Below are 572,356 nucleotides of genomic sequence, written 5' to 3' on the forward strand. Positions count from 1 at the left end.
CAATGGTTGCAGTCTACAAACTTTTAGAAATTAAACTGCTGCCTTCCCTCATTTTTTACAGGTGTGTTTGCATCCTCTTGGCTGGTTTGTGGACTACATAAATAATGAACAGATTAGTCTAATTCAAATGGTGACTGCAGTGCGGGTTTGATTCCATCAGTCACAAAAGCATAAAACTTTTCAGCACATGTTTTTTGGCAAGCTCTTTTATTTCCAAAGTATTGTCACGATCTATTGCATTTTCTGGTGCACGATGAAGTCCAGTGACCAACTGGAATCTAATGGGGGTCTACGTGAAGCTTGTATGTCTGTCTTGTCATTGTTCTACACAGTGACCTGTTCATTCCATTGTACTGAATGACCAAATAACTCACAAAAACAACTGTTATAGGAATAGCTTTATTCTCTTTAAACAATCTCATTATATTACAATTTATCCACCAATATGCAAAATTAGAAGTATTAAACTATTTCCATAAAATATTTGGGAATGAAGCGTGTGTGTGCACATGTGTATATACATATACATTTTTAAATAGTGTTATTTAAACAATGACTAAGTTATTAAATCACCGTATGAAATGTTGATAATGGATGGGCTTATTTCACAGTCAGAAAAGGACAATGCAGATCCCAGGCTTCTGTATTTTCAGTACACGAGAGACACGGCTTTTAGAAATACCTTTTAACAAAACAGAACTCACGAGAAAAACATTGCAGTTACTACATTCTTATTTACTGTGCATTTGGTCATATCAAGTATGCATAGAATTATTAACTATAAAGCATATGTATCTGCTCCAAATGATGATCAGATTTTATTCCAGTTCTTGTCTCCAATTCCAGCCATGTTCAGGACTCCCCAGGCAAAATTCATGTCCATAAATACATAGAAAAGGGGAGAAAAGTGACATGCATAGTTGAAAACCAAGTAAGCTTTTGGTTTTTAAAATAAAACTGCCATAGCCGCATTTGGTTTATAAAGTAATCTATCTGTTCCCAGACACACAGTGATTTCTTGTCTACTACAAACTGTAAAACGTTTGAAAAGTAAGACATGCAGAAAGCTCATTTGTCTTGATATGTTTTACATCATATTTGTAAGTGTATTGTGATGGCATCATTAACTATTAATGTGATTGGCACCTGTGGGTCCATACTTTTCGATCAACTTGGAAAAAAAACCCCCAAACTCCTCACTTCTTTGCTCAGCACAAACATTTGAAAGGTCGTGTTTCTAAATATCCCTGGTTTAATTCGTTCAAAGATGATAAGCATAAATGAATTAGGGCTTAAGTGAGCATGTACTATGCAGTGGTGGCAGATCAGCAGTAAGCGACACCCAACAAGGCTGTACTTAGCACCTGCACATCTATGTTACACTGAGCTTATAGATTTCTGGTAGATTTTTAAGGAGACAAAGCGCTGTTTCTTAAATTTTTGAACTGCATATTACTGGCTTCCAGCTAATGACCAGCCAATGCGCAATGTCATACATACACTGAAAGTCCTTCTGAAAATTTGATGGTGGATGAAATAAAGTTTCTGTATACAGACAGTTTTAAAAATAAATTCATGTTGTAGTTCATGTTTTGTTCTCCAAACCGCACAAAGGCACTAGTTTACATTAAGGACTAATGTCCTGCAAAACTTCAGTCAAATAAAGGAAGCTATTTTAAGGTCAAAGTGGTGCTAAAACCCAGCTGTCACTAGTAACTTAAAACAGCCACACTGGGTTTTTCAGATTTAGTGGGGGAAAATGTTTTGCCTCAGGATGTACATGTTGGGGGGAGTGCGTGTGTGGGGGGAAAGGCTCAGCCTTGAGCAAGTTTTTACAGCTGAGTTATAAACCTCGTTTATAACAGAACCTGGCAGACCCTAAAATATGATATAGTAGGTATTGATACACATTTTGTGTGTGTGGCAGAAATGTCTGTATGCACACAATTTTTCCTTATTCTCCAATTTTTAGTTATTGAAAAGAAAAAGGTTTTGATTGAGCTATAGTCCAAGGCTGTTCCTTTTCACTTTATTCATTTGCTGGAATACTTTCCTTCCAGCACTCATATTTTGGCTAGGGAGCAGGAATGTTGTCAAGATTAGAAACGCTATTGGGCTTAACTTTATTATCATCTCCTACCTCCTCAAAAATTACATGCATCTCTACTGGATGTTGGTTACTGCAGAGAAAGCATTACTTACTTTCAAAATGGCAAGGTATTACTGTACTCACCACAAACAATTATTAATTGAATCCTTTCCTCAAGGCTTTATTTTTCACCATGGTGAATTTGCTAATGAATACTTGGGCAAAATTTGGATCAACTACATATTGATATGTTTTCATTATAGTCGGAAGGTGCTCGGTAGCCATGGTTTGCAATGCTGGCACTGTCGGCACTGTTGGCACTGTCCCGGCGCTCGGAGCGAGGTGATAAGATGTCTTTGTGATGTACTCCACAAGGCGGTTGTATTGTTGTTCTGATAGTCTCTCTCTAGCTCCATCTGCCTGAAATCAGATAAGATAAAATAGTTAATGAGTAATTGACAGTAACTGAACTTAGTAGTAAGGACAGGAACTTCCACATTACTTTCTGTAGTTAAAAATCTTCCTCCCTGGGATCTTTCTTACAGTAGTTTAGTGGATATTTTAATCAAGCAACAGTGTTCTCCCATAGTTTAGTGCTTGGTGGATTAGTCCTCTGCTTCGCTGGTTTGGACACTTCTGAGAAGCTCTAACTCTGCCATACAAAATTTAAGCAGCATCCTTTGAGAATTTCAGGGATGGACACCTTGGTCAAGAGTAGATCTTTGCAACAGATCAACTTTTTGTAGGTAGGAAAAGCATCTGAACCCCTTTTAGAATAATGCCAATAGCTCCTGGCAGTGCTTATCAAATAGCAATTCTAATTAGCAGAAACATTTCCTCACAAAGTACAATTAAAGGCGCCTATTTTTTAGAATCATGGTTTGGGTTGGAAGGAACCTTAAAGATCATCCAGTTCCAACCCCCCTGCCATGGGCAGGGACACCCTCCACTAGACCAGGCTGCCCAAAGCCCCACCCAACCTGGCCTTGAACACTTCCAGGGAGGGTCCAGCCACAACCTCTCTGGACAACCTGTGCCAGTGCTTCACCACCCTCACAGGGAAGAAACTTTTACTTGATTTAAAACAAAGACTAGAAGCTACCTTCCAGGTGAATGTTCTATGACGGGATATATCCAGCTGCTTCTGGTAACCAAAAAAAGCTATTCTGGGTCAGAGGACCCACACAATTACATTTTTGTTTTTAAACAAAAGGTTTTTACTAAGGATGGTTTGAGCGTGTTGTTTCTGGAGAAGAAATTAAGGTGTCTATGCAAACTGTCTTTTTGCAGGCTGAAATATGTAGAGGTTCAAGGCTCTTGCAAGAGGGATGAAAGTAACCTACCTCTAGTGGATATAATAAAAAATATAATATATATATATAAAAAAATACAATACAGTAAAACAAATACAGTCCACAGAAAGGTGGCATCTACCACATAGTTCCAACCAGACAAAGTATTATGTGAAAAGCCATGGGCAAGCAAACTTGGCTTTGGAAGATCAAACTGTTGTGCCCTTTTTTTTTGAAGAAGAAATTGAAGATGACTGTGACTAGCTTGAGAAGGGAAAGCATGAAAGCAGGCATCAAGCTAGTTGCATGGTTTCAAAAAAAAAATGTATTACGGAAATATCACCATGGATGCTACAGTGGTATCACTAGCAAAGTCATTCAGAATAGAAGTTATTTCCAAAATATGACAATGAACAAAAAAGCTATCCTAGGGCTAGGTTTTGATGCTGCCTTATTTACACATGGAGAACTGCTGACTAGCTTCTTTTTTGTAGGGTTTAAAATGTCTGTCTTTGTTGGATGTCACACTAAGGATTCCAAGACTGCTCTCTTCTGACTTTCAGGGAGTTTTCACATGCCTCACTAGATGTGATGATATTTGCAAACAGTGCCATTGGATTCAATTTAACATCCACAATCAATATCATGTCACATCTCTGGACTGCAAGGCTCATTTTAAACAAATCATTGCTTATTTGAAGAAAGAATTAATATGATTGATTGACAGATAGTAACAGATGTCACATCCAAATCAAAACAGTCCCCTCTGGTTTTTTTAGTATGCCTTTGGAGATGGATTTGCTGCTCAGCAAGTAGAAACACTCCTGCTTTCAATCATCACCACAAAAATGCTAAAGGAAGCAGGCTCATGAACAAGCTCAGGAGCTCAAGGTTGGAGCCTATGCCTAGAAACAGCAGAAATGATGAAATGGGCAGAGGAGAGTGTGGTTTCCATGAATGACCTTAAAGGAAGGGAAAAATCAGAAGGCAGGCTGCTGCAGCAGACTCAAGGCTAACAGTGGGGAATGGTGTCTGAACCATGTGTTCGGTTTGGTGGCACAGGAAAAAAAAAATCTCAGCAGTCAGTCTGTTTTACCAGTTGAAAGGGGAGAGATATGCTCAAGTACCACCTCTGTAAACAAGATTTTAATTTATGGGTTAAACCTTGCATGTAGGTGGCTCCACATTTTTCCTGATTTCTACTTCTAGGGAGGTAAGCCCAGGGGAAGCTGGGTTGTAGTTCTGTTTCCACACTGACCAAAAGATCCAAGTTATCAAAGGAGGTGGGAAGGATGCCGGCATCCCACTCACTTACTTACTCTTGCAAACCCATTCTTCATTCAGCCCCAGGCTATATCCCACAGATACAGCAAAATTATTCAGGAGGAAATATTAACTACACTTGCATGGTCTTCCAAAGAAACTGGGAACCCTACTTGCTTCCATATGACTTCATCTGCAACCATCTGCTTCTCCAGCCAGTTTCAGTTTAGCTTTGTCAAGATAACGACAGAAACTTGGAACTGCTGTTATTTTACTTTTTTTTCCTAAATGGGACCTAACATTGTCACTAAGTGCCTTAGCTACTTTGAACAACTATGATGTTAATAGCCAGACCATTCAATGAATCAAAACTTAGTCAGAGGTTGTTTTATGCACCTGCTAGAGGAATCTTAAAGATATCCTGGCCTTTCATGCTAGAAGGCCATACTTTTGGTTTAAGGACTCTAGAATTTTTCTAAAATTCCTCCCTTTACAGCTTACAAAGAATAAGCCTTCAGAAATTCTAATCTACAGTAGCTACAGCACCTTTGTTGCGCATCCCAGATGTGTATGTAGCACTGATGGGCTGCTTTGTGCACACTGACTCAGGAGATCGGGTTCTTTAGGGATTTTTTTTCACTGCTCTCAAAAATCCAGAGATGTTTTCAGCTCCAGAGGTGATAACATGTAGCAGTATCATGAAAACCCTGTTGCAGATGATCACAAAGAAATTCTGGAATATCTGAAGTTCTAGGGCCCTTCAATTTTTTGCTGTCTTCTTGGTGTTACGAGCTATACCAAGAGCAGCTGGAAGAGGAGGCCTTTTGAGTTTGATGTCTGTCTGGAAGCAAGCAGTGCCTCAATTACTTTGGAAGATAATCCAAGTACAATTAATGCTTCCCTTTCAATAACAATGTTGTCAGTGCCAGAGTTTTCAAGAATCCATCCAGGCTATCCCTAGCCAGATGGATTAAGTTCTATATTGTGGGGGCGAACAAGCCATCAGGCAAACCTATTGCTGAAGGAGTCAATATGCTTTATAACATCTCTGGTGATTACAGCTGTAGAATAACTCATTTTTTTGTTTCCTAATAGCTCCAAGAAGCTGAGGAAAGGGAAGGGGAGAAACTGAAACGAAACTTCTGGCAATTATTTTTGTGAGCAATAAGATAAAAAAAGTGGCTTTTTATGATGTTGAAATGAAATATTTCGATTTGTTACATTATTTCTAGGATCTTTGAATAAATTAATCAGAAAAACAGGCATAATTTACATTTGATAACATTACCTCTATTTTGCTAAACTCACCATAGTATTTTGGTTGATCTGGCATTTTCCATCTAAGAATTCTGGCCATCTTTATTAATGTCATCATGTACAGACGTGTCTGCACTTCAGCTGAGGACATCTTCAGTGCAACAAGATAGCCCACCATTGTTAACATTTAGGAGTTGTGTCTATGTAGGTGTAGGTCTACAGCTCTTGCTTGTGTGAGCTCTTGCTCACCTGCAAGTCACAGCTTGCTGCTCCTCAGGTTCCTTTTCCTAATCACATGCAAAGAGTTTTTAGAAGCTCTTGTGCGGGAGCTGAAGCACCAGCGCTGCCCACAACAAACACCCCAAGCACCACAGAACTGAAATGATCAGTTGCAGAAAGGAAATTACTAAGTATGAAATTTTCCAGTCCACTAAGGCAAAAACTATAATAAACATTAGTTACAAAAGAGTGTTACTTAACTCTAGGTAATTACTAAAACTTTATGAAGCGTTTGGAATCTTTTATTTTGTAGCTGCCTTAGCATGAAAAAATTTTAAGCTTCCTTACTGTTGTCTGCCTTACTTTCAACAGCTCCTCCTTATAGCACATTTCTTTAAATTTTCACACAAATTTCAGCATCTACATTCTGAAGGAATATTTTGGCAGGTCTGTTTTGTACAGCATCACTTAGCTTTTGCTATCTATCTTGCTATCACTGCCTTTGGTCCACCTGGGGCACAGCCACTCTTCACCACTTCTATCATGCCGTAGATTTTCACTGCATTCTCAAGAGCCTGCATCAGCAGAAGACATTGTGTACTGAGGCTGGGTGGCTCATGGCTTGGCTCCTGGCACTGCTACACCATTGGAGTAGGACTCCCATATTTCTATCCAGAACTTCAGAATAAAACACGCATTTGGTCCAGTACTTCTGAAGCAGGTCACATTTACTGCGTGTACTAGCACGTGTATGTGGGAACGTTAGACTCTGCACATGCCATGTAGGATTGCGCTGTGAATGTACAGGAGCCACTTGCCCAAAAGTCCTACACATTCCCAGCTGCAGCAGCTGTGGAGACTAGAATTAGGGTCCCTGTCCCTCACCTTCCCTTCTCCCAGACAGGCAGGCCCTCTGCCTCATCACCCTCTTGCAGCAACCTTTAGGCAAGCAGCTCTTCTCCTCAGAGCAGCAGCCTACTACTCACCCCTTGGACAACCAGATACAAAGAGCCATCACACTACAGCCTAAAAAAAAAAGAAAAAAAAGAACAAGGCTTGTGCTAAAATTAGGTTAGGATGGGTTGAGTGCATGGAATGCCTTAGCGAGAACAAATTATCTTCCCCTTCCCTCCAGGACAGTAGCTCTGGACTGAGCAGGATAGTCTGGATTCAGTCAGATGTGTGCCTCCAGCAACCACACAGCATTCAGGGATAAAAAAAGCTGAGCTTTGCCCACTTGCATCAAAATTTAAGTAATGCCTCATGTAGCTTTGTGGTGAGAGAAGGCAACTTCAGTCAACAGCACTCTGTGAGACTGAGGTTAGTGGAAAGACAATAAATGTAAATAGAGAATTCAGCACTAAAAAAAGATTTTACAAAAAAAATCCGAACTCTGTCATGACACAGACGAAATTCTTGCTGTGCAGGAATTGATAGCAAAATTCTTCAGTGACTTCAACAAGTTAGGATTTTACTGAACATGCTGAAACCTCCCCTACTTTTCGGCACACCTCACACTTCATGGGCTTTTACGTATGTTCTTTTTTGTAGTTTGAAACAGAGAAATTTCTGGTGTAGCAGTCTATGAACTACCTGACACACTGTTATAAAAACAACAATGGGGACATGCGTGTTTGTTTTTGAAAGATCACTCATATGATTCCACTTGAGAATTTCATACAATAAACATTGTTTCCCGAAAGTGTAAAAATATAACATTCTTCTACCATTAAAATAAGATAATTCATCCAAAACCTCAGTATTCAAATGGCTTAGAGATCTTTCAATATGAAGATGAAGGATTTATGCTCTTACTGGCAAACACTCAGTGCACCCAGTCTCAGCAAAACAACTGATCCATTTTAAAGTCAACATTTGCAGGAGAAGGAAGATCTAAGGAAGTAAATACAGCTAGCAGCCAAGTAAGACCACTGCGTTGGAAGTGGCAAGATAAGAGACATACTGAAAGGAGCACGCATCAGCACCACCGAACTGTTAAAACAGAATTCACAGAAGAATAAAACAAACTGCTCTTGCTGTGACTTTGTAGGCACAGGAAGCAACGCTGACTTGCGAAACGATAAACACCTCACGCACATGAAGTTAGTCATGAGAACCTCTTCAGAAAAGAGGTGGTGCTTACCAAGAACACAGACTTCCTCTACTTTCTCCCGCAGAGGATTGCTGTCACAGATATGCAATGTCATGATCATTAAGAGGACAGAAGGGAGGAGACGCATCCCTTTCATCCAAAGGACAAAACAGTCGACTATGAGGTGCATGAAAACAGCAGACCCCCGGTTTGGCACTTAGACCTCTGGCCTCCTGACCCAAAGGTGGGTACGCCCATTGCCAAAGGTATCATCACCAGTGTAACGTTGTACCTTTGAATGAAAATCGTACTCGAGTCTTTACCTCCAAATCAGAAGGCACTCTCTGTTGTTTTAGCTGCACCTTCAGCAGGTCTTTTTGCTGATCATCTTCCAGACAATCGATTTCAGTCACGGGGAATGCCTGCTGCTGCGTGTCTTCGCTGATGCTGACCACAAAGAGCACCTCCGAGGTGAGCAGCAAGCAGCCTTCATGCTGCTGCCCTGACCCACTTACAATCATGACGTCTAAGGCCATATGGACCTCCGGCCTTCCCAGAGATTGCAGCATTTTCCTGAATTATCAAGGAAAAAAAAGAAAAAAAAAAAGAAGAAATAAAAAAAAAGTAGCAGTCAGTATTATGCACTTGGATCCTCCAGGACTTCTTTTGATCACTAATGTTTTTACTTAAGCCTGTGGCTACACTAAAAAAATATAATTCCAAATCTCCATTACTGAAAGATGTAAGACTTAAGATTTAGAGAATAAATGAAACTGTTATTTATCAAAACTCCTTAATCATTCACTGCAAAACTGGCCTAATAACCATGTTAGGTCACACTATTTCCCATCTTAATAGAAAAATTACTCTGAGAAGTGGCTTACAAATTCAGTGCAGAAAATAAAGCTATCTTCACTAACAGCTGTTTCTGGAGATGTGCAGTATTTTTCTTGGGCTCGGTGCAATGATAAATAAGAACTCACTGAATGCCATTAAATAAAGATCAGCTCTGGAGTTCCAAAGCTGGAAGCAGATCAGCAGCCCATCATTTGCAGATTGGGTTTCTATGCACTACCTTCGTGTTTAATGTTCCTAAACAAACTGCCATAACTCAGCCTTTCCTAGGGAAGCAGCCTGTTAACTTGACCACAGGCCAGAACCTATTAATAAACAATGTGGATGTAAAAATGAGCAAGTGTCTAAATAATTTTACCAGACATATTTGACGTGGCTATTTGGAGCCTGCTCAGCATGTTGATCATTTGGATGAGAGCGCTGCTTGGGAAGCTGAGAAAGTCCAGCTCCATGCAAAATACCTGTGGTAAGAGAATTTAAGTTTTTTAGTAGTTGTTTTCTACAAAACAGTTACATGTTGCAGTGATGTCATCTGTATAGAGCAGTTTATAAAATAGTGCAGATCCAAGATGATGTCACATCTTTGGAAGCTGTAGTCAAGATAATTCATTAAATATTACAATGCAAGAGTTGTGCACTTAACCCCAGTGATCCTGCATTAGCAAGAAACAAAAAAACCCCACTGTGTGTTCTAAAAATCAGCCATACACTTGCAATCAAGAGAAACATAATGCTCCTGAGAGCCATCATTCCAGAGTAGGATTGGACGTATCACTTAGGATTTATGTAGAAAAAATCAAGACCGTTGTTAACTTCCTCGCTTAATATTAAAATACTTCCATATACGTGTCACGATCGGTACAAATTAGAAGGCGAGTTTGCCTAGATACTGTATTTAAATGTTTGGTTACTTAATCCAGCTGTTAAACACCGATCCATATACATTTATCAGATCTCCCGGGGCATCTGGTTTATTGTGAATTCTTCCTAGTGCCAGGACAGAATGGAGACTACAAGAAGCAGTTAAACAGGTTTCTAAAGGGACTATCCAAAGCTGAAGATGATACAGTATGTACGCTTTCAGATGGCTTGTAAACTTTTAAAGATGAGGTATGGTCACCAGAAAGAATGAGTAGGTTGCAAAAAAATTCACAAATTAAGTAGTTTTAAAAATTTTTACAAGACAGACAGGAAGTAGGTTAAGCAGCAAGCAGCAGTGTTACACAGCTTAGTGCAAAGTTACTCTTTAAATAAACAAAGAAATTTTCTTTTGTCTAATTAAGCATTCTATTGAAGCAAAAGGCATTTTTGCATAACAGTGTCAATAACTTAGATTCCTTTTTACACAATGGATAATAATTTAAACAAAACATCAACGCTGAAAAAAACCCCTTTAATTTTTAGCACACATGTTGATGGTAATACTTAAAAGCAGCATCCCAGTTGTAACAGTTGGCTTACCGAGGTTCTCAGCATTATGTGAGTGAAAATGTTATTTACAGATGGAGAAAGAGAGAACATGTGTTTATTTCTGTGTGGTCCCCCACCCCTCGGTCCCCCCCAAGAGGCATGGTCCCACTTCCAATCCAGTTGTGGGTAAGAGTTACTTGAACTCTTGTGTGTTTTCCTCTCACGCGCTGTCAGCTATTATTGATACAGTTTTTATGTTTTTTCCTGGCTAACTCTTTTTGTCACATGCTCATGGAAAACATGATGTCTTGTATACCATATCTGCAATGAAAAGTGTCCCTCTACTATTACAAGTTTCTTGATAAAGAGTGCAGTGGAATTAAATCTAGAAAGAATACTGCCATGGGCAGCAAAACCAACACACCGCCAGCTGACAACAGACTAAAGTTTCCGATTTTACCGATACGGGTTTTACACGTATGGGATGCATAATTCAGGAGAACAGGTATTATTTACACTCATACAAAGAAGAGAAAGTTAATTTGAAAGAATTGTGATAATTGTTTCGTTATTTCTTTGAATAGATTGCTTCAAGGAATGAGCTCTGAATGTAATGGGAAGTATGGAAACAATATCCTAAATTTAAGCCCTAGGAGAACTAGTCATATTCTATAATCAACACATCACAAACATAAATATGGGTAGCGATTAAGGCTTAAATCTTCAAGGTTTTTCTGGTGTAATTAGTGAAGCAAAAATATTGACACATTGTCCTTGAATCAACACATCTCCCTGCTTTTCTCCCCTGACTGCGCCCTGCCCCCCCCCCCCCCCCCTTGAATATCCAGACCAACAGCTTTGATTTCATAGAATCATAGATTGGTTTAGGATGGAAAAGATGTTTAAGATCTTCAAGTCCAACCGTTAACCCAACACTGCCAAGTCCACCACTAAAACATGTCCCTAAGCACCACATCTACACAGCTTTTAAATACCTCCAGGGATCATGACTCCACCACTTCCCTGGGCAGCCTGTTCCAGTGCTTGACAATGCTTTTGGTGAAGACATTTTTCCTAATATCCAATCTAAACCTTCCCTGGCACAACTTGAGGCCATTTCCTCTCATCCTATTGCTTGTTACTTGGGAGAAGAGACCAACCCCCACCTGGCTACAACCTCCTTTCAGGTAGTTGTAGAGAGCAATCAGGTCTCCCCTCAGCCTCCTTTTCTCCAGGCTAAACAACCCCAGCTCCCTCAGCTGCTCCTCATAAGACTTGTGCTCTAGACCCTTCACCAGCTTCGTTGCCCTTCTCTGGGCACATTCCAGCACCTCAATGTCTTTCTTGTAGTGAGGGGCCCAAAACTGAACACAGCACTCAAGCTGCGGCCTCACCAGTGGCGAGTCCAGGGGGACAATCACTTCCCTAGTCCTGCTGGCCACACAATTCCTCATACAAGCCAGGATGCTGTTGGCCGCCTTGACCACCTGGGCACACTGCTGGCTCATGTTCAGCCAGCTGTCAACGAACACCTCCAGGTCCTTTTCCACCAGGCAGCTTTCCAGCCACTCTTCCCAAGCCTGTAGCGTTGCATGGGGCTGTTGTGACCCAAGTGCAGGACCCAGCACTGAGCCTTGTTGAACCTCATACAGTTGGCCTTGGCCCATCAATCCAGTCTGTCCAGATCCCTCTGTAGACCCTTCCTGCCCTTGAGCAGGTCAACACTCCCGCCCAGCTTGGTGTCACCTGCAAACTTACTGAGGGTGCACTCAATCCCCTCATCCAGATCACTGATAAAGATATTAAAGAGAGCTGGCCCCATAACGAGCCCTGGGGAACACCACTTGTGACCAGCCACCAACTGAATTTAACTCCATTCACCACAACTCTTTGGGTCCGGCCATCCAGCCAGTTTTTTTACCCAGTGAAGAAGACTACACCCATCCAAGCCATGAGCAGCCAGTTTCTCCAGGAGAATGCTGTGGGAAACAGTGTCCAGGCTTTACTATAGTCCAGGTAGGCAACATCTACAGCCTTTCCCTCATCCACTAAGCGGGTCACCTTTTCACAGAAGGAGATCAGGTTAGTCAAGCAGGACCTGCCTTTCATAAACCCATGCTGACTGGACCTGATCACCTGGTTATCCTGTACATGCCACGTGATGGCACTCAAGATGATCTGCTCCATAACCTTCCCCAGCACCGAGGTCAGACTGACAGGCCTATAGTTCCCCAGATCCTCCTTCCAGCCCTGCTTGTGGATGGGCGTCACATTGGCTAACCTCCAGTCAACTGGGACCTCCTTGGTTAGCCAGCACTGCTGATAAATGATGGAAAGTGGCTTGGTGAGCACTTCTGCCAGCTCCTTCAATACCCTTGGGTGGATCCCATCCAGCCCCATAGACTTGTGTGTATCTAATCTAAATGGTGTACTAACCATTTCCCCTTGGCTTATGGGCACTCCCTTCTGCTTCCCATCCCTGTCTTCCAGCTCAGGGGACTGGGTACCCAGAGAACAACTGGTCTTACTGCTAAAGACTGAGGCAAAGAGGGCATGAAGTACCTCAGCCTTTTCCTCATCCTTTGTCACTGTGTTTCCCCTCGCATCCAATAAAGGATGGAGATTCTCCTTAGCCCTCCTTTCGTTTCTATCTAAAGAAACATTTTTTATTGTCTTTAACTGCAGTAGCCAGATTAAGTTCTACTTGGGCTTTGGCCCTTCTAATTTTCTCCCTAAATGACATCTTTGTAGTCCTCCTGAGTTGTCTGCCCCTTCTTCAAAGGCCATAAACTCTCTTTTCTTTCCTGAGTTCCAGCCAAAGCTGTCTGTTCAGCCAGGCCAGTCTTATTCCCCGCCAACCTGTCTTTCAGCACACGGGGACGGCCTGCTCCTGTGCCTTTAAGATTTCCTTCCTGAAGAACATCCAACTTCCCTGGATTCCTTTGCCCTTCAGGACTGCCTCCCAAGGGACGCTGCCAACCAGGCTCCTAAACAGTCCAAAGTCTGCTCTGTGGAAATCCAAGGTAGCAGTTCTGCTGAGCCTCCTTCCTTACTTCTCCGAGAATTGAAAACTCTATCATTTCGTCATCGTTGTGCCCAAGACGGCTTCCAATCATCACATCCCCCACAAGTCCTTCTCTGTTTGCCAACAACAGGTCCAGCGAGGTGCCCTCCCTAGCTGGCTCCCTCACCAGCTGTGTCAGGAAGTTATCTTCCACACACGCCAGGAACCTCCTGGACTGGTTCCTCTCTGCTGTATTGTATTTCCAGCAGACGTCTGGTAAGTTGAAATCCCCCATGAGAACAAAGGCTAGCGATCGTAAGACTTCTCCCAGCTGCTTATAGAATATTTTGCCTGCCTCTTCATCCTGGTTAGGTGGTCTATGGAAGAATCCCACCATGATTATCTGCCTTGTTGGCCTTCCCCCTGATTCCTACCCATAAACACTCAACCCTAACATCACCATTATTAATCTCTAAACAATCAAAACACTCGTTAACACACAGGACCACCCCACTGCCTTTCCTTCCTTTCCTAGCCCTCCTGAAGAGTTCGCAGCCATCCATTGCAGCAGCCCAGTTGTGCAAGTCTTCATGTTTCCATAATGGCAATTATATCATAGTTCTTCCGCTGCACAATGGCTTCCAGCTCCTCCTGTTTGTTGCCCATGCTGTGTGCATTGGTGTAGATGCACTTCAGTTGGGCTATTGATCCTGACACCTTTTTTGGGAGAGAAGCCCTAATTTCCATGTGATCATTCTCAGGCACTTCTGTGGTTTCTAACCCATCAATAACCCTTGCGTCTTTGCTGCTGCATAGATCTCTGTCCCCTAGCCCCATCAAGACAGCGGATCCAAGGACCTTGCTAGCACACCACCTCTCAAACATTGGCATGCTGCCCCCAGGCTTATCTCTAGCAAGCCTGCTTTTATCCCTTTCCCCCTTCAAATCTAGTTTAAAGCTTTTTCAATGAGCCCTGCTAACCCCTGTGCAAAGATCCTTTTCCCTCTTTGAGACAGGTGTACCCTGTCTGTCGCCAGCAGGCCTGGTGTTTATTGATACTGGAAACAAAGAAATTAGTGTATTCTGATATTTTATTTTTATCTTTTACAGTTTTTGGTTGTCCAGAAGTATTCATATGAATCTGAAGGGATTCACCACCACTGTCGCTAAGTGCTCAGTCTAGCTGGAAAACCATCCTCTGGTCATTAAAAGGTTACCCGTGCATCCAAAAATGGGACTGTCTTCTCACAGCTCTCCAGTTTAAAGGGGATGGTCTCACTACATAACTCACTTCGTTCTCCCAGGAACATAACTCTCTCTTTGTATAGAGCACAACTCTTTCCTTGCTGTAACAAAGCAATCTCAAAATAACACTCTAATTAGATATAGTGTTGCTCTAATACTTTTATGTCAAAAACTCTTTTGTAAGCACATATGTTTCTGTAACTAATTCTACTGTATTCCAAGAATTACTTCATGCTTTCTGCATTCTGTGTTTCTGTGGCTGTACAACACTGATCGGTAACAGAACAGAGAAGCACAACACGAGGGTTTTTAAGAAAACGAGCACAACATTTATCACTATTCAGCGCTGGCATTTATAAATCTTTCTCTAAGTCACACAGCTACTGAGCTGGATATGTAAGACATAGCAGGTTGTATCTGAAGAGCATTTTAAAATTTAAATGGAGATGTCGGAAATAGAGAAACTCACCGTAACCGGTCTGGGAGACGAGCTCAGCTGCCCCTCCGATGGGCTTTGTGAAAACACCCATGATTCCTTTCCCCACACCCGAGATGACCCCTCTGGCTTTATGCCCGGCTGAAGCTTGGGCCTCAGACACTCGCTGAAAATTCTGCATCGGCTGATCCACAATCCCAGCGATTGCACCTGAAAAAACAAGAGTTCTCAGTAATTAGTGAAGTTGAATATCCCAGAATAAGAGGAAATCTTACTACTGGACCTGAATGTTGCTTGGATTAGAGACTGTATCCCACCCTTCTTATACAGCTATTTAGCATGCGACTGATTAGCTAAACAATACCTTAGCTTCATTTTAAGTTAAATCTCAACTCATTTTTTTTTAAAAAATGTATTTTACTTTTCTAAACATTCACATCACTTAACTTGATGGTATGCTTTCATCTTTCAACTATTTTCACTAAATGCTTTTGCTGAGTTAGTGTAATTTAGCTCATTCTTTGTAGTAATTCTGAAAATGTTGGGCTCAATAAAATCCATCCGTTTTTAGAAGACTTGAGCTGTTATGGAAATGAGATTTTTCACGTAAGCCTGAGACTCACTTCATGAGAATAAAAACTGCCTGTATTCAATAGATCATTTTTATATCCTCTTCCACTGCCAGAAATGTTCATAAGCTAATGCAACTTTTGATATATTACTAAGATTAGCAGAATTAGACTTTGAGACTTTTTGTTACTTTTTTGTGAAAACGATCATATTTTACTTTAATGTTCATGGGTCAAACTTTTACAAGTGACACAGTGACCTTCCCAGCTTTTAGTATCAACAGAGAACTCCAACTTAAATCTTTCTAAATGTAAACAGGTATGTGAGGTGGTACATTTCTTTGATCTTGAGTTTACTCTAGCCACTTAACCACAGACATGTCTCTAGTTATTGTAATTTTGATAGATAAGCTATTTGGAAATCGCTAAGAGTGCAAGGATTGGACAAAGTGACATCAATTAGAAAATGGTTTGCTTGATCTGAGGTTCTTTGCTCAGCAAAAAGCAAGTTTGCAGGCTCCTTGGCTAGCTCAGTTTGCACCTTCAGCTGCAAATATCAAGATAAAACAATGATTTAAGGAGTAGGACCGAGTGTCACCTTGGTAACCAGGCATTTTTACTGCAACCCAGACATCTTTGAAGATTCTGCTTTGTATGCGGAAGCAAATCCAGGCGTAATTCCACAGATTCGGACAATCACAGCCAAGGTATTTGGTCCCATGTGTTTACCAGCGTGACATGCACTAGTCAGATAGCTGCTAACTGGTTTTCAGATGGTTTTAGTTACCGTTACTGGATGGATAAACAGAGAAGTTGCTGACTTCGAACAAGAACTAATATTGTACTTGTACACTGGTATTCTGTCCAAACAAGAGACGAGGATGGGACGCAGCATACATTTCCCCAGATCCTTGTCCCTGGGATACAGTCCATTGGCAATTCAAGAAACTTGCATCCTCCATAAATGCCTCCGTCTCCTCTTAGAGAGATTGCTTCCAGCTTCTAAATGTGTACCCTTTACTGATAAATGTATAGTATTTCCCCAGTAAATGCTGGTCTATTTTTAATGTGATACCCAGTTTTTATTGACCACAGTCACTGAAGCTGAGCATGCAGCTGAGTGTTCAGTCTGTGTACCACAAAGACCATGAAGCTTCCTTCATGCCATGCCATGGAAATGATACAATTTTCAATTCAATTCTGTTTCATAGTACTTACCAGCTGCTCCTGCTGCTTGACTAAAATAATACCCCAACACCGCATTACACAATTGGGATTGTTCATCCAGTCTTTTCTTTTGTACAATGCTGATGCATTTGAAGGCATAAAACAATACTTGGTGTTCTGCTAAGTTACAGTATTACATTACCCTGTGACCTCCTTCACCCTATCTATTAAGGTCATCCACAGCAACTGCACTTTCAGAACAGAAGTTATTGCCTTATTAAATGTAATCCACCTAAGTGCTCGCACTAGTAAATTATTTACTGCAATACACTCGAGCAATGTTATAAGGTAATAATAAATAAGAGCCTACTCCAAAGGACCTGTGGTATGCTCCAGGCACTTCTCAGCTAGAATTAGGCCCAGAGGACAAGGAAACAGAATGGAAACTGCTGTGACTGAGTTATATAAGATTATTTATATAGTACCCCAAATAATATATAGCTTAATTAGCCAGTTGTTTAGTACTTCCACACTTTCTGTTATTCTGTCATTTTATGCATGTTCTGAAGTTGTCTGTGAAGTCATTGCCTTTCCATACCTCAAATCCTTTTGCAAGTCCTGTCTTTATACCTGCAAAAACTATAACCAACGATCTTCTCTTGCCTCTCTGCTCACCCTTTGTAATCTCTTATCTTGAATTGCAATTCACTGATAGAACTCATTCACGTGCTCTGGTCATGCCCACAAATCACATAATAAACTATAACCTTACTCCTTTCATTAAAGAGTGGCCGGTCCTACTGCCCTTGCATGGGGAAGCTGAATCTGTGCAGCTCCTTTCCTGTGTGCATCATGTGTGGGCAAAGGAAAAAACCCCAGTAGGTCAAAGGCTGAGCAACTTCAAAACCCAACAGCAGTGAGATAACGGTGACACACACGTGAGGTACACTGCATCTCCTAGCACCAGAAACCGCATGAAGCAGATGTCCCCTAGTATCCATGTCGCTTCTTTCTTTCTAACATAAAGTTGGTAGGAGCACCATGCTGGATGGACTTACCACAGAAGGTCTCTTGCCCCAGGTTTCAGTAGGGTATCAGAAAAGCAAAGCATGAGGAACATGTAGTGGTTCCTCCTTTCCCACTCTCATTCTCACAGCCTAGAGACAGCTATGGTGTCCTACTGCTGCCCTTGTCCCTTCTCCGTAATGTCTCTTGCCCATTTTTCTTTTGTAAATGAAACCATTCTCCATTTTTCTTTCCTTCCTTACCCTAGGCATTCAATTTTATATGCATGTCCACATATGTACACACAGATTATGTATGTATAAAGAAAACCTCAATAAAATTAAACACCAAAGCAACAAAACAAAAACATATTCTTCCATTACTGGACCAAAGAGGTTCCAGCAACACCGTAACATCTGCTAAACATCAGCTGGGGTGCATTCTGGTTAATACATGTTGCTCAGTAACCATAAAAAAGATACTTTGATAACTACAAAATTCAGATAGTTCAGAGTATATCACTATATTACTTCAAGAAGAATTTGATTACAGGCAGCAACTGGTTCGTGCGCAGACTGACAATGTTTGGTGAAGGCAGCACGGCCTACAGAACTTAGCAAAGCTCGGATTGCTTGTGACAAACTCTTTCGGACCAAGAAATAATTGGAAAAAAAACCCCCACCAGGAGAAACTGGCCATGCTTTGCCATGAGGCTGGAAGCCAGCCGAGCTGAAACCATTTTGCTTCCTTTTCTTTTCTCTGTCGTATTCAGGGTTGCTGCAAATGTTTCATACTGAAAATATGGCTGAAGTGTAGTCTCATCACAGCAATCATCACATAAAAATACAGCTAAAAGCACCTGTTGGCATGCGTTAGTATGTTTGCAGAATAAGTGTCTGCAATAGCACACACCTTCAGGATTAGCACTCGCTCTTAGTATCTTGCTTGTAGATAGGCACACGTAGAGTGGCCCCGATTCAGTGATTGTTCCACAGCAAGAACAACAACCACCACCCTTATAAACAAAAATTTGAGCTTCTGAAATCCAGGCTTTACCTTCTCTAGCAGCACTGTTACACTGTCGGTCAGTATTGCTATCAACTTGTTTTCCACAAAAGCAGGAAGGAGTAACAGAAATAGCGAGCATTTCTTTGCCATTGTGAAAAATGGCTTTTCTAATAGTTGTCAGCTTTTTGGTTATTCAGAAATGCTCAACTTCCCAAAGGGACCTACTTCAATACAATATTTTTCACTAGGACCAGTAGTTGGAAATAAAACCTATAGTTGCAGTATTCTCTTTTACACGGTCATAAATTATTATTTTAAGCTTGACCCTGTCATACAAAATGCAAAAGAAAGTTCCTTGGTGGGGAGTGCTGATCATCTAAATATTTTTGTCTAATCATATAAAAGAAAAAAACCACACCTATCATAAGCTTTTGCTTCTTTTCATGCACAAATGTTACTAAAATGACCCTGAAGTCTCCCCCAAACTAGAAAAGAAGACTACAGCCTGCCAAAGATAACAATCAAATCAAACAACACCCTGACAGTGCTTGAGTCATTTAAAACGAGACAGGACAAAGCACTTAAGAATGTACCACAGGGAACAACTTGCACTGAGAAGGAGACAAGAGTACGTGATTTTGGCCCTGACTCAGCAAAGCACTTAAGCGTGTGCTTAAGTGCTTTGCTGAATCAGGGCCACCATGAGCCAGATTTTCAGAAAAATCAGAACTGCAGCTCTTTCTATGTAGATACCACAATGTATCGGTGAACTGAGGGCTCTTGCATGCCTGTGCCTGGGCACAAAATCTACATTTGCAATTCTTTAAGCTGCTTGCATGAGTCAGATGGCTTTTACAAACATGCTAGTACTCTGACTGTCCTAGAAATCTTTTTCACACTTCTCAATTTTACAATAAGAAAGCCACAGAAATTATGGCTTCAAAGAGTCTCGCTCTCTGCATTCCTGTACTCATCTGATCTCTTCATCCTTGTGAAGTAAAATAACATAGCAGCTCCGCTTCGTTTCATTATGTATGAAGAACCTGGAAGTGTTTTTAGAGTAAGCATGTTCATGTTTACTCTGAAGTGCTCGTGAAAGAAAGCAGAACGGTGGTACCTTCCTTCAACTATGACTGGTTTTTTTTGGGGAAGCCACAATATTCTTTAAACTAAATCATCAGGACAGAAACGGCTTTCTAATGCGCTTGTAAAAATTGAAATGTAAGTCTATTCATAATTTAGGTCTTGGCACAATTTACATGAATGCTGCTGTGTATACAGAGAAAACATGCTTTTAAAAAATCAGGTTTAAATAAAAAAATTATGCGTGATACAAATTCACTGCAACATTTCTGATTCTTCCCTTAGTGAGAGGTCCCATACTTGTCAAGTCCAGCTACACAGTAACCGTAGCTATTTATCGAGGTGCTTTGTTGCCTCCACTGCTGAAAACGGTGGCATTTAGCAGGGAGGAAACTCTAAATAATAACAGTGGGAGTAAGAACAAGATCCTAGCTTTCAGAGGAGCTCTGTTTAAATGCTAATATGAAGTTCTCAGTTTCTAACATGAAGTCTGATTTCTTAGGAAATCAGGGGCACTGAAATTGCAACTTTTTTTTTTTTTTTTTTTTTTTTGGTTTTGGTTTTAAATCAGGCATGCTCCGCAAGTAACCGAAGCCTTGTGCGCAGGGAGGTACAGCCACGGCGTATTTGTGCACGCATGTTACGAGTTCCCAGCTTTCCTGAACAGCAGAAACTTTGCCTTGCTACAGCCAAAGCTACAAAGTTTTGCTCTTTAGTTCAGGCTGTACAGCTGATGCTTTTAACTCTGAAGGGCTCTGGTGTGTTGGTACGGGGAGAGCCACATCATCCCACTGTCTTACTAATAACTGAGCCAAGATCACCAAACCATTTCACCAACGCACATACACCAGGCTGACACGGTGCTTCTAAACGTATAATCTTTCATCCAGCTACTCAACCTGACTGCCCTTAGCCCAATAAAACAAGAAGGAAAAATAAAACCTTCTCCAAACTGACTTTGATTTGCAACACCAGTAACAGCTTACTATTGGGATAGTAGCTACTAATATATTAAATTTCTCCTTTATGCACATTTCTCCCAGGACACTCGCTTGCTGGTTTACAGGCATTATCAAATGACAGTGCTTCACATCATCTAATGTTATTGCTTAAAATAATTTCCAGTAACTTAACCCAAACTTGTAACATTTTTACCACTTCCTCTTTGGGGCTTTCAGGGTTGCGGTTGCAAATTTAGGAGTTGTGTACACTACTGAAGGTTAGGAAAGAGGACAAATCCTTTCAAGCTTCAGCTCTTCTAACCTTTTGCACTGGACTGCTTTTGGTCACTTTGATCTCTAAGGGATTCATACTCTCTAATACGTACTGAGGAACTCTGCCAAACAATACAGTTCTGCATTCCTCTGCTGTGGGACAAGTAGAAGTAACCTAGAAAATCCAGTCCCTTACTGCAAAACTTCTTGCAGAGATTTTTTTTCCAGTGCGGGTTAGTTTTCAAATTTTTGGGTACTATTTTGAAATGACCAGAGTAATCTTCACTTCTAACCAAGCCACTTGGCTGCTTGATGAATACAAGTACACTGAACCAGGATGATCTGGGTCTCTTTGTTAAAGCAGAATTCCTCATCAAAGCTTACTTAACATCTGCACTAAGTTCAAGTGGTTTTCAAACAAAACCACCAATCGCCGATACAGTGCAGCAAAACCAAGCAGGTTCGGAAGGCATTCCGATAACTGATAGGAAAGTAAACATCAGCGTGGTGACGTCTTTGTGCTGACTTAGTTACAAGTCACCCTGCCCAATGCAGAATTATTCTTTTCTCCTCAGATATACATCATGTACCAAAGAACATATTATGTTACAATGAAAGGGCAAACTCGTTCTATATCTGCAATTATTTTATCAGCCAAAAACATATTCAAAAGTCAGTAAACCTTGATGAAAAGAAACAGTATCTCATATAGATATTGTGAGGTTATTTCACAAGAAAACACCAAAACAAACAGATTTTGCAATTATAACTCACATGTAGAAAGGCTGGTGAGCAGATCAGAAAACACTATTATTACTCAACTTGATATTTAATAGTACATTACCTAGAAGGCTAATGCCTAAACGAGAGAGCCCCTGTCTCAGTCCTTCTCCCAGGCTCTCTGGAAGCTGTCTTCTCCATTCTTCTTGTCTGTTGTAATGCTCCTCATCAAGTGACAGCCTATCCATATTCCGAGCCAGACTTGTTGCCAGATTGGTAATTGACGTCAGTGTACCTAAATACATGGAGATACACATTTGGGTCTGGATCAAAATGCTTTAATTTAAAACACGGAGACGATCTATGCCTCACTGAAATACTGAGCTGACGAGCAGAACAGCAAGTGAATTGAAAAGTCGCCCATGTGTAACATGCTTTACTGTTTGTTAAGCATCACCACACTGCTTCCACGGTCCACGTCACGCCTTTTACATTAGCCTGAACAAGGTTTGCCTGGCCGGTAGGAAAAGCAACTCATCCAAACATCCTTCCCCAGTTCCCAAACTCCTGTAAGGCTAACATAAATGGGGCGGGTGTGTGTGTGTGTGTGTGTGTGTGATGGAAAGGTAAACAAATATTTACAGAAGGACCCCAGCAAGACGCGTCCTGAGAGAGCTTGGAGCAGCAGCGGGCGGCTGGGGCAGCCACGCCGCGGTCTCTCCCGGGCGGCGGAAGCCACGCGATGGCACTGTTTATACAGACTTCGCAAAACAAACGCTGCTCCTGTTCTCAGGCCAGCCCAGCCCTGCTGTCAAAACCTATCCACGTATTTAAACAGTTATGACAACTGTATCTACTCTTTTTTTTTTTTTTAAGAAAAAAAGAGATAATAAATATGATGAGGCGACACAGTGTAGAATTTCTGATGGTTAGCAGAAGTACAGAACACCTTTAATATTTCTGCAGTTATCACACGAAATACTGGCTGAGCCAACCTCCATTTCCCACTGGGAGGTTTAAAATTCTGAAGTTTCTGAAGCATTCTTATGCACTGTAGTTAAGCGGTGATCTGTTTAATACATAAGATGTTATATATGAGCTTTGTTACCCTCCCAGCATTTCACTGCAGCCTAGCAAGCCAAACAAAGCTGCAAGCAATATTGTTTAAAACTTTAACACATCCTTTAACAACGCACGACAACAAAGCAGTAGTTGGAGCAACAAAGTGAAAGTTCTACCTTTGGAAATGTGTTTTACAAATGATGTTGTTCCTCTGGAAACTCCACTGACAAATGCTCCTGGGCCTCTGGTCAGCCCTTCGTAGGGGAGCCTAAAGAAATCAGCTATGCCGTTCCCTATGCTTCTCACCAGACTAGCTGGACTTCCGAGAATTTCCAATGATCCGACAACCCAGCCTGTGTGGAGAAACAAGACACATGTTACGGCTGCAAAAACTGCAGAAGCAGCAGTTGTGAAAAGGTTATTCCTTAATTCTCTTTTCACACTAGAATTCGTTGCATTATGAACTTCCTTTGAGCAAAACACGGGAAATAACTCATCCACTATGAATTCAGAAATGGCAATCTTTCATACTTCGTAAATCAAAGAAATCCTTTTGGCAAACTCACAAATAGCTTTAGAATGACTTCCTTCCAGGAGCTTCCCGTATTTCTGCTAAAAGTGTGCTAGAGAGGCGCATGCTAGAGCCTCACAGCTACGCAGGAACGGGACTGCAAGTTCAGATCCCTGGGTTGGTTTTAGACGCTATAAGGCAGCGTTGTGACTTCACATCCTTATGTGATAGAATCGTGACAGGGAGTTTACACTGATACAATGTACTGCTTTACCGGAGTGTGGAGGTCAATTGCTTGATGGAGTGTTAGGAAAGGGGATGCAGATTTTTGACAAGTGCTTAAGAAGTTATTTTAAATCCACCCCAGCCCTTCTAAGCTGATCATTTTCTTTCAGAGTGCAGTGAAAGCCAGACAAATGTCTTTTGCTCAGTACAGTTGTGTAAACAGCAATGACATCTACATGCTGATTAGGTTACTCATAGGGGAGTATTCCTTATGCATATCCCAGGAGAGGTATCTGTGGATCTGGTTTCCTATATAAACGCAGGGTTGCCAGCAGCTTGCTGGATGGCCGAGCGCGCAGCAATGTGTTGCTGGAAAGCTGTTTGCAGGTCTTGTCTTTCTCAGCCTGGTTGGCAGCAGATTTATTAGGGAAATAGTGCTGCATAACTTTTTTTTTTCAGCAGCCCAGAGAGAGCGATTCAGAAATGGCAATAAACCTTAAATGGGAGCTGCCTGGTCTTTGAGCCCCGGTACCCTGAATTTCAACTGGCACTGTCAGAGCGACACAAGGCGCAATAGGGCCAGGACACTGAAAGGTGGACAGACTGGACTCCTGCTCTCCCGCTGAGGGCCCTTGATCTGCGCTGCCCTCCTCACTCCCATCTCATCGCTGCAAACTCCTGCTATCCAGATGCTTTTCTTGTTTTCTAGTAACCCCTCCCAGTCACTCCTGTGGAAGGCTGAATCATGAAACTGAACAGAAGAGAAAATGTTACTCATATGAAATGAATTAATCTCATACTATCATTATAAGCTCCCGGAAAATCTATTATTCTTGTTGAATCTGTCCCACATTTCAGCCCTGGCAGGTTGAGAACTCCAGTTCATGTAGTATAAAGAGCGGGACCTGCAGTGGACATAAGGGAGAGGGTGGGATGGACTATGAAAACAAAAAACAAGTACTACTGGCAACACAATGAGCAGAGTGGCCACGAGCGCTGTGGTCCCATGGTGCCTGCCCCGGGGAGGAGTGTCCCCCTGGCAGCCCTTCGCTGCCGGGGACCAGGGGAAGCCAGCACTCCAAGCTGGGCCTGCGACTCCCTCACTGCAGTATTTTTAACAAATTATCCTTGCCACTGTGTGAAGTGATGAAAAGTTGGAGGGGCGGGGAGGCGTGTACAGATGGAAGAGATGCTCTTTCTGCTTTTTCTGATCAATAATGTTGCAATAATCCTTTACAAACAGCCTTTTTTGTTTTGTTTCCAAATGTCCTTGGCATTCCTTGTCTGGAGGCAGTGATAGGACAGCATGAGGTAATGGAAAAAGGCTGCACAATACCGCAGATTAACGCCTTGCTGCCCTGCGGGCACTGCCAGGCTGGGACATGGGAGACTCCACTCACCTGCTTGGCCAGCCAGTGTGTTCAGGAATGAAAACTGGAATAAAACCAGGAATGAAACCACTTAAACACAAAGCTGAGGGGTTGCTGGGTATCCTGGGGATGTGCTGTTGCAGTCTGGCCCTGGCCTGTGGCCAGTCAGTTTTGGGAAGTTCTGGAAGGAGCGTGCTCACCCTTGGAGAGCACAAGGGAGGAATGTGCAACCTGCAGCAAGGGTGACTCTCCTTGGCCAATGCTCAGAGCAAAACTAATGGCTCCTCACCGCCGCCATGGACCACCCAACCCAAGGAAGAATGTGTGAGAGTAAGTCTGGAATAGGAAAATGATGAATCAGGAGAAATCCCTCAATTCACAAGCTCTGTGCTGCATTTTACTTTGCAGAAATAGAGTATCATGTCAAGTTACCATTTCCCAAAGTATGCTTAGTAATTATATTCACTAAAATGAAATAATTATGACTATATTAGCAGAGAGCCACTGCATTTTCTTTATAGGCAACTATAGGGTTAGATCTGGCTGACACCAGTAATATTTTTAAATAGAATTTTATTAACTTTTAAATAGAAGCCAACTTAATTAGAAAAGGATGGGAGATTTCCATTGCAAGTTTTGCTAATTTGAGACAAGCAATGCTTATCAGCATATCTGAGCAGAGCTCTCCAGCCCCATTCACTGCTTACAAGACATGGATTCTGGTTGCTCCTTTGCAACATACGGGGCAGCCTGATACGCTCCCTTTAGTAGGCTTTGAGGCAAATCCTGCCCCCTCCCACAGGGCAGCAATGGTCTTGCACAGAGTGAAGGGCAAAATGAGACTATATCCTGCTTCGAGCATAAGGCACAGCCGTATGGCAATGCTGTTTGTGCAGATGCGACAAGGGCTTATGCATGGGGCAGTGGTGAGCAGAAAGCGGGTCAAACAACCCCTCGTTTTGCAGATTAATGTGTTAAAATGCAGGAGAGTGAGGTCCTCTTCCATAAGAGAGCGATGCAAGAAGTGTAGCTCACCTGATGGTGAGGAAAGGGGTCAGAATTTGCAGACTATATAAAGCTTTTGGCTTGATTTTTTTCCCTCCTTTTTAACTTTGTTGACACAGTCAGCCTTTTGACAAGTGTCACAAACTCTTGAAAATAAAGCGTCTTCTTTGCCCAAGCACACATTAACAAATACATTTCACCATTTTAATCATGGTAACCCCTTTCAAAAATACATTTTAGTTTTAGTGCTTTGAGTTGGATTTAAGTGTAACTAAATATATGCTTATGTATTTTCCTGAAGAGAAGTTCCACTGAAGCAAACCTTATTTCTTAATATTGAAACCTGCTTGATTTCAGGTACATCATGAAAGAGCCCAGAGCAAGGGGTGGCCTGTGCGCTGCTGCACACTGCAAGGGTAGCACAGGAGGAAAGACCAAGACCGGGCTCAGGAATCCTTAACTAGCATATGTGCCTCACCTGGGATGTTGTGGATGAAAAGCCAGTATAACCCCAATTTCCTGCTGTAGACTATCACCACTTGTATCGCCACTTCTAGCCAGTTGTGGGAGAAACATTCACACTGTGGACCATATTTGGTCACAGTTTCACTCTTAATTAGCAAGAAACTCGATCTCCCCTTTTGTACTACGGGATTTGACTGTAAAACAAAGCCAAAGAAGCAGTAAAAAGAAAAACCTGCAAATTTTGCAAGCAAAATAATGCAAGGAAATAATGAATTGGTGCACAATGTTCTGGTGCACAACTGTGTACACAGTTGCCATAATCAGCTATGCAAGTCAGGTACGCACACAGTGAAAGAGCAGATCAGCATCTCTATTTATAAATACCTGAAATGCATGTGTATAATTTTGGAAACTGTGCACAAAAAACAGGTCGCAGTTATGCTTGCAGCACAAATGGAAGCATCAGGATTTCAGAAAATCTGACCATTAGTATTGCAGGAAAATAAATCTCGTGTTTCAGTGTGGAGTACGTGACTTGTGTGTGATCACGGAGGAGCTTCTTCCTGTCTCAGGTACAAATTCTGCTCCACACTAAGACACAGGAGGGACTAAATTTCTTTATTTCTAAATTAACATTTATGGGAAACAGAATGTACCTGCTAACCTAATAGACTAATTGCTCACTATTGATCCTATATGGAAAAAAGTTAGTAACAGTAAACTTCATAGTTCTTGGATCAAAGGACAACAAACATCTGTGTGCCAGTTTAGCATGAAGGCTGTATGAAGAAAGACAGATTCCTAATCATAAACTGCAGCCAAAAGGAGTTTTAACAACAAAACAACATTCAGGGCTATAATTTACTTCTGAATGCAGAGCAACTTGCTGAATAATTTGATTAAATGTAGTTTTGGGGAGTTTATGTGAGGAATGTGGGTTGATTCCGACTAGTGCTATAATATAAAATGACAAAACCTAAGCCAGCTAGAATACATTTTTATGCTGTGTTCAGGGTTTTGTAAAGCCTTCAGGCAGCTGGCTAATGTTTAGCACAACTTTACAAATCTTCACTGGTGTCTGCTCAGCCATTTTATTTCCCTTCGGTCGTATGGCAGGACATGAAAGGTGTCTGAAAATATCATTATCAAACGGTGTTTGAGGAAAACAACAATTGTATGGCTAACATCTAGGTTAGTCAGCTTGAGGGACAATCACAGAATCCTGGTACCTAATAAAAATGTTACATGTTATGGAAAAGTACTGACCTGCTCTGAAAAGTGCTCCAGCAGCATAATGCATGGCCAAGGCATGGACAAGTTGCCTGGCAGTGGTGAAGATGGGTCCTCGCTCAAACACAGAGAAGGAGAGAGGGGTGTGATCTGAGGCTATATACAATTTCAACGAAGCATGAATACTGACAAGGAGATTAACAGGTTGTATTGTTAATTTTCTTAACTTCACTGGCTTGACTAAAGCTCTTGCATGCTCTCTCACTTGTTCAGGCAGTATCAGGATAGTATCTGAAGTATTCATGGATTGACAAGAGGTTTTGTTTTCTGGGAGATACGTATCAAATAAAGTCTTAATGTAGTAAACAAAAGTGTCTTCCACATACAGCCTAGCAGGTTTGAGCTCAAAGCTGAAGTCATTCACGTGAAACATGAAATTCTCTTCCTCGGAAAAAGCAATGCAGAGTTTTATAAAGCAGTTTTCCTTATAGCTTTCCAAATCTTTGTTACAAACAATGAGGTTGTTGACTCTGGACCACTGCACAGTCTCATTTTTCTCTCCTTGGCACAGCAGGACTGCAAAATGGAAATTGGATTTGCTGTACAACTGATTGTCCAGTTGCAAGTCTTCACAATACACTTGGAGACTATGAAATTGTGGGAGGCCTTCCATGACGTGCTGCTGGAACTCCTGTGACAGGGGTCTCAGGTAGCTGGTGGCTGGGGCCATGTGGAGGAAAACGTTGTCTGCTGTGAGACGCAGAAGTTCAGATGACACTTTGTGGTTTGTAATATCATCAAATGCAGCAAGACTTAACTGACTGATGAACATTTTCACTGACAAGGTCTGCTCTTGACTTCTAGACAGGAGGGAAAAGAAGCTTCGTTACTTCACGTATTTTGAGTTCACCTGGCATCTTGCTTTCTCAGAAAGCTATCAGCAGAGACATTCTCTTTAATACATAGGAAACTCATTGTGCAAGTCTTGTTAATGTTAATAGGATCTGGCAGCCTTAATCACCACAGTGGGTGACCCAGGAGGTCTTCTAAGAAATGGGATATTACACAACTATGCCAGGTTTCTCTCTCTTATCAATCAACAGGACAGTTTGGACAGGAACGTCTCTGTATACACAGTAATTCCCTACTGCATTTGCAACAGAGCCAGATATTAAAGCAGACAACAATACAATTTTCTGATAATTCACATATAGCCTCAGCTGTTACAACATTTTCTGGGAGCCACTACTGAAGATTACTATTATGGATAACTCATTTCATGTCACACGCAGCGAGTGCCCTCCAACAAAGCCACCACAGCATTTTTATATCGATGGCATTGAGGGCTTCCCCCCCTCCAGTGTTAACTGCCCATTGCAAAGTTTAACTAGCAAGTGGGCTATTATGTACCGCTGATGACCAGTTTCTTGGGGATTAATACTTAATTACAGCACAAATAAAAACAGTACAACAAATTCCACTCTAATTGTAACGGCATTGCTGGAGGCCAGGCATTCTGCATCTTAGAAATAGGTAGTGTTGTAATTGCACTTGAATGGAATTGAGGATCAGGATGTGGTGTGTAGGGAAGTCTTCTGAAGAAGAGTGTTATAATCAAGTACAGTTAATTACTGACTGTAAGACTATTTCTGCAGCCCTTGCACATCAAGCTTCCTACAAATTTTAGTGGGAGCTTGTACGTTACGGATGGCAGGACCTAGCTAAATACATTTTAAACTGATGAACACACTCAAAATGAAATATGATGGAAAAAGTCTTTTTTTAATGAACTACTAAGGACTTCTTTTTGTATTAGACATCTAGTGTTTACCCCAAAGTGACATGACTTTTGACGTTAGATTGTCCTTTTTTAACTGTGATATACAAAGCATAACGTATGGTCTAAACATATGCCACGGAGCATGCAGCAGTATTAAACAAAATAAACAGTTAAGCCAAAGTTCGTAAGTCAGCTAACACTTAGAAAGCTGCCTGACCTCTCAGCACTGTTTGGCAATGCTTTTTATCATCTTTTATGTGCTTTATGTACCTGTTGAGGTTGATCTCGACGGGTCCTGCTCTTCCTTCTGGGGCCAAAGTTATGACTATTGTTCCACATTGATGGGCAACGTCCACGTAAACATAGCCAAAGCCAGTTAAGAACACAATCTAGTGGAGAGAGTTAGAAACATATGGAGTGCTACTGAAATTACTATTTTTAAGGTCATAATTTGAATTAATCCTATTAATGCCTTCTGGTTGAGATCTTTTACTCAAATCATGATACTGTGCAGGAAAAACAGAACAGATTTCAATATTTCAGCAAATAACAGCTCTGATATGTTAAGTATTTCAATTGTATAGCAAGATGAAATTTGCACCTCATCCTTTAGCTGTATAACTGAACACATTTTCATAAGAAACGTCCTCTTCAGGAATAAGCAAGATGTGCTGGGGTGGGAGAAGGTTATACGAGAAAAGAATAAATAGGAAATTTTAATTTGTGATTTTGGACTAAGGAGAAAGGCTTATTCCTGGAGCTCTGCAAAGTCCCACGTTCTCCTCCGGAAAAAAATCCCCTTAATTAACATTCTGTTGCTATGCCCTAGCTCAGAGCTGGTTAGATGAATGGCTGATAGCATGATGCAAAACACATGAAGACTAAAAAATAAATCACATTTTGGATTAATGAAGACTTGCTTAACAACTCAACACTGAACACATTTTTAAGCCATCTAAAGTGGTTTGGCAAGAACACCTTCACAAGCAAGGTGCTCCCACAAAGAAATGTCAAACCTCTATTGGAAAGCATAAAATGCATAAAAAGGCAGGAAAATAGGAACTTTACAACAGGTTTGTGTCTTGCCTATAGATGTGCAAACTTTCATTCCGAACAAGTTGCCCTCAGGAATAAATATTCTACTTAAAGAAATGATGTATTGTTTTTGGAGCTTAATTCTACAATATTTCTGGGCAAGTTTTTTGTATTTCCAGAATATAAAAGATCAAGGTCTTTTTAGGTTTGGAAAACTCACAGCTGTTCTTGTTAGATCAGGCTGGCTTCTATTTTCTTGTAGGGCTACTATCAACACAATTGTTTACTAGATTGTAATGACAGAAGCTATAATTTAAAGGAAGGCAAACTCAAGGAATAACACAAAGATAATGGGCTAGCACAGGTAAAATAAACAGTTGTTTCTCTTGAAGAATTTTTACTGCTGTTAAGAAGTTACCAGAAGGAAAAGCACTTGAAGTTTAGTGGGATCAGCACTTAAACTGATTCTCATTACACTATTTATAATAACTTTGTACAGATAATTAAATTTGGTTCATCAAATTATGTCTTATTCTTCTGAGAATTACATACAAGAGAATTTCTGATTTCAGTGTATCAGTTTTAATCCTTTGCTTATCTGAAAGAGATTTGCAATCCTCCATGATGGAATTGGAGAAAAAAAGACATTTATTGAATTTTCAATACACCTTCATTATTCTAAAAAACCCCTCATCGATCATAAAGACTGGTCATTTTAATTCCAATTTCAGATGATTCTGATGATAAATACCATAACTTTAGTAAATTAATAAAAATATCTAATAGAATAAGAAGTACCTAGCTGTGACCAGGTAGAAAGAGTACAAATTACTTAAGATCCTCTAAATCCCAGTTATTTCACAATCTGAACCGAGTCGTAGGTGAAGCTATTAGCATGTTCCTTATTTACTTATATTTATAGTTTTCTAAGAGAAAGACTGACTGAGAAATTCTGGGGAAATTCTCTATGTGTAAACCCTAAAACTTCAATAACAGAAGGCTACACTTTTTATTTGGAGAGTTCTTCAAGTAGACAATGATCCCCAAATGTTGTCTTAGCATCTAATTCCTTCTAGGAGCCAGATACTTATAAAGAACCCTGGTCTGGCATAACATTAATGACTGAAATTTGAAACCTTGCACTGCTTGACTGGCTTGCTGAATGAAACTGAACTACTTGCTATATAACATAACACTCAATAATCAAGAGCATTTTGTGATTGGTCCCCAGGGAAAACATCTGAAACTAGTATTTCTTTCAAAGAGCCAAGCAGTTTATGTTGATTCCATGTAAACTAATGACTTCAAAGATGGAAAAAACTCCCATCAAAAAGAATTACTCCAGTCAAGGAAGTTTTCATTTACCTCAAAACAGGAGAAAAATAACAGAAGGAAAGAAAAGGGGGTTTTGTTTTGTTTTAGAAAGACATGTGTAGCTTCTGTGAAAACACGGGTAGAATGACAGTGATGATTCCTGCAAGATGTAAAGATAAAAATCCTGTGATAATTAAGTTACCAAATAGAAGGATTTTCCCGGATCCTGCAGAATTCTTTGCTTACAGGGGCCAGAAATTTTCAGGACTGATTTTTCAAGGGAATGCCTTGGCCTTGCAAGGTTGATCAAAAAGATGTGAAAAAATTCAGCACTAGAAAGCCTGTAGTTTTATCTAGCTACTTTTAAAAACAGCCAGTGAAGAAGGTAATCTGTAGTCTTAAACTTCCACTGAGAGGGGCTTGGGAAGGAGAGCTTCCAAGCCTTAAATAAACCCACTTAAAACCAACAGAAAGGATATGCTTATTGCAGAGGAACAATATACTGTGCAGGTCAGGAAGGCAACCATTTATGCTGTGAACTAGGAAATAGTTTAAAACAATTTACTTGTGTTCCTTGATTGTTGATGTCCACAAAATCACTCCATTCATTTACTAATTCATCGGATGACATCACTTTCAGAAGAATGCTGGGCAACAAATCTCTTGTTTTGCAATCTGGGTAGCTGGAGACTTGATGGTAAAGTTCATGATGAACTGAACATTCAGCCGGAATCTTTCTACAATAAACTTCAAACTTTGGTGTATCTGAAATTTTATAAAATATGTAAGATTAGCGCTTTCTAAAACCCCTATTAAATCAAAACTCACCTATGCTTATACAAACTAGGAAGTTTCTGCCTGAAATGTTACCAATAAATAAAAATATTACTTTTCTATTGGTTGGAATTTTATGTGTTCATGTTTTTTTCCTTTTCTTTTTAATGTCATTAAGCTTTACATGAATAATGTTCCACTGATCATTACATTAACATACTATAACTGGAATTTTGGCAGCATGTTTTGTGTTACATTTGCAAATCTGAGGAGATTTAAATGTTTCATAGCATTGAACTGATGTCAGTAAAACTCCACTGCCTACTAGCTTCCTACAGCCACGTCACCTTGACAGCTGGAACCAGGGAGACCCAAAAGCCTGGAGCCATGCAAGTTCATACTCCTGACCTCACGATTAGCTCCACTAGCTTCCAGGCTTCGGTATCTTCCAGAGGCTCTCACTTTGAGATAGACCTTTATGAGGGCATCAGGTTCTTGTTGTAATCAAAATACATAGTGAACTCAACTTTGTATTTGAGATACAGTAAAATAATTTATACTACAACAGTGCACTGTTTCTAATTACTGCATACTACCTACCTTTGAAGTTCTCTTTTACAAGCAATGGAACGGAGCACCTATTGTGGATAATTATACGAGGACTAGGATCTTCTGCAAGTGTTAGGTATGTCACGCCAAGATGCTCTTGATAAGTCAGTGCTATAGCTCTAAAAGAGAAGCAGATATATTTGATTATGCATGTTTTAAATGAAATCTTTACTCCGGACAATTAAAAACATTCAAAACTAGCATTCTTTATGATCAAGTTCCAATTTCACAGGTATTTATATACATTTAGGCAAGTACATACCTCCACTGAGAATTATATTTAAACAGAAGAACACGCGGAAATAGCACGAAAAACAACATTAGAGAAGAAATCACTTCATAGAGACTACTTATGAGTTAAACTGAGCATGTGTGTTTGCAAGATGAGAGCCCTAGCCAGCAGAGATTTATATTAAATTAAAAACATGAAATTGTAGGCCCAAATTTTCAACACAAATCTTTAAAATTTTCCAGAAGCTTTTCACACGCGTACTTCTCTGATACACATGAAAGATATTTTTAACAAACACATAAATTTGTAACTGACTGCTCCCCTGGAATGATCCACCATGCTATCGCTCTTTCACACATTAATGTTATGGATCATCACTACATAAATTTCCAAAATGAAAAGAAATTAATTTAGTTCTACTCATTAGCTACATAAAATGTCTTCACACATAAACACAAATGCTTTTTTTTCCTTGTGCAGATTTATTGGCTATTTCTTAAAAACTTCACCTCATGGTGATTTTAAAAATCCAAACAGTCTGAAAATTTGATTAGGAACATGAGATCCTTTATGCCTGTTTCAGAATTATAAGGAATCCTTTCCTTGTTCTTTCCATTTTAAATTTTTTTTTAATCTGTGTGAGAATCTGTAGTATCCACAATGATACCTCTTAGACTCTGAAGAGGAACTTTATGAGGGTTTGAATGATATCAAGCACTTCAGGCAAGAGAAAGGTCATATGGCTGGTAATATATACTGATGCAGCTCCTCTAATTTCAGCCGATTGTTTCTTGTTTATACCATCATAAGCATGAATAGATTCAGATATCAGGTCTGAGAATTAAAGTTGGGTATCTGACAAGTCATTGGACTGCTATTTTTAACTAGCTGGATGCATTTGTTTGTAAGTGGAATGCACATTTGGATATTTCAAGCTTTAAAACTTGGAAATCTTTCCTTGTTGTAGTCTCAAAATATTTTCGTCTCTTTTTTGCTTTTCCTGTTTATCCTCTTATTATTATTACTAAAATATATTTTTACCTTTTATAAACAAAACCTAAATTTTTGTATTGTATTATTTCACACTGTCCTTGAACTCTTAAATTGTTACCCACAAATTAAAAAACCCCATAATTTCTAATATAAACTTTTCATGCTCCTATTTTGTACGCAAGTAAAAAAATAGCAGTCCATACATTATAAAATTGTACAACTTGTACATGGTCATAACATTAAACCATTTACAATAAAAGCATCAAAACCATCAAAAGATTACAATTTTTAAATTAAAGGAAGGCTTGCCTTTACATATGGGGGGCATGTGTTACTCTGACTTTTGCATTAATCTCTCATGGTTTGTTACTAGCTGAGGCTTTACAGTAAGAAGCAAAGTTGATAATTCATGACTGTTCAGCATACAGTACCTGGTACAAAATCCACTGTCACTACAAACCCCTGTGGGCACCGCCACGCTCTGTCTAGGAAACTCCTGTTTAATGACAGCTGGTAAGCTCCACAGCTCACACCTGCCAGTGCAGCCGCCTGGACTGAAAGTCAGCAGCAGGCGTTTTTCTGTAAGAGGCGCCCCTGAAGTTAAGGGACTGGTGTCCGACATCAGGTCCCAGCAGGGCACAGCGCTCAGCGTCTCGCTGGGGGGTGCCCCAGCTGGACTGACGCTGAACACCGTGCTGTCTGAGGAGTGGAAGGCCTGGAAGGAAAAAAAGATGGTGGTAGCATGACACGTTGGTTAATTCATATTGGTCTTGCACAGACCGGTCTCAAGTAGCCAAATGACCACAACTAACTGAAGGTTGCGCTAAGTCCATTCCATTAAAAGCTATTTGGCCAAATTCTGTCTTCAGGTATATTTATGCAGTTAACTGGGCACAGTTATCTAAAGTCCAAAGTCTACTCTCAGCTGCACAACACTATCTGGTCTTATTCAACGTATTCATCAATGACCTGAATAAGGGGACAGAGTCTACCCTCAGCAGCTTTGCTGATGATACTAAACTGGGAGGAGTGGTCAGCACACCAGAAGGCTGTGCTGCCATTCAGCGAGATCTCAACAGACTAGGGAGTCTGGCAGAGAGGAACAAAATGAAATTCAACAAGGGCAAGTGTAGGGTCCTGCACCTAGGGAGGAATAACCCCAGGCACCACTACAGGTTAGGGGCTGACCTGCTGGGAAGCAGTGCTGCAGAGAAGGACCTGGGACTTCTGGTGGACAACAAGCTCTCCATGAGCCAGCAGTGTGCCCTCGTGGCCAAGAAGGCCAATGGTATCCTGGGGTGTATTAAGAAGAGTGCGGCCACCAGGTCGAGAGAGGTTATCTTCCCCCTCTACTCTGCCCTGGTCAGGCCACATCTGGAGTTCTGTGTCCAGTTCTGGGCTCTGCAGTTCAAGAAAGACAGGGAACTACTGGAGAGAGTCCAGCGGAGGGCTACAAAGATGATGGGGGGACTGCAGCATCTCTCGTATGAGGAAAGGCTGAGAGAGCTGGGTCTGTTTAGCCTGGAGAAGAGAAGGGGGATCTGATCAACGCTTATAAATATCTAAAGGGCAGGTGTCAAAAGGATGGGGCCAGACTCTTTCCAGTGGTGCCCAGTGACAGGACAAGGGACAACAGGCACAAACTGGAACACAGGAAGTTCCATCTCCATATGAGGAAAAACTTCTTCACTTTGAGGGTGACAGAGCACTGGAATAGGTTGCCCAGAGAGGCTGTGGAGTCTCCTTCTCCAGAGATATTCAAAACCCACCTGGACGTAATCCGGTGCAACCTGCTAGATGATCTCCAGAGGTCCCTTCTAACCCCTACCATTCTGTGATTCTACGATTATGTGATAACTCTACCAAAAGCAACAGTCACATCACTGTAACATAAGTGTGAGAAGAAAATCCATTCATAGAGATAAAACTAAGAGTGGATTTTAGCCTCAACATTCTTCCAATTCCCTATCCCATAAGACTGGCACAAAATGCACAACGCACAAATGTAGATACTGATGTGAAGAAAACTAATGCAGAAGGAAACCAATACAGAAATAGGGAACTTTAAAATTTTGTTTATCTGCCAACTCCTCTAGCAAGTTTGACCCTGAGAATTCTTTCCACATATTTTACTATAAATGTAATCTTCAATAAATATGTATAAATGGTTGATTAAAATATATTGACCATGCATACATTTTGGTTCCTGTAAGCTAGTCCTTAAATATACTGTGCAATTATTAGAAAACTGATATTCACGATTTGATGCAGTTCGCTGAAATACATAAACTTTGGGCACGTCTCTAGTTCTGCAGCTTTGTTCAGATAACTGGAATCTTCCCAAAAGGATAACAAAAAGTTTTCAGCCTGCCAGGCCAATATACCTCTTTTACACGCGAAGTCAGTAAAAATTCTGAGAACAATTTCAACAGCTACTACGGATTACGCTGCCTATTTTACAGAAATGGCCATTAGTGCCTGAACAGATGGAGAACAGGCAGAACTAATTCTGCAATGTGTAAGAATCTCCTGCTTTGCACAGATTTCTGATGACAGTTAATTACTGGAGTTGAATTTACCCAGGATTCTGTATTTTTAATTAAAATGATATAAAATACTTTAGCATTATTATATCTAAAGCTTTCTGTTCAAGCTCTGCTATATGCAGTTGAGACCATACAAATCTAAACACCCATGTACCGCAGATGACAAACAAAACCAGTATCCACCGTGCTTTACCTCTTCTCCTGAGTAGGGTTTGGAAATAGAAAGCTGTGGCATATAATAGATTTGATATGATGTATCATTGATTATTGTTGTCTTATCTTCTATTTGTAGAATTTGTATACCTTGTCGAACCATTGAAGAAATGCAGAATTGACACAACTGTAAGATAATAAAAGCAATGATGAGGTCACACACAAAACCACAAAAGGTATTGAAGTACAGTGACAGAACTGCCATTTTCTTTTTAACTGCGGAAATACTGTCTATATTCATGCACTTTGTAACTGGAGCCACATGACATGCTTTTGAAGTTGCACCTGTCAATTTTTTTTAATTTTTTTTCCAAAATCTGTCAATTGTTTTCCAAACGAGATTGAGAATTCCTTAATTCTTTTTCCAGGAGATATTGTATTATCTTGAATACTTGGGCAGAATGTTTTTGGCGATCTAATTCTTTAAATTATACTTCATACGTTGTTTATACTCTCATTATGTTTTATATGTATTAATATAATTAGGGAGGAGCTTTCACACTGCATACATTTGATAGTTTTCACCTGCTATATGACTTTGTTTTTAAATGAAAAAGTTATAAATCACAGTTCTTCTAACCTTTTGATGACCCGGAAAAGCGCCAAGTTTTATTTCAGCTTCAACAAAACCTTCTTCATCCAACGTTACTACTTCCCCATTATCGGCATCCTTCCATTTTGGGGAGGTCACATTATGAACCAGTTTAATTGCCACTGATTTGTGCACAGTATTAGTGTTTGCCCAGTATATTCCAACCTGAAAAGCTTCCTGCAAGTGAAAAATGACCAATTATCACTTCTTGACAATTTGATACACTTCTACTAGAGTTAAACACAGTTTCCAGTATGAAGTCAATCTCATTTCCTCCCTTTTTCCCTCTTTCTATGTGGTACAAGGATAGATGAAACCACAGTTCTGGATATGGGACTGATCTTCATGGTGGAATCAAGACTACAGTCTATACTGAGACATGTTAATAGGCAGACCTTTTGTTTATTAACAGATGTACATGGGAGGGGGAAAGACATCAAAATAAACATGAAGTATCAGATGGCACAATTGGAATTGACAAGCTGCTGTGTCAAATTATTTTAGTTGTTTCAAAAATAAAGAATATTGGGGTTGTAATAAAAAAGCATATGCATGGGCAAGCTAAAGATCCATTACCCAAAACTCTGAATTCATCCTAAAGAATCTTCCTCATTTGTAATTCACCCTATCTGATTATCAAACCTTTCTTGGTAGCGCATAAGCTATGAAACAACTTGACCTAAACCACTGTCAAACCAAACATGCCTTCCAAACTGTCAGCTTTGCTACTGTGGTCAACACACTTCTCAAGTTAGAGGTCAGCTGTCTGTATTTGGCCTTTATAGCAATTTACTTGGGCTGCTACATTATGTCCACCTTGCAGATTCATTGGCTGAACTGGGAGGAAGGAGAAAAGGCTGCTGAATCAGATGGCGTGCAGGTCTTCTTCCTACAGTGTCTTACAGACAATTTGTAACTGCATCCTCACACATTGCTATCATCTATGTCATGCTACCCACTTGGTGACTCAGTCTGCGTGGAAAATTTCTATTGTTATTTCTACTCCTCATCATATCACTACAGACACAGTGACTGGAAAGTGGAAATCATTTGGATTAATAACCATTCGTCAGAATCAGAATGCTTAGCAGAACTGCGCCTGTGAATGGCAACGTTACCTTGAAGTTGGGAGGTATAATGACTTTCCCAGTAGGTACTTGAAGAACAATCTTCTCTCCTTCAAACAGCCAGAGGTCCCACTTGGACTGATTGATAAGCAAAGCCCAGGGCAGGAGTTCTATCAGCAGAGTTGTAACACACGGTTTCCACACTGACAGCTTTACCCGCATTGGGCTATCCCACTGGGAGAGTTGTTCATTGCTGTTCAAAAACAAATAAACAAAAAGATAAAGTCAAAGGAAAAATGAATTAAAGATTACAAATGTAATTTTCAGAAATTTGCAGGGCTTTTCTGGTTTTGAAAGAGAAAAACAATCTCCTCTTACCTTATCATTCTGGAACACGCTAAGATGCTGTCAGACAGATCTAGCTACGTGTAGGCTATAAAGATGTATTTTTAACCACATAAGCTCAACCTAAATTTGGTCAATTAAAGCAACACCTTGACAGAACTACCACTATCCTTCAGAACTAAGTCACACTACTCTGACTTTTGCAGTCATAAAATCACATTTCCTTTTTTTTTCAGCAACTCCTCCTACAGGAACTCGCTGTTTCTGTACTGAAACAAACAGCTACTGAATAAACAACAGCCTCTAGAGCTGCAGTAAAGAAGGTGCCTTCACAGAAAAATAGTTTCATTTTTTTAATCCTTGCTAATGCAATCTTCTCAGTGTAATCAAGGGCAGTCCCTAGGCTGACCTCAATTTTTTCCCACCTGCAACAGATTCTGCAGCTTACATACAGGAATCATGTAATTACTGAAAACATATTCGATGTTGATCACATATATATAGTCTTCTTGAACGTGATTTCAGTTTATTTGAAAAGGCAATGCGACAACCATGAAGAAGGTTTAGCAAAGAATTACCTGTCTGAATCCTTCCTACTATATGGCCATACAGGCTGGGGAGGATTAGCGGTGCCATAGAACTCGGACAGTATTTGGTTGACATTGCCACCTGGATGGGATTTAGTCGCTATCTGTTTAATCAGCGTGGTTGAGATAGGGACTGCGCACTCTGATGGATCATCTTCCTCCCTGTCATTGAAAACAGATTCAGTCACTGACACAACAAGATCAAGCATTAGTAGCACTAACATTTTCTTCAATGAAGCCTTCCAAGCTTACTCTGCAGTAGGAACACTCTCAGGGTAATCGTGGATGAATCAAGTTATGTCTAACAAGTTCCTGAGCATTAACTGACATGCATGAATTTGTCATGACACTGTAATGACCTTTGTGTCTGAGACCCTAGAAACTCTTCAGTATTCTCAAAAAACATTTCAAGATAATTTAGGAGTTTACTTTTCAAAATACAAAAACAATGTCAATGTGCTTAGGAGAGTTATACCAAATTTAATATTTCCTATAATATCATTTCAGGCCACGTATGCTTGTTCTGTTGTACCTCCTCTACCTATGCCATACTGTTGGAAAAAATGCACCAGAAGGTAAAGTGTAGATTACTCCTTCTTTCCCGTACAAATGAACCATTTTCAAGGAAACGACTATTTTACCTGGCTTGAAATGTCAAGTGATGCGTAAGATCAGGTTCTATATTTTGCAGTGCTTTCTCCTGTCCTTTCCCTGGAATCACTTGTGTTTCCTTCAGTCCCAGACTTCTTTTCTCTAAATGTATGATAATTGGGTCTGGAAGATGGCTCCTTACAATGAAAAGAGGGCTGAAAACAATCTACAAAAAGAAAAGAATATACCAATGCAAGGCTAATTTTATTCCAGTATTACAACTGTTGAAACAAGCTATTAATAAATCTTTAAAGTGGGTCATTCTGCCCTTAATTTATTATATGACGTCAGGCATAAACATTCAGATTTCAGAGATATTAAATGTACTTACTAATCGTTGCTGCACATGAGAATTGGGCTCTAAAGTCAAAATTGTACACCACACATATGTAATTGAACTCTTTGAAGATGGTACCTGTATGCAGAGAGATCAGCAGCATTACACTAAAATTATTTCAGGATGATCAACATTTCACCATATCAAATAGAAGTCTACATGCAAAGTCCTCAGTTCTCTCAGACATTTTTAATGTTATATTCCATATATCTATTTCTAATCATACCTGAATGACAGTGCTGTGTTCTGTATGTTTAGAACTTAGACATACGTCTCGGGACCAGTCTTCATCTCCTGTAGCTTTCACACTCAGCTCAGTGAGCTCATTGTTTTCTAGAACATATGAAGGCAACTTCTGCTTGGCTGCAAGGCAGTTGATGTGTTCTTTAACAATGGCCTGTCCATCCTGACTAATGTAATGCTGAACCACTTTCAGTTCAATGCTTTCGGAAAGGTAACTACAGACTGTCTGTCTTCCACAGATTAGGATCTAAAACACACAAAAATATGCAGCTCATATATAAACAATTGTGGAAAAAAAAGTCAAAATTGAATTACAGAGTGAAAACCTGTACAAGAATAATCTCCTTATTATAGGTTTTCCCAAGCACTCCTGAAGGCAGTGAATGGTAAAACATTATTTTTATTGGCCAAATGTATGTGCAATTTCATAGAAACCTAGGCATTAAAATGCTTAAAATATAGCTAAGGCAGTATCCGGGCTTGAAAGAAACATGTAACATATCCACTTTTGTTCCCACTGAACTCAGCAGTGCTGCCCATGGCTGACATAGCTCTGGGCTGGATTTTGAGAGTACTGTGATGGTGTTCGAATGCTCAGCCCTTTCTGAGCAGACACCGTGAGGTTCCCATCACAATCCAGTGATCCAGATCTTTTGATATCTTTGCTGTTTTAAAGCTTATCATTACATGAAACGGCCATACCATATTTCTGTATTTAAGTGCACTCACCTAGAAAACGACCGAATTAGAGTCAGAGTTGTTGCTGTCCATCACACATGAATTGTTCATTATAGAACATGTATCTGACTTTATTCTAAGGAACAGCATTCCATGTGTATCCCTGCTAAAACCATCTTCATTTGCTTTTCGTTAATGAGGGCGCACATCATAGCTACAACCTACCAAGCAAAATCTCAGCAGGGCTTTCAGCGATGCCAAGCACTGTTCTTGTCTGATCAGCTGTATTTCTGTTGTGCAACATAAGGTGCCCTGCCATATCCATGAGCTGAACATGCTATGTCCACCACACGCTCTGGCTTCTGCCAATGCAGGCAGAATGACTGCAGTGTTATTACAGATCTCTTTACAAAGACAGTACGTGAAAAGTTACTACAAAGCAGCCCATTTTCAAATGTTAATTTGGTCATTACTTCTTTCTCTTTTAACAATACAAAGGTCTGAATTACAACCCAGAATAAGATATGAGCAGTTTCTTAAAAAAAAAATAATTCTGCTTCTCAAGAGCTTAAAAAATGCAAGGAATTGTGTAACTTAGCATTGTCAGAACTTACAAACCATGCAAAGGGATGCTTACTGCAACATGTAAAATATGTGGTGGTAACTGAGCTTTTAAATGCTAAGATCCATACCAAAGTGAAGAGTTGTAAAAACTCTCAAAAATGCCCCCAGAAGACTGTTTTTTGCAGATCCCAGTAGAAGAGAATAAATAATCAAGTGGCTAATTTGTGAATAGATAACAGTTTAAATTACTGATGTTATTTTTTCTGAACTGGCTCAAATACTTACTTGTTTTTGCACTCCACTGAGCTGCTGAACCTTGATAATAAGTGATGCTGTCCGGCCCTTGTACTGAATGGTACGAATAAAGGTCCCTGTATTGTCCACACTGAATGGTTCAGACCACCGCCAGTTTCCCCAGCCTTCAATACAGATGTGTAACAGCTGGAAAGAAAGCAATTACTACTTCAATACATAACTGGGAAAAAAAAAGCGCCTTGCAGTAGGATAGGAATTCCCATGACAGATAAATATTCTTGGTTTTAAAACTCAGCAATGCAAAGCACACCAGTTCTCTGAATGATCCACTCATTCTGTGATTTCAGATACAAACAGAAGAATCCACAATACCGTAAGATGGCTCTGCATCATGCATTTCTACAAATTACCTGCTTTAACAGTGTATTTAGGATGGTAAAAATCCAGCACACAACTGTTCAGAAAAAAGGGTATGTAGACTAGAGAGCATAAAACAGGAAATAAGAGATTTTCTTTACTGCCCTTAAAATTGTTCTAGAAATCCACCCTCTTTATTACCAGCAAGGTGATATGGAACACAGGTCCAGGCCAGATTTTTGGCCTTCAGAATAAGACAGAAAATTACAAATACCCTTCCCTTCAAAATAAAGAAGGATGCAAATCTATTTGTATGTATACTTGTACAGCTCATGTATATATGTGTGTTAAATGTAGAACTTACCATATTGCTGAGACATGGGAAACATTTTATTTCTTACACAAATGTGGTGGCAAGTTCAAACTTGACTGCATGAGAAGAAATTTAACTGCATAATTATACTCCCTGTGTGATTTATTCCGGAAAAGGAGTGGCTTTTTTTCCAGTTTAACTTAAATCACTTCCAGAGCAATATAGTCTTTCATCATTTGAAGAGCCTTTCATCCATTTACCCACCATACGGACTTACCTCTATCCCATGGAGATTCTTTAAGCCAGAGTAGTGAAAATTGGTACTGTTCCATGTAGGTCAATGAAGTTACATAAATTTACGCCAGCTGAAGATCTGGCTATTTAGCTCTGTATAGAACTTTTGTGGCTGTGCAAACTTAAGGATGTGAGTTATATACAAGGGATCAAAGCAATAAGCATTCTGGGTAAAATTTATTCTTTGCAGAGGGCCAGCACAGAGCTTAAGCATCACTTAAGTCCTTTAAAACAGTTATATAAAGGCCTTGTGGGAATTCTCTCTTGAGGGTTGAATTTCACTCTGATTTTGGACATCTGTCATTAATTAATTTAAGTAATTGAGAACAGGATCAGGCCCAAAGTTTGATTATTTACACTAGCAAAAATTGAAACTTGTAAATATTATGTTCTCCCATGATTTGTTTCCAGAAAGAGAGAGCACTGGCCAGGGGGCTGGCCAGTTGGACTTAGCGAAGGGCTGGATGTTGGGTTTTTTCATTGTTTTAAGAAACAACCGCAGCAACAACTTTCAAAGATATTACAACTCAGTAGCCTGTTTGCAATTTGTGGTATCCTCAGCACAAGTTACACACAGAACAATAACATCCATTCAGTGGGTGGCTTTTGAATTTGCAAGAGTGATGACTGTTGCATTCAGATTCAAATTAGCTTTACGCTGGAAGCACAACGGCCAATATGTGCCAGTGCGCACGTGGGCATGCATCTGGATGTGCACACGCGTGGGCACAGCTTTATAGTTAAGAATGAGGGAAGCTTTGCACTAGGACACTCGAACTCATAAACAAACACGTTGCTTTGATTCTTAAGTATTAGTCACAGAAAAGGAAAAACAAAACAAAAAGATCCAATGCAGTGGCTGGAATCAGTTCAGTTTCTTACAGAGGCAGCTGGGAATAAATCTCATCACATACGAAAACTAAGAGAAACAAGAAAACTGTTTACTTTGGAGAGACTGGTAGCTGGAAATGACAGCCAAATAATGAGAAAAGGTAGCAAGCGGTCAGTCTCAGCTAGAAGGCACCCAAAATAAGGCGAGCTCCAAAGATAGATGTCATATGAATGCCATAATTGATGATTAGTAATTGTATGTAGCTCCAACACTAGGATGTCTCCCACCCTCTATAAACAGCTTTGCTCATGAGTTGACTGTTCCCAAGGAACACGCTGTCAGCTTTCCCTGAGCAGTCATTAGCTCCCAAATGCTGCCTTACTAATTTTCTCTGAGGCGCAACGATTAGTCTGCATTTAACTTCACGGTTCAGAAAGAAAAATAAAGAAGAGCTATTATCATACATTAGCCATTTCTTATTTTATAAACATACTATTTGTATACTGGCAAATGCTATATAAAAATGGGAACAGTCTTCGTAAGTTATTTTAAAGATATTGAATATATTTGTATTAATGACATAACAATGTAAGAATTGGGTACTGCGTAAGTTCACTTTTGAGCCAAGAAACTGCATTCCATGAAAACGCAAAGGGATCTCTGGGTGAATCAGTTATTTAAATGTGAGATTTCTGGAAAACGTGGCTAGAAGTAATTACCAAATGACACTAAGTGATACAGAGATATATAGCAGGAAATAAAAATTGAAGTAATTTTAGAAAATTAAGTAATCAGGTGTTAGCATTATTTTAGCAGAAGATGTCATAATACATGTTGTTAGATACTCAACAAGGCAGAGCTCTAACATTACAAAACTGACCTAATACTACAGATTCACAGTAATTGCCATGTAACTGCCTTTCATTTATCAAGCTTTAAGTAAATTCTAAGTGTTTATTTGACACTGCTTAAAAAAGTTCAACCAGTATAGCTAAGTATGGTACCTATATTAGGAGAAAAGAGAAGTCATTGCAAAAAGGTGCAAAAAATATCCAATGGACTTCAAAAGCATTCTAGCAAATATAATCCAGCGATAAGTGGCAATTTATAGCTTAGAGAGAATTTAAAACTATCTATTATATATGTGAAGATAGGTGCTCATTTGTGTAACCATTTGATTTCTGCATTTTCTGTTAGGGAAACATATTAACAGATAACACAGAGTTTTTTGTTTTGACTAGACTTTGTTGGGGCTTGGATTTGTAATTCTGAGCCGTAATGGATTTGTGTTTTGAGAGGGAAAGAAATTGCCTTCAGATGAAGCTGTTCCTATTGCAGCAAAAGTTGTATTCTTTTACACGTCTCTTCACACAATGTTTCTACGCACTCTTCAAAATTTACTTAGGTTTTCAGCTAGATGTGCGAGTGAAGGATACGATCTGAGTAAATAAAGCGAAGTGTCATATGACAAGGCATGAAGACTAAAATGGGGGATTAAAAATGAGCCGAAGAATGGAGCCTGTCCAGAAAAGGCAGCATTTTCCAGCTGTGTAAGTAATTTAAAGCTTGTGCCTTCAAAATGCTTAGTGGTACAAATTTTATTTCTACATTGCTGGTAGATCCACCAAAGTTAACTTGGTTTCACTGTAGTTAGATTATATTTGTCTTCTAAGTGAAACTAGAAAATGCTTTTTTTGAAGAATAAGGGTTATTGCTCTCAACTCTGAGAGACTGGGAGGAATCCAGTGAGGACCTGGTTAATGGTGTGGAAGCAGTCGGTTATTTTAAAAGATACGAGATAGTAAAATAAAAGCTGTGATGATACAGCAGCATGGAGGAAATGGAGACCAGGAGATGGGAGGTGAATTCTAAGACTTGAAGCTAAAGCAATTTTTAATTGAAAAATCAAAGGAGAAGGATGATTGGTATTTTTTGGTCGTGTTTTCAGGTTACAACCTGGTGGCCCTCGACCAGGATTAGGACTTACAACAATAAAACCAATTAGTATTTGGGAAAACAGGGAATGAAACGTTCATTCTGCACACTGTCAGCTGCAGCAGCCACCCAACCCGTTTGAGTTTCAGTTTGGCTTCATTTTCTCATGGGATCTGGGAGATCTGGCCAGTTCTGCACCATTGTCCCTTGTAAGACATATGGCCAGTAAGGAGCATGTGAGAAAGGAATTTCAATCACCCTCATGCTAGCTAGTAGAAAAAAGTCACACTCGGCAGAAAAACTCCGATCCTCGGGGGCTCCTGAAGGTGTTGCGAGCCTCAACACAACCTGCCAAGTGGGCCTGAACCTCGCAGATACAAACTAGCTCTACACACTGTGGAAAAGAAGAGTCTTTTGGTTAAGAAACAGTAACCAAAATATGAGGGTTCATGTGATTTATGGATAATATCAAACCTCATCTACCCCAGGTATTATCTAGAAAGTCAGTTACACATAACTGTTGATTTTGAATGCAGGACACCAAAGGAAAGCAACAATATGTTTCTCACTACTTAAACAGTGTAAAATAACATACAGCTTTTTTTTTTTTTTTCTTCCTGATGTTGTTCTGTAAATGACCTGGGGAGGATTATGTAAAGTACAAAAGGTTATACAGAGAATCTGTAACATCCCTAAACAATAAACCAGGAAAATATCCCAATAATAACTGATAAGTAAGTCACAGTTCCTAAGTTTGAATCCACAGAGTACTGCACATCATCTTACACTTTATATAACCCAGTACCTGAAAGAATGGCAACTTGGAAATAAATAACAATGACGTATGATCCTGCTGGAGATGCAACACAAATTAAAATTTGGCTTCAGTCTTTTTTTGTAGGAGAATGAGGAGGAGGTTCTTAAAGCTATTTCCAAATCTACAACTGCCATTAAAAATTACGTTTATAAAATCCTAGCAGAAGTTGTGCTTTGCAGGCACACTATGTAAAATAAGAGAAAAAAAAACTTTAAATGGGTTCCAGTGAAAGTATTATTAAGATACTAACCACTACTAATATCTATTCAAGAATTCATAAGTGTATGTTCAGAAGAACAGAAAAGCAAATGATATTTTCCCTCGAATTCTATATAAGTAGCGATAAAGTGGCACATAGCTGTTTCAGGCATATTTACCTACTTTGATAAGAAATAAATCTAGTTTGTTTATAACCAGTAACTTGGTCACATTCTCACTGAAGTCATTACCCAAATCAACCTAGGAACTGATTTTTACCCATTACACCTGCTGCTTCAAGCTAAGGAGAGTGAAAAGTGAAAATGGGCTGTTGTTATAATCCTGGGAGAAGAATCTGGAGAAAGGTTTGGGAGCTGCTACTTTAAACACAGACTTCCCCTATGCAACATTATGTTTTCCATAGAAAGCAAAATAATGAATTTAGATCCATTATTCTTTGCTTCGTCAGAGGACTCTGTGAAGTTTCAGCGTGGGGAAAATAACTTGTAATAACTAGCATGTTATAGAATGTTTTCGCTGTTTATTCACAAGCAAACAACCTCTGCTGAATACATTCAGGGGATTCTCACATGAATAGCTGGTTTTTGCATTTGCAGCGATCCCTAGTGGGACCCTCTGGCTGCCTACTGTCTTGCAAGACAGAATTCCTGAACTCTGAGTAAATTGCTAGGAAGATCTGATCTCTTCTAACTTCAGAGTTTCACCCTATGTATCAAATGCTCCAGTTCTTCTCCTAAAAAACACAGCTGTCTTGGAGACAAACATGACTTTTGACATAACTGGGGCCCATCCCACAAAGCAACTCGAAGATCAAGATAAGGAGCGCAGGCTGGATCCAATAATAACGTAGGAGCCAGTGTTGTCTGTGGAGCACAGGAGTGATGTAGCTTCTCTTCCCTTTTAATGATATCTAACAGACCTCTAACTTTCATTAAAATCTGCAAAAGGAACTCATGAGGTCTGGCAACTTTTGCTAGAATTGCTTAAAGCCTTAAATATCACCAGTTTTGAACTTACCCCAACTCTGAAAAGGACTATATAGTTGGGGGTGTCTTATCCCTAAGGAAGGTCAAAACCTCATGAAATCTGAGGAAAACATGGGGGATGGAGTGGAGTAGAAGAGAGAGCATTGGACCTCAGACTTATTACTGAAATATTAGCCAAACCAGCGAGACTTACAGGAATCAGAGTGAAAGTTAAAAGGGAAAGGTTAGGTTCCCTGAAATGTAGAAGATCCGGGCTGGGAAAAAACAAAGGAAGGAAGGAGCTTTAAGTTAAGCCAAACAGTTAGAGGGACGCCATCAATAGCTGATAAATCCAAATCCTTGGTGTGCTATAGCAGTTTTCGTAACATGAAAAAGTTGAACAATTTTTAATTATAGTCTATAGTAGCTTCATTAATATTAAAATGAATTCTAAATGTAAATAAAGCATTATATAACTATCTGCTACGAGAAAAATAACTTATTTTAGGTATATATTTGTGTTAAATAATTCAAATGGACAATTACTGCATCTCTCACTATGCTTAATTAGCAAAAGAAAAATGGAGAATTTTATTGATGTGAATGTGAAAGAAATACAATCCTTTTAAAACTATTTATTTTCATTTAACTGAACTGCCTTGCCATACTAAAAAAACATTTTGCAGAGGTTAAATAAAGTATTTCATGGCAACCGCTGCTTCTTAGTGCCTGTGTAACAAGAAACATGAGCCAGCCGAAGTTGTGCAAGTTGGTTTTCTTTCCCAGTAAGAGAATGTGGTATCTAAGACCTTGTCCTAACTCATTTTATCCCCAAGAGTAAGTCAAGTAAGTCAAGTATGAACTAATGCCTGGAGGGAAGTCCCTGACTCCAGAAGTATGGATTATTTCACATTTATCTTACAATCTGCTCTCAGAGTTCTTAAAATTCACTAACGTGGCAAGTTGGGAATTATCATGAGAAATGAAATAATTTCATAACTATGAAGTCATCTAGCATTCCATGAATATGACACTTTGAGGGTTTGTCCATGCTTGGGCATTATTCTGACCTTTGGATAATAAGCTGTTAGATAGTTTTGCATGGAAACAATTAGAAAGGTGCCATAGCATAATAGGGACAACCTGATGTCTTAATTGAGTTGTCGTTTTCATTTCAAGGATTTGTATAAATCATTGAAAAAATTTACATGACAACATTTGTAATAATATTTAAACAAACTTACTTTGTATGATCTAAAATGACAAAGGATTGTGCTGTTTAGACTGTTTAGATGAACTGCCTTTCTGAAGCATGCTAAACTTAGTGATTTGTATTTAACATTAACCAAATGAACAAGGCTTATAGATGAATGCCAAGTTTCTCCGACCTTTGTAAAGAAAATTTGCTTCTGTTTCAACAGTGTGAGGAAAGCCTGTGCTTCCATATGTTTTCAGTGAAATTACCTCAGTGCTATTTTTTAGTCTCTAAATTTCCAGCAAAAGATGGCTGTTGAAAAATGTTAAAAGAGCAGAAATATTCTTGAAATTATTCCAAGGGCTGGGACAAGGGAGGTACAGCCCCCCCATCCCTATTAGAAGGGCCTGCTGGCCAGCAACGTGGTTGAGTCAGGAGGAGCGAGCTATTTGCTTCCCCATCTCCTGGGATGTGGGAATCCAACATGACTGTTTATCAGCCCAGTTCTTCAGTGAATCTGAATCTGATCAGAGCTAAACACAATGGGGAAACCCTTTGACATCACCAACTTTCAGCTGAAGAATGAATATCTGAAAAATGAATCTGATGTTCCTACTGTCACCTCACCCACTCCCTAATGTGTGATTTGGTTTTCAGCTGGACTTTTCCACCTTTCATCCTGCACTTTTTCATTTAATAAGAAAGTTACATAATGGCCATGAAAACTGAATGTTTTGCACAGCTCAAGTCTGTGACTGAAAGGACAAGCTAAAGATCAATGTTTAAATCTTTTAAGTTCTCCAAGTGTTGCATGGCTAATGCCATATATTGTGCTGGTGGTCTTCAGCAGCTCGGCTGCAAATGACAGAAAGTATCACTAACAATTTTAACTCTTATCATTTTGCTTGAGATAATCCTTGTTTTCAAAACACTTTCCTGTTTGCACCATTATCGGAAGTACACTATTATTAGAAATACACCGTAATGAGAACTACGCCATTAGCAGAATGATGGTCAAAAAGAGGATTCTGTCAACTAAGTAATTTTATATAAGTAATCAGTAAATGGATAAGAAAAATTGTTAAGAGGAAAGTCTTTCTTGGTTCTGGTTTTTTTTTTTATAATTGCTTTAAGCATTTCCTTCTCCTTCCATGTATTTATGAAAAGGTTTAAAGATTTTTTGAGTAGTTGCTACAAAAGCAAATGGTAATTGGTTATGAAATATGGGTCACATGTAGTTAGCTTTCTGCAAGTCTAGTTGTTCTTTCTCCCTCACACAACCGGAGGGAGTTATGTCAATTGTAACCCAAATGTGAGTACTGTCACCTGATGAGTAGGGACCCTGTCTCAAAACCTGACACAGAGCATAGTCACACATCTGGGTTGCTCGCTTGTGGGCTGGGGCATCAAAGGCATTTTGCTTGTATGAGAAAACTACACCCTTTTTGAAAATGCGACAAGGGACGTACAGTACTCCAGTGTCTCTACGTCTCCAAAGGTCCCCCTCTGTGCACTATTACACCAGCGCACACAGTTTATAACAACTCCTCTGTTGCTGGGGTGAGACGGTCCTTTATTAGCCTGCCTTCCTCTTAACTTACGCCTTGACTTCAGAGTCAACTGCAACTGTTTACTCTGGCTGAATTTGCTCTGCACAGATTACCGCATTCATGTAAAATTCAGTAGTTTTGCATATCCACCAACTGACATGTGAACAAAAAACACAGTAAATTTGCCATCCCAGTGAAACTTGAAATTTGTCAGCAGTGAAACTGGGCACAGCTCCTGTTTAGAATTACCATCCAAACTTTACCTTCTTTCTGACATGCTAAGGCTGCTATTTTCCAAGGCTCTCAAGGAGTTAGGAACCCCCATCCACTACACTTCTCCTAGGACCTAGGATCTAGCAGCACAGGACTGCTGCTCAGCAAGTGGGGTGGCACAGGTCTCTAGTCTCCCACTCAGCAGGAGCTGGGGATATATATTAAAAAGACAGAAGAAATGGCTTTGCTGTCTCATAAACACTTTTTTTTTTTTTTTAGATTTAAATTCTTGCCCTATCTTGACTAAAGATGAAAAGGTCGTTTTTCACCACCACTCAAGAAAACCAACAACATGGTTTCATTGAAATATTTAATTTCATTGTCAGTGTTTATCCTTAAAAAAAACACCCAAGAAACAGAAACTGCATTATTTAAACTATATAAGTGGGGTGTTTCTGACCATTTCAAATCTTTTTTAATGCAAGCACATGCTGAGTTGAGAGATTTGTCCAGTTTGACCCTGTTCTGCAAACAATTTCAGTGAACAGATGCTTCTGGTAAAAACAATTCATTAAAAAAATTCCCCAAACCTCTAATGTACATCACAGAAAACAGACACTGATCACTTAGTTATAAAAACCTGGCAAGCGATCTTCTTTTGCTTTTTTTCAGAAGCTTCAGTTTCCACAACCGCTCAGTTTTACAGAAAGCGGTCGTGCACATCCAGTTCTACCCTCGAGTAACTTCTAAACACTTCTGGCTTTCCTCAGTCTTTGTTTACCTTTTCTCTGTGATGCAGCCCCAGTGTGCAGCTCCTGAAAGCACTGGAGCATTAGAGATAGTCAAAACCATAGAGAAATTTGAAGTATCAATGCATAAAGCCACCAGTCAGCTTTAGCAATTGCTGCATTTGAAGGGCTGTTTCTGACATACCTGCGGGGACTTGTGAGAGCGCCAGCTGTACTGGTGACTGCGGAGACTAGCCAGCAAAATATTTTCATCAGTATCCACCTGGCCAAACCGCAGTGTCTCTTGTGTGTCATTACAGATCACAAAATGGCTGAAGACCAATTCCTCTGCCTCAGGGCATTGGTTCTGAAAGGAAAGGGATATGAAAGCCAGTAAGCATCAGATTAATTGCAAAACATTTGGCAGCTGTCTGCCCAGTGGTGACTGTTACAACACAGAAATGCTTCAAGATCTCTGGCCATTAGCTTTGGTCTCATAGTACTCTACTCTCTGCAAAAACTAGTGGTTGGGTTGACAAAATGCATCCTAAGACCTAACATATTTTACTTTATGTTTCTGCAATGCAAATCTTAAAGGTTTAAAACTACAATAAAACCTAGATTTCCTAACTTACGTAAAAGACTTAAATGAAATTACATTCATTTGGAAATGACACATCACATAGGGCAGGCGGGACACTACAGGCTGAGCAGAGGCATGAAGAGGTTTCTCCATGCTTGACAACTGATCTCTCAGGCCAACAGGCTGCACTTCCTCTTCCCCAGCCGCTGCTTCTACTTTGAAACGTTGCTGTGGGCCAGCAGCAGAAGACCCTCTCTCTCCTGATACCACAACACTTAAAAAAAATAACTAAAGAAAAAGCAGGAGACATGGGCAGAGTATTTTCACAGCTCCATGAGACTCATTTGAAAATGCATCATGCAATCTGACAGTCTAATAGAAAAAATCTAAAACTATCATGGGTTTTTAAAGTATTTTAGATTTCACAATACTTTTTTTTTTTTTGCCTGCTGCATCCTTCCATCCCTCTCTTTCTGCTTTTCACCTGGCTGCTTGTCACTCTGTTGACACAATGAGACTATACAACAGTCATAAAAACTACCAGAGCTACAGGTCTTCCGCCCCTGAAGGCACAAACTATAATCCCCTATATGGGAGAGGTCAAAGTGTGACCGACAATTTGATGTGGAGATTCTCTCTCACATATTTCTGTTCTAGTCACTACTGGGCTGGCACCTTCCACTTACAAGCAACTATCTAGCAACCATAATAACTACTCCAAGAAAGCAACATTTAGATAGTCTTCATGCAATTAATGGGTATAACACAAAGAATTCATCTTCCTGCACTTTTCGTTACCTCTTTTTGACCCGTCTTTCCTAGCACACACTTTTGACAATGCTTTATTGCTGGTTGGTTCCCTTTTCCCCACAATATAGCCCAGCTGCTCTGTTCTCATCCTTTCTTCTCATGACGTTTTCTCTAACTTATGGGACCTCCATGGTCTTTGAGAGCTGATTCTGTTTCCCCTCCTTGCTCTCAGTGGACCTTTTAAACGGACATAATGAAGCCAGCACCTCCTCTGTCTATGATCATACAGGTCTCTAGTTCTTTGATAACAATGTGCCTGGAAACCTGCAGAAATTCAGAGATCAAACAAGAGAGAGAAAAATATTTCCTCATAGATCCCTATGGATCCTTAAGTTATCCATGAAAAACAGTTTGGTACGCTGCTTGTAGCACATTGCTGGGTGATACACGTGGAACAGATTTTCTGAAAAGTGAAGTGTGCGAGGTATGTCTGATTTAGCATCCTTGAATGCGTGTTCACTACCATCATTAACTTCACAAGAACCTAATGTGCAGGTTGTGATTCCTTTTGTGACCGAATGTCAGAGTGGTTCGTTGGGAGTGTTTGTGCAAAAAATTATTCACCCTAGGAGTATTTAAGCATGAGAATATTTAGATTAAAGCTTCTCTCCAAATCTCATGAATTCTTCTGCATAAGATCAGGTACCTTCTGTGAAACAAGAGTCAGGCGAGCATAACCAAAATCTCACTTTTTCAAAGCAGTAAAACTCATTACAGAGCAATATGTCTGTATTGCATTCAGTAGCAGATCTGGGTAGGCTAAAGGCTGACATTTACAGTGCCACTTCAGAGTGCATAGTTTATTTTGGCATTTTCTAGTGGTGGATCTATGACTTTTTACTGTCAAGCTGCCATACCCACATACCCATAAGTCTACCACAAATACATATATTTTCCTGTTACAGCTTTGCAAAATGTTCATTTTAAAAGAGAGAATTTACTATCCACAGAGCTCAGCATGTTGTTATATTCAAACCTAGATATATGCCCAGGGGAATTTAAGAAATTTTTTTTTAACTCCAATACATTTTCTTGCTGATAACACACAGACTGGAAGGACACCAGAAGACGATGAACTTCCCTATTTTTACCTGATTAAGTTATTTTCAAGTAAATTAACAGAAACTCTAAGTTCTTGCACTTTCCGGAGGGAAAAGAGAATCTAGCAAGCTTTTGGCATGCATAGAACTCCTAAATTGTACTGGGGGAATGTTATCCCATCAGGGATTACTAATAGACCTGCACACATTTTGGTACTGATGACTGACTGCCATTAATGATTTGTCTTAATGCTAGATTTGCTACTAGAATCCACTGCTTTTAACAGCAACGCTTCTCAAAGTTAAGCAAAAGAGGTATTTTAAACTCAATTTTATAGCAGGTCCAAAATTTTAACCAAGGAAACACCAAGATTTGAATAATAAGGTGTTGCTCCATTCTGCCACACTTAAGAGCGAGTTACTAGTGCCTCAATTCTTGATAATAACAGCTGACTAAAGGATCATCCAGGAAGCTTGGGGATGTTTTAGCTCAGTATGGCAACTACGCACTGCACAGGCAGAGTTCTAGGCAACTCTTATTCTCCTTACAGTAAACAAAGGAGATTTTTCCCGGACAGAGTACCACCTATGCTTCTTGGTCCCTGGAGAGCTGCAGCAGCTCCCTGCACCCATCACAGGGAACTGGATCCCAAATTCATTCCTTGAGTCTGACAGTAGAAGCTTCCAGGGTAAGCAGAAAGGGACAAAAAAAAAAAAAAAAAAAATCAGCAAAAGGATGGAGTGAGGAAATCTTGATTGATAAAAGAGAGGGTAGAGAAACCAGACATCATAAAAACAAATAGAACTGGGCCATTTGTGTGGCAAAGATGCTGAAGGGCTGAATGATGACTCCAGGAGCTGAAAACACCTAAGTGTGGATTAGGAAAAAAATTCCCTCTCTGAATTAAAACAGCAAATCAAAAGAATCCGCAAACGATCAACAGCCTGAATCAGATACAGATTAGGGTCAGTTCCTGGGGGACAATTTCCTGCCCCTCTTTAGATCATTTTTCAGCTGTTCTTTTCTCTCAGAGAAGCCTGGAAAGTGTTTCTCCTTTATTGGGCTTTCAGATATTTTGTGAATTCTATTCAGAGAGGGGAAAAACATCCAACATAATACTAGTCACCAGGCTTTCCCTGTCTCAGGACTTTCTGCTCACGTCTTGGCTCACAGCTATTTCAAAGCATTTCTGGATCTGGAAAAAACCCCCATAAAAGTCTAGGGGTCTTTATATGCACAAAGTTATTTTCTGTGTGCTTCACAAGCTACCGAAGACCTGTGCAAGCCTTCTCTTTCTCACACACGCATACACACATGCATACATACACACACTCTCTCTTGTACCTAGTAAAGTTTTTGGACAGAAAGTCTTTAGCAATTTCTTATCTCCCTCAAAGTTCCTCTAAGAGAAAAGAACATTTTCCTTCTGACTGTTTAAACTTTATTCTCATGGCAGTATCCTGACATTATCAGCTAGAAAGTTAAATCGAAGCTACATGCAAACTTTCTGTACTCTTTTCCTTTGTTATTTCTGCTTGTGGTAGAAAGATGGGGAAACTCCTGTGATCACAGATGTCATTTTGACTGATCCCAGCTCATTAAGAAAACTTACGCAACTGCCAACAGAAAGGTTAAGCACCATGCGGACCTCGAGGAAAAGAAGTTCTAATGGTTTAAAACAGGTTTAAACCAGAGCTTTTATAACTTCTGAGGAGTTTAGGAAAACATTTGCGGTGTGAGACCACAAAGGAGTATTTTTTTTCCCAGGAATACTCACTGGTACCATACCTGGGGAGATGTTTTCTCAGCTGACCCTGTGTCTCTAGGTATCACAAAGCACTAATGCTGTAAAACAACTTGTGAAAGCTTAAATGCCCAAATAAAGGGGAAAACCCCAACATCCTTCCCTGTGTATATTCACAGGAGACATGCATTTTCTCTCACTTGATACTCTGTATGCTATCATTAAATAATAAAAGTAAATTAATAACAATCTTGAAGTTCCCTGAGCAGTTATTTGATTATTAAAACCATTACTTTAGCTTTGCATTTAGATGTGCATTAGCCTGTTCCTGCTTGTATTTAAACAGGGATTTCAGATTAGACAGTGAAATATGTCAAAAAGGGAAACTGTTTTTAAAAAGTGCTAATCCTCTCAGATTTTCAGCATGTGACTATAAAGCAAGTTGTATGCCTAGTGTTTTTTAGGTTTAATCTACTTTCAAAATGTTCATCATTACTTAAACAAACAACAACAAAAAAAATCAGTCCATATCTAGAAAACAAAGCTACTGACAGAGGCTTCTGTTAATCCTGAACTCTTGACCTAAAGGTGCAGGGCCAAATTGTTTCATGCTTCATCCGTCTGTCCACTGACTGCAACATCACTTGGTTCAGATATTAATCCAGTAAAAAATATGTGGAGAATTCAAATAACTTTTCCTGCTTATTAAATTCATGCTTCTAGTTGGCAGCATTTATATTGTATTTTGTGTGAACAGCAAACATCAAACTGCTTATCATTAGGAAATTCATTCCCTCCCTGTGCAGTGCGTGCCACCCCCCCAATCTGGAGGTAAAGCCACATACAAAACATCTTGGTAACAATTAATTTAATAAGCCATTTTGAACCCACTTGTGTGTTAACTGTTCCCTAATTTCAAAGCGATGCAAGTTTTTAATCTTGAATACTCAGGGCTAGATACCCACCACATCAGAACATGGTGGCAAGTACCCTTGACATGAGAGGAAACGAGAAAATTACAGCAACAATTACAGAAGTATATCCTCCTGTGGCTCATGTTAACATTGCCAAATCCATGTATAAATCAGTACCAACTATTCATAAAATGTACCTGTCAGCAATATACTGTGCGACATATGGCTCTACTTAATCAAATATACAATTCCATTTTTTCAACTCAGAATATTCCTTCAAGGCACAGAGTAGTCAGTCAGTCATTCACACTGTGATGTGGTTTAAAACATTTAAATATTTATGCACCATATTTTATTTATATGTATAGCTATGTCTGAGAGATCTTCTTTTTTTCCATCCTAAGAGGAAACTGACCTTTCTGAAGGCCATTTTGCAGTAGTTGCCACACATGTCTTAGATGAGGGACTAGTACTAAGTCAGAAATATTTTGGGTTTAAACAGCCTACCAAGGACTCTCTTATACTTTCTATGTTTGTTTTTTATTAAAAGCATTGTTCAAAATATGACAAAAAACAGAAATTGGAGCTACAAAGATTTTTGTTCACATTGATATTTGAGCCAACTGTAAAGATTTAAATCACACTAGATCTTGTTTTATGAATGTCCTTTTGCAACAAGAAAACCATGGAATGCCCTTAAAAAAGAATTTTTTGATATAAAACAGATGTTTTATCCTTTTTTGGGGGCTTTGTTATTGTAGTGCCATGATAGGTAATTAATTCCCAGGCTCCACATAGGTCTTCAGGCAGACGAAGAGAATGATTTGATTTCAAGGCTATAGTGGAGTAAGGGAATTACAGGCCTTCGAGGGGTCATTGCAGAAGCAAGGTTCCTTACGCTGGAACTGGCTTCAGCCATTACTACTTCTTGCACAGAATGAAATGTGAAACTAGTGTTGAACTTCAATAAGGACAGAAATAGTAGCTGGAAACAATATGCTCTACCGCTCAGACTGAGCTGTGCTTACATAGCATGCACCACTCACCTTTTCATAAATTAATGGAATATTATGCATTTCAAGACCAAGATTCCGATTGTTCTGATATAAATCCATGTAGTTTCACTGAAACTCAAGCAGTTCTAGCTACATTTACCTTTACATAGAACATTCATTGTCTCCTAATTTTCACTGCTATCACGGAATCAATGTTTATTAGTAAAAAACACTTCTAGTGTAAATTAAAGCTTTTACATCTTGGAATATTTTTAATGAATGCAGTTGGCATTCTAATTTGCTATTAAATAAATCACAATAGCTACATTTTTTCTCACTATTGTATTTGCATACCTGCTGCCAAGCTTGAATTGCTGTATTTAGAGAATGAAGCGCATATTGGCCAAAGTTGATGAAAATGGGGTCCACCATTATCGTGCAGTCCAACAGCCTTTCCACTGTGCCGCAGGAAATAGCAATCTGCCCCCAGATTTTGAAAGGTTTCACAACACTCTGCATAGTCACATTTCGACACTCCAGAAGTTTACAGTACGCTTGAGTTGAAAACTGGATCTCCTGGAACATCGACTCATCGCTCCACCGACGAAGATACACATGAGGCTCATCGAAGGAAATTATCATGTATTCTAGTTCAGATGGCATGTTCTTATCAGATAAAAATGGCTGAAGAAACTTTGGTGGTGCTGAAAAGTAAAAGAACAAACAAGACTAGAACATCACCATTGCCACATTCTGTATGTTTTTGTAAATTGTGTTTTAACTGCTGTACATATGATGAAAACAAGTAAAATTCATAAAAGAGTTGACATTTCTGAAATTAATCCTGTTCATACTATTTATTATATGTAAAATAGAACTGTAATTAATTGCAGCTGCAAACAGAAAGTAGCTGCAAACCAAAATCTTTTCATGGTAAATAGATTAGCCAGCCAAACTGCTTTACCTACACACTGCACAATACTTCTGATTGCCACCTATTTGGAGCAGAGACCATATTTCTGTGAGAATTTTTGCTGTAGTAGATGTATATGATATTCCACATATAGGACATTACGAATACAATAAAAATTATCAATATAATATTTGCTGACATGTGACTGTGCGGTCTAACAGGTTCCATAACGAAAATTGTCTTTGCTGCAATTACAGAGAGTTCAAGACCACAAACCCACTGAGATGTGACATATTACCCCATAATACTAGAAATTAAACAAAAGAATATCCCAAGACTAAAGCATGAGAAATATATCATAAAAGAGATTTTATCGTGTTCACTGAAGCCTCAGTCCTGCAAAGTGCTGAGCACTGTGGCAAGAGACACTGCAAGGAAAGTACACCACTTGTGTAACATTAAGCATGCGAGTATTTCCATTGATGTTATTGTTTATGTTGCTGGAACTACTCACATGCTTAAAATTAGCATATGCTCAAGTGCTCTACAGATTTGGAAGCAAAACACTCATCACTTTCCAGGATCAAGCCCTATTATTCTACAAAAGTGTAATGGATACAGTAAGTTTTGGGCTCCCTTTGCATACAACATAGCACAATGGAGCCCCAAATCTCAAGGACTTTAGGTGCTATAACAAGAACAACAGCAGCATCAGCATAAACTCAGTCACTGTTGAAAAATGAAACAGCTGGGTTTGATTTTAATCTGATTTTTGCTTTTTTCCAGTACATGTAATTTTAAAGATCAAGCATCTGGAATTGGAGTGTAATAGTGAGGAAGATTATGTACTGATAGAGGTAGCTGATAGACAAGAAATAATTTGCTAGACGTTGAGTGTCAGTCTTGGTATGATTTGATAATGAAAATACTATAACACTTGCAGAAACACAAAAACTACTCACGAAGCTAGCTGTCCCTGTCAAAATTATCTAAGATATTTGCTCATCTTCCACGGAAAGCATTCCTGGCATTTGAAAATCAGACAATAATCTAAAGATCTCTTGGAATGTATTTGCCATTAATGCAATGACAGAGAGCACTGAACAAAACCAGATGTAGCTCCAAAAGTGATCGTAATTGAAATAACAGTTAATCTGCAGTTCTCAGAGCTCTTCCAAGGAATTCTTACTAAGGGTGTTGCAAAATCTTCAAATATTTTAATAGCGCTGTTAATATGCTGGAAAACTTAAAAGATCAAATTCATTCACTAAGATGGCTCAAAACTGAAGTGGCACCTGCTGTCACTAATCAGACCACGAAAATGGGACAGTTTCTACAGTTACCCATTCCAGAGGAAGGGGGCTGATCAGCCAGTCCCACTGCCTACCGTATGTAAGTCATCAGTTTTACCCTGAAGTCTGTACCACTGATGGCTGTTGGTGATAACTTATTTCAAGAATGCCCGTTTGAATGAGGAAATGGGGACTACAGAAAGCAAACCAGCCATTAAGCAGCACGTATGAACTATATGCTTTTATTATTCTACGTAAAGGTGTACATACCTGTGCCCAGCTGATCAAGATGATGGCAGAGGTGGACTTCCAAATAAGTAAATTGGGTCAACACACTTAGTGATGGCACAAACCAAGGAGTAAAACAGGAATCAACTCTGGTACAGGCTGCTAATGCTGTGGGGGTTACAAGCTGATCACACGCGCTTTGTGAGCCAGATTCACTTTCTGAGCTGTGGAAGGTAGATAACAAAGCAGAAGTTAGCACCTCCAGCATTTTATCGCTTTACAGTAGAACTTCATCATGTGCCATGTTGGTTTTCTGACACAGCCAACGTCACTGTTTTCTTTTAAGCGCTAATGTTAATGTACTTTTTCCCAAGCAGAATGTAGCAGACAGGACTGCAATCCAACAATGCTTTTATCACACCACACTTTCAATTTACAAACTGAAACACTTTAATCACAGAAGTGAAGCATATTTACAGAAAATAAAACCAAAATATATCAGGTATCTTTAATTGTTGAAATAGGTAAACAGAGTACATTAACATTATTATAGCTACAAGAATAAGCTGAAAAGTAATCTGGTCAAGAGAATGATTTTTTTCATTTTATTTTAAGGAAACCAACTCAGGACCATCGAACTACTACGCATAAACCCCGTCCCTGTAAGCTTTCTTTCCTTTGCCCTTCTCATTCTGCAGTCATCATTTAGAAAGAATCTCCGTGTGTTATAAGCTCAGCCTGGAGCCTTTTACTAGCACGTATTACAACATATTAACTAAACATTTAAAATGCCACCCCACTGATTTCTCTTTTTTTTCCTAGCCATGCTCCTGATGCCATGAATTTCCAAGCATTGTCTTTCAGTCTCTTGAGAGAAACTAACACTACATCACAATTCTATAGGTTGCTAAGATATCACTGAAGTACAAATAAACTTTCTAATTTAAGCCAAATCTATCCTTAATGTTCCTTATTCTTACTCCCTTTGCAGTTTGGCACTAAAAAGTTTTAGTTTAAAAGCATAGAATTGATTTAAGAAAACTAAGTCCATGTCCTCAGTCCAATACTGTTTTTATTTTGAAAATAGCAAAGGATTAACTAAGGTCAGCCTACTATTTTTATCAGAAAGTAACTAGCTTTTTTAAAGTACCGTGAATAGATTTCCACTGACATTTTAAAGATATTTGAAATTCAAACACAAGTTTAAATTTGATTATTGGCTTTCAAAGCAACATATCTTATGTTTTTAGGACCAAATTTTTCATCATTCTGTCTGTGTTACTGCAAAATTATGCACAAATATAGTAGGTATTCAAAATGTTCAGCTACAAATGCCTATAATTCCATGGATAGGTAAATTTATCAGTATTATTTTGTGTTATGGTAACTAGCTAGTATGGTAATTACACTTTGATATTCTGAATTAAGACTTAATTTGCACAAACAGGTATAACAATAACTGCAGTAAAAAGGAACGGCATTTATTTCTGAAATTTGAGGTTCGTTCTGAAATTATAGATTTCTTTTCCTCAGAAACCTATTACTTGAGTCACTAGATATGTTTTTTGGAGATGGATATTTTCATAAAATAAAAATAAACAACCCCCTCCAAATTCTTACTTAGTCAAATTTTATATGCCTGCTTTTTATTTATTGAGCATTTTAGGGCAATGGGACCTTTGTCATTTCTCACTCATAACCACAATGATTACAGGGCAACATGACATGCTTGATGCAGGAGGAAATGTGGCAGGAGCTTCACATCAGGGAAAGCATTTAAAGCATTTAGCCCTACTTTGCTCCAATTTTTCTGCCCCACAATCAGCAGACCAAGCGGAGGTAATCACAGAATCATATAATCGTTTTGGTTGGAAAAGACCTTTAAGATCATCAAGTCCAACCATTAACCTAGCACTGCCCAAGTTCAACCACTAATCTATGTCCCCAAGCACCACATCTACACATCTTTTAAATACCTCCAGGGATGGTGACTCAACCACTTCCCTGGGCAGCCTGTTCCAATGACTGACAACCTTTTTGGTGAAGAAATTTTTTCTAATATCCAATCTATATTCTGGAACTTAAAATGTTGGGAACAAAAAGATTCAAAACTACTTTTTGTTTCCTCATGGAGAGTCACCTTAGAAACCAAAAAGGTTTCTAAGAAACTGAAACGATTCCCTAACAAACTTCAGAGTCCAACCACATGCTTAAAAAACTAACCAGAGAGAAACAGCAAATAAGTGTGGGACAAGGTTGCTCCCTGTGACACAACTGGCCTTGCATCCCTTCCTGTGCTAGGGAGGGACAAGTGCTGGCAGTGGAGGACTGAGAGGAGCAGGACAATGTGAGCTAAACCATGTTTTAGAAGGGAAAGCCGCTCTACAGAGAGGAGATCACCTTCTAGAAATCCTCTGAAAAGAAATGCAATAAGGATTCTTTCATCACTGTTTGCCTATCTGCCCAGGCTTTGTTCAAGTGTTATTGTTTAATCTGTGAAGGAGTCCATTTGATTTTTACTCAACCAGAAGCCACATCCAGAATTACAGTCCCCATGTTGTTATGAAAATAAAAATACAGTAACAGTAAAATCCAGTTGCAGTACAAAATATTCTAAAAGCAGCATCCAAATTACTAAAGTATTACCTTAAAAAAGAACTGTAATAAGAGACCATAATATCATGAACAGTTTTTAAAGAGGGACTGTAGGCCTTACAATCACTACCATGACCCTCTGATTTTAAATTAAATCAAATCCCATTTAAGCTTTTTGCATAGGTAGATTTCCGTAACATGTTTAGCACGGCTACTTTCTCCTTTCACCTTGCATAAAGCACAGAAATCAAAGACACAGTCCTTCATCACATGCTATGCGCAAACAGAAAATAAAGCAGTGTTAGCTGAAAACTTCCTGTTAAGTCTTGGTGAACAGCAGTAGGAGCGTTAATATCAGAGGTAGATCTGATTGTGAAATCAAAATTTTTGCATCAAATGAATACAATATCAAAAAAGTCCCACATTCTCTTGGCTGCTTTGGAGCTACAAAATGCAGTGTGGACTGTCCATAACTTTTCAGCTGGGAGAACAGGAATAACCACCTTCTAATCCTTTGTGTTTGGTACAACATGCCACGGGATGGGTGTAGCAAAACTAGAGGAAATTCTAAATAAAACTGACCTGACTTTAATATAAAAAATTTATTATTATTATTATTTAATCCTGTGGAATATCAGAATTTTTAAAATGTAAAAAAACCCATTCAAAGTCATTATATATTATAGAGTATGATAGTTTCACATCATGCAAAGCAGTTCAAGTTAAATATATGGCAACTGGGATCAATGACTTAACAGTGACCTGCATTATTCTTGTTATTTTAAGAGTGGAATATTTAAACCGAAACTGCCATTTATGATGAAATCGCAACATGGGAAAATATCCACTGGGAAGAAGAAAGAGACTACTTAACTCATTTAATTTATGACTCAAATGCTGGTCTGAACCCAAATTGTTAGAGGTCAAAATCCAGTACATCATCTACTTTGAATAAAAGCTATAACAATTAGCAAGAAACATGACCATGATTCCTCACTTTAATTTTTAAAAAGTAGCAATTTAAGGCTTATTTAAAAGTTTTTGTACTTGTTTCATGGTTTGTATTTTAAGGCATTTTCAATTACTCTTTCACGTTAGTATGTCAGTAATTATAAAAATACTGTTTACATTACGTAGGAGATGCACAAACATGTAAAACATCTTGTAACATAATCCATTTAAACAAAGAACGATAAACCCCTCCCAAGAAAATCAGTGAGGGGCTTTAGTGTCTCACCAACCAACCAGAGCTTTAAATAAAAGTAATTTTGATTATAATTTGCTAGACCTGCAACACGACTAAATATGAGCCAGCAGTATGCCCAGGTGGCCAAGAAGGCCAACAGCATCCTGGCTTGTATCAGAAACAGTGTGGCCAGCAGGACTAGGGAAGTGAATGTCTCCCTGTACTCGGCGCTGGTGAGGCCCCACCTCGAGTACTGTGTTCAGTTTTGGGCCCCTCACTCCAAGAAAGACATTGAAGTGCTGGAGTGTGTCCAAAGAAAGGCAATGAAGCTGGTGAAGTGTCTAGAGCACAAGTCTTATGAGGAGCAGCTGAGGGAGCTGGGATTGTTTAGCCTGGAGAAAAGGAGGCTGAGGGGAGACCTGATTGCTCTCTACAACTACCTGAAAGGAGGTTGTAGCCAGGTGGGGGTTGGTCTCTTCTCCCAAGTAACAAGCGATAGGATGAGAGGAAATGGCCTCAAGTTGTGCCAGGGAAGGTTTAGATTGGATATTAGGAAAAATGTCTTCACCAAAAGCATTGTCAAGCACTGGAACAGGCTGCCCAGGGAAGCAGTTGAGTCACCATCCCTGGAGGTATTTAAAAGCTGTGTAGATGTGGTGCTTAGGGACATGTTTTAGTGGTGGACTTGGCAGTGTTAGGTTAACGGTTGGACTCAATGATCTTAGAGGTCTTTTCCAACCTAAATTATTCCATGATTCTACTCTACGAAAATGCAACCTACAAAAATAATTTATTCTATGATAATTTCCTTTTAATCCCCTATTTTAAGGTCTTCCATAAACAGTCATTTAAGCCATATATGATTCCTTCCACAGACACTGTACTAAATTCCCAAGGGGATGCTAAATTATCTCACTTAGAACTTCAGGTTTGTTCATTCATTGAATAAACATTCATAAATGTTCATTCAAACCTTATTCATTCATTGAATGAATGGTCTACAAAATTCTTAAAAATAAACAACATATACATATATACTATGTCCTTAACCAGATAGCTCCTTGATTTTTATACTTCTAATTACTTCCTGATCAATCTCAGAAAGAGCTTGCATACACAGGATTTGGATCATAACATCTTTGCATATTCCCATATTCATTATTGGTTGATATACTTCAGCCTGCCAGTTATTGCTCAGCATATCAGCTGGATCCACATCTTATCAAAAACCTTGTTGTTTTCCTGTCACATGAGCCACATAAGTTTCATACTTCATAACTGATGTTAGGAATCAATAATAAAGTACTTAAACCACAAGGGATCAGCTCTCTGGTATTATTAATTAGCATATCATAGAGGTTACCACAAAAAACCCCCTGCAGAATTTGAAGGAAAAAAATATTATCACTGAGCAGCAGCTGCATGCATATGGCAGCTGTTAGAGTCTGACCCAAAATACAAGATCAAACTATGAAAATAAACTTCAATAAGACTAAGCATTTTTATACTTTACAATTAATAGTGAATTAAATTTGCTAATCAATCATACAGTCACAGCATGTAATTAATGTCAAATCATCGTGACTCTCCAGGAAAACCGAGATTCAACTTTTATAGAGTCTTCACTTCTCACTCTCAGTCGCAGATCCTGCAGCCTTCAAGTTCCCTGGTCTAACACTCAGCACTGGCTTCAAGCATAGTTCCTTGTAGCTCTTCTCACAAGTCTATAAGATTTCATGTTAAACGCTTGCTTTAGGAATAAGCCTAACATTGAAATTTACTATGACATGGGGCAGTCTCTCTCTCAAAACCCAAAAAGCTTGGGATTTTTTGGTCAAGTAGAATCCAGAATAGATTTTAGGATGCTTGGTGACAAGAATATACCCATACTGATAGCAATGTTTGTTTGGCGAAGATAGAGCCACAATTTCAGCAGTTACTGCCAACATGGACTTCTTATGCTATTAGGGGTCTCGAAATGTTGGCCTTCTCTGCAGGCCCACAGTATCTGTCACCATCTCCTAAACAAGGCTTCCCTTTAGCAGAACGTGATCCTTTGGAGCTTAACCATCACCTTAAATTTGTTCTGTAGCTGTAACTATATGTATTTCAGTGCTTGTGAACTGTCTCAAAATCTCCAGGTCAGTGACATGTGACTGGCATGATTTGCTCTGTCTCCAAGAAAGAGACAGTATGGCTCAAACACCATAGGTCAAAGCCTCATCTCTGAGGAACAGCTGCTCTTTTTCTGACCCATTAAGTTTCTCTGAGAAGGATTACTCCAGGTTGGTCAGGACTACTTTCACATCAGTCCTTCCTGCAGTCATTGTTCAGAAAGCTTGTTTGAAGTTAGTATAAAGAGAGCTCAGTTTGAATTTCTATCTGAAACTGTGGCTGAGGCAGAGAATATTATCTTTTCTCTTCTCTGACTGAAATCGGAGGTTTTCCTCCTGTACTCCTCAGGTTTCTGGCTTCTGGATGGAGTTCAGCCTGACCTACATGAACCTTTAACTTTCCAGTCTACTGTTAGTTCATGTAGGTGTAAACTACACCTCTTAAAACTATTATAAATTCCTCAGGCCACTGAAAGTATCAGGAGTAGTGACTCTGCAGTCTCCATGCACATGCCAAAGGAACTGGCAGTTTGTAATACCTTCCCTTGACTTCCCTCCTTCTCCTCTGCTTACTGACCTTCAAATGCTTCAGTAGTGTGGCACATGGTTTTTGCTGCCTTCTTTCCTTTCCTGCTCTCCCTTTTCAGTGAACTGCTAATGCTTCAGTTTAATTCCTGTTCTTTCAGTTGTAGTTTCTGCTTTAGCTTTTTGTATACACACATAATCTGGAGGACATAGTGCTTGTAATAAGCAATTGTCTTCTGTGGACTCTTCTGGTACCTCAAGGCCATTAGGATATTTCTACCCTATTATAACTTGACACCCTGATACCACTGAGGATGGTCACTACCGTGGAGCAGGTCTGCAGCCTCCGAGCTGAAAATTCACAAGTTTAGACCTTCTAAGCAAGTGAATTCATGTTGTGCTGTAAAATGTTTCTGATGTTAATCACAGTCCAAACTGGTTTTGTATTTCTTTTTTTAATTATTTGTATTACATTTTAACCCTAGCCTCTTTCTGAACGGTTACAACTCATTAGCTTATCAGAGCTCCCTGAATGAAACATTGCATATAATGATGAACCCTGTTTGAGCAGAAAACAATAAACATGACTACAGTGCCAAATGCCTTGATGAAAAAAATATACTAAATTTCACTACTTCATTTTCAGTTCCCACCGAGTTCACATTTCTGTGGTGTTAAGCTGACCAGGAAGGCAATTTTGCCAAGGTCCCACATTCAAAGGAATTAACCTTGTCTAAAACACTTAACTTCTCAATGATGAAAATGCATTCTTTCACAATTAACATCAAGAAATCATTTCCAACCTGATACTATTAATGGAAACCAGATGTTTAATTTTCTTCATTGATTTTGTTAGCCATGTTCATATTTCCTGATTTCTCTGAATTCTGTAGCTTCACATAACATATATGTAGATGCTACATACTCATTCAAGCGTGTGTTCATACACAGGCAGCAACAATCAGTAAATACCATGATCCAACAGGGTCATTCTGGGTTTTCTGCTCTAACTATAAAATGTTAAGTAGGTCTTTGAAAGCAATTCCACTGCTGTTTGTGGAGAGAACTTGTAGTCATTTCTTCTTACTCTACGTATTAACCAAAACTGAATGAATGCAAATAGAGTGAATATCTGTCATTGTATATTGTTTCCAGCTGCAAACATAATGAAAAATGGATCCCCAGTGTTTGAAGACATCAATTAAATTTTTTTACTGTTAGCACAGTAAGCAAGCTGTATGAATAATATCGTAATGCTCTTGAAGTACTAAAGTTTTGTTTAATCTATTTAAAATAGACATTTGGCTTATTTTAGTCATTGATGTGCACTAAGGACAGAATAAAGGTGGTGTATGGGGGGGTGCATGGAAGAAGAATGTTTACTACTATGTTATACGATGGATTGCACCTCAGCCTTCATTTGTTAACGAATTTTACTAATTTTACTGCCTTGTGCAGCTAAGAGGTTACAGGATATGGCCTGTTTGTCTTCACTTTTCAGTAATCCTTGTGTTCGGAAAAATGATGAATGCGATGCTGCCAGGCTGCTTACAAATCTGAGAGAGCGCTCTTTTTGTGCACAATCCATGCCCTTGCGTGAAGGTGAACTACAGTCTGAAGCTCATTTAAGACCAGCTACTCTTATCGCATATGAAAACAGTATCTTATTTCCTAAGTCTCTTGAAAAAGATCTCTCAAGAGTGTAGCATTAAATTTCTGCTTTTCTGTCCTCCTTTAAAATTACCTTTGGTCATCAGCCACATTCTGATTGCTGTTCAGGACAATCCTCCACAGATCGGAGGCTATGAGCTCTTTCTGATCATTCACAAGGTTGATACTGGGCAGTTGTAGTTCACAGACTTTGCTTTCTGATAGACTGAATTCCCGGAATGCAACAAATGATTTCTGAAGCTCATCCCAGTACTCCAAGCTGCAAGGAATCTGTGATAAAAGGGACAAGGCATAATTACTTTATGCTTGATTGCAAATATAATGGGATTTACTGTACACGCTAAAAGTGCAAAACTAACTAAACTAAAAAAAAAAAAGCTGTCATATAGAAAATCAGAATTGTAACCATTACTCAGATTCTGTGCTGTCCTGACTTAAATTAAAATGTTTTTAGAACTTCAGACTTTCTCTTACTAGGTACAGAAATAGCTACTTGTTTCACAGTACCCAAGAATAACAAAGACAACTCAACTAACCATTATTTGTATTTTGCAGCCAAAAAAAATCCATCAGATGTCATCACATCATAGTATCAAGGACATTCTAATCATAATTACTTTTTTTTTGCATGAACTAGCTCTTTTACATAACAAAATATACATTTATTAATTACCCACGTATTGTCATATTAAAGTGATCAAAGGTGCAGAGTAAAAATTATGACGGGCAACACAATATCTTGTGGTCGGCCAACAGATGAATAAAAATCCTGGGACAAACCATGAAGTACTTGAAATCACATAATCTTTGCTTTCATGGAATACACTATTTAGGCAACTGTGTGACTTTGAAAAAACAAACCCAATAAATACATAGTAGCTTCCAGTTTAATCACATCCCTAATTTTAAGTCTGTAAATAACCCACTTGGATTATTCCTGGATGCATCACTGAACTGGAGAGAATGCTATTAGAGACATTTCTAAAGAAAATTGAAAACAAATTTTAATAAAAGCAAAGACTTTAAAGGAGTGTATCTTGCCCCCCCCCCCTTTTTTGGTAATAGCATGAAAGTGAATGAGAATATGAATTTAAAACCAATGTAAACTCAGTAAAATATAAAGATTTTAGAATTCAGATACAGAAATCCAGTTATGGCACTTGTACATGCTCAAGAAATACTAAAAGTCAAGTTGACATAAAGCAAATAATAGTAAAAGAACGCATATGTATGCACTATTACCTTTTTTATCCCTCTGTGTCTGTGTGTAGACATACATGGATAAATAACCAGGAAAAACGTAAGAATGTGATAGAGATGCAAGTACATCTAAGCACAGCTAGAAAAAGCTCTGTAAGTATTCTTCCTTGTTACTCCCTAAGGACTATAATGCACATGGAGGTGACAGCAGGCTGATTAATTAACAGGCATGAAGGTTAAGAAGGAAAATTCAGGGAGCTCAGTGGTTCAAGCTGGGGAGGGCAAAGGAACATAAATAATCACCAAAGAATTCTGGAAGATTTAACATGTGGAACCACAGAACTTGAAACATGGATTTTTACTACATCTGTCAAGATGCAATGATACCTGAAGATTGAAAAAAGCAACGACAGTCACTAAATTTTTTTTAGGTCAGGATGAAGGAAAAAAAAAAAAGAAAAAAAAATGTCTGATGACTGCCAGCAAGACTCTGATGCCAGTAATGTATATAACATAGAGTAGCATAGCAATATAAATCAGGAGTGCTGATTTAATTTCAAAGACTACAGTCTGAGAAAAAGGGATTGATTTAACATCAAAAAGCACATGTCATATATGTAAAAATAGCAACACAGTTGTTTATAAGCTGCATATTCAGTGGGAAATGGTGAAGATATGCAAATGTCAGCTGGAAAATTATGAGACAATATGATGATGCCATGTTGAGATACATTGGGCGAGATATTTCCAAAAGCAAGGGACAAATATTAATTGACTTGTATAAGACACTAGTGGGCCTCATCGAGAATATGGCACCCATTTCCAACTCTTCATGTTAAGACTGTATTAAGTCACACTGGGATCAGTGCAGAGCTGAGGACTAAACGAAGGAAAACAAAAGGAACATGACTGCTCTACCCAGACACCTCAGGAGAGAAACAGCTGATAAAGGAAAGGGTCTATGGGTCAAAACAGTTACTCTCTGAGTAAAGTGTAAGACTAGAAACCCTAACAGAAAAAGATAGGGAGGTTTGAGGACAGCCTTGGTGCTCATAGCAGCTGCTTTTAAAAGCATGATTTGTTAATAAGATGTAGACAGTAACAAGCATTACCCTGATGGGAGGAGGCTGGGCTTGATGACCCAGAAAACATCTGTCTTGGTTCTGTGTTGCTAACTCTACAATGGTGCTGTGCACAACAGCAGCAATATGAAATGTTACATTATTGTGTTTGTAGCTGTATTTCAAAGTCACACTATATTTATTCTTTCTGCTCTTAGTGTCACCATAGAGTTTTAGATTTCTTCAAAACTTCTCGTGTTGAATTATTTTAACCTTTAATACCAGTGGACAAACACTCAAAATTGCAATACCACAGTAATGTTCCTACCCTTCAATTATGGATGTACCCAAGGAATTCCCCTACGTTAACTCTGAACACATAAGCAGTTAATTCCATCATCCACTATCTTGCGTACTACACTGTGGAGTCATTGACACTCACACACTTTTCTAAACCTCCATAGTCTCCATTGGTGATAAACCATTTGATTTTATTTCAACTATTGCAATCCTTGGCATATTTCCTATAGCATAAAGTCTTGGGATTATATCATTACAAAAGGTTCTGACAAAAGGTTGCACCCTTTCATGGTTGCACAGATATTCCCACATACAGCAGTATTTATTTCTGCATATCTTTAAATCTCAGTCCTTGGTCTGGTCTTGTACTTCCTATTGCCTATCAACACCTAAGTTCTCTTTTCTTGTCAATGTTGTTGAGTAACAAAGTCTTGTAAAGCTATCCTATTATTTGGGATATTTATTTCTTTTAGATTACATCTCACAACAAAGCTTTTTTTTAATATGCAAGTCTTCCTAATGAGAATCTCACAAAATTGGATCAGAATAGCAAGTAGTGGGCATTTTAAAAGAGGTGATGAATTCTATTCCCACTAAGATTAATGAGCTGGAAGAACAAGTTAAAGAGCACAATAAAGGAATTTCATAAGTGGCACTACAATACAAAAAATCTAAACCTATCAGTAAGGCTAGAGGAAAGTAATATAGAGAGACTGAAAATAAAGACTGAAAATAAAGAATATTTCTACCCACTCAGTAGGTGGTAGAAATATTGAAAATTATCTGGAGGAAAAGATGGTAAACTAAAATGATCAAAACAATTATTATGTCATAAAAAAGTAATAAATTCTCCACAGGCTCTGGTATAAACTAACACAGTGTATTTGCCTTTTAAGAACTTGATGGTAACCTCCTTACACGAATCATGAAGAATTTGGAAAGGCGCAGGAATGACTGCTGGACTCAGCGGTATGAGTAGCCTGAAAGAACATATCACAATCAAAGCAGGCTGGTAAGCATGTTGAAAAGATTATTCCTCTTTATTTTTGCTCATGAATTTTTTCCTAACTGTGTTGTAATATGTCAAGAAATCTACCAGAGCAAGAGACAGTATGTTTCAAGGCGTCATCTGCATATTAGAAGTAAAAAGTCACAGAGACACTTTATGTGATTGCCTATACAAAATCCAGCTCATGCTTCGGGACTGTCCAAACTGTAAGCTTTCTAGTTTGAAGCTTGCAAAAGACTTAGTTGACTTAGAATCTTTGATTCCTACATATCTAGCTTTATTTGTTCTAGGGGGTTTATTACTAATGCCTGATCTGGATAAGTTTAAGGAGAGATGGTAGCTCTGGGCAATATTAGCTGCCAAAAATAATAGTTGTGAAAGCCTGGAAATGGGTTATAATGCCAGAACTGAGTCACAGGCAGAGGGAATAAGTGAATTAGCTGCAACAAAAAATTTCCCATATGTAGAATTAAATATGCTACTTTTACCTTAAAGTATTTGCATAAAACCTAAGCTATAATTCAGATAATTGTTACCTCTTAGAAAATGTGACCGCCTCTGCTGCCCCTACAAAACTAAACACTAACAAAGCGTATCTAACAATAAACTTCTTTGCTAACAACAAGCATGCTTTTTCAACAGACATTTCTCCATAGCTTTTTGTCTTCTTTCCTAGCTCGCAAAGAAAGTTTCAACTGCAATAATTTTATTCCCCTGTAAAATGCAGACAAAACCATTACTGTACAGCGCCTGTCACTTCCGTCTGCACAGAACTATCATTAATTGTGGGCTCAGATTTAACCAACAATCTCCAAGTTCCATTTTGCAAGAAAACCACGTACTATGGCACAAACACTTACTTAGAAGGATGATTATGGCACTAGAAAGCAAAACAGCAGTCAAATGCTTTTTTTTTAGCAGCACTAACAACAGAGATCAGAAGCAGAATTTAAAAGCTCTATGAAAACAGCCTAAATTCTAAGTACTTATAAGAAAAACTGTTAATAAGATCAATACATTTAAAATAGAGCAGAGAATTTGAAGTTTCCTCCTTTTTCTCTTTACTGCTGTGGACTATAGACATAGGAGATCTGAAAATTGTGTGGCACTGTTCTGATGAAGAATGAAAACAGTGTATTAGCAAATTCTGACAGAAGGAAAGCAGTTGCCCCCAAGCGACAGTTCCAGTCCAGCTCCCTGCGAGTACAGGACACAAGGAAACAACTCAGCTGAAATAGTTGCCTTGGAGCAGAATCTTTTGAATTAGGAGAATGGGGATTCCTGTTCTCTGTGAATCTCATTTTGCTCTATTTTAAGAAAAAAATCTTTGTATCTATTACACTAACATAGACATCACGAGAATTACCTCTGTGAACATACATTAACTCTCTACAAATAGAACCTGTCTCGATTTGAGCAGAGCTCAAACCTCAGTCATATACATTTCACAAAAAAACCCCCACACCTCAAACAAAAAGAAACTCAAAAACCTTCTTAAGAACCTGCATCCTTCAAGTAATTTCCTGCACGCTTGTTAACCTATCAGCAAGACAGTATTAATAACCAACATGAAGTATTCCCACTAATGCACTACAATGTGATAGATCATAGTTTTTCTTATTCACCATATACTGTGTCACACATTATCTGTTCCAGAATCATTTAATTCCTATTTGGAAACTAGGGGTCAAGAATGCTACAGAATCTGTTAACACTATGTTACATATTAATATTTTCATCCATGTGTTGTACACCCTATTGACCACATGGATACTCCTTATTCCCATTTAAAGTTATGTGTAATAATAAGACACAACGAGAGAGAAATGACTGTTGATCCACATGTGCTTTTTAAAGACTTTCATGATCGCAACATGCTTCTAGATTTTCCTGTGACCTGATGTTATCCTCCTAGCTTTAGACAATTTTGCTAATTAGGACTTGAAAAGCCATGGCTGCACACCACTTACCACTAGGGATGTTTCTCTAGCTGAGCAGAGGGCCAACGCCAGTGCACTTCCACAAGCTGTCACGTTACCATAAATGATCATACTTATTATTCACTATACATATTGTCATAATGCAAACAGGTCTCAGACACAGACATCATTGCCGTTCAGGACAGAAATAATTAAAATATCTTAATTTCTTAGCTAATCCTATCTTTTTCACAGACATCTTTTTTGTCTCTAGGAAAAACCTACAGCCATCTGCCTACAGCTTTGAGGTTGCTGAACGAAGGGTATATAAAAGTATTATTGTTTTATTATTTAAATAGGGAACTACATGATTTTTAAACTCAATATAAAAAATGGACCTTTAACAATACACTAACTATAGTTATACACTATAACTATGCAGATCTCTTAGGCTGCAAAATCCATCTTGTCCAGCTGAGAAAGAAAGAAAGATATTAACAGCTGGGTTACAGAATGTGCTTAATATTGCTTTCAGCAATGTTTCCTTTTGATTCATGTTTTTGCTAGAAAATAGGCTTCTACAGAATAAATGTTCATTCCTTGAGTCTCAGATGGTGGGCGCTTCCTCTTGGAAATGAAGTTATTCTTGTTCCAGAAACAACTACCGTACAAGAAAACGCACACAGAAGACAGGAAGCGTGTGTGTGTTTTATCTTCTCCGAGCAGGGCCACCTAAGTGAACGAGAGGCAGAATACAATACAAACTAGCACTTTGTGTCAGACGCCAACCCATGCTGAGATTATAACTCCAGCTTCCTGAGCATGAATAAAGTGATTGCTCTGTAATAAAGCTATTCTGTTATTAGGATATTTTACTGTTTTAGGGCCAACTGTCTTAAAAATACAATTCTTCCATTAGGTGAACAGAAGTCGCAGTAGCAGGAAATAAAAGGTTTTATCCAGATTTTTATTAGGGAAAAATTCTTGGCAATAACTACCAAGAACATTACTTGCAAATTTGATTTTAAGTATTATTTATATAAAAATAGCAAAAAAAAATTTGCAAAAAATATATTATGTAGAAAATATGCTTAAAAGCAAATTAATATTAAATAGAATAAAACCTCTGTAATATGCCTGTTCACACAACACACACAATCCGATCTGACCAGTGGAACAACATTTTGGAGAACTGTAGGACACTTCAACATCCACATTCCTGTCTATCTTATGTGATTGACATTGTGAAATCGTGCTACAAACCAAACTGCCCGTTGGATAGCATTTTTTTACCCTTCCTCAGGGCCAAGATTGTATCATATCCGTGTGGAAAAACAGCCTCCCCTGGCACAGCTACAGACCACCAATTTTCCCTTTTCATGAAGATCCAAATAAGAAAAAAAAGATGTGGTGGTTTACAATGAGGTAAAATTTTAGCCTGCTATTAGTAGTATCAGGATTAGCAGCAGTACTACGACTAAAAACATTCTAGCTGTACAAAGTATTTGCTGTCCCCCCAGCTCAATCTTCTTCGTATTTTTATTATGGTTTGCTGTACTTTGATGCCATTTTGATGTGCCATGTACCCACAGATTTTGGGCAGTAACTGTTATTCCACTACAGTGTGCTCTCAATTTGCAACACTCAGGAATAATCAGAAACCACAACTGGAGAAGTTTTTTTCAAAATTATCCCATATATTTTTTTCACAGAATTTATTTTACTTCTCTTTGAATTTTGTTTAACGAATTTTGCCTTAAACCTAGAACATTTAAATTATACTCACTTTAAAATCGAATATGCAATACATGCTTAATTGAATTTTTTCCCCTGTCCATACTGAGGTCTTTGGTTGAATAATGAAAATAACAACTGTTTTGCCTTCCAAGTAATAACATATACCTCGGCTCTTTCAAACTCCATTTAACAAATTTATTTATGGTCTTATTAGCATATTTATTTCATTTCATTTAAATTTACATCAGTACTGCAGTTTATAAAATAAGTATTAAATAGAGTTATAATAAAGAGATATGAAAGAAAACTCCTGTCTTCTGAGAGAAATTGTTCTTTAAAAATACATAACTGCCTTTTAGCTGACTTTGGAAAAAAGCTTCTATACATCTTCAACTAATAGAAGCTATAAAAAAACGTTTGTAATATTGGAACCAGTTGAGAAACCACAAGTATTCAAATGCAGGAAATCATGATTTTATAACATTTTAATGTGATCTACTCTTGGGAAACAAAGTTAACCAAGCCCTATTTCTGTACAGGAAATATTCCACTGTACAGTTGTAATACATTGTGGTGAGGGGTACAGCTGCAAATTTTTCACCTGTAATGCCCCACTGGTATTGTGGCTTACTGAATTGCATCAAGATTGCCTTCCTGTCCGGAAAGCCCTCTAAGTACAAACAAGACTCTAAGCCCAGGTTTTATTTTCCCTTGGTATCAGAATATGGTAATTTAAGAGCCCTGAGAAATGCTTTTTAACCTTTTAGAAGAAATATGTAGCATTCTTTTATGAGGAACTATGTTCTTTGCCTTTTTAAAACAACATGTGACCAACTTATCTTATCAATTTATCAGGCTAGCAGGTTCAGAGCAAATGCAGGTGTGTATAGCAATGTAATCCGTCACAGATACTGGCTTTTTTCATTATGGAAAAATGACTTTAAACACACTAACAGCTTTTGCTAAGGAAGCACGGAATAGCACTATTCTACAACTGAGAAGATTTCTGCAGGACTTTTTAAACAGGAAAATGTATTTACTCCTAAGTGTCAAACCCATCTTTTTCTGCTGTCATTCATCTTGAGATTGAGTGTACATGAAGATCACTCACTTTTCTAATAGCAAAAGCAACAGTATTTAATTTAATTTGTTAGGGTCTTAATTTCTTGTTGCAAGTATCGAGAAGCAAAAGTATATAGATAGGAGATCTTACATTAGGGACTTACCTACATCTTGCAATACTCCTCATTCTCTTTCTGATACAGGAACAATCTTCCACATTTTATTTAAGGTTTTTCATTTTCTAAGCTTCAGTATTTATTAATAATATAAGCACTATGCTGTTGAAATGTAGTCACCTCTGGGATTGAGGGTAGTAGGCTATTAATACATAAAGTACCGCATAATTTTCAGTATATGGGCTATTTTGACCACATATTCTCACCACAATAAAGCCTGACTCCTACAAGAATTGCCACCAGGTCAGCGTACAGCAGGAAGGACTGCAGTTTGCAAAGTTTTATAAATCAGAGCTACAAAATCTGAAAAGTACAGAACACGAGGAGAGTGTAAATCTGTCATTAAGATAATCTGATGGTTTCGTCAGTCCTCTGGCACCCGGCAGAATTTTCACTGGCTCAGTAACCCCAAAGGGTAAATTTCAGTGTGATGCACAGGCAAATTATGCACAACTTCCATTAACATTCCCAACGAGTTACGCTTAACTCCCTGCAGACTGCACAGAAACTGTAGGCCAAACGATACAGTCTCATCTCAATGCAGTGAACACTAAGATCACACAGTAAAATAATTAAGATTATACACACAAAACACAGTAACAAAATAGTAAAGTCTGAGATAATCCTACTCTTAGGCAAGGAAGTTCACAAATAATGTTTAAAGCTGGAATTCCTGAAGAGAATGGGCTTTGTTTCAACATCTGCTTAAGACTCACTGTGTAACACTGCAACTCCTTTAGCCCCTACTTCCTTCCTTGCAAGAAAATGAAGAGAATACTTATCATTAATAGTCAAAATCTTAACTTTGGAACACATGTGGAAAACTCTGCCCAGCATCAGAAAACTCGCTCACATCCAGATCATCTGCAGTGTAAGTGGCTCAGGGTACAAGCAAGCCTTCAGCCCTCTTCAACAGACCAGTTGTTCACACGATGATGACCTGCATCCACTTTTTTACACGTGCATGGATGTAAACACCGCTTCTGCTGACGGGAAAGCAGTTTCCCACATTAGAATAAAAGGTATTCGTTACAGTTCTAGTTTATGATCAGATATGCTAAAAAATTATAGTGTATCAAGCTTGTTGCAACTCTTCACTTAGTAGAGAGATCATAAAAACACCATGTACAGTCTATGCAGAGTAGTAGTATGACTCCTACAGTCATTTTGAATAACATCAAAAGGTAGAATTAGAGAGACATGTAAGTTTTAAAAAGCAGAATCCCAAAGCACCAAATTTGCCTGCTGAGTAATTTGCAACGGTTATACAAATTATTTCACCATCCGTCTAAAAAGTCTGATTATCTGAAGACAGTACTGAACTGCATGGCAGTAGATACAAAAATTTGCAAACTGACCGGTCTATTGATAAGCATGGTTGAACTTTACAGCTTACTATCTAATAACACTATGAACTTAAATCACTAATCTGTCACACACAAATCATCTGGATTTCCAAAATAGTTGTTGCTTTGGGAATGTAAGAAATAAATCAAACATGAATAAAATTTGTGGTTTCCCAAAAAGCTCTTTTCCCAGACTCTCAAATGCCCAGCTGAACACTGTAGCCCCAACAGGGAATGAAAAGTAAAAAGGAAGCAAAGCCAGCCAAAAATGAGGTATTCTCTGTTAAAAGGAAAAATGAATGTCTTTGACATTGATCATAATTCTTTTCCTGTTGACTGCCATGTCAAATCTTTCCTGGAATAATGACTTACAGTAGGTCTAATGTCAGTCATTCTTAAGCTCATGCTTCCTTAAGCCACTGTTTAAACAACCACAAGGTGTTAGAAAATGACTGTTTATTGGCTGACAGTGTTGAAAAAATCAGATTCCAGACTACAGAGTTTGCAAATGCTTTCTTTAAATAGCGTAAGCATGTAAGGCAATGCAACAGACAATTTTTTGAATCCTCACCTTTTGAAGTTGGAAATATTTTATGTTCTCCTAAAAGACATTTCACCATCTCAGCAAATGCTCTGAGTAAATTCTACCAGAGAGGTTTTATTCACCCAGTCTTTCTTTATTAAATCTCAGTTATGTCCTTGCAACCTCAGAACCATACTCACTGCCCTAATTTTCTCCAGTAGACCTTGAGATCTGGTTAATTTAATCACCACTTTTCTAAACCAGGAATAAATGCTCTGTTTATTAGGAGACTATATAAAGAAGAAAGGCCAAAAAAGGAGACCTCAGCACGCATTCATCTTTTCATCAGCTGTTATAATGCTGACTATACTTGCATGCAATAGGAATCCTGGCAGGTACACAAGGGAAACATCCTTGAATAAAAAAACCTGTCAGGGTTATAGCTTAGTAGATATTTTATTTTAACTTCATATGGAGAAATGAACAAATGCCATAGATAAACTTCCTTCTGTCTTGTAAGCTTTAACAGCTTGTATCTCTCACTGGATGACAATCCAGGTGAAAGAATTTTAAGTCTGTGTTGGTGATGCAGATTAAATAAATCGGAGAGCTCAGAATTTGGAACATTACACATTATATGATCACTTTGATTAGACATATTTGGTTTTCTCCACCTTTTAAATCCATGGCCACTTGTGTAAATGATCTTGTGACAATGCACAGCTTTTTGTTTGGTATAAGGGGCAGTGCTGGCAATGTCCCTTATTGGAAAGATAGCTCTACAATGGAATGGCAAACACTGAGCATCTCTGTAAGAAGTTCACTAGCTAAAACAGGCCTCCAGCTGTACAGGAAATCATTTGTATGTCCCGTTCACCTGCTTGCACAGAAAAGCAGAATACTTCCTTGATTGCATACAAATTGCTCTCCTATCTTGGTGAGCCCCTCCCAATCTTTGTTCTCTCCCCTGCCAACCCAAACCTGTCAACCCCGTTCTTGGTAAAGATAAATGATATAAAAATATGGCCCAGATGAAATCAAAAGAGTAAAACAACGTAGGCTAATCAGAGGTAAAGATAAACATAAATGTGAGATTCTCAAGACTACAGGAAGACACAGGAAGACTTTAGGAAACTAGAAACACAGTGTAAGCACAGTTTTAAGCCCCACAGCAGAGATACCCAGCAGCACTTTCTTTGAGCTTAAATGCCTAAATGTAGCTAACTCCTACTGCATCTGTACAACTTAAAAGTCACTACTGAATCACTAACAGATTTTTTTCCCCTGAAACTCCCTCCTTCAAACTGTAAAAATACCACAGAAATGAAGAACACTTATCCTTTCTCAACTGCTGCAACCTGACAGATCCAAGGAACTGTACAAGCATGGCTGAATTTAGCAATACATGATAGCTTTGAAATACGGTCCCTTGTTACGGTATGGAATATATTTTTTTTCAATTATTCTTTATGTTCTGGAACACTGGCATTATCTGCATAATCATAAACTATTGTCTGGAATTAGAAATTGCTCTTATTCCTTTCTTCCTAATGCCATGCTTCCAAAGCAACCGGAACACTCAGGATGGAGGAAATAGCCACAAATTCTCTTTCAGCTGTCCTTGTAACCAGGTCATAATTTGGGAGATGAGGAGAGAGACTATGAAGCCCTTCGTCTCCAGTTTAGACTGTCCAGCACTCTTGCTCCCCAGTTGCTCACGTATCTTCTACAACTCTGATATGCCTGCAGGAGACACTTCTATATATATATTATAAAACATATTCTGCTTGAAGGCTATTACCATGCTTCAAAGTCCTCAGTGGAAGACTGGACAGATTCACAAGAACGAGAATCATCACCAACAGATTCCAACTTTATCTGCTACGAAACAAGAATGTCACAGAGCAAATAAAAGACCTGTTGCCCTGTAATGACAAGCTGGTTGCCTCCTAGAACACAGTTTACTGTTAAACTGGGAAACTGAGGCATATCTTAAGTCTTTACACATGAATACTTGTTGAGACAAATCTGTAAACTTCTGCAAAATTTTTACTATAGAAATTATCTGCACCAGAGATTGTCCTAATGTAATATTAACTATTTTGGAGCAAGAACAGTAGGGTTTGTCTTTCTGGTTTTGTGTACATATTTTAAGTAATAAATAATACACAATATAATAATAATAATAATTATGTACTATAATAATAGTACATAATAAAATAGGCTTTTAAAGTTGCTCGTCCACATATCTTCAACCACAAGACTTTCTCTTATCAGCAATCTACTTGAATGATTTAAAAGTTTCACCTGTTGTAACTCAAAAAGTCTCAGAGAGCATCCTTTTTGATGCACCAATATCAATCTTTGATATTTTAAAGTAATGGCATTGGTACTTCATCTTGCTTGTTATCTTTTGAATTCATCTTGTGAAATTTTTCCAAGTTTGGATTTTCCTCTGTTCCTGAGGTGTGAATATGATTCTCACATCAACACCGTTCTACCCTTTGCCCTTGCTGATTTGGGCAGTAATGGATTACCCTGGCTTACATGACATTAGATGGTGTCAGCACTGAGATTAACTTCACTTGTATGAAATGTGTGTTGTCTTAAGTGAAGTATCACTGGAATATGCTTTTTCTTCTCCATGTATTTTAAAAATAATCTTAGCAGTAGCCAAGATCAAAAGGGTATGCCTTTACCAACATTTGAGTTGCTGCCTGAAGGTCTTTTCTGTAGATTCCCATTATATAAGGGTACATTAGTGGTGGCTTAGAGCAATATTTATCAGATTACTTGGACTAGACACAGCCTATTTACTTTTTGTTCTTACGAGAACATGAATCTGCTGCTCTTGTATGTATATTCCTTCATCCCACTTGACCTTTACTAAGATATTTAGCTGTACCTAGAGCTTTCTAAACAAGGACCAAAAAAATCTCAAAACTTGGAAAACAGATAACCATTAGTAGAAATGAAACAGAAGCTGATACAACAGTCAAGAGTTAATAGCTTTGATCAGGGAACTAGGAAGATGTTCAGTATAAAAGACCAAGGAATATTCTACATCCATAGCACATATCTTTCTTGATACAGAACCCCATATCAACTTTTTTCCCAGTTAGCTATACAAGGTCGCACCCAAAACACTTGTAAGCACAGTGACAAATTGATTTTTGCTTCAATTCATTAATTTTATGTTCCAAAAATAATACCCATGTATGTACTTTCTTCATTAGTAAGAACTTGCAAATACTACTATATAAACTTTAAAACAGTCTTGAGAAGGTATATTCAGAAAAGATCTTGGCAGTGTTGTAGACACAAGGGGAGTAAAATAAGAAAAGGTCGCCAGGTCAAAAAGGGCTAGAAGTGATTCCAGACAGTGGCTTTAGTACCTGAGGGTAAGAAACACCTTATGTCACTGAACAGGAACTCCTTAAAATATTAAGAAGAGGTACCAGGGAAGCCTAAGGTGTTTCATCAAATATAGTTATCCAAAAGAATGACAAATCACATAGACCCAAAGAACACCTGTAGCATGTGACAATGAGGGATTAAAAATTAAATAGAAAGGGGCTGCAATGCCCAATAAACATAAAGAACAACAAGTTCAGATACTCTCAATCTCCCAAAAGAAATACAATCCTGACACCATTTCTTCCAAGTGCATCTAGGATTCTCTCTCACTTTCTTCAAACAAATAGATCAAACTTCTATTTCAAATTGCTAAAGAAAATACAACATGCTACGCCACGGCAGAAACATCAGTTCTTCCTTTTCCCTCCACGAACAAAAGCAATAATGTTGGGATTGTAAAAAAGTAAAGTATTAGAAATTTGAGCAGTGAAACTGCTTACCTTTGCAACAACACAAGTAAAAGCACAAGAAAATAAGCTCTTGGGACAATCCAGAAAAAGCAGCAAGGTAAGGTTTTACAGAAACAATATAGTTCATAGCAACTTTTATAATCTGAAGCTGTTCGCTTATCCTTTGGCTGCAGCAGATGACACGCAACTTCAATATCTAGAAAAAAAATCTCTTTATGGTGAATCTTTTGCAAGTTCCAGGAATTTAAAGAATAGCTATAAAACCAAAGAGACTTCTAAAACCTACCCATGATTAAAACGATATGCCAAAAGAAATTTGACAAAGATAGAAAGCTAGATGAAATGTCACAGCAAATTACTTGGAAAGAAAGAACATGCAACTGGCAAACTTTTAATTCAAGACAAACTATGGAAGTGCACCTTTGCCCAGATTTATGTGAAATGAAGGATTAAGGGAGAGTGGTAACACAGCTGGTGACATTATGGGTCCTCCTAGCACTTGAACATATACACAATCCTGGGAAAGTTTTAAAAATACATTTTTAATATACTTTGATAACATTATTGTATTTAAATTTATATCCTTTTTCAAAAAAGTTGAAGTCTTTGGCTTGCAGATGTTCCTCTAATGTTTCATGTCAAGAAGTGAATAAAAGTGTTGTTTTGTCTTTGTTATATTTTGTGAATTTTCCATATGCACTAAATACACAGTATATTAAGAAACAGACATATATCCATACGGGGAACAAAGTGGAGCTCATGAAAGGCTTCCTGATTAATTTACATCAGAACCTAAAGTCTGAGATGAGTATTTGGTAAATGCAGTTTACCTAAAGAATTTGAAATTTGATTCTATTACTTATTCCACCCACATATCTATGTTAGACTAATAAAAAAATGCATATTGTCCATGTTTAAAATAGCTGTTTGTCTACATTGTGCAGAGCTGCTCTGTGTAGGTGCATGGCCATTTCTGGAAAATGTGATAAATCACCACCTAGTGCAGGCAACAGTTACTGCCATAATTAATAGCCCACTACCACAGTGTGGATCTCCTTGTAGACATTTCTGCACTCCATGTGCCCAAGAGCAGAGTTTTTGAATAGATGTCCTCTAATTTGGCTGATAACTTTCATCTCTTCCCTTTTAATTGAAATCCCAAAGTAGTAATATAAGACTTACTAAGAAATAATTAATCATAAAATTGACAGACCTTAAGAAGAGAGTGCACCACAGTAAAAAGCATCATGGAGGGAAGCTATACAAGGATGCTTGACCACAAACTTAAAATGAGACGGATGGAAACACTTCTCTGCGGTCAATGTATAAGATTAAATGCAAATCTGAAGAATTACATGAAGACCAGTGGAAGTTGACAGAACCTGAACACAGGTAGCTGAGTGCTTCCCGGTTTGTATCATAGTGCCCGAGGCGATTGCAGGAGAAATGAAAGAGGATTGCAAGCACCTTCTTTCCTCCAGACTGTAGCATGGAAGCACAAAGCTGCAGAACGTGTGTGCTACTAGAAGTCCAGCTGCGTATGCCCACTTTGAAGAAGAACTGATATTCGCCTTGTACAGGGTCATATTATTACATAACCACAGACATTATGTTCATGATGTCTGTTACCTATAATGGGAGCTTAATGTAATTATACCAAAAACTTGGTGTGCTGTGCTCTGAAAATACCATCCTGAAAGAAGGCAAATTGCTGGCTTTCATGGCAACCTAATAGGGTCATCAAGACAGCATACAATAACACAATTTTGATCTTTGATTCAAACCTCATGCCAAGTGGAACTGATTTTTTTTCCATTTCATTTTAATTTTCATATAACTGAAAGGAGCTGACATTTGGTTGTCTAGAGGGCAAAGAAATTGGCAGGACACTTACATGATCTCACTAACAGTATGTGCATGGTTATAACGTTATACCATTTATCTGAGGAAGATTATCCTACTTATCCATAACTCAAAGCATATTGGTATGTAATTCAATTTTAAAAGCAATTTTTAAAGTTATAGCAATAATGAAATATTATTCAACATTTCTGAACAAATAGGAAGAACTGGGAGATATTTATTTCCCTTGACTCACAACACTATTCTGATTAACAAGCAGATTCAAATTAAAAATAATGACACATCCAATTTGTAATACAAAAAAGAAACTGATAATAACAAAATTAAAACTGAGCAAAAATCAACATAGGTATGCAAGGAGTAAGTGGATTTACAAAGATGAATTACACTAGATAGGAGAGAATATAATTATCTGATTGGGTATTTGAGAGAGCAAAAATTCTCAGAGTTAAGGATCAGTGTAACCATGAGGTATGGTCTACTTTGGGGGCACAACCGCAGCACTCAGCCCTCCTTTGAAGGGCAGTTCCATGATGTCACACAGTCAAACTGGCCTGCCCACTTCATCCTCTCAAAGCAAAATGAGAGAAAATACATCCTTTCTCACTACCCTGTGGACCTTACTAAAAGCAGCACAGCCACCTGCCATCACAGGCACAGGAGAGGATGGCCACATTGGAGATTTTAGTTCAATGATTCTGCTGCATCTTGGCAATTTCAGACCAGGTCTTTCCTCACATGTTTCAGTTTCAAATCAAATGAAGTCTTTACGTAAGGACTGATGGATGAAATCATAGGAAGACAGAATAAAAACTCTGCATGCTTGCAAACCAGAACTGATAAATTCGGCTACAGCTTATTATGTCATGGAAAAATGTTACAGGTAAGTGGTTAAAATGTTTGCAAAAGTATTTTTAAAACTAAAGATGTGCTCAAGCTGTGGAATTTACCTCCTATTGATTTTATAGAGCTCTTGACATTTGTTTTGTGCTGATTTTTAATAAACCTAAGTTTGAAAACATTCACTTTACAACAATAACTTTTTCTTTTGTTAATGAAAGTAGAAAATTCTCATTACCCACCTGAAGAACATCTCCAAGGTCAGCAGTGCTAATATCTGGGTCTTCAGTGGTATTGAAAGGAACAGGGTTAATTCTTACAAGAGTGAGCACTCTGGGTTCTGGATATCTCCACAACATCATTCCTGGACTATCCTCAGTTTCATTGTAAAACACAACTTCATAGGCACTGGGCAGTTTTTGTGCTTCTGTCAAATGAAAGAAAGCTATAATCTGTTATATAATTTCTAGAAAGAAACATGCTGGTTTATGAGACTGAAGTAGTTAAAAAAAAACCCCTCAGGATCAAAAGGAGAGAAAATAAAAAAGCAATTTCCCTGACTTTAATGGAAAGAAATCAAAAAAGTATTTTTTTCATTCTAGCAGATGTCTTTTCAATTGCTTTTCCAAAAAAAGTAACATATTCATTGTAAGAGGCAAGTAATCTTTAATAGGTTACTACTGTATTTACTTTATAATTAAAAAGAAGAAAGCAATAATATTCTTCCTACCTGCATCTTGTATATACTGGAACAGGCCTGTTCTCAGATCATCTGAGGTATGCTCAGTTTTTGAGGCCTGATTCCTTTCTGTAGAAAAACAAGTGGAGTGTGTCCGTTCAGATGTCAAGGTCTCTACACTGCCCTTTCTAGCGAGGTACTGCTGCAGAAGCTCCTGGAGAAGAACTAAACAATTCAAATGCTCTTGACCCCAGAAAACCTTAAAAGAAAAAAAAAAGAAAAAGAAAAAAAAAGAGAAAAGACAAAGCAATTACATACAGATATTTTGTCATTTTTGAAGGGAAAAAACCTCCCCAAAACAATACGAACTTTATGCAGATTTCAGCCTGCTCTACTTATACCTTAATTGCTTGCAAGTATCCTCAATGTGAAAATAAAGAACAGGAACAACAAGAAATCTCTACAAAACCATTTGGGAAATTTGTCCTTTTCATCATTTGAAGGAAAGCATTAATTCTTACCACTTACAATTGATACTGATGCTGCTTAGAAGAGCATAGAACTTAAAAGTGATACACAAGAACGTATAGCTGAGTGCAGTACATGTTAGTACTAGTCATAGGTTTTGCAGTTTAAGATATGACAAAAAAACCCTTAAAGATGCAAAGTTTAAACTGTTCAAAGAGCATGTTGCTCCAAAAGTGGAATTCTGGAATGCATTAAAACCTAAGTGACACAGTGAAGAAGATGACTAAAAAGACATATGAAACAACATCTCAAGTACAAATATTGAGTATATACAGCATATGAATTGGATGTGCTGTAAGTTCTCAGAGTGAGGTTTAAAAGTTTAAATTTCTTTTGAAGTTTTGAACAGAAGTTTTGAAAAATATCGAAGAAAAACTGGCATTCAAAGTCCAGAAGATTCATGCCCTTTATAGCAAAATAAAAGGCAAGCAGACGTTCCTCTCTCCCAGCTTTGATAAGCAGCACTGCTTTTCTCAATTCAAACTCCTGTTTGAGAGAACCATGTTAATGGGGACAAGTCCTTTAGTCTTCATGTGCAGAAGTGGGCACAGAAACAACAAGGAAGACAAGGAAGCAACTAGCAATCAATAAAGAAATAAGATTTAGAACCACTGTGGGACGAAATCAAAATCACAAGACAGTAACTTAAAAGTCCATGGTAAGGGTAAGAGTAAACAAGTCAGGTGTGCACATAAAGATCAGTGTAATTGTTTTCACCAGGGAATATCAATTTTCACACATTAAAAAAATCAGAAGATGCCCGGTCCCCTCCAGAATGAAATGGGTGAACTGGTTACCCAGGATATGGGGAAGGCTGAGGTACTCAACGACTTCTTTGCCTCAGTCTTCACTGGCAAATGCTTGAGCCACACTGCCCAGGTCACAGAAGGCAGGGACTGGGAGAATGCAGAACTGCCCACTGTAGGACAAGATCAGGTTCAAGAATATCTAAGGAACCTGAAGGTGCACAAGTTCATGGGACCTGATGAGATGCATCCACGGGTCTTGAGGGAACTGGCCAGGCCACTCTCCATCATATTTGAGAAGTCCCGGCAGTCTGGAGAAGTTCTCTCCGACTGGAAAAGGGGAAACATAACCCCCATTCTTAAGAAGGGTAAAAAGGAAGACCCAGGGAACTACAGGCCAGTCAGTCTCACCTCCGTGTCTGGCAAGATCATGGAGCAGACCCTCCTGGAGACTATGCTCAGGCACATGGAAAGTAAGGAGGTGATTGGTGACAGCCAACATGGCTTCACTAAGGACAAATCGTGCCTGACAAAGTTGGTGGCCTTCTAAGATGGGGTTACAGCATCCGTGGATAAGGGAAGGGCAACTGACATAATCTACCTGGACTTGTGCAAGGCATTTGACACTGTCCTGCATGACATCCTTGTCTCTAAATTGGAGAGACACAGATTCGATGGATGGACCACTCGGTGGATAAGGAATTGGCTGGATGGTTGCATTCAAAGAGTTGCGGTCAATGGCTCGATGTCCAAGTGGAGAATGGTGACGAGTGGCGTTCCTCGGGGGTCAATATTGGGACCAGCGCTGTTTAACATCTTTGTCGGTGACATGGACAGTGGGATCGAGTGCACCCTCCGCAAGTTTGCTGATGACACCAAGCTGTGTGGTGTGGTCAACATGCTGGAGGGAAGGGATGCCATCCAGAGGGATCTTGACAGGCTGGACAGGTGGGCCTGTGTGAACTGCATGAAATTCAGCAAGGCCAAGTGCAAGGTCCTGCATGTGGGTCGGTGCAATCCCAAGCACAACTATAGGCTGGGCGAGGAATGGATTGAAAGCAGCCCTGAAGAGGAGGACTTGGGGGTGTTGGTGGATGAGAAGCTCAACAGGAGCTGGCAGTGTGCGCTTGCAGCCCAGAAAGCCAACCATGTCCTGGGCTGCATCAAAAGAGGTGTGACCAGCAGGTTGAGGGAGGTGATTCTGCCCCTCTACTCCGCTCTTGTGAGACCCCACCTGGAGTACTGCGTCCAGCTCTGGGGGCCCCAGTACAGGAGAGACATCGAGCTGTTGGAGCGAGTCCAGAGGAGGGCCACGAAGCTGACTGGAGGGCTGAAGCACCTCTCCTATAAGGACAGGCTGAGAGAGTTGGGCTTGTTCAGCCTGGAGAAGAGAAGGCTCCGGGGAGATCTAATTGCAGCCTTCCAGTACCTGAAGGGGCCTACAGGAAAGCTGGAGAGGGGGCTGTTTATCGGGGAGTGTAGTGACAGGACAAGGGGGGAATGGGTTTAAGCTGAAGGAGGGTCAATTGAGATTAGATGTTAGAAAGAAATTCTTTAATGTTAGAGTGGTGAGGTACTGGCACAGGTTGCCCAGAGAAGCCTTGGATGCCCCCTCCCTGGAAGTGTTCAAGGCCAGGTTGGATGAGGCTTTGGGCAACATGGTCTAGTGGAGGGTGTCCCTGCCCGCAGCAGGGGGGTTGGAACCAGATGATCTCTAAGGTCCCTTCCAACCCAAACCATTCTATGATTCTATGATTCTATGATAAAGGAAGTCTAGTGCAGGTGTCACTGTAGGAATCTTTTCCTTCCCCTCATCTATATTCCTAAGCCCAAGGAATAAACCAAGGCTCTCTTGAAACATAGCTACAGCCAGTCCTGAGGTAAATAGTCCCAGGCTACTCAGGTCACCTCCCTAATTCAGTGTGTCTACTACAGTTTCTAGAGCCCCTCTGGGCTCAGGGTCCCACACTTGGTCTAGCACCACCTCAAAGGAGCTCTGTGTCACCTAAGCCGATCTCAGAGGCCTCAGTCCCCCATTGATGGAGGAGGGAGGAATGCTTTTTTCCTCCTACTTTTATTCATTTTATTTTTAGGCAGCTGGAACTCCAGTGCACTGAACTCCTACTACAATATTCACAGATGAGGCACCAATTTCACATAAGCTCTCTAGGCTCTGCTGCAATACAAATTAACAGTGGTAGAAGATGAGGTCATGTTTAGAGCTGGTAAAATAATTAGCCGTAAATAAATTAATATGAAACAGAATTGTTACTGCTTTTGTCAGCATTCTCAAATCTATTCTGCTAGACAAAATAGATAATTGTTTTCTGCAAAAGTTAATTATGCCAGTGTATACTCTAATAAGAAATGGCTTTCTCCGATTTATAAGTATTTACTGGTCCTTGTCAAAACCCTCAAATTTTGGGAAAAAAAAATAAACCTTTTATCATTAACAACATGTAGAGGTAGTCAGCCAAAACAAATAAAAAAAAGCAGAGAAACAAACTGGCTTTATTTATTCATTAACATATATTTAAAAAAAAAATTTATATTATTCAATTAGACCTATTCCCAGTGCTGTGGTTTTAAGAATTTCTAATGCTGATTCTGGGAAAAGACCTAATGACACGACTAAATGTCAAAATTTCCTTTTTGTGTTTTATATGCTTGATTTATATATTTATTTTAAAACATTTGGTGTGTATAGATACTACAATAAAAATAATTAAAACAAGAAATATCTTAAAGCCCACTTGTTTAAGCCTCACAGAATCTATTTTTCATTTCAAGAACTCCCATGCTTCTTGGACTGGTTTCAAGTTGTGGGCACTTCCAAAAAGGAGAGGATAGCATGGAAAACTGAGTATTAATTGCTACAAACAACAGTTTATAATTACACCCCTGAGAAATTGATGTAAGTTTAAAAAGAAAGGATAGGTATTTCTTAAAGCTACCCCTAGGCATTACAGACACATGGCTTACGGACATACAAACACACACATCAGAACAGGGTCCTAGATATTAAGTGTTAGTAATTTGATCCAGTAGTTTTAAGGGAACACACACATACAGCTACAATACATGGCTTAAGCAGCGTTTAAAAAAACCCCCACAAAACACTGTACACAATTTTTTAATCAACAGTTTTACATGGAAGAATAGACACTTATTTTAAAAGGTAAAATAAAAATCTCTCAAACCAAACACGCAAAAAAACCCCAACTCAATGAACTGTTGTAGGCTGCAAAGCTTTACAGGCTTTCATGGAATTTATTTATGAAATCTCAATCATCCAAAGTCAGCCCAGCTCAAGAGCAGAACCATAAGCCTCTTATACAGACCTGCAGCAGCCCGCCTCTCAAATCGATGTATATTTTTGGGATAGATTGCTCGGGGCCAGGATCACCACTATGCTTACACCACTTGGCTTCCACATTAACAGAGAAACAAAAAGGGCCCATCAGAGATCTGGCTCTTTCTTTGAGACTTGTTTTAAGTAGGAAATCTTTTATGTCAAGGGCAAAAGATGATCCATGGATTCCTAAAAAGAGAGAGACAATTAATCCTGCTGGTAGTTATTCTCCCAACATTTATGTCCTTATTTCCTGAATTCACTTTATTATGAACCTGGGAATCTCCGTCCAGAAGCAATTACTCACACACGTAGTCCCACTGAATTTCATGGAAGTACTTGTGTGGACAATCGCTCTCCCCTCCAAGCAAGAGCATCACAGTTGGGCCACAAGAGTTGCTCTTTTTATTTTTTAGCTTGCTCTTCTGACACCACTGAGCACACTTTACACAGTGTTGCAGTTATGGAGCAGGTATGTGTCTCATGCACATTCTTTACAAAGAACTATTTGCCAAAACATTATGACTTTTTACATGTGTGAGTATTTTAAGGTTTATGAGAAGAGACATTTTTCATTAAACTATGAATTTTTTTTTCAAAAGAGTTTATTAAGAACAAGAACAGCTGCTTCACTTGATTATATTTTAAACTGATAGGAAATAACTATTTCGAATGATTCTCTCTGCTTTTGTTCAGGTTAGTTATTATAAAATATTGCCTTGCTAGACTTTGGAGTGCTTAGCAGAAGAATAAGAGTAATGTTTGAATTCAAATAATTCAAAACAATTACTGTAACTCAAAATATATAACATGTGTTTACCTAAAAAAGTTTAATCTAAACTTTTCACATCATAACCATTTGTACTTTACACAGCTTTACAAAACATAAAAATGATAATGGCAGGTTAGATTTATGACAAAACTTATGTACTCTCATTAAAGACACAAACATTTTTAGGAAAGAAACACTATCTAGAAATGTCCCTTCTCTTGTGAATTTAACTCACTGTAAATCTCTCTTTCATAAAACAAACCATACTTAATATCTCTGTATTTCATAGAATCATAGAATGGTTTGGGTTGGAAAGGACCTCAAAGATCATCTAGTTCCAACCCCCCTGCCATGGGCAGGGACACCCTCTACCAGACCACGTTGCCCAAAGCCCCGTCCAACCTGACCTTGAACACTTCCAGGGAGGGGGCATCCGCAGCTTCTCTGGGCAACCTGTGCCAGTGCCTCACCACCCTCACAGGGAAGCATTTCTTCCTAATATCTAATCTAAATCTACCCTCTTTTAATTTAAACCCGTTACTCCTTGTCCTATCACTACTCTCCCTGAAAAACTTTTGTATATTTACATGAGAAATACTACACCTGAGCTTGGGTTAATTTTTTTCTCTTCTGGTGCTTGTACTTGGACTCAACACTCTGAATACTGAATGTCACCATACTTTATGATACCCATGGCTGATTCTTCTAATGAAACTGGATACTTACAAAAGGCAAAAAATTAAAAAAACATTTAAGGCTTACATACAGATGTTTCAAGGTACGGTTCCATTTTATATTTTCACTCCTTTGCTGGTAGAAAAATCCCACAAAAATACAACTCACTGTTTTGAATAAATGCAGTAAAACTTCTTCTGTGAATCTCCTTTAGAATCCAGAAAGAAGTCTGACTGCATCCTGGGAGTTATGATTTCATAATACTGAGAAATATTTTATACAACAGAAGGAAATATATTGGATTTTTTAAAATTTTTTTTTTTTTTTAATCCAGCATCCACTAGGAAGGTGGTCCAACAGTCCCCATAGCAATAATGGCATTGAATTGTATTAAACCCAAATAGGAACCACAAAGAGGAAGAATCTCTCCCTTGAGCTGTTTGGAGTTTAGTAAGAGCAACCAAGGGCTCAAACGAACCTTTGTCCCATGCCAATCAACAGGACTGTTGTTACTGCTTCGGAAAGGGGCTTTAGCTCTGGGTTATGTAGGCTGGCTTCTGAATCCCTGGATCTGGTCTCATGTGTAACAGGTTTACACAACAAAAACTGTTCTGTGGTTTTTTTGACACCGAACTTCAGTGATAATCAAGAAAACTAACATCAACACACCCTGACTCCTCTCGTTTTGGTACTGGTTCAGACTTGATTCTGTAAACTGTGGAATGAAGCAGCTTCACATAGAGTCTTAAACCAAGAAAAACGTATTTTTATAGGAAGAGCTCACCCTGCTATGCCCAGTCTAGTTATTTTAAGAGGCACTACAATATTTGGACATTCAATTTTTTTTATATTCTATATGGAACTTTGATTTTAAAGAGGAGAAATTCTCAGTAACTATTTCACAATGAGCCAAATTGCAGAAATAACAAAAGGGAAAAAGGAATGCCAGAATACAAGTGGTTTTATTTATGTTTTCTTTCACTGGGATTACACTTGGAAGGATTATGCTTTGCAGACTTTTTCTGTTGTCATCTCAGCTCCACAAAGTACAAAGAAAACACGATAGCCAACGGCTTAGAAACAGAACTGAGCATTCAGCACATAATACTGCTGGTTCAAAATCAGAGGTGCCTTTCTCAAACACTATGTAAACAACGACAAATGAAGACAAAATTAAGAATAAGGAAGTGCTTGTAAATTCTAAATAAATGAAAAATTACAAGACACATCTATGGATTGTGTCCTACAAATACCAGGAAAAGATCAGGGACTCAATGAGATATTCTTCTTTTTCTTGCTGCAACCCAGACTGTTCTTGTATAGGCAAGAATCACACCCTTGTCCTTCCTAGCAGTTATATCTACATGCCCTTCTGGGGATGAAGTGACTCTTAGTATAAAACCCACTGTGCTCTTAATAAAAAAAAAAAATAATGCAGAGAGCATTCAGACAAACTTGCACAAAGTGATGTCTTCAGAAAGCTTAAAGAAAACAAATGAAGAACGTCAGTATGCACAAACCCTAAAAGACGATGGTAAATAGAGAGATCTCTGGGCCTGAGGGAAGTTTCAATGGGTACCATTACTATGGAAATCCTAAAAGGATGACATGAGAAAAGAAATAATCTCACATGCTAAGGGAAGGCAGTGAAGGAACACCAGTATGCACTATAAGGGAGCTTATTTTAAGATTGCTAAATGCCATACTAACATTCAAAGTACATGCTCAGTTAAGCAAAGTTGCTTTCCTATGACTAAAGCAATCATCTCAGAAAGGTAAAGATGCTAAATAATTCCTCTCTGTTTTTTTCCCGCCCACACACTATTTTCGGTCAGTTCTTTCATGCATCTCTCTCAAACTTCTATTGCAGAGTTCTAACTTCAGTTTAAACAGATTAAATCAAAGTCTCCATTTGAAGTGAACTTGAGATGGCACCACACAGAAGTAATATATCTTCATAAACGATTGTTGTGCTATGTAGAAGTTAACTAGTTCTGTTTGGATTATTGCTCATGAACACCAACACACTTTTCAGTACATGCAATAACTTACTTCTAGGAACAAATAGTTTCATGACTTTTAAAATACTCCTCCAAGAGACTAATAAATATGAAGCACTTGCTTTGGACAGTGTTTAAACCATGCTGCCAGCCCTCCATTGTCAGACTCCACCCAGACCCACAATAGCACTGCAATATGCTGCCACGCTAACTGAGCAAAGTACAACTCACACCAGGCTTCTGCATGCCATTGGAAGGATTACCTTTGTGATGACAGATGCTCAAGAGGAATATCCAGGTATTTTTATACGGTTGGAAAGAATGTAGGAGGGTTTGAAAAAAAAGCCAGCACTTGCTTGGTAATGTCAAGAAATTAACTTGCTCAGAAAATAAAGATGGAGATCATTACAACAGAATAGTGAAGAAAATTTACTAAAAGACAACATTTGCTTTGATATTCTAACATCTTTCTTTTTTTTACTCAGTAGAGACTTGATTTATGCTAATGTTTACAAAGACATCTCATAGAATCGGAGTACTCTGATATAGTTATAAAAATAGATATATTAGGGTTTATATATAACTTTAATATAGTTATATGAGTGTTTACCAATAATAGGAGGCTCCATGTTTGTTAAACTGCCCTCTGTGCATAAATCCATTTGTGTGTATAGAAACCCCCCCCCATTTTAATAAATGCAACAAATGCATTAAAACAACCCTTGCCTTACACTAACAATCACTTAGTGTTTAGGCAAAACAGGTGTTAAGAAAGAGTTCTGTTATCTTTCCCGGTTCACAGACAAAGGGAGACACAGTGTTTTGACATTAACTATGGACTTTCTGTTTTCAAAACATTTTAAAATACTGATATTTGAATCAACTCCAAATGAAACAAGTAGAAATGTAGCAGGATTTTTTCCTTCTATTATGCTCTGTGCATTTGCTCTTCCTTAGATAGCTGCAAATCCTGTTTGGTTCACTGCACTGCACCTAATACAATATAGAGCATGACTTTAATCGGCAAAATGCTATATGGGAAAAGAGCTTTAAGAAAATGGAAACACATATATTATGATAAATAGAGCAAATGGCACTGGACTATAGTCGAGCTATCTTTTGAAAAGCCTCTTGGAAGCTAGTAGCTTTGTTACAAACCGTAGCACTAGGAAGAAAATTGCTTTTCTGAGTTTGGGGCAGCTCAGAAGCAACACTGTGTCCCAGAGCACAGAGCCTGCCACACTGGTTGGGACTGGACAAGATGCACGTGAGTGATGTGGTCTGCCGCACCAGCTGCCGCAGCTGGCAGACGGCATTCCCACCCAAAGGATCGCAGTGCACTCTGAAGGAAGAAGTCCAGGCTCTGCCATGGACCCTCCGTGCCTGGGCAGCAGAGATACAACCTGGCTGCTGAAGGTTAATTAGCGAGTGGTTTTCCTTACTACCTTCTGCTTTACTGCCACACATTACTAAGGTGATAATCTGTGGTATTTGCTCCTGAGCATTTACTCGTCATACTTGCAACTTCAGTAGCTAGTTTAAAGTTGCCAAAGACACTAAGACAGCTTTGAATATATAAATATGTAATTATATCCAATATATTGATACAATTATCTACATGATCTTTTTCCTCTTAAGAAAACTTCAGATACATCACATAATAAGTAATTATACTACAGTTACACTGCTCTGTTGAAAGGTATCCTCTACGAAGCAGCTTCTGAGAAGAAAGGGCAACAAAGCTATGAAAATAATTACAGGGGAAATACTGCAGTTAATTTAAGAGTCAGCCAATTTATTCAAGTCTGGAAACAGCAGTAGCAAACAAATGGAGAGATGTAGTAAGGGACAATTTTCCAGGAGAGATTTAGTTAGCAATCCACTAACTGCACTGGATTTCTCATTAGTGTCGAGCTGAATCTTATGACAGCTCATTCTCCCCACGAGAACAATATTTACACATTACCAATTAACTATTCTTTAGTGAAAGAGAGTTTTTCAGCATTACATGGGGACACATGTGGGCTCTGTAAAAACATGAGATGTGTAACACACGGTAAACAGAAAGTAATGATCTTAAACAGGCCAAACCCTTGAATTCGTCACTAATAAATGTCCCCATGCATTCAGCAGTCCTGGCTGCTGGGAGCCTGTTTTCTTCAAATACTTCAAACACTAAAATCCAGGAACATTTATTATTTTAATCCATTACAGGCAGTGCTTGATTTAACTTTATTGGTTGTGGTGGTGGTAGTAGTTATAGTGGGGGTAAAGCTATGTTCTTTTACACATCATTTCAAAAGGGCTTAATTATATTTTATAGCTCAGGCCAGGAATCCTGCTTGTTTTGTGTCTAACAAGGTTCAAATGGAGTTCAGGTCAGTGATGAATCAGAAGAGAAGTCAAAGATGGTTATCTATTTGAAATGAGCTCATCTCCCTTAAAGAATAACTGGGCAGGTACATCATGTTCATTACTCTACTGCATACTAAATAGACGAAAAATCTCAATTCACTTGATTTGGTAATTTTGGATGTTGTGATGCCTGATCAGAGAGGACATATTAAAGTTAAGACTAAGGGGATTTTCATTTTTGGTCAAGGCTGTCTTTGGTATACAATAATTTAGAATATATTTGTAAAGCTCTATATTGCCCTATCTTATTCTAATTAATTGGAGAAAAATGCATAATGGAAAACAACAAAAATAGTGTTCATTTTGTATCCGGGAGTCCAGCTTTCAAAACTGACCAAGTGCTACACTGACGTGTCATACTTGGTTCTTGTATCATAAACATTTTATTTTTAGATATCAGCAGTTTTCAGAAAAGTGACTAAACATTCTTACTCCAGGTTTACATATGGACATGGAAAGGTTCTTCAATTTAAAGAAAAAAATCTATTTATTTTCACATCTTAATTTTAAGTGGTTGGTTGAAAACTTTGGTTTATTTTCAGGAGATAGCTGGTACCTATAACTATCACTCATTTATGAAGCTGTAGATACCTAGCATTACTAAAAATTCAGGCATTGAATGGTTGCATGGTAAATGAAGCATTACAAAATAGTGGATGCCACTCAAAATGTAACCCTACATAATTGCCACAAAGTTGAATTAGAATTATGGCGTTGGTGTCTTGCTCGTCTGCTTGATTCACTGGATTTCAACTGCTTTAATAAACTAAATAGCCCATGAACTAGAGGGTCAGTTTTCTTTATAAATAAACCATCCCGAAAATAATGCCTGACAGCACCTGAGCTGTTTGAGCCTCTGTAACCCAGTGAATTATGCTTGTGAAAGTCCAAGGCTTGACCAGTACCCCCAGGCCACACAAACCAAACAGGTTTCCCTGCACTCTTGGGATGTGGTTCCCCAGGATTAAGGCCAGTCCAGGTCCAGGCTCCTACATTCCAATCTTCTCCTGCCTTCAATCCTTCCTCCCCATCCCTCCTTAATATACTTCTCTGAATTCTCTTTTGTGTCAGCATGGACATTAAAGTGTACCTGCCCTGAAAGCCAGCTGAAGAAGACTATCTTGCTGGAAACTTTTCTTTTCTGTTGGGTTAGTTTTCAGACAGATCAGTGCCCTGACTCAACTCAACGAGCAGCTGCCCGAATAACCGAGTTAGCACAAGGCAGAGGGTGGAAACGTGTGGGCACAGTAACCTAAACTTCGTATGGAATTGCACCTTTTGTTTGGGCAGTAAGCTGGTGATCTCATGCCATAAAAAGTATTCTTAAGGAATGGACAATAATGCGTAATCTCTGTGTTATCTCCATCATACTGCAAAATGAGATTGAACTGGAGAAATTGCACAGAAAGCATAAAATGTACACAGAAAACATTCAGCTTTCACTATTATCTGTATCTTATCTGTATTTCCTCATGAATGTAAATATTCTATAGAACTGACTGCCATGAAACTGCCACATATAGCACCGGGATCCACACAACAAAAGAAATTCCAGTCTCAAAAAAGTACGCAATTACTTTCCCAATAAAAGCTGAAGAGATTACAAAAATAATCACATTTGTTCTGAACTGAATTTCATTTGGAATCCATTTTTTAAAGTCGACTTTTACTTAAACTGTAAATGCAGTTCTACAAATTAGTGCATACTGCCTTGAATCAACAACCTACAACTAACTTTTTTCTTTATCCTCCGCCCCCCCCCCCCCCGCCAAGTTAACATGCTAGTTCATCAGTAGCAATTCTGAACCCTGTTACAAAGTACCAGTAGGGAATCTGACCAGGATTAATAGTGGTACTCAATCCTGGGATTAGGTGGTGTCTTGTTTCATGGATTTTAGGCCATCTGTTCCTCCCTCCTACATTATACTCCGGCAGAACTATAAACGCACCTCCACCTCAGGGACTATAGAAAGGAATTAGAATTCTTCTGCTTTTCATTATCACAAGATTCAGTAACTCATTTCATTGTCAGGATAATCCCCTTTTACTCTTTCTTTTGCGCTTGCAGGGTATTGCCAAAATCACAAATAAAATCCCAGATGTTAGAGACCTGATGAGGTCTCCACCTTTTCTTGAGTGTTGGGTTTAAGCTACTTGGGACACGGTGTCAAATCTGACAGGACCCTGATGCCCACACCCAATATTCATTAAGGTTTGTTAGTGATTCGTATAGCTGTCTACAAGCTGCACTTCCACCTCAATCCTCAGCGGCCATTTAAATATTTAGTTTGTCCTCTGGCTTTTACTGACAAAGAATTAATTTCCTATTGTTCAAGTGTTGGAAGGAGTTTATATTTCTTTCTAAAAGTAACAAAGGTCTTCTGGGTGTTGTAAATGGCTTGTTACTGCTGCATATTATTTTAGGTAGTCATATCTAATTTAATGTTTTATTTCCCCATGGGCTAACTTGCATATCTGCAGCATCCAAAGGCTATGACAACGCCTTAGCAGAGTTTTCTCAAGAGAGTCAGTTAACTCTAAAATGAAGTTTGGTCTTTGCTCTACACCAATTAATAGCTGCATTTAATTTTTAATATTTCTGTAAAGTATCTTAAGTATGTAATTTCTTTCACGTTTAGTAAAAATACTTGAGATTATCATACGCTCAACTAGTGTTTATTTTTTCCCCTTATTTATATGCTGAAGTAATCATCTCTGCATACGAGACAAAGGGCTGGGGAATTCTGTCTATGATCTTTGGAATATTTTATGTCCGTAACTCTCTTGGTTCAGACACTGAACAGCAAGACTTCCCTCCTGTGTCCAGCCAGAGCAAAATAAGGCTCCGCTGAGAGGCTACAGGCTTCTTGCTGTTTTTCACTCTGGGGAGAGTACAGTCCTCAACTTCTGTCATTTCTCTGCTCTTTTGGCAGGTAGGTAGTGCTAATTTCAACACCAAACCTAAATTAACTGAAAGCCATCTGTTCAGAATTGCATTCTATTTCCTAGTATTTATTGCTAAAAAATATTTCAACTTTAATGGCATGTGACTGTTCTGGAGTGAGCTACATACCTCAAGTGTGATACCAAGCAATGTCAAATCTGACCGGGTACATGGCACTTGAGAGCTCTAGCCACGTTGTAGAAGAGGACAATAATCACTGAACCAGGTCTAACAATAGTTGTAACAGTACAAATAAGCTGCCAAAAATGAGCTAAATGTTTGCTATTTGCTTGTATGAAATGGGTACACGTTTTAACTTGTAACTCTAAGCCACAAAATATAAAATTACTACAGATAATTATTTTATTTAACATCAGTATGACTTAAACTCCTGTCCTTAAGGGTATCAGAAAAACTTTACTGGTAGCCTCTTCTAAAGTAAAATGAATAATATCTTGTTTTGGGAAAGGGATTTTGTTTTGGTTTGTTTTTTTGCCAATACACTGCATCACATTCTACAATAGTATTACTTTGCTAAAACCAAAATACTCAGGATTTCACCGTAAGTACAGAGGAGAACATAAGTATTCTAGCAGAAACAGTAACCATGTTGTTATAAGTAACTGTTGTATTAAAACATGTCCAAAAAATGAAGTCCCTTGACACACTAAAGGTTTAGGGTTGTATAACAGTGCAGCAGGATATGTAGAAATGGAGGTGTTTTAATTTGGTTCAACTGCAGCGTGAGTGTTCAACACTTACAATTTATTTTGTTAGAAGTGAAATAATTTAACTAATTAGCCTGTTTTTCAGGAGCTACATTTTTTTACTTTCATAAGAAATTAAGAAGAAAAATTAAAACAGAGGGCCTTTAGCTTCCATGATTAAACCAGGAAAACCTAGATGGAAAACTGATAATTAAAAAAAAAAGTTGCATGGCAAGCTTCTTTCTTAATTTCAGCTAAAAAAATCAAAGCATTACACAAGGTCACGCACTTTTGTTTTCTCCCTATAAGGGAGGAAAAATGCCGATAATACGTTCTTGCAAGGTTTTTTTGCTAAATAATTCCTAGCAAATAGGATTCCTTACAAACCAACTTCATCTCCTACATTAAAACTCATCTGGCAAAGGGGACGTTTACACTGTTTATAAAACACTGCCACATAAAATGTGTAAAAACCCCATATTTCACTAAAAATAGCTTGCGTAAGTAAGGGATTAGAGTAGTTTCTACTGCTATAATTGTTCCTTTGTAGTTTTTTTCCATGATGTTTTTGAACAGTGTTTTTAACTATGTTTATTAAAGTCAGCACATCAAAAAGGATCAAAGAGAAAGCTAGTGAGAACCAAAGAAACCCCAAGCGTATTGTGTTGTCTCACTGGGGAGTTATGCAGATTCAAGTAAACAAGTGCAAATTGTTGAGGTTTTAATGAAAATTTTCTACAATTATTGTATCTGAAGTCATTCTATATAATAACATCTGTACAGCAGATGGCCATACTGTACAAAAGGCAAGCAATGCTCCTTTTTCTTCCTCTGTTTTAACAGTACATCTGAGATGACTACTTTTGTCATTGTGCTTAGTTTGGTTCAGCAAATAATTCGTAAAATGCAGCTGCTGCAGATGGTCACAATAGTTATTTGACTGTAAAATCAAAGACACAGTGAAGTATTTGTGTATTAGTTTCATTCTATAAAAAAAAAAATTCTGACATTAACCCTGTTCAGCTCAAAAGGTATATCTATAAAACCTTTTGTAAAAAGAAAAGTAGTGAAGAACTGACATATTTAAATACTCCTTGCTCCCAAGGACACAGCTACTACACTTTTTTTAAATTGAGTTAGCTTGCATAATTTCTTTGCAATAATAAAACAAATCTAGTTAGTAACTGTGGTATTCTTCTAAAGTATTTTTAGCACAAGATTATAATACCATTTCTCTCCCACTGAGTAACGCATCTTCTTTCCTGAAGTTATAACTTCCACTTTGGTTTTTATCAGCACTTCGATTTCAAATTAATAATTTTAAATAAAAATCCAAACAATTTATTAAAAGAATTTTTGACAGTTTCAATCAGTTTTGTGGAAGTGTGTCTTTTGCATTTCTTGAAACTTAAAACAATTTATTACACTGTCATAATAGCATGCAAAACCTCATGCACATGTATTTTTCTTTTTATAAAGCAAAGATAAGGCAATTTTAACTAGGAAAAAACTGAAAAGAGTCTGTTGATATCTATTTATTGTCTGTTTATGAAAGTTATTCATATAGACTAACTAATTTCCATTTTCATTTGATTCAGCATCAGTATTGCTTTACTTAACAACACTTGCCAGACTACAAATATACTGAAGATTCATGTATAGCTTGTGACATGAAAAACAAAGATTGGCTTCCTCAGGCTGCCAGAAGAATTAAGAAACAGAACTTCGTAGCAGAATGCTTCCGAGGCTTAACATGCAAGGTACGTCCTCCTTCTGGGAGGATGAAAAACTCCAGGGCAAGTGATATACACTGCTGAGTTTGCCAAATTGCTTTATAGTACAGTGACGGAACAGGCTCGGCTTTGATATATTGAAGCTTGCTGTGGACACTGTAATGTACCACGGGACGCATAATGTAGAAATGCTAGAGGGGGAGTGACGGAAGGAAAGAGGATTATTACACAGAAAGAAAACTAGAACTATTTAAAGAACATTAGAAAGGCATTTTACTCGGTTGCAGTGCTTTTTATGCTAGGGCTGCGATCCGATTGGAAAAGCGTGGGAACGCAGGCACTGTTTCTGCCTGTACTGCTGTTTATTTATGGATAAATAAAGAGTTTCAGGCTCCAGCACTTTCACAGGCTTTCATGTCCTATGAACCTTAAATTTTTCATTTTTAACTTTTAAAACAATAAAGAAGCACTGAAATTTGCTGGCCTGAGGAGAAATATTTCTGATGAAAAAGAAATAAATCACCACCTTGCTTGGCCTACAACTTGTTTCTCTCAGCTACAGACCATTTTACCTCGCAAGCTACTCTGCCAACTACCTACATCTGGCTCATCTCCACATCGTGTAAATGTACCATCTTATTAATTTTATTACAAGACTAATAAAACAATTTACAAAGACATTCAAAATGTCTTCATTTTAAATGAGTCTCTGGTATCTTGTTAATTGTACCCAAGGTGTAAAGTTTCCTTGCAGTGCTGCAGTAATGAGGCTGGAGCGCCCATTTTCCCTGGGTGACTCTCAGCTGTGCAGAGGAAGCATGTAAAAATTTGAAACTTCATAAGCCTGGATAAGAATAATGGTATGACCCAATATTTACATAGTAGCATATGCCAGGGCTCTGAACAATTATTTTTGTGTTTGGTTTTTTTTTTAAAACAGAAATATAGGGTCCTATCAAGAAAAAGTAGTTCTAGAGTGAAAACTGTCAAACTTTTGCCCTTTGAAGTATGTGCTGACTTACCAAAATACCAGAATAGGGGTTCTTGTAACCAGTATTCCAGCCAGAATTACATCAATAAATTAGTAATTACAAGCTAGGGGATATTAACTACAAAATTAAGCACTCTTGGGTGCTGCCCCACTGAAAGGAAAACTCAGGTAATGGAGTCTATCAGGGATTTGCTATTTTCTGTTGTGGATTTATTACGTTACCTAGAGGAGTTCCCCTCTATGCCCCACGCTTTAAAATGGTTATTAGACCACCTCTTGAACAAATCAGTAGCACTTCCAACTTTCAAAAACTCTTACCTGCAGTTTTATGTCCACTTTTAATATTCAGGCTCCCACTGAGGTTTGATAAAGAGACTAACAAACAAGGTTTACTGGGATGTGGGATGGTTTCCATCGAAACAACCATTTGAACAGTGTGAATGGAAATTTTCTGGAAGCAGGAAAGGGCTCGCCACAAATTTTCTTGTATTGAAGCAGCGTTGGTGTGCACGGCAGGTAGCAAATCCTTTGTACCAGGATGTTTGGTTGTTGAAGTGACATCCTCATCTGGAATGATGCCAGCTGACGGAGCAGCCTCCTTCCTGGGCTGATCATCGTTTGTGGTTATGATTTTCTTCAAAAACTGGTTTATTTGATCAAGTCTGACAAAACTGAGACTTGCTTTCAAAGGTTTTGATATGTCCAAATTTATGTCAGCTGTAGGAGGGAATTGGAGAAAGAAATATGAGAAGCTATAGTGCAATTAATCAAGCAATATAAAAATATTAGGCATTTAGTGGAGATAATGTTATTTCTGCCATGATTCATTAAAAGGACTGAAACAAAGGTAAAACATAATGAAACAATATTTTTAGAAATAAATCTGAATTAAAACATCATGAGAAGTACTATAAGCAATTTTCACTATATACATTTTTAAAGGAAGAAACACGTCCCAACATCGATCTTATTTCCTTGTTTCTCCCCAGGGATCACCACGGCTATCTGAAAGACATACACTTTATGCAAGTGTGTAGGAGGGTAAATACATTAGTCCTTTTGTGTCGAAATGAAAATATACTTCATATTCACTTGAGTTTTACATCCAGTAGAACAATTTGACTAAACTCCAAAGCCAGCAGCAAACATTTTCAACACATTTAAATGACTGAATAACATGTATATTCTGTTGTTTCCTACACAGCTAATATGCCGTATTCCTCAATGCACTTTCAAGATGAGATGTGAAATAAAAGCAAATATAAAAACTGAGGTATGTTTAGATTTCTTTTTCTCCCAGGGAGATTGGAATGAATAACCTATATATTTTTAAAATGTTCTTTGTCTCTTTTGCAAAGAATTTTAGTACTTCCCAGACTGCTAAAAGTTTCACAGCATTTTTAGAAATCACAACTAATATGAACAACATTGACAACAACAATATCTTAGTAGCTGAGATGTTGCAATTACCAAGACTATTTCACAGATGGGAAGCAGGATTTTATGATGGTTGAAACTTATTTCTATGCTGCTATCTGCCTTTTTATCAGTACGTTACACTTCATTACAGAAATGCAGCTTTAACTTAGTTTTTCAAATTTTTCATTTAAAATTCAACTTTCACTGAATAATGAATAAGACAGCTACCCTGGGCAAGGGAAAAGTTTGCTTTTCACTTTGCTGTTTGATTCCCTCCACCCCACCCCCAAGAACCAAAAATGATTAAAATTCTGTACATGTATCTAAACTAGATTAAATGTTCAGAGAAAACAGCACTACTTCTTTTCAAGTTTCATTATAACTATACATAGGAAACACTTTGCTGAACGTTTTACACAGATTAATGAATATTTCACCAAAATTAGGACCTAGTTTCAAGCTGTCCAGGATCACGTTCTACTCTTAATGCTGATGCAAACTGATGAGCTTGATTCTCCCGCTCTTTAGGTAAATTACAAATTTTTACAACAAAGGTAAAGGGCTGCAAGAGCAGAACTTCAGAGCTGCTCTTAAGCACAGGCTTCTCCTGACTTCAGAGAGTCCCAGGCACATGACAAAGCACTTTTCTGACCTCCCAAAACATCTGGGGGTTCTAAATTTCAGTTAGGTGCTTTGGTATCTGAATAGATAAATCTCTGAATTATAAACTAGCACTTTTTCTACAAAGATAAGAGAAACATATTCATAGCCATGTAAGATTTGTATAGCTGAATTAAAAATCCCAAAACAATTTTAGAAAAAAGTCCGTAGTACTCCACAAGCCACAGCTAACTAAAATTTAAGACTGAAAAACCTTTAATTGTAACTTACAGTTTTAATTAATGGTTTTCTGAAAATGCTTTCTCTTGTGTTAAAGCTTCCATGCTGCACTAGAAACCGTGGCAAAACACTAGCTAACATGTGGGCCTAGTAGAAAGGCAAGTATCAAAGCTAGGAAGCTGGCCATTAGAAGAGAGCAAGATTTTTAGGCATACAAAACGACACATGATCAACTGGGAATATTTTTCAAAATACTTATGTACCGCTATTTTTTAATTAAAACCAAGGGAAGAAAAAATGTCACAAGACTTTTGAAAATCCCTCCACCCTTCTTGGCGCTAAAGAATACCCCAAGCCTCGCCTGCCTTTTTGCACAGATCATTGGTCCTCTCCTCCCTTTGAATGGAGAAAGGAGACTTATGAAGAAAGTAGAGACCCATGTGACATTACAATACTAATCTACTTATGATATTCAAATGGCAAGGAGTGTTATTCTAATGAAATGTTAAAAACAACAAAAAAAACCCAACCCAACAAAACAAATGAGCAGCATTTTTAAAGTGACCCAAGTTTGAAATCCAACTCACACGAGGATTTGGGTGTCTGAACCATTTAGGCACTTTCAAAACAAGTCACTTATCGCCTTAAATTTCCCTATTAGTGATGTAGTAATACAGGAGTAAAATAGATTAGATGGTTTTGGCTACCCAGTGAATCAGCCCTGACAGAAGTTGGTGGCAGCCAGAAGCATAATTGCAGAAAATGTAACTCTGGAACCTTCACTGCCAATGTTTTAACTATCTCATAATGACATAGGTTATTTTTACAACTGGGGAAAGATTATGTAAGGAGATTTTTTGCCATTTTAAGTAAAATGTTCAAAAAATAAAAATCCAGTTGAGCAATCAACATGGTTTTAGTCTTTGTTCTGTTTTACACTTTATACTTAGCAATGTAAAAGAAACTTTAACATTCCTTCTAAGAAAAACATATTTGATGGACAGAAACGGTGAAAACCGATGAAATATGAAGAGTTATTTATAGCAGTTGATGAAGATAGATGTTCAGCAGCTTCTCCAGTCATGTAAAATGGGCTAAAAAAAGATGTTACAAAGTAAAGGGTCATCTGGATGCAGCTGGATTAAAATTTCCAGGGTGCAAAATCCAACGGTAACAGTCTTTTTAGATGATTTTAAACACCTTGGGAAGCAGACAACACTGCAGATTCTGTACTGGTAGGAAAACACAGGTTCCTCTAATTCAAATAACTCTGAATTGTCCAAAATTACATCAGAATCAGGACAGGGCAAAAGGTAGCTCAAAGCCACCTTTAACTCCTCAATTACATCAGTCTCTCCTTTGCCTACTAGTGACTGGGTACCACGATTATACCCCTTGTTTTCTTTAGATTTAAGACATAATAGCAATAACTTATTTTGCCAGTCGTTATCTATTTCCAGCAAATAAATAGCAAAGACATTACTGCGCTTGTAAATAGATTGCGTTCGAGTTATTTCTGGTTATGTTTAAATCAGACTGAACTAGATGATATCAAAGCAATATTTTTTTTATTACAGTGTAGCATTTGAGTGTAGAATTTGAATTGTTTTTTCTCTCTCTCAATTTCTTCACTACATCTCTTTAGATTACCCAGTAAATCCATGTCTGTCAATTATTAGTTTCTAATTACCCTTCACAACTTTCTGAACAGCTACTAGGAAACAGAATGATGAAATAACTATTGAGTTAAAAGGAGATTAGATATATATAAATAAATTACACTTATTATACGCTCCCACCACACCAGGAGATGACTTAACAGCGAAAGGAAAGGAATCACATTGCAATAATGAAATCAGAGAGGGAATTCAGGTCCCAGAGGCGATTCTACGGAGTTTATGTTAATGTACACCTTGTGGGGGACCAAAAATCAACTGGAATAGTTTCCTGAAAACTGTTTCCAGCTATTTTCTCATTTAAAAAGTTCCAACTTCACTTGACCCATTAGTCATCATATTACTTACATTTATTATGTATTTTGAAATCTATTACAAAAAACCCAATGGATTCAATATGGCCTGTTTGAACAAAATCATAACATCTATAAAAGAAAACCTATAAGCAGCACTCAGAAATTTCTGTCTGAAACAATTTCTTTGTCATTTTATTACTCAGAGCTTCAGATAAAAAATTTCAGAATTATGAGTATTTTACCCTTGTTCTCCATAACATTCAGGTTTGTACTGTGAAGATACAATTTTATTCTGTGAACTTGGGATAATGATATTATTCAAAAGGACGTTTTATTTGGTGTGCTAAGGATGAATAAGCAACACAAAAATAACAGAACTCCTAGCAAGTTGCTTTAGGTCAATCCCAGCTCTCACTGAAGTCAGTGGGCTTATTCTAATATGTGCCATAACTTAATGTACACCAGGTTACTATTTCTATGACTAATAAACTACCATAGTATACTCTTAATCTGAAAAACCAGAAAGTAAATTCCATGAAAATTATTTATAAGCTTTATTTATAAGACTGGGATCTTTTCACAGACTATGAGAAATGTTGAACTGTGAGAGAGAAAAATAAGGCATTTTCCAAGAATTTGGTCACTTCTCATACCCCTCATTCCACAGTGGCTCTTTTACTTCTCATAGCTAATATAGAAAAGGCCAGGTCTTTCTCCCTCAGGTTGGACAGGGGTCTTGCTCTCCCCTACTCCAAGGTGGCTGTAAAATATTAAACTTCTTAATAAATACTGCTATAGAAGAAACTACTATTTGCCCTAAACTCCTAGGAGGATTGAATTTCCTAGTCCTAAACAGGAGAGGAGCAGACAACAGGCATAAAACATTTTACCACCAGCAATATTCTTTCTCTGGGAGCCACCCATCCTGATGTAGGGAGTTTAAGCAGAGGAAATCTGAGGAAGGTAAAGGTAATCTTGAGCCCTGATTCTGATTTGGAGTCAGGGTGGCCGTTCAGTAACAGGGAAATGGCTGAATTGCAAAAATTAAATTTATAAAAATAGGAAAGAGAAAGAGATGTAAAGAAAAGACTAGCTGTACTGTTCTCAATTGTCCCCGGTCAGGCATCAAAAGAGAGACAAATTAAAAGAAATTGAAAAGCAAGAAGAATCCAAATGAATTGTTTTTATCCTCTAATTCATCATTCCCAATTTGGATCAAGGGAAAAGAAGGCAGAAACTTGAGACAAGGCTTCAGAGGCCATCTGCAGTCCATCTTGTATTCTGCTTCTGTAAGACAGATGCCAATTAGTCTAGAAGAGGCTGGTAGTCACTGCTCGGTATTTCTACCTACTGCAGTCTGTGTGCTGCAGCCCCACAGAAGCAGCTCTGTAAGGCCAACACGGCAAACTACAGCCTTCAGGGAGCTGAATCAACTCGAGCCATGCGGGGTGTTCCCCAGCAGTAATAACTCCTACTTCCTTCACCTAGTATGTCATTGACATTACGCGAAGGTGACACTCATTAACAGCTCTAGCTAGCCAGTGCCTGGGTTTGAGATCTTGAGACAAAGCTCAGAGTGATGTAATTCTATCAATTTTTTAAAACCGTCACAACTGAACCAAAATAAATTGTTGTACATCAAGAAGGCTGAAGACATCATTAATAAAGGATGGAGGGTTACTGCTGTTCATAGGGTGTTGACTGAAATTAAGCAACTGTGCAACTACCAAATACACTACAGAAGTGTGTCAAGGGTTGTGTGGTGAGGCCAAAAACTATAATGGGGGCATTGGGAGGCACTACCATGAAAGCAAAACCCCAGCTAAGGGAAACATTATCTCTCTCAACAGAGAGTCAGGGAAGTTGAAGCACAATACGGTGAGATGAAATAAATTGTGCCAGGTCATGGAGCACGTTTGTGGAAAAGAAAAAAACCCCATAAATACTAACTCTTTATTATTTGCTTAGCTGCTGAATAATATATCTATATTAAGACATACATGAAAAAAAAAAAAAAAGAAAGCAAAGAGGATTTCAGAAAATTGAGCAAATGTTTGAAGTAAGTTTTAAAAGAATGTCATTACACTGAAAAAGATACCAAGGAAATATTTTCCAACTTATCCACGTGGCTTCGGTGTGCAGTTTTCATTTTCAGTACTCAGGCATTTAAGAAACTAAATTTAAAATAAGTGTTGTAGATGCTGCTTTTAGAAAGGTACTTTGATAATTTTATGCATTATTACACTGATATTAAAGACAATAGATGTGTCAAAACCAAAGCAATACCTACAGGCCGGTACACCTGTTTGGAATATTTCTCTTTGCCCTTTTAATCAAATAAATATCATTTCATGGCTACAGTGTCAGTACTTTAAAAACTTGTTTGTAAAAGAGCAAAGGGAAGAAAACCCTACTAGAAAGCTCCAAAGTTTTGCAAATGACCCAGAGTTAATTAGAAAAGTCTGCACCCTGGCTAGTTCCCCTTCTCACGTGTCAGCTCTCATTAAATCAAAAAATTCTCATTTCAAAGTTAACAAACACCATGGTTAACAAAACTGTTAAACTGGGATCAAGTGGGCACATTCCTAGGTTTATATATGATGTCATGCTAAGCAGCCCACAGTTGAACTTGCAAGTAGTATGAATGATTTTTCAATATATTAAGTATCTGATCTAATGCTAATTTTCTCTCTATAGGCTAACTGTGCTGGGAACAGGTGGCCCTGCTTTCAATTACGGAGGGCTAACATGCCAGTGTGAGGCCTGGATTAGTTCACCTTCTCACAGGGAATTTGCCTCGGTTGGGAATGGATTTATTATGGCTTCACACATGGAACGGAGCTCATGTCAGCTGAGGGCAGTGATACATCATATGATTCAAATTAACCTGCTGTGGACTGTTCCGCAGGGCTGATATTGTGTATTAAAATGACGACATTTTTAAAACAGCTTGAAAGAAACCAGGATTGCTGAAGTGCAATGGTTCCAATTTGTTCCAACTAATCTATCACCTGCTGGAGATATTATTCTAGTGGGTTTCTGGTAGCTGCTATTTTCCAGGTTTCTCCAAACCACTGACCTTGCTAATGGATACAACTGTTGCCTTTGCAAACAGGGGGGAAAAAGCCAGAGAGAGTGCCAGGGTGCAGTGTTGTTTGTTGCTTTTGACACACAACCCTAGATGGAGCGCTGTGCCCCTCGCGGTGTCCACGCCGTGCCAGGGAGGGACTGGCAGGAAAGAGCAATCCCCCAGGTCCCCTGGTTCTCACTTCATCTTTCAGTGGGGCACGGTATTTCTTAGTTTGTCTGGATAGTTTCTTCTGTAGAAATTATTTTGAAAGGCAAAGTATCATGGATCGCAGTTAATTCACACCTAGCCTAACGCCTTCCCAAGAAATTGCTGGGGGAAGAGGACTTTCTCATAAACCATCTATATTTTGCGTGTATAAGTATTTTAAGGCCAATTGTATAAAGCTGTACTTCATAAACATGTTTCGTATCATTTGCAGAAAGAATACATCAAAGACAGCTTTTATAGCTAAGAAAGCATAGTCAATGTAAAAAAATAAAAAATCCAAAGAGAGGACAAAAGAGGGTAAAGATAATAAATTTTCAAAAACTATTAAAACAAGATGGTCATATTTGTTCCTCACCTAATGAATAATATCTAATGCTGAAGCAATAAACAGTTCACTTATATGTATTGGACAAGAATTAGATGTACAATCCAGTAACAGACTGAATATTAAAGAGAGAGGGTCATGTAAACTGATGTAGATGGAATTTAAAAAATTTTAAATAATTAGTTACTGTAGAAAGAGAAAGAATAGTCCTTTAATACATTGTGGGGTTAAAGTTGAGGTCTGTTCCCACAGGCCTGATGATGAATGCTTATTTCTCCTAGGATCCTATTACCTTAAATCTGGAAGAAATATCATTTTTCTTTAGTTGCCAAAAATGTACAAAATAATCAACTCATGTGGCAAGAAGTGCATTAATGTATCCTGTTATTCTCATTTAATTAGTGGTTTCCAAGTTTAGCTACTTGCTGTAGTTTTTTGATCTCCAAGCTAATATGGACTGACAACCTGGTTTCCTGTGTGGTGAAACCATAAGATTTTTCTGTGGAACGCTATCTACTTATCTACATCAGCTGACAAACTATTTACAAGGAGTACTGGGTTTATCTCACACAGCAAACACTGGGAACCACTTGCAGATTTTTTCTTTTAACTGCTTGCATAGTAGTTTGCATCATAAAACACAGGCATGCTTGATTGCTATATTTGAAATTCAACCTCAGCACACCAACAGTGTATTTGTAAGAAAAATGACATGACAATTAAACCACTGAACTTTGAACACTTAAAATCTATACAGAAAACTGTATCGTTATCACAACTGCTACGTCCAGATTTTTGTCTGTATATGCATGGCTTTTAAAAATGTGCTTTCTGAACAGCAGATCAACTGCACCCAACAGGTAGCATCTACTAGTGCATCCAATGCATTTTAATAATTTACTTACTGCAGTTATAGAACATATATATATATCTCAATGAATCTGAAAACACACAGTATGTCCTTAGAAAATATACCGGTTAGTAGCAGCATTATTTGCCAAGTGGTCACCAAAAACAGAGTAGGACTTCGAGGCCTACAACATAAGTGTGCATTTATTTTTTTTTCCAATTTATTAACTGTGATGTCTCCCATCACAAATATCGTTTCTTTGGTGACCTTACAAGAGCTCTCAGGAGTTTTGCTGAGGTTCTTGTCCTCAATGAACAACTGCCAGCCTAGTGAGGATCTGGTGATGTAGACACTTTCTCCAGGCCTGCTGACGGCCAAGCTACCTCACTCTGGAAGAAGTTGTGGTTAGAGGACTTCACCCCAGGAGAGTTAGTAACTTATTTTCCAGTAGCCTGCTGAGGAGCTGTCAGGCTTTCGTAACTCTTTGCATGTGCTGTTCTGACACAATCACATGCGGAAAGCACCTTCCATTACTCATTCAGTGAAACCTCCAGCCCCCAAGGAAGGCTTCTTGGTGAAGGTTAGTTTATTTGAAGAGGATCTCATAGTGGCAACAGCTGAGGTCAGAAAAATCTGCAAAGGAATGCAGAGCTGTTTTGTTATATTACATCGGCAAAATACTTCATTAAAATTCAGAGTAATTACTGTTGAATCATGTGTAATGATAGTTCCAATTAGCAGCAAAAGATGATAAAAAACCCGCCTTTTGGCTAAGAATTGATGCTGAAGGAAATCTCTGAAGTTTTATATGCTTTGAGAGAATAAATAGACTGAAGTTTATGATGCATTAATTTATGGTTTTTCAGTTCCCTATTTAGCCAGATGCCATGGAGGAGAGAGATATAATACCGATTTGGGATCTGACTGAATCGTTGAGAACGGGGTAGACGCTTAGACTACTTGTGAATATGTACTTTGGAAGCTGGTCCCAACTTCCATGTTTGCTAGTTTAGTTAGAAGTCTGTCCTACTGACAGGAGAGTATCAGGGAAAAACAGTCAGGTGTGTAATGTAATAAATTTAATAAAAAGGCTGCGTGAAGAAAATACAGTGAGAACCTTGAGAAAAGGGGAATGCACAGACAAGGGTCTGGGAATATGAGAATCTGCCAGATGTGGGGAGAGAGGACACAAAAAAACTGCAAAAAAAAAAAAGGATAAAATAAAACCAATCTGGCAGCAGCGACCAAAAGATCGTAGCCTTGAGAGAGAATACATTTTCCTTTTGGCTTTCAAATGGTATTAAAAAATCCTGACTCTTGATATTCCTCTCCTTTCATCAGCTATCTATAAAGGCCACTAATAGGAGATATCTCTACCCTTCTTGTGCTGGTCATGATTAGAATGAAAATCTACTATTACTATCAACTAAGCCTTTAGTTCAAATGGTTGTAGAACATGCAGTAGGTCTGAAGGTTCAAAGTCCTATTAATAAAGCCAAATAGGGATCAATATAACTCTGCGTTGTCAGGTGGTTTTAAAATCTTCTCTTAAAATAATGCTTTCAAGGCAGCAAAGAAAACAAAAAAAAGGGGCAATGATGAGTTCATGTACTTTGTTCTTTCATTGAGATTTCTGCCTGCCTGTATGCAAAAAAATTAATTTTCAAGTTACTTAACCACAGTATTTATAGTCAGCAGGTAAATATGTATGTCTTATTCTCTGGTTGTTCTATTTGATGTCCTGGGGTCTGATATGCAGAAGTGATTACTGCTTCACCCAAAGACAATATGAACTGTGTTTCCAACATCAAAATATCTATATTTTTAAGTACCTTGAAAAACTAAATTGCGTGTTTTAAATTGACAGCCTTAATATAATGTGAAAACCTTTAACTTCCCTGTGCCTCAGCTGCTTTCTGTGAAATGGCAAGGGCATACTATTCCATCACCCATGGGAGGGTTGCATAGGTAAATTAGTATTTCTGTAGTGTTCAGATCCTAAAGCAGTAAGCAACACAGAGGAAATAAGTAATTCTGCTGTAGAGCCAGGTTAAGATATTGTGCTGTAAGACTGTACGAACAGGTAAATGAATGAATAGGAAAACCCAGTACTGAAGAGTTGCTCACTAAATGACTGGTAACAGCTCATTCTGTGTGGTGAGTGAAGTAAGGATATTCAGGGAAAAAAACAACAACAAGTTACAAAATTAAACAAATTATAACAAATATGCATAAGAGAAATGAATTATGGTGGCACAGGTAAATGTAAATGTACTTTCTAACTTTTAATATAACCTCAATTATATCCTACATAGTAACGTAGTTATAAATACGTAATTCACAAAATAGAGAATGGATGCCATCAATTTGCAGGAGTTTCTCTAGGAGCGAAACTTCAAGTCACATTATTTTAAGTAAATGCTAATAAACCTTCATACTATACTACTTATATTCTGTGTTATTTAAAGAAACACAGTATCACTATTTTTAAAAAATTTACAGCATCAACACTTTAGATGATAAGAATTTGCAATACCAGGTATCCAGATTCCAAAGAACCCAAGAGAAGGTGGCTTATAAAAATCTTCAGAAACGTTTTAAAAGTCAGCTTTCGTAAACATAACTAATAAAATTTCAGTTGTTCTAGGACTAGAAGCGGATAGGTTTCATTCCATTGGGAATTTGCTAACCTCAGCCTTCTTGAGGAGTACATTTTCTAAATTTACCTTGGGAAGAAAGTAAATAATTAGACCTTAAACCTACGACTGGTCCAGATGTGACCATTCCTCAACTTTGATTTCAATTCAGGGTAACTGCTGGAGGAAAATTTCAGATTCATTAGCGAGAAATACAACATTTTTCTGATTATCTAATGTGTGTGATTATGTGTGCACATCTACAAATGGGTTAGATTGGAAAAGAGAGATTAAAGTGCAATGCTTACCTGGTCCATTAAGGAAATCTTTAATTTGCACAGTGATAAGAGGAGGCGGAATTCCACTTTTAGCATCTACCTCTCCTGCTACTGTCTGCAACCAAACCTTGCAATAATCCAGAGCTTCTGGTAGAGTCTTCCCAGGATCTACAGGTGATAATGAACATAGTCATTAATGATATATCAGGAATATGATACATAACAAAATGCTGCATACAAAACTAATTAAATAAAATTAAAGAGTTTAAAATGTAACACAGTAAATAATATTCCTAATACTACTGTTACACATAGCATTTGTGCCTACAGGCAGATGCATGTGTATAACAATGCATGCATACACAGGCAAGAGGGCAAAGCTATAATTACACAAAATGTAGAAAACCCACAAAAATATCAAGCAAAATATAAGTAAAAGACATCAGTTACCGCCAGATGACTTTAATTAAAGCTAAAATTCTGTGCTCTTTATGATGACACTTAGGCAGTCCTTACAAGAGAATCTGTGCTCAAAACCTGTTACTTCTAGACGGTATTTTCATTGCCAGGTAGAGAAAACAATAACGGAAAGATAAATGATAAAGGTTAAAAGACCAGAATGCTACCAGATCTGAGAAATAGAGCATAATGGCAATGTGGTTATATCATTCTCTCTGGAGTTTCACTCAACAGCTAATCACAAATGGCAATACCAGTACTGTAAAAAGGCTTTTTAATCTTTAGCAACTCATGACCTTGATTATAATAGTCCTCAATTCTGGCACTACGGTCTTAAATTCAAATAATCAGTTATTCTTTATTATCAAGACTGTTATGTTAATTATTGAATGTCTGCCTCATCCTTAATGATTAAAGGAGATTTTCTTGATGCTATTCTCTGCCATTTTCAGTCAATTAAAAACTGCTATAATTGCTTTATTTGAGTTTTCCTGAAAGGATTTCTTTCAAAAACAGTATTTACATACCCACTATTATAGTCAACATATGGTATCGCGGTATCACAGTCATATGTGGACTGGGTATATAAAGTCAGCTTTGGAATTTGTATTTCTTGACCTTATCATGTGATTCATATAAAACTTGGCACATATGAACCCTTATGTGATTTCAAAGAACTTACTGAAACCAATTGATCATGACTTTAGATCTATATGGAAAAGATCAAAAGTTAGCACATTCTTCAGTTTTTATTTGATCAATTTTCAGGCAATGACTTTACAGCAGTATTTGTACTGCATGGCATATACATTACAGCCTTTCTGTCCCTTTATACCCGCTATACATTTATAAAGTCAGCTCTCAACAGTTATTTAAGAGCTGTCACTGCATACAACAGACTTGTGTATTTTCCATGTGAATTTCTACATTTTTATGGTTCTTAGCCCTTTCCTTTAATTATATTAACCAGAATGGTGTGGCACACTGCCTTTTCTATAGTAACTGCTTTAGGGAATATCTTGTTTCCTGTGTCTGCAGTTTGCCTAGTATACTGAAAATAGAAATAATATAAAATCTTTACCACCAAAGTACACATCTTTTCCAAAATATAGTTTTGTAGTTCTTCTGAACAAGGATGTTATCTCTGCCATGGATCTATACCATAATATCTTGTTTCATGCTAGTAGCTCATCATAAATAACATGTTAATGTTTTTCAGAATATGTAGTGTAAAGCATTGTAAAAATTACTGAACATTGTGCAATGAACATCATTGAATGAATTAAACTGATCTCTAAGTTATTCTTCCTCCAGATGTATTAATATAAAACACTTAGGTGTACCAATACGGGGCAAAATTTTGCAATATACCATGATTTTGTCTCATTTCTGAAAGATATCATGACATACTGTATATAGCAATATAGATCATCCACGGGCTTTTCAGAAAATCCAGTAAATTTAGTCAAACATTTAATTTGAAGAATACATTTACAGGTATTCCTATTATCCAAAGATGTGTTTATGTTATAAAATACCTTATAATTATTTCAAAGTTGTAGCTGTTTAAAGATGAAAATATCTCTGATGAAAAGAACTTACATAGCAGAAAATGTTTGCATGACATAATACATTAGCTATACAAACATTGCCCTCAGGGCACTGGGAATTGCAGCACGTACGCACAGAATCAAAAAAACAAAGGAAACATGGGGCTCTCAGGAGATTATTTTGCTCTGTCATCTCTTCAAGGAGCGCAGCACCGTCACCTCTTCATTACCTGGGGCGCTGCAGGGCTGGGGTACATGAATAATGAGAAGGACTCCAGAATTTACAGATTATGAACATAACACAAAGAAACCTCAATGGACAAAATTAGCCTGAGTCCAACAAAATATATTACTTTTAACCCAGCACTGGCCTTACTGATTTCAAGCACAGTTTTTTGTGTGGGGTGGGGTTTTTTTGTTGCTGTTTTTGTTTTTTTTTAGTTCAAGTGAAACTGTTATTCTGAAACTGAGCTAATTCTGGAAGCAGGATAGTTGCATTGACACAATTTTGCCTCAGAGGTAATAATCCCAAATGGCCATGCAAAGAACTAGTTTGAGTGCTTCCAAGGCCGTAGCATATGGTTAATTTGGAACCTGGGTAACTGTACATCCAAATATGCCAGGTATGGGTCAATAAACAAATTTTTACATGATGAGAAGAAAGCTAAAATCCAGAGGTGTAGAAACTGACGGTGCTGGTGTATATGTGAAAAACTTGAAGGGAGTTCCAAATTGGAGCTATAAAATGTATCTAGGTAGACAAATTAATTTACATCAAAGGTCAAAAGACCTGTGTATCTTGATTAAAATACCTTCTAACATAGGAAACAGCATACACATTTTCATGAGATTAAGGATCAGGAAAGGAATAAAACAATATCAATCAATCAATCCCTATGCTAAGGGCATAGGAATTGCCAGAGAAGAAATTGAATGAAAAAGAGAAAATTTAGGCTGAGAAGTGAGGAATTCCTGATGGGGAGAGCTGTTACAAAAAGGACTCTTCTCCCTCAAGGAAATGATGGAAACGTTCAGAATGCTTAAAAATACACTTGACAGAACACTATAAAATATACAATAGGGAACAATTATGCATCAGCAGGGAACTGGTCTGAATAATGTATTATAATGGGTCATTTCCATTTCCATTTTCTATGATTCTCCCAAAAATCAACACTTAAATTTGCAGTTATTTGTATAAAGAAAATGCTGGAGAAAACCCAAGGGATGCATATATAAGTAAAAGGAGAGGCTAGAATTACTCCACAGCAAGCCAAGAGAGAGAGAAGAAAGGCTTCAGAAGTGAAGAGCGGTGAACACGGCCAGAAATTCTATCCTCTACACCATGTGAAAAATTTGTCTGTGGCAGCAAAAGAAAGAGACAACTATCACAGATTGACAACCAAGATTGTAATTTAAAATCTGTAAGACTAAGAAGCTGAGACCTTCAATACATCCACATTCCCCCCGCTTTTTACAGAAAAAAAGTGATCTCTGGCTATTTTTGAATACACACAAACATCCAAAGCCACTTTTAGTCCAGACCTCAGCTCCAAACTTCACAGTTTATGAAGTATCCTCATAAATTTGATTCGAATTTGCAAGCTTTTGATTCCACCTGCTATCCCCTCATTCTTATGTTAACAGCAGACCAGACTTCTGAAGAGAAAGAGGAGGAAGGGGAAAGGAAAGGAGGGAGGCAGGAGAAATTTCACATCTTGAAGATTTTCATTCTCCGAAATGTGGTTTTGTTCCAGTTTGTAGCCGAGAGCCAGGGCAGCTCAGGGGGTGTAGCCCATGGGAGGCTTTAATGGGGGGGTTTGGCAATCCACAGTATGCCAGCAGCCGCCAGGCAGGGGACAGGGCTACCGAGCGTGCGCGCAGGACGGCAACTTGGCCCGTTCTGCTGGAACTGCACCCAGACCAAATGAGGTCTGCAACATGCTTTTATTTCAATGGATGAATCATATTTTGGTCTGCAGTCAATTTTAAAAGCCAGTACGATGCTGCAAACATCTCTGCATTTCAAACTCTGAAGTGGAACGTTTGGTCTTGTTTTAAAAATGGTTTCCATCGGAATTTAAAGAACAAGTGGAAAAACATTTCTGCTAGCGTACTCACAAGTGCTGTGTCAGGAAGTTCAAAAACGAGGACTTACTTACAGTAACCTGAGGAACGTACATTCCCAGGCCAGCTTGTCTTTACAGGTGGGGCTGCCCCCCCCCCCCCCCCCCCATCGATGGATGCAGATGTACGGGACAATAAATATACTCGGAGGGGAACAGGTGACGTTCCAGCAGAACTCCCTGAATGCTATGCTAGGAAAGAGCCTTAAATCCTCTCTCTGCCTCGAAGGAAGCCCAGGCTGACAGGGAGGCAGTGAATCAGACTTCCTGCCACAGCCAGCCTGCCCTGCTCTCCATGCAGCCTGGGCTTTCCATTAGATCAGAGGTTACATGTGGTCTTAGCTACTGCATCTGCTCTTCATGGACCCCCTGCCATCAAAGGCGTGGGTGTAAAAAAAAATAAAATAAAATAAAAATCAAGAATGATTCTGGATGGCCTCACAATGCCTGGTTTTTTTTTTTGCAAATGCTTCGTTGGCGGAAGTTGAAGAAATTCCATGCATAACAGGTATTTACTGAGAAATTTCTCTCCCTTAAAACAACGGAGCACCACAACGTCCTCTTTGAAAGTAAACAAACAAACAAATAGAAAAAAGATTTTTCAAGAATGCCCAGAGCACAATGCTCAGGAAATGAGGCAATTTTGTATCTGGATTACATTACCTGAAACAAAGCAAATAAAGATTTAAAAAAATATTTATAAAAGTGGCTTATGAGATTACATTAAAAACAATTGAACCCACTTTTATTTAAGTGGAAATGGCCACTGCTCTGTTTGCAAAAACTAACGGTTAGCAGATGCCTTTTTGTTAAATGTAGGATGAGCATTGAATGAAAAAAAGGTTGGTTTATAGTATCGTTCAGGCTATTTATACAGAATCTTACAAGTAAACTCAGGGAGCAACTCTTCTTTTTAATGGTGCTTATTAAGCAGTTAATATTTATTGCATTAATTTATTTACTTTGATTTGAAGTTCTCATACCTGGCAGTAGCATCACTGCAATGAAGCTGTGCAATTACAAAAATAATTTAAACCACAAATGAAGCAGTTTAAGACAACCATAATAAAACTGAGCTAACATTTTAATAACCTAATAAGTCTCCTCCTACAAACTGACTTGCCAGTGGACTTGGGTGGAGAGGACGACTGCGGAAATTGAAAGCACAACCATTGAGTCTTTAGCTCCAAGGCAGGCAAATGTTCCCAAATACAGACACTGGCCTGACAGAAGTGTGCTGCTACTAACTGCTAATTAACAGACTGACAATACTTAACTTTTAAATAGTCTATTTCCTCCTATTTTATTCTGAAATTCTCATTTCTTTCATGTTTCAGAAAGTAAGCAAGAAATATTACAGCTAGTGACAGAAAAGCCAAATTCTTTGGATTAAGTTTGGTGTTTCAGCTGCTGTGCAATACTCTCTCTCCCCAAAAGAAGAGTGATAGCTTAATGTGCAAGATCCTGAATTTTAAGCTCTATCAGCTTGAAATCTTTCAAGAATAAGAACAAAACCCTTGTTCCAAATAAAATATAGGTGGCTTTGTAACTATTAAAACCTTCATTTCTACACATGTTCAAAGCAGTAAACCATCATAAGGCAGTAAGTTTAATTTTGTCATCAGCCCAGGATTAACTATTATTCTCTTTAAAATTCATGCTGGTGCAGTTTTACAGGATAATTTCCCTATTTTATTCAAAGCTTCATAAAGCAGATTCTCATCAAACTACCTCTTAGAAGCAGTTCTAAATTCCAGAGTAGTCTTTGTTGATTCACAGCTGAACAATGTATTTCTTAGAAATACAGTAATGGGAGATGAGGGATGGAAAACATAACTAGGTCCAAACGATTACCAGCTTTTCTTTATCCTAAAGGGTTTTTTGGAACTAATGTCCATCAAAAAATAAGACCTTCCTAATTTCACAATACCATTTTGTATTTGCTTCTGCCTTGCAAGGTTTAAGAATTGTTTCAGAACTGTAGATGTTTTTTCTTTTAGAAAAGCCGTAAGAAATAACACAGTATTTTGTAAGTCCTGAATCTAGTGCCCTTGAACTAACAGCAGTCAAGTCTTCAGAATCACATAACAACATTGATTCAAAACAATTTTTCCAAATGCTTTAAAACATTCCTAGGATATTCTTATGCAGCGTATATGGTGTATACATATACGCAGAATGATGATGATTTGATATTGCAGAGTTTCTATTAGCATGTGTTGGATCTAATCTACATATTTCATATATAGCTTAACTATGTAAGCTTAACTATATTAGTGTAAGTAATGAGAAACCACCCTGTAGGAGGACCAAAAAAACTTCCCAACAAACATCACATATTTTTCCTTTTGCCCAGACAGGTCTCAACTGCTGCACTGTTGCCTGTCTCCATCATGCGATGTAATGCACACAATGTTTCCATCAGGCCTGCTTGCCTAGTCCCATTTGAAATGTTTTTTTTAAGAGGCAATATGCGCCATCAGTTATTATAATCTAGTTAAAATATATCTTTTATGTTTAGCTTTTGTCCTTTTCCCCATACTACCTTAGATAATGGAGAGACAGTTGCATGCATACATATAGACACAAGAAGAGCAGTCTTCTAGAGAGTCTAACTGGAAATATTATTTAGCAACATTCACTGTAAATTAAACCTCATTAGGCCCTCTCCCCATCCTCCAGTCCTTGATATACAGAGGAATGCAGGAACATAGTGCATACCTATTGTACAGAGGGAGAGAAGCTAACTTACTTCTTTCAAATAAACTTTATATTGATCTTCATTTGGATGATACATCCCTTTCAGATAAAACTGTCAGCAAATAGTCACAACATCAAGAAAAATTGGCATGATTGATGAAACCAACTGCAGCGGGGAAGCAAATGCCATGCAAAGCTCCCGATGCTGTATTATATGATACGTAATATATAGAGTTGTGTATATGAACACACACACACACATATAAAAAACATATAGTTCATGGCTATTTCCCCTTCAAATATACATGCTAGAAATGACAAATAGAATTTTCCCAAACTAACATGTTACTACAGTGGTATGACAACATTAATGCTGAACGATATAATCACAAGCACAGCAGGTCTTCCTAAACAAGAGGCAATAAAAACTTTATACTACCTATTTTGCTGTGTGAATTAGTGTGTGACTTGAAGTGTGGATTAGTTTTATTAACTTATTAATACATTTAGGATGGTGTTTTTAGGCACTAGAACTTTGGCACCCACCTCTCGAACTCTTTTGAAAAAAGCCCTAATGCTTTGATGGCAAGCACAGGATTCTGTCTGATACTCGAGTAAGGTACTTACTACTGCCCACAAAGGCAGCAGGATGAGACCAGAACTTCTGCCTTCATGTAACGTCTGCCTTCTGCCTCCACACTCTTTTACCTTTGCCTGACATGGAGACAAAAAGCCAAAAAGGGTAAGACCTTTATACGGCTAGTCTTTGGTTCTCCAAGAAGACCTCTTTGCGTCTCACTGAACAACTGCTGGTGACCGAGGAGCTCTCACGCTGTATGTTCCTACTATCTTTATTATTTAAACTTCTTGCCATGCTTCTGTGTTCTCTGATCCACTTTCAATTTGTAGGAAGACTTTATTACAGCTAGTATTATCTAGGATTGCTCCTGTACATATGAAGGTGGTAAGACTTCAGAAGTTACCTGTCGGAGCAGAATGGAGAGAACTTTGCCCAGTTTATTGTAATGTGGCGGCAGCTTGTACAAGGACATGCTTGAATGCCTCAGATATGAGAAGCGAAGAAGTCCTACCGCATCTTTTCAAAACACTAAGTTAATGAAGTTGTGATCTTTAACTTACAACTACTCCAACTTTTCTTCAAGCTTTGCTTTGTTAATTCATTTGTTAATTCTTTTCATATTAATTGCTATGACCACCTTTTATATAGCATTCAGCAAATATACATGGGAATCTGGAGTAAACTGAATTCATGACACAGCTGTGTTTCTTTCAAGACAGGACAGCAACAGCAGAGAAAGATGAAAATGGAAGAATGATAAAAGAAAACATGTCAGAGAATGAATCTTCTCTCTATTTTAAGTATCTTCTTTCCAGCTGTCTAATTTTCTTCACTGTTTAAGCCCTCTTAAAAGTTCCACTGTAATTCAGATTTCTGAAAAAAGTTAAGATCTATTAAAAATAGAATTTTTAGTTTTTTGTATAAGCACATTATTTTAATGACAACTTTCACAAGATTTCATTCAGCAAAGATTCGGTATAGCTGCACAAAAACCATATACTACTTTCACAACTAGTATGCTGTATGAACTTTGGCAACAAACTCTCAGCTCTCATTCAGTGAACAATTTAAAACCCCACGCTTCTCTGGCTGCGCATTCAGCACATCACTGCATCCTCATTTATACATTTTTTGGGTAGTACTCTGGAATGATGTATCTCATTAAATTCTTACACCCAGTATTGGCTGTCAGACCAATGAATTGCAATCGTTTGATTTCTCTCTTCAGCAGTACAGATAAGAGTGAAAAAGAAAATTTCAGAATATTTTCTTCTGAATAGTTACCCTGATATTTTATTATAAGCTTTGCACATGAAAAAAAACATTCATTAACAGAAGGAAATTCTTGCAAAACCCTATTACTCTGCTGAATGAAAACTTAAAATACATGACATCATTAGATGTAATTTGGAAGATCACTATAATTTTCTTACAGTTTATGATCAAAACACCAGGTGCTTCTACAATGTTTACCTTTACATTTTATCAGTAGGCTAATATAGGAAAATATTGTGATATTCAGTCATAAAAAATGCTTTTTATGAAATCAGCCTGGCTTGCAACTCTTACTTCCTTAGAAAACACTGAGAAGTTACAGTAATGCAACAATCCCTATCACAATCTGGTAATGAGAAAGTACTATCAAAGAACAGGAAGAACTGGTTGCTAAAAGGTTAGGTCTTAATTAATTTCAAACATTTTATGCACTAGCTTAAATTCAGCTGTGGGGTATAATCCTAAAAATATGTATATTTACCATTTGATTTTTAAAGATGTCCTAGAAGTCTCTCAGCTGTTTTCCACCGCTCCAGTAACTTTGAGAAGTGCAATTACTTTGGCAGTTATAACCAGGAGTGAAGTTAAACGCTCTTACCTGTACACTTGTAGTCTGAGGCTACTCCTTTAAGACCAGCGTCGAACACGGATATTTCTACCTTTTGCTTTCTGTGGTGGCAGCTCAGGAGCACAGAGGGCTGTGATACAACGAGGTAGAGAAACGGCTGTAGCTCTATGTCCCCAGTTCCCCTGCGACCAGGCTGCCGAACAATAGTTATCCCCAGGGCTTGTCGAGCAGACGACCTTGTGGAAGCATGCAGACTTTCCAGGGACAAAAGACCCGTTTTTCTCCCAGCAGACAGGGGAACATTGCTCTTCAAAAGATCATCTGCTGTGACAGCGGAAATGCATGGCTGACTGGGCTTCTTGGCATCATGGCTGCCACGTGAGCCCGCTTCTGGAAGGTTCAAGGAGCTTTTGCTTATTTTCTCACCATCTTTCTGATCTTGTACTGATTTTGATTTAGGTAAGGCAGTGCATGAGTAAGTCATCAAGGAGATTCGACTTGCTGTAACAAAAATGTCAAAAGGAATGAAATTGAGATTCTTCACGATGGAAGACTGGCGGGAAGGACGGGCAATGCGGTGCTGGCTGGTACCACTGTGCTGCTCAATCTGAACGATTCTGATCTTAACACTGTCGCTGCCAATTCCACTGTCCTGTGCCCCGCTATAACGGGAAGAAGTCTCAGCTGTTCCTCCATCAGACACATCCATTTTTTTCTGCTCTTGTTTGGAAATCTGCAAAGGAAAATATTATATTAACTTATGATATCCATATCCCAACTATTTCCATTTCAGTGGCAGCAAACAATCCCTATATAAACATGATGTCAAAAGAGAGAATTATAAAAAAAATCTGCCAAGTTAACTTTAACACAGTAATCACTCATGAAAACACAGCAGGTGTCTGTTCCAATGAAATGATGACTCACAACACATGAAGTGCCAAAAGACCATGTGAAGGGAAAAAAAAAGGAGTAATGATTTCTAGGCTTAAATGACTTTTTTTTTTCAAATTTAAACTCTTTCTTTAAACTCTAAAGAATCTACAAGAAATTTATGGCTTAATATAAAACCATATCTCTGTGAAATAATACAATGTGAGTAAAAAGCCTAGTCAGAATTGTTTTCCAGTTTTGAGCACTGACGCTCAAAAAGTCCTCTTTGGCACTAAAATATTTTACCGTGATTAGATGAAATAAAATGTAATATTAATCTACTGCAAAATCACAAAAGACTAAAGGGAAATTGTAAGCTGAAATGTGTAAATACTATGCTGTAGAAAAAATATTTTTCTTAAAAGGCATGGAAACGACAGTTGCCTTATATAAAACACCAAAGTCGAAGGAAATGTCAGCACTATCTAAAGACTGCCTCTGTGATGGGGTACGAGTTCATAGCTCACCAAGGCTTACCAGGGTTACAGATGGTCTTGACTGTGACATTCACAGGGTTTCACACGAGAAATCATTGTATATAGAAATATTTCAAAAAGAAAACATACTCCACTGATAAACAGTAAAAAGAACTTTCCTTCTATCACAGGAAAAGCAAGAGTGAAACAAAAAGTTGCAAGGCTGTGTCCAGGAACCACATAGTACCAGGTCAAGAGACAGAGATATCCAAGACAAGGAGGTGCTACAGGAAGAAAACACTTCCAATACTGCTTGTGAAACAAGCAGAAATCCTACAAAGAGCTTGAGAACACGACGGGGAGCATATGCTAAAATACTTGGAAAAAAACTCCTGCAGAAATTCAACAACAACAACAATAACAATGATGATGTATGGCTAACTCCTCTAATTCATATGGAGTTTAGTGTCATGTATTCACCCTGTACAGCTTCCACAGCATAACTAACTCTTCCATCTGCACTGCCCAGAAGTGATTCTGCTTTGCTCTGTACAAGAATGAACATAAGAAATGCCCAACTCAACCAGATTCGTGACCCACTCAGCCCAGTACGCTGTTTCTGACAGCACTAGGAGGAGACTCTGTCGAGAGAGACTGTGGACCCTGGCCACTCCCTGCCATCTTCCTCTCCTACTCCCCACGTATCCATAGGTGTTTTATTTGGGATGCCAGCGGTACATGCCTGGTTTTAGTAACCATTTCCGGAATTCTTGTCCATGAATTTGTGGACTTCCTTTTTGAACATGCTGACAGCGTCTGGCCTCCACAACATTCTGGGGCTGCAAGTTCCAATTTCTTTTTTCTTTGGTTTAAACCAATCTCCTACTAGGGTCATTGCATTTCCCTGATCTTTTGTAGTGCACAGTTTGAACATTCAGGTTCACATTCAGCTTTATCACTGCTTTGTAAACCTTGATCATAACCCTCCTCAGCCTTCTCCTATCCAGGCAGGGAAATCCCAGCCTTTTTAGTGTCTCCTTACAAAGCAGCTGCTCCAGGACCTTTAAGCATTTTAGCTTCCCTTCTCTACTTCTGTAACTCCTCTGCGCTCTTCTTGAGTACTCCACACAGTATTCAAGAAGTGGGATCACTGTGGTTTTATATAGCAGTAAAACGATGCCTTCTGTCTTGTTCTCAAACTCCATCCTGATGATGTCCAATATTTTGTTGGGGTTTTTTTGGCTGCAACTGCATGTTGACTCACTGATTTAATTTCTTCGTTCCAGGACCTACTTCAATAGTTTCTTTTTATCTTCTCCACCATAGTGAATCTTTGAAAAGAGAGATATAAACTAGGGCACACCGTACCTTAACTTCCTCTAGAAAAATATAATTATGAATTACAAGTACTTACAAAGTTTATCAGCAACTTAACTATAGGAATGAAGGGCAGTGAATTACTGAATTTCCTCAAACTTTGGTCTTTATGCAGCAATATTAATAGATTCTACCTACACTGCAGAAATTGGGTTATGGGGGAGTTACAGTAAAGCACGTATTTAAAGGTTCCTTTATATAGTGCTTTATGGAACAAAGGAAGCAACCCCCTCTCCTTTTCTTTAAAGGAATGAACATGCTAGAAAAAAAGTATTACAGAGGAAATCCTGAAACAGAACCATTAACTAGCTGAGATTTTCTTTGAAAAGGTTTTTGCCAGCTCTGGTTACAATCTTTTCAGATTCACTCATGTACATATTTTTCAAATAACCAATAAAATTCCTTGCGGCTGATTTCTATGGCAGACTCATATCACTGACTTGTAAATGTGATACCACTTTTAATGCAGCCTCTGTAAAAACAACTAGAGATTTTAATGAATTACTGCACTGTGAGCCAAGAAATCCTGATTCTTCCTGATATCCTAGCAAAGTTAGGCTATTTAGACCTCAGCCTCTCTGTCTGGTAAACTATAAAATACTTCACCCATACTGTGCACTGATCGCACTTGCAAAATTGGTATAGATGGTTTTATCACTCATGTATTGAGGGCAAGTAGGAAGACAGAAGGGATAGAGCTGTGACACAAACTTGCCATATCATTTCATGGAAATGCTGCCTGAAATGAAGTAGAGGGCATATGCTGCTAAACCCAGCAATTTTTAATTGCTCCATAGCCATCAGCTCAGTCTGATGAAAAATCTTTTTAGAAAGCATGGTTCTGCAGTGAATGACACTCTTACGAGTACTACACGGTATTCTCCTGTTCTCCCCTATGCAGGAGAAATTTCTACAGTTACCTGACATTCAGGTTATGCTTGACTTGGCTAGAGGGATTGAAAATACAAGTCATCCACTGAATGATAATCTCCCAGGGAGAAAAGCATTGCATGTGTATGACTGAGTGGAGGAAGAAAGCATAGCACTTCTGGTTGCTGAATGGATCTTCTCTTCTCACACCTAAGTAGATTTGACTCGAAGCCTAGTTCTTTTCTTCTGCCTCTTTTTACAGTTAAGTATTTATTAAATGTGCTGGTCTACGTAAAGCACTTCAAGGAAGGTAAGAAAGTATCTCTGCCTCCATCCCCATTCAGACTAGAGTGTCTCTGTGAAGACTACTGCAAGGGTGCTAATTGGTCCCAACTGCTGAGTTTCCTGTTATGCGGACATTCAACTACAGAAACTTTACTGACACCCCAAATCAACTCATGCAGGTCACCGAACAGCAGTCAGATGGTAACTTCTGCTCTGTACTAAGCAGCATGGAATATGAACCAGTGCCCAAGAGGTGAAAGACACCATATCCTATTACGGTTTTCCATGCCACCCGGTTCCACAATGAAACTTTGACTTACGTATGCTCTTACCACATATATTATAAAGGTTGGAACAAGTGAGTAATGATTTGCAAGACAGCTTTATATAACACAACTGGGTACAAAATAAAGGTGCAGAAGGACCATTGGAATGTCTTGCATCAATTTCAGCTCAGTAAGCATTGAGCCTTCCAACCAAGTTTCACAGTTAACCTGAAAATACGCCTAGTAATAAACTTGGGAATCATTTAGGTATTCCTCTAACGGGATAAGGATATGAGAGGGAATGACTCTCAGTGTAACAACTCTAAAAAGATTCTGTGCTTTATTATGGAATAAATGGGCCAATACTTTAAAGATGTCAAGAACAGCAATATCAGCTTGCTGTTAGCAAATGTAATGGTACCTTTTATCATTGGGCTGTATTATATCAATTCTCTTACTCTTTACATAACCCATTTAAAATGAACAATAAAAGTTTTCTTTAATTAGCTACTGGTGTGCATTAACATGATCATGATTAAACCATAAAAACCAACTGTACATTACTCTGGTCCTCTATCCCATGTGTTTTAAATTATTTTAGTTGAAAATGTACTTTGAGTCCCTTTTAAAAGTTCGACCTTCTGCTTTCAGAGAATTAAATGCATATTACTGTAGTGGAGAAGATAATGTTTCAGACCTCCAGGCATATATTAAACATACTGGCAGCACATTAGACAAAATGCTTTACTTATTAGATACTTCCTATTCTAAACAGTGTCATCAAAGGCTAAAAACAAAATCCATATAAAAGCTGCACAATGCTTCCACACAGAACCTGTGCCAAAATCCCTGTACTTTCCAACTAATGAGGAAAGGATGTGTACTCTTAACATATGAATGTAAGATTTTCCAAGCATTCACTTTAGGAAACAGGCCTATTGATTCCACATGGCTTATGTTAAATGAAACTGTATTGGTAAAATAACCTTTAAGATATTTGGCATGATAACTATAATTAAACAGTATTCAAAGGAATAAAACAAAAGGGAATTTGGTTCCACAATGGCTAATTAAAATAAAATGAAAAAACACAGCATGTCATCTATCAAGATAAATTGTTATTGTTTAAGAACTATTTAAATACTGTTAAAATATACTTTTAGATAAAATCTGAAAGGACTGGAAAAATATTTGTGGCTTAAAAATGGATAGTTTGGCGAAGAAAAAAGTATAGGACGCTGAAATTTTATGCTGAGATAATAGCTTTAAAGCTTTGAGCATAACCAGATGGTACTTAAATCAGAGGAATTCTACAGTTTCACTGTCAGAATGCATTGCAATATGGAAAGGTTTTCAATAGCTAGAAAAAACATGTCAAGATGATAGTTTACTTCTTAGATCACTTCAGTGCCTTTTCTCGTCCTTTCACAGTTATATATCCTATCAATACTAGACACCATAGAAAAGGTGCTGAAAGCTACACTAGTAGCTAGGGAACTGTGGCTAATTCTTCCTTTTCATGTGCTGAGATAGGTAACTTCACTAGCTTAACCCCTTGAGTTCAACAGGGCATATGACGCATATATCTATCGAGTGAAAGGGCATGGAAATAGCATGTCCTGTAGAACACACAGAGAGAAGCAGATCATAAAATCAAGGGTAAATAAATATATTTGCTTTTCAAAACTGGCAAGCAGTCCCATCTGAGGTCACTGCAATCTTAACCAGGTAACTCTTATTTATTTTCCATTCCTGAGACATGGTAGAGACATGCCTTCAAAGTTTTCACTCCATAAAGAGAACCAATAAAACCATCAAGGTAAACACACAACCTAATACTTTAGACCAAGAATTAACACATTTTCCCAATCAGAGAGAGGTGTTTTACAACAACTGGCAGCAATTTTTCATTATATTTTCACTTAATCTCTCAAGAGTTTTCAACAATAACAAATGTAAGCATGTGCAAATTTCACTATAAACATTTCTATCAGTTTTATTTTCTTTTACTAATGCTTTACAGGATAATTCTTTAATAGAATAACTGTAAGCAACATAACCTTTGGAAGTGCAACTGCTCCAGATCAAAAGCATCTACATCTGCATAATTTTTCCAGCTTCTCATATTAATTGTGGTAATATAGTGACACTATTGAAGTAAAATTTCCAGCCTTCTGCATAGCTGTTCCTTAACTCTGATCAAAACCCTTCAGCCAATCATGAAATCATTCTTCACATTACATAAATTACAGAAAGAGCCACAAGTGTGAAACCACGGAATCAAAGTGCCAATCACATCTGCTCCATCACTGTGGCATGTGATCTAGTTGTAGTTCTTTTGCTAAAAAGTAGTAATATTTTCATGGAAATAAAAATCTTGTCTACCGCACAAACAGCTACAGAAAAGGAATATGTTCCAGGTTTTTTTCTGTTGTGCTTAAACTGGAATTATGAAGAAAACACTGCATAGTTTCTTTCTGGCTTTGTTCTAAGTACTTCATCTACTCCAACAAGAGTCTCCAATGGTTTAGAAATTTATTTGATATATCATTGTTATGTAAAGAACCTTTTTTTTGGTTAACCAAAGTTTGCTGCATTCTTCTACTGAACACTTCAACTAAACCAATTTTATTTTGTTTTGCATATAAGATACATGAGTGACTTTAATTCTGACCATTATAAAAATTATTTTGTAAATCGACATATTAATCTCACATGGAAAATATAACAAAAGACACACATAGAAGCATACTGGACTGCTAAATTATGTCTTCCAGTGTAATAAAAGTTTCTCTTTGAAGTTTTAAATCCTACAATTTAATCTAGACAGACTTGCTTCTACCTGTATCAATCCAACTGCAGAAAGAGTTCTGTATAACATGAATCCAAAGCTATCCTCCAATAAAGGCACTATTAAGTCATGCCAAAATGAGGCAACAAAAGTATCAGAAATGTTTGAAATAGTTTATTTCATATGAAAGTCAAATGTATTTTTTTCCACTGAGGAATTTTCTTTTTAACCAGAATTTGCTGCAAAATAAATGATGCTAATTTGAGGTGTAATGGTGTATATGAGCTCCCAGACCTACAGAAATACTCCTGACAGGAATTCAATTGTAGTTTTCACAATACTGCATGAATTATGTGAAAGATGTGATGGCAAGGAGCAATACAAACTCAGCTTCTTTATGCAATGTTTTTCCAGCTCTTCAAAAGTAGAGTAAGAGGCTACATTCTGTAAAACACTGATCCAAATATTCATAAATCAAAGCTGTGCTAAACGTTCCAGTTGTAACACGGGTATATGCAAATGCTAAATCCTTTCTAATACCAACAGAATTATTTTTTTAATCTTAATACAAACAGTATGTTTATTTTGCTACCCTATGAAAGCCCAGTGAGAAACTTTTGTGTTCAATTATTTATTTTTTTTAAAAGAAATGCTTTAAATTTAAAAAGACCAGGCTGAAATCTGGCAGAGTACTTCATCCAACAGCAATTTTTCATTAATAGTTTTACTAAAAGTATTAGCTTTTTTGTTTTATTTTTCAAATTTAATTTCAGAATTTTAAGTTCATATCTTTGCTTTTATATGAAAAAACTAGGATTAAAATGAATACACATATTTACTTTAGAGGAGGTGAGGGTTTGTTCATTTTTGCACTTTTTTTTTTTGTGTGAAATACAAGAAACAGCATTTTTCCATGGGAGTCTGCTTGCATATTCCACTTGGATACTTTAAAAAGAAGTAGTTGAAATTTCAGCTTGATTTTGCAGGACATTCTTTAAGGACATTCTTTAACATTTCGCTGTTAAGATTTCAGTGGAAGACTACAGTTTTACCAGTCTCCGTTTTGGGTCACGTTTTCATGCAGAAAGATATAGTGAACTAAATGTTGGTTTAGTGTTGATCTGATTTTATAGAAAGCAACTTTGTCTCATCAAGCTGAATCTTTCAGGAGGCTGAATTAACTCTCATTTACTGGTGTGCCTAAGTACGTTGAGAAAGTAAAAAACACAACAAAAATCACATTCAAGGACTTGGAATTTTAAGTCATTAAGGCTGTGATTTCACAACAGAAAGCTTGCCCTCAAACACTAGAGACAGACCAATTACCGAATTCGGTGCCCGGTATGGCTGTATAAACAAGTTTGCCATTGGAATCGGCACGTCACAGCCTGCAGTGGGATTCTTTTAAGTGGTGTTGCCACTAACCAGTCCCGGGAAACCACAGAGCTACTGGGTGGCACTTATCACAATACTGGGCAGCACCTATCACAATACTGGGCTTAGGTGCAAAAAATCCCTGGGTCCTATACGTTGATGCTTCTTGACCAGGCATTCAGTCATGGTTCAAAAACTTTCTCATGTGATGAGTGTTTAAAGTAAGAATTCACTGAACAATTCTTAGATGCAAGAGTTTAAATAATTTAATAATATTAAATATGGAAATATCAGATGATACCTTATGATATCCAGAGATGAGAAATTTAACAAAGCTGTTTACTCCGGTTGGAGTAAATCAGAATATTCTCCCATTGACTAATATTCAGTGTTCTGTAAAATAAAGGAAAAGATGCAGAAGCAAATGCCAAATACCCTGGCAGGATTCAACAGAGCCTCAGAATGTGAATTTAGGCATAATTTTCTAGGATAAGATGAATGAATGTATGAACAATGAAAAGAGTCATTATTGTAACACAGTAAAGTAACTTGGTACTTGACTTTCATAATACAGAATCTACCTGCAGCCTCTTAACTGAGTAAGTGTACAGTTAAATGAACTATTCCCAAAATCAAATGCTACAATCTTTTCCTTAATATACAAAATATCCCCATTTTTAGTAAGTTGTTTGTCACAGCCTTGGTGTGCAATTCCATACAAGACTGAATTTGTTTCTCCTCATCCTTGTATGACTGTATAAAACAGTTCAGGGTCCTGAAGCATCGGAACAATAATTCTAGAAACAAAACAAACAAAAATAACCCTGAGAAAAACATACTTGTTTGTTTGGCCTGTTCTGTTTCCTGCACTGGCTCTTTGTACTACTGCAAAGCAGAGAAGGAAAAGGACAGACTATGGCAGCCCAGTTTGGATTAGCTTAATGAGCCTCAAAATTGCATTATAAATTGTGGCCTCTGAACTCGTTTAAAAATAATTAAAATAAAGAAAAGAATTGTGGTATTGGAGCAGGAACAAAAGGTCAGAAACAGGACCTCTGTAAGCCCGCTTCAGGAGTAGGTGACACATGGAGCTGCATCTTCAGGCTTTTCTGACTGATCAAGCCTGGCAGTCTTCCAGCTGCCTTCGCCTCTCAGTGCTAGGAGGCTGCTTCAAAGCACCCAGCACTCAAACTACGCTGAGATCTGACTTTATACTTTACTGGAAAATCAACGGAGAATTCTTATGAAACACATCCTGCAGCAGTCTGACACTTTCAAAGCTTCTAACTACAGCGCTAACATTTCAGTGGAGCCACCTAACTGTGGGCTGATAATGACACTGAAGACAATTAGAGGGCCAAGATACAAAGGCAAGTTTTCTTCTTAATGAAAAACATTTTTGGCCTTTACATGCTTCTATATAGCATTATTACAGCATATTATATTAAAGATGCAATGAGATTGCAAATATTACTGAATATTATTTACATATACTGTTTTTTCTTAAAAATAATGCTTTTCCCATTTTGGGCCAGGAAGTTCCTGTTGCTTCACTAACAATTGCTGCTTTTTTCCTACCTGTTGAATATTATTAAGATACTTTCTTAACTGTTAATCTAAGTGAATTTTTTAAATTATGCAACTGCTGCAGTGGTCACGTAGAAAACACGCACCGTTGTAAATGGCAACGCACACAGCATAAGAACAATATGTCTGTGATCCATACTTTCAAAACATTTGTGAGGTGCTGCCTTAAAGCTAGGAATAGCTTTCCAAATAGCTTCTAATTCAGCTATAAGGGCTGTGCAAGGTATTCCTTTCTGCATACCATTTTAAAAACATCGATTCTCATTCCTAGTACTGAAAAAAATAACCTTTGAAAAGCAAGCTCAGGATGGTCCCTCCTCTGGAACCTCCAGACAGCCCAAACAAAAGATGGACAGAACTGCCTTATCTATTTAACACGTGGTAGAACGTGACATTTACAAATGTCATTTGAAATGTTCATCCTTTACAGTACTGCTATAAAAGATTTTATCAAAAACAATCCTTGAGGAGGTATCTCGGCATTTGCTGTTTGTCTCTACAGCCTTTTTAAGTTACTAAACCTGCAGTCCATGCAGTGGTATGACACAGCTATAAACTACTTGTAATCATATCTTTAATCCACAGCAAAATAAAAGTTAGGGAGAAGCATAAAAGTAATGAATGGAACAAAAAACCCTGTCCACATAAGGGACCAATGTTCTGTTTGAATTATTACATAAATACTAACAAGCTTTTTTAAACAACTGTTTAGAGTGATGATCATTATTATGTATGCATACATATATATACAAATACATAGTACAAAAATCTATCTTTTTTTAAAATCAGCTTTCAATTTTATAGCACCTACTGGAAGATTCCCAGTCTGTCAGAATGCAGTGCATAAGAATCTGTGAAACTTGCTACTGAATTCAGGTTCAGCTTGCTGAGAAATACATGAAGCCTTGTTCAAACAGCCAGGATGCGCCACTTAGCCAAGCTAACTTTCTGACTTTTTATTATACGAGGATGATCAGAGGGCTGGAGCACCTCTCCCATGAAGACAGGCTGAGAGACTTGGGCTTGGTCAGCCTGGAGAAGAGAAGGCTCTGGGGAGACCTTACAGCAGCCTTCCAGTACCTGAAGGGGCCTACAGGAAAGCTGGAGAGGGGCTGTTTACAAGGGCACGGAGTGACAGGACAAGGGGTAATGGGTTTAAGCTGAAGGAGGGTCAGTTTAGATTAGATGTTAGCAAGAAATTCTTCCCTGTGAGGGTGGTGAGACACTGGCACAGGTTGCCCAGAGAGGTTGTGGATGTCCCCTCCCTGGAAGTGTTCAAGGCCAGGTTGGATGGGGCTTTGGGCAATGTGGTCTAGTGAAGGGTGTCCCTGCCCATGGCAGGGGGGTTGGAACTGGATGATCTTTAAGGTCCCTTCCAACTCATTCTATGATTCTATGATTTTGGTAGCTGGGCCACAAATTCATTTGCTAGGATGGGCTTCATCATGGACAAATCTGGACAAAGACCCAATGAGGCAGCCAACCCAGAGCAGTCTACCAAGACATTCCTTTGTACAAACACCAAGGACCCAACAGACACAATGGGTAAAACCCCTAGATGTTCAATGCGTAATAAACATTTATTTGGGGAAAATGCCTTACTGCCAGATAGAATTAATTTTATGAAAACCAGGGAGATTTTCAAGAGCATGTAGATCAATTAGGTGCCCATCTCCCACTGAAAAAAATAAGAGCTTGGAAGATAATGTATTTGTGATTCTGAATCTCCCCTACGGCCTTCTGTCCCAGTTTTGGAAGGCAAAGAATCAGCAAAAGCGGCTGATCTGTATCAAAAAAATTTTGGAGTTCCAACTGCATATTCTAGTGGGAAAGCAAAAAAGACATACAAATTACTGCCAGAACACAGGTGAACTCATGCAAACAGAGACCTATTTAGCTGTGTGAACTAAAAATGCCTGACTTCCTAAAATACTGTCTTAACTCACTCTTGTTCAGACAAATATGAGTTTCATGAAAACTGTAGGCAGGATCTGTACTCAGTAAAGCTAACAGATTTTCACTTTTATGGATTCTCTATTTTAGCCAACTTTCCAATAATCTGAAATAGCTGTCACTGTTCATTTCTGAGAATACTCTACTAAGTCACTATTACTCCTGTGCTTTGATTGAGAAAGTTAAAATGAGTGGAAAGCTTTATTTAGGAGGAGTCAAGAATGAAGCTTTTAGTCTTGATTCATGCGATGAGTCACAGGTAATTTGGAGGGAAGGTACAGTCTTAGTGAAATGAAAAGAGTCAGAAATATTAACTACAAACATGCACTGAGGAAAAAAATTGCTAATGTGCAAGGTTATTAAGCATGCCCATTAACTAGCATAGCAGAAACACCAAAGTTGCATAGTATGTACAAACAACTGAGAACTTTACAATGTCTTCTCTCTGGATAGGTACCGGTGGCCAATTATCTGCAGAAATAAGTTCAGACTAATTGGAAATGGCTGCAAACCTGAATTTGATTCAGTAAATGTTATTAGTCTCATGTGTATGACTCATATCAGTGTCTTATCACAATCATAATCTATGATTTCACCATTTGATACAGTAACCAGTAAATCAGATTAAAGCTAGTGTAAAAATGTAAAAATGGAAATATTGTCTTTAATTTCCTCCATACTCATCAGAAACACTCTGCAACGAAAGTGTGGCAACTACCACTACTATCTAAATGGGAATACAAACAGTACCAGATTTTATCATACTTATCAAAGCCACAGAACCTATGCATGTACTTTGTGAGCCTTGTCACCAAAGGGTGACAACTGTACTAAAATGTAGTTCACTGTAATTTTACTATATTGGCTTTCATGGTAGATGGCAGAATACATTGAACATATTGGAAATACACGAAATACAGCTAGGCTTTTCATTGTCCTTCCAGTCTGAGCACTGTGTGTGGAGGAAGAAGCACTATTACATTCTCTGGCCCATTCCACAGAAGTCCAGTGCAACACTCAAATGTTCATGTCAAGTACAAAATTATTATCACTGAGACAAGTGAACTTCCCTGCAAGCATGGCATAGAACAAAAATGAATTATTGGGATTCAGAGAGCCTCAGAAGCCCACATAATCCCAGAAATTAATGCAGTTGATCAGAGTGAGGATATAAATATCAGAGAATTATTATCTGCTTTTGGAAACCTCAACTGAGGCATAAAGTTCAAGCTATAGTCTTCCATTCAAAATACCTCATTTAAATTCATCCATCTCAAAATTTTCATGGTGTGATAGTGGATGCAGCTTGTGCAGCACTGCAGGGGGATGAATGAAACGTTCCAAAGCAATTTAAAATATGTTAAAAAAGCTGCTTAGATTTGAAGTGTAAAACTAAATTGTGCATTTCTACAAATTCCAGGTTAACACACAACTCAAAGCATTTGTCATGAGAGGTTTTCACTGTGTGAAACCTCTGTGCCTGCATGCACATCCACATACATGCATATGTCCTGAGAAATCCTCATGTGTTTTGCCCTGCTATCTGTAAAACGGACCCTTTCTCTTAAGGCTTCCTATTTTAGTGTGAATTTACTTTGGTCCCTCACCTCTTTTTTGCTTTTTTCAAAAGAAAGATTTATGCTTTGAAGAGTCTTAGTAAAATCACAGCCATTTTCCCAATACAAGAATTGCATCTAGGTTTCTACTGGAAAGAAAATGTTTGCTCATAGCAAGTATCAAAAAGTACTGCATGGCCCTTCAAAATATATCTCCCTGCTGTTTCTGGCAACAAAATCAAATGATGAGACAAAGCTTCCTAACAATGGAAACATGGTATGGCGATGACTCAAGATACTGGCACGGACTTTATTTTGATAGTGTACTTGAACTAACCAAAGATCACTTTATTTTCAGTAAAACATCCGACAAGTGGCTATGTGGGAATCCAAGTACTGGTAAAACTACCAGGAAAATGATGCAAGTATTATTCAGCTATTCCGGCTAAGGGTTTTTATTGGCATTCTCAAGAAGTTACAATTTTGGCACTCTCTCTGACACTATCAAGCTACAAGCTACATGTTTAAACCTGTATGACTAGAATAGCTCAATGGTAAAAATTATTAGAAGACACTTAATGTGATTCGTATTTCGAAAGATTTAGCTATTCCACAAATTTTAAGTACTGCATTAAAAGCAAGACTCCACAGAAACTAAAATAATGTCCAGACCACCAGACAAACCAAAATAATATACAGTCTATTTGTCCAAAATAATACAAATAGTCTATTTGTCTTCATCTGAACTACTTACATGTCAACATGTCAAAGAAATGAAGACAACTTGGCTCAGTGGAAATTGCAAAGGAAGAATCTAATGCAAAAAACACATCTACTTTTTACAAAGACGGGGAAACACTTTTTTGCCTTCCCAAGATAGGGAGGAGTCCTCATAAGTTTTTCTCAACTGAAATGAAAAGACATTTCAGATTCACCAGTCACAAACTCTCTTCATACAGCAAGACTTTTACTTACAGATTTTCAAGATTAGTTTCTGTTTGGTCTGTGTACTGTATGAGGTACAATTTCAGCATTGCTAGAATAGTGTCCCACCTAGAATATGAAATAAGATTCTACTGTATTGCACGCTATTAGGCTTTAGCAAACCAAGATCAGTTTTTACTTATTGCACAAGATATCGAACTATAGGCAACTGCAAGGAACAAAGCTAAGAGGGCAGTAATTTTTCTAGCTCAAGGGAAAGAAAGCGTTTGTTAGACATCAAGATATTTCGGGGTTAATTTTATTAGAATCTTTCCTGTCATGAAAGAACTCTCATGCAATTTAAAGGATTAAATCTAGTAAGGCTACTTACTACCTAGGTGGGTAAGATTAATCTGTAGAACAACCTATATTAAGAAAATGAAGTTATACATGGTGCAAATTTTGTCCATCAATTCTATGCGCATGTATGTCTCAAAAGTGTTAACTTTTTACACAAGTCTTCATGTTATTAAATATTTGGAAAAAAACCACACAGACATCAAATTAACTCATACAGCTTCCTTTCACGTTTCAAGACTTCAGGTCTTTAATGTAAACAGAAATAGGAAACGTATGTCACCTTACAATTAAACATTCACCATCTTACAAAGGTGCTGAACAACATAGGATTTCAGATTTAGATCAGATTGATTCATATGCCATTCTTTTACTAAGGTCTATTGAATAAAGGATTCTTATTATAAATTTGATTTTTTTTTTTTTTTTTAGTTTAAAACATTATAAAAATTATTAAACTATAATATGGCTATAGCTAATCCTGCTCAGCATACAACTGGTTGTTAATGGCCCAAGGATACTATTGCGGTTCAAAGTCATGCAAATCCATTTGAGAGGAAACAGTAAACACTACTTAACTCCATCCAATAAAATAACCTGAACCCCTTAAACATCTTTGTATCCATTTGATTTTATATACACAGAAGGCTATTCTCTTTTATGTTTAAATTCACTAGCGATAAGAAGAAAATTTATTCATACAAGTATTCTTGTCATTATTCAACCAGTATGAAGAACTCTTGAATTTCTGCTAGAACAGGCAAATGAGTTTTTGAGAAAATACCCATATTTGTTTCCTACCAAAATCTCTGGCATGAATTACAGTATGTATCATTCTATTAGACAGTCTCAGATGGTGCAGCATTACCTGAATCTGAAAACAGACTACAGCTGGCCAGAAAAACTGCAAAAGTAGAAAGGCAGCTACTATTAATGGCAGTATACTCTGAAAAATTACGCCTCAGTGCTTAAGAGACAAAGTAGTACTAAAGGGTCATTCTGGCCTTAATAAAATCAGTATGAAATTAAGCAGCATATTTATCCCTAGTTGACCACCCAGTCCATAAAAGCCACACAAGTGGCCAAACAGTGTCTACTGCCACCTATCAACGGCTTTCCTTTAGTGGTAACACCTGCTTCCATTTCTCACCATCCATTTCCTGATTTTCACAAAACAGATAAAAAAATTAATTAACATTGACACCTCTCAATGTTGCTTTTTAATTTGGTTGAGAATACAATATTACATATTATTTGAGGAAGACTGACATACAGAGTGATCATATTAGCTTTATTTACCTTTAAAAATAGGTTAAAATGCATGAAAAAGACAATTTCTCATGAGGGAATGCCAGAAAAAAGTGAGGATCCTTCCTGCAAAAAAAACCCAGGGAAGTTCAAAATCAAAATTGCTCACTTCCCACTGACTACAACTTCAATTAACTCTTTATTGGCTTCGACTATTCTTTCTCCTTTTATTCCTCAGCTTTCCCTTTAAGAAACCCCATATTATTTCACTTTAAAATGAAGAGAATTACAGAATCCATGTGTTTATAATTACTGTCAAGAATCAAGTTTTCCGCACGACCAAGCAGGTGATGTTCCATACAGGGAAGAAACTGTAAGCGGTGCTGTCTAAAGGTAATGTTGCCACAGCATCAAACTCCACTGTATACAAGCATTAGATGACTCAAAGGAGAAGATTAGTCAAGATCAAAGAACGCAGAACCCTCAGTCATACATCGTGTGACCTAACACTCAAACTTTCGTCTCCTCATCAGACAATTAAGCAAATCATCACTATGACACATTCAGTGTCTACAGTGTGAGAAAGTCCAAGCACGTGTTCTCTCACACTTCTTCTGTTTAGGGTGAGTTTGAGCCACCATGTTGTCTTTACTGATTTCAGCAACCAACTATATTTGTTATTTATGGCATAACTATAATAATTCTTACACAGTTTCTGTTTTTCTAATCCTTTTTTTCAAAATGAACCACTATGGTTTCTTGCACGCATTCCGTAATTTAAAGAACAGTTTGAATTTTGGACCTATTTCATAAGAATATTTTTACTATCTCTGTAATGACTATTTCAGATATTTTTCTTAATACATTAAATGATCTGAAATGGCAAAGTTTTAAATTAACTTTGCATATCACTTAGTTATTAAAAGCATTTTATTAAGAAAGTACAATAATATTTAAGTTACTGATAATAAAAACAATATCCACAAGTTATATTTAAAATATATCTAGGCAGAGTATGTAATAAAGAGATTAGACAGAACATTTATGTCATTAAACTATTCCACTAGGGCTAGTATGAGGCAAAGGAAATGTAATTCATAGAGCAGAGACAAGAAGGTCTGGTTCAGACAGAAGTATCGTAGGCTAAGGAAAATAAAAATAAATGGACTGAACCCTAACTTTAATTTAAGTGGTCACAGAAAACGGCAAGAAAAATGTCAGACAGATTGGTCCTGTCCCAAACACAGTGTTTAAAGGCCTATGGCATACAACTTCTCACTTCTTTCCACATAGTTTGTGTGCTTGTGGACATTAAAAACTAGCAGGAAAGAATAGTTCTTTCCTAGCAAAAAGGAAATACACTTTCAATCTATAATTTCAAGTTTGATTTTACTATACTAAGAATTCTTTACCTTGTAAGTTTCATATCTATTTCATATATTTATTGATCTTTCTGAACTACGTAAGTCAGAATGCTTATTAAACAGACACTTCATTGTAAAATAAAAATATTCTTAGCTTTGTAGCTCAAAGAGAGACCATGAACACTATTTTTTCACTTTAATTTTATATTTGCAGAATCTGAGCATGAAGATCGCTTCAATACAGCCATTTTGGCTGAAAGAATCAGTTTGGAAAATTAATTTTTTTCTAGGAATTTTAGGACAGAAGCTAAAGCTCAAATATATTTATAGCAAACCAGATTTGGCTTTGTTTCCTAGTTCTTCATTTTCCTTTTTCACATTCTAAGGACATTACTCCTTATCAAAACTTCCTGAGCTTTTAGGGTATGGAAGTGATTCTCTTCTACAAATTCATGTGGTGTGTACAAGGCACAGCCTGGATTTAAAGCACACAGAAGTGGTCTCACTATACCGGAATGGAAGCATAAAACATCTCCTTAATGCCGGTGACACAAATTAAAGCTACTTTGCAGATCTAGTTGTGGTGTGTGCTTAGGAACTACAACTTTCTGCAATCCTTCTCATCTGAGAAAACATTTCTCTGGCAGTACTCTGTTATTTCCAAAGCCATAAAATAAACACAGGGAGAATAACCAAGCGTCATTTTAAGCCAACCCTTGTCAAGCTGCTTAAGAACCTCTGTCAAACTACTTCAAATCTAAACAATCCAAATTTTGTTACTTTATCTTGTTTCTTAAGGCTGTTATCTTAAACTTTACACTTTGCAACCTAATTAGAAGTTTTATAATACCTCATGCTTTTAAACGTACAGCCATGAAAACAGAAAAAAAAAAAAAAAAAGGAAGCTACGGTTACTGATTATTCACACAAAAATGCAGCCCACATGTCCCAGGTAAATAGATCGTTGCTAACAATTTTATTAATAAATTAAACATATTATCCAGCTGCAATAATTTTGTGATTCTCCAGTTACTGTAGTGCTAACCCACATGAAAGCATCTCATAGCCTAGGATATCAAAGATATGGTACTACATGCTGCGTGATCTCTATTCCCTGAAATGAAAATTTGAAGCTCTAAAAACATGGTGCAAAACTGAGCAGATATTCAAGATCTGATCAGTAATTGTGCAAACTACAAGAAAGACAAAATTAGCTGAGAAATATTTTATTGGTTCACATTTCAATACTTATTGTTTCTGGGATAGTACTATTACCGTACAATACGTTTGCTCTGCTTCTAGTCATTGCAACATTTCAAATGCATAATGAAAAAAAGTCTTTAAACCCTCAGGAAGCTATCTTCACACAACATTACCTTTTTTATGTGCCAACACACTTTTGGATATCAAGACATACCTAAATTCGTCTGATCCATATAAAAATCTAGAAACCAAGACTGTCTTGGCTCTCTAACTCTGATTACCTTAGACTTCAGGAATCAAAAGACAAAAGATAAACAGCTTCTTCAAAAGAAACTTGTAAATGAGGATGCCAACTTCTCAAAGTTTCAACAAACTAAAAATACTTCCAATTACACAAGCTTTCCATAAGGATACTAACCAGTCAGCACAACATCTGTGCAACATGTGCATCTGCCACTTCACACTTTGGCTGTCTGGCTTCTTAAGTAGTATTATCTGGAACTTGTTTTACCAGTTTTCTTATTGTTATTATTTTTAAACAAAACACAAATGGAAAGCAAAGTTATGCTTGTTTTCAACAAAAATATGGTACTATTTGATATTTTTTCATTCTCCACAGAAGTAATGCATTGATAACCTTGACTAAAGTTTAATTGAATTGCTCTTCACTCGAGAGCATGCTCTGTTAAAGTACCGTAGGCAAGACTGTTATAAACTCCGTTAGCTATCATTCCTTCAAATTTTATGTGTGATACAGTTGTAATAGCACTTTTGTACATACCTCCTGCTGATCATATTCTTTATCTTACAGTGAATTTATAGCAGCAACAGAAGGTTGATGAGATTGCCATAAACAGAAACAAACTACAAGAGAACAAACATAAGAATGGTCCTACTGGGTCAGACCAAAGGTCCTTCTAAACTCCTGTTCTCTGACAGCAGCCAGAAGTGGATGCTTAGGGAAAAAGTATAAATAAAGCAAGCACAGAGAAATACTCCTTCAGAAGACTATTCCAGACTTCCCGAGCCAGCATATTACAGGGTATTATAACTTATCAGAAATGCTTTCTTAAGCCTAATCTGCAGTGATAAAGAATGACTTATTCATCTTCTGCAGATATTACTGCCATGTCTCTAATGTGACAAATCAGTACAGTCTGATTCGACCAGGCTAGAAAGGAATCGGCTGCTATAGATGAGTTTTCTATGCCTTCTCCCTTTTGGAGACCTCTCAGTTAACAATTAATTAGCTGTAATTAGTGTGTTGCCTATTACTGAAGCATTTGCTGATTTTGTTTGGGTATCTGAGCAGACAGGAGCTTTCCCCCAGCCCTTCCCATTATTGGGGTGATTACAAGTAACATTCTGCTCACTATGAAATATCCAATCTTTACATTAGTTAGATTCCAAGAAGTAATTTTTGTGGTAAAAGAACAAAATGCCAAAGTTGAAACAACTTTTGCTTCTCCTCCTCCCCCCAGTATTAATATAATTTATTCAGGGAGCTGGTGGGATGTCTTTGCAATTTATCAGAACACGGGGGTTAGCCTTATGGAACGTGCCACACCTGCTGGTGGGGTTTACTCGAAGTGACCGGCCAAGAGCCAGGTCTAGAAGCAAAATATCATCTGGCAGGCTGACGAATACTGCTGAAGCCAGTGCTTGGGTAGCCTAGGTGGGGTGCTCAAAAGTGAAAGACCTAGAAGCAGGTATTACGAAAGCAGAAGACATTAGCGAGCAGGATGTGCCTTGAATTTCTGAAACAAAACACAGATCTGCTCACTCCAGGTTTCCCCCTTTTTGCTCAACACTGTCCCCAGGTGAATGACAGCTTGTGTCCACTGGCTATTGGCTCTGACTACAAATTATGCTTGAAATATATATCGGTTGCGAATAAAAATTCCAACCAGACACTTCAGTCCCAGGTCATTCTTTGTGTGATCATTTTAGCAGTACATCTGAGTCCATCCTTCACCAGCTCAATTGTTAAATACAGTTCCTCCTCAACTTTAACAAGAAGATTTTTTTCATGTGTTTTCATGTGTTTTGGGGGAAGAAATAATTTTTTAAGCATCAAATTTGCGCAGGATCTACGAACAGCTAGCAACACATAGATTCAATAACAGCAAGTACATTGAAGAATTTTGGAAGCTTTGCTCACTGTTGAGGCAGAAATATCAGAATGCCAGAAAGTGGCAGGGGAGGTCTGAGAGGGATCCAAAACAGGGACAATTTTTTTGTTTTTACTTCTACTGTGAGCAAATATTTCCATATTTGCAACAACTGATTGTTGAGTGCTGCATTCATCACTGCAGTTACAAACTTGTGAATAAGAAAAGAATGATGGATGGAAAAGATGAAGAATTTGGCTATGATTCTTTCAAGAAATAGCTTATGCTATTTTTTATTAGAATATTAGCTACCTATCGGAATTTCAGATTGTATGGGATAGGTATGGACTGGTAGCCTACTGAAGCATGCATTTGGGCTAACAGAAAATAAACAAGACTATGTAACCTGACAAATAGGGATGGAGGGGATAGGGAGAAATACATCAGGAGGAGAGAGAAAATGGGTCAAGGCTTCAGATGACATCCTCTGGAAAATATTTCAGATGTTTAACTTGCCTTGAATTTCAAAAGCAAGCATCTTGTGTTCACTAGTGGAACTGAGTTCTCTCCTGGAGCCATAATCCTCACAAAGATTTTGTGAAGAAAATGTAAGCATTTGAAAGTACCTTTTAAGTTCTTCATGGAAGATACAAAATAACTGCACTTTGTATCAATAATTCTCTCCAATATGGACAGTTATTAGACAGGAATATTCTTTAGGGTAAATTTAAGCAAAATTATTATTTGCTTAGAAATTAATATTTTTCAAAAAGTCTAGCCTTACGCTGAAGCTTATGGAGGAGTACTCTGTACAAAAACCAGTTCGTAATGACCTCAATGGCCATATTTGACTGAGGACTATAAGATTGACTGATTTACAGGATGGTATGTTATCCATGCATGCCTGCATGGACAGCAGCAGACCAAGAGGAGTGTTGGTTTGTATTTAATTTCTTTTTCAAAGAGGAGTTCTTGTGTTTTCCACTCCTAAATGCTAGTGTGACAAATAGATGTTCTCTTGCCAAAAATCCCCAGGTGGTAAGTGACAGGACACCAGGAAATGGATTTGCCAGACTGAGAAACAAACTCCTTGAGAACTCACCTGTTCTATCACTGATCAGCAAACTAGTTATCATTTATATTGGAAAGACTTTTACCAGAATATTAAAAATACTTTTAAGAATGAGGAAATATGGTCCTTTTATTAACATTACACCTGTAATCTTAGGTGCATCACTGAAAAAAATCAGGACATTAACTGCACTTCACTCTGATATTTGTATTTCTTTTCTTAGCACTTCTGTTTCTGTTCTCCATGTGCAGGTATTATATCTTCTTCTTGTAAGAATCTGGCATATACTAATTCTAAAAAAGTGAATAATTATGAAAAGGCAGCAACATTCTTTGCCCCTCAGGTAATTTATCAAACACCACATATGCGTCCATACTTTAAACCTGTCAAGCAGATCAAAGCAATATTCTTTGCAATAATAGACTATACTTTATGAAGAAGTCAGTACAATAGGTCTACTGTACATCAAAGATGAATTTATAAAAGAGTATAAAGCTAGGGCTTATAATAAGTAAAAACACAGCACTAGAGACCTGGCATGAAACTCTTTACAGAATATTAAAAAACTTAAAGAAAAAAAAAAAGATTGACCTATAAATCATCACTTCTTTATTATTTTTGTCTACACTAATCTTTACAATACTGCCCTATAAACTACCAAATATAGTCCATTTGGAAATCACACCTTTAAAGTTTAAACAAGGGGTTGTTACTTTGATGACTGCCTATATTTATGTAACCAAAGCATAAAACAGAGAACCACAATGCATTTTATTTTTGAAGCAGGAGATAATTATTTAATCCTTTATTTACCAAGGACTTCCAGTGGAATCAAGCTTCCTAACTAAGATTAATGATGTTTATAGTTGCTCAGCAATCCGCAGGATCTGATCTAGTCAAATATTTGGAAGAGAGTCAGGTTTTTTCCCCATCTTAAATGTTGCTTTTTTTCCCATTCTTCTCCTTCAATACACATGAAAAACATTTTTCCAATGGGATTCAAAGGCAGCATATATCCTTTTTCTCTTTATTCTTCGAGCTTTAAAATATAGTTAGCTGTTTCAAATATGGTATCCAGATAAAAGGGAAAAGAGGTAACACAGACTGCCACCTATTCTCTGACTCTTGGGCGTTGACAGCAATTATTGACTTTTTAAAGTCATATATTGTCACTTTTAAACAAGAAATAAGGTGCACTTTTTTAACTGGAAAAGAATTACTTATTGGAAAAGTTTATGAATGACTATAGTGGATTCTCTATCAGTGAATTATTTTATTATTTTTAGAAAAATTATTTATGGAACAGTCAATCATTCAAAAATATCTCTAATTAAGAATCTCTCATCTAAAGCTGAGTTAATTGAAGGAAATCTTACAGTGAAGTAATCTCGTCACCTGAATCAAACATTCTATGAAAGTCTGAATTATCAAAAAACCCTAATGATAGAAAAGTTAGCACACCTGTCAGCTTTGCTTCTAATGTTAGCCAGCTTTCCAACGGAGATCCTCTTTATTTGGCCAAATCAGTTTTAATGCCACTTCTTGCAGTCTTAACACTAACTACTTGTCTCACTCAGGCTAATCATTTGGCTTATTTGTGTGAAAATGCACCCCTATTTATTTTCCAATTAATACTTTCAATTTCCTTTTGGCAATTTATCTGGTTTCACTAAACTTTGTTAAATCTCCTAATTTACCTAAGTTCATAAATGAGTAAAAATTCCAGTCGTTCGTTCTACCTTAAACAGTGATTAAAATTGATCAAATCCAGTATTGATTCCAATCCTTCAAAGCCCACTTGATGCCTCCAACAAAAGCCAAGTACACTGATGATTAGATAATCCCTTACTGAAGTCAGATTCATTGTGATTAATGAAACAGTGTCACTCAATGTACCCATGCTTGGAAAAAATTAAGAGCAAGTGGATCAGCTTAAGTTATCAAATTATTTATTGGTGATTTATTGATTAGGCACCTGCTATGATCTAACATCATTCTAACCTGCAACGATAAACTGTTGAAAGGAGAAAGTTAAGGGCAGCTCTTGGCACTTGGAAGATGACAGCAGGCTAATCAGTAAGTTAAACAGAACTCTAACAATCCTTTTTATTCTGCTTATATATTCATAATAAAATATTGCAGAAATTCAGCAGTGCCAAAACTTCAACTCTTATAATTTCACTAATAAAGCAACTACAACTTACCAGATCTTATGTTCAAGGCACATGTACAGAATTCTGTTTTTTATTGTCATGTTCTGATAAAAACTAACAACCATCAGTATTATGTCTTCCAGCCTTACTAATTTTTTTAATGTCAGTAGAATCAGATATTAATCCATCTAGTTGAATTCATGTTGAGAAGAAAAAACATTTTCTGAGAAGTCAGTCTTACTAACTGAATAATTGCATGAGACACCCATATACAGGTTGTTCCCAATTATAAACATATTTAAAGGAAAACTCAGACATACTATAAATGATATTACAATTCTAATTACTGAGAGAAGCTGGCAGAAAAGAGCCTACTTTTATCTAAATGCTTACAGAGAGTTTTATTTCCTGCACTATTGAATGTTCTTTGTAACCTTTCATTAATTATACTTTTAAAACTCTTCAGATGTCTTTGCAAAAAGCACTTAAGCTCCTGAGTACTGTCAAATCAAAACATGCCAAATTATTATCTAGCTTTGTCCCTCAGTAAGAAAGAACTCTGAGAGTTCTTCCCTTTTAAACCTAAAAAGCGAAATTATAAATTCAGCTTTCAAGACTGCCTTGAAGAACTGACTGCAACAGATTCCTAGTAATAATGAAGAAAATAAATGTAAAGACATAGAAATATTTTAATACAGACGTCATTTGAGGGTCAAGATTCATTTTCATACATTGTAAAAACAGAGCTAAAATTGAAAAGGAATCCAAGAGATCCTCTCTAGTATATATTAAGTAGTACCCATGTTTTTAAAAACAGGGAAAAAATGAGATGGTCACTTATGCTAGGAAAGTTTTGCTGACTATAATAAAAAATAATTTCAGGATGTGACCTCTGCTCTATTTCTGTATTTCAGAGAGGCTTTAAAACACAGGGCCTACAGTTTTTAGGTCTGTGAAGTTATTGGTAGGAACATGAAGTTATTAGGCACAGAAAGACTTGTTATTTTCTTTGCATGCTTTTTAAGGGGAGAAAATGGATTTGTTGGTCCTACTTCACACCAATGAGGATCTGTATTAGAAATATCATTAATATAGCAATATACATTACTAGAATATAATTGCCCTAATTAGACTGATAATACAGGTAATTCCTCTTCCCATTTACTCCAAGTACCAGTGCACTTTATCAAGAGTAAGATAAATCTCAGGTAATCTACAGTAGTAGCTTCTAGTCATGTTTTCAAACACCAAGAGATTATACAAATATCCATTATTAAAGACAGGCACACTCTAAATTACAGATATATGCCAACTCTCACAAAAGATTGTAAAGTACTTAGAACATGTACAAGGCATGTTTTATATGTAACCTAGGACATATCACAAAGGACTAAAACATAGTTAATTTATATCCAGAGTGAGATCCAGACTCAAACTCTTAAAAGTATTTTGTGCTGAAAAGTTATCCATTGTAATGCTGCTGATTCGTACTCATTTGCTACAAGTCAACAAGAATACGAGGAAAAGGCAACCATTGTAGTCTTCCCCTTCTCTTTAGAGAAAGAACATCACTGCTCACAGCCAGACATATAATGACATCCCCATAAGTAATTTATTCCTATAAATAATGAGCTGCACACATGCTGGTTTTGTGTTGGACTGAATGCTAAATGGATTATTGCCTTTCCCACACTTGAATCTAAAGTTCTTAATTTTATTTGAAACCCAGATCTAGACCATCCTTTTGCCACAGGAGGCTGGGGGAGGAAAAGTATAAATACAAATCTCCTATTTGTCTGAAACCTTAAAAAACCCGGCACAATTGCTTCGCTGACTCCAAAGGTCAAATGTTTACTAACACATCAAAACAGGCAGCTGCAAACTCAAGGTATTTCCAGTGTTAATGACTTGATTGTTTAAAACCCCATCCATATGTTCATCATAATCAAGTATGGATTATTATTATAATTTATAATCTGAAATGTTACACTTCAAATTCATATATGTACATATAGTCCTGGGTTAAAGGCAGGGATGCAAAAAAATCTATTTACTATACCCATGATATTTTAAAAAGATAAATTACTTGTATCCCATTACATTACTGCTAGATTTTTACAGCTAGTGCATTTAGACAAAATTTAATTATATAGCTTTAAGATTTTTCAGTTTGAGTTAGAAACAGAAATGACTTTGTTTTTCAATGCAATGTCCACTACTAAATGAAGGCACACACTCGAAGAACCTTACATTTCTCTATAAAACATTAATTATGTTTGCTGAACAGCAGGGATGAGTGTGCATTTACGTAAAATTTATATAAGAAAATCAGTTCTATTTTCAGTGTGTGAGACACATGTGTAATATCCGTGGTACCTAATGCAAAACATCAAAAGAAAAAGTTTTCCTTCCAGTGACTGGTGTCAAGCAGGTCATATCCCTTTATGGTACTAAACATCTGTTGGGCGTGAATTAATTTCAGTGGCATAGGTTTTCTTAATGAGCGATGTGCCAAAATTGTGATACAATGTGGATAGCCATCTGCTTTCAATCTGCTTAAATCCAGTCCCTTGGAAAACTTTCCATCCCTTTTCTCAGTACATCCTCATTTACACATGAAATACTAATTATGTAACAGCGAGAATTCAACTTAGAATAATACAGACAGGAATATTCAAGAATGTCACAGTTTTGTCACTGCAATTTTATTTTATTTTACTTTTTAATACGCTAAACCTGCTTGGAAAAAGGATACTTCATTTTTTCCTTTAAAAATAAAGAACAAACAAGCTCTTCAACTCCTGCGGTTGAAGAGCCACAAATGGCTGTTCAACTCAGCCATCAAAAGATCACTTTCTTTCCAACAAATCAGGTTAGACACTTAAGAAAAAGCTCTCGAGCCAGACATGAGCCCCAGTCAGGTGCAACACAGAGAGGAGCTGCTGAGAAACCCGATGGTTCTCTGAAGTTCATTCACCGCTGAGGCCTCAGGGACGAATAAATAAATATATCAGCAGTAGGCTCTCTTCTCACAAGTAATTATATTACTGACAAGTAATTATATTATTTGTGACCAGTAATTACAAGATAATTGTAATTGTGAGAAGTATTAGTACAAGATAATTCATTAACTATTGATATTTTCTCACTGTTTGTCCAGAGTAAAATAAAGTACATAAAGCATAGAAAGCAAATCTATGTTTCCAAGTTAGTGAAAATGTTTCAACTTTAACTCAAAACTGCAAAGTTTGTAACTAACAAAAAAATAATGAGCAAATCTAAAAAACCCCAAAACCTGAAAATTCGTAATGGAAACAGGAATGGCTGTGTCATTGCAAAGAAGACTAATTTCAGAGGGGAGAGGAAAAGAGGAGGAACAGCCATCTTGTCAGCTGACTGAGCTGAACTTCAACTGAAATTTTAAAATCTTGGGGTTGTTTATTTTAAGTTCTGACTGTTTTGGACAGTGACTTAAGAGCAAGACACGTGAAAAATCAGAACCGTATCAGGCAACAAGCTCACTACAGTTAAGTGTCTCTCTCATTTCAAACCTGTTCCCCATTTTGATGGATTTTCTCATCAGACTTGGAATACTGTATACAGAGAGTATGTTGTAAGATTGTGGCTTTAGGTAATTGAGAGAAAAGTTTGTTCTGCAGATAAAAGATTCCCACTATTGATAAGCAATGTGCTAGCTGGGAACGGGAGCTCACACAAGTGTGTGTGTCTAGTCAACTAAGCCACATTTATCCTTGCTGTTATTGCTTAATTTCTAAAACAGCAACTCTGCACAATGAAAAAAATGGAGAATTGCATATGAATATCATGAGTGAGTCACGTCAAGACTACTGGAAATTGAGACACTGATGTGTGGATTTCTGGAACAAAGTAGACTGCAGGAGACCAAGAATAAAGAGTGGAGTCAAGAGACTGGGAGAAAGAAAGAATGTTATATTAGCATTATGACTTGAGTGGGGGTTTTTTTCTGTGGGATACTGGGCAGAATACATACATAGATCAAAGAGCATCCCCATCTCTGGCTTTCTTAATGATGCGGTTCATCCCTGCCCCCTTAAAAGATGTTTTTTATTTTGTTAAAAAGTATAAATATTTAACTTGCTTGAAAACCCTGGTTTCAAAAATAGTCATGTGTTATTCTTTATACACAGTTGTTTTTAAACTAGACTTAATATGATGATTACTTGATATTAATGAATAACAAAACTAATTACTGTTGGTAAATCCACATGCCCCAGGCAATCTTAATATACTGAAGTTCCTCTTTATTTAATAAAAAGAGATTTACCTGGTGAATGATTTTGAGGCTTCAGAGAATGCAATTCACTAATTTTTGCCATTGTAACTAAGTGTAGCGTATTTTTTGAAATCTAGGGCAGATGAACAGAATTTACTGAACTTAAAATCACATAAATTAGGAATTGCTAGGGTGCTGTTATGATCAGTTAGAGATTATAACATTAGAACCAGTTCAATCATAAAATCACAGCAGATAGTCTTCTCCTGATACAAAAAAAATCAGTGAAATGACCCCAGCTCAACATCTTTTTGTCATGTCCCTTGGCAGTGTTCTACACCAAATAAGATTTTTCCTAACATCCAAACATGAATAATGTTTCCTTTCATTTTAATTATATAACTCCTTATATATCTCTATAATTCTTTATACGACTCTAGATGATTCTACTTCAGCCTTGATATTTGCACTTCTCAAATATTTGTGGCTTCACAGCTCCAAAACATTCATCTTGCAGCCAAGGTGTATACATTTGACTCTTATGATCCACCCCCTCCCCATAAATCATACCCAGAATCCCCAAATATTTTGTTGTCTTTCTTTGGAATACTGGTTAGCTTCAAAGGGCTGCCTGCTGGAAGAGCTGTCATCAGCCTACATAGCTGGGACCCTTGGGTGGTCACCTTGCTGGAGAAAGAATCAGCTGGGAGGCCTACGGAAAGAGGACTAGAGAGTAGCAGAGAAAAAGCCAAGCTTTATATATATTCATAGTTTTTACTTGGACATTTACCATAAGCAGTAGAAACTATTGGCTCTGAAAAAATGCAAAGCATTGCTAAGTATCAAAAAAGATGAACACCGCTAAGTGACAAAGCTAAGATGAACAAAGCAAAGCTTCTGACTGACATGCTTTGCCCTTCCTCAGAACCCACAAAGCAGGTATCTATCAGATTACCTGATTACCTTCTATGATAAAATGGCTGGATCTGCAGACAAGGGTAGAGCAGTGGATGTCATTTACCTCAACTTTGGCAAGGCTTTTAACATTTCCATAATAATCTTGTATCCAAGTTTGGACATTACAGTCTAGATGGGTGAACTACCAGCTGGACACAAAACTAGTTGAATGACTGAGCACAGAGGGTAGTGATTAGTGGGAAGCAGTGAATATGCGCAAGGGCAGGGCTGCTATCCATAGGGCCCTACACAGGGCAGATGAATGAGGCAAACAGGAACCTCAGGATGTTAAACGAGGAGAAATGTGAAGTCGTGTACCTGGGAAGGAAGAAACTCAGCAGTGATACAAGCTCGTTGCAGAGCAGTTCTGGTGGACGTGAGTCAGTGATGTCTCTGGGCAGCAAAGGTGGCTGCCTAGGATATTTTTTTCTTTTTTTTAGGATTTTTTTTCTTTTTTTTTAAACCACTTGGGTCGTCAACTAGGCTGCCCAGAGAAGTCGTGTAATTTCTGTCTTTGGAGGTATTCAAGACTTGATTGAACCCCTAGAGCAACCTGATCTAATTAGGCCTGCTGCGAGCAGGGGCCTGGACTATATGAACTCTGTAGGTCCCTTCCAACTAAATTATTCCATGATTCTATCCTACCTTAAGCTTTGTATGCTAAAAAGCAAATCAACCGTTTCTATACACATAGACATAACTGTGTTTGAACAGACATTAACAGGAAACAAATATAATGAGATGAAATCACAATTCATCACTGACTTTTCATTTAAATAAGACCTCATACTGTAAAAATGGCTTCCTGAAAACAGGTTAAACACTGCATCTTTAAATGTGGTTGAACAGCTTGTCTGAAGGAAAGACACAATCAAGATTATCATCTCAACTGGTAATAATGTGAGTGCCCAAAGGAAAGCTGCTTCAGAACTTAAATTTCCCTAAATCTTTTCACTAAATCTGAACAATGATTCTGTGTGTTCTATATGCTAGATATTGGTTTTTTTCTTAAAAAAGACTAAATCCCTACTAGCAATGCAGAATTTTCAATCAGCTGGACACCTTCAGAAACAAGAATTTTTTGCAACTTTCAGTAGTCCATGGTCAGATCTCTAAAATTCAATTTCATTTCTAGTTCTTTCAATATTTCAACTGCAGTGTCTTTAAAGTGGCACCAATGCATAAAAAAAAGTGAATAATTTACCATTCTTGTTCTCTTCCTACTTTTAGGCAACTCTTGAATCCTACAGCTTCTGTTACAGTTAATTTTTCAGTATTGAAGTACACTTTTTGACAGATACCCAACAAAATCTTTGTCAAGAATGTATCTCAATCTTTTCATTATTCTAGCAGAAAAAAGGACAATCAATAAAACTAATTTACAGTCAGTTATCTCAAGAAATTCAAGGCATTTCTTTATTCCCTTTCCTATTCAGAGAATGCCTGTGTGCAGTGCTTTTACATACTTTTGTTTATTGTGGGGTTGCTCATTCATTCATGAATCCCTGAAGAGAAGCATTGCATGTGCATAGGTTCTGAATACTCTTGAAAATAACTGAACAAGTACTTAATGCACACAGTTCAGTGGTGTAAATTCATGTACAAATACCATATTTATTAAAAAATGTCTCTTCTACAAAAAAACCACCTTCTATTCCTTTCAACTTAAAAAAAAAAAATCACTGCTGTGCTATCTTGGGGCAGAGTTTGGAAGACAGGTTTCATACATTCTGATTTGGAAATGCAAACTTTCTTGGTTTTGCCATTTCATTTTGTACTTTCCCATGGGGAATATAGTTTCTTCTGTTTCTTCCTACTCTTCACTTAATCATGCTTAAGTGTGGTGAAAATCCTCAAATACTAGGAACCAGAAGCTCTAAATCTGCAAAGCAGACAGGCACTGTGGGGAAAAACCATCTTAAAGCTATTTTCTATGAATTGTCTTGCTGAATAAGACTGTGTTGAATGCAAATGCAAGATGAATCGCTGCAGCAGGAGAAACGGAGCACAGGTTCTGTGTATCACTATGACCTGCATAACAGCCTTGGTTATTTGCAATACTTTAGAAAAGTCTTTGGAGGATGGATAACTTCAAAAACTTCAAAATATTGGACAGAACATATCCACAGGTTTTGAGGAATTGGCCAGTGCCACTGCTGGGGTTCTCCTTATCATATGTGAAAGCATATGCTGTCTGTGAGAGTCTTTGATGTCTGGAAAATAGTAAATGTCATGCCCATCTTCAAAAACAGCAAGGAGGAGGATCCAGCGAACCTACTTCATAGTCAGCCTCATTGTAGACCCTAGGATGGTGACAGAACACATCTGCAGAGAAGCCAACTGCAGGCACTTGAAGACCAAAAAGGTTTTTGGGAGCCAACAACACATACTTACCAAAAGGCAAATTATCCCTTACCACAATCTAATTGCCTCCTATGCTGAGATGATTGATTCTGTGGATAGAGTACTGGATGCAGCTTGCTTTGACCTTAGCAAAGTTTGGACAGAGTCTTCCACAGCAGAATTGTATCCAAACTGTTGGATCCAAGCGTGAAGTGAATGGGTGGACTACAAGGTGAGTAAAAACCACACTGGACCATGAAAAACAGAGAGTAATGGCCACTGTTCCGAAGTGTAGCTGAACTCTAGTTAGAGTGACATTCCTCAAAGTTTGACGATGTTTAATGTGTTTTTTTAAAGACCTTGGCAATGATATAAAACATACCCAAAGAAAGTTCACAGATGACACCAAACTGAGGGGAGTTGTTGACACACTGAGGGGAAGGGCTGCCATTTGGAGGGACATTGACAAAATGGAGGAATGGTTTAACAGAAACCTCGTGAAGGTCAAAGGTAAATGCAAACTCCTGCACCCGAGATGGAAAAATCCCAAACCAAATACAGGCTGGAGGCCAACTGCTACAGAGCAGCTTTGCAGAACAGAACCCATATGTCCTGGTGGACAACAAATTTAACATGTGATAGCAGCATGCCCCTGTAGCGTTGAAGGCTAAGCACTTACTGGGCAGCATTAACAACAACATAGCCAGCAGATCAGAGGTGAGATTATTTCCTTTTCTTAGATACCTGTGAGTCCACATCTAGAGTACTGTCTCTAGCTTTGAGCTTAATAATAGAAGGAAAAGATTAACAAACTTGAGTGGGCAGAGGATCAAGAGGGTTAACAGGTTAAAGCACAGGATTTATGAGGAGAGGGTGAGAGCGCTAGCTTTGTTCAGATGGAAAAAGAGAAGGCTAAGGATGGTGGTGGGGTATCAAATCACTATTTCCAGTTATCTGAAGGAGGGTTATGAAGAAGATGAAGTCAGACTGTTCTTGGAGATGTATAGTGAAATGTTGACAGGCAATGGTTAAAAGTTGTATCAAGCAAAATTCTGAATGGATATAAAGACAAAAACTTGCCAGAGAGAGCTTAGTTAAGCACAGGACAATTACCCAGAAGGGCAGTGCAACCTCCTTCCTTGGAGATAAAGATTTGACTGAACAATACACTGAAAAGCCTGATCTAGCTTTGACATTAGTGTTCTTTGGAGCAAAAGAATGGTCTCCAGAGGCGTCTTCCAACCTAAATTATGTTTTGATTCTTGCAATGAAATAATTAGCAGTTGCGAAGCATGAATAGCCATGTGCAGGCTCCAGACTTCATTCATTGACATGAAAACAGTAGCACACAATGTGCATTATGTTTCTTTCTGCTGACTAAAGGAGAAACTCAGGATAATAATAAATGCACATACATTAGAGGATGGGGTGGCTTCATATAGGCATATGAGACCACAGAACACTGAAGAAAGAACTGGACAAAAAGTAACCATCCATTGAATTTTACATTTTCAGTATAGTGAATCAAGACATAGTCCTACAACTTATTAAAGAGAAGACAAACACCAGCTTGAACCAGAAATACTCCCATTACTCATTACAGGAGACATCAATAATGCAAAGGAGATATCAATGAAGAACAAATAGGTATCTTGGGATGTAGTCAACTAAAAGCTTTCTGAAATTATGCAGTAAATTGCTTTTAAGTTTGTACAGTCCACATCAGTCATGCAGCACTTCTGCACAGCGCCAACTCAAAATTAAAATTCTTGGCACCCATTCAAATCTTCTGATTCTATCCATTCCACTGACAATGGAAAAACAGTGCTCCACAAATTATTTATTGAAGGTATTCCCATATATACTTATTTATAATTGGCATCTCCAAAAGAGGCCCTGTGTCTGCAAAGTATCCAAGGAAAAGAATTTCTTTTCTACATCTTTCATGTTTTAACATGGCAATGAAACAACGTCCTTTATTTCCCTCTGTCCTTGGGAAGGGATAAAGGAGGGGGGGATGATGTGATGCCTAGATTAGCAGAACACAAACAACTTCTGGGGTTTTGACAGGGTGAGGAGAGAGGAATATAAGTAGTTTGGCTGCTCTAGAGCATTCCCCACTTCCACCCAGCCTCACATGCATGCTGAATCTGTGAGATTCAGGAAAGGAAGGAGAAAAGTTTCTTTGGCTCTCCCATTAGCTAGATTCTTGGAAAGGAAGAGTTGATTGTGTTTTGCTCTATAACTGTCTCCCTAACTCTTGTTCTTTCTCAATGGATCCAACAATCATTCCAGAAGAATCAGTGCCTTGTCACATATTAACTTCTACTGGCTTTAAAAGATGCTGTCAGCATCTAGATTCCTGGTTTTGAAGATAAGAAATACGTATTTTTTCTTACAGCAAACTTTTCACTTTCTTTTCTCCTATCTTTTTCTTGTATCAGCCCAGAAGTTAAATTATTAAAACATACAAGACTGTCACAGTTAGTGACTGGCCTTTAATGCAAACTGAGGTATCAACTTCCAGAAAGGAGAATGACGAATTCAAGAGATACTTGCTGAACACTGTAAAATTCGAGAAAAGAGTAGAGATTAATTGTTCAGAAGATGAAGGCCCCTTCATGATGTACTCATCACCATTCGTACTGAAGAAGTATGACAAGATTCAGAGGTGAATTGAATCTTAGGGACTTAAGTGAAGACAGTTAATGTGAATAGTGGTTACCAGGCACAGCAAAAATTTTATCATTTACCGGCTTTAGTGAAGCACACAGTGAACTCATAAGAAGATGCCAAAACTTCAATAAAAGTTAAAATTAAATGCCAAACAACTTATTTCCTTCATTGTTTACATAAGATAATTCTCATTGTACATAAGATGTGGCAGAATCACCTTAGTCTAATTTACTGAATAATATTCTTGGTAAAATAACACATCCTATTGTTAGAACAATATTAGAATGCATTTTAAAGCTGACCAAACAATAATGATACATGTATTTCATTTACCTATATAATTTTGTCTATATGACGCAAACACCTGATCAGAGCTACAGTACTCTAAAAAAAACAGCTGCAAATCAGGGAAAAACCTACCTCAGTACTGCTACTGGAAGGTTCCAGCCCAACCATATTGGCTTGTACCAGCTGCTGAAGAAGTTGTACTTGAGCAACACTGAGGAAGAAATCCAGATTTGTTGTCACATTCACCTCCAAAGAATGACCACACACCAAAATTTCCTGTGGAGACATTAATGGAAAATACTAGATAAGAGCTACTGGGGAAATAATTTTCAGCCTCTATATAACTGTACTGTGATTCTCTGCTGTAGTTAATGCTTCAACATTAGTATTCATTAGATCTTTTGAGGAGAAAGTGGTCTCAGGCTTCTAAATAAGTATACGGCTTTTTCTTTGCTTTACTTTCAACAGCTTAACTATTAAGACAAATTTTGCAAGAAAAGCATCTTGTGTGTGAGGTCTTGTTTCCATCTCTTGATAGTATCAAACAGTGGACTGTCATATTTTGTTTTTGTATTTTTTTTCCTGGCAATGACTACAATTCTCCTTTCCTTCCAAGAAAAGAATGTTTTTTCTTTTTTTTAAAACATAAATTCTGCTTGATTTATAATGAAATCACATGTTGGAACTCACTGATAGCCAACCTAATTGATTTCTCTTTGCCTGTAAACCATTGTTAATACCTAGGCAAAGTTAGCTGGATGGCCACTGTTTATTGGTGTTCTCTAGCGAAAAAAACCTCTTGAGCACTGTTGGCAAGTGATAAAGAGATGAAAAACAGAACCGATGCGGAAGGGTTGCTTAATAAATAGAAGTACTACCCCTTCTCATGAGAAGGTTGCACAATGTTCAGCTCTTCACAATCTAAACTAGTCCTCTCCCTTCATCAGTGAATGTCACCCAGGGAACAGATAACAAGAAGAACGTACGCACAGAAAACACTGAAATTCTTGAACATAAGCATTAGTAAAGCTCAGAGATCTATGTTTTTTAATTGAATAACTTCTATGCATCCTAGCTACCCTCTAAGCTTTCTACTTCTTTTTTACACTAAATAATTTTCCATCTGCCCTTGTGATGACACTTTACACAAAATATGAAGCTGACAATTTTTTTTTTCTTTCCATACCCGTTAGCTATTATTTTCCAACAATTTACACCTATTACATGTTGCAATACACACCTAATTCCCTTTACGCTCCTGTACCAGTTTTGCTCTTCCCAGGACACAGCTGTTATGAGAAATACCCCTTGTGAGCTGATAAAAACTTTCTGATATTTCCCCTACATAAAACATTTTAAATTCTTGAGCTACAAACTAATGCCAAAAAGGGAGCCAATACCTTTTGTGTGTAACATTCTTCACGGACTAATCATTAACAAGTTGGCCCACAGACTGGTAAAAGTGATTGTTAAATCTGGAATACCTTGAAGTACCCACAATAATGGTTGGGGAGCGGATGCTTTGTGGAAATTTGTGGGCTTGAAAATCTGGCTAAAAGAACACAGCTCAACTTTCTTCTTATAGATAGTGTATAGATTACATTTTCAGGCTGCTTTATGAGAAGCTTGTGAAAACAATGTTTTGTAATGTTGTACTATAGCACCTCTTCTCAACACCTTTCCATCACAAATCTTTTAAAAATCTTGCTGGAAATCATTAAAGGATTCCCATTTTCTGAATTGCAAACAGGCTTATCTACCTCTGGACGGGCCGCCTTTAATATCGAATGCTATACACAAATTCTTTCTCCAGCAGAGAAAGAACATTTCAGCTAGTGATTAAGACTTTTTTTTTTTTTTTTTTTTCCCCCCAGTTGGCGATCTCTGTATTTGAAAACACCTGGACACTTAAAATGGTGGAACAGTAAAATGTTAAGATTATCCACATATTAAAAGTTATGCTATTTCTGTTCACATTTTGTACTAACCTCTGGGTGTAAATTCTCTGCAGCATCAATTTTTGTAAAAATAATTGCAGGAGCTGCAGTTATTCGAACCGTAAAATCTGTTAAAATTGGAGTTAAAATTGCTCTCCTCTCCTGATGCCGCCGTATGCTAAAAAAAAAGAAAAAAAAAAGAAAAAAAAGGAAAAAAAATTAAATCACATTATAAATTGTTGAGGGGCAAAACCTCATGTTGTTTTTTACATCCAGCATGTACTGAAGCACTTTTGTGCTACCAGTTTGGCATTTGACTGCAACCTCAATAAGGATTAAATATCATCATTATAAATCATGTTAATTCCATTCCTAAAGGCAGACTTCTACCTTCATTTCACAGAAGAAGTATGTCTAAATCTCTTCAACCCATCTCTAGGTAGATAAGTTTGACATTTGACATTGCTGCTTCTACTTTTTAACCAACTATACAAAATCATTTGAACAAAGATACAAACTTTATTTTCAGTATTTTTCAACCTTGCCTGTGGATACTCTTCACTTTATGAATAGCTGTCCTGAAGCCTGCATAATATTTGAATTCATGCATTAAAACTCTGTGGTGAAAATATTCTGCATGCAACAACATAAGTGACACAGAAATCAAAGACATGAAAAATTAAACTAGCAAACCCCATGAAACTCTAGCACTCGCACATTAAATTTATAGTAACTGTTGCCGAGATGTTTAAAATGCCTTGAAAATGGAGGGATGTCAGTCGTCCTCCACCGCTTCTGTCACTGATTGATCTTAGTTGGTACCTTTTCATCTAAATATCAATGTTTGTTTGCCAAGAATATTTGTGCCATTAAACTTGATAATTACATTTGTTTTCCAGCTGGGTGTTTATTTTTTTTTCCTTTAACCAAATACTAAGCCTAGAGGCACAACCCTGTTATAGATGGATCACTAATAGCTTATGACAACACATTCCAAATAGCCAGAATCTTCTGGGTCAGGTCAAATAAACTATTGCCACAAAATGCCATCTGAGAGCCTCTGATCAAGGAAAAAAAAAAGTAATGAGATCAAGATGGTGCTCAGCCCCTAAAAGAGGATACAGTTCAAATTCCTGGGAGAACCCTTCCATCAAGATACTTTTTCATAATTCTTTTTACCTATCTTCATTTATAGAAATGCTAAATACCTACATTTCACCAAAGAGAACTCTAAAAATCATCAAAAAGTTATTGGTCCAAGGTAAGTTTTCCTATGCTTACAAAATAGAAAATTATCAACTGTGAAACAATGCGAGTTAAAAGAATACACTAAATTATGCAACTGTCTATCACGATATAAAATAAAAGACTGAACTACACTGCGATAGAGAAGAAGAGATTAGATCTGTGCAGGACTCTCCAGATATACCTGCATGTCAGTTAGATATCCTTGTATTACCTTTAATCTCGCCATCTCCACTGATTGAGACGCGGCAGTTCAGACATCAGTATAAATTGCACAACTGAGACAGAGACATGAACTATGCAATTAGACAATTAGTCCTTACCATCAGCTACAGTTATCCGTGTTAATGTCACCAAACAATACGGTTATACGCCTGCCTATGCAGAAATCTCTGGACTCCATGTGGAATAGATAATTACATCTCGATTAAGAACAAGTATAGATATACATAGTCTAGTAAAGGTAATAGTTCTAAATGGAATCTGTTGAAAAGTACATAATCTCAAATGCTGATGGTTTGTAAGTCAAGAGTTAGGCTGAAAAGAAATCAAATAGATATCATAACTTGACTGTCAAATTCAAAAGATTCAAAATCCATAGAAGACAATTTATTGCTTGGACTATTTGGATTTTGATGCTTCAAATTCTAACAATTTGCTTAAGTGTCCTCAAAACATGTAGAAAGCATGGCAATCTATAAGGGAAAATAAGCTGTCAGACGTGGGTCAGCCTTCAAGCTTTTAAATGTATTTAGGACAACAGTATACAGAAGTTAACAGCCGATGCTACAGAGCACAGAGCTAGTATTTACTGAGCCCAAGTCTAATAAACTTTTGCTTCAAATGACCTTCACAAACACTGCTGAGCAAGCTGCACGCTACCGTAAGGAGTGTGCAATATGCTTAAGAGCAAGCCAATTAGTGAGTATGAGAAAACTACCATCTTACATTAAAAGCTTCAATATTTTGGTCAGCTGTAGCTCTGCTGGTCTGTAATGATGGCTTTTAAAGCAAGATTAGTCTAATTAGATCTCCAAATTAGAAAGCAGACCTGTTAGTGGTTAGCATACATCTTCAGCTGAGAAAATGGTCTTAGATTTTGCCAGTTCTACAATGTTTCTCTCCCTGCCATCACCTTCATGTTAAATTTAAACCAGACATCTTTCTACCCAATTCATATTTCCCCTTCACAACAGGATGAGAAAGAAATGCCTTTGTTTTTGAGGAAAATGAAAGAGCGAAGTAGTAGAACAATTCTATGAAAGAACACACAGCTATGCATTAGAAAACTTCCACTTGAAGAGGCATAAAACTGCTAGTAAGCATGATTTTAATATATGAAACAGAGATATAAAAGCAAGTTATTTGTTGAAGCCCAAAGTCACAACTGTTTCTCTTCAATCACTGTTCAAATTATTTTTCAGCTCATACATATTCCCATTTCTTAATTTTCAAATATTCTAGTAGATACTCAGTACACTGCATCTTAAAGGACTTTTTTGATAATACAGATTGCTGATTTTTTAATTTTATTTTAAAATCAGCCTTATGTTGTATCCCTGTCCTGCTCTACTTACTACTTTCTGCATTTCTAGTTGGTGAATTTGAAGCTCAGCCAAATCAAGTATTAGCAAAATAATTGTAAGTACAAACAGAAGGCAAACAGAGCACCGTAAATAACGAAGGGAGAGGATATGAGAAAGAGCACAAAAGGAACAAAGAAACAAATTCCACTTTGAATTATTAAGTCTTCCACACTGCACCTAAGTGCACCGTTAACTTAACACAGGTGTACGCCACATGAGCTTATGAAAAAACTTGATTGTGAAGAGCGTAATGATGGCTCTATGTCTGCAGCACATTCATTCCATGGTTCATTTATGCATCTGTTATATATTTGTCTTGGAAAAAAAAGGAAAAGCTAGTACTTTTAGAGATGTTAAAGCAGTTGATCATCTACACTTAAAAGTACAGCACATTTGAAAGACCATATGCTAACGCAAAGCAACTAGGCAGCAAAGTATTTGCGATAAGGCCTGGAGGTGCCTTTTACTCAGTGCTGAACTTGGGCTATATCTGCACGATAACAAGAACTCTGGTTATGGACCACAGATCTGCATTGTAAAAGCACAGGACAAAAATGGTCTCTGTCCTCAGAGGCTTACAATTAAGTATTAAAAACCCCACACCCACAGACAGGGAAATAAAGGAAACAACTAACAGCGCTGTAGGTAATGGTATCTGTACAGTGGCAACCTGAAAGCTGTCTTCAGTTTTTATATTACAGGATAATAGAAAGGAATTTTTGGGGAAGGGTTTGGAAGAAGACATTGCAATAACTTTGTGAATGTTCACAGGAAATGCCTTTATAACATATAGGTTAGTCTAGGAGTAAGCAAGAAAGTAGATCTTCAAAAATTAAATGTGACAGCCCTGGTAACTGGTATGAGGAGATCTGATGAGCAGTGAGTGTGGATGTTTCAAAACAAATGAAAGAAGACATGTAAGAGGAAATGGATGCATTTAGAAGTCTAGAAGTACCTTGAAAGCAAAGACATATCTAATGATTAACATGACAAAAAATGTTGTGGGAAGAAAAGAGAAAAAAATGTGAAGAACATTATTTTGTAATCAAAGCAACAACATTTCATTACATCAAATCAGATCACCAGTACTTGATTACATCCTCTCAGAAGCACGTTGAATTTATATGAGGAGGAAAGACTGCCAAAGAGATGATGTTGCACTAATCAAGGAGGTGCGATGATGTGAGACTGGATAAGCATTGAGAATGCGCAAGAACTATAACTTGGCTGTCTTATGTGGAAAAAACTAATCGAAACAAACAAAAAATACTGGCCAGTTAGAGCTAAACATAACCTAGATGTGAAACTTGGAAATGTTTGCCTTACTCTTAATAATAATTTTTTTTCTTAATAATAACTTACTGAATCTAGAGTTTGAGCCCTTATATACTTAAAAAATACATAGGACAGGGAGAAACTCATATACATTCAATACACGGATGATAATCAAGAGCTTATTTATGCCATTTAAGTTTACTATCTACTGAGAGATGAATCCTCACAAAGAATTTTGAGCCTTGTAAAAGTAAAAACACAGGTATTAACATGGAAAAGGCCACATAATCAAATAGTGTTCTCTAGTAGAGTGAAGCACGCAAAACCAAAGATGTTATTTTGGTTAGCGTGCTAACTTAGGACTTAGGAAAGATTTTTCTCTTGCAGGTTTTCCACGTAGTTGTATAAATCAGTTAATCCCTGATCCACAAATGTATTAGGACATCTAATGACATGCTTATGCCCCAGACCTCCACCTCCCGGTGGGCAGAACAGTTTGCATCCTTTCAGCTCTCTAAGGTGTTGCAAAGACACATCTTAAGACAGTGAAATACCACAGCAATATTTTGAGGACTATCTAATGACCAAAATTAGACAATGAACAAACGTACACCATCTAGCTGTATAGAATCACTATTGTTATATAATTATGCCTCAGTAAAGCTAATTTTTGTCTTATTAAGAATGCCATGCAACATTTCTTTGCTGTGGATGCATAAAGACAATAACATACTCCATCTTATTGACTAAGGCCTTGTACAGTATGAATAGAAGCATGACATCAGGTACAATAAACACAGCAACTGAAATACAGGACTGAATACAAATGTACTGCATTTTATACCAAAAGATTCACAGGGAATGCCCCTACTTCCCCACACATGGACCTACTGATCACTTTTTTCTGGTTTTCCTTGTTAGAACTTGGCAGGCTGCACTTCAACTTTCCAAAAAGCCTGAAAATGAAAACTATTCAAAGAAAAATCTGCAGGAAACATTTCTGGGGATCCTCGCAAAGCAAGAGTGGTATTTTGTTCAGTTTTGTACAACAGATCATTGGCTCCCTGACGTACTCAATGAGAGTTGCAGAGAGCTGTTCCAGATGGTGGTATGCCAAGGACAAAACTGTAATGCAGTATATTGCCACACTCAATTCATTACCACACAGAGAAGTAATGCTTTTAAGCTCAATTTTTTTTTTTTTTTTTTTTTAAACAGAGTTTATTCAGGCTGCAGGAAGCAGAAGTTGCTGCTGGGAGCTGTAGAAGGATTGCACAGGGACGGGGGCGAGGCCTCAAGAGAGGATATATTTCTTTATTTCTTTCAGGGCTGTTGTTTTTTCCATTGAGAGGAGGGAGAGGGTGGAGGAGATCTGCAAGCTGAAAAAGCAGTTTTCAATCAAGAAAACTTCTTTTGGTTAAGTACTCCCAGTTCCCCACATGCTGTTTGGTAAAGGGAATAAATGTAGACAGGTTTCATTTGTACAGAACCTTTTTAGATCTGTCTGACTGTTTCCAGTATTCTTTTTATATATTACACCATTAGGGAGCTTTTTATAACATCTACAGTGAAGTATAAACATTTCATAATGGGAAGAGTCATGATCCCTCATCCTTAGTACAGCACAGCATTTGGACATTTATTTCTGAGAGAGAGCATTCACCCTACCAGAGTGATCCACTTCCCCCGTTCTTCTTGGGGTGACCTGCAGAGGCGCAGGAGGCATCACACCAGCACTTCACAACAGCCTCGCTTGAAGAATTTTACAATAAACACCTTGAAATATTCAGCACTTAAGTCTCAAAGCAAGACCGTTCGCTTTCCAAATGACAATGTAAAAGTTTAAAAAAAAAAATCAAACCCATGACATATTAAGTAATAGAAGTATTGACAAATATTTCCAGAAAAAGCAGTGGGAAAATTTGAATGATTTACTTTCTGTGTAAAGATTGTTAAAACATTTAAATGATAAATTATGTCAAAAGCTTTCAAATATTTCTTCATATGATATCCATAGATGTTATATTTAGAGTGATTTGGTTTTCAAGCAAATTTTAAAAACAAGACCAAACTTCAACCAGTAGACTAAATCACAATATAGTCTATTTCAGAATTTTTACAACTTTTAAATTTCCTTAAAAAACATACAGTAATGCTTTTAAAAAGGGGAATGGAAAATGAATAGCTGGTATCTATGCTGAAGTTTTCTGTAAAGTAACTGTATGAAATACTTGGATTTAGGTTGGATTCTATACTGCACCACATACCTCCTAAGAATTAAAAAATGAGGGAAACAGATCTCAAAAAAGAATCTTAAACCCCAGTGAAGCTAATAAACCAGAACACTGGGTCTAAATGATAAGTAAAAACAAATAGAATTATATTAAAACCAAACAAAGAAATGAACCCTAAAATAACTCTGTAAAAATCATTCATTACGTTCCAGGTTAAACATGTCTAAGAAACTTAAAGAATTAAAAAAGAAAACAGTATCACAAATAGGTCAAAGAATAAAGCTTCTGTGGTAGTTGCAGGAAATCTTAAGATAAACTTCACCCTGAAAACACTAAGCACCATGTAAAACACCATGCAGCCACCCTCTTGGTGCGTGCTGAAAATATCTCAGCGGATGGCTGGGTTCAATGCAGGTTCTCCCAGTTCTCAGCACACCACTTCCACAAATCATAAAACAAACCCAGATACAGCAAAACTGACTGCCAACTAAAAAGCAAAAATGCGAACAATCTGAAAAAGAACTGTAGTGAATGTGCAAAATTTTAAGCCAAAAGGACAAGAAAACATTCATATCAACCTTCTCTTTAAACAAATTCAAGCTGGAATTAAAATACTGTATTGCATACCAGAAAGGAAAAGCTAGTATACTTAATTACAACTGACCTAAATTAAAATCCAAGCAGAAGATTCATTCAAAAGATATTTCAAAACAAGCATACTTCTTTGTCAAATCTATTCTAATAAAATTTTATTTTGGAAGTCTTCTGAGGAAAAGAAGAATGTCCAAGCAGTTATAAAGAGAACTCTGTACAGATTATCTGTAATAGCTGCTTCCCTTATCTTAATAGCTTTTCAGGAATCCCACCAAATTTCCTATCCAAATCTATAACCATAAAGCTCAGACCAAAGTGTGCTGGCAATATGATTTCAGCCACTAATGGGAAGAAAAACAAAAGGCAGTTCCTCAGCGGCTGGTTTTGCTATGTTAGCTTAACTTGCAAATTAGCCAGAAGTCCTTTGGAGATCAGTGTCATCTTAGCTTTCAAGAAATGCCAGTGGCCCTACGTTGTTTTGTGAGAAAGAACTTCATGGGCAACTTGCCCAAAATCAAGGCCCAGCAAGAAGGTCATACACATTTTTTTCAAGGCTAAGAATTTAAAAGAAAAAAAGTCTATGGAATTATATTAGTTAAAAAAAAAAAATAAATCAATAAAAGACAAGAAAGAACCAGGTGATCTTATAAATGAACAAATAGTATCACGGTATTTAAATTTTTATCAGTATTCATGTCACTCCTTGTAGTTTTATCATTACTTTGGTTAGATCTGCTTTTCCTGCCCTGTATTTTTCAATGATAAACTGGAATTTGTTCTTAATCACACCTTTTTCCTGCACACACTCCTCCAGAGCAAGCTTATTTGCTCTCTTGGTCTTTCATCAATTCATCACTTAGAAAGCTCAGTCTGTGCGCCACGTGCCATCCTCACATAGCTTCTTTTGCTACAGCTTGCCTTACTTTCAGAAAAATCTCTGAGAGTCCTCTCATCTCCCCTGTTTTTGAAAATTAACCAGCAATAGTTCAATTTTGGTCTTGCATTATGATTCTGCCTGTTTTTCTGTATCACTCTTAGGAACTCATCCCTCAATCGAGATGGGAATCTTATCTTAGGAACCATAAAATTATGCATGCATTTCATAAAAATTGGATTGTTTTCACATAAATTAGATATAATGGACTTTCAAATGAAAATAAATCAATAAATGTGTGGACACACAGGCATCTTCTAGCAGAAATGCATCTAAATCCACAAAATTACTTCTAAAGTTTGCTCTTGGCCATCAGACCTTATTCCTGTCACCTTCTGTATGAATTTTTAAGTATAAAAGAGTATCTTAAAACTAAAATAAAAATTTCAATTTTTCACAAATTACTAATTAAACCCCTCTATTTTATATTTGAAAACTTTAAAATTTAAAATACTATGCAAGTGTGTGCATGCTTTATCTTTTAAACCTTTTTAACTGGAGGGCGGGGCTTTGCGTGTGCATATCATACAATACACAATAAGGGAGACTCAGTTGAAATATCTCATTTTAAAAATTCATCTGGTTTTATTTACAGAAGTGCAAAAAACAATTCAGAACCAATAGGAAACGTTTTGCTTTATCCTCCTCTAACTTCGAAATGTCTAAGCTGGTTTTACTCAAGCTTTGTAAAAATACAAACAAAAGAAGTTAAAAAAGAAAAAAAAGGAAAAAAAAAACCCACCAAAACCAAAACCTCCCATTGCTTATAGACTGAGAAGCTCAAGTCTGAGCCCTGGAGTTATTTTTATGAACATACAGTAAGCCACTCAGAAAAAAGCTTATAACAGAACCAAAGGCACACAATAACTAGACAGTAATTAGAGTGTAACAATAATAGGAATATGCTTTTCAAATGTAAAATCCAAAACTCCATGGAAATATGCTTGTAATGTAAAGCAAAAACAATACAGCATTATTTGATTCAGATATACTGAATGATATCTGCAGTGTTTGTGCTATGTAATTCTAGAAAAGAGTAAGTTAAAAAAAAAACTTCCTACCTACTGGCCATGTTCCATTCAAGTGCTGGATTTTGAGAATTTCTTTCACTCTCTGTCAAAACCCCTCCTTTTCCATTTTCCTTCTCTGGTTTCAACTGATTCCAATGAGCAGTACCAATGTTTATAGATTGAAGATCTATTTGATATTGTCTGTCTTCAACCTCTGATCCAGGGTCTCGAAGTATTCCTAGATTCAGTGCTCTCCTGTAATGCCAAAGGAGTAAAAAAAAAAATTAAAAATCAGCAACAAAGGTCAAAACCAGACCAATCAGATATTCATTAAGATACAAAACTAAGAAAATTAAGGTATCAAATATGCCATTCTTGACTACATCTAAGCATTATTTTAAGTCCAGATCTTCAGAAGTATCCAGCTGCCTCTTTCCTATGGAATTCAATGGGAGATATGCAAATAAATACTTTCCAAAATTTAGCCAGATCCACCAAAGTTGATATGTGATCAATCCATTGACTTCACTGCACCTTCAATCAGGTCCATATGGGGAGGCAGGACTAACTCATATCTACTGAATAGATAAAGGCTGTCACATTCAAGTCCTCAAAAAGAACAGCTATGTATCAGTATTGCGAACAACTTTATTGTGAGACAATTGTTCCAGCATTCAAACTTATCAAAGAATAAAAATTAAAAAGAACATTCCAAGATGATGGAAAAACATTTCAATCTTTTTAACATGGAATTTCAGTACAGTGCTTTGTTACTAAAATTGTTCTGACAAGTGAGGAAAAAGCATTTTTGAGTGGACCACATTACTTGTGGGTTCTGCTAAATTCTACTCCATTAGAATCATAGAATGGTTTGGGTTGGAAGGGACCTCAAAGATCACCTAGTTCCAACCCCCCTGCTGCTGGCAGGGACACCCTCCACTAGACCATGTTGCCCAAAGCCCCATCCAACCTGGCCTTGAACACTTCCAGGGATGGCGCATCCACAGCTTCTCTGGGCAACCTGTGCCAGTGCCTCACCACTCTAACAGGAAAGAATTTCTTTCTAACATCTAATCTAAATCGACCCTCCTTCAGCTTAAACTCATTACCCCTTGTCCTGTCACTACACTCCCTGATAAACAGTCCCTCTCCAGCTTTCCTGTAGGCTCCCTTCAGGTACTGGAAAGCCACAATTAGATCTCCCTGGAGCCGCCTTTTCTCCAGGCTGAACAATGCCAACTCTCTCAGCCTGTCCTCATAGGAGAGGTGCTCCATCCCTCTGATCATCTTCATGGCCCTCCTCTGGACTCTCTCCAACAGCTCCATGTCTGTCTTGTTCTGGGGGCTCTTGTTCTGGGGCCCCCAGAGCCCCCCAGATTTTCACAAAATATTTCAATCTTGAGCTGAGCTTGGGAAAGAGTCACACTCAACTTCAACAAAACATTCAAGGGCTATTGGATGAGTGGAGGCTGCTAAGACCATTCGGTTTTATCAGTGACCAGTATCAAAGGAGTCTTCTACTACAATTTGTCTTCTGCTAATAAGCACTAGTAAATCTTCCAAAAAATTATCTTGCCCTTCCTACACTGAGAACAATATAGCTTCATGTGCAGTGCTCATCTGGTATTGTAATAAAAATGCACAATGGAACATATCACTAATTTTCAAAACATGTCCGTAATGGGAGCAGGGGCATCTTAAACTTATTTTGCTTTGAATCTATGATAACGTCCAACTGTAGTCTATTGATTTCTTACATCTGCATTGAAATTAAGCTTCTTACTTACATATGTCATCCAATCTACTGTTCCATTCTAGGTTGTTGTCTTATGCCAAAGGCGTTATTTAGTGTGTCGCTGCTGTCTCCCCAGAGAACTTAATAATTCTGCAATTTGTTTAATCATTGATGTTAACAATGTAAAAATAAATAAGGATTCAAGCAGCACATCTCAACCTGTGATTCACACAACGCATACAATCTGTAAGAATAGGTACATAACCTATTCCAAAGTGCCATCCCCATGCTGCTCGAATCCAAACACAGTTGAAACTGCTAATGCCATGCCATTGTCACCAATGGAGTATGCTAGCAATTAAGAAAATTAAGTAATTAATTGTATCTACCCAGAGAGGCATGTGAATTGCAGGAGAGCTGTTTTGATGAAGTCATTCCTGGTGAGGCAGTGTGATGGCATTGTTCAGTAGCCCTATAACTTTCTTAAATGCTTAGCAGAAATACACTGAAAATCTGTTATGTCAGTAGTGGTATTTCAAAATTAAATGTGGTTTCTTAAAACTCAAGAATGTGTTTGTCAACTTTCCACATAGAGAGATGTAACCACAACAACTGTGTCTTTTATTATTCTTTCTAGGCATTATTTCATCAATATAAATGCAGTTCTGTGTTGTTTTTTTTTAAAAAAAAACCTGAGAGATTATTGTATGACCCAGTGTCTATTTACATACTTTGTCCAATGCAAGTAAATATTGGAATATATCTTTTGTGAAATATTACTGAAAATAAAGCACCAAATTACATATTTTATGAAATCTGCTTAATTATATAAAATACAGAATATGATACTAATTTCACCTGCATAATGAATTTTTCTCTTCTGTACTTCACAGTAAAGAATACTTTTCATTTGTTCTTTTATGAGCAGCTTGATAACTTGTATTAAGCTGCACCTAGCACTATATTTCTTAGGCTCATTCAGCACAATCATGACATTGTGAACTGAATTCCTAGAGCAAAATGTGGCTGCATGCACCAACATGAAACTCCTCATTGTGACAATGGCTTTCTTTCTCTCATACATTTACTTATTTAAATATAAAACCCAATGAAATCTCACTTTGGCATAGTCTTCCTCTGATCCTTTAGATACACCTTTGAAATCCAAGCAAACAAATTCTATAGATTACCCATTTCAAGAAACATATATTTTACACATACATGTAAAATACGAGGATTAGTTATGAATGCCTTGATGTTTTGACTAAGCTGATTATTGCTTTCAGAAAGTACATCCTGCCAGTTTAATACAAGGATCAAAATATAGACTTTTCCCAAATAAATTATATACATACAGGCATTTACATAAGCACTCATTTCTGGTTTTCCATATCAACTATTTTCCTAAGCACGCCCCCAATTTATTAGTTGTATACTCCTAGAAGGATGAGAATAAGTTAAACAGCAGCAGAATTGGCCTAATCTTAAGCATACATGCTATGTATGAACTCTGCAGCCTTTTTGATTCTGCAGCTTTCAAAATCCTTGTAGCAAATAAATTCAGAGAAACAAAGTAAGCCAAATTCATGACTTCTCTACCTGTAGCATAAATGCTGTTTTACCAGCTGAAATGTACTGTAAGGGTTATGATTTTAATTGCTTCCCCCTTCTGTAAACAACTTCACTATCCCATCTGAACCTTTCGGCAGGTGGTGTAGAATACAACAGTTGGTCAATAATACAGTAAGATCATAAGCAACCAAAGACGACCATAAGCATGTAACAGGAAACACAGCTTTAATGTTTTTCTTTTTTAAATTGATTTAGTCTGGGTCAGGCTTTTTGTATGTTTATATAAGAAACAGCTCATGCTGAACCAGTTACACACTGCTGAATAGGCGTAATTCTGACCCACTGTAAAGAAGTTAAATCTATTCTCTTATAGCTCATCCGAGACCTACAAAAAGCTAAACAAGCCAGGAAAATGGCATTTAAATACTATACATTATATAATGATTAAGAAATATTCACAGACTTTACACACAAAAGCTAATTTTTGTTAGCAGTTACTAGATCTCTGTATGCACTGATTTCCGCTTCCAGGTACAGAGATGACAAACCTATCTATCCAAATTTCAATTATTAAAGGTTTTGTCTGGGGGCAAAAGATTCTTCCAATTTAATTTAAAAAGGAAACAGACAGTAAGCTTGGATCAATATATACCCTCCATTTTATAAGGGTAAAACCAGCGGCACCTTGTTGGACCTGGACATAGACGCTATGCAAGGGGACCACTTTCCCTTCTGCTTAAGCTCGTGAAGTCCCAGCCCATGTGTAGTCTGAAAGTCCATCATCTATGAATGAGACAGGACTGAACTAGTGTAGAAATCGCAGCAATACTTATCACTGACCTAATGCTCCTTAACTGCCTTTTTCCCAATTCAATTCAATAAAGTTTCCTAATAGTCTCCTCAACAAGGCCATTGAATGTGTTACACCAAATAGGGGAAAATGAAACAACTGTTTCTTAGGGAAGCAATGGACCACAGCTCCATTTGAAGTAAGATGCTATAGATGTTAAGAAGGGCACAGAACAAAAATGTGGTAAACCTAGAACATCTATGATAACAGTATTTTGAAAATGCTGAGCTTCCATCAGTAAAACTTCAGATAGATAGAATCAGCTTTCCAAAGAAAGGCAACTCTTTTTTTTTTCCTCTTTTTTTTTTTTTTCCTCTTTTTTTTTTTAATTTTTTAATTATAGCAAGTAGATGCCTCTTTAGCTAATGCTTGAGCCACTGGAAGAGAAACAGAACTTCCCCAACATTACAGAACATACTTAGCCATGATCTTACAACAGGAATAATGAAACCCTGTGGCATGACAGTTCATGATGGAAGACTTGGATTTGCCTAGGTTTGGAGAGATTACAAACACATATTTGTGAGGAAGACCAAAAGAAGAATGAGAACTTAAGGGGAAAAAAAGGAGAGTATAGGAGTGGGCAGGAGGCAGAAGAAAGATGGGATCAGGGCACTAATGCTGAAATTAAAGAAAAGCAGCAGGTAAGAAAATTCTATTACCGCAAGAAGAGAGAAGGAGACATTCTAAGGCAAGAAGGGAAGGTCCTGACAGATTTCTAAAGTTGTGTACATGATCCTGGGTACATATTCCACCATACTGAGTGAGATCCCTATCTGCCCCAAAGGGTAACCTCAGCTTTGCTTCTCCACTCTGCCATCTGTCCATAGGGAGACCTATTTGTGGTTTAACAAACATAGTGTTTTATACTGCTGGGATGTTGGAAACAGTTTATTTTTCTCTGGCTCTCAAATGCTGTCAGCAGTAAACGCCAGTTCTCACCGTTTCTGCCTCTTTTCCCAAGGAACTATGCCACATATGACTGGCTTTGTTGGCAGTTGCTCCTCCTCCCTTTTCCAGCTCAGCCTCAGAAGAACTCAACCACTGCCCCATCTCCACACTTGCTGGCAGCATACTCTGGACTGGATACTAGCAAATTTTTATTAAATACAATTACAAACTGAGTAGAGTAAGGCTCCTTTGTTTAAAGCTTTACTGATTAGGAACTGATACTGCTTTATTCATATGTCTATAATCACATCACTTCTCATTTTAACATTACATTTAAGCTTTACAGGAATCTGTTTAACAATGAAAACTACATTCCCCTGATTAGCTCTTGTGTTGTATTCTGTACAGCCAGATACATCAGTATTATCTACAGAAGACAGACACTATATGGGGGATGTCCTGTAAGTTAAAGTGGGTAAGGTACCTGGGTTCATCTTCAGATGTGGAAGCACTTACAAAAAGAAAACACCAGTGCTAGCTCCATAAGCAAAATAAAAAAATGACACTTCTAAACATTTACATAGTGGACAAATACTTCACATTACTAACACAAAGGAAGCAGTTATTGATTGAATTCTAACTGAATACGTTTTGTAGTCATCAACGGTCATACTTCTAACTCTATAATGATTTGCAGTGTTTATAGTTTTTGGGAATAGAAATAAATCAACTTAGAGATAGATTACTTGTGCAATTAGTATGCTGAAAAAAAAGACAACTAGTGACTGAGACATATACAAAAATTGCTTTTGATTGTGCTAGACTGCTTCGAACAATTGATACAATGAAGCAAAAGTACCAGTATAACGGAAATTTTTCCTCTATTTTAAACTAATTTTGGATAACCGTCTGGCTTGTGTCTCTTGGGCACTGGTTCCTTTTTTGTTCTGTATACCTACATATGAGTACCATGGCAAAGAGAGGAACTGGTATAAGTGTAAAAAAGCTAAATAAGATGATAAGACACCAAGTAGCTATAAAGATCTTTAGGTAACACAAGGACAAGCATGTTGGAGAAATTATGGAAGTCAGTACTTTCAAGTCAATTAAAAAAAAAAAGATGAAAGATGATTCAACTATGGATTAGTGTGTGCTAAGACATCATTCTAAACACAAATGTCAAAGTGCCTGGTGGAAAAAAACAAAAGACAATTGGATGTACAGAACAAATCATCTACACTCACAATCATCCAGAACAGATCGTCAAATAAAAGAGTACTAGAATTTAGTTGAGTGTCATTACACTTCTTTTAGTCTCCTCAGTGTCAGAGTCTGGAATACGCAAGGGCATGGACACATGGAGAGGCACAAGAGCTAAGTCTGCCAGGTCTTCATACATTGTGCACAAGAAGGTTTGGGACTAGGGACACTGCTTGGGCAGGCCTCCCGCGGGCCTGCAGGACATGCTTCCCTCTCTGCAAGGCTAGAACATGCCAAAGGAAAATAGGAGAGGCATATTTCATTCCTACTCTCTCTAAACTTGGTTATGTGACTCCAAGCAAAAAAATTAACCTCTTCAACAGTTTACTCATATATATTGTGCGCAAATGCCAAAATGATATTGTGAATATAATGAATTAATTGCATAGAAAACATTTTGAGATCATCTGATATACAGTGCTATAAGAATGCAAATATATAAAAATATGTATAAAAATCAACTGCTGCAATTTTTTCTTGAGATACTATTTATGTAACTACTTAAATATTTTATTTCGAAACCCAGTAGGTACATATTCAGAGGAAAAAATAACAACACCCCCTCACGCCCATTAATTACATTGGTAGTGCCAGGTGGGTGCTGCTATAATTCCATTTGCTATCCATTTAGGAAGGTCAGGCTTTAGTGAACTGGACCACACCAAGGTCAGGACTGGTAGCAGTGCATTGATCATATAAAAGCTACTAAACACATGAAAGGAATTACGGTAGATCACACATCAAACATTTTGGCCCTGTGCTTCCTTCCTCTAGTCCTACGGGCAGGAAATGCTCTACATATCCTGGGAGGTGAGCAGACATTTAAAAGTAGCCCCTTGTTCCAGAGGCTCTGGAACAGCAATTGCCCGCAAAGAAGCTGAAGAACTTCTGCAGTGCAGTTGTCTTCTACAGTTTTATCTGGAACACAGTATGAATGATCCCATGACAGTAAGGTATGGTATGGTAAACTATAAAGTAATTTCAGTCTCAAAAAAAAAAAAAAAGGGGGTAAAATGAAATGAATCTGAAGTTTGCAGCTATGCATTTACATGTCATTTGTTTAATTACTTTTGTAATTTTATTGTTTAAATTCCTCAGCAAAAATAACAGCATGAGCAAGTCTGAACTTTTAAAGATCAGTTTTTCATTTTTATACTGTTTAATGTTTAGACAGTTTGAGGAATCTCGTTAGAGTTTTGAAGCATTCACCAAAATTCAGGGAGCACAGTATAAATATACAGTTGACAGACTGTATAAATGATAAGTATGCACAATTCCAAAGGAAGGTCTGTAGGATATTTTTGGATGCCAAATGTTTCCAGAAAAAACAAGTGGAATAGGGTTTCTCTAAATGGAATTAGTGAAGAGAGAGCTTGAAGAGTTTAAGTGGGTGGAATGGAAGTCTGGGGTGGGAGTTACCAAAAAGCCAAAATACAATATAACCCAAAGACTTTTATGCTTTTGTTTCATGGTAGAAATAATTTCATCTCAATACTTAATGCTGTTTGGCAGTAAAAGGATCTTTAATTTTCATTTTTCAAATATTTCATGTGTACTTGGTTTACCACATCGCTAAGGAAAATAATCTTGTGATTTTCCCATTGCTTTCATCCTGTATTTTACTTTGTTTTAGTTGATTCACCTAGTTTAGTGGTACAATACCTCAGTCTTTTCAGATGTTCTATAAATTCACCTGGAAATACCGAGGTTGAGTTTCACTGAACACAGTCTTCATATTTGATGCATGGAATGTCTTTAAATGGAAACATGTAATGTACAACCTGGTACAAGGGTAGAAGCCAGAAGACATACTGTCCACAGTGTGTTTGATAAACTGACATGGGACAGGATTTCTTTTCGCTGTTGTGTCAGTATATCAAACTCATACCTGGACATCAATCAAATTCTATACAACGTAGTACAGAACATCAGAAATAAATCAACACCAGTTTTTCCTTATACTAAACAGTGTCTACTAATGCACATTTTCAGCACATGTATATTGTAATAGATGATGTTTATAGCACAGATAATACAACAAGAGACCACTGTAAGACATGAATATTTACCTTTCCAAGTCAATTCACATTTATCTTTGGCACAGATATTTTCTCACTTGTCTTTTTCTTTTTGCAGAATCATTGCATTCATAATGGCACACTGGAACTATTTTTAAAATACTGTATATGATATTGTAAAATATGTCAATAACAAAGTCTAAAAAGTTACCTCCTTTAATTCTTTTTTTCTGAATCTGTGTATTTCACATTTCCCCAGAGAATTAAAATTCATCTTGTGTGTACTGAAATAAAATAAAACATTATGATCTGCCTAGAGAGGCAGTATAGTTTCAAGCTTCTTCTAATCAGGTTGTAGAAGAAACCAGAGCCATTTACACAAATCTGATCAACCCATATGAATCATTCCCTGCAAAACACAAAGAATGGCACCTTTCCTGAGCATGGGGGGCAAGCTGAGGCTGCTGAAATGACATTTTTTAGCAGATCATGGAAAATATAGAGATGTCAAGACAACTTTAGAAAAGGAAGTAAAAATCACCTAAACATAGCAAAAAGCAAGTGACTGTTTGATTACCCAATTGAGAAGCTTATTTTCCTGTTGAAAACAAAATTAACCTACTTGAGAAATCCAAATTTGCCCGAATGTTGAATTTTTTTATTTTTACAGACATTCATTCTTTTCCTGCTTTCCTCTTAATTTAGGTTGCGAATCCACTGGTTTCTCAAGATACTGATGCATACGTGAATGTCAATTTTCTTTTAAAATTGCCACAGTCTCCTCTTCAGACATGATGCATGTCTGCATAATAATTGCACCTACTGCACTGTATTTTCAGGCAAGGAGTCAGGTGTACTCCCACTCTTCCCAGTCCTTCCTCCTTTCTAAAGATATTATATCTCCCTAAAATTAATTTTCTTGAAAGGGCCTCTTGAATGTTTGTACCTGTAAGTCTGAACTTTTCCCTTTGTGATTTAAATTCAATTTTACTTCTTTTCTTCAGCTATGCCCTATATAATGAGTAAGTCCTGAGTTCAGAGAGGTCCATATAAAATCACCAGTGCCCACAAAATATCAAGGTTCTACCACTTTCAGTTTCCTGAGAGAATTACAGCTTTGAGTTTACATGCCTGTGGGCAGAAACTCTTGCTACACAGAGAGAAGCTGACCAACAGGCGAGACCTCAGTTATACAGAAAACGGTGCAGTCACTTCCATGTTTAGTTGTTTCTAGAGGAATTTTAGTATCAACTACATGTTAATAAGTGCTTCCAGTTCACTTAGTGTAAAGGCAGGCACACTCATTTTAATTCTTAAAGGAATGAAGAGCTAAAACACAATTGTTCAAACTAATGTTTCTCCTGTCTTCTTTTTATAAAATATTAGGACTTGAACAATCAAGGTGGTGTTATGAAAACACAAGACAAAATGCAATTTATCTGGTAAGTTTTCCCCTTTCTTTGCCCAGAGAATTCTTCTTGAACATAAGAGAGTACAGAATGTCCTCAAACTCCCTTGTCTTGCATTATTTCCTATTGGATTTTTACAAGTTTCTTGTCGACTGCTTGAGAATCACATAAAACATAGTCCCAGAACCTTCCAACTTTCCTAAGATCTGTTATAGGGTTTCTCCCCTCCCAGAAAAAGCTTTTGAACATCCATCTGCTCCATTATGAAAGTAAAGTATCCTCCTGAACAAACCACTTCCCCACCAGCATTTTCCAGGTTGTTCTGGCTTTGCAGGAGGACTGAAGCAGAGGAAAGAAGTGCTCCACTACAGCACACTTTGATTGTGGAGATTACAATACGCCTTTTGATGGTATTTCACCAGTTCTTTTAGGGACTTAAGGTAAAGCTTTTAGGTCTGTTATTACTAGAGTTCTCATCTCCTCTTTACTATATAGTTTCCATTCTTTCTCAAAATATGACTAATGGAATCACACCTAAAAGTCAAGCACATTCTCCTTGACATACAAACACTAAAGTTTTCGAGAACTAACAACTTTGATCAAAGGTGTAAGCTTCCACAGAGAAATCTAGAAAGGTTTTCCAAAAGAAACAAAAGACTAAGCATTTTGCACATCACTGAAAGGACTAATTTTTTTCCAAACATCTTTAATTAATTTAGTGAAACATCCAGAAGATGTGGAAGGATGTGGCAAAACTTCAAGAGAGATCTGCTTGAAAGGTCAGTTTACAAATGAAATTCTGATACATAGATTCTCACCTTAAAATCCGTAACAAAGCTACAATTATAAGCCACACATTTTGAGTCCCATTCTCACAGTTAAATGTAACCCCACTAACTCCTCCATGTTATTAAGTATAATTACTGCAACTTAAAGTTACAAATAGTTACTTCAGATTGAACTGACTGTAGCTTTTTGATCCTTCTATGATGAAAAATAAATTGGTAGCTTTTGTTTTAAAAGCATACTACTGCTAAATCTTAAACTGTGATACCAATATATTGAACTTTTTGAAAGGAAACTTTTACATGAGGATAGATGCACCCCTTGAAAAGGGTTATTTATGTAAAGGCTTTTAAACATATTTAGAATATGCTTTAGAAGATGAAAAACAGAACAAATGAAACCTATTAGGAAATTGACCTCAAAACTCATCTTTAGGACAAAAGTACAAAATATATACAAATCTTAGAGAACCAGAGAAAACAGGTAAAGGACATGACAAAACCAAGCAGAGTTCAATCTCAAGAGGATTCTCATTCATTATAAATGATTGCTGAGGTAACTTTTGGCAGCAGGAGACAACATATTCTTAGAAACCTACATCCTGCCATAGGAAGCCACGGAATACACCACTGCTTTTGTAAACATTAAATATAAAGCCTTCAGACTAAATCAGTTAAAGCCTATTCAGCATGTACCCAAAGCATGTTAGAGATGTTTTTTAACAGAGGTTTTAGGTAAGCTCCACTTACAGAGCAATGCCAGGCAAGTCTCATCCTCACCTACTCAAAATATCCCTGTGTATTCACAACATTGACCATGAAGACTACAGATTCCAATGTCAAAAATACAAATTCCCACCCCACGAGGCACCCAAAACAATAAATGGTGGTGGCTATGAAGAAAACACAATTTTACTTTCTGCCTGGAGCTAAAAAAAATGTATGCAAGGACACCACACAGATGCAAACACACACACACAAATACCCAGCTCACTACACTTGCCCATTTGGGAAACAGCAAATTCTATCATCTGTAGTTAGTTTGAGTTCAGTTTAGTAAATAGTGTTGCTTAAATTTTTTATGAGCTGCAACGTGTGAAGAATACAATATGTAGATTTTTAAAATTATTTTTAGAAAGCAGTTTCTACAACACTTGCAGTTACATAATATATTAGGCATTTTTTTTATTATGCCAAGAACATGGAAAATCAACCATTGCAAGCTGTCTGAAGAATAAAGTGTATCGAAAGAGAATCTGAACCAACACATACCAGAGAATTATATTCCACTGATTTTTTTCTTGAAAATATATACACACACATATATATACACCCAGCCTTAAACTGGGAAACAGCAAAAATTCAGATTGCTTTGCAGTTGGATTTGCTAATCTGCAAGTTTCTTCCTGTTCCTTGAAAACCTGTCACATTCAAAGATTAAATAACACAATTCAATAGTTAAGTAACTTTAGTTATCAGGAAGAGTTCAAATCTATTCTGTTCTGATCCTGCAAGTACAGGATATATCTATGTATATAGATACTCCTATGTTCTATTTGTATCACCTCCACACCTGTTTATTTTTTGTTGCTGGAGAACACACACTATCATGCCAGAAAAAATGGAGTAACCGTGATTTATGCCAATCACTGGCATTGAACTCAATGGAGATGCCTGATACTATCTCTGTATTTTATTACTCTCAACATGCACTTGTGTTAGCCATTAACATACCAGTGTTAGCCATTGCCTTCTCACAGGAAAAAACCCCTAACAACCAAAAGCATCAGAGGGCATGAAAAATGTTTTGAGAGGCTGAAGAATGCTACATTTATCTTTGTGTCCTACAACTAATAAACCCCATAAGAATATGAACCAGTCCTAAAAAAAAAAGGCGATGGATATATAGCTTTGATGGAAAAAAAGAAAAAGAAAGAAAAAAGCTTCTGAAATGCAATAAAACCACTGTATATAACTTTTAAAATCTGTTTTTTACTGCAGCATAATCAGGTTTAATAGCAATAATGGGAGATAGTGTGCACAGTAAGAGCTTAAACATAAGAAACATTAAGCATGACTTTTGACTGCACTTAAGGTTGTTGAGCACTAAGGAAAATCAGTGAGGGCAAGGAACCATCCTCACTTAAACAATACAATTTGAGTTCAGGATAACAGTAACAAGGATTTAATTTTGCCATGGGAGCTTTGAATAGCATCCCATACAGAAACAAGCTCAAATAACATGTAATAATTCTATATATTTCTGATAATCCTTATTGTTAAATAATTGAAAACCAAAGTAGCAATACTTCAAAAATGTTAAATGGAAAAGAAAGACATTGGCAAATGGTTTTGCAAAAGAAAGAAATCTTCTATCCAAAATGCAGTTTAAGAACTGTGGTATGAATTTGTCATAGATAAAACCCTGTGAGGGACATCAGAGAACCCACAAATATCTAAGGAATGAACCGCAATCTGTATACAGAAGTTAACAAATGTCTCATTACAAATGGGATATGGTTTTCCCAGTAACAGAAGCACACAACTTGCATTATATTTAACTTGAGATCCTGTTATAATTAAAAATACTACAAAGAAAAAAGTCTGCTTTATATATTACTGGAAAATACTTTTCAACAAACAAAGCATTTGTTGAAACCAAATCTGATGGAAATTATATTTACTCAGAAACAGCTAAGAAGAAAACTATATAGAATAATAAGTTTTTAAAAGCTTTCCTGAATTATTTTAGAATAAATTATTTATCACAGTCAAGACTGAGATGTTAATTTTCATTATGCAAGACAGAAAAGTAACCTTGATATGTGGATTCAATCATATATTTTAAGACGCAGCAAATGAAATTCAGGGAAGAAAATATCAGGAGTTTGTATAAAGTAACTGAACTTTACTTAAGCAACTTGTATAGGGGTACCACTCCAGGTCTTACAATGGCATTAATTCTTAAGGACCAACTAATTATTTTCTCCTACATTAACAGAAACCCAAACACGTCTCCTTGTTCCCTGCCCCTCCCCCGCCAGTATTTTACAATAACAGGCAAAATATAAAGCTACTTGGTTAGAGAAAAAGAAAGATTAAAGGGAGGTAACTTGAAAGAAGAAAATAAATGTAAAAACTTCAATAATGTTGCTTTATAACATAAAACATACAATACAACTCACATAAAAAATAACTCTAGCTTTCAGTTTTCCTTTTATTTTCCAGTTTTACAGCTTATCTGCAAAATTTTTCACTGCATTCAAGTTGCTGAGTATGTAAACTGTGAAAGGTATCCTGGGATTTTTAAATGGTATTTAATGTCTTTTTTCTTTGTCTCTGTGCCTTTTTTTGTTTACTTTTTTAAACTGTTACAGTATGTTTAATAATGTTAAAGCTGAATCTGAGAATTTTATTAAAATTCTTAGTTCATAGTGTCAGATTCTGTGCTGTGTTTCAAAAGCCCGAAGCACGATGGCAGATTAAGCTGATCCAAGCCCCGGCTGCTGCAACACCACCTCTTTGCTAGGGCTAATCCTTGTGTGCCTATACAATAAATAAACTCAGGGCAATAACCTGACTAAAAAAACCTGCCTGATGTTCCCAAAATTTTTTGAGGTCCTTCAACTCCCTCAGACAGCTCACTATATACAAGTACAACCAGCAACATCATGGAGCTGCAAAGAGAAGTAGGTCTTACAACAGCTCGACTTTAGATTTGCAACCTAGGTGGGCACAAACCTGACTGCCTAAAGAAGCCCGTGTCTAAAATAACATTAAAAATCAACGTTACATCCACCCCACTCCAGGCTGCCCCAAGGGAGCCAAGGGCCACACTTTATTCCTTTAGCTACCATCACTGGGCAGGGCTAGTCTACACATCAGTTGCTTCTGTGGGAGGGTGAGAGACTTCTCTACTCAAAGAGCTCTTCAAACATCATGACGTGCTTTCTCTCTGCCGTAGTAAATCAAGAATTAATTTTGGGAAGAATTAAGAGTTTGAAAAAGATTTTCAAATGGGAGAAAGGGTCTTTATTAGAGTTAAGGGAAGCAAATAGTTACCCAACCTGATTACAGTGAAGAAGGTGTGTTTCAGTGCTGGTTGAGGAGAAACAGAGACATGAGATTTCTGAGGGGTTCATTTTAAATGTGCAAAAGGTTATGAAACAAAAAGAAGAAATGACTCTTCCTAGGGAGAAGACAACAAGAACTGCGATAACCTCAAGGTCTCAATAAAGAAAAAAACCCCTGTGTACTACAAGTATTTGTTATCTAAAGATTAGGAAATATCAAGGCAAGTAGTCCAAAATATTGAGCATTTCAGTATATAAAATGATAATAGAATATAATGAAAAGTTTAAAAGGATTAAAACTAACCAAAATTCAAACAATTTTTATTTGTTTGATTTTATTTTGACTGGCTTCACTATAATAGGCTTCATCACAGCAGAATTGCAGTTTTTTGGAAAAAAGGAAATGGGAAAAAGCTATATTAAAGAGCACCTAAAATCAGTACAAAGGAAATCCTAATCTCTCCTCCAGTCAGTCACCACAAACAGATTACAGATTTCAAAACTGACGTTGTATGAACTTCATGTGTCAAGCTGCACATACACCACACAGCAAATACTAATTAACTGTGTTAAAACAGTATTTGAGACAGCAAGAAATACCAGAAGACCAAGGAAACTCTGAGTTCAGGCTGCAATGTATCTTTAACTTTGCCTTGACGTTGCAGAACATACGGTAGTTACGATCACCCACAGCTGAGAAACCTTTTTATAGAACAAAGTGTAGCACACTGGAACAACAGAGAAAGCAATGCCCTTGTGAAAGTTTTACTTTACAACTGCTATTTACTTCTGACCTTAAGCTGTTAAATGATGGCATCTTGATTAAATAGTCGAAGAAATGGAGTGCATGCTACAATAAATTATACAAAATATGGTATTGAACATTTCATAGACTTTTTTTGAAGAGATGCTTCTCTCATGCCTGTCTCCCAAATTCACAGCTACACCGTCTGACCTGAGAATTTCATGACCTGAACCCACAGGCCAGTTTAAAGGGAGCCTGAAAACCTATTCCCAATTTAGTTCTAAATCATACACAGGTGGTAGTGAGAATGAGCCATACCTGAATAATGAAACAATCATAACCACACTGTAAACTCAAAGCTTTACCAGAAATCTAAATGCAGTGGTCCTGTGCACTGAGATCTTCACTCTACTGCAACTCCTCCACTGCTTAGCAAATGGACTAGAGCGAGGCAAACAGCCAAACCAAAACTTTAACATGGAGCATGAGATCGTTGTCATCATATTTGCCCACTGAAGTCTGTGTGCAAGCCAGTCATAGGTAGCCAGGCACTGATCTGGAACTGGTACATGAGGCCACAGGAGACCACTGCACTGCCCTGCACTACTAACGAACAGGCACCTCCTCAAGGTACCCAAGCCCCAAGTGGTTCTCCTCACCATGCCTTGCCACTGGAGTCTCTCCCAAACACCTGAGCAAGTTCCCATCATCTTCCAGGTCAAACTTGAAGGAATTGGAGAGGTGCCTGAAGATGCTCTTTGAAATCTCTGCCTGCCTCAGGAGCAGGATTATTGGGCACACATAAACACATCTCTGTGAATCTCTGTAAAATTAATTTCATTCCTCCTGCCCCCTCCTCCTCACAAAGGGCTGGGATGCTGCTAGGGTGAAGAACACCTCAGCCAGGGCAGAAGCAGTGCACCCAACTGAAATGAGTAACTTTGCAGACAGAATGCCTATGAAGTGCTCAAAACAAAACTGGAAGTAACAATAAATCATTGAAGCGGGATTTTATTTTTAATATTAAAATCTTTTTTTAATATATGCATTGTTTGAGAGTTACTGGGAGACTTCAAAAATAACTTCAACAATTTTACAGATTTCACCTCTATGCTGTTTGAATGAATTGGGTATTCCTTTGAATTCATTCTTTACTGACATTTACTTGAAATTTTTTTCCTAACATATTAAATAAGGTTTCCAAAAGAGCTGCCCTGATTAACAGCAAATGGATGTTTAAATGGCACAATAATGGCTTTGACAGGAATGTTTCTATAAAGCATATTTCAATCTGCTTTCTGTGAGCAACTGCACAAAGAAATTACAAATAATTCTAAGAATCAGATAAAAAAATATAGTGCTACTAAGTGAAAAAGAAAAATATAAAGTGGGTATGTGTATTGAGCACACAGTGATTAAACTGATGAATTAAAGAGAAAAATAAGGTTGTAGAAATGCTTTTCATATTATGAAATTAATGTTGACTATCACATTATAAGGAGATGTATTTTAAATATATGTATTTAGGCAAATTAGTTATGTATTACTGCAGATTCCAGGAAAAACTCACAATTACAGTAATTTCAAGTAAAAATAACATTGATAGTTAAAGCTGAACATTTTAAAAGTTGAATTCCAAATATAAATTTAGCTTTGAATAGCTTTTGGTATTAGATAATTAACAAGCTACATTTCTGAAACTAAATGGGCAGTTCCAGCTGTTATTTTACAATTAGTTTCCACTGAGGGTTTTAAATTAATAACTGCTGCAATAGCCTCAAACATGCCAATGTTAATTAGGAGTGGTGTTTCCATGTAATGCTATCCATGTATATGAATATTTTACTGGGCAAAAGGTCTAAGTAGACTTTTTTTTTATGTCTCTACTAAAGATAGAAGAGAGAAATGTAAAGCAGGAGAAGACTCTACTTCCAAGCCCTATTCCAGAGAGAGGTGTAGGATTCTTATGGAAGATAAAGACAACTTTCCTAAGGTCCTTATGCTAAAAAAACATGGGTAAAGGACAATATTTAAAACTAAAGATTATTAAATGCAAAAAAATGCAAAAAAAAAAAAAAAAATTAAGACTGTATAACCAAATTAAATGTAGAAAGAATCTTGGGGGGGGTAGAGGGGTGGGGGGGTGGGTGGAGGGAAGACATATCTTGAGAAATAAACACATCCTGGTCTGAAATCTTAGAAAAAGAGAAAAAGAAATTACGGGAACAAGTTTAGAATATTCACTGTTACAATTTTTTTGCCTTAACACAGGAAGAACTGAAAATGGTGGCAGTGTATGTAACCTTGTTTCACAACTTATATGAATAAAAGAAATACCTCTCCTTGAAATATTATGATTTTTTTCTACATAACATTACCTCTGCAGTTTTAAACATTTTGAAATTAAAGAAAAACTGCAATAGAGATTTTATGATGCACTGTAGCTTTTACTTTTTCTAATTCCCTCTGGTACATAGGCACCTTTTAATAAGCTGCTCAATATTTCCATCAAAAATTACGTATGCATACATTTTTTTTCACTGATTATCTTTCTTGCCTTTATTCAATGAAAATTAAAGAAGCTCAGGTCAGCATTAGCTAATTCCTTCTTTGCCTACCAAATAAGCTTCAATGTAATAATCAAAAAAATAAAGTAAAATGGAAAATAATTTTTATTAGAACCTTTATAAAATATTGAGCTCTTAAAAGGAAGTTATTCATATTAGGTGTGTATTCTGGGAAACATTCAGTTATCTATATACTAAACTTCTATGCAAAAAAGAAATTTCATTTTTTTAACTGTTAATTTGTTCGAAAGGGAAAACAAAGAATTAACCTTTTTGTTCATAGTAGAGTTATAGAAAATTCAGGTTTTTTGAATATAAATATGTACCACTTGAATATAAATATGTCCCATAGCAATTTAATACTGAAGAAAAATTTTTCTGACGAGAAGATGCTTATAGATGTGGGTGCTGTTGAAAAGTTTTGAAAAGCATTTGATTTTCCAAACCACATTTGAAAGAAAAAACAGATTTCCACACAGACTGCTGGCATTGTATGTGCTTCTTGCATAAACTCCTTCCATCATTCTTTCCTTCCCCTCACTCCAGCACTATCAGCACAGACACACAAAATTGTTTATTACCCCTTTTTTAAAACGGAAGGATTTTTGTTAACCAGTTAGGGGCATTACATGATTATTACAAGCATGTTCTAGAGAAAGCTCCTTGAACTAAAGATAAATAGCAGATATTTTATAAGAAAAGCAACATTGTTTTGTTATTTGTAAATGTTTGAGAGTTAAAAAACAGTGGAAAACAGTAAACTACAAAAATGAAAAACACAGTAGACCAGATATATTTATAATAAAGACGACTTGTGTTGATGAAAAGTTTTAAGAAAAAATACAAAATCATTTACAGCTACCTTTTCATGATTAAACTCTTTACATGTAAATTTTTTTTTTTTTTTTTCTGGAAGTGGTGGTGTTTAAAGAATTTCCATTTACATTCACAAATTGAAAACAGTCTAAGGACAGCTTTATGCTTTGATCTATGAAAGATCTACACATGAAAATGACCATGGAACATTCAGACCTAGACTATTAAGCTTTGATGTATGACATGAATGAAATCCTTGGATCTCAAAAATGATGAATCCAGAGCGTGGACAACAATTAGATTCTTTATTGGCCAAACTGAGGAAAGCCTGTGGTTCTGTTCACGTAAACTTCCAGAACTTGATAGTTTAGTAATGTTTATGTTGAACTTTATAGGCAAGGCCTTTTCACAACAGCCTCCAAACAGTCTGTATTCTCTATGCTCTTTGTCAGCCATTCCATTTTTGTCTTAACAATATTTTACCTCAAAATTATTTTACTCTATCTGTTCATGGATACTGCCTAATATTCATTGACTAATATTTTATTTCAGAGTTGGCTACAAACAACCATATGGGGGATGATTGGCAATTATGTACATAATCGAGCCAGTAAATTGCAAAATATTTGGTATAATAGGACCCACATCCCAATAGAGAAGTAGAACTAAATGTCATAATTTCAACTCTGTGCTGCTTCATAGTTAAGCAGAGCCATGCGTCTACTTCCTTTTAATTTTTCAGTCAGAGAAACAGAATTGCTGGGTCTTGTGATGAAGTTTTCTCAGCCATTTTCCTATTGACACTGTCCAGTTCTGCTGGTAGATTAGCACAACTAGTGCTATCCTTTCTTATAAACCCCAACATACACACTTTTTGTAATTCAGTCCTTTTTATGTCATGTTTCCACTGACTAAAAGTGTTCAAGGATTCCAACTATGCTGAGCTTAATTGCACTAAGCACTCTCTGTATATACAGGAAAATACTGTTGTAATCTAAAAAGATGAGAAAATTATCTCACCGAGTGTGAGATAATTGGGCAGAAAACTGGTTAAGATGACTACAGAAATATTTGATTAGTTCCACTGTAAAGCACTGTAATTTATTCATGCCGATATCCTACATTAGCCACTTTTATTAAAAGAGAAAGAACTAAGGAAATGACAAAGGGAAAACACATGAAGACACACAAAGAAGGAAATGTAGCTTTCTGAGCTACCCCAGGAGATGCTACTCTGTTTGTTGCAGCCATCTCCAGACATGGAAAAGGATCTTCTGGCCTGGTTCCCTCAGAATTCCCTTATATCCATCAAAAGTCTGTTCTTTTAACAAGTGATTGTCAAACACATATAAACAATCTGCTAGATTGGTTGTCTGGAGAAAGCCTTGAGCAACTCGATCTAAATTGTTCTGAGCAGGAGGCTGGACCAAATGAACTACAAAAGTCCTTTCCAAGTGAAATTATTCCATGATTCTATGCTTCCCTTGGATTTTTGTAACAGAATCAGCTATATAACTGCTTTTAGCACTCTCCACAGAAAAACATATATTTAAGTTTTTAGAGAAGTACTCACTGCTAATAAGAAATCTTAAGTGATGTCCTCCAAAGAGAACAAAGCATTGCTACAAACACTGCAACTGCTAAAAGTCTCTGTGTAGCTGGCATAAAGTTCTTAATTTCGCTACACAAAATGTAACTGTAGCAGAAGCATATCTTTGATGTCAGGTACCAAAGAATCCACAGATGAGAGAGTTTTATGAAGATCTTGAGGAACAAAACTTCAGTTGGAATTTTTACCTTACTGGACACCAGAGAACCAAACAAGAGCGAGCCCAGGCCTGAGAAATGCATTTTTTTTTCCTCCAAAGAGATGTTTGTTTCTTCCTGTAGTTAAAGCATTTATAAAATTTCCCTCCAATGTAATTTCTCTGATATCAAATAACTGGCTGACTTTCACTCCATCAGGGCATTAACATGATTTCCCCATCTCAGCACTCCTCCTGCCCAAAACTCTAGACTTTTCTGTTTTGTCAAACGTATTTGACCATGCATTTGGCCACTTCAAAAGTTCTAAGATACACAGCAGGACCACACAAGCCAAGAAATGACCATGTCATCTTGTTTTTCTGCAACCTGCTGAGTCGTCTCCAAGCAGCAGCTCACTCAATCCCAAGATTAACATGATCGGGTAATTAAAACCCACAAAAATGTGGTTCTCTCCTTCACTGCTTAGAAGAAATTTCATTTACTCTGCTATCTGACTCTTCCACAGTTTTAATTAACTGCTCTTCCCTCTCTTTAGCCAGGTTAGGCAGCTGCCTTGCTTGCATCATTACCCAAAATCTCCTTTATTCTGGTCCCTGGCCCCATCCCAAGGCCTTCTGGTATCTACAAGAGTTCTGCTCCACAGAACTGGCAGTTTCTTGATGGGAACATACAATTCTGGTCATATTTGTTGAAGACAAACACACCTTAGGTGGGGTTTAAGAATCAGAAATTAATGAGAAATCATTAAAACAAACCAACTCCTAGGATTTAGTAGGAAAAATAAATTGAAAAGGAGAAATTGTCTCGTACTGTGACCACCTAAAAATGTGTCACTGTATTTCTTTCACAAGCCCTATATTTACTGTTACGGTACATGCATCTTTGTTTACTACATGTATTAATAGTCTAAACTTAATTAAGCCATTTTCTACTGGAGGAAATAGTTATTTTTAGACTAATTTTTATATGGTATAAGAAAACTGAATTTACTATGTCAATACATTTCTTTCCAACTTCCAATAATCACCTGAAAAAATATTTGTGCCCAAACTTCTAGGGCACACTATTTTTCCAACATTCCGCTTTCAATTTCATTCTCTCTTCAAGTTAAGCAAGTAAGCTATTTAAGATGGAGTCACTTCAGCCTACAGGCCAGAAGTGGCCCAGTTTATTTAGTATGACCTGCAGCCATACCAGATTTACCTTTCACACACTGGCATTCTGGTAATGATATATATAAGCACATTCAGGTTTTCATGTATGAATTTATGGGACAAAGTCAAAAGATATCTGGAAATTCAAATCAGCCTTTAGCCATGAAAAAAGTTTCTCAGCCTTTCCTAAAAGCACAGTTTCTAAATGAGAAGCAAAAATTCTTCTTTCCCATGAAACACTACAAAAGTGACATTAATTGCATGTGGTTGTAGTTCAGACCTAAACAGAAGACTGTTTAAACCAAAGTGACACCACAAATTAAGTTTGTATCCCCACTCCAGAAATGCTGTAAAGACAGTGGTTCAGACAATGATTTATTTTCTTTTATTCTATTAAAAGCAGCAGCAGCAAATTAGAGGAGAAGAGAGGTTGGAAAAAGACAAAAGATGACATGTTGGGATTACTCAAATACTGTAGCAGCTAATTCTTCGGTAATCAACAGGCTGCTGTTATTTTTTTTGTAGAGTCTCTTAAGGTGGATATTGTACTACTTGTACTGCTTTTGATATTTACTAAAGAAATCTTGCAACAAAATTAATGAGCTCCACATTGTATGGGTTTGCCCATTTTACTACTTAATTTTTAAGCATTATGTATTAGCTCCACTTACACATTTTTGCTATCTAGTACTGTCTACTGTGGGCAAATGGGCAAATACTGTGTAAGTTAAGAAATCTCATATTTGGAGAAACAAATACTAACATAAGGCCTATGTGTTAAAAATATCCCACTGTTGTTTTTTGCCTTGAGTTCAGACTGTGTGTCCTGCCCTAACAATACAAAAACCTTTGCATTATTTTATTTTCTAAAGAAAAAATGGTAAATGGTGAAATTAACTCCACTGGTCTAACAGCAGTGACTGCCATGTAAGAAAATGGCTATCTTCAACCATGCTTCTGCAACTGCAGTATGTTCTAGAGTAAAGAATATGTAATTAGAAAATGCACCTACTTTGACTCCAAACTGGAATCTTCATATTTTTAATTAAAAAAAAAATTTCATTCATATTGCTCAAAAGTGTTGAAGCTTGCTTAAACAGATCAAAATAGTAACCCTCTTCCCAAAACCGAAAGACCACCCACTACCAACTTCAATATTGTCTCATAAAACTCTGCGAAGTAACTTGACACTCTGCCCTGACGTATTTTAAAAACACTAAAGCTAGTATAATTGGATGATTAAAGGAACAAAGATAAGACTGAGTCATTTGACATTTGACAGCTGCTAAGAAATTAGAAGAATGGTCACTGAAGCAGTTAGAGGAAATTACTGAAAATGGTAGACATTTCTCTGAAAAAGACAGAGGAAGCATGATGTTGTGCGACTGGTCACAAAGAAGCCAGTAACAGTCAGATGAGAGTTGTTTGTGGCCTAGTGCTTACTTCTACCTTACCCATTTGGTGTCTCAGTTTCTAAAGGAGAACTGGAGCATATCGTAACTGTATAAAACTAGAAAACCCAAATATTCACTGCACAGATCTAGTGCAGAACATTACATAAGACCCAGAGAGCCATAATGCAAAAGAGTATCCGAACCTTTAAGCAATTGAGTGACTTCTGGTTTGAAAAGCATGGAATTTCTGCATTTCAGGTAAAGCCACAGATCCAAAAATACCAGACTCAAAAATCTAAATTGGCACAGGTTCATTGATTTGAGATGTAAATCACATCCCTCCTGTTGCTTACTCACTGATGTGTAATGTGCATACAAGGAACACTGTACAGTTCCTCCAGGTGACAGAAACAACCTTACTTGCAGATTCCACTTTACGATAGTGGAATTTTCTGCTAAATTTTTAGTTACTGTGAGAAGAGTGGAACCTACATTTGGTTCTGTAACTCTCAAAGCAGTTATCAGATGGGAGTCTCCTTGGACAGAGAGGGCAGAAGCCTGTACAAACATTGGGAAGATCTCTTATCTGTGGGCACATTGAGAGTTGGATGAGGCCCTGCCACCCAAAGCCCTTGCTGGTGCCAGGCTGTAGGATTTCTTCCATGAAATCTCCATAATACAAGAGATACAATGCTCATTTAAAACAAAACAAAACAAACCCCAGACAAACTACTATAACTAAACATACAAGCAAACCCACTAATTTAAATATTTCCACATGCAAATATGAAGAAAAAGACTCTCATACAACTAAGTGATCAGAAGAGAAACTGGAGATATTTCATAGTCTCCTAAAAATCCTAGTCTTGACAAAAAGTAAAACTTGCTGTCATTTTCTAGGCAGTAAATGTTTTACTGCTGGGAAAAGATTTTGATGTTTGTAATTTCTATTGAAGAGCACTATGAAGTAGTTAAAAATATTGCCACATCTGAAAAACAGACCAACGGGAAGTATAAGACACTTGTTCATCTGTATTTCTGTGACTTTTCTCACTTGGTATTATTTGCAACCATACTTTCATGTCTGGCAACAGTGCCAACTCTACTAAGGATCATATATTACTTTTATCATGTTGATTACATATGTTCACCAGTTTTGCTGCCTATATATGATTAGTGTGGTTTGCACATACTTAGTGACACAATCCAGAGCACGACATTTTCACAGAAAATGTGTTTACTGGGAAAGAGCTCCTTAGAAGTTTGTGTTCCTTTCAGCTTTGATCTACATGACATCAAGAATCTCACAGTTTAAATATATGTTTACCATTTATATTATTAAGATCTATCTCTTTCACACTATATGGCTACTGAGCACTTTGGTAGTCACAAAAAATTTCCTTTACTCTTAGGTAAACTTAGTAGTAGCAGAATAAAAGAAAGCCTCTTAAAATACTCTCATCTGTGAGCTTAAACTTTGTAATGACTTGACATTTAAATTCTGTTATTCATCAGCACTTCACAGAAGAACTTGATTTGTCTGAATGGATTTGAAAGCCCACAAGTGAAGAAAATCAGAAAAACCTGGTTTTGAATATCAAAAGATTGTATGTGAAAAGTATTTTTACAGGCTGCACGTACCCATTTTATTGATCAATTAACTTCTCCCAAAATGAATTTTTCTAAGACCATATATGAAAACCCACCCCCTGCCCCCAACACTTACTGATAAATGTCTTTTCTGAGCACGGCTCTACTAAGAGGGTTGTCAGCCTGAGGTGCCATAGAGACAGATCCAATTTTGAGAACCAAAGTGTCTTCTTTAATTGCTGGATTAGCTGTAGTTAGGAGAAGAGAAAATATGTGTTTGATTAAAATGCATATAGCAGAAACACTGAAAAACTAATTCTTAAAAAAAATCTAAATAAGAATGTCTGCTAAGGATTCAGTTCTGCTCAGGAGCAAGAACTAATGCAAAAAAACCCCATAAAATTAATAGCACTGTTGTGATACATAAAAGACAAAACTATCGTCATTTAATTTCCCCACAGAGTTTTAGCACACAACTAAATCCTGGTCTGTGACCTCCTGTTTTCTCTGATGCTTTTTTATTTCAATTTTTTTTGGTCCAAAATGATGTTGATCCCACAGACTTCTTTGTGATCTGTCTGTTTCTCCAATAATTATCTGCTGAAATACCAGCATGTAAAGCTCTCTGAATCACGCATCCTTTTTAATATGGGCCCAAGTCCCTTAGATGTAAAACACTGCAGGATATTACAATGTAACCATCCTAGCAGCATTTGGTATGGGTTGCAACACACATGAAAAGTTCAAACACAAGGACTGAAACAAGAGAATCTGAAATCTGACACATATACAAAGAACAAGATGTAGTACTGGACAGTAAATTCCACATCAATAACTAAATTACTCCAAGAAGAAAAATCTCTGCTTTCCACTTCATCTCCATCATATTCAAATTTCAGCCACATGTATAAATTCTTAGTTTTAAAGGCAGTGGTCACATTAGATAGAAACCCAAAGTTCTGCCCAGAAAAAAATAGCACCACATTTCTTGTAGTAAACAAACTCTGTGAAGTTTCCACACAGGAAAAGACTGAGTCTAGTGCATCTCCTCCTCAGCAGACACAGACATACACAAAGCTTCTGGATATAAACTTCTGCTCAGAAGACTTCACAGTAACTAGGAAGCCCCTGAGAACATGTGATGCAAGCTCAAAGAGCTTCTCCTCCTCTGAAGTGAAACGGTTCACTTGAACACCAGTGCGATACATAACAAGGACAGAACGAGATCACACTTGCTTCCACGTCCAAGGAAATTCTGCAAGACTCTCATATACGAGTTCTGAAAATAAAACAATAGTAGCAGGGCAGAGTTTAAATATTTTGCTGCAGAGTGAAATGCTTGGTGTGGAAAGAACCAGTGAAATCTATGAACTTAAAAAATGGCTTCCCCAGGTTCGTTAACGTCTTGGTGAATAAGACACCTTGCTTTGCAGCTACATACATACATATGTATATTTTTAAACAGATATAAGAAATTACAGAAATTCCAATATGATATTTTGAAACAACTGTAGGGAATACCACAGTAGACATGCAGCAGAGTGGTAACACCAGTTCCATGACACAACTAAATCAGAACACAAGCAATTTACTTAAAAGAACCTCATCTACTTGAAAAGCAAAGTCAAATCCTTTAGTCTCCAAAGCAGAGCAAAACCATATATTGATGGTTTGGTTGCCAGAATGTTGCCATAACTGAGGTAGAAAAGTTAAGCTGACAACAAAATCCTGTTTGTGACTAAATCAGAGACCATATTTTCAACTTTTAGATCAAAAAAATGAGTAAGGCTTTGTACTAAGTATTAGAATTCCTGCCACTGGGCACTTAACATGTTGGATTTTTTTTTTCTAATACTCACATAAGAAAAAGGAGTGAAGGTATTAAATATACTTAATACTGTAATTGCAACTTAATTAGGTGGCAAATGCCTTATTCTGAGAAGTGTTTCTTAATAAAATATATCTTGGGCTAAGAATTTTAATTTGTCTCTGACACTTAGCAAAGCAAAATAAACACAGGACTACTCATCACAGTCTCTATTATGTAAGCAGTTTAGGATTTTTTTTTCAAGGCTGAGCAAGGCTCTTCCTGTGTACAGCTTCCTGTAGGTTAAGGAATTAAGTCAACCTTAAACCAGAAAGAATTACAGGCATTAATATTTTCAGCTGGCTTCTAATGAGTGGTAATGTGAGTCATGATTTAGGATGATGAATTCATATCTCCACTCATGAACCGATGAATTCTCCCATTAGCTTTTCAAAATATGGGAATAACGTAGTGAACATCATCACAATAATTGCAAATACTTAAAAACTTGAGGGGCAAAAAAACCTGCACTACAAAATATGAGTACAATCTAGGAAAAATTTACAGATCTATGTGTAATAATGTTCACAATCTCACTTGGTTTTACCCCCTCATCTCAGTCTTCTTTTTGCTGAGCTGAACACATTATGCTCTTTTAATCCTTCCTTGTTAAGGCTTCTTCTCCAGCACTTGATTAACATTTGTGGTGCTTTTCTAGCACTCCCTCCAGTTTTATCAATTCCCATTTTTATAACAGAAAGCAAATTGGACATGATATTCCATTATCCGCCATATGCAGAAATACAGCTACCACCCTTATTTCTTTTCACTCAGCCCATTGTGACCCTTAAGCTGTTTTCAGCCACTGTTTCCCAGGATGGTCTTTCCAGTCCCAAAAATACAGTCTGCATCATTTTTTTCCTTGATATATAACTTTAGCTTTAGAAGATTTAGTATATTTTCTACAAGCACTGATATAAGCACAGTGATCCAGATGCATGCCCTATAGAGTCCTTAACATTTTTTTCCTCAGGAAATTCTTTGCAACATATGTTGATGCTAGTAGCAATGGTTTTATATTTACTTTCAGATTTTTAAATACCAATTTCACTTATTATTCCCAACTGACTATTTCTTTTAGACTTCTAGTTAGCCATTTTTAATTCATTTAACATTTCCACAGATATCATATGGGGATGAATTTAAGTTAGAATACCATGAGACACAATGTCAAACTCCTTACAAAAGTCTAAGCATATCAAATCTTTGTAAACATTTTACCAACTTAGAATTGTAACTACAATGAAGAATGGAAATCAGATGCGTTTAACAAGACTAATTTTCCATAAAACCATATTTATTATAGAGTAACAAATACATAATTCTTTGTTAACTGAATCCTGTAATATTTTTTCTTTACATTCTCTGAGGGAGAGCAGTAAAACTACCTGTCTTAATTTTATTTCACCATCACACTTTTCATTTTACTAGATACACCTTCAGCTGTCTAAAACCTGCTCTTCCAAGTCGTGTTAAAAATTAGCCTCAGAAGACTAAGATCCCTGAGCACAAGTTACTCCGACTGATTTGAAACTGTTTAATAGTAAGCAAGGAGGATGTTACAGACCATATGTTATGACTTCAAAGTAGGGAGTCATGCCCATTTGACAAGAATATATCACTTCTACAAATGCAGGACATACGTTTATTCAGTATGCCACCTTTTCTTTTTCACTATCAACAAATTTACCATGTCCTTTCTAGTGAACCCTGATATTTTGGTCCTAGTACATGTTAAAAAAAAGTTCCTGTTGTCCTCAAACCAGCCAGATGTGGATTTTCCCTGTCTTTCCCACTTATCATTTTTTTTGCAATTTACAATTTTTATTTATAGTGTTCTGCTACACAGTATTTCTTGTTTCTATTTGTTATATATTGCTTTTACACATTTAGTTGTCTTTACTTCATCACCAAGTAAGTGAGGGCTGTTGGCCAGAGCTTGAAACACCACCTGATGTATTAACAAATCAAACTCTGAGGGAAAGCAGCATTGCTTATTGCCTAGGATAGAAGGCTGCCCTCAAATCCACCACAAAAAGAAACGTTAATCTCGTGCTGCTGCAAAATCCATGAAGCTAAAATGTTATAAAACTGCATGGGTGTATTCACACATGCGTGTATGTAAATTCCTCAGGAAAAAAAAATCACGATTTTGATTATTTCATAGTGTTTGTGCACCACAGTTCATGGTGCAAGTTTGGGTTTGGACTGCATGAATAAAGAACAGATTTGCTTTTCTTTTAACTCTTTATGGTAAGTCACAGTTGGGGCAGGATTGTTTTGGTAGCCATCACTAGGTGCAAGGTATGAACAGCAGACAATTGAGTAGAAGAGAAACTGAGGTAATTGTTTTTCTACTTTTACTCCAGTCATCACAACTTGAAACACATAAATCTTAATGGATTAAAAATCTCTCAGTCAATAAATGATGAGTGAGGTCTTATGGGGGCATATCTCCACAATCCATAGCACTTTTCTGACCCAGCACACCAGTAATGTGGGTCATATTCAACTCTTACTCCTTATTAATGTTTCTAATTTCTATTGTTCTTGAAGACAATAAGCAGTAGAAGAGAGAAGCGATTTATTTCTCATTCAGAAACAGATGAGAGTTTGGGAAAAATCTGGGGTGAAAGAAGAAATGAAAGGAGAATGGTACTGATTTTCATTGTGATGTTATTTCAGAATTTTCCAGTGGAAGAGGTTAGCCGGCTTTCTTATTTAGTAAAGCTAATCTTTAAAAGCATCCATAGTTTTTCTTCCTACATCCTTGCTTAATCATGACAATTCTGATCTTTGCATGTGTTTTTCAAGCAAGGGACAGCAACAAGATAAAGTTTTTTATAATTTCTTTTTAATGAAGTATACAGCTACAAAGCTACAAAAACATACTTTTTAAAAAAGATTTCCTTGACAGCATGCCCTAGAACTCCCTTCCAACAAGAATCATAATTCTTTCTTGCCAACATAGCCAGTCTAATTTTATCTTCTTGTGTTTTCAGCATTCCCAGTTGGAAAATTGCAGAGGATGCTGGCAAAAAAATGATCTATGTAAATTCTCATTGTCTACACTTCTTGCAATTAGGTTATGAGAAAAATTTAAAGACTATACTCTTAGGATTATACTGTGTGCTATCATGTGTAATAGTAAAAAACCCTCCGTACCTATAGGACTTACGTAAACATATCATGATACCAGTAAAACAATGTTTTCCTTTTTTTTTAAAAATCTCTAAAAGAATTGTTGATAATGGAAGTGACAGCATTCCCACTAGCTGTTACAAAGTGTAATTTTAACATCAGCATATCATTATTTATATATAAAGATGGTAATAGAAATGTAAATATATTTTATGTATGAAGAGAAAACGATTTCTTACAGAAAAAAACCTATTATCCATAGATCAAATAGCTACTTACTGTTGTTTGAAAGGACAGTTTATGCTATCCACACCTCTGTAAACACCTGAAAGCTTCTTACATAAGGGAGTCTGAATAGCTTCAACGAAGCATTACTAAAGAAATGATAAACTCTATCACCGGTTGGACAGCAATCACAAGGTATGTTTTAATTTTCTCCAAACTGAACTAGAATATCTACCTGCTTCACTACTGCATGGTTTCCTAGGTGCCAATTTTCACAAGAGCTAAGGCTCCCTGCTTACACTCCGTCGCTGGAACAGGCGACTATGGAAGACTGAACTGCATCAGCATAATGAGAGCTGACACAAGAATCATCACTGCAGAATTGGGTTAAGTTCTCTTTCCACAATTCTTGACCATTTTTGTTCTATAATTATAAATCCACTCTATAGGAACTGGGAAAGCAAAGATGAAATAAATCCCTACAAAGCTTTTCAGCAAATCAGCAGACAAGTAGCATGAATGTTAGATGTTTCCTAACTCTGACCCTTAAAACTGAAGGCCCTAGCAACGGTCAGCAATTTAACTTAAGAGTATTTGTCTACAATATTGAACAGCAAAAAATCTCCAACACAACATACTGTACCTTCTGCAGTATGATGATCTTCCTCATTTTTGGGAAAGAAGACTCTTATTACACCAGTGTTGATATAAATCAGAGGCAAGTTGCGGGAAGTTAGAGCATGAGTCCTCATAGGTTGGCCCGGTGATTTTCTTTTCTCTTTTTGACTCCTCGGCAACCTGGCTTGAAAAATGCTTGCAATCGCATTAAGCAAAGGAAAACAGAGGACCACATCAAAGGCCTGAGCAGAGAGAAGAATCTCATGAAGAAAGTGAGGAGAACCATCAGTATGACCTTCTGATAGCTTATGGAATGTTCTTCGTTCATTTCTTGATATCAGTTTGTGCCGGACATTTTTTGTCACAGCTTTGGTGTAAGTGAGAGAAAGAAATCCATGTTGTTGGTGTGAGCCATCTAAAAGTTTTGCAGTTGTCTGTTTCAAGGAAAAAAAAAAAAAAAAACTGCTGCAAAAATGTACACATATAACATCCATCAATTGCTATATTCTCCCTTAGAACGTTTAGGGTTCTACATTTTCTAACAGCTTTCCATGATCTCTGAATAGTGGAAAAAATTTCTTTCATTTTTTTTTAATGGACAATTTGTCCACAGTGTGTCCACACTTCACTGTATTCTGTCAGCTAAAACTATGAATTGCTGAACACTTTTTTCTTTTCTGATTATTTATACTGTATGAGATTCAAATCAAATCAGCCGAAAAAACCCCATATATTCAACTCTAAATTTACCAAGTATTTTCTGGTAATCTTTCACACAGCTAAATATTTTGATTTCTCCTTCACTTTAGACATTTTAGAAGTAGATCTTACTCCCTTGCATTGTTCCTTCTGTATGTGCAAACACCATAGGGGCTAAAATAACGTTTGGATACTGAGACAGTGTCACTCCATCTAAACATGGGTGTATAAATCACCCATAGTCAACTAACTACTCTAAGAACTGAGCTGGTTTTGCCCTCATCACTTCTGAGTATTTAATGACAACAGCTGTAGCATGTGCTAAAGCACATTGCTTAAATACAGGGGCATTGCACTATACATTAGAAATAGCAGATTCCTTCACTTAGAAGGACAGATCTCCCAGATAAAGACGAAAATTAGATGCTTAGCTCCCAGAAGATGTATAGTACTGTTTTCATATTGTCTTTGAAAGTCTTTCAGTCATATATTGTTAGTGAGTGAAAAATGTAAAAATAATAACTAGGGATACTATTATTTCACCAGTGTAATAAACATTTTGATATAATTCTATAAGATTGTTTAAATATTAGCTTTAATCACGTGAGCACAAATGAAAGCAACTACATTTTCCAAGTAGTTGCTTCTTTCAGCATCTTAAATTTGATTAAAAACAATTTAATGTAATTTAAACCTTGTTGATAGAAGAACAACATGTCTTTCTTAAATAAACAGGATACATAGATTAAATGCTGAAAAACTGAAAGCTTTTAAGTGAATTAAAACAAATCAGTCAGTTAATTTCCTATAAGAACTGAAACAAGCAGAATAAAAGCAAGTATTACCAATCAATATTCATGACGAAAATAAATCAGACCACACAGAACTTCCACTAATATAAAAAGACTCAATACAGCTATACATTAGTGAAGAGTCCAATATTATAAATATAAAGTCTTTCAAGGATAAACAGGCAAGAAAAAAGGGGTTAAATATCTCACACTGAGATACTCTGAATCAGCAAGTGATGTTCCAAGCATTCAAAAGAAAGACTCAAATATGAAATTGTCAATTGTTGTATTATCATAATTATAAGAAGTAATTTTAAAAGGTTGCATAAAGGTATATTGCAGTAATACAAAGTACTTAAATCCCTAAGTAGATACCAGAATTACATGAACAAAATACAGCATCCAGTACTAGCTTTTATATATTTGGCCTCCAAACATTACTGCATGTGCTCACTTTGAATATAAATGAATTCCATTGACTTCAGTGCACTGCTGTTATGTACCATCAACCCTCATTCCCATATGTACCAAAAAATGACTGACAACTATCACTAAAGGATAAGTGGGAAATAACACAAATACTATAATCAGTAAATCCATTCAGCACAAAATATAAAATAATTAGATGACAAGAAACTAAAGCCATATGAGTTCTATTTTCTTTTCCTACACCAACTGGCATTTATTAGTGGAAGTTCTGTGGTAAAATTTTTAAAAAGATTCTTACAGAGGGAAAGAAGCCAGAGAAATTACTGAAAGGGTCCTGCTTGCTGATGGGTCGAACCAACAAGGTACGTCTGTTCAGCTTGTCAGTACAGGAAAGGAACACACCTCCATATTGCCCCAGAGACCAAGAATCTTCCCCAAGACTTGAAGTAATGAAAATGAACGAGGCATGGAAGAGGGGAAGATAAAAAGAAAAAAAATAAATAATTGCTATAAGCAAAAAAAAACCCCAAACAAAAACATTAAACTTGCATGGTTGTATGTACCTGCAAGATAAAGCTTATGCCATACATTTTCCTAAAAAGCTGAAATTCAATCAGATCAAGCACAAAAATGGTAAAAAAAGAGAAAGAAATTTTGTAAAACTTTATGTGGAAGGACAACATATAGCAAGAGGTCAAGACAAATGAGAATAAAAGTATAGTAAAATCCTGCATATAGAAAAGGAACTTACCCCTGGATTTTCAGCAGAGAGCTTTATTAGAATGAGGAGGAGAACGATTACAAGAACCAAGAAACTGTGAACGAAAAGCTGTGCTCATATAAGTTACAAAATCATATTATTATTTAGAAAAAATGAGCTATTACATATTATAATGTGCTTTGTACTATAGTTCTTGTAATCATTCTTCTTACAATGAAGAAAAATATGTTGCTTAAGAAGAGTTATTCAGGTAAACACCTTAGTTTACTAAAGAAATCTCACCAAAAGCTTTTCTCTGCATTGTAGAAATATTCCTTCAAAATGTCCTGACTGCCAGTCTCCCCCTGGCCTGGAAGACAGAATGTTCACCTTATCTAATCTCTGCTTTTGGTTTTAGTCCATAGAGATTTCAAGATAGAGTAAGGTACTCTGAAGAGATTATGAAATGAGAACAGTAACAATTTTGTCAAGTGGAATAACTTTTTTTTTTTAAAGCTTCCATATAACTTTAGAAAACAAGAACACCCTGAAGCTGAAAACATTTCTAATGGAGCATTAGGCTCCTGGGAGTGAAGTATCTTCTCTCAGGTTTTCCATAGAATCTGTGGACAAAGAAGTTTGTTAAAAGCACCTAGCTACTGGGATTCCAAAGCATTTTAAAGCATCATGACTTGATTTTAAAATATATAGTACCAATTTTGATTATCAACTATTACAATATGTACAAACAATAACTGCATTTATAACTTAGGCAAAAGAACAGGAATTCAAATTTTTTCAGACAGCTGATTAGAAAAAAATGGTCTCAGAAATGTTGGTAACTTCACTAAGTTGATACTAAATCTCTTTCCTTTTTTACATAGGGAACCCAATAGTTGTCCAATAAGACCTTGCAGATATTGGCTCCTAAGTCAACATGATTTGTGCTTCTTTTCAATGCCAAAAAATACTCTGAAGCTTTTAACTATCTTTCTTTTCCTCTCAGGCAGTAACACAAGAACTATTCTATTTTCTCTTAATTTGTCTCCCATAACGGAATCTGTTGGTCTGTAATGGCAAACACTAACCCAATTGATCAAAGACCACACAGGCTGTCTCTTATTTTGTCAAGACTAGTGTGTTCATGGCCAATACGAGCTAGAAGGTGGCACATGCAATCTCTCTACAGAACCATGCATCTGGGTGCCAAATGAACATAGTCACATTGATGCAGCAAACTATTCAACTAACAAGACTTGCTAAAGTTGCAAGACATACAGTGGGCCTCACTACCTACACATAATATTCATGATTTAGTGGTTGACATTAATTATTGAAATTTTACTCAGGTATGTCCGCATAACACTATGCCATGTCACTCAGACACAATCAGCTTCGTTTCCTGCATTACAGTGTTGCTAAGCACAGCAAAAGAAACAGCTCAATTTTTTTACAAACTTCTTTTCAATACCTAAGATACAGTGCCATAAATCATTAAATATTGGCACTTGCTAGCACATCATGAAGCAATATTTAAGGAACTTCCCATTCATAAGTTCAGCTAAAATGAATGGGTTTTGTCTAATGGACCAACAGAGCAGTAAGTGTGAAAAAGCACTTGCCTGGTTTGTAAAGATTTCTATGTATTTCTTTGGAATCAGATACAATTCTGAGAAAATGTAATTCTGATTTTTATTACTTAAAAGGTTAAAATAATGTCATTTAAATTGAACAATTACCTTAAATTCAAGTTAAGAATTAAGAATAAAAAACCACCTGTCACCTTCTTTCAGTCTGAAATGAAAGCAGAATAACTTCACAGGAATTACCTGTTTCTGTAATGGTCAATATTGAAGCTTTCTATTTTACATTTGATTTTGGTATAGACATCCTGCATATCCACTGAGGCACTGAGATCTTCTAATTCACTGACAACACAAACTTCTGCAATAGTCAAAGAAAATAAAATTATTAGTTATTAATCTGAAACTTGCAAGTTTTTAAGCAAGAAATATATCTGAGACACTACATTTTGTAACTAGGATGATTCTACTTCTAGTCAGAGCTTTTTCATAAAGCACTTTTTGAATCAAGTGTCACACAGATAGGAATAAAAAAATATCCTAGAATCCAAACTTTTTATACAAATGTGTAGAGAGACTTATGCATGGGCGTTTTAGTTCAGGTGTTCATAGTATAATTCCTGAAAAAAATGTAAAAAAATATTTGCCAAGATATTTACTCTAACAATACTTGAGATTTCTTTCTCCCACGTAATTAGTTTTTTAAAATCAAAGGTTCAAGTACATCTCTTTGAAAATTGGCTTTAATTATTACTCTCCTTATTTTTTCACATTTCTATGAGTAACAATGTTAATTGCTAAGCATCAGTGTTTCCTAACAAAAAAATATTTGAAGTCCTGCAGTACATCCATAGAATCTGAGTTCCTTTCAAACAATTACTGCCTGGATGATAATCCAACTTTAACCTCAAAGGAAAAAAGAAAAGCTGTGTGCCACACATATTTGTCTTTTCAACACCGAAGTTGAAACTTCGGTGTTGAACTCCATATTAAGCTTCCTATGACCTTAAGGATTATACTATGTTGATTATGTTAAATTTAAATTTGAAATTATCAATACAAAGCTACATGTCCATGTCTATACATGGACATACACAAAATATACTACTAAATCATATCAAAATGAAGCATGATTGCTTCTCAGGCAATAAATGCAGCATTCTATTAAGTAAAATAACCAACTTATTTCCAATTTAATATCATAGTCTTTCCACATGGAGGGTGAATTTTATGCCAAAGAACAACACTGAATTTTGATTACACGCACTAACCTAACTAGCTTGTCACTGTAGTTTAAAATATAGATCCAACCCATTATTTCCGCATTACAGTGTTTAATATTGTCAACAAATGCTCTGAGTAGCTAATATGGTGCTGTAAAATAACATCTGGAATTTAAAATAGTATATTAGGGGAAAAATGCTGAATACCTGTGCCATTATTTCTAGGATCAGGAGCAAACAATTTTATAGTAATTTTTGGCAACATCCACTGCATCCATAGGCTCACACGTCCACTTGAGACTCCAATATTACTTGTTGTTTGTTCCAATGTAATCGAGTCTGAGAATGGAGAATCATCACCTCCCTGAAGAGAATCACCCTATGAAATAGATGCAATAGCTGAGGAAAAAAATGTATTGCTTTTCACCACTCCTCTTTTTTTCTTCTGTCCAGACTGATGTAGATGCCCAAACTATATAAATACGGGTTCATTAATAGTATATTTGCATTAAGCCATTTTTTGAACACCAGGAGGAAAAAAAAAAGTGTATTCCCCTTTTCTTAAGTAGAGATAATAGACTTTGGGAAAGATTATATGGTAGAACTGTAAGGTTCCATGACTTAGTTCCACTTGGCATAGTGAGCTTTCCTCAATAACCCTACACTAATGAAATACTACCATCAATGAAACAACACAGGCTGATAGGATCATTCTGAGATGGAATGGGAAAGTAGATAAGCAGGCTTGTGCATATCTGGAAGGTAAAGGAAGAAAGAGCTGTTGGAGATGCCAAACGAAAAGCCAGTTTGTATGGCCATAATCCTTCTATATTACATACACACTGGGTTTGGTTGGGTTTAGTTTTCTTTTCCCTTTTTCTATGTGCTTCCCTGTAACTGCTTGGGAAAATGATTTCACAAAATAATAGCTTTTTGTAAGAACTGGAAACATTTTAGTTGCCACTTTTAAAATATTTCTGTTGTTTAAAAAACATGATTGTTACTTCTGATGTTCTTATATGATATGTTGACAAATGAGCTTGTAAAAGCTTCTGTGCCATTAACAATCTCCATTCATTCCCTAAAACATTAAGAGTTTAACAAAGAAGACACAAAGGTTAACATTTTTAGGACAAGAATATGCCAAATGAAAGCTATACTGAAAATCCTGTTACGAGGGCTGATTAGAGTCCTGCGGGCATGTTCTGATAATTCTTGATGGGACAAGTGAAATATTTGCCAGCCATCTTGATGGCACAACTGAAATATTTACCAGCCATAGGACTTCATCCTGCCCCTTTGCTGGAACTTACTGCCTCCAGATAGGAACGATGGAAACATGCAATTGCTCATCAGCTCCTAGTGTTTACAGCTTATTAAACTGAATGCAGTGGACATATAAATCACTAATGTCAACCAGAAGCCACTAAAAATCCACCAGTATCTTCACTTGCAACTCCAAGTTTTGCGAGTTTCCTTCATTATTCAGGCACAAAATGAAAGGAACAGGGTAATGTCACTTTGATACATAAAGACCAAGCTGTTTCTAAGATTCACAGACCAATAAACACCCAAAGTCTTAACTTTCAGTGAAGGTTTTGGGGATTAGGAATTGCAACTTATGATGAACAACATGTTTGGGAATTTTGACATTTATCTAATGACTGAGATAATTTAATAATGGAAGACACCCTGGAATCAGACCTACATAGAAAGCATGGCTGTTTGAATCCTTTTTAACCTGTCAAGCAAGAAATGACAATGCACTCACCTCAGCTTCAGATGTCCCAGAAAAACTTACTTTCAGTAGCAAAATTTAAAATCTGAAAGTACTTGACTCATTCTGCAGTCCAAGACTGGAGAATGTGAGTATGGGAATTCTGTTAGCAATCTATTTTCTGGACGGGTAGAACTTATTCCAAGCCAAATGACATAGCTCATATGGAACCATTTATGTTGATAAATCACATTTTCAATCAACTCAGGCCTACAGTTTAATTATAGGATTTATATCATGTATACATGTTCTCTTATCAGTAATGTAACATTAAGAGAAGACAAGAAGGTAGGTCAAAATCTTACAAAAGTTTTGCACACAATCCATTACGACTCTGGGCTATCTGACATACACCAAATGGAGCAGATGACATTGTGCTTTTAGAATTTAGTGCATAATGAAGAATATGATTACCGCTTTCTTTTTCAGAGAAACACTGAAACACAACTTCTTCTTCAAGCTTTCAGCTCTATGTCACTCAAATTAATTTTTATTTTTTTTTTGGGTCCCAGCAAAACACTTAGAAGACACAGACAAAGTACATTTGCTGTTTCTGTCTGTGTGCAATAACCTTTACCCTTGAAAAACTCAGTGATACCTACTACAATTGGTAAGAAACCATCCGCGTTGTCAACAGCTGACATCATAGAGAACTTACCACTCCAGATATTCATTCACATGAGGAACTAACATATGTTACTGGAAAACAATACCCAAACATGAGACTACAAGATCTGGACCAGTTCAACAGACATAATATGAAGTGCTGAAATGAGAATTAAGATTCAATTCACCTTTAGTTGTTTAAGGTGATGGTGGCTTTGCATTAATCAAAATGTATGAAAGAAAACAGGTATATTTCTATTTATGTTTATATTTATTAAATAAGGCATTATTGCTTACAGCTCTGAACAGACTACCTGTAGAGCCATAGGTGACCATATTTTGAAAAACTGTTAGACTTCAGAGCTGCAGAAAGTTATCTGCTATTCATACAAGGTTTCTTAGTGGAATATATATATATATATATTTTTTTTTTTTTTCAATCTCCTCATCGCACTTTTTAAAACAAATGAAAAGAAAAAAGATCAGGCCATAGCTCAAGTAAGACAAACCTTCAGGCTAAGGACTGATGGAGGGAGATGGTACATAGCACTGTAATGCTCATTCCATGGTGAAATTACACAATTCAGAAAGAAAAGAAATATCCTACTCTATTCAATTAAATTTTAAGAAAAATCAGTGGTATTTCCATAACATTATATATAATTACAATCATCTTGTGCAATTTTTAAAATACCATCATTGATAGATTTAGAAACAAACCTCAACATGTGTTTTATGGACTGAGATTTTGCTTTATCAAATGTCATTCAAATGACAGTGGGCTTTTGCTCTTCAGATACCATTTGTGAAGAGGAAAACGTAAAGGAACACAAGTCCAAGTCTAACTTTACCATGGTTCAAGACCATTAATCCATCTAATGGTGTCTTTTCATTATGAATATAACTAGCTAGTGCATAATTCAGGTATGTTCAACACTGTCTATGTACAAGTTTGTGATGACTGTATTAAAGAAATCTGTTTAAAAAACCCAGAAAGCACCACAGAAAAAAGATACCCTGCCAGTTACTTGAATTAAAGCTGCCATTTCTAAAAACTAAGTAGTTCAATTTTGTAAATCTCGAGGATTAGAGATTAGTGCTATCATTACTAATCATCAGTAGCTGGTGAACAGCAAATAAAAAAATGCCTATTTTTCTGCAAATAGTTCATGATCAAGAAAACATTCTCTATGAGAAGTGTTTCAGTAGTGTACAGAAAGCAAGTGCTGTCATAATTGTGAAGATTTCCTTAAATATAAGTCATGATGTGTCAAAGACTATGGATATGGAATTAGGTGACAGTGTACAAGTCAGACTAAAAAAAGATGTTACTCACTGGATTTGTGAATGCCACGTAGGAATGAGATCACAGAGCATGAAAGATCAACAATGGAGAGTTTCAACCCATAGGAAAAACAAGTAGCTCACCTTCAAGAGAACTAACAAAAGGGTAAGAAAATCATGTAATATTGGCAGTACTAACCTCTGAAAAGGTGCACCTTAACTATGAAAAGGCAAACAGGATAATAAATTGGAATGCTTATTATATATTCATTGTCCTCTGATAGATTTTGTCTGTTACATCTTTATTCTACATAAATCTTCTAGATGTCTGCCATAAAATGCTTCATTACTTATTAATGGTCAGAGAGAGAATATGAATGAACACAGATCTGGATGTACCAAAGACCTGCAGAAACAAACTGAAGAAAACTAACACCTATGCTTTGGTTTGCATGAAGTCAACTAGATTATAGATTATAAATTAAATGGGAGAAAGGACCTGCTCAAGGCAACTTTTTTTTTTTTTAAAACTTTAGCCACGTACTATGCCTTCTTTCCCTTCCTGCTTCCATCCCTGTCATTTCTCTTTTGAGCATTTCTTCTCCATTGTGTTCTCGTCAAGCAAACTTCCTTACACAAAACCACCTGAAATCCCTCTCCAAGCCATGGACTAAACATGACCCTCTTGCTTTTATAATTTGTTTACTCTTCCTTCTTCCATTTTTCTCTTACATTGTCTGCAAATTTAGATTATTAAATGTAGCAGGACCTATCTCCTGCTGGATATCTAATAATATTTAATGTCTACCACAGAAGGACATCTAATTGGAGAAACCTCAGATAGGTCATTTGACTAAGATGCATCCAACTCCAAAGCAAGTGTGGCACTGTGGACGTACGGCACCCAACAAGATGAAAACATAAAAGGGTGGTAGAACTTGCTAAATAACACATTCAGAGCAGAGGTTAACTCCTTTCTGCCAAACTCTGACTCATATTTCCTATTTGCTTCCCCAGCGAGATACTTCCTGCCTCTTGCCACACCTTTTTGTCCAAAGACTCCTATCTGCAAGTACTGTTTACTAACCGTGCCTTTGCAAGACATTTCCTATTGTCTTCACAAAGAACTCCACTCTCTCCAGTGCCAGTGAATTGTCCTACAAGGCAGCACTGACAGCAACATGAGAGTAGGTATCTTTTCAGCACTGTAAGCAAAACTCAGTTTTGTTTCTTCAAGGATGCCAGTGCTTGTCTTTGGAATGGAAAAGTATGGGGAAGGAATGAAAATTGGGGAACAGCCTTGGAGACTGTCAGGCCTGGAAGTCCCCCAGCAATTGAAAGGATGTATCTCGAATAGCCACTTCTCCAGTGCTAATCAATGTTAGTCCTTATTGCTTCTCCTGAAATGGCAGGCTCCACTGACAGGACAGTGCCATAATGCAGGAAGCAACAACAACCAGCCATTTTGCCATCCTCTGACTGTCCCTGTCCACCCTTTTCAAACATAGCCTGCCTCCCCTCCAACTATCTATTCTGCCTACTTGTGAAGCTACCAAAAGCAGGAGCAAAAATGTATCCTTCCAGAGCTAGAAAAAACACAATACTTTGAGAATCCTGTCTTCCTTCTTGATGAGTCTTTATTTGCAAAGTCCTCATTCTGTCATCAGAGAAGCCTCATCCTATCTCATGATCTGTAATTTCATGCCATCAGCATGGCATCAGTTCTGAGCCTTTTAATTTCTGCCAATAAATTCCTTTCTTCTTCTTGTTTCTTTTGTATAGTTCATCCAAACGGTTCTTTGACACTCTGCCTTCCAGTAACTTCCCACATCTTCATAATTTACCTTTGAATGATACCCCTAAAAGATGATGCTTCTTTGGGGAGTTTCATTGTGTCTGGCAAGACTGTTCTCATCAAACCTCACATGCTCTACAGACATTGGAGTCAATGGTACTTTGGAACTGAGGGATCCCTTCAGCAGGGCAGCTCTGAAGGAAGGAGCCAGCCAAAACCAATTTCCCTTAGCTGAGATCCTCAGATGGATTTCACAGTGTAGTGAGAAGTGGAAGCCAATTAAAGGTTAAGGAAAGAGAGAAACAATACTTATTTAAACCTGATAATATGTTTATTTACAGTTCAAGTCAAAGTTCAAGCCAATGTTGATGTTCTGTGGACTGATTTGCAGCTCTCTATTTTTTCATTCTATAAAAAGTATTTTCCTTTTTTTTTTTTTTTTTTAGCTGGAGCATTTTTTAAGTTCTTTTTGTACTATAGGCATACCTAATTTGCCAAACTGTAACTTAGAAACTGTGATGCAGGGGGTGGGAAGAGACAGTCTCCTCCCCACCCTCCATACACACCCTCACTCTCCCACTGGACATGTTCCAAAATGCTTTTTGTATGAAAATCAACTTTGTTCTAAAATTTTGGCAGGTCTCTACATTTCTGATAGTTAAAAAAGAAGAAAACAATAGTAAATTAAACTTAAAGGGGTACAGTTAACAGCAAATACATACTGCCACCATGGAAAGTTTTTAATTTTATAATTGGGTTCTTTTATTTTCATAATTTAATGTTTTCAGATGTTTCATGCATTTTGTTAACTTTTTTTTTTCCACAGAGAGCTGTTTTTGTTTAGTGGTTTGAGTATACAGATAACTTTGTTCTGTAGAAAACTGAGGCTATCGTTTTCCCACACTTCTTAAAGCTTATTTTTCTGAATATATTGAATGATGAACTATGCCTCTCAGAGAATCAGCCAGTTGATAATTTTGGCACTAGGTTACTTACAACAGTATTTGTGAGATTCTTGAAGAACTGCATTTATCTAGCATAACCCCAGACACACATAAAAAGTAACTTAACCCAGGAGTGTGCAAGTAAATTTAAAAAGCAGGAAACCCTGAATTTTACAGGTACAGACCCAGATGTATCATTAGAAACTTCTTCGTCCTTTTCTAAATGCATAATTGAAGAGGCTGTATATCTGAAATGCTGTAACCAAAAAATACACAGGTGAGGAAAAGAGGCCAAGGTGCTTGCAGTTCCCATTACTATTGCTGGGGCTAAGCTTTCGCTGGCACCATTCCAATGTTGTTTGTGCTTATGCTTGCCTCATTCGCAGATGTTTCTCACACTTTAATTTCTGTAGCATATGAGGTGGCTTTATTAAATCCTATTCAAATTGCGTAGCACACAATTGCGTAGCTGTAGAACAAAACTTCGTTTAGTCAGTGCACAAGTAAGGCCTACACATGCACGCTTTTTTGGAAGTGAACCTGAAAAAGAAAAACAATCCTTGAATTTCTAGGGGTCAAATGGAGGATGTCAATGTAAAACAATGTTATCAGCAATAAAGTCATTGTGAACCTCTGGACACAGCCAGAGGCAGAGTACATTGTGGGTCTGGGACCTGGACCTGTAATTGCAGGAGTTTGTAATGTGTTCTGCCACAGGCCTGCAAGTCCTAACCAGGGCTCAACTCGCTTGTGCTTAGCTTTGCACTGCAATTCTCTACCCTGGTTACTGTGTTCCCATACAGTATTACAGGCTACCTGTGAGTACAACTGCTTGGACTAGTAACTTGACAGTATAGCTAAAACTGCATTAAGCTGAGGCTTTTAGCGATAACCTCTTCTGTTTGCAGCAATAGCAGCTGCAGAGCTTATCTACAGACATCCCCAGCTGCTCAGCATCGTGCCCTGTCAGAGGTTACTGGGTTACTCACTCCACCCATCCCCTACTTCAACAGTTCAATGTGAACATACTATCAAAATTTTTTCTGCCATTTAAACATGTGTAAACAGTTGAATTGGCCCATTCTCTTTCTCAGTGGCAGAAGCGCTGCAGATGCTCCTCTGAAGGCAGACGTTGCTATATGGCTGTCCTTTGGGAGGGGAAAAATGAAGAGATTGCATTTCTTCTTAGCCTTCTGTTAATGGTACTGTAACCAGAACCATTCAGCAGAGTCACAGGGGCTGAAAAACTAATGGTCTGCAGTAGCTGATGTCTCTTTTTTTTTAAATAAGCTCAAATTCTTAGAAATTTTTTGCAGTGAAAAACTAAGAAACTGAAGTGAGAAAAGAGACTGTGCTTTTGTTTCTCATGCAGTTTCAATTTTCATTTTGGATTTTCAGCACCCAGCGTGGTATTGTTAAATATGTTTATGTATTAATTTTCTGCTCTGTTTCCAGATCTACAAAAAAATCAAGCCAGAGTCAGAAACCCTGAAATATTTTCCCACAACTTCTCATGCCAAGTCCTAAAATATACAATTTAATTCTTTCACCAATTGTTGCAAATTGACCAATATACTGAGTTTATTTTCTTAGCAGAATTTATCTTTGTTCATCAGGAAGACCCAAACATATGAGGCCTTCATCCTTGGCCTCCCTAAAGCTCACGGATGATCACAGTTTGGCCACACTAATGCTATGCCTTATCAAAATAACTTCTGCGTTCTTGCTCAATCACTGAGTTTCCCCAAGGACTAAACACTTCTACCACTGTTTGTACTTAAGTAAACAGTAACAAGTGGCCTGTTGTAGTCTGTCCTACCTTTGCTTTTGCTGTTCCAAAGGAGGGATGGTAAAAATGATTAACTGTTTCCAGCCCTCCAGTACTTAAGCCTCTCACTCATGTTTCCCTGTCTTACCACCACCCAGACTAAAATTCAGTAAGTGTCCTGGTTTCAGCTGAGAGGATTGATTTTCTTCATAGTAGCTAGTACTGTGTTCTGGCTTTGTGCTGGAGACAGCATTGATAATATAGAGATGTTTTTGTTCTATGGAGTTATTGTTGAGCAGTGTTTACACCGGGCCAAGGCCTGTTCTGCTTCTTGCACTGCCCTGCCAGCGGGATGGCTGGGGGTGCACAAGAAGTTGGGAGGAGACACAGACAGGACAGGTGACCCAAACTGACCAAAGGGATATTCCATACTATATGACGTCATGCCCAGCTTATAAGGAGCTTGGGGGAAGGGGGGGGGCGGCGGCGGCGTTTGGAGCGATGGCGTTTGTCTTCCCAAGTAACCATTACGTGTGACAGAGCCCTGCTTTCCTGGCGATGGCTGAACACCTGCCTGCCCACGGGAAGTGGTGAATGAATTCCTTGCTTTGCTTTGCTTGTGCACGCGGCTTTTGCTTTACCTATTCAACTGTCCTTATCTCAACCCACGAGTTTTCTCACTTTAACTTTTCCAATTCCCTCCCCCCATCCCGATGAGGGGGAGTGAACGAGCAGCTGCGTGGTGCTCAGCTGCTGGCTGGGGTAAAACCACGACAGTAAGCTAGGTAGCCTTATCCACATAGGACTGTGGTGCTCACTATCAACTTGTCAGCATGAAAAGAATTACACACAGCTTAAAATATAAATCATCCACAGATCACATAAACAAATTACTTCTTTTGCTGTTTAATATAAACAGTTGCGAGAGTTTGCTTTCTTCCGATTCATTTATAGCAAGTCCGTTGCAGCTGAAAGAAGCTTTAAAAATAATCATTTGTCTCTCACAGAACAAAATAACACATTAGCTGTAAAATCTCTAAACTTAAAAATCCTGTACCTATTGCAGCACAGTATTTTTGTTCAACAGACTTCAAGATTTCAACATTTAAAAATACAGGAACATATAAACAAAATACAGACTCTGAAAAAATGCAAAATTCTGGAAAATCTCCGTAAGTCAAACCTGTAGAAATACATATTGTTTAATTACTCTATATACTTCATTGCTGCTTATCAGCAATAATGACTATAAAATATATAGCTGCAAGGTGAAACTGGGGCTGATGCACTCAATTTTTATGTATTACCTCCTCTATTTCTTTCATTAAAAACACTACTGTTATAATAGTCTGAAAATAAGTTATAATTTACAAATACAGGATGGTATGTTTCAAATCAAACAACATGGACCTAGACTTGCTCCCACTGACTTCTTTGTGGTAACATTAGGCCAACATTAAGTTCCTTCACATTTCTAAAGACCAAAATATTCATCTATCAGTAATCAATACTAGCATTTTAAAGAAGGTAAAGACGTTAAGTACAAAGTATTTAAAGAGATTAAAATAAAAGTATTTTTCACTTTCTCTGGGTACTCGCAAGTTCTTTTCAGATCTGCCAGTACCAAGACAGCAATCAAGCAAGGTTTTGTTGGTGTTAGGTCTCCTGGCCAGTGAGTGCCTGCACTACAACTGCCACATCTGCTTTTATTGCTCCCTTGATGGAATTCAGACTCTGTGGGAAGGGAAAGGTGTGGTCCAGTTCCAACCAGCAGTAAAACCACAGACAGAGATAAATCAGATCCAGGAAAATGGTGGAATGCTGCTTCAATCTTCTCAGCTACCTCCCCAAAGCTCCTCCTCCAAACCTTCACCTTCCCTTTCCCCTTGACTGTTCACTGAAAGCATGCCTTTTTCAGTCATCCTCCGCTTCCATGCAGTATCACTTATTCTCAGTTGGTTAACTTTCCTGACATCACAGTTCTGTGAGGTATTAAAGGTAACTTTTGCCTTCTTGTCTCCAAACACCACCAATCCCTACCCATGGCTCAGATTTTCTATACCAGTCTCTGAAGAGTACTTGAAGAATACCATGACATATGAAGCTGACAAACATTAGGTTACTCTCACATCCCTCACCCCACTTCTACACTTTTGAAATTAAAATTACTTCTTCAGAAGGTACCTGGAAAAATATTCAGCCCATAACTGTACTTTGGTGCAAGACAATGCAATTGGGTCTCAAAATACTTGTTTGGATTTCACTAGTTAGGTGAACAGAGTATCCAGATAAAAAGTCTTATGTCCAAGACAGATGTTTATATATAATGATCTGTACTTGGAGAGACTGCAGAGGACAGCATCTTCACTCAGAAGAAAAATCTGGCCTTATTGAAAATAGTATGGTATAACAGAGTGACATCTGCACCCCATTAGGCAATTTGACAGGTAGAACTAGCTGCTGTACTTCACAGGAGACAAAATAATAATAATAATAATAATAAAAATCTGTCTACATTTCTTGTCTACAAGGCCTGTTGACTTTGTCTGCTTTTGTGACAGAGGAATAGCTGTATAGTCCTCTGTGCAGATGCCACTCAGATGCATCCCTGCATCTATAACAGGGTTCTGTGCCTATTTGAACATACCAAGGAGGTTACTTTTCTTCAAATAAAGTCTATATTATGGGCTATAACTGAGGCACTCAGCAGACTGAAGTAGTTCAAAGTATCAGTTGGAGACAGCAGAAGTGACCAGATTCTCTCTCTCATCTTCACATCCTACCCTCTTCAAATAAAGGAGAAGCACAATGTAATGATCACACTACCTACAGCTAGGGATGATGATAGTAATTAAGTTAGCAAAAGGAAACAGGGAAACTAAGTGATTAAGTACTCTCAAAGGACAAAAAGCTTTCACTGGTGAAAAAGAATGATGGAGAACATTCATTAGCTATTTTTTTAATACATATATTTTTTAATTCTCAACAATCCTTACCTCAAAGAACAGGACAGCAACCATGTAATTATAATGAAAACCTAGCTTGTGCTTTGATACTAGGAAATATGTTGAATAAGTTCAGAAACAGCCACCAACTGCAGAAGAGAATGTGTTATGGAGACACTGCCAACCATTGTGTTACAAATTATTTAATTTATATTGTCTACAATAGTCTATTAGAAATGTGAGAAGAAAACATGGTTCCTTTTATTCTTTCTCACTGGTTGGCCAAGTGTGACTCTCCTACCTCTTTCCCTTTCCCACCCACAACAGTACTACACAACTCACAGACATCGGGACTGTGCATAGTTTCAGGAACAATGTTCTTAGCTACTTTCCACATGATGATCTGCAAACGTTCATTGTATAGCTTCAAAACAATTTGAGATTTATTTTTAGTGATGGCAACAAAAAGATTAAAAGGGAAAAAAATGAAATGGTGGTAGAGCGCTTAAGATCATTTTCCCTATAGCTTAATAAAAAATCTCTTCGGAAAATGTTACTTTGTTTAAATTATCTAGAATGAATCACCTTGGTCATCCTACTAGGTGATTCACCTCACTCCAGCTGGTAGCTTGACATAAAATGTCCTAAGAGTGAAAGGATAATGGCTTTTTTGAGGTTTGTTTTGTTTTAAACCTCACTCTTTAAACACAAGAAAGCACTAAGTCAAGACAACCTTTGATGTTACATCCCATAACAACCAAATCATTCAGATGAACCCTCCACTCTATCTGTTCTTTTCCACCTTAGAGAACCACTAACTTTTTTCAAGAAATCACAAGACTGATATCAAAGGTGGTCTTCAAGTATAAACACTGTCTCACAAATTCATAAAAATGATGGCACCCACAAACTCAAATACAGACATTTTTCTAGCTACTAATCATTTAGAAATCTAAACTCTGGCTTGACTTCCCATGACAAAGATGCTCTCCAAGTCTCCATGGTAATTCTAAACCTTTGCCTTTCTGTTCTTTTACTGTTAATTAAAACCCTTGTACACTGTACATACTGTTTTGATTTTAATCACCTCAATACACGTAACATTCCCACCCATGGAATAAGATTTTCCTCAGCTGCTGAACCAACAATATTACCATCCTGCTTGAACAACTCTGTGAATCTTTTCTTGACAATACAAAAATTAGCCTTCTAATTCTCATTTTCAATTTCTGACAAAGAACTTTTTGCAATCTCAAATATCTGGCCATGTATACGTTCTCCCACCTCACTGTCTCCATTAAACACCTGCCTTAGTATTTTTTTCTATCTGTGCACTTATATATCCCTTGTGCTGGCTCTTTCTTCTGGACTGCCTACCTACACCAGACAAAACACTTTGGGCTGAGAGGTCTGATTGGAGATGATGGTCAGGAGCTCAAATTGAGGCCTCGAAGTTGTGCCAGGGGAGGCTTAGATTGGATATTAGGAAATATTTCTTCACCAAAAGGGTTGTCAAGCATTGGAACAGGTTGCCCAGGAAATCGGTGGAGTCACCATCCCTGGAGGTATTTAAAAGACATGTAGATGTGGTGCTTAAGGACATGGTTTAGTGGTGGACTTGGCAGTGCTAGGTTAACGGTTGGACTTGATGATCTTAAAGGTCTTTTCCAACCTAAACAATTCTATGATTCTATTCCTCAGTCTTTCAGTCATGTGAACTATGGCTACATGCAAGCGTTTTCTCCTGCTTGTACATTTCTTTCCTCTTCCATATCTTTAATAATATCCTCTGAACATAGTTAATTTTTTAATTTATTTATCCTAAGCACAATGATACATTCCTTTCAAAGTAGTTTTCAAATGTCACTTCTGAAGTGCTATGTCAACTGTAAGTCCCCTATTGTGAAAAAAAATCCAATATTAATGCCATGTGTTTTAATAGAACTTTCTATTCTAACAAGATTGAAATTATGGTCTTAGCTTCAGAGTGGAAAAGAGTGAACACAAATTCCTTTGTTCAAACTTCATTTAGATGAGGAGAAAAGTTATTTAGCTAGTGCATAACATTTGTTGAGAATAGGAAGAAAATTAAATGATGAACAACATTTTGCAAAGGGGTAGGATATGAACACTGAACATGGACCCATATTACTAAAATAATCTTGGTAACATATGGATTAAAACAATTACTGAATCAGCTTCAAGTAATGCTCCAAGTACAGCATGTCCTCCAAATACTGCTGTCTATATAGAAGGTCAAAAACAAATTGTTATTTATAAAACTGGTGGTTTCTGATTTTAATGAGAAAAGGATTTGATGTGAGTAGGTGGAAAAACACTATTTCTGTGACCATATTGTTGTCTTACTGGTATTGCTTACCTTCAGTTCTGTATCCATGGCAAAATTTTTCACAATTGAGATGAGACACACATAGAAATACACCAAAACCAAGGCTATTCAAATAATCTAGAAACATTTTAATAAAACAACTTAAAAACTGAAAACTCTAGCTCAAACACCTTTTAACGACAGTTATGTCTCTGTGTGCATGTGTGATGCATATAAAAAGTAAATTTTCATTTTCTCCAAACCCAGAAATTAATATAAACCATACATAGGGTTAAAGCAATCCTGGCCAAATGTTGAATATGTAATTGCACTCAGCATTCAAACTTCTGCGTATTTGCCTGTGTTCCAGAACTGTTCTATGAGGTGTCCCCAAAATTGCTGTGTTTATCCTGAGAACGAAACCCAGTCTCTCAGCACCGTCTCCCCATATTCTAATAGTTTTATGTTAAGAATGAAGTATTGCATACGTATGATATACCATTGGTATACCTTCAACTCATCTTATTAATTTTTGACTCTCTCCTGGAGCACAAACAAGGCTAGCTCATTATTCTAACTAGTAAGCATGACAAGGGCACTAAGAAAATCACAAATACTAGGCCTATTCAGTTGCACAGCCTCCTGTGACCACCCATTCTACTATATATCAGCTACCCAGTGACTCATAGCTAATGATACTCACAGAGGAAGTTTAACACTGTATTCATGCTGATGAAAGAATTAGCTTTCTTTCCTCAGTATGGCAGAGAAGCGGAACTCCTTCCTATGCCTCAAAATAATATTTTACAGTCTTACGCACACACAGAGATTCAGATCAGGTACCAGATTGTTCCACACAGTTATGCGGTGTTGTAAATTAAGTAAGCAGAAATAGGTAAAACCAAGTGGCCAACCTTTCTTATATTTCTAGCTGCATACTGAAATCCTCCTGTGACTGAATTACAAAAGCACTCCTGAGACATGGGATAGCTGGGAGATGAGAAGGAACTGAGCTCTAAAAGTAGTTCATAGATGAAGGAAGAAGAAGAAGAAGAAGAAGAAGAAGAAGAAGAAGAAGAAGAAGAAGAAGAAGAACAACAACAACAACAACAACAACAACAACAACAACAACAACAACAACAACAAGTACAACGGCTGGATGGACCTGTGGTGAGCGTACAGCTGGGTGACCTGCAATGCCAGCCTTGGGAGCCTTCACTGCCCCTGCACCTCTTCTGGTTGCCAATGCAGTCTACACACAGCAGCTCTCCACTGACTTGGGCATCAAAATGACAGGCTGACTGCTGAGTGACTTAGAACGACTCACTAGCAGCACATTATCACAGGTACTTCCAAAACACCAGTTACTATTCTAGTAATTCTGGACTTGAAAAATGCTTTATGCTTCTGACCTGAAAACACTAACCATAATTTTCTGACAAGAGTGAATATTCATTCACTTCAAAGAGAAACAATCCAGACAAATAATTAACAGAGGAGCAATACAGCAATTTCTTTTTTTGTTTTCTCCTTCCTCTTGTTCCACCAAACTGAGCAATGAAGCATTCTTCATTAGTTTATCAGGACAAAGCTGCTTTCCACAGGGACACTACTGCTCTTTCTGATCCTTCTGATTCTTACTTGATGGTGCACCACCACACCTTGTAAGTCAGAACTCAAATGTCACTTTTTTTTTTCAAGAAAGCCTACCTCCGTAGTGGTCCCAATGTCAGCAGATGGGCTGTATGTGCTGGTATCTGGTGGAGCGGTACCAACACTGCTTTTAACTGGAGAGCTAGGAGGAGCAGGTCCTGTCATGGTTTCAGTATAGACAGAAGATTGATACAGAATTCCCTTCCTCTGAATTTTATTCCAAACTTTACTTGTGATTTCAGCCAGTTCATACAGAAGCTGCACCTAAAAGAAAAAAACAACTTTTTTAAGATGAAGCTTTCCTTAATGAGGTGAAGGCAAATCATCAAAGTCCTCCACTGAGACTTAGAATGGAGCAGAATTGAACTTCCCACCATTTAGAATGTTCTGATAAGCAACTACACTGCAATTAAAATAATTAACATCAGTTACAGTATAGTGATTTTGATAGAAATAATCTGTGCTTTGTCTAAACACATGGTACGTAGCTCATAAAAACATAACCAGTAACATGGTCTTGTAAAACTTTTACTAATATCAATTTTAACAATTAGACAAAGGTAATTTGTGTTATATTTCATACGTATAGATACTGCCTCTAGAAAAAGGCAAACGTATAAACTTTACGAAATATTAACAATGCAAACATTATTCATTTAAATCGCATCAAAATAACGATCCCATACAGCATATGAAACTGTTCTATGTTTTAGGAAGAATATCCACTATCAAACTCAATAGTCTCCTGGCATATGTCATTCCAATATTCAGAAACACACTGTTTAACTTGCACATTGTTTGACTCAGTTCTAAGATATTTACACAAGTTTTTGTAAATAAGCATTAATCACAGAATTTGTATGACAACATACTGCAATATACTGTATAAAACAAGCTCAGAGAAAACTGCAAACAATATATAAGCAGATCCACAGCTGGATACCATACCCAACTTGCCATTATAAAAAATGGAAATTCTCATATTTATAAGAACTTTAAGCCTCAGGACACATCTACTCTATGAAGCTGGCTTCTTATGTGGGCAGAACAGATGCAGAAAAACACTGCACAGAAAAACACACATCAATCTACATTTGATATAAAACAGTTCTTGATTTTGTGCGTGAGAGTGTGCGATGAAGTCTCAAAGTACATGTTACAGTCCTCTCTTAAGAGGTGAAGTGCTGGAATTTTATAAAAACCTTAATTCATCATGGGTTTTCTTTTGAAGTTTCAAGGCTTGCACTGAGCAGGTCATATACACTTTTGACAGATTTTTTCCTTAAAGGAGATAAACTTCTCAGTACTTTTTTTTGTCTTCAGATACAGAGCAATCTACAGAGAAACAATAACTTTGGCTGTGGCAAGAAGTTCTTTTACTTATGCCTTTAGTTATTTTGTGTCTGTAGCACTCTGATACACACTGGTAACCTTTAAATTACTTATTAGAAATTTCTAAGTTTTCCTGAGTCTTTTCCATGTAACGCAGGAAGATCAACTAATAATGTCCATCTGATTGATTAATGTAACATTAACTGGTGTTGACAATTTGCTGGCAAAAGACTCTCTAGAAAATTAATAGGATACAGGCACATACCCAAATCATACATGCTTGCAATCTCCCCTTCCTCAAAATATTTTTTGGTCAAGAAACCAAAGGGTAATTTAAGCTATACTTGTCTTAATGAAGCAGGGCTTCCAGAAATTTAATTATGCTACTGTTCATAAAGGCACATGTAAATAAAATTTTAAAACTTCAGATAAAGAGCTGAAGTTATGTCTTTGATTATTCTTAACACACTTAATTTGATTCCATTGGTTGTTACTCATTAAAATGGAAGGATTTCTCTGTTGGTTGGACTTTTTCAAGTAAGTAGTCTGAGTATTATGAAAATCCATTTCTGATTATATTAGAAGAGCTAATGTAAGTATAAGGCTTCTCTCCTTTATAAGTATTTTTGAGCATAACAGTTAATACGTAGTAATTATTTTTAGTGCACTCTATTCAAGAGAAGAAAAATGTATGACAAAAATAGGAATAACTGTGCCAGTATTTGTTAAGAAAAGTTTCCCTCTCTCGCTGCTTCCACTCCTCCCCACCCCCTCCCAGCAAAACCACACATAACTCAGTAAGACCCTACTGACTACTTGGCAAAATCTGTAAAGTTCAATATGTTACAGCATTTTATACTTAAAAAAATAACACATTACTACAAAATTGAAAACTACAACAAAAGGCAATATCCTGGCAATTTTGCACACTGGAAATATCTATTGACTTTCAAGGGATAAAACCATCCAAACATGGTTTCATATTAAATCATAATAGTCATATAGTAAAATACTTCACCTTTGCTACCACTTAACAAATTCACTAAGTATCACCTACTTTAAGGCTGTCATCTATAGACAAAATACAGCCTGTCATTCTAAAGAATCAAATTTCATAGTTCCTCTATTGTGAATTTATAAAAATCAAATGCTGTTTATGTAATTGTGTTTTTCCATCTTCTGTTTTTCAACATCTGACTAAAGAAGACTGATGGGGTTTTTTTCTCCTTTTTCATAGGTAAAGCAGAAAGGACAAGTAAGGCAGATGTAAGGGAAAAAGGACAAACAATTTGTCCACGTCTCTTTGGTCATTATAATACTTCAGTAAATGAATAACACCACATTGCACAAGGACATCCTTTACGAAAACAATATTTGATCTGATATTCCACTGTATAACTTCATTTTAACATTTCACTAGACTCCTAATATGATTTATACGGAGCTTACAATTTAAATTTTTTACTGCAAGTATTTTCTTACAGTTTGCAAAACAAATTATTTGATCACACTTTGGTAGAAAAGTTTGAAAATGTGTTTTACTTACTCGTTTTTTCTTTTCAATTTGCAACGCAAATGTAGGCAAGGCTGCTACTTATAACAATGCCATTGCGCTTATAAATTAATATTATTAATGTACTACATAGATTAACGATGAGTAACACATTTGGAGATTTTAAAAAATCAGAGTTGATAAGACAATTTACTGGAATTTTCACTGGGAGTGTACCGATCAAATGTAGCAAACTATTTTGCTACATGAACATCTCAAAATATTTACCAATTCTCTGAATAGCTGCAATATCCAGATGAATTTTGTACAGTTCTATGAAAATTAATACAGAATAAGGCAGGTTCCCATAAGCTGTGAAATTATTACATATTAATTCATTAAACATTATGGAAATACCAAAACGTTGCAAAGTAAAGCTTTCAGAAGTGTTTACCTATAAAATGTAAAATTGTCAGCAAAATCATAACTTTATTCTTTCCTATTTATATATTTATAATACAGTGACAACCCTTTACGTGTGCAAATATACCGGTCATACAGCTTTACAAGTCTGAGTAGACCATGTTGAGGCTGCTCGATTTAAAATTTTAATCTGCCATGTCCAAGTGTGCAATCTCACTCTAGCAACCCTTTTCCTAGTGAGTGCGAGTACTCCATCCAGTACAGAAGACAATAGCATATAGCAAATGAGTCAGAAATAACTTGGATGGAAGGCAGTGAATGGGGCAGAAGACCACACATTGAAGATAAAATAAATACGATGTTTAAAACACTTGTTTTATTCATAGAACATGGAATGAGGTAAGGGAAAAACTGCATGTGACTGAGATACACATTGTAATGAGTACACACAGAAGGGATAACAAAATTACACCATCCACCTTAGCTTTAGTACTCCCAGACTTAGGCCATAGGTCCATAAATCTTTACAAAGGTGAAATGCTGTCTATCAGAAAAAAATTATAATACTTTGTGTTCTTTCCATTTCTTTCTATTAAATGAACCAACAAACAGACCATTTTGTCCGTGATATCCTTAAAATCTTACATATCGCTAAAACTTTGGAGCAGACAGCATATGAATGCGGAGCCCTACTCAGACCTCAACAGATTTGCAATTGCCAAGAACAACAGTGTTCTCTCCAGCACCACTGGAAATGTCACAACTCTCAGGAAAGTGTTATTCAAGTTGCAGTAAAGATTACTCAAAAATTTGCATAGAAACCTACTCTATTGGGAACTACAGCAAACTTGATCCATGTCAGTAAAATACAGGGTGCACTTTCCGAAAATCTAGCAATACCTTTGCCTTTTAATAAACATAAATGAGGCAGTAACTTTTGTTTACACGCATTCGTTTTTTTTCCCCCTTTACTATAGGATATCATTGTTTGCCTAAAAAACATTTATGTTCAAAGAAATGTTAGTTTTATGAAAATATGGTAAAAAATTACATTAAACCACTTCAATATATGAATCCACAGTGACAGCAGAACAGCACTACAGCATTTAATGGTACATCTGCAATTCATTTCACTCCATCAGCCAAAAGATGCATTTATACTGTAGCTATTACATGTTGAGAAGAGTTTAAATTACAAAACTTGAGAGAGCTTCAAAGCAAATCTTAATCTAAGCACCTTGATCTTGATGGCCCAGTTAAAAAAAAAAAAAGATAGAAGAGACCCTCTTCAACAAAATGTAGAACAATTGTACTTAAATAGAGTTATTTTTAATTTCCTCTCATAAATCAATTAAATGTACCAACCTGGGGGTTAGAGCATTTTATTTCAAGGGACTCAAGGTCGACGTGGAGGCAGACAACAAATGAGTGTCTGGATTCAGGACCCGAAGCAAGCAGTTTCTGTGAAGTAACAGCTAAAGTAGAAGTACAGCCCATTGGTTCCACTAAATTAAGTGTCATCTGTTGTCCAAGAAGAGTATATATACTGAAATGATGCAGACTGATAGTCCATGGAAAAGCATCACCTAATGATTAAAAAGAAGGAAAAACAGTTAAATAATTGCATAATAAAAACTAGGCAATTATTTTCTCAAAACTCAGTAAAGGCCTTATCCTAAACATCCTTACAAGGCAGCAAGTGCAATTAACAGCCATTAAATTGATCCCCAACTCTCACAAGTGTAATTTAACCATCAATTCTATTCTATACCTTGAAATCTAAACCGCAGCAACAGATTTTTTACAACTTTAAAAAAATTGAACTCCATTGGGAATTTTAACCCCAAACTGTGAACAAACGCGTACAACATAGTCTTCAAAGACGTCTTTTTGCTTGGTATGATTTTCCTCAAAATGAGGAGTATCCTGAAAACACTCCCCACTTATTTCAGCATACGGATGGCAGAGACAGTTCCTTACCTTATATACTTATACATGCTTACAGGTTTTAATATTAAAAAGGAGAATTATCTTTCTTTCAAAAATGTACAGCTTGCATCTCAAGAGAATAGTGTCACAGAGCAAAGGCTATCCCAGTGCACTGCTCTGGTAAGCAATACCTTGATTACAGTGCAGCTCTTTCCACTGCCTCCACTTAACTTCCTAGGAACAGAATGGTGATGGATTTTCTAAAAAAGAATCACTGCAGACATACACTGAGCGCTTCATTTCTTGTATCTAGGAGGCAGCCTACCATGAATCATTATCAAGAATAATCAGTGAGGGAATTGGCAGAACAACAAAATGGCTGCAACTTTGGTACAATCCATTTTCTTTAGATTATCAATAGATGGTAAAGAAAAGTTTACAAAGCAGGATGACAAAATTATTTGGGTAGGTCTTTAAAAGGCCAACAGGAACTCTTTTTAGTGAGGGGAAACCTTCAACAGCTCTGCCAGCTAGAATTGAAAGGAACTGAGAACACAGACTAAGGAAATTGAAGCAGAAGCCCTGTGGTGGGTTGATCCTTGCTGGAGGCCAGGTGTCCACCAAAGCCACTCTGTCATTGTCCATCCTCAGCTGGACAGGGGAGAGAAAAATACAATGAAAGCCTCGTGGGTCGAGGTAAGGACAGGGAGATCACTCAGCAATTACCATCACAGGCAAAACAGACTTGACTTAGGGAAATTAATTTATTGCCAATTAACATCAGAGTTAAAGATAATGACAGTAGGATAATGAAAAATAAGAACAAATCTACAATCATGTTTGCCCCACCCCTCCCTTCTTCCCGGGCTCAACTTCACTCCCAATTTTCTCTCCCTTCTCAGCAGCACAGGGGGATGGGGAATGGGGGTTGTGGTCAGTTCACCACATGTTGTCTCTGCCACTCCTTCCTCCTCAGGGGATGTCTCCTCACACTCTTCCCCTGCTCCAGTGTAGGGTCCCTCCCACAGGAGACAGCCCTCCACAAACTTCTTCAACATGGGTCCTTCCCACAGGCTGCAATTCTTTACAAACTGCTCCTGCATGGGCCCTTTCCATGGGGTACAGTTCTTCAGGAACAGACGTGGGTTCCCTGCAGGGTCATGGGTCCTGCCAGAAAACCTGCTCTAGTGTGGGCTCCTCTCCACAGGTTCACAGGTCCTGCCAGGAGCCTGCTCCAGCATGGACTCTCCACAGGGTCACAGCCTCCTTCAGGACATATCCACCTGTGCTAGTGTGGTGGGGTCCCCATGAGCTGCAGGTGGATATCTTCTCCATCACGGACCTCCATGGACTGCAGGGGGACGACCTGCGTCACCATGGTCTTCACCACAGGCTGCAGGGGAATCTCTGCTCCTGCACCTGGAGCACCTTCTCCCTCTGGTTCTTCACTGACCTTGGAGTCTGTAGGGTTGTTTCTCTCACATATGCTCACTCGTCTCTCCCAGCTACTATTGCACAGCAGCTTTTTCCCCCTGCCCTTCTTAACTATGTTATCCCAGAGGCGCTACCACCATCGCTGATGGACTCCGCCTTGGCCAGCGGCAGGTCTGTCTTGGAGCTGGCTGGCATTGCCTTTGTCAGACATGGGGAAGCTTCCGGCATGTTCTCAGAGAAGTCACCCCTGCAGTCCCCCCCCACTACCAAAACCTTGCCACACAAACCTAATACAGTCCCACATATGATAACTGGGTCCTGGAGAAAGAAGCTCTGCAAGAGACGCTGAACCAAAATCCAAAGAATGCTCAACAGATGTGAGGAAAATGAGACAATGAAAGATATGTGGGTAATTCTCATTTTACTTGAACCAGATATGTTTTTTTGCTCTTTAGAAGTATAAAAGCATAACAATTATTTCAGGTTTTGGGGTTTTTTCCTCTAAAGAAAGTCTTCATCATTCCATTTATCACATTTTCTGCTGAGGGTCTTTTTATCCTCACTTGAATGATGGGGAATCTGCGCCCAGCATGTGAATTTTCAGTCCACCAAGAGAAACTGCCTGCCTCAATTCAAAGTACCATAAAAGTGGCTGGATGCAGTCTCAGATCCAAACACAGCAGGCTGGTGAGCATCCACAAACCTCAGCCTGGGCTGAAACAGTCTTCATCTTTGTACAGAACGTATTCTTTGGGAGGAAGAGAAGGAGGAAAGTTCTCCTTCCTATATCAAAATTCAGAAGATTACTTGGTATGAGGTTTTATTTTTCAAGATTTGGGCCTGGAGTTACAGGTAAGAAGAGTCCAAATTAATCTAATACCGCAGAAGCATGGGAGCCAGTCTTGAGAACCAAAACAGAAGATGACAGACAAATACACATGTACACTGGGATGGACACCTGGAGTCTCATGGGGTTATAAAGAATTCAAACCAGTGTATTTAAACAATACATGGAGAGTGTGTTTGCTGCCTGGTGTGGCCTATGATCAACACTGTCCTGCTAAGAAATCACATCACTAAGAAATAGCACAAATTAAGTGTTAACTGTGATTATTTAAAAGAAACTTTAGAAAAGTTTTGAAATTAAGATAAAGCTAGATCCAATCATGTTTTTACCATATTATTTTAGTAAAAGTTTGATTTTTCCTTCCACAGGTGGCACCAGCAATAAATATATATGGTCAGGAGTATATATCAGGAAAGTCTGTGTGTCTCATCCTAAAAGCGAGCTGAAAACTTCAGTAGTTTACTTTGAAGCTACTGCATACTGAAGAACTCAGCTCAGCCAAAGTAACTTGAAAATACTTTGGAAAGGTTTCAAATTAGAAATTTTAAAGTAGTTAGCAATCTGTATTTTTTCCAAGTTCGGTCAGCCAAGAAATACAAAATATTAATTGTAATAGATGGAAAAAATTCAAATGCGACGTCAACTCTAATGACATGTTTCTAATTACTACGCATGAACTTTTTTTTCTCTGCGATCACCACAGTAAATTAACATCACTTATATTTCATGGATTAGAAAGAATCTCCGAAGAAAATACTGAATGTTAATTCTACTATGCTGCATACATTATCTACCTTAAAAGGAAAGCACTGATCAAATTTTATCAATGTACAGAAACCACCATATGCTGAACAAACACTGTAGTAAAGATATGGTAAATTTACAACTATAAAATTCCCCCTAATGCCATCAATTACCTCTGCTTCAGCTCCATACACACTATGTGACCATTTTAACATTATACTGGAACTGTCTACCTGATAAGTCCTTGTTTTGTTGTTGTACCTATGCTTGCTTTAATTGTTTTTAAAAAGACTGTACCTTCATTCATTTGCAGATTGGATTTATGAAACTATTTAAATAATAATTCAAAGTGTCTAAATATCAAAAGCAACATTGTTAATAGGATTTCTTTCAAAAATTATTTATTAGTCAGAAGAAAGGAAAAGTCAGCACTACGCTTGGCAGATATTTTCTCTACGTCTAATCTTCCCATCCATGTATACTACTGTTTTCTTGCCTAATTGCTGAGATTCTTTTACACTGAAATATTATAAGCAAACCTGACATTGCCTTCAGTGGAACTAGAGCTCACCCCACATCTCTTATGGGCAAGATCATAAAAGACACACATGAAAGACCCCTAGTATTGTTAAAGATTCTGCTTAATTCCTGATCTCATAAATCCTTATATTTAATTTCTTCAAACATTGCTACTGATCTTTTGCTGACTTAAAAAAAACTTGCAAATGTATTCATTAAGATATTTCAACTGTTTTGATAACTTTTTAAATTTATAAATACCACTTTCAGATCTTTAGTGGTTGACTGATGCAATCACCAGACAACTTTCAAAGAATTGGCATTCAACATTTATCTGCTAGTCTCCTTTCCTACAAAGTGTGAGAGTTATTTTTCCAATATTTATAATTACAAATTTTTGCTATGTGCAAGCACGTTCTCTGGTCGTTATTTGATGCACTTTGTTTCTTAGCTAGAGTTAATGCTCATTATAAGCCTTTCCATATGCATGACATACATTATTGAGAAATGTCCTTAACTACTGATAAATGTTACATATTTGATCTTACTTTTATATGACACTCCTCTTTGGTTTAAAAACCAGATTGCAGAAGTGGCAGTTGTACACAATGTTGTGTATACAACGCTCACAGTTGTATAAAAGAGAAATTTTGTTTGTTTAAAATTAGTAATGGTAGGAGAGAGATCACGAAAGCTTTATATGATCTGGGATCTATTCCCAGGCTTGCTAAAGGTATCCTTTGCAGTCTTCAAAAAAGCATCTTCACTGCTCTGTCTTCATTTCCCTTTCTGTACCCGTATTGCAGGGTCTTTACTTGGATTTCCAATGTGCTGACATTCTCACGTAAGGTGAGCATTGCACATGCAACGTTTAAAAGAAAAAGATATTACATTCATTACATGTTAGGTCACCGTTGTACTTCCTCTCAGTCATGCGACAGGGAAGCGGTTGCATGCCTGCATAATCCTAGGTGAACCCAGTCAAAAGCCCTAAGGGCTCTGCCCAAGTCCAGAGCTCACTTTCAGCAGATGAGATCTAGTTCCATGGACTTCAAATATAAGGACAAACACACAGGCTTTTCTAACTTAAACCCAGCTACTAGAGAGCTCTAACAGCTGAACACAACATTAACAAGTTGTTTATGAAGAACTTCATTGCTATTCAGATACTGAAGAATGTCACTAAAATGGGAGAATAATTTTAGATGGTCATTAACAGAATAGTTAAAGACAATAATTACTATGTTTTACAGATGGTGACGTTGAATATAAACTCCAACAGCACACTATTTGAGTTTCAAATATTCATCTTACAATTTACAGAAATTATTTTTCAGTTATTATCTTGAAGTTGCCTTTTTTGCAGGTTTAAATCTATATGCCTCTATTATATTGTAGTAGTTTACGACCAATACATTTCATTATAATTAATTCACACACTAGTATTAGAAGCCCTAATTTTCTCTTTCCCCACAAGTCACTTGACAACTTATTGAGTTTAAACATATGCTACAAAAATTGTGAGGTTATATAATTTGCCATATTTCACAAACAAAAGCCATCTCAGATTTAAATGTTTGGAATACAGTGATTTACATGACTGTCAGCATACTGCTATCCATATGAGAACGTGAATATGATATGTAGCAATATCAATAACAATTTTAAGATACTTTGAACACTGACTTCTAAAACGTATTTTACCATGTCTTACCTAAATATCTGTATCTTACTGTATCTGACCTAACCAAATATTTTTACAAAGAGGGATTCATAAAAGTTACCGGTATGAACCTGAAGAGGAACATTTTACATCTGCTAAGGATTATTTTAAAAAAAAGAAAAAAAAGAAAGAAAGGATTGAAGCAGGGAGAACAGACTAAAAAAACAGTAACTAGTTTGAAAATATGAGTGGAAGTCAGGAAAAGATTCTAAATTAAAATAATTAAAAATGTAAACTTCTAAATACAGGAAGATTTCATAGATGCCAAGATGTTCTCATTATTACTCTAAAACTTGGTGCTTTACCCAAAACAAAATGTTAGTTCCCTTCATGTCTTCAATTTATTTTCCTATTAGAACTTTTTAAATTTTTGAAGACCACTTAGCAGTCTAGAAGTCCTGATCATAACAATGTATTTTGTCCAACTAGAATTTTACCACATTTTATCCTATCACTGTAAATTGGGACTTTGAAGGTATATAGATGAATTGTTAAGTATTTGAAGTTGGATGTACACAAGCATGGACAGAAAGTCATAACTCACCCTAAGCAGTTCTCTAAACATTTCTGTTCTGCTCAAATTGAGTTTCCATTTCATTTCGTCTTAGTAACTATTTTTCTTAAAGAGCAGCTACAAATAGGACAGAGGTCCCCCTCTTCACAAGGAGCCAAAATGGAGAAGACAAGGGGCAACAGGTATAAGTTGCATTGGGAGAGGTTTCATCTTGATATAAGAAAGAAATTTTTTACAGTAAGAAAAATCATTCACTGGAACGACCTCCCCAGGATGTGGAGGTTTTCAAGAAGCAATTTGACACAGTGCTGGATAATCTCATCTAGGCTCCCTTTGCCACAGAAGTTTGGACCAGATGATCAGCCAAGGTCCCTTCCAACCTGGGCTGCTCTATGACACTGTGATTCTATTTTAATATCCTCAGTGAATACTACCTCACGGATCTACCATCTGATTGATTTGAACTATAAAGATAATACTTAATGTAATTTAATACCTTCTAATGAACTTAGTTGTATTTGTTATTCAACAGAAGTCCAACAGACTGCCTTGTTCTTTACATAGATAAATCCATTTCTGTTCATATGTTTCTTAGTATGACTGAGCTAAGTTAGGGTTCTGAAGTACTAGATTTAAAATGTTCTTTTAAGTATTCCTACAAACTACAATTACCTCAGAAAAGAAATGTATCAGAAGTCTGATAACAAATTTAAAGACCTGACGGTGGGATACTGTATAAGCTATTTTTACAGTATGTTGACATCTTGAGGTCAGTAAGTCTCTGTGAATAGGCTGCAATATCCCCAAATGACAGTATGACTACGCTCCCTTTTCCTCCCTCTAGTTTTTCATGCAGTAAGAAAAATATATGAGTGAGCACACAGCTTTCTTAAAAGTAACGATGCATCCTTATAAACAAGTGTTTTACTTATATCTTCTTTATAAAAGAAGGAATGATTCAGAAAAATAGTTTCCAGAAAAGCAAGGTTGAATAAATATAATTTCAAAGAGATGGTAACATGTCTTAAGAATGACACCGTGTCCCTGACGGTTTGTTCAAAGACACAATGCAAATTAAGAGACTCTCCCAATAAAACTCCATTAAAACTATTTACCTCTGCATGGGAAAAAAACAAAGAAGGTGACTTAAAAGCCTTGAAAAAACCTTTTTAATAGTCTGTTTAAGGGGGAGTTTTGGCATGGGAGAAGGCAACAGCTCCATTAGAGAATCAAAAATATCAAGATTGTGAGAACTTCTGTTTGGCATTATTCCCAGAGCACAAAGCCACACACAAATTCCTTACCATAGGCTTTATCCCAACCAGGGGGATTCTTTTCTCTCACTAGGATCTTTCCTTCAAATCTGGGTTTGACAAAATTCAAATGACATCTTAGTTTCATAAATGGTTTAAATTACATCATCAGTTTAAAACAAAAGACTTGGGTTAAATTTATCTTTTATCTGTCACTTTGATTAGCAAATTAGATCATTCCTACTGAAAGTTAATAAGAAAAACACATATATCTTTCTCTCTCTTTTTTTCTTTTTCAGTCAGCAGCCTCTCTAATATGACTTTGATTATTAAAAATTACAATTTTATTTTTGTTGCTGTGAGTTAAGGTAAAATACAGGAAGGAGGAGAAGGATCCAATATAAGTGGCAGAACAAAGGGAGAGGAAAAACACTGTTATATATCCAAACGAATTTCAGATGTGTTGTGGTTTAACCCGGCTGGGAGCTAAAAAAACCACACAGCCGTTCGCTCACTTCGCTCACCCCAGTGGGACGGGGGAGAAAATCGAAAAGAAAAATGGTAAAACTCATGGGTTGAGATAAAAACTTTAACAGGACAGAAGATGGAGGAAGAAGAAAATATTATTATTGTTGTTGTAGTAATAAAAGAATACAGATAAGAAGTGATGCGCAGCACAACCACTCACCAACCAAAGCCAATGCTCAGCTAGTTCCTGAGCCACACCACCTCCCAGCCAACCTCCTGTTATATACGGAGCATGACATCATATGGTATGGAATATCCTTTTGGGCAGTTGGGGTCAGCTGTCCTGGCTGTGTCCCCTCCGAGCTTCTTGTGCAACCCCCCACCTTCTCGTTGGCAGGCCAGTATCAGAAGCTGAAAAGTCCTTGACTGCTTGGCCACAACTAAAACATCAGTGTGTTATCAACATTATTCTCATCCTAAATCCAAAACACAGCACCATACCAGCTGTTAGGAAGAAAATTAACTCTATCCCTGCTGAAACCAGGACAAGATGGCAGGAATAGGAGTAGCTCTTGAATGTGCTTTTGACTTAATTTTTCATAGTATACCCTTTATAATTTTTTATATTTAAAAACCTCAGAAAACAGAATAATTTTCCCAGAAAATGCTGCCACAAAAGCAATGGAACAATTGCTGCATCTCCCTCTCTTCATCTTAGAATGAATACACAAAACAGCAACAATGGTTTTCAAATAATATCGTTCAAGATACACCAATGTACTGGTTTTGGCTGAGATAGAGTTAATTTTCTTCCTAGTAGCTGGTATGGTGCTGTGCTCTGGATTTGTGATGAAAACTGTTGGTAACACACGGATGTTTTAGTTATTGCTGAACAATGCTTGCACAGCGTTAAGGTGTTTTCTGCTTCTCACGCCACTCCACCAGTGAGTGGGCTGGGGGTGCACAAGAAGTTGGGAAGAGACACAGCCGGGACAGCTGACCCCAACTGACCAAAGGGATATTCCATACCATATGACATCATGCTCAGCACAAAAAGCTTGGGGAAGAAGGAGGAAGGGGGAAGATGTTTGGAGTGATGGCGTTTGTCTTCCCAAGTAACCATTACACATGATGGAGCCCTGCTTTCCTGGAGATGGCTGAACACCTGCCTGCCCATGGGAAGTGGGGGATGAATTCCTTGTCTTGTTTTGTTTGTGTGTGTGACTTTTGCTTTACCTATTAAACTGTCTTTATCTCAACCCACGAGTTTTCTCTCTTTCACTCTTCCGATTCTCTCTCCATCCTGCTACGGGGAAGTGAGCAAGTGGCTGCGTGGGGCTGAGCTACCTACTGGGGTCAAACCACAACTGGCGTTTCCATGAAATTTTAAACTTATTTATGAGGCTAGATCTCATGGCTATCATTAAAATAAACCCAAATCCCAAGACTCAAGACTGTTAGGGGTACTTGTCTCACCTATATCCGATACACAATTTTTCATACCAATATATGTAGAACAAGATTTTTACATCAGTATTCCTTCAGAAAACTGCTGGAAATCCATTTACCATTTACTTTCATAATTTTTAAGGGCTCTATTTTTTAAAAAACTTGAACAAATGTAGCTTTTCACTTGCTAGGTCCTTTACAGCTTCTCCCGTCCTTTCACTTCTCAATCAGTTGCAGAATGTTAAAAGCTGATTCTTCCCTGTGGTGGGTTGACCCTGGCTGGGGGCCAGATGCCCACCAGAGCCACTCTATCACTCCCCTCATTCACTAGACAGGGGAGAAAAAGTACAACGAAAAGCTTGTGGGTTGAGATAAGGACAGGGAGAGATCACTCACTAATTATCGTCACGAGCAAAACAGACTGAACTTAGAGAGGAAATTCATCTAACTTCTTACTCAGCAAAACAGAGTAGAAGAATGAGAAATGAAATCAAATCTTAAAACACCTCCCCCCCACCCCTCCCATCTTCCCGGGCTCAACTTCACTCCCGGCTTCAGCCTCCTCCCCTACCCCCAGCAGCACAGGGGGACGGGGAATGGGGGTTACAGTCAGTTCATCACACGTTGTTTCTGCCGCTTCTTCATCCTCAGGGGAAGGACTCCTCTCATCGTTCCCCTGCTCCAACATGGAGTCTCTCCCACGGGCTACAGTCCTTCACGAACTGCTCCAACATGGAGTCTCTCCCACGGGCTACAGTCCTTCACGAACTGTTCCAACGTGAGTCTCTCCCACGGGCTACAGTCCTTCACGAACTGCTCCAGCGTGGGTCTCTCCCATGGGGTGCAGACCTTCAGGAGCAAACTGCTCCAGCGTGGGGTCCTCCATGGGGTCACAAGTCCTGTCAGCAAACCTGCTCTGGCGTGGACTCCTCTCTCCATGGGTCCACAGGTCCTGCCAGGAGCCTGCTCCAGCGTGGGCTTCGCACGGGGCCACAGCCTCCTTCAGGCGTCTCCACCTGCTCCGGCGTGGGGTCCTCCACAGGCTGCAGGTGGAATCTCTACACCCCCTCATCCTTCCTCCATGGGTTGCAGGGGGACAGCCTGCTTCACCATGGTCTCCACCACAGGCTGCAGGGGGATCTCTGCTCCGGCACCTGGAGCACCTCCTCCCCCTCCTTCCACACTGACCTTGGTGTCTGCAGATGTTCTTACATCTTCTCCCTCCTCTCTCCGTCTGCAAAAGCTCTCTCTAACTGTTTTTTTCCTCCTTAAATATGTGATCACAGAGGCGCTGATTGGCTTGGCCTTGGCCAGCGGTGGGTCCATCTTAGAGCCGGCTGGCATTGGCTCTATCAGACACAGGGGAAGCTTCTAGCAGCTTCTCACAGAAGCCACCCCTGTAGCCCCCTCTGCTACCAAAACCTTGCCACACAAACCCAACACATTCCCTCAAATTGGTCTACAACTCAACCCTCTACAAAATATTAGCTTTTCAAATAAGAACTACTGTACTTTTTCTCATCCTTAGCCCATGTACAAGAGCATCCCCCCCTGGGAACACTCATACAAACCTTCTCAATTTTTTTCTTCAAATCTCTACAAAAACCTTACTACAATCCCTATAGACACAGAACACAATTGTTGCTTATCATGATGACAAATAAAGTCTTTTTTCTTTTTTTTAAAGTCTGCTATATTTATGAATTTCTTTTCTCATCTTCCATTGAATCACAGAATATCTGAAGTTGGAAGAGACCCATAAGGATCATGGAGTCCAACTCCCTGCTCCTTGTAGGACTACCTAAAACTAAATCATATGACTAAGACTGTTGTCCAGGTGCGCCTTGAACTCTGACAGGGTTGGTGCTGTGACCATTTCCCTGTGGAGTCTGTTCCAGCGACCAACCACCCTCTCAGTGAAGAGCCTTTTCCTAACATCCAGTCTGAATGTTAGATCCAAGACTTTGTTTGGCCAGCAAAGGTGGCATGAGAAGATTATCCTAACCTGCCTCCATTCTGTCTTAGAATTCACAACTCACTGCCTCCTCCTGCTGCGCCAAATGACTTATGGCTACACAGTAAGTCAAATGACAAAACCAATGAAGGTAAGTAAAAATTGCACTTCCGAATTCTTTTGGCTTCAACAAACATACAAAATGTATCGTGGAACTAGCTATTTGATGATGAGTGTCAATTTCACCTCCATGGGGCAAACCTTATCATTAGTGTTTCTAGTCATCAATAATACATAACATACAGCTAAAAAAGCAGCATAATATCAGAAGTGTTCAAAATAACATGAAGATAATTTTCATAACAGTAAAAAATGGAAAATAAAGAGTAAGCTTTTTTATCACACTACCTTCTTCCAGGATGGGTCTCAGCACAACAAACGGGATTTCCTGCAATGGTTCCATGTGTTTGTGTCCAGCGCTCATAATCTTTATCTGGGGCAAACAGACGACAAGTGTGCCAGGCATACTGGCCTGTCCGTGGTACCAGCTTCGCACAGTCCCAGGAATGTCACCCGATACAATAGTACTTGGGGAAGGCAGGCTATCATTCGGAAGGAACACACAACAAGATTGCACTTCAAGCTGAAAAAACAAAGCCAAGAAAGATTTCTCAGAAACAGATTATCATTTTTTCCCATGATGTGGAGTATTCATCTTGGTAAAAAAATCTCAAGTTACTCATCCATGACAGTTGATTGAAAATAGTCTTAGCTTTTCACTGAATTAAGAGGAAAGACGACACAAAATGTTGGAAAATAATATATTCATGTAAATTATGATTACGGAGGGGAGGGAACAAGCAGTGTGATTTTGGTCTGTAAATTTGATCAGAAAGGTGTTGCCATATAAACCGAACATAACTCACAATAAAGCTGAGAAAGCCCTCCTCTTTTTGCAGTTCATTAGCTTTTGCTAGCAATAGGCTAAGCCTCTAGAACTAACCAACGTTTTATATGTTGTAACTTTCTATAAAGACCTATTTCAGGGAAAATTCTGTCTTTGCTTTGTAGTCAACAGTAATTAGCATGTACAAAAAGATTAATCATCAGATAAACTAGAAAAAATATAAACTTTAGTGAAAAACTGACTTTAAAACAAATGGATAGGTGCATACATACACAAGGAGAAAGAGAAATGAATGAAGTTCACAGAGTTTATACAGCTTTTGTCCTGTTTTCATTGCAAATCAGCAGTAGTGCATATGGTTTCATATGTAATAGCACTTTTTTGTTCCTTATTTTCAAGCAATGCTGTTACCCTGAAACATTTCTGACCCTTCTGCCATTTCCTTATGAGCTTCTAGCAAGGCTGAGTGAGCCCAAACCAAGAACTGAACTCATCATGACTTGTTAGCTCAGAGGTGGTGTAAGCTCCAGACCGTTAGTCTTCCTTGGCTCTTACAAGTAATATTCTGCACCTGGATATCAAATAACCCTAACAGCTTGCACACTTGAATGCTTTGTTAAGCGAGTACAAGCTAAGATTCAGTTCATTTCTTCACATTGTTTGGAAAAGTCTAGTGTACAAAATATTGGATACAAGATGTTATTTGTAGCTGTGATAAAACAACATTTGTTTCCTGTAAACTTACGTAACAGAGTCTTTCAATTTGACATCATTAAAAGACATCACAGCTTGAAATTGATAACCAAGGTTTGTACTCCATACCCTCCCCTGAAGGCTAGTAGTCCCTCAAGCCCACAACAATGTTTGCAATAGGGCTGGAATTCCCCAGCACCGTAAGTGCTTTGCCAGCCTAGTGAGGAGAACACAGATATTCATCTTTATTTCAGCATTTGTGTGCCCTTTTGCTTAGACAATCTGACAAGAATTCACGGCAGAAAAATATAAGTAGAATTTTGCAAAAATAAATACATTGTTACATGAAGTCTGTGTTTGTTTCTAGTTTTAGAACTGTTTGAGTTGTAAAATGAAGTTAATTACATCTCTGATAAGTAGTTTATTGATCCAAGGTTGCAGAGTGTACTTTATTTATACTAGATGAAAAGCAATGGTGTATTGTTACAGATGTAATAGATTTGGAATTTTTTTTTTTAAACTGGTAAATCAGTCATTGTGTCAATTTGCAAAGATTTTTACAGTGACATATTAGATTGTTTTCTGGTCTATTAGCAATAGGTTGCAGGTCAAGCCATTGTGGGATAATGATAAATAGATGACAAAACAGTTATGATCAGTATAACTTTTATATTATCAGTGCATTTGCTGAGTAAACAGTTTATAACAAATCATTCATTCTTCATATATATATCCATGATGATTAACATCAAATGCTGCCTGGATATACAAACCATGTGGTAATAATAACCCAAAAATTCCACCAACTTGGAGAGATACTCCACTTCATCACATTACCAACAGCCAGATCTACAGGAGATGTTTTACAAAATACTCTTGAGAAGAGATCTCAGTACTCAGTAGCGTTTTTACACTTAATTTACATTTCAGTACAGCTTTGTACTGAAGACAAGTTCTTCAAATCATTTTTGTTTTGTTTTACTTTGCGATATCAAGAATATCGAAGTGGAATCACAACAGTTTCACTCCTTCAAATGCCCAAGGGAAATTCTTGTTTAAATAGGCAGCTACCTTACCATTCAGTTTCCAACAATTGAACGGGAGATGGACCATGAATTTTGGTGGGGTTTCCATGACAGCATCAGGCCTTCCATATGTAATCTTACAGATTTGCTTACAGACATAGTTTCCTTACCTGCGTTTCGTGTAGAGTTTTATATGTATAATTGAATTTTGCAAAACATTACTGCAGGATTTCAAAGGCCAGTGCAATGAACATACGGCAAAATTCCACATTTTAGGACAAATCATGCAATTATTATAATTACATAAAAAATTGCCGACTTGGATGCACAATGGCCCAATAAGTGCAAAATTGAACTGAACCTGTTGAACTTCTCAGAGGCAGATTCTGCTTCCACACAACTACCAACTTCAATGGAATTTGTGTACGTTTATCTGACAGAATCTGCAGATCTGTCTAATAACAAGTTCCAGTGAAGGAATGGAAGAGTGCACCTAAAATGATGGAATTGTATGTTGGACAAAATTGAGAATGTGCGCTACAGATTGCTTCACCAATCGGAAAGTGCTTTAAAATATATGTAATCCAAATTCTTAAAATTAAACTACATCAATAGCATATATTAAAGCTATCATATAAATCTTTTTACACTTTTTAAATAACTGTTAAACTGTGTGTCTAAAATTGTGAATTTAATGTAAAATGTGACTGATTTATGTAACTGAATATAAATCTGCAGCAGTAAATCTTGCATTAATGTAAGGATCTGACAATCCAAGGGAAAGAAAATGAAGTAATCTGCCAGTAAGAAGTCCTCAAGCTGGGGGTCAGATCCTGTTCATGGAAACCATCTGGTTGGGACCCTCCAAGCCACACCAAACACAAATGATCTTTTAAAAAAATATCCTATTCATTAATGCTTCGCAGCTGCACTGAGTGTTACTTCATTTTTCCATGGCAACATCCTTTCTGTTTCAAGGATCTTATTTCAGTTTTGGTAGCAACGTGTTCTTTTGCCAATACTGAACACATTCATGTGTTAAAGAGAAGGAATTATTACAAATTCTTGAAACAGAATCACCCCCTATTTTCATTTCTATTATGTCAAGGCCTATACATACTAAGTAATGTACGCTAATGATAAGCCAATGAGGCAAGCCGTATTTTCCCTTCTACTTTTAAAAACTTATGCAAAGCATATTGCTCTAAGTTTTCACTAATATGTAAGCCTAAAAAAGTGCAATGACTTTAAGACTGTTGTATAAAAAGGAAAGTATTAAGTTACTGGAATAAATGGAGTATTTCTAATTCATATTTTATAAAAAGAGAATGTTGCTCGATAGATAGAATAGTGAAATATATACTGCAGAAGAATCAGGTCTTCCTAACTGAGGAGGGTGGGTGGGAGGGAGTGAAAGAAAACAACTGACACTCCACAGTTATCCTGCACAAGTGCAACGAGGAGGGACAGGCTGTACAAGAGTCTTTACAGCCTTTCATCATAGTGATACCATAAGGAGATTCCCTTCCCTAACTCACATTTTACAGCTATATAAACCAATTAGAGGCACTGAAGATGATCCACAAGGTGACAATCACATAAAGGTGTCTCCTGGGAAGTGGCCTCTCTCAGCATTAACCGCCATCCATCATCTTCTTTTGGCAGAAAGATTAATGTGTTTTTCTGGGAGTTTCAGGTACAGAATATAATCTTGCAATGACTCCCAAAACTGCAAAGAACCACCGTTACACATCTCATGTAGGGGTTCTGGTTATAAGACCATCCCTCAGCCTCTGAACACCCAAATTAGCTCTTCCCAATGAGACCATCTGCAGTTGAGCCAGACACGCGCTGTTGGTTAGAATTTAAAAAGGCAGGCCATAAAGTCATGTTTTGATGTTAGACAAAAAGCAAAAATTATATAAATGGAAAGCAGAGCACATGAGTAAGAGAACTAAGCAAGCAAACTACCTGTACACATGAATGAGTATAATAAGGATCAGTTGTATTTTCTTTGACCACTTAAAATTTGTCTTAGCACTACACAGTATTCCTATTCTTCTCTAAGAACTCTTGATTTTAAAAAGTTTTTATTTAGTTATGGAAAATTTCTTTTTTTGTCAGTTTGTGGTAAGTAACCAACTTAAGAAACCATCCTGTCTCGTAACCGCTGAGTAACTGCTGATAGCTGTAACTGCTAAGTTACAAGTCACAGAATCTCTTCCTGACCCCTGAACACAAACCACTGTTCAAAGAACAGGAGCTTTAGTCAATCTCATCTTTACATTTCTGTTCTTTCAATCAGTGTTTCATTTTGACTAAAACTTTGTACAAGTTATAGGCTTTAAAGAAAATATTATTTTCAATAATTTCAGGAAACAGACTCATTTTTTCAAATAATTTCAGGCACATGGAATATCAGGCACATGGAATATCTGGCTAAGTTTTATATGTAATAATTACACTCTTATTTAGCTGGAATTCATTGCAACATTATTCATTAATTCATTTGCTTTTAATACAGATCCATCATTGTTCTCACTAGAATTCAGCATTAACAACCAATTAAAAATAATTATGTTTATACTGCTCCACAATTTTAGCAACTATTAGCATGAAGAACACGTGGAAAGCAAGTATTACCCTCCTACACGGTGTAACTGCCAAAAGACTTCAAGGCTGCATATAAAATCCTACAACAACTAAATAATAAAAACAACTTTTTATAGTTAAGTATGAAAGTCTTTTCACTTAAATACTAACAGGTTACCACAACTCCAATGCACAAAATCTTCATGCAATATTCTGTCATGAGCAAGCCAGGGCTAGGGCAAAGCGAGTATCAGCTTTGGATCCAAAATAAACTTTCCAGTTACTTTGGTTCCAAACACATTTACTTACTCAAACTTCCACTAAAAGAATAATCCTTTGATGATTTTAAGTTATGGAGTTCTGTTTTATCTGACGACAACTATAGACTTTTCTGTTCTACAATCGTATTAATAAAAGATCCAGGAACATGAAAATAGCTTTAGAAAAAACCTTAGAGTCTAAGCACTCCAGCATTGAACCAGACAAAATATTCTAGAAATTTGCCTTTTTCATGCCAAATGATAATAAAATAGAGAAAATCTCTATGAATTTAACATATAAATATATTTATGTGTTTAATAAAATGCATATTATGTTTAATAAAATAAATATACTGTACTTGAATTGAAAAACAGAGTCATAACCCTCATCATCTTATCCTCTATATATTGACTGCACAAATTTTAGCTTCCCCATTTAGGCTGGTCTGGAAGGAAAAAAGCTACTTATATGCATTTGTGTCTTGAAAAATATGTATTTAAATAAAATTAGACATAGGGACTACTAGCAATAATTAAAGAACAGTAAGCATATCTATAAATCCTTCATATTTCACTAAGAACGACTACTGCATATTTGTTTGGAAGCACGTTCTTGGACTTTTCCTATAGTGTTTCCTTGGAGTCTGTTGAAACATTTCACTGGTAACATGTATTGTCCTTCTGGCAAGATATTGGCATATACTTTACCAAGTATAATCAAAGCATAAGGATGAAACACATGAGAAGCGTGTAAATTGTTTTATGAATTCATAGGGCCATTTAATTTCAACACAGATAAGAAGTAAAAATACAATTTCATATTCATACTGATGAATATTGAAAGCACGAATACCTTACCCCAAAACCCCAAAAAAGTAAATAAATCTAGAACCTCAAACCAGAACCAGAAAGAGTATCTAACACAAAAAAATCCTCTGCCAGTATTAGCTCTAATCCATGAGCATATTATGTCAGAGCAGCAATATAGTCACAAATTACTCTCTGAGAAAACATGTGCCTATCACTGTCATCAGCTTTCATCTTCACAAAAAAACCTACTAGTTTGAATACAACCTTTTTTTTCTTTTCTTTTTTTTCTTTTTTTTCCTTTTTTTTTTTTTTAATTTGGCAACAGGCAAACTTCATTTTTAGCTGGTCAGTACCTTAACCATTCTTCGAAAGAAATTCACTTTGCTGGTTCCTCAAGTAACAGAGCATACCTTGGAAAAATCTATGAGCAGAATATGTTAGTCCTGATTCAATTTTTCCCATTTATAAAGGATCCAGCTCTTATCATCGTCATTGTTATATTATTTTTATTATGACTCAAACTGCAAGCCTCATTTATTCAAGGAGTCCCATTGTGCTAGATACCACCCAGACACAAAACAAAAATACAGTGCTCCTTCAAACGCCTTACAAATTACCTCTCTTGACTCCCCTTATCTAGCCGTTTTAATCTCCAGTGGTGACAACATTAAGAAAGAAGGGAAAATAAGCAAAATGCTCATGAAACAGTGATGAAAGGGCTGGCTGAAAACTAGTTAGTAGAAAGCATCTCCTCAACTTCAGTATGTTCTGCAATTAAATCAAGTCTGAAGTTCTTGCTTAGGCAAAACTTAAATTTTCAAACTTTCTAATATTTTGAACCCAAAGTACTTTCTGTTTGGGAGAGGAGTAAAACAAACCCAGGTTCTGGGATGAGCCTGTATATAAACAAACATATTCCTTGGTAGGAAAAAGGAACAGGCACAATTACTTTCTGTCAGAAATAGGGTGGTTTGAGTATTTTTTAATTTTATTTTAACACAAACCCAGTTTTGCTACTATATGCTGATATACCATAAAATACCAATCTCATAGAATATCCTGTTCAAAAGGCACAGATTAAAATAATTCTAAGTTAGGGTAATATCTAAGCAGGCACTTTATTTATCCTTGGAAGAAGAGAGTCCCAATTCCAGCATTTCTAAGCCATCTAGTTAAGATCATAATCTCAGCACTGGACTTCTAACATGGCTTTTTTCATGTAAAGCATGCGCATATACTGCTACATGAAAACTCTGCTTTTACTGATCAGCGATCACAATCTAGAGCAGTCTAGGATGAAATGGTTTAATCCGAGTGGTCATCTACTTCTCCTTTATGAAAAGGTAGACAAGTAAGCAGCTGAACCATCATATTGTATCGTACACCCCAAGAAAGTATTTATCATACACACTTTCCTCAAATATTTTTAAAAGGAAGGTATTCTGCAAATCTAACTATGGATAAAAAGGTGTATAACTATGTTTATAATACAGAAAAGTGTGACAAGCATTTTTTCTTCCTATATATATATTTTTAAGGATCTTCCTCTTAGATATAAAAAGTATTCTGAAAACTAATATTCTAAAACCAAAGCATTCTTGTCTTAAGTTACCAAAAATCTATATTCTATTTTTCGTTCTCTAAGACTTTGAAACTACTGAAATAAAACAATAAAACTTGGGAGCTCCTTTAAAAACCCTCTAATAAAAAGCACTAGGATGCATAAAAAGAATCATAAAGTTTGGAAAGACATAGGTTTTTTTCACTTCCTTTTCATCTTACCTGAAGTGTAAGGCACTTAACTGCATTCCACACTATTCCAATAAATTCCTTCATTCTTTCTTCAGGACTTCTGCAGCTTTCAGATGAGTTCAGCATGGTTTTCACAGGAAGTGACAAAGGACGAGATTCTAATGCAAACAACAAAACTCAATTACACAAAGAATACATAACTAATATACTTACTAGTAGAAAAGAAAACGATTAAAAAATTAAAAAGATTTTAAATTTTAAAAAGATTTAAAAGATTAAAAGAGATTTCTTCTCCACTATGTATCTCACTATGTATGTAATAATAGCATGTCTATTATTAGTTTTAAACTCAGCAATACAACTATATCAGTTAAGCCTGGTGAGAAACTCAATGAAATGAAATGCTGAAACTTTTTTAACGTAAACTGCTAAGAAAATATTATGAAAAATGCTTGATCTAAGCAAATTAAGACAGTTTTCAAAGTGTGATAACCTAATTGGTGACAAAATAGCAATCTAAGAGGTTTTCACATACATTGCTGCCAGTGTAATCTAAAAGAGGTTTTATTTTTCTAAACTAATTGTAAGAAATGAAAGACAGGCAATATGAAATTACAGCCTTTGATTTGTTTTCTTTAAAAAATTCACTTAAAAATTGATTATACTTCCAAAAAGAGGCATAAAAATTAAACCATTTTCTTACTTTGTCAAGCTTAAATGTACTAAAGTATGAAATATTTCAGCAAAATTCAATGTTTTCTAGTAAAAAGAAAAATTTTTTAAATTGTTAGTTATTTAGCAACATGAATATGGAAAGACTTTAGATAATAGAAGCATTTAATTGAATCTAAGCATAGTAGAACTTCAAAAGAGGACTAGTGAGGAGATCAACTACAAATTCATTAAAGACTGTATGAGTGGTACATAGCTCCTCCTGTCATCTCTTACAGAACATCCTCCTCCTCATGTTTTGGGATACCCATCAAATTGTTGTCAGCTTCTTTAACATTTCCAGTTTTGGCCCACGTGTTGTTGAGCGGACAAAACTGCAGGAATAAATGATGAAGTCTTCATGACTTCATTTTAAACTAAATTGAAATCAGCATAAATGTGACAATTTATGTCTCCCAATTATACAGCTAGGAGAAATCTGTGGCATACAAACTACGGAAAAATCCTTAAACCAAAATTACGCTATCAACTGAACTCAGGTGAGCAAAAGTATATGCCCCTTGATATGCATCGCTGGGTCTTCAGCTAGTTTTGATCATGCAAGGAAACATGCAAGGAATTAAAAATGAAACATCTGAGAGGTGAATTTCTGCCAAAAGTGTGCAATATTAATGCGACTTGAGGAATTAATTTGTGACATTTTTCCCATCAAGGCTAGAAAAGACCAGAGTTGATTAATATTCTCAACAAAATCCCTCAACAAATAGTATTTTTAATGATCTGAAAAGAAAGAGAAGCATTAATCTTATTAAATTGATGGGGAATTAAAAAAGAGAGGTGGTCAAAAGAGTGAAAGAGAATCTTTGTGACTGCAGTATAATTAGTCCTCTCAGATATTTCTGGCTCCAATTATGGATCTATTAGAATGATAAAGTATGAAAACTGGATCAGGAGAATGTAAAAACCATGACATTTCAGGATTGTTTGTTGTCAGCTGTGCTGGAGAGGAGTAAATTGTTCATATGGAGAAGCAGCGTGGAGTAGCTATTTCCTAATATTTTCTCATGTGGACACTTTTATGCCATACAGTGAGTATTCCATCCACATAATGAATGGATTAAGTTGAAACAAAGACATTCAGTGAGGAATTGCTGTTCTGCTTTACCTTCTTACCCTACTTCAGTTCACACCATCTTCTCTGTGTAGTCAGGCCCTACCCTACGCATACTACAAGGTAAGAATTAGGAACAGCTTGAGGATCAAGAAATATTAAAACAATTACCGGAGTGTAGAACTCCAGAATACATGTGTGGGTAAGGGTCAGAATGGTATACAGACACTGTGAGACTCTGGAAATTTCACAGGCAGGAATGCTTCAGGTCAGGATGAACAGATAAATACAATGTAAAACTGTATTCTACAGCACAATCAGCAGGGAATATCAACACCCTACATCACTGAACAAGTGCATTCCTCACGAGTGGGATCTAAAGCTAGGTTTTGTTCCAGTCTCCCATGTTTTGTTCGCTGGGAAACACACACTCTGCTAATTCTCTCTCAATTACAGGAATCAACTTTCTAATGCCAAAAACAACTATCTGTGAATTAAAAAAAAAAATTAGCTGGCTCAAGCAACCACTTGTTTCTCTCCATATATGTGCAATTCAAACCTGCAAAGTTGATTCGATTCCAGGAATATCCACAGTAGACAACAGGTTCGCTGTAATGCGTCATACTCAACTAAAAGTCCAAAATAGAGTCTTTAAACCCAACAAACAGATAAGGAACCATTCAACCAGAAATCACGGAAAACAGAGAAGTAATAAGAGTGGAAACAAGAAGAAGAAACAAGCACAGAAGAAACAAGCACAGAAGAAACTCCTGAACAGAAAAGAAGAAAAAAGTCCTCTGTTCACGTGAGCTAAGTCCCAGAGTTTTGTCTGAAGGGATGCTGGGACAGAACAATGTCTTAATTCCCCATCAGGCAAGGCTACCAGTAGATGACAGCTGCTAAGAGAATGTAGTAGTCTGGTGTAGCTATCGTGTGTGTCTAGCTAGTCTTCTATAGTACACATGTAGACTGGATCAGCTCCATCTGTCTCGGTATGAAGGTTAATCTCCTAAAATAATTATGCTACTCAGCTACTACTGAATTGAAAACCTAGGAACATTTCCTGGCACTGTAATCAGCCTTGTGTTGAAGCCAGGAGCCAGTCAGCAATAGCTAGATAGAAAATATGATTTGCATGAAACATTTACAAACTGATGAGAAAAAAAAAGGGAGGGGGGGTTGCTTCAGGTTGTACAAGCCCAATTTTTAAGAAAACCAGTGTACAGGAACATAAAATGTTCCTTCTATCATCTTCTAGTCCCATATTGTGTAACTGGTATTTCTGTAAAAATAAACACCACGACTATTTCCATTGACTATCAGTCACTCAGAGCCTGCCACATTCACCATCACTTTCAGAACACAAACTGGCAGTGAACAGACTTTTTAAAAAGGACTGATCAGATCAATCAGGATTGAGCTACCAGAAGCAGCAGTCTTCATAATTCATTTCACAATGGTTAAAGTATAGAAAGAGTTCCAAGTGCAAATCCTGCAAAATTAATCATAAACGTACTCTCTTTGTAGGAGATGCCACTAAGGTATAAATTCTAGATAGAGGTGTCTTTCTTGTATAGACATATGCCTGCTCCTTTGTGGTTTTTAGCTTACTGGGAACTGGTTGCTTTAGAAGTCTGATCCATAAAATACTTAAAAGTTTTAAAAATAAAGAGATCTTTGGGGAAAATGGTGCTATTCTGTGCTATTAATATTCCGTGATCTAAGGAACACAAAAGGGAAAATAAAACTTTTGAAGTGCAAAAGTTTGGGGCAAATGGACATTTCCTTAAATAAATCAAAGCAGAAAAGACCACAGATCAGAGATTTCCCACTACTGGGTTGAGGTCTATTGATAATTTGTACTCACCACTGGCCTCATGCTTTCAGTTCCTCCTCTCTCCTTACAGCTACCACTGAACTAACGGGAGGTAAAATACAACGCTGATACCTTATTCCTAATTTCTAAGTGGTACAGATCTATCACGTCTCATCCCTCTGGCAAAGATGACTCATTTCTCCTGGCCCACTGTGTGCTTCAGATACCTCATGCATTAAGAGGGCAGCAGCTTCTTTCTGGTAGGAAAGGGTTATCCTGCTCCAGGCAAACGCATGCTTCCACTGACCCCCAAAAGCTCAGAGAGCTCCTACTGAAAGAAGGTTCACAGACAGACACCCACACAGCAGCCTGCACTGGGATAGTCTCTCCAGCATCCCATCCTATGACCACACTCAAAATGCATCTGTCATATGACCTCAACAAGCTGGGCAAGCTTTCCTTCCCACATCACATCATCCGTCATACAGCTTCTCACACATCAGAACTGAGTTAAGCTGAGAAAAATCCTATTGCAAACTAATCATAGTTACTAAGAGGCCATTACAGCAAAACACATGAACAATTAATAGTATTTAAAAGAAGAAAGAAATCAAAAGAAAGCGTACATGGCTCTTTCTGGAAAGATTTTTCCTCTGCTAAAATTAGAAGTAGTCTCCATAGTGTCAAAGAACTCATTGGGATTTCTTAATATCTATTCACATTTGCATGCATTAGATATGGCTTTCTATCAGAAATAGAAACAAAAATACCAAGGTTTTTGCAAGACATGCAAGCCATTAAGGAACTGATCAAGGGGTCTAAGGGATTAGAAATGCGATTAAAATGCAGTGGAGGAGAAAATTCAAACTTCAAACAAGTCTGAAAAAATCTAAACGGCCTACAGATTTATTTTTTTTTTGCAAAAGATTAATTGGTTTCTTTATATGTAAAACAAAACAGAAACTACCCACAAAAGAAATCCAAAACCACCAACAAATACAAGCAACCAAAAAACCCAAACCCCATCACCTACTTAAAACTCACTTGCTCTTTTCTGTAAACCAGCAAGTTTTGGTGTCTAGGTATAACATTGTGCAAAAAGTAAAAAGTCAGTGAAACTTGTCATATAGAAGTTTGTTTGTCTTCAGGTTTGCATTCCAATTTTCCTCATAAGTCTACATATTTTTATATTTGCAACACAACAGAACTAAACGTATATGTCTATATATGGAGATATATGAAGGCATTACAAATGATTCACACTTTTGTGTGTGTGTGTGTATGTATACATATTTTTATATACATATATGATGACCAAAGAAACAAATTCTGTTCTCAATGGAATGCATTTCCATATAATAATTTTGTTTGAGGATTTAATATTAAAACATTATATATGCATACAAGAAATTGCAAAACCACAGGGGAATAGCCTGTTAAAAATACTTCCTATCTTAATGTACTATTGTTTCCAACAATCAAATTTAAAAATAAAAAGTTAATCCAAGTAGCAGGGTCACTGAAACCATTAGGTGAAGCTCAAAGCTGCGTTTACCGTATTTTTGGAACCATCCGTATCTATCAGAAGTGTTTCAGAAATATTCACATTTTAGTTTTGCAGTATCATAAGAGAAGTTAGTCCCCATTCCTGGATGACTGATATTTGAATTAGTCATGTAACTGAGATATTTTTTTTATAAAGACAGACTATGATGATCCGTATGTAAAAAAAGTTTGCACTCTTCATCAGGATACTTGAGAATAAAAGCAGTACTTAACTACCTTAAATAACAGCAGGAAGTCCTTTTCAGCTTATAGAAATACGCAATATATTTGCCCACATACTGAATAGTCTTTGCATAAATGATTTTTTTACTGGGCTTTGAGCATTTTTGCGGTCTACTTTACAAACCATGCAGATAATACGTTACTTTTACCAATCAAGATAGTAATTGAGCCCCACAGTCCCTGACAACCAGCCAGAGCAAGTCCTTTATACCCAGGGAATCAGCAGCAGAGAGGTGTAGTGACTAAATTAGAATGGTCATTCAATGAGTTTAGCAGCAAAATAAGCGTTAACATACCAAGGCTTTGGACTTTTTACCCAACATGCCTTTTTCTAGAGTAAACACATCAGTAAACAAAGACAAATGCGATATTAACATTGTTATGCGAGGAAAAAGGATCTTTCTGTGTGAAAGTGGGGGTTGGCTAGGGAATGGCTATGGTCAGCATTTTCTCCCACCAAATTCTTAATGATTGCTGCACTATTTCTGGCAAAAAATACCTATTTAGTTCTGGGAACAAGAATTTAAAAGGACTGACACTTTTGTACAAATCAATAACAGTCTTTCACAGGCAAAACTGAGCTACTACATTAGTAATTACAAAAATGTGTTGAATGTGTGTTCATATCTAAAGTCCATGCCTGAATTTTTTCTTAATATCACCAACCATTCCAAGTAAATTTTATACTGTGAAGAAAGAATTTCAGCCCTTGGATTTGTAAGAGCTTTTCTGGTAAATGCAGAAGGAATTCTGCCTAGTTTTCTGCCTTTTTAAAAAGACATTGAAAGTTTCTTAGTTTTTTAAATACAATCTAAAAATAAATCCCCCTTCTTGCTCTCTCAGATTTTAATTTCTCCATACAGAAAGCGTGTTTGATATACTACATTGGCTTTGTCTTAATAACGTTTTTGAAATCCACACACTGAACTGAAGAAATCATGCTGTCATAACACAAAAGTCAAACATTTTACTAGCTATGAAAACTCACAATAATTAATTTTCATTATACATATGTGACTGTCCAGCCATTTAAAAGTTACTATAAATCATCTGTGCCTGAAGACCTTCCTTTTAAACAATCCTTCCAAGAACTAAACTCCATTTATAAAAATACAAAAATCCTAGTATTTTCAGGCACCCTAGGCAAATGTGTATCAGATTTAAATTCCTGTATTTTACTTTGCCTATTTAGCATCTATTTAATTTCATTCATCTTCCCAAATAAATCAGTCATACATTTCATAGCAGGCATGAATAAACGATAATCATGCAGTTCATTGAGCAGAAATAGTGACCTACTAATTCAAATACTTCAGATAATCCATTGATTTCCCACCAGCCAGACTTCTCTCACATTTGCCAGTTTTTTGCATTCCAACAGCTCATTTTAGCAGGAATCTAGTTCAGTACTCTAGCTGTACTTTAGGAAAAAAATAAATCAGTAGCTGCATCCAGTTTTGCTAAGTATAGGTCATATTCTGCCACACTGTACTCAATAGAAAGTTTATTAACTTGAGATGCAACTTCAAATACAAACACTAACACAGAATCAGTTGGCCTAAATAAAATAGAGACATGTCTACATTTAAAGCTTCCTTTTTTCTCCACTTTTATGGAGGGGTATTTAGTAGTGGTTCCGAAGTATCTCATGTGTATGCGTTCAAGGAATTTTAAGAATTACTTGAGTAAAGCTTTCAAAATCAAGTTACTAACACTTCCTGTAACAACCAAGAAGTTCCAGTTATAGAAAGTATCTAATGACCAAGTCATAAGCGTGTTATTATATCTACACTATCAAATGTTAGGAAGTGACTGCAAGGAAAGGTGGGGAATCTTTCTTTGCCTGGTTTCCTATGGAAAAAAAGAGACAGTATCAAATTTGTGCCTGGGATATCATGGTTACTTCCAAGCACTGTTAAGTTTTGGATGTCACAGTAGAAAGTTGGTGAAATTACATTTCGGTGTAATGGCTACAAACAGGCCTCACGAGGAGGCAGTAAAACTCCCCCAAAACCCCAATTTCATCTTCAAGCATGGAAAATGTTATTTCATTTTTCAAAGCGAAAATTATAATAATTTAATAACATAATATGAATGAAATCTACAAGTTATTTTAGTAATGAACGAGCAACCATCTTGAATGTGTGAAAACAGATACTTTGGCTCTAATCATTATTCAATAGTATGTACACGATGGCTTCCAAAGTCTGTCCTATCCATCTACTGCAGCCTAGAATATCTTCCTGTATAGACAGGCTACATATGCTACATGTATATATAAAAAAACATATCTATACACACATATAGCAAGTATTTTGCCACTATGCAGACATAAGAGCTATACTTCTATGTATAGCCACAGGTCTGCAAATCACTTTTCATTGAACTTACAGGGAACTGCTGAAGTGCTGAGAATCAGAGAAGTGGGTGAATGAAGGAATTGAGGTAAATATTTGTAACTTTTTAAAATATTTTTTCTTTATCACCTTGTTTGCTCACAGCCACATCATACAGAATTTAAATCATATATTCTATTATCTTACTCTGTTTTTGAAGCCTCTGTGGTTAAGGAGATTTATAAATAACTACAATTTGAGACTTAAGAACAGAAACCTTGGATTTTCACAGACAGATACCATATAAATAGTAGTTTTGTGTTTTTCCCATGCTTCATTTTTGGCAAGATCTCAGCAGCCATTAACTAATAAACTGAACTCAAGATCAATGTTTTAAATCATTTTACAGCTGTGATTACAAACTGCTTCCATTTAATACATAGGGTTGGTTTCTAGCAGTTCTCAAGGGAGTGACTGCTGAGATAATGCTAAACTTGAACAGGACAAATTCAAAATCACCACCTGAATAGCATGATTTTAAGATGCAATCTCTCTGAATCTGCAAAGACTATGCATACGTGCTTGCTATCAATGTAGGAATCTCAGTTTTCTGACAAGGCATCTGTAGCTAGAGCCTTGATGATTAAGAAGTCTGTCGCTTACAAGGATCGTTGCCCCTTTTACCTAGAATGCTTTTGTAGCATAGGTAGCATTATACATCCTAGACCTATAATCAGTGTGCTATTCCTGGTTTAAAAAGGTGAGACAAACAATGAAACAAAAATTAGGCAGAAAATAGGTGAAATTAAAAGAAAGGAAATAAAGTGAAAAATTGTGGGAGTGAGGGACCCAGAAAAATTAGAAAGAAGATCACAGGCACTCTCTTTTTAGTTTAATAAACTAGTCACTCATTCACCATATTCCAGCACATTATATACCTGTAAAGAAACAAATTGTGAAAGAAAGGATCTCTTGAAACTTCTCTGAGAATGAGATCTCACCTTTCACACTTGCATCCATCCAACCTTTTCTAACCACTGTAACTGGTGGCTTTGTAATCAAAGCAGAGACTTTTTTTGTGACACAAGATATGTGTTAATTTTTACTGTCCCCTGAATCTTCCAGTGCAAAGCCAATACTGACACAAGATGAACTCTACAGGAAAAGCTTCTAACATCACATGAAGTTTCAGGAGGCTACACAGAGAACAAGCCCGCCTGGCACTGCAGTGCGACATGGCTCTCCTTTCTTTCTTTAATTAAGGAAAATCTGTGTGGTCTATTGAAGCAGAAAGATAGCACCCCTTTAAATAATTTCACTAGCATACGAGGCTTTTGCTCTCTGGCATTAATTTCGTATTTTTATTCCCCATTTTTGCATGTAAATCTCAAACACTTCAGGTATATTAAACCTGGCTTTTTATCTCCAGAGAATAACAAATAGGTAGACATTTAAAAACACAGGCTAGCCTTCAAACCGGCAGTGTCAAGCACACTACATCTTAAAACCAAACCAAACAGACCCTCTGCTATATGTATGTAGCTTCTCTTAAAAAAATAGCAACTTTTTTCAACAAATTTTTAACAGTTGAGAATTAGTGAAAACAAATTTAGTAATCTCTTCTTGAAAGACTGCTTCTAATTAAAAAACGAAAATGCTTAGTCAATGTTATCTCAGAGAATTAGTACTATCACCTTTCACTCATTAGCATCAAGCTCTATGCTACAAAACTATTGTATAGAGAAGCCAAATATCTGCTTAATCACAAAAAAACCCCCAGCATTTAGGCTAAATTTATTTCATAAACTGAATGAGTTAAGCAAGTGGTAGCTAAGATAAATGAAACCTTAAAACGAACTTTTCATTTTTGTAGCAATGTGTGTTGTACTAAGTAACTGAAAACACAACTTGATGTTGACCTCAAATTAAAAAGTGGAAGAAGATACACAAAACTCCTTCTTTTGCTTTTAGGACATTATTTATAATTGATCATTCTGTTTTATCATTTCTGCACTCACAGAAAACCCAAAACAAAAGCAAAACTGACATTCATGACATTTCTACATTTTTGAACAATAACATTTTCTTTTAGTAGACTATTCTGGTGTGATCGTTACTGCAGAAGAACTAACACTCCAGGTGAAGAATAACAAAGGTTGAAGAGCAAAACTGGCTACCAAGCTGAGCCACACCGGGACACTAATTTTCAAAACTCAAGTACAAAGCTACTTCTGCAAACTGCATGCATAATTACCAATTTATAAAAGTAACACAAACTAATCTAGCATCTGTTCATGCAAATAGCTGGTTTTGAATGTCAAATATTCAATATTGCAAAATTTTCTCTAGTGATGAATTACACCTTTGTGCTTTGTTGACAGGCACAGGTAGAATTAACCTCCAGAGGAAACAAATCATTTGTGATGTGGATATAGCAGAACAGATGATAAATATTGTTAAAAGAAGAATATACTTAATACAGTTATTTCATTAGAGGCAAAAATAAAGGATATTAATAAATGAAATAGAAAGAAGTCTTTGAAATGAATCTATTATTTTACTAGCAATGATAACATGGTGACCCACATAATATTCAAACAGATTTTCTGGGTTTAGTACTTTTTAATCTCAAAATAATAATTAACCCTCCCACTAATGGAAAAGATTGTAATCTCAGTTTCAGCAGACAACATCTTGAAGTACTTCATGATTATCTGGAAATAAACATCAATGCAAAGGAAAAGATAATTTGTTCAGTGTATTTCAAAGGATTACTAAAAGTCTCAGCTGGATAGTCACTTTTTTTGCATGACCTCCTCCTTTACTACTTGCAGACAGTACTATATGAATAAATAGCCTAGAAAATCCCAGAAAGCCATAACATCTTGATTAGTGATAACAAAGTTTAACTTTAGCACTCTTAAGCGGCCAGAAAATATTCCTAAATTTAATAATTTCTTGAACTCCAGAACCAGAAATGCCGATAAATGTATTTTCTATGGAAGAGTGATTTTGAAAATAGTGAATTTTAACTGTTTATGCACAAATCTTCATTTCCATACATGCCAGACTTTAAGCAATGTGAACAGACTGACCGAAATCAAAGAGATTAATCACAGTGTAAAGTCTGATAAAATTGTGGACTAAAACGTTAAATATCAAGGCAAATGTCAGATAGTCTATTAAAAGCACATCTCCTTTATCCCATTTTAGAAAACGTGTTACACGAAAATATCAGGGCCCCAAAGATAGTACCTAAATGAAAATGAGAGGAAAATTAAACATACAGTTCAAAATTGAAAGTTTGATTATTTTTAATTTAACAAATTGTAGTTTTCTGGGAGAATATTTCTTTAAAACTGAAAGTTGTTCCACAGTATTTGCACAGCTGATGCTGTTCAATTGTGGATGCATGTTATTGAGGGAGGTTGCAAAGGCAGAATGTCTAGTTTCACTCAAGTGATCATACCTGTTACTGTTTTTGTTTTGACAGGACTGCTGGCATACTCAGAGGCTTGATTTGATTGCTGCCTTGCCAAAGGTGCACTTCCAACTGATGCTTCATCCTCTTTTTTTCGACTTACTGACACACCAAGCGGAACAGTTCCCACAGGCTGCTAGAAAAAGAAGGGTCTGGTGAAGCACTCAAAACCAAAAGACGTTAATACTGAACTATGACATTGTCCTGAGAAGCGTGTCCTAAACCACATATTTTGAAATGTATAAAGACAACTTGAAACAATGATTGGAGCACCTATTATTTTGAAAAGAAATTATGAAATGCTACATTCAGACTTGCACTTGCCATTCTTTATTTTAGCCCTGTTAGGATAAGAAAAGTTCTACGATAACAAAAAAAAATGAAATATAACTTATTACCTTAAAATACCATGCTTGTTAGCCAATCAAAATGCACATGAATAAATCTGGATAATCACCAAAGCAAAATATTTATCTAAATGTTTAATGGAAACTGGAAAATTTTAGCCAGATATTAAGAACCAATAAGGTTTACAAAGAAATCTATCAACCTTCATTACATTTTGAAAGAAGAGATACATTGTTACTTATATATTATATTAGTTCCTCACATTTTAAATATAAAACTTAATTCTGACCACTACTGATTTTGAATTGTTTTGTCTTTCAAGCATATCACTAAATGACAAACTGCTCAAAATGTGACAGTGTTAAACAAAACTGAAGGTATTAAAATCTAGTTTGAAGAATTGCATGCTTATTTTAAGATTAGGAAAGTGTGATGTGTATTAATCCACATGGGTTCTGGAACTGGAGGTGTACAAATGAATACAGTCTATTGGCTTTGTTGTTACTTTTTTTACTAACGCAACCCAGAAAAGACAAAATCATTAAAAAAATTGGATCCTCAATTTTGCTGTACAGTTGGCTGTTAACATTTTGCTGTAGCACTAGCTGCTACATCAATTGTAGATGTATCCCAGTTGACAAAAGTAGAATACTTCTACCGTTGATTTTGCAGAGGCTTATCATTTAAAGATGACAAAATTTTTTTCTGAAGATCAGACATTGGGATTACATGCATCTTAATCAATTTTTGTGTAATTTAATTTTGTTGGTATTGGAGTGAAAATGTAATCCATATAGCTGGGTAACGAGAAACCTCACACGTTGCATTAGGAATCTCTGTGGGAAACAAATTCGTGTGAGGCAGGCAATGTGCTTGTAAATTTTCTCCAACAGAAAACAGATCACTGAATCAAGCAGCGTGAAACACGTGCACACATACAAAACCCCAAAACAAACAGAAAAATCATTTAATTGAAGGAGAATGAGTTCCAAACGCCTTCACCATTTTCCACTATAAAAATAAATTAAAATAAGAAAGACAATCAACTATTTAATCCTACTCCAGTGAAAACAATCAACTTATATATACAGTGGTATGCAAAGTTAATTGGAAAATACTAATGTCAATGACAAACAGAACTCTCATCTCTCCTCCCTCTGAATGTACAGTCATTAGCTTCGTCTCCAAAAGCACTAAAAAAATCTTTCTGGAATACAGTAACATGCCACTTTGGTGTCCTCTAGCCATAACAAAAACAAAAAAACCCCATCAGCTTTGAAAAGACAAGTTTTAGACCACAGAAATACTTCCCACATGCATACAGAGAGAGAGTTTGAAGTTCTGCAAACTTTAGTCAGACACTTTACATCACTTATTTTCAAAATTTAGCAGTTTATCTGATACAACCTTTCATAAGGCAAAGCCATCTGCAGCTTTCCCATGACGGCAACTGTTGAGCCATGATTTGGCAATTCTGGATGTTACGCTGCAAGAACATTGACTTGCAAAAGTGAAGCAAGACTTTCTGAAGAATGAACGCAGACAATACGAGACAGTACAAAAGACAATAGGATAGAAATACTGTCTGAAGAAGCAGTATCTATTTCTGAACCACTGAAGAAATGGATCAGCAAAATATAAGAAGTTACAACGCTAGTCATATAGGGAAAAACATCAAGGCTATCATAGCCAGACAAAGCTGGAAAAAATTATGACCAAATATTGAGTGCTTGAGTGCTGATCTGGACAATGAAACAGCTGTTTCATCTTTGCTCACTGAAATCAAGCCTGATGTTGCTGTTGATGACGCCCAGTACAATCTTGTCAGGTTTTTGGCAAAAGATTTCTGGTTAAAAGAATGCAGAAGATGAAAGATCAACATTGAACTAGATGGAAAAGGATCATCAAGATTTGGGTTTTAGCCACAAACTGATGAGGAAATTGTGGCTTGGGAAATAGCAGATGACAAGAGCCCCACAGCTGTATGAGAAGATGAATCTGATGGGAAAGGAGACATTGCAGGCAAGTGTTATCATAAGCATTTCATCACAAGAATCCAAAAAGCTAGCTACAAAGTAATATGCAATAAAGCTTAACACACCTACTTGGGATGTAAGCTTTATGGTTACTAATTGGTACTGCTATAAAGAAGATAAATAAAGAACACTTAATAAAGTTATGGACTATGGCAACATTTATATGAGGTTGTTTTGTTGACACAAAGTCAAAATCAGATTCTGTTCTAGAACACTGACCACAGTTTTATCTATGCAATGATGTTTTGTGTTCATTATACACTGAATACTAGATTAATAATAATTCATGGTACTCAAAATAAGAACAATTACTACTTTTCCAATATAATTATTACAATCAACTTTTTAAGAGCTGGCTAAAAAACTACAGGAAAGCTATCTTTCTCCAAATTTACATTTTATCGACACAAATACAATCTAACACATTGTACACCATGTTAAGTATGTGTACACAAAACACACACATACACATATGCTATTTATGCATGTAAATGGATCAATAGATACAGATTATATTTTTTTATTTTACTTCATACTGTGCAGTCAATATGACTTTGGAAATGATAAAGATCTAAAATCAGAGAAAGGCACTGAACAATAATAGCTAAAAACCAACCTGCCAAAAATACCAAGCCCCAAGTATTTCCTGATTTATGTGGAGATATGCCAACTAACTGAAGCTAAAATACCCTGTAAAGGACTAGTGGAAATTTGCCCCAGGTAGAAGAAATTTTATTTTACTTGGGATTTTCAGTAATTAAACATTTTATTTCTGAATTACAACTTCCCACTTCTCAGCATGAGGCTGAAGAGGCTGCAGGCAGATCTGGGAACATGAGAAATGTGTTCTAAAGAAAATTTGACCGAATGAGCAGATGAGTAACTTTCATTTGAGGGATGCCTATACAGTCATCTCCTTGATAACAAACCAAAGGCAAAAGAATATTCCAGGATAGGAACTTAAATATTATTATTAAAGGAAAAAATGAAGCACTACCTTGTGCAATGTTGAATTCAGAAGCCTCAGCCCAGACATGGGTTACCATCTTTGAAATGATACCCAATCCAGCTATCCCATACAGTGGATACTGCGTGCACACAGACTGATGCATTAGGCCTAGTTCCCAATTAAAATTAAATTAATTAATAAAATTACACGAATTAAAATTAAATTAATTCCTAATTAAAAAGATTAGGCATGCCTAACCCCCAGGGTTTACAAAAACACCTTCTTTCCTGACAGATGAACTTGCTAATTCAAATGAAATTCTGTGACTGCTTCAGGTAGGAATTTCTGGTATGCCCAGAAAAGTACTCTGCTGGGATAAAAGACCAATCACTGATTAATTGCAATCTTTCCAAAGTTATGTGATGAACTGATGTCAGCCAAAACAACAGCCAACTTTGATACAACATGGAAAAATCTTAAGTTTGGGTACTGAAACCTACTTTTATGTTGTGTCATGCATTCTTTGCCATTCATTATCAGAAGTGTTTGGCTCTTAGAGACACAAAGATCTGTAATATTCCAAAAGTCATCCTAAGATAGATCAAATTAGAGGAATTACTTGTTCTACATAAGTCTACTGGCCAATGCATGATGATAAAATTATTTCATCTTAGGCAAACATTCTAGAGACTCCTCTGGTGCAGACCTCTGAATGAAGAATTGTCCAAAGCATACCATCAAGGGTTGAAAAGAGCTCACAATGAACCTTCCACAAAGCAGTGAAAGGATTTTAAACCACAGTAAAATCCCTGAGATAATGGTAGAGAAAAGAGAAAATGAGCAGAGAAAAAAGTTGAAGCGAAAAAAATATTGAACTGAATTGCTAATGACCAATTCTGTAATCTACCTACCCCACTTACGAAAAATTCTTAGTTTTGAATTGGGATACACTGTAGATGTCCATGGAAAAAAAGGGAGAAATCTGAATTCCGGAATCATGTAGGTATATTACATTCCAGTGCTTTAAAGCATGATGAATCTGGAAGACGTGCAATGTCTTTTCCTTAGTTGTTCCTGTACACAACTAAGAATGTTCTCCCTGCACTGCTGGTTTTAGATCTACTCTGTTACTGAAATACTCATTAAATTAGGTAGTAACACACATGCACGTACAGAACAGCCAAAAAAAGAGACAGAAATATGTAGCCATACACATTTATAATATACATTGACATAGATGTGTAAGTACACATTTTTGATGGTTTAGTATTCACTAAAATCAGTCATTTTATCTCATAGAAATGAGTAACGTAAGAAAAGTATTGACAAGCCATGAAGACTTTACACGAAGGTGCACTTGAAGAAAAAAAAAGTTTACACACACTCATTTATATATTCACTGCAAAAAGTATCACATACTGATTTCCTCATATCAAAGTATAGCTAAGGCTTTTTTACCAAGGAAAACAAACTCTTCAGATTTTTATCTGTGCAAAGCTAAGTATGGGCTTTTATAAGAGAGTAAATACATGAAAAACACCACTGGTTTACAAAAATAAAATGAGCCACATCTGAAAAAATGTTCCAAAAATAGTCAAAATAAAATATTAGATTACAGGAAACACAACCTCCAAATGTAGCTTTGTTTTGTTTTTTAATAGGGAAGCAACATTAACAAAAGTAAACAGCATACATACAAGAAGTCACTCTCCATAGTGGTATCTTTCCCAAAGTCTGTTCAAATTAACCTTTCATAAAGCATTAAAGAGCATATCTTCTCAACAGAGCTTTCAGACCAAAGAAACACAAGGGGTTTAAGCACATATTATAGATATGCTGAGGTAAAGAACTGTAAAAAGCAGCAAGTAAGCAACTGGTGCACATAATACACTAACACATCTACTGCTGCTGCACATATGGCTCACTTTACAAAAATAATCCATATAGACTAAAGTATTTTTAAAAAATTAACAGCAATTTTGGCTGACACATATATGAATATTTAAGAAAAAAATCAACTCCGACTTCTGTGCCAGTTTAAATCCTGCTAAAATTTAGCATAGGTTCATCAATCATCACATAGGGTATGTAAGATGTCTTTTGAATTTGCTGCTCCAACTTCATGGATTATTACCAGTTACTGAAAAAAATGGTGGTAACAAAAACATATTTCATAAAAGTGTAACAAATTCAGGGAACCAAAAATGTGATTTTTTTAACACCTAGATAATGTAAAATATGCAATTTTGATGTGGAACATATGGATGGAGTGCAACATACCTGGCTTATACTAATTTTCCTTTGAGCAGTCACATGGACTGTATATAAAGTACAATAATTACATTTATATCAGATTTGTTATTAACGTATTAATTCTTAAAATGTAGAGTGGAAAGGCAAAATATTTACATTCAAAAAAATTTACCCATGTGTCCAACATAATATACTTTATAAATATTGATATCTTTAAACCTTTCTTAGTATTTCCCTTTCATAGGTATAACACACCAAATGCTGGTAGAAAAAAAATTACCATTGAATAACTTTCTCCAGAATGTTTTTCAACTATTGTTCAGAATTGAACTATAGGAGAGCAAAATCAAAAAGTGAATTTTTAAATTTATTCTTGCCACCATATTAAGTACTAAAAAGCTGAGAATCAATCCATTAACCACTAGAACTATCACATAATAGGTTAATAACAAGATTGCATGACAAATTCACTCTTTTTTAACATATACATTAAGCAGCAAGTTCTGGGTTGTGGATTTTCTTTTAAACTAATAATTTGGTATAAGCATCATAATAGGCATGATGTTCAGAAAGTGCTGAATTAAAACATCTCTAAGATACCTCTAGCTTACAAGTTAAAAACTGAGGATTTTAAAAATAAGTTTTGAACTTTAAGTTACAGTACTTTGATTTATAAAGTTCATTCTTTGCTCTGCATCAAGAGTCAAGTTATTTCAGCTCAGTATTACTGAAGAATAAACTAGCATAACTTAACAAAATCCATTCCAACAATTGCTGCCACTTTAATATACATCGTGTCTTGGGTGTTCTGGGTTTTTTTGTTTTTAACCCATCAGCTGGCAAAGGTTTCTGGTATTGATTACTGCACACTGTACATACAGTACAGTGCTCCAAATAGGAAAGGGGATCTACTAATAGTGTATTTTTCTAGACAAAGCAGCATGTAATACTTGCTACACTGATTATCTGGAAAGATCAGCTGATGATGATGAAGTGAAAATACTCTCATGATATCAAATATCTTTTCCTTACCTCTTCCTCTCCCTGTTACCAATCCCTTTCTGACACTAAACAACCGTATTTTCTTCTGTTTGTACACTATTCAGAGCTGTTAGATATGAAATCAACATAAAATACTTTTGAAAAATGTGTATAAATTGTTTAAGTATTACACAATCTTAACTAACTTCTTGAGATCACTTGCATTTAGAAAAGGAAAGGAGCAGGAGGGCAGAACAGTTAAAAAAGAGCCAGCTAAAATATGTCATTGTCTATGGGAATACCCATTGATATCAAGTCAGGAAACTCATGAGCTTCTTTTCCTATTGGAAAAGGCTGAGGTACTGAATGCCTTCTTCACCTCAGTCTTTACTAGCAAGACCAGCCTTGAATGCCAGCTCCCATAGACCAGGGGGAAAGGATGGAGCAAGGAAGATGTACCCTCAGCGGAAGAGGATCAGGTCAGGGAATACCTAAGCAAACTACACACATGCAAGTCCATGGACCCTCATGGAATGCACCCACAAGTGCCGAGAGAGCTGGCAGATGTCATCACAAGGTCACTTTTGATGTTCTTTGAACAATCATGGCAATTGGGAGAGGTTCCCAAGAAGTGGAAGAAAGCAAATGACATGTCTATCTTCAAGAAGGGCAAGGAAGACCCAGGGAACTACATGCCAGTCAGCCTCATATCAATCGTTCGGAAGGTGATGGAACAACTAATCCTGGAAAACACTTCCAGGCATATGAAGGACAAGAAGGTGACTCTGAGTAATCAGCATAGTTTCACCTCTTCAAGTCATTCTTGACCAATTCGATAACTTTTTATGATGAAATTACTGGCTTGGTAGATGAAGGGAGAGCGGTGGATATTGTCTACCTTGACTTCAGTAAGGCCTTTGACACTGATTCCTGTAAGTTCTTCACTGAGAAGCTCATGAAGTATGGGCTGGATGAGTAGACAGTGGAATGAAAACTGGCTGAATGGTTGGGGCCAGAAGGTGATGAACAGTGGCATGAAGTCTGGTTGGACTCCAGTAAGTAGCAATGTACCCCAGGGGTCAATAATGGGTCCAATCCTGTTCAATATCTTCATTAATGGGAGGAGTGGCTGATACGCCAAAGGGTTGTGCTGCCATCCAGAGTGACCATGACAGGCTGGAGAAATGGGCTGACAGGAACCTCACGAAGTTCAACAATGAGAAATGCAAAGTCCTGCACCTGGGGAGGAACAACCTGATAAGCCAGTATACACTAGGGGCTGCCCAGGTGCAAAGCAGCTTTGCAGAAAAGGTCCTGATGGACACCAGGTTGAACACGAGCCACCATAGTGCCCTTGCTGCAAAAAACGTGAATGGTATCCTGGGCTGCACTGACAAAGTATTGCTAGCAAGTCAAGGGAGGTGATCCTTCCCCTCTATTCAGTGCTGGGTCTAGTTCTGGGCTCCCCAGAACAAGAGAGACATGGACATACTGGAGAGACTCCAGCAAAGGGCCATGAAGATGATTAAGGGACTGGAGCATCTTCCATATGAGGAAAGGCTGAGAGAGCAGGGACTGTTCAGCCTGGAGAAGAGAAGGCTCACAGGGGACCTTATCAATGTATAAAAATACCTGAAAGGAGGGTGCAAAGAAGATGGAGCCAGGCTCTTCTCAGTGGTGCCCAGTGACAGGACCAGAGGCAATGGGCACAGACTTAAACGCACGAGGTTCCCTCTGAACGTAAAGAAGCATGTTTTTACTGTGAGGGTGACTGAGCACTGGAACCGGCTCTTTATTGAGCAAGACCTTGTACAACTTACTGTAATAACTAACAGGATTTTGCAGGTTTGTCTTCAGTTCAGTTCAAAGAGAGATGTTAATTCTATTCCTGACTAATATAAACATAAGCAGCATTGGCTTTGCCATTATCACCTTTTAAAGAAAACATGCTGCACATTATACCATACACTATACAAACAGACAGCAGAACTTCTTACTACAAACTGTTTCAATAGTTTCCTCTATTATTACTGGGAAAATTTACAAATTATAAACTTGCAACAAACATATTAAAATAAGGACATCAAAAGCATGCAACTAAAGCTCCGTGCTTGCTTGTGCTTAGTATATATGGACTTGTTATTTCATTTCTGTCAAACTAAATTTTATGAGAAACATTACTACTCATGATTAAAATCCCATTATGTCCCTCAGAATGGCATTACACTGATCTATGTCCAGTATCGCCAATTAGATAAGAGGTGATAACGGACAAGACTGTAGATACAGAGGAGGCTTATTTTACACAATCCTTTCACTTAAAGAAACTTAAGAACTACACCACATATTTCTAGTAGCCATGAGATAAATTCAAAAGCAATATGCAGATTTGTTCAAGCACTGAGTGCCTCATGGATTTTGAGACTGCAATGTTCTCATTGTTTCTGCACTTCTAAGGGGACAATAGAAAACTTATAGATGCATGTTGACATTCAGAATGGATAGAGAAAAACAAGTTATATTTACACCCATTTACCCTGGAGCACTGACCATATAGCCACAACAGCAGCCACACAGAACATTATTCAAATACGTAACAGCAGCCACATTTTGGCATGCATTGTCACTTTGCAATAAAAAGGTAATACGCTACAATGCCATTCACTGAAAGCATCTGGCACCAAGTATTCCATTGTATTAAAAAATCATGCAGAGGCCTTAAAGACTAGTTCTATTTCCAAATTCTCCTTTTTTTTTTCCAAGTTCGTTTAAAATAAATGTGAGGAAGAATGATATATGTAACTTACACACCATACAGAAACATAACTTATGTAGAAGGGTTCTACGTTAAGTGAATAGCCAAATTCTAACATTTTCTTTAGATAAACACTAAGTCCAATCCTCTTCTCCTGCAAACAGTTGTTATATATATTGCTCCTAAAGACATACAATTCCATATAGAAACAAGTTAGAAAATTTCCTTCTAACGATAATAGAAGCAGCAAAAATCTTTACTGTAGTCTTAATACTCAGGATTTTAACATCTTCTACTTCTAGCCTAAATATATGAAGAACCTGTTTATATTCACTGATTATTGTGCAAACTTAACTTTTCATTTAAATAGCTTCTCTTTCCTTTTGGTGTTTACCTTTAGTCAGACTTTTTAATCCTCATTTATCATTCACCACATTTTTCAGACACCATCTAAGAACACATAGGACATGTGACATAGTGTACTAGATACTACATAAACACGGTTAAAGAGTTTATAACCTACTTGTACAAAACAGCCACACTGGGTAAAGGAGGGGAGACAGTGTGGAGAAGTAACATCTGTACAAACCAAGTAACATAAGGCTGTCCAGAAGGACCTTGACAGGCTTGAGAGGTGGGCCCACGCAAACTGCATGAAGTTCAACAAGGCCAAGTGCAAGGTCCTACACATGGGTCAGCGCAATCCCAAGCACAAATACAGGCTGGGTGGAGAATGGATTGAGAATAGCCCTGAGGAGAAGGACTTGGAGGTGTTGGTGGACGAGGAGCTCAACATGACCCAGGAATGTGAGCTTGCAGCCCAGAAAGCCAACTGTATCCTGGGCTGCGTCAAAGGAAGTGTGACCAGCAGGTCAAGGCAGGTGATTCTGCCCCCTCTACTCTGCTCTTGTGAGACCCCCCACCTGGAGTACTGCATCCAGGTCTGGGGGCCCCCAGGACATGGAGCTGTTGGAGTGAGTCCAGAGGAGGGCCACGAAGCTGATTGGAGGGCTGGAGCACCTCTCCTATAAGGACAGGCTGAGAGAGTTGGGGTTGTTCAGCCTGGAGAAGAGAAGGCTCTGGGGAGACCTTACAGCAGCCTTCCAGTACCTGAAGGGGCCTACAGGAAAGCTGGAGAGGGACTCTTTACAAGGGCATGGAGTGATAGGACAAGGGGGAATGGGTTTAAGCTGAGGAAGGGCAGATTTAGATTAGATGTTAGGAAAAAATTCGTCACTGTGAGGATAGTAAGACACTGGCACAGGTTGCCCAGAGAGGTTGTGGATGCCCCCTCCCTGGAAGTGTTCAAGGCCAGGTTGGATGGGGCTTTGGGCAATCTGGTCTAGTGGAGGGTGTCCCTGCCCATGGCAGGGGGGTTGGAACTAGATGATCTTTGAGGTCCCTTCCAACCCAAACTATCCCATGATTCTATAAATGGTCTCAGCTATCACACTAATTCTACAATTTTTAGCTGCTGGGTAAGCAAGTTGCAAACAGAGGTAGGTTGAGCAATAGTCTAACAGTAGTAAATGAAAAGGGGTCATCCTCACTGGGCTGCGTGTACCCCCCCACTCCAACACAGCAGTCATTCATTGCTCTGTTCCTGTTGAATAAAATCTCAGTAAGGCCAAAGAGAATTACATTTCTTGGTGGCTTCTCCATGTTAATCTTAAAGAAAACACAGTACAGTTTTATGGAGAAATCACTGAAAATGTATGTGTTTTGTAAAAATGCATTTACTTTTAAGCTTACTTCTGTCCTATCCCATTTCAGCTTACAGAGTTAAGTATGTTCTGATATTTCTAACTTTTCATGCTTTCAGATAAAAGCACGACAACACAGTTACATTACATATAGTGAGTATTTCATTAAAGATATAAAATATATGTACTACCACATTGGCATTATAAACCTAAGAATCCCAGAGTAATAAAGTCAAACAAATCTGAGGAAGTTCCGGTATGTAAAGGCATACTTCACTCTGTGGGGAGTCAGACAATCCTAGCCCTATGCAATCAGAAGTTTATATGGCTATAGCTGTGCTCCCAAATAAATTAATTATTTTACTTAACTTATTGAACTTATAATGTTATTACTTTATAGAATATGTACACAGAACCAAACATACTGAATGATTTTCTGACTCTCATGTTTTCAGATAAAACTCACAATTTTGACATACTCAAAATGGAAGCAAAAAAATTTGTATTAAGTAGATAGTAAAATTTAAAATATCTTAAGATTTAAGATCTCTGAATCATACAAGGAACTTCTAAAGTGCTGTATTTTCTTTCCTTCTGTTGCAATTATATAAGACTGACAGTTAGAATAGAGAAAGAAAAGAGCTTTGTCAATCAATAACATTTTGACCATAACACTTACTTGAAAGTATCATGTCTTATAATTGTTCCATTAAATGTTCAAAAATTATGAAGGCTGCACAGAGTATTTTTGGTTTCTTATACAAATTAAGACTATGGTTAACAACCTAAACCTTTCCCAATAAGTAATATATGAGGCCATAACTTTGACTAGAATCCTTATCCTAGGGTAATTACAGTATTACATATAGAAAAAAAGTCTTTGGTTAAGGATAGTTTAATACAGGTATAGTTTTCTTTTCAAATAAATTTTTCTCACAACTACTAGAGACATTGCAATTTTTACTATTATGTGCAGTGTATTACCACAGGTTGACGCTGAAACTAGTATGATGTCGACAGGTTTATAAATTCACATTTATAATCATTTCAAATGACTAAGCGACTCCAAATGCTAACAACATTAGAAATGTGATACAGTCATTTTAATCAGTAACAGATCACCACAAAACGTATAAGGTAATGAAACAAATTACAAAGTACCTACTTAAGCAAAATTTAGTGAAAAAATTTGCCACTGGTGATCGAATCCCTGGACAAATAAGTTTCCTAATGTAGTCACTAAATCCTTCTAGTCACTCAGTATACAATGGCAATAAAAAGAGAAAGCATTGAGTAACAGCTGATTACGTACGTTATTGTTAAGACTGTTATACAAACATTTGAAATAACCAGGCTCCATTACATTTTGGAAGGATGCATAACAATATTGCAAAAGTAAATAAATGGTCTGTTTTAAAAAAGAGGTAAACTATGAAATGCTATGTTGCTCCAGTTATGACACAGGAATGAAGAATAATTCAACATATTTAAAAACAGTGTAAAGGTATTAAACCGATAAAGCAGCTATTCACACATTAAGTTTTTCAGATAGTATTGGTGCAGAATGAGCTTAATGGGACTCAAACTGATGTCTGACGATTACTACCTCACAAGGTCATTTACACACAAAACCCAAAAATGTTTAGAGATCATGTTAATCCTCCCACTTCAAAGGCCCAATATGAAACTTCCTTGATGTGCATAGTGTTCTATAATTATGAGACAAATATCGAAAGATTCTTATACTGGCCACTTAATCATTGATCACTTATAACTGAGACAGAACATTAGGGTATACAGACCACTAGTTCAATCAATTATGACAAATTTAAGCTTTACCATTCTACTGGTCTGCTAAACAACAGTTAAAAATAAGTTTAAAATCAGGCAAAACCTGTGTTCTTTCCAGGTCAGGAGTATGAGGCATGAAAATTAAGGTCAAGAATACGTCAAAGAAAACACTGTGCCAGGCAGACCAACAACCTTAACTTCCTGTATCTTTTCCAAGCACTTCATATGTAAATATGTGTTTTGACATTATATACAGAATCTGTTACAGCATTCACTTATGTCAAGTTATGAACTACATGGTTCATCTCCTATTTAATTGGATTTTAGCAAGGGTAGTGATTTTATAACAAGTTATGCAATTATTTGATAGACCATCCCAAATGGTTAAAACATGATTGTAAATCATGTTTTCATACTCAGGAGGCTTATGAGGTCTCAGCAGTTGAAACTAGTTGCAAAATACTGATCCTAAACAGTGACCATCAAAAAACATTCCCTCTACTCTTTTAATTAAACATTATAAACTAAAATGTTGTGAAATTAAAATTCTAATATGCAAAACTTAATATTTTAAATAATTCAGAATAAGATCAACAGTATGTGCAACAGACTACAAAGAACAAGGTGACAGAAAACAAGTATGTGCAACGAGAATGCACTACTGGCATATATGGAAGAGAAAGTTTCCCCTCTCTCCACTCCTTTCCCTCCAAAAATACGTACCTGCTGAATGTGTCTACTAGCTCGTTTCTGAGGTTGGTAGATAAGCCAAGTATACAGGACTGGATCAACATTAATTGCTAATCCTTGTATGCTGGACAAGAGTACTGCACCTATACACCGTCAAAAAGAAAATATAAATTATCTGTTAAAGAATCTCCATCTAGGTATTCATTTTACTTACACAAAAATAATCTTTGATGCAGACTTTTGTTTGGATTGGACTGACACATATATTTACTTTAAATTCCAATCAAGAGTAATAATTAAAACGTAAACTTCAATACCTTCTTGAAAGTGAGAAACTTGCCAGCACTGCCAGTGTTATGGACACACACACACAAAAATGCAGAGAATTGCATTTTGATTTTGCTTATTACAATTTTTTGCCAAGAAAAATGCCTGTTTTCACAAAGTTGTGTGTGTAACTGAATACACGCAACACCCTTCCTCAGATTCTCAGCCAACAATAACATGATGCAAGAAATGAGTCAATGAGACCCCTGACAGAAAGAGAAGAATAAAATGCATGACTCCCCCCAACCTGAATAAGGAAAAACTTGGTCTAGGACAGTGGGTTCTTTTAATAAAGACAGGTCTACTTTAGGTTAGTCTTCTGCCCAAAGCTGCTCACGACAAATGTTTTTTATGTAAATATGATCATGAATATTCTTTAGTGGATTAGTTCAGTAAAATAAGGCATATTTTTGAACTCTGCTAACATTGGCGGTCTCAGTATTGTGAGCTCGTAGGATTTTATCCTGAATTTTAAAATATATCTTTATTTCTTTAAATTTCGCTTTTGAAGTCCTAGGATTACAAGATACAGCTACTATATCTTCATTTCTTGTTTTATTATGCTTGTGAAGAAAAACTTAGATGGGAAAGATTAAGGGTCAAAACAGGAGAAAAACTATTCTCAGTATCCAGAAATCTTAGAAGTCAAGCACACTAAACCCCAATTCATGAAGCACTATTTTTGTTAAGCCTGCATTAAAAATCTGATGATGTATTAATGGGGCTTTTGTTTTAACAGTACAGAAAAAGTATCTATTGGAGCAGAACTCAATTACAGAGCTGTAAAATTAAGTAATAAATGGATTAATATAATACAAACGTATTGATTATACTGAAAAAGAGTGGCTGTTATCCTTCCGTATAAGTTTTGCAATTTCACAACAAATAAATAAATGAAATAATGAAATAAATTCAAAACAGAAAGCCTGATTACTGGAAGGTCCAAGCACCAAGTTCTAGAGAATTACAGTAGTTCTATAACTCAAAGAATCATAGTTCCTAAAGCAATATATACCACATTTACTCTGCAGTATACAATATAATTATGCAGTAATCTGAATTTAATAATAAATTCAAATAAATTCAGAAAGCTTGTCACACAGTTCAATGTGCTTTCCAAAAACCAGCAAAAAAACATATGCCTCAAAACATATCAGCAAAATTGTAAGGGGGGGGGGAAGATGTAACTTATGAGTTTATTGTATATAACAAAATTTTAAAACCATCTGAATTACAAATAGCAGAAGACCCACCAACCTGGAGCGATGCAAGCAAAGCCTGGTGAGTACAATGAGAAAATGGCAGTCAAGAAATACACAAAGATAAATCATTCGCCTAGCACAGGCTTGAAGTTGGAACACACACTGTGAGGAACTCCTATACACAGACTAGTCTATGTGATCTGATGGCTTTAAATGTCAGTAATAAACCTTAGAAATAAATCTGCAATTTAAAGCAAAGCCGATGTCAAGCATAGAGTAAAGGAGTAACGTGCAAGTAAGAAGAGCAGTGGATACGCCTTGCGGCAGGATCTGGAGAAGACCAGAAAAAGGAAGCAGAAGGTAACAGAGGATTGGTAAAGTATATGCTACAATCATTAGTTTTTATAAGATACTTGGATGCCAAAAGAAGAGAATCCTGCATCTTTAAGAGATCCCGCCTGTTGTCAGCAATACTTAATGAAAGGTTTAATGTATATGTGATATGACAAGTGGGAGTCAGAGACCTCCCAAAGAGTGAGGAATAAAGTCAGCCTACAGGCAAAGTCAACAAAAAATCCCACATTTATAACAGACTCCTGAAAAGAAAAAGAAAAAAAATAGTGTTACTGTAGCACATGATGCTAGTTACTCAATTTAGTTTCTTGTTTACTGCAGAAAAAGTTAGCTAAAACTAAGGAGTTCAATACAATTAAGTCATGCTTTGAACTGAAACTATCTTTTCACTTCAGTGAAGTCACACTAGCACAATCCCATAAAACTCCCAAGTAAGGTAGAACAGAAAGGAAAATAGTTTATTTTTCTAGTTGTCTTTTGTCATTGATAGCTTGTGTCTGGGAGAAGAAAAAAACAAAAAAGCACAAAAACTTGAAACAACCAGCACAAGCAGTCAGATAAGCAATTACATTACTTGCCTTTCAATTTGACTGTCAGGTAACTTTGGCCTCCTACCAAGGCACTTCTGTCACATTGAATTACTGAAATTTACTGCCGTATTTGCTACTTGGCCACCATATTCAAAGAGCAGTTTAATCACCTATATGAAGTTGTTTTCCATGGAGCAGCTTTCTTCAAAATAACTAACTAGTTTAGGAAAGTTTCTCAGACTAGCCTCCTCTCCCCCCCCAGAGTTTTCATGCCAAGAAATAAGAATCCTCCCCAGTTTTCAAGGAAGATTGCACTGATGTGAGGACCAAGCTGTAAGCTGGCAGCAGACTCTTTACACGTCTAAGAAAAATAATTAACTGCTATTTTGTCTCTGTCAAAATGCAATGCTCGAGTTTCCTGGATTTCATTAAGATTGTGGTGAACTTTGTTTTCTTCCCTCCCCTTTTCTCCTTTTAATTAAATTTACATTTCAGAAAAAGCAGACCTCAGTCCCATACCATACTAGGTTTCCTTTCCAGATCCCAGTTCTTGCCAGAGTTATCTATTACATCTATCTAGCAAATGATTTGAAAAATAAGAATCAAACCCAACGCCACGTAATCTTTGAACATTTGAGAATTTCCTCAAAGTCACGGTGACATTTGCCAGGCGTAGTTTGGGCAAAATAATTTCTTTCCTCCCCAACTTTCTTCTCTCTTGAAGGAATGAACTAAGGGGAGGCCGCGGGTGGGTGGTGGAGGAGGATGAACAGGAGGCAGCAGAGCACAGCTGCGCTTGGCATTCACATCCTGCAGACGAGTTTCTTGACAAGCTTCCTTGGATGATGACAGCTGCAGCAACAGTACTCATCTTCCCAAGGAACCAGGGGGCCTTGAGGATAACCTGGGGCCTCGAGGATAACCTGGGGCCTCCTGCGCTTGCGTTGGCTTTGCTGTCATCTCCTCCCACCTCGTCCGCCGAGCAAAGGCTGCTGGAGGAGCAAGGAGCAGAGGGGTTGCTAGCCTAGGGCTCTCACCCTACCCTCTCCTTCAAAAGGGAAATTCAAGCATATAATAAGTGGGACAAAAAGGAAATATGGTGCTCTTCTGGTGAAGCAGAAGAGGGCACCTGGGGGATGCAGCTGCAGAGGAAAGAGGCCAGAGGTAAAGGCAGGATAGGTGAAATGGGCAGAGTAGAGCAGCAGAGTGGTGGTGCTGAAAAAACAGGAAAGGGCTTCAAATACCACAGAGACAGAAGGAAAGGATGAAGGTCACAGGATGGTGAAAGGGGAATGCAGAGGTGAGCAAGCTCTTTGGGAAGGAGAAATGAGGTGGCAACACCTGGCAAAAACAGCTGTGGTTTTGGAGTTGTAAGAACCTTGTGAAACAAAACTTTGCATTACTGAGTCACTTCCAACATTCTGGTGAAACAAATTTAGTAGGAAGAATAGACAATAATAGCTCAGTCCTAAATTTACTTACTGAAACTCATATTTAACACAACAATGATATACTACGATGCACTAGACATTGAGAAACAGCCTTGCTACTTCTGTGTAGAAAAATGTATTTTATCTCCACAACAATAAAGGATCACCCCGGTAGAATTCTGTCTAAATTCTGCTCTGTTTGTATGCAGTATCCAAACACATCTATATTGCTATTTCAAGTAAAAACTTTCAGTAAAACATTTTAGCTATTCCCCCGTAAAAACCTTTACAGGAAACTGAAGTATAAGTTATAGTTCATGTACACTTTCTGTTGGGGAGGGATCACAAATACGAACAAAAGGAACTATCTACAATAAAAACTAATTCTGACAAGTTTTGTTTATTTTCAGTAACTAAGTAACTAAAGAAAACATTACACCATCTTGCTATATAAACTGCACCGTGCATTACTTTAGCATTGAGTGCATGTCTCCTACATGTCTCAGGACATGTGAATGATAAGCAGGTGCTGATAGAGGTTGAGTTAGCATCATTAATTTAGTGTCCAATTATTTTAAAGGATAACAGAAAGAAGAAAAAATCTTTTTACTTATTATCTTAGTGTTCTGAAGGGCATTTGCACTAAGGCATGCTATAAAAATGCAGATCAGCATATTACACTCAAATGAAGAGTTCTTTTTTATAAAAGTATATAGGTAATTAGTTCTTTCTGCTAGTTGACTCAGAACAGATGCATTGTAAATCACTAAATGTGAAAATATCTAACTCTGTTTAATTTTAGCCTGGGAGTCAACTAGGGGAAAAAGAGTGCTCTTTACTACTCTGCTTACTGCCAAAATGGCTCGCTCACCCACATTCCAAACAGGCTTTACCAATTAGCTATCCCATGGCACCACAGCCATTTTCAGTCACATCCCGAGCTGAAGAACGAGAGCTGAAGTAGGACTTAGAGACTGCAGTTACACAGCATAAAAATTAAACATGCAACCTTTTTGTCCACTTTGGAATATCAACGACAAGCCAATATGATTGTCTTGCAAAATAATCAGCTTATCTAAGAGATGGAGTCCTGCACTTCATCCTGAATTGCCGAGCCAGGCAAGAGAAACAGATATTTCAATCTACATCAAAGTTTATGTGATTGTGAAAAATTATTTTCACATTATACCAGCTACAGTAAGTTAATAAATTTTGTCTAACTAGTGAAATATGTGTCTGCATGTCTCCCTATCCAAGGTTGACTTGAATGATTACAGATGGCCTTTTATGTAAACTTTATCCCAATTTTCTCTCAGAGAAAAATCTCCAAGTCTACTGTATTTTGGTAGAGTTTTATGTTCACCAAGTGCTTAAAACAACTCTAAGATCAATGAGTTTAGTTACTTAGACCAATATGAGAATATTTAATTAAAACAGAAATAGTAGAGTAACTTTTCCCCATGAACTAAGGCACTTTGGTCTTTAATATCAGACACAGTTCCTTCACACAACAGTTACTCTTTGCTCAAGCATACACACACCACAATGTTTTAACACTATCTCTTTTAAAAAAGAAAAAAAAAGCTTTTGATCTTTGGAAACAGTCAGTAAGAATGTATTTCTACTGCTATCATGACCTTGTAACTCTCCTACTGAGGTTTATAGCAGAAAAGCATTAAGTGCTGAAACAAAAGAGGTCAGCATCATTATTTTTATTTTAAAAATAGAGGAAGTGAGGCAGAGAAGTGAAGTTATTAAATTACACAGCAGGACAGCAGGACCCAGGGATAGAATTCAGATGTTAAAGTTATGTGCCACAGCTAAGTACTGTAACTAGTAGCAAAAATAAATGTAGGGGTGTGAGTTGTTAATCATAACTCTAAATCACATGGACCTAATTTCAATTGAACATTGTGGTAAGCCATCGTTAGGGTTAAAGAAAAGAAACATCCAATCTTCATCAATATAAATACCCAAATACTCACAAATGCTGAGTGATGGAATTGTAACATAGAATTATAGTCAAAGATGTAACATAATGAGGCAAAACACAAAACTGCTAAAGACACTGGTTAACACAAAGGGCTGGATGTCAGGCATCATTTTTCTAAAGTACAAGCAACCACATTTCTGCAAATCAATCTGAAGCAAGGTGTATCAAATCAAGGCGTGGAGAAGAACCCTCCGTTATTTCATATCATCTCTGCCCTTTCATGTTAGAATGGAACTGAGTCCATTTAGTATTTTGTCTTTCTTACCGAGGAAAAACACTATGACATGCTGAGATGCAAGTTTTCACAAAAATGGTAGAATATTCATATTTAACTGTTTTCCAGAATATTTGGGGGGGGGGGGGGGGGGGGGAGAGTATCTTGAAAGGTTGTTTTGTTTTCCAAAATTCATTTGAGTAAAACTTTAATTTCCTTTAGAGAATATGGTGATGTGAGTTCAGGGAAACAGTTTAATAGGCAATAACAATCAAGAAAAATAGGAAATGTGTAGGCAGCTGTAATATACAGGAATGTCAGCTTTATTTGGATGATTACTGAATGGTCTCTATGAAAACATAAGAGCAATATTCCTATGCTGAGCTGCATAGCACCTCTTCCTTCATTTCCAGGTTTTTAATGCAGGAACATCTCATTCAAGTATCATTTCCTCATGTTTCATTTTTTAGGTCCTGTTTATATATTTAAAACATCATTGTTACTATTCTGTAAATATAAGGTGTATGAGGAGCTCTAAATTCAACTGACAGAAAAGGACTATACAGATAGACAGCAAGGCTATATTATAATGACTTCAAAACCACATTGTCAGCGAGTGAATAAAATGACTTGAACATTTTAGAAAACATGAAGTATTTAGAACACTTAGTTTGTTTTATCCATTTAAAAAATGGGGAGAAATACAATGTTTAAGTTGTCCAGAGAGTTATATTTCCACTCAGAAAATGCAGGGTGGCCCAAACTGACTCGAAGCAGAAGCTGGTACTGGAGAGAGCGCTATGCAAGTGGGTATTCAGAAACCCAGTGGTGCTTACAACTTACCAGTTTACAAAGGCATCTACCAAAGTCTGGTCCTTTCTCTGTTTTCGCCCTCAAAGTCCCACTAGAGAGCTACCTAACATTTGATGTTATACATCTGATCATCAATCTGACTCTAAGTCCTTAGACTGTATTTATTATGAAATTTCATGGATAAGATCTGCTCTGCTAGCATTGCAACACTTTCACATATAAAAGTTAGCTCTCAGGCTACCAACAGTTCTGCCTCTGTATCTAATACTACCACAATTACAGGTATGACAAAGATTACTGAGACCTTTAACTACTGCCATAAACTACATTTAACTTGATCATACTTGACTAGGTTTTCAAAATGCTAACAAAGGCTTGAGAATTTTAGCTTGCATAGCTCTGCAACAAAGAGCTCAAGTACATGCTGTAGTGTTAAGACTGTTCCTTTCCATTTTCCGTATGGAACCACTACAACTCGGCAGTTACTCACCCTTATGGATCACGAGGAGACTGTACATTACATTAAAGTAAAATGTTGTTTGGTGCTCTGAAGAAAACTATGATGCAAATTTTCCTAATTTTTTTTGTTTGCTATACTTGGCTGAGACCTCCTTGATCCTATTTTAAAGCCTATGGTAGCTATTTTTCAGAGTATAAGGACTTTCAGTCTCACTTGCAAAATGCAGTAATTCCATGGAATGGATTTCTGATAATTGAGAAACAGACATCTTCTCAAGTAGACTAGAAATAAAACACTTAGATGGATACTTTTTGTTAAATTTTGCTAACTGCTATATTTAAGGCCTGAGTTAGAAATGAGAGGAGTAAGGCAGCAAATCCCTTCTTTTCATCTGATCTAAGGAGTTTAGTACTACTTTTGGATCATATTCTACTCTGCAACAAAAATGTGAACAAACTTAATTATAAAATAAGAAATACTATGGCTCAAACCTAGTGTTCTCCTAAAGAATCAACAAGCATAAGGACAAAGTAGATTTAGGTATGTAGTCCACTGGAATTCCCTACACAAATTCCACAAGGTGTTTCATCGAAGGCTTTTAAAAGAAATTCTGCTACCTGTAAGGGACAAGAAGAGGAGTTAAATAGATAAATAATTTGAGATTGCATAAATTATTTAGGAGAAGAGAAACAGCGATAAGAAAACATGGTAATTTTCACTATGGAAGAAGGCAAAGCCCTGCAGGGACCTGAGCTGCCCAAGACATTCCAGGAGATTAATGCGGTGACTCTGAGCTACCCAGAGTAATCAAGAACAGGGCTGACTGAAGAATTCCCAAAGTATCCCACCTGACTCAATACAGATAAATATACTTTTCCTACTGGTGTCACTGCCTCCTATCTTAACTTTACATGTAAAACTAAAACTGAGCTGACTGCTGTGACTGCGAAAACAAGATTTCTGTTTATTCTAGAAAAGCGTTAGCTCAATGTTCAGTAGGAAGGAATGAACAGGCAATAAAACAGAAATATCATCTATACCACTGCATAAATCCATTGTGTTCACAGATACTAAGAACATTGCATGCAGCCCTGGTCAGTCAAAAGGGTCAATTTTAAGCATTCAAACCTGGAAACTTCTGTTTCACAATACCATTCAGTCAGTATTTATGCTCCCTGATTCACTCTATGCTCCGTGCCAAAAGCATTATACATTCTCCAAATCCCAGAGCAGAGAGCACAGAAGTAAAAATGTATACACATGTATCTTGGATTTCGCTTACTGGTTAAGTAATTTTTTCTTCATTTTTAAACAACTGCCTATTTACTATAGTCAACTGCAAAGCAAAAGGCTTTTGAACATCTCCAGGTCCAAACCGCCTGGATGTGGACCTCAGAGCTTTAGACAAACTGCAATGGCAGAACCTCTTTTCCAAATGCAGTATTATTTGTCGATTTTTATGACTGCGTTGTTCTTGGTAAGTATATATATACAAAAGTGTAAGTACCACCAGTATCTGCACTTTACATATTGTTTACACAGACCTTAATTGATGAAGATACTGGAGTCTCCAGATATGCAACAAATGAGTTCTAATCACTGTAGACAATCCTGCTGCAGAGTTTGATTTATAAAAATCCTCCAAATTCCACACAGAAACTTCTGCACAGAGAGCTTCAGCTGAAGGCCAAAGGGCCACAAGGAGGAAAGCCACTGAGAAAACATGTCAGTGGACAAAGATGTCTTGCAAGTGAGTGAGGGAAATAATGTTTGGCAGAATAATTGCTGAGTAAAATCTTGCAGTTGCTTATGGAGGAGCTTTGTCCAAAAACTTCTACCTGTGCATGGGTATTCTCAACCCTCTTTGAGGGAATGCTGGATACCAGGAAGACTGTTTTCTGGAAGGGAAAGCCTCAAACTGCCTATTTTACTAAGTAACTTTTTAATCCTTGTAGAAGAACAGGACTGCAAAAACAGTGAGAATCAAACAACTCTGCACCAGCCAGATAGTGGACTGAAATTGAAACTAAAGCATCCTGATGGACACATGACTAATTTTCATGATCTAAAAGATGGCCTGAATGCTCCAGTTGAAGCTTGCACAAAAGCAGGTTGAGATCATAGTTGACTTGGATAAGCAATCTATCATGTGGTCTTTCTTGCTAGTGAATGACAATGTTTTCAATAAGGGATAGACAAGGCTGAAAAACTGTATGACTTATTGTGAGAAGGCTTAGTGCAAGGCTGATCAGGGTTGCAAACTTCCAGGGTTCTAGGTGAATAGCTCATACGGAGCAAGAAAACACTGGAGAAACCGAGAGCAGAAGTCTCAAAGCTATCTTAAATATGCTGGTTCGAAAGGATTAGTGATATAGAACCATTCCTAGACTTGTGGAGCCCCTGTGAAGTTAGAGATATGGTAGAAGGACATCAGGAAAAGAAGCGGAGATCTACCTTTGTCTTTAAAGGTCAGATTTCCTCTTCACAACAAAGACATCTATACTGGGTAATTTTCAGGCCAGAAAAACAGCCCAGGAAGATGACGTTTAGAATTATCAATATGTCATTCAGCTTTAAAAAAGCAGAAAATAGCTGAGGTTCTGCTCCAAGGCTCTGAAATCATGGAAACAGATCTTTGCTGGAACACTGATTTCACCCATGTCCCAGCCAGGGAAGAGAGGGACCACAGGCCATCATTGCTCTTAATGTAGAGAATAATATCAGTCATGATCCAAATGTATTATACTTAACAAAGCTATCAGAATGCCTAATAAGCTCTCTCAACTTTTCTACTATGAAAAACAGCAGAGTGAAGCTTTACTACATTCAGCTTACAAAGCATGATTTCTATGATCTGTAGGCAGTTAATTGTGCATCACACTACACATAAGCACACTGGTATCACGACTGCATCCTCCCCTGAGTGCTACCACACCTTTTCTTCTGTTGTGACACACCAGCATAGGAAGACTGTGAACTAACAATATCATTAAAACGAGCAATGCCTCAATATATCTCCTTCTGAGTACTCTTCAATACAATCTCCAGTTTGTTACTTTTATAATATGGGTTTTAAACTAAAACCAGCAAATGCTCTGAAAACTGCCAAGAAGTTTCTTAATACAATTCAGCTTCTGTATTTATAAACACCTCACTATCATCCGCCAAAACGCTATTTTTGCAATTTCTTACAGCACTATTCCTCTGGGAATTGCAACAGGATTCTTCCCCTATGGTAAATGGACACCAAGGGAGGTATTTTCATTCCTTCTTCAGCAAGCTGAACATTTGTAGTGTTGTGACTATGGATACCAACTGCTATTGCATTTTAAGTTGTAAAACTGAAATCTTTTCAGCAGTAGATGCCTTCTGTTAAAAGTAATTTGAATAATATACAGCTGTGGTTTCTATTTCTTTTTTTCTTAAACATTACAGCTTCTCAGAGGCAACAGAAAACACACAGAAGATTTCATATAATTTCTTAGGTGCTCAATTAAAGGAATACACCCAGAGACACAGAGGTTGATGACTATGAAAATAATTTAGGAAGCCAAGCAAGCTTTACAGTATAAATATCACATGAAGTCATGCTTTTCTACAGCAGAAATGCAACTAGAAGAAGAATGGAAAACTATGTATCTTCTAAATAGAAAATCCTAATTAATTCACATATTCCTTTATATTGCTTAAGAATACTTCACGCTCTACACCAGTGATTCAAGATTGCAATAAACAGCATACAAATGAGTTGCCAAACAATGAGACAGAATAAAAATAGCCACAGTATGTTACACTAAGTTGTGACACTATAAGGTAGGTAAAGTTACACAGGCAGTTCTACAATAAACTTTTCTTTTTCTTTTCTTCTTTTTTTCTATATGTGCACTCCAACAGAAATTTGATACACATGGGCTTAAGTTGAAAGCAAATATTTTCTTAAAAAAAGTTAAAAAACCAACAACTTTGAAAAAAATATTTGTAGTGCTTGGTACTTAGTGGGAAAGAAAACAAGTTGTTAGATACTATGAACATAAAATGGCGGGTTTTCTAATGGGACAATCAATCCTGGTCCTTTTTGTAGCTGATGTCTGCATAGCAATAATTTCAAAGAGGCTTGTATTTGGGAATGACAGTACACAACACATAAAAAACCCTTTTTCATTGAATCTGTGTTCAATTTACACAAGCAAGAAAAAATTACATTTTAGAGGTAAACCTAATGACATATTAACTCCAAATTGAATGAAATTCCACAAGTCCATTAAAGATAATTTGATTTTGAGTTTTTACAGTAGCATTTTGATAGACTTAGACCTGTCATATAACCTAAAAAGCTTTCCTCAACTTATGAAACCTTACAGGTAAGAAAGGAGAACAGATAAGCATCTCCACATACACTGAAATGGTTGTACCAAGACACAAAAAAGCCTGGACTGACATCTCCAACATGGAAATAACTGTATTCACACCTAGAGGAGGGGGAGCCAGCTTCAGAAAGTCTTGGGAATGTGCTGTAGTTTCAAAAGTTTCTTGAAAAAAAGATTTCAAATTAAGTACATTACATATTTGAAGACCTTTTCAAAATATACAGTGTACTACTAATTGAAAAATTCCCACAGTGTAAATATGAATGCTGCACTATTGTGAAATTGCCTAAAGTTCTGATTGAATTTACATATCAGCATATTGAATGCATATAGTGCAATCTGGGTTCCTTGCCTGTAGTTTTGTCTGTTACTTCTCTAACTTTCATCTGGGATGTTAGTAAACTCAGCAGAATAGCTTTCCTTTGTATAATCTTCCTGTAAATAAAACACAAAACCTAGAAATAAACTATTACTCTATTAATCACAGATTCAGTCATCTTTATGAGACATGTAAAATTGCACCTTTACTGGTATTGATTTTATCCCCTTCTTGAATAGCTTCATATATACTGGTTACAAAGAGGAATTGATATGACAAGTCTTCTAATTATTTGGTAACTTCCTAAACAGCATTATGCTATGAGAAATGTACAGTAATTCAGACTCTACAGACAATACTGACGGTCACTATGAATGTTAGAGATCAAAGAAGAACCTTAGCCGGGCAGGGGAAAGCCCATCCCTGTTCTTTTACAGAGATGAAGTAGCTAATGTTAAAAATGCCAGAAAAGAAAGGATCCAACACAAAGCACCAACACAAGTAATACTGGAGGAGACTGTTATCATTCTGCCGTTATTCACTGAGGGCAATTTTGAATATTTTAAAGTATTTTTAAAAACTGAAATAATTTTCCACTTCAGAGAGATAAAAGCTCTCAGGTAAATTTAACAAAAAATATTGAAATAACTTTTCTTAATAATATAATGAATGTTACCATGATCACCAATAGACAATAATAAAACCATGTTTTTACAGGTCATATAGAGGACGTAAAATCAAAGGATATAAGTTAAAGGTGATGTTTAAATCTTCATGGCACACGACAGTATAAATTTCATAAAGTGTTATTAAAAAAAAGAAAAAACAATGAAAGATAGCATTCAGAATATCCTTAAAGATATCCAGATTGCTGAACTAAAAGTTGCTTTACCTCTTCTGTCTGAAACAAAGCAGTGAGCCTCCAACGCAGCAAGCAGAAAAAGCAACTGTTAGCCTTTTCACATTAGAAATTAACGCACAAAACTACAAACAAAGCCAAAGTTTGTGCAGTCCATTTCTACCTGCAGTGAGCAGGGACATGGTTATTTAATGTTTACTAGTTGTTTCAAAATTACTGCAGCAATTAGTTGATGTAGAACTAATTCTTTTATTCTTCTCAATACCAGCATGTTTGTAAACTTCGAATGTAAAATTAAGGTCAGCTCTTAGGATAAATGATTCTAAAGATTCAGAAGAACTAGACAAGATGCATCCAAAAAAACTGAAACACCCAATATATAAACTCATTTTCTTTTAGACTGAAATATGCATTCACAAATGGTGTCAGTATTTTCTCACTCATGGGGATCTAATCAAGAACTCATTAGGCACAGGCTTGCTAAATTTCATAATTAATATTTCTGAAATTTTCTGGAAATCTGTATTAGATTAACTACACTTAATACATATTAAAGCATTAGTTATACTATTATGTAAACATACCTATTTTCAAATCCGGTTTTTAACCTCTTACATCACTGCTAAACTTTTTTAAAAAGCTTGAAACAAGGTAAAATTTAATTGATTATATACATTTAATAAAGCCAAAATATTGTTTAGTTAAGTCAGTGCTTTAAATCACTTCCTAGCTAAACTGAGAGCAGGAATTTTACTTTCACTTTTGGGCTTGAGTGAATGGTTGTCTTCATTACAAATATCAACACCACTGTCTAGTTGGCTATCATTATTATTATTACTAATACTACTACTATTAAGCACATGAAATTCTCCAATATGGGCACTGGAAAATCACAGGTAATGTAAATTACAGAACTGCATCTCTTAACTAGTAGAAGTGCAGAAAGCTGCTGTCATACATTTAGGCCACAGTGGGGCTTTTTAAATATGTTGCCTTGAAAAACTGATTTTTAAGTGAAACCAGCTTTCACGTTTTTACAGTGTCTTCTGAGAGAAATGTTACAAATAAACAGAAACATGTAACCTTTAGTATTATTTTGGCAGTAAGCTGAACACTGCAGCTTTATGATTTTACAAACCTCATTTAAGATTTTTAGCAAAAAAGTGTTAAGTAAACTGTGTAAAACATCTGCACGAGCATTATAAGAACACTGGGTTTATTTACAAAGCAAATATTCCTGCAGATGGCTAACAATATATCATGATGTCTTCAGAATACTAATTTTCTGAGCAGATCTTTTGGGGATGTGCTCCAAAAGAGTGGTATGTGCTCTTGCATCATATTTTACAGATCAGCAAAAACTGTACCTGCTACAAACTACTCAGATCAAGTTTTCCTGCATTTGTTAGTGCGCATGTCAGACTTAAAACTATTTAAAAAATAAATAAATAAAATAATGTAAAAATGAAGAAGTAAGAAAAAAATTGATGAGAGTTCTAAGCAATCCAACATGAAAAGGAATGTTTACTTATGACCGTGCTTTAGATACTCCATGCAATTTTAGAATTTCCGCCTGACAGCCCACGTTGCAGGCCCTATATGGTCCCTACCATGTAACCATAGCACTAGCTAAACAAATCGTTTGCTAATCCAGATAGCTCAGAGCTGTATTTCTATGCTGGGGCTGGAGAGGTGCCAGTTCTAAAACCAAGAGGTGAATATAACAGCAAGCATACTACGTAATTTCTGTACCTGTAAGAGGAAAAAAGCTAGAGAATTTTACCTCATCTTCATTTTCTTGATATTAAGGGAAGTAATTCTGACCAGCTGCTTCTTCCCCAGATCATTAACCTCATAGTCCTTTATTACGATTATAACACTGCATGTAGAAACCAGATTTCTGGAATAAAATGCAGATGTTTTTAAAGTCTTGTGCCTGTTTATAGCTTTATGTTTTGTGATACTAATTGGATACATGGCTTTTGTGTTGGGCTTTTTTTTTTGGGGGGGGGGGGTGTAGGGGGGTGATGTTTATTGGTTTTTTTAAACTGGTGAGAACATTTTAAACAGTTTAAAAAGTGACTGATGTATAAGCATTTCAAGCACGCAGCTGTCATTCTAACGAAACTCCATCTTGGATCATGGACTGAATAATTTTAAAGTTTCAGTATGTCACGGGTTTAAGAGAAAACCAGTTGATGTATACTATTAACAAAAGGAGCAGTATCATACCTGCTGTGTTTTGGTTGCTTCCCACTCCTTACCACATCATTAATTTTTCATGGAATAAGCTTTATCTGCCTTGTTACTATTGCTGCATAGCTGGTTTCTCCTTTTATGTAAGTTTATACCAAGTCCAACGGTTATTAAAATCACATACATTTTCTGTAAATATTAATCTATGCTCAGCTATCTCCAGAGTGACAAGCTAGAAGCAAAACAGTGTCCAACTGAAGAACATGACAAGATAGTTCAAATAAACTCTGTTTACTTAGCTGTTTTCAGTCCAAGGCAAAAGCAGATGAATAGTTAATACGACTGCCTTGGAAGTGTTCAATGTCATGCTCTTATTTTACAGATATATGTAAAGAAAAGAATCTTTGTCTTTACTTAAAATCCAGATAATTTGCCAGAAATAATTTCATGTCGCCAATAGCAAGGGAATACTCCAAGCTGTTTTGGCACAGAAACTAACTTGAGTACCTCCAAATTTAAGGAAAATAACTTCTATTCAGATCAATCCGTTTGTGGTTGTGGTGTGCCTCGGAGAAAGACACAGGGAGGCTCACGACAAGCAGTCTGCTATAGTGTATGGAAATATTGGAAGAACATTATTTAACAGAATTTGCTCTAAATTCTGGTACGCCCAGCCAGAAAGCTCCCCACACGGATTGCTATAAAATATAGCGAGGTACACTGAGCAAGCAAGCACCTATTGTGCTGCTTGTACTGCTGGCTGGTTAGGAGAGCGTGTTTACATTAGTGTCGGCATCTGTCAAATCTCAGACCTGACAGCACCCTTAGTAATTCCATTAAATGCAACTGTCCCTCGTACCCTTACATATTCTTGGTAACTCAGATGATTCGATGCTGAATTCTGCATTAATCCTTTTCACACGACCACACAACTCAGAATATCTTCCTGCAGAGCAGCAAATCTTCATCACAAGCTGCATTATGAATTTCTGTTTTAACAATTCGGAGCATGTTTACAAATTTACAAGAAATATTATTTAACAGCTTAAAGGATTTGTATTTTTGAATATATGTTTGTCTAGTTCTCCTCGTTTGTCAATAGATTTAGCTACACAAGAGCAGCATAACAGATTTCAATGGATGTTTAATGGATGTTTTGGATTAAAACAGGCTAAAACTGAATTTGATTGAAACTCCCAGCCACTAAGAAAAAGATGTGCCATAAATAATGATTAAAAAGAAATACTACGATATCTGTAATCCAATCACAATATCATAATAAGACTGAAAGAATACACAGAAGTAGTATTTAAATGTAAATGAAACTCAGTTGTGAGAAATACAACAACCAAATGTATCCAACATTAAAAGATGCTGGAGTTCAAAATTCAAGGTAAATGTCAATGACAAGATTAACCACACAAAAAACTTTGACTTTTACATGTCTGTTCTATGGTCCACATTCATAGGCTAACATCAAATCAGATCTTCTTTAAATCTAATACATGACAATGCATGAAAGTTGCAAGTCTCCTGTCCCACAAGTATGTGGTATAAAGCTAATACAACCAGTTAAAAACAATCTAAAACATCTATTTGTGTCAGACCACAACTTAATGAATAGTATTGTGCTTAAAAAACAAGGCAAAAAGAGTTCTCAGAAATGAAAGATGATCAAAGAACCTACTGTACACTTCTTTATTAGACATGACTTTTTCACTTAAGCGGAATAAAGCAATTAATGCATAGATCATCTGTGGATCTAATCTGAATTTTTGTAGTTGTGCCCATATCTTATACTCTCCAGCTGTAGTGGCCTAGTGAAGTAGTTACAGACACTGAAAAAAGATCGTATTTTATAGATGAGGTTTTGAACATCGCATATTTGATGTGCAGCACATTTTAAACTGTGAAACATTATTATTATTCTATAGGGGTAATCCATACAGTATTTACAATTAAATAGCCATTCACTGATAAAAATTCACAAATTAATTCAATCTTGTATTACTCTACAGAAGAATGACCTTTAACAGTTTCTTCCCAATATCAGAAAACCATTTAGCCTTAATTCCTCTAATATATTCTACAGAGTTTTAATGTAAGAGATACCACTGTTCCTGTAATACCTAGAAAAGTTGAGATGTACAATTTTTATTTTTTTTTTAACTGAAGAGGTAACATTCTATTTAAAACACTCCACAAAAACAATACACCATATTTATTCCCACTCTCACAGGATATGCAGCCTGACTCCTCCAGCCCTAGCAAAGACTCCTGTCATGAGTCACCACCGCATTCAGGAGAGAGATGAGAATCCTCCACGGATGCCACTTGAAGAACGAGTACACGCAGCTCCCAGCCCCTTCCAGCAGAACTAACCCACCCTCCCAGACACTCTAGCTATGCCTCCAACTAACTCCCAAGCCTCCAGCCCTGTTGGGACATGATGGCCGGCACACACTAATTCTGCACATTCTGTCACTCTCAAGTACCGGCAGCAATCTCGTGCTAACAAATACGTAACAGATAGATACACCACTGGTGAAGTGGCTATGGCAGGTAACATCAAACCCAGTGTTACCTCCCGGCAGCTGGTTGAAGTGAAGCTACGTAAGTAACTTTCATAGCATATGCAAGGATTCTATCATGTTGGATATCTCACTGGGAAAAAGTCCACAAACTTCATGGTACTCACGCTTCAGTACAGCGTAAGTCAAATAATAAAGCTCAAATGTAATGTAAATCATTATTACATGAAAGCTTACTGTCCTGTCACTACGGCCACATTCGGAAGCAACCTATGGTTCTGAATATCTTCCAAGTATTTTCCATTAGTGCAAAATGTTTGTAAATGTTCTCTAAGTTGAAGACTCAAACATACAGTCTTTTGTGAACACTTTTCCTCATCATTCTTTCATTATGAAGTGAGCATATAGTGTAAAATAATAAATTAGATTAAAAATAGAGAGAAGCTATAATCTCCCTTTACTGAGATATTATTCAATCACAGACAACGTAATTTTCATGTTGTCCAATGGAAGCACTGGGTTGCCACGCAGAAATGAATGTTTCTATTGATCGCCAGGAAACTGTGGATCCTAAATGGCAGCCCACGAATCGTATCTTAGGTGCATGAAGTAGGAATACATGAGGCAGGCTTCCATAGTAAGTGGGAAGGGACGGGTGGAACCCCACTCCAAACCCCAGGAAATGTATCTTCTATCATTTTCTTTCCAGATCACTTACTGGATCAAGAAGGAAGAAAGGTATTATAAAAGAGCAAGTAACGAAAAAAAATCCGCCTTCCTCTATAGTCATCCACGATCTCCCAGGCAGAGCCTAACAGTATGGACCCCTAAAGAGACCCAGCAGTGCCCTCTGGTGATCCAGGTCAAATTTAGCCGTGTTACACGGGCAGATAAATGGACCAACGCCCCTACAGAAGCTCCAGATAAAGAAGGAGGATTCTGTCACCTCTGTTGGGGAATTAAAAAGCAGCACATCTAATTTCCATATATTTGTACTGTTCTGTGAAATTTCTGCTACAAAATTTACTTTGTTGGAATGAATAAAAATTTTATCTGCACAAAAAGGCACCAATACACATTGTGTCCAATATCCTTGCTGCCAGTTGTCAGTTCTTTGCTAACACTGAAGATGACAGTGGCAGGTAGAGCAGTTTTAGAGGAGGGGACAAGAAAAGACGTACTTGTTTTCTTGGGTGATTTCTTTTTTTTTTTTAAAGTTATGTAAGAGATTCCCACAAGAACACAGAATCATAGAATCGTTTAAGTTGGAAAAGAACTGTAAGATCATCAAGTCCAACCACTAACCTAGCACTGACAAGGTCCACCACTAAACCGTGTCCCCAAGCACCACATCTACACGGCTTTTAAATATCTCCAGGGATGGTGACTCAACCACTTCCCTGGGCAGCCTGTTCCAGTGCTTGACAACCCTTTCGGTGAAGACATTTTTCCTAATGTCCAATCTAAACCTCCCCTGGTGCAACTTGAGGCCATTTCCTCTTTTCCTGTCGTTTGTTCCCACAAGAACGTGGTAGGTTAATATGATTTAAATAAAATAAGTGCAGCAGACTGGCATTGTCTTTTGGTCCTCTGACATGTTTGGGAGAAACAACAGAAAATGGTAGCATGAGAAATTCTGGCGACGTTGTTGGTCTCAGTGGAAATCCAGTATTCAAAAGCCACCGAAGTATTTAACTGTATGGCAAGATCTACCAGGTTGGATTCCCAAACAAAAAGCTTAAAAATATGTTTTTAAGGCATAATTAATTTAGGTTCTCAATATACTGATATCATTATTCCCATCTTATATCTTACGATCTCCAACTACAGCTACTTTCGCCAAGTTCTAATCTTTCTTCAATCCATTCTGTTATTGAACAGCTTCCTTCTATCTGCCCCATCTTCTTTTGCAATTCACAGAATCATAGAATGGTTTGGGTTGGAAGGGACCTCAAAGATCATCCAGTTCCAACCCCCCTGCCATGGGCAGGGACACCCTCCACTAGACCACGTTGCCCAAAGCCCCATCCAACCTGGCCTTGAACATTTCCAGGGATGGGGCCTCCACAACCTCTCTGGGCAACCTGTGCCAGTGCCTCACCACCCTCACAGTAAAGAGTTCCTTTCTAACATCTAATCTAAATCAACCCTCTTTCAGCTTAAACCCATTACCCCTTGTCCTGTCACTACACTCCCTGATAAACAGCCCCCTCTCCAGCTTTCCTGTAGGCCCCCTTCAGATACTGGCAAGCCGCAATTAGATCTCCCTGGAGCCTTCTTTTCTCCAGGCTGATAGGAGAGGTGCTCCATCCCTCCAATCAGGTTCGTGGCCCTCCTCTGGACTCACTCCAACAGCTCGATGTCTCTCCTGTACTGGGGCCCCCAGAGCTGAACACAGTACTCCAGGTGGGGTCTCCCGAGAGCTGAGTAAAGGGGCAGGATCACCTCCCTCGACCTGCTGGTCACACCTCTTTTGATGCAGCCCAGGACACGGTTGGCTTTCTGGGCTGCAAGCGCACACTGCCGGCTCATGTTGAGCTTCTCATCCACCAACACCCCCAAGTCCTTCTCCTCAGGGCTGCTCTCAATCCATTCTCCACCCAGCCTGTAGTTGTGCTTGGGATTGCACCGACCCACTTGCAGGACCTTGCACTTGGCCTTGCTGAACTTCATGAGGTTCGCAGAGACCCACCTCTCCAGCCTGTCAAGGGCCCTCTGGGTGGCATCCCTTCCCTCCAGCATGTTGACCACCCCACACACCTTGGTGTCATCAGCAAACTTGCGGAGGGTGCACGCGCATCCCACCTGTCCATGTAGCTGACAAAGATGTTAAACAGTGCCGGTCCCAGTACTGACCCCTTAGTAACGCCACTCGTCACTGATGTCCACTTGGACATCGAGCCGTTGACCACAACTCTTTGAGTGTGACCATCCAGCCAATTCCTTATCCACTGAGTGGTCCATCCATCCAATCCATGTCTCTCCAATTTAGACACAAGAATGTCATGCGGGACAGTGTCAAATGCTTTGCACATGTCCAGGTAAAAGACATCTGTCGCTCTCCCCTTGTCCACCAACGCTGTAACTCCATCATAGAAGGCCACCAACTTTGTCAGGCACAATTTGCCCTTAGTGAAGCCATGTTGGCTGTCACCAATCACCTCCTTACTTTCCATGTGCCTGAGCATAGTCTCCAGGAGGGTCTGCTCCATGATCTTGCCAGACACGGAGGTGAGACTGACTGGCCTGTAGTTCCCTGGGTCTTCCTTTTTACCCTTCTTAAGAATGGGGGTTATGTTTCCCCTTTTCCAGTCAGTGGGCACTTTGCTGGACTGCCAGAACTTCTCAAATATGATGGAGAAATAACAATTCTCATGTTATATTATTCCCAATGCACCAAATATCTTTATTCTCATCAGCATCTTTCCTTATTTCTTCAAATGCAGCCCCTCAAGCACATTCAATGTTTTCACTTTCCACCTCTAACAGATATGTTGTTCTACACCTACTCTTTTGGTTTTGTTTCTTAACTATGTTGAGGTTTCTGAACCTGTAATATAGTTTATTTTTTGAGTGTACCATTTACTTTTACAGTGTGACAAATATTTTAGTGTAATTTGACTTGAAACTCAGAATTGTGGTAACTAAAGTTTTATGACAATTATTATATATAGGTCTTATATAGTAAATAATTATCATGTATAAAGTTTCTACTAGGTCTGTCTTATTTCTCTTTGAAATTTAAGCAAAAATAATCAAGAAAGCAGATTTGCTGCTTTGCACACATTTTGATGCTGTAAGCCAAACCTGAAAATAGCCTTTCAAATATATTCTTCAGTTGAATAGATTTAACTGGAACATAATTGAAAATGAACACAAATTCAGAAACAGGGAAAGAGAGCAAAACTTTAAGATGGTGTTATCTTCTTTTTTCAACCCAAGTTGTGGTAATAGGACAATAAATTTTCACATATTTTGGATTCTCACTTCACAGAGATTCACTGGAACAGTGTTGCAGAAGAATCAGTTAACTCAGAACAAGTGGATCTCAAGTTTTTCTCTTAAGGAAAATAAGGCAAAAGACAAGGAGTGTGTCACTCGGCTCCACTTCAACAGCTGTTCTTTCCCTCCATTCTATGTCAGCTAATTTTTCTCTCAAGTCATTTTACTGCTATCTCCTCTGCAACTGCCTTTTGCATCTGCCCTAAAATGGAACAGAAGAGCAGCTGATTCATTACCATTGAGCATGACTTTAATTCTTATCTGGCTACACAGTGAGTTCTGAAGTAAACATTCTTTTAACCTAATTTCTTTCCTAAAATACTATTACCCCTGCTAATCTGTATTGTATCTTAATTATCAATAGGTAATTAGGGACATGAATAATATGTTTCATTTTCCATGGTTCAAAAAATGTTTCCATTCCTTTTCTGTTCATCCCAGTAAAAAGCACATACACTGTCAGGCACGTGATCTGCTGATCTGCACCACGGCCTGTTGGGAAGGCAAATGCTAAAAATTACAATAGAGAACAAACACTTCTGTTGCTAACACATCATCATGCAGAGCTTGCTACCCCTACAACAAGGAGATGTGCAATTTCTTTTTTTTTTTTTTTCATTTTGTCTTTATTAATGTTATTTTGTGCTAGTTTAATCCAATATTGCAAATGAAAGCCTCTATCTTGTGATAAACCTGAAAAGCAAATGAGTTACTGAAAGATAACTTACTAGTATTTACAAAGGTTTACTATAGATATAAAAGTTGTTGTAAATGCCTCCATATCCCCCATTCCTTCTCCTACAGACAACAAAGAAACACCATCATCTATTTTCCAAAATAAATTTGCACTGCAGAGCCAAGATAATGCCTTTTCATTTAAAAAATGAATTTCATCAAATTACACACAGGATGAACACAAAATAAGGGATACCATACAGCTGAAATGAAACATTTCCTAGATGACAAACAGGGAGGGGCAGAATATTGCTGTATGCAGCAAAAATTGTTGTTTGGTACCATTTTAATGGTCTTAAAATGATGAAGAAGCCGAAAAGGGTACTATCAGCAAAAAAGTCATTATTGACTACACTTAATAGATTACAAATTGTTGTCATTCTGTGCAAAACAAATCTAATGTTGCAAACAGCAACGTATATCAGCGTATTTAAAACAAACCGGAGTTAAGCAAGCATATAGTGTAACACTCTGACTTTGTACTTGGTAAAACATCCTTTCCACAGAGAGCCCTTTGGGACATTCAAAAGAATTTACTGATGAGCTACTTGGAATAAATAAAGAACACTCGACTTGGCCCTGTAACACTTTAACTGATTTTAAAAAAAGCTTTAACTGTTCCCCTAGTTGCCTGGAAATGGCCATCTAAGAAAAAAATGCTGCTATGGCAATAGTAAATCTTTATTAATTCCTCATTTTTGGATTTTCCCTGCATGGGGCTTGTTAAAAATAATCTTTCAATCCAACCAGTTCAGGACTGAAAATTTAGTACTATATAGTGCAACCACACAAAAGTACTGGAAAAAAAAAAAAATGATGTTACTTGTTTTTTTTAATGTATATACAGAAACCAGTTAATTCTGACAGTAAAATTAGCTTAAGTGACAGTTACATAACCTAAATAAGATGGATTTCTTTCACCTCATTACCATCCTTAGCTTTACAAAAATCACCTTTAACTCAGTTTACATATACCAGCTACATGACTTTGTTCAAAAGTTGTCAGAGATGACCTATCAATTTTATTTTCAAAATCCTGAAATGGATTTTAAAAGTTGCAGCTACACTTACATAAAATTCATTTACAAAGAAAGTTTACGTGCTTGAATCTCTATTTAACAGTAAGACGATTTTCTAGAAAACTTGTGGGCTACAGGTGCATTTGCAAAATTACCAGTTATAATTACTTTAAAAGTGCATTTCTCTACAAGTTATTCTGTTTGAGAGCATCAGCACCTACCTTGCCATACCTTGTTTTGTTTGAATACCAAGCAAATAAAAGCAAGTTGAAATCTAAGAGCTCAGAGTTGACAAAAAATTTTTTTAAAATAATTGCTTTATATATAAAATACCTTCCCTACATCCACTGTATGTTCTGCCTATATCCATATGGGGGCAGTAATGTTAAAGAAAATAAGACACCCTAAAGCAGTCACCTTAATTAATTTTTTCACAGACAATTTCTTAAATACAATACAATTTGAAAAAAATTTAAAAAAAAATTGAAGGCTACTGCTCCTCAGAACTCTGTTTAAAGGACTACCACAGAGTAATTGCTCTTTTCATCGTCCAGAGCCTACCTCTATTTCTTGGTGTATTTAATTGCCCCTGTGAATAATCCACCATTATTTTTGCATTGTACTTACTAAATGTAAAGCAGCACCTACAGCGCAGCACTGTCCTAAGACAGGCAGCAGATGGGGAGGAACTCATTTGTCCATAGTGTGTGAGGAAACAAGGTGCTGAAACAGCTATTATGGACTGTCACCAGAGTAACACTTCCTGGATCAGGAGAACTTTATCTCAATGTAAATTATTCTATCAGGTCAGCTGCCTTTCCCCTCCATGGAGTAGCGGGAATCTCAGTGGGATAACCTCTGCGTGGGCATTCAGAGCAGCAGCTTCTCCCTTGAATTGAAGCTGGTCTGAAACAACAGCCCTGTCAGCCTCACAAATAAGTGTTCTTCCAACCTTCATGCTGTACCCTTCAGGCACACTTCTCTAAACTAGCTGCAAAACCCACCATCACACGTAGCTCTGAAAAAAGCCAGCTCTTCCACAACCTTTCCACAAAACTAGATGATTAAATCAACACCAATTATTCAATGGCTTCCTGAATGTACTGGTAATCTACAGGGAAGAAGTCATTTATCGTTAGGTGAAAGGCTGTAGGAACACAGCAACCAGCTCTACAATTTATTAGAGGAGACAGACGAGGAATGTGAGCTATGGAAGCATAAATGTTTGCAACGTTTCACAGAAAATCCCCCAACAAAAATCAAACCCAAGAACACATGCCAAACATACAGTGATCGTTACCCTGATCCCTTCACTAAAACTTAAAAGGGTCAGAGGATACGCCTGTGTGAAAACAGGCCCTCTAAGATGCAGCCTTCATACTACTCAGAAGTTTGAAAACTCACTAGTTTAACACAAGTTGCAACCTACTAGAACGTCATAAACTAACCAACAAATAAATAGAAAGTGTCTTTTGTGTTCAAGATTCAATGACAAGTACTTAACAACTTATGCAGAAAAAAAAAAATCATTCAAAAGTTGAGTTAATCATATCAACAGAACTCCAAACCAGTATTATAGCTGTGCTACCTGGAGATAGAAATGATATAACAAGGTTATCTTATAAAATGATACAACACTCAATTGGCTCCAAATCAACCAAGGTAGCATAAGATCTGGAGTCTACTCAATAGGAATCATACAATTGCCTTAAAAATCAAAATATCCTAAAATCTGCATCATTTAAGGTGCAAAGGATTTGCATCTAGTTTTGAAAAACTGAATGGAAGCCTCCCTGCCTCCACCTGTGTAGATACATTTCAGGATGAAAACAGTCATTCCCATTACCCTTCAACAAAGATAAATCTATTTCTTCTTCACTCTGCATTTCCCAAGACCAACTCTCTTGTCTCTTCACCTTGCACTCTCCTCCATCCTGTCCTGCAGCTCATCCAGCTGCTATTCATAAACATCTCCCAACCATTCATTCAATTATTTACAGATTTTTCTTCTCTTTATTCTCAAAAAATCAGAGTAAAGGGAAATAAGGAAGTAACCGGAAATAAGACTACTTTAAAATGTAAAAAAATAAAAATAAAATCAGGGTCTAGGAATAATACTTCAAACAAAATCACAGTTATTTGTAAATAGTCATTTCATCTCAGGACTCAAAATTCCAAATACCACTGAAGTCCTGCTACACTGGGCAATATGCAGACACATTCTACAAAGCAATATAGTGGTTGATACATATCTGGAACAATTTCACAAAACATTTTGATATCAACAAGATGTGCTCGCTGAGCTCCCAATCACTTTTAAAAAAAAAAAAGAAAAATAACTTAGTTCTCTATACAAGAATACAGAACTCCAAGTTTAAAACCTAGATTTGAAGATTTCTAATGAGGTCTGCAAAATGACATGAAGTACCACAACTTACTAGATGTAATTCAATCCCCATAGAAAATGAATTCGTATTTGATGACGATAGCTTATATTTGTTTACTACTTTTTTTTTTCTTTTGCTAAGGAGTTATCAGAATGTCCATGACTTCTGTAAAAAATCAAAAGGAAAATGGGCAGAAAACCTCTTAATTTCCTACTGTACTATTCAAATAACTATGCCTGGCAACGTTATCCAACAATTGTAATGCATAACCATTTTGAGAGTTAGAGGGAATGAAAATGGGTAATGGGATGGGAGAAGACTTTGAACATAATTATAAATACATGGGAGCCACCTAGTCATTTTGAAGATGCAGAAGCCTGATGTCACTTCTGAAGTAACCGGTCAAACCCAAACCTTGACTTGCAGTTTTCTAAGCAGCAGTGATGAGCTCTGTTACTTCTGAGGCAAGTAGGGGCTGCATTAGGACTAAACAGCACCCTTACTTAGAAGGGAATGACAAGCTTGAAGTAGATTTCCGGGGCAAGGAAAGGAAAGTCTTATTATCTGTGTCTGATCATTAGCTCATGGAACAGACACTTTCCTATATAAAGGGCAGAAAAGGGTCAGAGCCACAGAGCATGTCTAGTGATTATGTTGATAGCTATCATGCCAGCCGACAGCTGGGGGAATTGTGGGGTGCATTACACATGAAGTTGACTTTATGGCTGCAAAGATATCAGCTTTCTTCATAATTTGGAACTAACAGGGAGTTTCCTCTTAAGGCAGATGGATTTTTTTCTGGCCATTTGAGAAGGATCTTGGTTGTTAATGCTAAGAACCTGTACAAAGAGAGAGAATGCTAACAACTGTCTTAATTGCACTTCTGACCAGAATAACCGCAGAGATCTAGACTAGCAGAGCTACTGTATCAGATAAAATTCTTTCCCCAGACATTTGTTCGTCCTATTCAATCAGCATTTCTCAGATAAACATTTTGGATTTGGCACTAGTAGATTCTAATTTTGCTCATGAAAAGACGTGCTGAAAGGTTTTGGTTTCGAAAAGCAAACATGAAACATCCCTGGTGCACAAGTTTATATTGAAGGAAAGGAATCTCACTATACATTAATCTTTGTATGTGTATGGCGTTCCTGGTAAAAACTCAGGGGTGCTAATTTGTCCACTTAAATCAAGAAGATATTGTGTTCTCCATAAGTAGCAGAGGGATGTTGCAACAGGTTCCACGTACTAATCTGTAAGCTTCTGCTAGTAACCACTGTCTGACTAAAAAGAAAAAAGAAGAGGGAAAATAGACCAAAAAAACCCCAACTTTGGCATATGTGTTTTTTAAGTTATTGAGTCTAGTTCCCATACCACGAGGAACGAAAACATATTACCCAGTTTCACCTGCTGGGTTGAAAAGCTTGCTGTTACCTAAAAGACAGTATATTCAGAGTTTAAAAACAATTATAAGCACACTGCAATAAATAAATCAATCCTGAACTCCAGAGGCTGTAAGTCAGGCTATTATAAAATTTACTGCCCAAGTTGAGTGGAACGTGGGGTGATTTTTTGCCTCTGATCTTTGTCAGGCATTCCTATTTATTTCAAAAGACATAGAGGATTCCCACTCTCTCAAAGGGATAGGATCAAACTATCAGGTATCTTTAATTTCGTTAATTATCCAATCAGGTCACATATGCATTTAAGCCAACCTCGGACTGCTCTGAGACTGACAGGAGGACGTAACCAATCTGTGTGCTCTGAACCACAGCACCTGCAATATTCGGAGAGTCATCAGTGCGTCACCCTTTCACTGACAACTAATTATATTAGCTGAGCGCAATGACAAAACTATGGGATTAGATACTAATTGACCTGCCTATTCTTTTAAAATGAAATGTCCAATATAAAGTTAAGGATAGAGAGAAAAGAACATTTGTCTATACACACATATCTACGCACACTTACATACAAGCATATATATGTGTATATATGTACTTGGTCAAACTTTTTGTCTCTCCTAGTAAAGTTAGAATTATTATCAACTACTTCCTCATCATCCCACTCTAAATCAGTCTAGCATCCACCTGGTTTTTATTACATAGTTAAACAATTACATACATCCTCAAAGACATGAAATATTTCACTTGCATCAAACTACCAGTTCAGATTGTATTACCTCTTATCTGCAGTGCAGAGCCTTTACAGGATGATAGAATGATGCATTCCGTTATTCTGTGAGATAATTATGTACCATATCATTTATTTATTTAAGCTTGATTTTCTTTCTGGGCACCTCAGATTGCAATTTTTTTAATTTTTGTTTTTGCAGTTATGGTGGCTATCATCTTAAGTCTCAAGCAGCTGAAAGACACTGTTCCAGCCTCTTCAGATACCACATATGGGCAAGAAGCTTTCCCACCTTATAAACAGGAACATATGCATACGCATTATCTACATCCTTCACACACAGACACTTGTTTCTTACTATCAGCATTTAGTTTCTTTCACAGATCTCAGATTCAGTAATAAACCCAAAAGCTTTATTCACAATATGATGTTTGAAACATATAACACGGTTACATGGACCAGGGTCCATTAGTACTCAGCAGAAAACACAGGTAGCTGCTGGGCTTTGCTTTGGATGTGCCAGTAGTGACTTGAAAACATATCAGAGGAAACTCAAAAACATTCCTACCCTCTTCACTGACCTCTCCTTGCTTCACCGGCAACAAGGTTGACTGGGTGACCTAACAAGCTTTTTCCATCTCTTGCTTCTGTGCCAACTGACAGGCTCACAAAAGAAGAATTTTTGAGGAGGAATTTCAGAGGAGATGGGAAAAATGCAATGCATAATGACACCGTAAGAAGAATAAAGAAATGAGTAAAAACAAAAGACACTTGGGAGATCAGCCAATCTTTGCCACTTCAAAGAAAACTGACTTTTTTGCCATCTGAGCACCTTGTCAGCCACAGATGAAACAGAAATGTTTTAGCCTTATATTTTTTCCACACTACAAGGTAAACTTTTATATATTACCATTTAAAAAATACTCACTAGTTGCAATCTCATGAAACATTTGTTGACTTCAAAACATGTATGGGTTTACACATATATAGAGAGTCAGTAATTGCTGGGTTTTCTATCATCACAATGAATTAATTTTCAGAGCAATAAAATATAGCCAAACATCTATTAATAATTCAGCAAAACAACAGATGGCAAGTATGAAATCATTTTGCAAGTTGTAGCAGTGCTTTCTGGTAATACTATTATACTTAAGAATCTGTCATCATTGCTACTTAAGACAAAGCAGTGCAAGGGTTTATACTTTCAATTATAAAAATCAAAGCTATTTTCCAGGAAGTACGTTGTGTTCAGCATCTCCATTCTTTTCCAACAAAAGTTGTGGTCAGGAAAAGTAGCCTGTTGCATTCATTTAATCGGGTTTTGTATCTTTTCTTATAAATCTGATAAACAGAAGTATATACACAATTATGCTAGTATTGTCATTTCCCAGTATTGCAAAAATACTAGAAGGAGCCTGCCCTGCACTCTGCAATTCTAGTACGCACAGTAATTTCACTAATGGATTCACAACCAAATAAATATGGGGTTTTTTTCTTCTAAAAATGAGTATTTCAATTATATAAAACATTTCTCCTTATCCCAGTAAGACTATTACTAGAGACTTTCCTTATCTTTAGATCATTCTTTTCACTCTTTGTCGTCTTTACCCTGTGCTTCAGATTCTCTCCATTACGCTCCTGTAACAGCACAAGAAGTCTAAACAAACAACTGCACAAATTAACAAACTAAAAAAAACTCTTGAGGAGACCTGTCAAGACAATAATGTCTAGTGCTATGCTTACAAGGGTGCGATCACTTTCTGTTTTTGGCCAAGTATTGCAAACTTCTCACTCTATCCCAACAAAAACAAACTCACTCTCACGCCACCAATGTAAAGCTCTGCCCTAACCCTGTTAATGCTACCACTGCAGCTACTGGTTACACTCCTCACCACACCAGCAGAAAGTCTTTTCCTTTCTCCTTAGCAGACCTCACAGAAGAAGAAACAAATAAATAAGCAGCAAAGAAAAGCTTGATAAGAAAGGTGTTACAACGGACACTGCCGTCAAAGAGCCGTGCCACAGACAAATCTATAAATTAGCTGCATAATCCAGTGAGACTATAGTGACAGCTCTAAAGCCCAAATGCCTGTTCTTTATCAGGCGAAGACAGATCTAGGTCTTTGACATTTTAATGAAGTAGAATTACTACTGATTTGGGTTATCAAACCAAGAAGTCAGCAAGAGCAAACCAAGCAGCAGCTAGCTGATCTTTTCAGCATCAGCCACTTACTACTAAGAAAGATAAAGGCTTCACAGAATCTAACTACTTCTACTCACTTAGTAACTTGAATTATGGGATTGTTGTAGAAAAGTACTCTCTATCTTAAGTGACATTTAGTCTCTTTCCAATAAATACATGAAAAAAAGAACTTACAAATTGGTACATTAGGTCTAAACTTTAACTTGAATTCTCTGTCAAATGTGAAGTATATAAGAAGTGTCCCTGAATTCTGACGATCTTAAAAAAAAAAAAAAAAAAAAGAACTGTTACAGTTCAGCTCCCTACGTCTCTTCCTTTTGCAATGTATTAAAAAAAAAAAAGCAAAGGAAACAAACAAAATAAATGTTATGGAATCTCTGCTTCACTAAAAGGATAAAGCAAAGCAGCTGAGCAATTTTAATCCACATTTTAAGATTAAATATTTATGGTAGAATGATAATTTTGCTGCTATGATACCACAGTCATAGTTCATGTGATTAAGCATCAAGTGCCTTCGAGAAATTCATGCTCTCTTAAACAAAACATTGGAGCAGATCTGTGTAAATAAATATATTAATTAAACACTTTTTGAATGTCAGTCACAACATAAAATATTTGTCATAACTTTAATTTAACTCCCCAAGCCGGAGGATTCACATGATTAATTTCAAATGTTTGCTTCCTACACTTGAGAAGCAATATAACTTCACAGTTTCTGCAAGTTTCTTACTAGCCCCAGACCTCTCTTTTTAAGACCTTCCGAAGTGCGTATTTTCTTTTTAAAAGGTATATGTGATACTCATGAGGTAAAAATACAGCGATCACTGGGCTTAAAGGAGCAGAAGGGGACAGCATAGGAGAAAGAGGTAAAGGGAAAATACTGGAAACATTCCTTTTATGAGGTTCCTTGCATTACATCCAGACTAATCTGGCTTTTGTTGGGCTAGCTTTCCAACCCCTACCACCATTAGGAGACTTCCTATGTTCTCTTCTGGCCCCAAATCTTACTAGGTTCATGACCTTTTCAGCAAACAAATAGAAGTTTTACTAGTATTGGCATAAAACAACCCTGTTGAAAAGTTAAAAAGGACTAAAGAAAGGCTCTTGCTACAAACAGCTGAAGAACCATCTTTAGTTGCTCAGGAGATAACTCATTCCAGAGCCTTAGGGGTGCATATGTAGGGACCCTCTGGGTCTTCCCCAAGTACTACTGCTCAGGACAACGAGTGAGCTCTAAGATTTCTAAAAGCTCCCTCAGACATTGGTGAGGGCCAAACACACACACTGATGCCAATGGGGACTGTGAACTAAAGAATCCTAAACTTGACAGAGTAGAGGTATTGTAACACTGCCTAAGAATCAAATTGTGTGTACAATTTTTTTTTAATTATTTTTTTCCAAATGGAACAGATCTATATGATGCTTTTTCACAAATGATGCAACGCTATTCAAATCACCTATTAAATTCCATGGGAAGGAAACTTTCCTCAAATCACTGAAGATTTGCCAACAAAGTGGGTTTATTACCACACTTTCAAGTGAATTAAATGTGGCTAGAGATTGGGCATTAATCCACTTTAGGCTGACTTCTGTTTCTGGGCTTCTACCCTCACAAGTTCTATCATCCAGTTTTAAACCAGGCTACACAACTGCCAATCCTGGACAGACATTAAAATGTCATAGGAGCTGAAGGTTTGGATGCTTTACCAGTCAAAACCAATGCTGCTTCTTTCACTCCAGTGAAGCGGGAGTAAATACGTAAGTAAATATTGTCCGCTTCTGTCTTATTCATGCAGTGTCTTACATTCTAACGAAGATTCTCTTTTCAAATAACAAGTTTATAAACTGAAATATCACTGATCCTTTGGTAAAAGATTTAAGGTATGCAGTCTATATTGTTCTTATATTTTGTCACCATCCAAGCAATAAATACACTCTTCTAAAAGAAATGTGAAGCACAACCTCTAAAATTTTTACCTGTAACCATCATTCTTTGCTTTTCCTGAAGCAGTGTATGGAGTAATTCTTTAAAAAGCGGTAACAAAATACATTATCAAAATCTTCTTACTCCATTCTTAACTGTCGTTTAAGAGTAACTAGCTAATGTTTTACTTTAAAAACTACATTAAAAGCAAAATATACAGATAAATTGTGCTTAGTAAGAAAACAATTCTAATTAAGCAGCAGATCTTGCAAATTTAGAGCCTCAACAGAAACACGGTGCACTGTTATATTGGAAGTTAAAAAAAAGGTTCAGTGCCCCACATTTTATAATCATGAAGTAAAAGTGAACGCTTGATTAAAGACCCATTCCCACATTTCAATGATTTGCTCTCATGCAAATCTGGTGTCTTCACTAGGCACTGACAAAGGCACAATCCAAAGGGGACGCGTGCAGCTGGGTGCCATCAGTGCAATGCAATCACTGTTCCACAGAACATTATACAACATACTTGTAAAAAATTCAAATATGTTGTTAAAATCCATTTCAAGCCTGTATTTTAAACCAAACTTCTAACTTGTGCTATCAAATAGGAGAGGGGAAAAAAAACCAACCACCAAACCCAAACTTTTGAAGTAATATGAATAACCAGAAACAAGCATAAATGAACTGAGACACTTGATTGCATCTTACTGAGACCACACTTGAACGCCTACAAGAGTGGGGCCACCTGCAATCCTAGTCTTCACTACACATCTCTCTTGTATTTAGCATGTTAAACATAATGTCCAAGACAATTATTGTCATTAAGTTGCATATTGCTCTTTTAAAGATTTTTCTTCATATATTTTTGATTTCTAAAATTCAGGAGGAAGAGCAAGTATTGCAGAATTCTACAGCTTAAGAACTTAGGAAAAAAGCTCTGAGAAAAACTAGGAATGGCTCTATATTTGCTAACTTAGTAGAAAGTCTTTGATTATCAAAGAAATCCTATCAGTACCATCTACTAAGTGAGAGACGGTAAGTCAAGATCCTTCCACCTAATTAATTAATTCTACTGAAAAGCAGGTGGCAGAACTTCCCTGAATTAGCCTTCAAACATATAGCTGTACTTGAACCTATCTTCTGAAAAAGCCCACTCTTGGTTTTAACATTTCCAGTAACAGAGAATACATTGATTGCTCTTCCAAAATTGTTCTAATCATTACTTTCATTAAAATACACACCTCTGAGTTTAAATTGTTCTAGAATCACTGTTCAGTCTTGTTAGATTCTGAAAAGCTTCAAAAATCTATTTCCTTACCAATATTCATAGATTATAAAGGTATCTCTTAACTGCCTTTTTAATAATCTTAATAAACTAAGACACTTCATTATTTAAAACAGGTAAATTACATGAGCCCCTGTATATTACATCAACATTACAATGTGATATTTATTGTGCTGCTGTTCATTTTAACAATTTTTGGCTGACAGAAGTAAGCATCTCACATTCCACTTTCCCTCGTGACCCCTTTTAGTGGCATTAATTGTACTCCATATGCATATTCCCTAATTTATCTAGAACTGGTATCAGCCAGTCAACTACAAAGGCTATCCTGACTCTCTTTAAACACCTCCTCTTCTTCACCCCCTACACCCAAAAAACCCAACACCTGTATTCTTCCAGTGCTACAAACCCATTTTCTTCGTGAAAATTGAAAGTAATGATCTAGACTGATGCTCACCCCATTCTTTCATTTATCTTAGATGCAAATGCTGGCATTTTTGTTTATCTACACAAACAAGCAAATTTGAGTGTGCCCATGTCTGCCCCCTGACCCTGTCTAGTATCAGACAGCTAAGACGATCTACTTTCAAAATTACCTAGTAAGCAATTTTCCCAACGTTCAGTTTATCATATCCCCACTGTTTAGTGGTCACTTCTTCTTCCTTGAACCTTAATCAGTATTTTTTCCCAAAACAAGCTGTATCCTTTCCCTGTAGTATCAGTACTTGTCAATCCATATCATGAAATCTTATTCTAATGCAACTCCCTGTTTGTACTTGAGCAAGAAATACAAAAATCTTCTGGCTTGTGGAAAAATAGACACCCCCCACTCCAAAACAAGGATTAGCTGTTTCAAATCACAATTATCCATCCCTTCTCACGATCATGTATCTAAGAATGTTACATGGAGAGCTTAAAGCCCTTCAGCTGAGCCTTCTGATGGAGCAGCACTTGAACACCGAGTAGTGAAAGGATGAAGTGACCAGGTCATTAAGAAGGGGGGGTCTGATCAAAATCCTCAGATTAGCAGTTATGGATGGGCTTTACTGTAATGTGAGGAAATACACCTGCTTCACCGGCCCTGATCTGGGCCCTCCACTAACACACATCACTCTTTCACAGAAGAAGAAACAGCTCATCCATACAGGTTTTCATTCCCTTTACACCAAATTCAAGATCGGGTCATGCCTGAACAATGTAACTAATTAGTACTGGACTTGTATAAAAATTTCACTGCTTGGTTCCTTGGGAACTATGAAGGAAAGTCTTGAATATATTTTCCCCAGAAAAGCAATTACAATTTCCAGGAATTTAAATTAGTTTAGTCAAATGTTTCCCAAAGTACTACTTTTGAAAAGAAAGTAAAGGTATGGCATAAGCAACCTTCCTCTTAAAGAAAATCTCATTATAGTATATTACTGCACAACTGAAAAGAACATAATTTATAAGAATGTTTTGAAATAGGAACAATTTTTAAAATTGTGTTAAAACCAAGGGGATGACCCTCAGCTTTGGTACTTTCACCAAGACCAAGGGAAAAGAAATGTATATAGCCTGATTTTTAATTATTTTCTTACATTCACACTGCCACTAAACTTCAAAGCCCGTTTTCAGCAAAAAGATCCAGCCATTAGCTTAAAAAAACCAACTCCCAATGCTTTTATCTCTTAGCTACTGTCTGCAAGGATCTCCTCCAAAACCCCCAAGTAAGGACTTGAGGCATGCTCGAATCTCACATCCCATCCTGCATTCATTACTTCACCCCATTAACATTCCACGCAGAGAGCCCTTTGCTAGTTTTATGAGGCGAAACCACAGAATGTCAGGTTAACAAAGCCCTGCCGAGAACATTCCCCTCAGTAAAACTGTTCATCGGGAGTCTGTTTACACAGATTTGCAACGAATTATTAGCGCTATGGAACTGGAGGAAAATTAGAAAGGTTGGTAATAAATATACCCAACTTATCTCTCTACCTACAAATAATGCTGACCGCTTCCTTCATCCCTGATATTATTTCATCACATCATTGTTTATTAAAAGAAATTAAAACCAAAGTTAGTATACTCTCTACTACTTTATCTCAGGGGTTTTTTTTTCTTTGTACTTAGTTTGTTATATGGTAAAATGGAAAGGCTTTATGGCTTGTGGAACATGTGGACTGGATGTTTTGTGAACTGTTCTGACTTAAAATTATTATTACATTGGTACATGCAATTCATTTGATGATGTGAATGACCCAAGTCTATATTCTTATACTCCACATACATAAAATAATAATAAAAACCAAAACAAAACAGGCTGGGTCTGTTATTCTCAGCTCTGCTTCACAAGTATTTAACATAATTAAACGAAGAAAGTAGTAGCTGTGGAACTTATGTATGAATAATATTAATTTGATTATTAAACTATTATTAATGCCCAGATCAAAATTAGTGTATACACCTGTACATATATCCACAATACTACACAGGCAAAACATTCAGGCATTTACACTGTCTCTCATCAGTACTCCCTCCGCTCCATCTGACCCACCATGCCTGCATCTTGAAGAACCTCAGGTGTTTACAGGGCTTTAACTGAAGTCTTCTTTATTCAAAAGTTTCTTCTTATTTTGGAAAAAAAAAATAAAAAATTCTCTTATCTTTCGAGAGGGCCATAAGGATGCTTGTATTCATTTTAGATTTAATAAATGACTGAATTTAAAAAACCTACGAAAGTACAAAGATTTGTATCTATAAAATAAATTTCACTCCTCTAGTAGGAGTGAAATTAATTAATTAGTTAGCCAGTGCTCTTCCCAGCTTGCAAAAAGGGAGAACTGAGATGCTACCTTTATTTTAGTTTTAAGAAAGGATGAAAAGAAAAATCAGAAAACTAGATGTAAAATAAAACCTATAAAGGAAAAGAATGCTAAAGAAATAAAGCAATATGCTTTAGTTAAGTTTTCCATGCCATGTCACTGTTTACTTTAAAATATTTTCTCTAACTACTGAACTAAGAAGGTTATAGAAATATAAGATTTTACTAAGACATGATGGAGGGATTCTGAACCCAAATAACAGTTAATGTAATAGAAGGTATAACCTCTCAGCAGACCTTCTTTGTATCTTTAAGCTAACATCATTACAATTACACCATAAAAGCATGTACATAAAAATGTTGGTCTGGGTTGGTTAAGTTACATGACTAACACTTTATCTAACAAATTTAAAAAAAACAGAATGGGAAACCATCTTGAAATGATAGTTGCCACAGGAAACACTTTAATTTAAGGGAATTTCCAGCACTATTTTTAATCCTGGAAAATATTTACACAGTTCACATGTATCACTTTACTGTGATTTTAAGGATAAAACCTGCTACTTCCAATAATTTCCAAAGAGATTTTCTGTGTATTCCAAAGGCCATTTAAGCTTGGGACCAGAGCAATTCTCTGGCTTCATATTGTACCGTTTCTCCCAAACAGAAGTATAGTTAAAGCAGTTCAAGAAGGAATTATTGACTTAGGAGTGCTTCTGATTTGATTCTCATTGCAAATCCTAAAAGTGGCATCGATCAAATATCCCCCATACAAAAATCTCATTTACATGTGACACTACACAAACTGTAATAACCTGATAGCTCTACTCAGTAGCAACACATTGCTAAACTACTAATTTTACTTTTGCCCTAAAAAGAGAAAAAGAAATGTAAGGTTAAGGTCATAAGTAAATAAGGAGGGCCATTTTCACAGGGACACTGCTTATGCAGTGGGAATTAGAATAAGGACCACCTCCAGCAGGCAGCCAAACTGCATGAAGAAATCACTACCAAATATTTCCAAGAGCTGCAATACAACTTGTTCGACCTCTAGTAAAAGGCCACCTCTTTCAGGCAATTGCTTGTTGTTGGTCCCTTGGGTGGGTGGTCCAAGACCTGGGTGGTCTAGTGATTTTAGCTTGGACAGTTTATTTCAGTTTTTACTGTATTTAACTGTCTCCTATCACATTTTATTCTTCTGAAGAAAGAATTCAAACTTCACTAAAACAAGAAAGAGTCTCTTATTTAAATCTTGCTTCCTGAACATTAACACGAGTCTTATGAGAAAACTGTATCGCAAAACCAACCAACACAAACAAAAAGCTTTTACAGTACCTCATTCCAAAATGAGATGAAGGACCCTAAGGACCCAAACCAATCCTGAACACATAATCATCTGCACAGTGGTTTGAAATCATTAATGTTGAGGCTACTATTAATGTCCGCATACCACAATTTCCAGCAGATCCACCTGACAGAACTGTTGCGAGCATCATTTTTCTTCTTATTAGTGTGGGATGTAAGAAGGAAGAGAGTGAGTCAGTTAAGGTGAGGTTTCTACTTTGACAGTTGGCTGCACTGCTTCTGGCACCTGGCTGAGCTCCGCTTTGATTTCCACTGCAAGCACTTTACAGGCAATCTGCTGCGCTGTGAAACTGTTTGAACAACGATGGGACAATGAAGCACTTCTTTTAAAATTGATTCTTCAGATCCGTTACTATCCAGAAAAACAACAGCAACAATGGACCTGCGCTAATTACTGAACACTAGCATTTAACCAAATAATGGAGAATGTTACCATTGTGACTGGATGCAGATCACCATACTGTAGGTCCGATAGCTTTCGCTGGGCCCTAGTGCAAGTTCAGGTTTATCCTTTATTTTTCCCATCATATTGGTGTTACATTTTTTCCCTCTCCATGTTGTTATTCATTAAATACATCAAACATGAAAAATTAAATATTATTAAATTGTCTTAGCTATCAAAATGCAGAAAACGTTGCAGTAGCGAGCTCAGCTGTTCCATGCAGCGATATAAACATTCATTAAAAAGTCTAGGCAGATTAAAATTCAAAGAATATGCCAGTAAGATTGATTTTGCAGACTTAAGGTAGACACTGAAAAACACTAGATGGTACAAGTAAATGGAAATAAAGGACAGTAAGTGACCAAAATAAAAACAAAGAGCATCACCAAAGAACAGACACTTATTTAGGGGGAAAAAAAAGAAAACAACAAAACAAAACAAAAAACCCCAGACAACAAACAAGAGCAAACTCAAAGAATTTTGATTAAATTGGAAAATCCAATTTGAATTGGGGGGGGAGGGGGGGAGGGAGAGAAAGCAGCAGTATTTCTTTATTTTTCTACAAAGAAAAATCTGTTCTGATTTTTCAAATATACTTCCCCCTTCTTCTAAAGAGAGATGACTCTATCAAAAAGATTCTTCTCACAATGCAGAAAATTCATTATTAACCAAGGTCAAAGAAGTTCTGAAAGATTTAACAAACACACTTGCTAATGCACGGACTAAAATTACTATCTCCCAAAGCTGCCTTCAGGAGGATTTAGTAATAATGTTGCTAAATGTGTTTGAAGTTTTTCCTCAAATTCAAATTTAGAGTCAATTTAAAAACACCAATTATAAAAATCTACTTCATGATTTTTGTTTATTCTTAGCTTATTATTAATGCATTAGATGTTACACCTTGCCTCAAATGTACATGATCCTTACATCCTCTGGGAAAAGGAACTATTACTGGTAAATAGATGGTTCTTCAGGGCACTATTGGATTGGGGGGTTAAAAATAACCACTATCCAATTTACCAGTGAATGCAGTCATGGTCCTTTTGGAGAAAAAAAACCTGAAGTTAATATACATGAATTTTTTTTACAATATACTTGCTTCATCAGAATTGTTTGATATTTAAAATATGATTTAAATATTTTAAAATACTTAAAATTAATAAAAATTAATAAACTAATTCCTCCCTATCAGCATTCATGCTGGTAAATTATGCAGTGTCTAGAATTTACCACATCATCAGCTGGGCAAGGACAGTGGGAATGCCCCAGGACAGACACTGACTTGGGAGAGTCTGTCTTTTCTTCACCCAAGATTGGGCAGTGTCTAGCATTTGAGGGGGGGAAAATAACCCTGGAAAAAAAGCCTGCATTTTTTTTGTTTAAATGCACCTTAAGAGCTTGAGCAGGCAAAAGCAATCTTCATTCTGAAAATATGAAGAACCACCAAACAGACAAAAATCCTTCTTTGACCCAATGATGAGGTCCAAATACCTCGTGTGAAATCTCACTGTAGGATAGAAGCAGCATTTGACACATCATGAAAAAGTATCTTTAAATATACCTATGTCTTAAGCAATAAACACATTTAAAAACCTTCAGTTGCAGAATTTTCCTATGCCATTGATTTTCATATGGAAAATGTATGAGCAGCATATGTAAAACTCCTCAAATCATTTTGCTGTTAAACAAACAAGCACATGCCTAGAGGGGACAGAATAAAGTAACTGGTCTCCTTATGATGAATAGCATTAACTTGCTCCGGCTTGCCAAGTCAGTAAGCGGTGTGAATTTAATGGCAATTAGCCGAGATCAAAGTTGAAGTACCATGAACAAAGTAGGTAAAACTGGCAATATCAAAGAAGGGAAGCAGATCATGGGTGACTGAAAAAAAAAAAAATTACTTAGATTTATTTAGAGTGTTTGGAGCTGTTAATAGAAAAGGACAGATCCTTACACAATGTTTATTTTCAAAACAGTATTACTGATTAAGCAGATTTCTACAAGACTGCTTTCATGGGTAAATTGGCCAAAAAAACCTGATAGTGAAGTAAACTATTCTGTAATAGCTCCCATTGTGGACATACTGCTCAGAATGATATTTTCTCAAGAAATTCAACTCTGAGTCAAAGTCAAGCATTCTCCCTTCTACCGGGCAAACAATTTATCAGCCATTCAAAGCAACAGAAAAAGTTCACAGGCGTCAGAAAAAGGCAGAAAGGGAGAGTTCATGTGTTTGACATGCGGTAGGCTTTAGGGACTATTAGTAATAGGAAAAATATTTCTCTCATTAAATCTATGTGTCTTAATCAAGATTGACATAAAAACCCTATAAATTCAAATTATACATGATTAATCTGGGAAAAACAGCTTTGGGTTTTTTTTTTTAGTGCTTAAAAAGAGACCCCCACTTCCACATAATACTAGCAAGAATTAAATTCTTATCTCAAATATTAGATGCTTTAAAAAAACCTACAGCATGCTAATACTTAATATATAACTGCTACCACTATAAAATTCCAGGCTTCATGTAATACCTTCCAAGTGAGAGTCTGAAAATATTACACGGTAATTCCCATAGCATTTTCCATGGACAGTAACATACATTTTTACAGATGAACTGATACACAGAGATGGTAAATAATTAGCCAGGACCAGTAAGTTAATGGAAGAAAAAGGAATTAACACAAGATAGCTTCTTTCTACTGTAATTTCTTTTAATATAGGTAAAATAATAAACAACAGAAGCAAGTTGCAATGCTGTTTGAATTAAATATGTTAAACCTAGGCGCAAAGAAATGGTCTAGTATAACAAACAGCAATATAGTTTTGACCTTAACCTGAAGGGTAAAGACCCAGCAGTTCTTTGGCAATTAGTCAGTGAGGTCTATGAGAGATTCGCTTGAGCAAGGACTGTTTCTCAGAAGATCAAAGATAACTGGTGTTACTCTCTGCCCTAACCAGACCCAGATTCACGCTTTCCATTACTTATTTACATTGATCTTATGACTATTTTTATAGATCCATCAGAATAAGTGTGCTTTTACTCTTTTACTAATATTTGTTTAATTAAGTTAATTAATTACAGCTTAACTGAAATATTGTACAAAAGACCTCACGCAGCTTTCAAAGTGTAGGCTGAATCCTAATTCTTTTTTTTTTTTTAACTAGCACTAAGGATGAAGTCAATAAATTGTCAATTAATAACATACTTGCTTTGATGACTCTTCAGTAATTTACTTTCATACCACTTCATAAATTTCTTAGGAAAACTTCTGGGATCGCTGATACAGTACCTCTGCCATGGGAAAATTTGGTTTAAATCTACTCTGCTGCCAATAAACCAATAAGACTAACTGGCTGATAATCCTCCCACACTACACTGTTTAGGTATATGCACTCAACCAGTGAAAGTTTAATTTGTTCCGCTAATGGCACAGAAAACTACTCAAAGTTATTCACCATATAAATTTGAACTTCAGTCTGCTACTTTTTGTTATTCCTTAGGCAGAAAGTTGAAGCTATTGAACGCATTGTTATTCAGACTATTTTATCTTTTCCTTGATCCAAAGCATAACAATAATAATGGATGCTATCAGTAATTAAATATTAAACTGCACTTCACAGAAGAAACTACTTCTTCACAGAAGAAACATATTAAAAAGCTTTAGAAAAGTCTGAGTATTATTTGCATTGGCACACTGGCATGCAAGACACATTCTACTGATCTAAGCAAGTGTAATGTTATTCTTAAACTACTGCACTAAAAGCCGTGACACTAGCCACCTTTTACATGTTTCAAACTAACATACTCAATAGCTTTTGTTTGGGATTTCTAAGGGGATGGCACATATCTTTATCAGGCACAGCCTATTTGTTTGGAATATAATTTAATTTATAAGAGCACACTAAAAATTCAGTAAAGAAGCCAAACGAAGCTTAAAAATACTAATTTTCTCCAATGTTATGTTGATAGCATTGATACAGGTTTATATAAACTAACACATCTATTATGTATCAGATAATACAGCATGCAAACGTCATTTAAAAGTGTTGCAGGTGTCATACATTCACAACAGGCCACGGCCAGTTAGAGTCATGTAAAAAATTCCTAAAACAACTATGAAGAAACTATTATGTCATAAGATATTTTATTATTCTTCTAATTTACGAAGGAAGAACTACTGGAGAATATTAGAAAAACCTCAGTCAACTACTACTCTATGCCTGCATTTCCCTAAAAGATGTGAACCACACCGCACTGGTACTGACAGAAACTAGGTAGGTTTTGTCAAAAACCACCACGTGTTCGGCTGGCATTCTTCCTGGGGTATAAAGAACCAACTGGAGATTTTCCAAAGGGATTGAGTTATGCATAAATGAATTAAAGAAACTGTCTTCCTGTTCCACTTGTAATCCTCTGGGAAACAAGAGCATCTAGAGCTAAAAAGATTTATATTTTCTCTCAAGTTGTAGCTCTCTGATATATTTATAGGGGTAGATCAAACAACCTACCATGGATTACAACATCATTTTTCTAAGCTTTCCTCCCAAATCTCAACAATAATCAGAAAATCCTATTCACAGATACAATGAGAATAGGTATCTTGTTCTCTACTTACACATATGCATCTATATATACAGGTACAGCTAAACATGAAAATATTTAGGAAAATTATGACAGCTGTCTGGTAAGAAGTAATTAGGTATTCCCACTTTTTTCAGCTATAATAAAGAAATAACCCCGGCCATTCCAAAATCTTATTTTGGCATTCCAGTTTAAGCAATGAATGGTAGCAAGGGGGCTTTATCTCTCTTTTAAGAAAACAAATACAATCCTCTGGAAAAAGAAAAGGAGTAGGACTGCAAGCTGGGTTAGCTTCACATTTTTACTAGTTAAAAAAAAATTTTTATTTGTTACACTGGTTCTACTTCTCTGAACCAGCAGCAGCAGGAAGGCTTCTATGTTCTGATGCTGTTGGGAGTCATGGCCCTGTGAGGTGTGAACCCCAGAACAACTATCCACAAAGGCTAGATCAAGGGCTTGGGAGCACACAGACTGCAGTCTTACAAGCTGGCTGTTATGCTATGAGCCAACAACCTCTCCTAGAAAGAGCATTAAGAAAAAGGAACATACAGAGGTATCTGTATTAGACAGAAGCGGCAGAACTTTGCTTGCCTTACATCAGAAAGCATGGCAGGAACTCAGATGTTGCTTTATTTCCTCAAAGCCAGGACCAAAATGCTGTTGTAACTGATCCTGAGTTATAGTGGCTCGTAATATAAGAGCATTCACTTGCAAGTGTTTCACTATGGCACCTAGCAGAAAATGAATGAAAAACATCCTGCTCCCTTAGCATTACCTCATGCTACTTTTGTACAAGTATGCTTCTTAATTACTAATTTCTATGCTCTTAAAAACAAATGTTCTGGAGTCACTTGCTCAAGTATATTCACACCTCAATACACAGAAACCATTTACTAGAGCTAGCTGAGCTGCTGCTCAGAGGTGACAAACTGTTGCATCTAAAGCCAAATAGAGCCAAGTCACCGTAAAGGCTATGAAAGTTAATGCATCCTTCTTGCAAATATCCCTCCATCATCCTCTTGGAGCCGCCCATTAGAGTACCTATTGGTACATTGGAGAAGAGCAATGCAAACCATCCCAAAATGTTCCACTTTGATCACAGTGTAAGATCAACACTCCTCCCTGGCTATATCTTCAACACCTCCAGTAGTGCTGCCTTGGACAAGTATTAGTAAAGATTTTAACCATCATACTTCTACCTTTAAGGTGGATTATTCTTGCCTCTCAGTTTTCCCAGTAACAGGAAGGAAGGCACGACCTCTGAGTTGTGCCTTAATTTGCAGCCATTGTGTAGAAAACACCTGCTCCTTCCATCACAGTTTTGAGATAGTGACTTTCCAGAGCAAAAAACAAGTTTGCACGGTGCATGTTAGAAATGCCCTGTTCCAGGAAACAGACTGAAATGAAGTACAAGGAATCTTAATTCTACTTGTAACAGAAACATAACGAAAAAACTACTTGACGAATTCCTGAACAGCCCTTCAGTAAGCCCCTCTGCAGTCTGTAAGATGGTGATGATCCCTGAATAGATACAATTCGTCATTGTTGTCTGCCTCCAAAGTGCCACACTGCCCTTACAGATATTCCAATAAGCAAAACTGCTCTCACTCACCTCACGTCACGGCAGCTTGTACAATTCTTGCAGTGAAAGCAGAGTGGTTACTATCTGTACTGTTGACTTGGGAAGCGTGAGGATACTTGAGACACACCATCTGGCACTTCTTATCAAAAATCTGATTCAAGTGTAATGGGATGCACCGTCTTTCGTATTGTGCAAGCATTCGAAGAAAAATTAAAGTTGAACAGTTAATTTCCTACATGTCTATCTTTTCAAAGGAAACATGATATCAAGCTGTGAAGACAAGGAATTCGGCAACGCAGTCATCTGCAAAGGATTGTGCAAGCTCCAACATCCCAACAGTGCAAAGAGACAGACATCCTAATACATAGCTTTTACCAGCTATTATACTCTTATGTCCTTAGTGAGCATGCAGGGAGCATTTCTGAAATTGCTACCCATACATGTGCTTTATTTTGCTATTTTACAAATCTATAGGTTTACTACTCCCTCAGCACAAGCACAATAAAAGTTAGAGAAAAATCTATGTACAAAACAAATAAGGTCTTAAAATAAAGTTGGAATAATCTGTGTATTAAAAGTGTGCAAAAAGCAAATAAATATTCTGATTCTTAGGTCCTAAATGTTCAAACAGCTCTTGAAAATAGAAAGTCTTGGACTGAGGATGCAATGATTAAAATAATATTAACCTTGGTTAGCAATTAGATGATCACATCTCCCCTTGGACTAAAAATGTAGACAACAGCTAGTAGCTGACATCTCACTTCAACGTTTTACAGCTGCTCTAAAGCAAAGACTTTAGACATTTGAATGCATGCATGCATCTTATTTTCCCAGGATTTCAAAGTCCACATCCAGGCTGCTGCTCAGCCATTATAAATGAGTAATTCAAGTAGGGCATGACTGCTGCTTGTATTAACTTGATAAAGATGTTTCATTTGAAGTGCATCAACAGTTGTGTTGTCATCCTGTTCACAGGCTTATACTTATTCTGTGTTATGTTACTAGTGAAGAAATAAAAAATTATTATTGGCTTCAAACTATTATAAAAGTCTTTACACTAAATATAATTAGTGTTATGAAGATTATTATTATATTTTTTAATGCACCTGTTTTCAAAACTCAAAAATACAATCAAACATACCTTTAATTATTCCCTGGTTTTTTATTAAAAACAATTTTATTAACTGACTGCAATCTGCACTAAAGTTTCATTTCATCAGTTTAGACACGCAACTGCTTAAAGGACTGGCATGTGCACTTTAAAATACACACACCTCTTTTCAGAAAATTCCATTATACCAAAGATTACTTTGTATCCATCAGGTTTTCCAAAAGTTGGTTTAAAAATACAATTTTAATACAATAGAATAATTTTAAGCTTATCCTTTAATAATGAATCTATTATCAAACATGTACAAAATAACTATTTTGCAATAATTTTAATGTCTGAAAAATATTAATCCAGGGTTTGGGCTAAAATATCTTTCAAATACAACAAAGACATATTGAACATCTTTCATTTTCTTGTATGAATTTTCAGGTCACAACCTAGAGAGAAGATTTGCTCAATACTGAATTCCCCTTTCTCTTATCACAGCAGGGACATTATAATAGAGCTCAAAATTAGAGGGAGAAGAGAATTCATAGTCTCCTTTCATTAATTTATTTCCACTGAATATATAACCAAACACAAATAGAGTTACACTAATTATAAAAAAATATATTGAAAATGTATATAGAATTTATTCAAAGCCCAGTGAGGAAAAGATGTCCAGTTTATTTAGAAGATGATTAATCACGTCCTACTGATTATCCTCTATGCCATGGACAAATACATAAGAGAAAAGAAGAATAATATCCAGAGGTGATGATTCATCTCATGCACTCTATAACCCTGCACAACAATGTTGAGCCAAACACTGTATTTAATGCTTCATTAGATTCAACCATATCTTCTCTTATTTTTCCAATGAGAATTGTTTCTATTTACAAAATTTCCATTATTTTCTCAATTTCAGGGGGAAAAAAAATTCCCTGTGATAGCCAGTTCTAATATTATACTTTATATTGTATTTAAGCAATGTTTCTGTATGGTTCAAATAATTTTATTCCAGAAATAAAACAAGCATAGGAACTTTTGAGGGCAGGGGGAAAATGGGAAGACACAGTAAGCCTTTAATTTATTCAGATTATTATTCGGATATCTAACATTAATTTTCAGATTATAATTTATTTTCATCTATGGTTTGTATCATATTATTAGAATATGGTGGGGTTTTTTCTTCTGGCATGAGAGTTAGTTATCAACACTGAAATTCAGAAAGACGTGGCTCAAACTCCAATGGGTCCAACTCCTTTCATGTCCACCTTCCCACAGGCACTGGGCTATTTTTCCAGGATTTTGGGACATGAGGCAGTATAGCCAAAGCTACTTCTCCAGCTTGGCATGGATCCCAGGCAAATGGCCCATGAAGCTGTACCGTGACAGACGATGCACACGGGCTAGAAGTGGGAGAGTTGGCAGATGCAGGTAGATGCTTACTGTGCCAACTGTAAGAGCTGACATGTTTGCTCAGGACTCCCCATCCCTTCAGTTCCCATTGTTAGGGCACTCATTCCTCTGTGCATAACCATGCAACGTTCTCATTGAGTTCCGATAGTACAACCCCAAAATGATCTGCTACTCTGCTTACAGACACAAAGAATCCATTTTCTAAATCTCTTGGGGAAAATCACAATACTTTTTTTTTCAGATCCGTCTACTTCATCTTGAAAATACATCAGGATATTAGGAAAACACTTAGGAAAACCAGACTTTGCATTAATTTACTGTGCCATAAGTGGAGCTCAGTATCAACAATTAGCAGCAGAAGAGTGTTTGAATGGGAACTCAGGACTCAGGTCAGCAAATTACTTTGCTCCAGCACATGTTTCTGTCTTAACTGAACCAGCTGCAAGATTTGGGCAACACCTAGAATTTTTTGTTTCAGACACGACTTCAGAAAAACAAATTGTTTTTTCCTTTTCAAAATGTTTTTTCCTCTACTGAAGAGTCTAAATCAGATTAAAATTAAGAATGAAAAAATACTTAGCTATATATCCACCATATTCCTATCACTGCATTTCTCAAATACATTTAGTACTCCACACAATAGTGAGAATGTCAAGATACCTCAAATATACAGTATTTGTGTTTGAAGTTGCTGTACTTAGAAATCTGTTATATAGAGATACTCAACATTAAATGCTCACATTATGTAAGCATGCTAATTTTAGCTATTAAATAGAACTGAAAAGTTACACAGTGCAGTTTTCCTCATATCAATTTTAAGTATTTCTGCCACCTTAGATAACAAGTACATACACGAGTATCTTGCACATATTAGTTCTATTTCAGTGCACAGTTAAAAGGAAAACAAAATCAGCTCACACAACACAGAAGTGATTAAATGGTCTGACTGTTAAAAGTGACTAATGGTTCCTAGAGTACTAGTTCCTATATGGTTTGCAGATTTTTGATAGAGATTAATGTTCAGAAGCTTCACAGCACATGAAGAAAATTAAACTAATTTAAATGTTTCCAAAGTTGGACACCTTAAAGATAATCTGTCCAAAATCATTCTTCACTTTGGTCAACTATACAAATACGTCTTAGCTTGGGGCTCATCATTGGGGTTACTGAATTAAAAAAAAAAAAAAATCAATATACTGCTAAGATTCTAACCCGCTTTGTTTCATCCTGGCTGTGAACTGTTGTTTTCTACATAAAACTACCTCTTCAGTCACTTTGTAATGGCACAACTTTATTTTCTGACCATAAATGGCTATTTAGAACATCATAGAAAGGAACTTCTGTGGGACCTGCAGGACAGTAATGTTTGAGTGGAAGGGGACAACGTGGTTGAATACTCACTCTGCATATTTAAGACTGCATCCTAAACCATATCAATGAGATTGACAGTACACTGTGTGTGTTATAACCAGAACATTGGAACCTTTGGAGTGACCTGACACTTCTTTTTAATGTACTACAGAGTCAAACCTTGAAAATTACTCAGAAAAAAAATTTAGATTCACAAACAAATATATATTTAGATCATAATTTCCACATTAAAAATAATGCAGATACTTTGTTTAACGTTGGTTTTCATCAAATGTGATATATTTCTGTTCAGTAACATGTTATTTAATCACTTGTTAGTAAAATCTGAAACAAAAAATGGACCCTGTCAAAATGCATTTATATTTACCACCAAAAGTCTACTGATTTGCAGTGATATCTATTTAGCATTTCATTACGAAAAAATAGCCATGTTACAGGAATCATTTACATCACCAAAGTGGTAGTGAAACCAATTTAATTCAATTATAAAGCCTGGAAAAAGTTTAAACACCGTTTGAAAGTAAACAGTTACAGTCCCTTATGCCCATGTCTGGGAAGCATCCAAATGGAAATTAAAGATCCCATGGCATTTTTTCAAAATGAGTAGGAGCTATCCCAATATGTTGGCCAACATACATTTTCTCAATTAAAAACAGATTTCAATGTCCAAAGCTATGTGTCAGCAATTGCTAAGAGCATATGCCTGTCACATTTCCAAAACTCTCTGCATCATCAATAAGTATCTAGTCACTTTGCTGAATAATGCTTTTCCAGATGCCACAAGTAGAAAAGGTGAATGCATTTTCATAAATATATGAAATACAGATACATTATCCTATTCTGTTATGGAAACAGAAGTTATCATTTGAACCCACATTTAGATTTTTTTTCATACCAGAAGTGTTAAATACGACTTTGGTGGCCATATGAAACACTTTGATACTACCAGATTGCAAATGAACAGAAATCCTATGGAAAACACATGCATACACACAAAATAAAGGTAGCAGAAATAGTCTCATATCTGCCATTCTTTAAGTTTTACACAGTTAATGAGTTAAAAGGTTAAAAAAAAAAAAAGGCTTTTTAACAACTCAATTTTTTAGTTACTTTTACAGAACTTTCTAGGTTTCCTCTGTTTAAAGAGGAGGTGGGGAGACTTCCTTTCTGCACTTTAAAGCCTGCATACCCCATATTACCCACGCCTCAAGAGCTCAAATCTTCAGTTGTCAATGCTGAAGCACAAACACCCATCCCAAGAACTACAAGATCAGCTGCAGCATTACCTATAGGCAGAATGCTGTTATCTTGAATTAAGAGAAAAGAGAAAGTCAGGCAATGAGTTTCTAAAGAAAAAGGTATAAACCCAGAGGAGAATCAGGCTTTCCAACTTCCTCACTCAACAGATTTCCTAGTGCAGCATCTCAGGCTCCTGCTATTTGGAGTTGAGTCTCCATCTTCATCGTTCAAGTTTTGTCATTATTTTGCCATATTACCAAACTCTTAAGTGATACTATTAAGAAAAGGAAATCGAAAAAAAGCAAGAACACTTCTTTGGCTAAAGATATTACTCTGTTAACTTCCATAGCGCAGATGAACAGCACATCTCAAAGTCAGTCAGGCTTGAAAGAAAACCAGAAATATTTTCAGGAAACTCAACTACACAGGCTGAGTTCCTAACAACTGACAGGACAGAGTGCAGCTTTAGCTTTGCTCTAGCTTTTTTTTTTTTAAATATCAATTTTTCAAGTATCATTCTACAAAACTCAGAATCCTATTTAGTCACAATTTCAGAATTCTAGGGTACATGTATTGTTGAAAGATTTATGGCATATTGAGAGAAACTGAATGCAATGTATGCAGAGAGATGAAAACACCTCTTCCCCCAAGAGGGTTTGCAGAATTCCTTGATGGAAAGTTGAACAGGCTGCTTTACTCCTGCATTGCACAATTACCTTTCTAAAACCAGAACTTACTGCCAGTTGCCAGAGTTATGCAACCTGCTGGAAATAATGTTAATCTAGTTAGCGTTATGCAGTATGTCCCTCCCTGATGCTACTCCCATGAACATGAAATTTATAATTCGAGCCAGTAGAGTAACAAGCTGTGCTTGAAGACAAGCTTACTTCCCTCTTAGAAAAAGTAGTAAGTGCTGGGTCTTTAAGACAGTAGATAGAGGTGGTTCGGGTCTAGAAAAATATTTGATACTTAACTGGGCTGTAGTGCATAACATATTGAGCTGTGAGGGTAATGAGGGAGGATGGAGCACACACAAGCTGGTAAATGTGCAAAATTAAATGGATTTAAAAAGAGGCTTTTACTTTCTCACATAGGTATTAACTAACTTGCATTTACCACTGTTACCAACTTGCTCTTCCCCACACCATCCTCCCATCCGGAACTGCACAGTAGTATCACCATCTGCTGGCCCCGCTTGAGCTTGTGATGAAATTAAAAGATGTCAGACATTTTGCCTAATGCAATCAACTAATTTCAAAATTATAAGAGAGAGAGAAAGTGAGGGAGAAATTGCATTACCACAAAAGACTTGTGCCCACAAGTTTTGTAACTCAGAAAAATTCCAAATTTAGCCATGCAGTTCAGGCAGTTGAACTGCTATTTTTAATCTGATTTTGAAAACTACAGGACATTACTAGAATAATTTTTCTAAAAATGTATACTTACCTGAATTGAAATTCGCTCTACTCCACTGTAAGTACTACATGAATACTGTGTTTTCAGTAACTTACACTATTAGCATTCATATTTTTCCAAGGCAAAAGATGAGAATAAGCCAGATTTTAAAAGCAATTAAGAGGATATAAATGTTGTGCACTGCAAGAGCACTGTTCTCAAAACACCAGAGTCCTGGCAACTATCATAATCCTTTTGAAATTGTTCATATTAAGATTAAAGATCACTTTGTTCCTCTATTCCCACCACTAGTTGGTATGGTAAAAAGATCAGTCCCCTAGTTTTATATGTAACATCTTTAACATTTGCTCTCCTTTCTGTGCATGTGATTAAATGTAACATTTTGAAATCCCAAAGTTCTGAGAAAAACATAAATCCTTGTCCACAGCTGCTGTTTGACTCTGGAAACACATGCATTTTCTTTTCAAGCATCTACCATCAAAAAATCCCAAAGGACTTGAACTGGAGAACACCTGCATCTCTTCATTTAGTTCCAATAACAGAGTCTAAACTTCAAAATTACAAAAATAGATGCTATGTTCAGCTGCAGTTACATTCTGCCCCTAATTCCCGTGAACAAAAATGCTAAGAGCATGAAATCATTCAGGCAAGCTCTGTCATCGAGAGGATAAGATTTTTTGCACCAGAAGCCCAGTGGGAACTTGATAGAAAACTGGCAACAATTACAGATAAAGTACATAGTGAAATCCTCAGGGAGAGAAAAGGAAATGTAATAAGATAGATGGGTATAATTTTTACACATTTATGCCCAAACCACAAATGTGAATTGTCTTTAATTACTCCAATATATTAAGCGTTTTTACTCATTCATTGTGTGGGATCTTTCCAAAATACTTCGAACTAGTTTATGAATTCTCTTTTACGAGGACTTTTTTTTATTTGTTTACTGGAACAAGCACTCATTTAATTAAAACTGAGAACTTCAAAAATATCATTGTTCCAGCTTTAAAAACCAGACTTTGAAGTATCCCCAATGTGAGTAGTCAAAATTAAATAAAAAAATATGACAATGACAGGCTTTTTTCACTGCAAGAAAGGGGGAGTTGGTGGCATAAAAACAAATGTATGTAAAATCTCTCACCTCCTTTCAAACAAATTCTAACAGATAAAATCAGGTGGTTTATGATAGGAAAAAAATAATGTTCCTGCTGGTATAATCTTTATGGCACTCTCTTCATGTTTGAAAATATGATTTTTTCGGTCTTAAAAAATATTTTCAGTTTTTTCTTTATAGGGGGGAGGAGAATGGAGTGATCTTACCCAAAATTAAAAAATATTGGCAGTGGAGAAAAAAAAAATCTTTGGAAATTTAAGAAAAATACCACTTAAATGAGAAATTACCAACTTTTATAAGGTTGAATATTTGCTGTTCAGCCTTCACACAGCTTTCACAAACTAGAGAAGCCTTCTCACTCTTAGTTTGCCCCACTGGGTGTATCAATTTACCACACATGAGCATGCTAGTAATACAGGTACTTTTGTTCAACCCCTTATTTCACTGCTGCATTACTGAATATTTAAGCTGATCTCAAAGAAAACCTTTTAATTGTATTTTTTAATTTTAGTTCCTCTTGATTTATATGTAATAAAGCTCTCCATATGCTGGCTGTGCACATACTCCCAATTATTCAATATGGCAAACCAAATAGAGCTTAATCAGCTCACCTCATCTATTCAACAGCTGCTCATAATTAAATACTAACACCAGCATTCATTTTGAAATCTCCCTACTTCTCTCAAAGGCCAGGTGAAACAACCATGGTCTGCAGCTTGCTCTGAGGGTTAATAAAGCCAGGGTTAGTTCAGAGAAGCAGAAAGAAGACCTTCCCAAGCCCTGGGGTAATGGAATAATCTCCTCTCTTGTATTTATTTTATATGCTGCAGTTCAGATAAGGACTGCGGAGCACATCCACTGATTTTTACAACTGTGCACAGAGATACCTGGGGCAGTTTTTCATACAATTAAAGTACCCAAAATCAAAAGCACCAGCATGCAGACTTGTATTTAAGGACTAAACAAAATCATACTGATATTCTGTGTCCCTAAGTACTTCCTCTGCCATAGGTGGAATGGTTTTCCACTGTGCTAACGACACTTTGTGCACCAAACAGAAAAATACTCTTGCTAAGTAGTCACCAGTAGATGCACTTGTTATACATAATACTTAGTTTGCCTGTATGTGCTATACACTGCACACTTTAATGCTGCCCTTTTTGGAATTACATTTTATAGAGTTTTTCCCTATGCTGGTTATACTCAGTGCAGTATGGTACTACTAGAACCGTACTTTTTTTTCCTCTTCCTCTCAGCAGCAGCAAGTGAAATAGCAAGAAATATAAAACTAGTGTAAAATGCTTTATCACTCAAATTGTAAATACACACTCAACCTTTGCAGGGCCACCTACAGACAAGCAGTAAAAGCAAGCTGCACAACCATCCTGGTCACCCTGAATCGTATGACTGGAGTGGTACAAGACAGTAGACAGTTGCTGACCCGACAGGGAGAGGAGGATGAAAGGTCCCCGGCCTGTTCTCCAGGTAAATACACCCTGATTTATTCAAGAACCTCATGCCATCTGCACAACCTCCTCCTTGGCATTTTATATCCAAACAACTGTTTTGATTTTAGACCGAGTTGTCTTCCATTCAACTTCACAGATGCATAATAAATTAATTAGTTATTCTTCCTTCACTAATTTTTATATAAGCAAAAAATTTTTAAAAGTCACTTGCATAGGCATTGTGTTGTATTCCAAGATTCTTTCAGAGTACCCAGAAATTCCCCTGCAATTTCTTCTCTTGGTTTTACACACCAAAAGACATGATATCATTCTGTTCTTAACGGAGGTGGCTGACTTGCAGCGATTTAGCTTTGGGCAGCCCTAACGCACCCCCCGCCGAGCTGCACACTGTGCTCCACTGACACTGAGTTTGCAAAGTTTTCTCAATCCTTGCATATGGGGAGAAGTGAACTGAGTTTACCTGAGTGCTGGGTGACAACTTATCCAATCCCACCAAGCTGGAACTGCCACCGCCCTTAGCTCTTTTGAGAAATCATCTGTGTATTTTGTGAGCATTAGCTATACAGCTATTTGTATATGCACTTTGCAGGGCTTGAAGACTTGGCCAACCCCGGCCTTATCTCCAGCAATCTGATAACACTGAACAGTTTTAGATAATTTTTCTCATCTCTCCTGGATACTTTTTTCATTCTTCCTACAAGTAGGTTGAACTACTCTGCCCACTCTTCTCTGTAGTCCAAATTCCTATTCCAGAACATCAGATCTAACATCATTAGGATAAATTGCTCAAATAGCACAACTTCAGTACAGCACAATCATCTCCAGTAGTACAGCTTTCAACAACCCTTCTATTCCCCTGAGGCATAAGTTGAATTTGCTGTCAAATTATCCAGTATAGCTTTCTTAATTCCCAGAAGTGACTGCAACTGACAGCAAAAGCATTTTTATGCTCTCAAATAACTTCATGTTTTCTCTCCATGTAGTTTTCACAGTTCTAACGAAAAGGACAGCTATACCTCCTTTATTAAATCCCCTCAGTTCCTTCAGCATGTATTTGAAAATGAAGGCTTTAATTAACTCCCTCATCCTTTGTATAGAACCTGAGATAATTTAAACATTAGTTTCCTATTTTAATTTTTATTTTAAAAAGACCCCACAAACATTTGCAGTACACTATTCTGCATGTTTACTGGGACCAAAGCTTTAACACATCAGTCAGCTTTTCTGTCCCATTTGTCATCAAAGGTGCCACCTCACAGATAGAGAGAAGCAGAGCCAGAGCCTGAGCACACAGGTTGGCACCTACCACTGAGTACACGGAATCGGTACAACTTCCCTGAGGCACTGCAGGGGCAGGTGAAGGGTCCCATAAATTTTCAATTCTAAAATCTTAGCATATTAAATGTATCTCCATTCATCTACAAAACAGGTACCACAGACATTTGTCTCTTACAAACCAATCTTCTGCCTCTCAAAGCACCTCCATATGAGTCTGGCTGGCACTTCATTTGTGGGTGCCTTAATTCTCACAGGCATCTCCTGTCACTGCCTATCAAGTTCTCTCAACTGTCTAATTGGACTATCCATAACACTGATGAGCAAAAATGTATGTGATCCCCGTGACCTGTAACAAAAGCAATAATTCTATAGCATAGGAAAGTATGCACAGCTCCTTTAAAATGTCATTAATATTCTAAGACAAAAATCAGAAAACTAAACCAAATGATCCTCAAAAAAGGCAGAAAATGCAATAATCAGTAAAAGTAATAAATATTATTATTATGAACATTTAAAAGTTACTTAAGTGAGACAACAGGTGCAACAGATTTTCACTTTTTTAAAAAAGCAGATCTGAAAAATTCAGAGACTGTTGAATAATGAATTGCTTTTCAGCAATGTTTTAGGGGCAGAAACTTCAGATAATTGTTATAAAAACACTATCGTAAACATTTCCAACATGATGCTCTCCAAGAAACATACAAGTACAGTTACTGAAAAAAACCCCTAACTGCTGGAGTGCGCAGTGCTTGCAAATATTTACTTTGCATAAGAATCAAATGTTGTTTACATATGCACGTAAAAATTACAAAGATGGCAATAAATTCACTGTTACTTTTCAGACTAATGACATTCAACAACCATTACACATGAAAAAAATAGAGAAAAAGCGCACACTTTTCAGTTTACTTTCGTGTTTCATAATATTGAGGTCGGCTAATTATTTTGCTTCCCTTAAACTAGATGCTTTCTGGGTTGGTTTTCCTCCCCCTGTTTGATTCCACTCTTAGCATAACAACAGGATAAACTTTTAAAAACCTGAAAATATGATTTTTAAAATGCACCATACTGACTGCAAAACCTAGATCCATGTGTAATTCAGAAACTATATTATAGTTATTTTAAGTTAGATACATTTCAAAACTGTCATTGTTGCTTAAAACAGACCAATGTTTTGTTTCAAGCCCACAGAAACCATAAGAATGTCAGGTAAGATTATTTATGCCCACAAAATCAACAACAGTCTTAAATTTATCCAAGCAATTCTCTGAAAATATCAACTTGTTTCTCATTTAAATCCACCACAACCCCAAGTTTGATGATGTCAAATATGTGCTCTGTAGCATTTTAAAAATCACCTTTTTATTATTAACAGTTTTTATGATAAACAAATTCTTAATTTAATTATAAATTATGCTGCAAATTTATATGAACCACTTTGAATTCAGTGTGCCAACTTGTGTATAAGCAGCTCAACCCAACAGATAAAGGGAAGAAATAAAAAATGTAATATTTTCAACTTGGATCCTGCCCTCAAAAAGGGGTTGCAAAAAATTCTGTATAAATAATTTAAAAGGCAAAGTCAATGAAGCCTTCCTTATTGAAGAAGACATACATTGAAATGCTGCTTTTAGGTTTTGTGTCACACGGTGAGCTAAGGCAGAGTTGTAATGTGTGCAGTATGTGAAAAACATACTTTGGCATTTGGCGTTTTAAATGACATCTATCTTTTGAAAATTACATTGGATCGGAAAAATGTAACGTGATACAAGCTTACCAAGAGTTTTGCACTTACCAGAATTATGGCAGTAGTCCATATACTGTGGAATTTGGATTGTAAAGGCTACCAAATCTGGAGCTAAGAGAGATTCTGGCTTTCTACTCTCATTGAGCCATTTACTGCTGTGTAAGTCTCTGGTGTCAGAAGGGCCTTGAATTAAAGGAATCAGCTTCTCTTTTCCACCATCACCTAAGATAAAGATTAGACTCTTTACAGCTTTTACTGTAACAAGATAAATTTTCAACATAAACATTCACTAGTCCAAAGAGAACAGCTATTAACATTGTAAGTACAGAATTAAAAGAGGAAATAGAGAGAGCAGTCTCATATAAACTATTAAACAGCTTCCTTAATGTTATCTTGTAAATGTCTTTACATGCAGGAGGATTTCAAATAATCAATTCTATTGGAAATAGTATTTTCCATCCCAACTTTATAAAATAATATCTTTAAAAATCAGCATGAACTCAATTTAGAGTTACATGCACTACTTTTTTAATAGTTAGTTAGCTGCCTTTACATATGAAGATATCATAGACATTGATTGGAAAAGTTCCTGCATGCACTTCCAGAAAAATTCTATTAAAGAAATTTAAAAACTATTTATCACAGAGCCCTCAAAAACTTCACAAGCAAAATACATACTTGTAGCATTACTGGAAAATGAGAAATTAAACCATAAACAGAATACATCAAAATTATGCTGCAAATAAAGCAAAATGCAGATATTCTGTGTGATAGGAAAATGCAGAGTTATTTCAGTTTCTTCAGTGCTTTTAGATTAATATATATCTCAGCAGAAAAAAATATCAGCTTTATTTTTTATTTGGTGTAAAAATTGACTATATTGGGGCCAGACTGGATCATCCTGGCACACTTAACAATAATAATAAAAAACCCCAAAACAGAATACAAAAAAACCTCTCTGATTCATAGGAACAATGAGTAAATTCTTGTTTCAGTAACTCTCCTTGTAAAAAGCAAGGCCAATTCTCCTATACAGGCAATAAAGTTTTACATGGTCCAGCTGCACATACCTGGGGCTTTGGCACAAATTTTTATTGATCCCACGGTCCCAGAGGCACATTTGACCAATGATGTGCCGCAGTACTTCAATTCAACATTCTGGATTGAGCCCTCAAGAGTTGGCAGGGGATTCTTAGATTTCACACCTAATAAAAGAAAACTGCAAATGTACTAGCCTGTTGAATTTAAATATTTTTATATTCCTTCACCAAGGCATTTAAACTTAATTATACTTTAATTATCTACCTTAGATGTTCTTATAGCATTTTTGTTGTGATTCACAGTTTTTAAATGGAAGTGAGAGAATGCTGTGTATGGGCATTTTAATACAGTTATGCATAAAATATATACAGATACTGTGAAGAAAACACACAAAGCCACTTAGAAATTGGAATAATAAATATGTATATCTAGACATAGATACGCTTTTGTTTTCACTTTATAAGTGCCACCTCAATTATTCTTTCATGTTTTTATTGTGACCCTTTCATTTCTGGACCTTAAATGACTAAGTGTTTTCAGCTCACATTTAGACAACAACATTTTACTCAGTAGCAATGTAAAGCATTAAATCCATGCAGCTGAATGGCACGGGCAGCCAACGGCACACTTGCCATTTTTCAACGGAAACTGGAGTTCAAACCTTGCCTCAGGTCACAAGGCAATAAGTTTTGGTGGTCCTTCCTCAGCCCCCATTTGTACACACCAGAAAACTACCGCACCAGTTGGAAGAAATCGGCACTATTGGCAGTCACTTCTGAAGAGCTGCCTAGACCTGCGGCGGCAGCAGCAGGGGATCTTACAAGTCAGGACCGAGATATGTTGGCAGAGCTCGAGGGCAGCCCCCAAAACAGCCCCAGAGCATAGGTGGAGGAAGTCAGCCCTCCTATTCAATACAGCACTGCCTATCAGAAAAAAAAAACACATTTACTTGCAAATCAGAAAAAAAATAGTTTCAACACCTGTAAGAAGTATGAAAGGAAAAACTAACAGAAGGTATCATTTTTTAATGTTTTTTTTCCCCTCAAGCAAAAGTGACCTGGAATTTGTCAGTTAAAATTGGCAAGCAGCTTGTTAATTATGCAAATATTAGTGTAATTATGGAACTGTTTCCTTGCACACGTAACATAGAATTTATTCCAATATCAGATAAAAAAAAATTAAAGAATTTTGATATGTATTTCTAGGTAGTTACACACATTAAAGAAACAATGTATTCTCTACAGAATGAGCTCATTAGTTTTTTGCACAATCTCTCAAAGACTTAAACCAAAGAACGACCTTTACTATATATTAACTAGTAAGGAAAAATTCCTAAAAATTTTTATAGGAAACAGAAGATTTAGGATTAAACGTTGTAATTGTGCTTAGTTCACTGTGCCTATTCCAGTTCCTAAACACTGAAGTGTATTTGGTAGTGCATACAAAACCATTAGGTAAGCAGACCTCTTGACATATATTTATTTAAATTTTCTTCTGGTAAGACATTCAAATAATTTTTGAATAAAAAATACTTTCCAGGGTAGGAAAAGAGAAGCAGCATACAAAGAGACACATGGCATTTAGTAAACCAGACTGCTTTGTGAAAGTACGTTCCACATTCTATGCATACTTTCTTATAAAAATTTAACCTGTTTTCTGCATTTGAGGTATGCCCAGCCTCTTCCTAATTTGTGATTCAGGAAGGCTTCAGGCTCAGAGAAATGCTCACTGTAACCCATGTGTGTGCCTGCAACTACAACACCCCATCAGTTCTCAGTCTGAAAGATCAGCTACTGGTTTTAGTCTCGTGAATACACCCTCATTCCCAGTCTTGCCCGGGGTAAGCCTCTTTTAAAGCTGAAAATCCCCTTTGATCCAAGGTGTGGTATCAGACACAATGCAAGAATTTGTCAAAAGCAGATATGGTATCTGTAGGCATTTCCTAGTATTGGCTCTGCCTCCTCATACTTCTTATAAACTTGTGCAAATAGAGGCCATTATGTTGAAAAAAAGAAGAAAGAGAAGAAAGAAAAAAGTATGGTTTTCCTTGTCTTCTGCCTATTCCAAAACAAAATATTATAAAATAAAAAAAAAAAGATAAAAATAAAAAAAAATATATAATATAGCAGCCAAGATTACAAAGCAAAACAAATTTGAGTTCATAATTTGACCCCTCTCTTTCAAGTCTTCTCCAAACTGGTAGCTTCTTGCTGTTTCCATCTTTCAGCAAGTCTTTTATGCCTGAAAATACAAGGTGTGATGCCCGATACATTTCTCTCACTTCACCATGAAAGATTAAGTATTTTCAAAACTAAATATTTTCCATCATGGAATCCACTTTTAGATGCATTACCCTGAACAACCTCTCTGCATTAGGACTAAAACTTTCCATGTTTCCATTTTGTAACTTGAATTTTGTTTTAGTATCACATTTGAAAACAAGGAACCAAGTTTCATGTGATTGTGCTCCCTATTTGTTTCTGTTCACTCCTATTCCCTCAACAAATAACTTCTGGACTAGTTGAATTTCAGCAAGATACAGCAGCATTATCAAAGACATTTATTTCCTACAGCCTTCAGGAAAATGTGAGTATATCTGCCCTGTTAGCTGACCAGTCAGCATATGCACGACAGTCAGCAAACTAGCCAGTGCATTGGTTTTCACCCAGCTAGCATGGGTTAGGGATCACGATGGGAAACTAAGAAAGCTGAATGGCTTGGCCTTGAAGAAACCCACAAACCCTCAATACATGAGCATATAATTAACAATTATATGATTAACAACTCTATTTTAATGCACACAACGAACTAACTGAGAGCAGTAATAAGCTGTTTCTTCCTGGAACACCTGTTAGGGTGACAGGATGAACACTTTCTCAGTGGTTTTCAACTATTTGAAAAGAAAACAGAAAAGTTTTAGAATAACACAGCATAATCATGCCCCTCCTTTCCTAAGTTGCTTTGACATGAAGTGGCAACATCATCATGTTCTCAGTTTTAACACCTGATAACTGCAGCATACCATAGTAATCAAGAAGTTGCAAGAAAAATTAATTCTGCTCAGGTTTCACGGCTCTGGACTGAAGGACACTCAGAATATCCATTTATTAAATATTAAAATCCTATACAACAAGGAACTTAGGATGTCTAACTAGACTTTGATCACGAAGACAAAAATTACCTGAACCTGAGGTGATTCCCCTTGACCAGTTACAAGTTTCTTTTTCAAAGCACAGAAAGTTTAGAGACACTTGGTGAACCATTTATGATGAATAAGTTTAATATATGGAAACAGCACATTTTCTTTAGTCTCTGAAAAAATTTGGAAATTATGAACCATCCCTCATAAACTTGTCAAATTGGCAAGCTGCTCTATAGAGAAGAAAGCAGCCTTGTTTCCTAGGTATGCCTCTGACTATCTGTAGTTTCTATCCCTGTAACTTTAGTTCTTCCCAAGTATTCTCCCTTTTATCTCTTTCATCATGATAATATCATTATAAAATCAAAGTCTCAACAGTTGTACGCATAGCTCAAATATTCCTTAAATACCTATTTCAGCAAACAAATGTTTAAGTGAGCAAAGGCCGAGGCTCCCTTCCCTACCTTCAATGTTTATAAACTTTTTAAAAGTAGTGTCTTTTGAAGGGATTAGTTGAGTAGGAGGATCTTAAGACCGCTAGATAAGAAATGCTCCATGCTTCCAAATACTAATTCAAATTTAGTATGCAGACAAACACTTCACAAGATTTTAATTAAGACATTGAGTATGAATTCAAAGAGGAACAAGGGAAGCCAAATCTGTCATTGCCAACAGCAACATTATCCAAATTCAATGTCTTGCAAATGAAGCATGACAAAGGCTTACTTCCAAGGTGCAAGACAACAAAGTGGAATTTGTGCTGTACTTGCTCTTCTGTAATCACAATTTCAAAAGTAGCACTGTGGTTTACTTGACTTTGTTGATCAGTGTAGTCAAAATCGGAGAAGAGAGCAACCATGTTTGTTTTTCAGTACACCTTACATTTTCTTGAGTGAATTTATTATTTTCATCAGGAACATGGTAATCAAAGACTTTATGGAAACAGAGAGATACATATATCTGTCTCCACCAAATATAACCTATGGCTGCTTCCAGATAAAACTGACAATTTTCTAGTTGTGTGGTTTTCGTATTGGAAACATCTTGCCCATTGTAGAACTATCTGCAGTAAAAATCAAGTGTTTCCTTCCCAAATATGTAACTATGTTTATACTTGGTGATCCAACATAATCTCTTTTAGTTGAATCAGATCACACAGAGAATATAACACATCACCAAAGACCTAGAAAGCTGTTCTTTCCACACTGCAGAACCTCAAAATAGGCAGCAAGTTTTACTAACTTAAAATCTACTACACTTTGACAGTTTACACCTTGGGCACACTAACTCACTTGAATTTTAACTGAGCCCTTCTGTTCTAGAAACTCGCACAAAAGTATCACACCTTCGAGGAAGGGTCTCCCACACTTTAAAGCAGGCATTCACATCCTCCGCCCAACTTTTCTGGTCATAGCTTTGGTCCTCTCTACGTACGTAACCCAACTACGCAACTTGCCCCAAATCCCTGCATTAAGTGACATTCTGTGTGCAAGCAGGAGGGAATCAAATACCTAAATGCAGGTCACAATTGTGTCTTTATAGATCAGCCCAGGATTTCTGCTAACAAGACTATTAATGCTGAGCAACCATTGAATTTAAGACCTGTTAAAAAAAAGTTACCTAATTAGTGACTTCAACTAATGGCCTATACATCTTTTACCAATCCGTTTGTAATAAGGTGAATTTGTCATGATTAATGGAAAAATCAAGAGACAAAATCTAAACTGATCAATAGACACAACAGGAAATCAGTAAAAGAGGTATGGTACTGATTCTGAGGACAAGAGTCAGGACTGTGTGCCGCCAAATCCCTGAAATACAATAAATAATTCTTAAGAAAGATCATAAAAGAGAGAACTGCAAAATACGAAATAGGAAATGAATAAGGCATGACTAAAACTTTTAGAAGTAGCTCCACATGAATTCTCCCCATATTTAGGTTATGGCCTCAGAAGGAAAAATTCCAATATTTAAAGCATTAAGTACCAATAAACTATGGTTTGGCAACATGATATATTCAAAGACTGTCACATACATGTCAAAATGATTTTGAACTCAGTAAAAAAGATCAATGCATGGATAACAGCAAGGAGCTATTAACCAAATGAAATAACAATTAAGCCGAAGTCTTACTGGAATCAAGAAAAAACATCCAATTATTTTCAAGAAATAGGTATTTAAATTTTACATGACTAACACAGAAAAACTAGTAAATAAATCGAAGCATTAAGAAAAACCTCATTTTTTTTCCATGAGAAATACTCACTTGCGTTCAGTCTCTGCTTAAGCAGTGCCCTCAGTAACAGCTTCTGAAAGTCTGTACTCAACTTGGTTAGAGAGATGCCACTTCTGAGGAACTCGAAGCTAAAACCAAACTTAATTCCTTCCTCCTTGCAGTGTGAACTTATATAATAGAAGCCACAAAGACCAGCTCTAGCTGGCATCACTCCTACTTCTCACATTCGAAGCACTGGGGGAGCACGAACTTTCATGTTCTTCATTGCAGTAAAACGGCAGCAGCATAGGAACTTCAACATCTCTTTCAATCACTGTGCTTCCTTGCACACAACAACAGAAAATACTGGGGTTTTGTGTTTGGGGTTTTTTTCTTTTCTTTAATTTAAATTGGAAATATGGAGAAAAAGAGATTTTTTTTAAATGTAGAAGCCAAGTTATAAATACTTTCTCATTTTTTTCTGTAGTAAAACTAAATCTTTGTGATCATGTTCCCCTAACATCTTTACTGCGTTCACAATTCCACATTTTTAATCTGTCACCATAGTCTGCAGACCACATTTTGCAGCCCTAAAGTAGACACTCACAGGCTACTATTTACTTTCTTCTTCAAAGCAATAATTCAGGCAGCTTATTTTAAGGAGGTGTCAAAGGATAGAGCTATTTTTTTTCTAATTCAATTTTATTTAGCATTACTATTGCTATTCTGAGTATCATCATTATTTTCTTGTAACTGTGGCAACCAGTTTTCAGTCTACATACTACTATTCTAAGAAGTTATTGTTTCATCCCCACCCATTCTCAAGACTTAACAGGGCAATAACAACAGGATTATGGTAGGCCTGTCTTGCCTCTAATGTATGGTGAGCTGGACAGACTGTCTACTGTCTTGAGTTTCTTGTGCCACAGTTCCACACCTAAAAGAAACCTGTCCTAAAAATTAACTCTGCTTTCATTTTTTTCTTCAACCACAGTACTCAAAGGAACAGTAAATGCATGGAAGGGTGACAGCAGTTCTTCACAGACTGAAATACTCTCTAAAGAAGGTCAAGCTGCTTTCTTCTTGGGCAACAATGACAAATATAAGTCTCTACCATTCTCTTCATCAGAACATAAGCTGCAAAAACCACACATATGCACACACATGACACAAAAATGAATCTCCTCACATGTTTTCAGTATTTTCACAGACATATTTCAGAGCTGAGCACACAGCCAGTCATACACTCATCTTCACTTTGGAGATCAATATTAAAATCTCTGTAACTAACTACTTTAATCCTTAAACTGCCCGTAAACTAATTAAGGCTTCTCCATTTCCTAAACATGAAAACAGATGTGGAACCATCATTTAGTAATGGACATTTTCATATTGCAAAAAATTCCCAGCTTGCTAAATAAGAACAGCATTTCACCTACAGGGAGAGTCACTTGAATCTGGCAAATCCCTATTGTTACCTTCCCATTTTGAGATGCTACACAACAGCCTTCATACAGGTCCCCATCTGCCTTAACACACAAACAACTTGATTTTTCTAAAATTCTGCTTCAAATGGAGAGTTAAATAAGAAACTTGTGATTCCAACCAATATTGAAGAAATCGCAGAACATTCGGAATAATACGTTAAGGCATTCTAGGTCAGAAGTACCTTTGAATAATTCTTTATTGATAAGCTGTCTTAAATGATTATCCAGTCAGGTAAAATAATACTTTAATTTTCAATGGTCATAGAAGAACTAAATAGCTACCACTGAAAAAAAACCCCAAAACCTTTTCTGAAAATACAATGGAGCTGGGAAATGTTTCAGAACTCCCTTCACCTACTGTAGTAAGGCTGGCCATGAAAAGGACAAGGATCATCCTGAAACATTCTCAGTGCATGGTACAGAAACCCAATCTATGTGCAGTCTGACTGCTGCTCCTTTTGATCTAAACAGCCAACATTTCGAGAACGAATACCATTTTCTGTCTTTAAACATATATAGTATTGCAAATAATAGCTCTCAAACCTTGCTGTGAAAAGTGTAGTTTTGGGCAACTTATTATTGTTAACCTTATTATTGTTAACATTCAAGCTATTTAGACATTGCCAATTATAAGCATACCTAATTGAAGCTATTATTTTAGATTTGACAACATGACATTGGTCAGGACACAGGATTAAAGTGGCTTTAGTGACACTGTTCCAGCTGCTGTAAACAGAGGTTCAAAAAGAAGAAGAGGATCGATTTTCCTTTCTGCATAATTCAACAGCTGCATTTCAGATACCCCTGTATCATTTGAGACAAATGGTAGAAGCCCAAGTCAATGCATTAAAATAACTTTTGTCTTCCAAGAAAACGCATAAAAACTATCAGAATCTGAATTTCTAACTCTCAAAAAGCATGTCCTATGAATCCTCTTATCTACACATTGTCAGTAGACAAATGCTAAAAATGACATGGATGCAAATGCTTCCGGGATACAGATAAATAAGAACTTGAGGAACTTTCACCATGAAGTATTTGAAGCAAGATCCTGAAAAAGACACAGATTGACAGATGGACAGAGGAAAGAGCTTACAGTTTCCACCCTTAGTAACACACCCTTTGCTTGGAAGCAGACACTCGCAATCAGTTGTTTCCATCTTAGTTGTATAAGCCTCCTATTCCTTTCAAACCATTGTGGTTTAACCCAGCTGGCATCTGAAACAACCACACAGCCATTCGCTCACTCACCCCCACAGTGGGATGAGGAGAGAATCAAAAAGAAAAACAAAAAAAGGTAAAACTTGTGGGCTGAGATAAGACATTTTAATAGGACAGAAAAGGAGAATAACGATAGTAATAACAACAACAATAATAGAATATACAAAACAAGTGATGCGCAGCACAATTGCTCACCAAAGCCAAAACTCAGCTAGTTCTCATGCCCAACCTCCTCATGGCCCACCCCCCAGTTATATACGGAGCAGGACATCATATGGTATGGAATATCCCTTTGGCCAGCTGGGGTCAGCTGTCTTGGCTGTGTCCCCTCCCAGCTCCTTGAGCATCCCCCACCTTCTCGTTGGCAGGCCAGTATCAGAAGCTGAAAAGTTCTTGACTGCTTGGCAACAACTAAAGACATCAGTGTGTTATCAACATTATTCTCATCCTAAATCCAAAACACAGCACTATACCAGCTGCTAGAAAGAAAAATAACTCTACCTCAGCTGTAACCAGGATACAAATACACTAGTTTTGCTGTATCTGAGAATAAGTTCAATAGCTCAAGCAAAATGTCAACACAAAGTATATTAAAACCCTTTTTCTCATTAATATATGATAATATGATCACTAAAAACCTGAAATGCATTTTCTACCCTGAGTTTCTATTAAGTCTAGTTCAAGTTCAATCCAGTACCAGTTCAAATGCCTTATCTTCAAATAGGCTAAGCATAAGTTGCAATGTATCTTAGGTTCTGGAATAAAGCCTGCATTTTACAACTCTTCTTTCAGTGAAAAGGTCTGTAGCACCTAGAGTAAAAAGAGGTTTGCAACTTTCTAGGACATCAAAATGTAGGATGAAAGAACAAAGTCTTAGAGGAACCAGAGCTCATTTCAGATCTCATCACCTTCTCTTTTAACTGTGAAGCTCATTTCTCTAAGACACATCTATTTAAATAAGCTATTTGGCAACTATGAAACTAATAAAGCGTGGTTTTCTACAAGTTTGTATTCCTTTGTCCTTAAAAAGCCTCATTCACCAGAGCAAATGCAAACCTTAAAGTTCTATGTAACATACCTACTATGCAAGAGAGAAGAAATGCCGGATTTCATATGGACCTGCACATGGTTGTGAGCTTCCCTGTAACATGCATGACACCTGGTCACCTGCTTGCTGTCAGAGTATTTAATGGTTGAAATCTCTAACAAGCTCGATTTGAGATAATTGCATATAGGACAAAACAGTTATGGACCAGTAAAAGGTCAACAAATTGAGGATTCTAGAGGATAGATGCAGTAATTCTTTAAGAAGTAAAGAATCATAGAATCACAGAGTCTTTAAGGTTGGAAAAGACCTCTAAGATGATCAAATCCAACTGCAAAGTTTTATAAAAATTCAAAAGAAGGGCAGATGTGTTCAGCAACAGTATTATCAAAAATAATAAAGAACTAACATCTAAAGCGTAATCATTAACAGTTCGATTTCCTGAATTGCTGGCAATGGTGGAGGAAGCAAGAGAGAACATTAACATCTTTCACTTCGGAGGTGAAGAAAGCCAGGAGTCATACAGTTAAAAGATGGACAACAGAGGTTGCTGCTGGGGACACTTACTGTAAAGGAGTAGGAAATGGCAAAAAGACAGTAATTTGGACAAGGGTCAGTAAGTAAAACATAATAAAGATTACATGGAAAAAGATTAAAATACAGTACATCAGTATTCTCTTGAACAGTCTCCCCATGATTTTCCTTCTCAGATAGTATATGCTGCTTTAAAGAAGAGAAAGATCTGAGGCTACGCCTTCATGTGTAGTTTTCCACACACATAGACAACAAGATTTCACTTTCTTTAAAGATGAGCTTTGTTTCTAACTGGAGTATCACTTTTACTCAATCACAGTTTTCTATATCACACTGCATTTCTTTATGATATCACTGTGTTCCTCCCAGGATTTTAAATATAAGTTGTTGAGGATAAAAACTTAAAAACACAATGCTCTAAGTTTAACAAAAATATTCATATTTTCTTCTAAATATTCTATGCAACTACTGAGGACTTAAAGAGAAACAGTACATTTAGTGTCTGGAATGGCAGTTTCTTACACCAGGAGGATATTAACCTTTAATCCTTGAAATCATTAAAGAAATGTTTGTAGAAATATTTTTAGCCTCTTTATCTGGTCAAAGTACTGGAAGTTAAGTCGTGTCTGTACAAACCAATCATTTCACCAGCAGTTTTATATTTCTTTAAAGCCTCATATAAAAAGCACCTGCTTAAAGTGAGTAATGGAGTTTTATATTCATTGCACTTAGGAACAGCGTATGTAACCTATTCCGTTTTCCTCCCTTGTGGAATATATTTCAGCTTATATTGCACAGCACATTACCGATGTGTATAAAGACTCTCTGATCAGCAATTTGGACTGCAGACAGCAACCTGCATGAGTACGCTTTTTTCCCCTCCTTAAATACAGTATCCACTTGATTCACCAACACAAATGAAAACCATCCTTTAAAGATGATGATCTCACCTTCACCATGAATACATGAAACCCATACATGCTAACACCATAATGATGTTGGGATACAATCTACAGCATATACCCTGCACAACCAACAAGCGATACACATGCTGTCAGCACTATAAAAAGAGAAGCTTATATATAATCTTCCCTGGCCAAAAAATAGAAAATCTTCATTAACGTGATTAATTTCTGAGAGGTTAAAAATCTTACTGGCTATTGAGATAGAAAGAAGAAGAAAACCCAAATGCAAGGAAAGTCCCATAGCATATATTAAGGATACAATTTAGTCTTGGAATTAGCATTTTGTCAAAAAAACCCATGAGAAAGGGTACTTCCATACTACAGCTTATTAAAGCACATGCTTGTGAGATAGTACTTTATAGTCAAGAAATGTAAGGGATTCTTCAACTCAACCTCAATATAAGGTTTCCTTGCAGAATTATTTAGTACTGTATTTTGATAAAAGTACAAATTTGCAATAGCCTAACAATAGTGTTCTTCAATTACGACAACATTCATATTAGAATCAAGCATGTACTACAGACATGACCACGTAACAAAAAGCACATACTATTTTTAAGTAAGCTCCTGTTTTTCATTTAAAGAAACAACAGTGAATTTTGATGGAACAATTTAAATCATTTTTGTAAACACTTTTGCATGATTAACCAGAATCATACAATTATATTCATGAATTCATTGTAATATGTATTAGTATATTACGCACAGAAAACACATTGATTTCAATGCATTTCAGTGTGCTTAGCAGACTGATTTATCCTCTATGCACAGATTCATACCTTCACAAAACCAAATGCTACCTTAAAGCAGACAGTTACTCTTTGCATCTTCTTCCATCCACATATCTCTATGTTGATACGTTTTAAATAACATGGAAAATAAATTTGCCAGAACAACTTAAACTAAGCATAGAATTACCTATCAATATTATTGCGCATAAGTACTTACTCACTGAACTAAACAGGAAGAAGGGCTATATTACATTAGCTTGATTAGTACCTCATGGAAGCCTGCAGAAGAAGTTCTGAGGTCAAGGTAAGTTTACAGAGCCCATGAGAAGTGGAAGGAATAGATATTCTATAGTCACACATTTGAAGAAATAATATTTGTGATTGGTGAAGTACATTTTCTAACTTACTGTAATTAGGTTAGCACTACAGTAAGCTTGTTTGATACAAATTTTAACTCTGATATACTTAGTATAGTAAATCTTGATAAATCTACCCAATAGTAAAATATCTGAGGAAGTACAGGACTTCATAGTTAAAATGAAATCCTGATAAATCTTCTCAGAATCATACCCAAAGGAGAGTTTGAAAAGAAGAAAAAAAAAGTCAGCTTTTTAATACAGAGGAACATTACCATGAACTTACTCTTTTTACAGTGTAGTTTCTTTTGCCAATTAGACATCCTTACCATAATTTCAAATATGTACTGAACGTCCTTATAAGTATTACAGCTCAGCTTAGTTTATAAAAAAAGAGGCCTATATGAATGCCAGTTACATGCTTTTCAACAGAAGGATGTAAACTTATTTAGCGATCTGTTTTTCTCTTTCATCTTATCTCTAGTTTCTGTGTAGATTTATAATGCTCATTGTTTCCAATTTTAACAAATCACCTAATGGCAGAAAGGAAAATATGTTAACCTCAGAATTATTTGCAGTTGTAGAAATCCCTTTTGTCTGGCTCAGGCAAGGCCTGCAATCTGTTTTAAACACAGATTGTCTGTCTTTTGTCTGACAGCCACCAAGCTGCACAAATTACTTTCTGCCTGTTCACCTGTTTGCAGCTGTGTCTGTGAGCTAAGGATTCTGTAGTTTGACTTGAGCAACCACTGCAGGATTGATGACATGTGCTGCTGATAAACTGAGCAATTTGAAGAAATTACTGGCTAAACTTATTGAAAGACATCTGTGCATGAGCTGAGAACTAGAAGCCTTCAATTGTGTGTTTGCAACCTGCAGTGGCGGCAATCTGTTTGAAGTGATATACTTCTATAAGAGAGCTGACCCCGACACAAAATAACTAAACCATCTTTGCAACATATTTCCTCACACACCAATAGAATTCTGCTCTTTTGGCCTTAAATATACTTCCTAAATAGAGGATGTAACAACAATTAAGACTTCCTATACTCAGCTAGGAGAAGTAACTTCTTTTGAAGTGTTTCCATTTTTCACTCAGATTTGGCATTCTGTCTTGGTTCCCAGCCTTCTCTGCTACATAGACCAGTTCTCAGTAATTAGTGGTAGTACGAGCATCTCACAGGCACACTTACTCGCCTTTGCAGTATTATGAGGCGACAGCTCAACTCTTCCTTCCACTTGCTGTACATCATTACCTCTTCAGCTAACTAGTATTAACAACTGAAACTTCTGCTCTAAAATTTCGTAATCAAGAAATTGTATTTCCGAACCTTGTGAATCTGGATAATGTTTGAGCTTCTGGCAGATACTTGCAGACACTAATTTCAAGCTCAGGAAGCCCAAGACTGCTATCTCAGGGTGAGTGCACGCAGGCACATGTGTGTATGTATGAAATTATTTTGGTTTAAAAAAGCTCCACCAGACTGGTGAGCTGTGTGTGATGGCTAGTCATTCCTAAGCTGCACATTACGTTTAGCATAATAAATTCCCAACTCCTTTGGGACACATTCTATAGTGATATACTTCAACGTTGCTTCCATTTTCTTTGTTGTTACACATTTAGCATAAATGTGTTTCAAGTACACATTGTGACAGGGTAAGCCAAAGCAGAATTCTATACATCTTCAAATGTTTTAGTAGCCCAGAATAAATAACAAATTAAAAACAGCACTAAAATTGCTTGAGACAGTAATGAGAAAGGAAGAAGAAAGAGAAAAAAGGTAATTGAAGGGAGTGTGTTAAGCCTAAAAATGTAACTAAGCGCTTAAGGAACTTCCAGAGCGTGTAGTCAGAAGCACAGAAACGGTCTACTTTCACATCTGCACATTAACCCCCTCCCTGCCAAGCCCTCCTTTTGTGCATTTAAAAAGGATTAAGTATGCAGTACTTCACTACATGCAGTTAATACCACCAAAACATTAACTATTCATTTCACCCTGCCTTTGCAACTAGTTCATACTGAAAGTCAAGGTACTGACTAACATGATCAAACAATCAAGACTTTTATCTGTGCTATTTGTTAGTTTTAACAAATTAGTGCTTCCATTTTAATTTCTTAAGTATTGGAAGGCAAATGTCACCTTTAAAAGTATCTTCACAAACAAGGTCTACTAACAATGATAATAATTTTCAAAATACGTATTACATTTGATGAAAAATTATCACTGTGCTTAAAGCCATTTGAAAATAGGAAAGCGAAGCTTTCAAGTTAAGTACCTATATAAATTGGGCTTTCACATTTCAGAATCCATAAACTGGATTCAACACAGAGCCAAAATGACCTCCTGGAAAAAAGGATATATAGTGTAGTGTACACGCATACAATAAATCAAGTCCTGATTATGTGCAGGCAATAACTATACATCACTAATAATAAAACCCTTAAGATACTGTGCTATAGCAGATATCTAAGTAAATACAGTACGATTTTATCTTTACCCTCTATGCATATTGTGAGTTTGAGCATTTTTAATGTCAGCTTTTATTTTAAAAGAGCTAAGTCGTGAGAACATTCTTACGTACCACTTCATAACTCTGACACCAAGTATGTATAAAAAGATTAGCCTTTATTTGGTATAAAATCAGTTGGCAGTTTTACATCTGTGCAATGCAACATAAATACCCCAGCTGGCATCTCAAGCTCACACACATATGGACTTCAAAACAGAAACTTCCTTATTTGCAGCACTGCCAGGGTAATTTTGTATACTCTGCATACTACAGCTATTTGTCAGGCCTCTGCAGGTGTGCACTGCACATAAACACACAGCTGTAGTCTAGCAAGCCAAGTGTTCCATCAAACACATAAAGGGAGACCTCAGCAGCTGGATTAGTCATCCCTGCAACAGGTCCAGGGAGAACAATATGGGTTAGTATTTTTGGAAAAGCATGGATGGTAAATTTATGATTATGCTGGCCTTACCAAATAACTGCTGGATTGTGTCATTTTTATGCAATGTCTACTTATTAAAGTTTTTGTTAGAATGGCTGGAACAGACTGAATATTTTTTAGTTTTTAATATAAACAATAAGGTAGTTTATGTATAAAATAGTTTATTAAGTGCAAAATGTTAAAAGGTTTTCATGCTAGTGGTTGGTTTTTGACAGATGTTACAATTATTTGCATTGGCTTTAACAGACAAATCACTGGAATCAATTATAGTTAGTATATCATAAAGTTTCTTACTAGTTATATATTATACTTGGTCACATTTACTATAGCTACATAGCATTTTTCTATCTCTATGGGTTTTGCTCTAACTGCTTAGATCACAGGTGAATTCCTAAAACACTTGATAAAAAGAGCTGCAGAATAAACACTTTACTGTAACTTCCTTGCTTGTTTAAAGCATGATTTTAATGTGTTTTTTTTAAAACAAAACAAAACAAAAAAATCAGACTCTCTCAGAACTGTTTGGAAGACAGCAGCATCCACAGAATTTCATGGTGGTTATACAGATGTTAAAAATATTTTAATCAACCAGAAAAAGCAGTAAGCCTAATTTTATGCAAGTTTCCTTTAAGAAACTTCAGATGTCAAAAGGAGGAATAAAATGAATCAATAAGAAAATGAGTAAAACTTTTAAAACTATTTGCCACCTAATTATCCAGAATGTTGAGTGTACGGGAATATATTTTAGCATTTAAAAATTGCCTCAGAAAAGATGAGAAAACATGAACACTATCGGGACAAATGCTAGATGCATTTCATCCATTAAACTTTGAGTTAAAATGATATGCATGCACATGTACTTGCTTTTCTTTGGTGTTTGTTTAGAATCACAAAAAATTTACCAGATTTGACCCATAGCTCTCTTTTCTGAAGATGACATATTTACACACCCATAATAGCTCTTGCAGATTTCATGTGCTGGGAGGAAGATGTCGATTCAACACATTCAATTGTAGGGTGGACATTGACAGGAACTGAGAACGTTACCACATTTTCCCTCACATACAGCAGTACTCGGCAGCACCTGGGAACACTGTGAGCAGGAATCCATACCCAACAGCCCCTCCTTCATTAAGTTAATTGCATGATTTCAAGAAAGAAGAGAAGGGGCTTCTTAAAGGTCACTTACTTAACCATAACCTAATGACATTTCAAGACCATGTATCTGTCATCCACCAGGAACATCACTATTGGTGGCTCAGTAATATACATAAAGGTTACGTTAATGTTATGGTAACATAAGATCTAATCATTAGAATTACTGATAGGTAACTAACAATTACATAGTGATTTCCTCATGTGGTATAAAGGTAGCTGTTCTTTTAAGTCCAACAGGTTGTAGTAAATGCTGAAAGAGCACATGTTGCATCGGAGACAGAGAGATGAACAATACTCAGCCATAGTCAGTGAGAGAGCCACTGAAACATGTCATAACAAAATCATAAACACTTCAAATATATTTAGAATACAAGGAAAATGGAAACAGCAAAGTTAATTATTCCTTTTATGCAAACAACTCTATCTTTCCAAATCAAAACAGAATATCTATAATTTCAGGGATACATATTTTGCACCCACTTGGATCTACAGCATACAAAAGAAAACAGGTATAAAGCTTTAACCATGGAATTACTCTTTTCTGGTGTCATGGTTTAATGCCAGCCAGCAACTAAGCACCACGCAGCCACTTGCTCATCCTCCCCACCACCCAGTGGGATGGGGAAGAAAATTGGAAGGGAAAAAGTGAGAAAACTCGTGGGTTGAGATAAGAACGGTTTAAGAATTGAAATAAAATAATAAGAACAACAACAACAATAATAAATTGTAATGAAAAGGAAAATAACAAAAAAGAGAGAAACAAAACTCAAGAAAAACAAGTGCTGCAATCGAAAAACAGTTACTCACCACCAGTCCCCGAGCAGCAGTGTCTCCCCCCTCCCCCCACCCAGCTTCCTCCAAGTTTATATGCTATGACATCACATGGTATGGAATATCGCTTTGGCCAGTTGGAATTAACTGTCCTGGCTGTGTCCACTCCTAGCTTCTTCTGCACCCTAAGCCACCTCATTGGCAGGGCAGTATGAGAAGCTGAAAAGTCCTTGACTGCTTAGCAACAATTAAAACATCAGTGTGTTACCAACATTATTCTCCTAAATCCAAACCACAGCACCATACCAGCCACTAGGAAGAAAATTAACTCTATCCCAGCTGAAACCAGGACATCTGGTAAACTGTGGCAGAGACCAAATCAAAGACACAAGAATAAATGGAACAGGGCAGAACAGACTGATGGCAAAGTTATCAAGATTTAACGGCATATTATACTATTGACAAACAATCCATAATCAAAAGAAAAAAAGAACTGTTTTATTAAAATGATCAGTAGGCCCTATCCCAGAAAGAAACTAAAACATCTTTCTTGAAAAACAACTAATGATGATGATGATATTATAGTACAAAATAACGTGATGTCCATAAAGTAAAACTGTGCCTTTCCAAATTACTAGTCCTCTTGGCAAAAACCTGAATTTTCAGGAACTCTAAGAAAGTGTTTCTGTGAATATTACAAACAATTTTAAAAGAGGAATTAGCAGTCATAAGTGATAATCAATACTACACAATGAACTATAAGAGAATGGAAATTAGAGAGAGGGAAAGAGAGGACAAGAAGGGTGAGGGGCATTGGTTTTCCCTGGGTGTTACACTGATACAACAGATTATACATGGATCTATCAGTCAGAAACGTGCATTCTAATCCTGGTTTTGGCAGGTATTTCCTGCCTGACCTCAAGAAAAACATTCAACTTCTGGGCATTAATTTCTCTCTAGAGAAACACAAGTTCTTACAAGGGCATTTATTCATTAGCTAGAGGAGGATTCATGGGTTTTAATAATTTTAATAATATTATACAAATTAATCACTACACAATTAGCACAGAACAATCAGTTTTGCTGTTATATCTGTAGATTTAAAAGAAGTTTTCTACTTGTACACAGAAAGAATCTTAACCTTGCTATTGCAGGACAATCTTCTGGATTAACCGAACACCACAATAATTCTGTGTTACAAATCAGCCCCACTGCTGTCAAGTCACTCAGATTCAGCCTTTCCAGAAGCAAGGCTTCAATATCGCCTGTGAAAATGATGGACCCAATCATACATTCTACTAAGAGTATCATCCTATTTTTGTACTACAAATGTATGGTGCTCAAGAATTCATTACTGTGGATGTAGGGTGGAATTTCCTAGTAAGATAGAGAAGACAAGAAAGGAGACAATTTCATAGTAGTAGGGCTCCACAAAATGGAAGGTCCTGCAGAAGCCAGCAGAACATCAGGACCTACGTCCCTGAGCGGACTAAACATGGAACTTGGCCTGGTCTTGTTGTATGCATGGATTTGAATCCAGCCTGAGCTGTGAGACAACCCTTTCCAATTTAAAAAAAAAAAAAATTTACAAAAATCTAGGCATATCATGATGTGAGTTTCTGTTAGCCCATTCCCACATCCTGAAGAACTGCATTCCAGTACAATTAAATTAAACCATAGGCCCTCTTCTCTGTCTAGAGAGCCCAGGCAAGTGAAGTACTTTCAACAAAAGGTCCTCCTCAGGAAGAAGAATGAACTTATTTGAGCTAACTGATAGGGAAACAGTTCTTATTCTAATGATGAAGGATGTATCTATACAGCTAGATGGCAGGGATGAGTGCATTTTTTTGCCTGTACAAATCAAGTAGTATTCAGAATTTCTTCACAATTGAGTAATCTACACTTTTGTTTTCTTTTAATTTAAAACTCAAATTCAACAATTTGTCTGCCTTTGCTGGCTAGGATTTTAAGTACAGTTATGTATATCTTAATCAGATGCTGCCTAAGACTGTATCAAACCCTTCTGGAATAAATCAAATCAAGAAATTTAGGAGAATAAAGGCATTGCTGAAGTTCTACATTTTCTGCTGCAGATAGTATGCCAGTTTTTTAAATCAAATTAATAGAAGTTAAAGCATATAAGACCCCCACTTGGGAACTAGTCAAGAATATCAATGAACAAGAGCACTGCTGAATAAGAGCATTTCGTGTCTCCAAAATTTTTATTCATTCATTGAGGCCTAACATTTAAGACATTCCTGCACAATGTTAAGTCAGCAGACCTTGATAATTTAGTGAAGTATATACATACATCTTGCCTACCATAGGAAAACTACAAGCTATTGCTGAAACACAAAAAAATGGCTTGCAGTTAAGTTAATCCATTGAGAGAACGTATTAAAGAAGAGAATCCATTAACAACTACTGGAAGGATGTAATGGTTTCCTAAATTAAAGTTTGAGTCTCAGCAGTGACTTTGAAATTTCAGAACACACCATCACTAAAATATTTAATGTTCTGCAAGAAACAAAAGAAAATATTGCCACTGTTCACAGAGCCTATCAACTGAAAAAGGGACAAAACCAAGGTGAGATATGCAGAGATACATTCCATTTATACAAATGCAAAAGTAGTAAAAAAGATTTTGTAGTACAGAGACACAAAGGGAAGAATTGCAAAACATTCTGTAATTTTGGTCTTTATTCTAGTTAAAGCTTATCCTGGTAAACATTACAATTAAAAAGCCACCCAACATCTTACAATGTTTGAGAAATGCATGTTGACTGTATCTCCACAACATTTTAAAAACCTGATAAAACCTAAATTGATAAAGAACTTCCTATATTGAGAACTACACTGTTGCCCAAACAGCTGAAGCAACATTATCAAATTGTAACCAATTCCAGACCCCTCTGGGCATCACACAGACCATGCTTACTTCTCTCTCCATTCCTACCCCATTTTCCCATTTTTCTTAAAATACAAGCTATTTTATAGGGTGACTGTAATATGATACTATGATCATTGCTGATTGCAGTTAGAAACAGACCCTTCTAATCCAGCTGCTCTCCACTTCAACAAATGCCATTTAAAAGCTACTTCGTAAAAACATTATTGCTTCATACTTAAAAGACATTAAGTCAAGATTTTGGAAATTCCATTCACTTGATTATATCAGCAAGTGCACTATATGTTAGATTTATCATTAAAGCAAAATCCATGAGAACTGTTTTCCAGACTTTAGTTAATGCTCTTATGACACATTTGGCCAATGAAAAGGGATGAAAAACAGTAGTGCTTTGAAGCAATAGCCAGTAAATGCCGCTGTGGTTTACCAAGAGTGGGATGCACAACATATTAGACCACAGTTAATGAAAATAAACCATTTCTTATGTTTTTTAAATGTGTCCTGTATTACTTGCTTGGAAACTACACAACTGCTTCATCTTTGAGATTTTACTTTTTTTCTGTAGTAAATTCTATCTCTTACATCTACTGGTAATTAAATCAGTAAATGACTACCACTGTTTTGTATTTTATAATAATATTTAAGGCAAAATAACTCAATAAATAAACTGTGTGTTCTTCTTTGTATCCAAATAAAAATGAAATTCTAACTTTATGTTCCTTATTCAAAGATCTGGGGAAAAGATTACTGTGAGGAAAACAGGATAAAGAATTTGCATACTACCTACTTGTATAAGATGTGCATTGATAAGTAGTTTCCTTCCATAATATGCCCATGAAATGTGGATTTAATGTAATGCTTTCTTTAGACAGTTTGACTGAAAAAATTCTCCTGGCAGATATTTTGGTACAGCAGATTCTTAAAGCTTTAACTCCAGTCTTCATGTACCATTTCTTCAACAAAGCAATGAATTTACCAAAACAAAACACTATTTTTCCTCTACTTTTCTGAAGACTTGTAGAACCAAACAGATAATTAATCTTCAAAATCCATTTACTTCTCTTGCATTTTTAAGTATTTACATACTAAGTATAAATCCATGGTTAAAGCCTAGTTAAATTAAATCCTTAAAGAGGACCACATGTCTCCATTATACAACAATACATTGTATATTCTCCTATTTACATCAATAAGTCATTGAAAACATAGTATTTTTTCTCAGAATTAAAGACAGTGAGGTCACAGGTGAAAATGAATTTCTTTCCAGCAGTCCAACCGGCTGTTGTCTCAATCCTTCAAGCTTTCCAAGTTCTTCACACACTGTATTTAACAAGTTAATTTATGACTAAGCAATGTTAACTAATAAACTTTTCCCACTACCATATTTAGTTAACAGTAAACTGAGTGACGGTCAGTAGTTCAAGTCATTTTTACATAGTGCCACTGTAAGAAGCCATTACTATTCTTCTCTAGGGACTATCAAGCCACAATTTTACTAGTTATAGTCATCAGCAGAGCGAGAAGATTTACTTGTGAGAGATTAGTCATGAAATAGCATTAAAACAATCTGTAAGAGAAAAGGCAAATGGCAACAGCCCTTCTACTACCCCAAGTGAGAAGAGCTACTGTCTTCTGTTTACTACTTAGAAACATTTTACTAAATATTTGGAAAAACCCTGACATAAAATTTAGAACTCTTCTTTGATGGGGGGTGGGGAGTGGGGGGGTGGGGGTGGCGAAGATATGGGACCTTCCAATTAACAGAATGTATTTTCAAACAAATCACTTTTTCCAGACAAAAACATTAAAAAGTCAACAGTGAAGCTCTTAACGCAACTTCCAATATTGAGACTATAATTTCTGTATATATTAAAACAGAAGTCTCCTAAAGAGAAAGAAAATGAGATAATTATTGTGCTTAACAGAAAAGTGTCCTCATTAGCAGAAGTGTTGAATAACATCATCTTGAACACAAGTTACACTGCACACCAAAGTGGCAGTGAAGCTCAGATCACATATCCTCATTTCCATAATAATTTTCATATATCTAGAATGCATTAAATACAGTACCATCTTAAAAATGAAAAACAGACATTCCTTTGGAAATTAATTCAATATTTAGCATGTCACACTCAGAAAAGATCTCCTTTTATAACACAGAAAAATTAGGACATAATAAATAACTATAAGGATGTTTATTTCATTTGTCTTAATTTTTTTCCTATAGTCACAAGCATACATTACAGTTGTGGAAAGATGGCATTCACGTCTAGAACACTATTCCAACAATGTAAGCCATAAGTCTTTCTCTGAAAATAAACACATACAGACCCTAAAAAACCCCCCCACACACCAAAAAACATGGAACCTTCTTTACTATGCATTTCCACATACCTCACATTAACTACTCCTGCTGACAGACTTTGATCTCAATAGTCTCCAGTCACTTCCCAGAAAGAAACAAACACACACATCACAGAACATTTCTTCTTACCAGATTCTTTCCCCACAAACAAAAATTTAAGCCTACACTTTATATACATATCTTAAATCCACATATGCTAGCAGTGCAGAACTTTGAGCTAAGGGGTCCATGCAAGAATGCTAATTAGAAATTGCTGTGAATATTGCTTCTCTTTATGCTGACTTTTGAAGAGGATCAAATTCTTCCCTACAGCCTGTATCTGGGTTATCCATACTCAAGTTAATTCTGATGTTAACTTAGCTCTGAGGGCAATTGCTTATGGAACAAAATTAAAGTTAGTGTGTCTCTAACAGCGGTATTGTTGCTCAACTGTGATTATTCTTTCCAGAGGCAAGCCCATGGAAAGAATAATTATTCTCACCATGGCCAATCGAGCTCAACTACTAAACCCTTCACTGTGAAAAACTTGATTATCTCTTCTGGACAAACAGGATAACTTGTGAGAAGTCACTGAAGAGCTAGTAAAAGGCAAGTAGAGCTAAGTGACATTCTCCCTGAAGATGACACTACAAGATTAGCTACTTCTTGTAGTGGTTACACAACATATGACACTGTAGTTCCCAAGACTTCAGACAATGTCAATAAATACAAGAAAGAATTTTTCAACACACCAAGCAGAATGCCTAATTAATAATCAGACATATGTTTCAAATGAATTCCCAGAGGAAATAGTTAACTAATAACCTTTTCAGAGTACACAGAAGCAATGTGTAGACCAGCTATATGAAATGGCAACTGATGTTAAACACACTAACTTTCAATAGGCTTCACCCTATCATGGGAAACCATGCTTCTGCCAATACATTCACACGTGGAAAGATCTGGGTTGTTATCTTGCCAACCCAAAGTATTTCATTGCACCAGGAGCCAATACACAAAAGAGAGACCATACAAAAGGCATAAACTATTTACAACAGGAAATCAAGGAAAGAGAAGATGGTGTTAACATAATTTGTGAAAGTCAATTTACCCCATAACAATGGCCCAAATAAAAAATAAAAAAAAAATTTAAAGATTCCTGACACTGGTTGCAAAGCTAAAATAGAAATACTACCCTAATACTTAAGTTTAAAATGCCTTTTAAAGAGGAAGATATGCCCATACTGATATCGACACAATAAAAGAAAACAAGACAGAGATCTCATTTCTTGTGTAAGGAATGCTGCTTTTTTTTTTTTTTTTTAAATTTCCTGTGCTCAGTATGTCATCACTATAGGCTAAGGCCAAAAATATCCAGATATTTTAATAAGAAAGATTAAGAATAATCTTGCTGATGATCAAATTTTGCTTTTCCAGAAGACAGTTGTTAATATTAAAAATGGAGGCTGATGGCAGTTTTAGAAACCTACTCTTTTAGAATTACTCTAACAACTTCCCTACAGATAATGCATTTGTTATATTTTAACAAGGCAACACAGCAGTTTTATAATTCATTAAGCTGCTTTTCAGCCACACATAAACTGACAATTCTCAGTGGCATTCCCTAAAGATTTGCAAAAGTCTAATATATTTCTGCTGCAACTGTATAAACTCAGTAATCTGAAAACAAAAAAAAAAAATGCAATTATAAGTATCTTAAAAGAATGCCACCTACAGAAATCTCATCTGTGTTGCTGATCACTTACTTTGCTAGTACAAAAAAAATACCACACCTATACAAATGCATGACATACTCAAGGGAAATATAAACAAAGATGAAAACAAAGGAAAACACTCGCTCTTGCTCCAATTGCACCCAGCAATCACAAAACAGGTAGACCATTTACATATTCAAGCAACTGAAGGAAAGGCCAAACTTCCTTAGGAAATAAAAATCCCAAAGGAAATTAAAGTGGAAATGAAACCAAGGGGAAAAAAGTATTTGGCTCTACACCCTAAGAACTGCCTACAGCAGCGTATTACAGAGAGGTCCCTGGAGCCTGGCTGAGCTTCAACAGCGGCAGCATTTCACCAGAAGTATTCGGTCATCAGTGGCACAGCTGGCTGATTAAGAGATGAGGTAATATATTTACTTAATTTAGCAAGAAACTGCACAAAATACAGCCACCCAACCTGATGTATAGAGAATTTTTGCACATATATCAAATAAAGCAAAACACTGAAATCAATCATTTAATTCGAAGGAAATGTAAGTAACTGAGAGACTTCAGGTAAACTGCATCTTACCTACTTGCATAGAACATGGAGCAAATGAAACTAACCTCACCACCATCCCCAAAAAACCCAAATCACAAACAGAATAAATTCATATTTGACCCAGTAATATCGCACAAGAAGGACTTCTCTTGTTAATCAAGAGTTATCTACAGGCCAGGTGTGGTAGCTCTTACAAAAAGCATTGTAACTGGTTTTATACCATGGATTACACTAATGCTTAGAATAGTTCTGGATACAAATAGTAGTTTTATTCACACAGCATACCCATGCAGCTGTACAGAGGCTTGCTTCACAACTCTACAATTGCAGGGTCCCTTTGGAAACACAATCTTCTATGCATCTTCCTATAATAAAAAATTTCTATTCTTTCTTCTCTTACATCTCCAAAACTAGATTACAACCTTTTAATGTTGATTTTTTTTGTTTCTTTAAGGTCAGGAAAAAAACAGTGGAATTTTTTATGGCAGTATATCTGCAGAAACCTCACCATACGAATCTGGCTAAGTAATGACAACTTCTGAAATGACCACCAAAGAGTAATAGTATAAAAAAGAAAGAAAAACTTTGCTTTACTCATCACTTCAAAATTGAGGGACTCAATCATACCTACACACTGACTACAGATATCTGCTTTGTAAATTTTCAATGTATTGATGTTACTAAAAGAAATTTCAGCTGTTTTACCTCTCAAGAGTAACACACAAAGTATTTTTGGCACAATGCTACACGTACGTCACAGCATAGCAAAATCAGAATTTCATCAACTTTGACATTCTTTTGATTGAGGCAGCATGGACTTCATCATTACTAGAGGTGGCACAATAATCTTATGCAATTTACATAAGTCCCGTGTAAACAATTAGTGGGTATTGACAGTTATTTTTAACACACAAAGAACATAAACAATCTTAACCTGCAAGATTGTGCATCTTTCAGAAAGGAAAAGAAAAGAAGCTGATGCATTAAAATAAAAGCTTGAGATTGCTACAGAGCATGGTACCAAGATCAGCTTATAAATTCATTCAGCTCTGAGGTGCTCTCCCTTGGGGCAATGCCATCATACCCTCTGCCTTGAGTTGCCTCTAGTGCTCACGTGGGCACATTATAAGCCAGATAAATGGCTAAACTGACTGAAAAATAACCCTCAGAAGGAGCAATTTCCAGCTGGATCTACAAGCTGAACTAACTGCTCACATATCTGCCCGATCATTAGAAGGTGTGGGAAAGCTGCTGTCAGGAGTGGAAGGGAGGACCACTCCTTTACACATTAGTATGATCCTACATCAGCTACAAATAATAGGAAATTACATCCTTTCTAAGACAGTACAGAGGAGGTTAGAAAACGCTCTTATCCTTATGAAAATGCCTGCAATCAAAATCTGGCACCGAAACACTTCAATAGTATATACAAGAATAAACAGGTGCCAAAAGTTTCAAAAAGACTATCTATGTCTTTGTAAGAACTAGATCGAAGTTTTATGTGTTTACTCCTTGAACCCTTAAAGCCTTCCAGTAGGGGTATGATTAGACTGAAAGAATAGTTTTTACAAAAATCTGGCTCAAACATGCTGTAATCATAGGGCTGGGGGGGGACAAAGCAAAACTCTGCATCCGTTATAAATGAGATATGATAATTACAAAGCAAGAACAACAACTGCTTTGTTTCTGGGTAATGTAATTAATATCCTTCCTTGCAAAGGTAGATATTATTTGGTTTGAGCTACTACCTAGAGACCTCAGGCATCAGGACCCTGTTGTGCTAGATTAGTGATTCTGAAGAGAAGCTATGAATGCCACCACTACATTAATTTAATACATTTAAGTGTAAAACCAACTATGGATTTGCCATCATATAAAAAAAAAAATTAGATCCTTAATATAACATAATACACACATATTACTAAAGCACTTAGAGCTTAACTAAGGATCTGGAATCAGGGAAATGAGGAGACAGATGTGTGGGCAGGCCTGTCAAACAGGATTTGCAGTTTCCACCTCGCATCCCTGCAAATAAATTAACTAGGAAAAGATTACCGATTAGCATTCAGAAATTTTGGATTTGATTCCCCTCCCCCCGCTCCCCCCCCCAAAAAATGACAAAAATTAATAATGTGTATTTCTTCCACAAGGTCCCTATAAGTCATTACAGATGGCATATGCTCAGAAGCTCGGATGATTTAGATTCTCAATGGCAGCAACAAAAGAGAAAAGAACAGGCTGTCAAACATTAAATGAAGAGGAAGAGAAGATGGAAGTTTAAGGCAACTTAAGACAAGTGCCTTCAGAGTGAAGGAAAGCAAAAGACTAGATAGGAAAGATAAACTATAAAAGTCCCTCTACACAATCAGTAAGAAAAAATAAAGACATAACTAATAGGCTCAGTAACAGAGCTTTGAGTAAACCTGTATAAACAACATTTGAATACATCCTTAATTTTCTCAGAACAAGTCCAAACATCTAAAACAGTGCTGGTAATGTAAATCAATACATATATATAGCATGTGTGTGAGAGACAGCAAGAGATCATTTCTTCCTGTAACATGATCCAGCAGGACTATCTTCAGTATCAAGTAACCAAGACAGCCACCTGTCCCAACGGTGAGTTACACAAGACAATGAAAAGTAAAATACTTATCACCTGCCAAAAAAAATAGTTTCCTATTAAAAGCCACTACGTTGTCAAAAGTCATTACTAACTTACTTAGAATTTCATTGCGCATTAAGAAGAAATACCCTTTAAGAAAGAAATCAGGGAAAGAAGTTCCTTGTACTGGATAATTTAAGTTTGCATAAGAAATTATTATTATACAACATATATTTGCTGTATGCCATTGTAGACTAACATCTAAATTTTCAGTTAAGACAAAAATGTTTCCTTCAAAGAAACAGTCTGCATTCAAAATATCACTGAAGAATGCAAGAGTTAAACCATAGGTCCACCAAGACCAACGTCTCACCTGGAACCAACGCTGGATTCCTAAGGAGCAGCACCAGAACAGGGAAAGTCTGAATGACATTTACAGACAATTCTCCAAATATTAAGAACATATGACTCCTGACCCAGAAGGATTGTTGTCTTTGTTTCAATAGCCTTTCCATCATTTTGTTTTCTTCTCCGTATTTATGCAGAGGTCGTTTTAATTGTTTGTTTGATGTAAACCCACAGCAACCCCATTCTCTTGTAACACAGGGCGTTTCACCGTGTGACTACTTCCCATGTGGAAATGACTCCTTTTGCTTAGCATCCTTTGGAACCTGGTATCTACTGGCTTTGATGACACCTAGCTCATACTGGAGGAAGCAGATACTCCTTAAGCCATAAAATGTTTTGAAGCTTCTATGTTCCTCTTGGTAGGCTGGTCTAAATCTAACCATTCTCACTATTCGAAATGTGTCCTTTATTTTTAATATACCAATTTCCATGGGTTTAACTGGAGGGTTTTATCAAAGAAAAGGCAAAAAAGATGAAGGAATCCTTTGCTACCCAATTTACTATTCATTCGAAAGTACACAGGTGGCACAATCAGGTAATTTTTCAAATCTCAGAGGACAAAGATGCATTCTTTATTTATTTCAGTTGAAGGTCTCTTTCTCCAAATTCTCATATGAGCTTTACAGCTCTCCTCTGTGTCCGCTTCTAGTTTTCAATTTTCTTTTTAAGCTACATAGAACTGGATATAAGCATTGCCTACTGGCTTATAAACATCACACATAAAATGTATGTTTATATATTCATATTTTTACTTATCATTCTGTTATCACACACACAAAACTCTCACTATCTGCTATTGGCATGGCACGTTGTGGGCTGCTATGATTCCTGCACATTTTCAGTATCCGTGCTTTTAAAGAGCAAGATCCTCTTTGTGTAAATTTGGTCTATATTTCTTGTTCAAATGTACATAATCCTGGATTTTACTTCAGTGGATCCCAATAACCATGTAATCCAAATCATACTGTGCAACTGCCCTATTACTGACATTCTTCCTAAATCATATATTTTGCAATGCATAATGGTAAGGTTTTTTCCAACAGTTCTATGAAAAAGGATTATTTCACCTTTGAAATGATGAAAAGTTCTGGAATTATAAAATAAAAATGTGTATTTAGTGTGTTTTTAAATAAAATATTCATAACATTATACAAACATCACTAAACCAAACAGATGCATAAGCAGTCTTGATTCAGGTAAATGACATATTAGCATGAACAATCATAAAAAATGCGTAAGGAGTAAGAAGCCCATTTAATGAAAAAACATAGAAATGTTTCCATATGTTTTATGAAGTATTCTTTACCCTTTAAATGAGCACATTCAGATTTAGTCGCTGGCTTTGTTTCAGAGAAACCCCATCTGTACACTACACCGCTTACAGGCACATCTCAGTCATGCAATAGCTATGTCACAGCTCATATATCAAATAAAAATCACATTCAAGGCCACACAACCTTATATACCCAAAGTCTTCCATTCTATTTAAAGTAATCCTAAGAGAGCTCTTATTGCACCTCACTGCTGATGTCACATGACTTTTGTTGGGAAACAGAGTCCTACAACTGAAATATCAAACAGTTCTTAACACAGATGAGAGTGATCTAAAGGACAACTCTATTGTACTTACATATTCTGGAAGTCTTTTTTTTTTTTTTTTTAAACAAAGAAACAGGTGTGGAACTAAAAGTATAAAAATAGTAGCACTGCACAACATTATGTTGCACTGTGAAAAGCAGGATAAAACACAGGCAACTCACAGTAGGCTTAAGGAATTCATCTGACACATTTAGATTCCAAGGGTAATAAAGTTGATTGCCCACATCATGGACAGAAAGTGAAGAAGTTGTTATTTTACCTTCCTGACATCAACGGTTTCAGTGCCAGAACAATCTCATTTCAAACTCAACAGCAAGGATAACGGATAAGTCAAAAGGCTTCTATCCACACTACATGGCAGTCCAAAAACGCATTAACTTTTGTAGCAAGGAAACAGTATGAACAGCCATGTTAGAAATCTGTGAAATCATACAAACCCAAGCCATCTCCTCCACAGAACACCCTGAGCAAGCAGAATGCTGCTGAAATATTTCTCACTTATTATCAGGAAGTTTCCTTTGCCAAAGAGAAATTGTGCAAAACAGAAAAAATATCTGAGGTAGTCAATGAAATACAAATGCCTCACAATGAAAACCAGCTATCTGCAATTAAAAAGAGAGATTCATTCCTGCTAATGTCTAGAATTACAATATCTCTCTGAATTACTGGCAATGCATATAAAGATGATTATTCAATAACTGTTGCTTGATAACTTCCTAAGAAGGTAAAGAACGTTTCCAACAGCATATGAAATAGCTGAGCCACTATAAACCAGAATGTATTTGTTGCTTTGAGTTTGTTCTTTTTTTTATTTTAAATGTTACACTGATGAATGATACAGCAATCATCAGGAAATTATATTACACTTATTTAACTTCAAACAGTCAGCTTCATGGGGTTTATGCTAACACCACTTAATAACTCGTATTTAAAATCATTAGTAAAGCAGAAGAAAGACAAGCCAACTTCTATAACATGTCACAGTCAGCAAGCTTCATAAACTTTTCTTATGATTTGGTATTGTAAGTCTGGATTCTTGAAGTGCCAATGAAACATTTCATTTTTCAATCACCACTCACTACAGATAAAACTATTAGGTTCATATGCAAAGGAATGAACAGAAGCCTCATATAAAGAAAACATATACACAATAAGATACAAATTAAATATAAACCAATAGCAAAATATACAACTTCAGCTAGCACCAAAAGCTAACAAGGGCCAACTGCATTAAATAGACACAGCCTGATCAAGAGGATAGTTCAGAAATCAGCTGGCTCCAGTTAGAGATCTGGGGGAAATAACATTTCAAACAGAAAATAATTTGTAAAGCATCAAGTAACACAGAATGAAAAGAAGGAAGCCTTGTGATCACCCAGCTCTTTTAAAAGGCAGGCCACAGGATTCCACTCCTGTATTTAAACAACAGCATGAATCTATCAAAAAAACTGCTGCCGTCTCAGCAAGTTGTTGCAGTCATTAACTACCGTCAACATAAAAAAGCATCTTTTAACTGGAGTTTGTTGTAGCTACTGGAACTTGTCACACCTCGATTTGCTAGCCAGAAAAGTTTCATTTTGAATACATGATGCAGTTGCCTCAAAATACCAATGAATTTGCCTCTTACAAAGCAACTCTTCCAGGCTTGCAAATAATTTCTGTAACAAGTTTCATCTCCCACTCCAAAGTCCACATGAGCCTTAAGAAGATCAGTGAATAGCAAAATAATGACTTGAACAGCATTCGGAAGTCGAGCTGCTCTTCAAGGCTTTGGGGAGGACAAGACAATGTACAGCACTCATCTGATGTAGGACAACCATGGAGCATTTCTCAGCATTATGCTTTTTTTACACTTAAAAGCAGTGAAAGCAAAGACAAAAAATGGCAAAGAATGAAAAGATATTCCCCGCTTGAATACAAAGACTTAGTCAAAAGGGTATATATGTATTTAGTATAGGTAAAAGAAAAAGTGAATTACAGAAATTATAAATATTTTAACTCTTTTGTTTAAATAATATATCAATGGCTTACAAAAAGAAGAAAGCATCCTGACACTATGGCCAGCAAGTTTCTGAGCTCCACCTAGTAAGCTTTGTCCAAACAGGGAAGCACCCATAAGGGTACTCAGGCTCTGAACTGTGATTTTAAGTGCAACTGCACTAAGAAGTCGGTTTTGTAACTGACTAAAACAAAAGAGCTCTGTACTACCTCAGTGAAATAGAACGTGACTCCTAAGTATAGAGAAAAATTTTAGGTGGGTTTTACAGAAATGAAGGGACTATCTTTGAGATTATGAGATGCTAGAAAGACCTCTACCAACTACCCCTCATTCAACAACCTATTATTAATGAAAAAAGTTTCAAAACAGCAATAAAGCAAAATCACAGTTGGTTAAAAAAACTAACACTATAGTTCATGGCCCTATTTTACCTACTGTATCTGCTCATTATTTTTCACTGCCATTTTGGGCAGCAATTGCAAGTCATACTGCAGGACAGAGAAAGAGGGAAGTGAGCCTTAGAGAAGAGTTGCTTATAAGACCATTCCTCAAATTTCAGAAAGGTTAACAAACAAATTGCAACTCTGACCTCTTTGATACAACATCTTAAACCACCACATGAAGAAATCTGACACAATCACCGCTTCAACATAGTTTCAAAGAGCATCCACCTCTGCTTGAGAAGAGCCAGTATTCATTCCCACGTGTAAGTCACCAGCCACCTCAAATTCATCTCTTACCCTTGCTTCTACCACCATAATCAAATTCAAGATTCTTAGCTTGAAGAGGAATAGCAGTAGTCCTGCTCACTGATGCAGAGAACATTCACATATTAGGGCTCTCCTCCTTCATTATTCCCCATATTTCATGCCACTGGACCATAACATCAGTTTGGGCTGGGGCCAGCTCTGTCCTGGTTGGGACCTCCCTGCAGTCTGGCAGTGGGGCCCAACAGCACCCCCCCACACCTTTTACCTGCCCTGAGACACTGTGACTGTGTAGCAGTCACAATGGGTGACAGCGGATCAACACACAAAATTCCTCAGGAGCTGCCCTGGAAGAGTGAGTCACACCCCCCTGCAGGCGCTGGGTGTTGGCATTGGATCCCCCTTTGCCACGACTTCCCTGGGCAGATGAAACCCAGAAACCCAAATCTCCTCCTTGTACCATCAGGTCTTTTGAATATCCTGCCACTTCAAACAATTTATTTTTTCTGCCATTCTTTGTAAAGTCTTCAAACTGACTTCTGCAGTATTTCTATGATCTATCAGAAGCTTATACATTCATAAATGAAGCGTGGACTGGAATTCCAAGTAGATAATATTCAGGCATATACTGAGGCTGGCATATTAATCATAGAATTGTTTAGGTTTGAAAAGACACTTAAGATCATCAAGTACAACCGTTAACCTAGCACCTCCTTTCAGGTAGTTGTAGAGAGCAATCAGGTCTCCCCTCAGCCTCCTCTTCTCCAGGCTAAACAACCCCAGTTCCCTCAGCTGCTCCTCATAAGACTTGTGCTCTAGACCCTTCACTGGCTTTGAAAGTTAAAGCTTCATGTTTCCCTGTTCTTTGCAGTAGAAACTTTTAAAGTACTAAAACTGCATAGGAAATGTTACCAGAATATGTTCAATTATATTCAAACAACTGAGAGTAAAGCATTGAAAGAATAGACTGCAAAAGAGATTAAGGAATGTGATACATACACATAGAGAAATTGTTACTCTACACACAGAGAAATCTTACTGCGTTACAGCAAACAAGAATTTCAAGGGAAAATTAAAGAAAATCTCACAAAAGACTAATAACATACAGATACTCATGCCATTTCGAAAGCCTAAGAACAAAGCCACCTGGTGCAATAAAACATAGTCTTATGTTCACCCTCGAAGCATCTGTACAGTTAGATGGGTTACAGAAAAGATTGGGCAACATTATAGAAACCTAAATGACAATCTTCATAACTCAGACCAGTTTCAGAATGTAACAGGGAGGGAAATACACAAATTTAGTTCTCTAGAAAACCATCCATTTGACTTGTACGTGTGCTTCAAGGTATTCTGTTACAAAGTCTGCAGCTTCTTTTTCTGCAGCCCAATTTTCTCAGCAAATGCTACTACAGCAAATGCAGCATCTGCTTGAATGCTTGATAGATTAATATTAGAAAAAAATATGTTTTTCAGTGAATGCTCTGAATTGTATTTCTTTATTTCATCTCACAATCGTAAGTGTGGACTTTTTAGTGCTTACTGCAATGACCTAAAAACTGGTCACCAGCTCTTTTCTGTTGCTCATTTTCCCCTCCAGTTTTTAAGTTAGAACAGCACTGACATTGTTAGAAACAAAAGTCCCCTAAAGGTTTATTATATTCCAACTCAGACAAGTCATTCAAATGAAGGTAGCAAAAGAATTAGGAGGGCATGAAATGGGAAGACTGAGATCATGATAACAGTTTGGTACAGTACTATTCCCTTTCTCAGTTTTTTTTTTTTTATATATTTAGAGAATATTCTGTACATGCAAAGAGAGTTTTTCAAGCCTTTGTGCAAATTTACAGAAGGCAAATTTTATGAATTAAAGAAGTAGTTGTTCTTAGTGCTGAATATTGTATCTTGGCGATAAGCGCAAATCTGCTGGCAAGCTGTGTTTCATTGAGAACATGTGGGATACTGCAACATACGAATAGATAGCAGCATAAAAGTGATCCCACGGGGAAAGTAGCCTGGACACAAAGTACACATCAAAGCAAGTTTTATAAAAGGCTCTCTTGAAAGACAGAAGATCAAGTGCTTAGCACTTTGGTGATCACAACCACCTCATCTAAGTCCAGTGGGCAGAATAGAGTTAATTGATGAAACCAGGAACTATGAGAGCTATAGCAAGATGCAATTATATGAGCTTTCAACAGAACTGCAAATGCTGTTATGTCAGTGCCTCAAAGCTTTGCTTTAAAGCTTACAGTCAGTCTAAAAAGAGTAAGTGTAAGTATCTATGGACTCCTAATGTCTCTGAAGTGATCTGGTTTGTTGGCACAAACAGTATATTTTTAGATGCAATTTCCTAAGACCATGCCCAGAATAGTGCAGTTCACCCTCCTGAGCTGTACATTATCTTCATTATAACACAATTTCACACCATTTGAAAAGCTGTTGAATACACGCAGAAGCTATGTTCTTTAGAAACTAAGTGGGACTCCAAAAGAATCTGCAAGAAGATTAAGTATAATAGATATCTAACAGGTGTTTTATATTGTATACCCTACAATTGTAAGCCTACTGCCAAGAGCATACCAAGCACACGGTCATAACTACTTACAACAGCAAATATTCACTGTCAAGCACTCATACAAAAATTGCATTTAAATCCAGAGAAGCATGAAAGATAATACAACCGGTTTAAAAGAAAAAAAAAAAAATCATCCTCCCTGATCTCAATCCCTTGGTTTGTAACAGACCGTAACAAAAAAACCCTTTTGTTTTGGTACATTTTGGATGGAAGGGGAGAATTTGTTCCCTACTGGCAAATAGGGTTGCCACTTGTCTCCATTCAATTGAGTAAAAAAGGACTCACCTCTGACAGCATATCACTATAGACTCATGTCATGTCCAAGTGTCTCCGAAAAACACCTATTTTATTCCTAACTCTAGTCATCCTTTGGCAGTGTAAAAGTTTGAAACCTCTTTTACCAAGTAAATAATTAAATCAGGCTCTTATTTAACTCCTCCTTCTGCTGATGCTGACTGCAGATGGATGGCTGATTAATTCTTCACAGTGGTAACAAATCTGAAGGTACTCAGAAAAGAGTATAATTCTGCATCCCAAAATTTAATAGGGGTCTGGATTTCTGAGATGACATGTTGGTATACATGTTAAAGGGGAGCAACAGAATTTAACATAGTCCTTCAACAGTAAAAATATCAGAAAATAAAAAGTCAGAAAGCTGAATGCATGCAGCTATGTAACAGTGGGTACAACCACATTGGGAGGATTTTTTTTCACTATCTAAACTGAAACTAAAAGTCACCAGACAGGTTCTCAGTAGAGTCCACTGAACTCACACTAAATAGTCTGATACAGAGATACCAGAGAAGGGATTTTTCAGGAAAGATTTTCTTTGAGAAGACAATAAAAAGGTAAGAAAACCATTCTGGAATATCGATAAAAATGGAAATCTCAAGGACTCCTTCCTAAAATAGTAAATTGGGACAGCTCTAAGTCAGCACAGAAACTCTTCTTGGTCAGTTTGTAGCAAAGCACATGACTAATTTATTAGTATTTTTGCTTGTTATTACTTTTCTTTAGAAACTTTTCTCCAGTAAGTCCAATTACTAAAATATCTAGTTTAGATGACTTGGCTACATCACAAATCTGAGATTACATATAGGAGAATGAAAAATGCTAGCTAATAATACAAGAATAAAGTAGTTGGCAGAACAAAATTGCTGTACGTAGCTGTGGTACATCATGCAAGCCAGGTAAAAACAAGAGAGCTAACATAAGAGAACTCAAACCCTCCGCAGAGGTGCAAGGATATATCACTGGCATCTATAATGCTGGGATTCTTGCATCTTCCTCTAAATCATCCAGTATTCACTTCTTTCAGAAAACAGGTAAGAGCCAGACTACAACATACTTCTGCTAAAGTGATAATTCATATGAAAAAGAACTAAAGGAAAAAAAGTCAATGTCTTAAATTGGAAAATTTGAAAATTACTGGAATACTTCAAAAAACCCTTTGCATCAGTCCAGATTTAAAACATTTCTACAACACTACCTAAGAGCTGTGTTTCTTCTTAATTTCTGTATTTTCTACATAGTCACTCCCCATGCCCTGCAATAACTGAGGGAAAAAAGTGGTTACAAAAATCCCCAGTTCAGAAATGCATCTCTAACAAGAAAAACATTTGAAGCTACCACATGAGAGACAATTTTACTCCTCCACACCTAACTGATCAGATTCCCTCCTGTTCATTAGGGAAAAGCACAAAGAAAGGCAAGTCAAAAGGAGAAAGGAAGAAGATTGGAACACAGAAGTCCATAAAGAAGAAGAAAAGGGTCAAATATCCTGGGATCTGACATAAAAACAGTAAAAGGAGGAAAAGATCATGAATGAGATGCAGCAACAGAGCCACGGTGTGAAAACAGGGGAAATCAGCTTAAGAAGGTATAATATCTGGATTTATTTATCATGTTGCCCTCAAAAACAAAAGGCAAAAATGAGAGTGAAAAAGGATAAGAAAGTAAAACACACATTTGGTTTGATCTGTATCCATACCAGCCTTATGATGTAATTGTGACAGAAAGAAACTAAGCTGAGACTGAGGACTACACTTATTTAGACGATCTCCAACTAAAACAAAGGTGTTTCTGGAATAGCTCTCATTACTTTCTCTGAAGCGACAGCAGCCCTGGTTTCAAAGTATGTTTTGGAGGATGTTAAGCAGATGTAGGAGCTCTTATTTTGCCTAAGATAAAGCTCCCAAAAATCAGGAGCTGTGGTTATACATAGAAATCTGACATCTCCTTAGAATCTGAGCTTTTGATTAACATATCGCACAGTGTGATATCTATCTTTATTAATGAAAAAAAAATTACAACAATACTGCAAAGTAAGGAATACTTTCCTACAATACTACAACACTTCAAAGCAAGATCAAAGCAAATACATCTGCTGTGCCATATTTAATTTTCCTATTACACTTCACACAAACAGGAGGGAGATTCAACAGATACCGTTAAATAACACTGTAACAGAACACCTCCCTTTCTTCATTTATTCCTCAGTATTTCCCTCCAAAAGCAAAATCAAAACCATAAAATGTTAGTTTAAAATTTTCTTGCTTACTCTAGTTTTCTGAGTTTCACTAATTTTGTCTGCCTTATTATTACTACCTTTACTGTGTATTTCTACCGTTGGTAGAATTTTTCTCCAGAAGAATTGCCCGCCTTTAGAGGCATAATACTAACCTAAAGAACTCATGACTAAAATACTGCTCTAATTGTAGGTTAGTATTTTCCAGTAAAAATACACTTTCTGTCCTTACCATCTGTCCTCACCATTACCTTATTACATGTACCTTGCATTAATTTTATTTTATGACAATGAGGTGGACTAGACATGTAGGAGAAACATTATTCTTTACTTCAAGGGTCACAATAATCATTTCTCATACAGTCTGCATTTCAACAGCTGAACAACTCTCCCACAATATATATTCCTGGAGAATAATATTTTTTCCTTGAATATCCACGCAATTACAAACTGGGATTTGGATCTATGATCTCTATGTTTAAAATGATCACAACATATGTAGCTTTTTAAAAAGCCTGATTTAATATAAAAATAAATCATGTGAGGCATGAGACTAGCAATTGTCATCACAGTACGCTAGCTGGTATCTTTCTATGGCAAGAATACCTTTGGTATTTATCATCTTACCTTGTCACAAAAAACAAAACACCCCCACAAATGGAAAATAATTTTCCATGTCATTCACTAGAGGTCATTAGACAAAAGTAATTGTAGAGTATACAAGTTTTTGTAAACTATTAGTATTGCAGGCACTGTTATAATAAGTTTTAAGCAGGAGTCCAACACTTGGAATCTGTCATGTAATTTCAACTTAGGGCAACTTTTATTTGATCGAGACCTACACGCATTATGTAAACTCACTACTCAAGATCAGCCTTCAAGATTACATGTTTGCAAACAGAAAACATGCTTCTACCATGTTTAATAGTTTATAAAGGTGCTTATTCTTAAATCTATTTACTTCTGATTATGCCTTGGGTTTTTTTTTCCTAAAGTAAGGATTACTACTACAGCAAACATTTTTACTAAAGGAAGTTCCTCACAGCAACTTCTTCAATTCTGTATTTACTATTTTTTCATTTCATTCACATTCCCTAATAATCTATTCCATTCAAAATCTCGCTGATATTTCTTACCTCATCAAGATCAAAACCCCTAATTAGCCTGCTAATTTTCAAACTGCAAAATTTCTCATTCTAATAACAAGGAGGAAAATATGCTATAAGATGTTCCACTTTCTTTTAAAGTGATCCAAGTCGTTTCAGCATCACAAAGCATTTTTATTAACATTAATTCTATAACAGAAAAAAAATTCCACATTGCTATTCGAAAAAACCCCTACTGCCCTGCACGGCATTATGAACTCAAGAACTATTTGACTCAAACTGAATGAAATGCCTAACAGAGTGATCCAATACCATCTTTTCTCATTACCTTTTTTCTTTCTACATGCATAAACCTGAGGATAATGGGGTTTGTTTTTCCAAGAAAAGATCTTCAGTGAGAGGGTAATGTCTGTAAGTCACTATTTGCGCTGGAAAAATTACCAGGAACATTTTCTTCTGGATCTACAGTAATTTGTAGAAGGGTTAAACACTTAATTTAGTCACTATCTTTGTGCTCTTTTTAATGCTTACTATTCTTGGCACTTGCAGCTGACAGAAGTGGGGAAGATCCCCACACATTTTTCAACCATATCCATATAAAAAAATTAATACTTTTGTTTACCCAAATGGAGAAAAAAAATGGAAGACACAGATGTATTATGGTGAGATGAATGGCACAGAAAGGGATGCTTATACCAAACTGTAACTGGATGCTGAAATTCAATAATTGACCTATTATTTTAATGCACATACAGGACATTCACCTGAACAGTACGGAACCATTAGAAGGGGGAAGACTGCGTGTATGAAAATATTGTACCTCATTTTTACAATCTGAGTTAAGGATCTGCTATTATTTCTTTGCTGGGGGGGTGGTTATTTGTTTGGTTTATGTTCACTCCAACGGTGACATTTTGAAACACCACTACAGAATGTGATAGCAAACATTTAAGATTTTTAAATAACAACTACTGAAGCTCAAGAAATGAAACTCATGAACAAACCCCTGTAACAGGCAGTTTTAGCAGCCCACAACAGCTTTGTTTACATTTGAAGATGACAGGTCCCATGAAACCATAAACAGAAAGGCTTATACAATTAGTAGACATAAAATATTAATCATTTGTTTGTGTTGTATTACCTGTATGCATTTTCATTTTCCTCTCAGAACATCTCACTATATAAACTGATGTAATATCCTACAAAGTAGGATTCTTTAACCTGAAGGGAAAAAGGAGTGATACTGACACCTGAAATTTCCACAGCTGTCAAACTACCACAGAGTGATGGTCTGAGCTGGAAATATTCAATGTCATACACTAGCACACTTACTAATGAGACAACAGCGTGACTGAGTTTGTATGTACTGATAGCATCAAAGCTCAGGTTAAATCTAGTTGCCATGAGAATTAGAAGAAGAAACAGCTACCAGAGGCACTGTCACTGAGTTTTAGCACTAGCTAGAACTCCTCAGTTATGATTTTGTTTTAACATTTAAAAAGGTGAAAACCAGCAGTAACACATTTGACACATTAGCAGCCTTCCAGTCTGTATGAGAAGGTTGTGATGGAGACACAGCTAGGCTCTTCACAGCGGTGCACAGGAGAAAAAGCTTTCTCACCATAAGAACAGTCAAGCCGTGGTACAGATTGCACAGAAAGCTAGGGTGTTATTAACCTTGGAGATTTGCAAGGCCTCACTGGATCAAACCCTACACAAATGACCATGATGGTAGCAGAAGACTGGACTAGAGACTTCCGGCAGTCCTTTCCAACTTGATTTTTCTGACAACCCAATTATTTTTTGCCAGGGGCAAAGAAATAGTTTCCTTTTGCTCTTCTGAAAAGCACTGTTCAGCAAACGGTAGCACGACTGGGGTCAATACTTCTGTTGCAAGACCTCTGCATGCATCTTTTTCTTAAAACACAGGTACCAAAAAACCACGGCCTTCTGATTCATGCTTTATTCTGATACCAGCAACTACTGATGGCTTCCTGGTTCACTCTAAATTTAACAACTTCTCTGGGTCCTCCCCCAAAAAAGAATCTTTCCTTCTGTTATCTCTGAAACTTTCTTTTGCGTCTCTTCTCAGACATTTTCCAGTTCCTATTATGCAGCAGATTCAGAACATGTTCGTCCCAGTCTTCCTGTCATAACACCGAATTCTAGTAGCTTAGTCTCAACATGTTCTATTGCTCTTAGAAAAGAAGCCACCACCTCAGCCACCCCATGGAGTTTTTCACCTGATGCAGTACATGGCAGCTAGAACGAGGCAAAAAGGCAGCCCACCTCCCCACTGTACAAACACACCTTTCTTAATAGAACAAGAAATAACATAAAGCTAACAGCTGAACAAACAAAACAGGTGCTCTCGGTCACAGCTTCCATTGCTATTTGTGCAAATAAACTACAGGCTCTGGAGGAAGGGCACTATTTATAGCTCTAAGCTTAGGTGTCTTGTTTTTGGTAGCCCACCAACATACCCAACAAGAGTTCGCTGTTAATTTCAACATACACACTGAACTGAGCTCTCCTGCAATTCTGAAACACAATTCAACTTAAGAAGCTTATATACATCTATGTGTATCTATAGATCTCATATATATATGTATTCCTTTCACAACCTATTGATTTTTTTAGCTTTTCTTTTTCTCCTTGACTGTGCTGTTGACGCTACATATACATTCACTTTCACCACAACAGACATTTTAAAAGTCTCAAGTGAATTTTTAAGGACAAGAGATTCTTTAGCACAATGCTACAAATCAGAGTTTAGCCTGTATGAATGTCTTAAGTATGCCTACCACCATTCTTTCATCAGAATGTTGTATTTCTCGATTTCAAAGCTTATTAGTAGTTATTAATTAGACTGGAAAAAATAAAAATGCAACTATAATTACTGGTTTATATGCATGCTTCACATGTTAGTTCCTCATTTTGGGCCACTACAGAACCATTGCTTCAGGCAGAGGATTTATTAAGAAGATACTCAACAAGCTAAACCCACTGATTACAAATTAAAATGATAAAATGTCCCACCTGTCCCACGTTTGGTGTAAATCAGTACATGACTTAAGAATATCACTGAAAATGTCTACAATAAGAGGAAATAAAAGATTTTACACAACTATATTAAGCTCAAATAATTAAGATAAAGAACAAAGTGGGCTTGGGTTGCTTATCCACACTCTGTTTCCCTCTGATATTAGAGGTCATAATCTACCAGACTTTCTCAGAAACGTACAATGTATAAAAATAATAGTATTTACACACTGCATTCAGAAGCCTATGTGAAGGATGAGGACACATGTGGGTACAGTCACCCATGCAAGACAGTAAACAGTTTATACAATGCAAGTTTGATACAGCTGTGTCCTGCCACTCCCAAGCAATTTGTTAAGAGAATACACTCTTACACTTTGATTTTAAACAGAAAGTTTAAGTCATACTCCTCAAAATGAATGCCAAAACAGGCCACGTTATATGGAACAAACAGAGATGAAATGCCAATATGCTGCAAGGAAGTGATTAGAGCTTAACAACCTGCGTTACCACTAAATGTCAAAATGCTGGGCTTTTGCTGGATTTTGTGTTTTGGGGTTTGGTGACAGGGGAGCAGGTAAGAGGAAAAAAGTAGTTTTAAAAACAGGGGTATTAGAAAGGCAAGTCACTTATTTTAGTCTTTTTCCTAAGTGGTTAAAAGAACTATGCAGCAGCTTCATGACCCTTTTTTATATGTACACCTGGGAAGAATACTGAATCCTGTTACTTTCCTCAGTGTTACCCTGATGTGGTTTAGACCAGATGTTTAAATGTTACAGTATGTACATTTTCTTCTCTTCTTCCAAGGCAAAAGCAAAATAAGAGGAATATTTGACTTCACTCCACAAGAGACCTATTTAATAGTTTGGCGGTTATGTAAGTAAAGGTAGCTTGGCTAAGTCAATGTTGACGACATACAGAACGACATGATCCTAATGAGTTGGAAAATATTGGCTCTCATGAGATTCAACCAGATGCTACTGCGCTGAGAAAGCTACTGTATTATTGAATTTCATTTTTATGAGGTAAAATTTATTATTCAACCATTAAGGTATCCCACATGAAATCTTGCATAAAATAGTTTTACAGTTACTTTCTGGAAAGTAGATTTTATTTTAACTTTAAGACATCATTTACATGAGGGATTCAAATGCCTATTTGATCACCTTCAATAGAGAAATGTAAGGTCTGCAAGCAATTTTCCCAAAAATACCAGATTAATGGAACAGAACTGTCAACAAAATAATGAACTACCTGAATAGGACAAGGAAAAAGTGGTAGCAAGTTCCAGTTTTCCAGAGTAAACTAAAGCCATGTGTGACTGTGTATATGTTTTCTTGGCAGGCTGAAATGGTTAGAAAACTGAGTGCTTCAGGTACCTACTAACAAATAATGAAAAAGTATGCAGTAAAATTACTTCATAGGATTAATTATGCTCAACCTTTGAAAGATCTTAACCGGCACTATTCTAAAATGTTGGTATTTTGTGCACTTATGTTTGTTTAAAAGAATGTATAATAATAATTGTAAAAGAATTTTATTAACATCAATATATCTACTTGCACAAATGTAGAAAGTGTGATGCATTTCAGATTCATGTTTCCTTCCACATTTATAGTGGATGAAATGCAAAATTGGGATGTTTCACAAGCATGTGCAAGCATAAGAACTAACACATTATTGAACTGACATGTAACATACTGATGTGTTTGTATACCAAGAAGATTATAAAATAAAACCAAAACACAAACATAAATTTCCAAACAGCTATGTGTGGGCTGAAGACTGCTTTTATTGTTTTTTGTTGTTTTTCTATTTTAGATATAATGCATTATCAAGAAGTTAATAATGCTTTTTTCTTGACCCATGAAAGAGAGCAAACAATTGTTTGCAGCTGTTTTACTTATCTATTTCTTATTTTTCATTTTGTCACTTCATATTCCCATCTACTATTTTAAATTTTCTATTCTTTTTATTCTCGCACAACTCTTATTTTAGACAGTACGAATCTTTCTTGTACTTTTTAAAGGTAAAGCCTATTCATTCAAGTAATAAGTTTCATTGTTCATATTTATCTGAATTTTTTTAATTGTCTTGGCTTCTCTGAACCCTAAAAATACCAGTTGATATTGGACAAGAACCTTTGTCAAGGCAGTCATTTAAAACTATGGATTACAAAAGTGCTGAGGTGTCACTGCAATGGAGTTAGTTACTTTCAAAAAAATCCCATTAAGCCATTACATGTATCTTTAAATTCCAAATCAGTTATAATTAAAAATATGCCCTTAGCAGAAATAAATAGTCTCAAGCTAAAGAAGGCATAATATCCAAACATATTTACAATATGTATCTAGTGTAAACCCCATGTATTCTTCTTGAAATGCTCATTTTACCTGTCCTCCACAAGGTCTGAGCTCAATCACCTAGTCACAGTAGTGTACACATCTTTTTATTGATAGTTTTAAGATAACAGACCTCACTAATATGTATGACAAATACACATTTTTAGTACAGGCACTTCATTCTTAAATTCTGTCAGAAGCCAAACACACACAACTTGCTTTTGAGACTTCAAAACTTATTTATTCAGACAGCTTGCCTTGGACAAGTTAATCAAAAGAGAAACTCTCAGACTACCTGATGAAGACAGCAAGTCTAATACCCAACAAACTACAAAATACCTGAGGAAAGTGTTTTTCTCCTAGTAGAAAAAAGTTTCAGGAGAGCAGGGAGAAGGCAGGTAGGTGGGGGACATAAGAGCGTTAAATTTCAAGCAATTTACACTCCTGGTATTCTGTGAATCTACTCCCAACAAGATGTTGTACAGGAAAGAGCTTGAGAGTTTGTTCTGAATCCCTACACTACCTTCAGTCTAAATTAGTTCTGAAGGAAGTTTTGGAGCAGAAATATTTTTCTGCTCCAGATGAAATCACAGGACAGAACCTCAGATACTAGCTATAAATACTGTTCCTATGTTTGTGGAAATAATGCAGAGCTCCCTTTTTAAACTACATCCACAGAAAGTCTTTCAGCCATTACCCAGCAGCGAGGTTCCGAAGAGGCCTTCATACCTCGTGAGACTCCCCACAGCACGTCAGAGGACCAATAGTCATGTGTTCTTCTCTGATGTTCTCCCCTCCTCCTGCAACTCATGTATCTGTACTTGTCTTCCTATTAAATTTTGGCTTTCTTAACTTTTACTACTTTTCTACTCTTTCTACTTGCTTCTCCTTACTTTCTCTTCCCTTTTTATTAGCTGTTTCTCTTTCTCTCTTTTTCCTTCCTTTCCATTTTTTCTTTCTTTTTTCCTCTAATTGATCTGTTCTTTCCCTACAGCATGTCTTAGCCAATATTGTAAGTGCAGGGCTGTGTTGGAAAAAGCATACAACTAGGGACCATAACTCCTAAAAAAGATCTATGCTGAGAGGATACAAAGGCTTGTGGTATCACTTTTGAGTTCAAATAATACTGGATCGGTATGTTGTGGAGGCACATCACTCACTCACAAAAAGCACCTGGCACAAAGCTTCAATAAAGACATAAGGAGCTCAGCAACAACTGTTTCAGCGCAGTAACTCTCTTCAATCACCGCACAAAAAGTGGTAATACAGACACAGGCAGCTGAGAAAGTCGTAGGCTACGTAAACAAATGGCAAACACATTTAAGCCTAGCTATATGCAAGTACCAAACTATAGAAGAAAAATTTGAAGTCTCAGTATATTTTCAAAATTGGCAGAACAGGTCTGGAAGGGTAACGCATAACTAGAACATTTCTAAGAGGGCACAGTTTGTTCACAAAGGACAAAAAAGTATGGTGTGGTACTGTATATAAAGAATGTGTAAAATCCTGTGATTCCGACTGTAGGCAGGCAGATTTACTGGAAATCTCTGGATAACAGCAGACCATTAAAAACAGGAATATCAACTACATAAGCCCTTTCTTTTTTTGAAAATAATGTCATGTCTGGACAGGGTTTTTTTATTTTAACAGAGGGATAAGAATCTAGATAGAGACATTGCTGTTTGTCCTGTGATATTTCTAATCAGTTAGAAAGATGGCTTTTCGAAGTTTGAAAACTGTAGAAGATAATTTGGACAACAGTACTCATGAAACACCCAATATATGATTCTTGTAACAACAGAACGAAAGCAATGAATTTCAAGAAAAAGATCTGGGAAATAGGATAAAGTGAAGGTAAGGAGATCTTTAACCACATTTTTTAATTTTTCCTGCAAAAACACTACAATTTCATAGAATCTAAATCAGAAAAAGTCAAGGAACAAGGAGAAAGAGCTATAAAAGAAAATAAAGTGTTTATACTTGCATTATATGAACAAAGTTGATCAAAGAAACAATTAATCCACACCACCACAAGGATGGAAAGCTATTTTCTTGATCTCATATTAGATTTGCATGGCAAGGTTTTGGTAGTGGGGGGGCTGCAGGTGAGAAGCTGCTAGAAGCCTTCCCTATGTCTGATAGAGCCAATGCCAGCCGGCTCCAAGACGGACCCACCGCTGGCCAAGGCTGAACCCATCAGAGACAGTGGTAGCACCTCTGGGATAACAGAGTTAAGAAGGGAAGAAAACAAAAAATCCCACGAGGAACATCTGCAGCCAGACAGAGGAGTGAGAAGTGAGAGGAACAACTCTGCAGACACCAAGGTCAGGGCAGAAGGAGGGGGAGGAGGTGCTCCAGGCACCAGAGCAGAGATTCTCCTGCAGCCTGTGGAGAAGATCATGGTGAGGCAGGCTGTCCCCCTCCAGCCCAGGGAGGATAATGAGGAGCAGATATCCACCTGCAGCCCGTGGAGGTCCCCACGCCAGAGCAGGTGGATGCACCCAAAGGAGGCTGTGACCCTGTGGGAAGCCCACACTGGAGCAGGCTCCTGGCAGGACCTGTGGCCTGTGGAAAGACGTGCCTGTGCTGGAGCAGGTTTGCTGGCAGGACTTGTGATCCCGTGGGGGACCCACGCTGCAGCAGTCTGGTCATGAAGGTCTGCACCCCGTGGAAGAGATCCACACTGGAGCAGTTGGTGAAGAACTGCAGCCCATGGGAAGGACTCACATTGGGGAAGTTCATGGAGGACTGTATCTCATGGGCGGGACCCCACGCTGGAGCAGAGGCAGAGTATGAGGAGCCCTCCCCCTGAGGATGAAGAAGCGGCAGAGACAACGTGTGATGAACTGACCACAACCCTCATTCCTCATCCCCCTGTGCTGCTGGGTGGGAGGAGGGAGAGAATTTCGGAGTGAAGTTGAGCCTGGGAAGAAGGGAGGGGTGGGGGGGAGGTGGTTTTAAGATGTGGTTTTATTTGTCATTACTCAACTTTGATTTGATTGGTAATAAATTAAATTAATTTTCCCGAGTTGAGTCTGTTTTCCCCATGACAGTAATTGGTGAGTTATCTCCCCCTGTCCTTACCTTGACCCATGAGCCTTTTGTTAGATTGTCTCTCCCCTGTCCAGCTGAGGAGGGGAGTGATAGAGTGGCTTTGGTGGGCAGCTGGCCTCCAACCAGAGTCAACCCCTCACAAGTACTTTTGTACTACTTCTGTGCATAGCTAAAAATGAGCTGTGATCAGATGGAAAACACAATACCATTGACAAAAAGACTTATTTCTGTGAGATGTTAGGTTATACAATAAAAGCTCATCCATACACCCACAAAGATGCTCAGAGACACAATGGCAGGAGGGGGAGCCCAAATAATGCCTTGCTGGGCTACTCCCAGGCCCACCACAGGGGCCACCAGCCCATCAAAGGCTGATCTGCACAAGCCCAGAGGAGCACTGAGGCATGCAATGGGAGGCAGGAATCCAAATCAAGGACTCCCAAGGAACATTCATCAGCTGTTGTTTTATGTTGGAGAAACTAAGCTGACTGTTAGTAAAAGAGTATCAGTGATTAACACATGTGCCCTGTTTACTGAAAAGTTCCTTATTGATTACATTATCCTCATAGTTACTCCACTGAAGGAAAAAGAAAGACCAAACCACAAAACCCCCAGAAACTCCCTGAAATTCCAACTTCCCTGTGCAATTACAGTCAAGTGGGTTTTTTAGAAACTTACACACATACATGTTACTGTTAAAGTATGTGGAAGCTGACACTAAGTACAAGGCTGATTTTCAACAAGGTGTAATACTATATTTTACACAAAGGTATTCCAACAAAAGGTAGTAGACTTACAGAATCAACCTAGCCAAGAATTAGGGCAAAAGGGTAGACAGCAGTCATTTCATAGCCTTGAACTCAAAGCTGCCTTCATCTAGTTAATCAAAAGTACAACAACAGAAGTATAAAATTTACCAGGTCAAGCGCTAAACCACGAACAAGAGAAGATCAAAACAAGTGTATTGTACTGTTCATTTACTTTATTGCAAGTACTTAAAATGTGTGCTCCAGATTTCTATTCTGCAGATACATTGTTAGCATGGTTGTATCACAGTTCATTGAACTGAAGGACTGAAACATGTTAAATGATGAAATGATGAAACAGTTTGGAACTGTGCAAATCCTAAGACTATTTGAAATGATCAAATAACTGTATTTCTGAGGTGTGGATTGTAAACATGCTACCTTCAGAAATACCAGTACTTGAAAATAAAACCTCATAATCTCATCCTTAGATGACCCACACAGAATCAAGGAATGAAGCGAATCAGTGACTTTTGGGAAAGAAGGAAAAACTAAGCTCTTAAAACAGTTATTCCAAGGGTTACACACCTGAAAATAGAACAGTTCTTTTGCACCATCTTTTGCACCAGATTTAACTTTAAAAAACAACAGGACTGAAAAGGGAAAACACGACTGATAAAGACTTCCAGTGGTAGTTCAATCTACCATTCTGCTTCAAGTCATTATTTACTACATCTGAATCATTCTCCTGACACATTCTCCAAGACTGATAATGATGGAGATTCCAAAAGATCTCAATTATTGTTATGTGTTTATTCACAACAGATAAACAATAATGGGTCTAAATAACAGCAGGTCTAAATTATTCTACTCTGCATAGAAATGTAAAAAAAAAATATATTATCTTCTTCTGAACGACCTTTACGCACTTGAAGACTGTGGTCTCCTCTGTAAGCTGGTCAAAATCCTTAATTTACTCCCAAAATCCATGGGTGTTTTGCAAAAAGATAACAGGTAACCAGTTTCATTATTTATATCATCATCACTGAGACTTGCATATCTTCAGTGGTTTCACAACAGTGAAGTAACATTTATTTATGAAACCAGATGAGAAACATCTGCAGCCCTTTAAAAAAAGGCAATGTATGCAATTGATTAATAAAGCCCTTAATAACCCAGTATTTTTTATTTCCTCCAACAGCTTCACCTCTGCATGATCTTAAGTTACAACATTGCACCATATAAGGCAGTGAGGGTGGATGTTTCAGATGAGGGAAGTATGGAAAAATTATCCTGTATGGGAAAATTAAATGCATCCAGAAACTGGTGCCAAGGAGTGAAGCTGGGTGGCTTAGCTTACATCCTGGATCTTAAGCATAAGCTATAAATACCCATATACACACAAAAAAACATTCTGTCTGTTAACTACTATAAGTAAAAACCTGGATTTAAAGGATATGTTGTATGCACATTCACTAGTAGTGCTCTGTACCGTAATAAATACTTAACCAAAAGCATCACATATTTACCTGAAGTTTGGAAAACCTCATTCAGTAAAGCTTCATTTACCACCACTGAACTCACATTTCCAACAGGATGACACCAGCTCTGATAAATAGTTTGAAGCAGAAGGGTTTGAGCTCTAGTTGCTTGAATTGTCAAATTAGGAAGCTCAAATATGCATTCTGTTAGTGGGATATGAGCTCGCTTGGTCCTGTTTAAAATATTGAGAGAAAAAAAAGGAAAGTCATTACTTTGGTGCATAAAAATAACAATTTAAAAACTTAGTCACAGAATACCAGACTAAATGCAGTTAGTTTGTAAGGTTGGAGCTGTGTGCCTGTTAAATTTCTTCTTGTAAGAGCTGATTCCACTTATACTGAAATTCACCCTAATTAGGAATTCTGTTACATGATTTAACTTTCCATCTCCCTCCGAAACATGAAAAAACCCTTTATTTTCATCTATTTATCTCTTAGCTTTAAAGTATTTAACAAAATCAGTTCCAAGTGTTCCCACCAAAATAAGAGCTACTCATAAAATTGTGCAGTTATTAAAAACACAGAAGAAATCTGTTCAAAAATTGAATTTTCTGAAGAATTTTTATTTAAAAGCTTACAGTCAATCACTAAACGATATATGTCAAGTGGTCCAAAAAAAAAAAAAAAAAAACCCAAACAATATCCATACAACAAATTACGAACAAAAAAGCTCCCTATTCCATATTTCTCTTCATATTCCATATTTGGCTGACATAGAGCTTATTAAGTGATTCTAACATTTTTCAATGCCTTTTACCTTATAATTGGAGAGGAGGAACAGGTGGGGACAGGCATTGGGAGGGGAGTGCAAGGTACAGGACATTCTGTTTGGAAATAAATTCTTCTGTGACAAGAGAGTCCACTACCAACAAGAAGGCCCTACCACAACTATAGTGAAGTCAGTAAGTTACTTTTTTTTCCCTAATATATACACTATTACCTGAAATTAAGCAACAGATTGATTTGCTACATTCAACAAAAACTGCAAACGTTCTTTAACATTCCCATTTTGGAGCCTTTTCCTGCAGTTTATTTACAACATTATTATTCTTGCACTTATTACCTCCTGCTCCATCACTGAAATGTACTTTTTGTGCTGTTTAGCATTATTTTCTCTAGTATCCCCAAAATATAATCCCTGATGCACAGATTAGCTCATTCTCATTATGAAGAATCTCCTCCATTAGAAGATTTTAGGGACAAGCCTAAAGCCACATGAAAATTAACAATATTAGGTTAATGTTCCATTGGGAATCAGAACTTCAAATGAGGGAACGCTGCTGAAGCTGCTCAGGCAATCCCTTAGCTCAGGAAAAAAAACATCGTTTACCAAAATGGTCGAGGGACTGAAAATGTAAAGACATTCCCTTGCAGACACTGAATGACTCTTTAGATCAGCAAAACCTTCCAAGGAACTGTCGCAAGCAGCCACAATACACTGCACCTCCTGTCTGGCTCCACAAGAAAATGCTTGCAGCCATGTGACCTAGCATATGTGAGATCATACTAGCAGTAGAGACTCTGCAGGAGGCTCCATGAATTCAGAAACAGGCCATTCCTAGCACTCAAACTCTAAAAATCTGTAGCAGTATGAAGTGATACAAAATTCTGGCAGTAAGAAGTAGACTTCCTTGCACATTTTGCACCTGATTGGAAAAGTGGCCCTTCACCAAGAAAACTCAGAAAAAAGCACATCATCACTTCTCTGACCCATGATCATTATTATCTAGACAAAGAAGAACAGCAAAATATTTTGCTGCTAGCGCTTCTGGCCCATAAGCTGCAGATAAGGCCTGTGCAACATATGAAACATGGTTTGGAAACAAGCATTCTGAACATCAGAAGACATGTATCAACTACCATGTTGACACTGTGGTACAGCCAAAGGTAAAGTCATTGCTTTGAACTGGGACTTGCACATACAAGCATTCCTCTTAAGTCTCCTCCCTCAATTCCTTGTCAATACCAGGAAACAGCTAACTGAAAACCATTTTCTCTGGAACAAGAGGAATTAATCTCATCAAGTATTAGATACCTACAGAATAAACAAACTTCCATACCTAAGATGGCTATAGAGACCCTTTAAAGGTAAAAGGAAAGAAAACAGCACTTATATACGTAACAGAGATCCATTCATTTTAGGTCTGAGAATTAAATGAGCTGCTTTCTGCAGGTCATTATTTCTGCCCACTGCCTATAGAAGGAGATTAAGGTAATTATCTCAGCTGTGGATGTCTACATAGATCAAAGTTTCATAGATAAAGCCCATCCACAAAAGCCAATTCCATTGCTCCTCACTAAAAATAAAAACAAGGGAATAAAAGAAAAATTGATTCTTATGAAAAAAAATACTCATGAAAGATTCTCAGAGAGTCGATGTAAATAGAGATGGAGGACAAAGAACAAACAAAAACAGATGTAGCCTTCTGTAACAGTAATCAGTATTCTTTAGACCAAGTTTTTTCAACCTCATACAGCTTGGAATCAGGATTGTCTGTCTCAAAAATGTTGAGAAGAACAAGAAGGAAACCAGCAACAAGACTGCCTCTGAGTTGCAACTCATTTGAAGTTAATGACACAACTGTGCTGCCAGCTTCAAATGCCATTTGCAGAGAAAACATGGATGAAGGAAAACATTTCAAGATTATATGGGAGAACTCAGCCTTGTGTCCGGCAGCAGAAATTTCCTTCAGAATGAAAAAAAAAAAAAAAAAAGTCTGCTGTTTGAATGAAACTATCAGTCTTTGAAGTTTGGAACTACCGTATTTTGGATCGGTACAGCCTCTGTTGCTAGGAAAATCAAAACTCAATAGAGGCCTCTTCAGAACAGATCTTGTTTGGTTGTTGGGGTTTTTTTATAGCAGTCACTGACACCAAACAGCGAGTTAGAACAAGAAAAATACATTTGCCCTGCTTGGGCGAACCACCTACCTGCCTTTTCTGCTGCCAGCCACGCAGAGATCTTTCTAGAATACATGAGCAGATCACTTGTTGGCCTCACTGCCCAAGATCCCTACTCTGTCAACTGCATCATAGTAGGTCACCAAAGGGGTAAGAAATATCTGTACAAAACTCCTGAAGCTCTTCCTGTCTCTCAGTTTGAAGTTCAAACACACCATGCACCTTTCCCGAAAATGTTCTTCTCCCAAAAAGTACATATACCACATGTGGCCATCTAAGAAAAAAAAAATGCATCCAAACACATCTGAAATCTGTTGGTGCAAGAAAGCCATTTAAAAAAAACAACTGTCTACACTTCAAAAAATAAGCTAGTTAGAAAATTAGAACTACTTTAAGGAGACAAAACAAAAGCTGAAAATAAAACTAGTATTAAGTCTGGCAAATAGCAAAAGATGCTGCCTGGTTTAAAAAAAACCTGAAGAAAAACACTCAGACAGCCAAAAGGAACTAACAGCCTGGAACATATTCTGAGAATTTCTACCACACAACATGCACAAGAGAACACATGACATGAAGATCACTCTCTTGTGGACACAATTAGATAAAACATATCTCCCATTTCAGCTTCTCAAATACACATACATTCCTCCGTGTAAATGTACATATATCCACATAGTCATTAGAAGAAAAGCCCCAGGTGCTATGAAAAGCACACGTGGAGACTGCAACACTGTCGCCTTTTCTAATGCTGGTCAAAGTTAGAATTTGAACATGCTTTCCTACAATTTCCTAGGCTGATAGTCCAAGCTCTGTAATTTATCAATTTAAGCAGAAAATGTATGTATAAGTCAAGGAATATATAAGGTGATTCTGTACTTCGGAAAATCCATCCCTGTATAACAAAATACTATATACACAATAAATAAAAGATATATTTTAAAACTCAAGATTGAACAGACAGCACAAACCATTTACTTTTACGTAGAAATGAAGTTGGAAAATGAGATATAGATGTTAGCAATGCTTCTGAGGCATTACACGGAAAGAAATGTAATGCATGGTGGTATCAATCAGAATGTTTCCCAGTGTTGCTTTTCTTCAAGGCATGTATTGTGATCTTTTATTATTTCTCTCATTGCAGAAGTGCACCGTAACATTTTTCTTTTCTGTACTTTTCCCTTCATGTTCTTTTTTCTTTTGTTATATTTTCAGGTAACATATTTTCTACTTTTCTCTCTTATTTCTGAATATTATTTTGCAGAATTAAAACTAAATATTTCAGAAAAAAGTTTCTGAATATTTCAAAAGACAGGTTCCCTAATGTAAAATTGGAAAGGAAGAAAGAAGGTAGAAAACCTTTTTCAGCAAAATTCAAGATGATCATGACTCTGCAATAATTCCATCTAAAATAACACATATGTATTAACAAAGTCATGTACTTTAGGGGGGGTTCTGTGAAGAGCTGTGACAGTCACAGCATACCATATGACAGTGAAAAAGATTTTGCTTTAAAAGTTTGACTATTCATTTAATACATATTACAGCTACTGTACTGAACTGTGCTAAATTTAAAACTTAAAAGTTTCACATAAAATAGTCCCTTAAGGGTAATAACAGTGTATGAATTTTTTTTAATAATACGCAAATTCTACCCTTATTGTACTTTAACAATCCCACAGGAATAAAGTCTACTGGTCTTTTTCAGATAACTTTGGAGGAATGGGAAGTTGAAGAAAATAAATCATTTTTAATAGAAAAAAAAAATCAAGAAATCAAGGCTGGGGGGGAGTATTGTACCATGTGTGCAGCAAATGTTGCTTAAAGGAAATTTTAACTAGACTTGGCTAGTGATGAAAGTACATTTATAATTCAGGATTTATTATAATAGTTTTGAAATAGAAATAATGCATTTAAAAGAACTTAAAATACAAGTTTGCTACCAAACTGCACCTGTTAATACAGAAAATCCATCATTAATAAGGTACTGAGCTATATTTAACCAAGTTTTATGACCCAAGAGATGTATTCAAGCAATAAGTGAAAATACAAGTATAAATAATTTTTTCAGTAAACCAAGTCAGATCTGTGTTTCCATATTGTATCATTAAATTTGTATTAAGCAACTGAATGTGACTTCATATCAAAACTCATCACCATATTAAAACAGGTATGGCACATAGCTGGAGTCTAAAACCACTATTTAAATTGCACTTTAAAACTGTAACAACAATAGAAATAATTATTTCTCAAATCTTTACACTCAAGAGTTAAGATGCAGTTCTGAACATATGTTCATTTAACTGAACAGGTTAAAAACCTACCAATTCAAACTCTCTTCTCTAGGGGAAAATAAATCCTAATGTAACTAGCAGGATAGGCTACTCATTAAAGCTGAACTTGGACAAATTCCAGAATAAATTTAAGGAAATATGAACAAGCAAGTCTTGCTGTGTAGTGGCATTTAGTGAAAATGAATCTGTCCTAATTAAATGATTTTTAAATACACTTTGGTTGTACCCAGTTTGCTGACAAACTGTAACACAGACTTGCTGAAATATTTGGATAAATCTGGCATACCATTAAAGAAAATAGTTTTCTTCGCTGTTTTTGAATGAAAAAAAAGAATTGGTCCTTATTATACACCATGCATAGGCACCAATATAACCAATCCATGTAAGTTCACAGGCCTGCTATGAAATATTTTCAGTCTCTAGACTTTAGGAACAGCAACTCATTCTTTTAAAATCAACACCTCAGAGTGACTGAAAGAATATAGTGGTGAACAGCTGGCTCCAGAGGTTTATATAGAGTCCCCAACTGCAAAGCTGGAACCTGCAAAATGTTTCCAAAAATTTAATTTTTGTTATTACTCATATCCTGTACAGTAAAATACGATTAGTTCATTTTTTCCAAAATAACAAAACCAGTAACCTGCTACTAGAACCCAGCAACTGTGCCTTAGAAGAACCTGAATGTAATTTAAATACCTAAATAATTTCAGTCAGCATTTGCACACCTTTCCTCTTAGGCAAACAGAAAATGTACGCTGGTTTTGACATGAACAAAGGCTTCATCTACATACCTACAACTAATCCAATATTTCTACTTAATCTGATCTTTCACATCGACTTAAAGAAAATGATAATTTTGATCCTCTTAACATTTAAGCAACTATCATTGGGTATGGGAAAAATGTCTAGCTACTTAATGACAAATATCAAAACTCTGAAGGGAGCACACAGGGAGAAGAAGAAAGGGAAAGGAAGTTAACCACTACAGTCTTGGAATTATTATTTTTTAAAATGTAAGATTGAAGTCACTACTACTCACAATAAAAACCAGTCATATCACACGTCTGTATACACTAACACAATTTTTAGTCTTCACACAGTAGTTACTTGTGCTAGAGGACCAAGTTTATTATTATCAAAAAATAATAATTAAACCCGCTTTGAAAGACTACATTCCAAAAACATCTCCAAGACTGAGGTCTTCAGAACCTCTTCTGTTCCTCTATAGGCTTCACTAAAGGCTGCCTGACATCTTATCTCATCTCTTACACAGGTGAATTTTCAGCAGCTGCCTCTGCCTCTTATTTGTAGGAAACACTGCTAACCACACAATTTATTACAAGGGAGAAAACAATGAGCTTCAAGATTCACCAACTTTTTTCTTTTCTTTTTTATGAATAAAAAAATTAACTTTTTCTTTCTGAAAATTTTAGACATGGGATTAGAAGGGGTGAACACAATCATTTTCAAAACCAACTTCTGTACAGTATTTTTTAAAGTTTCAATTCCAGAAGTGATGTTAAGTGATGAAAAATGTTTGTAAAGTGTTAATCCCTACGTGAACTTCAGAAAAAAACCACAGATTTCCTTGAAACAATTGTGAAAACAAAACAATGCAGACAAAGGGCAAGCTTCAATACATCTTAGTAAATGAAAAGAGATTATCCACTCTCAATTCTCAGTACAATGTGTGTTTTAATGCAACATTAAAATTTAGCTTTATTCAGCAAAGCAAAAATAAATGTATTATTACAAGAACAAAAACAGATACTAGTTTGATTTTAGTAATTAAAAGGAGGAAACCTTGCAGAAAAAACAAAATCCCTTTGAAGCAAAGAATGCAAGACTCTTCGGATACACGTTAGGAGCTCTAAACTTGGATTGTTTTTAAAATCATTTAGTTCGTTTTGTTACATTTGGACATTAAAAATTATGATGATTAAAAATTATGATCGTTACATGGAAATAATAATACTGGTTTGTGAAGCAACAAGGAAGTGAGAAGCAGTGACCTCAGTGGAATGGTTATTGTAACTTTATCTGCTGTGAGACACCAAGAGAAAATGTCAAAGGCTGCAAGAAAAAACAAAGACCTGGAACGTGAGCGTAGGAAAGTCTGAATTTCCCTCAGCTTGAATCCAGCCACACTAAGCATCAGATGAGTCTTTCTACCCACTGGATTAAAAGTTTAAGAAAGAAGGCAAGAAAGCAGTCTATCCTCCACTTCCAGTTAAGTCATTGCCTATGTGCCTCAAAATGCAACAGATTTGAACTAAAGAATTGTTGATACCTGTGCTGGGTTTGCATGGCAAGGTTTTAGTAGCGGGGGCGGGGGGGGCTACAGGGGTGGCTTCTGTGAGAAGCTGCTAGAAGCTTCCCCTGTGTCTGATAGAGCCAATGCCAGCCGGCTCCAAGACGGACCCGCCGCTGGCCAAGGCCAAGCCAATCAGTGCCTCTGTGATAACATATTTAAGAAGGAAAAAAAACAGTTAGGGAGAGCTTTTGCAGCCAGAGAGAGGAGTGAGAAGATGTTAAGAAACTCTGCAGACACTCAGGTCAGTGAAGAAGGAGGGGGAGGAGGTGCTCCAGGCGCTGGAGCAGAGACCCCCCTGCAGCCCGTGGAGGACCCCACACCAGAGCAGGTGGAGGCACCTGAAGGTGCTGTGGCCCCATGCGAAGCCCACGCTGGAGCAAGCTCCTGGCAGGACCTGTGGACCCGTGGAGAGAGGAGTCCACGCCAGAGCAGGTTTGCTGACAGGACTTGTGACTCCATGGAGGACCAATGCTGGAGCAGTTTGCTCCTGAAGGTCTGCACCCCATGGAAGAGACCACGCTGGAGCAGTTCATGAAGAACTGTAGCCCGCGGGAGAGACTCACGCTGGAGAAGTTTGTGAAGGACTGTCTCCCGTGAGAGGGACCCCATGCTAGAGCAGGGGAACGATGAGAAGAGTCCTCCCCCTGAGGAGGAAGAAGTGGCAGAAACAATGTGTGATGAACTGACCGTAACCCCCATTCCCCGTCCCCCTGTGCCGCTGAGGGGGAGGGGGTGGAGGTTGAAGCCGGGAGTGAAGTTGAGACTGGGAAGATGGGAGGGGTGGGGGGAGGTGTTTTAAGATTTGATTCTATTTCTCATTCCTCTACTCTGTTTTGCTTAGTAATAAATTAGATGAATTCCCTCTCTAAGTTCAGTCTGTTTTGCTTGTGACAATAATTAGTGAGTGATCTCTCCCTGTCCTTATCTCAACCTATAAGCTTTTCATTATACTTCTCCCCTGTCTAGTGAACGAGGGAAGTGATAGAGCGGCTCTGGTGGGCATCTGGCCCCCAGCCAGGGTCAACCCACCACAATACCAACAAGGGATAACCCAACAAGGGGTTGGGATTTCAGTCTTATTTTTCTTCACAGGACAAACTAAGGTGGCTGCTGAAATTGTAATGCAGGAACATGTTGAATCTGCAGCTGCATTAGAGAAAAATATTTAGGATGTTTAGATTTAATTCAGCTTACTGGCTTTGGGAAAGCTCGTCAATGGGACAGATGGCAGGGATCTGAACTTTCACCTAATTACAAGTGGACGTCAGTCACTAACTGCTATTTCTTCCTTTTAAAAAAAACTACTTTTCTAATCACTAGTTAATACTTGTCTCCAGAAAGAATCATTAATGATATGAGCAATCTATGAAAGAATAACATTCCAAGTTCTCTGCTCTGAGGAGATGACAGAACAAGCCTTCAGTCTTCTTTATGTCCTTTATATGGTTAGCTTTACACACATCATCAACCAACTGAATCTTGTGCATAAAGTCGTATCTTTGAAGAACTGCATCTTCAGAACTCCACAAGGGGTGTGTGTGTAAATCAGAAAACAATAAGACAAGGAACTCTCCTCATGGAATGTGATTAATGCCAATTTAGGACATTTTTTCTTGCTTACACTTTAAACATCTATTCTTTCTTTACTTCTATGAGAAGGTCTGTAACTTTTTAACGTGACTCTAGGAATCTTATTGTCATTGATTGTGGAGACAAGGGAAGGGATGTGACATTTAGCCGCATTATGTCCAGCAAGATTCAAATATAAGGACCATGAGAAAAATCAGTACTATTACAGTAACCAAAGATCAAAACATATTAAAAAACCCACCAAAAAAAAAACCCACAAAAAACCCCACAAAAAACCCAGAAAGAAGTCCAGAAAGTAGCAAAGACTTTCTATAGGGAACACACAGGCTTGATGAAGGTAGTACAGAGGGAATCATACCAGATGCAGAACACTTTTACATCTGCTGCTTGAGTTGTGCCTTATATCTTTTCAGGAGAACTAGCTCCTACTCGGAAAAGCAGCAATGCCAAAATAAATGCAATCATTATCATTTAACTCCTGGTAAATGATAGTTTCCCTGATAGGGAGGGTGAAAATTCAGTTGGAATTTGGAGATGCTGTAACTAAACAACTGCAGATGATCAAGACCACCAAAACCACCAGAGGTAACCAGGTAAATGTTGCTAGTGTCCATAAACCTCCGAAGAGCAACGATCTGTTTATTAAAACAAAGCATTACTTTTTTGTGTAGCTTTTGTAAATCTACTATCATTGTTTTGGACACCACAGTGTAATCCAATCCCAGCAGCCACAGGGGTGGAACAGGGTTTGGGGAACTGCCTTTCCACAGAGCAGCCTGCTTTACTGTCCAGAGAAGCAACTCTCCCCCTCCCTCTCCCATTTCCTCTCCTCCTTCCCCCTTCACACACTCCCAGAAGCAGCAGCAACAGCCATTAAATCAATCCTCTAAATCTGCCACACAGAGCCATTTGGTTGCCATTAGCAGGTAAAACAGGGAGCCAGGAGGGCTCAGAAACATGCTGGTGCTCACTGAAGAAAACTGCACGGATAAACACAGTCATTTGCTGAACATGATACCACGAAACAGGAATAGGACACAAAGGCTGCTGCCATTTGACAAGGAGATCCATGCTCAACCTGGTCGTATCAGCGCAGCGAGAGTCCTGACTGTGGCAGCTCCCAGAACAGCAACTATTTCCATCAGCCTTTCATGCTGTCAGAAGAAAGAGCAGCAGCTCTCAAATCATCCTTTCAGTCTCAGGGAAATGCACACAGTCAATTTAGCAGCAATACAGTCATATACAAGATACTTTTGTAGGATATAGAATATGATTTTGTAGGATAGAATTTTGTTGAATTACTAGGAGCACAAGTAAGGATTTTTTGATATTGATTTCTATCCAATATGACCTTTAAAATTTCACTCATTATTTTGTTTTGAAGTTACTGTCAAATTACCTTTCTTATTCCCAGCAGAGCTGCAAAATTTGGCATCTTAAATAACAAACTGGTTACCTCCTAACAAATTTACTTCAAAACATGCAGATATTTCATTTCTTAGTCTATTCCACTCTATTAGTGATTTCAAATTTCAAACTCTTTTCCTACCTCGAATTTGCAATGTGACTTTCCTCTTTGCTATTTCTTACAACACTTTGGAAATTATCAAACACGTTCAAAAATTACATAAACATTGTTTACAAGAAAATAGCCCAGCTCCTGAGCCCAGTCTATGGTGAGGACCTTTCCGCTTGCCAGAGCCAGCACAGCTCACCAGACATGGCCCTATCCAAGTACATTCTACTTGAATGTAGAGCTGTATTTTACACAGAGGAAAAGTTGCTATCCCAGAAGTCTGATCATTCTCCAAACAACATAGATGTGAAGAACATGTTGCAATAGGAACATTGCTCCCTCCCTGGAAGTGTTCAAGGCCAGGTTGGATGGGGCTTTGGGCAGCCTGGTCTAGTGAAGGGTGTCCCTGCCCATGGCAGGGGGGTTGGAACTAGATGATCTTTAAGGTCCCTTACAACCCAAACCATTCCATGATTCTATGAGCTCTCAAGAATGCAGATATGATGAACAGAGGCTTTGTTTTCTTCTCATCTGAAGACATCTCCTGAAGTAAGGATATACTCAAGTCTTGCCAGCTAGGAACAGCAGCTTGTGAGAGTTAACTGAGAGAGAAGATGGCTCCTCTTTACGGTGAGAAGAACTGCTTCGAGCAGGAATGGTCACAAGGATAGATCCACAGACCTTGCTGTCTCACAAAAAGCTAAGTAACTGGTAGAGCATTCTCCCAACCCTTGTAGAAATGGCAAGACAAAGTGACAGAAGATGACAGTAACATTTAAGAAGGAAAGAGGCACAAAAAGGACCACAAAATTATCTTCCTCTCACAGGTTTCAAATGATCAGAGGAAAAAGAAAGAAAAAAACCACTACAATGGGATCAACAGATTTGGGACTAAGGCACAAGGATGGAGAACAGAAACCAAGAAAAAAAGAAACAAATAAGAGAATGCAAAGGAAAAGCAGCATCTTTAGAGTATGTCCAATAAAATGCTTGGAAGATGGGGAGAACAACATTAGAAGAAACTCAAAGCACATGTGAACAGAACAGGCTGTATGACAACTTTCTTTCAAAGTTCTTGGAAACTGAAAGTAGGGATCAGGAAAATTAAAGTTATATTTAGTGCATTAAGAAGAAGATAGTTCATAGAAGAATGAAATGCTGACAATGGGAACAGAAAGAAAAAACATGTAACCCATACACATACCCCTTTTCCTGCCATCCCTTGCAAATTTCTCATGTATAACATTTTTGAATACATAGCCTTAACTCGCTTCTAAGGACTTCCATGAAAATTGTGTAAAACAGAAAAAAGTTACTAAATGTAAATAAATTTGCCTAATTATTCTTTTTCTTGAAGATAAGTAACAGCTGCAAAGTTGTTAGAAGATGGACCACAACTCACTGAAAGAAGCACAAAACACCCATTTCATTTCTTCTCTGAAAAGTTCAAAGGTCTTCTTGGAAACTAACAGAGTCTCAAATTCCCTGCTAAAGATTCAAGAGCTGAACACAACCCCACCTTCAGGTAAATGCAACAACTGATCTGAATAAGAAACTTTGTCCAAAAAGGTAAGTTGGTTAGGATTTGGGGTTTTCTGTTAATTTCTTCTACTAAATACATATATAAATATATAAAGGCCATTAAAATTACTATATTGTGCCTCATTAATTATTAACCTCAACAGAATTTTAAAGGGTATCAGAAGCTATTGGAAGCAAAACATTAAATCTCAGTAAATGCATAATACTTTTTACTTTAAAGACTGCAATTATTGTTAAATTTAAATGTACCATCTTAAGCAATTTCTCTAGCATTACACTATTCTTTCCTCAAAAATAATACAAACTTTGAAGCAGGTTCTATGCATATAGGTTTTTTGTGTTCAGTTTTGGTCTATTCACTATGAGTCTCATTACATCTATTTCATTACTTCAAACTCCACAAGCCCTAGTGAGTCTTCAAGACCATCACAATTATCACATACACACACACACTCTGAAGAAAAGATACTGTCAGTAAAACACAATGCCAGGAAAGCATTTTCTTGCTGTAATATATGTACACAGCCAAATCCAAGATGCATACAAAATAGAAGTTAGAGTATAACAAATGCATGTACTTTCAGAGCAACAGATTAAGTCAGTGACAGCGTTATCACTATTCCATTTTCCCTTCTTTTAAAAATACAAAAATCAGATTTTTAATTCTGTCATTCTGCATGTGTATGCACATTTCTTGATTATAAAAGGAATATTCTAATCATGCTTACCAAATACATCTCCTTCTATTCGATTGTTCATTTTGCAATCAGTCATTAAACTCAAAGGAAATGCTATTTAAACAGCAGCAAAGAAAACCCATTAAAAATTATTTTAAAATCCTATAGGCTTTGTTTAAAAAACATACATGTTATAATGGATAAAAATTCTGATTGAGTAATTAATACACAATTCTTGTATTAGTGTCTTAACGACATAATCCTTTCCATTTTTTCCATCAACATCAGAAGTATCTGCAAGAGGTATAGCTGATTTCCAAATCTGTTCTGATAAACAGATTTTATTCTCACAGTCTACTGTTTAAGGGCCTCATCCCACACGAGCCTGACTTCAGCTGTTCTCTTGTTCTTCCTTTTTTTGCTCAAATTGCCCTCTAACATTCTCATCCAAAACACGTCATACTAAAAAAATCTAGTTCAGAAACTGGGAGCTTATGTCCTTTAGAAGATTAAAAACTAATGAAAAATCAGATAATGCCTACTGAACATACAGGCCCACTGGAGGGCCAAACATTAGCATGCGTTCAATAGAGTACCTGTTCCTCAGTGTGTACAGCTGACAGGTTATTTTAACCTATTTTAAAAGGTGTTGCTAAAGAAATAATAATAAAAAATAATACAAAGCTATACAACTAGGATAAAAGTGCTTAAGGAAAAATGATGAGGATGTCTCCTTGTACGCAAGCAATACAGCCTAGAAGCAAAGACAGATCCTGATCTATGAGAAGGTCTATTCCCATAGAAAAGAAAAAGTGCTTCTAGGTCACAGAGGGAACAAGCATGAGGAGAATACAGCAAACAAAACACACTGGATGCGGGATAGTATGTTTCTCCTACCTAGAGATGAACTGTTAAGGTATTATGGACAGCTGAACAGGTGAACATGCACACAAGTCTTTATATTTGGTTTATTTGTTGCTCCAAGTGAAGATAAATAAATCTCTTTTTTTAATAAAATGTTTTTAGTCACCATTTATCATGGTTATCAAATTCAACTGAATGTCACATTAACATGCTTGTAAAAATAGATGCATAATTTAAGACTATAGAGTTTCTGGTACCTCACTCCAGGTGGAAATGAAGCCTACCACTTGAGATTGAAGCTCTGCAGCATCAAAGGAGGATATGCTACAGCTTGTCCAGCAACATAACAATGTTCCATAAGGTAACCATAAAAAGATAAACTAAATCAGCAATCCTACATAGCTTATTCAAGAAGCCTTTAAACATACAGCTTTGGTGACAGAGGATTATTTAGTACGCAATGTAAATAATAACATTTCAGAAACATAATTCTATAGGGCACTATACTAGAAGTCCTAATGCATGAAAGAATCTAATTTTTTCTTCAAGTTATTGTATTTAACAACTACAAATTTTTAAACCAGTGCTTTCAATCCTATCAACTCCCACAGCATTTTCTTAAAAAGAAGATGCAAAGAAAAAAGTGAAAGCTAAGAGAGCAACTGTAACACTGAAGTACACTCTTTCAAAATCCTATGTAATAACCAACATTTGAATAGGGCTGGCTAGCAGGATGACACCACAGTTGACCTCCATGCCCTTCAGATTCAGGATGCACATTTCAAGCAGGTAACAACTAAAGGCAGCCAGGTGCAGGCTCCAGTAACGGTCTGTGGCTCTGCACAGTGTGTATGTTAACTTGCTCCCTGCCAGTTACAGGCCATGGCAGCTGCCACTTTCTCAAACAATGCTAAAGGGACCAAGCACCCCAAAAGCCTGGCGATATCCTTCTTAGCTTTAATTTTTTTTTTTCCTCCTTTTGAGAGTGCAGGGGAAAGCTACAGTTAGGCATGTGGATATGATCTTAGCCATGAAAGGCCACCAGGCCTCAGGGCCACAGATTGTTTTCTGGAATGTTTTATTTAGTAGTGTAGATGACACCTCAGAGACTGTATTTCTCTTTGTGATGCACAGATACACTTGGGGGGGGCAGGGGGGAAGGGCAGAAGCCACCAAATTGCAGGCAAAATTCTGGAGAAATAAAGGACAAACACTGTGTGTGAAGAATTCCCACCACTGGATTTTTCTGGCCAGAGTTTACATAAGTAAAACCTCGTAAATTGAGAATATCACTGAAAATCCTAACCAGGTATTTTCTACAGGTAGTGGTAAAGCTAAATAAGAGAAACAGAATTTCCAAATACATTCAATACAAAAAGAGTATGTATTAGGGATTTAAGTTTTCTTCAGTATTTATGCTGCATAACAGCACTTCAACTTTAAGACAGTAAGCTTTTCATACCTTTCACCAGTCTCAAGTAAAGCACAATGTGGCTTTAACCCTGAAAATCCTACCCATTTTGAAATAAATACCGTTTACTTGTTTCTAGCACAAACGTCAACAAATACTGATGGCAACAGTTACAACAACCAGGATAAAGTGTTCACCACATGCAATCACTTTCCCTGGACAGATATTAGTTAATAGGCTTAATTTACTTTCACTGAAGAGCCTTGACAATGAATTAGTCTAAATAACTATACTGGAAACACTACAGATGACCACCCTTTACTGTCAACTCTGCTGAATTTCCTCCTCATGGACAATGCTAAAAAATACAACTGCTTCCAATTTACATTGATTAAAAGTGCACTTTTAACAGATTTGCTAAATGCTGCCTGCCACATCTGCTGAGAAGCAGTAACATTAGATCTGGACTACATTTAAAATAAAAAATTAAACTAGAGGTTTCCAACTGAAGTTAATTTGTAGTTGCACTAATCAAGCTTCAAGTCATGTACTCAAAATGCAAATTCCCTCCTGGGCAGAGGGTTGTTCTTGGTAACCAACAACAGCTCTTTCCAGAAGACTGCAGTTGAAAACTGCCTCAAAATGTTCATGTTGAAACTTGATACATTCATATCGCTGCAGATTAGAAATGTTCCACACAAGTTCCTTAAGCATCTTCATCCTTACACACGAGCATGGCCTACTTTAACTTTTATAATGAAAGACATGTTAAACCACGTTATCAATGAAAAATCATTCTCCTGTTAAAACTAAGTGTTAAATCACCCTACATTACTGTTCACAATTTGCTATGATATACTGACATACCTACTCCTCAAAGATGCACAGTAAACCAAACTTTTGAAAGTGTCAAATTCGTTGGTCACAAAGCCATACAAGCTTTGTGAAAACAGCAAGCAACAAATTAAAAAAAAAAAATCTGATTTAGTATTATATTCTTTGATGCGTTTTATAGGTGATGGCAGAGAAGTACACAATGCTGAAGAAATCCAGCATACTCCCTAGACTGATTGTTCACATCTGAAGCAATTCTACACAACCAACTCTGCAAACCCAAAAGAATTGCTGTTTCTGTCTGGTTTTGCACTGCCCATATTACTGACATATCTCAATAGTTCAAACAGGTTTTTACATGTGCTAGCTCTAACTCACATGATGCCGATGTGGCTGTAACTCTCTCCTGTCCCAAATACTGATGGCATCTGCTCAGGCATGCAATCTCAGCTCTTTTCTGTTTCGAAGGATACCCTGAATTTTCATCTGGCAGTTATATCCAATTACTGACATAACTAATAGTCGCAACTGAATGCTACCAAATTAGTTTCATGTGTTTTCAACCTGTTTCTGCTTCTGACCCAGGAACCGAGCATGCCCCTCAACTACCCATGTGAAACACAATCCACATCCAATCTAAATTGACATTACTCTTGATTTACTGTGACTAGTCGATAAAACAGGCTGCCAAAATCAAGACCCAAGCGTCAATTTATTGGAAAACTTCCTAGATTTATGATCTAATGCTCACAGTCTGTGGATATGTGGCTTCATATCTCCTGCCAGCAGGGTCCGCTTGCCTCTTACTAGCACAACTGAGCTGAACTGTGTGACGGCTACATCTCATGACTCTCAAGCTCACAACTCAACTGTGATTTCTAGTTCTAAGCAGCATTACTCCACTGAACATGCCCTGTGAAGATGTTTCAATCAAAAAAGCAAAGACAGATAGTTTGCCTGATCCACCACTATACACTTTTAATCCTCTCTCAGTGAGTAGCAAATCCTAAAATCTCCTACTGTCATCACAACAGTACCTTGTCAGTAAAGGCAATGTCATCAGGAGCTAACTTCCTTGCTAAAAAACTTTAGTGTGCAAGAAGCCAGATCTTCATCTATCACAGTGCTTGTGGATCAACATGAATTGCTGTCACTCTGGCCAATTCATTGTGATGCCATTATATGCACATAGGACTTTCAAGATGACCCATAAAAGCAAACATGAGCAAGTGCACATCCTGACTCATACTGGAGCTTACAAATGACCTTACTGGATTGCGTAAGGAGTCTAACGATGAATTCTGTCAATAAGAATACAATTGTACGGTGTACCACTATGTGGCTTTGATTAAGAGAAGGATGTTTGCCTTGTAAGGGATACCTGATGGAATAAAATGGAAGTAAAGCTGTATAAAAATACAAACACCTTCACAGAAAAAAAGTTTGACCAGAAACCTGAACAGTAATAACACAAGGTCTTCAGAATCCTCAGGTTTTGTAATGTTAATATTAATATTAGAAATTAAAAAGTTAAACTCAATTATGTGCACAAAGCAACCATTTGGCAATTACATGGTGACAAAGTCAAAATAAAAGCTAGGAAGACAGGTAAGAAAACACAAAATGCTGATGTTCAGGTTGCTGGCAAAGTATATTTCTCAGTATTGCTGAGTAATAGTTAGCTAAAAGGAGGCTACCACCTTATGTGCCAATCTAATGTAGATGTAACAGATTCTAGAGACATAGTAAATATTTACCTTTACAGTTAAATCTGTGTTGAAATATTAAGAACAGCTATATTATATAGATGTTCTTAAGGGTTCATAAAAACAAAGCCTACAAAAAATATCCACAAATATTCCATGTGAAGATCTCTGTATCTAGATTTCTATAGTGATCTTTCAGTACTGTGAGGGTACATACTAATAAAACAACTACGGCACGACTGTAATCCACAGCTTTCACAAGTGAAACAAGTGACTTGTTTCACAAGCTGAGGTGCCCAGCATATGATAAATGTGACTTCCTTTAACAGCAAAGCAAATTTTAAACTTTTGTCAGCTTTTGTCACTAATGATTAGCTCTTCAAAAAAAACACTGAGGGAAAGAGACACAATGCCAACACAAATCAAGTCCCATGTTGTCAAGAATCCTTCCTCATCAGAAACTGCTTGACTAAGATTAGCACACTGCCTATGCTTAAGCTGAAATTTATTTCTTAGACAGTATCTGCAGAGAACAATTCAAAAGAAAGAATCTTTGCAAAAATTATATCCATTTAGTCTCTCAGATTTTTTTTTTTGTTTACCAGTAATTATCTAGTTGTACTTGCAAGTTTCTAGTGCAGATTTTTGTTCTGATAGAGTAGCAATTCAAGAACAATCAGTTACCTGCTCTGTACTCTCTAATAATTGAAGTGCAGGCCAAGAAACCCTAGATACTAATTTACTCAGGAGGTCCTCAACTTGTTCATAAAAGGTTCAGTCACACACTCAAATTTAACATGACCAGCTATTAGGCAAGTCTGTACTGGTGCTTCCTTGTAGACAGCAAACCAGCAGCTATTGCTCTGGTCTCAAAATGAGAAAGAGGAGACTTGTTAGCAAGGAACCAGACCCCTTAAAAGTAGACTACTGGACTAAGACGAAGAATAGAAAGGATACAGAGATAGATCCTGTCATCCCCATTTATAATCTTATTCCACAGGTGGAGACAGTAAGTGAGAACCTTCCCAAAGATCTGATAAAAGAAAATGAGTATCTGGAACACCTGTCACAGGAAGGGAATTTCAAGACAACAGGTCAAGAAAAAAAGACAAGCAATAAAATAACAGACATAACTGGACCAATATTTACCTCAAAATATACAGACACACTTCACTATCAATCCAGATATCAGAAAAATAAAGGAAGGCTATTCAGAATCCATATTCTTTAATGTTACTGTAATATTTTTCAGAAGTACAATAAAGTGATATTTTATATGTAACAGAGGGTTATAACACTAAATCATCTTACACTAGATTGCCTCATCTGTTACCACAGACATTGTAGCCAAAAGAAAAAAAAAGAAATCAGCTAATTTGTCTCAAAATTTCTGTTTGGCAATAAACATTCTTGTCATTCATTCTAAGCTTTTAACCATATTCTGCTAATTCTTAGTTGTTTTTTAGACATCCTCCTGAAAGCTTTGAAAGCTGCTTTACAATCTGGCATGCAACACTACATAAAGTAGTTGTAAAATATTGACATTAACATTGTATTTTGCATCTTGTTTTGCTTGACAAAAACAAAAGACCAGATGTTTCTACTTTCATATAAAAATAGATTAACTATACAATTTAAGAGATGTCCAAGACCTAGTTAACTAGTGAGCTTGAGCGCATTTCTTTTGTAAGAAGAAAGTGTATTAACTGAAATTAAAACAGACATCAATCTAGTAGGTAAACGAAACAGCACTTTTGTAACATTTATGGTTATTTACTGGAATTTACTGGGCTGATGTTGCTGAAATTTTATCTGTTAAAACATGCTAACAATGTTTATCAACTATTCTTAAAAAATAAATATTACTACAGTATTTTATACACCATATAGATTATTATATTGAAACTAGAAAACTATTCTACTGATTTATGTCAGAAATAAAGTTGAGATTTTCACTGCTAACTCAAAACATACTACCTGAGGGATTCCATAACAGTTCATAAAATGTCTTTGTTTTTCAAAGGTATGGTCTGTGGTATGTATTTTCTACGAAGAAATAGAAGAACACATGTAGCATCAGATGTGTGTACTTTAAGAAACTCTGGAATGTGAAATCTAAAAATCCAAATAAAGCAGGTGGTACAATTTGGGGACAACAACTGAATTTAAGTTTAATGACATTACCAGGTTATCCTACCAGACTAATTCTCACTCACTGCATGACTTCAATGAAGCTCTCAGTCCTCATGCTGATTTCCATTTAGTTCAAGTGCTATTTGATGCGTTTCATCTGGAGTTTTATTCACTTCAAACTACACTTCATTTAACCAGGCTGCTGCTGTACTCCTTTGTTTTTCTACTTTATTATCCGCAAATTGGTGTTGCTTAGTTTAGATAAATTGTTGGAATAAGTTAATTTTATATAATTATTTTGCAATGTTAATAAATAAATAAGCTTTAGAAAAAATATCATATCACAGAAAAAAGTGAGAAAACTATTAAAATTAGTTCTAAATACACTAGACAACAATAAGTGTTGGTCTGACAAGATCTACTAATAACTGCTCATAAGATTATTTGCTATTTTAAAGCAGGACCATTCCCCTGCCTCCACTCCCCAAAACTATGCTCACCTTTATTTTTCTGTGTTATTAACCTACCATACTCTATTTTCCAGCTGGGCATGCATCATAATACAATGTATTTTTAAAAGACAGAGAGAAAGAAAGTGAGCAAGATAGAAAATCATGAGAGAGAAACAGAGAAGGCGTGAGAGAGAGAATGCGAGCACGAGACCATGCACACATGAGAAAGAGCGTGATGGCAAGTGTGCAACGGCGCATGTGGAAAAGCATGAGAAACCAAGCATTAGCGGTCAAGAGATCGAGCGCAGCAAACACAAGCACACACAAAAGAGCACAAGTGCACTCATGAGAAAGCACTAGCACCTGAATACCATGAATTTGTCAGATGACAGATTTTTTCCAACTATTTTTCATCTCATCTCTAAAATAGTTTATTTTGCACAACTAATCACTAATTTATTTCTACAGTTTACTAACAAGAATCACTAACTACAGCTTAGTGTTAAATGTCAGGTCATGTCAGGAACAGCTGTCAATCCTACAAGAGTACCAAAGTACCGTGATTAGTGCTGATTATGGGTTATTCTGGTAACATTTACCATTTTTTAGGAAAACACCACAAGAGAACAGCAGTTCATTTGAAATGGTGAGAACTTTTGTAAACTATTGATGGAAAATATGAGAAAGTCAATTAAGCTGCTACCACCTGGTGGTATGCTGATTATGCTAAAAACCTCTTCTATTTAACACTGTATCACAGCTTCTGAGAGGAAAAACTAGCATATTCTCTATGTAGCAATATTAACAATCACAGACATAGTCGGTTTTTTCCTATAATCCATAAAACTTTCACAAACAAATGACTGTTACAAATTAGCTATACAACACCGAATGTTTGAAGCCAGAGTATTTAACACATTAACCTGTTTTCCTGTTATCTTGTCATTTTATGTACGATTCTTTGTACGGATTCAATCATAAAGTAGTATTACAGACAGCTACTGCTCAAAATGAGGGCTAAAACTCATGTTCTGTCCAAAGTACTGCTAAAACACGTTTTCTTGAAAATACTTTTTATAAATACAATTTATTAATAAAAACTATTACACTCTGACATATATGATCACAAGATCTAACCTGTAGAGCTAGATTTAAATACTGAATTTCCATGGCATTAAAGTTTAAAAAAAATATATAGCTTATTTTATAAAGCACAGAATTGTTTTCAGAACAAAAGTGTTTGCATTTAAAATCTGAACTACTACAAACAGCTTAACACCTGATCACAATGTTAAAACACTTCTAACTGTAATGAGTAACAGAAATAAAAGTCTAGTAGAGACTATCTTTTTGTGGGGCTGGGGTGTTTTGGTGGGTTTTTTTCCCCCCCATTTGTTGTTTTTTATTTTGTTGAGTTTAAAACAGAAAGAGCTGACCTGTTCAGTATGTAACTTCAGCTTTTGTATCCACTCAAGGAAGAACGGAAACTAGTTCACAGAGTTCTACAAGGTCTAGAAGAAAGCCCTTAATTACAAGACTTGCGTAGCCTGTTCTCTCAACCAAACAAGGGTCTAAAGTTTATTAACAGCTATCCTTACAAAGAATTTATTAATGATAATAGACTTAAGAGTAGAATATGATAGAAGAGACAGAGAAGTTTAGGTATATCTATGGAGCTTGGCATTTTTAAACCTTCATTAGAAACACAAAAGTAGTTGAGTACCATACTTAAATACACTGTTCATGCTCAATGCTCACCAATATCTGGGAAACTTGATCAGCTTTCCATAAACAGCAGTACTGAACGAGGGGATAACTGGAACAGGGAAGCAGTACAATCCTTTACTGTCCAGAGAAGTCAGTGCTGCTTGAAAACCAAATATCTGAAACAAATTAAGTTGGTTGAAGTGTATATTATCACATGATTAGATCACTTTCACGTTACTTTTATAACATAATATACATATTTTAAAGTATACTCAATAAATATGAAAATGTATTATTTTTAGATAAATCCTTTTCCCCCAACACAAAAATAACCAGAAAAATCCACCTAAAATAATAATCCAATAGGAATACATATAAAGATATTTTCTTCGTTAAAAAATGCGTGTTAATGACACTCTGAATTTAAAAAAAATGCTGAATTATAATTTATCTACTATAAAATATTATTCTATATCCTTTAAATCTTTTATAAATAAATAAAATCACTTCTTGTAATTATAACAACATTGGCCTAAAAAAGTGGCATTTAAGGAAATGAGAAGCTTCCCTTCAAATCTTTTTTTCTTAATAAGAACATCTAAAGCAGTGTTCATCACAACTCTTCTTTATGGCTTTTTTTGTTCAATATGGAAAACAAATAGTTGTGGAGTTGCCTTTTTAACATGCTTTACCACCATAAGAACAGAATACTTCAGTCTATAGTAACACTATCAAATAAACCCTATAAAAATCAGAATTGATGTCCATGTTTTGCAAACACCGATCAAACAGTTGCTGAAAACTTTCTAAAGAAAGAAGTCCCCTCAAACTGAAAAACATGCAGATGATTTACAATATCTTTAAATGTAACAGAAGGTAAAACCTGTCACCCAGAAAACTGAAAGCTTGCCGTGCAATTCTGGGACAGAGGGATTTTTATGCAGATAGTAAGAAATTAATTGTTTAAATCTCTATTAAAATATCAACATGGAAGTGAATGGATAACTGAAAAATTTAGCAAAATTAACAGTACTGGTAGTAAATATTTACATTTTAGCAGCACCCAAAAGGTTTCAAACTTCCTGGGCACATCCTAGAAGGTTAGAAGGCCTGTTTTAAATGCAGCTTCAGATTTTACTTTTTCATTCTACTACAATCTCATCAGATGGCAACTGAGTAATCTCAAAGTAAATTTTCAGGATCTTCTAAAACTTCCCCGAGCTCATAATAAGAACTTCTCTCACATAATGGATCTTTACCTGAGAACATTCAGAGGTTTTTCATCTCATAAGAAAAAAAAAATAATTGTTTGGCACCAGTTTTTGATTGCGTACCTTCACTATCATGGTTTTCCTCTATCAATAGCACTAGAAGTGATATTTTTTCCTCATAACATCCCGCCAAGTTTCTCAGTGTAACACACTATCATCTACATATTCTGTAAGCGTTATCCTAGAAGAGGGGAAAGGTTTCTTTCCAAATTATTTTAACTCAATCTTGCCACCAAGACCTTGGGGCTTTAGTCTGCATAGTTCCCTCACGTGAGGTTCTCTGTTCACGGTACAAAACCTTTGGCTCAGGTCAGAAGCAGCAGTCCCAAATGACAACATTCTGTGAAATGCCTTTATGTCCTTTTAGATAAGTTAAAAACTTTCTCCCAAGAAACCTGCTAACACTTAGGATTATCTATACTCATATTAACTTTTTCTCAGCACGCTGCAATAAGAAACAGATCTCAAGCTTTCTTTTACCTTCAGATAGCAGTGTGAGTAACAGTAATGAAGCAGGTTGTCAGATGGCTGGCCCAGGCTGCTGACCATGTGCACCAGCTGCTCGGCATACATCGGCACCGAGTGCTCCAGGTTAACCTTATCCACCAAAATTCGGACAGAAGGTAAAGGCCGCAGGGGCTGGAAGGTTGCAGCATTTAACAGTCCACTTAAGTTCTAGGGGAGGGGGGAAGAAAACATGCAATTATTACACTACAGATGTATTATCTACCATATTTACATATTTGTACCTACACACAAGCAAATCTACATGAAATTAACCATTTACAGATAGTATGGCCTTCCTACAAATCCTCAAATCTTTTCAAAATAATTTCTTGAAAGTTTAAAATTTATGTATAAACTTTTCATGCAGAATTGCCTTGGGTGTTGGTGCCCTGACGCTAGCAGCTGGGGCTGCAGAGGCGGCCTCTGTGAGGGGAGACTGGGGCTGCCCCATGCCAGACACAGCCAGTTCCAGCCGGTGCTGCAACCACCCCACCACAGGGCACAGCTGAGTCCGCTGGCCAAGTTAGTGGCACCTCTGTGGAAACATATTTAAGGAAGGGTAAAAACACCACAGGCTGAGAGGACTGAGGGGGGAAAAGTGAGAAACAGCAATATGAAAGCAAGGTCAGAGAAGGAGGAGAGGGAGGAGGTGGTGCTCCAAGCACCAGGGCAGATGTTCCCCTGCAGCCCATGGAGGAGACCACAGTAGAGCAGGCGGATATGCCCTGAAGGACGCTGCAGCCTTGTGGAGGGCCCACACTGGAGCAGATTTTTCCTCAAGGACAGTGGGAAGGATTCACACTGGAGCAGGAGAAAAGTGTGAGGAAGAGGGAGCAGCAGAGATGGACTGTTAAGGCCTGACCACAACCACTCACTCTCTGCCCCGCTGTGTAGTGGGATGGGAGGCAGAAGAGTCAGGGAATGAAGGAGTGAAGTTGAGCCTGGGAAAAAGGGGGATGGGGAAAGGTGTTATTTTGATTCATGTCTTTGTTTCTCACTATCCAAATATATTTTAATTGGCAATAAATGAAATAAATTTTCCCCAAGTCAAGTCTGTTTTGCCCGTAATGGTAAGTGGTCTCCCCCCTCTCTATCTCGACCCATCCTATTCTCTCCCCCTGTCATGCTGAGGAGGGGAAGTGAGAGCACGGCTGGGTGAGCAGCTGGCAGCGGGCCAGGGTCAACCCACTACAAGAACATGCAAAGTCAAAATATTTTGTTCTATAAAATATTTGCTTACATTTTTATCACTCCAACTATCACCATACTAAACTTATGCTGATCTAACCTTTACACTGTCATGTATTATTATGTATTCACAGTCATGCCAGACATCTCAGAAAAGGAAAAAAAAAAAAAAAAAAGGCCATTCAAAAAAAAACCCCACGCTATTTTACATATCCAAATATATTTTTCATTGTATCTATTAAAATGAACTACTGTAATCAGTACAAGACAGACATGGACATATCAGAATAAGTTTGTTGAAGGGCCACCAAAGTGATTAGGGGGTTGGGGAACATCAGCAATCTCTCAGGAGAGACTGAGACAACTGGAGTCATTCAGCCTGGAGAAGGCAGAGGGAGATCCTGGTGCTGTCTACAGCTGCCTACAGGGTGGGTAGAAGGATGAGGGAGCCAGGCTCTTGTCAAAGGTGTACTGTGAGGGGATGGATGAGTGGTAACAGAAACAAGCTGAAATGCAGGCAATTGCAAACAGATCTATGGGAAAGCTTTTTATGGAATCTCTATCCTTCGAGCTAATTCAGCACTTGACTGGACAACTTGGGCCGAGGTGCCCTACTTGGGTTTGCTTTGAGCAGGATGTTGAACTTCTGGGAGATCATCTCCAGAGATCTCTTCCAATCCAAACTACTCTATGAATCTAAAGATTTTATTAAACTTGCAGCAAAGAAAGACAATAAATTGATGTATGCATGACTTTCAATCTAAAATTCAAAATTATTGTTATTTTGAATAGGCTTGGCTTCACTTAGGAAATGTAAATTGAAACTCCAAGTAAAAAAAAAAAATAAGTAAAATGTTTACTTGAATTCAACTTGTTTGCCTCAAACCTACAATAAATATGGGACTGCTCTCATTATAAAAATCCCATCTGCCCACGCCCATACTGTGAAAAGCACCACAATTCATTGGGCTATTCCAGGCTGAAAGGAAATAATACTTCTCATTAGGCACCTGGTAATGTCCCATTTTCTAATATTAGAAGCTTCTGAATGTATCCTAATACATCAAGAGATGACAGATTTGTCACCAGTTCACTCACTCCAGCCACCTTAGCTGAAAAGATAAGCAGTCTAAACTTCTCAGGTGCACACTCACTGAATAAATGGCATGTGCTTGAAATTTTATATGTTGCAGCCTAGAGACTAGTGAGTCAAGTGAAGTATTAATGTGTAGGTTATTGTGTGTATTTCACTTCACCAATGAAAGTGGTTATACAAGCACACTACAGGAAATGCCATAAATTAAGACTTTCCATACTGTGTCCTCTTCTGCATACACATATAGTCTTAAATCACATAAACATGATGTAAATAAGCCCATTCTACAAGAAAATACAATACAACTTAAGACAGTGCGCTCCCCTAGTCAGCAGGTATCTATTATTTTAATCAAGATAATTTAATGCCATGGTGCCTTCCATCATGTAATAATACTCAAATCCATCTCCGTAAAAAAAAAAAATAAGCTTTTTCAAATATTTTTTCATGTTTCTTACTAATACGTTACTTTCACAACACCTTCAGAACATACAACTTCATCTCCATTTTAGACAGAAATTATCACTGAAAAGAAAGGTTGATAAAAAAATATTTCACTAATTCTGGAAGTCAGCTTGAATGCCAATTTTTTAATGTTTAGCACAGCAAAGCACTTCACAAATAAAAGCCTAACTCCCACTGCTTTAATTGGAACCACAGATACTGAGAACCACAAAATACATAGCGCTACAAAAGTTCTTCCTCAAGTACAAGGAACATGTATTTAGTGTCCACTTGTGAAAAACACATTGGAAGCATTTAATATCAGATGAAAATTCCTAGAAATTGAACTCTATCAAGAACAGATTTTTTTTTTTCCTCCCCTTCCTCATTTTTTCCCTTATACATAAAATATCTTCCAGCCTCTGCCACAAGAGGTATACCTACGGCAATTCTTCACTACAAAACACTGATTCACTCCTACAGTACCTCAACTTTGTGCACTGAGGAAGTCCTGTAGGAACTCAGGACCCAGTACAGGATTCTTTAGGTGAAGTTATACTACCTATATCCAGAAGATAAAACAAATTAAGGCTGTCGGGAAATTTCATTTCTGGCTCTCTGAGCTAGTCACTCAGCAGTTAAATGCTCAGTAACAGGCAAAAGTCCTGCTGGTGTCCTGGGTGGAACTGGTACACACAGAGCTGGCTGTTAACATCTATGAAGTCTCTACTGAGCCTATGTATTCGAAGATTTCAAACTTGACCAAGTTTAGGAAGACCTGTATGACAAAATGATAACAGGTACTCTTCTGATCAAAAGGTTTCCATAAAAAACTTCAAGTTGAAGCTACTTCTTTTTAATCTGATTCATGATTTAAAATCTATTCTCTTCCAAATTCTTTTTTCCTACCAGTACCTGTCACCTTCAATTTACAAGTCTAGCTAGTCACCACACACCCCACTCGTCTTAGGTATCTGAAAGGAAGGCTTATGGGCACCAAACTCATTAATACATTCGGCACATGGAATAATAGCCCAGCAAGAAAATTTCTATTAGCATGTGCTATTTCATATAAAGAACTGAATAAATATCTGTGCATACATACCTTCTCACCCATGATTATGGGCATCAAATGGTCTAGAAAATTGAATTCTGCCACAGGGATTATAATTGTACACTTAAGAACAGTGAATGTTGTAAGTCGAGTGGGAATGTATTCCTCCAATGATGCTATTTCTTCTGAGCTTGGCATAGTTCTATTTCCATCCATAATATCTATAATAAATCAAGATTACATACATTTGACTATAATATATAAAATATCTCCTACAGTCGCTGTTTCAGAAATGGTTGAAGACTAGCAAAAAAATGGAAGGCATTTCCCCCACACACACCCTCATAATTAATAATTTTATTCTACACTGGTTCTACCTAAGGCTAAATGCAATCGTAACTGGATTTTCCTTACTTTGAAATCCATATAGTTCTTTCTCAGAAACTCATCTTAACAGTTTACCTTAGCTTGTTTCCATGCATCTTCCCTGTGTAACTATTATTTCAAACTAAAATACATACCAACAGGGATACTTTCTTCTCTAAGACTCCAAAATTAAGCTAGAGCTGTCAATGAAACAAGCCCTGCTTACTCAACAAGAGGCTTGTGATTGAAACAAATGGCCTCCAGAGTGTCTGAAATTCTCTCAGAGGTACATCCAACGCTGATGGGGACACTGTGATTAATTTTATCTTCATTTCAAATTTTACTCTTCGGACTCATGAAATCCCCTGACATATTTGGAGTTTAACTATTTGGAAGTTGCACCTTCACAAGCACTGAAATTCGTCTGGTTTAATTCTGTGTATTTGTGTATATGCAATAGGAGCAAACCTGGCTTAGTTCTGCTGTACGGCTCATATTCATGTTCCAGAGCACAAACTATCATTTTCATTATCCGGTGTACCGCGCTGCTATCCAATCGAAGATTGAGTGGGCCCACAATGAGGTTTTTTGTGGACATCTCCTGAACGTTTCCAAAATCTTCACTCTTTACTGAAGAAAGGTCTTGCTGATTCCCAGAAACTACAAGAAGTTTTATAAATAACAACAAATTACACTAAACAATTGGCCATTATAAAATTGTTTATCAGCTACTTTTGTTTCAAATCCTGTGATCACAGACTTATACAGAAAATATAACAATGCAAATTGAACACAAATATACCGTGACTAGTTTAATATGTTCAAACAAACATTATTCCTGTTTAATGCAGAGGAAACGGGGTAAGATTCTGCTTTGCCTCCAGGCACACTGCAACTTAGGAACCTTTCCATTAACTTTGTATCTCTCAAGCTTGGGACTCTGAAGGTGTCCAAACTATCTCCAAACTTCTGTGGCAACTTAACACCAGGTGCCAATGACAGCTGTACTGTTTCAAACTTTCTACAGTTTATCACAAAGATATCCATCTCAAACATTCAAGGAAAAGGTATGCTGCAAAGAAACTACAGATATAGGCCCTCAAAATGCTAGCTGCCGGTACATGGGTTGGAACAGCAATGAGAATCACACTCCCTTGTATTGTCATAAACCGGACTGACTCTTTCTTCCATTCACTGATGAGGTAAACATGGGCAGTGAGAATGAAAACTTCTGATGTCTCAGATCATTTTTAAAAGGACCTCCACAGAGATAAAAAGGGGGTTTAGTCTCTGCATCCAAAAGATCTAAACTTTGTGCTCAGAATGGCAACTAGTGTACAAATTAAAGGATAGCTATTGTTTTCTCTGATATAGATGTAGGGTAATGAGGTAGACTGAAATCACACATTCACTGCGTACAGGCTACTCATCAGCTATCAAACAGTATGACTACATTTCTCTAAACACACTTCATGGAAATTCTTCAGTTAAACTATGCAAATTTCAGAAGCTTAAGTTTTCCTGTTACATATGACTTGTAAAATACCCTCACCCCCTAACATCTTTAGTTTGCAGAATTTCACTCGTACTTTTTTTTCTAATAAATCACTAGTGTCTTCCTTGCTTTGACACAAGCACTAAACATCAAATGTTTTGCTAACCATTACACAAACGAACAATCTTGACAAAATAAGCATCAAGATTAAATGGATTCTGAGACCACTTAACCTACAAAAATGAAAAAGTTCTGAGATTAAATTGTAGGATGGCACTTCATTCAGTAAATCTGGATAGTGCATACTGCTTAATAGTACAGTAATCCACAATCCATCTGGTCAAATTTGTGACAAATAGGAAAGCCAGGAAATGCACAGCCACTGCCATCAATTTCACCTTGGTTTCCACTATTTAACACATCTGCAATCACAGGGCTGTCCATTTGAGATGTTCTCCTTGTACTCATGATCAGTCGTGCCACAGAAGCCAAAGTGGTGGACTGACTTCTTCCATGATTCTCCTTCTCAATAGTAATATTTCTCAAGTGATTTCCAAGTTCTTATCCAATGCAGATCTTGTACATCTACTCAAAGCAAGATAGATCTCATCCCTTCCTCTTTTTGCCCATCTGCCCGGATGCAAATTAACCTATTTCTTTGCATAAATCTAATAACTTCCTGCCTTTCTGTTACAGTAACTAACTAAACACGCCTGTAGAAAACCATGACCCAAAACCATGGGAAAACCTGACAATTCTCAATTCTTGTTATACCATCTTCCTCACTGACACAATCTGCTGTACTAACATAAATGGCAAGACAAGCCCAGCTCATCACACCAGGCAGTGGGAGCTGCAGCTGTTGCAGACGTTTGACCTACCCACTGTGCCAAAGAGATGTAGGGCCTGTCCACTTCTGAGTAGCTGAGGCTTTGCGGTTAAGCAGCCTGGCATGGTGTGATTCACAACTTCAAGGCAAATCCTACTTTTGAGCCAAATGGAAGAAAGCATGTTTTATTTCTGGTTGCCTGAGAGGAATCTAGTTGTCTTTCACTCTCCAGGGAAACGCTCCCTTTTCCTCCCTCCTTTACTGTACTTATTCATAAGAGTCCTTTTAATGGGGGAAGTAAGCTTCAGGGAAAAGGAAGGATAGGGGGCTTTTTTCCCCGTATATTTAAATCATACTCTATAAAATGTTCTTGCTTCTAAGCACTGGTGAGGAAAAGGTTCCGGAATAAACTGACACTATCCCGAGCATGACATAGAGTTGGTTTAATGCTCTGCAGGCCTTTACAGGCCTTTATACTCAGAAGACAAATTAACTTTGACTCTAAAAGCCCAACAGAAGTTGATGGTGAGAGCATTTATAGCCTCTGCTTCCCTTGGTGTTTTATTTGGCATTTGAGAAAGAGAGAGATACTACCTTATAAAATCTATTCAAATCTTCAGATGGAACTGAAATGACAACCTTCTTAATAAATCCTGAAAAAGACCTTTTTTAAGAAGGTAAGCCTGCTGTCAGGGTATGCTTTATCTAATATGCAGTTAACACGCATTTTCGTCCTTCCAATGCTGTACAGTATCCAGTTCAGATGAACACTATTAAGTGTAAAAAACCATAACATCACATAAAAAATACCAAGGCCAAAAGCCTTTAGAAGTAATAACTGCCTCCCTTTCAAAAAGGAAAAACTCCCCTCATTTCTATATATTGTATGTATATGAATAATATACTGAAGTGACAGCATTTATACAAATCACTGTTTGGAATAGTTCTATATATTTCTATATATTGTACGTGTATGAATTTCTATATATTGTATGCATATGAATAATATACTGAAGTGACAGCATTTATGCAAACCACTTTCTGGAATAGTTCCATTTAATTCTAAGTGCAAAGAGAACGTGATAGAAAACCTATTGGTTCTGTAGAAGTAGGTGATCACATGTTACTTTTGAAACTTCACAGATCCATAAAGGTAAATAATTTCTGATCACTGAGTATTCAGCTCTCCGTAAACCATATTGCTAATTCTAACAACAACAACAAAAAAAAACTTAAAATGAGAGTGCTGCATAATAAACTTGCCACCAAAATAGATAGGCACACATTATAAACAAAATATAACTTCAAAAGTAGACCCCATTAGGTCTGCAGGTCATGCAAATCAGCAATCAGGGAACTGATAGGCTACTCAATGTTTCAGGGAAATTATTATTTTGCATCGAAATACAAAACGAAAAATAGAAAAATAAAGCTGGAAGGGAAGGACCGGCAGAATTTCAAAATAAGACTACTGTGCATGACTGTCTATCTTGTTTTCATTCAAAATACTAGAAGTGATTAATGCACTTCTGTAAGTGACAGATGAAACTCCTGAGGTTAATGTTATCCATGAGGCACTTGCAGTTTAATCAGTAATCACACACTTCAGCAAAGGTTAAAGGGGCAAAGAAAGTGTCAAACCAAAATTACCTTGACAGATAAAAATCTTACAATCACAGTAACTGCCTCCTATAACTTAAGTTGGGGTAGGTTTTTTTAGGGGAAGGTGATGTGCACTGATTGTAACTAAAACATAGTTAACAATGTCAAAAGAAGAAATAGTAAAATCTAAACTTTCACAGACATACTCTCATATAGACACCACATTGAAAATGTACCAAGATTTATATTGTTTTCAAAATCTTGATGTACTTATACCTTCATTTCAAATGAAATACTTTACACGTATTTGTTCATGTTCTATTTAATAATTACATACTTGACTCACAATATGGAAAAATTAGCTAGAAAACAACTAGCAAAAATGTCAAACTTGCTTTTGTGAAGAACAAAACTGTTTGAAAATTTAAGGTTTAAGTTCTTGATTCTAGAACTATAACAACCATTTAAACCACTAATTTAAAAATTAGTTACTCTATTCATTCTGTTATATAGTCAGGTAGCTGAAATTAGAGGAGTAATACTGAACACACAGCAAGGCTTGATAGGAAGCCAAGCTACATTTTGTGAGGTGCTTTCCTGGTGACTGATGTAGGAAATAAAAGCCAAGGCTCCAAGAAAGCAAACTGAAAGAAACAGAAGAGAAGCTGAGGAGGGGAAAAGGTAGTCAGAAAACACCAGTAGCCTGGCCTGGGGCGGGAGGGAGGAAAAAAAAGTGTTTCTGACTTCAGCAATTTCTGAAAAGGTTTAGTTACAGTCAGAAAAAGATATGTCATCAAATTCCTTGTGCATCCAGAGAAACAAGACAAAATACTCCACAAAATCAATTTTTCCTCAATCGAATAATCTGTGCATATTCAAATTTCTATAGCAAAATTCACAAAGGAGATAAGTCTTACCCTAGGTCTTCAACTGCTCTACATAAAAGTTCAGTGTGCAATTAAATAGTTATATTTTTATTAAAACCATAAGTAGACTGCAGTAGAAGCTTGACTTAATGTACGTTTTCTCAGCTTCACATCACACAGTACAGAGAGCAAAGCCTCAAGGCCAGGAACGAATTGTTATATTACCTAGTGTCCCTCTACTATTGCAGGCAATACCATCATTTATTTCTTTGTATTAGCTTTGCATGATCCATTCTCTCACCAAACTGCAAGTTTTTCTTTCCTACTCCTTTTATGCTTAACGTCCAGCAAGTCCAGAAAACAAAAATATTAGGAGTTCAAACTTCTCTTGTATAGAGACAAAAACATGCAAAAAAAACCCCAGATGAGTTCGACTAGGTAGCAAGGACAGATAAATGTTCAGCCATAGAATAGCAAGAAGATCCCAACAGATGTCCACAGAAATAAGGTTCATGATAATAAATACACAGGTCAGGCAGAAAGCATTATTTAGGCAGTAAAACTGCAGAACAGTAGCTGTAGATGACAATCTACCCGGGGTGGGGGGAAATCACATTGCAATTCATGATAATAAATCTGTATAAAAATACATACATATTACTTGCTGATACATTAACTCCTTTGTCCTGGCTTTTGTGACACTCACGAAAGTAGATGTACTTACTACGCTGAATTGTCTCAGATTTAGAAATTAATTGATAGGAATCTCAAAAATTACTTAGCATTAGCCAATATCTATGTGTGCATTGTTTAGGCTAATATTTGCTCACAAAATTGTTCAGATATGCATGTTTAAAGATTAATTCTCCACATTATCCCTCATCCTTGCATTTTTCTTCATGGGAGAAAATGACCGTCCTTTTCATCTTCTACACCAAGTAGATGGATCAACTTCATTCTTCAACCAGGATTTCTCAAAAGAAATTCCTCCCCCTCCCAAAGTCAATAATGACAACAACTTTAAGGAAAAAAAAAATATCATATTTTATGAACTTCTCCACTGCTACAAGAGCATTATTTTCAGCTTAACAACCAACTGTAAAAGATACCATTGTGATTATTTATGCAGGAGGAAAAAAAAAAAAAGAAAAAAAAAGAACACCACCAACAGTCAACAGCTAACCCAAACAGCTAATCTCAAACACATTGGTGAAGATGAAACCATTTTAACAACGAACCTGATGGTAAATCTAAGGTAAGTCAGAGGACAGTTGGTCAAGGACCAGCTGGGCATGAAAACTCTTTGTTTCTATTATTTAACAGGGCAAACAAAGAAAAAAAGGTACCTTTGCCACTGATGCTTTCCATTGTGTACAAGTAATCCATGTAGAAAGCCCCAAACCTCTGCATTCCAGCTATCTCTGTGTACGTCTCCTACCAACAAAGCAAAGCAAACAAAGAAAATGTTGTATAAGGAAAGAATCTTGAGATTACCAACTGATAGGTTGGTATGAGAGAGATATATTCATGTTTGGATTTGTGCATCAACACACGGAAAGGCTTATCAAAACAAAGGACAGAGGTTATCCCAAAGAATTCACCTTTCCGATAGGTAATGTAACTTCAATTTGAGGCCACACAAAGGCACATCCATAATTCCAGCAGACATGCTGACCAATTCATCAATAACATCTAGTTAATTAGTACCTTTAATGGAGTAAATATGCTTCACTTGACCTCTTCCATACAACAGATCTGCCTAATTAAACACAGTGAAAACTGAAGGTGATTCATTCTGGCTCTTTTATTTAAGTAATATTGTGGTTTTGTCTTTAAACAATAGGAAACTTATTAAGACTTTATGCCATCATTGGGATTTATACATAATATAATCTACTATTACACAGCAAGTTTTCTTCCCCTCTTTCCAGAAAATAGGCAAATCATATAAACATCAAAGACAGGCCAAGGAAAGAGTAAAACTTAAAACTAAAACACACTATGGGAAATGTTTGAATATGTATAAGTAATTGTGATTTCACTAATAAATTCCATTTTTTTAAATGGGATTCCTTCAGGGTTACACTTCATCAGTAGTACTAAAAAGGTAAAAATAGTAAAATTTCAAGAAATTAGATACATTCAAAACTGTAAATGGCTTACCTGTACGATTAACACAGAGCATAGAACTCCACCTATGAACACACCTGGAAGGGACCACCTTGGTCATCTCATCCAGTCTTTAATAATTGCAGACAATCAAGGAATAAAGTTTTACCGCACAATTCACAACAGAGACTATCAGTGACCGAAAAGTTGTCTCTACCAAAGGCAGAATTAACAAATATAGCACACAGACAATAAAATTAACATTGCCCAAGATCTGGTTTCCAAGAGAGCACTTCTTAGTTTGAAGACCACGAAGTACTTACTGGTTGGGTTTAAAGACGTATGTGCTGGTAAAGCTTGAACTTTTGCTAGCATTCCCTCACATCCTGTTTTTCTCTGCAGGTGTTCTGTAGTTAGTGCTTTTGGAAACTATGGCATTAATTCAGCTTTTGGGGCAGGAGGGGAGTCTGAGGTTTCTTTTGGACATGTGATTGTTACTTTTTTTTTTAAAAAAAAAAAAAACCAAAACACAAACAGGTTTACTTTTCTTTGGCCATCTGCAAAGTAAGATTCAGTTAAACATGACAAACTAATGAAAATCTGTCCTCTAATAGTACACAGATCTAAATAATCATTTTAAAAAAAATCCATTAGAGAGCATTAGAATTTATTTATTTATTTTTTAGCAAAATGTAATTCTCTGACCTTATGATGAGCTGCATCCAATATAAATTCTGCACGAATACCATTATTTTCCGGACTTCTGTAATCAAATAGTGAATTTGTAAGGTATGCCATCCCTTTTGCACTCAAATTTTCACCACAATTAAAGAAGTAGGCCTCCTTCATGAAGTAGCAGAACATAAAATAAGGCAAGGGAGAAAAAAATACAGTCAACAGAGCAGTTTCGATTCTGTCATAACACACTAATGACATGATAGCATCCTTCAAGAGCTTATTTCATTTACAAATGAAGACAATTAAAATAACTTTATTCAAACAACGTTGCTTTCCACTCCCTCTCATTTTCAAATTAATAAAAATGGCCTCAGCTAGTGAATATTATACAACCCATGTCACAGAACATACTAGTATCATTTTAACACAAAATAACCTCAGATTATCATTACTCCATATTCTGCCCCACCCTCGTAACTATAGACGATCTTGTCACTACATCCTTCATCTTTCTCGCTAACCAAAGCCTTTCAGATGCTTTATCTATCCTCTTCATGATAAGCAGTTATTTCAATGTATGACCTCCTCACTACCCTATCACTCTTTTTTATTCATCTAGATTTTTACACGCCTTCTCCATATCTCAAACCCTCCATCCTTCTGAAATCAACACAACTTTTACATCAAGAGTTTTTCTTCCAAAAAAAGTTATTTAAATGAGACTGACTTTTCCCAGCTATCTATTCTCAATCACATACAACAAATCTGGAGCCTTTATGAAAAGCACAGTCCCAACTATAGCAGGACAGAAAGAGAACAGGTGAGAACATCACTACCATTTTCACAAAAGCAGGTATTTTCTTAAATTCACATCCTAGAGGGCTGCAGAAAAATGAAAAAGAGAAAAATCCTCAAAGTCCCTTATCAGCCAACCTACAGGAAACTCATTTGCTCATCCACCCACCCCAATCCAAAAAAATCACTTATGATTTTATACCTCACAATCTTATTGTTGCTGCAGACAAGGCTGCTGCCCACCCTCACATCCCCAACCACGTCTCCCTTGCATCTAACAAGGCCAGGAGAGCATCTTCTACAGTTGGGTGATGCCTGCCTCCCCAGCCTGTCTTTCTGGAAGAGCCTGTGTCTATCCACAACAGCACACCTGCCATGTAGGTGTGTCCTACCACACCTCTATAATCTCAACAATGTCCTACAGCTGTGCAAGGATATTAAATTATTCTTCTTTGTTTTCTGTGCTGCATGCATTTGTATCCAAATGCTTGAAAGGGATGCCAAGCCATGCTGCTTTCACAAGGGAACTATAAGAACCTGTTCCCCCATCCTTATCATGGTACAGTATATGATCATTTTCCACATAACGAGATACTTGTCATTGATATACAGTCACTTTATATCTTCTTCCACATTCTTAATTTTTCTCCTCAAAATACTTTCTAAGACTTCACAGAGCACTGCCATCAAGTTAACAGGTCTGGTGTTGGCTGCATTACTTGTTTTTATTTAAACACAATAATTGCTATTCTCCAGTACTTCAGGGCACTATTCTATCAACAGTTCAGCCAAAAATCCGTATGCACCACTTCATTCAATATTTTAAGAATAGTTCATGTGGATATCTGATTTTGTCTTATTAAGCAGTTCAAGCTTTGTTTCTATTAATAATATAGAAATTAATAGTTTTACTCCCTCACTTGATACTGCCCTCATCAAACTTATTGAAAAATGAGGCAAAACACTCATTCAATATTTGAGCTACACTTCTATCATCTTTAACATACAGTGTTCCCATTTCTTCCCTTCTAATCTGCTGTTGATTTAAGTACTTTCAAAGGTTTTCAACTGTGTTTTAATTTGTTATACAAGATCAAAGTATGCAGACATGCATAATGACGGGGGGTAGTGGGGTTGTCAAAAAAAAAAAAAAAAGCCTTATGTTTTGCATCTCCTCACTCTGGGATATTTGTCTTTCCAACTGTAAAGAATAGACATTGAGTTCTATATTCCAGTGACACATTCAAAAAAACTTAAATCACAATTGGTAACACCAGCCTTTCTAAATGCTTACAATCAAGTATTTTAATAAATAAATTGGCCTTATATGATGGAGTGACTACATCAGTGGACAAGGGAAGAGCTAAGGATGCTGTCTATCTGGACTTCTGTAAGGCCTTTGACACAGTTCCCCACAACATCCTTCTCTAATTTAGAGAGACAGAGATTTGATGGATGGACTGTTCAGTGGATGACAAAGTGGTTTGATGGTTGCATCCAGAGGGTAATGGTCAAAGGCTTCATGTCCAGATGGAGATCAGTGATGAGTGGTGTCCCTCAGGGGTCCATATTGGGACTAGCACTGTTTCATATCTTCATCAATGACATAGACAGTGGAATCAAATGCACCCTCAGCAAGTTTGCAGACAGCACCAAGCTGAGTGGTGCAGTTGATACTCCTGAGGGACAGGATGCCATCCAGAGGGACCTGGACAAGCTTGAGAAGTAGGCCCACGTGAATGTCATGAGGTTCAACCAGGCCAAGTGCAAGGTCCTGCACACGGGTCAGGGCAACCCCCGCTATCAATACAGGCTGGGGGATGGAGAGATTGAGAGCAGCCCTGAGGAGAAGGACTTAGGGATACTGGGCAATGAAAAGCTGGACATGAGTCAGCAAAGCGCACTTGCAGACCAGAAGGCCAACTGTGTCCTGGACTGCACCAAAAGAAGTGTGACCAGCACATTGAGGAAGGTGTCTCAGGACAGGAGAGACATGGAGCTGTTGGAGCAGGTCCAGAAGAGGGCCACAAAGATGATCAGAGGGCTGGAGCACCTCTCCTATGAACAAAAGCTGAAAGGTCTGGGGAGACCTTATTGTGGCCTTTCAGTACTTAAAGGAGGCTTATAAGAAAGATGCAGACGGACTTAAGTAGGGCGTGTTATAATAGGACAAAGGGTGATGGTTTTAAACTAAAAAAAAGAGTAGATTTAGACTAGATAAGGAAGAAATTTTTTACAACAAGGGTGGTGAAACCCTGGAGCAGGTTGCCCAGAGAGGCCATTGATGCCCCAATTCCTGGAAACATTCAAGGTGAGGCTGGACAGAGCTCTGAGCAACCTGATCTAGTTGAAGATGTCCCTGCTTGTTGCAGAGGGCGGCGTACTAGATGACCTTTCAAAGGTCCCTTCAAACCCAAACTATTCTATGATGATTCTAAAGCATACCAGAACTGCTTATTCAGCAAGTTAACTGATATTTCAATATACTCACTTCATCACTCCTATTCATGTTCTCTTCAAAGTCTTTAATTCCCATAATTCCTTTAAGGCACAAAGCTTGGCAACCAACAAAACCTATCTGGCAATCAAAGAAAAGTTCACCTTTCATAAGGACCTAGTGAGGGAAAAAAAACAATATTTTGAAGAATTCTACTCCATGAGATAGAGAAAAGATGGAGAAAAGTGAATTGAAATACGTTTAGGTTTATACATTTAGAGTTTTAACAAATAGCAAGTTAATCAAAAAGTGCACTTAGAAGGAAGGGATTGCTTTAGAGTCTGATCACTATAGCACTAGAAATTTAGAGAATTTCTATCTAAATTATTATTACAATAAACACATCCAATATAGCAGAATATGAACAAACAGTAATGAAATAATTTCAAAATACTTTATTAGTAACTATTTACTATTTATAATGAATCAAAAAAACTCTGTCAATGGAAACTTACCTCAACTGTGGTTCCTTCTTGTTCCCAGCATATAACTTCTTTGGATTTTACTTTTTGAGGGCTGTAATAACTACTTTCAGCTTGTGTTTCAGTGAGCTATGAAACAATAGGATAAACACCTTGTGTAAGTCAATATCAGTATTAAACAACAGCAACATCATTAATATACAGAACTGATGAAGACAAAGCAAATTATGGGCTAAAATTTATTAACAAGCAGGAAACAGGTGCAGTTAAACAGCTGTAACGCATTACCCATATAAGAACTCATATTCGACTTCTGGTTGAAGTATGCCAGAACAGAAAATTTTAAATCCACTCCAGTATTTTTAGTTTGCTTATCTAAAAAGAAACTATGTGAAAAGATGAAACAGATACACAGCTGCATTATTAACAGAGTATCAAATTAGCTTATGAATTGCTGTAAAAATCCATAAATACATTATTTATTCTTCCCAGCAAATAATTAAACAGCATGATGATATTAAGGAAAGATTCTGATTACAACCATACTCATTTTTGTTACTTGTCATGGCAATTGAGAGAAACATGCATTTATATTTTTTGCATGATTTTGATATAAACATTTAAAGTGGTAAAACACATATAATCAGGTTAAAAAAGCATATAACCTGCAGCTAAGAAAAAGGAGAAGAGGCACAAAATAATGAAGGTGTTATGTTTTGCATTAAAAAAAATACTTGTTTGTTAATGTTGAGCAGCTTAAATAGTTCAAATTCTAATTGTTATACAAAAAAAATCCACAAGCTCTTATTATTTTCAAGAATGGATACACATGGATGTTGTTTCAAATTAGAATTTTGTAATCCAAATGTCCAAGAAAATTGGATTAAAAAAAAAAATCACTGATCGCCCTTCAGCTGTGTGCAATTATTGTAGAGGAAAAGCAATTAATTGATTAAAAGAAAACAGACATTACAAGAATCATTTTCACCATTATTAGAAAATGCTACATTTAATCTGGCATGATTTTTAGCTGGAATGATATCAACTGTTCAGAATGCTAATGCAGAAACTTGACCTTATTTTTTAACCAAAATATGAACCACAAATTAATTCCATACATTCTTTGCATGCAAGCAGAACAATGAATTCTGTTTTCCTCCTAACTGTCACCATATTAGTATCACACACCACTTTGCATTTAAAATTTAAAATATAACATCTTACATTCTATAAGTAGTTTTTATCACTTCCTAATATAAAATGTGTAAGCTTCCCAGTGAAACTTTAGGAAAGTCCAATCCCCCAAATCTTAATCAAAAAAGAAGTTCATATTATTTTAAATGAGTTTTTTCAGGTGAGGAAAGAGCACACAAAATTGCTACTGTATGACAAAGCACAAAGGAAAGAAGATGCTGAGCCATGACACATGAGAAATTTGAGTTTTGGTTTGTTGAGTGGGTTTTAAGTGGTGTCCCAGGGATATAATTAAAGAAGGGAAAAAAAAAAAAAAAAGATTTTCCATTATTTATTTTTAGCCTGGGTTTTTTGGGTGGTTTTTTGTTTGGTTTGGTTTTGGGGTTTTTTTAAATGAAAGCTGAAGCAGATTGACAGAAAAGAACATGACCGAACGTCTGTTGATGCTTTATGTCCTCAAATTTTGCAACCCAATTTGCCGGGAGACTGAAGGCTTAAAACATTAACCTCCCCACAGAATGCCTGCAGCTCCCAAAGTCACGTCTCATCCCTTCTGACAGTTACTGAGCAGCTAAATGCTCTGCTATGCCACCAAACAAAAACGGCTAAGGGAAAATAGCTATGAAGTCACTCAAAACAGTTTCCTGTGCACAGATGACAAACCAAATGGGCAGAACAGGGACAGGGAGCTGCTGACGGTATTGAGTGTATAATCAGGCACATAAACATTATATGAGGGTTATGAAAGTACCGCAGTTCATCTAAAAGGCTCAAAGTCATAAAAATCAACCTTAGTTATTCTGCTGCTCATAGAAATAGTATTATTTCCTGTTCTGAAGAGTTCTGGCCTTGATTTAATACACGTTTAATAGTAAAACCAAGAGCCACTTTCTATTATAGTTATGCACATACTGCATATTGCTTGCATATAGTTAGGCATGTGTATAAAGTATTTTTCTAATTCAGAACCTTAATTTTACTTTCTGTCAGTACATCTCCATATCTTATTCAGACTCTCCATATTCCCTTCTGCAAGCTTACAAAAAGGAATAGAGAGAGGCCCAGCAACTATTTTGAGATGTTTACAGAAAATACTGAAATCTTTCTCTACATACATAGTTTATAGCTCAGAGTATATGTGTAATTTATGCCTTGTTTCTTAAATTTAATTCCAACCCATGGAAAAGAATTTCAACATTATCAATTTAAATTCATATTTGCACATATTATAGTTTAAAAAAACCCCAAACCCACCATTCCTCCAATTTACAAGCTATATGAAGCTAAAGCTTTTTTATAAAGAAATATATGCATATAAACATTAGATGGATAGAATACTGCAATAAACATTCATAGAAAGTCTTTTAAGCTTTTTATCCCATCAAAAAACATTAATCTAAGTAAATCAAGTGGTTTCCCTTTAAAATGAAAATGTTCATACTCAAATTCTACCTCAAATAGCAAAAAGACTTCACACTGCAATTAACAATACATTATGATGTGAGAGGAACTGTCAACACTGACTATTTTTGTTATTTATTAATGTAATATTCCCTGTCTCGCATCAAACAGTAGAAAAGCATTCAGATACTTTTTACACACTTTCTCAACAAGCCAAATAAATCATATATGACACAGAGAAATACTTACCTTAAAAGTCACTGTTGCCTTTGTACAGTAAAATCCAATTGAAATAATGGGATCCTTGAGGGATTGAGATTTCTGCTGATGTAGTGTTGTTCCATCATCAATTCCACTAGAATCATTCTCTTCATCATCGTAACTCACAATAGCAGGAACAAAAGACCAAGCCCAAGAAACCCATCCTTGTTGCTGGTCATCGTCTTGATGCAAATAACGATCTTGATTAATATACTGTGTTGGATATTGCATTACTGAGCTTGTTTCATCTTCTGTGCCTTTTAAAACAAAAATTAAGTCAAATTTCAAATCAACCATGCTTAAAAATTAATTTATTTTACTCAAAATCATAGTATTTGAAATTTATCTAGGACAATATTCCATGTATCATTCACTGATACTTGGTTTACAATGACAGAAACTAAGCAAAAATTTTAAATTTCTGAATACAAGTTTCTAAACACTTGATTTATTAACATTTTCCTCCAAAAAAAATTAATAAAACTGTTGCAAAGATCCTTTTCGTACATTTGCAGTGAGTCCAGAATTTGTCATCTATACCACACACTTCCAAGACTTCCTCTATGAAAGCCCTTCTGAAGTTGCAAATTAAACGCTACTACATAAGGATATATTACAATCTTGTAGCTTTCAATTTTAAAATGAAATGAAAATGAACTTCAATTGCAAAAGCCATAATAAGGAAAAGGCACACACAATACAGATCCAAAAATTAAGGTTGCAAATCTCCTTTGTTTAAAAGTCAGCTTTTCAAGTATTCAACAATAAAGGTTTATCTACGCTCAAAAAAGCTGCTATGCCACCTGTGAGTCACAAAAACAAATGTTGGTTTTCTGTGAGAAAAATATTAGAAATAGCATAGGGAACAAAACAAGGACTTCCCCAAATACACAAGTGTAAGATTCATGATCCAAACAGGTAACACCGTGCCCGTACAAACAGCACAATTAGCTTAGCCTATCGTCACCTCTCTCATGGGACTCCCGAGGGGTATTATCTGCTTCAGAGTTATCACAGGTAGTACAGGATGCAGAACTGTTCCCACAGGGAAACAAATCTTGAATGTATTATATTATCTGGGAACGGAAATAGGCATATTCCATTTCTATTTACTTATTTGTAAGCTCAGAGGATCCACTCTAATAAGTTTTAGAGCTTTTAGTCTAATTATTTATACACTTGCCCAATGGGAGAAAACCACTCATGAGAATTCTCTGCAGATGCTTGGAGGTGAGGACTCCTCCTCCCAGAAGGGCAATGCAAGCTTCCTTCCTGCTCGCTTTACAAAACAGTGTCAGAGATCAGATTTCAATCCAAATGTAAATCTTGAAACCTAAGAAATACAGAAGAGGTGCACAGACAGCCTTGGAAATCGCCAAGAGGCAGAACTGTCAGATGCAGAAGGAAAAAGAATTGATACGCAGCATGACTCCAGTCGTTTAGCCTAGACTGTTGTTGGCAAGCACAGAAGAAATGGTGGAAGCTCTGCCAAAAGAGAAAAAAAATCTGGTGGTGTAGGACCTGGGTCATTCATAACATTTGGTCTACGTAGCCATAAAATTCAGCCATCATTTAGCATACCTCTTCGCTGCAGTGTGTGTACACAGAGACAACAGTAAAAGATGCCAAATAATAGTTTTGTTTGTAATATTTATAGTATTTTGGAAGCCATTAAAATAGGACAGAACAGCAACTAGACTGAAATGGTGATATCTATAAACTGAGAAAGAAGATAGAAAAAGAGGAAGATACACCTATCTTCCATCACTAAGATAAAACTACTATGACCATCATGTAACCAACAGTCAAACTTTGGAACAAATGCACATCAGCCTACTAAGCAACACACAGCATCTTCTAAACAATTCGAAGCATAAATATAATGTCAATTCCTTTATAACAAGTAATGCATGAAGGGGAGTATGTACTTTGGAAACACAGAGCCTCTTCGGTTTTAACTAACTACACTAACCACTGCATCGACTGCAAACATATAGGAGAGTGAAATATAATGATAAAGCCCCTGTGTTTTACTTATATGAGTTTGTTAAAGGACAAAATGCTCCTATTCATCAGGTTTCTAAATCCACTCTTGCTAGATACCCATAGCTGAGATCACACTGGAACAATCTTGCTTCATAGTGCAGGGCAGTGATTGCAGTTAAGAAATACATTTTATATAAATTACAAGATTGCCATGTGACTGCTTCTCACTGTTTCCATGTTGAAATCAAGTTTGATCTTCAGAAATTCACTATGTTTTCTTTTAAAGAGTTTGAGATACTTATCTCTAAGAGTCTGGAAACTGGTATCTCTCACCATAAGTCTGGAACTAACCCAGCAGAAAATTACTCTTTGTATTTATTTTTTCTGCCTGCATTAGTTTTCAACCAGGTAAGGCTGATCCAGCTTAGCCCATGGCTACATAAACGCAAGTGCTGGCACCAGGGGAAGAGGGACGGAATGCATCACCATCCCTGCTGGCAACAGCATCAATATTCATCTGGTTGAATCGACCATGAAACTGCATAAATGAAACTTGGTAAGAACTTCAAGAACACAGCTGTAGATGTTCATTCTTGTATCACTAAACAATGTAGATTTTAGACTACATTTCCTCATCTGTATTTAACCACTATAAGCTAAAGAAGCTACTTCAAACTCACAGCTAAGACGACACTATCATTACTTATTAATACAAAGCTTACAAAATAAATCATCTTAAAAAAAAAAAGATAAATTTGAAAGGAAGAAGAGTTATCTGGCTGATAACAGTTTTGGTACTGACCTTGAGAATGCAATAGCCCTTAAATTTGTCCTTGGGGCATGAACTGTCCTTGGAGAATCTCAAATGTAATAACACACATTCTTTCAGAGTAACAAATATTTTCTGTATGACTTTCCTTTGCACGTATTTATTATACAAGGAATGCACAGAAATTACTAACATACAGAAAAACAACAAGTTCAATGTTTGTAAACGTTTGTTCTACGTGCCCGCCCCAATATGTTTATACTATTCAGTGGCTGTGTCGCCAAACTGAGTTTTATTTGAAAGAAGACATTCATTTTCATCTATACCACAGAAAGACAATAATCAGTATTACCAGGAATCAGTACTGCAAAGTAGACTTAAAAATTTCTTCTTATTTCTGCATCAAGAACATCATCTTCCTTAAACTCAAACCCCTGGATCCTACTAGATCAGAATACACTCCCACCTTACAGACAAACATAAATGAAGGGAAGAAATCGTAACTCCCTTTTGCTGCTGAGTTGCACAGTCGACTAGATAGGGAATGTGACTCTAACATAGAAAAGCTTCCGGATCAGCTCTAGAGAATCTGCTTTTTCATAACATGTTTCTCCTCTACTAAAGAAACTTCCCCAAGCTTCTAATCCCGTCTTGTCTAACCATAAATTGAAACTACCCTAGTGAAAAGCCGATTGATAAGGAGAGAGAGAATGAATCACCTTCCAAATTTGTTAAGAAATAAAGAATGATGCCACAACAATTCTGAAGTGCTGAAATAACACCAATAATTATTCTAAAGTGCTCCCCATGATATTACTTGGGGTTGCTAATCAATTATTTTAAAATTCCAATTATTTAAACAATATCCCAACCTCAATACAATTAGGAGCAGATGTATGAGTTAGTTAAGGGTGAGCTACAGAACAAGTGCCAGTGATTTTAAAACACCAGACCCAGGACAAGGGGTAGGAGATCTATTTCCTATTTTAATGGCAGAGGAGACTAAATAATGTGAAATATCACAACAAAAGGGCAAGTGCCTCCAGGCTGAGGCAGAAATCACAGGATGATTAATCTCAAAGTGATATGTAAGTGCAGATATCCAATAGGCAGAGGAAGGCATCAGTTGTCTGACAATGCCAATCCAAAAAGTGTTTTTGTTTCATATCCCACTTACAAGTTTAAGCGGATCAATTGGAAATACACTTTGCTCACTGGAAGCATTTAAAAAAAAAAAGCTTCCATTCTGCCATCTACATTAAACCACTTTTAAAATCATCAGCAGAAAAACTGGCCTAATATTTAAGCTTGTATTTATTAAGTAAAAACAAAAGGTTAACCTGTGACTCATGCCTTTCAAAGATTTAATCAGATTTTTTGGGCTCTCTACTTCAGAAGTATTAATGTTTTTCAAGAGAAAAGAAAATGGCAAGACAACATAAAAGAGCAGTTTAAAATGCATTTAAAAAAAAAAATCTAGTTCTCCACAAGGTTTTATTTCCTAAAACAAGAAAAACATTTAATAGAAACAAATTTAATCTCCCCAATTTAGGAACTTTATAATTTGATAATGTTTACTCATTTTTTTAATTTGCTACTCATTTTAACTGCTGCTCATTTGTTAACAGACATAAGCAATACCTACATGCCTAAACACGTATTCCAAATTCATGAAATGTGGCCACCTCCATGCAATGAGCTTGATACCCATCCTCAGCATATGGGATCTCAGCAACCAGTTACAATGCACCATTATAGATTCCTACAACAAAGTCACTCACTGCCACGCTGACCGTTGGACAGCTGCACAATGCACTGAGCCCACAAGCCCTGTTCCACAGCTGTCTGTCTATGCTGCATCTTTACAGTTTGTTGAAATATGAGTTGCAAATATACCTGTTGTTCCCTGGGAGGATACCAAAGTATACAGGCAAGGAAGAAGCTCCAATAATAGAGCTAGATGACTGGAGGGAAAAAAAGACTGTGGGGTTTACTGCACAGGTCGTTTACCCCACAAAACACATGAAAATACAATGAGCTGAAACAATATTACATACCCCAGTACAAAGACCATATATATCCATCTCTAAGTTTCAAGAGAAGACAGAGAAAAAGTGCAGGGACAAGAAAAAAAATACACAGTAAAGTGTCATTTGGCACACACAACCTCTTATCCTGACATAATTTCAGTCAAACTAGTGATCATTTTCTCCACTGTTTAGGAATAACTCTCCTCTACCCAAACTCTTGACCACAATGCACAGCTGGTTTTCCTCAGTCAAGTATGGATAAGTAAATCTATTTCAGTTCTCTCATTTTCATCCTAACAGAATATCGCAGAGTCAATTCTTTCTCTGACACCTAATGCTCACCTAGAATTTCTTGCTGTCACAAATTATTTGCATCTGGTTTTCTCAGTCAACTCAAATCTCATACTCAGCCCAAAGCTGGCAATATATTAAACTCACTCTCTTGATCTGCTTTTTGTTCCATTGGTATCCCAAAAAAATCCCCACGCTACTGTTCATACCACCAAGTTTTCAATAAGGAGCAATTCAGTCCATGAAAAATTTGAGGTTTATAGGATCTATGCAACATTTTATTCTGTTTAGTGTTGTAGAAGTGTTAACTACTCACATTCACAAAGGCCTTTACTTTCGTTTAGTTTTTTTGAGAGTAAGTATCATGACAGGGTCAGTGTACTTTACAAATATTAGAAAATTTTACAATATTCCTTCGGAATGGAAAGGTACTGTTATTATTGCCATTTTATACCTGGGAAACATGCTTCAAGTGCTGGAATCACATCTGCCATGGATTTCACTTCATGAACAAAAAGAAAGAAAAAAAGAAAAAAACTTTCATAATACAGAATCTCAAGGCAATCATTCAGAGGAGGCAGCACCAGGAACTGTCAAAACCACTCAGAAGCTCAGTAGCTTATACTGCTCATGATCCCAGATTCTCACATCTGTCCCAAGCTTTTTGCTCAGCATCTCCTAACATCATTGTGCAGACCCATCCCAGCTCCCTGCACCTCACCTCAGCCATCCAGCTTTTCATCTCTAGCCCACTGCTTGTATTTCTTTGCCCAGCGAGTGCTGGACTTCCTTGGCTTGAGCTTTTTCTGTTCTTCAAACCTCTCAGATCATTCTTTACTTAACCAGCTCTAGTATTTCCGCCTTAGATCATGAACCTCACAACTCCATCCAACTAAATTCCAGCCCTCCCTTGCATCCTGGCTTCTCATCCTCTTTCACGCCTAAATCATTTTCACTTCTAGTTACATTAGCCAATTTTTTTCCACCACAAACCAAAAGCTTATTCTCAAGTCCCAGACCCTCACAACTACAACTGCTGGTTCTGCCATAGGCTCTTGTCCAAACCCTTCTCACTTCTGTATCTCTCTGCGCTGAAATACAGCCATCTGCTCCTTGGCACCACCAGTAGAGATGTCCACAGTCACAATTCAGGCAGCCCTCAGCCCCTCAGAAGCAAAAGCCCTGTCCAGCCCTGAGCAGAAACATGGTCCAGTCTACATGCAGTACTAAGTGAATTTACATACCAAACTAAAGCTGGTATTTCTGGCCTGTAGTTTTACCTACGTTTTTGGAATGCTTTCAGCTTGACAGAATTTAAGCAGATTTTACTCAGGCAGCAAAATATATGTTCATGACATACGTTCATGACACAGGCTACCCTGCTTACATTTGGGTATACAAGAAAAACAAACTGCTGCTGGAATATTCTTAGACATGGATAGGTAATTGATTTTATTATGTCAACGACATAAAATAAGTTCCACCCAAAAGACTAAGAAATAGTGATAATTGAACCAAGTAAATTCTTTAAACTGAAAGGGTGGGGGTTGCTTACTAATGAATACTGGGTTAAACTGTTTAATGAATCTTCAGAATCCTTTCAGAGAGTTATAAAAATATAATCTATAAAGGAGGTCTGTACATTATTAAACTGTAAAGAATTTAGGCACAATTCCAGTGGAATTAGTCTTGGATGTCATGAAGTGTTACTCTTGGGAAAAAAATGTGGCTAATATAGCTCAGCATATAATACATATCATTTATCATTGTACTTGATTACATATTTTTTTCTCAAAATAGTAGCACAAAGTTTCCTCAGAAAAGTTCAAATCTGTGGTTGGAAATTTGGATGACAAATGCACCATGAAGTGCTAAGAAAGTGGTCTTTTTTCCTTCTCAGACAAAGATATAATATGAAGTCACAAGAAAAAAAAATAAACTCACAAATTGATGGTATGGGTAACCTGGTTAATGTCAATTTGGCACTCCTGCTTAACTGCACTGAACAAGAGGTTAAAAAAGTTTTATTTATGTGTCCATGTGCACATACATGCACACACGCATGTGTACGTGTGCCTACATATATACTAAATTCTATGCAGGAAAGAAGCATAAATGCCATGAAGAAAAACAGTTGATAACCGTTTTAGCCTGTGTGTGGCAAAATATTTTGCAGTGAAGATAGAAATAGACTTCTAAAATTGTTTCTACAGCTCTGGCTTGGCCACCAAACAATTGCCGTCTGTTTTGTGTTCTGAAGAACATAGCTCTGTCAAATAGATATGATCATATAATTAAGTACAATGACAAAGTTTGAGCTCAGTGTAGTTGAACAAAAATTGCATAGGAAATTACAGATTTCCTCCTTGGTAGTTGTCCTTGCAACCTTAGTCTATGTTCTACCCCTTCTAACAACTCTTGTGTACATCAGTGTGAAGTTACATGGTATTATTTCTTTTTTTAGATGGCTACTTTATGAAAAAGTAGGAAGTCACATTCACAGTTGCGCAGAAGAAGAATGCAAATGAGATTTACAGAGAGCAGTTGCAATTCAACCTTCCTGAGGACATATATTAGAAATAAGGACAACAAGAGACGTATTGCCAAAGATTTTACTCATATTTGGACATAAGAATCTAAAATTCCACTCCAGATGCAGAAAAGACTGAGTTACTTGTAGGCAGATGCCTTTTGTTTTAACCTTAATCTGCACTTAAACTATATTTCTGTTTGACCACCCATCTCACACTCTAACCAAAAGAAGCCAAACAAACAAAACCCACATACCTCTCCCAGCCAACTTCCATCCTCTTCCAGTTACAGCTGTTCATCGCAGCCTCTCATTACCCAACTAATCTTTGTCTCCAATCCTTAGATCTTTCCATCTGAAACTCACTGCCTACCAGTCCCAGCTGTTCGCATATCAATTCATATGATTTCTCTATTCTTTTAATGTCTTTCCTATATTCAAAGAGTCCTACTCGCCTTAGTAGCTCCAGGAATCCAGCTACAAAGTTCACTCTAAACACATCATAATTCTTTATGGCATGAAAACTTGGCCAAATTTGGGTGAACTTTGATGGAAACGAAAGAAAAGATATTCATGGTAGAAAGATTACCCTCCATCTGAAAGCAAAGGTAATGCATAGAAAAATTCCTCACCCTTTCTCCACCAAATTGTACAATTAAAACATTGATTAGATGCAAGAAGTTCTTAAAATGCACGCTAATGATTTTTCTAAAACCTGTATGCTTTTTAAGTCTCAGAAGAAAATTAAGTTAATATTTTCAGAATATTCATTAAGTATTTCTAATCATACGTCTTGTGTAACCAACTCCACACTTCTTGTAAGGCAAACAGTTTTTAATATAAAAAACTATTTGAGCTGTAGAGAAAATACAGCAGAACTATTTACAGACATCTGATTTATTTGCCCAGTTCCACATAGCAGGAGCATGACAGAGAATTCTACATCTGGCATGAGAGTGAAATGGTTATCTGTGCCAACCAACACTGAAGGCTATATTTTGGTAAAAAAATTTCCACTCCTGTCATTTTTCCAAAAATGTATTTATTTATTTCTCTGAAACCAGAGAAGACAGCAATACAGGATCAAAAACAATGTATAAACTTCTTACGTAAATTAAAAATGTATATTTCTTATACAAAACTAAATGAATTAATGTAATAGTTTACACAAAGTTTCAAGCTGTTGTAATACTATAAACATAAGCATAGCTTAAGAGTGCCATATCACCTTCACATTTAATTCCACGAATTTTCTAGAAGTCGTCATACTCTTGGCTGTGTGGTAAACCTATCTTCCTACTCCCCCAGATCCAGATTCAGCCTTTGAAAGATATCCAAAACTTATGTCTCAAGGAAATTAAAATTGAAACAGAAATCTCTAAACAAGTTCCCTGTTTTGACAAGTAAATTAATTGCTGCTCTACAAAAACATAAAACCAAGAAAATTCAGAATTCAGAATGACAGTCCATCCTCCCTCTTCTCTTTTACTTAGTGCCTGATACATTACAAAAATTTCAGATTAAAGTTTGGATGTTCAAGATCATGACATTCCTGATTAAATTACTAAAAAAAGATAGTACGATGTATGTCAGTATGACTGCTTGACTCTTGAATGTTCTGTGTTTATATTTGACACAGAAGTGCAAAAACAGGCAAGTATTTAAGTCCTAATGTCTACATAGAAATTAATTTCCCTCCAATTTTAATATAAACTAAGCACTGATACGCCTTTCTTATGTTGCTGCAAATTCCTAACAATTCATCTAACATAAAACCTCAACACTCAAATACATGACATGAGACAACTAGAAAAAAATAAAAACACAGTAGCAAAGCTGGTAGGTCCTAGCAAAGCCACATAAAATTGAGGCTGGAGTGAAAGGTTTACAGCTCAAAATGCATCAATGGCCATCCGGTATCTGTTATAACCCTAGCAATATTTGGGAAGCAGCAGATTGAAAGCCGTCACGCAAAGGTAAAGATAATTCACCCCTCATCAGTGCGATGCTCCTCAAAAGATCAGGTCACAGTAAATTACCATGAAAGATCATGTAGAAGAGGGAATACACGTTATACAAAAATAAAAAGCAGAGGAAACTAGACAATATAAAACAGTGCAAAGTAGTACTTTGCTGTTTAGAACAAATGCTGCTATATCTATTCTCAGTAACAAGTTTCAAAGAAAGATGGAAAAAAACCATCTTTGAAAACTTTGAAACTAGCAGCACTGCATACTCACCCAACACAATGAACCAGCTCTAACAAATTGCAGACTGCCGAGATCTTATCAACACTTATAAATATCTAAAGGGCAGATGTCAAGAGGATGGGGTCAGGCTCTTTTCAGAGATGCCCAGTGACAGGACAAGGGGCAACGGGCAAACTGGAACACAGGAAGTTCCATCTCAATACAAGGAAAAAAAAATACTTCACTTTCAGGGTGACAGAGCACTGGAAGAGGCTGTCCAGAGAGGTTGTGGAGTCTCCTTTTCTGGAGATATTCAAAACCCGCCTGGACGTGATCCTGTGCAACCTGCTCTAGGTAATCTTGTTTTAACAGGGGGGGTTGGACTACATGATCTCCAGAGGTCCCTTCCAACCCCTACCATTCCGGGATTCTGTGAGATACTTTGCAATGACTAGCCTTGGCCATTTACATTTGTAAAAAGTGAAGAAATTAATGGTTTTAACATTTCTTTTTAAAAAAAGTAAATATTGTATTTACCTGTGATATTTCCCAACATATCTTTAGTGTGACAAATCAAATCTTCACTTTCCCCATCTTTGAAGTTGCCTATTTCTCCATAATAAAGAGCAATTCCAAGCTGCATTATACGTATAAACATAGGAAGCTGCTGATCCGAGATTGAAAGTTTCAAACTTTCAACTAATGTGTGAATCTATAAGATGAAAGAAAACAAAAACAAATAGCAAAGCTTTGTCATCATTAAAGCCAACTTTTAGACCATACAACACCATATTCATTTTGTATCTGTATTGTAATTTCTAAAAAACAAAAGCTGCAATGAAACACAAGACAAAGGGTTGTAAATGATGACTGTCAAAAACATACACTCTTTGGGTTGCTACACAAGAGATCTTCAGGTTAAAAAGTCAAATGGAATATATTTTGCATATATATATTTTTTTTTTTTTTTTTACAATTGTTGCTGAAGCAATTTCTAAAATATAAGTCACAGAAGTGCACCTGATTAAACTTTTATTTTCATTACAGTTTCATAAAAACCTTTCCATGCTACAGAAAACCTAGGTATACTGGTTTTCATATACAAGGTCCATCATTTTGACTCCTTCCTACTCCCAACATTGTTGTGAGTGGACAAGTACCAGGAGGGGAAAAAGGATTCATTCCAGCTGAAGTGCAGAAAACCAGCTTCTCTGGATGTTCAAGTTCAAACATGCAATTAAGGAATTTTCTCTAAATGAAAGCAAGTTTTCCAAAGACTGTAATTACTAGGATGAAAATTTATCCTTCTTTAAATATTCTAGCTATTTTATTCAATACTTCAGAATATTTTTATGAGTATGTGAACATGCTATAAAGACAAAAACAGATTTGATAAGAAAGCTACCTTTCATTAAGAGCAGCATAAAATAAAATTATTGTAATAAAATTACTGTCTATAACATTAGACATATTTCTAGCTCCAGGTCCAGTTTCTAAATGTTGTGAGTGAAAATAATGGAAATGGAAAGGAACTACACATCAGTGTTGACTTTAACCCAGTTCAAGAAACATGAAAAATTACTTTGTAAACAGTAATGCATATCTATGGGTAGGTAAAAATACAGTAGTAAAATAAATATTTGTATTAAAATACGCTAATATACTAATAAGACTTCACTAATAAATTTATAAGAGTAAATTTATTAATAAAGTCACAGCCTTAGTCATACAGAATGAATGACAACGTAGTATCATTCATTTATAGAGACTAGAGAAAAGATTTTAGGTATCAGAATTGTGCTATTATTTAAAATTCACTGAAAGAAAACAGCATGTAAAATCGCAAGATACATTTTGGAAATTAAAAATTAATCCTTCAATACCAATTTTTCAGGGCCAGTTGATTAACAGTTGTTAATAATAAATCTTTTTTTGGGCAGATGAACAACAGGAAGGCTAAGGAGCGAATAACTGTCTTAAGGTTTGGAAGAAAAAAAGGTATTATTTTGCCAGAAGCCTGTTTAAAAGTCACACAAAGAACATGTCATAGTGGAAGACAGGAATACTAGGTAGGATGGTAGGCAATAAACATAATTATATAGTGGCTTAATTGAAATCATGTTGCACTCCTGGACTTCTTGTATGGTACTACCCTCCCATCATGATCCTGCTCTTACATTGCCAGTGGAACTCATCTGCCCCTCAGTAAGCTGACTCATCTCACTAAAACCAGCAGAAAACTACTTATTTCTTCTCGTCCAGTTAACTTTCTGTCAACTTAGTGAGTTGACTTAGATGACTGACAGGTCAGACAAATGTCAGGGCTGCTGTGATCGGGGGAGGCAGGATTGACACCCCCAGTGCAAATCAGCTCATCTGGCTCATAATCGTCTCATCACAAGAAGATTTCAACAAGAAAAGCAACAAAAAGCTTAAAACTCTAATCATTTTACATATATTTTACCACCTCCCCTCACGTATACTATTTTCATTCTAAAATTTTAAATAGGAGCTTAGTGTTCCAAATTTAACAGCATACAAATGCATCTCCAAGTATTTCAAGAACTGTCCTCCTTTGAGAAGTCTCAACTTAAACTCATTAAGATTAGTTTGGCCAAATCTTCGCAAGAGACGTAGCAGTCAAAATTATACACGTTATAAAAATATTCTAGTCCCTACAGAGAAAGCAAAAGCACATATGCTAGTAGAAACTTGGAAGTCTGGGAAACTTTCACTGAAGACTAAAAACCAGATGTGCTTTACACCAAGTGAACAACACAGAGTATGAAAGTTTTCATTATAAAGCTCTTCACAGATTTGGAGGAAAACAGTGAGTGCTGCTGGCTTTTGTCTTTAGCTGGGAAATAAAACACCAGAACACAAGCTGCTGGCATTCAGTATTCTACTCTTCAGATGCACTGAAGCTACAGTAATTTCATTTGCAGCGGAGACTTTTAAAAAGCCTTAAGTGTCCTGGAATTCATTCCATTAATGACGTAGTTATATTTACTGATAACAGCTCATTTTACTCCAATTGTAAGAAAATACAGCTATTTCCATTCAATAGTTAAATATTTTAAAGACAGTCTTTTTAAATAACAGCATCCTGATGATGCAGCACAGCACACAATCGCCATGCATACAAGAAATCAGAAGGTGATCAAACGTAAAATTTGTGAGGGTGAACAAATCTGTAGATCTAATCACTGCATAGTGGCACGGCAGTGAAATACTAGAAAAGATTTAAGATTTTAAAAAATCATTACCTTTGGACCATTATTCTTTGGATCATAATACACAATCATTAATTCACTTAAATATTAACCCAGCATTATATATCTAAATGTTTTGAATTAATTGAGCATACTTCTGAACATCTTCATGATCAGTGTTTTATGTTTAAAGATTGAAGAAAAAAGAGGAAAAAAGAACAAATTAAAAAAAGAAGATAAAGTAAGCTATGCGCAACACAAAAAAAAAAAATCGAAGCATATAGTGGAAAAAAAAAGATAAGACATCTTTGAACAAACTGAAATGTGCCTTTTAAAAGGGCAGGGACAATAAATGATCACCAACAAAGATAACCAGAAAAGTTTAATGCAAATTTAATTAAATTACTACCACCTTAGTGCATTCTGGTATGTGTTTTATCTTAGTCCAGTATCCACCAAAAATTTTAAGTAATAATATAATAATAATCATCATTTTTACAACAACAGTACCATTTTAAACTATATGGAAGACTGTGTCAGCATTTCCATTAAAATGTGCTGTCAGAGACTTGTAACTGGCCATAAACTTTTGCTCTGCAAACTTGGCATATAGGACTTCAGGAAAATAAAGATTACCTCTCCAAAATTCACAGAACTATTTGGCTAATTTAAAAATGAGGCTTTTTAACATTAAGATTTACTGTCTATATGTAATAATCATGCTATCACCACAGAACATAAAGATCATAACTGGTAAACTACAAGCCATCATATGATGATTCCTCATTATCACTGGAGTTCGTACAGAGTCCAAAGTTATGAGACATGTGATTAAAACTTCCAATCTCATTGACTGTATAACTTCTTGTTTCTAAGACTCAAAATAAGCAAATTTCCCATATCGTTACCAGTTACTCTGAGATTTAAAAAAAAAAAACAAAAAACCCAACCCAAAAGAGACTCTTTTCTTTCTAATATGCAGAATCAGTCTTTACATAGTTCATTATTGAATTAAGATCCGCACAGGAAAAAATGAAACTTCTGCAAACATATGTACTACCAGACATTTGTGTGCAGGTATCCAGCATTTTGTGACAATTCTTACCTGGATAAATACTTATCTGGACATTACCATATCCACAAATCTCCAAATTTGCCCAAAATAATCAAAGGCATACAGCTGTACAGCACATACAAGAAATAGGTGCATTTGACAAATTGGCCATAATTACTAATTAACTCCCAACCTTAAGTTCACACCAGCTTAGGACTTACCAAATCATATCATGAGTCAAAAAAATGCAGTATCCCAACTGAAAGAGTGACACTTCTAAATTACATTCTTGAGAAATGCCTATCAAAATTTATCTCAACATTTACTATTTTGCAGTGCAGACGCCTGGAGATTATTTTTTTATTAGAACTTGGGAAAAGCCTGGTATAAAGTCTGTGTCTTAATTTAAAAGAATTCTCAAGTAATTAAATGGGCACCACTGGTATTTGTTAAGAGAGGGAGAGAAGGAGGACAAACCTTACATGTATGACTACTCAGAGCATGGGGGGAAAAAAAAAAAAAAAGATAAACAGGAGTCAAAGGTAGTTTAGTGTCTCCACTCCAGTGTTTTGCTTCTGCACTGCAAAATGTAAAGATGTCACCTAATGTCAGATGTCCATGAGTAATATCGCACCCCTGCTCACCAGAAACTGAGCTTGGCTTGCTAATCCATTCCACGTGGTTCACTGCATAGTGTTAATACACTAAGCTTTTTCTTATTTATGAGAGTTTGAGCTACATTTGAAACAGCAACATAGTAAAAAATCCCTTCCATCTTATGCAGCACCTTAAAGCATACAGGTGGGGTTTTTTTCTTTAACAGATTATGTGCGGACTTTTTTTTTTCCTTACAATTATTAACGTTTTCTTTTTTAAAACTTCAGGAAAAATAGAAAAGATTAGAGAGCATAACTTACATGCTGTTACTGTACATAGACATCATTTTGTTCATCATATGAACCAAACACAATCAAAAAATCCCTTTAGCAAAACACAACAGCATTAGCTTTTCTTTTTACTTTAAATTTCAAAATACATTTTCAAAAAACCTCAAAACTTCACAAGTGAGTAACAAAAAAGATTATTGTGGATACCTACTTTAATAATAGATGGCATTTTGGAGTTGAGGTTATCATAAGTAAAATGCAGACGAGTCCTGAAGGAACATTTGTACAGCAGAGGTTCCTGGTAAAATTCAATTTTACCACTAGCATTTCTCTTATCAAGACACACTGTGCAGTCAGAAAAGTTGATCATCTTTCTCAGTACCAGATCAGTGGCTTTTAAAAGAAGTATATAGGTTAAAAAAAAACCCATAACATAAGAAAAATAAGTTATGCATATATGTTCTTATCTAGAAGAAAAGAATGCAAGATAGTTGTGTGGTCATTATTTAAATAATCAGCACAGTACTTGCTTATGCGACTAAAGAGAATAATTTAACGTGTTGAAGACATTTGTGCCGAATACTTAAAAACTGAGGACAAATCAGCTACACCCAGTTCAAATTTTCATCCTTTCACTACGCCTTAGATCTGTTTATAAAGTAAGAGCACTACTTCACATGTAAGCATAAGACCAATAAACATTATTCTCATTATTCTCCAAGAAAGAATCTTGCATATTTTCCCCCAAAGTTTTCTTTTGAATCATCCAAAGCAAACAAGAGCTATTACAGCAATCTTAATATGAAACGTATTTTGTCATTTTGTTGTATTAGTTTGGAATCATTTTAGCTAGAACAAAGAAATGGGTCCAGTGATCAGGAAACCATTAATTAAATTCCCCCTCTTACCAGAGATGATCTGTGTGATCTTAAAGTGTTCTTACTCTACCAAATGTCAGTAAGAACACCTAGACTTACAGGTGAATGATGGTAATTCAAAGACTGAGACATTCAGATACTGAAGACCAAGATAAAAATCAGAAAGTTGGGTTTTTTTCCTGAAAATGTGAGGCAAAATGAAACATGCCTTGCAATTGGTATGCCACACTCACTACAGTGCAGCACGTTTAGAGTTTTAAGATCATCACAAACAATTGCAACGGAATGCCTTCAGATGCTACTGCTCCTTCAGGAATACAGAAACAGATTGCCTAAGCGCTCACGGCCAGCAGCAAGCACAAAATGAAACACACTCACCGAAGGACGGCAAGCATGAGCAGAGAGGACTACAAAACATGTTGTACCACTGCCTGTGATCATACAAGAATGCATTAAGAATCAATCTATATTATCATAATTAGCTCTTCAAAAAGAAAGACAAGAAAAAATGGTAAGAAATGAAAACAGGCGGAAAGTATCTTACTTCTGACATGAGTCATTTTTATTAGACTTGCAAATTTCTATATTGAGTGCCTCCACTGTGATATCTAAAACTGAAAAAATATCTACTCACCAGAGATGTCCATAAATGCTCGATCCCAAAACTCATCCACTGTATAGCATTCTGCAGAAGTGATATTGACTGAGAGAACGATATCATCCTCCACATATTTTAATATGAGATTGTTGATCACAATGTTGACGTTGTTCACAACACGCCTAATCAAACTCTGGACATAACCTATAAAATAAAACAAATTCTTAGGAGTTAAGACAGACATAATGCCAAATTCCTTTATTACTAAAGTCATCATTTCCAACTTGTATTCTTTTTAAAACCAAAACTGAAAGAAACCAAGTATCATTGTCCTTTATTTATCAAAAAAAAAATCATAGGACTTAAAACTCTTTAAAACAGCATTCAGTGCAGTTAAGTTAATCGGTATCCTGGAAATGCAACAGAGAAACTATAAAAACAAAACTGTAAATACCAGGAATATAATAGTGTAAGAGATTGATTTTTGGTGGCAAGAATCAACTTTCAAACTAACTAAGAAAACAGAAGACTCTGGATTATTGTAGACAAAGAATTTTAATGACAGTGACTTTTTTTAACTTTAAAGATATTTAGAAATAGGTTTGGGAAAGTGAACACCAATTTCTAGGTTACTTTTCAAGTATGCATATTATGCCTATTTGCCCCCTCATCTAGTTTTTTAAAAGTTAACTAAATAGTAATATGCCTAGTACTTTTTTCATTCTGAAAGCTAATATATCCACATCATGCTCAGTAAGACTCCTGTGAGGTATAACAAAATCAACTTCTGTCAACAACGCAAATAGTAAGCACCTGCAGTGAAGCCTGTTGGGAAGAAATCCATCTAAATTTTTGCAGACATAATGTGATCGGAAAAATGATCTCGTCTGTGAATTCCCAGTATACAGTAAACACTCATATTTTACCAATATGGTAAAGAAATTAAGTACTACCCATATTCATGTCTTTTATTTATACTGAATGTAACTATGGAGCTAACTCATTTGTGCTGGGAAAAGAAAAGTCTTAAAATTTCTATGTTTTAAAATTTATAACATTACTCACATTCTATCTAATAAGGCATTTAATACATGCTATAGAGGTCTAGTTTGGTAACTATGCTGAAAAAAGCCAGTTAATGATACAAGTTTAAATCCATAGGCTTCAGGAGTAGTTTTCTGAAACTTGCATTAAATAAGACTCATTTATATCAACAATTTTAATTCAAACAAAACTTCAAATTAACATCAAAACATTGTGAGATCAGTAGGAGCACACTCGGGTTGCTACTTCCATTCTACTCTGCTTTTTCTAGCTATTCATCGTTTTCACACTCAAATATTACTTTTCACCTCAGAATATATGGAAGGTTTTACCATTACATAAGTGATTTTCTTCAGTTACACAACAGCAATTTACACAGTTGACATAAGCAGTTTTTCCTTCTTCTGCATTCAAAGCCTCCAACCATCTCATTTATTAAATGAAAAACATGCTTTAAGCTACCATTAGCAGAATATTTTGATTCTGATCAAAATATTCAGGTTCACTTCTATGTTTTAAAAGTATTTCAATATTAAAATCTTAATTGTAAAACACATCTCACATTTCTTATCATAACTCACCTTGCTTCATTTTATTCTAGTCTTGAGCATATGTCACCCTTTGAGCAAAGGGTGACCAGCAGGTCAGAAATATCATTTTAACATCTCCTGTCATCTTAAAAGGATTGTAATTATATTAAAACAAAATCTGAAAAATCTTTTAGACTACTGTCTACAGAAACAGGAAATCCAGAAATGCAGTGAAGTCAAAATTTTAACAGTTTAGTACTGTCAGATTTCTAACATAATCTGAATTTATCTTTTTAGTATAACAATGTATAAAAACTACTGAAAAATACGTGGAATAACTTGGCCTTAAGAATTTTCTCACTGAATTCTTAAAATGGTAACATTTTTAGGTTATATGAATTCAGAAAACCTGATGTATTATTTCAGTAATTAAGGGGCATAAGAGACCCATATTCATCACTAGAGTGGTGTAAACTGACATGCATATAAATAGAATCTGGCACAAAACATTTAGTTGCGTAAGTTCAGCACAGAAGTATTTTGCAGACTATGTAACTAGTAACTATAAAATCATAACCAGCAATTTAATTACAATTTTAAAGCAAGCTACTAATTTCATTGAAGAAATTGAAGCTGACTCCCCACAGGTCCAAAAGTTTTTTTCAATATTTTGCTTTCAAGGGTATTTCAAAGTCAATCCAATTCAAAACAAAGTAATAAAAACATCAGTAAGTTCATGTACAATGCAGCTTTTTTTTTTTTTTTAAAAGGGTTTTGTTTTAAATACAAGTAGGAGTTGCTTCTTATTCCCGTAATTTTTAAACATAACACTATGACCATCTTTACGACTAAAATTCAGGTATTCTATGATGAAGTGACTAAAAACACTCGAAAATCTGTAGGGGTAAATTCTCTCCTGGGCTGCTACACAAAATCCACATGTATGCTTCTTCCACATTCTCCAGAACCCAGCAGGCTGCACTGTGCAGTGAGATGTAACAAATGCAGTTTCAGATCCAACTCTCCAAAATATTGTAGCACTATAGTCCACAGAGTGGTCTATGGATTCAACAGAATTGATATCATCAGACTAGTCACATCTAAACATCTTAGGTTTAGCAGTGCTCTATTGTTACCAAAGCTACAGTCTAGCTAAGGTCTGCCTCGCTCCATTTCTGAGAACACAGCTGTGGTGGGTTGACCCTGGCTGAAGGCCAGGTGCCCACCAGAGCCCCTCTATCACTCCCCTCCTTCTCTAGACAGGGGAGAAAAAGTACAACAAAAAGCTTGTGGGTCGAGATAAGGACAGGGAGAGATCACTCACTAATTATCGTCACGAGCAAAACAGACCGAACTTAGGGAGGGAATTCATTTAATTTATTACTAGGCAAAACAGAGTAGAGGAATGAGAAATAAAATCAATTCTTAAAACACCTTCCCGGGCTCAACTTCATTCCTGGCTTCAATCTCTGCCCCCCTCAGCGGCACAGGGGGACGGGGAATGGGGGTTACGGTCAGTTCATCATACGGTGTTTCTGCCACTTCTTCATCCTCAGGGGGAGGACTCCTCTCATCATTCCCCTGCTCCAGCGTGGGGTCCCTCTCACAGGAGACAGTCCTTCACAAACTTCTCCAACGTGAGTCTCCTCCATGGGGTGCAGACCTTCAGGAGCAAACTGCTCCAGCGTGGGTTCCTCCACGGGGTCACAAGTCCTGTCAGCAAACCTGCTCTGGCGTGGACTCCTCTCTCCATGGGTCCACAGGTCCTGCCAGGAGCTTGCTCCAGCGCGGGCTTCCCACGGGGTCACAGCCTCCTTCAGGCGTCTCCACCTGCTCCGGCGTGGGGTCCTCCACGGGCTGCAGGTGGAATCTCTACACCCCCTCATCCTCCCTCCATGGGCTGCAGGGGGACAGCCTGCTTCACCATGGTCTTCACCACGGGCTGCAGGGGGGTCTCTGCTCCGGCACCTGGAGCACCTCCTGCCCCTCCTTCTGCACTGACCTTGGTGTCTGCAGATGTTCTTACATCTTCTCACTCCTCTCTCTGGCTGCAAAAGCGCTCTCTAACTGTTTTTGTCTTTCTTAAATATGTTATCACAGAGGCGCTGATTGGCTTGGCCTTGGCCAGCGGCGGGTCCGTCTTGGAGCTGGCTGGCATTGGCTCTGTCAGACAGAGGGGAAGCTTCTAGCAGCTTCTCACAGAAGCCACCCCTGTAGCCCTCCCGCTACCAAAACCTTTCCACACAAACCCAACACAACAGCCGAGCTAAAGGACAAATAAATCTTTCTACAAATTACAACAGTAATCTGATACCTGTATCTTCCAAAGACTAAAACAAATCTGAAGTAGATGACTCAACATCTTATTAAAATCCGAGATGTGCAAATTAAAGCTTAGCAAAGGCATATCCTATACCACAGAGAATAAAATCTCCCTATAAGGAGGCCTCTACTCCTCATGGATGCTGTTTGCCACATAGGACCTCTATATTAAACAGTGTTATTTATGCATCAAAAAACAAAATCAACTGCATTTAGAGAATTTTGCCATGTGGAGAGTAACTTATCAATAAGGTAAAGCTTTTGACTAATGCTCTCTGAATCATCAGACTTCACTACCAACATACTCTACACAGTTAAAGGAGGAACATGATGACAGTGAAGAAGGTGCCCTAGAGTTTCACAGAAGCACAAAACACATCTATGGAATCTATCAAATAGTAATATAAGAAGGCACTAGAGCCAATAATTTGCTACAGTATTGCAAATACGTGCAAATCTTATGAGCACAGTAATCACTGAGGACCACAACATATTCATAAAAGAGGACACGTAAACCAATTTTCAATGTGCACGTTGCATCTGGTCTTATGGAAACACATCTTTTGGGATGTTTAACTTCATCAGATGTCAATGTTACAATAAGCAGATCTCCAGCCTTTCACCAAGACTACACCCTTCTGGGAGGTCCGCAGATAACACTGACTGAAACAAATGTAAGGAACCAAAATCCTAAAACCGTCACTGAAGGCAAGGCATTCATCCAATTCTTCGGCAAGCTTTTGACTCCTGTTGTTCACAGGTGAAACCCAGAGAACCAAAGGCCAAGGAACTGCCTGAGAGGAAGCGCTGTCCGTGGTAGGACGCAGTGGATGCCAAGAATCCTGCAATTCCAAAGCTACTGGAATTTATGGGATTTCAGAGCTTTAAGAAAGCCTCCAGATCTGGCTCCTCTGGCTTCCTCAGATCTCCTCCTCTGGCTTCCCATTCCAAAACAAAATAGTACTCTATAGTACATAACATTCCACACACTAAATTCAAATGTTCTCTTCTGATTCGTGGCAAATATAAACGTTCTGTTAACAAAAGACAGGAAAAAAAGTCTAACGCAAAACTGACATGTCTTTAACCCATCAGAAATTATATGCCCCAAGAAGACGAACTGCAATTCATTCCAGTACTCTCCAATATCTTTTTTCTGCACAAAACAACACCTCATAATCCAAATTTCTGTGCTAACTCAGAGGCAATAGTAATTACATATACAGTTCCTCAGGCATTTTTATATCTTATAAATATCACTAAGCTCAACTGAGACAATTTCCACATCAGGAAAAAAAAAACAAAAAAGCAGTGAACATCTCTACCAGTAGATACAGGATTTGATAAGAAACATTTCTCAGAATTATTACTCTCATAAAGAGAAAACCATACCTTTAAAAACTATTGTAAGAATCTAAAACAAAATGTCTGAAAACATACGAGAAAAGAACTTAATGTGAACCACTGAGCAGCAGAAAAAACAGAGTGATCTGAAACAGAAGAACCAGAGTAGCAGAGGATAAAATCTAACACACTACTCCTACAGTATGTTTCTCATGCTAATCTGAGTTCTGTAAGTTTAAGGATTCGGCAAAATGGAAGGAAAAGGTATAAGGGTTATCAAAATTTTATTGCAATTTGGTTCTATTTTATAATATTCAAGTATTTCACTCACCTTTACATGATTTATAGGTGGACAGAGATATAATAGTTTAACTTGGACACCTGAATGAAATGTAGGTATCACTCAAATACAATCCAGCCTCTGAAATTATGGATTACCTGGAGGTAAATCAGGGTCAGGAGAAGCAGATTGCTGAACTCGTCGTGGTTTTACTGCTGATTTCATGCTTTCTGTGGTACTGCGGTTTGTTGAACTGGAACCACAACTTTCATGGTCTTCCTGCTAGAGGAAAAGAAAACAAACTCAGTTAACAAAACAAAAAGAAAATAAATGTGGGGAGAACATCTTGGTAAAGATTTGATAAATTATACTTCTGTTAGTGTTCTTCCATCAATTTAATCCTGTACATGCATCTAACTACAGAAATTATTACAAAACCAGCTGGACAACATAAAAAAAATTATTTCCAATTAATACTTTCACTAACTTTTATTTTTTAAAAAATAAATCTCAGTCATTTAATTATTAATTTCAATTGAACACATTTAATCTAACTGGATTTCTGCTGAAACATTCCCTCAAACAGAGACAGAGCCCTGAAGACTACCAAAACAAATATGAGAAACTACTGAATTTTATGAGCTTACATGCCTACTCATGAAACCACCTCAAGACCGTTCCAATATGTCAGAATCATGTCCTTCCTAATACAGCTAATTGAAGCTGATTCACAAAGCAAAATATTTTTGCAGACCTCTAAAATAGTAAAACATGGCCTCAGAAAAGATAAATAAACTGAGGGCACCTGCTCATCTTAAGCTTCTATAAAGCTTATTCACCTTAAAGAATTCAGAAGCAGGAAACATGACTCATAATTAGAGAATATGATATAAGCCTTACAAGATGAAATTCACAGACACAAGAAAATCTTCATTAGCTGAATTTACGGTTTTAAATACCCCACTAGTCTACCCATTACATTCCAGAATGACAGTTTAACTACAAGACTCAAGCGCAAGAAAGCCAAGAAAAGTAATGCATTCTTGTAAGTGTATTAAAAGAGTAGGTTAGAGAGGAAGCAAATTCTTACAACTTTTGACCCAAGCCAAATTATCTCTTTGATAGATGTAGTCTCTTGCAGAAAAAGAGCGAAATGCTCTCTGAGTCATGGCACTACTAGGATCACACAACACATTCATAAAAAGAAGGGTTCAGGGAACAAACGTCAGGTGCTGTAGTATGAAGCTATAATATTCTCAAGTCCTCTAACCACCAAAAAGCAAAGAGCTTAAACTCTGCTGGGTTTTTGCACAGGATATATCATGTGTTTCCCTGCATGCTGCCTGGCATTTTTAGTAATTTCAGAAAAATTACAAAATGGAATCTTCGCATTACTGCTTCCTAATGTTTTCTGCATGAAAAATAAAAAAATTGTGTTACATGTAATGATACATTTTAAATAGAAGTCTACAACTTCAAAAACAATTGAAGAGACAATTTCTTTCCTTCCACTCCATATTTACAAAAACAGAACACAAAGGGAAATTCTCTGATAAAGTAGAAATATCATTTCACTAAGAAAAAAAGATGATGAGCAATACAATCTTAGCCTGGAGGGATAAAAAAGAAAAATAGAAGACTGAACTTATTTGGAGAAACTGCAGAAGACAGACCCAGTCATACATTAGAAGGGAAGAAGATAGCTTCTAAAAGAAGGATGAGTTCCCATAAAGACTTTGAGATTTTCCAGTCATTAATATGGAATTGAAAGAAGTTGTTTGTTGTTTTTTAATTTATGGTTATTTGGCGATTTCAGTCATACAGGACTTTCTCATTCTAGTCCATAAAAAAATGAAATGAGTATTTAGCATCAACTCTGTTTGGAGGGCATTTGTTTGCTTTCTTAGCTCTGACAACCTTCTGATGCTTTTCATCAAGGACTGTGAGTCTCCTGAAGACTGATTCAGAACTATCTACAGTGCAACTTCATTAGAAAGCCACCACTCTCTTTATGGCGTACCTGAGTAATAATGACAGCTTAAAGCTCTTGCTTTATCTTTCAACCTGGGGTGACAGAATTCTCTTCATTAGCATGTACATTTTGTAATCTCAAAAGCTCACCTCTCCTTCACATCTCCAGCTTACCGAGAAAAATTAGATCATAGACTTTTAAGCTAAAATTTTTGAAGTAACTTTTAACCATACCCTCTTTTCTTGGAAACTATTTCACATGTAGCATGAAAATATTTTTTCAGATGAGTCACCATACTATTTATGTTCTGAACTTGCAAAAAAACCCCAAGATGTCAGAGTGACTGAACAGCTCAATTAGCACATTTCCTTCTTTTCTGAGCTCACTTATGGATTCTACAGAATGCTGTGGTATAACTATTTAATGATTTGATCTGATAGGATCACATTACGCTTGCCTTTTAATATGTATGTTGGCTACGAGAAAAAGAAAGGGGGCTGGGAAGGCATTCTATTTTTGAAGTGTTAACTGTATCAAGCCTGACTACATTCAAGTCTGACTTTTTTATCTGTGTACTAACATAACCATGTTTGATGAACCTTCTCATAACTTCATGCAAAGTCTATGTGATGTTTTAATCACATAGAGTATTGCTAACACTTAAATACAAAATAAGAGTGGTTTAAGCTTTTACTACCTTCAGAGAGTTAGGAATACACACTAACACATTGGGTTTTGAAGGAGTTTCTTTGTTTTAAAGGAAAGGGGCAAAGAACTGTTAGATTGTGGTAATTTTGAATGAAAGTCTCAAATCTTTGCCTATAAATAAATTCAATACAACAAGCTTTTTATATTTCCAGCTACAAGTCCGTTGTGATGGAAAATGGTTGCAACCATTTAGAGTACATTGGACCTAAAAGTAACCAAAGCAAAAATGCACATGTTACAAGATGGTGCCAAAACGCAACACACAAAAATTTATCTCAGAAATACACCTGTGTGACTTAATCCACATGAAGTAATAGAGTATGCCTACGTTTAAGAAGAATTCAACCTGACCAAATATTTGAAAAAAGTTTTTTTTAATATGGGATAACATCCATTCGTTTCCTTACACAATTATCAAAAAGGTTTTAGAGCTATATGGGGGTTTTTTGAGCATAAACACACACCATTTTTCACAACAGCTACAGATACTTTATAAAGAAAATGTTGTATTCTTTAATGATCAGAAGATGATAACAGTGGCCATGACCTTATAGGAACTACATTCCGATGTAGACGTATATCCAAAAGCTTTCTGTATCTGCATGCTTCTGCTCAACATTAACTTTAAGAGCATACTATTAATTTCTCAAACATGTGGCTGTCTCATAAGCCCAGAAGTAAAACATGTTCATTAAAGAAATGGGAAAAAGTTCCAAGTGAACTGCCAAAACCAGCATAATTATGAAACTATTTAACACTGGAACCAACTAGAGTCACACACTGTGTCTAGATCATAGTGATGTCATCAGAAACACCCAGCCAAAAGGCACTAAAACTACTGCACTCCCATAAATCCACCTCACACCAGATGACAAACATTTTAAAGTCAAAATTATGGGGGTGGGAAGGGAGTCACATTCTAAAAGTGGTAATAACTACAGTTATAATATGAGATTTGATAAATGCCTGTTCATTTTAGCATTAACAAGAGTGATTCCAAACAATAGTCACAACAGCAGAAAACAAAACACAAAAAAACCCACTCATGACGTATCTAGAGATGATTTTTAAAGAAAATAACACTCATTTACAAAAAAATATCTTTTCCACTAGCTTGTATCACAAGTAAAGCCTAGCAAACTTGAAAAATTTTACCATGAGGTCCTGCTTATGGGAGTCGTTATACAAATAGACCTTGGATCAGGACAAATAGAAGTTTGCACAACCAGGCTCCTTTTTCCCTTTTGGCAAAGGTGTCAGACCAGGTACTTGGCTGAAATATTTTTATAGAGCACTATGGTTAATCTAAAACTATGCAAGTCATAAGTAACATGCTAAAGACACCTAGGCTAGTAAATTTACATGGGAGTTCCTCAGTCAATTTTCTACTGCAATATAAAAGAGTTACTGCAAGGTTTAAAGCAAATTACAATTGACAACACCTGAACACATACTGGATGAGGTTTACTATGCTCTTTCCTAATAAGTGGAGCTTATTATCTTCATTCATTATTCTGTTTTCCAAATTTAAAATACATAGATTTTTTTCTCTTTAAAAAGACACTTTCTCATTTTAAAAATACATAAATCTTATTTAATGTGCAAGACCTCCAAAATGTCTCATAAGACATTTTCTTTACGGAAAAATAACGTATTCTCTTGGGGATCACTTAGCTATTGATGCAAATATTGTCCCTCCGCTTTCATCAAACCAAGTTAAAGACAGAGAAAACAAAGTTCTTTAAAAAAAAAAAATCACACAGGAGAATGGTGTAAAAACAACGGCTATTATGAATTAAAATTTTAAAACCCAAACCGATCCTAAGCCCCTACTGTGCAAACTTGCAGAGAGTTCTCCATCATCATTTTCTCTCTTTCTTTATAAAATTCTGCTTTTTCTTATCCTTTATCATTTCTAAAACAGTGAGTTTAATATCCTTTACAAGTCAGTAAGAAACACGTATTTCTATTTCTGTAAAACATATCTTAAATTGTAAGACGCAAAAGTTGCAAGAGAAGAACTCCTTTCCCACTAGTGGGCTGTGCTTATACAGCTGAATATTTAGTTGCCTGTGACAAGACTGAAAGTAATATTTAGAATACATTCATCCTAACAATGCCTTTGTCACAGTCTCCTGCACAGATCTTATTCCCAAACTGGTGAGATACTAAGTAGGTAGTGGGAGATAAGTTGGCTGAAAAAGTGGCTGGACCACTGGGCTCAAAGGGTTATGATCAGGGGTACAAAGTCCAACAGGTGGCTGGTTACTTGTGGCATCCTTCAGGGATCAGTACAAGCCCATGGCGTTTAACATCCTTATCAAAGACCTGGAAGATGGGATAGAGTGCATCCTCAGCAAAGCTGTGTATGGTACCAACCTAGGCGGAGGAGCCAATGTACTGGTGGGCAAGGCTGCTATTGACAGGGACCTTGAGAGGCTGAACAAATGGCCTGTCAGGAAATCTGTGAAGTCCAGATGCAAACTTGAAGTCCTGCACCTGGGTTGGAGGTACTCTGTTTAACTGAGCTGCTAAAAAGCAGCTTTGCAGAAAAGAATCCAAAGGTCTCAGCAGACAGCAAGTTGAACATCAGTGTCCTGGTTTGGACTAGCAACCTAAGGGTGAATTATTTGTAGCTCAGAAGGAAAGGATGCAACACAGATAGGCTCGTGATCGAGAGGTGGACTTAACCATGGATGCTATTGCACAGGTTATCCATGAATATGAAACACGTGCTGCAATCAAGCAAGCCAAGCAGTTAAATCCTCTCTGCTATAGAAGACAATGGTTGAAATATAAATATGGGGGGGCCGGGAAGATTGATTACATCACACTCCCACAAACCCACCAAAGCAAGCGCCATATGCTTACAATTGTGGAAGCAACCACCAGATGGCTGGAAACATATCCTGTGCCTCATGCCACCATCCAGAACACTATCCTGGGCCTCAAAAAGCACGTCTTGTGGCAACACGGCACCCCAGAAAGAACTCAGTCAGACAACGGGACTTATTTCCTAAACAACCTCATGGACACCTGGGCCAAAGAGCATGGCATTGAGTGGGTGTATCACATCTGCTACCATGCACCAGCCTCCGGGAAAATCAAACAATATAAGGACAGTTAAACACTACACTGAGAGTAGTGGGTGGTAGGACCCTCAAACATTGGTATACACATTTAACAAAGGCCACCTTGCTAGTTAATACTAGGGGGTCTACTAATTGAGCTGGCCCTGCCCAATCAAAACTTCCACGTATTGTAGAAGCAGATAAAGTTCTTGTAGTACACATAAAGATGACAGTCTGGGTTACTCCTACCTCAGGCAAAGGCAAACCCAGCTGTGGGATTGCTTTTGCTCAAGGACCTGGGTGCACTTGGTGGGTAATGCAGAAGGGTGGGACAGTCCAATGTGTACCTCAAAGGGATTTGATTTTGAGCAAAAATAGTCAATGATTTAAATTGTATGATGTTAAATGCTACATAATATTGCACGTCATCACTGCTATGGTTGCTATATGCCATAACAACAATATTACAGTAAGAATCATCCAGACTAATGAAGAATAAATTTTGATGAAACCAAGCAAGGTGCAGAGGTGATGAAACCAGAACTGGCTTCAGCAACGAGTGCCCTGCAACAGCCTTGAGACCGACATCTTCAACCCGCAAACTGTGAGCATGGACCATGCCAGATACGTCAGCTACAACCTCTGCACGCAGCATGCAACAATCCGACACCACACAGACTCCTGCCCTGAGAGGTTGTTATGACAGATGGAGCTCAAAAGTCATGGACTAAATGAACTCAACAGACATTTCAGAGGGACAGCCCATAGACTAAGGAATGATATCTGTGTGTATGTATCAGAAGACAGAAAAAGTGATAGTGATTAATTGGAATGCATTAGAAAGTAGAGGACCTGGTCATGATGTAGATCATATGGAATAAGGGATGGATACTGTGCAGGTTTCATCTGCGATAGAGTTAATTTTCTTTCTAGTAGCTGGTATAATGCTGTGGTTTGGATTTAGGATGAGAATAACGTTGATAACACACTGATGTTTTTAGTTGTTGCGTAGTGTCTACGCTAAGTCAAGGACTTCTCAGCTTCTCAGCCCTACCAGGCTCAAGAAGCTGCGACGGCACAGCCAGGACAGCTGACCCAGACTGGCCAAAGGGATATTCCCTGCCATATAACATCATGCTCTGTGTATAACTGGGGAAGCTAGCTGGGAAGTGGGATGGCTGCTCGGAAATAGACTGGGCATCAGGTTTGGTGGGGGGGTTTTCCTCACTTGTTTTACATATGTAATTATTATTCTCTTCCCTTGTTATCCTATTAAACTGTCTTTATGTCAACTCATGAGGTTTGTTTTGGTTTGTTTGGGTTTTTTTTTTTTTCCATTCTCCATCCCATCCCACAGAGGGAAGAGAGCAGCGGCGTGGTGCTTAGTTACTGGCTGGGGTGAAACCACAAGAGTGAGTCAGCAAAGGTGGCCAACTGTGTGCTGGGCTCTATCAGGAAGGGTGAAGCCAGGGGCATGATTCTTCCCCTCTCTTTGGCCCTTGTGAGACTTTGTATGAACTACTGCACCCAGTCTAGGGCTCTCCAGTACAAGACAGACATGGACGTACCAGAATCAAGTCCAGGGAAGGACCACCATGATGTTTAGGGGGCTGGAACACATAAGCTCTCCCTCAGGGGAGATTAAGACAACTGGGGTGGTTCAGCCTGGAGAAGGGAGATCCTACTGCTGTGTACAGCTACCTACTGGCAGGGTACACAGAAGATGGAGTCAAACTCTCTGTCCATTGCCACTCATACTCCCACAGTACACCTCTGACAAATCTAAAACACAGGCAATTCCAAACAGGACTATGGGAAAGCTTTTTCACCAGGTGGGTGATCAAGTATTGGAACAGGCTGCCCGGGGAGGTGGTGGAGTCTCACTCCCTGGAGCTATTCAGCACTTGGCTGGCCCAGCCCTGGAGCAAGCTGCTCTAATTGGACTTGCTTTGGGCATGAGGTTGGAGTAGATCATCTCCAGAAATCATCCCAAATTGCCCTATATTTCCTCTCCATACAAAAAATAAAAAGTAATACAAGTTTCTAAAAATATTATCTTAAAAATACACAAGTTTTATTAAAATGGTAAACACTATCAAGATCTTGCTTTCAAAAAGATATCTGATTATGTTCCACTGCTATGTAATTGTCAGTATGCATCTTTATACATACACAAATAGACAAATTCATTTATACTACACTTCTAACCTTGCAATAACACTTCTGCTGGCTAGCACAGGTCAAGCATTACTTACAAACAAGTCATCAACTTTAATTCAGGCTCAATGATTTCATTGCACAATTATCCTGCAAAGAATATTTTACTAAAAGTTAACAAACTGAAATACAAAAACAAAAAATCAATTATTATTTTTCTAACAAACAGCAAACTAGAAGCATAACAGCACTGAAACTGAGAAAAATCAATTAATTTAACATGACATCTGTAAATCTTTTGAAAAGTGAGAGTTAATAGTCTAATGGACATTAACTTTAAAATTATATACATTTAAAGATGATGACCATATAAAATACTGAAGATTTAGCTAAATCAGACTGGGTTACTGTTTGTAGAATAATTAAGGAGTTCTGTATTATGTATGGAAATTATATATAGCTTATACATACACACTTGTGGTCCTTTCAAAAGTCTATTCATGACAGTCCATTTTCTTCCACTGTTACAAAACTCAATTTTAAATATTTTCAACCTCGTAAATCACATACCTCAGAGTGAGTACTCAGAGATTAAGCTCTGTCTTTCTCCAAGGCAGATGAGAACATGATGCAAGGTCTTTATTTTTCTACTTTATTTTTTTTTCACAGTACCATTTCATGTAGAAACATGTCAAAAATCAACTCTTTAAAGTATTTACCAGACTTTGAAGGAGAAATACCAAGGAATTTGGGGCAGAGGTGCAGTGGCAAAGCACTTCAATGTGGGGGGGGAATAAACAAGGGTAACCTGGTTAAGAATAACACTGAAGCAATCAAGAAATAATTTAATAAGGCGTTAGCCTCCATTTGCCTCTTGTTGCATCTGATTTCAGCTGATGTTAGATTCAGAGAAACAAGTAGAAACAGTGACCAGCAAGGCACACTAAGAGACCTATACTAGATCAGAGACATCCATCTTTGAGACAGTCACCATAAGCCATGTTTGCTATTAGCATAGCACAATGTGCTCTGAAAGAGAGGTACAAGTTAAAAATCCAGGTGAAAGCTGTGGACAGGCTAAGACACTGCCACAGCAGCCTCAGTTGAAAGCCAAGAAGCTCGTAGGAAGTCTGTTGCTCTGACACTGCAGAGTGTGTGCTGTCAGCCTACTGATTTCTGGGCAGTAACATCTCCCTGTGATGTTGCTACTGTTTTGATTAACTGATTATCCGAGGTATTTGAGAGGAACTACCCTTTGTTTACAAGAAATGAAACTGTCAGAGTCTGAAAGCCTATAGTGATAAGGCCACAGAGACAAAGATAAATAAAACAGGCTATTCTCACTAAGTGCTCCTCAGAAATACACCCCAATTTCTCAACACCCAAGACAGTGACAAATAAAATGAGTCTGCAGGCCTTTTTTGAGAGAAGCAAGTTGTACAAGTATCTTTTTTCTGTTTTGGAAATAAAGTTATAATATAAACTGTTAACAGATCATCTAGTAAAGTTTGGTACATTTATTGTATTTTTTTAAAAATTATGAGGCCACCTACCATGATGTAAGAGCTTTTTAATAGAAATAAACATCTCAAAATGGCTTTTCTGCAATTTCTCCTAGCTTTTTAAAGATTTCACTGTTCCTCACATTACAGGAAGTTTGCCCAGTACTTTGGTTTTGGGGTATATGGGTGGGGGCATCTTAATTCTGTAACATTATTCTGTGTTTGTTTAATACCTAGCACAGTGGAGTCCTGATCCATGACTAGAGCTCACAAAGCTACAGAGAAGAAAATAACAAACAGTAAGAAATATTACAGCAGCAACTGGTAGCTATACTCAAGATTTGGTATTACTACAGAAGGAAAGATGGAAGGGATGAAAAAAGGCAATTCCTAAATGTTTGTTCCACAAAATTCACAGTGCACAGAACTCTAACTCAGTAATTGTCACACCAGGGTGGTCTGAAAGGAAAGGAGTCAGGAGGAGAGATGTAGCAGAAAGACTAGTGCTAGGTGAGGTCCCTGACCAAAATTGACGATGTGGGGGCATCCTTCATAAAGGATGGAGGTGGCTAAAAAGGGTCCTTCTGCCCCACATATTTTCTGTGCCTGGGAAGAAGAAGGAAGAGTGGCTGAAACAGTTTATTCTGAAGGACTGGGAGGAAAGAGCGACAGGAAACACACTCAGGAGAACACATTGCAAATGTGAGAAGACAAGAGACAAGAAGTGACCTACAACATTTGTATTCTCTTTTCCAACCTGCGTTTGGAAACAATCAAATCTAATAAAATTAAAGAGTGTTAAAAGAATTGATACCTATTTAAAAAAGAAAACTTTCTCTTGAAAATTAAGTTTTAATAAAACAGCATATATATTTCACATTGAAACAGTTTTTTCCATAGCTGGAAACTCCAGGACAGTTTGCCTGTTGTGCTATCATCCAGCCCAATGCACAAGTCAGGGCTGTTACAGGACCACCTCATCCTCAGACAGGTCCAGCCAGTGAACTGGTCAGCACCACAACAAACTTTTTTCTTACACCTCTGCCTTTCTTCTGTGTAGAGTAATAGTATTTAAGCCAGTTCACATTTTTTTGTGCGCTATTTTGGAAGACACTGTACCAAAGACTGGTGCTCATCCTTGTTACAGGTCTCCTTAAATATTAATTAAGAATAGTTGAGCACTTCTTATGTTGTCCTGAACACAGCAGGAAGATCAAAACACCATTGTGAACATCGCTTGACCACATCACTGATTCATTAAACAACATCTGGGAACCACTAGCAAAAACTTGGCCCATCCAGGTTACTCTTCCTATTGTAATCTGTTCCACCTGCTAGAGAGCTAGCACTAGTCTCCAACCCCATTTCAAGTGGCCCCAGACTCTTCACCAAGACACCACTTTGCTTTGTGGTAGCAGATTATTAAGGGTGTTTGTTTCCCCCACTGTCCTAGTGGGCTGTAGTTCCAGCTCCATGTCACACTTTCTTTAAGCAGTACTTTTCCCGAACACACTTCCTATGGCAGTTTATTAGAAAGCCAGACCCCATGTGCAAGAATTCCCTCCACCAAGCACCTGCCAAGGATGTAGTAATAATTTTTATTACAACATAACCTTGCTACCCACTTCCTTCAGAGGAAGGTATAATACTGTCCAGACCAAGTTTTCTCCTAATCCCACACACTATTGAGCAGCATACCTGCAGCAGGGCCCCAGCAAGTTGAGTAATCCCCAGCTCTCAAATTTCTAACCTCAGGACAAACCTCTGACACATGACAGAGGAAGGCCTGAGGCACAAAGCTTTGCCTGGAGAACTTGCTATCCCAAGAGTCATTTTCATTGCGGAGCATCATTTGGGCAGCGTTCGGCTTTTGGCAACTGCTGGGGGTAAAGAGAGATAAAAGGACGTAACGAAATGGCAGTGGATTATACATGCCAATGGCAGAAGGAAGAGTATACCCATTAGGGTCTCCCCAGATGCCAATGATTTTCACATATTTATAGGTTATTATCCTTAAAAGTGACTAATTCTACATCAAAATTGCTTGAAACTAGTCAATACGTTCAAAATTTAATGGAGCACTGCAAAAGAAAAGGAAAAGAAGACTGAATGACAGACAAAATCATGCACGTCTGGTTTCCTTAAGATACCAAGCTTAAAACCCAAAACAACTGAAACGCGTTGGGGTTCATAGATTTTAGCCTAGCAGTCCTTTCTTCCTCAGTTACTGTTTGAGATGAGTCCAAGCCAAATTTGAGCTTGTGGCCATTCTCCACAGAACACACACCAGGGGAATTCTCCCCCAGCTGGGAATGGTACTTTTCAGGATTTTTTTGCCAGTGCAGGGAGGTTCAAGTAGGAATGAGATTCCTCAGCCATGGACACAGCAATACTGAAACTCTCTACCGTTTTCACTGCCTTTTGCAAATTGAAAAGCATGGGGAATTTCATTAAAGAAAAAGTAAGATCCCAGAATACAATACAATCTACAACACGAGATCAGAGCATTGACATGACACTAGAAAAAAATACTTCCCCTTTTTAAGAACTACACACAATCTTCACAAAAATAATACTAATGGCTTTTTAGTGCTATGTTAAGACAAAATTTCATTTCCCAACTTATTTCCAATAGCTATTCTCACGCAGTATACCTTTTCTGCATTCTATGCACATACGTGTAATACTATGTATTGTCTTATTAATGCTATGTATGAATGATATTCAAATAGCTTTAACAAATTAAAATCTATTGGGTGAGTATAATTGTATATTAAATTTTAGAGACTTTCATATGCCTAGCTGAAATATTATTTGTCCTAATTGAGATAGTTTTCTAACTTCTCAGCTGATCAAATTCTAAAAACAGAAGCCAAGTTAGTGGAAGGTTCCAGTTATCTCCAGCTATTTAGTCGTCTCAAGCAAAACTTCCATAAAAACAAGACAATAATTTTATCAAAATGCTTGTATTTAAACTTTCAATTAGTCATCAAGAGCCCTGCCATATTTGTAACAACTCACTTTTTGTATTTTATTTTTATTCTTTCTAAATTAACTTCAGATACCACTATGGGGAAGAACAGATTTTTACCAAATGTATTTTATCAATTACATCTTAACTAAATAACATTAGTTAACAAAACTAATGGACTAAACTACAAAGCTGCCTGAATGGCTGCAAAAACTTCCTGGTTAATCAATGTAAAAGAGTACATATAGGTGTAACTTATTCAGAACACCTACATTAAGAAGTTTTTACTTATAATCAGTCATTTCTTTTGCAACTGTCAGTCTGTGATGTCTACACCATTTTGAGGAATGTATTGCTATTTATAACACACTGCTTTTTAAATAAGAAAGCTTTTGAAACATTACCTTAAACCTAAATAAACAATAATTTATCTTCTAAAATAGTCAGCGATCTGTCACACAAATCCACCAGAATGCTATATATTAAGAGAAGTGCAGCTGTCAACACTATATTATAACTGTTGCAAAGTTTTACAAAAGACCTCTGTAATTATAATATAACACGTAAATTTTTATCACATTGGTTAGTTTAAAATCACACATGCCTCCTCTCAGGCAATAAGGACTTTTTATCAGGATCCAACATTTATTATTCTTTCTAGCAAATGCCATGTGCGTGCCACTTCCTCCCTTACATTCAAAATTCTTCAAATGAATATACTTTCCTTGGTACATGCTAAGCAGAAGGGATTTTTTTTTTTAAATATAAAAATAAGAGAAAAAACCCTTCTCCCAAATCTGTGCCAATCATTTTGAATGGAAAATAATGTTTCTTTTATCCCTGGTCTAATTTGCAATGAAAGAATGAGTACAGGTTTAAAATGAGAGAGGAAAGTGAGTGTCAGCAAGAAGTGGAGTACCCCAGGGAACAAAACATACCAATATCCTGAAAGGAGCTGGGGGGACAGGGACAGGACCATTACTGTTTGGAGCTCAACTGTGCGCTCCAGGCACATGCTAAAGAAAGAGATTAAAAATTGGACAAGATGGAGAAATAAGATTCAAAAGAACTTGGGGGGGAAATATGTATGTGGGAAAGTTAAAAGCCTGGAAACACCCTCTAATCTCATATAATGCCAAGCAGGAAAGCTCAGGGAGGATTTAGTGTGGAAGAAGAAAATAATGTATCTTGTTTCAGATTAAAACATGGAACATCATCTGTAACAAAACTACTGAATAACATAGGCCAAGGAATATATTTAAATCTAAACTCACAAAAATATTCTCTTAAATCTATAATTCATCAGGTTTTTATCTATTTATTTATATAAAGAAATCTGGTCTATAAATTTAAAGTTTGACATGAGTAATCACAGGTAACACACCATTAAGTCATCAAGTCATTCAGGTTTCTCTAACATTTATCATTTTATATGGTATATATTTGTTGGGATGGTGGATAGTGTTGGCTTCTTCAAAAGCTAACTTAAAGCATACTACTCACAATACTATAAATTCATTTAAGTGCAACTGCATTCATACCAAATGAAAAGAGTTTTCCGTGACTAATGCTTTTTATCTGCAGTCCTGAAGAGCAGTTACAACAGATAATTCCATTATTCAGAACGCAAATCTTTCATCTTACAAAAAAGTCTTGATCTGAATTTTAAGTAATACCAATAACTTCAGGACCAAGACAATCCAGGATTGTCCACCCATGGCAATCACCATTTCAGGTTCATGCTTTAGCACCCTCCTGTGGCACAGACCATAGTCCATCCACTCCTGAACCCACAGCACACCTATTCTTTCCAGACAGGTGTCCTCACTACTGTCTTTCCCCTCCTTCCCCCTCAAAGAAGCCTGTGGACCAAATATTTACCCCACATCTCACAGACTAGGTTGAGCTATATTGTGCTTGTGCCTACAAAGTTGGACACTGCAACTGTCACTTTTGAATGACTCCTATATACCATTAAAATAAACAAAATTTTTAAAACTATGTTTATTCAACATAAAGTATTGATACATATGTATTATTAAACTGCTCTGGAAATATAAAGCTCTAAAACCTGTCAGTTTGAGCAATGTTTTTTTTCTGAAGTCTTGAATAAGCATAGTTAACCGATTCTAAGAGCTGCTCTTTCTCAAGATTTACTACTGGGGAAGAAACACAAGTTTATGATTCACGGCACAAACAGACTAAGTATTTGTTTTATACTTGATAAGAAAAAAAATGCATCTAAGTTTCATATAGCTAGTGGGCTGGCACATCATTATTTCCAAATTTCCTGGTCAAGAAGCCATGATGCAAACAACCACACGCCTCCACTTCATACTGAACAAATACTGAAGTGTATAGTGCTCAAATAGTCCTTTTATGTCTATGTGAGCCTCAAAATCAGTTTCTAAGCTGTCACACGAGGGACAATACACTACGTATCAAGAAAGTTACCACAGGACATGATTATGGCAGTGCATCATACTGATGTGAGTCTCTTAACATAGCCACACAATGATATCCAAATAGCCATCATTTTAAATATACTGAACTGTGTTTCCTACATTGTGATTTTCTATATATTTTTAGAAACATGATCTGGCAGTTAGAACTTAATGCTAATCCTTCTTCCTCTGTGGGAGCACACAGGCACACTTACATGTAGGTAAGCATTTGTGCCAAATGATGAATGGTCTTTCTCTACCCACACACAGTCTTTTTTTTTTTTTTTTTTTAAACTACTCCATACTTTACAAGCATTAGGATGAGCAAACATAGTTTAAATAGAAAAAGCAATATAAAAGTTAATTTAAATACAATTAAAGAGTTGCAGTTCAATGCAATGGTTAAAAAACAACAGATGAGATACTGGAGATAGGTAACCTGTGACTTTTAGTAGCTCTTTAAAAAATAAAGTAGCAGTAACAGATTAAGAACAAAGAGCACCCATATTATGAAGCCAAATCTTCATGCCAAATCATGATACAGAACACTGAAAATTTATCAATTGTATATGTATTTTTATGATTTTCAAAGATGACAAAAATAGCACTAGTCACAATGCTATCATCTAAACTCCTTATCAATTTTTACATCACAAGTGTCAATGCCAAACTTATCTACAAATTTATGAATACTTCTAGATATACAGATGTAGCTTACTAAAAAGTTATTTCCAAGTAAACATTAACATGTTACACAAGATCTCAAAAACCAAGCATGCTTCCACCTCTGCTCTTCTTTTATGCCTGCATTATAATCACATTATGTGCACACTTGCCCATCACATATCCTCTGCTTCTATGTGCAAGTGTACTATATTACAGTCTTTAATTACTTCCCAAGAAAGATTACTTCATGAAGGTATTTTGGCAGTGCTCATCAGTTTAGTATATAAAAACAGATGAATGTACACACAGTATATCTGAATATACTTATATCTAAATTGATATGTATTTACATATAAGTTGGCATATGGATACATATACTATATATTTATACGCTTTTGCTTAAAGTGTCAGATATCTAATATCATCTATTAAAACATTATTTTACAACCTCCTCCACAAACAAAAGGGTCCCATACATATCTGCATGGACAAAACTCATATTACACAGTTTTTCCCCTAGATAGAGTCTCAAAATAAATTTAAGAGAAAAAATGCAGATGGCCTGAATACACCACAACATTTTCCACAGGTAATCTGTGTTCCTATACTTGGGTTGGCAAAACGGAGCATGAAAAGTGTTTTCTGTGAGAAGTATCAAGTAAGTGATATTCATCCATGGTATTCACAATGTTATATTTTGTATTTAATCAAAAGCTTTTCATGTGGTATATGTTGTAGATCATGGAGTGTATTTTTTGTCTACTACGTTTGTAATAAACATCCATAACTACTCATAACTACCCCTGTAAATTAAAAATCTTTGCCTGGTTTGTTTCCCCCCCTACACTCAGATTTACACTTCAGTGTGAAATATCTATACATTTTAAAAACCTGATCAGCCAGGGAAATATTACAGATGTTTTAGTCTATAAAACAACAGTGCTAGAAATATGCAATGAAAACCACATTTATTTATTACATAAGAATATGCTTGGTTCAGAAAACCAAGCAGAGGCTTAGATTTTTCTTTTAAAATACAAACCATCCTCACCACTGCATCGTTTTAGGTCAATCAGAACAAAAATACTTACATGTATTTTTGGAATATTACATTTTTCTGATATCAGACTGAGGACTTCTTAAACTCCAAACATAACAAAACCTAAAAGGCATGATCTGAGAAGCAGAAGACTCTGAACACATTTCTCTTGTTTCTACATGATAGGGTCAACTGGGATTTGTTCTAGAATAAAAGCTTGGCATTGTAATTAGGCACTAAAGTCAACATATTGAGACACTAGCTTTTCACTTTCAGAGAGCTTTGATTAATCACTGTTGAAATCATATTTGTTACCTCTCATTGGCATATTTAAATAAGGTGCACAGCACTGATTTTCAAGAGGTTGCATAAAGATGTTTATGGACAGTGACCACTTTGATTATTTATAAATTCTTAAAAGCAAGAAAGCACTTCAAGGCTGCTGAAGAATCACACATGAAAAAGGCTGGAAATTACCAAGTTCTGGGATACTGCAATTTCTTACTCTTTCCTTATCAATTCTGATCTACAGCTGCAGAAAGCAACAAAACAGAGTAACCCCTCGCAGTAGCTTTGGGTCTATCCCAAAGAGCAAATGACCAAAGACAACGGGAACATTTCTCCTATGCAAAAGACGTCTATGTTGTAAGTTTTCCGAACAAGATTAAATGCTCACAAAAATATTTTAACCAACTCTAACCTCAATTTTGAGAGTCTTCAAAAGCACCAGTAACTGAGGACCTACAAAAGGAATTTTTGGCAACTGCTGTTATCAGCAGCATGAAGGACAGAAGGTTGCAGGAACAGAAGAGCAAGAGCTGAAAAGCAGCAGGGCTTTTCAGCTGAATTAAACAAACAAAACTAAAAACAACCCCACCACACACGACAAGACTGCTTATCCAGTCTAAGAGTTGGGCATGTTCCACATAGCGCTCAGGAAACAAATATGCAGAAATACATGGTGCGCATCACATCCCAGAGAACTCAGGAAGCACCAACATACTCCTCACTTCTGTTCTGGTCCCCACCCCCTTTATCCTCATCCTCACTGCTCCTATGCAAATGTTCCACTTGGCTTAATACACACCATTATGCTTAAGTCCGTCCATCCACCCATATTCATGCAACCAAAAGATGACATAGCTCATTTTGCCAAATACCTCATAACGAAAGTATACACCAGCCACAGACCACTAGTCCAGTTGAGCCCTTTCCTATATTTACTGCCATTAAAACTGCCAAATGACAGTGTCCCAACCTCCGTAACAACATGTGAACATGAAATCCTCCTCTTCCTAATGTCAGGAGAGAAAAGGTAGAAAGTACTCTGTTTCTGCCTTCCACCCAAGAGTCTCACGTTATTCCCCTGTTGCAAGTGCCATTAGCCCAGAGCACGTATCTGGGAGAGCACCAGCCCTGTGGCGGTATATACATCAGGAAGAATCATTAAATCACCAAAGTTGAAGTTTTCTCTTGGACTTTCAAGTGTTCAGTATCAAGACCAGAGGTATTCAATTTCCCAGGGCTAAAAAATCCTTCATAAGTCTATGCAGGAAAAATTTTCAGGCATCAAACTAATTTTTTGCATGCCATATGTTAGCCCAAGGAAACCTGATTCATTGTAACCCTAAAGATCAGGGAGAACTAGTTCAATTTATAGACACTTTCATATAAGAAAATCACACTAAATGATCAAAAGGCTCCTCTTTGTCTTAAAATCCTATTCATCAGGATGGCAGGAAGCTTCTTCAATAATTACTTGCTCCAATATTGACTACTGAATAGTGCCAAAAAGGACAGACTAGTAGACGATCAGAAATGGAGGTGGGATAGTACGACAAAGATGACAAAAGATAAAGGAAACAAGAAAGAGTGGTAGAAACAGAAAACAAAGTGCTCCTTAAAACCAGCATCTTTAATACAAGAAATACAACCTTCACCCAAGAGTGCAAGTCATTTGGCTTAATTCAAGAAAAAAAAAAAAAAGTAGTACACATTGCCCTTATTCTCTTTCATAGATATCTCTTTTGCGATGTAAAACTCAAATGCGTGATTGTCTCTCTACAAGGTTTTAAAGGGACTAAAATTTACTAAACGGCTTATATATCTGTAAGTTTACCAAAATAGTTTGGAAGAAGTTATGAAACGGGCTCTCTGAACAACAGCCAAACCAACTAGCATGAGAAAATTCCCACCAGCATCTCACAGCAATACTAAGTTGAACTACACACAGAGTGGTAAATCTTAGTTCCAGCATTATTAAATGGAAAAAGAAAGCTCACTCACATTTGACAATAAATTTTAATTTGGCATCTGAACATAAAAGTATGTCCAATAATTGATTTTGATCATACAGAGACAGTTACATACACAGATATTATTAGATGTATATTAAATACTGCAAGATCTATAAAAGTTATTGGAAACAGGTCTTTCCCCATACTAATGTACAGTTGTTCAGACGACTACCTTTTAAACCATCTGAATATCCCATGGCACAATGTTCCAAAACTAGGTGCCAATCGCACATCAGATACATCCAGTTGTTCTTGATGTAAAACAGGACCATATAAGACAATATAGTTAAAGATAGAAAGTTAGAATATGTTCAAACCTTTTTGATAAGCAATGAAAGGCATGTTTATTAACTCTACATAACTAGCAAAGTTGGGGGGTTTTTGGGGGTTTTGTTTTGGTTTCCCCCCCCCCCCCCCCTTCTGGAGGAAGGGGCTATGTTCTCAGATGGAAAGAGTCTGAGTTTCTGAGTTATTTTGCTCCAGTGCTGCCTTTCAAGCAGATTTTAGGACATTCTCCAACTCATGGTGGGGAGGTAGAAGGAGTCCAGCAGTGGGGGAAGACTCAATTCATTAAACCTTTTGCTGAAAACCATGCAGGTGGATTATTTTAGGTATATTACAAAATACCACCATGACTGCGTAACAGCAGCTTGTTATGAGATATTCAGTAAAACATTTTATTGAATAAGAGTACAGCAAAAACAGCTGTAGCAAATCATGCCCTCCAGAGAATCGTGAAACTACCTGCTACTCACATGGTATTTTGTGCAGATGCCACTGCTAAGTAGGAAATTAAAATGGCTAAATATTTTCAAATTAATCTTTGGGCAACCAAACTATTGGTTTCAGAATTACATTAATTAAGAGCAATACACATCGCAGCAATAACTGGTAAAGTTACTGAACTACACGTGCGTTTTGACAACTGAGGAACCTGCCTGGTCACACACATGGTGAGGGAAGGGCTGTGGATAGCAATGGACGGGATGGCTGACCTTGGGAGCCAGGGGCTTTGCAGACTTCTCAGCAAGTACCATAAGGGCAGTGAAGCACCAACACTGCTGATCCCAGGCTGATCATCTCCTACAGCACCTTAAACGCTACACCTTGTAGCGACAAGAAGCCTTCTGCATAACCTACGTAGCCAGCGCTTGGCCCAAGCAAAAAAGAAAATCGGCTATCTACACAGCCAACACCAACAGGTAGATACTTTCAACATAATAGAGCCCCAGTGAGTATTGTCTCTGAATAGGTACATGTATTACAGACTAGTTTTGAAGTTCAATAAAACTTAACAGTTTTATTAGGGACTTTTTCCAAGTTTGTTACAGCTGCTGTTACACGGGACCAAAACAACTGATTTACTGAGCAGATAATGTAACTCACAACACACTGGAACATACTATCTGCAGCCTCACCAAAAAAAAAAAAAAAAAACCCCAAACAACTACACACCCAAAACCATACTGTGAACCTTCTTTCTACCAAATCACAAGATACGTTATTGCTAATCAATTTTTTCTCCAATTCTTAGACCATAGTAAAAACAGATAATGGTGTAGAAAAGTGTTCACATTTTATACTGTTACTGTCATTTAAATTTGTATTTAAATGCATATTATGTATTGCTTTTCTGTAATATGGTAAATGAAGTATATATAATAAGTATCAAAAAGATTTTGATCTGTATCAAGCCAGCACAGATGACAGGATCATACCACATTTAAATTCATTGCAACAGTATTCAAGGATGAAAAAAAATCATCATGTACAAAGGAAGCTTTTATGCTATTATGACCTGAATGTGTTCAGAAGGTTACTTTTAGAAATCATTTAAGACAGCACTACACATCATCCTAGAGGCAGGGATAAACACTGAAAGTGGCAGAACATGTAAGTATGTCCTTGCTTTCTGCCTATACAAGATTATTATACATAAGCCTTTTGCACAGATCTAAGAAATGTGTTTCTTCAAATGAAAAAATATTAGTATAAAACAGAAACACACTACACATTAAAGATACAAGTATCATCACTATTAAGATTTTGGATTGGGTGAAAATATCCAAGAATATTACATATTCATAAAATGTAAAATATCCTACACATCTAGAAATTCTAGATGGGCAAAATTCACAGGTCAGTCATCAAAAAAAAAAAGAAAAAAGAGCAAAAGTCAGAAACACTGGGGGGGGGAGGGAAAAAAGAGAACTTAAAAGTTAAGCTCATTTTGAGATGAGGCACAAGGGAGTGCGAGGAAAGGAACACATAGGTGTGTGGTGCTGCTCTCTGACTGACTTCAGGCAGTGCAGGACAAAGTTTAAAGAGGAAGGGCACCACCACTCATAAAAAGCTCAATCCCACCAGACCACACTTCCTTCATGTTTCTCTTACAGTGGTATCTCACAAGCAGGGGATCTCTCCAGAACTGCTAGCAGCAATTCCCGCAGCTTTCTCTCCCCTTGTGGCGCTACCCGTCATTTGTTCTGGAACTAGCAAACTGCCTCCCAGTTCTTTTCCACAAAAGATGAGAAAAGAGCACACCAGATTGCTCTCTGCTCAGGAGAGCTCAGAAGCCTACTACATCAGAAATCATGCAATAGTAGTGTCAACAGATCATAAAAAAATTACTTCAAGGGCTGAGAACCATCTCCTATGAGCAACACACACAGGATTTGTACCAGTCCCACTGGTGCCAAGGATTGGAGAGGATCTTGGTATTGGTATAATTATCAGACTGGTTTAAGAACGGCTAAAGACATGAAGTGTTAGTTTCAAATCAGCTGCAGTTTACCCTCAAATAGAGTCAGAATCATATAATTGCATCGCAAACTAGGAATTTGTGGGCCAGAATCAAGATGAACGCTCATCAGCTGGCAATTCTGAAGCAAGTCTATTCCTCACCGGATGCTGAAACACTGGCTAACTCACTGCAGTCAGGCTCCTGTGGTCTCATTACCTTGATACTTGTTTTTAGTACTAGACCAAGACAAAAACTTGTAGGAAAAAAAATCATTTAATTGGAAACACTAAAGTTTACTTTCAGATTTCTGAAAAAACTGTATTTTGGTATTTCTGTTTCAAATAAAGTTTTCCAAGATTCCTGAAAGCAACCTAACTTTATTTTGTCTGACCAAAATATTCTGCTGTTTTCACACGCACACAAAAAAATCCACCTGAAGTGAAACATGACCTCAAGACACACTAGTCCTGGGTGCATCCAGTTGTCTCCTCCAACAGAACATCTTCTTGGTGGTGCCTTGTAGCCACAGGACTCATGGATCTTATTAAGCACTTTGGTGAAAAAAAAAAAAAAGTGATGCTGCCTAGGAAACACAGTCAGAAACACAGTCCAGAATGGGGAACCAGACATCTGAGCTACAACTCACAACAGAGAAGCAATTTAATTAGATACGACTCAATACTGAGTAGTCCCAAAAATGTGAGGGTCCTGTTTTGACAAGCAGGAAAATACTGCTCTGTGTTCTTCCAAACTTGGTATCTTGGTGTGGTGGTTGTTGTTGGATTTTGAGTTGTTTTCTTGTTGTTGGTTGGTTTTTTTTTTTAAGACAAAAGAGAAAAAAAGGCTGAAAACATTGGAATTTCACTAGAAAGAAAACATCATCCTGCAGAAATGATGTTTTCATCAAAAATGCCAAAAGTAAAATGACTGAACAGCAATAGCATGCTCTTTTTTCAAGTTAATTTGCGTTATACGGACACTGAGAGAAATGAATCTCTGCTTTTCCAACAACTCTTCCAACAACAGTTCACTTGGTTTTACTTTACTGAGGACAGGAGTGCTTAAACAATTAGTATACAAGTAATAAATGTGGCTTACAACACTGTAGTTTATGAGTGGAATACTCTTAGATACGTAATAAACAAAGAAAAGATGAGAGCATCTTGACCCTTTGATAACAGTCCTGAGGAGGAAAAGTTAACTGCAGAAGATTTAGCATCATCAACAACGAGAGGATTTCAGATGAACTGTTGTATATGCACAAGTAGATAAAAAAAAAAAGATGTCCACTGTTAGGTCCATGCCACCCAATTGCTTTCAATTTTTATATGGATACAACCATAGCTCATTTCTGTACAAGTCAAGCAAAGTAGAACATCCTTAACAGAGCAGGAAATGAAGTTTTATTCATTGCACAAAATAAATCAACAAAACTGTAATGTCTGTTGATGACAATGAAACCACTAGCATATGCACTCGGGACTCTGATCTATTCTGTCCACCAGATGCTCCCTCGTTATGGAAGGCTGGTAAAAAGAATTGAAGAGTTCATTGTGGCTTAAGCAGATTTTTCTCATGCTGTTAAGTATTTTTCTAAAGTTTTACTGCAAAATCTTAATGTTCTTCACAATTGTAAGGAAATGGCGAGGATGAGCAACCTATAGCCCACAGGCCTGTGGAGTATGGCAGGACAATTCATCTCGCTTGCTCCCTTTGGCCTTCTCTCCTAAGAGCCTCAGCTGCACACCAGATGGTTGCACTGGAGCAGGCAGCCTGCTCCCCACAACCATTTTATCTAGGAGGCTTGTAGCCTCTCCCCTATCATATAATGAGCCTGTATTTAAATGCATGCTGGGAAAAGGGTTGAAGAGCTTCCAGGATAAATGGCCACTTCCCACTGCCAGAACAATGCATTTACCCCACAACCCTGTCACTGTCCACATCTGAGGAACATATGGGAAAGGGGACTGACAGGAACAGGCTGAATGAATTGTATGGAGTCAGCAGCACACTCTTGTCCGCCCTCTTTCAGGTCTTCATCAGGCCCTGCTGGGGAAAACTGCAGGGCAGAAAGTTTCAGCACCTGGAATCCAGCAGAGATGCAGGAAGGCAGCAGCTTCCAGAAGGCAGCAGAACTACACAGATATACAGCACAGTCCAGATGACATTCACCTGCAGAAAGGGTCCCAGAAGCCATGAAACATGACACACACTTCTGCCACTGGGAATAAAAAAAAAAAAAAAAAACCTAAGAGCAACCCACCCACCCAAAGGGCTGGAACACAACTGCTCCCCACAGCAGACTATGGGGCAGCATTGATTGCATTGATCAGGAGACCCCTCAGCTCACAGAACTGCACAGTAAACCACACTACTTTGAAAAGTAGCCCCTAATCATCAACATGATTCCAAAATATCAGGACTAATGAGCTTTGGGCCTAATTCTAAGTAATTACACATTACTGCTGCAGCTGTTAGCTCATTTCAGAGAATCCTACACTAACCTGAAATGTTGAATAATGCTGACAGGCTAACAGGGAAAATTAAAAAAAAAAAAAAAAAAAAGAGGCAGTTTGCTATCTAATGAAACCAAAATATATTTTCAGCTTTAACTGAAAATACTTGCAAATCAATACAGCCCTTTAAACGACAACATCTTCCAGAAGAATGATTTGTGCATATAAAATAAAAATGGGTAAAGCAGCTTTGTGTTCTTCATCCTCTAATTAGTTCAATGCATAAGGACTTACATTTAAAATGACAGGTAACACCTTCGAGCGTTCTAGGCTCTTTAGCCTTTGTGTTTTGACCAATAGCCCTGCTAGACACCAGCTAGTCCAAAGCTAATGGGTGCCTGACTAAAGGAAACCAAGTGAGGATCCTCAGTAAGTCAAGGTGATGCCCTCAGGACATGGTTTCTTAGCAAGTCAGAGGCAGAACCACTAAATAAATATGACAGAGAAGAGAGGAAGAAAAAAAAGAAAAATATTTTCATATTTCAACAGAAGGATCAAGTTTGTTCCATCTTCCCCAGAGGCAAGGAAATAAATATTTACAGTTAAAGTTCATGTTTATTTAACAGTTGGGAGTTAAACCAAGAAGATGACTGCAACAAGTGGATGGTCCAGGCTATTGCCAGCACCACAGTACAGTTTCCATGGGGTTCTCCGGCATGTAAAGCAGTAAGCCAGTGATTTTTCCTTAGAAAAGAAAATGCATGGTTAAACCTGAACATTTCCCCATTCTTTTTTTCCAGAAGTGCAGCTCACTGGGATAGAGTTTATTATTGCCCATAAGTGTTCAAAATAAGACATAATCTTCATCAGTTGTGCATCAAAATTGTTTAGCAGGAACCACTCTAAGTGCAGGTATTGTAAGGCAAGTCACAAGCAATAGGTGCATAAAGGGAATTTTTCTGCTTAAGTTCAATAACTGTATCTAATAAATTATAATTGAATCACACCCTTTCAGAGAAAATACCACTCTTTCCAAAAGGAACAAGCTGTAATTTCAGAGTAGACTTTGTACTTGAAAGAATTAAGAGTATTTTGTCTTTTGGAATTTTAAGATGCTTTTACCAAAAGGTGGATAAATTACAGGTTTTTTCCACTACAAAATCTGTAATCATGCCCCTTCTGAAATAGTAGGTTTTGCTGTAATGAGGAGCTAAAATACATTCCAACAAATTTAACTATGCTTTAATCTATCAACAAACAAGGAAAAACTACTTCCTCTCCAAGGAAATATTTTTAAATGCATTACCTCACCTCATTCCCCGTTAAATCATACCAATCCAAACTCTTCACCCGACTACATGAAACAAAGCTGGATTGTAGGGTCCTGACTTGATGTCAGCTGGATTGGGACAAATCTGGAATTACTCCAAAGTAAATCAACTGAGGTATTCCAGACCTACGCCAGGGAGAGCCGAATCAGAATCCAACCGTAGACTTCTAGGAATTATGCCAAAGATTATATATAAATCCTTTCACCTTATACTTTGGAACAAAGACACTGACTATTGGCATTGTATTTCCTTGCTGTAAATAGGTCAGGAAAAAAGCTAAGTAAAAATCAGTAAAGGTACAAGGATTACACTTAATCTTTCCACTTTATACACCTGTATTTACACAGTAGAACAGTTTCTCTGTACTTTATAGAGAAATATACCACTTTAACATGTTAGTATTTGCATTTGTCTTAGTAAACCTATTTCCTGGAATACAAATCAGTGAGGTTGTGGTATTGAGTTTCAACTCTTACATCTACTTGCCCACCTGCAGAATTAAAATAAATACATACTTTTGTTGGTTTCTACTTTCAGTAATCAAGTGTATCAAAAAGACCATTACTGGTGGAGTTTTTTTTCCTATAAACTTGAAAAATCCCAAAGGTCTGCTCTGAAATGTGATTCTGTAGCAATAACACTGCAGCAATCATTGTTTGTCTCTGTTCCTGTGCAAGTGGGTTCTGTTCCAAAATTCAAGGATACATACCATGACATCACCACCAAATACCAATTCACCAAATTAGCCATAGCAAAAAAGAAACCAAACAACCTTTTCTAGCTGGTGCATCACCACGAACAGTGAAGACTTATGCTGCAACAACCTTGTTCTGAAAGCAGCTGGTGCAGGTTTGAATCCTGAGCTCTGTAACAGCAAAAGTAACTTGGCCTTAAATTTGAAATTCAGATTCATCAGTGACATACAAGTCGGCTTCTGGCCTCTGAATGCCTTAGTCCACACCATAAGGAAGGAAAGGGACTGTGGCAGGGAGGAACAGGTCTGCTGGCAGGGACTGATTCGGTTAGTTACCTTGCCTAGGACTACCCCGCAGAGCAGTTCCTCAAATAGATGAGCTGTTATATACAGCATTTGTATTATGTTTTTAAGTGCTGACATTCAGGATACTTATACATTTCCAAAATCATTATATAGTAATGCAAAAGTTTCTGGCAAGATGTTGTACTATTTTCCCCTTCTAATTTAGATGTGATATACACATCTGTAGGTGACAGGCAGTATCACAGAGAGGTTAAAAAGCTCAGAAGCACGCATCATTGTATTCAAAACAGTCACTCTGAAGCAACTCCCAAGTTCATAGAATGGGTTTGGTTGGAAGGGACCTCAAAGATAATCCAATTCCATGGCAGGGGGACATCCTCCACTAGACCAGGTTGCCCAAAGCCCCATCCAACCTGACCTTGAGCACCTTCAGGGAGGGGGCATCCACAGCTTCTATGGGCAACCTGTGCCAGTGCCTCATCACCCTCATAGTAAAGAATTTCTTCCTTGTATCTAATCCAAATCTACCCTCCTTCATCTTAAGGCCATTACTCCTTGTCCTATCACCACATGTCCTTGTAAACAGTCCCTCTCCAGCTTTCCTGTAGGCCCCTTTAGATACTGGAAGGCTGCTGTAAGGTCTCCTCCCCAGAGCCTTCTCTTCTCCAGGCTGAACAATCCCAACTCTCTCAGCCTGTCCTCACAGGAGAGGTGCTCCTCCAGCCCTCTGATCAGCTTCGTGGCCCTCCTCTGGACTCACTCCAACAGGTCCACATCTTCCCTGTGCTAGGGACCCCAGAGCTGGACACAGTACTCCAGGTGGGGTCTCATGAGACCAGAGTAGAGGGGGAGAATCACCTCCCTCGACCTCCTGGTCACACCTCTTTTGATGCAGCCCAGGACACGGTTGGCTTTCTGGGCTGTGAGTGCACATTGCTGAATCAATGCTGAGCTTCTCATCCACCAACACCCCCAAGTCCTTCTCCTCAGGGCTGCTCTCAATCCATTCTCCACCCAGCCTGTAGTTGTGCTTGGGATTGCACCGACCCACTTGCAGGACCTTGCACTTGGCCTTGCTGAACTTCATGAGGTTCGCAGAGACCCACCTCTCCAGCCTGTCAAGGGCCCTCTGGGTGGCATCCCTTCCCTCCAGCATGTTGACCACCCCACACACCTTGGTGTCATCAGCAAACTTGCGGAGGGTGCACTCGATCCCACTGTCCATGTCACCGACAAAGATGCTGAACAGCACCGGTCCCAGTACCGACCCCTGAGGAACACTACTCGGCACTGATCTCCACTTGGACATCAAACCATTGACCACAACTCTTTGAGTGTGACCATCCAGCCAATTCCTCATCCACCAAATGGTCCATCTGTCACATCCATGTCACTCCAATTTAGAGACAAGGATGTCATGCGGGACAGTGTCAAATGCTTTGCACAAGTCCAGGTAAATGACATCAGTCACTATTCCCTTATCCACCAAAGCTGTAACCCTGTTGTAGAAGGCCACTAAACTTGTCAGGCACAATTTGCCCTTAGTAAAGCCAGGTTGGCTGTCACCAATCACCCCCTTATTTTCCATGTTAAAAGTTTTTTCTACCTACTAACCTGTTGACTTTGTTTTTTGGTTGGTGTGGTTTTTTTGGGTTGTGGTCTTTTTCGTTGATTTTTGGGGGTTTGTTTTTTTTAGAAACATACCACATTAAGCTACACTAAAAGTTAATTCTAGTGTGTTCATATTAAAACCCGCCACAACTTTGAAACCCACAACACGCTCTGAAGTTCTAAAACACCAGTTACAGTGATCATCACTGCAGTAGCTCTAATATTTTACTTCCTATGCCATCCATTTCCTAAGATGTTGGTCTGCTACATGTAATCCCTTCAACTCCCTAGCAGCACAGCTACTTCAAAAAAAAAAAAAAAAGAAAAAGTATAGTACTGGATACTAGCTATCCTAGCTGGTACAGAACAAAACCATTATTTCAACAATGCACCTTCTAAACAGTGCTTTGCCAAGAGTTCATTTCCAAGTTCATTTTGCAGCCGAGAAGTCACTTGAGTATCTTCTTCTCCTCTTTCCACGAAGCAAATTCAGCTGATTTCATCTAGAAATATAAACCACCATAACATGCACAATCTTCACGCAAACTGTCTAGAATATAGCTGTACTGCGTAGTGTAAATAGTCTGAGGTTTGCAATTTTCTAGCAATTGCAGAACACGTGAAGATGGTCCATGAAAGAACTCCAGAAGAAAAAAAATCCATCGGGAGGACGGAAGGGAGGACGGAAGGGAGGACATTAAATACACATTGACTACCATTTTGCTAGGCATACATGACAGTGTCTACCCACCAAACAGTCAGAAAACAGCTCTTCACTGCTATCACTGCCTTACTAAAATGTGGAATAACAGTGAAATTATGACTTTGTAATGCAAGCATTTACCTATGTATTATGCGCTATTTATATTTCCTGTCCCAACTGTTCCTCCTTATCATCAAGCAATAATGAAATGAAAAACAGTCAGATGGGAAGCTGTCTTTAATATGCATAGACAGAGATACACACAAACGTGTATAAAGAACCAGCTTTCTACACCAATGCAGCACAACAGATACGTAGGTCTGCTGCATCCTCACTTGTTGAGTAACATCACAATCTCCCACACAAGGGAATCTAAAGCAACAAAGTGGGAAATACGGAACTACAGTTTTAAATGAGTAAAAGAAGCAACATCAGCTTCCTGAGAGACAAAAACTCTTCCTGTCCACATGGACAACATTACTGAACTGTCTACTTTTGAACTACTTCACAGGCAAAGTAGAAACAACAACAACAGTGGGATATATATGGACAATGTGTCGAAGAAGTGCATAAGAGGCAGCTTGGTAAAGTAAAATTGTGCTGCAGGACAGAGATGAACACAGAAACGTGATTACCCATGCAGAAAAGAGAAGCACCTGCTTTTGGTTAAAATAAATAGTACAGATTTTGTTAACACTGGCATTTGGCATAGGTTTGTAAGTTTTCACGTGCGTGACTAAAGAGAAATGTGCATATTTGGGGGTCAAGCAGTTTTACTGGCTGTTGGCATACATAATTTGATTTCTAATTTTTTTTTTTTAAACTGGAACATAACTTGCCAGTGGCAAATTACAGTCAAATACTAGAATCAATTTTAGAGAATGTTATGGAAGCAAAAATAAGAAAAACGAGGGAAAGACAGGGAGACAAATGAGGTAAAATGAGTGTTCCTTGTGCCTGTGTTTGTGCTATCCTATCAAACAGGATAACAATAAAATATTCTCAACAACATGTGAGTTTCTACAACTTGGAAATGGTTAAGTGCTTCAGCCAGGACATACTCCCTGCATGGTTTGCAGCTTCTACACAAACAAGTCTCTACTCCTAATACAGTCCAGTTTCAAGGAAAGGCTCACATTGATACCTAGCTCTTGTTTTCAAGAATGGTAGCCCATGTGCAACAGGCTCACAGCACTTCAATTTTCAGCAAATGAAAATAATTATTTTTCCATCAACAATTATAGTACTGATGAGAATTACATGAACATTTGTTGATTTAACACTAAATTTTGAGATTCTCAATTCTCACCATGTTATTTCTCAACCAAGTCAGTTTTGAAGACGGATCCGGTCTGCTTCTTCACTCTCTATGTTGAGCTGAAATTGCAAAGTGCATTGACATGCCTTTGCATTAGAGAGACACTAGATCTTGACTATTCTCTAGTTCTACAAAATTACCTTTGGGAAGAAAAAAAAAAAAGCATTGGCTATCATTTGGAAAGGTCAGTCCAGTAGGTCAGCTGATAACCACTCAATATACTGTCTAGTGGGATGAGACTGATCAGTCAAGGACACATTTAGCCAATAGAGCTAAGCAGAGCTGAGCCTTTACTACATGTGGTGTCTTCTCTGTACGTCATCTTTGGCCATCGCTTGATCACCCCACAAGCTGATTCAATGCACTAACCCAGAACAAAGAAATCAAGCAACCTCACCATCTTTTGGGGGCTGGTTCTGTTTTCTCTGAGATTAGCAAGTTGTCCACCTCACATTAAGCCAAATGCCAGCACACGGGAAGAAGGAGGCTAGAACTGGAAGCAAGATGGAAGGCACTAAGTGAGCTCCATCAGCCAAGTAAACTGAAGGAAAGATGACAAGAATCATGGCAAAATACTCACAAGCCTGAGAAGAACTACTGAGATATTATTTCCTTACTTTGACAAAAATCACATTTTAGAGAACTTGGGAAAAACTGACAGAGGAAGGGACCTAGCATGGAAAGGTGAAGAGGTTACAAAAAGTAGAGGAATCAACTTCTATAGCCAAGTTATAGCTAAACTGGAGCTCTCAGTAGAAAGAAGGAAGCTAATTAGGAAGTCAGCACCCACATTTTTAGTGTTCAAAAAAAAGCATGCTAAGATTTTTTTTTTTTTTAAAGGGAATAAACAAAAATGAAGGGAAAGTGAAAAAGATTAATTTTAAAGCCTTCGGCTTTTGGGCAGACACTTTTAAAAGAGTACAAATCAGAAACAAATGTCGCATAAAGCGCCGATTTCTGCTGAAATATAAATTGATCCAGAAAACAGCAAGCCCCATATACCCATCTATTTAGAACAAACCCATGAAATAACTGTGTTCTACTAATCTGCTCTGAAGAAAGAAAAAAAAAAAAAGAGAATTTTCAAAGCATAGAACATAATAATATATTAAACTACGGAAATATTATGACAGATTCAAGAAATTCAGCACTGCGCAGGATTCCCTAAAAGATTCATACACGTGGAAAACTACTCCAATATGTACAGAATTAGGACTACATCTTTCCAAAATGCGGCATCCTGACAGGGTTCCACCAAAAGAAATGAGATATTTCTCAGCTAGTCAGGTGTTCCAAGGCAAACAAATGAAATTTGATGTAAGTGTCCTACCCTCATCCGATTAAACAGCGTATTTAGAATGTGAAGTTATGAAAGCTTAAAGGACCACTACCCATTACCCCAAAAACCACCTCTCCCCTTCACATCTACCACGGGGCTTTAATCTCTTCCCACCTATTTCTCCATTTGGGTGCCCTAGCCTTCCTCCATGTACTACTCCTACCTGCAATATCCTTTCCTCTTGCTACCAACTGATGTTCTTTCTGCACAAGACCAAGTAACTTAAAAGGGCATGCTCCAAACATGTTCCCTGCACTAAGCTAAGCAACCCTGCAGCTGAAAAGACTGTTAACAGCCTATAGAAAGGTCATACATTAAATGAAGTACAGAGCTAGCACCACACAGGCATTTGGAAAAAACTCAGCCTCCAAACCTGGGACATCAATTTGGGAGTTAAAATGAAGTTCATGTGCACTTATATGTAGAAAGAATTAAAACATTAATGTATATAACCCATGTTTGTACATAAGTAAATATATTTCTGTCCTTGAATTTAAAGAACAATTAAACTGGTTTTTTTTGAGGGCAACGAGTTGTTTAAAACTTAAAAAGCATTATTTCATCTTTGGCAAGGCCACGTTTCCCAACACACAACGACATCTTAAAAAGACAATGAGCCAGTCTAAGCCAATATAGCCAAACAGTATTAAAAAAAAAATCTTTAATTGTAAATACTTAAGTTTTAGAAAAGCAAAAAAGCAATTTAGAATACATCACAAGAAGCCTAGTCCATATGCCTAAGAGGAATCAATCGTATGAGTACACTAAAAGATACAAAGTGCCACAAAGCACAGTGAGCCAACTAGTGAACCTGAGGCCTTGAACCTCAACAAAACCCCAACATTTGACAGGCATTATTACTTCTGGAAGAAAGTTGTTTTTAAGCAGTGGCCCTCCACCAGTACAGCAGCTATAAGATAAGATGTCCATGTCAAATTAGCTTTACAATTACCAGTACTGTATTATGAAGACTGTCTTTCAATCATTTTTTGCAAACTGAAGCAAACAATCAGTTTAGAAAGAGGTAGCTCAGGGGACAGAAGGAACAAGACGAGGAATTTTAGAGCTAGACTTCTAAAATGTGAAAAGCAGAAACATCTTGCTCTCTACCTGTACTGAATTAGGTTCCCACAGTACAGAGGAGCACAAAATAAATAGCAGCAACACTATGAGATGTCTACACATGGTAATGTGATCATACCTTGAAGTTTGTTAGTATGAAGGACATAAGAACTGCACTTGTTCATCCCCAAGAAAGAAAATTCATGATGACAATCTGAAGCGCAGCTGCACTACTTAGTTGTGCCAGGGTCCATTACCTTCCCTGTTAATCTCTACGTCCTCATATGCCTAAAATTCTTTCATTTCACTTGGAAGTCTTCTTGACAAATAATCTCATACCAGAATGTTCTGCTGTTTATACAGAGTTCAAGACACTGCTGGAAGTAGGATATGAGTATTAATTTGCTGTCTCCTGTCCATGCCAAATACGTAGATATTAAGCACCGGTATTTGCCTGTAATATGGAACCTGCTTGACTACCACAGACAGTTTTCATTTTTCTTCTCGTTTGAGACAGATTACATTCTGAAAGTGCAATTCCAGACTGTTTGCAGAATGTTTGGTACTTAAACCATTATACGAATGAACAGAGTGATAAAAATCTATCATTCTGAAAGCTTAGATTCTGCTTTCTTACCATGTAAACTTTTTCCTGAACACTTGGATAAGAGGAACATACAAGTTTACTGCAGTCTCATAAAACACTAGAGGCATGTGCTTTTATAAAGGAGAGAGGAAAATAAAAAAAGCGGTGCTTGCACCATGTCCATTATTAGATGTTTCGTGAGATGACTACTGGTCACAAACACGCTAACTATGAAAAGCGGAGAAGTAGGCATTAAACATGAGTTAGACAGACTTTCTGAACCTGGACAGCCAGAACAATTTCTAGGAAAAAAATCTCAACTGGTCTAGTGGGATTCACTACACTCCTGAGACCATACCTGGCTGGTGATCACAGTATTGATTCTATTAACAACTCATACAAGACAACTGTTATCAATTTCAGTTAGCGGCTGGAGAACATTACCATACTCCTAGAGTACATTTTCCCCTTTAATTTCATCCAAAAGAGATCCAGCTCATCAATTCCGAGACGACCACATGACGGAGGTCAAAGCATAGCAAGTCTGGACAACCAGGAGATTCCTTCAAAAGCACAAACTTGATCTGAACTATATCACAAAGAGGTACACAGAGAAGCGCTTATTCAGATGACAACAGACAAGCTGCAAGAAGGCATCATTTACCTACTAGTTACTATTGCTCCAGCTGCTGCAGGCACTGAAGGGAAAACTGTAACTACACACAGCTCCTGGCAGCTTTTTTATCTTGCAACACTTACACCAACACAGAGCCATACCCTTGTCTTGCATTCTCTTCATTACACTTAATTCACAAAGTGCATTCATTTGAACACAAATCAGTGTGTTATAAAATCTCAATACATTTTGTAATATCGACCAGGTTAATTTTGACAACAGTCCTCTTGAAATGAGCTGCATTCAAAGTCCAAGCTCCTTAGTAAGAATACAGCCCCAAATATATTTGCCTGCTTTTCTGTCCCTGAATCTGCTATCATAGTAAACATGCCTGACACAGTGTACTTGGCTTCTCTTTTTTAAGATGTATAACGTTGACATTTGCTGGACTATGTCAAGAAAGGAAACTATCAAGTTTTAAATCTTTCCAATAAGCATGTAATTTTCAGCCAGTTAGAGAGTGCTTAGAAGACAAGCTGGCAGAAAGAAAAGAAAACATATGTTGTTTACACCTTTCATGCACACATGTACTGTCATAATAAAAAACTGCGAGAATGTTACAAAAACCAGGAAGTTCAGCTGTCCTGGGTACTCGTACATTCCCTCTCTTCCTAAGTCATCCACTGTTTGGCTGCTCAGAAAAGTGTCCTCCTAGTCAGATCCTTCTCACATAAACAGTCATGTGCATTTTTCAAGACACTGGGACAGTTTATCACGCCTTGTCCCTATGGGTGTTCTCAGAGGTCAGGTACAGCACTGCCAATAAAGATGTCATCCTGTACCGCATGGAACAGAAAGCAAGAGCGCTTACTATCTGAAGTCTTGTTCTTTAGCAGAAACACCCAACAGCAAGGCTCACTGACCCAGACGAAGCACTAGGATTAGGTCAGGACTGCCCCTCTATCTTTGCCTGTAGGCAGCACACGAATATTGGAAGCTCTCCTAGGGCTCAGGCATAAGCACATTAAGAATCCAGTGGGGCCACTCCTACCTTTCACAGCAATCAGTTTCAGACATTTGAAATCACCATGACTTAGCACTGAAGAGGGCTTAAAAAAAAAATGCTGACAAATTCACATGAAAACTGCCTGAAATGACTAAGATAGTAACAGGCATTTACATAAGCAAGCCAGTTACTCAGGTTGAGGCAACACAATGGCAGTGGAAGGACTTCCACAACCAGAAGATTAGATGTGCCTACAGGCATCTTTAAAAAAAGTCACAACAAAGGCAATTTCTTTTGCAAACAGAATTACCGCCACTTAAAAAGTCAGATACTTTGCTTTTAAGGACTTTTCATATGAAAGTGCTTAGTAGGGGAAAAAAACCCAAACAGGTAAATCACATGGTCACTCTTGCTTGCCCAGCTAAAATGTATGAATACTACTCCAGCTTTAAGCAAAGCTGTTCAGTATCTCCTCTTTAGCCACTCACTTGAAAACACTGAAAATACAAAGACAAGCACCTGAACCAAATGCTGCAAGGTCTCTTCTAGCAGCTGTTGCAGCCTGCCTTTACTCTGTTTCCTCTATTGAAAAAAAAATAAGTTTACTCAATGTTTTTGCAAGAGATTTGTGAGATACAGTATTTCTCCCCTAGAAAGATAATATCCCTGAAAGAGAATCTCCTACCTAAAACATTTCTTTTCACACCAAGCAATTCGTAGAAAATGTAAGAACTCTTCAAACTTGAGTTCTTGACAGAAAATAGCATAAAACCCAACTAAAGTCTCCACCAAACCTTCCTGCACCTTTGGAAAAACATTAAACTCTACTTAAGTCTGATTTCCACAAAGGAATTTGTTTTAATTAAAAAGTAATGCAAAAACTGTTCTCATTACTAACATATATACACACACCCCCACACACACACCCCCCCTTAGAGATGCATATATAAGAAAAAGGGTCTAGAGCACAAGTCTTATGAGGAGCAGCTGAGGGAACTGGGGTTGTTTAGCCTGGAGAAAAGGAGGCTGAGGGGAGACCTGATTGCTCTCTACAACTACCTGAAAGGAGGTTGTAGCCAGGTGGGTGTTGGTCTCTTCTCCCAAGTAACAAGCAATAGGACAAGAGGAAATGGCCTTCAGTTGTGCCAGGGAAGGTTTAGATTGGATATTAGGAAAAATGTCTTCACCAAAAGCATTGTCAAGCACTGGAACAGGCTGCCCAGGGAAGTGGTCGAGTCACCATCCCTGGAGGTATTTAAAAGCCGTGAGGATGTGGTGCTTGGGGACACGGTTTAGTGGTGGGCTTAGCAGTGTTAGGTTAACAGTTGGACTTGATCATCTTAAAGGTCTTTTCCAACCAAAATGATTCTAGATACTTATTTGTATGCACACACATCTAGAAACAGATAAAATTCCCTTGTTACGTTCAGCTATTAAAATACAAATAATAAGCAGCATGAATGGGCATAGAATTTTCTATTCATCATTAACCTGAGATGATTCAATACCAGCTGATGATAGTTTGCTTCCTGTAGGGCAGCTCTCAATATAATCTTCACCTTAAACTTTGTATACAAACATTAAAACTCAGCATCAGATTTGCTGAACTAAAGATACCATTATGAAAGTGAGTAAGTACCAAATAAAAATATTTGAAAAATGAAAACCTTGAGCTTCTACACAAGCAAAAGAAAAGCAGAAAGGTGGGCCAGTAAAGACAGTTAGTCCTCCGACTCCAACTCTTAGCATATTTTTGCTATCACTGAACAGCATATCCATACACTCAAATGGAAGAAACAGCAGTGCTTCTTCATACAACAACATACTATTGAACTACTTCAACCCAGGTGAGAACAGGAAAATAGCAAAGCATTGCTTTGGACCTGGAGCTAGCTTTACCACTTAAGCAAACACATTATATAACTACACCCTCAAACACAAGCCTCCCGTCTTCACTTTCAAAGTCCTTCATAACCCGTCTGCAAGCCCCATCTACCATCTCAATCATTTCCCAGTCAAGATCAATTTCTGCTTTCAGCATTCTTCAATGACAGTTTCTACTGATTGTCAGATAAGAGTATGTGTCTGCTATTCTGTCATACATGCTTGTGGGCTGTTCTTCACTGCTTCCACAAAGTTATTATATTCCTTCAAAACCTCCTTTGTAATGCCTCAAAAGGAACAGTGCTTAATTGTCTGTGGGCTGATCCAAACAACTACTTGGCTTCCCTGTGCCCCTGTAAGTGCTTGGATCTAACAGTCTGCCCTGATTCCACAATTAGTTATCCTTGTGGTAGAGAGAGTTTTCATCTTCATATGCATCAGCATATTCCCGATGCACTATGTCCTGATTAAAGGCAAGGACTCAAAAGTGAAGCAGTAATATAGCTAATACATTTCTCCTTGAATCTCCTCATTTGTGTCAGTTCCAAGACTAAAAACCACAGAATTCAAGACTGAACATAAAGAAGATTAGCCTAGTGGTTTGTTATAATGTCAGGAAGGTGAAGGAAACAAACACAGACTTGTCCTTCCCAATTTGCACAGACTAAATTTAGAGCCTCTGGTTTGAGCACAGAGGTATTGTAGCATGGAAGGGGGGGAGAAATGAACAAAGAATTTCAAATAGCTTTTAAAAAATAAAATAAAAATAAAAAAGTTTGCACAGAAAAGAAAGGAGTTGAGAAGGGCACAACAGGACAAAACAAGGAGAAAAACAGCATTAACAAAGGTTTAGCAAGGGGACCTCAATTCTAGGTAAAAGTCCTGAGATTTACTATATAGAGGTAAGTAATGAGAAGAATATAGTACTGGAACTTTAACCACCCGCTAAAACAATACATAACCTTCATGAAGAACAACTTCATGGGAGTCAATTACCATAACAAAACACAACTCAAGTGAACTTCAGAATCACATTTAAGTGTGTAATAACACATTTCAAATTGTACTTACGAACATACTTCATGAATTTGAAAACATTATAAATGGTCATACTTTAATGAAAACTCAGTGTTGCAGAAGATGACGTTCAGGAGCAAGAAAACAAGCATGGCTGCATTAAGCTGACAGACATCAAAAAGCAATGCAAAATGCCTCACACCCAATTTCTACTTCAATTACTGGCATTAGACCAAATTCATAACCAAAACAGCACATACAAAGCATATTCAATAGAACACCACTTTAATCACTGCAAAGTTCTGTTCCTGATGCACTTAAGTTTCATTTTCTTATAAAGTAGCCATATTTATTTAACAGTCTGTTTAGAAGTGGTAATATCACCTGTAGAGAAAAAGCACAGGATAAAGGGGAAGAGCAGTGACCTTCAAAATTCTCAGACTTCACAATTCACTAAAAATACCACTAATTTTACACTGTGGATTTTGTATATCACTGGGTGAACTTACCACTTATTCAACACTTCTGCTTAGAAAAGGAGAATATCAGCATAAAACTAGAAGTTGAGTCATTACTGTCTACTCCAAACTTTTCTCTCAGCTGAGGAGATGCAGCAATAGCATTAACAAAAACAACGAATGTAACACAAACTGAACTAACAATGACACAGCATCAGAGTAAAGCACAGATTTACAAAAGCATTCACAAGAGGCTGACACTCTTCAAAAAACCATACACAGGGAAGTTTTTTTGCTCACAGAAAACTGTAGGTTCCACTAGACAATAGCTTCAAACAATGCCATGTATTTTAATCCCCATACATGTTCAAAAAAACCATTCTTTGAAATAGCCCATTTCCAAGGAATACACATCACACTAAGTTGAGGTCAGAAACTCTATTTTTTCCTCAGGTAAAGTTATGCATGTGCTCATTAGAGGTTTCATCTGAGGAAGGACACACAGGATCAAGCCAATAAGTTTTTGGGAACTAAACTAGGCTTTCTTGTTAATTATGCTCTTCGCTGGTATGAAGTTCTTGGCAGAACAGTTCCAGTTGCAGCTAAATTCACTGAAAGTTCATTTTACTACAATTTTCCACAGAAATATTCCATTTCATTCAGGTTTTTTTTAATTCACTTATTACAAAGATTTCTATGACAACTGGTTTTAGCCAAGTACACTGTCACACTGAAAGTTAGAACACAAGAATTTATCAAAACATTTTCTTTTATAAAACACTTTCAAATAGTAATTTAAGAAATAAAATTCAAGCTGTCAACTTTTTAAACTATATCCTCAGAAAACAGCATAAAAGAAGTGCTTTCATTTACATTCTTGTTAGTCAAAGATAATCCCTCTATGGCACAGATCCAAATTTTACCCTCCTGAGTGTACATACCACTGAATAATTTGTTCAAATGTCAGTTGCAATTTTCAAAAATCTTTTCTTGCCTCTGAATCTTAAACATCTGTAACAAATACTTGTTTTGGGAGTGCTTTACATTCGTGACACTTGACCCTTTGCTGTATGCACCACAAAATTTAAGTTTCAAATACCATGCAAGCAGGAAATCTGATCATTCCAGCAGTAGCCATCTGCATGGTCCAGTAGCAAATATTAGTTCTGGGTTGCACAAAGTCATGGGCTAGATATTTTTTTCTGCAACTTCTATAATTAGTTGTAATTTGCTGCTTCTAAAACACAGTTCTCACAGAATGTCTGGCCTCGAAATCTTACCTTAACATTGGAAATGTACTTAGCATTTGGCTGTTGGTGTGTACACACGTGTCTATGTGCACGTGCATGTATGCACACAGATGAAGTGCAACTACAGAACACAAACATATGCTCTGTGGATGGCATACCTTAGGACTAGAGATTCTAGTCCCGCAACAAAAGCCTTTTAGCTCTGAAACGGTAAGAGAATATTACAAGAAATATCAAACGTAATGGAAAAGTGTTTTCCAGTGTTGTTGCTGCCTTGTATCTAATTGTTGATGTGCTCATCAACACCCTACCAGCCACTTAAAAGCTTTGCACAAATGGCAATTTTCTTTTGCATGATCCTTAATATAACTGGAGGACTCTATGTTGAAATTAAAATGTGAGCAAGGCTTAAAAAAAAAAAAAAAAACACACACACCACCACAAAGCCTCTATAAAGCACCACACTGACAACAGAAGCTTAGTTCAACATTAACATACCCAATGACTTCTTGGTAATTAAGTTAGACTTATAACAAGACTGAGTCACTGCATATTTCAGCTTCACTGTGTCAGAAAGAAATCTTTCCTGAGCCTGTGAAATGGTGTAATGGATTAATTATTGCAAGCAACTAAACAAAAAGCCCTTTGAGACCCTTACATGTAAGTAGTCTTCCAAGTAAACTCAAGCAAGTACTACAACCTCCAAAGGGAAAAGAGGATTACACTCCAGGATCTTTAAAGCACTCCTTCAATAATAAACACATCTTTTGAAAAATGCTCAATGCTCAGTGGTATCGCACACAACTGTCTCAAGCAACCAGCACTGTCTCTTGGGAGGCAGAAGCTGGAAGCACACAGGATGCTACCTTGCTCCTTAAATCCATTCCTCATCTAGTCATAGGAAAGTTCTGGCAGAGCACTACTAAGACACTTTTACATCAGCAAGAACACAGCTAATAAGGAATTAAAAATATGCATAAGAGAAGATAGTAGCCATGATGAGAATAACAGTATTAGCCTCTCAGAAAATAACAGGGACCACAACTTCATGTGCCTGATTCTTCAGCTGGGTTTAAAGAAAGTGACCTGTAGAAGCTATTGTTTTCATCAAGCTCTCAATGGTAGAAAAGTATTCATTACATTTCTTACCTGAGCTCCATCCTTTAATTTCAAGATGCATTCCATTGTGTTGATAGTGATGACAACTGGTTCTGATCCCAATTTCGTCCATGGCACATGAATCCGAAGTTCATGAATATGCCCGCTTAAAAAAGTAAATGGTAGTTTCAGCTCCTAACAACAACAGAGTGGTGAATTAGCTACTGAAACATATGAAAATTCAAGACACACTTGTAACTTAAAACAGTATGGTTCTAGCACAAAACATAAGTCAAAATTTATTCTCCCTCCCCCAATCAGCAGTGTGCCATGGGGCTCGACAACTGACTTTATAATCACTTGCATAATTATGTTACAGTTAGTCTGTTCAGAGAAGACATTTGGATTACCATGTCCTTGATAATAAAAGGCAGTTTAAAACCACATCTCTTATGTAAAGTTACTGTAAAATGTGTCACTATTCAAGGGACAAGTAGAAATGAGCTAGGTGAAAGTAAATACTTAAAATGATATGCAGCCTGCATTATTCTAAAGAATACAAATTCGGAATTAAACAAACATTGACAAAGCCACAGCAAGGCAATTCCTTGCAAAACATTTTAGTATTTTGAGTTGCAAAACCTTGGTGCTCTTAAGGTTGATGTGAATGGGGCAACAGTCAGTGGGCAAACTGCTCAATAAATACAAAGTTATTGAATTCTTCATTGGCAAAACCAAACTCCTCCTCACCAAGGCCTAACATGGATGTCATGCTGCTTTAAAAACTGGTGCAAGTCAGTCCAGAACTTCCAACAAATACATTGACTAGGTGGAGTGCCAGGCATAGATCCCACTTCTATAGGACAGCCCCAGTTGGCCAGCCGCTGCACGCGGAAAGTGAGCAGAAAACAAGCTGCCAAGGTTTGTATCCTAAATAGTTTATCTAAAGTGTTGAAGTTTCCCCAGTAGCTTCATGGGTTCTCCTGGGAAGCATGAGCTTAATGCTTATCAGACAGAATGGTCAGGCTAGAGACCTGGTCCCAGGACTTGAAATCAAGACTTAAAATAATGGAAATAAGTGCTTAGTGCAAAACAAAGAAACAATATTTTATATTATGTCAGAATTTTAAGTCAGCATTCTCCATACTAAGTAGTCTAATGATGAGGCTTCAACGATGATATATCTTTTTACCTTTCTGATGTCCTATCCTAAAATTTCTGGCTATATAATATTTTAAAGTTTTAATGGGGGGGGAGGGGGGAAAATCAACAGATGTCTTCACTTGTAGTTGCTTATAGACTGGTGTTTACATCTTCATCTTAGTTGCGAGGGCACACTGCTGACTCACATTGGCCCTGCTGTTGACCAGCACCCCCAGGTTCTTAACTGTTGTGTTTCTTCGTAAGCTCAGGAACATAAACCTTTGTTCAGAACTTCAGAATTTCCCTGGTAAAACTAGGCAACTCAGGGCTCAAGCACCTTTGCACCTCGGCTCAGTTTAGGTACTTACATGCTTTCACTCAGTACTCCTATCAATGAGTAGGAGTTAAATAGAGAAGGTCCATGAAACTCTGAGGTCAAGCAGGCAAGTTGCTAGAGAATTTGAGACAAACATCTAGAATTGGATCCAGAAAGCCTATTTTCCTGCACTGCTTGACCTAGACTCATCCCTGCTGTTCATACAGAAGTTCTATATGAATAAAATTTGAGGACAAGTGTATTTTGCATTTAGTACTTGCCATATATGATAAAGTCTACCTATAGAATATTTCAGTGAAGCTAGGTAGTGTCATTATTTGCTCAAGATCTTGAAACCACAATCCAATCTTAGTGACATCTTTTGAAAGCCCACTAAAAATTTTTATTTTTTTAAGCAGTTACTGTCATAAGTTCAGAGCTGAAATAACCACTACTGCAACTGTGACAGCTTAGCATTCCAAGATAGCCCCTCATTAGTGACCCAAAAGAGGAGTCAACTATTCTTACCCACAAATACCTAGCACCACCACAGTGACAACAACTGCTAAAAGGAGCAATTTCAGGGAACACTCTCTCCATTCTGCAGCTGATACCTCCTCAGCCTTTCTACTGGTACTATGGAAAAGTTTATCCTGCATCCAAGAGCTAAGAGTAGATGAAGTATATTCACTGCTAACAACATCTTCAGAGAAGACAACTACAGAAATTATAGCTTTTTTTTTTTTTTTGCTTTCAGTTTGTAAATTAGTTTTTGGGATCTAATGAGCTTTCACTAATGAAGTTCAAAAAAACTCACATCCATCATATCAGGGAAACTCTTGACTCCTACCTCGGTCATGCTTACACAAAGTCACATCTCATTTCAAGTCCTCATTCCAAAAGAGGACAGTGAACGTTTTTTTTCAAACTGTTTTTATGAGAAAGTCCATAATTTGTTTTCATAAAGTGTTTTTTCTTCATCTTATTCACTAATACACTGAAGGATTTTAGTAAAAGCCTCTGTCCTAATAATTCAGCCTTAGGCTTAGAATCAACACAAATAAAATTTTAATCCAGACAGTTTCAGTTAAGCCACCCAAAAACAAGCACTGGGCAGTTTAGCTACTGATGTTGCTACGCTGATCATACAATAAATGAAAAAGTACCTTACATCCCACAGGTTGGGGGGGGGGGGGGGGGGTGGGCATAACTGCAGAAATAAGTGATCAAAGAAATATGCAATTTAAAAATACATTACAACTTAAGAGACAATGCTTTCATGAATCAAGACAGCAAACTATCGCTATTAACAGTAATAGAAATAAATTCCCTTTCCAGACTCACAGATAGATAGTTTTTATGTCACTCCTCAATATCGCAATGTCTATTTAGATCCTGACTTGTGTTCACAAGTTTAAGTTATGAGTTTACTTCAAAAGGCAATCTAGAAGGGATCTTTTTCCACTATTTGCTGGATGGATTTAACACATTCTCATTTTTGTCTAGTTAACTGTAAGATATTGAAAGAAATTGAACAGAAGTAGGAATTCTTTCAAAATGAGATGATACAACCAAATGCACAACATATTCAGAAGATGTAGCTCTTCTTTTACAAAGTAATTTAGATGCAAATGTTGTCTGACATTCCCCTAATTGCACAAGCAAGTTTCCATAAAGCACTGTAGAGAAATCTTTGTTGTGCTATTTCAGTAGACAATACAAAACAAATGTGTGTCAAATTTAGTAACTTGTTCATAAGACAACATAACAAAGATCATTTTTATTCCTCCTCCATTCCTGCGCAGTCTTTCCCTTTTCATTAAGTACTGCATGAAATTCTTAACATATCATTTACAGTTACAACTGATTAAACTTTACATTTTAGATTTTACATTTACATCATATAAATCCTTCAAAAAAAATATGATATGGCTGAAAATAAACTCCTGGGCTTGACACATAAATAACTGACCAACGTCACGCGAGACTGCAGACCAGATGATCAGAATTCCCCTTGCCCTAAAAATCTCCCCTTGCTCTAAAATACAAGGCTTTCCCAAACTTTGGGGTGATAGGCAAGTACTGTTTCCTCCACATCAGTATTAACTCAAATACCTTTTCTTCACGTTCAAGGCCGTATTTCACAAGTAATCCAGTGACAGGTAACAAAGACGCTTACAGTAAGGATATTTTTATTTCCTTAAAATTAAAGTGCATTAGCATTTTCATATTTCTTTTTAAATTCTTTCAGATATGAAGAGTCCACACTACAATAAAACTCAATAATCTTTAGATCAAGTTCTCCTTTGTCCTCCAATCAAAGACCACTTCACCTTTCCCTTCTGGGTTTGTAAAACAGCTAACATAATAAGCTACGATGTTATGGAAATATAGACAAGCAGCAAAAAAGAGCTCACCAGGTATATTATCTCTGCGATACCACTGTGTCAACAGAAACATTACGCACAAGCCAGTTACCAAGATCATAGGTAGTTCTGTTACCTCTGGTATCATAGTGACTTCATATAAAAGTTGCCAAGAGTGCATAAAAGGCTTTTCCATTAAACAATATTTAAATATTAATTTTAAAGGTTAATTACAAAATACTTTCTTGAAGTAGTTTTTGTACAATGTGCCAGTTACTGTGCCTAGATGGAAAAGTTCTCAGAATGCTTAGTCTTAGAGTAATTGAATCATCCAGGATAGGGGAACAAACTAATATCAAAATTTTATTACATTTAATCTTCAGCTAAAAATAATTATTATCAAATCAACTGGCTATTCAAAGAGTGACATGATTACATACAAAAGTTACACTGTACCTAGAAGGTTGAACCTGAGTACAAACTAGTACTCAGCTTTCACTACAGGACTGGTATTGTCAAAAAAAAAAAAGGGGGGGGGGGCACAGGGGAAGGACAAACCCTAAGACTTATTGCAATAACATTCAGCTTAGTTTAATGAGAGCACGTAAAACATACATAAAAACATGCAAAGTATTTTCAGGTATTGACATGTTCTCTTTGGGTTTGATAAATCTTCTGTGCCAACAACTATATCATATCTGATACCAAAAGGTACTGGTTCCAAATTGGTCCCAAAAATAAGGTAAGATCTTCTAGAGGACAGCAGTTCACACTCTGCTCTCATCTGTTCTTTGGCCCGTAAGAGCACAACATGACATGGGAAAGCTAACATCAGCTGAAGTACAAGGAGCAAGGAGAGAAAGCGCAGACTTGTTCCTAAATCTTTTATGAAGTACTTTGTCCAAGTAGTTTGGCACCTGTGCTAATATTTCCAAATAATCATGGTTAGTTCCACAAAAGCTGGAATTCTCTGACAATGTTTAAGGCTCCAAAGACATCCCCGGGATGTGCATTTGCTTCCAAAGCCTAATGCATTAAATTAAGGCTGCATTCACGCCAGATAAGGAGCAGGGAACCAGGCTGGGGATAACAGCCCAGGACAGAAAGGATGTTGGAAGAGCAAAGTAGTTAAGGTGACTAATTTTGGATATTATGAATCCATCCAGGCAGAGAACCCAAATAAATTAACATATACTGGTAATTTTTAGAGACTTTAGCTTTTCAAGGGAGCTCCCTGTCAGCTGCAAAGGCTTGGGGATGTTGTATTACCACATACTCAAAGAGTTTTGCTGAGCAGGCATAAAGCAGCATCCTCAAATACAGCATGTGGGTCCAGCAAACTGCAACTATTTGAAAGGGAACAACGTAAGTGACAGCAGCAAAATTCTAACAGTGCCAGGTAATAGCAAGTTTGATATACCCATCCCAAGTCACCATTTGTTATTAGGTCAAAAGTTTCTCTCTACATGGTATAGCACTGGAACAGTTTACTCAAAGAGGGTGTTTTCACAACCAAGACAGGAGATTTCAAGACTCAGCTGGAGAAAACCACAAGCTGATCTGACATAATGCTGGCAACAGCCCTGCTCAGACAGGAGGTTGGACTAGATGACCTCCAGAATTCCTTTCTGATCAACCCTTCTTTGATTCCATAACATATACACTAAAAAAAAAAAAAGTCTTTGAACATTCACAGGAGGAACATGACCTGCACAACTGAAGTCTAGTATTCACATCAGCTGTATGGATAAGCTGTACCAAGAAAATGAGGAACTGGAAGACTTGAGAGAAAATACAGAGGCCACCAACTACTTTCCAGAAGCACAGAAAATAGGACAGGATGCCTTGAAAGATTCTCTCCTCTTCCAGAATAGGACCAGAGATCCTGAATTAACCAATTTAAAAGGTCTCCAATTAAAACATGGAATTTTTTTTCCCTGATGCCCAATGTAAGCTTCCCTGGATGGCATTTATTCCATTATTTCTTGTCTTGCCCATATAACTCTTGCCTATCTTGTCTCACCTTATTTTATTCAAAATTAAAAGAGACATTCCCTGCCTTTTATTCTTGTTTCAGAGGCCATATTGTCTAAATCTCCCATTATTTTTTGCTGCATTTCTCTCAGCTCCTTCAGTTGGACTACATCTGCACACAGGACTCCAGCTAAGGTTCACTACACCATGCAAAACAGAAAACAGCTTTATCTGTCTCACACACTCAACTCTAAGTTGTCAACTCAGATAAGCATAGAAAGAAACAGTCCTTCTGCTAAGACTTAACCAGTTCATATTAACAGCAGGTTCCAAATTCTATATCAACTGTTTTACTTGGACAAATCTGTCTTTTTAAAGGCTAAGTTTTACAGAGCCTCTGATCTAATCCACGTAAACCAGCTGATCAAATCTGTCCCTCAATTACTCCTAAGTTTGGATGCAACTGAAGTGATGAAAGTTGGAGTTATAAAACAACATAGAGAACACAAATCTGTTTAGTACACATAATTAAAAAGAGATCCTACTTTATTTTGTGACATTTTTAATTAGTTACTGTATGCAATTAGTAAATATGCCTGGAAAAGCAATTTAGTTAATCTTTGTAGTGTAAAACAGTGATTACTGAAAGAAGAAACGTGTCCACAAAAAAGTCTTTCTCTTCGCACCATACACACATCTTCCAACTCACAGAATATGCAAAGAACTACCATTCATTACTAAACAAATGGCACAGAATTAATGCAAGAATAACTAAATGCAGGGAGGGGAAAGGAGTTGCATATAAAAACAGCAAGTACTAAATGAACATTTATCTGTGCAGACCAACATAAATTATTTAGTCAACTTCTTTTAAATCAAAGACACAGACTGTAACTACTGTAAACATAACATACCTGTTCAAGTACATCCAACTTTAATTCAAGTTTACTAAGTACAACATCACCTCCCCAAAGTGACAACTGTAGATCTGAAGGCTTCAAGTTCTTTATGTAGCGATTCACATAACTCATCAAAATAGGAGTTACATAGGACTCCAGCATTCTGGAAGATGTCTGTATTACAGGTCAAGCACTAGGAAAAAAGAAAAGACAATGAGATTATTTATAAATCTGTCAGCCTAATTTTCAATAAAGCAACAGTCACACTACTTGGATATATGGAAAATTACATTTCAAATTCTGTTTTCTAAACATATATGTCTATATGTAGAGATACATATAAAGATGAAATATAGACCAAGATGAAAGCACATCTGTTTGCATTTACAAATTTCTAGCTTTTATATAAACAGATACAAATGCATATAAACTAATAACTAGCTTACTATCAAAGAGAAGTCAACACAAGCAAACAAAAAAACGGAGAAGGAGGAAGTGAAGCAGTCTACCATGCTTTCACATAAAATTTAAGTAACAGAAATCCTGTCACTTTTAACTGGTAAAAGCCCATACTGAAGCATCACCCAAGACACACCTCACCGATCTCGAGTATGGTGCACAGGGCAAAACCGCCAGCTTCGTGCCACCCTTACTTTAAGTAAAGCAGCATCTTCCAAAACCCAAGCCGAAGTTACGCTAACGCTTGCCACCGCTCCTCTCCCTGAGGAGAGCCCTCCCCGCCCCCATCACCGCCGCAGTCTCCCCCGGGCACCCCCACAACACCGGGAACCCCCGCCCATACCTTCAGGCCACCCCTCACACCTCCCTCCCCCAGCCCCACGCCCTCACAGGACCCCTTTACCTGCCCTTCCAAACTCCTCCGAGGCTCCGTGCCCCCCGCCCAGCCGCCGCCCTCACCGGGCCGGCCGAGCCGCCGGAGCCCCGCGCAGGCAGCTCCTGCCGCTCCGGCTCCGCCGCACAGGCACTTCCGGGTTCTCCGGCGCCTGTGCGCTCCTCTATCGTCCGTCGCTTTCGATGTCCTCAGCCGAAAGAATTTGACGAGAACACCGAGGCGGGACCGGAAGTCGGGCTTGAAGCCGACGGAGGTCACGCGCTCTGCCAGGAGCGGATGGGCGGGATGGGGCGGCCGGGAGTTGCGCCGGGCAGGGGGTGGGGTTTGCTGCCTGCGGGGCGGGGCGGTGGTGGCCGTTAGGGAGGTGGGAGGGGTCGGGAGGGAGCGGCGCCGCTGTAGGTCCCCGCGAGCGAGGGGTGGTGAGGCGGGAAGGCTCATCGGGTCCGGCATCTGCGGGCGCCGTTTCTTCAGGCGGCGGCGGCAGCGATCCTGCCTCCACACAGGTGCCTGTTCCCGACGCGGAGAAGCCTGAGGAAGGCCTCTTTGGTGACGAGGGCGGCCTTTAACCCGCAGCACCGTGAATCCCTGAGATGTGTTACTGTTGGCTGTGTGGCTTCGGCCAACTCCAGCACCAAAATTTGATTCACGTTATATTGATGAGTGACCGTTTGGGGCAAATCTCGGTGATGGCAAACATGTTGGTTGTTTTGGGTATGTTTAATAAAGATCTTTATTATTTTTCCATTTTTGCTTTTGAGTGAAGTTCTGCCTACATCCTGAATTTCACCATTTTGAATGTGAGAAGAATGTTAATCATAGAATCATAGAATGGTTTGGGTTGGAAGGAACCTCAAAGACCATCTAGTTCCAACCCGCCTGCCATGGGCAGGGACACCCTCACCAGACCACGTTGCCCAAAGCCCCATCCGACCTGGCCTTGAACACTTCCAGGGAGGGGACATCAACAATCTCTCTGGGCAACCTGTGCCAGTGCACAGGGAAGAATTTCTTCCTAATACCTAGTCCAAATCTACCTTCTTTTAGTTTAAAGCCGTTACCTCTTGTCCTGTCACTACTTATGCTTGTAAAAAAGTTGCTCAGAAATGCCTTCAATTTTCTGTGTCCAGAGCTCTTCTCAGTATGTTGATTGTAGAGAAAAGCCCTCCCCAATGGCCCCGAGTCCTTTTGGGGTTGCTCCTGGCAGCAAGCAAATGCCATGGGCCCACATTTTGAAGATCCTGAGTTAATGGACTCCTCGCGGGTTGGCATGCGGATCATCTGGAAAACAGCGTGGGCTCTTTTTTTTTCAGGGTGAAGTGCAGTAGGCAGTGCCTGCAGGCACAGCTTTGATGGAGATAATGAATAACCTTTTACAAAGGCCTCTGATCTGAGTTTTAAAGAAAAGCCTGGGATAAGCCTCTTGAGATTTATATTCCTCCTGGAAATTTGAAATCCTATGTGTTTAATCTGTGCAGTGTAGTTACATGGCTGAAAACACAAAAGAAAGCAGTGTATGGCACGTGGGGTAGGTCTGTGTGAAGCGGGGCCCAAACCCTGACCTCTGGGGTAGGAGTCTACCTCCTGTAGCTGTACGTATGTTGAAATCTGGCTGAGCTGCTCAAGGTCTGAAGGCTCCAGCTCCTGATGGGTTAACTGTCTACGCTGCCTCTGGTATACACACGCTGAGTTAATCATGAATCTACCCTGGTTTTAAATACACCATCACCTCACTTGCTCTGCCATCTTCGCTGATGAATCACTGCCTGTGAGACAGTATTCACCTCGCAAACAGGTGAAGCAGCTTGGACTGCGTTTCCTCTTACGATGAAGGTCACCACTCCCACAGCTCATAGTCAAGCGTAGCATTTGACCGTTCTTCAGCAGCTGTGGCATGTTAAGCTGTGGCTAAGAGGTGGTAGCAGGCAGGTGAGGGACAGAAACATTTTGACAGGATTGGTGGTCTTTAATTAAGGATGTGCATCTGACATTTCTCTAGTGCTAACGTTCTAGAAGAGTTCCTTTACACAACTGCTACACGTTTCTGTGCCTCTGCTAAGAGTTGTGGGGGTGGTGAATTTTACTGGTAAAACTTTGGGAGTCTGCACTGCAAGCCAGCTCAGTGAAATAATCTGTGTGAATGGAAGCAACCTCGTTTATAGACGGCCTCCCTGTAGAGTTGCATTGACACAACAGAGGGATGTGCCAACAGATAAGTGTAATGTTGAAGCACACCCTAAGCATGCATCAAAAGCCCTTGTTTCAACAGAAAAACATTCCTCTGTTTCTTTGTCTATTGTGTGATTACTTTTGAATGACACATCCAATCAACCCTGGAATGTTTTCTGAAAGTTTGGAATTGAAGAACAATGTCCTATTTTGGTGAAAATCAGTAAACTAGAAGAAGAGTAGGGGAGACACGTAGTGCTCCTGGCAGCTGCTTGGCAGACCCAGAAGCTCTGAACAGCTCTGTAATTTTCCTGGCAGTTATTAGCATTTCATTATAACTACCTCCATCTCAGTTCCAGTTCAAGTATGTTGACGCCTTGAATAATTTATTTCCTACAGAATAAAAAAAAAAAATATCCAAAAAATGAGAGGAAGGGATCATGCAGGAATCAGTCATTGACAGAAAGGAAATGGGTGGCATGAAATGGAAGTAGCTGAGAGGGTTACAAGAAGTCCCTGACGTACAAAGGGATGAGAGAGAGAGCAGAGTGCATGGGGAATTTGCAGGTAACAGGCAGATGGTGTGTTGTAATGAACTTGGGCATACTAAAGCAGTGAAGGCATGTCTGCTGGAAACATCAGCTGCCTGAGCTAGTCCGATTTATTCAATATTTCAGCAATTCAGTGAAATGTGCAGAATAGATAGAACCAAAAAGTGCAGATCTAGTGGTATGCACATCTATTTGTTTATGTAACTTGAGTAATTCTGAATCCGTTAAAAGCTAGCTAAAATAGGTATAGTTCAACCTGGAGACTGGGAAAGCGTACACAAGATTGTGTAACATTTGGCCGGAAGTGAAAAGGGAGCAGGACTTCAAGGACGTCCTTGGGAAATGTATCTACCTGCACAGGACTGCATCTTGATAAAAGAGACTCTCGGTGTGTTTCTAGCTTCAGTGTTGTTGCTGCTATGGGTGATTTGCCATTTTCTGCAACAGAAGCAGGATCAATGAAGCAAAAAAGGAAAGGAAAAATAGAATTCATAAAAATGAGGAAACTCAAGAAAAAGAAGAAGATGATTGAATGCATATCCCACTACCTGAGGCTGCAGTCAAGGGGAAAAACAAGGAAATTAGAAATTTAAATACATTTTTTTAAAAAAACCCTCTATAGCCATATTAGTTCATTTCTACCAATTTTGTTCATTAACTTAAACCAACCCTTTCTTTTGAGCACTGCTTTGGAAAGACCCCTGTACGGATGCTGGTGTTTGACAGCTGTTGTGCTTCTAACGTCAGAACTCAAGTCTCCTGCCTCCTGTACATCAGGCAGCCCGGGCAGTTGTGTGAGCAGAGGGGTTTGGAGGTAGGTTGGCCCAGGCTGTTTGCAGGACGTGAGAGAATCTGAAGTTACTGACAAAGAGGGTTGGGAGACGACCTGTGAGGAACTCCTTTTTTCAATGGAACAAGGTTTCCAATCCTCTAAACTTCTCCTTCACTATGTCTGTTAGCTAACATGGATACTTTAACCAGGTTATCTACTGGGCAAACTGCTGTGTCTGTCCTGCTCCAATTCTGCCTGTCCTGCTCCAATGCCTCCAAGTACAGTGGCAGGAGAAGACTTTGCTGTTTTGTGATTCTTTATAGCCTGTTGAGGTGCCCTGTAGACAGTATGAGACTGACAGCATGAAAGAGTTGGTGATCCTAAATAAGTAATGCTGAGGGAGATACTTTAGAAACATCTGTGAGGGGAATAAAAATGACTTGAGCATCTTCCTCCTCTCCTATTGTAGGTGCTAAAACTTGAACTGGTTAATTTTTAATGTTTCTTAGTGGTTCCTTTTTCTGTTGTTTTTTATTATTATTATTATTTGTAGTAAATTATATTGTATATTATGTATTACATATATGCATATAATTGCATATATATTATAATATATAAAAATAGATTATAAATATGGTAAGATTTGCCCCTCTGTTTTACTAGGAATTTCCTGAGCTGATGACTAAACTGACTAAAATTATGTATCTTCTAATATTTTCAAACATTTAAAAATTACATCAATGAAAGCAAGCAATTTAAGTCAATCTGGTTTGCTATTAGAATTACATAGCTTATGTCATTTATCTGATCATATACAGCCATCAGAAAATGGGTAACAAAAATTGCAATGCCACTTCTATTACTATGGGGTTATTTTAAAGTTCACCAAAATGCACACAGTTTTGAAATTTGGAAAATACAAACACAAAAATTTTACAGCACTTTGCACAGAGGCTTTCATTGTAATCTGAATGTTAGGTATATTCTAGATTTAAAGTTGCAAATGACTGTCTATTGTAAGTTTTGTTTGTTCTATTCCCTAAATTTTGAAAAAAAAAACAACCTTTAGCTTTAGTCTTGAAGTAATTTTTTTTTCAAGTGTAAAGGAAAATAGATTGAATTGTGGCACTTTTAAAATGGAAACTCAGCGTTCAAAAGAAAGAAAATTAAATTTAGCGTTTGTAACCACGAATATGAGCAAAAGTCAGTTGAAACAGTTACATTCACACTAAGTAAAACTGAAAAGTATTACTTTCGTGAACGAAGGTCACAGAGTTCTGGAAGGAAGTAGCTTTTGCTATATGATCCCAGCTCATTGGTGCCTCATCTGGCTTTTTAGGAAATCGCTTTTCCCAACACTTTCTAAATCTCTCGTAAACGTAAATCCCTGTAGCAGGTTGGGGACAGAACGCTGAGGCACTGGGGCGTGAGGCACCTTTACGCACATTCAGGTGCTAACCCAGCTGAGGGGCTTTGCCACCTTCCCCCAGTGTTTCCTCTATCAGACAGTGTTTGCTCCAAGCAAATGGGACAAATGTCTGACGAACCCCTTCTTCAGAAGGATGTACAATGGACTAACAACCAGCTTGACCAGAGTGAGCAGGGTCGGGTTGGAAAGGGTCTGGTCCAGACAGCAACAGTCCGCTCAAATGTCAGGATTTAACTACAGTAACTGGTGTTTTAAAATGCAGGCTGCAGGCGTCAATTCTTTTTGCATATGTTCAGATTGCTTTGGGAATTATTAGACCTCATATATAGAGGCTATATTGTGTCTTCAGAATACCTGAACTTTTATTCACACACCAGAATGAATGAAAGACAAGATAGGAAACCTGTATGGAACAGAGCGGGAATGTACAAGCAGCACAGTTTTGGTCTTCTAGACGTGTGATTTCCAGGTTAAATCACGAGAGGCATGCATGCCCATCTACACCAGGAAGGTTAAAACTTGAAAGTATTTTCCAAGTTTTTGTTGAATTGGTAACAAAGGAGAGTAATTACCTGCCTTGCGGTAGTGAAATTTTAGGATATATAAAGATATTTCACCTGTTCCTATATGCTTAAAGGGTTTATGTATCCTTTGGGTATAAAGAGATATCTTTGACTTCTACACCTAATTATGGAATACATCAAAAAAAAATCAGCCAAGAAGATATTATTTCTGGTTCCAATACATGAAATGTATGTTTGACAATTTTAAAATGTATATGTAAAGGAACATGTAATTTCTTACTGCCTCCAGGCATGAGGAGATTTATGTGCTAAAAGTTTCACACAAGTTTTTGCTTGACTGTTGCTGTACTGTTCATGCAAAACATATGTATTTCTAATGACAACTTCTAGCAGACATTCTTTTAAAATAGTCCTGCTTTTCAAGAGTTAATGATCACTTTTCTCTGATATTTATATACTTTTATTTACAAAAAAACACAAGTATATAATTTTATATGTATTTTTACTTATAAGTACTTTTCAATAAATATGAAATGCATCAATATAATTTAAATAGATTTCAAATAAATATTTATAAATACCACTCTACTATTTTAATTTTTCCTGATTTTAAAAATGTTCTATGTTATCAACAAATAAAAAGTAACTGACAGCATCTTTCTGTGTCATTGGTTGGTTCTTTAGAGGATAAAGACAGAAATGGCAAAGCTCGGGAATGTTTTTGCTTGAACTATGCTAAAATCCAGTTCCCTTTGTTGTTTATGAACAAAAGGAGTTTCTCAGTGAAGCTATAACACTCCATGATGCCCTTTCTTTGGTTTGTCCTGCAACTGGAACCAGGAGCATTTCTACAGGAGCTGAAGTCTCTTCTAAAGTTTCTTCTTAATGTAAATGAAAATTTGATTTGATTTGCATATTGTAGAGCTGATATTAATGAATATCAGACATGTTGAACAGCTACAAGAGCTGCAAAGCCAAGAAAATGTGTGTCAGCTCCAAAAAGCCACCCTTGGAACCCCATTCGCAGCCACAGCTCCATGCAAATAAAATCTTCATTATTTTAGCCATGATCTCCTGGGTTTCTTGGACTTTATAGATAAGTAAACATGGGTCCTAACACTGGAATCAGACTATATAAATTGAAATCAGACTGTGAAAGAGACAAAGGGCTAAAGAGAAAACATGTAAAGCACACAATTGGGATACTTGGATCTTTTACGTGAGGGAGGTTTTTTGTCATTTCTGGAACTTTTGGTAATTTTTGAGCTGTTCATACTAGTGTATAAGTTACAGGCTTTAGGTAGGCTTACCTTTGTCTCTCCAAAAATTTACAGAGGTTAATATTAAATGATTTTCTGATGTATTCTGTCATTAAATTAAGTAGCTGTTTCACACCACTCCAAGTGGATATAAAACCTCTGTAAGGGATCCACTTCCAAGGGGACAACTGCTCAGCATTCCCTCTGCTCCTGAAAAACAAGATGTAGAGATTGGGAAAAATATCTGCAGACAGCAGGAGGTTTGGAGGAAGTGACAGCGTGAAAGGATGGGCAACGAGTGACCATCCCCTGACACCGGAAAGGAGACCGCACCAACGCTCAAAGCCGGGAACCTAATGATGCAATTGAATTTTAAACTGAGAAGAAGACAGAACAGGTAAGTACAACACAGAGGATGTAGAAGAGACTTGGGAAAGGTGGTTAGGAGGCAGGTAGACCATCTATTCATCAAGTTGCAGTCTTGAGGCATTTTTGGTTTGTTTTGAAGTTTTGAGACACTGTGGATTTGTTCTTGCTTTTAAACAAGTGCTTCTTACTGTCTGGGCAGCCATTATTAATTGCTCGCTTTCCTGGGTTTTTTCTTTTCATTCAAGCAATTTTCTGTCCACATTTTAAATTCCATATTGCTAACAACATTAATCTAGGTATGGAATGGAAGTTAGAGAAACTGGAAACTTCTCCCTTCAGTCTTAAGTTCACTGAGTAGGCAGCATTGCATACCTTGTGTTTTATTCCAAGGGCTTACTCTTTTTTTTCAGTCCACACTTTTACGTAACCCACTCACGAGCAATTGGTATTGATTTCCAGTGTGCCACATCCAACACACATTGATATGATGCACAAGAACTTCTTGTTATACTTGTTATGCTTTTCATGTCATCCAACCACAATACAGTTCTTTATGTACAGATAAATACCATTCATTAGTCCGAAGATGAATAATTAGACCACTTAATTTACACTTTTCTGAGTTTTAGTTCAAATCAGTGTTCTTGATACCATTTCAATTATATGATATGCACCTATTCTTTTCTCCATATAATCTAAAACTTGGAAGGATGGGAAGAGTGTTGACTTACCCCAGATTATTAATGGTAGCCAGAATTTGAGAGACTGTTTTATAAAGTACCCAAATGTTTATAGCATGATTTAGGTGACAGATTATTATAATGTTGTATGACATATTGCAAAGAATTTTATTAGTGATGGCTCTCACTCTTATCTGAATCTCGCTCCATATTGGAAATTCTTAAGGTCTATGTGAGAAATGAAGAAAATATCACTAATCCAATCTATTAGTAATTTACATTTGTGACACAGACTGCAAAAGCAAAGCTTACTGACATCCAGACACTGGGTTTCTGATAGCTTGTTGCAAGCTTTACATAGGTATCTCATGCCTAAGAACAAATATGTACGAGTCTATGAGATCGAAAGAACTGTCAAAAATGAATTCTTATTTTGTTATTTTGAAGACTCACACCACATGAATCACCTGGTAATGGATGTCATACCCTTACATCAGATGTTTTGTCATTACCTTTATTGTATTTTCAAACAAACACATGACATTTCTAGAAATGCAAATTAGGCCTGACATTTTAGTGTACTAAAAAGATGTTCTCTTCCCTACAGAATACTGCTGCTGATTTTAATTCTGGTCACAAATTACCTGGAAAAAGCCATTTTAGGCTATTTTCTCTTCGTACCTCTGCTTTCTCTCATGTTTCACACAGTTTCTTCTTCAACAAGAAACAAATCTGTGTGAAAAGGGAAAAATAGTTGTATTTCGTAGGAGAGTGTCTTTGTATGTCTTTCAGACATACAAATTTGATACCTGTTTTAAGGAAGCTGGACAAAATAATTATCAAGGTAACAAACTTTCATAATGGAAGACTTCTGAAAGTGGAGCAGCTGCTATTAGTTAGCAAAGGTAAAGTTCATGTTCTCATCATCTCATGTCTGAGGTACCACAGCATCCTTTCCTAAAGCACTTGACAATGGCAAATCTACAGTGTTTCTCTTCTCTAGAAAGTATCAGCCTCCTCCTTGCAGCCCTCCATTAAGTTGTCTGTTTATCACAACAGGTATAAAGGATTTCATTTTCAATGCTTTGCATTTCTTTCAAGCACATTACCCTTATTCTTCCTCCTTTACTCTTGCAGCAGATCCATACTCACTTCTGCTCTGGCAGCCATGCAAATCACCATCCCGACACCAAGTTTTTCACCCTGCCTATGTTATCACCTAAGCAGTCTTTCACACATGGAGACAACGTGTTTTAAACATCTACCAAGTCCCTCACTATATTTCGTCATCTCCTTTCTTAAAACTCACTGTCACCAGGATGTCTACCAAAATGACAACAGCTAGGAGCAAGGGAACTGATATCCTCCCTGTCTGGTGGATCACTGTCATACCATTATGTCCTTGGGCTCCCCATCCATCAGTCATATCTCCATGTTATCTGTTACCTCAGGAGGTAATTAGGTGCAATATTTTTTCCTGTGGCAAAGCTGATGTACAAAACATGCCAACTGTTACATCTGGGGAAAGCATGAAGCCAGATGACACCTGTACGTTGTATATTTTTCGGACAGGAGCCATCTTTTTGTTCTGGGTTTGTAGAATGTCTTGTAAAATATAACTTTGATTCCTGACCGCAGCTTTTAGCTCTGCTGCAATGCAAATAATCTTGGTAGCAAAATCCTTTAAATGAGATCAAATCCATTGGACTGGAGTCATGCAAATGCAGTTTGCATTACTTGGATGGCCTTTAAAACCGCTTGAGTTAAAAGCAATGGGCATTGGCTCATGAAGAATTACATGGTTTCTAATCTCTTCCAGCTCAAGGGCTTCCCAGCAGCAGACTATGTGAACTGGCAACAGGACTAAAAGCCTTCCTGTTCGCTGCAGTTTGCAGAATTGTACACTAGATAAAGAGAGGGATGTAGTGACTGCAGGGAAATACAGCCAAAAGAAATGCTGTGTGTAAATATGACTGGGAAAGTAGGTGAACCCAAGTCTGGGTAGAGTGGGAGTTTAAACCAAAACATCCTAGAAACTTCAGGGAGCTGGGAGCACCTCCAGTAGGTCTGTCTTTGTCCAGATGCAACAAGAAATGAAGCACTTCTTTCCAGACACTGAGGCAAAGAAAGAATGGGCAGCAGATGTGTCACTTTTCCCAGCTAAGCAAACTTCTGATGGACTGTTGCACTCTCACTTTACAAAGAGGGAAGAACAGAGCAGTACAATCCCTCCTAACGAGGTTGTAACAAACACGCAGGCCCTGATCGTCTTGCTCTCCGGGGGTGTGCTACCTTTTGTGCTCTTTCATAGATGGTTAGCACTAAAACCACTAAAACATTACCTTCTCCAACTGAGTGAGAAGCCAGGGCCATATCACAGCAGTTCTTTGCTTCTGAATCAGTGGTCAATCCGTTCTAAGAAGACAAAAGTACAGAATAAATATTGTTATTATTCTACCTATCGTGGTAGTATTGTTTCAATCTGGCGGCTGTCCGGCCTGTGAGACAGTGCGCTGGTTAACATTGTAAAGGCTCCTTTCAGAACCTGGAAAGTTAGAACATATATTATTTTAATGAAAGCATAGATTGTGGAGGCTACGACAAAATCCACAGGAAGATCCTAAATCCTCCAACACTTTGGATTTTTCAACAGCCTGGATTTGGATTGACCCTAATAATGTGTATACTTAGCGCTTAGAATCACATGTACAAGGTCCATAGAAAATACAATTTACCAGCTGTGCAAGTATTTTTCTAATGACTCAGACTCTCTGCTTTTTTGTTATTGTATAAAAATGTGATGCTTTTAAACTGAGCAGCATAAATTACATTGTTGTTTCTCTGCTGTAATATAATGTAACCTTTTCCCTGGGTTATACATTTTAAGAGGGTGGTGTAGAGAGTTCTGTGTGTCCAGTGCACCTCCTGGATTTTGGTTGCTCTCTATCGCCAGTTGGAGTGGCTTTCAGGCACTTTTGCTATCATTTACTTCCTAATCATCAAAGGTAAAATCTTCCTGTTAGCTATTTGTATCATGGGAGGCATGAGATACCTCTGCTTTTGAAGGGATACCTTCAATTCTAAAGTACTTCATTGCTATTTATGGCAAAAACAGTGTCACCGTCACAAAACATACTTTTTGCAGACTGATGCAGTAAAATAAATTACCTTTCATGTCTCCTTTCCTGAAAGGAAACCTGGCCAAAAAACCCTGTACCTGAGGCAGTTTCTCTGCAGGGAAGAATGTGGATGAAAAAATAATTTGTTTCCAAGCATGGAAGATAGCAATTTCATTTTCTCACCGTTTAGATCCTTGCTGAGATAAATAGGATCAGGACATGACTTAGCCCTGCATGTAGTAATTCTCGGCAGAACTGAGTCAAAAGTATTGCATTACAAAATCATCAAGCATTCTTTTTTTTTTTTTTTTAAGTTTTGGCACAAAGATTGCGCTGTACTTAATCATTAAAAGGTATGTGCAAAATATAGCAAATGTCTCAATTAAAAGCAAAGCAAAAGATACCTCTGCATGACATGTTCTTTACAGAGACAAAATTAAGACAACAATACAGTACAATAAATCAAAACATTAAACTGGAGGATGTATGCTGTTGCTTTCCATGTAGGACACATATGACCCATGACTTACTGAGTGTCCTGATAGTTATGAAACAACCTCCCCTTTAGTGGGACTTTGACACGAGTGAATCAGTTTGCAGAAGGGCTATAGGATCTCATTTTATGCTCACTTAAATGTATGGCTGAAGCATCATCAGGAGGTTTGACTGCAGCTTGGCAGGTATCCAATACATAGAACACAATCCTAGAGGCTAATGACAGCCATGCTGATACAGTATGTCTTTCAAGAGACAATTAAATGTAAAGTGTGTTTTTTTTATAATGTACCACATATTGTGCTCTAACAGCCCATCAGAACTTCCAGTATAATTTAAATTTTCCTAAAGTTCAGCTCCCTGTTTTGTACATCTGTCCCTCTTTCAGGATGTTAGAAGAAACTATTAATTATTTTTCCTTACAAAATAATTGCAACAATTTCCAGTGAAACACAAAAAAGTGAATGCAGTTTTCTTATATTAATGAAATAAATATATAGGTTTTGTTTTTCAAGAAAGGATTACAAACAAGATCAATGACTGATGCAAAAATGTAAGTGTACAAACATAATTTTGAAACCAGAAACAAAGTTCATTTATCCTCTGTTTGTTTATTGGTAAAAGATTTTCCATTATTCTAGAGAATTATATTTCTGAAATGTTATTTCCTTAGATATAGCCATGCAAAAGCGTTTATATTCTTTTAATTGCTTGCACTTCTATTTAACTTAAGTGCCATGTACATGCTTGGAAACCTAGCTTTCAATAGCAGCAAAGTATGTGCATAATTAGTAATGGGGCCTTCAATCATTCTCCCTCTCATGTTCCACTGTTTTCCCGTATTCCAGCACAGTTATGTGCCCTTTAAGCTATTTTTATCAAGTGTGACAACTTTGAACTTGTTCCAAGACCATATTGCCTTAGATGTGACCTTCTGGTGTGGAAGTTAAATGTTCTCTGAAAATCTCGCATATAACATGTACTTCTCTATATTTACTCTTAATGTAACATCTTCAAAGAATACCAAAAAGTCAGTGAAACATGAACTTTTTCTATAACAGCCTTAGAGCCTGATCCTTTATACATGACTTCAGTAGGATTTACACATGTGTAAGGGCTGTGGACCATGTGTGCAAATATGGACACATGTTGTATCATATTAAGGTTCAATAATAGGGCTGGCCAGGAAACAAGGATTCTGTTTCGTGAAAAATTCTGAGGTTTTGGCATTTGGTTTCGTTCTGATGCAGGGTGAAATGAAGACTTTTCAGAATGTTTTGAAAGCAAGACAGTCTGAGAAGGAGACAGACAGACAGACCATTGGGGCTAAGAAGTTACCTGTCGTGGTGAATACCCATTTCAGACACTGCTCCAAACCTGACAGCAATGATTTAAACCTGGATGTGCCCTGGGCAAGGTGAATTTCCTCACTACTGCATTAGTTGGTGTCCATAGGCAAGTCGTTGGTGTCCATAGGCAAGTGAAGCCCTTCCTCCTCACTTTGCCTGAAATTCCATTCTGGCGTTGAGGTGGGCAACTCCGGTCCTCTCTCATCAGGACAGGCAGCACCGATCGCTGAGCTTTTTGCTTGTGGTGCAAGCACGAGATGGGTCATATGCCAGGGGACCCATGTGGTGCATTTTGTCACGAGGCAGGTGACAGGCCATGGTGCTGTACTCTGCTACCTAGCAGGAGTCGCTAAACCTACACCCAGTGGTATTCCCTGAGCAGCCACAATCTCCTCCGCAGGTACTCATGAAGCAGAGTTTGGGGACCAATGATGAAAGCAAAAGGGCCGGGCGTGACGGTTGTGTATCTCGAGTTTTTATAACGTGCCACAGGAATTCCTGTCCCTGGAGTTGTTTGTGTGTTATAGCTGCAAAATGTTTGTCCAAGATGTACATCTCTAAAGTGTCAGCTTGTCTCTGGTTTACAAGGAATTGAGTATCCAAGGGAGCAAAGTTTCTGTTTGATAAATGGTGTTTGGTTAGAAAAGAAATGCTGAATGAGTATGAACCCCATCAGCTCTGCTTTATTTCCTCTCAAACGAAAGTTAACATGATTTGATTTGTTCCTTCGAAACAATACAGTGTTGATAAATTACTTTGAGATACGTATGTATTTGAGCCATATCTGTATCACTGCAATACCAATATCAGCAAATTTTTAAGTGTACTTTGAGCATTTTGTGTCCTCAAAATGACATCATAACATTGTGCTGACTTTTTCTGCAGTGATGTTGTAGATAATGATAATAAAGGAGTTGTCACACAAGTTACATTTCCATGTGGATTATACTATAAAAATTCAGTTTTCCAGGTTAGCTACAAGGTCTAGCAAACATTAGCTGATAATTTAATTTAACTTAATATATATTTGAATATTTATTTCATGCAGTAAAAACTCAGATCTCAACAACCTTGAGTGAAATTCTTATGGATGAATAGAATATAGCTTTGCCTGTGGGTTGAAAACGTCCTGGAAATATTAGTGGATGCCTATTTTGTTCATCTGTTTTACTGTCTGCAAGCACTGAACTGTGATAATGATAGGAAACAGTTAAAACCAGTAAAGAAAAGTTTCTAAAAGAGGAAATAGCTATTGACTGATACTGCTTATTTTAAATTTGAAAAGTTAGAAAATTGATGAACAGAAATGAAATCTAAATTTTCTCCAAGTTTTTTTCCAAGGCAATTGTCTAAATTTAGTCTCTATGTTTGAAAAAAACTCACAGACTATATTCTTTTTAAAAAAAAAAAAAAAAAGTTTGCTTTCTTCATCATTCGTTCCTAGCATGACCCAAGACAAGTTTCTGGTACATTTTGCCTAAGGGCCAAAGTAATAATTTCAGTCTGAATGTAAAACACTATCCAGCAATCTGTCCTAGATCTTGACATAAGAATTGGCCAAGTACACTTTTCTTCTGTTCTTTTTTATTAAAACAGTATTTCAAAGGGTAATTTTCCGAAAGAAAGGCAGGGAATTGGAGCTGCCCTTTTCAAAGATCAGATGATGGCAATTTTAACATTTATGTGGTAGCACCAAAGAGGCATGACCTAGTAAGGCACAGGCAGCTTAACAGATGATATGAAGTGTAAATGCTGAAGATCTGCTTCAGCGTGCCTGGTAAGTATTATAAGTATGGGTAATTCCCACTTTGTAGATGTGGAAGCAAATCAGGAAGATCATATCTAGATTTAGACCAGGACTCAGTGTTAAAGACAGGATTAAGATTCAGGAGTCGACTGCTGTCGAGTTTAGGTCATTAACTGAAAGTGCGAGGGAGGCTACTAGATATCTGGTGCTCTTGTGGCTGGTGGTCACACCAGAGGCCACCCAGCCCTAACAACCGTCGCTCTTAACGCAGCATTTTTCAGCTCTCTGAACTGATCCGCTGTGTTACCAGGTGTGGGTAGTTGCTCACACGGTTACGCTGTAACAGGTCACAGCTGAAGCGAAGCGCTCATTCTTTTCACAGAAATTCTCAGACTGAGCTGTTTCACCCAGGATATATTTTAGCATTGCACCTCCCCACTGTCCATGCATTCAGATAAAGTGAAACGGCAAAACTACCTGCAATGACGCCCAGCTGATCATGTATCAGATCTCCCCAAACCCAAGCTTTGGTTGCCCTGTGTTCCAGAGCTCAGCTGGGAATGGCTGTGGGAGGGAGCAGGAGCGACCTGTCCTTGGGGGGGAGAAAACAGTGACACAAATGCACACTCGTACCAGTGAAAGAGTAGAAATACCATTTTAACAAACAAATCCGTGAACGGACTTCATGGACTGTCATACCTCTCATCTGAAAGATGGAAGGCGTCTTCATGCGCTATCGGTCCACCAAGGTTGGTATGAGCGGCAGTGGTTTCACAGCCATATAAAAATAGAACAAGCAGAATGTTTTAATCCTCTTTCTTTTAAAGAGCTAGAGGAACAAAATTTCTCTTTATGTTGGTGTGTAGAGGCAAATGCCAACCAGAAGAGGGAGCACATGTCAACTGGAAGCGTCTTCCCAGAGCTCTACTGACTCAACTAATTATTCTGCTGACGAATACAGCCATGTTGGCAAAATAAATAAAGATAAATCCAGGCTTGCCTTCTGGAAAAGGGCAAAGCTGAGTGGAAAGGAACTGATACTTAAGTACTCCATTGAAGTGCCCTAGCAGAAGTATTTCTGCATTCAAGAGTGGCTGGGTTTGAGACAGAAATGTGTCACTCTTGTGCTTTCATGTACATCACTTGGCTCAAGAGAGCACCAGCAGGCTGCTTGCTGTGCCTCTCTTATGTATAGCTTGCATAGGGATCGCTTATGTATGTTAGTAAGAGTCATTTCTTCCTGTAAAGAGGCCATGACCATTAACTGCTTTTCTCTTGTACTCTCTTTTGCCCTCTTTTGTGACCCGTTTTACAATAGGTTTTGCTTTTCCTTATCTCTCCTGCTGCTCTGTTCTCCCGCTGTCCTTCTCCCCGCACCCCCTTAGGCACCGGTGTACAAAGAAGATGGGAAGCTGCAGAGGTCTGGCTGCCTGCGACGCCCCCGATGCTCTTGCGCGGCTCACCCTGCTTGCGGACCAAGTACCAAGCAACTCTGGCCACAGCTGGCTGCAGCTGGGTCTGTTGGCAGGAGCGCTCAGCTCCGGGAGAGGTGAGGTGAGGTTTTGCTGCCACAGGACTCCTCCTGCCATCTTTTTCTGCTCCTCTGACACTGGACCACAGCTCCCAGTTGTCACCTTGGCATCAAGGCTGGACGGTTCTGTCCATAGGGCACCTCCAAGGGGTTGTGCGTGAGTAACTGGGAAGCACTGACTGCGCCAACAGGGACATATCGTTCTCCCTTCAGTGTAGCACTCATTTGGGGAGGTTTCTTCTCTTCCCTTTTTAGCTTTTTCACTCAGCCCTTATTTTATATAGTTCTCTCCTATTTTCTCTTCCCTTTGCTCTATAAGCTCTTTCTCTGCCACTGATCCTTATTTTTCATTCTTTGTCACATTCTTTACCCTCCATTCCCTACTTTCTATTGTTCCTTTTATTCTTGTTTCCTTTAGCTGCCTCCCCCTCCCCATTTTCCATCTTTTTTATTCTTGTCCCTGCCTCTTTGCCCCTAATCCCATCTCCAAAGCGATATCTTACATCTTCATCCTACCAGAAAACAGTCCCACTTACAAACTCACATCTATTTATCTTTCTCCTGCTAGTCACACCACTTAATACATCTTTCCTTCCTTGAGGGGAATAGGCTGTGATTAAGGTTGCAAATATTTTTTTAAATGGTTAGAACGAAACAAGGGTTTGAGGAATATTAATTCAACAAATTACTTTCTCATTAATGTTTAATATATTTGCTTCTCCTCAAGTAGTCATTGAATTATGTTATAGCATATTACAGTCTTAACAGCAATCAATTAACGTATAAACAATACAGTTAGAATCATTAAAATGAAATTGCAACGCTTATTTTCATTTGCAACTTTCCTGATCGTGTGTAAGTTACATGTCTGCACACAGAAACTAAGAAGCTAGGTGTAAGTATTCATTATTTTCTTTTTTTAAATCTGTCCTATAATGTGACTTTTTGTAAATAATTATTTAAAATAATTACCAAAAAATAATTTTGCTAATTATTATTTTTGGTTCATTACTGAACCAAAACCAGAAAGCTTTTTTTCATTTCTGTATTATTAAGACCAACAGAAGAGAAATAAGTGACAGTTTTATTTACGTACTATTATGGGACAAGAGACCATTAGGCTATACATAGCATAGAGTAACTAATATTATTCTTTTCCATCTTTTTTTTTTTTTTTTCTTTCTGAGCCACTGAGCCCTTGATCTTTTTAAACAACTCTAGGTCAAGTCAGCTATCTAAGGAATAGTTTGCTAGAGAAAACAAAAAAGCAATGGTTTCTGACAGTCTTCAAATGCACTTTGTACCTTGTTGTTTTAGTGTCAGCTATTGACGGATCTAGTTGGGGAAATTTCTGGTCCTATCAGCAGCAACAATTCAGTCTTCTATAGCACTTTTCACATCAGAGCACATTACAAATAGCATTATCATCCCCCTTGTTGATAGCACAGGAGGTTGGTGTAGGGATAACTGACAGGTTATAGGTAAAGGAAAGATCTGGCTGGAAGAAATAAAATTCCAGCAGAAAGCAAATATAAAAGTATGTCTTTCAGGGACATTTCCCCCCCAAAAAATGTTGCATGAACTTTCCAAACCTTGCTAAAATTCACCATCCTTTGATCTGATCTCAGATATTGTTGCAAAAATAGTGAAATTAGGCTAACTTTTACCGACACCGTTTTGGATTAGTCAGGTCCTTTCTTTTTTTTTTTTTTTTTTTTTTTTTCCTTTTTCTTTTCTGAAGTACAACTTCAGTCTCTGAGGAAACATTCCCTCTGTACCACACAAGTGGTAAATAAAATCTACAAATAAATTCTACTATTTCCCCAAATGCATAGGATACAAAAAAATGTATTCATTAGTGTGAGATATAAAAATGTAGACTCACACTTCTGAAATCTACGGCTGTTCCTTTCACACTTGTGCCAAAGGCAAACAAACATAATTCTCCCTGGCAGCTGGACGACATTCCAAACAGCCACCACATTAATTCACTCACCTCCATCAGCCTCTGCCTGCAACCTGCACAGCTTGCTGCCAGGAAGCCTGGCAATAAATTCCGACTCTAAATACCAAACAAGGTAGAAAATACCATACAATGCGTTATTCCAAAGGACAAAACGGGCTCGCTCGATAGGGATACCGAGGAAGGGGCTTTTCTACCGCTTTTGGAGGTTCCCTTAGTGCACTTGTGGAAGTCAGCAGCTGGCCCACAAAATGTAGGTTTGCGCTGGCAGTTGAAGTCTGAATTTTTTACTCAAAATTTGAGTCATTTTGTTAGTGAAACCTAAAGCTGGATGTTCAATTAAAACTAAGATTATGTGTGTTGATGATTTGCAAGCCAGTGATAACACCTGATGTGATTACAAGGGATCGAGCCTGGAATGTCCGTGTGTTTGGCCGCTTCTGGAGAAGGGTGCTGCAGACACCACGCCACAGCTCTGCAACGTCTGTTAGCGCAGGGCTTCTTATTTTCTCTCCAACAAAACGTATGCGAAAACAGAGGCAAGTACCAAATAATAAGCTTATCTAAGGTTATAGATTATGTTTATTTAATTTTATATATATGTACAAATATATGTATATATTTGTGTGTAATATATATACAAATTATAATAATATGTATATATTTGCATTTATGTATATATGTATGTATCTGTGTGTGTACACAAAACCATTCCACTTTTCTGTCAGTCTTTAAGTTGCTTGTCTTTTAATTTCAAGGTGAAAACCACTAAATAAAAGCAATTCTGTTCTTGGAGGAAACGGAGCGCACCTCTCTCGCCTGACAGCAACTGCAAACAAAATGGCCTCTGCCTCAGGAGACAGATAATTTCTTATCAAGTTAAAGGTACAGTACGCAATAAAGGCATCACAAATCCAAACATTTTCCAACATGGGCTATGTTGTCGCCTTTTTCCATTCTCCTTGTTCAGGAAAGTTGTGTATTCTGAAATAAAATGAATGCAGCATGTTAATTCTGTTTTCCCTGCGATGATTTTCAGGAGTTCAGCCTGGAAGAACACTCAGCAATCTAAAAGTTTTCCTAGTTCTCAGGTTCTTGTAAGTATGAAGATCTGGGCCGGAAAACTCAAGGGAACAGCTGTCGAAAAAGGTTATGACTGATTTGGCTTAAGGTCGCACTCAGCACACGAGAAAGTCAGCCATTCCGTACATTCGGGTCTCAGCCAAAACTAAGTGGAGCAAATGGGACAGTAAAGGAATAAAATCATTCTCAGAAGTGTAACAGGCACTTTGAATCACAGAGAAGTTTTACTTTGTGTTTTGAGAGCTGTTGCTGACAACAATTTCATGCAAACTGCTTCCACCCATGTTAGTTTTACTAACTTTGTGTTAGCTCACTGCCTTTAGGGATGGCAAGAAAAGCTCCCTCTGATTGATTAGTCTTCTAGCTTGACTTTATCTTTTTAGAGTTTTGCAAAGCTGATAAAAACACAGAAGTTCACACAGAACAATTTATTTGGATTTCAGCCAAACCTTTGATAAAATTGTGTGTCATGAGCTTCTGTATCAGCAAAAGTAGCTCATTTTTGAACAATAGGATAAGTAGTTCTTTAAAACATATTTTACACCTTGGAGAAGCATTACAGTAAGGAAAATCTTATCCCCTGTAGATCTATATATAAATTTCTCAGATTTTCTTTGAGCGAACACGTACTCCACATTACACCAGTGACTTATTGTCGGTGGGGTTTTTTGTGGGGGAGAGGGGTCGTTCATATGATCTCCACTTTTCTTGTTCTTTTTGAAGTTACACTAGGATCTCCACCTGTAGGCTGTTATGATGTCGAGTGGCTGTCATTTCTGTCGCATCGGAGCTACAATGAGCTTTCTAACAGAAATTGAATTCAAGCCCTCTGTATTCCTCCTTCCAAATTCTAATTGCACTACCTTTCCTGCCACTGGACCCTCGCCTGGGATGGGTTTTGTGCTGTAGGGTACAAACTGCGCAAATGTCTCTCAGTTTTGGGGGTTGGGGGTTTTTTTGACAGCACAGTTGAAAACCTTCCCAGCGTAAGTTTGATTTAGTCCACTCTCTGCGAGGACTGATGCTTTCCAGTTACATGCTTTTCTTCTTTATGGTTTTCTTAATGTCTGAATAATTTAAACTGATTTGTGAACTTCCTAAAATATCAGCATAGGGTAAGGAGGCTATAGGGTCAACAGGTCTTGCTATAATGGCTAACTAGACAAGGACTAAGTGCTGCAGTCCTTTCACATTTAAAACTCCTGTTGACCTCAACGAACCATAAGGAGATAGTCTGGTTTTAACTGTCTTCGCCTCAGAAAGGGTATTCACTGGGCAAAGAGGGCCAGAGAAAAAATTGCTTCACTTTCGGAACAGCTAGGAGAAGTATACCTTAATTTGCACTTGCAAGTCTTTCAGTGCTTCGGGGTTTATTTCTCATATCAGCTGCTGAGCTGTAAGTGGCTTTACTTTCAGGATATTTTGAAGTTTTGTTTTGTTTTGTTTTGTTTTAAAGAAATGGCACTATTCTGCTGTATTTTTGCTCTACCTTTTTAGTAGAGATTTACAGAATAAGAGCTGCTTTTGGTCTGGGGGGATGGTGGTGTTCAGTTTTGAAAAGTCTCAAGATTTTATCTTGAGTTTCAATATTTGCTTCTTCCTTTATAACTGCCATTCTTGGACGTGAATGAACCCATGACCGTTTTAAGCTTCTTTTTCTTTAAGTGAGTTTCTACCCCTCACATTTGTAACATCTGAAAATACAAACACAAATTTGCTAAAAGGTTAGAAGTTTAAAAATTCCACCTTATTTTTTCTGGAACTTAAGATTTTTAAGCCACTGTCATTATTTTTGATGCCTGTAGGACACCAGTTTTAGGGTTAGCAAAACTCTATGTTTCAACATGAGTTTAAAACCAAGGGACTTAACTGAGCCTTAAAGAACAGCTGACAAAACCAAACCAAACCAAACAAAGAAATAAAAGAAAAACCAACCAAACAAATGTTTTTTAATGTGTTTGTAATTCAATTATTCTTTAACAGAGACAAAATTAAAATCCTTATTTTTCATTTTTGATGACTTCCGTATCGTATTTGCTGAGTTTACAGGTAAAAAGTCTGTTTTTTCCAGCTGCCGACATGCAGCTTCCACCTGAGATTTAAAAGTAAAAAATATTCATTCTGCCTCATAGGTCATTGCTGGTAATAAAGATTCTGCAATAGGAAATTAGCTGACAATTTTGTTGATGATGTGCAAAACAGAATAGAAGCCAGCTCACCCTCCCAGAGCTCCACAGCTCTGCAGTGCTAACAATAGTAAAAACAGGCTTTGGAGCAGAAAAGTAAGCAGCTCTAATTCCAGGGTACGCAGGGAACGTTTCTGTTGAGTAAGAATGTGTGCTTTAATGTAGTCACTTTGCTGCCCGTAACTCTGCTGTAAGCCACCGGCACTCGGCACCGGGGCAGCGCTGGGTTCCAGCGGCAGGCAGCTGGCTCTGCCTGCCCGCAGAGGTGCAGCACCAGCCGCGCAGCATCACCAGGCTGCAGGAAAAGGAAAAAAGAAAAAACCCCAAACCAGGCTACCAGGTTTTGGGTGGTAAGGTCCTTTAAATGGAAATGTCAGTGGAGACAAGATGCGATCTGCTCGGTTGGAATTAGGCACTGGAGCAAACGGGAGTCAGCTCTCCTGGGCAGCTGAGTGGCAGCTGGGATTATCTCTGTCATGAACAAGAGCTGGTATTTTTCTTTTTTCCTGTCCCTAATAAAGAAATTACAATCACTTTAAGAAAGATCTTGAATGATCTTCACGTACAACTTCATCTTTATTAAAGAATCTCATGATGTTTTTAAATGGTTGCTGCTCTGTCTCTTATTCCGCGCCACAGGAGAGGGAGAACGAGGCATGAACCGGGACTACGAGTCTACGTTTGTTCACAGTCTGTTCCTTGGGAAGAGCAACTACATGCATGAGCAGCTTGCAACCCCTTACAAGGTTAAAATCTTGCCTGTGGCAAGGATTAGTTTAGTGAAAATGCATAAATAACATGGGTTTGTCTGCAATGATACATTCAGGTGTCTGACTCAGTATTATTACCAAGAATAATTAACTCGGCAACAGAGAAAACACACACGTAAGCAAATGAGGTGCTGATATTCATGAGATAAATTTCGTTTATCATGAACTGTCTCCCGTGCCTTCTGCTCTGTGTTCCATCTAGGCCTCTGAAATTTATCTGAAGGAGCCTGAAATATGTTAAGAACCAAATAACCAAAAGCACAAATAGGCAGATAAAGGTTTCCTCTCCTCTTCAGAGGTGGAACAAGGATGGGTCTTGGATAAAGTGGTACTTAGTGCTGCATCTGGGATAGATTCAGTGGGAGGAGCAGTGCAGGAGAGGGAGAGCTCTAGAGATAGCAGAATGCAAAATTATGGCATTATGAAACACAGAGCAGCTATTTTGGGGTCATTTTAGAGGATTCTTAAATTCAACTCATGCAAAATCAATAACCTGTTTTTAGAAGACAGTGAAAATATATTCTGAATAACATAATATTTTACAATCTTCAGCACTATATTGTTACCTCCAGCATTTCGGAGCTAGTTTCATTGGCAAACCCAGTAAAAAATCACAGAAGTCTGTCACCGAATGAAATTAACTTTATCCAGTTTGTTACTTCCCACAAAAGTAGACAACCATATCATTCCTTTTGGACATTTGCCAAATCCTTTTGGATGATCAGATAGAGATGCCATGGAGTTGTGAACAGTTGTATTTCTGCTGTGAACCTACAGTTGCTCTGTTTTATTTTTTTCCCATTGTGAACCTTGCTTGAGGAATGCCTGCTCTGTGGATTTTATCTTTTCCTTCCCACTAGGATTACTGAATATGGTTTGATTCTGTGCTGGCTTGCAATGTAATGAAGCCATATGAAGTGGCATTAGTGGCCACAGGAGGATTGCTGGAGAGATTAGCACACATATTGCCCTCAAATATCTGCTGAACAAACTAGGTTGAAGCAGGAGGAGACATTCCCGTTGCACCAGGCAAGAAGAGACAGTGGTGGAGCACTTCTTATCAAATAGGATGAAAAAAAGGAACCCCTGTCTGCTTTCAACAGAGGAAAAGAAAACCTTTGCTTCACTCCTGAAAATATTTATGGAAGGGAATTAAAAGAATGACTCTAGTGGATGTGCATCTCCTGTTACAGAGCTATAGCCCTGAGTCAGGCAACACTCCCTCGATGTCAAATGACAACATTGGGAATTTTGCTCTGGTAAGGCTACAGAATTTGGCCCATTAAAGTGACTAGATTATCCTTCAATTTTCAATCAGCTTTTCCAAGCCAAATTCTTTTTCTTGTTTACATTCATGTAAATCCATAGAGGAAGTAAGATGAAGTCATTAGTCCCTAGGTTACATCGTTGTAAAAATTTGTTTTTCTAAATTCCATGACTCAGCTTTTAGGGACTTGTTTTGTTATCATTTTAGCAAACATTCTGAATCCCAGGAAAGTTCATCACCTGGCAGTCTTTTTTTCTGAAGGTATTTAATACTGAAAAGGAATCAAAAACCACTTAGGAGGTTTTACTTGGGACTACAAGTATTGTGGAGGCATGAGTTTTGCCAAGTGGTTAGCTGGAAGCCAAATTCTGCAAATCCTAAAATCGCATGAGTATTTCTTTCTGCTTGAAAAAGATTCATGATTTGAAGGACTGCTCATGCAGGACTTGGCCTTTCCTGGCAAGGCCAAAATCATGGATTTGCTGTATGTAGTAACCTGCATTTTGTTTAAAGGGATCCCATCAGGAAAGTGGAAACAGATTTTTCTTAACTAAGTGCTTACAGTTGAATTTAAAAATGCTGCCCCTTGTCAGAGGTTAAACTGTTCCCTGCCTCACTCTCATAAGCATTTTAAACTATCTGCATTAAATACTGTAAATAGGAAATACAAGAAACGAGGGTGCAATCTAAGCACAAGAAAATGTAAAACAAAAAGGCAGTTTTGTTGTCCTTATTAAAAAGCATAAAAAGTCCATCCAGCTGCTTGTGTTTAACCAATACGAAGTAGGGCTTCACACCAAAAGAACAATTTATTCTATGAATTAAAACATTTAGAAGGTCTCATTAACAACGGTGAGCACTTACACATACAAGCAAAGTTAGTAGCCGTATGCACATGATTAAGCACTTACTAATGCAGATAATGCTGCAAAACTGGGGTCAAAAGTATATAGAATAACTGGACATGGTTCTGATTAGAAATTAATCCAAGAAAAGCCCAAAGATCTGAACCACTGCAGTAAAATAACTGGGGGTGGGGGGGAGGGGGGAGCATACACAGAATTTGGGTTTGAGAAACTAAGCCCAGTTTCTAATTTCCATAGCATCCCTTTCTATCTTGTTGCAGGATTAAAAATCTTGCAGCTTAGGCCTATCTCTATTGCTTACTTGCTTGAAGGTCTTGGCTTGTTTTCTGCATGGAGAGAGCTGGAACATTTTCCTGTGAGGGTGTAGCTAGAAATGTTTATATACACATCACTGAACCTATTGTGCCTCCTGTCCACCCTCTCTCAATGTCAATATGCTCTACATAACATGATCAGTAATGCAGCAGTGTAATTAGCTACAGAGAAGTAATTGTGTGTTAATAAAAGGCCTAAGGAAAACAAAAATCTGTCTTCCAGCAGGAGCGCCTGTTTAAACATTTGTTTCCAACCTCCCAGGTTTTACATCAAAATATAGTGCATCTCTTCCTTAACAATACCTATAAATAAATGGACACCGATTTAAGTCAATTTTTACTCTTTAGAAAATTACTCACTGGCTTATTATTCTGCTTTTCATCTACTTATTTTGTTGTTTCTACTTTTTCTCTACCTTGCCCTACAGTTTCCTTTAGTTTCTTCCCACCATTCTAGTTTTCTTGTACAAATTTTGTTATGCTCCCATTTCCCTACTAATTTTCTTCTTTTTAATTGTTTGTCACTCTATTTTCAGTTTGCGTGACACTTCATTTCCTCTACCTAGCAAGCCCTTATTATTCTATGTTCTGCTTATCTTTTGTTCCATTTTTTGTAGCCTCTCTCCTGACTGCCCTTGGTTGGTTTTATTCATCTCCACATCCTCCTTCTCCCTGGCTCTCTTCACCCTTTTTCTAGCTGGTGGTCCCCTTCGCTGCACCATTTATGTTTATATCCCACCTGTACTTGTTTATATCCCACCTGCACTGTATGGAAATAACTCAGGCAAGCCCAGGAGGGAAGCTTCTCTTATCAGATTTCCCTGCAATGTGTGTGATGAGATTTAACTGCATGAGGAATGGCAGAGAATTTCCTTTAACATGACAAAATCTGTGAAACATTTAAGAGATGGGAATCTCTGTAAATGGGACAGTTTGAACACTAGCCAGTAGGAACGATGCATAGGTACAGCTAGAAAAAGCCACTTTTTGAGGGGACTTGTCAAGGCAATGAAGAAAAATTTTGTCCAAACTAAAAAAAAAAAAAAAAGACAAAATCACGAGAGAGGCAGCAAGCAACCAGGACTGACTGTAGGCACTTTTCTTGCTCTGCAGCACATTTTACACCAAAAGGGCAATAACTCCCAAACAGAAAGTCCTCACCCTAGAAAAATTCAACTTACCAAAAGCAATTCTAAAAATTGGCTTTATGTTCTTTGTATTTCTTCAATGTTTTCGCACTATTTCTTCCCTTTTAACTTTCTTATCTTTTTCTCTTTTAAGATGTTTCCCCTTACAACGTGCAACAGTTGGTTTCCCCCGCTTTTCTCCTCTGCCTTTTGTGTGCTGTCTCTCTCTGTCTCTCTGGATCCCTCCTATCGCTCTTTCTCCTTCCTGTGTTCCTCAGTCTGACTCTTTGTGCGCTCTCTTTGTATTCATCTTTTAACCCAGATGTTGCATCATACTTTCATCACCGTAGAGGTCTTCTGTGCTAGTTTCTTCCCACGCTACAGATTACATATTTATGCTCTGCTGGCATGGCCACAGAAACTGCCTCTCTCTCCTTTCGCTCGCATGCGCTCTCATTCTCTGCTGTGCACACGCATTGCACCAGCACTTCAAAACTAAAACAAATATGTGGATACATGAAGATTTCCCCAATATGTGTTTGTACATGCAGGCTCAATGAATCTATTCAAAGCCTGCTCACAGGCTCTATGCCAGACTCAATTTATGTGGGAATTGTAATACAACCTCCTACTGAAACACATGCTCAACCTCTCTTCAGCACATGTACCCCGCTTTCTTCTACGTCACTTGTATGCACAGAACCCCCCTTCTCACATCTTTTCTCCTTTACCGATCGATCCACCCTCAGATGACTCTTAAATGAAGAGGTTCAGGTTTTGAGTGATAAGGTATCAGCTAGCCTGAACGTAGTGGGGTGAGCGTTGTGGAGGACAGGTTTGCTCCTCCAGTTTGGAAAAACTCTCCTGCTTGTCTCAGGAGAGGGTTTTTAAGGTGCTTGCTCCTGAAAGGAACAAGGCGTAGCTTTGTTTTGAAAAGTAGAATTTTGGTAGCAACTTGCTGAGCAACTGGCCTGGACCAGTATCCTTACTTACCTTAGGGAGAAAGCTCATTTGACTTTTCAGAGGACAGTATTTATAGTACGCTTTTGTGACACTTGGTTTTAGGCTTTTGTGCTTGCCCTCAGGCATGTCAGAGAAGAAACTAAAAACAAAGATAAGAGCAGTTTCATGACAGAAGTGAGGTTCCTCAAAGCAGTGGAAGGAAGGACAACCATAACTATTGATTCTTACGTGACTAATGACCAAGGTGTAACCGGTACAATGCTACCAATCCCTCTCAGGGTGGCAAAGTGGCACAGAAAGGCTCACATGCTCCTCAAAGAGTCTGATTTTGTCAGGACTTGGGGAAAAATATTTTACAACATTTCTTCAGGTAATCTCCTCTTGCCCACCCAGCTAAGGACAATATAGAGATGAGACTTCCAGCCTTTGTGCTGGAACATTTTTTTGCAGTCTACCAAATGTACTGAAGGTCAGCAGAACACTCTTGTCACTGTGTCTACATCTCCAGTCTACCTCATACAGGAAGGAAAGGCAGGCACTTGCAGATGTCATGGTTCAGTCCAGCTGGACGCTTAGTCTACATGACCAGTGAGTAAGAGCCTCAGCATGTGGCATGCACCAGCTACTCAGTGAAGATACAGAGGAAGTGTTTCAAAGTGTACTTTGCCAACAGCCCTTCAGAATTGTGACTCTTGGCCTCTGCAATATTCCCTTGCCAACACCCTCTCAGCTCCCATGAGACTTTCCCTTGTTGATCACTTAAAAGCAGGATCTTGACTAAAGGTTATTGGACCTGTCTGTTGCCCTGTGCTTTCTCTGTTCAGTGCCTCCTCCACACAGCAAAATCGTGTGATCCAATCCACACATGCTGCCTTCAGCTCCAAGGTGTTCTAGGCTCTCCACTCAACCTAATACCATTCTACCTTACTCCTCGGCTTCATTGGGAAATTTTTACAAGGCAAAAAGAACTATTCAGCTCTTCAGACTGCATTTAGACATCCTGGTGGGTGTGTGTTTGGTGTGCCCCAGGGTTTTGGTTCCTCAGATCAAAACTGGGGATCTGGTTAAAACACAAGGCAGCTCTCTTTGGACAGGGTACCTAAGTTTATTTCTGATGGAAACCCAAGTGCAATGGAGCTGAAGAGGAAAGTGATATGTAGTGAGAGCCCAACTTACCATGCAGTTCCTATGTGGATATGTTGCTTGCTTAATTTCAGGAACTCCAAAATGTTTCCAGGGCCTCCAGTGTAGAGGTAGCCTTAGCTCATCATGCCAGCCAGGGAAGCTGTCAATGCCTGTCAGCAAGCAATATTGAAAGACTTGTGCCTTACTTGTGCCCCAGAAACCTCAGAGTGTTTTCTGTCTTTTACAAATAAATTAGGAGTAGGAGGTAGGATAGACTTAGATACCAACTCTGAGACCCAGTGCTTGTCTTACAGCCAACCATGGCCAGTCTTTGGTAACAATCGTACTAAACCATCAATTAAATGTTTGTATCATTTCAGAATGAAATACTAGCCACCTTCTAAACACCTAGTTATTATTTGCATAAAATGATGTCACATCCTTTTTACAGTAACCTAATTTCTCTTATGGTAAGCAGTTTCCAGGCTGGTTCACCTGTGTGCCAACTATGCCACAGGACAGACCCTCGTTCAGTGGGTTTCCTTGAAAGCTTGATATTGCTTTGGTTTAAAACCTGCATAGTAGCAGCTTCCTCCTGTATTATGTGTGTGAAAAAGCAAGTACACACAATGTCCCTGAAGTCTGAAGTCACAGAAAGCCCCACAAGAACATTGTTTAGTCTCATGCGTTAAATAATGTCCAGGAGCCTAGGACACGTCTATACTGCTGATGAAGAAACTCCTGCCTGAGCCGGCGTGGGTTGATAAGCAGTAGAAATGTGCCTGAACGAACGAGTTCTGCCTTACGCCATCCTGCTGCCAGACCCTGTCTAGCTCATTTGCACAGCAGTGATCTGTGCCATGCCAGCTTGCTGACGTGGCTCACTGCGAGCTGAGAGATCACTGCTGGGCTCGATGTGGAGACAATGCTAACGAGTATCTGACTCCCAGGGAGTGGTGGTGGGCAGGAGGAGGAGATGCAGAAGAGGAAAGGAAGGCTTTTTTCCATGTCATTCTCATTTTATATTCTCATCATCTTATTTAAATATATTTTTACTACTTATGTTTATGCTTTTCCATAATATTTTCTCTCCTTTCTCTTATTAGATTATGAGAAATATCTATTGATATTTCTTCCAAGACTCTTGAATGTGTGGGAAACCCTTGGTGGAGCTACCAAAGAAAGATGCTATAGGAAGAAAACAACTTCAGCATGATGCTGCCATCACACCTACATCATACCTATGTACCAGGGAACATAGCTCACATCTTTAAATGTAAAGACTATAACCAATAAACAAGCATATAATATGATGACATTGAAACAGAATTGAGGCATTGCACTGAAGACAGAGATATTCCATAGCTTCTATGTCAAAGTTACTTCTACCAACAGAATAAAAACATTCACTGGGAAGAGAGTCTCGTGACACAGTTGCGTCTGTATGTTTAAGGGCAGAAAGTCATAAACAACTTTTAACAAAAGCTTCTGACAGTTCAAAACTACTTCTGTATACACAGAAATAATTTTTAGCCAGAGCAGTCCTGCAGCATGAAAACAGAGAAAATGGTCAAGAAGTACTCCAACAGATAGAAAATCCAACTATATACCATTTTTAACCAGGGGTTAAAAAAAAAAAAAGAGCCTCGGCCCAATATTTGTGCAAAGTGGATGGTTTTCCTTTTTTTTATTCTTATACAGCTGGTGTCAAGGCAGGGATTTGGAAAATATCTGAAAACAAACTTTGCAAGACAAAGATTTACAAGTGCTTGTGTCTAGCTTTCTGATAGGGTAGCCAGACATCAGGGAAAAACTTTGCTTGCCTCTCAGGAATATTGGAGCTATCAAGATGAATTGGGCATAGAAGATAGTGTATGGAAGGGCAGCTGGATGACTGAAAATAGAAACTCTCAAGAATAAAGCAGAGCCATTTTGGAAGAGAATTCTGTATCTGGAGAGCCAGAGGCACAGCAAACTGGCCAAACTATATCAAGGATATCCAGGAACCTGGTGAGCAGATGTGAGACATGTGGAGAAATGTGGTCCAAACAGCAAAAGAGACTATGAAAAACCACAGCATCCCTAGCAGGCCTTGGAGCATAGTAGGAATGGACCTTTTGAGAAAATGCACCACAAGAAGCTATAATTTTGAGCTAGAAGTCACTTACACAGTAAGTATTCATACATCTCTTGCAAATGCAAAGTTAAAGCATTTCACAGTTGAGCATAAACTTAGCCCATCTTACTTTGTCTTCATGCTGCATGCTATAAATTGAGATAGTAACTTAACCCAAAAGTGTGGTTAACTTCGGTGGTTGCAATCACCTGAACACAGTATGAGACTGTATCTCTGCAAAAAGCAAAGAAAATATTGTCAGCCATTCCTGAATGAAGAAATACATGTACCAAGAGCCTGAACAGCATCTTGAGGCCACACACAGTGTCATCTGCATATTTCTGCATCCATAGCCCCAGCATCACTGTCACTAGTGGTGATGAGAGGATGAGGAAGAGCGGTGTGTATGAAAAGATGAGAACTCACTACCATCAAAGACCTAACTGCCTTCTGAACAGGAGACCTGGTTGTAACCGAGGATCTCCCCAGGACAAACTGTGATTTTGAAAAAACTCAGGGCATTGAAGAAGTAAATTCTTGTTAATATAATACGGCAATAAGCAAGCATGTGTTTCTCTGAGACAACAAGGGGACATTAGCATTGCTGTGAAGAATGGTAAAATCTACCTCCACTGAGATATGATCAGCACTACATTGAGAAACTACAGCCACCGGAAGGACTGAGCGCGAGACAGCCTTTTGGCATTATCAGAAGATAAACACTCATTAAACTCCTACGGGGTATATCCAAGACCCTGTGCTACAGCACAGTGTGGAGCAACACCTCTCCAAGCCCCGAGGAAAATATCTTAGATCCCACACACAGTCAGGAAAAGAGAGAGAGATGAGTGTGTTAAAATATGTATGATGCTAATGAATTTAAGAATTCAAGGGTGTGTAACAGAATGCTAAGCACATAAATTAGCCATGGTATTTGCACTTAATTTTGATATTTTAAATAAATGCAGTAAATGGGACATTAGTATAAATATATTCCCTATGGGGACATTGTCACAGGGTAATTTACTGTATAAAACGTCCATCCTTACTTTGTACTGTTGGCTGATATCAATAACATCTATGAACTGATGGCCCATCTGTGCTGCCACAGTATACACAATGCCAGTATCAGCAGCGATACCTACATCGGCTTTAGTCTAAATATTTCATGCAACAACCGTGACTATGCACAGCAACAAGGTTTAGCACAAGCTTCACTAATCTCCCAGGGGTGAGTGGCTGGTTTACAGAGGTGTCTGTCACAAATTACTGATGACGTTGTCTGAAGTGGTGTGAAGATGTGAGGATGCTTACTCATTCTCCAAAATGAAGCGTAAAGTGACTTTGAGGCGGTGCTTGGTCAGAGAAGACAGGGTGCAAGGCTGAAAGAATACTGCCAGGCTATTGAATTGTCTTGACTCTCTCTCTACCCTTGCTTAAATACTGAATGATCCCAGGCTTTTGCTGTCACGTAGATTTGGAGATTTGGAGAAATCCGCCTCCAGGCATCCCTGTGCCTCCACGTGTGCTTGTCCTTACAATCTCCTGGGACCAGTGATGCTCAGGGAGGAGATGCCAGAGGAGATGCCTCCCCCTGGCCCAGCTCCGCTGCACTGTGGAAAGGTGGAGAGCAAGTTCTGGTGTGGGTGGAGCCACCGCTTTCTCTTTTCTCTTCCCTTCACCAGTTGATTTGCTCTGGAGTGGAACACCTGAAGGTCAACCCTTTTGCTCCACTAAGCACTAAAGCCGTTGCAGACAACCACCTACGCAGACATATACGAGAGCGCCAGGCAGTGAGGGGAATTCTCTCCTGCACCCATGTCCAGCTATGTTCAGTCTGGATATAATTTGATTCTATTTAAAGAAGCTAAAATCTCTTCTGATATAGATGGGTTTTACATCTAAATTACTCATAACATTTAAAAATTTGTCTTAACCTGCTGAATGTAACCTCTCAATGGGCACTGCAGCCAAAAGGGATCCAAGGGATCCAGGAGCACCTATGAAGAGTGAGAAAGATGATGTGACCGCTACACTTAGCTTTGGTAGGACTCGTGATGGACTACAGTCATCATTCCTGATGTTTACAATCCAGAGGATGCTAATATCTTACACAGACTATGGAGAAGAGCCATGGGACTCATTAAAGAATCAGAAAACATGTTTTATAGCAATAGACTTTATAGAAAAAGAGTTTAATCTGTTGTTTTACGAAAGAGGAGGCTAAGAGATGAGATGATCACAGGCCGTAAGTATCTATGGCAGGGATATGATTTTGATAAATGAGAGTTAGTCTAGCAGACAAAGGCATAATAAGATTTAATTGCTGGAAGCTGAATCAAGGCAAATTCAAAATAAAAATAAGGCACAAAAATGTAAGGGCAAGAATAGTTGTTCCTTGAAACAATTCACTGAGGGTTGCTGTGGGCTCTCCATCACTGGAAATATTTTAATTGGGATTGGCTGCTTCTCTAAACTTTGTGCTCTGGTTCAAACAGGAATTAATTCAGGGAAGTCCCATGGCTTGTATTATAAAAGAGGCCAAGCCAGATGATCACAGTGGTCCCTTCTGACTTTATAATTTATGAGCTCTGATATAATCAGACCCTAACACAATATAGCCATAGGCAAAAACACTTCCTATTCATTACAGATTATTCTGAGAAATGTTAGCATCTTCTCATTATTTCCTCAGGATAAATCAGACATTACCGTTTATGGCTGTATTAAGCTGGTAAAACATAACTGTAGTTTCGTGTGTCTTTAACTCATTACCTTAAAAAACCTCAAAACATTTACCCAGCTCATCCTAACTATTCAGCGTAAAAAGCATTTAAATGTTGAGAACAATGAGTTCAGGCTCCAATACCGCTGAGTTGTCCTTCAGTAAGAACACACAAAATGTATCCTAATAAATGAGCAACCCTAAAGTAAACCCTGCATCACTATCACCTGGATGTAACTACACCTAACGTCCCCTTGATCTTTGCACAGAACTCTCATTGCGTACACAGCAAGAGCAGTAAATGGCTCTAAGGAGGTAGATACTGTTTCACAAAAAGGTTTAAGACAAACACAGACAGCAGAGAAGTGCTGATTTAGTAACAGAATATTTTACAGCAAAGAAGGTCACAAATTGGCAGCAATGAAGGTTTTATTTTGGTTAGTTGACAAGTGCGAATAAATGCTGTACAGAACAGGTAGTCAAGTGCCAGCAATATTTTTCTTTTGAAAATGTTATCTTCGCTTAGATCTTCTTCAGTAGAATATCATCAGTCAATCATAAAGCTGGCTGTTCCAGCCAAATACTTTTACCATTACACAATCCTCTGTGAATACTGGGTTCACGCAGTGGAGACATAATCCTGCAAACCCTGAAGAAGATAATGTTTTCTCATCCAAAAGGAGCCCATTTCCCCTTTATAGGTTAGGAAATGAATCTTCTCAGAAAGCGACTTTTAAACCAAACTGAATTCCTATTCCAGATACATTGGCTTAACTAAATTCACAGAATTGGACCTTTCATTATTAGGCAGAAAGACCGACAAACAGCTTATCTCCAGCATGTTTTTCATGCACGGTCAAGGCAGTACCTTGTGACTGGCTTCACAGAACACATCTAACTTTTTAACTAACGTGCAATTATTAAAAATCAGATAGCTAAGAATAAGCAGTGGGCTTAGCGGTGATTTTAAAGAGAAAATACAAAGAAATTTGTCAAAATACCACATAGCTAGTTGTATCACATTTTAGCCACTGATTCACACCAGCTAAATTTGTCTGAACTGTCCAGAACAGACTGTTTGTTGCTTATTTGTTTAAAGTTCATGAGGATTTAACATCTTTTTTAGAATTGCAATTCTATTTTTCATAATCATAACAAAAGAAATTTCAAAAGAGCTGTGGAATCTCATTAATCACCTTTTCTTCAGAGCTAGATTGTATTTTAAATGATGGTAAGTAGATGTCACATAATATTGCCACAAAACATATACATGCTTATCATCACCAATCAGGCGATTAAAAAAGCAAATGGATTGACTTAATGAGCTGACAAGCAGCAACTTGTGGATGAAGTTTAAGTACGCTACAGAATTACCAGCAGGGCTCAAAATGGATAATGTCTTCTTTGGTTTTGTTATTTTTGCATAGTCTTGACTGCATCTTTACAGTCACATCCTCCACATTTTATCCCTCTTCTGGCTGCCTGTGACGCTTTGCCACTGCCCTCTCCCCTACACATCCTCCTTCCATTCCTGACATTGTCTCTTCCGTGCTACGTCTGTTTTGTTAGCTTGAATTACTTATTTCTTTCACTAATTTATACTACTTGAATTCAGCTTAAAACCACTGAAAGCAAGGTCAACATTTTATCCTATTCTTCATAGCACACAAATGTCATGACTTGAGTTGTACTTCCTTGTTTTACATCCCCAAACTGGTACTTAGACAAAGAAAATGTACCGTAAATATATCACGGATAAATGTAATGCAATAATTTGAGCACAAGAAGATTAGATTAACGGGCTTGATATGACCACTGCCTTTTGGTAAAGGAGTTGTCTTTGCAGTATAGCTTTTGATTGCCAAAGATGCATGGATTGACTTGCATACACCGACAACTAAAAATCACGCTGTTGTGCACTGTCAGGAGGAAAAAAAATCTATTGGCTGCGAAAAGAAATGAAAGACTATTTATTTCAATCCCAAGGAAGAAGTAGCAAAGCAACCTAAGTGAAAGCAAAACCCCTGAAAAGAGCATTGCATCTTTGAGAAGATGAAAGGGGGGTGTCAGTGGTATCTTATGATTTATAATAGCTTTGCAGTTGCAGGCTGTGATGTGTGAATGTGATGTGTTTTCCTAATAAGAGGAATAAGTGCTCCGAGTTGATCCTTAAATAAATGTATAAAGTGCTGAAAAGCACGAGCGCGGAGAAGTGTAAATACAGATATGAAATGATTGCTCTTGAGTGCAAGAGGTTGGGTGATAGAACAATGCAAATGAAAGAATATAGTGTTCCTTAAAGAGTTTACTGTTTAGAGAGAAGAAAATGAACATACTGTCTTCAGTCCTACACTCCCTCTTTCTTTCTTCCTTTTATCATCTTGCCAAAACTGTTTGCTTTTGAAAAATAATGAAGATTTTTTTTAAATAACAACCCTCCTTATACCTTAATAGGTTGCTTCATTTCTTCAAAGTGCTCAGCAAACATTGCTAAGTCTTTCTAACAACATAGGTCTAAAATATTACTATGAGATAGGGAAACTGAACCCTGGAGATGAAATGACTCAGCTGGGGTCCCGTATTTAAAGCTTCTAAGTGACATTGTTGTACAAATAATGATTATATTAATAAACAATGCCCTTAAATAGCTGATGGTGCAATAAAAGGTGAAACACAGGATTTTCTGCTTCTTCTTTTAACATTGTGGACCACACAGCCTGCTTGTAGAAATCCATTTAATAGCGTTCTTCTTCGGAATGTTCTTACTTTGCTGTATGAGCCTCTTTCCAATGAGTAATCGATTCCCGAGCTATCAGTTTAATAAGTTACACATTATGCCTCACTAGCACATTTTATCAAATAGGATCTATGATCCATTCTAAACACCTTATGCACTTGGAGTTTGTTGGGAATCCAGTGTGACCTGGAGCGATCCAAATACTGCTGGATGCCCCAGGACTCCAGCAAATGGATGTGACGGTCTCCACAGCTTTCTGACTAGGAAAACTGGTTCCACAATTGACAAGCCAAACTGAAAGAATGAAGACTGCTAGTTCTCTCAGATTATGTCTCTTACTAATATCAAGGTTCCTTTCATGATCAAGACGAAGCAAACTTAAGGGACAATGTGAGTCCATTTTGCTGTAACTGCCCGTGAGTTACTTTTTCTTTAAGGAAAGTTTTTAACCTATGAGCAACTTGCAGAAAAAGCAAATTTACACCACCTTCACTCTCACCCAAACACTTAAGGTTCAGGTTTGCCCTGGTATGTTAGTAATGGGCAAAAATATACAGTTTGTAAGAATACATCAGAATAGGACCAATGCTATAGAACACCAATAGAATACAACAGAATGCATGGAGCTACGTATTCCACAGGATGGGATAGTATTGTTTTCTGAAAACAAGTTCTTCAGCTGAGTCTTCCCCATACAGATAATCTCTTCTGCAGTTGCATTTTGAAGATCTCAGAAAGCTTTTTCTTCAAAAAAATCAATTTTTTGTAAAAAAATGTCTGATAAGAATACTTTTATATGTGACTGCTCCGCACCTTTGATCACGTTACCAAAAATTTAAACGCTGCTGGGCATATAGTTAATAGGAAGCTATGTCTTTCTGCTAACTCACTGAAATACCAAATCCAGTGTTCTGGATTTGGAACACTCCCTTGAGGACTTTGTGACCATAAACCAATAAATGGATTACATTCATTCACATGTTTTTTTCCCATCTGTGACAGATAATGTGGCGTGCCACAACTAAGGTAAAATGGGATGGTCAAAATGCAGTTTCTTTCATGCCCTACAATTCATCAAGAAGCTTCAGGATAGATGCCAGGACTTTCAAAATCTTGAATCAAATGCAGAGGCTGAACCCCAGAGGTTTAACTAAGGACACTGACATTTTTGAATATCTGGATGGGGACATCGCTGTCACAGAGCAGGAATACTCACAGCCCAGCTGCAAATGGGTAAAAATTGCACTGAAAGCAATCAGCTTGGGAGTGTGAGGCAAGAACTCCCACAGCTTGCTTTCCTCCTCCCCCAGCCAGCAATAAAAATCCCACAGAACAGAAAAAGTTCCTTTTAGTTTAGATTTTAGATGTTAAAAAATAGGTATGTCACTATTATACAGCGCCTGATGTATTAAGTCTCAAATAACACAAGAATTCTTATATAACCCAGTAATCAGTGGACTCAATTGTTTATAATATGCCAACAGTAAATGCAGGAGGAATTTATAATCATATTTTCATGGGGAGTAAGCCAAAACCCCTTCTGCAACTCAAACAAACTGCTTCACTTTTTCATTTTGGACAGGTTTAAAACACAAAGAGATATGACAACATGTCAGATAAATTTCTCTTGTGGCATTTTCCCCATAGAGGTGACGCAAAGAAAAGTCAGAAGATTAGCTTGTTGTATCCAGTGTGTATTTTATAGTTACTATACAGGTGGATGGTCACAATAGTCTGAGGACAAAATCTCTATAGAAAAGAATTACCCCAAAAAATTACTTCATTAGCTACATTTTCTATTCTTCCTGTCAATTCTCCACTTTTTTTTTCCCTTCTCTCAAAATGTTCTTTTCTTTCGCAGCATATCTCTCCAATAGACTTTGGTTTTTTCTTTCTTTCCTGCCTCTTTTAGACTCCCTCAACAATGGAAATTAAGTGGGGTTGACTGAATTGGTTCAAACACAATAGAAATACAGTTCCAATGCCTGGAATTTAAAGACAGATTTCCCCTGAATGATGTCTGCTAGTCCTAGCTGTTTTGAGACAGTATTTTAAAATTATTTCTCACATGTTTCTTCTTCAAATGAAATGATCCCATTCTCTGTAGGGAAAGAGACAATACCTTCCTCATTTCCTCGCTGTTGGCCATCAGCTGCTTTTTCTCTGAGGCTTCTCTCCTGCCGTCCTCCACCCACTTCCATCTCTAGCCTGAAGCTTCTCGTAGATGAGATTTTGGCTAGGAACATGCTTGAGCACCCCAAAAGCCAACCCATGCCTCTGTAAATGTCTCAGCACTGACAAGGCAGTGTTCCCGCATCAGTTTGTCTACACTAGGATTTATTACATGGTAGCACCGCAAAAACACACCTTCTCTCCTCTTACTTTCAGCCAGGGTCATTTTTAGATGCGAGCTGCCCAGGGGCTAGCAGGGAGCAGAAAGCAGCCCTCCCTGGAGCCGAACCAGGCACTTTGCCGGGGCAGCAGGACCAGAGCAGAGGGGATGTGACTGGCACGGTGAGGAGGAGCGGTGAGAGAAGCGTGGGGGACAGTGGCAGGAGAGACTTTTTGTCAAGGTGCAGCATGCTAGCTGGGGAAATATGAAGGACTGAGTGGTGACCCAGATACTTGCAGCCTGGTGGGCATTTTTGGGGGTCCTCTGCTCAGTGTGGGCCCCTGATACCTTCCTCATCTACTTGTGGGCCCTCAACCCTTGCTCTCCTGCCCTTTCTTGCCTTTGCTCCCCACAGTTTTTCTTCCTTTCGTCCTTTCTCCTCCAAGGAGGTCTTGACACTTTGGTTGGCCCATTAATGCCCCAGCCACCCCTGAGCCGAGACTAACAAAAGCTTCCCTGCTCTCCCATTCATTTCTGCTCAGAAGGAAGGAAGAAAGGGTAGACACTCTGGGGAGGGAGGGGGTGGAAACAACGATCAGACCAAGGCACAGCTATAATTTCAGTCTGTGAATGTGGGTTATAATGGAGAAAATTAAGATGCTGCCTTTCCCGAGCCCTGCAAACAGGCCAGTCTGAGGACACACTGGAGAATGTTCTCTCCACCTGGAAACATTTCACAGGTTCCTACTGACCCTGATTCCTCTCCCAAAGGCTAAACCCTACTTCGGTTCAACACCTATGTTTATGCCATAGCTTTAAAGGCCAAAATCTCAGCTCAAAGTGGTGCAAAACTGCCGTTTTTTCCCTTGGATTTAGGGCAAAGCAACCCTTTCTGCACTTGGGCAAAGGCGCTTGTCTTCAGTGATGAGGCTAGGAGATTTGCGCTCGAAACATTCTTGGTAATACAACTTCAAGATGCTTGGCACGGCTGAACTCCTGTGAAAGAATCTGATGCAAGAAAACAGATGAAAGCTGCAACGTGGTTGAAGGGAATTGCAGAGATTGGATTGAGGACAGGATTTGGCCTCTACCACTGAACATTCATGAGGCCAAACATGATATGGAAACTGTTTCAGTAAAATGTACTCCGCAGAATCGGCATGCCAGCGAGCCTGAACAGCTTCATTTATCACTGTTCCACTGCTGGTGCTTGTCTTTACACAGGGTTATAACTTTTTCCATTAAATTCTGTGTCTGACTCTCAGTCCCTATTAATTTCTAAGGATGCAGAAAGATGTTTATAACCAAATCTGCGTATGATTCCTGTTTCAAAAGAGAGCTACCTGCTTAAAATCCTTCTGACCAAGAACATAAGAGTTTGGATGTTGTTCTGAGGCCGTTGAGAGTAAATGGAAAATTAATTGGTACAGATAGGTGTGGTGAAGAGGAATACTAAACATTAAAAGTCATAGAATGGTTTGGGTTGGAAGGGGCCTTAAAGATCCTCTAGTTCCAACCCCCCTGCCATGGGCAGGGACACCCTCCACTAGACCAGGTTGCCCAAAGCCCCATCCAACCTGGCCTTGAACACTTCTCATCTTTCTGTACTGTCTTCAGTATAAAAGAGTGTCCGTGGCAGTGCCCTAGCTTTACAAATAAGAAGAGAACTATGGAAAACTTGAGACTCTTTGATATTACGGAACAAAATTAATCGAGGACGTAGCTGGTTTTTCACTCTCCACCTCCATCTGATTCATTTATCTTAGTGTTCCCACAATGTTTCTTTGAAGTAGCCCAAACGCCACTGGCTAGAAGAGCTTTCCACTGTATTTTTCCCACAAATTTGTTGAAGGTTGTTCAAAAAAAGATTTCACACATATACACTTATATTCATATGGAAATCTTTAACGCATGAAATGAAGAGGGCTCTTTGGTCTCATATCCAATATTTATCCTAGTTACACACTTTTCAAGAGATGATACTGATTTGCACCACTAAACAAAGAGCACATTAGTATTGCAAGCAGTCATTTTCCATCCAGCTAAGCTTTCTTTGGAATGTAGCTGTCAATTTTTCCTTTTTCAGACCCTGAAGGAAGTATCCACATTTATTCAAAATAAAGAATCCAAACTCTTGGACTCCTCAGAGCAAAATAAGCCAGAAGGTGGAGTTGCAACTGTAATTATGATCTCTTTAATGCCTGAGGACAATGTCTTCAGTTAACTAGATGCATTCCACTGCTACTAATGCAGTCTGTTCATGTTTAAAAATGTTTATTTTGTCCTATCTAGTCATAGCATTCAATGCTATTGACAAATACAAGCAATGTGTGCTTCCAATAAACATATGAAACAAATCACTGAAAACATCCCTTTCTTATTGGCCCAACATCAGGTTCAAAGAATCCGTCTCATAAATTATTAGCTATTATCTTATTTGATGTAAATGTGATAAATGCATTGCTTATCACACTCTACTAATAGTGTATATGTACCTAAAATGGAATTGATCTGACCAATATTCCACATGAAAATACAGAAATTACGGAGATCAGGCAATTACAGAGATCAGAGAAAAAGTGAACCTTCATGCACTTAAAGCTATAACCAGTTTGTCCTGGGAAGAAAGTATGGAAACACTGCAAAGCTACAACTCCATGAGAATACTTTGCTGCCATCAGCTCTCCAGTTTTTGCACAGTGGGTTCTGACGAGAGACTGCTTTTAGCTTCACTTGCAGTTAAAACTATTCCAACGTTCTTTGCTACAAGTAAATATTACTCAAGGTGGAAAAGAGCTTTAGGACTGTGAGCTGAGAAATACAGTGCAGCGTAACTGTACCTGCCCTTGGTCTCCACCTTTTCAGTTTGAAATGCTTAGGGAATTTATTTTGGTGGGAGGAAAAATCTCTTTCTGGCGTTATACACTTCACCTTCCTAGCAAAATGTGATTAGCAGAGCTAAAGAGTGACTGGCTCAATACCGTAAAAATTAGCACTTGTTTGAAATGTGAGAACTTCATCTTGTTGCAGGCATTCAGAAATGATACTTAACTGTCAAGATTTTTTACCGTCATTTATTTAATTTTCCTTTGACAAAAGTTCAGGCCACAGGTCTGAGATAAGCCGTGCTGCTGTAAAACTAGTGTAAAAGCTTGCCTACAATACAGGGACTGAGAATTGTAAATTATTTAGACAACTATGAAACAATTCTGTAATTCTGTTATACTACAAGTTACTCGGCTGTTCCAAAGGCTCGGAAGCTGGGTGTGTGAATGCATGTACGTGTGCACGTGTGGGTCGTATCTATATGGAAATTTCATGGCAGTAGATTTTTTTAATCTGCAGTCACATACCTCAGTAAAGCCAATGCAGTTGTCTGTCCTTTGAGCTAAGTGAAAAGAGTAATTTAGTCCCTTCAGAAATCTGAGGATGGAGACAACCGAGGATGCCACCTGAACCATGCCAGCGGCTGATCTGAAGTAGGCTGAGCTCGACCAGAATTCACTATGGCACGTGGAGGTTAGGAGGTTAGGCTGGTTAGACGGTGGGGGGTTGCGCATGTGTGTGCCTTGCTGTCCATAAGGAACAGCAGCCGGAGAAGCAGTCCTGCGAGGGGCCCAAACCGGAGCGACACAGCTCTACGGGGAACATGCTCCGCTACAGAAGCAAGCTTGGAAACTTTGAGTAAGAAAAGTGCCTGTTGTTTGTTTCTACTGCATTCAGAGAAACAAGATTCTGAGTACATGCTTTGTAAATAAACCAAAGACATTCCTGACTCCTATCATCAATTTCTCCTCCTAATGGAAAAAATCCAGCAAGTTTCCACTCTGTGAATAGGGGCAATAATATAAGCACGAACACAGGGTCAAGTCAAGTGCTATCCTCACTTATGCTGGTACAGCCCCGCTCAAATCAGTGCAGGAAAACAGGTCCCTCGATAGAAGAGTGAGAGAGAGACTTTCTCTCAGAAAGCTAAGTGTAGTGGGATCGACCGTGCTCGTTCCTTTGGCTAGAAAGAAAATTGCACTTCCAACAAAGTGAGTAGAATTTGATTTCTCTCAAAAGTCTTAATTTACAGACCAGCGTTTTTCTAGTCCTGAATGTAGAGAGCCAGCTTGCTCAACTTGCTTGTTCTGCAACCTTCCTAAATGCAAAACAGTTCTCGTATCACAGTACCAGGTTGGCTCAAGAGGAGGTGCGAGACTCGAGTTTTTCAGACTCAAATGCTATGAGATACTTTGGATAACAGGTAGTGGGCCCTTTTAGTTTCTGTATGGTCAAAAGTATTTTTCCGTAAGTGCAAGCCTTTGGAAAATACAATTATATTTTTATATTAAAATATACTATAATATATATTTTATATTATAAATAATATGGCTATGGAGAAAATCAGTTTTCCTATATGGCATGCTTGAGTCACGCATAGTTCATAAAGAGAAAGATTTAGAAAAAGCCCTCAGAATAACTGCAACTGCTGGCCACACACCCCCCCAGGACTGGAGTTCATTGCCATTTGATAATGTAACCTCCATATCAATGCCATGTTACAATTAAACACTAGCAGAAGCCTTGAAATTTTCTACCTTCTATTTAAAAGTTAACTTTGAAAAAATCACCTTTATTCCCATAAAACCATTGTATTTGAAAGCTGCTAACTTTTCCTCCTGGGATGCTGTAATAAAAAAATGCACGTTGGCTTGAGTGCAGCCACTGACGTAAAGGACGTAACTATGCAACATGCAGGCAGGGGTGTACCTGGGGTGTTCATGCGAATGGCCTCGTGCACTCCGATCACATCTTGCAGGAAGACAGAGAAGAAAGCATAGAGGAGAGATTTAGGGCTGAACTGAATAGATTGCCCACAAAGACTTTCACTAACGTAACCTTCTCTCATACAAGGGAAGTCCTAGTGCAAGAGTAGGGCTCCTGACCACTGCAATAACACAGGTAAAATAATTAGTGATAACTAGACTGTGAGTTGAAAGACGGTCTTGTCAGTCTTATCACATTCCTTTTGAAGGGCCCACCTCCCAACCAGATTGCTCAGGGTGTCTTGCAGGAGTAGGGCAACAGCCAAGAAAACACAGTAGCTCAAATGGTATCAAAGAACAACCAGGAGGGAATCTGTTGGACACTGCATCTCCAAAGCTGCAAAAACTGGAAAGACACAACAAATGTCACCATTTGCTGGAGTGGAAAAGAAATAACAGCTCTAAGAAGGACAAAATCTTACAAGACATTTCATTTGTAGCTATAAATGAGGGAAAATATTTAATTTAAAAAAATTTTTTAAAATTGAGGTTCTAAAGGAAGTTGACTTAAAACTCCAGAGAAACAACTGGACTAAAGGAGTGACTCTCCTACTGGTCTCGTGACTTCCCCATTCCTAGCTGTGTGGCAGCCCAGATTTAAGAAACAGGAAGGAATGGGCTTTTTGTGTTTGAAAGCAGACAATGGAAGTGAAAGGCAGGAGGACGAGGCAGGAGATGGACAGTGGGTCTATGAATCGTTAGCGCAATAATGATTTCTACATTCCTGTTTCTGGAGGAGGTGGTCCAGAGATGAAGCCTAGAGAAACCAGGGAAGGAGATCAAAGTCAAAACCTGAAAGAGCCATTTGATAATCTGTAGGGGAGCATAAGGAGAAGCTTCCAAAGGACTTGTTAAAAGAGTGATTACAGAGCTGGGAGAACCACAAGAAGACAGAGAGGAGACAAGAAATGAGAGGACAGGATTGCAGGAAGAGGCTTTAAGGGGCGGGGGGCGGGGGGAGAAAGCAGGAAGTTGGGAAGAGCAGTCCAAAAGGAGTAGGTCTCAAGCTAAGGAGGTGGGGGTGGGAGGGATCTGAAAATATGTCCCAGATACAGACCCAGCTTACGGGGAGTTTGTGGAGTTGATGAAGTGTAAGTCCAGCTACATTCCTACCTCTGCACCTCCCATCCAGCCAAGGATTTCTCCCCTCAGCTGGGCTGATAGTCACTTCCCAGCAATGGAAGCCCCACCGCCTGCCGGGTGCCCCGGTCCCTCTGTCTCCCACCCCAGCTGCTCCTGGTCCCACTCGCTCCCGTGCGCCGGCTCTGGTGCTTACCCAGCCCTGTGTTAAGCCAGAGTAGAACTAACCCAACAAAGCAAATAGTTTTCCACCAGCTTAGTGTACTATTAAGCAATACTTTAAATAGCAAAGAAAATACATGGGTTGACATATGGAGACACTTTCCCACAGAAGCATTATAGGGAGTTTAGCACAGTGCTTAGTTTCAAGATGTATGAGTATCTTTGATGTCTATAGCCCCACCTTTACTACTGCTTGCAGTCTCAGAATAGCAGATGGAGAAAAGGATGGATATACAGAGGCTAGTGTTTACTCTGAACAACAAACTAAAAAGGCCACAATATTTAAAAAAACAGGAGAGTCATGCATAAACTTGTTAGTGCTGCATACACCAAAAGCTACACAAATTGAAATGGCAAGTTCTCATCACACTGTGAAACACCTTATATATTTAAGTGAAACTGCAAATACTTCAACCAGATGTATTTGGGCATAGCCATAACACAACAGCTGATAAATGTGGAGACAGAAGGACAGAAGATAGCCCTCTCCCGAGGCAAGTGTGGAAGGACTATGCCAGTGAAGAACCAGGTAGTATTAATGCTGCATCACAAAAGACAGCAGCATGAGGCAACATCCTATTGCCATAGGGCTGCCCGGCAGTCCCTGCAACATCTAGCTGCTGTGGGATCTATGTTAGGCTTTGTACAGCATGCTGATGTAAAAAAAAAAAAAAACAAAACACAGCCTTCTAAAATCTTAGAACATGCTTCAGCTACACAGCAAAAATATGGTGTTTGGTCATACATATGTATTCAGATTGGGGGCATAGAGCTATATAGGATAAATATGAAATGATGATTAGATTTTGTGCAGTATAATAAAATGCTAACAGTGCAAACTATTGATAATAGTAACATGTAACATAGTTGTTACTCCCAAAAAAGGATGAAAGGAATATAATGATGAAAGTGTATGTGTGGAGTTAGCTACACACTGCAACAGTACACTTACATATGGAGAATGGCACAGACATACAGGGACTCCATTTGCAGAAAGCTTTGCAGAGAGAGAATATTATACGTGGAGGAAGGAATACAAGCTGAGCGTTTCACTCTCTTGGCTCTGTTTCCACCTTTGCTTACAGAGCAATTGCTGACTTTAGCTGAGTCTGACTTACTGCTCAGCCTTGCCTCAGTGCTTACTGTCAGCACCCTTTGCGATATTGTCTGTTCATCACGAGCACGGTAGGATACACACACAAGAGCAAAAGGCCGTGGTACATGTGTATCTAGCAGAAGGAGCTGTTTATTTGGACAATTATGTGATGCTTGTCATTCAGCTTTCTGCTGAGCGTTTGGGAAGGGCGGGCTGCCAGGGTACACATGCCAAGGGCAGCTCTGTCATACCTTGTCCGGGACGGGAGGGCATGACCATAACCTGGTAGCTATGACCCAGTTTGTTCAGGTTCACAGCATTTTGTGGAGGAGGGAGACACATGGAAGCTCTGGTGTCCCCGGGTTGCGCGGCCCGTGCACCTGCGGCATGTGGGAGCCCTGGCTTCCTTGGTGCAGATGACATGAGGTACACAGGCAACAGAGAGAAAGGTCCATGAAATCTGTGTGTTAGGAGACACAGCAGCCGGGGTGAAGCTGAGCGAGTGCTGATGTCAGAGCCAGGGAGGAAAGCAGAGAGCAGAGCTCCCTTTCAGCAGAAAACTCTCTGGAAGGGCTGGCCAGGGATTCTGGGCAAAGACGTTGCGTGCTGCTGCCGGTCCCTCCTTGGGTTTGGGAAAGCAGACTCTGTTTATTCTTTGTAAATAAACAGGATTGCACCAGAGAATTATCATCGATCTCTCATCCAAAGGAAACACCCAAAAAAGCCTCAAATGCTGGCTCACCTCTCAGACTAGACTACAACAATATAGCTGGTCCAGTTTCTAACATCCTGAAATGTTTGCGGGATACCGGTACTAACTTGCAGAGCCGGACACCATTCCATCTTGCCGGCATGGGGAAGGAGCTGCCCTTTCTACAGCAGCCTGGCTCGGCCCCACACGCAGGGTTAGAGCCCCAGAGAAGGGAGCATCGGGGGGCAGAGAGTCTGAGGCAGAGAGTTTGGGGTAAGCCTGGCTGAACTACTCATCTCTCGTACAGACATTGTGTCATCTACCTCGGATAGCTTTAGTGTTGCTAATATTTGAACACAGCTGGAGCTGTACTGCCGGGTGAAAGGGGAGAACAGGTTTGCGGTACGATAAAAAGCTTCTGAAAAGCTTTACCTGGGAGAGAGGGAGGCTGGATCTCAGGTCTCATCCTGCAGGTACCTCACACCAGCAATCCTCAACAGGTTCTCCAGGGATTGGGTTTTGTCCTTTGATTAAGGCGAACAGGATTTTGCCAATGATAACCTCGTCGTTCTGTGAAGTAAAGCAAGTTAATTAAGTTCACGTCTCTCCTGGCCTGTCTAGAGGTGTACGTTACTAAATGCAAAGCGATACCCGATAGCAGCTGAGGGCAGGAAAACCAAAAGTCCCACCTCAGATCCAAAACTCAGATGGAAAGTACATGGGCAAAATGCATTCACCCATGCTTATCCACTCTCATTGGCATGCCAAATTCTTTGGAAAAATTATGTGGGATCATGAATGACAACGGCTGATTTCACATCTTATCCCAAAAGACTCCACTAAAGATCCTGAGGAATTTCTTAAGTAACCACATATGTTGAACTGTTACTTATCTTAATGAAAAAAATATAGTCACTTAACAGAAAGATATCCAGAGATGAGTTCACGCTATGGATTATACAATATGTAGCCCCCCCCGCCCCCTGCCAAAGAGACAATCTTAATTTAGACAAGCACAAATTTTCCATCTGAAAATACTAAATGTAATTGTTTTCTGTCATTTGAAGGAAGTCCTGGCTCCACTGAAGTCAATGGCAAAACTCCCATTGACTTCAAATGGATCAGGACTTAAACCTTTGCCTTTAAGAACATGCCGACTGATTTTTAAATTTTCTTTAAAAAAAAAAAAAAATCAAAAGAAAAATGTGCTTGTATTTAAAAGTTTTGATGCCAAGTTTTGTCCCAGAGTGAATTACTTCAGCCTTGATATAAATCTATCAAAATAGGTTTAAAAAATGTAAAGATGAACACACCCTTAAAGAATAGCTCTGCTCTCCTCTTCTGCTCAGGTCCACACAAAAGAATTTTGCACAGACAATAACATGAATAAAGGAGAAAACATAAAATATCAAGTCGAATAATATCCAACCTTATGGTATAGTCTGCAATTTAGAAAGAGGTGATGTATTGTAGTCCTAAGTATTTAATAGTAAAAATATTTATTTCCCCAGCTTCAATTTTATATTGAGATGCCCAATATTCAGGAAAGAAAATTAATCCATTTAAATTATTTTACATCAATTTGAAGTAGTTAATTACATATACTTAATCTGAATTTAAAAAGATACTTTTTCCATTTCATTTAATGTCTTGCATATTACAAGAAAATTGACAGACTAAAGGTCAATCTCTCACTGTATCCTATCTTCAGGAATTTTTAGGAGCATTTGTTTAAGGACAAAGTACAAAGCCAGGGCAAGTATAGAAGCATCAGGTCAACATCTAAAATGCAGCAGATGCAGAGTTCATGAAAAGATTTTATTCTTTCTAAAAATTAATTTGAGATTTTCTAAATCTGTTCTGTATCTGACAATATTGTCTTGTGGTAACACTGTGGTTTGGTGTTAGCGTACTACAGCTAGATCACACTGAAACTTCTGCTTAAATAAAATATTTGCATCCTTCCCATTGTAATCTTGATTCATTTCTAGTAATGTTAATCAAGAAAAATTTATTCTGCACTTTAAAATTTAACTAGAGAAACAGCTGGTATCTTTTGACTCCATCTAAAAATTAACCAAGCTCCTAAACTCGAAATAATACCCAATCTAAACAAGTTATGCAGTTTTCCCAGATGCTTTACCATAGTTCATCGATCATTGCAATAATAGTATGACATGATGACAATACAATTTTACTATATTAGTTACAGTGATACCGAAGCAAAGGAAAAAAAAAAAAAAAAAAAGAAGGAAAAAAAGGACTAGATGTTGCAGAATGTTGAAGAAACAATTTCTCTACTTTCTGATTATGATTAAATCTTGGTGTGCTTTGAAATCCCTAATGTGTAATGCAAACCAGGATTTGGGGTGTTAGGAATGCATCCCCACCCTTCTTCCGAAATGCTCTGTAAATTATCATCTGCAGACCCCAAATCCTTGAGTGGAGGGGGTAAGGAAGGAGAGGGAGGCAGGGAGCAGCAGAGGGAGCGGCGGAGGGGGAGAGAAAGAGAGAGAGAGAGAGAGGAGAGAGATTAGAAGCACTTTTCACCTCTTGGTCCCGTCAGACCGTTCAACGCCGAGAACCGTGCTTCAAATCCAGTGTTATCGTTAGGCCCGATTCAAAGGAAGTCAAATAGTCTACTGAGAAAACAGTGGAAAAAGTAAAGGTCCTGAAGAAGTAAGTGCTGCATGTTGAAACGTATGCATGTCACACCCCATTTGTCTTTCATATTGAAGAATAAAGCAGCCTGTCCCGCAGCAGTTATTATACACCATATTCTTTATTTTAAAAATGCAAGAAATTTGGCACAAAGAACAAAAAATCAACTGATGAAAAGCATTTATGTCATGGTTTAAATTAAGACCTTTGTAATGCAAGAATTACATCAGCAGTGGGCTTAGCTTAATGAAAATAAGGCAGTGTTTTTAAAGACCATGAACGAACAAATCCTCTCTGCTTTCTGAAAGAGAGAAAAGGCAGATATAGATAAATAGATAATTTAAGCCGAAATCAGAGCAAATCACACTTTGCTACCTTTAGGAATTACCAAACTTTTTATTCCACTGACAGTTCTGGGTCAACAAAGTCAAGAGAGAAGTTATTTTATATTCAAATGTGGATTTTAAATATTTTCAGGGAATATTAGGTATTACAAAGTCTCTTCAATGTTCTCATTGCTTGGGCTTCTGGTTAGCATTAATTGAAATTTTAGATTTCCTCTCTTTTGATGTGTTTTTGGTTTTGGGTCCACCTAACAAGAACTAAAAGACTAAAAGTTCAAGTGTTCTACTTTATCAACTTTTTAAAATGTTTATTAGCATATTATTTTGATATAATGATGGTTAAGGGTTTAGTAGCAAATGAGAAGAAATTAATTAATACGAGCCATTTGTAGCTACTAGCAATGATGTAGTAATGATTTAAGTAATGTTAAAATATACGGGTGGTGGTATCTTCTCTTTGATATGTTTGATATAAACTTCTGTCATCTATTCTTTGTGCATGTTCTGATTTTTATGAGTCTGCTGAATGTTTTATGAGAACATAAGCAGTAATTTTCTGACGAGAAAGGAATATGATAAAGCAAGATAAAAAAGTGCTTTCTAGTGGAGATGAATATAGAGTTCAAAATCTAGACAGAAAACTTTCTGCTGTAGTATGGTGAGTATAATGATATATGATTTTAATATATCTTTACTGCATTTACGTGAGAGAAAACTGTAAAGCAACTGGATTGTGTCCATGTTTTGCTATCAATGCATTTCTCAAATGCAACTGTTTTAGTCAGAAAACAACATATATATTTGAGGGGGGTTAATGTATATGTGTCCAAATATATATGTGTTGTTTACTCTATGTAAAAAACCATAGACAACTAATAAAAGTTGATTTTAATTATAACAGTTTTCCAGGGGAAAAAAAAAAAAAGTATTTTGCATTACTCTGTTTACTTTATATATAAACTAATTATGAATTAATTATCCACATGCTGCAAATGAAGTTATCTTAAATATTTGGGAGTGTAAATGAACGAGACGGGCATGCACAGCACAGAATGGAATTTTTATGTTTTATAAGCATGTTTTATAAATATGTTGTTTCTGAACAATATGTGATCAAGCTACTGCCGATATTTGAGATGATTATGTATATTAGCACATTTGTAGTCAATCTGGTTTAAAGATTCTCTGAATTAGTTATGGAGAATATATTATTTCTGATTTGGGTAAAACTAGCTATCCAAGTCCTGAAAGATCCTTCATCTTAACATTTCTTGATGTGTCCATTGGGATTTCCAGGAAGATAGTCAGTTCCGTGATAAAATAAGCCTTGTCCTCTGTGCCTACACGCACTCTTAGTAACAAGGGGATGAGCACCAGAGATTTTCTAAAAAAAAAAAAAAAACCCAAAACAAAAAAACCGACACAACAAAGTCAGTGTTTTAGAAAATAATTGCTCTTTCACTTTCAGAGGACTTCTGGCATCTGTTTCAGTTTTATTTTGAACAAGTGCAGAAAACAATTGACTTTCATTTTCCACTTCCCTTGGGCTGTGGGAATGAAAGGGTGAAGGGAGGGGATTTGGAGAGACGGGCCTGATTCTGCAAGCAGAGCAGGTCAGCAGCCACGGCTGGTGTCCGTGAGACCCGCTCGAAAGCAGCAGCTGCAGGACTGGGCCTGATGGCGATCTGGCGTGCAAGAAGGAAGGGAGGTAAGGGAGTTGGATTTGCTGCTCTTTTAATTTGCACGCACGCACGCACAAGTTTCTTATCAATCAAATACAATCTTTCCTCTCGCCATTGGTGTCTCTCGAGGAGGACTCAGAAGGCTGTTAGAAGTCTGCCCGGTCCTTGAAAAATAGCAGACAATACACAATGTTTACCAAGATAATCCCTCCCTCTCACTAAGTATTGTTTTCAAGGAATTTAGGTAGGAGCTAAACAAAACAACAATTTCATGCTGTCTAAATTGAAAAAAAAATGGCTTTTCTTCCAATAATTCTTTGCCCCCTTGATTTCTGTCATGTCACCTCAGATATCTTGTGCTTCCATCATCTCTAACATCCACAATCCCCAGGAAATAAAAGGGGGGTAATTACCTCCCTTCCCAGCAGCACAAAGGGGAAAAATATGCCAAACTTCCTTCACACGTGATTCAAGAGAAATCAAGGCACCAGACAAAAAGACTCTAACATCTAAACCACTCTGCCTTTTCCAGATCACCTTGAACAAAAGCTGATACCAACATCGGCGTTATCTGACGGGGTGGCAGTTGTGCGCTGTGGGGGCGGCAGGCGCGAGAGGCTGGGGTGGGAGGCAGAGAAGGTGGGTGCCCATCCGGGATGTCTTCCCCCGTTGTGCCGAGTAGCGTCTGCACGGCAAACTGTTGCTATGACACTACGCTTCTTGAAAATGCAATAAATAAACAGAGCAGCTTTTTTTATTGGGATAACTGCTATTTCTGTTTTGCCAGAGGACTTGAAAGATGCTGCTAATGAAAAGATAACTTTTCTTTTCACCCTCTCACTGGTAGGTGGGTCAGAGCAGGAATCTGGTCTCCTGCCCTGCTGGAGTTTCGGAGCTTTCAAAACACTTTCCCGAGCAGAAAGGGCACCAACATGAAAAACATTTGTGCCAAGGGACTCTTTCTTGTAGGTAAGGTTCTGACAGCTGAAATTGCCAGGCGGGATCCTGAATGAGACGCTTCATGCTGTTGTTTACAAAGGAGATATTCCTCCTGATGCGCTAAGTCAAAACAGGTCTTAAAATATGGTCAACGAAGCATGATTTCTGAAGAGCTGGCTACTCACCTGGTACTAAATTCTTTCCTTCTGCTAACTGCTAAATTACATTAGACACAGACAAAAACCTATTAAAGGTTTTCCTTCTATTAATTTTCTTAATATTAATTTTCCATGTTGGCAAGGCTTCTCATTACCACAAATATGTTATGCAACTGTGGGCTGCATGGCTAGATCTGCATCGCAACTGCTATCTATTAAGGTATGAGCCACATCATGAAAGTATTAGAGAATGTCTGCATTAAAAAATGACTATCTCCTGTTTAAAGCAGATTTATATTAATAGGGATCCTCAGCCTAAAGTGTTTTGGGAAAACAAACCATCCCTAAGAAGCTTGATGTGGAGCTAATGTTCACGGGGCCTGATCTTTGCAAATGCGTGCGCTCATAAATAGTTTTATTCGTGACAGAAGCCGTACAGAGTTTAAGGGCTCACTCTGTCAGATGACACGCATACGTGTTTGCAAAATGGCCGCGCAGGCAGTCATACGAGTCTTAAAGACTGCACTTTGGTACGAGACAGGGGAAGAATCACACCAGCAAAGGTTATTTGAACACATTCACTTTTTTCTAGAATACGGTAAAAGGTGCTACGGCTTTAGACTTCAAAGTTTTGAAGATTATTTGTGGTTAATCCACCGCTGTTACAAACTATAACGAGAACTCTGCCCGTGCTGTAAAAAAACACTAATAAGAACTACCTTGACTCTAGAGCCTGATAGCCACCCGCTTTGGAATGAGTGATTGACATCTACCTTCCCCAGCTGGATGGTCAAATTACAATAAATGATAATTAGCAAATTAAAACTTAAATAGACTTCCTGCTTGCTTGAAAGGGGGAAATTGGCTATAAATGCATTTTTCTAATGCTAAACTAAGTTTTATTGCATCATAGATGTGTGGATTTTTTCCATAGAAAAAGAAAAGTCAAACTTTACCCTCCTCAGCATTTAAAGCTGAGCTTCACACACAGATACATATTTATACACAGGCGGATTTTTGCCCTTCCAGCTCCAGTGATTTCAATCTTTTCGTTTGTAATTGTCCTGACACATTCCTGCTTCCATTTATTTTAATCATCTCACATTGTGACTCTTATTTGGAAACTGGAGCACTTGGACTAATTTAAAAGTACTTTCTGAAAGAAATAGTCTTTTATGCAGCATTTTGTAACACTACTGTTGTAAAATATTACAAATTGGTGGTGTTAGACCACCATAACAGAGACTACCATTTCCCTGCTCTGCCCTTATGAAATGTTTGCTTTATCCTACAAAAAAAACCCCATCTAATTAAGCCTCACGATCAGCCTCGTTGCATAAATAAGTGTTAGTTTCCTTGGGTTGCTAACAAGAATACTGAGACACAGATGGGTTAAATGACTTGTTAAAAGCCACACAGTAGCTGCATTTTTATTACAAGGGTTAGCTCAAAGGGTAGCTTCACTGATTTAAAATATGAACAAAGGAAAGAGAATCCATATGAAAAACAAATGAAAAAAATTCACCCTCTGTGGACAAATTTCTGCTGAAAAGGATATGCGCAGTGATCAAAGCAAAGTTTAAAGAATGAGCGTCTGGAAAAAAAAACTTTAAAAGATGTTTTAGTTATAATAATGCAGTTATCCAAATGTCAGTGAATTTGATCAAAGCTGATCTACAGAGCTCAGGTTTAGCATTAGGTGAGTCATTTTCTTTTATTAGTGATGCTTTTTCATTCAAATGGGTAAAAAGGTGAGAGTTTGGATATGTTGAAGGTTTCATTGGCTTACAGTAGGGACAGACAAATGAGGCCCACCTAGTTTTACAATCTGGCCCACAGCTACTTTGTTTTTAATAAAATGCAGCATATTGAAAGGGCATGTCTCAACATGTCTTGACCCATCCAAACTGGATCAAGATGGAGAGCTCCATATTGAAACCAGTCCTCTCACAGGACGGGGCCTATCGTCCCCGGGGGAGCGGGAAGGGTCCCTGCCTCACCACGGGGCAGAATCCAGCCAACCTTGCTCCTCCTGGCCACGCACCCACCCTTCTCCTGGCTGCTTTGAGGGGAATGTATTTTCAGGCTCCAGTGCTGCGGGAAGTCCTGGGAGTTCATTCAACCATCTTGACCAGCCTTTGCATTGCCACAGTCTAAATTACCGGCTAGTGCAGTGTGGAAACCGGAGTGGTGTTAAGTCCTTGGGGGCAGTTTACAAAGCCCACCTGATTTTGGGGCAGGGATCTTCTCCCCACCAGCACTCTAACCCACACCTATATGACAACAGTCCCTGGAACTTCCCAAGGAGAAGGAATAATGCACTGGCCCAAACCCCAATTTCTCCTCTCATGGCCCCTGAACAGCATCTATCATTGCCATGAGGAGTGTTTCTGGGCACCTCTACTGCTGCCTGGCAGAGGAAGCCCCTGAAAACTACGTTATAAAATGAAGTCACCTTCCTAACCCTCTTTATTGTGGCTGGGACACTGTAATGTGCTTGGGGGTTTGCTGGGATACTTAGACGGCAAACTGTGTGACAGTAGGATGGAGGTTTCTTGAGCGTCATTGGGAAGTTGTCTACTACGAGGCCCTGATCCTCCTCTTGATGCTATTAGAAAAAACAGTATTAATAGCAATGTTAAAGTTGAGAGCTCGAGGAGCTGCTACTTTTCACAGCTTGCGACTGAAACTGTGTAAGTGCACTTTACAGCGCGTTCTCTCATCTGCAATTTCCTGTTGCTGAAACCTGAAGAATTTCAGTCAAACCAGGTTGCTGCCTGCAAGTGGCTGTGGGGCAAAGGCTGGTGAGCAGGGAAGCTCCCATGACATTCCCTCACCTGAATCGGGACTTCCCCCCGTGGGGCCTTTAGGGAAATTAGCCTGTTGTGTCCCAGAGTTTAGGGAGCCAACAAACTGACTGCAGGACAAGGTAGTGTCAACCTACAGTTTGGCAGCTCTTTGGTGGCAAGTGTCCACATGCACTCTCTTACCCAGCAGTACCTTGTAGCAAAAAGCAGGTATCTCATCCCTCGTGGGAGAGGGGAAGTGAATTTGCATTTTTGAGGGGGTTAAAGAATACATAAGAGCAGTTTCTTGGCAGTAGCTGAGATGCTGAACTTTCACACCCCCTGTTTTCCCTGCAGTAACTTGTTCATCTGCCCATATCCTCACTTTCCAGTTGGAAAACCTTGTTGAAGCAAACAAACAAATGCTGCCTCTGGAGGGCTGGACTTGGGCAAAGGCAGCGAGGTCCCCACCTACAGCCCTTGCTCCTGTGCTGTAATCCCAGCTCATTTGGATTTATTAGGTGATTTTAGGGAACTGAGCCTGTTGTGCCCCCAGGAAAGGACAGGACCATACAACTGCATAGCAGTCTAATTTTTTCATTAAAAACTTTGTGTGTCTAGAGCTTATATTTTGTTTTAACTAGGCAAGCAAGACTCAGAAATGTGTGAGTTGCCCACAGCTGAACTACTGAAAAATGGTTAGATGGTTTTTCATTTTTTTAATGGTAGTTTGAAAATATGGATCATGGCAAAGATATGGTTGTAGCTTGGCAAGAACATGACATGTGATGGTATGAGCTGCCACATGCCTCTTAATGCAGCATTTATTTCAAGACCCACTTTTCCATGAAAGAAAATTAGACCATAATTGGTTGCATGACAAAAGAAGACAGAGAGGATCTGAGCCATTCACCTTGATCCATTCTGTCATCTATGTGACTGAAATCTCCTCGAAGGCTGCCTTGTTTTCCTAGCGTTTCTCTGTTGCTGTCCATGCCCATGCATCTCCAGGACAGGATCAGGCGGTCATTCCCACTGCAGAGTGGGAAAAAGAGGCCACAACAGGGAAATGAGAGGCAGAGTCATGGGGTGCTTGTGTGGTTAAATGATTCATCCCAGCAGAACCAGCTCCTACACTAAATCAGGGCCAAGTTTACATCGTACCCAGCCAGGCGGCCTCAGAAGGGCTCTGAAGGCCAGAGTGCCCCACAGGCAGGTGTGCCGCATTTGCATTGCCCTCGCAGGCAGCTTGAGCGCACCTGGGGCTGGAGCTGCCCAGGAATCCCATCTGCCATCGCAGCTGGGCCTCGGGCCCTTCTAGAAAGTCCCCTGAGGGTTTGCCTACCCGCCACCCTCCTTGCCAGCCCAGCGCACGGGCAGACAGGGCAGTGTGCAGCTGGCACGGCATGGGGAGCCACAGGGTTGCTCTGGAAGTTATTAATCATGGCCGTCCTCAGGACTGGCTTCAAGGGCACTCCAGCAGGCAGCCTGTGACCATAGGTGGTGCTGAGCTGCTCCCTCGCAGGAGCTTTGGTCCTTTTCCTGCTGACACACCAAGTGCTGAGCATCGTCGCCCAGCTTAGCCTAGTGGGGCCCATGGAACCCGGGGAGGAGAGGGCGCCTGCACGACCTGGGAGCATTCGCTGTGCTTGCTAACTGCGAGCCCCAGATTAACATAATCCAGCTGTCTGCCTGTGTTTGTCAAGCCAAAGAATTTACAAGGTTTAAATAAAAGGACTGTGATATAGCAACGAAAGCACCTAAAGCACGTAACTTGTGCGGCAGATATCAATCCTGAAGCAGCTGTGCCCATTTCACACAGAGGCTCAAGCACAAGCCCTCCCCATGTGCTCAGCGTGGCACGTGGAGCGCAGGCTGCTTTGAACGTGGGCAAACTTGCATTAACACGATGGGAAGGAGCAGCTACATTCTAGCACAGCAGTGATCCGTGCAAAATGGGTCACCGGGAGATTTAGAAACTGTACCTTTCAATCCCCGCCAAAGAGATACATCAAGGCATACTGACGTGAAGCACAACTGACACACCTCGAGGCATCTTCAGTGCACTGAGTGGTAGTGACGCCAAAGGATGTCAGCTGGCAATATCAGAGACAATGCCTTGTAAATAATCTCTGAGGGAAAAAAAAGAAAAAAAGGTTTTACTTCCTCTTATGCTTGAAAAAAAGAAAAGCAAGCAAGCAATCAATCAATTTCCTTCCTCCAGACGAACAAACAGGACTCCAAAATGCCCTGGCACCTATGTGATCCCTCACGAGCGTGCAGCGGGGGAGCCCCAGGTCAAGGCGCAGCCAGAGGAGTGGGAGTCTCGCAGCGCTGCCTACGGCAAGGCACCACCAGCGCCGCCCGCGCCGGCAGGTTTCCTGCCGATCTGCACAGCGAAGGTGAAGTTTGCTCCTTGCAAAGCCAAAAGTCTGGGGGATTTCTGCAGAGAGGGAAAGCCAAAAGAGCGGCGGTTTGTAATCTTCTCCCAGCCGCGGCCCTCAGCCCTGTGAGGCGATGGAGCCACTCTCTGGATCCTACGAGAATTTCAGGGAAGCAAAAGTCCTGCTGCTCCCCTTCTCCTGCCGGGAGGAAGGCGATGGCAGATGGACCCCGACGGCCTGGAGATTCACTCCACTGCTCCTGAGCAGTGCCGGGGCTGCCCAGCACCCTCCTTGACCCCCTTCTGCTGCCACCCCAAGATGCTGGCAAGATGGTTTGTGGGAGTGCTACCCCAGCTCCCAAAATCCAAACCAGCCCCGTGATGGCCACCAGACCTGGCTACTGGTGCTGGAGGTAGCCTGCAGCTGGCAGAGAGGTTGCCTTCAACCAGCACAGCCAAATCTCAGAGGAGACATCTGTCCATCTCCTGGGGCAGCCACATCTCCCAGCACAGCACGTGGGGTCTCCGCAGAGGCCATGCCACCCGCATGCCTGTCTGTACCCCTGCCCACCTGTCCGCTGGGGACATGACCTGTTGCCCTCCCCACGGGTACAGCCGTGCTGACAGGGCCCTGCTGCATAGACCACTGCCTTCAGGCAGAGCTCAGCGTTTTCCATATCAGTAAATTTTAAAATAAGTTTTTTAAGTCAGTCTACACTGCGAAGTCTTGCCCTGGTGCTGACAGAGGAAGAAGCCTGGAGGAAGGCAGCCGTGTGTGGTTCTGGCTCAGCCACGTGGGGATGAAGGTGTGAGGCCATTGTGCCCAGGATTAAATGTTTTTGAGTCCTGCCTCACTCATCATCAATTCCAGTCAGTGTTTGAAAGTTGCGCCTGGGAAAGGGTGCTCAGGCTCATGGGGGAGGCTTGAAAGAGGGGGAGCGATCTACACTCCGCTCTGCCTGCAGACTGAGAAAAGATGTTTAGTGTTCTCAGCATAAATGTTTTTGCATCTCTTGTTTGATAGACTAGAAGCCTCTAGAAAAAGTTTCACAAACAGCTGCATCTGGATTTTTGGAAATAGAGATTAAAATGAAGGTTTTATACAGATGTTATGCCTTTTTTTTAAATGTAAATAAATATTTTTAAATCTAAGTATTCCTCTCTTTAATAACTTCCAGGAAAATAACATTTTTTGCTAGTAGCTACCTTATTTTTGCCATAATTACACCATTATAAGTAGGAAAAAGAACTAATAAAAGCTTCTGTAATTAGGGAGGAAAAGAGATGCTGTGAGGAGGGAAAGATACACTGCAATCACAGTACAGTATTAACATAAAAGCAATGTATGCCTAAATCCTTGTGTAATGTGGCTTGGTAAACAAAGTCTGCAGTTACAATACTAGGAGCACAGAGCGATTAGAGGCTCTGAGCCACCAGCACTCCTCCTGGGACCGCGCTCCTGGCTTTGTGCCAGACCCAGCGTGCTTAAAGTGCTCTGAGCACCTCTATGGCACCTGCACTGATGCCTCCTGAGTGCCATGAGGACGTGGCATCGATTGATGGAAAGGGCAAGGGAAGACTGGCAGCACATAGGAAACCCCAGGCAGGAAAAAGAAGGTCTGGGTTAGTGAAGAGAGGGGAGCTTGCGTGAGCTGGTAGCTGCAGGACAGATCGAGGCAACAAGTGGAAGCTGGGATGGTTCAAAAAACAGAGAATCAAAAAAGACTGAGTGAGGGAATGTGCTTAGGAAAAGAGAGGTTGAAATACAGGGTGAGACATGGGAAGGCAAAAAAAGAAACATGAGGAAAAAAAGTAGGGAAGGAGACGGAGGGGAGGCTCGGCAGGAGGCAGGGTGTCTACAGAATGAGGCTGGGGTGAGAGAAGCAGGTCCTGAAGCAAACATCCAGAAGTAGAGCAGTGAGAGGAAAGGAAGAGGAAAAAGGAAAGGGTTGTGTGTGGGGAAGCTCAGTAAATAATGGATTTTCACGTTTTACTCAAATGGCTTGGATTTCTTCAAATAGTGGGGCCCTCGGCACCAGCCCTTAAGCCCAGCCAGACACGACCGTGCCACATTTCTGGGTCACTGCTGGGTGGTTTCCCATTTAGATCTGGGCTGGGCCAGCTCCTGAGGTGGTACCAGGACAAAGTTGGGCTTTGCCAGCAAAGCTGCACTGACATTGGGCATGCTGGTCTGGAATAGCATGGCATGCTCTTGCTATGTAATAGATGACCTCATAAAAAAGCGTTATGCACACATAGCTGGGCTGAGCCACTCTGCCCTCGGCTGTAGACAGCATCCATTTCAGCAACTAATGTACAAAGAGCTCAGTTTTCAGATGCAACCTAAAGAACTTTGATTTTTTATCTGATTTGCCTCCTAAAAAATGGAGATGATGGTCAGAGTATATCTTATTATCTGCTGTTTTTTCTCCTCGGTATGTAGCACAGCTACCCCACTGCGGCTGCTGCCCGTAAGCAGGGCCAAAAAAAAAAAAAGGTGCAACAGGAGAGAGAGCAACACAGGGAAGCAGGAGGCAGGTGGTTTGGGAAGCTCCAGGAGACTGTGGAAGCACGGAGCTGTGTGCTCAGACTAAGCTCCGGAGGAAGGGAGGTTACTTCACACAAACAGCAGTGACAGGGATATTAGTGTATCTAGTGTTTGCATTGTGAAAGTCAGGATGGCACTTTATGGCTATAAAAACCCTAGCCCTGCCCAAAAGATAGCTTTACAGAACTTGTTTCTGTTCCCAACAGGTCTGAAATCAATGAGCCATATGTATATTTTAACGTGTTCTTTATAGCTGCCTCTGAATTTTCCCAGGGAGAGATAATCTTTTAAAAAGTGAATGGAGCGTGTCAGTGCCATCGGCAAGTGTATTGATAGTAAAGAGAAATACTAAATCATCCTCCGACATTCTAAGATGATAGCTACTGGTTTAAATTTAAAAACCAGTCCAGGGACCAACTGTTAGAGATACTTGTCATTGCCCCTCTTCGGCAATTTGGCCTTTGTTCTGGCCGCCGAACTTTTGAAATCATCAGAAGATAAATTTACAGTCTGTGTCTGCTCAGGGGGAAGATTATTAAACAAGCAGCCCCAAACAATTAAATAAAACCTTAGCTATATGCAATAATTTTAATTTAGTCCTTTGATATTGTTCATCTGATTAAGTTCTTTCCAAACAAACTGCACACAGAGCTTGGCCTAGGAGGAGCGGACTAAGCCCATATGTATCCTGACAGGGGTGTTTACTCGAACGGAGTTATCCCAGCCTTGCTGTGCGTACTTGGGGACGCAAAAGGGCCTGGGGACAGGAACTCGGAGAACAATAAGGATAGAGAAACTTAGAGGAAATAACCTACTGGGAATAGAAAAATCAGTCAGACAGGAAGAAATCAGATATTGAGAAGATGCCCACGGAGAGAGAGCGAGAGATGCCCATGGAGAGAGGTTTTGAGAGGAGCAGTGTGGAGAGAGGAGCAGTTTGGAGAGGGAGGACAGGGGCTGACAGCATGAGAGGGAGGAAAGCAGTCCCAGGGGTGCAGCACCCCAGCGAGGGAAGGGATGCAAGTCACAGAGGGCAAAGAGGAAGAAAGCAGATGGCCCTTAAATAAACTTTTACTAGGGAGGCTGTTCTTCAGCCAGCAGACCAGTATTTCTGACTGCAGAAACTCTTTTTTCCTTCCATGTCTGGCTGGACAGGAGCAGATGGAGAGATAGGCCTTGACCGCCTAAGACCTTTTGGCTGAGTTTGAGGCTGCCATGTCTGCCCCATCAGTGGGCTGGGGCAGAGCGGGGCTGGTTCGGGCGTCCCTGCCCCTGGGCCCGGGGTGGACACAGTAGTTGTCTACAGAGGCAGCAGACAGTGATAACAAGCAGCCACAGGCAGTAATGCAGCCCTTTAGGCACCGCTGGCCTGACTGCAGCCCAGGTGCTGCTGGTTTTGACTTGCTACTGATTAACAGGGTTCAGGCAGTATGGTTCCCTGCCACAGGACCAGCAAGGGTTGGGGATGCTGCAGCCACGCAAATCCTGTCAGCATCTGCTCCTCATGGGCCTGCTGGGACCTGTGACCTCCCCCGTGGACGGACCATCCCCAAACCCTGGCATCCTGCTAGGTGGGTAGCACTGGGCTGGGTGCAAGGGAAATCACTCCCTACCAAACAAGGTTCCCTGAGCAAGGGGGAAAGATTTCTCCCTGCCATTCTAACCTGGTCCTTAGTTTGGGAGAGGAATAGGGCAGGATGGGTGCCCTCCAGCCTGGGAAAGAACAACTTTCGGGGCCCCAAACAACACAAGACACTGCAGGGAGGGTGCCGGGAGTGTCAAGAGCAGTGGAGTGGCAGAGAGGGGATGCACGTGCAAGCCACCTTCCAACGTATCAGGGAAAATGCCTCAGTGCGGGCACCAGGCGTTCCCGGAGGGGACCAGAGTCACTGGTGAGGGGCTTGCAAGGGTGACAAGGGAGGAGACGGTGCCTACATGCGTACTGGGTGCAAGCGCTGAGCGTGCAGCCCATGGGGTGGGCATCCCGGGCCGCCAAGAGTCACCCCGACGGGGGGGGCGGCTGGGGGCTTACAGGGGCGGCGAGGGAAGGAGGGAGAAGGCAGGGGGCCCCCACGGTGGGATGAGGGTTTCCCGGGAGGGGGGAAACAGCCCCTCTTTTCAGCGCCCCTCCGTCCGCCCCCCCCCCCCCGGCCGTGACCTGTGCTCGGCAGCGGGCGGCTCCCGCGGGCGCGGCGCGGCGCGGATGAGGCGGGGGGAGAAACGGGCGCGTGCGGGGGCGGGGGGGGCGCTCCCCGCTGCCAGCCCAGCCGCGGGCCGGAGCTGGGCAGCTCCGCCGCTCTGCCAGGGGCCCGCGGATGAGCCCCGGGGCGGGGGGCGGTATTTGCGCCTGGCTGTTTGCTTCCAGAGCTGTCGGGAATGAATCGTCTTCTGCAGGATAAAGTCCCTGTCTACGCGGGTGAATTGCCCGTGTCCAAAGTCTACTGGCAGGAGGCTGCCTGCTGCAATCTCCGCGAGAGGGATGACTTTTACAATATATGGGCTGATTGCAAATAAGTTACTAATAAGCCGCTTTGGTGTAAGAACGGCTCTATGCATTATTTCCTAAGATCTGTTTATTTGCAAGTATTTCTTTCTTTCTCTTCTTTAAAAAGAATGTTCGGGGAAAATAAAAAAGTACAGAAGTTAATATTTAGACATTCATAGTATTAAGTAATAGAGCTATAAACTCTCAAATACGGCACTTTCATTTTACTTAACAATATGTAACACAACAGCGACAGTGAAAGAGGCCAAAACAAAAGCGATCACCAAAATTGTTGTGACAGTACAATTACCCGGCTAGGAAATTTATTCAATATGCTTTACCATTGCATTGACACAGCAGGGAAAAAAAAGCCCAAATGTTCAGAGAATAATACAACAAGGCAGGAGGTATTTGGAAAAAAAAAAAGGATTTATTTTGAAATACACTTTTAAGAGATAGTTTGCCTCCCCGATTTATTATCGATGTGCATCTGACACGACGATACGAAACAAACGAAGAAAACCACGTTCTGTACAGAGCTCTAAAATGAGCCGCGAGTATCTACAACATGAGCTTTACGCCTGGGTGTGGGTTGGAGAGGGGCCCGATCCTGCAGTCCGCACTCTCTAAACGAGTTTCGCAGACGTGTGGTAGGAAAGCTTGGCCCCGAGTCTGCGTGTGTGTCTCCGCGTATGTGTGTGTGTGTGTGTGCGTGTCTGTGAGCTCCTACAACACAGTCCTTGAGCAAAATGGGCAAGTGGGAGCTGCCGGAGCGGGCGCGGGTCCCTGGCTGCTCTAGAAGTCCTGCCGCGGGGTGTGAGTTAGACTGTGCCGCCGTAGATCACAGTTTCGCCTGAACACTTTGCCGCACTGCTCACAGTTGTAGGGCTTGATGTCTGTATGGGTAAGAAGGTGAGTTTTCAGATTACTTCTTTGATTAAAGGTTCTTCCACATGTGGGGCATTTGTGTGGAGATTCCTGTTCAGATTTGAAGCAAGCAAAGGATTAATCCTTCACAAACTACCGTTTTTAACGTATTACTGCACTTTTTTTTTTTATCGCAACGCACAATTTGAAATATCGGGGTTAAACACGACCGAGAACAGCCCCGGGCGGACGGGAGAATGCCTACCTCGCCCTGTCCTTCCCCAAAAGGGTTATTTTATAGTTCTCGATTCCTGGCATTTCGCGCTCCTGGGGCGCAAGGGAAAGCGGCCGCCGCGCCGTTCTCCCGCTCCGGGGCTCCCACTGCCCGCCCGGCGGCCGCGGCTGTCCCGGCGGGCGGACAGGGCGCTCCGCACCTCTCCGCATCGCGCCGCGTAGCCGGGCTTCCCCGCCGCCCTGCGCCTGCTGCCGCCGAGGCAGGGCTGGAGCCCTCAACGAAAAACGCCTCGAAACGGCGGCGTGGACAAAACCAAACCCGGGGCTCGCTCCTCGCCGCCAACCGCGTCCCCGCCGGCTTTACGTCCATCTCCCGCGGCCGCCGTTTTTACGCGGGACTCCCGCGGCCGCGGAGGTAACCGCCGACCGCTTCCCTTTCCCGGGGAGACACGGAGCCATCAAGTGCCGGAGCCCACTCGCTCCCCTCCGCACCGGAGCCCCGTCCCCCCGGCAGCCGCCCCCCCCGCCCCGCGGCGGGCCGAGCCGAGCCGAGCCGGGCCGGGCCGGGCCAGGCCAGGCCGGGTCCACGCCGGCGGCACACGCGCGGAGGAGGCCGGGGAGCGCCGGGCTCACCTGCATGTGTAGGGTTTTGTGGACCGCCAGGGTCCTGGACTGGCAGAAGCCCTTCCCGCACTCCTGGCACTTGAAGGGTTTCTCTTTGGAATGGATGTACCTGGAAGGCAACGCGAGGGGTGAGCGGCGCTGCCGGGAGCGCGGGGCCACCTGCGCCCGGGCCCCGCTCCCCCAAATCCCGCTCCCCCCAAACGCCCCCACCCCGCTCCTCCTCCCCCTCCCTCCCGTATAATTCTATTTATGGTTAAACTCCTGTATCGGTTCAAAACATTTGCAATAATTCGTATCGAGGCGTGATTGCCCTCTCTGGTGACAGATCGGGACAGCATCTGCCCCGGCGGCGGGATCCGAGCCCTCTCTCCCCCAAAGGCAGCGCGAATCCTCCGCACGGCGGCCGCGGGCATCGCTCGGCACCGGCCGCCGGGTGCGGAGGTGGAGGGGGGCGAGCCGGAGAGCGCCCACCTGCGCCCCGTTCTCCTCCCCGCACCCCCAGGACGGCGCTTCAGAAGCACAACAGCCCCAGGGCTTCACCCCAAGCCCCCAACGCGGGTGTCCGTCCCACGCAGAGCGAAGTTTTGGCTGCTCTGGCCCCTCCGCGGCCGCGGAGTTGGAAAGGGCGTTTTGCCGGCTCAGCCCAGAGTTGCCGGAGCGGCTCAGCTTCCCTCCCCACCCCCCCACCCCCCCTTCCAGCGGCTCCCCTCACCCCGGTTCCCCACGACCCGGCCCCGGTCGCGGTGGTCCCTCACCGGTGGTCCCGCAGGTGGTCCTGCCTCCGGAAAGCCTTGTGGCAGATGTCGCAGGTGTAGGGCCGCTCGTCCGTGTGGGTCCGCTCGTGGATGAGGAGGTTGTAGGACTTGGTGAAGTGCCTGCCGCAGAACTTGCAGATGAACTCCTTTTTCGTCTTGGAGGGCAGGCGGCCGCGGGAGGGCTTCCTGTCCGGGGACAGCTTGCTGATGCCCGACAGGGGCGAGGCCAGTCCGGGGCTCAGCTTGGCGAGCTCCCCCACCTTGGGGGGGTCCTCCTGCGTGGCGGCCACGGCCAGGTTGGCAAAGTCAAAGCGGGGCCTGTCCTTGTGCAAGGCTGGGAGGACGTGGGCGATGGCCCCTTGCTTGGGGTGGAAGAGGTGCGTGGCGAAGGGGAGCGCGGGGAAAGGGAAGCGGGAATCCACCAAGCCCTGGGCAGCCGCCATCTCCGTGATGGTGGAGCGGGTGATTTCATGCACATTGGGGTAGCCCAATGTCCAGTGGTTCATGTGCATGGTTTGCACGGCGCTGAGTCCATACAGACCTTGCAACTGGTCCACAGCTGCGGGGAAGGTGTTCACAGCCTGGAGGAAGGAGTAGTTGGTGAGCTGGAGGGACGGGTGCAGCGGGATGGGGGCTGGCAGAGCCTTGCTTCCCATCTTCCCGGGGCGGGCGCAGGCCGGCGGTGTAGCTGGTGCCTCTGCTGGGCTTTCGAGACAGGGAGAAAATCCTAGGAAGAAAGAGGGAGAAAGGAGGGGAAAGAGTTTTACTGAGAGCAGCGTGGTCCCCCTTTAGCCGAGGCGAACGCAGCGGCGGAGCCAGGGAGGACCAGGCACAGCTCCGGTGTGCTGCCTTCGTGGCCCCAGAGCCCCGCCGCAGCTCCGGTTCCCGTCCTCCGCCGGGGCCGGCGACCGGCACCGACCCATCGGCGCGATCACTTCGACCGGAGAAGCTACAGCGTAAAAAAAAAAAAAAAAAAAAAAAAAAAAAAAAAAAAAAAAAAAAAAAATCACTCCCAGAAACACCCACCTGAAATTAAAATAAAAATAAGGCAACCGAAGGCGCTCCAGATTCAAATTAAACGTATCGTGGAAAAATGCACCCGGAACGAAGCCGTGGCCGCTCCGCTCCTCGCCGCCGTCCCCCCGCAGCGCCCAGCCCGGGCCGCGGCCATCGCGGGGACCCCCCGGGGCCGGCTCCTTCCTGCCCCCCGCGCCGACCTGGCCCCCGGCGTCGCTCCCACCCTCCGCCCGGCCTCCCGCGGGCGCGGAGGCCCCGACCCCGACCCCTCCTGGCTGGGGCCTCCCCGGGAGGATCACGGTGCTCATGGAGAGCTGAGGCAGGGCTGGGAGGCGGCGGGGGTAGTGGGGTGAGATAAACCCCGCGTTTATCCCAGTTCGGGTGCTTATTTTTCTTCCTTCAACAACAACTCATTTATCAAGATAGCCGAGGGAGAGAGAAGGAGCTCCTGCCCCGCACGCACACCTCCTAGCCAGCCCCCCCGCCCCGCAGGTCTTAAATAAATCCACTTTGCGCTGAGATCCCTTCCAGATGGCCGGGGCCGCCCCACGCAGCCCGCCCGGGCCCGGGCGATCCCATCGGCGGCGAAGAAAGCGGCCGGCCCGGAAGCCTCCCCGGCCCGCCGAGGGCTGCCCGGCCCGGCGCTGCTCCGCAGCCGGCTCCCTCCATCCCGCAGGGCCGGGAACAGCGAGCGCAGCCCCCGCGGGACGGAGCCGTCCGGCCGAGCCCCCCGCACCCCCTCCGCCGTCCCCCGGCCGGGAGCTCCGCCGGAGCGGCGGGGCCGTGAGCTAATGAGCGGTGTGTGACTGTCAGAGGGTTTCACTCAACCCATTCAACCGAAACTGCCGGGCTCGCTTCTCCCGCCGCCCAGGGGGACCCCTCGGCGTCCCTGGGGAGACGCTCCCCTCCCGCGGGGCAGGGGGGCATCGGCGCGGGGGGCAAACCCCTGCCCTCTCCTTTTCTTTTTTTTTTTTTGGCTTTCTCTGCGGGTTCACTTCCAGCAGCCAAGCGGCTGCCACGACCCAGAAAAGCGGCGTCTCTTCCCCAGCGGAGCGAAAGCAAGCGCCGGGGTCTCTCCGGGCCTGTAAACAAGAGGTAGGGCCGAGGGTGCCCCAGCACCTCCTGGGATTTCGGTGGAGGAACTGGTAACGCGTAGTTTCCCAGATAAAAAAGACACTCTTTCCCTCGAAAAAAATCCCAAAACAAACCCCCCAAAGCAACAATAAAACTAAAGGAAACTGTCCGAGCGCAGAGCCCGCGCTCCGGGAGCGACGTCCCTGCCCCTCCGGGCCGCTGCCGCCCCGCAGCCCTCACCGCGGCCACACGGTTCGGGCCGCTCCGCTGGCACCGTGCAGCCTCCGGGTAGAAGGCGAATTTTCGATGTTTTTTTTCCTAAAATACCTTTCCTCCCTGTTTGTGGCACCGCGCTGAATTGGTCCTCCGGGGAAAAAATGCGGCAATGAGGTCGGGTGTGAATTGCAGAGTTACCCACCCCTGTTTTCGTTTTCCTTGAATCGTGGCTCTCCCGGATTTCCTCCGCTGCTGCCCAAATTTTCTCGTTTGTGATTGTATCGAGACCGGGGACGGTGTTATCGATACGACCTATTATATATGGCGACCTTTCTTTTTTTTTTTTTTTTTTTTTTGGGGGGGGGGGGAGAAGAAGGGGGTGGTTATATATAGATACTTATTTTTAAAGATGTCGTAGTGTGAGTTCCTATTCGCTTTCCTCCAGGAACTGACAGAGCGGCAATAAAATCGCTTTTCGCTGGCTCCTGCCTCCATCCCGGCTCGCTGCGGCTGGATTTCGAAGGGAGCCACCGGCTATGAGCAATGCCCGAGGTAGAGATGGGATTTCTGTAGGGCAGAGCTCGGACTTTTACAGCCGCGTTTTGCGGCTATGCGTGGGGATGTCACTGCAGGGCGCTCATTTCGTGTCAAAGAACCGAATCCTAAAAACTATTCCGAACAAGCAATCCGTATTTTAACGCAGAAACTTTTAAAACTACACCGTTGCTGGAACCACGGTACGTCTATTACTATTTGTACTCGGAAGTAACTTTGTTAAAACCTATCAAAAAAAGACTAGAAAGTGCCTTCGCGCGTGACTTTAAGGCTACTTCTAATAAGGTGCGGGAGTAAAGTCAACCAAAAACGGATGTTACTTAAACCTTGGCACTTCCTTTTCCCTTTCCATTCAGAGCGCTTAATTAAATTAAGCCCGGTATCTCGGCAATACGCCCCTCTCTACCTGCCTGCTGCTGACCTGCCGGCGCTCCGCTTCCTTCCGCGGCGGGGCCGAGGCCGTGTCCCGAGCGCTCCGCGGTCGTTCCCGGGGAGCGGGTGGGCCCCGGGGCGCCTCCGCTCGCCACCAGCCTCACCCGCGGTCGCCGCCGCCCGCTCAACCAGGTATATTTCCACGGACCAAGGACTCCTCCAGCGCGACCCGCGGGTCTGCCCCACAGTCCACGCACGGACCGGCTCCTCCCCGCGAGGAACTTCGCGCGAAGGACATCGGCCGCGCGCTCCGGGAGGCCCCCGCCCCTGGCCTCGCACCAACGCGCCCGCGGCGCGCGGGGGGGACCCGCAGCCCAGACGCCGCGGGGCTGCAAACTGAAAGTAAACCCGGCGGCCCCGCGCTCCCCGCCAAGGGGACGTTCCCCTCCCGGGGCCCGGCCGCGGCCCCCCGCCGTCCCGCTCCCGCCGACGGCAGCGGGGAGGGCGGGCTGGGGGAGCCACTTACCTACCGCAGTCGGCCGGTCCTCCCGGGGTAAAGCCGAGGCGGCGGCCGCGGCACCTTCACGGAGACATTAGATCCACAGCGGGGGCGCTCAGCGGGGCCGGGGCCCGGCGGCGGCCGGCATGTTGCGGAGGGCTGGGCGGCGGCTGGGAGCTCTGGCTGCGGCGGTCCCGGCGCCCCGGCATAGACGGCCGCCACCCGCCCGCAGCCTCCCCGCCTTCGACCCCGGCGAGGCTCGGCGCGAGTCTGAGCCGCCCCCTGCCCGGTCCATCACATTTCAGCGGTGAGTGGCGTGGAGCTCTGTCCCCGCCCGCCCGCCGCCGCCGGCCCACCCCGCGGCGCGCACAGCCCCGCGCTCGGGGCCGCGCCGCTCCGCCCCGACGGGACGGGACGGGTCCGCCCCCGGCCCGCCCCGCCGCGCCGGCCCCACTGTTTACTTGTGTTTGGGTAGCAACTGGGTTTTAAAGGGGCAGGACGCCCCCCCCCCCGCCACCCCCCACCCCAACCTCCGCGTCACCTAAGGTGACTTTTCCCTCCGAGAGCAGCCCGCCGCACCCCGCCCCGCTGCCGGCCGCGGCTGCGGGGATTTGCGCGCTCCCCGTGCCACACCGCCCGCCTCGGCCGCCCGTCGTGCCCCGTCCAGCCTACTACGCGCGGCGCGACTTGCTTAAATAGTTAAAATAACTCCCCAAAACCCAGAGCGTGGGGGTTTTGCGGGCGCCCACGTCTCCGAGGGGACCTGTAGGTGAAGGTAACGCTCACGTCCGAATGGCTCCGTGGCCGTCGCGTCGAGTCGCCCGATGGACCGACACTTCAGCCGGTCGGTTCTGCCCTTTCACAGATATTCAGGCGCCTAAAGGCAGACTCAAAAGGAGAGGAGAAGCGAAGCGGTGGCATCCCCGTGCGCGGTGACTAAGCACACAATCCCTACCTGGAACAGACAAATAGTTTCGAAAGCAGTTTCGATTTATTACCGGGGAATTTACTGCTAAATGGGGCCTCTGTGACCCTCTACAAATTTCTCGATTAAAGCACTGTATTCATTTTCGTCGTTAGCTGCAAGACGGTTGGTTGCATACAGCTAATTTGGGTTGAATTTTTATCTGTAACGTTATCTTGTTCTGTGCATTACTTAAATCACATGTATGGGGAATTTATTGTATAATCTGGACCGAAGATTGGAGGTAGGCTTTGAGAAGTATAAAAACACGCTACAAGAAATGGCATTTTAAAGCAGTTTTGAAAATGTTTCAAGGTAGAGTCTATGCCGGTTAATTCGAGCCCGCGAAAGAGAAGAGGACACAAGTGACGGCTGCATCGGGATTATTTTTCTACTTTTAGTACAGTCAGTAGAAAAATATTAATCAAAGAGAGGGAATAGGAGTCTGCAGAGGAAGGTTTGGAGGTGTCCCCTCGCAGGGCAGCGCAGCCAAGGCTGGCGCTCGTTGCAGCCCGCGGCTGCCGCCGGACGCCGGGCGCTCGGGCTGTTTTTTTTTCGTTTCTTTTCATAAAGTCCTGCTTCGAAAATGCCATGTTTTAAATCCCAATCACCCTAAATAAATTGTATTTCGTCTCCTCGGCAGTGAGGACACCGAGGTTCACAATTCTGGGAGAAGGAGCGATACTCCCGGGCCGGGTGCGGGGTGGGTGCGGGCGGCCGCGGGACCCCGCACGGGGTGAGGGCTCACTGGCCGCGGCCGGGCTGGGGGGGGGTCCGGCAGGACGCGGGGCCGGGAGCCGCATGCCCTCGTTGTTTTGCTTTCTCGAGTGAGGCCGGTTTCTTCAAGAACGAAGCGGAAAGAAGGCTTTACAGGGCATTTTCCGCCTCGCACGGTTGGCTTGCGAATGTCAAGGATGACCCCCCCGCTCAACGCAAGGATCGGAGGGGGGTTGTTTCGGGAGAAACATAATTTCTTGCCCTTTACAGCAAGGAAAAAAAAGCCGAACTTGCTGGAGAGAAAAAAAAGAAAAGAAAAAAGAAAAGAAAAGAAAAAACCCCACAATCAAACCAAAATAATAAAACCCCCCTCTAAAACAACCACCACCTCCCCAAAACCCAAACTGATCAGGCAACGAAAAAGCCTCAGAGCGGAGGGAACTGCGGAGGGGACTGGAGCGGCGCAGTTTGCTCCCCGGCCGATCGTGGTACGTTTCGGCAACGCCGGGAGCGGGGTAAGCCGCGCTCTCCCGTTATCGGCAGCGCAGCGGCAGCTCCGCACGTCTGCGCTTGCAGGGACCGCCCGCTGACCCCGGCGCGCCGCCGCCCGGCCCGGCCAGCAGGTGCGCGGCAAGAGCTGGCGGCGAGACCCGGCCGGTAACCTCCGCGCCGCCCGGCGTATCCGCACCCGCCGGAGCCCGGGATCGCTCGGACGTCGGGGGACTCCACGGCAGCGGGTGCCCGTCGAGCAGGGGTGACACTACGCGGGCACGGGCCGCCGGGTCCCGCCGGAGCTCCGCGCTTCCGTGTCACCTCTCCGCTTCCACCCCGGGCAGGCTCCTCCAGCCCCCACGGGCCTTTCCTCACTGCCCGGTGCGCGGGGCCGGCACCGACGGCCACCCCGCAGCCTGCAGGGCACGGACACTCCCAGCCCGGGCAGGTGCCCTGCTTCGCCTCGGCAGAGCCCGCCGCCCCGCTGTGCCCTGGACGGGACGGGGCTTAGGCTGGGGGGGGGGGGGGGGGGGGGGGGGGGCCCGCCGGGAGCACCGCGTCAGGCGGCGGCGGCCCGCGGTGCTGCAGCGCCCCCTGGAGGCCGGCGCCGTGCCCTGCCCGCTCCGCCCGCCGCCGTCGCCGGCTCCGTCCTGCTCCGCACCCACCCGGGAAACGGGAGCCGCGGTGTCCCGGGGAGGGGGGGGGAAAGGCAGCGGAGCTCTTCGCGGGCACCCGAGTGCGCACCTCGCGCCGCCGGGTCCCATCCGCGCGTCCCGCCGGTGCCGACACCGCCGCGATCAGCTCAGCCTCCCCCCCCCGCCCTCTCTTTTTCGCCCCTCCAAAATACATCCCGAGGGCTGGACTCCGTCCAGGGGTGCGGGGAGAGAGGCGGTGTTTGTCCTCGCTGCGAGGAACAGATTAAAGCTGTTCAAAGCTGTTCTTTCCCTGGCAGTGCAGCCGGGACAAACCTTGACCACCCGCCCCGTTCTAAGCACAGAAATGCGCCCGCGGGGGCGGGGGGCAGCCAGGCCCCGTGGCGGAGCTGGCCGGCCGGCCCTCCTGCGGAGCACCGTGCGCGGCTGCGGTGCGCGATGCACGCACCAAGTGGCTCAGACCTGAGCAAACCGCCGCTGTCAGCAGTGGGCGGCTGCGGTCGCTGGGGGACTCCCCCCCCCCCCCCCCCCTTAAAATGAATGGGAGGGGGGGGATTCAGTGGGAGCCAGGAAAGCGCCCAGATCCGGGAGCGGAGGGAGAAGGGGAGGCCGGGAGCGGAGTCGGGCGCAGCCGGTGTTGGTGCAGCACCGACCCGCGGGGGTACCCGGGCCGACTCTGGCTCATGGCAGGAGCTCTGCCGAGGAAAGGGGCCGGGAGCAGAGTGCCCGGTGCAGTTCCCCGGACTCTGGTTAGGGAAACGCCCCGACGGCTCCCGACGGCCGCTGCCTCGGGGAGTGCTGCCGGGGCGGCAGGGTAGCGGTACCGCTCGGCTGCGAAAGCACCCGCGGGCCGGGTCCCAGCCCCGGGCTGCCGCTCACCGACCCACAGGCCGGTGCTGCAAACGACTCGGGCTGCACACACTGAGGACTTATTTAATTTTTTTTTTAAAGGAAAACAGGGGCCGCCCGTCGATCTGGCATCTGATTCCGCTGGTATTTCTCGGTGACTAAATCATCACCTACTTCGCTCAGATTTATTGGTGTGGGATTTTTTGTTTTCTTTCAAACGTACCAGTCAGGAAATGCCAAGGTTTAACAAACAGGCGTAGGCGGCCGGAGGCGAAACGCTAGGCAGGCTCCGGGGGATACCGCCGATGCAACTCCCGCTCAGCGTCTCCCTTTCCCACCCCCACACCCCCCAGACTCGGATCCCCATAAAACATCGCCGCGATTAATTTCCATAAAAGAAGAAAGTAATTAAGCACACAACGACCTCAGCGGGCTGGATCTCGCCCGCGTCTCCCCCCGGCGTGCAGCCCCCGCCATCCCCTCGCCCGCGGCCCTTGTCCGCGGTCCCCGGCCGCGGGGCTGCCCCCGGGCAGCAGGGAGCGGGGCGAACCGCCCTGCCCGCGGCACCGCCGGCTGCCCGCCCCCCACGGGTGCCTGCTCCTCGCCTTCCCCTCGCTAGGGAGCACCGAGCCCCGGGGGGGCAGTTTTGCTCTTCAGCCGCCGCCGTGTCCCGGCTCCCTTCTCCAGGGAGCTCCTGGGCCAACGTCGAGAGATCGCGGGGCTCCCGGGCACACCGGGAGAAGTGTCAAACCGCCCTTGGCCGAGGCCGGCTTTGCCGTGTGCACGGCGGTGGGGACCCATCGTCCCGCGGAACTTGCGCGCTGTGCCGCGGTGCAATTGCACGGTGCGGATGGGGCAAAGGAGGATGCGGAGGCGGCCACCGGTACCGCGGGGACCGGGGTAAGGACGCTGCTCGCTGCGGTGCTGCCGCCTTGCCCCGACGGCGGGCCCCGAGCCCGGGAGAGCCGGGGCGGCCCCGCGGGTCTCCATGGAGCAAAGGCTCCGGGGCGGGGGGCAGGGACTGGCACAGCCGGCCTGCGCCGGAGGGGATGGTGTGCCCCGGCCCTGGGGACGGGGATGTCCGTCTCCTGCCGGGAGAACCTCTCTCCTTGCAGACGTCCTGCCCTGAGGCGAGCCTACCCAGCAGAGCCCAGCGCCGGCTGCTTTCTCCGGCTCACCCCAGCCTGCTGATCTCCGCAGGGAAGAGGGGCAGAAGAGCCCTCGATACATGGACTTTTCTAGCGTAAAGCATTCCGTCCCCTTCCATCGGCAATGAGATGTTTTTGCGGTGCCTGAAATGAGCAGTTGTCAAGGCGTAAAGAAATACAACGCGCCGTACCTTACTACAGTTAGTTTAAGCAACCATTTGGCTAACGTCTTTCCTGCCATCAGCACTGAAACACTGAGCAGGGCTGCTGCCTACAGGCACGGCTGGAACCACAGGCACCCAGCGCACACGAGTGGGCCCCTTCCTCATCATTTCAGCCTCCCCCCCCCCCCCCGCCCCGAGCTGCGCCGGTGGACTGCAGAGGGTCCCCAGGCTGGCAGGCTTTGCTTACTCTCTGGTGGTGGCATTTTACCACGCTTTGCTGACGTGCCAAGTAACTGAGCCCGCAAGGTGGAGGTCGGTGGGGCTTCAGGGCCGCCTGCTTGCTGCACAGACGTGGGCTCATATGCTTCGCTCCTGGGGAGAGGGGGATTTCAGGCACCGCTGAAGTTCTGCAGCTGCCTCAGGCTGGAAAGATCGTGAAGTTTGCAATCCCCGAGCCAACTGTTGGCGGGGCGGGGGGGGGGGGATCTAAGAGAAATATTGTATAAAAGCAATAAATTGGTTTAAGAAATGCAGTTGTACATTTGGTTACATGCCTCGTAACTCACCTAGGACATGAGAACTCCAAGGCAGCAGAGAATGGGGCCCATACATCTTGTCCTGTGGCGTATACTAAATAACTCCATTTCCTTTTAAGAACTTTTTATGTCCCAGCGAATAACTTGATTTTCACAAATAAAATTAATACTATAGGGTGAAAGTCAGCAAACAATAGAAAAGCTCAGAGGGGTTTTTCCAGTTGTAAACATGCAGAATCCATATGGTCATTAGATACATCTGTGGGTTAAGCACTGATTTGTTTATGCAAGCCTGATGCTTATGATACTCCTAAACTGGGACTATTCTGTCAAATATATATATACTGTAATCCCCTTTTACCTACCCTCCGCATGTGTGTTTCCTGTTTTCAGCATGCATTCTCGATGTGTAAACTGTGGCGAAGGATATGTTATAAACCAGGATACTACAGAGCATTTCAGATATTTTCAGAGCATTACGAGCATGGTGCAAGCATACGCAAATCATCACTTACAGATGTGCACAATGTCTGTATTAATCTCTGCGTGTTTTTTCAGTTGTTTGTGGCATCTAATTCAAAGAAGAGGACAATAACGAATATTACGAAAAAATACCTATTGTTCCCAGGCAGACTCACCCCTAGGATGTCCAGACAAACCTGACTGATGAAACCCCACACTTAATTAAATCAGGGTCTTTTAAAGAATCTTTGAAGATTCCTGAAATATAAGGATATCGAGGGAAAACTTACCACGGTAAGGCGTTTGAAAATTCTTAAAGACACTGGCAAGGTTGAACACTACCCTGTGTCTCTACTGGGTATGATCCAAAAAAAGCACTTAAGCACATGCTTAAGTTCATCACTACCCCAGACAGTACCTAAGCAGGTGCTTCGATTTCTTTATATGCCAAAGTCACCTGCTGAGCATGTGTTTTACCGCTGGTTTAAAAGAACCCCTCAATCAGGGCCATTATTTTCAGATTGCCTCATAAAAATAAACAAATGAATAAAAGCTTATAAAAAATCCAAGAGCAGTTACCATTCTAGGCAAGATTTTGCATCCTGCCTGCTTTCACGTGCTTTTCCATGAGTTAAATTGCTGGCACTCACTCATCTAGTATGATCACCTTGTTTCTGCCTTAAGTGCTGGTGTTCCCCTCAGCTTCTCCTGCTGCCACCTCATAGCACCACTGTGTGCACCATCCGGTTGGGTGAAAGGACAGTTGCTCCAACATGAAACTTGTGGATGTGATGCTAATACACCTTGGAGACTTTTCAGAGCAGAACAGTTTGGATCCAGCTTGTGGCATGGGAAAAAGAGACCTTTTTCTTCATGAACTCTCCACAGCCACTGTGGAGAAAGATCAGGACAAGAACACTTTGGAGTACAGAAAGGCTGCACAGTAAAAGCAACGGCTAAGAATGGGAATGGATCAGTTCAAGACTGTATCTGAGCTGGGCAGGGACCAGTTAGAAGACTTTCTGGTAAAAGATATTCTTTTCCCTTCCCTTCCCGTCCCAGAGACAGTCTCTGGTCTTTGGGTATGGTGAGCCAGCAACAGACAGAAAACAGGTAAGATCAGGATGACTCTGAGCTGAGCCCCAGCAGTGGCTTTTCCACCTTCTTTGCTCATGGACCCCTGTTTTCTGTTCCCATGGGGATGCAGATCCCTGCTCAGAGGACTGGCGTTCCACTTGCTCTCCTTAATTCCTTTTCAAAGACACCTCAGAAGTATTTGAGGGACCTACACAGGCTGGTAAATGGTAGGATGAAAGGTAGTGAATGGACTTTTCCCGTTTCATCCATACTAGATGGCATGGTCCATCTCATAAAGACTATCACTGACTATTGCAGCTCTACCTTGTTTGCATTAACCATTTAATTTATTTGACCTGCTTACTCACGATAGGCTGGTGAAAATTATTAGTTGGCTATGCTCTTCTTTCAAACGCCCTTTTGGGAACTGTTTCCAAGAAAAATACAAACCCCATTCATTTCGACACCAGAACTCATTTTAGCACCCGCAAAGTGCTGAAAGCTGAGGACATTACATTGCAGCAGAAACAGAGCTGCCTCAAGGCCTCTTATTTTCAGCTTTTCAGATCAGTGGAGAGGGGGAAGAGATAGTGTCAGCCACACCACAAACTTTCAAATGTAATAAATATTCCCCTTTTCCACTTCATTTGTCCTGACGATTACTAGATGTTCAAATGCAACCAGGAGCTTTTGAATTTTGCTGTTGCTGTGAATCTGCCCGTCTCTGAACTGCTGGATGGAAGCCACATGCGTAGGTGCAGCACTCTGCTGTTTTGGGAGGCTGGGTGTGCATGGAGGGAAGCAGCAGAGACCTCAGGACAAGGCATGCTTTGGAATGACAGCCTTCCCACCTGTGATGGAAGCAAGGATCAGTGGTGCCTGCAAGGGTAGGGGCTTTCAGGGAGCCTAGGACAATGCCTATGGAATGTTGTAAGGAAGCCTCCATCATTAACAGAAATGCTCAGGACAGAGAAATCAAAGCTGATAATAGCAGGTGAAAAAATATTTTCTGAATCCAAGAAAGGCCCCCCAAGAAGACTCATGAAGCCACCTGAAAGGATTCATGAACAAAATGTATCTTGCACTTGAACTTTTTTATGAAACCTGAAAATAGAGAAGTCTCCGTGACTTTGGCCAGAGGGCTTTGCCCCGTGTGGTGTGGTAAGAATTTCTATTGGAAAGAAACGTAAAGTAAATAGAATACAGTGTGTTTATTTCAGTGGGAGCTGGTATGAGAGTCAGTCTATGGCCACAGCAGCATCGCTGACACTCCCGAAATCTGAAAAGGAGACCACCGATAAAGGTCATTAGCTAAGGTTAAGCAGGGTTAACCCTGACCTTTCTCCAGTCTCCAAGCAGACAGCTCTTGAGCAAATACAAAACCACAGTTATTAAAGAACTCTTAAACAACTCCAATAACAAAATAGAGTCAAGCAGAGTCAAAACTGCAGATCTGTTTTATTCAAAGCATAATATTTATAGATGACAGATACTGAAAGGCAGCAGAACTGGTTTTAAGGACCAACCCTGAACCTAGATACTGGAGGCACACTTGAAAGCATTCTGTCTTTTGAAGCAGTGAGACACAAATTTAAGTTTCTCAGAGTATTTTCATTCTTATATGCTTGGTAAAGAAGAATATTAGAAATACTCTACTTCCTGTTAGAGTTACAGGTGGAGCCTGAAATGCTAAAAGGCTGTTCAAAACATCTCTTAAGTCTGATCTAGCTCAGCATTAGTCTAATGTTATCTTCCCCCCCCTTCTCAATGGTTTCAAGAAGATATATAAAACCAGACCAGAGCTGATGTTTACTTTTACAGCTAATGGTTCCTCAAATCTACAAGAACTTCTAAGGAGTAGATAAAAGCAGCTGCAAAAGTGATCTAGAAATAAACATCCAGAAGAAAACATAACTGCAATCAAAGTTCCAGCTGCTCTCGTCTTAATTCTTATCGGTATTCTTTTTAATCAGGCACATTTTGAAGTCAAAGGCTTATTTCCAACAGCTTTTCTCCATACATATATATATGTGTGTGTAAGTCCCTTGAAATATTACAGAAGTTCTGTTTCACATCAAAATAGTGTACATTGTCACTGAAATTATTAATTTTCTTTTCCTCATCCCCCATGTTCTCTCTGGGCCCCTCTTTTGCATCTGGCATGTGTACTGATACTCAAGATGACAAATACTGATAACTGTGAAGCTGCAATGCTGCATACTTCCATAACGCAAAGCTTAGCCAAAGTTAGTCATTGATTTATGTCCCATATTCTGTTCAACAGTGCAAGGGCTTTTTTTTTCTAATTCCATACCTTTAATCCTTGCCACCTTCAACCTAGTGTGTGTCAAATTTCCATCGTATTGTTGCAGCTGTGGTTTCTTAAAACTAAAGTACGCTTCTTGAAGGCAGTGACACATTCTTAAGTTTATTCACAGGTTTAAATGCTCAGTTGTTCAAAAACGCCTGAACTCATTAAAATGTGATGGTGTGGGGTTTTTTGCCATATTAAATGGTTGATACAAAGGCTTTAAAAAAAAGGATGTTGGGATGACTATTTTTATTCAGCCCAAATCTGTAGACAGTGTGGTAACTTAGAGATCATAAGCTCAGAGTTCTCTTTACTAAAGTGGTTATTTACAAAATACACAAGGCAGAAAAAGCTCTCCCACACATAAAAAGCCTTCTGCAGGTGTACAGATGAAAGGAAACAAACTCTGCACTGTCTAGGTACCATACTACTTCAGATGTCTTCAGTAGGAGACAGCCCACAAAGCAGATTGATTTCCCAAGAATCTATATGCTTACAAAAGAAGAGCTGCAAAAATTCAGTATTTTTATCACGACCTTCACTGTTTTAAGAGAATACCCAGCTTCCCTGTGCTCTCCCATGGAAAACAAACCAGAGGCAAGATGCTGATTCCTCCACAAGCTTGCAAGCGAGTCCTCCATGTTACCCTCCCAGCCCCTTCAACAGCTCACTGTGAAGGCTTACTCTTCCTGTAGGTAAGCTGGTGAAAAGGACTGTACCTTTGCTTCAGCCATTTCAGTTCAAAGTCTGCTGCAGTAACTCAAACCCGCTTTTATCATCTTTAAAAGCTAAGAGGTTAGTGTTTTCCACCACAGCAGCTGAGATATGTCCCGTTCCAGGAAAAGGCCAAGAAAATAGCTGAGAGCAGTAACAACTTAAACTGCTGCAAAAAATCTGCCAGAGGACATCTGTCAAAGCCCGAAGAGTTCCAGTTATGTATGATTTCATTTGATCCCAGAGGCTAAATAATGTACAGGAAAGATTTAATAATGTTATGCAGATTATGTGTGGAAATGTAAAAGGAACCAAATACAATGCCAGTTTGAAAAATCTTCATGTGTTCGTAGCACTATTATTGCTGCATAGTCAGAAAACACAGCTTGAGCAATAGACTATGATAATAAAATTAAAAAATGGAGTTGCTAGAATATTTACTCAGGTGAGACTATTTGATTAAAAAAGGATGACCTAATATTTTTCCTCTGCCAGGAAATTATCAGTGGAGAGAGCCCCATTCCTGTTTCCACCACATCAGTTCCATTTCCCTGTGAAACCCTGATAGCGAAAACGTGGTAACCAAGGATTGCCGCTCACAACATTTCCAAATGCCAGTGCAAAGGAGACTTCAGCTACTAAAAGAAGAACAAAAAGGGATAGCCCTCAGCTATATCTGCTTGCAAGTTTGAGTTATGGCATCCGACTGAACTAGAATTGCTGAATGACAGGTATGGTCCCTTCTGCCAAGTCACTCCAGAAACAGTCATTTCTGGCAGAGAGGGGGAGAGGCAGATGGAAGTGTGATGTGAACGGCCACCACAGGATGTGCCAAATGATGTATGTCAAATCTTCTGGTAGTGTAATCCTCCGATGCCATGTGACACTGTTTAAATACTGGCAGCAATTATTAAACAGCACTCTAAGCCAGAATGGCCATGGGCTTCATCATTAAAAAACAACCTGAAAGCAGAAGCAAATGGGTTCTATCTGGTAATACCTAAAAACTTTTGAGCAAAGTCTCACAAAGGAAGCCAGTGTAAAGTTTCCTAGATTTCTTGAGGCTGGCACTTGTGGTGGTCTGTCTTTGGCTGGTGCTTTTATCTCCCTTGGGATAGCAGTTATAGTTTTAGCAGCTGAAAACTTATGCTCACCAGTTTTTCTTTCAGTGGAAGGATCTAAGACTTTTCCTTCCAAGGTTGGGTCTTTATTTGCAGGGAGTTCCAGCAGGTTTCTTCGGTTTCTCATTTCCTTTTGCTATTTCTGCTCTCATCTGTTTTGCAAATGGCCACCATAACGTTAAGCTTATCTAATGGCCAGGCCTCCAGCTGGAAGAATGCCAGCAACATTCTCAAAATCAGTCATCTGAAAGCATTCAGAGGAGATGGCCATCACCTTCTCCCTGAACCTCAAACATAAAACTTCCTTGATAAGCACATACGCCAATGCCATGTAAAGCAAGACGTTACTCTTAAATTCAGATATCACTTTAACCAGCTTCCTTGGGTGACATTCGGCTGAATTAATCTCACTCTACAAATAAGGCATTCTTTTTTTCAGTGTTTGGAAAAGATACTGGTTGTACATACACACAGTAAAAAGTGAGTGTCCCCACGATGGCTTCACTATGAACACAGGTTTCATTCTACAGTTGGTTCTCCTTGTTTTGTTAATCGGGATCCTTTTCTCTCTCACTAGCAGGGTGTAGTTCAGGTCCATCTACTCCTGGTTTTTGACATCAAGCACGGCCATGGCAGTTCCTACCATCAGTGAGACTTAGGAACTTTGTTACAATTCCTGCCGAGAAAAGTGGCAAGGGCAGAACAATTTTCTTTTGCTCAGTAAGGGGAAGTCTGTGAAAATGCAAAATTTGTTGAAGGTCTTTATGTGCAGACATACGTAGAGGACAAAAATCTCATGAATTTTGCTATTGACCTCAGTGAATTCTGGATTTTATTCAAAAGGAGAAATTCAGTAGAAGTGCTGGATCTCCAATTCAGAAACTTGAGAAAGAAGCCTAAAAAACTGCCCAAGGTCTGCATAAGACACTCTGAGGACACAATACGTAGCAATAAAGATTGATGTTAAGAGCTAACGAGCTTAACCTTGTAAAAAGAAAAACAGAAGTTTGTTGTCATAACATTTATTTATTTAAGATCTGAGAAGGAAGAGCTGAGACCAGCTTCTATACATCCTATAAAGGAACTAATTCTGTAGGAATGGGGTCTGCATGGAAAAATCATCTTTCATTTGGACTTCCATTTCCCCAAAGAGAAGGAATTCTGATCTTGTGGGAGATAGCAAAAACAGGCCCAAAGAAGGAAACTACAGTATGAGGACACCTACACAAGAAGACACTACCCTCTGGAGTAACCTTATTTTGGAAAGAGGGTTGACAAGAGGAAGAGAAAAATCTGCTGGCCGCTGCTATGTCTGTCTGAAGGGCTGGTTCATCCAGCACCGAGAGAGACCTCCCAAGAGCCTACTGGGAAAACAGTGGTTCCCAGCTTCCACAGATCCAGTTGCCTCAGCGCTGTGGGATCTGCTACTGAGCATAGCAGGAAGGCTGCCGAGTCAGCAGCTGAGCATCAGTCAAAGAATTTCCACTCTGATATACCAGAGGACGCAGGAAGCAGAGAGGCAGGAATGCATGATGAAACTAGAGAAGGTATCAGAGTACGCAAGGTAAATGCCTTTCTGGAAAAGAAAAAATTCATACACTTAATACTGTTTTATTTGACTATATAGTATAGTTTAGCTTATTTATTTTGAGTAAGTAAGAACATATTTAGGAGGAAGCTATATTTAAGTGACTTTAGTCAAAAATTAAACTTAAACCAATATATAGGCATAAGGTGGCACAGCTCTAGGGGTGACCACTGGTGACTTACCAGCTGCAAGTCTGCCTCGGCACAGTCATTTGTAGATGAAACAAAGTTTCTTAAAGCTGAGGAATCCAAATAACAGCAATGAGGCTTCCTCCAGCTTCTCACTTGTGCGGTGAGGTCCTGTGCTAGCCTTCCTGCCCTAGGACTAAGACAAACAAACAAAAAATAGAATTTCTGGAATCCATTGCATTTCTGAAGGGTATTATTTAAAAATTAGACTGCCAGAGATTATTACCACAGGCACACCACTTTAGAACAGACTTCCTAGAAGCAAAACAAGTTTGGGGAAAACCTCTCAAACAATTCCCCTTACTGTAAGACACCTGTTCTCCTTAAAACACTTTTTTTTTTTTTTTTTAAAGTGGAAGTCACCCCAGCTGAATTAAATTTGTTTCCCTTGGGCCTGCATTTTCCTTAGCCAACACAACAGCTGCACCATGTGGAGATGAGCCACAAGAAGTGTAACAACACATGTTTGTGATTGCTGTATCAGCTTTGGCAGATTTAAGTGCAGAGGTCTTTAGCTGCCTTCTATTACAGAGCCAGCTTTACAATATATACAACATCTTGCAAAGTAGTAGCAATAATATATATAGTTTTATGTATTTCTTGTACATGCTGGTACAGTAAAACCAGAAAGGAACTGACTATTACTTATAGCTATAAATATTGTATTAAGCACAAACATTTTCGTTTGTGTGTAACAGGAGGATGGGCTAACTACAATAAAATCCCCTGAGACCCCTGTGCTAGCTCTTATCCAGTCCTGCAGAGACACTCAACCATTCAGAATGTGCAGTAACCCTGTTACCGCAAAGCTGCAGTAAATTTAATCTCTGCAAGAAATTGCTGAATTCCTGGAAAATAATGCATAATCTTGGTTCAGTGTGTTTTGGTTTTTTTTTTTTTTTCTCCTCCCCATTTCAAGAACAGGTGCCAAAAACTGGTCTTGTGGAGCCTAATTCAATATACTTTAGAACACAGTTTTAAAGTCTGCTTTTGAGGCATTTAATTAAGAGCTGTTGAGTATCCCACACCCATCAAAATAAGGTACTTGTTTTTGAAAGACTGTTATGAAAGGTGGAGATAAATGCCAATAAGACGGCATAGAATCAAGCATTTGTGTTTATAATGTGTTCCTGTTGCTTTATGTGTAACTAGTGCTGTATATATCTGTGGGTATTCTAGCACATTTGTGTGACTTTAATCTTTCTACACATTTTCTCACTGAAAATAGCTATACCATTGCAATGCATATTATGCACTGATATTGTAATGCATCATACATTAATATGCAAGGCATATTGTACAACATTGTGTAAGTGTTCCTGTGGCTCTGAACAGCAAATTTTCCCACTGTCTGAAATTTCAGACGCTTAGTATCTATTCCACGATAAGGGGACCACTTCTACACTGTTTATCTTCTCTGACTACATAGTTTCTGATCAAATGAACCTATGATATATTAAGAGCTTACGTCAAATAAATGGTAACGTCTAATGTGATCTGCCTCCAATTTTGACCTTTCCTCCATCCTCCTGGGACATGAATCGGGCTGAGGATGGAAACACCAGTCAAGCAAAAATCTGCATTTATATTCACACTCACATGAGCAAATTATACAGGACTCTCTTTTGAGAACTGATCTCCAAAGTAGTATGTTTGAAGGAAAGACTGCTAATGTTAACAGATTTTGGATCAGATCCTAGAGACATTCTGCCTAGTTTGAACTGCATAGAGCAGGGATTTACTATCTATTAACCTTATTGAAGGAGAGGTGCAGTATGTATTAAAACATGTAGTTTGGTTTTTTCCTTCTGTTTCAGTTTTTCACTGTTTTACCTAGCATTCAAATTAGCACATTCATTTTAAAATTAGCTTTAAGGAATTTAAGCTGTGTATTGTTAATCCAGTAAGAGCAGCTTAATACCACTAGTGTAACAAATTAGATCATGGAACTACAGAAGAGCTCAAGGATGAAGCAATAAAAGTTGTGCACTGGCCAGTTCAAGGTTACATGAAAACATTAAGCTCTCTCTTGTTTAGAAGACATTGAAATGTGATATATGAACACAAAAGCAGTCATGTCTTTAAATCTTAAAACGATTAGCAGTTTTACTCTGTAGGGATCTATGGGAGGAGATGGACTCCACCCTGAGGAAGATAAAAGACCTCAGTTTTCTCAACTGGAAGGAGTGATTCATTTTAGGTGGAAGTGGTATGCATGTGATATTCCTCATGTGGTAAATTAACTGTTTCCATTAACAAAGCTTCTAGCATATGGAATTGCTCTATTCTCCTTTGCTCTGCAAAGAATGTTATACCACCAGAACGTTTTCTTTTTTGCTAAACCCAGCCTGGGTAAAAATGGGCAGTGTTGATGGCTGTTGATAAACTGGTTTTGCTGTTAAAGAAATCCATTAATCTTCTGCTGGTCTTCTGTTTGCAACTAAGAAAACTTATTTTTAGTGACAGAATAGCGGGAAAAAAAGCTTAGGTCTTGAATTTAATGGAGTTCAGAAGCTCCTTAGATAGTAACTTGCTTTATGCTTTGCTGTGGTTTTTATAGCCTGACCTATGTACACTCGGTCACTTCAAAGTTTTGTTTTCAGCAGAAAGTTCCCTTGCTCAGTAGTGACAGTAGTTTAAGTACTCATCCTGGGTAGTGGTGAGGATGCAATAAAACTCTCCCCTATTGAACCAAACCGAACCTGATTAGAGGAGGCTCAAATCAGTGCATCGTATAAAGCCAGTCCCGTGAAACTTTATTATTTGCTGCTTTGCTATTTCTTTACTACTCAGGCTGCTGTGGGGAAGGCTTCCTGCTGCTTTTAAGAGCAGAATGGAAATGTAAGTGCAAATCTTAATCTTTTTCTTGTTTTGAGTATATTTCTACTTTCCATGGGATCTTATCTTGTAATCAGACCCATTACTTCACAGTCAGTCGTGAAATGGCTGTTATGCCACTGAATATTTTTGTGAAGTTTTAAGACTAGAATTGTATTTAGGTCTCTGTTTTTAAGTATGACTGTACATGTTATATGAGTAGCTTATTTGGACATGAATTATGATCTTTTGGCATGTTTTGATTGGGAAAGGTTGGAAAAAAGTAGGAAACTGAAATTTTGTGGTTTCTGGATTTTTAAAGCATTTAGAATGAGTGATTCTTCCACGTACAAAGCACTTGCTTTGTTACAGCTATGAAGCAAGATGGAGATGTGCTTCAGAAATAAATAGGAAGGCTTTTATTAAAAAAAAAAAAAAAGCGCAAGCCCTATAACCGAAGAAGCTGTAAGTATTTCATAGCATTGCTTTTGTAGTGGTCAGTGTTCACGATGTGCTTTCTAGTCGCATTGGGTTCTATTTATTTGTCATTTGTTATTCTGTACTTGTGCTTCCCACACTTTTATACTTCTCTTTGAGCACTTCTGTGAAAGGCCTACAAGGGCAAAGAAGCTTCTCTTCTTTAGAGCTGAAAGAATGGGTCTTGTTAGCCTCTTGAAAGCATTGTCCCTACAAATAAAAAAATATCCTAATTTCTCCTAAACATTTCTGCTGTGTATTCCTCAAACTCTCAGCTCAGGAGCTAAAGGAAGATAGGAGAAAATGTAGCCTTCATGGTGGTAGAAGCCTTGGGCATCAAGTGGCATGTATTCAGGCAGCTGGTTTGTTTTGTGCAGTACTTGCTTCATCAAGTAATGATGATTCAATCATTCTTTAGTTATTGATTCTAGTTTCCATTCCTAATGCAGTCATCAAGCCTTGCTAGTTAAATGTTATTTATTTATTCTCCAGGGTGTGAGCACACCTCTTTGCAGACTGGGGAACAGATGGTTGCCTCCAGAAAGAGAGGGAATATTTTTGTGTAGAAAGGAATCCAGAGTAACACTGAGAATTACCCCAACAACAGTAATTGTTTGACAAACCAAAAAGAGATTTTTTTTTTCAAGTTGATGGTTATCCATAGATCCCACGAGCACAATCAATGCAGCCGTAGTACAGACTGGAATATCTTTTGTGAGTAACTGTAAATAGCAACTCTGTATCCATGGTTTATTTTTACCATAGTGTGCTATAATAGGAAAAATAGCAAATGGTAAGTCTATATATAGCCTGTTACTAAGACTGTGAGCTAAATGGTTAGTCAACAGAAAAATCCAATCCTAATCAACAAATATCTTTAGGTCTAGTAATAATATTTTGGATACCATAATGAGGTAGTGACAGGAATTGCAGCAGTGCAGCTAATATTTCACTGCTGCAGGTTTTTACTGCTCTTTTAATGTCAGGTAGGAATTTTGTGAATCACACTGATTTTAATAGAGTGGATATGGATGGCAGAGTCTGTACCTATATTTCCTGACTATTAATTTTCTGCATCTTTCTTTTGCTGAAACAGCAAAAAGTCTATTTCCTTTTATGTGACATTAATTAACCATTAAGTTGTGAATAGTTCAGGAAAAGAAATGAAAAAAAAAATTTGCTCTTTATTCCTAAGCCTGATTTAAAACTCGCTTTAAAAAAAAAAATAAATCTAAATTTTAGTCCAAACTTGAGAATATGCTGTTCTTTTATATGTTATTTATAACTATTTTATGACTGACAGGGTTAGGAAAGTATATAACAAATTCTTAGATAAGCCTTCAAGGTTACTTCACATAAGACATGATAGGTAGGAAAAAATATAGGCAGAAGTCAGTTTTTCTTATCTTCTGTATAAACAAGCTGGTATTTCATTCAAGGCCTTTTCCTTAACTTTCAGCATACCAGATCGCTATCAGTTAGTCACAGGGAGAGACATGCAAACGTGTTGTTGTTGACTATTTGTCTACTGAATTTATAAATCAGTTTCTAAGGACATTAGGCTCCTGCATTTATTTTTTGCGCTTGCCTGCTGTTCCTTGCCTTTCTCCCCTTCACAATCATTTTGTGACTTAGCTGGCTGATATTAATAATGCTTGATGAAAAGCTGGAGGTCTGTAATTATAGTAAGTTCCTATTTTTACAAAACTCAGGTGATGGGCAGAGGAGGGAATGTCCTGTTTGTAGGGCTGTCTGCCCCATGGCAAGGGAAAAGTAAGGGCAACTCTGTCCTTAGGTGCTGGGTTTGGGACCCCACTGTGGACTGAGCTGCAGCCTTCTCCTGCGAGCTAAACAGCAGGTTGTGATGCAGACACAGGGTACTCGTAACTCTGCAGGGTAACACTGGGGTGGGCCAAGGCATGGGGAGGTACCAGTGACGTGGAGGGGTTGTACAGAGCACAGAGCTGGGGGCATGCTTGGGGGGGGTCTATGCAGGCAGTAAGGAGATGGCAGGTTTTGGCATGCCGAGAGGGTGGATGGAGCTACTGTGGAATGATACAGGGGACAC

At 38.2% G+C, this 572,356-nt stretch overlaps 2 protein-coding genes across 11 annotated transcripts; both read right to left on the bottom strand.

Annotated features, from left to right (window-relative positions):
• Positions 1-385: 385 nt before the first annotated feature.
• Positions 386-486,545, bottom strand: VPS13B (vacuolar protein sorting 13 homolog B). 6 transcript variants are annotated; one of them, XM_075743649.1, is made up of 62 exons: positions 486,356-486,545; positions 485,509-485,686; positions 478,847-478,990; positions 438,649-438,772; positions 433,007-433,174; positions 431,706-431,887; positions 426,879-427,053; positions 416,535-416,803; positions 413,724-413,819; positions 413,263-413,385; positions 410,004-410,141; positions 408,536-408,623; positions 402,866-403,057; positions 402,083-402,252; positions 398,223-398,417; positions 396,523-396,647; positions 374,522-374,706; positions 326,205-326,339; positions 325,183-325,356; positions 268,962-269,071; positions 255,411-255,555; positions 244,249-244,376; positions 236,588-236,822; positions 224,711-224,931; positions 220,156-220,362; positions 205,205-205,376; positions 204,021-204,135; positions 201,790-201,931; positions 199,598-200,006; positions 193,858-193,969; positions 169,147-169,350; positions 160,269-160,395; positions 158,413-158,556; positions 123,952-124,654; positions 114,694-114,831; positions 103,364-103,762; positions 90,798-90,997; positions 86,234-86,441; positions 85,746-85,930; positions 68,714-68,910; positions 60,592-60,773; positions 58,471-58,820; positions 52,235-52,396; positions 42,642-42,797; positions 41,098-41,361; positions 40,866-40,949; positions 40,525-40,700; positions 39,875-40,045; positions 39,003-39,204; positions 37,873-38,061; positions 37,273-37,419; positions 34,965-35,248; positions 33,300-33,427; positions 32,491-32,690; positions 29,847-29,965; positions 27,833-28,656; positions 23,167-23,343; positions 22,053-22,223; positions 15,196-15,372; positions 9,426-9,528; positions 8,536-8,785; positions 386-2,509 (listed from the first exon to the last, which is right to left on the bottom strand). In XM_075743649.1, the coding sequence occupies exons 2-62, from the start codon at positions 485,653-485,655 to the stop codon at positions 2,246-2,248; spliced, it is 12,111 nt and encodes a 4,036-aa protein (XP_075599764.1). In that variant the 5' UTR covers positions 485,656-485,686; positions 486,356-486,545; the 3' UTR covers positions 386-2,245. The 6 variants fall into 6 exon arrangements, with proteins under 6 accessions (XP_075599764.1, XP_075599761.1, XP_075599765.1 ...); XM_075743646.1 differs by having other exon boundaries at positions 255,411-255,558; positions 486,356-486,514; XM_075743650.1 differs by lacking the exon at positions 201,790-201,931 and adding an exon at positions 202,495-202,561 and having other exon boundaries at positions 255,411-255,558; positions 486,356-486,514.
• Positions 486,546-548,207: 61,662 nt separating this feature from the next.
• On the bottom strand, positions 548,208-554,365 carry OSR2 (odd-skipped related transciption factor 2). 5 transcript variants are annotated; one of them, XM_075743630.1, is made up of 4 exons: positions 554,042-554,365; positions 550,278-551,004; positions 549,532-549,631; positions 548,208-548,775 (listed from the first exon to the last, which is right to left on the bottom strand). In XM_075743630.1, exons 2-4 carry the CDS (start codon positions 550,931-550,933, stop codon positions 548,593-548,595), a joined length of 939 nt encoding a protein of 312 aa, XP_075599745.1. In that variant the 5' UTR covers positions 550,934-551,004; positions 554,042-554,365; the 3' UTR covers positions 548,208-548,592. The 5 variants fall into 5 exon arrangements, with proteins under 5 accessions (XP_075599745.1, XP_075599748.1, XP_075599744.1 ...); XM_075743633.1 differs by having other exon boundaries at positions 548,208-548,693; positions 554,038-554,365; XM_075743629.1 differs by having other exon boundaries at positions 554,038-554,365.
• Positions 554,366-572,356: the final 17,991 nt, after the last annotated feature.

Source organism: Balearica regulorum, chromosome 2 (genome assembly GCF_011004875.1).
Source record: "Balearica regulorum gibbericeps isolate bBalReg1 chromosome 2, bBalReg1.pri, whole genome shotgun sequence".
Taxonomy (NCBI): Eukaryota; Metazoa; Chordata; class Aves; order Gruiformes; family Gruidae; genus Balearica; species Balearica regulorum.

What these genes read in the sequence shown, in the direction of transcription:
- OSR2 (XM_075743630.1), bottom strand. Translation starts at nt 550,933, where the DNA reads ATGGGAAGCAAGGCTCTGCCAGCCCCCATCCCGCTGCACCCGTCCCTC. An exon ending in GACCACCTGCGGGACCACCG is followed by an intron (nt 549,632 to 550,277) that starts GTGAGGGACCAC and finishes GTTGCCTTCCAG; the next exon opens with GTACATCCATTCCAAAGAGA. An exon ending in ACAAAACCCTACACATGCAG is followed by an intron (nt 548,776 to 549,531) that starts GTGAGCCCGGCG and finishes AAATCTGAACAG; the next exon opens with GAATCTCCACACAAATGCCC.
- VPS13B (XM_075743646.1), bottom strand. Translation starts at nt 485,655, where the DNA reads ATGCTGGAGTCCTATGTAACTCCTATTTTGATGAGTTATGTGAATCGC. An exon ending in AAGTGGACATAAAACTGCAG is followed by an intron (nt 90,998 to 103,363) that starts GTAAGAGTTTTT and finishes CTCTCTTTTTAG; the next exon opens with GAATCCATGGATCATCTTTT. An exon ending in GCTCTCACAAGTCCCCGCAG is followed by an intron (nt 42,798 to 52,234) that starts GTATGTCAGAAA and finishes CTTTCTTTCCAG; the next exon opens with CTGTTACACATCTGTATTGA.